Source organism: Loxodonta africana, chromosome 6 (genome assembly GCF_030014295.1).
Source record: "Loxodonta africana isolate mLoxAfr1 chromosome 6, mLoxAfr1.hap2, whole genome shotgun sequence".
NCBI lineage: Eukaryota > Metazoa > Chordata > Mammalia > Proboscidea > Elephantidae > Loxodonta > Loxodonta africana.
This window is the reverse complement of record NC_087347.1, coordinates 138,136,384-138,693,753: the sequence shown is the minus strand read 5'-3', so window position 1 is coordinate 138,693,753 and position 557,370 is coordinate 138,136,384. Positions and strand designations below refer to the sequence as shown.

Sequence of the window (557,370 nt, the reverse complement as noted above, 5' to 3'; positions counted from 1 at the left end):
TCATCAGAGACAGAGACCTATACCCTATACAAAGAAAACTACAAGACACTACTGCAAGAAACCAAAAGAGACCTACATAAGTGGAAAAACATACCTTACTCCTGGATAGGAAGACTTAACATTGTAAAAATGTCTATTCTACTAAAAACAATCTATAGAGACAGTGCAATTCTGATCCAAATTCCAACGACAATTTTAATGAGATGGAATAACAAGTCACCAACTTCATATGCAAGGGAAAGAGGCCCCGGATAAGTAAAGCATTACTGAAAAAGAAGAAAAAAGTGGAAGGCCTCCCACTACCTGATTTTAGAACCTATTATACCACCAAGTTACGCAAAACAGCCTGGTACTGGTACAACAACATAGGCCAGTGGAACACAACTGAGAATCTAGACATAAATCCATCCACGTATGAGGAGGTGATATTTGACAAAGGCCCAAAGTCTGTTAAATGGGGAAAAGACAGTCTCTTTAACAAAGGACGCTGGCATAACTGGATATCCATCTGTAAAAAAAAAAGAAACAAGACTCATACCTCACACCATGCACAAAAACTAACTCAAAATGAATCAAAGACCTAAATATACAATCTAAAACTATAAAGATCATTGAAGAAAAAACAGGGACAACGCTAGGAGCCCTAATACTTGGCATAAACAGTTTATAATTCATGACTAACAAAGTACAAACACCAGAAGAAAAAATAGATAACTGAGAGCTCCTAAAACTCTAACACCTATGCTCATCCAAAGACTTCACCAAAACGGTAAAAAGATTACCTAACAGACTGGGAAAAGTTTTTAGCTATGGCATTTCCGATCAGTGTCTGATGTCTAAAATCTACATGATACTGCAAAAACTCAACTACAAAGAGGCAAATAACCCGATTAAAAAATGGGCAAAGTATATGAACTGGCACTTCACTAAAGATGATATTCGGGTAGATAACAGATACATGAGGAAATGTTCACGATCATTAGCCATTAGAGAAATGCAAATCAAAAGTACAAGGAGATTCCATCTCACTCTAACAAGGCTGGCATTAATCTAAAAAACACAAACTAATAAATGTTGGAGAGGTTGTGCAGAGTCTGGAACACTTATACACTGCTGGTGGGAATGTAAAATGGTACAACCACTTCGGAAATCGATTTGGTACTTCCTTAAAAAGCTAGAAATAGAACTACCATAGGATCCAGCAATCCCACTCCTTGGAATATGTCCTAGAGAAATAAGAGCCTTTAAAGAAACAGATACATGCACACCCATGTTTATTGCTGCACCACTTACAATAGCAAAAAGGTGGAAGCAACCAAGTTGCCCTTCAACGGAAGAATGGATAAATAAATTACGGTATAGTCACACAATGGAACACTATGCATCAATAAAGAAAGATGATGAATCCATGACACATTTCATAATGTGAAGGAATCTGGAAGGTATTATGCTGAGTGAAATTAGTCAGTTGTGAAAGGACAAATATTGTATGAGACCACTATTATAAAAACTCAAGAAATAGTTTAAACTGAGAAGAAAATATTCTTTGACGGTTATGAGTGTGGGGAGGGAGGGAGGGAGAGGAGTTTCACTAATTAGATAGTAGATAAAAGCTATTTTAGGTGAAGGGAAAGACAACACACAATACAGGAGAGGTCAGCACAACTGGATTAAACCAAAAGCAAAGAAGTTTCCTGAATAAACTGAACACTTTGAAGGCCAGTGTAGCAGGGGCAGGGCTTTGGGGACCATGGTTTCAGGGGACATCTAGGTCAATTGGCATAATAAAATCTATTAAGAAAGCATTCTGCATTCCACTTTGGAGAGTGGTGTCTGGGGTATAAATGCTAGCAAGCAGCCATCTAAGATGCATCAATTAGTCTCAACCCACCTGGAACAAAGGAGAATGAAGAACACCAAAGACATTAGGTAATTACAAGCCCAAAAGGCAGAAAGGGCCACATAAACCAGAGACAACATCAGCCTGAGACCAGAAGAACTAGATGGTGCCCGGCTACAACTGATGACTGCCCTGACAGGGAACATAACAGAAAGCCCCTGAGGGAGCAGGAGAGCGGTGGGATGCAGACCTCAAATTCTCAGAAAAAGTCCAGACTTAAAGGTCTGACTGAGACTAGAAGGACCCTGGAGGTCATGGTCCCCAGACCTTCTGTTAGCCCAAGACAGGAACCATTCCAAAAGCCAACTCCCCAGACAGGGATTGGACTGGACTATGGGATAGAAAATGATACTGGTGAAGAGTGAGCTTCTTGGCTCAAGTAGACTATGTGGGCAGCTCCCATCTGGAGTGGAGATGAGAGGGCGGAGGGGGTCAGAGCCGGCCAAACGGACACGAAAACAGAGGGTGGAGAGAAGGAGTGTGCTGTCTCATTAGGGGGAGAGAAACTAGAAGCATATAGCAAGGTATATATAAATTTTTGTAAGAGAGACTGACGTGATTTGTAAATTTTCACTTTAAGCACAATAAAAATTAAAATCAGAAAAAGTAATAGCTTAAACAAGACGGAGACTTGTTTCTCCCTCTAGATTTAAAAGTCTAGAGTTAATGCTTTCCGAGCACTTGAAATATGGCTAATCCGAATCTAGATGTGTGTAAGTGTAAAGTATCTACCAGATTTCAAAGACTCAAATTAAAAAAAAAAAATGTAAAATAGCCTGTTGACAAATTTTATATTGGTCACATATATTTTGAATATACTGCATTAAATACAATAAAACCAAAACCAAAACCAAACCCATGGCAGGCGAGTCAATTCCACTCATAGCGACTCTATAGGATGGAGTAGAACTGCCATGTGTGGTTTCCGAGAAGCAGCAGGTAAATTAAAACTGCTGACATTTTGGTTGGCAGCTGAGCTCTTAACCACTTCACCTGTTTATTTTTTACTCTTTTTAATGTGACTACTAGGAAATTTTAAACTGTATATAGGTCTCACATTTATGGCTTGCATTATATTTCTATTGGACATCATTGGTCTAGAGCAGTGCCTATCACCTGAGGGTGACATTTGGTAATCTCTGGAGAGATTTTTGGTTGTCACAACTGGGGGGCAGTAGGAGGGAGGAATGTTTGCTGTTGCCATCTAGTGGGTAGATGCCAGGCATGCTGCTAAACATCCTGCAAAACATAAGACAGTGCCCCACAACAAAGAATTATCCAACCAAAATGCTGAGGTTGGGAAGACCTGGCCTAGTGGTAGTTCATGGCACTTTACTGTGTGGACTTCTGATAATGCGATAGCATTGGGGTGAGAGGTTTGGCCTGGCATCAGACTGTAAAAATGTTGCACTAGAGAAGAGGTTTTAATCTAGGATAAACTTTTGCCACCTTATTCTACTCTGATATGGCCTTTTGATATCGTTATCTACTAATATGCTGCCTACCTCTCATGACTGCCCTGACAGGGAACACAACGGAGAATCCCTGATGGGGCAGGAGAAGAGTGCGATGCAGATCTTAAATTCTTGTAAAAAGGCCAGGCTTAATGGTCTCACTGAGACCAGAGGGACCCTGATGGTCATGGTCCCTGTACCCTTTGATAGCCCAAGATTGGAACCATTCCTGAAACCAACTCTATAGACAGAGATTTGCCTGGACTATAAGATAGACAATGATGCGGGTAAGGAGTGAACATCATGGCTCAAAGAGACACATGAGACTATGTGGGCAACTCCTGTCTGGTGGTGAGATGAGAAGGAAGAAGGGTACAGGAGCTGGTTGAATGGACATGGGGAATACAGGGTGGAGAGGAGGAGTGTGCTGTCTCATTCAGGGGGGAGCAGCTGGGAGTGCCCAGTGGGGTGTCTATGGCTTTTTGTATGAGAGACTGACTTGATTTGGAAACTTTCACCTAAAGTACAATAAATAAATGAAAAAAAATGAAGGACAGAACATTTAGAGTTATCAATCATGAATACCTTATTACTAGTCCTTATACTTGTCCATGCTTTCCCTTTATTGGGGATCTTTTTATGTATAGCTTTGAATTACTTTCTAATGTCTGTTCCCTTTCTTCTACAGAACGCCTAGTAGCATTGTTTTTTGTAGAGCTGGTCCGGTAGCTATGAATCCTCTCAGCTTCTGTTTGTCTGAAATGTTTTAATTTCACCTTCATCCTTAAAGCATAGTTTTGCTGGGTATAGTATTCTTGTTTGACAGGTTTTTTGTTTTTTTAGCACTTTAAGTATGTTGTTCCATTCGCTTCTGGCCTCCAATGTTTCTTAGGAGAAATTGGGACTTAATTTTATTGGGGATCCTTTGTATGTGACCATTTGCTTCTCCTTCACTGCTTTTGGGATTCTGTCTTTATCTTTTATCTTTGAGAGTCTAACTGTAATGTGTCTTAGCATAGATCTCTTTGGGTTTATCCTCATTGGGATTCTTTAAGAGTTTTGGATTTGTACATTCATGTCTTTCATTAGATTAGGGAGATTTTCTGTCATTATTTCATCAAATACTCTTTCTGTCCCTTTCTTTCTCTCATCTCCTTCTGGAATTCCCATGATGCGTGTATTAGGTCTCTTGTCCCATAATTCTATTGAACTGTGCTCAGCCTTGAGCATCTGTTCTTGTTGCTCTTCAGCATCTGTAATTTTAACAATCTTATGTTCTAATTTGCTGATTCTTTCTTCTTCCTTATTAAATCTTTTGTTAAATCCTTCTATTTGTGTTTTCTCATTTTAGTCATTGTCCCTTTCAGTTGCACTCTTTTCTTTTTAGATCGTCATATTGTTTTTATTGTTTTCCTAATTTTTTATGCCTATGTTTTCCCTCAGTTCTTTAATTATGTTTCATGTTGTAAAAAAAAAAAAAAAAAAATTTTTTTTTTTTGTTGTCGTATTTCTGTATTTTTTTCATTATTTGGTCATTCCTAGTTGTGCTTTCACTCTCTTTTTTATGTTCATTTGGATGGGCCATTGTTTCTCTGTTCTTTCTGTGTCTTGCAATTTTTTTGTTGGAGCACTGGAATTTTTGAGGGTGCCAACTTTCTCTATTTTCCCCAGTATTTGGTGTTTTTACCACACTACTTTCTGCAAAATACTCTAAGGTGGGCAGAGCCATCGGTCTTTGCTTACCATTTTCTCTCCCTCTCTGCGATAGCTCCTTCTCCCTCCATGGTTTAATTGGAATTCAGAAGTTTCAGATCTCGTTTTTCAACTTTCAGTCTCTCCTAGACACACCAGAGAACACACTGTGCTCAGTCTATCCACCAGTGGGCGCCACCACTCAGGTGAGATATCATGTATTAATCAATCTGTCCACCTGGGGGTGCAGTCCCCTTTTTATGGTTATTACTCCTTTCTCTTTTTCTGCAAGCACGTTTTTGGGCAGAAAACCCACACCCAGCAAGCCTCCTTTGGGTCTGGGTGTTGCCCTCTGGTTTTGACTGAAGTTTTCTTCCTTGCTCTGTGGGGACTGGTTATATCTGAGCTGCCATTTGGAAGAAGCACAGGTAGACTCCATCATTTCAGGTGGAGAAGGGTCTGGTACTCCCCAGAAGGACTTCTGAGAAATCTGTCTTGGTTTCAGAGCCCCAGTGGCCCTGTGGTAGTTGGGGGAACAGTCTCTACTTAGGTGACCCACCTCCTGACTTCACTGTAGGGAATCATCTGTAGGAGTTCGTATCAGTTCAGCAACCAACAGTTACTGGTTGGGAGAGGGGTAGTCACGCTCCGAACAGACCCCCAAGGAGGTCTGCCTTGTTGCTATCAGAGCCCACCCCATAGTATGTTGGCTGTGTGTGTAGCTTCCACTCAAGATGCCTGTTTCCTAGCATGCCAACAGCCTCAGTCTGCAGTCTTCACTGTTGACTGTAAGGGGGAGCAGACAGACCCAACTGATCCCCAGAGAGACCTGTCCTGTTGGTTTCAGAGGACAGTGCACAGGGAGACTGGTAGAGTGCTGACTGGGAGTAGACTACATTGTGGGGGGCTTCTGTAGCAATTTGCAACAACATGGCAACCAACAATTACCTTGCAGGGGAGGAGGTGTCATGTTCAGGTCAGATCACCTTGGAGGTCTTCCTTATTGCTATCAGATTCTCTCCTCTAGATTGTTGGCTGGAAGTCAAGACTCCTGTTTCCTAACCCACAGCAGCTTCAGTCAGCAAACCTCAATGCCAACTGAATTGGGGGCAGACTAACCCTAACTGACCCCCAGGAAGGTTTGTCCTGTTGGTTTCAGAGGCCAGAGCTATGGGGTGCACAGGAAGGCAGGTAGAGTGCTGACTATGAAAGCAGACTCCACTGCAGAGCTCTTCCATAGCAATTCATAGCAGGCTTTCAGGCAACAGTGTCTGGGTGAGGGAGGGGCTATCACACTCCAAATGGACCTCCAGGGAGGTCTGCCTTGTTGCTATCAGCTCCCTCCCTGTACTACGTTGGTTGTGGGTATGTTCTTGTTGTTAGCTGCCATCAAGTTGGTTCCGACTCATAGCAACCCTATGTACAACAGAACAAAACACTACCTGGTCCTGTGCCATCCTCACAATTGTTTCTATGCTTGAGCCCATTGTTGCAGCCACTATGTCAATCTGTCTTGTCAAGGGTCTTCCTTTTTTTTTTTTTTTTTTTTTTTGCTGACCCTCTACCAAGCATGATGTCCTTTTCCAGGGACTGACCCCTTCTGATAATACATCCAAAGTTTGTGAGATGAAGTCTTGTCATCTTCCCTTCTAAGAAGCATTCTGACTGTACTTCTTCCAAAACAGATTTGTTCATTCTTCTGGCATCCATGGTATATTCAATGATTTTGGCCAACACCATAACTTAAAAACATCAATTCTTCTTTGGTCTTCCCCATTCATTGTCCAGCTTTCTCATGCTTATGAGGCAATTGAAAATGCTATGGCTTGAGTCAGGTGAACCTTAGTCCTCAAAGTGACATCTCTGCTTTTTAACACAAGAGGTCTTTTGCAGCATATTTGCCCAATACAATACGTCATTTGATTTTTTTACTGCTGTTTCCACGGGCATTGATTGTAGATACAAGTAAAATGAAATCCTTGACAACCTCAATATTTTCTCCATTTATCATGATGTTGCTAATCGGTCCAGTTGTGATTTTTGTTTTCTTTATGTTGAGGTGCAAACCATACTGAAGGCTGTAGTCTTTGATCTTCATCAGTAAGTGTTTCAAGTCCTCTTCACTTTCAGCAATTAAGGTTATGTCATCTGCATGTCACAGGTTATTAATGAGTCTTCCTCCAATCCTGATGCACATTCTTCTTCGTACAGCCCAGCATCTCAGATTATTTTCTGAGCATACAGATTGAATGAGTATGGTAAAAGAATACAGCACTGACACATATCTTTCCTGAGTTTAAACTACATGGTGACCCTTTATTCTCCTTGAATGACTGCCTCTTGGTTTATGTACAGTTTCCACACAAGTACAGTTAAGTGTTCTGGAAATCCCATTCTTCTCAATGTTACCGATAATTTCTTGAGGGGGTGTCCTTCATTAAAGATGCCTGCTTCTTAGCACAGGAGCCTCAATCAGCAGCTTTCAGCACCAAGCAAAAAGTGGAGCAGAGATCTGAACTGACTCCGCAGAAGGTCTGTCCTGTTGGTTCCAGAGGTCTGAGCTATGGGGTGCACAAGGAGGCCGGTGGAGTGTTTACTATGGGAATAGACTCCATTGCATGAGCCTTCTGTAGCAATTTGCATAGGCTTGCAGCCAACAGTGTCTGGGTGGGGGATATGCTGCCACACTCCAAATGAATTCCCATGAACTCCCATGCCTTGTTGCTATCAGAGCCCCCCCCCCGAATATGCTTGCTGTGGTTGTAGTCTCCACTATAGATGCCTGCATCTCAGCACACAGCAGCCTCAGTGAACAGTCCTCAGCACTGACTGAAAGAGCGAGCACACAGACCTGAAATGACTCCCCAGGAGACCTGCCCTGTTGGTTTCAGAGGCCTGAGCTATGAGGTGTGCAGGGAGTCAGGTTGAGTGTTGACCATGAGAGCAGGCTCCTCTGCACACCCCTTCTGTAGCAATTCACAGTAGGCTTGCAACCAACAGTGTCTGGGTAGGGGAAATGCTGGCACACTCCAAACATACCCCCGGGGAGGTCTGTCTTGTTGATTTTAGGGGAGAAGCTTGGATCCTGTCTCTTTGTCCAGTCAGGGACTGTGGTGATTACGGAATCAGCCTTCTTTTCTGGGACTACTGCCACAGTTTACAGCAACTGGTGGCCCATGTGGCTGGGGGAGGGACAGGGACAGTGGGAGAAACAATTTGCCTACCATATGTGACTCATTGGTTTCTTGATTCTTGCCTGTCTGCAGTTCTCTTCTGCTTTCCTCTGCTCCCTGATTCAGAGTCCCTCAAAGCTGAGCACCACGCCCTTGTTGTGTCTCTTGTTGTATTTTTAGGGGAAGGTTGGAAAGATGTTTTTTTTATGCCACCATCTTCCCGGAATTTCCCAATTTCTATTGTTTTAAGCCACCAGTTTGTGACTCTTCGTTAAGGCCACCCTAGAAAATGAATACAGGTGGTTGGAGAAAGTCTCACTCCTAGTTGACATCTGAACAGAGACTGCAAGAGGTGAAAGAGTGAACTTTGTGGACATCTGAGGGAAGAATACCCCAAGCAACAAAAATATTGTGACAGTAGTTTAACTGAAGTGTTTGAGGAACAGTAAAGGGACCAGCAAGGCTGCAGCAGAATGGCCTGGGGGATGAAGTGGCCTGGGCACAGACAAGCAGTGGGAACAAAGCATATGGGACCTTGTGGGCCATGGTAAGAGCTTTATCTCTCATTTAGAGTGAGGTGAGAACTTGTGGCTGAGGCTGCCCACTGTTCTCAGGTTTGCTTTTCCTCCTAGACACATACAGCTAGACTACATTTTGTAAGTTCCCTTGCCAATTGGTGTGGTCATGAGACAGAACTGTGGAATGTGTGTGGAAGTACATTTTCGACCTTGAAGCTTGGCCTATGAACATCTTCTATGTGATTCTTCACAATCTCTCTTCCCTCATCTGCTGGTTGGATGTTGGTGCCCAGAGAGGTCTTGGAGAGTAAGCTTTTTTTTTTTTTTAAGCTTTAAGTGAAAGTTTACAAATCAAGTCAGTCTCTCACACAAAAACTTACATACACCTTGCTACATACTCCCAATTGCTCTCCCCCTAATGAGATAGCCCTCTCCCTCCTTCCACTCTCTCTTTTCTTGTCCATTTCACCAGCTTCTAACCTCCTGTACCCTCTCATCTTCCCTCCAGGCAGGAGATGCCAACAAAGTCTCAAGTGTCCACCTGATCCAAGAAGCTCACTCCTCACCAGCATCCCTCTCCAACCCATTATCTGGTCCAATCCCTGTCTGAAGAGTTGGCTTTGGGAATGGTTCCTGTCCTGGGCCAACAGAAGGTCTGGGGGCCATGACCACCTGTGTCCTTCTAGTCTCAGTCAGACCATTAAGTCTGGTCTTTTTATGAGAATTTGGGGTCTGCATCCCACTGCTCTCCTGCTCCCTCAGGGGTTCTTTGTTGTGTTCCCTGGCAGGGCAGTCATCGGTTGTGGCCGGGCACCATCTAGTTCTTCTGGTCTCAGGATGATGTAGTCTCTGGTTTATGTGGCCGTTTCTGTCTCTTGAGTGAGAGAAAGTTTTGAGGATAGCAGAGCCTCTGTCTTTGTGCTACATGGAGCAGCAGAGCCCCAATCAAGTGGACTTTACTTGAGTGAGAAATAAACTTCTATTGTGTTAAACAAAAACAAAAAAAAACCCCACAAACTCAACCAGTTGCTGTGGAGTTGATTCTGACTCATGGCAACCCAATATGTGTCAGAGTAGAACTGCCCTCCATAGGATTTTCAGTGGCTGAGATCTTTTGGAAGTATGTCACCAGCCCTTTCTTCTGAGGGGCCTCTGGGTGGACTCAAACTGCCAACCTTTTGATTAGTAGCACCATTTGTGCCACCCAGAAAGCCTCTCTATTGTGTTAGGCCTTTGGAATATATTCGTTGGTTGTTAAACCAGTTAGCCTCTCCTAACTAACAGTGTACTTACAGATTTTTAGTGGAAGAGTAATATGATCTGACTTACATTTTCAAAAGCCCACTCCCACTCTGAAGAAGAGAGAGTAGAAAGGTAGGTGCAAAAGCAGGGAGCCTATAAGAAAGCTATTGCCAAGTAAGAGATGATGTTGGCTTGGATTGTGGTGCTAGAGGCAGACATGGTGGAGAAGTCATCAAGTTCTCAATATATTTAGTATCACACAGGTTTCGCTGATGGATTGGCTATAGGGTAAGAGAAAGAATAGTTCAGAAAGGCTCCAATTTTTTTACCTAAGCACTTGGAAAGATGAATTATGCAATTATTGAAATAAGAAAGACTTCAGGAAGATCAATTTAGGGAAGACCGTCAAGAGTTTAGTTTTGGAATTTCCAAAATCTGTAGTAATTTGCCCAGGTCTGCAATTTTGTTTCCCTCTCCACTTAGAATTTACTCCCACACATATTCCTTGGGCATTTTATTTTCTAATATAAAATATTAAAAAATTTTACTATTATTTTAGGGTATAAGTTTCTCCCAGGTTTTACTTTGTAAGTATCTTTCTAAGTTATTTGATTATATATATATTTGGAGGACTGGTAAGAATGGAGCATGAAGAGAATTGTCATACTCTTGCAAGGGTCTTCATACAAGATAGGACTAGCTTAGTCCTGCAGGTAGGAGTGAATATACCCCCTGGCAAGGGAGGAAGGCACAATAGGGTTGAAGGGAATGGTGTACTTCGAGTCCCTGAATCCTCCAAAGTGTTCGCACTAGGCCCTACTTTTTCCCAATCTATTCTCTGTCAATAAAGAGACCCAGTGAGTCTGAAAATTTAGCCAACATTATAATTTAGCAACCTACAGAAATGGGTCTCTGAGTTGTAGCTACATCAGCCCCATAGCTACAAAAGAGATTCTCAGTGGTTCTCCACTGGAGGTGACAGGGACTCGTGTGTGGTATTTTCTATTGTAAAAAATTACTGGGTGTCTTAGTTATCTATGGCTGCTATAACAAAAAATACCACAAATGGATGACTTTAGAGAACAGGTGTTTATTTTCTTACAGCTCTGTCTATTCCTTCTATGGGCCTCTCTTCTAATTTCTGCTGACTGCTGGCAATCTTTGGTATTCCTTTGCTGCTTATAGACGCATCTGTGGCATCTTCCCCTGTGTGTGTGTCCCTGTGTCTATTCTGCTGTTTTTATAAGACATCACTCAGAAGTGATTAGGTTTAGGATTCACCTTACTCTGGCATGGCATAATTTACATAACAAAAGAAAAATCCTAGTTCCAAACAGGGTCACATTCACAGGAGCAGGGATTAGGACTTTAACATAACATTTTAGGGTACTCTGGAAACCAGCTTGGCAGTTTCTTATAAAACTAAACTTGGAATTTTCATATAGCCCAGTGTCTTAGGCTGGGTTCTCTAGAGAAGTAAAAACAGTAAAGAGTATAAATATGTATATACAGAGAGATTTTTATCAAGAAAACAGCTTACACAATTGTAGAGGCTGGAACATCCCAAGTCTGTGGATCAGGATAGAGGCCTTTCCCAATTCACGCAACCACAGGGGCTGTCAAACTCAAGATTGGTGGGTCAGAGAGCAGGACTCTTGCTCACAGGCTGTGAAGATCAATGAATCCCAAGTTTAGCAGGTAAGCTGCTAGCTCAAGTCCGAAGAACTGGAGGTCAGACAACAAGAGGTAGCTGCAGGACCCAGAACAAGCCAGAAACCTTGGCAAGGTAAGCAGGAAGGAAGTAGGCAGAGGAGGGCAGAGAGATGAAGGCTGAGGGGGTGGTGAGCCACCACAGGCCCAGCCCCCACTAGTATCACTGAGCAGATTACATCACGGGCGTGATCACATACCAAATTTCAATAGAGAAGTGATCACAGCATTATACAACTTCCAAAACACTGAGAATCATGGCCTGGCCAAGTTGACTCACAGTCTTAACCATCACACCAAGCAATTGCACTCTTGGGCATTTGTCCCCAAGAAAATAAAACCTATTTTTAACACATGTATCCGTAGCAGCTTTATTCAAAATAGCCCAAAACTGAAAACAACCCATATAGATGAGATGATATAGGCAACAACTTGGACGGATCTCCAGGAATTAAGCTGAGTGAAAAAGCCAGATCCCAAAGATTATTGTATACCTTCTTCTCATTTATTGACATGGTTAGGTTCTGAAGACCAGATCATTAATGCAAAATCAGTGTTATGCAAAAATGGAGGATGAACACATCAGATCATAAAATGGAGGATGACTACATCATTACATAACTGCCAAATTACATCATTACTTAACTGCCGAACAACTGAGAATTATAGCCCAGCCAAGATGACACGTAACCTTAACCATCAGAGCCAGTGTTACCCTTGTCTTGCACCTCAGCATTCATCACTGCCAGACTCATGTCATTAATGTGCAAAATAGTTAGTAGATTTTTAACTATTGATGTAAATGCAAAATGTCAAATAATGAGAGAGTTGATATGTGAGGGGAAGGTGTATTAGTTTCATAGGGCTACCATAACAATGTACTACAAACTGGTTGGCTTATAAGAACAGAAATGTATTGTCTCAGAGTCCTGGAGGCTAGGAATCAGAAATCCTTCTGTGGGATCAGAGGGGAAATCTATTCCATGTCTCTCTCCTAGCATCTGGAGGCTCCTGGCAATCCTAGGTGTCATGGATTAAATTGTGTCCCACAAAAATATGTGTATCACTTTGGCTAGGCCCTGATTTCCAGTATTGTGTGATCGCCCACCATTTTGTCATCTGACATGATTTTCCTATGTGTTGTAAATCCTACCTCTGTGATGTTAATGAGGTCAGATAGGTGGCAGTTTTGTGTCTTGAGATATAAAGGAGAGATGTGAACAGAGAGCCAGGGGACTTCATACCACCAAGAAAGCAGCACCAGAAGCAGAGCGTGTCCTTTGGACCCGGGGTTCCTGTGCAGAGAAACTCCTAGTTCGGGGAAGATTGACGACAAGGACCTTCCTCCAAAGCCAACAGAGAAAGCCTTCCCCTGGAGCTGACACCCTGAATTTGGACTTCTAGGCTATTAGACTGTGAGAGAATAAACTTGTTTGTTAAAGCCATTCACTTGTGGTATTTCTGTTACAGCAACACTAGATGACTAAGACAGTTGCGTACCTTGGTTTTTGGATGCCTCTGTTTTCACATGGCCATCTTCCCTCTGACACACAAATGTCTTACTAATAAGTTTAGAGTAGTCGTTACTTCTTTCTAACTAACTCCAATCAGCATGATGTCATCAATGTAATGGATCAGTGTGATGTCCTGTGGAACGGAAAGGCAATCAAGGTCCCTGAGAACTAAATTGTGACATAGGGCTGAAGAGTTGTACACCCGTAAGGTAAGACAGTGAAGAGGCATTGTTAACTTTGCCAGCTGAAAGTAAACTGCTTCTGGTGGTCTTTATCTGCAGGTAAAGAAAAAAAGTATTTGCCAGGTCAATGGCTGCATACCAGACCCTAGGGAATGTGTTAATTTGCTCAAGCAATGAAACCACATCAGGAGCAGCGAATTGGCGTTACCACCTGATTAAGTTTACAATGATCTACTGTCATTCTCCAAGATGCATCTGTTTTCTGCACAGGCCAAACAAGAATATTGAATGGGGATGTGGTGGAAAATGTCACACCTGTAACTTTCAAGTCCTTGAGTGTGGTGTTAGTTTCTGCAATCTCTCCAGGAATGCAGTATTGCTTTTGGTTTACAATTTTCCTAGGTAGAGGCAGTTCTAGTGGCCTATATCGGAGTTTCATCCATCTATCTTTTATTCATCTATCCTTCCATCAGTGCAGCTGGATTTTAATTGAATTTCAGAATAAGTCACCAATAAACACTTCATCGTGAGCATTAATAACCAGAGTTTAATACTTTTAGGGAAAATTTACTTACAGTAAAATGCACAGATATTTACTATACCATTTAATGATTTTTGGTAAATGTGTTTGCCTAAAGAACATAACCACCACCCCCAGAAATTTCCTTCAAGCCTATCCCCAATCAACTTCTGTCCCTACATCCCAAAGGCAACCACTGTTCTAATTTTTTTCACCATGTATTAGTTTTGCCTTTTTTAGAACTTCATCCGAATGGAATCATACAGTGTCTATTCTTTTCTGTCTGGCTTATTTCACTCAGCACGTTTATGAGATTCATTTATGTGGTTGCGTGTGTTAGTAGTACATTCTTTTTTAATCACCAAATAGCATTTCATTGCATGACTATGCCACAGTTTGTTTATTCATTCTCCTGTTGACGATCACTGGGCTGTTTTCCAATTGTAAGCTATTACGACTAAAGTTGCTATGGACCTTGTGTATGAGTCTTTTTTTTTTTTAATAATTTTTATTGAGCTTTAAGTGAACGTTCACAAATCAAGTCAGTCTGTCACATAGAATCTTATATACACCTTACTCCATACTCCCACTTACTCTCCCCCTAATGAGTCAACCCTTCCAGTCTCTCCTTTCGTGACAATTTTGCCAGTTTCTAACCATCTCTACCCTCCTATCTCCCCTCCAGACAGGAGATGCCAACACAGTTTCAAGTGTCCACCTGATACAAGTAGCTCACTCTTCATCAGCATCTCTCTCCAACCCATTGTCCAGTCCCTTCCATGTCTGATGAGTTGCCTTCGGGAATGGTTCCTGTCCTGGGCCAACAGAAGGTTTGGGGACCATGACCGCTGGGATTCCTCTAGTCTCAGTCAGACCATTAAGTTTGGTCTTTATGAGAATTTGGGGTCTGCGTTCCACTGATCTCCTGCTCTCTCAGGGGTTCTCTGTTGTGCTCCCTGTCAGGGCAGTCATTGGTTGTGGCCAGGCACCATCTAGTTCTTCTGGTCTCAGGATGATGTAAGTCTCTGGTTCATGTGGCCCTTTCTGTCTTGGACTCATAGTTATCATGTGACCTTGGTGTTCTTTATTCTCCTTGGATCCAAGTGGATTGAGACCAATTGATGCATCTTAGATGGCCGCTTGTTAGCATTTAAGACCCCAGACGCCTCATTTCAAAGTAGGATGCAGAATGTTTTCATAATAGAATTATTTTGCCAATTGACTTAGAAGTCCCCTTAAGCCATAGTCCCCAAACCCCTGCCTTTGCTCCGCTGACCTTTGAAGCATTCAGTTTATCCCGGAAACTTCTTTGCTTTTGGTCCAGTCAAGTTGAGCTGACCTTCTGTGTATTGAGTATTGTCCTTCCCTTCACCTAAAGTAGTTCTTATCTACTAACTAATCAGTGAATAACCCTCTCCCACCCTCCCTCCCACCCTCGTAACCACAAAAGTATGTGTTCTTCTCAGTTTATACTATTTCTCAAGAACTTATAATAGCGGTCTTATACAATATTTTGTCCTTTTGCCTCTGACTAATTGCACTCAGCATAATGCCTTCCAGGTTCCTCCATGTTACGAAATGTTTCGCAGATTCATCATTGTTCTTTATCGATGCGTAGTATTCCATTGTGTGAATGTACCACAATTTATTTACCCATTCATCTGTTGATGGACACCTTGGTTGCTTCAAGCTTTTTGCTGTTGTAAACAGAGCTGCAATAAACATGGGTGTGCATATATCTGTTTGTGTGAAGGCTCTTATTGCTCTAGGGTGTATTCCAAGGAGTGGGATTTCTGGGTTCTTTTATTTCTAACTTTTTAAGAAAATGCCAGATAGATTTCCAAAGTGGTTGTACCATTTTAAATTCCCACCAGCAGTGTATAAGAGTTGCAATCCCTCTGCAGCCACTCCAACATTTATTTTCTGTTTTTTAGATTAAAGCCAGCCTTGTTGGAGTGAGATGGAATCTCATCATAGTTTTAATTTGCATTTCTCTAATGGCTAATGATCGAGAGCATTTTCTCATGTATCTGTTAGCTGCCTGAATATCTTCTTTAGTGAAGTGCGTGTTCATATCCTTTGCCCACTTCTTGATTAGGTTGTTTGTCTTTTTGTGGTTGAGTTTTAACAGAATCATACAGGTTTTAGAGATCAGGCTCTGGTCGGAGATGTCATAGCTGAAAATTCTTTCCCAATCCGAAGGTGGTCTTTTTACTCTTTTGGTGAAGTCTTTAGATGAGCATAGGTGTTTGATTTTTAGGAGCTCCCAGTTATCTGGCTTCTTTTCATCATTTTTGGTAATGTTTTGTATTCTGTTTATGCCTTCTATTAGGGCTCCTAACATTGTCCCTATTTTTTCTTCCATGATCTTTATCGTTTTAGTCTTTATGTTTAGGTCTTTGATCCACTTGGAGTTAGTTTTTGTGCATGGTGTGAGGTATGGGTCCTGTTTCATTTTTTTTGCAAATGGATATCCAGTTATGCCAGCACCATTTGTTAAAAAGACTATCTTTTCCCCAATTAACTGACACTGGTCCTTTGTCAAATATCAGCTGCTCATATGTGGATGGATTTATACCTGGGTTCTCAATTCTGTTCCATTGGTCTATGTACCTTTTGTTGTACCAGTACCAGGCTGTTTTGACTACTGTGGCTGTATAATCAGTTCTAAAATCAGGTAGAGTGAGGCCTCCCGCTTTCTTCTTCTTTTTCAGTAATGCTTTACTTATCCGAGGCTTCTTTCCCTTCCATATGAAGTTGGTGATTTGTTTCCCCAACACATTAAAAAATGTCATTGGAATTTGGATTGGAAGCGCATTGTATGTACAGATGGCTTTTGGTAGAATAGACATTTTTACTATGTTAAGTCTTCCTATCCATGAGCAAGGTATATTTTTCCACTTAAGTAGGTCCTTTTTAGTTTCTTGTAGTAGTACTTTGTAGTTTTCTTAGTATAGGTCTTTTACATCTTTGGTAAGATTTATTCGTAAGTATTTTATCTTCTTGGAGGCTACTGTGAATGGTATTGATTTGGTGATTTCCTCTTCGATGTTCTTTTTGTTGATTTAGAGGAATCCAAGTGATTTTTGTATGTTTGTCTTATAACCTGAGGCTCTGCCAAACTCTTGTATTAGTTTCAGTAGTTTTCTGGAGGATTCCTTAGGGTTTTCTGTGTATAAGATCATGTCATCTGCAAATAGAGATAATTTTACTTCCTCCTTGCCAATCCGGATGTCCTTTATTTCTCTGTCTAGCCAAATTGCTCTGGCTAGGACCTCTAGCACAATGTTGAATAAGAGCGGTGATAAAGGGCATCCTTGTCTGCTTCCCGTTCTCAAGGGAACTGCTTTCAGGCTTTCTCCATTTAGAGTGATATTGGCTGTTGGCTTTGTATAGAAAAAAAAAAAAATTTTTTTTTATTCTTGCCCTTTATTGTGCTGAGGAATTTTCCTTCAATTCCTATTTTGCTGAGAGTTTTTATCATAAATGGGTGTTGGACTTTCTCAAATGTCTTTTCTGCATCAATTGATAAGATCATGTGGTTTTTGTCTTTTGTTTTATTTATATGGTGGATTACATTAATGGTCTTTCTAATATTAAACCAGCCTTGCATACCTGGTAGAAATCCCACTTGGTTGTGGTGGATTATTTTTTTGATATGTTGTTGAATTCTATTGGCTAGAATTTTGTTGAGGATTTTTGCATCTATGTTCATGAGGGATATAGGTCTATAATTTTCTTTTTTTATGATGTCTTTACCTGGTTTTGGTATCAGGGATATGGTGGCTTCATAGAATGGGTTAGGTAGTATTCCGTCGTTTTCTATGCTTTGAAATACCTTTAGTAGTAGTGGTGTTAACTCTTCTCTGAAAGTTTGGTAGAACTCTGCAGTGAAGCCGTCCAGGCCAGGGCTTTATTTCGTTGGGAGTTTTTTGATTACCATTTCAATCTCTTTTTTTGTTATGGGTCTATTTAGTTGTTCTACTTCCGATTGTGTTAGTTTAGGTAGGTAGTGTTTTTCCAGGAATTCATCCATTTCTTCTAGGTTTGCAAATTTGTTAGAGTATAATTTTTCATAATAATCTGATATGATTCTTTTAATTTCAGTTGGGTCTGTTGTGATGTGGCCCTTCTCGTTTCTTATCTGGGTTATTTGTTTCCTTTCCTGTATTTCTTTAGTCAGTCTGGCCAATGGTTTATCAATTTTGTTAATTTTTTCAAAGAACCAGCTTTTGGCTTTGTTAATTCTTTCAATTGTTTTTCTGTTCTCTAATTCATTTAGTTCAGCTCTAATTTTTATTATTTGTTTTCTTCTGGTGCCTGATGGATTCTTTTGTTGCTCAGTTTCTATTTGTTCAAGTTGTAGGGACAGTTCTCTGATTTTGGCTCTTTCTTCTTTTTGTATGTGTGCATTTATCGATATAAATTGACCTCTGAGTTCTGCTTTTGCTGTGTCCTAGAGGTTTCGATAGGAAGTGTTTTCATTCTGGTTGCATTCTATGAATTTCTTTATTCCCTCCTTAATGTCTTCTATAACCCAGTCTTTTTTGAGCAGGGCATTCTTCAGTTTCCAAGTATTTGATTTGCTTTCCCTAATTTTTCTGTTATTGATTTCCACTTTTATGGCCTTATGGTCTGAGAAGATGCTTTGTAATATTTCGATGTTTTGGATTCTGCAAAGGTTTGTTTTATGACCTAATATGTGGTCTATTCTAGAGAATGTTCCATGTGCGCTAGAAAAAAAAGTATACTTTGCAGCTGTTGGGTGGAGTGTTCTGTATGAGTCAATGAGGTCAAGTTGGTTGATTGTAGCAATTAGGTCTTCCATGTCTCTATTGAGCTTCTTACTGGATGTCTTGTCCTTCTCCAAAAGTGGTGTATTGAAGTCTCCTACTATAATTGTGGAGGTGTCTATCTCACTTTTCAGTTCTGTTAAAGTTTGTTTTATGTATCTTGCAGCCCTGTCATTGGGTGCATAAATATTTAATATGGTTATATCTTCCTGGCCAATTGTCCCTTTAATCATTATGTAGTGTTCTTCTTTTCCTTTGTGGTGGATTTTACTTTAAAGTCTATTTTGTCAGAAATTAATATTGCTGCTCCTGCTCTTTTTTGCTTATTGTTTGCTTGATATATTTTTTCCATCCTTTGAGTTTTAGTTTGTTTGTGTCTCTAAGTATAAGGTATGTCTCTTGTAGGCAGCATATAGACGGATCATGTTTCTTTATCCAGTCTGAGACTCTCTGTCTCTTTATTGGTGCATTTAGTCCATTTACATTCAGCATAATTATAGATAAGTATGTGTTTACTGCTGTCATTTTGATGCCTTTTTGTGTGTGTTGTTGACAATTTCATTTTTCCACTTACTTTTTTGTGCTGAGACGTTTTTCTTTGTAAATTGTGAGATCCTCATTTTCATAGTATTTGACTTTATGCTTGCTGAGTCATTACGTTTTTCTTGGTTTTTATTTTGAGTTATGGAGTTGTTATACCTCTTTATGGTTACCTTAATATTTACCCCTATTTTTCTAAGTAAAAACCTTACTTGTATTTTCCTATATCGCCTTGTATCCCTCTCCATGTGGCAGTTCTATGCCACCTATATTTAGTCCCTCTTTTTGATTATTGTGATCTTTTACATATTGACTTCAATGATTCCCTGTTTTGAGCGTTTTTTAAATTTTTTTTTAAATTAATCTTAATTTGTTTTTGTGATTTCCCTATTTGAATTGATATCAGGGTGCTCTGTTCTGTGACCTTGTGTTGTGCTAGTATCTGATATTATTGGTTTTCTGACCAAACAATTTCCTTTAGTATTTCTTGTAGCTTTGGTTTGGTTTTTGCAAATTCTCTAAGCTTGTGTTTATCTGTAAATGTCTTAATTTCGCCTTCATATTTCAGAGAGAGTTTTGCTGTATATATGATCCTTGGCTGGCAGTTTTTCTCCTTCAGTGCTCTGTATATGTCATTTCACTGCCTTCTTGCCTGCATGGTTTCTGCTGAGTAGTCTGAACTTATTGTCATTGATTCTCCATTGTAGGAGACCTTTCTTTTCTCCCTGGCTGCTTTTAAAATTTTCTCTTTATCTTTGGTTTTGGCAAGTTTGATGGCAATATGTCTTGGTGATTTTCTTTTTGGATCAATCTTAAATGGGGTTCGATGAGCATCTTGAATAGCTATCCTTTAGTCTTTCATGATGTCAGGGAAGTCTTCTACCAACAAATCTTCAACTATTCTCTCTGTGTTTTCTGTTATCCCTCCCTGTTCTGGGACTCCAATCACACGCAAGTTATTCTTCTTGATAGAGTCCCACATGATTTTTTTTAAGTTCTTTTATCTGATTTTTTTTTCAGCTATATTGGTGTTAATTCCCTGGTCCTCCAGGTCTCCCACCCTGCATTCCAATTGCTCAAGTCTGCTCCTCTGACTTCCTATTGCGTTGTCTAATTCTGTAATTTTATTGTTAATCTTTTGGATTTCTGAATGCTGTCTCTCTATGGATTCTTGCAACTTATTAATTTTTCCACTATGTTCTTGAATCATCTTTTTGAGTTCTTCACCTGCTTTATCAGTGTGTTCCTTGGGTTTTTCTGTAGATTGCCTTATTTCATTTATGAGGTCATCCCTGATGTCTTGAAGCAGTCTGTAAATTAGTTTTTTATATTCTGCACCTGGCAATTCCAGGATTGTGTCTTCATTTGGGAAAGATTTTGATTCTTTAGTTTGGGGAGTTGTAGAAGCAATCATGGTCTGCTTCTTTATTTGGTTTGATATCGACTGCTGTCTCCGAGCCATCACTAAGATACTGTAGTGACTTATTCTATATTTGCTCACTGAGTCTTATCTCGTTTTGTTTTCTCTCAATATATGTAGATGGGCTACTAGATTGTGCTGTCTTGATTGTTGTAGCCCTTGAATCGCTTATGTCCTATTACCAGCTGGTTTGGGCTGTTACCAGATATATAAGCCTAAGAGTCCATTCACTATTCTTGAGTAGAATCTGATTTTGGGTCACAACGTGTGTGGTGCAGACTGTCACCTAACCACCTAGAGGAGTATTGGTGATAGTTGTGTGCACCAGATTCTAGTAGCAGCAGGGGTTCACACTCCGGGGGGGGGCGGGCAGGATGCTGACAGTCTTTCCCCAAGTGCCAGTGATGTAGGTGTGTCTCTATTCCTAAAGCACTTTGGTGGGTGGGCTCTGCAGCTGTATCTTAGGCCCCCAATGCAAGTAGCTCTACAGATTGGTAGGTGTCACCCTCCTTAGACCCCTAAGGCAGGAGGCTAGGTGGTCTGGGGGGAGTTTCAGCCCTCAGTTTCCTGTTGTGGGTCAGTGAGGGCTTTGTTGAATACGCAGAGCTATCAGACCTGGGAAACTTGTCTTTCCAGTAATCGGCTAAAACAATTACAGTCAGATCCTTATCAGAAATGCCTTTGCATTATAATAGTCACCTTGCTCCTTGTAGGGATTAAAGCCCAAGACTGTGGATCACATATGCTTGGCTGGAGCTGGTTCTGTGTTTTTAGTCCAATTAGGGAAGGATTTTTGGTCCCTGGGTTTTTTGTAGCTGCTTCTCTCAGGCCAGGAGAATGGGTTAGGAAAAGACCAAAAAAAGAAAGAAAGATAAACCGCAGCACAGTTCACACTGTGGCTCAGGAAATTCCAATGTTAATAAACCCACCTGGGAAGGGGAGGGGAGGGTAGAGATACATAGGAGAGAGTAGCACCCTGGAATATAGACAAAGTTACTTATCTTGCTTGGGATGACTGTTTTATCTGAGGTTCCTGAGGGGCACGTGGACTGTGTGCGCTGGCTGGGTAGAGAATGCCCCCGAGGGTCAGGCCCGCATCCGGTGCTTGCGCTGTCTCAGAAGCCGTGTTTAGTTCCTCCGCTCCCAGTCCAAAGCCCAGCGCCAAGGTTCCCCGGCTGGGACGCCACACTCCCAGCTCCAAAACCAGTCGCTGCCTCCTGGTGACTTCTCCTCCTGTCAGCTGCATCGCTGCGCTGCCTGCTTGCACTGGCTGGGCTTCCCCCGAGGTCACTTCTGGGGGCTAGGGCTGCACCTGTGTTTGTGCCGTCTCAAGATGCCGTGCTCAGCTCCCCTGCATCCAGTCCAAAGCCCGACGCCAAGGTTTCCTGACTGGGACGCTGGCTCCAGGCTCCGAAAACAGTCACTGATTCCCGGTGGTTGTTCGCTCTCAGTCTCTGTCACTCAGGTCAACTCTTTAGATCTGTGTTTGATGGTCAGGGTTCATAGGTTGTCATGTATGTGATTGATTCACTTGTTTTTCCAAGTCTTTTTTGCAAGAGGGATCTGAGGTAGCTTCTACCTAGTCAGCCATCTTGGCCCCGTATGAGTCTTTTTATGGATATATGCTTTCATTTCTTTTGAGTATATAACCAAGAGTAAAATGGTTGGATTATAGGGAAGATGTCTGTTTAACTTTTTAAGAAACTAGCTATGGTTTTACCAAAATGGTTGTATCTTTTTACATTCCCAAGAAAAATATGTGAGATTTCCAATTTTTCCTCATCCTCCCCTATCATTTGGTACTGTCAGCCCTGTGCTGCCATAACACAAACTCCACAACAGAAGTCTGAATTCAGGGTGTGACTCTAGGAGGAGGTCCTTCCTTGTCTATTTCAGCTCCCAATATGTGCCAACCGTCCTTGTAGATGCATCTGTCTCCATCATCTGTCTTCCTGTTCTCCCTCTATGTGTCTCAGTGTCCATTCTGCTCTTTTTATAACTCAGAAGTTATTAGATTTAGAACCCACCCTACTTCGGTATGGCCCAATTAACATAAAGAAATCCCTATTTTCAAGCAGGGCTGAATAACAGATGCAGGAGCCGGGATTTCAATACATGTTTTGGGGGGACACGATTTAATCTATAACACAGTCTTTTTAGTTTTAATCATTTGAGTGGGTCTGTAATAGTACATCATTTTGGTTTTAATACGCTTTTCCCCTGTGACTAATGATACTAAGCACTTTTTCAAGTAGTTATTGACCACTAGTATAGCCTTCTTTGCCAAGTATATGTTCAAATCTTTTGCTCATTTCTCATTGAGTCATTCATCTTTTTTATTATGGAGTTTCAGAAGTTATGTATCCTGGATAACAGTCTTTTGTAAGATATATATCTTGTGAATGATTTATCCCAATCCATGATTTGATTATTCATTTTCTTAACAATATCTTTTCATCATCAAAAGTTTCTAATTATTTCTTTTATGGTTATTGCTTCCCGTGTCCTGTCTAAGAAGCCGCCTACACCCACATTACAAATGTTATCTCCTATAGTTTTTTTCGCTAGAAGCTCTATAATTTTAGTTTGAATGTTTAGGTCTATAATCCATCTCAAATTAATTTTTAAGTATCGTGTTAGGCAGGGGTCAAGGTTAATTTTGTTCCATGTGAATATTCAGTTGTTCTAGTATAGTTTGTTGAGATTTTCTTTCCCTCTTGGATAACTTGATTACTTTGAAATTTGTTGAGAATCGAAGTAATAAATGCGGGGTCTGTATCTGGCTCTTTACTATATTTCATTGGTTTATTTGTTGATCCTCTTGCCAGTACCACACTGACTTGATTACCAAAGTTTTATGGTAAATCTTGAAGTCAGGCAGTGTGAAGCCCATTGATTTAAAAATTTTAAGAATGCTTTAGGTATGTTAGGATTTTTCCAGTTAGAAATTGTAGAATCAGTTTGTCAATAGCTAAAATAAAAAGCCTAGTGAAGTAACGATTAAGACTGCGTTACTGGATCAATTTAGAGAGAGCCAACATCTTAATAATGTTGAGTCTTCCTATGACAAACCTGGTATATCTCTCTATTGATCCAGGACATTTTAAATTTTTCTCAATGATGTGCAGATTTTAGTTTAGAAATCTTGCACCTCTTTTATTAAACTTATTCCTGAAGTACTGAGTTTCAGTTTACAGTGATAGAAAAGCCATATTAATTAAGGGTAGGGTTGCACAGCCAATTATTGTATGTGTTGTCAATCAATTGTACACCAGTAAAAAGTTGAATCGGCAAAAGTTGTGTGATACTTATGTTTACAACAATGACACACACACAAAAAGAATTGCTGCTTATGTACAACCAAACACCTCATGGAGTTTAGTTCTTTGGTTTGAAGGTTTACAGTCATTGTTTCATGGCACATCCCAGTTAATTGGCCTAATAACTTATTGAGTGCTTCTGTTCTACCTCCTGGTTTGTTGTGTAGTGGCCATCCCAGGCACAGTAACTGGTCTCTACTCACTTGGAGCAACAGAGAAAGAAGGAGAGTCAAGAATAGAAGGAGGAAATGGAATGCATGGTGGCTAATTGCCTCCATCAACAAGTGCTTCCTTTTTGCCATGAGACCAGCAGTGACCAGTGCCTGGCTACTGTTACTGAACATTTTGATGAAAGATTCTATAGATGAATCCTGATTAAAAGGGGGAAGATGCAGAACAGAATTTCAAATTCTCATGAACTCCAGACTTTCTGGAGCCATAGAGGTTGGATGAACCCCTAAAACTTTTATCCTGAGATAACCTTTAAACCTTAAACCAAAACTATTCCCTGAAGCCTACTGAAAACCAAGCAATAATTTAGCTTAACTTTTTTTTAGTAAAGAATGTCTGCATTGATTGTTGTGCTCTTTTAAGAACTATCTCTACAGGATCAAATTCACTACTGAAACTTTAAAGATTAGATAGGAACCTTAGGGAGCAGCGAGCTTGTTAATGGGGGAGGAATGACTCGGAAAAGGAGGGTGAAAATGGTTGCACGACTCAAAGAATGTAATCAATGTCACTGAATTGTGCATATAGAAACTGTTGAATTGGTGTATGTTCTGATGTATATGTTCTCAACAACAACAACAAAATAAAATTTAAAGAAATAAAATAAAATGCACCTTTAAAAAAATTTTTACCCTTAGGTATTTTATGGAAGGCTTTGCAGGGTAGTGGTTAAGCATTCAGCTCCTAACCCAAAGGTCTGCAGTTTGAATCCACCAGGCGCTCCTTGGAAACCCTATGGGGCAGTTCTACTCTGTCCTACAGGGTCTCTATGAATTGGAATCAACTCATAGTAATGTTTTTGTTTTTTTTTTTAGGTATTTTATACTTTTTGATACTATAAATGAATTTTTAACATTTAAATTTCCAATTGTTTGCAAACTGACTTACATCATGTGACCTGGCTAAATTCAATTTTTAATTCTTGCAATTGTTTTGCAGAGTTTTTAAAATTTTCTATGTAAACAATCATGACATTTGGGAAAAGAGATATTTTTCTGTGTGACCTTTTTTTTTCTTATATTATTGCACTGGCTAGGGCCTCCAATAGAATGTTTAATACAAGTAGCGAAAGTGAACATTCTTATTTTGTTCCAAAATATTCAGTTTTTCACCTTTTAAGTATAATGTTGGCTGTAAATGCTCTTTACCACACTGAGCGAATTTCCTTCTACTCCTAAGTTTCTGAGTCTTTATGATAAATGATGTTGAATTTTGTCAAATGCTTTTTCTGCATCTATTAAAATAATCATGTAGGTTTTTCAATCTATTAACATGATGAATGATATTGATGTATTTCCAAAAGTTAAATCAATCATGAAATATCCAATGTGGGATATTTACGATGTGGTCACAGTGTATTATTCTTTATTGTTAACATTTTATTTGAAAACATTTCATAAAGGAGTTTTGCATCTATGTTCATGAGGGCTGTTGGTATGCAATTTTTTTTTTTTTTGCAACATCTTTCTCAGATTTTATATCAAGGTTATATTGGTTTCCTAAAACAAATTGGGTAATGTTCCCTCTGCCTCAATTTTCTGAAAGAATTTGTGAGGAATTTGTGTTATCTCTACATCAAATGTTTGCCAGAACTTAACAGTGAAACTATCTGGGCCTTGAATTTTCTTTTTGGGAAAGTTTTTGATAATGACTTCAATTTCTTTGATAGATTATGAGCTATTCAGATTTTCTATTTTATTTTGTGTCAATTTTTTAAGTGACATTTTTCAGGGAATTTCTCCACTGTAAATAAATAAGCCAATTTGTTGGTATAAAATTGTTCTTAATATCTCCTGAATATCCTCTGTAGGGCCTTTCTTTTCATCCCCGATATTGGCAGCTTTTATTCTCTCTCTTTTTCCTTTAGTTTTACATTGCTGCTACTTTCCTAGTTTCTTAAGATGGAACCTTAGGTTTATACCTTTCTTCTTTTTTGGTATAAACATTTAAAGGAATAAATTTCCCTCTAAGTGTTGCTTTAACTGCAGTTCATGAAGTTTGATATATTGCATTTTTATTATCATTCAGTTCAAATTGTTTTTTAATTTCCTTTGTGATTTAAAAAGTTTGACCCATGGACTATTGCTAGAGTCCTGCTATTTAATTTCCAAATATTTGAGGGTTTTCTAGATACGTTATTGATACCAATTTCTAGTGTAATTCTGTAGTGAACAGAGAACATATTCTGCAAAATTTCAGTAATTTTTAACTTATTGAGATTTGTTTTATGGACCATCATATGGTTTTCCAATTTCGTTTGTGACAGAAAATAATGATCATACCATACGAGTTGCCATACCTGTTGTGGTCAAGTTGATTCTGACTCATAGTGACCCAACATGTGTCAAGGTAGAACTGTGCTCCATAACGATTTCAATGGCTTGATTTTTGGGAGTAGATTGCCAGGCTTTTCTTCCAAGGCACCTCTGGGTAGAATTGAACAACCAGCATTTTGGTTAACTTCTGATCAAGAACCAATGGCATTGAAGAAAGAAATCCAAGCTGCACTAAAGGCATTGGCAAAAACAAGGCTCCAGGAATTGATGTAATACCAAATGAGATTTTTCAACAAATAAATGTAGTGCTGGAAGTGCTCACTTGTCTACGTCAAGAAATTTGGAGGAGTTACCTGGCCAGCCAACTGGAAGAGATCCATATTTGTGCCCATTCCAAAGAAAGGTAATCCAACAGAATGCAGTAATTATCAAACAATATCATTAATATCACACACAAGTAAAATTTTGCTGAAGATTATTCAAAAGTGGTTGCAGCAGTACATGAACAGGGAACTACCAGAAATTCAAACTGGATTCAGAAGAGGATGTGGAACCAAGGATATTATTGCTGATGTCAGATGGATCTTAGCTGAAAGCAGAGAATACCAGAAAGATGTTTACCTGTGTTTTACTGACTATGCAAAGGCATTCGACTATGTAGATCATAGCAGATTATGGGTAACATTGTAAAGAACGGGAATTCCAGAACAACTTAATTGTGCTCATGTGGAACCTATACATGGATCAAGAGGCAGTCATTGGAACAAACAAGGGGATACTGCGTGGTTTAAAATCAGGAAATGTGTGCATCAGGATTGTATCCTTTCACCGTACTTATTCAGTCTGTATACTAGGCAAATAATCTGAGAAGCTGGACTATATGAAGCAGAATGGGGCATCACGATTGAAGGAAAACTCATTAACAACCTGCATTATGCAGATGACACAACCTTGCTTGCTGAAAGTGAAGAGTTTTTTTTTTTTTTTTGGATGAATTAACTTTTTTATTGTGCTTTAGATGAATGTTTACAGAGCAAATTAGTTTCTCATTGAACAGTTAATACACATATTGTTTTGTGACATTAGTTGCCAACCCCACTATGTGTCAACACTCGCCCCTGCTCACCCTTGGTTCCCCACTACCAGATTTCCTGTCCTTTCCTGCCTTCTCATCCTTGCCCCTGGGCTGGTGTGCCCATTTAGTTTCATTTTGTTTTATAGGCCTGTCTAATCTTTGGCTGAAGGGTGAACCTCAGGAGTGACCTCAGTACTGAGTTAAAAGGGTGTCCCGTAGTCTTGGGATTTCTCCAGTCTCTGTCAGACTAGTATGTCTGGACTTTTTGTGTGTGTGTGTGAGTTAGAATTTTGTTCTACATTTTTCTCCAGCTCTGTCTGGGACCCTCTATTGTGATCCCTGTCAGAGCAGCTGGTGGTGGTAGCCGGGCACCATCTAGCTGTGCTGGACTCAGTCTGGTGAAGGCTGTAGTAGTTGTGGTCCATTAGTCCTTTGGACCAGTCTTTCCCTTGTGTCTTTGGTTTCCTTCATTATCCCATGCTCCAGATGGAGTGGGACCAGTGAAGTATCTGAGATGGCCACTCACAAGCTTTTAAGACCCTAGATGCTACTCACCAAATTCTGATGTAGAACATTTTCTTTATAAACTACATTAAGAGCAAAGAGTATTTGAAGCACTTACTGATGAAGATCAAAGACTACACCCTTCAGTATGGATTGCACCTCAACATAAAGAAAACAAAAATCCTTACAACTGGACCAATAAGCAACATCATGATAAATGGAGAAAAGATTGAAGTTGTCAAGGATTTCATTTTACTTGGATCCACAATCAATGCCCATGGAAGCAGCAGTCAAGAAATCAAACGATGTATTGCCTGACCCAAGCCATGCTATTTTCAGTCACCTCATAAGCATGCAAAACCTGGACAATGAGTAAGGAAGATGAAGAAGAATTGATGCCTTTGAATTATGGTGTTGATGGAGAATATTGAATATATCATGAACTTCCAGAAGAACAAACAAATCTGTGTTGGAAGAAGTAGAGTCAGAGCTCTCCTTGGAAGCAAGGATGGCAAGACTTTGTTCATGTACTTTGGACAGGTTATCAGCAGGGACAAGTCCCTGGAGAAGGATGTCATACCTAGTAAAATAGAGCGTCAGTGAAAAGGAAGACCCTCGATGAGATGGATTGGCACAGTGGTTGCAACAATGGGCTCAAACACAGCAATGATTGTGAAGATGATGCAGGACTGGGCAGTGTTTCATTCTATTGTACACAGGGTTGCTATGAGTCTGAAATGACTCAATGGCATCTTACAACAACAAATAGTATGTTCTGGAAACTAATCCTACAACAGCTATACTTGCTGTAAATATCTTTTTTAAGTTTGAGAATTTTGCACTATGTAACTGTTGGCATTGGTGCTCAGTCTGTCCTCCTTTCCCATCCCCCATGCCTTGAGGAAATTTGAAACAATAGGTTCAGGTGGGTTTAATTTGATCTTCCTGGTGGGCTTGCCCTTGTTGTCTGGCAGAAAACCATTAATGGAAGGAAATCAAAAAGGCCTGCCTGGAGGCCAAGTTTTCTTATTCCCAGCTAAGGCTGCCTATTCACACTCTTTTCACTGCTTGGGTTATTAGGTACAACAAAAATGGTAATTTATCACATAGCCTTTTAAAACTGTTTTGCTGGAAGTTTTCATAAGAAACTTCAGATTAAACATGTGAAACCCTTTTGAGGCCAGGAGGCCAGGCCAAGAACTTACCACCAGATTTCACCTACAGAATGTACAGATTTGGGTGAATTTCTCTTTTCTCAGGGTTCCAATATATCATAAAGTTTCTGGGCCTGCCAGGAAGTGACCATCCTTACTCTCCAGTAAGGCTGGGAACCTTGTTAATCCAGCACCATGTTAGATTTCCTGGGAGGGATTTGTTTAATGTTGTTTTTTACAATATTTTATTGTTTCTTTGAACATTTACATAGCTTCCATTCCTATTCCAATGGAATAGGCTTCCATTCAACAATTTCTACACAAATTGTTCAGTGACATTGGGTACATTCCTAAAAATTTGTGAACTTTCTCATTATTTACATTCTAGTTGTCCCATTTCCTCGGAGAGCTTTGTAAGCATTGGTTCCATAAAGCCAGTCTTACTTCATCAGGTCATACCTGATTCTCTGAGCACCATTCTCAAATATGATGTTGCAGTCAAAGCTTGGTTATATAACTGAGATTTTCCAACTATGCCCTGTTATCAAGGGGAACAAACTCTTATTGAATTTATGAAAATAACTATATTACCATAAAAAGGCCACTCATTAAGAGTTTTACAATTCTGGAGGGGTCAGGCAGAGAGAAAGATAAATGTTTCATTTTTGTTTGCATACACAGTCTAGTAAGTTGCTATACATCATAGATAGTTGAGGAGAAAAGAGAAAGGGGTTTCTTGTATTCAGAAAACAGAAAATCAAAACATCAACAAAAGAACCCAGAATAGTCCTTTAATCCACTCAGTCCTATAATTAATTTCTGTTCCACTTGTCCTGGATCAGCAGTCATGAACCCATCAGCTTCTCCACAAGAGTTCTGGACATCTTGATTTAGCCCAGTTGTGTAAGCAGTGCCATTTAGAAGTCCATGTCCAAATATCTGGCATAGTCCTTTTCATGGGTCCATTTTGGTGAAAACTGCAGCTTGCCATTTATTGCAGACACCTTGAGGACATTATCAAAGTAAGATTATCTACAGATAATAAAATTTAAAAATTACCATAGTTCACTTATTATTAATAATAATCCATACAAATGAAAGACCTGACAAGAATTCTTAACAAAAGTAATGTCAAAGAAACATAGAATTAAAAAAAAAAAAACTTTAGACAAAATATCTCTAAAAATACTGATGAACCCTATTTCTAATTTTTGAAAATGGATGACCATAATCTTTAGAGAAGGAAAAAACTTTAGCTACAACACATAATAATCCTAAAACATAAAATATGCACAAAAAACATAGTTAGGATATATTAAAAATATACAAGATTATCAAGTTCCTAAATATTTTAATATTAATAAAACTCTATAGGAAAGTGGAGTAAATCCTCAGTTGAAATCCATTGACATTGATGTTGCTAGTTAGTCTTAAAGAATAAAGTTGCAACCAAGGTAGCAAATAAAAATCACAAAAGTAAAATTCTTTGCTTTTTCAAAAGCCATGAGGCTTGGCTTTGTTAGCCAAGGATATAAAAGTTAACATAAACTCAGCTTATTTTAAAGAGACACAGAACCTTTGACTCCTAGGCAGATCATACAGAAAAAAGTAATAACTTTTCATATTATAGGTGAAGGTAGTAAACAGTAAACCAAACAGTAAACAAGACCATCAAAATTGAGCTCACTCAGGATGTTACAGCTTCGAAGACACCAATAAGCAAACTAACTCACTTGACCAGCCTATTTGGGCACAAATAAATAAAAAAAAATTGGGGGGGCTTATCAAAACAAAACAAAAAAAATACAAGAAGCTAAGACACAGTAAGCAAACATTAAATAAATATAGTCTATTGATGGCTCAGAGACAACAGTCAAGATCAAATCACATAAAGAGGCAGACCACAATGGCTTGAGAAAGTTCCCAAAACAAAGGATCAAGAAATCTTCCAGAAGAAGATAACATCATGGAATTACCTGAGGTACAATACAAAAGATCAATATACAGAACCCTTCAAGGGATCAGGAAGGAGATCAGGCAAAACAGAACAATCCAAGGAACACACGGACAAAGCATTAGAGGAACTTAAGCAGATTACACTAGAGCATAATAACAAATTTAACAGACTGCAAGAATCCATAGAGAGACAGCAATCAGAAATTCAGAAGATTAACAATAAAATTTCAGGATTAGACAATGCAGTAAAAAGTTATAAAAGCAGAACTGAGGAAACAGAAGTCAGAATTAGTGAGATTGAAGATAAAGCACTTAACATCAACATATTTGAGGGAAAATCAGATAAAAGAATTAAAAAAAATGAAGAAACCCTAAGAATTATGTGGGACTCTATCAAGAGGAATAACCTACAAATGATCAGAGAACCAGAAAGGGTGGGATAACAGAAAATACAGAGAGAATTGTTAAAGATTTGTTGGCAGAAAACTTCCCTGATATCATGAAAGATGAGAAGATATCTATCCAAGATGCTCATCAAACCCCACAAAAGGTAGATCCCAAAAGAAAGTCACAAGACATATTATAATCAAACTTGCCAAAACCAAAGATAATGAGAATTTTAAGAGTAGCTAGGGATAAACAAAAAGTCACCTACAAAGGAGAGCCAATGAGAATAAGCTCGGACAGCTCAGCAGAAACAACGTAGGCAAGAAGGCAATGAGATGACACACATAAAGCCTTGAAGGAAAAAAATTGCCAGCCAAGAATTATGTATCTGGCAAAATTAGGAATTTCCATATAAACAGAAGTTTAGTGAATTTAGAAAAACCAAACCAAAATTACAAGAAATACTAAAGGGTGCCCTCCAATATGAAAGTCAATAACATCAGATAACAGCCCAAAACTAAAACACAGGACAGAGCAACCAGATATCAACCCAGCTAGGGAAATCACAGAAATAAATTAAAGCTAAAATGCTCAAAACAAGGAAACAGAGATGTCATCATGTAAAAGTTGACAACATTAAAACAAAGAAGAGGGACTAAAGAATGCAGTCATAGATCTTTCATACGGACAGGAACTCAAGGCAATATAAAGAAATAAAATATTGGTTTAAACTTAGAAAAATAGAGGTAAATATTAAGGTAACCACAAAGGAAACTAACAATCCTACACATCAAAATAAAAAACAAGAAAAACACAAAGACTCAGTAAATACAAAACCAACAGCAATAAAAAAGAGGAAAACAAAATATATTAAGAAAAACAACTCAGCACAGAAAATTAAGTGGAAAAAAGAAACTGTCAACAACACACACACAAAAAGACATCAAAACATCAGCACTAAACTCACACCTATCAATAATTATGCTGAATGTAAATGGACTAAATGCACCAATAAAGAGACACAGAGTGGCAGAGAAGATTAAAAAAAAAAAAAAAAAAAACCACAATTCATCTATATGCTGACTACAAGAGACACACTTTAGACTTAGAGACACAAACAAACTAAAACTCAAAGGATGGAAAAAATATGTATCAAGCAAATAACAATCAAAAAAAGCAAGAGTGACAATTTCAATTTCTGACAAAATACACTTTAAAGTAAAATCCACCTCATAAGATAAGAAAGGACACTATATAATGATTAAAAGGTCAATACACCCAGGAGGACATAATCATAATAAATATTTACCCACCCAACAACAGAGTTCCAAAATACATAAAGCAAACTCTAACAGCATTGAAAAGACAGGTAGCCCCACAATGATAGTGGGAGACTTCAACTCACCACTTTCAGTGAAGAACAGAACATTCAGAAAGAAGCTCAATAAAAAACAAGATCTAAATGCCACAATCAACCAATTTGACCTGACAGACATGTACAGAACAATCTACCCAACAGCAGCCAAGTATATTTTCTTTTCCAATGTACATGGAACGTTCTGCAGAATAGACCTCATATTAGGCCATAAAGCAAGCACTAACAGAATCTAAAATATCGAAATATTACAAACGATGTTTTCTGACCATAAAGCCATAAAAGTAGAAATCGATGAGAGAAAAACCAAGGAAAAAAATCAAACACATGAAAACTGAACATAACCTTGCTCAAAAACTATTGCATTATAGAAGAAGTCAAGGATGGAATAAAGAAATTCAAAGAATCAAACAAGAATGAAAACACATCCTACCAGAACCTCTGGGCACAGCAAAAGCAGTGCTCAGAGGTCAATTAATAGCAATAAGTGCACACATCCAAAAAGAAGAAAGGGCCAAAATCAAAGAATTTAGCCTACAACTCAAACAAATAGAATGAGAATAGCAAAAGCAACCCTCAGGCACCAGAAGAAAGCAAATAATAAAAATTAGAGCAGAATTCAATGAAATAGACAATAGAAAAACAATCGAAAGAGTTAACAAGACCAAAACCTGGTTCTGTGAAAAGATCAACAAAATCGAAAAACCCTTGGCCAAACTGACAAAAGAAAAACAGGAGAGTAAACAAATAACCTGAATAAGAAATGAGATGGAAAACATCATGACAGATCCAAATAAAATTAAGAGTCATAATATAATACTATGAAAAATTGTACTCTAACATATTTGAAAACCTAGAGCAAATGGACAAATTTCTAGAAACACATTCCCTACCTAAACTAACACAAACAGAGGTAGAACAACTAAATAAATTAAACCTATAACAAAAAAAGAGATTGAAAAGGTAATTAAAAAGCTTCCAACAACAACAACAAAAAGCCCTGGCCCTGACAGCTTCACTGGAGTATTCTACCGAACTTTCAGGGAAAAGAGTTAACATCACTACTACTAAAGGTATTTCAGAGCACAGAAAAGGACGGAATACTCCCAAACTCATTCTATGAAGCCAGCATAACCCCATACCAAAACCAGGTAAAGACATCACGAAAAAAGAAAATTACAGACCTATATCCCTCATGAACTTAAACCCAAAAATCTTCAACAAAATTCTAGCCAATAGAATTCAACAATATATCAAAAAAATAATTCACCATGAGCAATTGGGATTCATACCAGGTATGCAGGGATGGTTCAACATTAGAAAAACAATCAGTGTAAACAACCACATAAATTTTAAAAAAGAGAAGGACCACATGATCTTATCAATTGATGCAGAAAAGGCATTTGACAAAGTTCAACCCCCATTCATGATAAAAACTTTCAGCAAAATAGAAATAGAAGGGAAATTCCTCAACATAATAGAGGGCATTTGTACAAAGCCAACAGCCAACATCATCCTAAATGGAGAGAGCCTGAACATATTCCTCTTGAGAACGGGAACAAAACAAGTATGCTCTTTATCATCACTCTTATTCAACATTGTGCTGGAGGTCCTAACCAAAGCAATTGGGCTAGAAAAGAAATGAAGGGCATCCAAAGTGGTAAGGAAGATGTAAAAGTATCTCTATTTGCAGATGATATGAAATTATACACAGAAACCCCAAAGAATCCACAAGGAAACTACTGGAACTAATAGAAGATTTCAGCAAAGTATCAGGATACAAGATAAATATATGAAAATCCATTGGATTCCTCTACATCAACAAAGACAATGTCGAAGAAGAAATCACCAAATCAATACTATTTACAGTAGCCCCCAAGAAGGTAAAATACTTAGGAATAAATCTAACCAGAGACTTAAATGAACTATACAAAGAATACTCTACTTCAAGAAACCAAAAGAGACCTACATAAGTGGAAAAACATACGTTGTTCATGGAGAGGAAGACTCAACATTGTAAAAATGTCTATTCTACCCAACGCAATCTACAGATACAATGCAATCCAGATCCAAATTCCAATGGCATTTTTTAATGAGATGGAGAAACAAATCACCAACTTCATATGGAAAGAGCAGAGGTCCCAGATAAGTAAAGCATTACTGAAAAACAAGAATAAAGTGGGAGGCCTCACACTACTTGATTTTAGAACCTATTATACTGCCACAGTAGTCAAAACAGCGTGGTACTGATACAATAACAGATACATAGACCAGTGGAACAGAATTGAGAACTAGACATAAATGCATCCACCTATGAGTAGCTGATACTTGACAAAGGCCCAAAGTCCATTAAAAGGGGAAAAGACAGTCTGTTTAACAAATGGTGCTGGCATAACTGGATATCCATCTGCAAAAAAATGAAACAAGACCCATGCTTCACACCATGCACAAAAACTAACTCAAAATGGATCAAAGATCTAAATATAAAACCTAAAACAATAAAGATCATGGAAGAAAAGATAGGGACAACACTAGGAGCCCTAACACATGGCATAAACAGCACACAAAATATTACTAACAATGCACAAACACCAGAAGAGAAACTTGATAACTGGGTGCTTCTAAAAATCAAACGGTTACACTCATCAAAAGGCTTCATCAAAAGGGTAAAAAGACAACCTACAGACTGGGAAAAAAAATTTGGCTGCAACGTACCCGATCAGCATCTAATCTCTAAAATCTACAATATACTGCAAAACCTCAACAACAAAAAGACAAATAGCCCAGTTAAAAAATGGGCAAAGGATATCAACAGGCACTTCACCAAAGAAGACATTCAGGCAGCTAACAGATACATGAGGAAATGCTCACTATCATTAGTCATTAGAGAAATGCAAATCAAAACTACAATAAGATACCATCTCACCCCAACGAGGCTGGCATTCATCCAAAAAACACAAAATAATAAATGTTGGAAAGACTGGAACACTTATACACTGCTGGTGGGAATGTAAAATGATACAACCACTTTGGAAACCCATTTGGTGCTTCCTTAAAAAACTAGCAATAGAACTACCATATGATCCAACAATCCCACTCCTTTGAATATATCATAGAGAAATGAGAACCTTCACACAAATAGATATATGCACACCCATGGTCATTGCAGCACTGTTTAGAATAGCAAAAAGATGGAAGCAACCAAGGTGCCCACCAACAGATGAATGGATAAACAAATTATGGCATATTCACACAATGGAATACCATGCAATGATAAAGAACAATGATGAACCCGTGAAACATCTCATAACATGGAGGAATCTGGAAGGCATTATGCTGAGTGAAATTAGTCGCGAAAGGACAAATATTGTATGAGACCACCATTATAAGAACTCAAGAAAAGGTTGAAACAGAAGAAAACATTCTTTGATGGTTACTAGGGTGGGGAGGGAGGAAGACGGATATTCACTAAATATATAGTAGACAAGAATTATTTTAGGTGAAGGGAAGGACAGCACACAATACAGCAGAAGTCAGCACAACTGGACTAAACCAAAAGCAAAGAAGTTTCCTGAATACAACCAAACACTTTGAGGGACAGAGTAGCAGGGTCAGGGGTCTGGGGACCATGGTTTCGGGCGACATTTAGGTCATTTGGCATAACAAAGTTTATTAAGAAAACATTCTGCATCCCACTTTGGTGAGTGGTGTCTGGGGTGTTAAACTTAGCAAGCGGCCATCTCAGATGCATCAATTGGTCTCAACCCACCTGGAGCAAAGGAGAATGAAGACTACCAAAGACACAAGGAAAATATGAGCCCAAGAGACAGAAAGGGCCCCATAAACCAGACACTTCATCAGCCTGAGAGTGGAAGAACTAGATGGTGCCTGGTTACCACCAATGACTGTCCTGACAGGGAACACAATAAAGGATACCTGATGAAGCAGGAGAAAAGTGGGATGCAGAACTCAAATTTTAGTACAAAGATCAGACTTAATGGTCTGACTGAGACTGGAGGGACCCCAGAGGTCATGGCCCCCAGACTCTGTTAGTCCGAAACTGAAGCCATTCTCAAAACTAACTCTTCAGACAAATATTAGAGTGGACTATAAGACATAAAATGATACTGGTGAGGGTGTGTTCTTAACTCAGGTAGACACATGATACTATGTGGGCAGCTCCTGTCCGGAGGTGAGATGAGAAGGCAGAGGGGGACAGGAGCTGTTGAATGGACACAGGAAATACAGAGTGGAGAGAAGGAGTGTACTGTCACATTGTAGGGAGAGCAGCTAGGGTCACATAACAATGTGTGTACAAGTTTTTGTATGAGAAACCGACTTGAATTGTACACTTTCACTTAGAGCAGAATAAAAAAAAAAATTGAGCTCACTCTGCTAAGATCTTAACACTTTTCAGACCGTTTCAGACTCAGGTATTATAAACCAAGGCCAATAAGAGTTACGCCCAAGTTTTGTCCTGTAGTACACTTTTACATTCTGGAACAAATTGACATTTTATTTTAGGTCTGATCTCAGAGGGTCTGCAAGGTCAGAAGCAATTTCACAATATTAAGAGATTATTAACATGCAATACATTCAGTATTGCTATCTCCAAATGATTTAATAAATGAGCATTTTAATTAAATGTTTCCTAATTTTAATTTCTGATATGGTTATAGCAGATAGTTATCCATCCTGCCCCATGCACTCACAAACTCTTTAACTTCCTCAATAAGTGTAAAGAATGCAAAGGAATTTGGATACAATAAATAAATAATAAAACATTGTTTTTGGGGGGGAAAAACTAATTCTTTTCTTTGAAAAACAGAAGCATGTATATAGTTGTATTCCTCTGAAACTATTTCCCCTCAGTATAGTCTCAACCAGTAAAAAATAACATAACGTTTAAGAAAACGAATTTAGTTCTTGTGATGGTTAAGGTTGTATGTCAACTCGGCTGGGCCATGATTCTCAGTGGTTTGACAGTTGTATGATGTTGTGATCACTTTTGTGATGAGATTTGATATGATGTGATCATCTCCATGATGGGATCTGCTGTGAGTAGCCAATCAGTTGTAAGGGGGTTTCCTTGGGCTTGTGGCTTGCATTGACAATAAGTGGATATTCTGGCAAGGCTTGTGGGCTTTTGCTTATTCTGGATTCTGCAGCTGGCTCCTGTTTATCTGACCTCCAATTCTTGGAACTTGAGCTGTTACTGGAGAATGGCCTTGGTTCTTGTCTTCAGTGTAGGAAAGAATTCAAACACTGAGACAAACAGTGCCAAGCGAGCAGAGGTTTATTAGCAAGCGGAGGGTTAGTGGTAAAAGTACACTTGACTAGGAAGTGTCAAGCGGGCTACTCAGGTAGAGAAAGAATCTGAGTGCCACAACAGTCGTTTTCTTTTTGTCTCTTTATCTGTCTCTATTAACATTTAAAAGCCAGGACAAGACCCCCATATGAAGACTATTTCCTTGGCTTAAGGTCTAATTACCAAGTTAGAGATCTTATCAAGTTAGGGACTTTATCAAGTTAAGGACTTTATCAAATCAAAGACCCCTGTAAAGATCATTTCCTTGGCTTAAAGTTTAACTATGTAGGGACCATCTTACTGAGGAATGTCACCACCCCCGTCTCTTCCTTTGTAGGGATTGTCTTATTAAGGAATGTCACCACCCCCTGCCTCTTCCTCTTCCTAGTGCAAGCTCTCTCCCTCCCCCTTACAGAGCTAGCAGTTTACCTGCAGTCTTGCCTGCCAATCTCGGAATTCATTGATCTTCACCGCCTGTGATGTGAGCAAGAGCTCTGCTCTCTGACCTGCCAATCTTGGGTTTGCCAACCTCTGTGGCTATGTGAATCAGGAGAAGCTCTATCCTGACCCACTGACTTGAGACATTCCAGCCTTTACAACCCCATGAGGCATTTCCTTGATATAAATCTCTCTCTCTCTCTCTCTATGCTTTATTGGCTTTGCCTCTCTAGAGAACTCAGCCGAAGACAATTCTATTACACGAAGAAAACTGAGAGGGGTGGGTGATAATGAGGGAAGAATTAAGGTGGCCTCGACAAATTGGCCTCAGCCATCTTGATGGTGCACAGAAAAAAAGAAAAGCAACAAAAGAAATAGAACACTCTCTCTAGATCAAAGCCAAAGTTCTCAAGACAGAATCTCATCTTGTTTTCATAGGTGACTCATCACAAAATTCATCCATGTGGATGTCATCTTTGTGAGAACCACACATTCACCTGTCTGGGGGGCTAGCTCAAACAACAGGCTTATAAGATCTATGCCTGTGCTCTACCTTATGATTTTCCTTTTTACGATGATCGACAACTGCATACAGGCTTAGAACAGCATGACACAAAACAAGGCAACACACATACACACAAAAGTAGCTGTTTTCAGCAAGGTTGACCCATTTTTTAAATTCCCTGAGGCCTCTCTCAAATACGTTTTGATTTCCCTTGAACCCAGGTAAAAGAAAGTATTCAGATAATGCAAATGTGAACTCACTTCAAAACCTCAAGCATGGAACAGAAATACCCCAAAGCGGAAAGAAAAGGCCCGAGCAGATGGAAACCCAGTTCCCCAAATAGCACAAAAGGGTAACTTACCAAGGAAAGGATGTCCGTAACTATTCAGATATGAACTGTTCAACACAAAAAGAGTGAAACTTGAACCCAGGAGAGATTTACAAAGTTCCCCTGTCGTGGTGAGGGAACCATCTGGGAACAGATGGCCCATGTTTGGTACCATATTTGATCTTACACCAAAAATGGGGTGTTCAGTGATCTTCTTTGGATCCCAATTCTGATACCAAAGCTGTTAAAAATAATTAAAACTCAAAGAAATTAAAACATAAGGTTTATTCTGAGCAGTTATTCTATATGCATATAGGGAGATCATTCTGATCGCCAAAAAAAGCAAATGGCTCAAAATAGGCTAGTTACAATGAGGCTTACACAGAGGTGAGAGAAGGTCAACCGTTGGCTAATCTTAACATGACTGATTGAACTTTGCCCTCCTTTTACTGAGATCAACTGATAGAAGGTTACAAGATGGTCTCTAGCCCTCCACCCATTTGCAGCCATGACACTTTTTGAAATTTAAATGAAACAAGCCCGGTGTCAAACAGGAAAGAAAAGATTAGCAACTTTAGGTGAAAAAAGCCACTGGCAGGATTAATTTTTGATCAGGTATTTTTATGGTTAATATTTGGCTTTGTGGGTAAGAAAAACTTTAAAATCAAAGTAAGATGTCTGTTATTAATTTTTCTCTTTGGTAGCTGGTACAGGGTCCACTTTCCAAAGTACCACCAGCAACAGTTTGACCAAATGTCTCACCAGCATATAACTAAGGTAACAGCTTTTCAGCTAGCACATCTTTACCTTTACTTCTCCAAGCCCAACCATCTCTATTCAATCATTTCTAAAACTTTAGATTCTGTAACTTTCAGGCCTCACTTTGAGGCACCAAATTCTAAATCAATTATGATCCAAGTTCAAATTATAGTAAGGAAGACTCTAAAAGCAGTACCTTAAATTCATTCTTTGTTTTTTTTACATGTAAGGCATAGTCTGGCGATGGGCAATCCAAGGATGAAATCGTGTCTCTATGTCTTCAGGGACTCGGGCTCCTTTTATATCTCTGCGCAGACAATGTTAGAATGGGCATTTAGCTCCATGAAATGGCTACCAGATCTCCAGCCTTTTTTTTTTTTTTTTTTCAAGGCAGCAGAGAGTAGGAAAAAAAAAAAAAAGGAAAAGGCAAGGGAAAAAGGAGATTGGTCAGCTGATTCAGTTCTCCCTCCCATCATTCTTTGCTGTCAAATCTGATTGTGTAAGCATTCAGGCACTTTAAAGTGGGAAAGATGATACTCAGATTTCACTATTAGGGTCAACAAAATATAATATAGAAAATAATAATATATCCAGTGCATAACAGACAGTGGCACACTGAAACAAATGTTAAACAAGGAGCACTTAATCTGAAAAGAAGCTTACAATAATAATTTAAAGCTTCATAAGGCAGAATTATTTCAATATAAAACACTAAGAAATAGGACCATTATGAAAAAGGAAATGGTACCTTCTGAGGGTATCAAAAGGTATATAAGCAAGCAAAAGAAAATTAGCATTTGTTGGGTTATAAATACAGGTTCTCCATAAGGCAGGCATTAATTATTATTCAATGGAAAGCCTTGAAATACAAAATAAAACCCAAATCAGTGGTCATACAATTAAAAATTTCCATGCATCAAAAGCAAAGCAATAGACTCAGGTTCTGACCTGTCAAATATTTCCTCCACTAATATTGTCTACAGAAGCACTTGGCTAATTTGTACCCAGTGACTGCTTATGCACATTGAGTGTGTTTCAGGTAAAATGGCACTACATACAAACCTTACACAGAGCCAAAGAGTGTCTCTGTCTCCTGTGGGGGTTTATCAATGTATGCTAGGAGACCTGAGGTTTCAGATCTTTGTTGCCTTATCATAATTCCAAATATACATTTCAAAGTGTGATTTTTTGGAGACGCTTCACTTGAATACATGCCCCACGGTTACAATGAACAACAATATTTAAATAAAAGTCTGCCTTTGAGGAACTGGCCTGAACCCACCACCTGAGGGACATCCCTTGTGGAACACACTGAGGTTGGCTCATCTTCTGAGAAATTGTTCCAAAAGCTGGAGCAACATCTACCTACATCTCATTGGCCAGAATTTAGTCATATGGTTATCCTCTTTCAGTGAGCCTAGGAAATGAAGTTCTTTAGTTGGACACATATCACTGCCCCCGACATTTCAGGATTTTGCTAACAAAGAAAAAAAAAATTTTTTTTTTTTTTTGGAAAGAAAATATTTTACTAGGCAATTCTAGCTAGTTGGGCAGAAAGGAACTGATCCCCAGTGAATTGTTAGAAGGTCTGAAGAAGCAGATCTAGGCAAAACTCCCAGAAACAATACTGATTAGTTGGTCTAACTAAAGGCACCCATTACCCCCTCCCCAGCCCAGAAACACTGCCTCTGTTGCCACCCATGCCAGGAAAACCAGTGCTCAGCCTGTTTCCTCAGGCTACTTCCAAATCAAAGTCTTGCATGAATGCATCCTATTGATGGAATCCAAGTTACATATTCACAAGGGAGGCTGGGAAATGAAGTTCAAAAAAACATTCTACCTTAAGAAGTCAGGATTCACAGTTGTGGTAAACAAGCATATTTATTTGATTCTAAGACTTTTTTTTTTTTTTTACCATCTTCCTGTCTCTGAAATCAGGATGCTTCTGAGAGTCAGTGACAGCTCTTGGCCATTTGATGGTTTTGTGACGTGGTTGTCATTGCCTGCACATACATGAAATCCTTTTATAAGATCAAGAAATCATCACCATCAAAAGGGTGCTGATGGGATCTCAGGGGCTTGGAAGAGAATCCTGGAGCCAATAATGGGGCACTCTGTTCATAAATGCAGTACTAACAATGCTCCTGAGGGCCCTGTTATGGATTGAACTGTGTCCTCGAAAAATATGTGCTGGCACCACTCTCAGGAAAGGGTAGAACATCTAGAAGAAATTCAACAAAGATACAAAAGATCTAAAGGCCACAATCAACCTTCTTGACCTCATAGACATATATAGAACACTCCATCCAACAACAGCAAAGTACACATTCTTCTCCAATGCACATGGAATGTTCTCCAGAATAGAACACATCCTAGGCCACAGAGCAACCCTCAACAAAATCCAAAACACTGAGATAATACAAAGCGTCTTCTCTGATCACAACACCATAAAAGTAGAAATTAATAACAGGAAGAGCAAAGAAAAAAAATCAAATACATGGAAACTGAATAACTCCTTGCTTAAAAATCACTGAGTAATAGAAGACATCAAAGATGGAATAAAAAAAATTCCTAGAATCAAACAGGAATGAAAACACATCATACCAAAACCTCTGGGACACAGCAAAGGCATCGCTCAGAGGTCATTTTATAGCAATAGATGCACATATCAAAAAAGAAAGGGACAAAATTAAAAAATTAGCTATACAACTTGAACAGAGAGAGAACAGCAAAAGAAGCCCACAGCCACCAGAAGAAAGGAAATAATAAAGATAAGAGTAGAAATAAATGAAAGAGAGAATAGAAAAACAATAGAGTTGACAAAACCAAAAGTTGGATCTTTGAAAGTATCAACAAAATTGACAAGCCAGTGGACAAACTGACAAAAGAAAAACAAGAGAGGATGCAAAAAACCCAAATAAGAAATGAAATGGGGGACATTACAACAGACCCAACTGAAGTAAAAAAAATCATAACAGAGTACTATGAAAAACTATACTCTGACAAACTTGAAAACCTTGAGGAAATGCACAAATTTCTGGAAACATGCTACCTACCAAAACTAACACAAAATGATGTTGAAAATCTGAATAGACCCATAACAAGAGGACAGATTGAAAAGGTAATTAAAAAACTCCCAACAACAACAACAAAAGCCCTGGCCCAGACGGCTTCACTGAAGAGTTCTACCAAACATTCAGAGAAGAGCTTCCACCAGTACTACTCAAACAATTTCAGAACATAGAAAAGGGATGGATACTTCCAAATTCATTCTATGAAGCCAGTATAAACCTGATACCAAAACTAGGCAAAGACACAACAGCAACAACAAAAAAATTACAGACCTATATCTCTCATGAATATAGATACAAAAATTCTTAACAAAATTCTAGCCAATAGAATTCAGCATCATATAAAAAATAAAATAAAATAATACACCACAACCAAGTGGGATTCATACCAGGTATGCAAGGATAGTTCAACATTAGAAAATAAATCAATGTACTCTACCACATAAACAAAACAAAAGAACCACATGATCACCTCAATTGATGCAGAAAAGGCATTTGATAAAGTCCAGCATTGATTTCTGATAAAAACTCTCAATAAAACAGGTATAGAAGGGAAATTCCTCAACATAATAAAGGGCATCTATACAAAACCATGAGCCAACATCATTCTTAACAGAGAGAGGCTGAAAACATTCCACCCGAACAGGAACAGGACAAGGATGCCCTTAATCACCACTCTTATTTAACATTGTGTTGGAAGTCCTAGATAGAGCAATAAGGCAAGAAAAAGAAATAAAGCGCATCCAAATTGGTAATGAAGAAGTAAAACTATCCCTATTTACAGATGATATGATACTATACATAGAGAATCCAAAGGACTCCATGAGAAAACCACTGGAACTAACAGGAAGATTCAGCAGAGGAGCAGGATGTTGCTGTTGTTAGGTGCCATCGAGTTGGTTCTGACTCACAGCGACCCTATGCACAACAGAGCGAAACACTGCCCGGTCCTGGGCCATCTTTACAATTGTTGTTATGCTTGAGCTCATTTTTGCAGCCACTGTGTCAATCCACCTCATCGAGGGTCTTCCTCTTTTCCGCTGACCCTGTACTCTGCCAAGCATGATGTCCTTCTCCAGGGACTGATCCCTCCTGACAACATGTCCAAAGTATGTAAGACGCAGTCTCGCCATCCTTGCTTCTAGGGAGCATTCTGGTTGTACTTCTTCCAAGACAGATTTGTTCATTCTTTTGGCAGTCCATGGTATATTCAATATTCTTAGCCAACACCACAACTCAAAGGCGTCAATTCTTCTTCGGTCTCCCTTATTCATTGTCCAGCTTTCACATGAATATGATGCGATTGAAAATACTATGGGTTGGGTCAGGAGCACCTTAGTCTTCAAGGTGACATCTTTGCTCTTCAACACTTTAAAGAGGCCCTTTGCAGCAGATTTACCCAATGCAATGCGTCTTTTGATTTCTTGACTACTGCTTCCAAGGCTGTTGATTGTGGATCCAAGTAAAATGAAATCCTTGACAACTTCAATCTTTTCTCCGTTTGTCATGATGTTGCTCGTTGGTACAGTTGTGAGGATTTTTGTTTCCTTTATATTGAGGTGCAATCCATACTGAAGGCTGTGGCCTTTGACCTTCATTAGTAAGTGCTTCAAGTCCTCTTCACTTTCAGCAAGCAAGGTTGTGTCATCTGCATAACGCAGGTCGTTAACCAGTCTTCCTCCGATCCTGATGCTCCGTTCTTCTTCATATAGTCCAGCTTCTCGGATTATTTCCTCAGCATACAGATTGAATAGGTATGGTGAAAGAATATAACCCTGAAGCACACCTTTCCGGACTTTAAACCAATCAGTATCCCCTTGTTCTGTCCAAACAACTACCTGTTGATCTATGTAATGTTTCCTGATGAGCACAATCAAGTATTCTGGAATTCCCATTCTTTGCAATGTTATCCATAACTTGTTATGATCCACACAGTCAAATGCTTTTGCATAGTCAGTAAAACACAGGTAAACATCCTTCTGGTATTCTCTGCTTTCAGCCAGGATCCATCTGACATCAGCAATGATATCCCTGGTTCCACGTGCTCTTCTGAAACCTGCCTGAATTTCTGGCAGTTCCCTGTCGATATACTGCTGCTGCCATTTTTGGATGATCTTCAGCAAAATTTTGCTTGTATGTGATATTAATGATATTGTTCTATAATTTCCACATTCAGTTGGATCACCTTTCTTGGAAATAGGCATAAATATGGATCTCTTTCAGTCAGTTGACCAGGAAGCTGTCTTCCACATTTCTTGGCATAGACAAATGAGCACCTCCAGCACTGCATCTGTTTGTTGAAACATCTCAATTGATATTTCTATCAATTCCTGGAGCCTTGTTTTTTTTCAATGCCTTCAGAGCAGCTTGGACTTCTTCCTTCAGTACCATCGGTTCCTGATCATATGCCATCTCTTGAAATGGTTGAACATCGAGTAATTCCTTTTTGTATAATGACTCTGTGTATTCCTTCCATCTTCTTTTGATGCTTCTTGCGTCGTTTACTATTTTCCCCATAGAATCCTTCAGTATTGCAACTTGAGGCTTGAATTTTTTCTTCAGTTCTTTCAGCTTTAGAAATGCTGAGTGTGTTCTTCCCTTTTGGTTTCCATCTCCAGCTTTTTGCACATGTCATTATAATACTCTACTTTGTCTTCTCGAGACACCCTTTGAAATCTTCCATTCAGTTCTTTTACTTCATCAATTCTTCCTTTTGCTTTAGCTGCTCGACGTTCGAGAGCAAGTTTCAGAGTCTCCTCTGACATCCATCTTGGTCTTTTCTTTCTTTTCTGTCTTTCCAATGACCTCTTGCCTTCTTCAAGGACGACGTCCTTGATGTTATTCCACAACTCATCTGGTCTTTGGTCACTAGTGTTCAATGCGTCAAATCTATTCTTCAGATGGTGTCTAAACTCAGGTGGGATGTACTCAAGGTCATATTTGGCTCTCATGGACTTTCTCTGATTTTCTTCAGTTTCAGCTTGAACTTGCATATGAGCAATTGATGGTCTATTCCACAGTTGGCCCCTGGCCTTGTTCTGACTGATGATATTGAGCTTTTCCATCATCTTTTCCCGCAGATGTAATCAATTTGATTTCTGTGTGTTCCATCTGGTGAGGTCCATGTGTATAGCTGCTGTTCATGTTGGTGAAAGAAGGTATTTGCAATGAAGAAGGCGTTGGTCTTTCAAAATTCTATCATTCAATCTCTGGCATTGTTTCTGTCACCAAGGCCATATTTTCCAACTACTGATCCTTCTTCTTTGTTTCCAATTTTTGCTTTCCAATCAGTAGTAATTATCAATGCGTCTTGATTGCATGTCGATCAATTTCAGACTGCAGCAGCTGATAAAAATCTTCTATTTCTTCATCTTTGGTGAAGTGGTTGGAGTGTAATTTTGAATAATAGTTGTATTAACTGGTCTTCCTTATAGGCATATGGATATTATCCTATCACTGACAGTGTTGTACTTCAGGATAGATCTTGAAATGTTCTTTTTGACAATGAAAGCAACACCATCCCTCTTCAAGTTGTCATTCCCAGCATAGTAGACTATATGATTATCTCATTCAAAATGGCCAATACCAGTCCATTTCAGCTCACTAATGCCTAGGATATCCATGTTTATGCATTCCATTTCACTTTTGACGATTTCCAATTTTCCCAGATTCATACTTCATACATTCCAGGTTCTGATATGGTGCTGGAAGATGAGCCCCCCAGGTTGCAAGGCACTCAAAAGATGACTGGGGAAGAGCTGCCTTCTGAAAGCAGAGTCGACCTTAATGACATGGATGGAGTAAAGCTTTTGGGACCTTCATTCGCTGATGTGGCATGACTCAAAATGAGAAGAAACAGCTGCAAACATCCATTAATAATCGGAACCTGGAGGAGCAGGATATAAGATAAATATACAAAAAAAAGTTGGCTTCCTATACACAAATAAAGAGAACTATGAAAAGGAAATCAGGAAAGCAATATCACTTATGATAGCCCCTAAAAAAAATTAAATATTTAGGGATAAATCTAACCAGGGATGCAAAAGACATATACAAAGAAAACTGCAAAACACTACTGCAAGAAAACAAAAGAGACCTACATAAATGGAAAAACATACAATGCTCATGGATAGGTAGACTCAGTTTTGTGAAAATATGAATTCTACCCAAAGCAATCTACAAATTCAATGCAATCTTGGTCAAAATACCAATGGCATTCTTTAATGAGATGGAAAACTAATCATTAATTTTATATGGAAAGGAAAGTGGACCCAAATAAGTAAAGCACTATTCAAGAAAAAGAATAAAGTAGGAGAACTCACACTACCTGACCTCAGAACCTACCGTATAGCTATGGTAGTCAAAGCATCCTGGTACTGGTATAAAAACACATTGACCAATGGAACAGAAATGAGAACCCAGATGTAAATCCATCCACCTACAGTTACCTGATCTTTGACAAAGCCCCAAAGTCCATTAAGTGGGGAAAGACAGTCTTTTACCAAATGGTGCTGGCAAAACTGGATGCCCGCCTGCAAAAAAAAGTAACAGGACCCATTATCTCACACCATACTTAAAAATTAATTCAAAATGTATCAAAGACCTAAATATAAAACCAAAAACTATAATGATCATAGAAGAAAAAAAAGGGCCAATGGTAGAGGGAGACCCTAATACACAGCATAAATATCATACAAACCATAACTAATACACAAACACCAGAAGACAAGCTAGATAACTGGGATCTTCTAAAAATTAAACACTTTTCCTCATCAAAAGACTTCACTAAAAGAATAAAATGAGAACCTACAGACTGGGAAAAAAAATTTGACTATGACAAATCCAACAAAGGTCTAATGTCTAAAATCTATACGAAAATCCAACACACACACACACACACAATAATCTAATTAAAAAATGGGCAAAGGATATGAACAGACACTTCACCAAAGAAGACATTCAGGCAGCTAACAGACACATGAGGAAATGCTCGTGATCACTAGCCATTAGAAAAATGCAAATTAAAACTATAACGAGATACCATTTTACCCCAACATTATTGCCAGGAATGAAAAAAAAACAGAAAATAACAAATGTTGGAGAGGCTGCAGGGAGATTGGAACTCTTATACACTGCTGGTGGGAATGTAAAATGGTACAACCATTTGGAAAACGATATGTTGCTTCCTTAAAAAGCTAGAAATAGAACTACCATATGATCCAGCAATCCCACTTCCAGGAATATATTCTAGAGAAATAAGAGCCATCATGTGAATAGACATATGCACACCTATGTTCACTGCAGCATTATTTACAATAGCAAAAAGATGGAAACAACCTAAATGCCCTTCAACAGATAAACAAATTATGGTACATACACACAATGGAATACTACGCAACCGTAAAAAACAAGGATGAATCTCCGAAGCACCTCACAACATGGATGAATCTGGAGGGCATTATGTTGAGTGAAATAAGCTAATCACATAAAGACAAATATTGTACAACACCACTATTATAAAAATCCATGAAAAGATTTACATACAGAAAGAAATAATCTTTGATGATTACTAGGAAGGGGACCAATGGAGATGGAAAAACACTAACTAGACAATAGATAAGTGGTAAGTTTGGTGAAGGTTAAGACAGTACACAATACTGGGGATGTCAGCATGACTTGACCAAGGCAAGGTCATGGAAATGCCATAGACACAACCAAACTCCCTAAGGGACTGAATTACTGGGCTGAGGGCTGGGGACCATGGTGTCAGGGAACATCTAGCTCAATTGCCATAACATAGTTTATAAAGAAAATGTTCTACATCCTACTTTGATGAGTACTGTCTGGGGACTTAAAAGCTTCTGAATGGCCATCTCAGATACTCCACTGGTCCCATTCCATCTGGAGCATGGGAGAGTGAGGAAACCAAAGACACAAGAGAAAGGCTAGTCCAAAGGACTAATGGACCACAACTACCGCAGCCTCCACCAGACTGAATCCAGCACAACTAGATGATGCCTGGCTACCACCACCAACTCCTGGGATAGGGATCACAATAGAGGGTCTCAGGCAGAGCTGGAGAAAAATGTGGTATTTCTGTTATAGTAGTGCTAGATAGCTAAGACAAGCATCTAAGAGAAAAAAATACCTAGGAATAAATCTAACCAGGGATGTAAATGACTTATATAATGAAAACCATAAAACATTGCTGAAAGAGATTAAAGAAGACTTAAATAAATGGAAAGGTGTTCCATGTCCATGGATTGGAAGACTTAATAATGTTAAGACGTCAATACTACCCAAAGCAATCTACAGATACAATGCAATTCAGATCAAAATTCCAACAACTTTCTTTATGGAAATAGAAAAACCAATCCTCGACTTTACATGGAGTGGCAAGAAGCCCCAAATAACTAAAACAACGTTGAAAGAGAAGAACAAAGTTGGAAGGCTCACACTTCCTGATTTTAAAACATATTATACAGTTACAGGAACCAAAACAGCCAGGTACTGGCACAGACAAATGAAATAGAATTGAGAATTCAGAAATAAACCCACACATCTATGGTCAACTGATTTTGGCAAGGATGATAAGTCCATTTGATGGGGAGAGAAGAGTCTTTTCAATAAATGGTGCTGGGAAAATTGGATTGCCGCATGCAGAAAATCGAAACAGAATCCATGCCTCACAACATACACAAAAAACAAATTCAAAAGGGGTTAATGACATAAATGTGCAACTAAAACCATAAAATTTTTAGAAAAACAAGCAGGGGCAATGCTGTCAGGTCTAGCTTTCAACAATGGATTATCTAATATAATAACAAAAACACAGGCAGTAAAAGACAAAATAAATAAATGGGACCTCATAAAAATTAAAAACTTTTGTTCACCAAAAGTCTTTGCCAAAAAAGTGAAAAGACAAACTACCAACTGGGAGAATATCTGCAGAAACCATGTATCTGACAAGAATCTAATAAGCCCCATATATATATAACTTCAGCAACTTAACAACAAAAAGACAAGTAACCCAATTATAAGATGGGAAAAGGACTTGAATAGACATTTCACCAAAAAGGACATTCAATTGGCCACCAAACACATTGTCCTAGAGTAAAACTTTCAGGTTCTGTTAAAGCAAAAACAAAGAGATTTATTGAAAGCCTAAGAAACATATTTGAACGGGAGATGTTAGCTCACACAGAGTGAAGACTAATGAATCCAAGGGTTGGGTGCTTCACAGGGATAGTTATAGGGCAGAATCGGGAAACTCCCAGCATGATTCTGATTGGTTGACCCTCCCTGAACTTGCCCAGACTTGCCTAGGCAGAGTCACATTCTGGTAAAAGTTGTTTTCTCAGACCCTCCCTGGACTTGCCTGGAATTGTCTAAGTATAGCTTGGGCTTGGCTGGACTTTTCTAAGCGTCTCCACATTGTCTGTTGGTCCCACCTGCCAGAGGCCCATGTCCATATGCATGTGAATGGGAAGAAGTTAAAGTTACATTCTCAGGAATACAGAAGCAGGAGCTTAAAACAAAAATGGAGTCAGGCCTACTTTTAGGCCAGCTACATTAAATATGTAAGGTACCTGTTTTGAAGCTCTTATTCAACATGAAAAGATGCCCAGCATCATAGACATCAGAGAGATGCAAATAAAAACCACAACAAGATATGATTTTACTCCCACTAGGTTGGCTAAGATCAAAAAAAAAGAAAACAACAAATGTTGGTGAGGATGTGGGGAAATTGGAACTATTACACATTGCTGGGGGGAATGAAAAATGGTACGGCTGTTGTGGAAAACAGTGTGGTAATTCCTCAAAAAACTAAAAATAGAACTACCATTGTTGTTGTTGTTAGGTACGGTTGAGTCAGTTCAGAGTAGAACTACCCCATAGGGTTTCCAAGGAGTGGCTGGTGGATTTGAATTGCCAGCCTTTTGGTTAACAGCCGAGTTCTTAACATCTATGCCACCAGGGCTCCATAGAACTACCATATGACCCAGCAATTCCACTCCTAGGTATAGACCCCAAAGACTTGAAAGCAGAGACTCAAAAAGAGACTTGTACACCAATATTCATTGCAGCACTATTCACAATAGCCAAAAGGTGGAAACAACCTAAATGCCCATCAACAGATGAATGGATTAAAAAAATGTGGTGTACACATACAATGGAATACTACTCAACTAGTAGGAAAAATTAAGTCTTGATACATGCTACAATATGGATGGAACTGGAGGACATTCTGCAGTGTGAAATAAACCAATCACAATAGGACAAATATTATATGACCTCACTTATATAAAAAGACAAGGAAAGGCAGATACATAGAGACCAAAGTTTATTAGTGGTTACCAGAAGTGGGAAAGCCTGGTGGTGTAGTGGTTAAGAGCTACAGCTGCTAACCAAAATATCTGCAGCTCAAATCCACCAGGCACTCCTTGGAAGCCCTATGGGTCAGTTCTACTCTGTCCTTTAGGGTCTCTATGAGTCAGAATCCACTTGACAGTGACTTTTTTTAACCAGGGGTGGAGAGGAGGGGAGAGAAGAGGGTTAATGGTGATAGAAAAATCGCATTAAGAGTAGGGTTGCAGAGCCAATTATTGTAAGCACTGTCAATAAGTAGTACACCTATAAAACGTTGAATTGGCAAAAGTTCTATGATAGATATGTTTACAACTATGACTAGTAACAAGAGTAGCTGCTGAGGCTGCTTATGTACAACCAAATACCTCAAGGGATTTGGTTCCTTGTCTCATGAAACCATGACCCTAAAATTCCATAAGGAATCAAATACCTCGGGGGATTTTGTTCCTTGGTGTGAAATTTTAGGGTCATGGTTTCATGCGACATTGCAGTTAATTGGCCTAATGACTTTTTTAGTGCTTCTGTTCTACCTCCTAGATCTTTGCGTAGTACCTGAGGTCTTAGAAGCTTGCAAGTAGCCATCCAAACACAACAATTGATCTCTATTCACCTGGAGCAACAGAGAAAGAAGGAGAGTCAGGAATAGAGGAAGGATGTGGAATGTGTGGCTAATTGCCTCGATCAACAACTGCATTCTTTGCCATGAGACTAGAAAAACTGGATAGTGCCCAGCTACCATTACTGAACATTTTGATCAAAAAGATTCCATAGAAGAATGCTGATCAGAAGAGGGGGAATGGAGAACAGAATTTCAAATTATCATGGCCTCTAGACTTCCTGGAGCCATGGAGGCTGGATGAACCCCTGAAACTATTGCCTGAGATAATCTTTAAACTTTAAACCTAAAATATCTCCTGAAGTCATCTTAAAACCAAACAACAATTTAGCTGAATTAGTAAAGAAAATCAGCCTTATGCATTATGCTCTTTCAAGAACGATCGATACGGGATCAAATTTAACAACAGCAACTCTAAAGATTAGATAGGAACCTCAGTGGGCAATGAGTTTATGTTAATTTGGGAGGAACAACTCAGAAAAGCAGCGTGAGAATGGTTGCACAACTCGAAGAATGCAAGCAATGTCACTAAATTGTACATGTAGCAACTGTCGAATTGGTGTATGTTTTGCTGTGTATATTGTCAACAACAACAAAAGAAACAAAATTTAGAAGAAGAAAAAAAAAATTCATTCTCTCAAAGTTCTGAAAGCCAGAAGTCTGAAATCAAGGTGTCAGCAGGGCCATGCTCCCTTTGAGACTGTAGGTAGAATCATTCCTTGCCTCTTCCCAGCTTCTGGTGGTGGCCAGCATCTTGGCTTCCCTTGGCCTGTAAAGGCATCACTCCAGCATTTGCCTCTGTTGTCATACAGCATTCTTCTCTGTCATTCTGTCTATGTCTCTGTCTTTGTTTCTCTTCTCTTTTTATAAGGACAGCAGTCATATTGGATTAGGGCCCACCCTATTTCAGTGTGACCTCATGTTCACTAATTACATTTGCAAAGATTCTATTTCCAAATAAGGTCGCATTCACAAGTACCAGGGGTTAGATTCGAGTATATATTTTGGGGAGGCACAAATCCAACCCACCACACCAACCTATTTAAAATATCATCTTTCTCCACCTAGCACTCCTTGAGCCCTTCGCTGCTTAATTTTCCTCCCCGGTGCTTACCACTATTTGGCATGCTACATCTGCTACTTATTTACTAGCTCAGAGGCTCTCTGCTCTCTAAGATGTAAGCTCCATTTTTCATCTGTTTTGTTCACTGCATTCTCAGCATAATAGAGAGCTGGCACACAGTAGGTGCTCAAAAAATATTTGTGAATAATGAATGGATCCTGGATTCAATGTGGCAGGTGGAATAGCTAAGAAGGTTCTAATTATTTGTCTGGTTTAGATTGAAAAATGGACCTAGCAGTGGCCTAGGCTAATAAAGTTTGGATGCAGAGATTCTTTGGGAAAATGTAGAAAAGGAATTCAAATACTTATGGGCACAGAAATGTGAAAGTGGAATTATCACATGGCACCCCTTACCAATCCTCTCACTAGGTCCCCTGAGAGGGCCAGATATACTCTTTTCCCCCTAGACACTGGGACATGCATTCATGAAAAGCCCATGGTGAAGAGGATGGTGCTGTCATTGAAAAGAGTTCCTGCGTTCAGTGCATGAAGTCTCCTGGGATGGCAGAGGCCACATAGTAGCTCTTCTAGAGGCAAGTTCATGACAGCCTCCAGGGTGATGGCTATCCGAGCATGAGTCTCTGGGACCGAACTAGATGGGACAGCCCACTGAGCTCCTACTTGATGCAACTGAGACACTCTATGTATTGTGAACAGAGGTATGTCTGAGACAGCACAATACAGAATCCTGTCTCTTACCCCATGCTGAGACCTGAGATTCATCAACCCAGGACCCTTTGAGTGCAAGGAGGCTGGAACTCCTGAGGAAAAACCCTTAATATCATCAGGAGGATGAACTCTCAGTCTTCCTCCCAGACTTCCCTAAAGGCACTCGTGGCCATTTATCAGAGTAACTGCATTAGACGCAACCTCTGAGCTCATGCAGATTCCTCAAAACAAAAAATACTGCTGGCAAGTGATGCAGAGAATGTGGGTTGAGGCCTGCAGCCTGTGCACAGTCTGAATACTCGTGGCGCTGTACTCAGGCTATGTTCTGCTCCCAGTGAGCTTTGGAGGATGTTGTTTACTGTAGTCTTCCTGAAAACAAGACCAAATTCAACAAACAAGATGAGTTTGGCACTTTGGAAAGTGTGTAAGCTATTAGTGAACTCTATTCTCCTTTACCAGGAGAGGTAAAATTAATGAAACTCTTGCAGGAAATCCAGGACTTGTTAACAAATGTTGTTATTAAGATGATCGGCTGACCAAGATGACACTGTGTAATCCTTCAGAACTTGATGAGCTGATGAAGTGAAGAAGCATATGAGAAATACATAAAACTTATTGAGGAGTGAAAACAGAACCCCTAGATAAACTAGTATGAAACAACTTTACAAAGATGTGACTGTGGTCCACTGGTCAAAATGGGGGTTTATGGGCATCAGGTGATAAGTGGAGTTTGGGCCCAACAGCATCTCACGTGTCACCAGTGGGTCTGTAAACTCATCTTGTGGCTTTCGTCCCATCTCCACATCAGTTCTTTGATATATGACATGAAGACATAAATGGAAACTTCTTGAGTTCCTCCTCCCTGTGAAAATAATTAATTAAAATCTGTACTAAACCCTGGTTGAACTTCAAAGATTAATACTACCACCAAAGATGCACAGTAGTAATCCCTACTATAGCTCACGTAACCCACACATTTAGCCCATCTTTGGAGACTGGAAAGCTTAAAAAGGTGATGACCTCAAATGCAGCTGTTTCACACGTGGTCTCTTTACTGGTACAAATCATCATAGATCCTGGTGCTGGTATTCAGCTATTGATCTTGCAAAGAAACAGGGAACATCAGAAAGAGTTTTCTTTTTTGTTTTTAATTAATATATAATTCACATGTCATAGAATTTACCCATTTAAAATATACAATACGGTGGTTTTAAGTATATTCTCCAAGTTGTGCAACCATCATTTTCATCATTTCAGAAGTATCCAGAAGGTGTCTACTTATGTCTGACAAGGATCTGAACATGCCTTTATCATTGTGTCTCAGAACTACACCCACTCTCCAGTTTAGTGCCATAATTTAGGACCCAGGGATCTTGATCATCTTACCATCCAACTGGACAGCACACTAGTCTTTTGGCACTTATGATTCTGTGGATGCAGTGGTGCTCAGTGTGCCTGTGGCAAATCTTGAAAGAAAAATTAGGATTTGAAGTAAAGCCATACCTTCTTATCCACTTCAGAAACAGCTTCTGCTCTGCTTGAAGGTGAAAATCAAGATGACCATGACCATGAAAACTGAGCTGCCCACCATGAACTGTATGTTGTCTGATCCTGTAAGTCATAAAAAGCCTGACGTGCATTCTATCATCAAGTGGATGTGATCAGGCACATGCAAGCCCTGGAGGCACAAGTAAGTTGTATCATCAGATGATTCACTCGTCCAATGTGCTGGCTCCTGGCACACTTCTTCCCTCAGCCCACCCTGTGACCAGTTGACTGAGGAGAAAAGCATTGAATCCTGGTTTTCAGAAGGCTCTGAACAATATTCTAGCACCAGCTAAGGATGGACTCCTGTGGAGCTAGAGCCCTACTCAGTGACGTTCTGAAGGAACTGGAGATGGGAATCCTGCCAATGAGCAGAACTTCAAGCAGTACATCACCTCAGGAGCTTCTTGGCCCCAAAGGAGATATGATATGAGGTATGGATCTATCCTGATTTGTGGGCAGTAGCTAACAGTCAGTGGTCAGGAAGTCAGAAGAAACAAGATTAAAAACCAAAGAAAACCAAACCTAGTGTCATCAAGTTGATTCTGACTCATAGCGACCCTATAGGGCAGAGTAGAACTGCCCCATAGAGTTTCCAAGAAGTGCCTGGCGGATTTGAACTGCCAACCCTTTGGTTAGCAAGCATAGCACTTAACCTCTATGCCACCAGGGTTTCCACAAGATTGAAAGGCTGGTAAAAAGAAGGTTAGAGAAAGAGGTATGTGGGTGGGCCTCTCAGAATGGGTCCAGATTGTGAGCATATTTGTGTCTAATATGAATGCTTCCCAAATGACACCCATTGCAGGAGAAGTTTTTAATAATCTTTTTAGTAAACCAGTACTTACTCATTGACAAGGTGAAATAGTGGCAGGGGTGGAGGTTCTATACTGCTCAATGGCATGGAATTGACCACCCCAAAGCCAATTTGGCTGCTGCACGGGGCCAAAGTGCCCAATCTGCCAGGTGCAGAAGCCAACACTAAACCATGGGGGACCAGTCCGCCACCTGGTGGGAGTTGATTGCATTGGGCTTCATACATCATTGAGATGGTATTGATTTTTCCTTAGTGGAATACACATTAATCCTGCAAATGGGTTTTCTTAATATACCTGCCATGTTTTTGCTGGCAACACCATTTGTATACTTACTGGAGGCCTTACTCACTCAACATTGCTACTGATCAAGAAACTCAATCCACAGGGGAAGAAAAGTAAGTCAATGGGATAATAATATCAGTGGGATTCACTGGTTTTACCATGTACCTGATCACTCCAAAGCAGCTGGTATTATAGAATAGCAGAATGGCCTGTTAAAGACTCTGTTACAGCACCATATGAAATGACACCTCACAAGATTGCTCTGAATCAGTGATCAATATATGGCCCTGTTTCTCCCTCTCAGCCAGAATACATGGGTCCAGAGACTAAAGGGAAAATCATACCCCTCACTATATGACTAATGACCAACTAGCCAGACATTTGTTTTTGTATACCCACAATTTTGGGCTCTATTATCTAAGTGGTCTTGGTAACTCAGGGGAGTATGTATGCACTACAAAACAAAATAAAATAAGTATAGAACTTGAGACTTTTCTGGCCATTTGGAGATCCTTGTGCTCCTAGATGAAGCCCTGGTGGCACAGTGGTTAAGAGCTTGGCTACTAACCAAGAGGTTGTCAGTTTGAATCCACCAGTTGCTCCTTAAAAACCCTAAGGGGCAGTTCTATTCTGTCCTATAGGGTCTCTATGAGTCGTAATTGACTCGATAGCAATGGGTTTGACTTTTTTGGTATGCTACTGGACAAACAGGTGAAAATGGGAGTTATACTGTTGATTAATGTCATTGGCCCTAATAATTAACAGGAAATATGGTTACTATTACACAATGGGGGCAGGGAATCTTCAGGGACTGTTCCTTGTACCGCTATTCCTAATGGTAAAAATTAATCCAAGGTGAAAGTAATACAACATAACCAGGATGACTAAGTGTTCAGATCTTTCAGGAATAAAGCTTTGGATCATCTCATTAGGTAAAGAACCATGCCACATGAGATAATGCCTGAGGGCAAAGGAGACATGGGATAGGAAGGGGAGGAAGAAATTTATAAATGTCAAACTTGGTCCTGGATCAGTTGAAGAAACGAGGACTGGAACAACTACCCACATTTTTTCTGTGTTTAATGGTGTGCATACTTATGCATGTCAACTTCCTTTCTTTTGTTTTTCTCTTCTATTTTTTATGGTGTGAACTGGTGGTGGTTGGAGCCCTGGTGGCACAGTGGTTAAGAGCTTGGCTGCTAACCAAAAGGTGGGCAGTTTAGATCTACCAGCTGCTCCTTGGAAACCCTATGGAGGTAGTTCTACTCTGTCTTACAGGGTCGCTATGAGTCAGAATTGACTAGATGGTAATAGATTTGGGTTTTTTTGATCTGGTGGTGGTTAATTTTAAAATTTAGCCTGTAAGTAACAGAATATCAAGATGGAATTGTAACTAAACTTTCATCCGCAGAGGAATGAATATCATCAAACGTCCTGGACTTAGGACTCGATGTCATAACTCATGAGCTCTGAGCCTCCCCTTTTGGAGACAGTGAGTATGTTTTTACTTACATAAGGGATGGTTGCATTATGGCAGACAGGAGCATTTTGTTATTGCAGTTGTTTGGAAGCTTAATATGGAAGAAGTATCTACAATAATAATGGGCATCAAGGGGTAGATTGTAGCTGACATGTCATCTATGCTTGTTCCAAATCTTTTGAATGTTCGCTCCATATTTTGATAGGTCTCAGCATTGTGAATCTTCCTTTCCCAAGGCAGAATTAAAAAAAAATATTCCAGCCTCCTTCATGGCTAGAGTACAGATGGGTAACCTATATCCCATAAATCAGAAACACCTGAAGGACACTTAGATTTTGAGCTATGTGAGGACAGAGGTTGGGTATATTTTGCTGGCATAGGTAGTATAAGGGGAAGCATATTCTGCTACTGGTGGTTATAGTGGCAGCTTCCTAATTTTAGCAGAGACAAAGTATTTCTGAGGGTTTAGGTGGTGGCAACTTCCTGCCTGGACCAGTTCAGCAGCAGGTTTTGGGATTAGCAGCAACTTCCTAATGGCAGCAGAATCAGTGTGTTTCTGAGTTTGGTAGTATTTGCTTTATTAGGTCAGACTGCTGTGTGCTTCTGATAACAGTTCCTGGAAGCTGAGTCTAGGTTATTCTTTTCCAGCCCTTTCTATGACTCTTGAAAATTATCTGCGGTGCCCATGTAATCTTAATCATCCTGTCATGGACTGAGTTATGTCCCCCCCCAAAATACATGTATCGATTTGGCTGCCCCATATTGTGTGGTTGTCCTCTATTTCATGATTGTAATTTTATGTTAGAGATGATTAGGGTGGAACTGTAACACCCTAAGGTCACATCCCTGATCCAATGTAAAGGGAGTTTCCCTGGGGTGTGGCCTGCACCACCTTTTATCTTGCAAGAGATAAAAGGGAAGAAAGCAGAGAGCGGAGAACTTCATACCACCAAGAAAGCAGTGCAGGGAGCAGTGCATGTTTTTGGACCCAGGGTCGCTGTGCAGAGAAGCTCCTAGTCTGGGGGAAGGTTGATGAGAAGGCCGACAGAGAGAGAAAGCTTTCCCCTGGAGATGATGCTGAGAATTTGGACTTTTAGCCTACTTTACCATGAAGAAATAAATTTCTCTTTCTTAAAGCCATTCACTTGTGGTATTTCTGTTATCATTAGATGACTAAGACAGAATTTGGTACCGAGAGAGTGGGGTGCTGCTCTAACAGATACCTAAAATGTGGAAGTGGTTTTGAAACTGTGAATGGATAAAAGACTCAGAAGGAAGTGAGGAGAACTGTGAACACCGGAGAAGGCACAGATGGTGAGAAACAGCAGCAGAGGACCAGCAGCAGCAGCAGAACCAGGAGACCAGTGCCAGACAGTGCTGGAGCCAACCCACTGAGTGAGAGAGCTGAGTGCCTGCGTGCAGAAGGCTTCCAAGTGGAGTGGCGTGCCTCCAGGCACTTATCAGTGGAGCTACAGAGTTTTAGAACTCTTGCTCCAGCAGGGCAGATACGGGCATGCAGACCAAAGTGCCAAGAGGCCAAGAAACCAGGAAGCAGAAGCTGAAGAGACAAGGAACAGAAGAAGCCAAGCTGCCTCAGTCTCAAAAGGTATGGCCAGGACCTCTGAGGTTTCAAAGGGTGGATCCATGGCCTCTGGTGCTTCTAAGAGTGCAGTCACCACTCAGATGGACTAGAAGAATGGTACACCTAAAGCTGAGGGAGCAGAGTTACTGTCCCAGTGGGCCTGGAAGGCAGAGTTGAAGCCCAGGGCTGAGGGACCTCCTCTCAGAATCTGGAGAGTGTGGCCAAGACCTAGAGTCTGAAGGGCAGGGACATTGTGTAAATCGTCTCAGTGAATAGAGGATTACTTTCAAGCCTTGAGGGCTAATGTAATGTGTTCTGCTGGCTTGCTTAGTGCCTGTTATGCCTTCTCTCCCTCCAATTTCTCCTATTTGTAATGCAAATGTCTAGCTTGTGCCTGTTGTGCCATTGTGCTTTGAAAGCAGATAACCTGTATTCTAGATTTCACAGATAAAGAGAAATTTTTGGATTTTGGACTTGGAGTTAAGATTTTTGCTATGATATGATGGAATGAATATGGTTTGCATATTGCAAGGATGTGATTTTTGGGGGGCCAAATGGTGGAATGTCATGGACTGAATTATGTCCCCCCAAAAATGTACGTGTCAGTTTGGCTGGGCCATGATTCCCCATATTGTGTGGTTGTCCTCTATTTTCTGACTGTAATTTTATGTTAGAGAGGATTAGGGTGGAACTCAGGTCACATCACTGATCCAGTGTAAAGGGAGTTTCCCTGGGGTGTGGCCTGCACCACCTTTTAGCTTACAAAGGGATAAAAGGAAAGGGAAGCAAACAGAGAGTGGGGGATCTCCTACCACCAAAAAAACAGTGCTGGGAGAAGAGCATGTCCTTTGGATCCAAGGTCCCTGAGCAGAGAAGTTCCTAGTCTGGGGAAAGATTGATGAGAAGGCCAACAGAGAGAGAAAGCTTTCCCCTGGAGCTGATGTCCTGAAATTGAACTTTTAGCCTACTTTTTACTGTGAAGAAATAAATTTCTCTTTCTTACAGCCATTCACTTGTGGTATTTCTGTTATAGCAGCACTAGATGACTAAGACACATCCAAACTTGGATACTTTTGAGAGTGAAAATGAGTTTGTTATTAATAATTACTCTGGGACAACAGGCATAAACTGGACCAGTTTGACCAGGAAAATTGGGACATCTTGTCACCCTATCTATATCTTTAATGCTTTGATTAGCTAGAATGGATTCTGTTGCCTGCAACTGAGAACTTTGATTGATATAAGTAACCAGTTGCCATCAAGTCAATTTCAACTCATGGCAATTCCATGTGAGCCAGAGTATAACTGCGCTCCATTGGGTTTTTGATTGCTGGTTTTTCAGAAGTAGATCACCAGGCCTTTCTCCTAAGGCATCTTCGAGTGGACTCAGACTGCTGACTTTCTGGTTAGCAGCTGATTGCTAACTATTTGCAGCACCCAGGGACTCTGTTGACTAGTACACGCCACATTTGGGATTGTATATGTTAAAGAAATCAGGGCCTGAATAATGTCCAAACTGCCAAAATATCCCAGCATGAACATACGTATTCACTTACTCCTTCATTCATGTTCATTTTGCCACTCTCTATTTCCGTCATTCACTCGCTTGTGAATCAGTCATTTCTGGTTGCCTAAAAATTCTTGTCAAGCACTCACTAGGAACGTAAAGAAAAGAAAGCACAGTCCCTGAACTCTGAAAGCTACCATTTGGTTGAACAAGGTTTGATGGCTCATATTCACCTGCTTCCCATCATTAATAATCATATACAGCTCACAACACTTTTTCGCATGCATTTTTTCATTGAGCACCTACTATTTTTCCCAGACTCCTAGGTGTTGGAGTTATATGGATGAATAGAACACAGTTTATGCCCTCATGAAGCTCAGTATCTATTTGAAAAGGCCAACAGTTTGTAGACAGATGGTTACCTAGGGATTTGTGCAAAGCACAGTGTCTTAGGCTGGGTTCTCTAGAAAAGCAAAACCAGTAAAGTGTATAAATACATATATAGAGAGAGCGATTTATATTAAGGAAATGGCTCACACATTGTAGAGGCTGGAAAGTTCCAAGTTGGTGGGTCAGGCTGGAGGTTTCTCTTGATTCTTGTAGCCGCAGGGACCGGCAAATCCAAGATCAGCAAGTCAGACAGCAGGGCTCTAGCTCAGGCTGTGAAGACTGATGAATCCCAAGATTGGCAGGCAAGAGGGCGGATAAGCTGCTAGCTCAAGTCCCAAGAACCAGAGGCAGATGATCAGGAGGCCCTGCAGGATCCAGAGTAGGCAAAACCCATGAAGCTTGCCAGAAAGTCCACCTATACTGAATGCCAGTCACATCCTCAAGGAAACTTCCCTTTAACTGATTGGCTACTCACAGCAGATCTTATCATGGATGTGATCACATTATATCAAATCTCATCATGGAGGTGGTCACATCATCACATAACTGCCAAACCACTGAGGATCATGGCCCAGCCAAGATGATACACAGCCTTAACAATCACTAATGATGAGGGGAAAAAAAAAAAAAAAGTATCTCTATAGCAAGCTTACAAGGTGGGACTTAGTATCTTAATTTCATAGATAAGGAAAATAAGCCAGAGCTGTTATATCTTCAAGTTTATGAGCAGCAGAGTTGAGAATCAAACCCAGGTCTTGTGATTTCAAATTCTGTGTTTGTCTAATGAATACAATTATGGGAAGAGTTCTGAAAGGTTATGTGCAAAGTAAACTTCTGGGAATCAATTCCATTTTCAAAGGAAATAGAAAAGCTGGCTATTAGAGAACTTAATGGCAAATCCTTGTGAGAAGAGGATCCTGTGAGATGCTGGTGCTAATCTTGTCCTCAGGAGTTGGATTTGCTGGCACACCCACATCACAGAATTCACTGCAAGGCACTGGTCACCCCCAACACAGGCACCAACTCAAGTAATTGTAACGTCCTTCCCTTTAGTCCTTTTAGAAGGATTTTATTCAACCATTAAACAGAACCCTCACCCATCCTTGTAGGCCTAAGGATGATCATTTTCCTGAGCATTTTCAGCAAACCAAGGAACCTTTATTATCTTTCTAATTTGGAGGCCACGAACGTTCAAAGACAGTCCTTAGGGCAGTGTATCCGCTAAAAACTGGAGCAGTCTAAGTTTCCGCCAATTAGTAAATAGTTGAACAAATTATGGAGTCCCCGCGTAGTGCAAACAGTTAGTGTACTCTGCTGCTAACTGAAAGATTGGAGGTTCTAGCCTACCCAGAGGCTCCTCAGAAGAAAGGCCTGGTAATCTACTTCCAGAAAATCAGCCACCGAAAACTCTGTGGAGCACATTTCTCCTCTGACACACATGGGGTCACCGTGAGTCGGAAAGGATTCAATGGCAGCTTTTTTTTTTTTTATTATTAACTTTTATTGAGCTTCAAGTGAACGTTTACAAATCAAGTCAAACTGTCACATCTAAGTTTATATACATACACCTTACTCTGTACTCCCACTTGCTCTCCCCTAATGAGTCAGCCCTTCCAGTCCCTCCTTTCGTGACAATTTTGCCAGCTTCCCTCTCTCTCTATCCTCCCATCCCCCCTCCAGACAGGAGATGCCAACACAGTCTCAAGTGTCCACCTGATACAAATAGCTCACTCTTCATCCGCATCTCTCTCCCACCCACTGACCAGTCCCTTCCAAGTCTGCTGAGTTGTCTTCGGGGATGGTTCCTGTCCTGGGCCAACAGAAGGTTTGGGGACCATGACCGCCGGGATTCCTCTAGTCTCAGTCAGACCATTAAGTATGGTCTTTTTCTCAGAATTTGGGGTCTGCGTTCCACTGATCTCCTGCTCCCTCAGGGGTTCTCTGTTGTGCTCCCTGTCAGGGCAGTCATCGATTGTGGCCAGGCACCAACTAGTTCTTCTGGTCTCAGGATGATGTAAGTCTCTGGTTCATGTGGCCCTTTCTGTCTCTTGGGCTCTCAGTTATCGTGTGACCTTGGTGTTCTTCATTCTCCTTTGATCCAGGTGGGTTGAGACCAATTGATGCATCCTAGATGGCTGCTTGTTAGCATTTAAGACCCCAGACGCCTCATTTCAAAGTGGGATGCAGATGTTTTCATATTAGAATTATTTTGCCAATTGACTTAGAAGTCCCCTTAAACTGTGGTTCCCAAACCCCTGCCCTTGCTCCGCTGACCTTATCCCGGAAACTTCTTTGCTTTTGGTCCAGTCCAGTCCAGGTGAGCTGACCTTCCATGTATTGAGTGTTGTCCTTCCCTTCACCTAAAGCAGTTCTTATCTGCTAATTAATCAGTACAAAACCCTCTCCCTCCCTCCCTCCCCCCCCCGTAACCACAAAAGTATGTGTTCTTCTCAGTTTATACTATTTCTCAAGATATTATAATAGTGGTCTTATACAATATTTGTCCTTTTGCCTCTGACTGATTTCGCTCAGCATAAGGCCTTCCAGGTTCCTCCATGTTATGAAATGTTTCACAGATTCATCACTGTTCTTTATCGATGCGTAGTATTCCATTGTGTGAATATACCACAATTTATTTACCCATTCATCCGTTGATGGACACCTTGGTTGCTTCCAGCTTTTTGCTATTGTAAACAGAGCTGCAATAAACATGGGTGTGCATATATCTGTTTGTGTGAAGGCTCTTGTTTCTCTAGGGTATATTCCAAGGAGTGGGATTTCTGGGTTGTATGGTAGTTCTATTTCTAACTGTTTAAGATAACGCCAGATAGATTTCCAAAGTGGTTGTACCATTTTAAATTCCCACCAGCAGTGTATAAGAGTTCCAATCTCTCCACAGAATGGCAGCTTTTTTTAAGTGAATTGTGGCCCACCCCTAGTCTGAAGGGCTGTGCTCCTCTCAGAAAGAATAAGAATGTTCTTACACAGTTGTTCTGAAAAACCAAGTCATATTGTTAAGCGGAAAAAACGAAAATGCAGAAAAATAGATGCGTATGATCTCACTTCGAGAAAAGACAACAAAATTAACCTCCATTGCTCAATCACATTGTAAAACTGTTTTCCAGTTTCTTAAAATTTTAAAACAGTCACATACCATGATCCAGCCATTCTACTTCCCAGAGAAAAGAAAGCATATGTCCACTCAAATACTTGGATATCAAGAGTAGCTTTATTCGTAATGGCCCCAAATTGGACACAGCCCCACTGTCACTCAGCAGGGGAACGGATAAACAAACCGTGGCGCATCCATACAATGGAACGCTACACAACAACAAAAAGAACAAATGACTGACACACAATGATGTGGATGAGTCTCAAAATTATTATGACGAGTGTAAAAAAAGGGGATTAAAAAAGGATATATATCATTGATTCAATTTACATAGAATTCTACAAACTCATCCATAGTGACAGAATGAGATCAGTTTTTGCCTGAGGACAGTGGGGCTGGAGGGGTGGATAACAAATGGGCATGAGGAAGCTTTGGGGTGATGGAAATTTTTGTCACCTTAATTGTGGTGACGGTCAAGGACAAAATTCATGAAATTACACACTTTACATTTAAGCAGTTCATTGTACATCAATTATACCTCAATAAAGTTGCAAAAAAAAATGATACCTTCCAAGATGCTTGCATATATACATAATTGTGTATATAAATGCATAGCAAAATGTCTGGCCAGGGACCCCCCCCCCCCGCCGCCGCCGCCAGACGTTGGTGGTTACCTCTGGGGAGGGCAGTGATAGTAGCATGATCCTCGCTTCTTCTTCTCTAGTGTATTATTATTATTTTTTTTTTTTAAGAAAAAAAATGCATTCAGATGTTATGTGTGTGTCTTGGTCATCTAGGACTGCTATAACAGAAATACCCCAAGTGGTTGGCTTTAACAAAGAGAAGTTTATTCTTTCAGTCAAGTAGGCTACAAGTCCAAGTTCAGGACATTGGCTCCATGGGAAGGCTTTCTCTCTGTCAGCTCTGGAGGAAGGAAGGTCCTTGTCATCAGTCTTCCACTGGTCTGGGAGCATCTCAGGTGCAGGGGCCCCAGGTCCAAAGGATGTGCTCTGCTCCTGGTGCTGCCTTCTTGGTGGTCTGAGGTCCCCAACTCTCTGCTTGCTTCCCTTTCATCTCTTGAGAAACAAAAAGTGGTGCAGGCCACACCCCAGGAAAGCTGCCTTTACACTGGATCAGGGAGGTGACCTGAGTAAGGGTGGTGTTACAATCTCACCCTAATCCTCTTTAACACAAAATGGAGGACAACCACACTATACTGGGAATCATGGCCTAACTAAGTTGACACATATTTTTAGGGGGACACGATTCAATCCATGACTGTGTACAATTAAAAAAAGCATGAAAGAAAGTGACTTTGGGTTTGGTCGGAGGGTCTGCTTTGGTGTCAGAGTGAAGGCAATAGAGGCCAGGAGAGGAAGCATTATTCCCCACACCAGCCTTCCACCACCACGTATCCCTCACCCAGAGCTCAGAGCCGCTCTCAAACTCTGGCCCTTGGCACAGGCTGTTCCCTCTGCCTGGGATACTCTGTGCAGGTGCTTCAAAACAGCTCAAGCTGTGCTTCTGAGGCAGCTTTGATGCCTGGCCATCCTGTCCCTCACCCCCAGGCTGGGTGGGGCTCCCTCCTCCGGCCTTGGCCCCTCATACTGCACGTCACTGATGGTTCCGTGCCTGCCCTTTCCCAGAGGAAGGAGCTTTGGATCTGTGTCTTGCACCCTGGTGCCTGTACATGGCCAGCACAGCACAGCACAGCACAGGTACTCAGGAACCAAGCGAAGACGGAGCTGGAGGTGGAGTGGGGTGGGCACTGGCAGGGGAAATGGCTCGGCTGAGAGCATGGTGGTCACAGGGGACACTGCTGATGGCCCTGCCAGAGCTGCATCCTGGGGACTCCAGCTGCCCAGAGGGAGGCTGGCTTCAGCCACATGGCTCTCCGATGGCCACGAAACCCCTGACTTCCTCACAGAACAAACACAGATTCTAGGTCCAAAGAGCAGAACAAGAGTGTAACCTGGAATCAGAGGCCAGTAGCCTGGTAGAAACAGATCCAAAGAGAGGTAGGTTGGGAGGGAAGCAAATCTTTGCAGTTAGAGGTGTGTAAGCAGAGACAATGGTGAAATAATAACAACACGATTCCATCACTGAGCCTCCTGCTCAGAGCCAGGCAGTCTGCAGAGCAATTCACATTTCCTTTTAGCAAAAAAGGAACAGAAACTTGAAGAAATTTGAAGCCCTTACCCAAAGAGGCACAGCTACTCAGTGGTCTCACCCATGTTTGCCAAGCTGTGTCTGCTCCAAAGCCTATGCTCCTTACCACCACACCATGCTGCCTCTTGAGGTACTGACATTAAGAACCAGAGGGTATTTAGGGTGAGAAACCCATATTTTGGCTCTTGCACTGATGTTTTAACCAGTAACTAGTTGCTGTGGAGTTGACTCCAATTCATGGCAACCTCATGTATGTCAGAACAGAGCTGTTCTCCATAGGGTTTTCAATGACTGACCTTTTGGAAGTAGATTGCCAGGCCTTTCTTCCAAGGTATCTCTGGGTGGACTGAAACCTTCGACCTTTTAGTTAGCAGCTAAGCACGTTAACTGTTTGCACCACCAGGGATTCCACTGATGTTACATAAAAAAAAAAAAAAGATGTTATAGGGCATATTAATTATTTATTGCTGTATAACAAATTACTCTCAAACTAATCAGATTAAAATAACAAACTTTTTTTTTTTTTTAAATCTCACACCACTGGTTGATTCTGGCTCAGGGTATCCCCTGGGGTTGTAGTCGTCTGACTAGGGCTGGAAGAGCTGTTCCAAGATGGCACCCTCACATGGCTGTTGGTGGGAGGACTCAGTTCCCTGCTGGCTGCTGGCAGTTGGCCCCAGTTCTTCACCACGTGGGCCTCTCTACATGGTTGCCTGAGTGTCCTCTGAGAATGAGTGACCCAAGAAAAAGGCAGGAGGAAGCCTCAGTGCCTTTTATGACCTAGTCTCAGAAGTCACACATGGTCACTTTTGCTTTATTCTATTCATTAGAAGTGAATCACTAGGTCCAGTCCACCCTAAAGGAAAGGGGACTTTTATGGACATATTTTAAAAACACAATTTAAGGATGAGACCAAGTGTGTTTGTTTTTCATCATGAAACTTTAGTTCATATACATCATGTTTCATCATGGAAATTCAATCCTACACATACAATGCACCAACATGGAATGTGTTTCAATTAAATAAATGATTAAAAAATACATACATACATACATACATAAATAATAAATAAATGATTAGATCTGAAAAAACAGGTAAGCAGTAGCCTAGTTCACACACACAAGTCTCCTACATGGATTTGTATCCTTGTTAGAATATAAAAGCCAAGAGTATAGAAGTACTAAACCAAAAGATATTTTCAGCACTCAGGCCCTGCAAAAGCTTTTTGCGAAGAGGAAGTTATAAACGATAAACAGACAATCAAACTGAATTGAGTCCTTTGCCCTTACATTCTATGACTCATTTTAAAAAGCACTCCACATGATTTGGGAGGGTGCTGTCAACGCCTTTTAGAGCAGTCTTTATATTGTAATTTTCCACAACAAATCAGAATTGAGATACGGGGACCTGGGAAACACTTTTTTTCTTTTAACTAGAAAGTAGCCTATGGGAAGGAAAGCCGCCAGGTGTGTGGCAGCAAAGACTGCTCACCGGCTCCAATACCTGTTCTCTCTTCTACTGTGAACCCCAGTCTCTGGCTGGACACGTGCATGTCCCAAACCAAAACAACCCTAGATAGCCAAAAGGGGGAATGCCGTTTCCTTGTGGCTAGGGGAAGCAACGTGACTGCGTTCTGGTCACTGGGATGTGAGGGGAGCGACACATATCACTTCTGGGACATGCCTTGATGGATTGTTGGCTGGTTGTGGCTAGGAGGTTCGGACCCTTAGGACGAGGAGCCGACAGCTGGAAGCAGCCTCATTTCGGGAGACAGAGCAGCCTTATACCAGCACTGAATGACTCAGGCAGAGCTTTTACCTGAGAAGGCCACCACCTCCAGCTTGTCTAAGCCCTTATGTTGACCCCCGTCACAGGCAGCCTTTGTGAACCAAGGGCTATTTCTTAGGACCAAAGCTTTTCTCCAGGGTGCTCACATGCTGTCTCTCCCCACCCTGCTTCACGTCAGCCTCGCCGTCTACCTTTTGCAAAAGGCCTGTCAGACTGAGGTGTAAATGCCCAGATTTCCTTGGCCGTGATCCAAGCCCCTCCCCACTTTTCCCTGATCCACGCCTCACTTCCTCCTCTGATTCTGTTTCGACTGGCTTTCACTCATGGGCTCTTCCCCTATTTATAGCCCATCTCCCACTGTCTAGACTTGGTTTTCGTATTGGCCTCACTTCTTTTCCTTGTGGCTGATTTCTCTCCAGCCTGCCTTAGGAAGGGTACCTCACTGCAGTTCTAACACTAGCTGGGCCATAGGAGAGTGGAGTGGGATTCATCTTTGCTTGCTCCTTCAACAAATGAAGGCATATCACAGGGTCTGGCACATGGCTACTCAATGAACACAGGTGAATGAATGAATGACAAATGATGGAATGAACAAGCAAATGACTACACAAACCATGTACCAAGTGCTTAATGTGTAAAACCTGTACTAGATGCTTTACCTCAATACGAGATTACAACACTGGTAGTCAAAACCATTCAAATGGTTTGTGACCCAAGTATCCATTAATGCAGTTGTGGGAATGTGATTTACACTAGACCCAATGGTAGGGATGTCCCCAGGATAGCCTCCAGAGCCTATGTCATTCATAATGTGACCAGGAAATTAGGCCACAGCCATTGGCAAGAAGGGAAGTGGGGGAGCCAGCCTGGAGGTGTTGGTGAGAGCTGTCTAAAGCCCTCTTCCAAGGCTAGAGCTGACCCTTTCCTCATTGTACTAAGGAGCAAGTGGGAAGATTTTTTAAGTAATGATTGGTCTGATGAAAGAAGTAAGATTTATTTATTGTAAAACATTTACAACATACCAAAAATATTAAATATGTTAATAAAGATCATCCCTAACCTACCAATCAAGATAAGTGTGCAAATGGACCACAACTACCACAAATTCCAGAACAACTAGATGGATCCTGGCTACCACCACTGGCTACTCTGGCAGGAATCACATTAGAGGGTTCTGGACAGAGTGGGAGAAAAAATGTAGAACAAAATTCAAATTCACCAAAAAAACAAAAAAGCAGGCTTGCTGGTCTGACAGAGAATTGGAGAAACCCCGAGAGTATGGCCCGGGGACATACTTTTAACTCAGTACTGAAGTCATTCCTGGGGTCTACCCTTCAGCCAAGATTAGGCAAGTCTATAAAAACAAAAAGATTAGGCAAGTCTATAGCACCAACAATAACACACATAAGGGAGGTGCTTCATAGTTCAATCATGTATACGAGACCAATGGGCATACTAGCCCAAAAGCAAAGACAGGAGGCAGGAAGGGACAGGAAAACTGGACGAATGGAAACAGGGAAACCACCTGGAGAAGGGCAGAGTTTCGACACATCTCGGGTTTGGCAACCAACGTCACAAGGCAATTTGTGTATTAACTGTTTAATGAGAAACTAATCTGTTCTGTAAACTTTGATCTAAATCACAATTAAAAAAATGAGAAAAATAAAAGATAAGTGTACAGACAGAATTCAACATGGCCCCCTACATCCCCTGGTGGGGAAGCCCTGTGTAATTTCCCCACCTTGAATTGGGTGGACCTGACCTAATCACATGATCCCTTTGATTCAAGGTCTAGAGGTCAGAGTCAGAGGAAGTCAGAGATTCAAAGCCACAGCAGATACTCCATGGCCTTGAAGAGGCAAACTGCTATATTATAGAGAGGTCCATGAGGCAGGAAATGGCAGTGGCCTCTAGGAACTGACAGCAGCTTCCGGCTTATGACCAGCAAGAAAGCGGGGACTTAAATCTTACAAGCACAGGGAACTGAATTCTGCCAACAACCACTTGAGCTTGAAAGAAGGCCCCAAGAGAACACAGAAAGGAACACAGCCCAGTCAACATCTTGATTTCAGCCTTGTAAGACACTGAGCAGAGAACGCAGATAACTCATGCCCAGAGTCCTGACATGCAGAAACCGAAATAATAAATGTCTATTCTTTTAAGGTGTTAAGTTTGGGGTAATTTGTTATGCAGCAATAGAAAACTATTACTGTAAGCATGGTTACATTTTAATATATTTGCTTTCATATAGGAATATATACAAAACCATATACAAAAACTGGGATATTATATATACTGTTTTGCAAATGGCTTTTGTCACTTAATATGTCATAAGCATTTTCCATATCACTAAATATTCATCTAGAACCTGAATTCCAATAGCCACATACAGCATAACAGCAACAACAAAAAATCCAAACCCATTGCCATCAAGTCGATTCCGGCTCATAGCGACCCTAGAGGACAGAGTAGAAGTACCCCGCAGGGTTTCCAAGTAGCAGCTGGTGGATTTGAACTGTTGACCTTTTGGTTAACAGCCGAGGTCTTAATCACCTCTCCTGTACTATATGTGGGAGGATACAATTAAATCCATAACAATGCCCCTTCTCTTCTCAATAACACTATAAACTTCTTGGGGGTAGTCTTTATACCTTATCTTCCCTTTGACCCTTCTTTCGAATCAGTTCATGGCTGAGCTCCCTTGATGACGCTGTGGTGCATTCATGGTGAGGAAAACGCCCTGTGACCACTCTGGGTCCTGCTTTTCCTGAGTCTGGCCCAGAATAGCCTGACCTCGACAACTGTGTCAAGGTGAGGGTGGGCTCAGGATTTTCTTGTTATCAACAGTGGCCAAGCAATGTGGAAGGCTAGGGTCAGTCCTGTAGTCACCTAGGAGGGGGCTGGGCCCTGCAGGGAAATACTGCTTCTTTAGTAGAACCTGGACTTCAGGTGTGCGCTCAGAGAGAGAGACCTACATGGTGGGGAGACGGTTGGACCACACAGCCCACCTCAGCCTCTTAGAACTCCACACCTTAGGATCTGAATGAGTTTCCTAGAGCTGCTGTCATAAAGTATCACAAACTTAAAACAACATAAATCTCTTCTTTCACAGTTCTGGAAACTAGAAGTCTGAAATCAAGATGTTAGCAGGGCTGTGCTCTCTCTGACGGCTCCAGGGGAAGATCTTTTCATGCTTCTTCCTAGCCTCTGGGGGCTCCTGGCAATCCTTGACATTCAATGGCTTGTAGATGCATCACTCCAATCTCTGTTCCACCTTCACATGGTGTCTTCCCTCTGTGCCTTGCGTTCAAAGTTTATTAGTGATCACCAGGTGCAGGGAGAAGGGGAAAAGGGGAAGTCCTTTAGGAAGCTGTTTCTGTTTACAGTGAGTGGAAATTTGGCAACGATTATGGGTGATGGTTGCATACATGATTAATGTAATTGATACCACTAAATTGTACACCTGAAAAATGTTGAGTTGGTAAATTTTGTGTTATATATATTTCTGCAACAATAAAAAAGAGTATCTTGGCTATATTTGTCCCTTTGTATTTCCACATAAATTTTAAAATCAGCTTGTCAAGATACATGAAAACATCTGTTAGAGTTTTTACTAGAATTGCATTAAATAGATAGACAATTTAGAGAAGAATTTACTACTGTACAATACGGAGTCTCGAATCCATGAACATATCCCTCATTTTCTCTCAACAATGTTTTTATAGTTTTCTTCAGAGTTGTCTTGCCCATTTTAGGGTTAGATTTATTTCTAGGTATTCAAAATTTTTACTCTATTGTAAACAGTGTCTATTTAAAATTTTTATTTTCCATTTGTTGCTGATATGTAGAGTTTTGTTTTGCTTTTTCCTGAATTTGATCCAGCAACTTTGCTGAGCTCTTTATTAATTCTAATAATTTATCTGTAGATTCTTTTGGATTTTTGATTTACTTAGTAATTTTACCCACAAGTTATGACAACTTTCTTTCTTTGCAAGCCTTGTCTCTCTTTTTTCTTGCCCTTCTATGCTGGCTAGGGCCTGCAGGACGACAGTTAACAGAGGTTAGTGATAATGTGCATCTTTGCCTTCCAGGTCTCAAAGGGAAAGCTTTCAACAGCTTGTCATTAAGTTTGATATTTGCTCTAGGTTTTTCATAGGTACTCTTTATCAGATTAAAGTTTCCTTCTATTCTTAGTTTGCAAGAAGCGTTTTAAAAATTATGAAAGGATGTTGAATTTTATCAAATGCTGTTTCTATATTAAGATGATCATGATTTTTCTTCTATACCCTGTTCTGTGATGAATTTCATTAATTGATTTTTTAATGTTAAGCCACCCTTGGAGTAAACACTGTTTGATCATTGTATATTACAAGATGCTGTTTGCTAGAATTTTGTGCAGGATTTTTATATCCACGTTAATGATTACCTGTAATTTTCCTTTCTCACAATGACTTTTCAGATTATGTATCGAGGTTACGCTAATCTGATAAGTAGCATCTCCCTTTTTTCTCTTTTCTGGAAGACTGTGTGTGGAAGTGGTATTTTTTCTTTCTTCCTTTAGTGTTTGATAGAATGCACTGCAGAGGCCATCTGAGCTTGGAATTTTCTTTGTGTAAAGGTTTTAATTTATATATTCAATTTCTTAAATAGTTATAATAGTATTAAAAATTTTTATTGTGTCAATTTTGGTTTGCTCTATTTTTCTGCAATGTCTCCATTTTGACATGCCATTGATCATACTACAATATTTTTTTTAATTGATTTTACTTTTTAAGTGTGCAGTTCAGTGGTTTTAGTATGTCCACAAAGTTGTGCAATCATCACCACTAGTTCCAGAACATTTTCATTACCCAAAACATGTGCCTGTCGTCACTCACCCTCCACAGACCTGTGCCCGTCGTCGCTCACCCTCCACAGGCCTGTGCCCGTCGTCGCTCACCCTCCACAGGCCTGTGCCCGTCGTCGCTCACCCTCCACAGGCCTGTGCCCGTCGTCGCTCACCCTCCACAGGCCTGTGCCCGTCGTCGCTCACCCTCCACAGGCCTGTGCCCGTCGTCGCTCACCCTCCACAGGCCTGGGCCCGTCGTCGCTCACCCTCCACAGGCCTGGGCCCGTCGTCGCTCACCCTCCACAGGCCTGTGCCCGTCGTCGCTCACCCTCCACAGGCCTGGGCCCGTCGTCGCTCACCCTCCACAGGCCTGGGCCCGTCGTCGCTCACCCTCCACAGGCCTGGGCCCGTCGTCGCTCACCCTCCACAGGCCTGGGCCCGTCGTCGCTCACCCTCCACAGGCCTGGGCCCGTCGTCGCTCACCCTCCATAGGCCTGGGCCCGTCGTCGCTCACCCTCCACAGGCCTGGGCCCATTGTCACCTACCCTCCATTCCCAGCCTCTGACAACCACTAATCTGCTTTCTGTCTATAGATTTGCCTATTTTGGACATTTCATCTAAATGGAATCATAAAACATGTGGCCTTTTGTTACTGGCTTCTTTCACTTAACATAATGTTTTCAAGGTTCATCTATGTTGTAGGATGTATCAGTACTTGATTTTATAGCAGAATAATATTCCATTATATAGATAAATCACATTTTGTTTATGCATTCAGAATTACGTAAATATTTGGCTTGTTCCTGCTTCTTGGCTATTTCGAACATTGCCACTATGAACATTCAGGTACAAGTTTTTATGTGGACATATAATTTCAATTCTTTGTAGTAAATATCCAGGTATGAAATTGCTGCATCATATGGTAACTCTATGTTTAACTTTTTAAGAAACTGCCAGACTGTTTCTAAAGTGGCTGCACCGCTTCACATTCCCATGAGCAATTTCTCCACATCTTTTTCAACACTTATTATTGTCCACCTGTTCTAATTATAGCCATCTTAATGGATGTGAAGGGGTATCTCACGGTGGTTTTGATTCGCATGTCCCTAATGATTAATGATGCAGAGGATTTTTCATGTCCTTACTGTTCATGTGTATATCTTCTTTTGAGAAATGTTTATTCAAATCCTTTGGCTATTTTAAATTGAGATATATGTTTTTATCGTTGATTTGTAAGAGTTCTTTATATATTCTAGATACAAGTCCTTTATCAGATACATGATTTGCAAATATTTTCTGTAATGTGGGTTATCTTTTCATTTCTTGATTGTATCTTCTGAAGCAGGAAAGCATTTCATTTTGATAAAGTCCAGTTTATCTTTTTTTTTGGTCACTTGTGCTTTTGGTGTCACGTTGCCTAAACCAAGGTAACCGAGATTTATACATATGTTTTCCTCTAAGAGTTTTATAGTTTTAGCTCTTGCATTTAGGTATTTGATCCATTTTTAGTTAATATTTGTATGTGGTGTGAGGTAGAGATCCAAGTTCATTCTTTTCACATGTAAATTGGTTGTGCCTTACAGTCTTCTCGATGAATATGGAACCTCTGATGACTTCTCTTTTCATTCCTGATATTGGTAATTTCTGACTTTTTAAATTTTTTCTCAATCTTGCCAATATTTTGCTGATCTTGAGGTTTTATTAATTTAATTAGTTGTTCCAAATAACCAGCTTTTTGCTTTATTGATCTTCTTCATTCTTGTTATTTAATTTCTACATTATATTATTTCGTTTTTCTATTTTCTTTATGTTTATTTTGGAAACTCTGGTGGCGTACTGGTTAAGTGCTATGGCTGCTAACCAAAGGGTCAGCAGTTCAAATCTGCCACATGCTCATTGGAAACTCTATCGGATGGTTCTACTCTGTCCTATTGGGTCGCTATGAGTGGGAATCGACTCGACGGCACTGGGTTTGGTTTTTGGTTTTAGTTATATTTATTTTACAGTTCTTTTTCTAATATCTTTTTTTAAGAGAATTTATTTGCTTTAGATGAAGGTTTACAGAGCAACTTAGTTTCTCATTAAACAATTAATACACATATTGTTTTGTAACATTGGTTGCCAACCTCACAATGTGTCAACACTCTCCCCTTCTCTATCTTGGGTCTTGTATACGTGGTTGAACTATGTGTATTATTTTTTGGTTTTGGGGCCTAATTTTTGGCTGAAGGGTGAACCTCAAGAGTAGCTTCAGTACTGAGTGAAAAGGGTGTCTGGGGCCATACTCTTGGGGTTTCTCCAGTCTCTGTCAGAGCAGTAAGTCTGGTCTTTTCTTGTGAGTTTAAATTTTGTTCATCATTTTTCTCTAGCTCTGTCAGGGACCCTCTATTGTGATCCCTGTCAGAGCAGTTGCTGGTGGTAGCCGGGCACCGTCTAGTTGTGCTGGATTCAATCTGGTGGAGGCCGTGGTAGTTGTGGTCCATTAGTCCTCTTTTTCTAGTATCTTGAGATAGATACTTGCAGCTTTTCTTTTTATCTAATATGCTATCAAAGCTAAAATTACCTTCTAAGCATAACTTTTTCAATCCACAAATTTTCATACGTGATATTTTCATTATCATTCAGTTTAGATTTCCTTTCATAATTACTACTCACATTGGTCATCACTCCTTCCTTAAACAACCTAGTATTTGGGATAATTTTTTTCTGTCTGGAAAACCCCCATTAATGTCTTTTTAAATGCAGGTCTACTTGGGAGAATTTTCTTGGTTTTGTGTGTCTGAAAATTTATTTCACCTTTTGTCTTGAAGGATGTTTTTGGTATGTATAAAACTGTTATCTCCTATTTTCCGTTTCTGCTGAGAAGTCAGCTGACAGTCTCATCATTGGTTCTTTGAAATATTTACTTTGCTCCAGCTGCTTTAATGATTTCTCTGTCTTGTTTTATGAAGTTTTGCTATGACGTATCTAGGTTTGGATACCTTATTTTTATTTGCAGGGTCAGGCCCAGAGTGAGGCAATGAGCTGCTTAGGGCACAAAATTTAAGGACACATTCATGCTCAGAGTTACCCAAGTGTACCCTCATCCTTGTCCTGCTACTGGATGGGATTCACTGGACTTTTTAATTTGTGGGCTGATATCTTTAATCATTTTTGGAAAATTTTTAGCGATTACCTTTTAAATTATTTCTTCTGCCTCATTCTCTTCTTCCTTCTGGGAGTCTCATTACATGGATTTCATGTTTTCTTCTTTCAGCATCTATGCTTCTTACTGTAGCTTCTGTATTTTCCATTCTTTGATTTCTCTGCCTTTTTTTTAATTGTGCTTTAGATGAAAGTTTATAGAACAAATCAGTTTCTCATTAAACAGTTGAAACACAAATTGTTTTGTTGGTTGTCAACCCCACAATGTGTCAAAACTCTCCCCTTCTCCACCTTGGTTCCCTGTTTCCATTTGTCCAGTTTTCCTGTTCTGTCCTGCCTTCTCAGCTTTTGGGCTGTTGTGCCCACTAGTCTCATATACATGACTGAACTATAAAGCACGTTCCCCACATGTGTTATTGTTGGCCATACAGACCTGAATTTGAATTTTGCTTTCAATTTTGTTCTACATTTTTCTCCAGCTCTGTCCAGGACCCTCTATTTCTGTGCTTCATTACTGATATTTTCTCCTAAATGTCTTCTAGTTCATTTATCATCTATTCAGCTATGTCTAATCTGTTGTTAATCCTATGCCTTGAATTCTTAATTCCAGGTGTTATATTTTTCAATTTAGAATTTTTTTGATTCTGCCATGTCCTTTTTTACATGATATGATAGTTTTTTTTTTTTTAAGTTTTCAGTTCTGTGTAGAATTTCTCCACCTTGTCTTTCATTTCTTTGAACATGTTAAATATAGTCTGTGCTGATGATAACTCCAAAAGTTGGAGCTCTTGTGGATCTATTTTCATTGTTTTTCCTGTTGGTCTTTGTTCATGTTGTCTTGTCTCCTCATGTGCAGGTTACTATTTATTGTGCGCTGGCCAATGTACCTGGAAAATTGAATAAATACTATTGTGGGCTAGTTGATATTACCTTCCTCCAGAGGTTTATGTTTGTTTCTGCCAGGCGCTTGAGACATTAGCAATTTGGGATCATATTAATCCTGCGAAAGAGAACGAGGCTGTCAGAAGCCTTGCTCAGCATCTCCTTTGTTTTAGTTGTCTCTTCCGGATCAGCAAACGCCCCCAGGACAAAAGTTGCCCTAAATCCTAGGTTCATCTCTCCAGATTTCCATCGTCTCCTGAACTTTGGCCTGGTAACTTTTCACTACTTTAACTCTCTCACACTTTTCAGCAAATTTTAAAAATATTTTGTCCAGCTTTTCTAGTTATCTTCTGCTTGAGGGTTTGCCCCAAATTACCTAGTATACCAGTATCTGAAGAGGAGATCCTTTCTATCCCTTTTCTCCCACACTAAATTGTGAGCATTCTCCATGCCTTTAATAATTCTTTGGCTATAAAATTTTAAATAGCTGGATAGCATCCCATCAAAAGGCTGAACTATATTTAGCTGTTTTATCTTTTTTTGGATGTTTTCATTGTCTGACTCTCCATTGTTCAGAGGCCTCCATTACGGCCAATGGATTCCCTTCCCTAGTTAGGCAGAAGGGACTTTCTCACAGAAGAGTTAGGCAGTGGACATTTACCTTTCAGGATGTATCTTCACTGATGTTTAGGGGCCTGAGGGACCGTGAGAAACTGTTGGAAAGAATTCTGTCAGATTGCTGGAAAGTATCAGGGAGTTAATAAACTAGTGAAAAGTTACCAGGAAGACAGCAGGAGATGATGGAGATCTGGAGAGATGAACCTAGGATTTAGGGCAACTTTTGTCCTGGGGGTGTTTGCTGATCCGGAAGAGACAGCTAAGACAAAGGAGATGCTGAGCAAGGCTTCTGATGGCCTCACTCCCTTTTAGGAGAAACCAGGTTTACATATCACTGATCTGAAATAGCAGACAAGGAAAATCCCTTCCCAAATAAGAAGACAATCCTTGGTGTCCGCCATCCACTGCTTGGTAGCTATGGCACTGGGGATGAGGTAGCACCTGTACTCGAGCTGCCCCACAAGAACCAAATGCTACCACTATCACATCCATCCTCAACAAAAGCTGCTTTCCATCTTGCAAGGGGAGTCTTCGTGGAAGAACCTCACCACACGCAGAATCCTAGCATTGAGGGTGTGTGGTTCTGCTGTGTAGTAAGGTATGCTAATGCTAACCAACCAACCCTGTTGCTGTTGATTCTGACTCATAGCAACCCAACAGGACGGAGTAGAACTGCCTCATAGGGTTTCTAAGGCGTGGCTGGTGAATTCCAACTGCTGACCTTTCTGGTCAGCAGCCGAATGCTTAACCACTGCACCATGAGGGCTCCAAGCTACACTAATAGGGTTGGGAAATGTGCTAATCCACCTTGTGATGGTTATGATTATGTGTCAACTTGGCTAGGCCATGATTCTCAGTGGTTTTGGCAGATATTATGTAATCACCCTCCATTCTGGATCTGATGTAAGCAGCCAATCAGTTGAAAGAAGAGTTTCCTTGGTGATGTGACCTGCATCCAGTATACACGGATGTTCTGGCCAAGTTCACTCTGTCTCAGCCCTGCATCCAACTCATCATTCTCTGACCTTTGGTTCCTGGGACATGAGCCAGCAGCAGCCTACCATCTACCTGAAGATTTTGGGATTTGCCAGCTCCCACAGCCAGCAGCCTGCCACCTGATCTGCTGATTTTGGGTTCATCAACCCCTGCAGCCACCTGAGTTAGGAAAAGCCTCCAGCCTGTTGCCTAATCCATGGATTTGGGACTTGCCTGTCTCCACAACTGCATGAGCCATTTCTCTATAAATCTCTCTCTCTATTTATGTACACACTTGGTTTTGGATCTCTAGAAACCCCAGCCTAAAACACACATCTATGAAACAAAGTACTTGGTTTGGCTTTGTCTCCAGTTTCTGAAAAATGGCCTTGGAATTTCTCAAGCAATTGTTACTTTTCTAAAATAGCCAGGCAACACTTAAACACGTGCAAATAAGTAGGGGCTACACAGGCTCCACTCTGGCAGCAAACCTCAGGAATAGAGGGGGACGTGATGCAATCATGCATATTCATTGACTAATGCATACAGTAAGGGCCCCCCATGCATATGCATGGAGGCCCCAGTGACTATTATAAGGGACCCTGGATCATGGAGCTTTCTTTTGGGGCTTCCTGGGACGGTGAGAATATCCATGCATGAGGGAGGATGGCATGTCCCTGGGGACAGCAAACGACTTGTGCTGGGATCTTTCCCAGACCTTGCCTGATGCATCTCTTTGCTTGTATCCTTTCTAGTTATAATAAATGGGAAACTGTAAATATAGGCAAGAGTTTCCATGAATTTTGTGAGCTGTTCTAGAGAATTAAGGAGCCCACAATGAACAATGAGGCTTTTGCTTAGCCTGGGGTGGCTAATTCAGAGAAAGGCTGTGCAACTAGTTGATTTGTGAAGACCCAGCTCATGGTGACTGGGTGACAGAGAAAGGCTTCTTGGGCAGTTGATGAAGGATAGTCCATCTAGCTTGTGTCCTAGCCCCAGGTGGCAAAGGAGAGAGGGGTCATCTGGTCTGAAGTGCAGGAAGTTGTGCAGACTCCTGAGCCTATGGCTGGTGCCCAGTGACCTGGCTCCAGGTGGCCAGGAATGTTTTGATCTGGCTTAGGGTGGATAGGGTCAGAAAGAGGAAGTGCCACAGAAGTGGCTGGCAACAAGCATCACGGAGATGCGGGAAGGTAAAGACTGCATTTGTTTCCAGGTGGAAATTGGATTCTAATGTTTGCCACACAGTTAGCAATAAAGGTGGGGTTTGCCCACCGTCTTAGTAATCTATAACAAAATACCAAAGTGCGTGGCTTTAATGAAGAGAATTTTATTCTCTCACAGTCTAGGAGGCCAGAAGCCCAAATTCAGGGTGCCAGCTCCAGCTGAAGGCTCTCTCTCCCTGTTGGCTCTGGGGGAAGGTCCTTGTCATCAATCTTCCCCTTGTCTAGGAGCTTTCTGGCTCAGGGACCTGGGTCCAAAGGACATGCACTCCTGGTTTTTCTTGCTTGGTGGTAGTGAGGTCCCCTGTCTCTCTGCTCACTTCTTATATCTCAAAAGAGACAGACTCAAGATACAACCTAATCTTGTAGATTGAGTCCTGCCTTATTAACTGTCTATATCCCTGCCTCATTAACATCATAGAGGTAGGATTTACAACACAAAGAAAAATCACATCAGATGCAAATTGGTGGACAATCGCACAATACTGGGAGTCATGCCCTGGCCAGGTTGACACATTTTTGGGGGACACAATTCAATCCATAACACCCCACTTCCCGCTCTGCATTGCAACCTCAGATTCAGCATCTCTCCTCTGCAACCTGGTGTTTCCAAGAGCAGCCGTCTCTCTGCTTGCCTCTCTGAGTATGTCTCTCTTGGATTCTCTTTCTCCGTTTTGAGAATGTCTCACAGAGTATAGGGGGCCTCAGATTGGATTGAAAAAGCAGGACCCTCTGTGATTAACGTAAGTTTGGACATCAGAACCATTTCTCCTTTTCGTCTTTATCACGAAGCAAAATCAGGTGGGCAGGAACGAGGCCAAAGGGGATGTAGCCTCACTGATGTTTAGTGGCCTGAGGGACTGCGAGAACCTGGTGTTGGAAGCAGGATTTTCTACACTCACATCCCCTCCACTGCCATGTGCACAGCAGCACTAAAGGGCAATGGTGTCCTCTACCTGGGGTGGCCACCTCAGCCCAGGGCATTGGACGGTCCCCTGTAGGGTGGTATTCCTTTAGTGGGGCCCACAGATGCATTCTCAGGGGCCTGAAAATTCTCTACAAAAATTTTTAAATATTGGGTTTTCACATCTATGCAAATCCACAGAATGGGGGACTCATCTAAATGACCACCTTATAGCACTATTCTCACACATTTTTGTTTTTAAATTATGAAATATTTGATAACAGAAGAAAACGTGTTAATCGTTCATCATAATAAAACAAACGCCTGTGAAGCCCCCACACAAATTATGAACCAGAACATGACCAGCATCACTGGGTTTCGCAGCACGCCCCTCCTTATCCTCCTGCCTCCCGCAAACAAGGAGACACTACCTGAAATTTGTTTCATATTCACTTACTTTGTACAGATTTATCACACGTGTCTCTAAAAAATACCGCTTAGTTTTGGTTACTTTTACTTTAAAAAAATGGTAAGACAGTCTATGTATTCTTTGGTGACTTTTTCTTTTTTCCCTCAAAATGGCATTGCTAGGATTTATCTGTGTTGATACAAGCAGCTGTCACTCATTTTCACTTCTGTATAGTATACCATCATGTGAATCTTCCACAAATGGTTTCTCCCCTCTCCTCTGCGTGGACATCCGGGCCACGCGGAGACTTTATACACAGCAGGCTAATCCTCACGCCCCATCTCCCACCCCTACCCGAGGGTTTTGGAGACGAGAGACTGAGGCCTCCCAAGGCTGGTGTTAGCTAGCTGAAGTCATAGAGTTCAAAACACTCAGTGGTATATTTAGCCTAAGGCTTTCTGCTCCCAGGCTGGGCTTTTCCCACCTCATCCTTGCCACACCAGTGAGGACTCAGGGTGCCCCATAAATGTTTACTGTGAACTTGGTGTCAAACTGCTCAGCAGGCCTGTGACCCAAGACCACCTGAATTGGTAACATGTTGAGTGGATGGGAAATCAGTGAAAGGGCAGACACACAAGACTAGTTCCCAGTTCAAACTTCCTGGGTTTGAATTCTAGCTCTGCCTATTACTAGCTGAGACCCCAGTTAAGTTACTTAACCTCTCTGTGCCGTCTCCTGTCTGTAAAACAGGGAGTATTCACAGGTCCTACCTCACAGGGCTGTTGCGAGAAGAAGCGTTAAGCATCAGCTACTGTCGCCCCTCAAGGGTGAGGGCAAAAGGGGGAATGGCCAGGCTGCAGGTGTACAGGCACGAGGAGGAGCCCAGAGGTTTGGCGCACCTCAAATCTGTGGCCAACAAATGGGTTCCAACTCGTAGTGACTCTACAGGACAGATTTGGACAGCACCATAGGGTTTCCAAGGCTGTAATCTTTATGGAAGCAAACAGCCACTTCTCCCATGGTGCAGCTGGTGGGTTCAAACCAACAACCCTTCAGTTAGCAGCTGAGCCTTAATCACTGCACCACCTGGGCTCTTAGCACACCTCAAGAGGGCTTTAAAGCCCTGACAGGCAGAGGAGGCTGCTGAGGCACAGAGGTTGACCATCTGCTTGTGATCTGAAGCTGCCTGGGGCCAGCGCTGCCGGTGTCCACATCTGCTGGCTGCAGGCCTATCCTGCCCCACCCTCCACCTCCACCACATCCTAGGTTCCCTCTGGAACCCAGGCTCCCACTGGGGCACCGAGGGAAGCAGGGGCATCCCAGGGCTGCTGGGAAGTTACCCAGGAACAGCTGTGCCTTTAGGAGGGCCCAAAGGAGTCAATGCCCAGGCCTTGGCCATGGCAGCAGGCCCGGGTTCTGAGAAGAGCACTGGTGTGGAAGCATTTTAATGTCTTTTAAATGCATAATCTGGGATTAGATACCCATTCACAGGACCTTTGTCCATCCTTGCCTGGAGCCACCGGAGTATGAGTTAATAAATCCTGGAGGAAACGGGGCAAGGTGAGGTGGGGATTGAGCTGGAGCCACAAGGGAAAGGGAGGAGCTTTGTGTCTCTCTGCTGGGCGCAGGGCCTTCAGCCCGGCCTGTGCGTTTGCAGACATTTTCCCTCTATGGCAGGCACTCTGTGTCCAGGGGAGCCGTGTATCCTGTTTGCCCAAGACACTCTGGGTTTCCTTCTGTTTATAAAACTCAATATCACCTTAAAAAGAGTTCTAGTTCAGATGATAAATTATTTACCCCCATAATGGCAATGGTGGTCTTGGCTGACACTCTTTGGTCCCAATGCTGTTTTTCTCAACAGCTGGTCTCAAGGATTGGCCCAATGCTTGGGACCAAAGTTTCTAGCACGTTTTAAGCGTTGTTGTTGTTTGCCGTCGAGTCATTTCTGACTCAGAGCAACCCTATAGGACAGCGTAGAACTGTCCCATATGGTTTCCTAAGCTGAAATCTTTATAGGAGCAGACTGTAAGGTCTTTTCTCACACGGAGCCACTGGTGGATTTGAACCACCGACATTTTGGTTAGCAACCGAGCACTTAACCAGCATGCCACCAGGGCCCTTGTTTTAAGCACAGTACTCTATAAAGGTCTCAAAGTGGGGTCCCCAAGTCGGCATCAGCATCACCCAGAAACTCGTTAGTAATGCAGATTCTCAGGCCCCGCCTCAAACCATCCGCATCAGTGGCTCCAGGGTAGGCTCTGCCATCTGCTTGAACCAGCCCTCCAGGGGCCTGCCTAGTGGCCCACCTTCATTCGTCACTGTCTAGCTGGGACTCTTCCTTGTGCATGTTTTCTCAACTGGAAATGGAAGATGACAGCACCTTCCCTATCTGTATTTCATCGTTGGTATAAAAAATCAGTAAGATGCTATCGATGAGAATTCTTTAAAAAAAAAAAAAAGGGTAACTGCCTCACAAAAGAGGTTCATGCCCTTGGGTCAGCCCTTTTCCCACCCCCTCCTGTTTTATGGATCTAAGACTGTCAAGAGCAGTGGCCAGTGGTCTGTAATCTAGAGGTTTTCACCCTGGAACCTTGCATATGCTTCCAGGATCCTGAAACCTTCAACTGCGGGCAACACTGTGTGTGCGCGTGGAAATGTGCCTTTTTCTGGAGAGATGACCGTTCAGAGGCCTCACAGCCAAAAACCATGAATCTGTAGTGGGACTCTGCAACCCTCCTTCCCACCAAAGGTGTTCCTGGCGGCCCTGGGCCCAGGAAAGGTAATGGCACCAAGGGTTACAGAATATAGATGGCTGGCCTGGGCCGAGTCTCCTCCCCCTAGGAGTTTTCCACATTTGCTAATGAGTAATGGACTCTGACATGCGGATGTGTGTATGGGGTGGCCTCGCCCTCCTGTATATCTGAGTCCACGGCAGGAGACAGGGCAAGGTAAGTGCATGTCTGCAGACATCCCTCTGCATTGGCTGCTTCACTTCCATCACCTCACCAGCCCATCGCAGCAGCTCCATGAGATCGTTCACATCTCAATTTGTAAGTAAGACTGAGGCAGAAAGAGAAGTGACTTGCCCGGTGGGTGCCGTCAAGTTGATTCAGACTCATAGCGACCCCACGTAATAGAGCAGAACGGCCCCACAGGGTATCCTAGGCTGTAATCTATACGGAAACATGTGGCCAGGGCCTTCTCCCACAGTCACTGGGTGGGTTTGAACCACCAACCTTTCAGTTAGCAGCAGAGTGCTTCACTATAGCACCACCAAGGCTCCTTCCATTTCCACTAGACCAAAACAAAAAGGGACTAATCTTAAAGTGGTTGAAGGGCATTTAATCCCAAAGCATGGTTTTGGCCATTTCAACAATTTCAATGGTTCTAGGCACAGGATGGGTCAAGGGGCAGATGATCTGAAGGCAAAAGCAAATCAAGGCAAAACGTGGGGGGCCCACCAGCCAACCGCCCAGGAAGCTTTCTGGCAATGCTACTCCACCAGGCTGGGCACTCAGTGTAGTCTCCAAAGACCAAATGCGAGAGGAGCGGCAGTCTGTGGAGAACACAACTACCGTGTGTGAAAGGCAATTTAGAGCCCAGCTATCTGTGATCCTTATTCACTCCGCAAAGGGGTAGTGGGAGGTCACTGGTAGGGTTCTCGCCTTCCATGCGGGAGGCCTGGGTTCAAGTCCTGGCCAATGCGCCTCATGCACAGACACCACCCCTCTGTCAGCGAGGGCTTGTGTGTTGCCTGACGCTAAACAGGTTTCAGTGGAGCTTCCAGACAAAGAGGGACTAGGACAAAAGGCCTGGCAATCTTCTTCTGAAAATCAGCCAGTGAAAATTGTATGGATCACAATGGTCCAATCCTGCTGTGCATGGGGTCACTGTGAGTTAGGGGTGACCCGAAAGCAGCTAACAACAACTGTTCTGCGTGGTGACATCTCCAGCGAGGCGCCATGCCCCCAGTGTCCAAGGCGGTGTGCCAGTGGCATGGTTTAAGCCACACGAGGAAGGTAGCACATACTCACGGGGTAGTAAGGCCACGAGGCTTGAGGTGCATCCTGTGGAAGACTGGGAAACCTTTTCTTTGATAAGAAGTAAGGCTTCAAAGAAACAAGACTTGGTGGCCTTGACACTCTGCACCAGTTCTTCTAAAGAAGACTCTCGTCTTGGCCACTCCCTGAGATCCAGCTGCCCTTCAGCTCCTGGCTGAGACTCAGATTCCACGGCTAGGTTTTCTTTCTGCTTCTGACTTTTGTGGAAGCGAATGTTCCCATTCTCAGACGAGGAAACAGGCCCAGAGAAGGAAGCCCCCCACTCATGCAGCCCACTAGCAGTGTGGCTAGGGTTCCAGCCCAGCAGCCATCAGACATCTCTTCCCATACTGCACAGCAAGCAGTCCTGAGGGCCCAGGCCAGGAAGGGACTTCTCTCCTGTGGTCTGACGTGGTCCACACTCCCAAGACCCGGAGCTCCTCTCCCGTGGTCTGACGTGGCCCACACTCCCAGGACCCGGAGCTCCTCTCCCATGGTCTGACATGGCCCACACTCCCAGGACCTGGAGCTCCTCTCCCATGGTCTGACATGGCCCACACTCCCAGGACCTGGAGCTCCTCTCCCGTGGTCTGACGTGGTCCACACTCCCAGGACCCAGAATTCCTCTCCTGTGGTCTGACGTGGTCCACATTCCCAGGGCCTGGAGCTCCCTTCACTTAGACGTGGCCCACACTCCCAGGACCCGGAGCTCCCTTTACTTAGACGTGGCCCACACTCCCAGGACCCAGAGCTCCCTTCACTTAGAAGTGGCCCACGCTCCCAGGACCCGGAGCTCCTCTCCCGTGGTCTGACGTGGCCCACACTCCCAGGACCCGGAGCTCCCTTCCCTTAGATCCTTATCAGTGTGGCCAAGCTCTGATGCAGGGAGAGGGGATAAGCTACCTACAGGGCCTGCTGATGAAAGGGATGGCACAAACACAGGAACTGAAGTAAGTTTCATTTATTCTAGGGCAAACTCAAAACGGCTTTTTTTTGTCGCTGATTTTCTCTTTTAGCAAATTTTAGCACATTAACAAAAAAACTGTACATTTGCCATGATACATTTGAGAGTGAAACAAATAAGATATAAATACAGATACAGATATAACATGAAAAAGCCAAAACAAGAAACAAAAAACCAACCCAGGTGTGGGGTCATGCGTGTGAACATGGTGCCAACAGAACTATTTTGGTGGCTGGTATTTTTCAGAGCATTTCTTTTTTCATTTCCAAACATTATTGTTAGCAAAGTCCTGATGGGGTTCTACAAAGTTCTTACTGGCTGTCCTTTAACGTGTGATAGTACGCCTGATAAATAAAGGCAGCAGGGAAAGGACAAAAGGGCTTAGGAGACAAAAATGCAGCTGCGTCACTGCAGAGAGTACTGTGAAGCTAGTGACGGTCACAGAAAAGGCAGATGTCCTGTGGCCAGTGTGGTGCCAGTGGGGCACACGGGGCTTTGCCTGCGGGGACGGCGCGGCAGCTGCCCACACCCAGCCTGAAAGGGATGGCGCAGCTGAAGGGAAGCAGGAAGTCGTGTGAGCCAGCCCCTAGCAGAGGGGTAGAGCAGGCGTGAGACCCTGGACAGTCAGGTAAACAGGAGAGGCGAACACAATTTTGGGTGCCTGGCTGTTCGGTGATTCTGTGGAAAGTTTCATATGACAGGGCCCTGCAGGAGGCAGCAGTAAAGGCGAGGCAGCTGAGGCTGTCAGGATTTGGAGAGGGCAGCAGGGGTGCAGCCTCCCTTCCTGTGAGGTGGCGGCGGCATGCGAGCGTCTCCGCGGCGCGGTGGGCAGCCATTTTCAGATCTCGGCCAGGAGGCCTGAGAAGTGACTGTATCTCTCTGGTCAGGAGGCTGAAGGTTGGGCAAGTGACATTCAAGGCTAGCCCTTTGTAGGTGCTATGAGAAAACGAGGCAATGCCTGGTCTTCCCAACTACACTGGTGGAGCAAGGGTACCTTCTAGGAGTCAGGGAACAGGTACATCAGATGAAAGGAACGCATAAATAACCTCACTGGAATGCACATTTCTACAACAGCGGGGTGGCCAAAAGGCTCCTTGATTCACTTGTAGACCATGAAAAAGAAAACCCATGAATGCAATACTGACAAACAGTACTTATCACCAAAGTAAGGCCTGGTCCTGCTATGTTCTGAGCCAAAAACAAGTCAAGAGCATATCAACAATAAAGCACTTCGGATGCCCCATGGCCCCTGAAAAGCGGCAGTGGGCACCTCCTACAGGGTCTACGCTATAGTGCTGGCACCCAGCTACGCCTGTCCCGGCCCTGACGGGGCACACGCTTTCAGAGCATATTCCCAAATAAAGTATCTCAAATAAACTCTGAATAAAGAAGAGTTCTATATTTGCTACGATGTCCTTCCCAACTTCCAACAAAATCTGAAGGGTCGGAGCGGGGGTAGAGGGTAGAGTGGTGAGAACTACACAGTCAGGTGTCCCCGCGGGTCACCTGTGACCCCTGCTCCTCAGTCCAGCCCGCCACAGCGGACTCTGCAGCCGAATGGCAAACACCTCATCAAGAATCAATGTTAAAACAGGCATTTTCTTAAGGAAAAACTAGTTCAACTTGGAGGACCTAAAATAGAATAGTAAAAGGTAATAGAAGTCTCCATGATTATGTTAAGAATTTCCACGTGGCTTTAAGAATATTACCCAAAACTGTTATCTAATCAGACTGTAGATCTGGTCACTTTTCCTGGAGCAATGAAACCCTCACAAGGTTAGGAAAAAAGGGGCCTGGTGGTTTCTCTCTGAAGAGAAAGAAACAGACTTTAAAATTAAGTTTCAAATCTTTTTTTTTTTTTTTTTTTGCAATCTGCTATTCATCATAATTACCCTTGTCCTTAAACACTGACTATTCATTTCAACAGAAATCAAGGAAGAACTTCAGATTATAAAACAGAATAATGATTCTGACACATGGGCTCTCTAGACCTTTCTTCAATCTTAATTCTAAATTTAAAAGAAGTCAAAATCTGAGGTGGTAAATTTGCCATTTACCAGATGACCTGAGGACATTTTAGAATTGAAGAGTTTAGGCAAAGCTTAGGGGAGAAAAAAAGATGGCCCTAAATCCTAATCACCAAGTACCCTTCGAGTACTGATGGGTCACTGGAGAAATCACTGTTAAAATAGTTATTTCTTAGCAGTAAGATAAACAGCTTTTCTGATATCGTATATAGTTGGTGAAATACTATTTTAGGCATCCACCAGATGATGCTATAATTTACCTTGATTTCTGTGTTTGGATTTAAACTCTAAGAATTCTTTTGAGTGGAAGCCCTTGGCAGGGACCACTCAGAGGGGATGGGGAACCTACCCTGGATGGAGACTGTGGAGCTTGCCCTTGGCATTCAGAGCTGAAGGTTAGGGCAGTCTGCCTCCAGTCTGGAGATAAAAGCGAAACTCCCAGTATTTGATAAAAGGCCATCTTCAGGCTCTTCTCCACCTCTTGCCAAGGCCTGACTGACATTTCTAGCAGTTTTCAAAATTCAACTTTAAGACATACAACCTCTTCATGGTGCCAGCTGTGAAAGGACAGGTCTCTCCTCCACACAGGCCACACTTGTAAAGAAACAACACGAAGAAAGAAAAGACCCAAATTAACACCTGCATTTGTTAATAACTGAAGAGAAAACACTACTTTCTACCAAGTGTCAGCTCCAGGCTGAGCGTGAGCAGCTGCACCCGCACGCCGCCTCAGCCGGCTGCACTGGGTAACGCATCCGAGGCTGGCTCTGTTCTTACTCTTTTTGTTCTGATGAAGGCTGCAACACAGGCCTTGCTTCTTTACATTCAATACCAGTAAGATTCTACACAAAAGCTGGAAGGGACCAAAATACTGATTGTAATAAATATTTGCGGGCCTCCTGGTACTGACTGGGCAGTCACTGAGGGGTGAGAAGAGGTCTTAAAAGGGACCACTGATGGCTTCCAGGTCTTCACAGAGGCCTGGCGCTGCCGTTAGCTGTGTGTGGAAACGTCGGAGGAGGAGCTGCTGTTGCTGTTGGTGGTCTGGGCCCTCTTTATATACAAGTTTAACAGCTTCATCTGAAAAGAGAAGGTAAAAGTGAATGAGCAGGAGGAAAGACAATCACTAAGAAGACAGGGAAGGTGACACTCAGAAGACAGCAGGTCCTCGCTAGAGAAATTCACGACAAACATTTACTGCACGCCTAGTGTGCATCCCACGCTACAGCAGCTAGGCTACCAAAGGGAGCCCTGGTGGTGGGGTGACTAAGTACCTAGTACTCATCCCACGCTACAGCAGCTAGGCTACCAAAGGGAGCCCTGGTGGTGGGGTGACTAAGTACCTAGTACTCATCCCACGCTACAGCAGCTAGGCTACCAAAGGGAGCCCTGGTGGTGGGGTGACTAAGTAGCTAGTACTCATCCCATGCTACAGCAGGTACTAGGCCCGCCAAAGGGAGCCCTGGTGGTGGCGTGGCTAAGTGCCTAGTACTCATCCCATGCTACAGCAGCTAGGCTACCAAAGGGAGCCCTGGTGGTGGGGTGACTAAGTACCTAGTACTCATTCCACGCTACAGCAGCTAGGCCACCAAAGGGAGCCCTGGTGGTGGGGTGACTAAGTACCTAGTACTCATCCCACGCTACAGCAGCTAGGCTACCAAAGGGAGCCCTGGTGGTGGGGTGACTAAGTACCTAGTACTCATCCCACGCTACAGCAGCTAGGCTACCAAAGGGAGCCCTGGTGGTGGGGTGACTAAGTACCTAGTACTCATCCCACGCTACAGCAGCTAGGCTACCAAAGGGAGCCCTGGTGGTGGGGTGACTAAGTAGCTAGTACTCATCCCATGCTACAGCAGGTACTAGGCCCGCCAAAGGGAGCCCTGGTGGTGGCGTGGCTAAGTGCCTAGTACTCATCCCATGCTACAGCAGCTAGGCTACCAAAGGGAGCCCTGGTGGTGGGGTGACTAAGTACCTAGTACTCATTCCACGCTACAGCAGCTAGGCCACCAAAGGGAGCCCTGGTGGTGGGGTGACTAAGTACCTAGTACTCATCCCACGCTACAGCAGCTAGGCTACCAAAGGGAGCCCTGGTGGTGGGGTGACTAAGTACCTAGTACTCATCCCACGCTACAGCAGCTAGGCTACCAAAGGGAGCCCTGGTGGTGGGGTGACTAAGTACCTAGTACTCATCCCACGCTACAGCAGCTAGGCTACCAAAGGGAGCCCTGGTGGTGGGGTGACTAAGTAGCTAGTACTCATCCCATGCTACAGCAGGTACTAGGCCCGCCAAAGGGAGCCCTGGTGGTGGCGTGGCTAAGTGCCTAGTACTCATCCCATGCTACAGCAGCTAGGCTACCAAAGGGAGCCCTGGTGGTGGGGTGACTAAGTACCTAGTACTCATTCCACGCTACAGCAGCTAGGCCACCAAAGGGAGCCCTGGTGGTGGGGTGACTAAGTACCTAGTACTCATCCCACGCTACAGCAGCTAGGCTACCAAAGGGAGCCCTGGTGGTGGGGTGACTAAGTACCTAGTACTCATCCCACGCTACAGCAGCTAGGCCACCAAAGGGAGCTCTGGTGGCAGGGTGGTTAAGTACCTAGTACTCATTCCACGCTACAGCAGGTGCTAGGCCACCAGAGGTAGCCCTGGTGGTGGGGTGACTAAGTGCCTAGTACTCATCCCATGCTACAGCAGGCACTAGGCCACCAAAGGGAGCCCTGGTGGCAGGGTGGCTAAGTACCTAGTACTCATCCCACGCTACAGCAGGCACTAGGCCACCAAAAGGTGCCCTGGTGGTGGGGTGGCTAAGTGCCTAGTACTCATCCCATGCTACAGCAGCTAGACTACCAAAGGCAGCCCTGGTGGCGGTGTGGTTAAGTACCTAGTACTCATTCCACGCTACAACAGATAGGCCACCAAAAGGAGCCCTGGTGGTGCGGTGGTTAAGCGTTTGGGTGCTAACCAAAAAGGTGGTTCTTCACATCTGCCAGCTGCTTCTGCAGGAGAAAGATGTGGCAGTCTGTTTCCATAAAGATTACAGCCTTGGAAACCCTGTGGGGCAGTTCTTCTCTGCCCCACAGGGTCACTATGAGTCAGAATCGACTTAACTGCCATGTGTTAATGGGTTAGGGCCACCATGACAGGAAGGAAGTCACAGTCTAGAAAAGGAGAGAGAAAAGCAGAGGGACTATTACAAAAAGCACGACAAGTGTTCTAACCAGGCTGGCTATGCGGCTCCCTGGAGAAAGGTATATGGGGGTAGACCCACATATTTCAAGGGCAGGTGCAGCCCAGTGGCTGAGGAACAAGCTGAGGGTCCACACTCCACAGGGATCAAGTCACTAAGCTAAAGTTTGTGTCAACTTTTCGCACCGCCACACCTTTGCTCCAGCTGTCCTTCTATCTGGAGTGCTCTCTTTCCACACCACTTCTCCCCACCTGACACCTACTGCAGCATCCTGACACCTCCATGAAACCTTCCCCTCCATCTCCCTCTCGTGGCACACTGGTCCCTCGTGTGGACTTCACACTGCTGCCCTAGGCTACAACTAGCAGTGGGCTTGCTAGGTTCTTTAACAAGATTAGAGCTTCCTGGGGCAGGACGCTGTGTCACGTAACACAGTCTCGACTGGTGGAACGCTTCCCAGGCAAAGGGCTTTCAGACACATGATCTCACCTGCTTCCAACCTTACCCTCTTCGGACACTCAAAACATTTTTAACACTATGGAACATAGTAGTACTTAGTAAATATTTGTTGAATACTGTTAAATTAATATGCTATGTTAGCAATCTGCCTAATCATATTAAGAATAAAGAGCAGCAGAGGAAGAATGCCATAAAAACCTGTATAGCACACAACTCCTAAACCCAAGGGAATTAAGGACTACTTCCTATCCCCAGCCCTCTATCTGCCTTGCTCCAAGCAGGATGTGGGGCTCAGACAACTCCATGCCAGCTAGGGAGGAGCGGCTACTCTCCTGGGGGCCATGATGTGGTGGTACCTGAGAACACAGGGCCCCTGTAAGTGAGTGGAGGGGGAACATCAACCATACAGAGCTCGTAGTAGACGTAAAGTCCCCTGACCCAAAAGTGCTCTCTACTGGTGCACAGCCTTCCAGACCTTTTTCTATGTGCCTGTATCTTCCAGATGCAGAGACTGGGGTATAGTTCTGCCGTGTGCTCTCCTGCCCAGATGGCAGTAACTGTCCTGCAGCTCGCTGCCTTTACTTAGTGTGGCTGCAGAACAGCTATAGCTTGGAGACGTTCCCATGTCAGTGCTGGTTCTTCTCAACTGCAGCAGAGTATTTCTTGCCAATTGACACCATACGCCAGAGTCTGTTTCTCGGTTCCTACTTTTGTTAATCTTAAAAAGTGTTAATATAATAACCAGTGCTATGACAAGAAGGGAAACCCTGATGGCGTAGTGGTTAAGCGCTACGGCTGCTAACCAAAGGCTCGGCAGTTCGAATCCGCCAGGTGCTCCTTGGAAACTCTATGGGGCAGTTCTACTCTGTCCTATAGGGTTGCTATGAGTTGGAATCAACTCAACGGCACTGGGTATGATAAGGAGAGCAATCACTTTACACTAGGCATTTATGCTTTTCTAAGGCTCAGTATCATCTGTCCAGGGCTGACCAGCTTCAACAGAAACTCTGTTCTTTAAAACCACCCACTTCTGGCATTTCTGTTACAGCAGCACTAGGTAACTAAGTCAGTGTTTTTCCTTTTTAAAACATTCCTTTATCTAACAAACATGTTAAAAACCTGCTGTCTCTACTGCACTGTGCCAAGGGACATGGAAAAAGCAGAAACGTGTACAGCAACTCAAGAGTGGACCCAGTGGACAGGGGCACCAACCCTTGTGCAAATCATTTTCTAAGGCTCAACTTTCCCACCTGGAAAATTAAGAATGAGAAGAACTTCTGCCCAGGCAACATGTCCTCTGAGCACACTACTCCTATGCCATGCCCATCCAGGCTGTTTATACTGTTCCCTCCTGCGGTCTGCTCCCTCTGTCCTGAAGATCACCCCTTTCCTTCAATCCCATTTCCTCCAAGAAATCTCTCCCGTTCCTCCTGTTCCAGCGTCCCATGATCCCGTCCTTGGTGCCCCCAAGGAGAATGGGCTTGGGGTCTCCTATTTTACAAACGAAAAAGCTGAAGTTCAGAAATCTTGCTCCTGGTCAGACAGCTAGTAAGTAGGGGTGAGAGCAGAAGGCAAGTTGTCTGACTCCAAAGCTAGTGCTGTTACCATGGCAATGGTCCACCTGGCCTAACAGGGCACACAGGTGCCTCTCCTGTCTTCTGTCAGTCCTTTCTCTACAGGCCTCGTTGAAGTTGTGGGAGAGAGTGTCCTCACAGCCTGGTTACCTGGGCATGTGGGAAGCCATGGTGGCTGATTCCCTCTGCTTCTAGTCTACAGCAGCTGAGACAGATTGGGCTCCATGTTCTGTCAGCTATGTTGTTTGCTTGTTTGTTCAGGAGATGTGCAGACATGAGTCCACAAAATTCATACTAACACACCAGAGCTATCACATCTAAAAAAGTTAATGGCTGAATGAATTGGGCTACCAGTGCAGAAAGGTGTCAAGGCTAGCCTCCCGAAGCCCACGGACTTGACTAAAGTTGCAGCTGGAGATGGATAAGCCCTGGCTCCGGGTTAAGAAATGGGGCTTCTAGACCAATGCCACCACCGAGAGTGGCAGCATCAGGTCACTGCTAAGTGGAGATGAGAACACACCTGTATTTCCTAAGTCCCTTGTTACACAGGTCAAATGAGATGACAAGAAGCTCTCTTACTCAGGAAAGTAACAGTGCCAGAAAATGTCAAGTCCGAGTAATGTTTGTTTTGGATGAATTTTCTCTTTTACAAATCTAAGTCCCACTGTGATTACTGTCTCCTAACTCCTCATTGTTTCCAGGAACCACACCTCATTGTTTCCAGGAACCACACACAAATCCCTGGTCGAGGCAGGGAGGAAGACTCCTGAGCTAGCACGTTGCTGGGTGACTTTCCACTCGGTATTTTCTCAGATCGTGTTTGGGGAAGGCTCTGATGAAGAGCTTGTGCAGGAGAAGGGAAGAAAGGAGAAACCTGAGAATGGACTCTAGTAAAATGAAAAAAACCCCAAACTTGTTGCTGTCGAGTTGATCCTGACTCATAGCGACCCTATATGCCCCATAGTGTATCCAAGGAGTGGCTGGTGGATTCTAACTGCCACCTTTTGGTTAGTAGCTGAGCTCTTTACCAGTGTGCCACCGGGGCCTCCAGAATCCACTTAGGTAGCCCCTAAGATCAAGTGTCCACACCTGGTCCCTTTGCAACTTCCAACCTCTCTGCTCTCTCCTGTCTGCAGGGACAATGAGGTGCCTTCTTCTAGACCCACGTTTCTCAACTGGTGGTGATTCTGCCCTCCTGGGGACATATATGCTCCTGGCATCTAGAGGGTAGAAGTCAGGGATTGCTGCTAAACACCCTACAATCCACAGGACAGCCCCCACCACCAAGACTTACCCAGCCCACAGGGCCAGCAGCACTGAGGTTGGGAGACCCTGCTCTGGACGAAGGGGAACAAAGCCATCTGTGCCAAGAACTCTAGGGACTCAAGGCTCTGGCCGTGATGCTCACAGCTGTGCCAAAGGAACACCTCTATTTGAAAAGAAACGGGCATCGCTCTGGTTTCTTCCTTCATAAGGAGCAAGGTCAAGTGTTTCCAGTTTTATGCTTTCCACTTACTTAACTTCCACAGAGTGGCTTTCATCCACATCTCTGCTGGGGGATTTTAAACCTACGTGCCTGCACTTCACCCACAGGTAGTCCTGGTGTAGGCAGAGGTCTCCAAGGCCCTAAAAACAACACAGCCCACCCTCCTCCCAAGGGCGCAAGCCCATGCCACCCAGCCTCGTGTGTCCTGCCACAGCCTGGGGGTTTCTATCTGCTCTCATCTGGCTGGCACACCATATTTGAGCAGTTTTTTTTTTTTAAATAAGCACTTTAGCCTCCCTCATCTCCAATAAACCAAGAACCTTTTAGTCCATTTTCTGCCCCTGGTTCAGGAACAGGAGTAGCAGTGCAATGAGTAAGAAGCCTGGCTTCGGTGGGAAATCAGTGTGCTCCCTCGGGCAGGTTGAATGGGGAATATCAGCCCTCACCCCACAGGGTACTGTCACACGTAAACACGCATACAAAGTGTGCACAGCAGTGCCTGGGACATGGCAGGCACACATGGATGTGAGAGTCAGCTATTACCTTACTGCTCATACCCATGGGGACTCAGTTCTGACTCAGCAATTTGTTATGCTATCAGGTAAATTTCCTTAGTGTTTCTGTGAGGGAAAATGAGCTGGTTTCTAAACAAAGTCACCTTTCTTTTGATAATAAACTAGAAGCTCGAAGTTATCATTTCAAAAACAAGTTAAAACAGGTTATATGGTATGACCTTAGAGTGACCTCAAAATGACTTCACTATAGAGTCAGTCATTTCTATCTTTTAAATGCTTTTGGAGAAACAAGGCCCAGCTAAACCACAGATGGTGAGAAACACCTGCATGGAGTGCAGAGCTGGAGAGGAGCCGAGCCCAGACAGGCTGGCAAGGCCCAGGCATGCATGCTGGCCCTGTGATACTAGACATACCTTACTCCCCGTGAGCTGTGCGAGGTGAGGTTTCAGGTCTTCTCCGATTACGGAATAAATGGCCACCAAGCAAAACACACTGGCCTTACGCACACTACTTTCAGTGTTGTCATAACCCTATGGAGCCAGAGGGGAACACAAAAAGGAAACGAGATCAAAGAATTGCTTCATGGCCAGTGTTTCATCAACGGTTCCAAAGATGCCTGAGCATTCACCCTGAAGAGGTCACGGGTGGCTGGCTCCTGGGCTGTCGAGGCAGGAGCCTGGGGAGTCTGAGACAGGACGGTCCTCACACAGGTGGCTGCTTCACAGCCAGCTGCAGTGCAAGGCCACTCAAAAATGTCACAGGAGAGAGTGAGAACAAGAAATCAAGAGGAAAAACAACTTGCCTCTTGCACATTTCTCCCAGTGGTACAACAAATTTCAGGTGTAAAAACGTCTTAACAAAGAACTATATCACTGTCGCTCTTGTGGACACGACCTCTCTACCCTCCAATGACTGATGGAAAATGCTGAGCCCCCTAGCATGACCCTCATGGCCCTCTACAACTGGACCTCCATCTATCTGTCCAGTCTCAGTCCCTCCCGTCCCCTTCACTGAACAAACAGGACTACCTGCGGTCCCCCAAACAGCCTCAGGGTCTGTCAGCATGACTGCGGTGCCTTCCCCTCTCCTGGAATAATCTGGCTGTCCATCTCTAAGTATTGAAATTGCCAAGCCAAGTGCTCAGCAAACAGCACGTACTAAATGTGAATGGAATCTCTCTCCCCTTCCCTCTCCAGGGCCCAGCCCTAAACCACCTCTCCTGGGAACCCTCCTCATGACCCTTTTCTCTCCCCACCTCTAACCTGGAAGCCACCTCTCCGCAGTAACTGGACACGCAGTACCATGCGCTATAGTTGTCAGAGTTGTTGTGCTATGTCCTGTGCTAGGCGGGAAAATCCCTGAGGTGGTGCCATGACACCGGAAACCGTGTTTTACCTTCCAGGGTTTCACTCACTGCCTCACACTTAGAAAAGCCTCAATAAATGCATGCTGGATATACGAGAGTAAAGACCATCATGTGATTTGCACTCCATGGTCCACCTTGCCCAGGGCTGGGGCCCACTGGGAGGCTGTGATAAGGGTTTGTTGAAGGAACTAACAAAAAGATGACCAAAATATGTTTACAGTCAACAGAAAGTTCACTGTGAGCCACATTCTGGTCAGCCTGGAGAATCTGCCTGCTCTGCTCAGGGGCAGGTGGACTAGAAGCTGACAGAGAAAGCCATGAAGTATCCATGCCACACGGGTCACCACCTGGTTTCTCCTACATGTCCCCCTCTCCTACAAGTGGCCAAGGAGACTCAGCGGTGTTGGTGGATGCACGGCCTGGCTCAGAGAGCTGCGGCCCAGGAGAGAGCCTACCTGCAGCAGGCCTGGGATGATGTCGGGGAGCAGCTGCAGCAGGGACTCCTTGGCGATCCTCTCAACGACTTTGGTCTGCATCTTGATGGCAGCGAGGTTGATGGGGTAGTCGGCCGTCTGGATGATGGGGCACAGCACTTTGATGCACTGCTCAGGGTGGATGGAGCTGGCCAGTGTGGACGCAGCCTCCTCAGCAGCTCTCACCACCTGAAACACCCGTGCCCCATGCGTTAGCCCGCGGGCCACAGACACCACTGCCACTTACTTTCGGTGGCAAATGGCGATGATCTTGCTTAATGTCAGATGGCAGGCATTGCTTCCTCTGGCTGACGACGGTGAAGAGAATAAAAGCAGACTAGGCTGGAGGGTCATTTTAAAGTGGGGGGTGGGGGGACATGGCAGGAATGTAGAGTTCTGACAAAACTCTAAGACAGCAGTATGTAGTCCCACACCACCAGCATCAGCATCCCTGGGAACGTGTTAGAAATGCATTCTCAGGTCCCATCCCAGACCTCCTGATTCAGAGGCTCGATGATTCTCATATGCACAAAACTGGAGGATCTCTGCCCCAGACGACTAGGCCCTAAGAGTCTGAATGTAAACGCATCTTCTCTATGGTCTGTGGGATACCATGACTGGAATAAGTGGAGATGCCCGGGGCGAACACCAGAGTGACATCAGTACAGATGTTTCCACTGAAGTGACTGACTGCAGACCAGCCAGGAAGGCTCTAGAAGAAACCTCTGGGGCGACCTCCTGAGGAGTCTCTTCTTCTAAGTTGCTTTTCCAGGAATCTGTGCTCACGACACCCCCTTACTTCACACTTTAATAAGTACATAAAAAGACCACCTCATGGCCAAAAGAGCAGCTTGGGGGACTAGCCCACCTCTCACCTGTGGAGGGACCTTGTGTGCACCGTGACCCTAAGGGACACCAAGTGCATGTCCACAAAACAACCTCTTGTAATAAACATGGGGCTAAGTGTAAAACCCAGCAAGGAAGAGCAGGCATGGCACAGGGTGTGGTAGAAAAGAACCTGGGGTAGAGACCTGAAAGAAAATCCCAGTTATTCCACTTACAAGTGCCTGGACAGTTTCCTGAAGTCCAATTTCCTCATCTGTAAAATGGGCATATCTCACAGAGATGATCTGACAGGTATCCAAGGTACAGTAAGATATTCAGTGAACAACAGCTACTGCTACTATTATACAAACTGCATGTGAAGACACAAGCACGCATTCACTTACAAAGCGTGATGGAAATCCAACGCTCTCCCACCCCAGCCCTGGACTGCTCACTGCCCTCTCCCACCCCAGCCCTGGACTGCTCACTGCCCTCTCCCACCCCAGCCCTGGACTGCTCACTGCCCTCTCCCACCCCAGCCCTGGACTGCTCACTGCCCTCTCCCACCCCAGCCCTGGACTGCTCACTGCCCTCTCCCACCCCAGCCCTGGACTGCTCACTGCCCTCTCCCACCCCAGCCCTGGACTGCTCACTGCCCTCTCCCACCCCAGCCCTGGACTGCTCACTGCCCCCCAAGGGCTCTGGCTCCGGCCTGCTACCCAGAACAAACTCAGTCTGTGTTTAACACAGTGACAAGACAAAGGTCACTAAGACAACACTTCCATCAACCCAGTCCCTTTCTTAAGCAAAAAATGACCAATGAAAACAGCATACGGATCACTGGAAAGCCTCTTCTAGTCCTGGACATGAAGGTGGCTGAGAAGTCAGTCTGCACTAGCCAGGGAGAGCGAGAGACAAGCAGCTGGGGCCGACAAGAGGGGCAGCCTGAGCCGTAGGGTGAGCAGACCCCACCTGGGCTGAGGCCACACGTGCTGCTGCCCTAGAGCCTCTCTGTAGGAGGGGGCAGGGCTAGGCCCCAGGACTCCCAGTTCTGGCTCAGGGACAAGACATTGCTCAGCCTTGCTCACTGTATGGGGTATGCCAAATCAGCCAATGATTTCATCACATTTAAAAATGAAAATCTATACATTTAGAGCTGGCCATACTGCTAACAGGAGTCACTGGGTGATGCCAACCATTGAGCACTGAACTAGTAGCCAAAAGACTGGCAATTTGAACCTACCCAGAGGTGCCTTGAACACTTAATTGTGCTCATGTGGAACCTGTACACAGACCAAGAGGCAGTCATTCAAAGAGAACAAGGAGATACTTTGTGGTTTAAAGTCAGGAAAGGTGTATGTCAGGTTGTATCCTTTCACCGTACTCATTCAATCTGTAGGCTGAGCAAATAATCCAAGAAATCAGGCTATATGAAGAAGAACGGGGCATCAGGATTGGAGGAAGACTCATTAACAACCTGCGTTATGCAGATGCCACAATCTTGCTTGCTGAAAGTGAAGAGGACTTGAGGCACTTACTGATGAAGATCAAAGGCCACAGCCTTCAGTATGGATTACACCTCAACATAAAGAAAACAAAAATCTTCACAACTGGACCAATGACCAACATCATGACAAACGGAGAAAAGACTGAAGTTGTCAAGGATTTCGTTTTCCTTGGATCCACAATCAACAGCCATGGAAGCAGCAGTCAAGAAATCAGACGACGCACTGCATTGGGTAAATGTGCAGCAAAGGACCTCTTTAAAGTGCTGAAGAGCAAAGATGTCACCTTGAAGACCAAGGTGCACATGACCCAAGCCATGCTATTTTCAAATGCTCCATGAACATGCAAAAGCTGGACAGTGAATAAGAAAGACTGACGAAGAGCTGATGCATTTGAACTGTGGTGTCGGTGAAGGACACTGAATATACCATGAACTGCCAGAAGAACAGATACGTCTTGAAGAAGTGCGGCCAGAATGGCCCTGAGGGGCGCGGATGGAGGAACCGCATCTCATGTACTTTGGGCATGTTGTCAGGAGGGACCAGCTCTTGGAGAAGGCCCTCACGCTTGGTAAAGCTGACAGCCAGACCCTCAACGAGGTACACTGACACAGCGGCTACAAGATGAGCTCAAGCATAGAAATGGTTGTGAAGATGGCACAGGACCAGACGGCATTTTGTTCTCTTGTACACGGGGTTACTATGAGTTGGAATTGACTCGATGGCACCGAACAACAGAGGTACCTCAGAAGATGGGCCTGAAGATTTGCTTCCAAAAGGTCACAGCCTTAAAATCCCAGTTCTACTCTGTGCACATGGGGGTGTCAAAAATTGCAACTGAATGGACAACAACTAACAACAACAACAGAATGCTGCTAATAGCAGGCTTTTTGCTATGAAGTTCCAGTTCCATCTGGGCTTTGGCTACTAATACTCCGACAGCTGGCATGTAAAAATTTATAAAGCCTGGAGTGAGATGCACAAAATGTTTTAACAATGGTGGTAAGGTTATGGGTAACTTAATTTTCTTCTTTATACTTTTTACATTAAAAAATGATGAGCATTATATTAACCTTCCTAGCTACATAAATGTATTCATAAAAGTCAACTTAGAATGTCTTTCTAAAGTCAGGACCAGTGAGCAGTACAGCCCACTGGTTCCAGGTGGAAGTTCAGAGTGCTGGCGCTCCTTGGCTGTTAGTTGCTGTGACTATAATCACTCTACCGATCATTATTATTCCTGCTCACCGTCCAATGGTTCCACACATTCCCTTTCCAGCTAACCTGGACCACTCAACCGTCCCCCGCATGTGGCTGACACATGCTGCCCAGGCCCTCCCTAGGCCTCCTTGACCATCACACTGATCCTTCTTTTCCCTCAACTCCAAGTTTTCTACCTGTGACACTCATATGGCACCAAATGTAGACTGCTTTGTATTCCCAGTGACACTTTCAGGTTGTAAAGGCCTAGCAGCAGGAGCTGGGACATTTCCTTTGTACCCCAAGTATTCAGCAAGGGCTGGGTGTTTACCACGTGCTCAACACTTACTGATGGATTGAATTTCATTCTGTCTTCCCAAGGACAGGTACCTATTTAAAGAGGCCCTCCCTTCTGAATTCTGAAAGTCACATTTCCTTCTTGTTGGAAGTCTTTTGGGAGGATCTGCTATCTCCCTGAGGCACATATCAAAGGTTGTCGTCGTTGTTGGTTGCCTTCTGAGTAAATTCCGGCTCATGGTGTCCCCCATATGTGTGCAGACTATAACTACTCCGTAGGGTTTTTGAGCCTGTGACCTTTCGGAAGCAGATCGCCAGCCTGCCTTCTGAGACGCCTCTGGGTGGGTTCGAACTGCCAAGCTCTGAGTTACTGGTCAAGCGCTGAACTGTCTGTGCTGCCCAGGGACTCCTTATCAAAGGCTAGGGTCTCATTAAGATCACTCCCACCAGCATCACCTAGTCAGCCCCAGCAGAGGGATTATGTTAATTTTTCAAGAGCCACAATGGAGACCCTGATGAGCATGGTTCATGGGTAAATGCTGTGTACATTTTGGGAAACAGGTGTCCAGAACACCCAAGAATTATCTGTGCTTATTATGCGTGAATCAGAGCTCCTGCCAGGTGAGAACCATGGGGCCCTGACCTCACGGTGCCAGGCAGGGTGGGGGCAGTCCGAGTAGAGGACCAGTGTGAGGGCGCCACTGCCCAGGAGAGTCCAGCAGTGTGGCCCGCTGCGTGGGCCAAGTACAGGTAGTATCGCTTTAGAAGACCACCCTGGTGTTCCTCAGCTCACAGAGTGCCCCAGCCCAAGCTCAGCCATGCAGAGCCAACTCACCTTGCCCCAGCTCCTCCATAGTAAACAAGGCGGTGGCTCGGCCAGACAGCAGACTCAGCCTTCTAGGTACCTCAGTGTGTTAGTGCGCAGACCCCTGCCCAGGCCCTCCCCCAATCCCGGTCAGCAAGTACTCACTCAGTCACGAAACTGATGAATCTGACTCCATTTTACATACTCATGGGAATGACACTATTTAAAGCTCACTGTGATTTTTTTTTTTTTGCCGATTTATCTCCTGCAAAGCGTGGCTTTTCCCACAGATTTCTTGACAGCGCGGGGCTGTCTGGCTGCCTGGCCCTTTACCCTTCACCCCCAGGAGACAGCCCCCAGAGCTGGATGGGCATGCTCTCAGCCTCAGAGAGCAGTGTGATAGGCAAACTCCAGATCAATCCTCTGGGAAGAGACTGAATGAGTCTGAGCCTCAATTTTTTTTGACTCTAACATGGGGATTTAAGAATACCTACTTTCACAGCTATTTGGCTTGGGAGAGAGAACATGCCAAAAAGCTCAGCATATCCTAGACATAAAACACATGATGGCTGTCAGTGAGGCTTTGATGCAGGAGTGACACCAGGAATCAGGCTTGGCAGTAAGGTTACGCCAAAATGCAGGTGGATGACCTGGAGCCCTGTCCACATGCGTGTCCATGGAGGCCCACTCACATCAAGTGTTTTGAGAATGGTAAGCACTGTAGCAAACCAGCTCTTTCCTAGGGGCTACTGCCAGCACCATTATGTGCTCAGTATACAGACTGAATAGGTCTGGTGAAAAGATACAACCCTGACTTTAAGCCATGCAGCATCCCCTTGTTCTGTTCCAATGACTGCCTCTTGATCTACATACAGGTTCCTCATGAGCACAATTAAGTGTTCTGGAATTCCCGTATCTTCCCAGTGTTACCCATAATCTGTTATAATCGAAGAAGCTAGACTCTATGAAGAAGAATGGGGCATCAGGATTAGAGGAAGACTCATTAACAACCTGTGTTATGCAGATAACACACCCTGCTTGCTGAAAGTGAAGAGGACTTGAAGCACTTACTGATGAAGATCAAAGACTATATAGCCTTCAGTATGGATTACGTCTCAACATGAAAAAAACAAAAATCCTCATAACTAGACCAATAAGCACCATCATGATAAACAAAAAAGTAGACTGAGGTTGTCAAGGATTTCATTTTACTTGGATCCACAATCAACGCCCATAGAAACAGCAGTCGAGCAATCAAACTATGCATTGCATTGGGCAAACTGGCTGCAAAAGACCTCTTTAAAGTGTTGAAGAGCAAAGATGTCACCTTGAAGACTAAGGTGTGCCCGACCCAAGCCATGGTGTTTTCAATCGTCTCATATGCATGTGAAACTTGGATAATGAATAAGAAAGACCAAAGATGAATTGATGCCTTTGAACTGGGGTGTTGGTGAAGAATACTGAATATACCACGGACCGCCAAAATAACTATCAAATCTGTGTTGGAAGAAGTGCAACCAGAATGCTCCTTAGAAGCAAGGATGGCGAGACTACATCTCACATACTTCAGACATGTTGTCAGGAGGGACCAATCCCTGGAGGAGGACATCAATGCTTGGTAGAGGGTCAGTGAAAAAGAGGAAGACCCTCAACGAGGTGGATTGATACAGTGGCTGCAGCAATGGGCTCAAGCGTAACGATGACCATGAGGATGGTCCAGGACTGGGCAGTGTTTCGTTCTGTCGTACACAGGATTGCTTTGAGTTGGAACCAACATGATGGCACCTAACAACAACAGTGCCAGCATCAAGACTGTTTTCTTCTTGCCAACAATCTCTCTAGAATGCTAATCTGATGAACATGCCCGAGTCCTTCAGGATGGCACAAAGGCCAAGGAGGCATGGTCCCTTCATTTCTGTCCCTCTAGTGGCATTTCCTGCCCTCCCTGATTCCCATTGGTTGTGTGAAGCAGAGGGAACACCCTACAGTCACACCCCTGTGCTCTTCCTGAAATGTCCTTCCCTCATGTTCTTCACCTGGCTAAATCTGAGACTCCTTCAGGACTTACCTTATGAAACAGAAGCCTCAGGAAGTGTCACCAACCAAAACCAAACCCAGTGCCGTCGAGTCGATTCCAACTCCCAGCGACCCTATAGTACAGAGTAGAACTGCCCCATAGAGTTTTCCAAGGAGCACCTGGCGGATTTGAACTGCCAACCCTTTGGTTAGCAGCTGTAGCACTTAACCCCTACAAGACCAGGGTTTCCAGGAAGTGTCACATGCACACCTTTATCACTGCATGTACATACTCTGCTGAAATCGTCTCTCCCACTAGACAAAAAGTTCCTGAAAGCAAGATCCCATCTCAGCCCTCTTTCTATCTCCACACTCAGCACAACTGCCTAGTATACATCGTTGTGGTGGTTGTTAGGTACTGTTGATCTACAGGTACCCCATGTGACAGAGCAGAACTGCCCCACAGGGTTTTCTTGGCTGTAATCTTTGCAAAAGAAGATTGCCAGGTCTTTCTCCCTCGGAGCCGCTGGGTGGGTTCAACTGCCAACCTTTCAGTTAGCAGCTGAGTGCTTAACCACTGCGCCACCAGGGCTCTTTTGCTGTATGCACTGGATACATAAAAAATGTTTGTTGAACTAATTACCCTATGGTGTCAGTTTTTTTTTAATGCTCTCTGGGGCATGTCACATTGATTTCTGTTTACATTTTCTCACTAAGGAGCTGGCCTAAAAAACAAAGAGGAGGGTTAACAAATGACCAGTGCGGGCCTTGGGAAAACCAACTGTTCATAGCCCAAGTATTCCATTTTAGGTGACCTGCTGGAAAGCAATATACTAATTCTTTGGAAAACCCATTAAAAAAAACCAAACCGACTGCCGTCGAGTCAATTTCAACTCATAGTGACCCTATAGGAAAAGGTAAAGCTGCCCCACAGGGTTTCCAAGGAGCACTTGGTGGATTCGAACTGCTGACTTTTTGGTTAGCAGCTGTAGCTCTAAACTACTATGCCGCCAGGGCTTTCTTTGGAAAAGAAACATTAATTCAGGGTAATTTCCCCAATGATCAGTTGTTTTAAGAGGGGTGGCATAGAAGCTCTTAGGAGAGCTTCCTCATGCAATGATCGATCTCCAGTGAAATGCTTCTTTCCCAGCTCACACACACTTTGAAGTCCATGGTTGTTGTTGTTAGTTGTTGTCAAGTTAATTCTGAATCATGATGACCCCATGTGTGCAGAGTAGAACTGCTCCATAGGGTTTTCAAGGCTGTGGTCTTTTAGAAGCAGACTGCCAGGCCTGTCTTCTGAGACACCACTGAAGGGGTCTGAACCGCCAACCTTTTTCGCTTAGCCGTTTACGCCACACTGCACTTGGGCGAGTTGAGCATTTGGCGATGCACCTCGGTGGCTAAACTACAGACAGCTAAGCAGAGGGTGAAGAACAGACTGGGGGACAGTCCTCTTTTCTAATCTGACCCAGCAATGAGACTAAGCTCTGAAACAACTGGCTCTGCTGTTAAGTATCACTATTCACAAGTATCACAACATACTCACCAGGAAGCTCAGAAATACTGACTGAAAAATCTTGGGCAAATCACTTAAATTCTTTTTTTTTTTAATTATTTTTGTCAGTTTTTAAACCAGGGAAAAAAGCTGAAAGGGTCAGAAAATCCTGGATATTTCTTAGGTGTATCCGAGCTAGACAACACTGGTATAGAAGAATTGATGTTTAAAACCCACCGGGAGGTGGGAGCAGCTCGGTGGGTGGAAGGAACATGGCTTCTGCAGTGGCATGTGCCAGCGCTGAGAGGAGCAAGCCAGACACCTGAGGGAGACCGTGAGGATTCATGAGCCCACGCAGCACGGCCAGGCTCGTACGGGACCTCAGGGAGGGTTCCTTTCTCTCTGCTCCTCTTTCTGTGCTTGACGGCTGTGCCAGGTTAAAGGGAGTTGCCTTACATTTAGGACTAGGAAAATGGACTGCTTCAGATCTAGTGAGCTGGAGCCCAAACCCCAGGAGAACCTCCTCTTATAAAACTCCAAGAATTCTGTCGCCTGCATGAAGCATTTAATCCAATGTATCTAATCCAGGGGATTTTCTGAAAATAAAATGCCAGAAGCTGCACTTCAGGATGGGCATCTGGGGTCCTCCCTCTCCTCAGGATTAGATGAAGCTTCCCAAGACAGTTTCTGGCAAGGCAGGAAGGAATACCTGACTCCCCTTTCCATGCCCATCCCCCAGCTTTTGGCGAGCTGCCCAAACCAGGGTGAACTTTAGGTTCTGGCCCTGTGTTCTATGTAACACAAGACGCAAAGATTACAACTGTAAGCAAACAGAGACAAGAGTAAACACGGGCAACAGAAAGAAAGGAGAACAATCTCTCTTAATAGATAGGTGGCCAGAAGTGGCAAGGATTTTAGAAAAGAGAATACTCAAGAAAGCGAGCACGACTGAGGAGGCTTTTGGGTTATAGTGGGCCTGGAAATGATCAAAATTGTTCCAATTATGCTAATTTTAATACAGTCTTGGTAGAAACATAGGAATTCTTCCTTTTAAAAGTTAGTGAAAGAATACTGTCTACCTAAGAAAAACTTCATCTTTACAGTTAGCTTTTTTTTTTTAAATAGGACCTTAGTCAGAATACTGATGAATGTGTGCTTAAAGATTTTCTTTTCGAGCACAGAACTACTAAAAATTTGGATGGCATCTTTTAAGTTCAGAGTTTGACTTGGCTCTATCCTGGGTTTTTTGGGTTCTATCACAGATATATCAGAATACTTGGTAAAATATAAAAAGCAAATGTCAAGAAACACTGGTAGCTGGAATCAAAGAACGTCACAGTAGAGTATTCCTAAATTAGGTTACTATGTGTCAGAATTCAACTCGATGACAATGGGTTTTTCAGTCATTTGGAAACTAAGGAAAAGGTTGGTGCCCCTTTCTGGGAAAGACTGGAAAGATGTTCAAAAGTATGACTACCTGAGTTTCAGTATCCACTAGGATACTGGGGAACTGATGTCTTTTAGCGAAAGGCTAATTGACCAATGTCCCAGGCTGGCAGTGATATAAATTCTGAGATCTACGGTGCGGTGCCATCGTGGCCCCGAACCTGGAATCCAAGTCCTTACTCAGCTAGGCTCAGTACCAAAGGGGTAAAGAAGGCAGCTCAGGCTCTAAGTCCTGGGATCTGGAGTGTGGACCTGGTTCTGTCACCTATAAGCCGAGTAATCTTGAGGTAAATTTCTTCTATTTTATAGGCCTCAGTTTGCCTCATCAATAAAATGACAAGAACCTGATTGCAAATCACATTGGATTGCAAATACCTATCTTCTATCCCTACTTGATGTGTACTTTCTCCTGTAAAAATGCACATGTAAGAAATTTTTACATTGGTTTTGGGGGGTTCAGAGTCTGAATGAAATGCTCTCTAACCCGACAGCTACCCCAGCCTTGCCTGGAGAAGCAGATTCAGGGCAACACAGTATCTGTTTCCAGTGTGGTAAGGCTCTTAGGTGGGAAGCTTACTCCGTCCCACTTCAAAGGCTGAGGGATGAAGGGTCAGACCAGGACTGGGAGCCCAGGCTGTGGCTGTGTGCTCTGGTCCTGGAGGGCCCTGCAGAGGCAGCGCTGGCTGGCCTCTCAGGAGGAGCTTAGTAGGCAATCTACTTAACAGGCCATCAGATGGGAGCTTGGGCAGGACATACAAGGCTCCTCTTCTGTATTTCCAACTCTAATACTATCCATCTCTAAAAATCCAGTGTTTTCTACCCTAAGGCTTACAATGGACCAGGAACCTCAGCACAAAAAATGGACAGTTACCCTTTTATGCATTCAACCGAATTAGTAGCCCAAAGATACAAGTTGTATTTCCCATTGGCATTTTAGAGTTTATTCAACGGAATTGAAATAACCTTCTTGGATGTACTTAGAGAAATGCAGTTATGCCTACCTTGCATAAAATTTTAAAAACTTGATAACAATTCTATTCAAAATCAGTCAACTTTCTTCCATGAAAGAGAATGAAAACGACACTGATTTCAGCTTTCTGCGTCAGCTGCCTTGTCTCGCCTGACTTTAACGCCAGCCCTGTAGGTCGGGCAGCACCGGAGTCAAGGCCACCTGGTGTGCAAACACTGTAGCGATCCAGAGAGCCTGTCACTGTCCACACCGCACAGCCAGTGAGCTGACAGCAGAAGGAGAGCCCGGGGCTCGTTCCAAACTCACAGGGTCTGACCAGAAACAACAGCCCTCTCACCTGGTTTCCCCACAGGGGTTGTTTTTCTCTTAACAAGTTACCCTTTCTGCAGAAGGGGGCCTTGGTGGCACAGTGGTTATGAGCTTGGCTGCTAACCAAAAGGTCTGCAGTTCGAATCTACCAGCTGCTCCTTGGAAATCCTATGGTGCAGTTCTACTCTGTCCTATAGGGTCACTATGAGTTGGAAGTGACTTGACAGCAAAAGAGTTTGGTTTGTTTTGGTTCTGCAGCTACAGGAGCTAAAGGGCAGGGGTCACATCTGGTTCCTAGGAGGGTCAGTTCATCAGCAAGAAGCAACTTTTTCCACTTTCCCTGGCTAACAAAGCAGTGGTAGCTGCTGCCATTCAGAAATGGACATCGTGCTTGGCACTTAATAACAATGCTATGAGGTGGGACATGGTATCTCTGTTTGACATAGAGAGAACGATGGCTCACAGAAATGGCAAATACTTACAGAAAGGGTAAGTACTTCTGCAGTCTTGGTTCAGCAGGACTCAACCCAGGCGTATCTTCCAAGTCACGCCCTCTCCCCTTGACCAAGCTGCCCTGACACTAGAATTCTCTCACCCCTGCTTGTCACACATCTCAGGTTCTAATTCCCTCAGGCACTTGATCTTGACTCTTCCAGTCCACTCTAACCTCCTCCTGCACTTTACTCTGAACCATACCTTGACTCTTTTGCTTTAACCTCAACATAAGCTCTGGGAAGACGAGGGCACCCACTCCCTGCCCCCCTCCCCATAACAAAATATCCACCCCACTTGTTCCATTAGTGCCAGACTGTTGACTTGGCAACCATAAACCTTTAAATGAAGCTATGTAGGTTTTGGTTTTGTCTTTTTATTAAAAAGCAAAAACTTACAAAGAAAATGGGGCTTCTGGCCATATCCCAAGGTTGGGCTCAAGGAAAACTGGAGAATTAGAATCTGAGAATTTAGATCTGTTACTCAATAGCGACTTTTATTATCTAGAGACTGGATGAGACAGATAAGCATCTAGTCTGCGCCCACGGCTAACAGATAAGGAAAAACTAAGGTCCAGAGAGGTGAAGTAATTTCTCCAGGTCCGCTCAACAGGCTGCTCTGCTCCCCAGGTGGCTGCAGTTCCGAGAGGCCTGGACCCTAGAGGCTTGTCAGGCCCGTTTAGGAGTGCAGGGGTCTGAAGAAGACTTGGTCAGGTAGTACTTCCTTGGTATTTGAAGGAGGACATCAGACAGCTAAGACCCCTTTTGTCTGAATACACTTCTTACCGCTGCTTTCCCCTTGATCCCATATTTGTGAAAGGACTCAACCAGACACTCCAACGGGCTGGGTGACACAGAAGCCACACACCTACTCCCAGGAACATTTCTTTTCAAAATAATCTTGGTCTGGGTGTTGCTTTTTTAATTCCTGAGAGCCACAAAATACAAATTAACTAGAATTAATTGAAAAATAAATCCTCTAGAGAAATAACAATGGTTGTTTTCTATTTATATAAGAATCAAACTTTCCAAAACAAGCAAACCTGAAGCTGGAGTCTCCAAGACTAAAACCCTAAGACTTTCATGCACCTCAAGAAATGTGTGGTGACCCAGTAGAGTAACATAAAATAATGTTGACATTTTACAGACAAATGTAACTGAATATTCACTATTGTGGCAAAGTTCAGAAAAGGTAAGTCTAATGCTTCAAGCAGGCCCTGGGGTGGCATAAATGCTTTGTTCTCAGCTATTAAACTAAAGATTGGCAGTTCAAACCTACCCCAGTGATGCTGTGGGAGAAGATCTGCTGATCTACTTCTGTGAAGATTACAACCAAGACAACCCCACGGAGCAGTTCTACTCTACAAAGGATAGAGCCGCCATGAGTAAGAATCAGCTGGACTGGTTTGGGGTTTTTTTTTTTTTTTTTGGTTAATGGTTAAAAAATAAAGTGTCAATTATGGAATATCTTCAAGAAATAGAGCTGGTGCTTCTTTCAAGTTTAAATAAAACATCTACTGAGTACTTTAACATTTTGGGTACTATATGAAAAATACAATGACTAGGGGGTAACTGTTCTTGCAATAAATGTACATAAAATGACTTAAAATTAATTTATCAATTGTTAACCAAGAAACGGGTCCTTCTGTCTACACTCCAAAATGGGATCGATCCACCCCAGAAATGGGTGTCTGAAAACAGTCTTCTGTACAAATATCTGTACAGCACATCGCAGCTTTAAAAGCCCAATTCCAGGGTGTGTCTTTGAACCCCACAACAGTCATGCTGATAGAGTTACACAGAGATGATGGAAGTTGACAACAGAGCTGGAAAGCATCAGGTTTTCTCTTTCAAAATCCACACCTCACTCTGACCCCAGAATCTCATTTGCAGTATCACTTTTCTTGTTAAATCCTCTCTTCAATCAACTAAGGAGAGGTTCTGCACCACCCCTAACAAACAGGATACAAATTCTAAAATGAAAAGAGCTCAAATTAATGGAGTTATCTTGTAAAACAGAAGGCGGGCTCAAGATATGAACAGCTCACCATCAAGGCCTTCGAGCTGTTTGTGAACTGCTAACACTACTGTGAGCCACAGTAACTTTGGTGATGAGGTGCAGAAACTCTGAAGCAAACCTGATTTACCAAAAAGAAGAGAGAGAATTAGATGAGAGAATTTTATGTTCAAACAGGGAATGTAAAAACAGTGCCTAAAGCTGATAAGCACCAATGTTTTTAATAAAAATTCTGAATTGGTATCCAAATGCCCTATCTTGCTTGCGATAAAAAGTCTATGTCAGCTCAGGTTGGACAGTATTTAAAGGTTCAGAGTCATAACGGTTGAATGTGACGATGAGAAAATGTAATGACTAGAGAAATACTTTGTACAATATTATATACCAACAAAGGGGCCATAACACAAACTTGAACACTATCTGCCTTTAAAAAAAGAGACAGAGACAAATTAGTTAAAAATAAGAGAAAGACTGGAGGAATTTTAAAGAAAAACAAAAACAAACATCAAATCTGAAACCTAAATACACAGGTGCCCAAGTCAGTAGCTTCTGGCAAAGTGACACAGTGAAGTTTCATAAAGAGAACTACAAGGGCACCTAGTCAAGGTGAGTTTGAAAGTATGCAAAGCAGGGAAGGGCTGCCAATAAAGGCAATGGTTTCAGAACAAAATGTTTTCTCCACCTGCTTTATCAGGTAATCAGTGACAGCAGCGTGGAGACCCTTAGGTTACAGGAATTCCATGTTAACTGGCTGCTGCTAAGTTCATTTGAAGCATTAGGTATTTTCTGTTTTTGTCCCCTAGGCAATTTAAGGAACCTCCCACCTAAGAACTTTCTCCCTTAAATTTCTTATTTTGCAAAAATAAAAATAAAAAAAGGGTTACTAATTAATATAGTTAATAGCAAACAGATGATATAATCCTGCTAACCTTTATTTCTTAGGGCCCACTGTCAAAGTTTTAAAGTGTAAGATCAGGAAATTCACCTGGAAAGACAGACACCCTCCGACTGGAAGTGAGTGCTGAAACAACCCCCGCCCCGGGGTGGGGGGGGTGTCATATCTCCTGAAGGCCGTGCTTTAAGCATGCCCTTCTCCCTGAAAACAACTGCTATCACATATACATACCTATGAGAACTCCAGTTCTAATACATCTTTTGATCGTATGTTCTCATTAGAGAGAAGATATTTTGGTGAGAAAAAAAAAAAAGTCAGCGCGGGCCAGTTTTCCTCCTTTAAAAGAGAGACAGCCCTGGTTCGGCTCTCGGCTCTGTCGGAAATCGCTGCCACTGCCTGACAAAGAACTGGGCCTCCTGGACCTTTGTTCCTCACCTGGGGATAACTATGGTCACTGTATCAGCTCAAAGTGCCCTGGGTGGCCCAAATGGCTTCTGCGTGACTAACCTGAAGGCTGGCAGTTTGAACCCAATCAGCAGTGCCGTGGAAGAACAGCCTGGCAACCTACTTCCATAAAGTTTACAGCCAAAAAGACTCTACAGGGTGCACTTCTAATCTGTAACATGCGGGCCCCGGGAGCTGGCACCGACTTGATGGCAGTGAGTATATATAGGGCACACTTCTAATCTGTAACACACGGGCCCCGGGAGTTGGCACCGACTTGATGGCAGTGAGTATACCGGCTCATCTGATCCTCATGCTTTTTAAACAAGTGACTTATAAATGGAGAGTTCTGTTCAAACGTGATCATCATCATCACGCAACCAAGCCACTGTTCTGGAAACAGCCCTCCCCTGCGCATCCTGTGTTGCGCTAGGCTCAGTAAGCGGGAGACGCCCCGGCAAGGGACTGGGTCCTCGCCCTCCCGGAGCCTATAGTCTCGGTGGGGACTTGAGGAGGTCAAACCAATCACAGCTCAAGCGGCCACGTAATGCCAAAGAGAGAGAGCATGACTTTGGGTCAGATTCTTCTTTTTTTGCGGGGGTTGGGGGTCAGATCCTTTTTACAGATTTAAGGATTGATCTAATAACTAGGCCTTAATCCACTAGCATGCTCATAAGGGCCACATGTGAGCCAGGAGCCTGAACCGTTCTGCTCTCACCTTAGGGTCAAGCCCATCATTTGTCATGTTGTTTTCTAAACATAGGATTCTGTTTTCCACAGTGCCTTTTACTGGAAAGATACGGTCAATAAATTATTGTTTTTAGGAAACCCTATCCACCTCCCCACTCTCCATAGGCCTCTAGATACGTGAAGGACTCGTGAGTTACAAGAGGTGGAACGGCTCAACAGGCCACAGGATCAGCATCTGCTTAGTGTCCATGTCTGCAGTACACGCACAGGCCACAGGAACACAGTGGGCATGGAGGTCACAATGCCCAGGAACCACAGGAGTGGGCTGCTAGCACATCCGTGTTCAGGGCTAGAGGAAGAGGCACAGCGCGGCTACCTCCCATGACCTTCCCCTGGCTGAGAGAAGCACGCCGAGAGTGGGAAGGCGAGGGAGGTCGACAAATGGGGTGAGGTGCCTACTATGTGCCAAGCACTGGGCTAGAAACTGTCACCAAGCTATCTCATTTAATTCTCACAAGAGTCTGGGACATTATCTACCTCCATTTTACACACGAGGAAACCAAGGACCAGAAGGTAAAACAACTTGTCCAGGGATCTAGAGAAAGTAAGCCTTGGTTATAGATTGATGTGTTCATGACTCCAAAGCCAGTAGTCCATCTCCCACGCTGGACTGCCAAGGCCAGTACCAGAGGCAATGACAGATCCTTGTTTCCAAACAAAGGAACAGAAACAAGGGAAAACCTCCAGAGCAGATTTTCCCTCTGTATTATGAGGCGGGTTGAACTCAGACAGATATTTTCAGGGATCTTTAAATGTACTCTTTTTTCAGCCAGCTATCTGATTCCCAGGGATCTCTCACCACAATCAAACAAGGTCTCCAGATCCAGTCTTTTAGTACCCCTGGGCCCAGTGCTGCCTTACCTCCTTATGAGAATCTTTGTGGGCTTCCAGAGTTTTCATGATCGTCAGCTCGGCATAGTTTTTAAATCTTGCTGGCTGGTTTCTCAGGATTTCCCGTAAGACTCTCAATGCCAGTGCTCGGATCGAATGCTAGAGAAGAGGAGGAAAGGAAGACATCATCATACAACACTGGCCACAGCCTTTCACTAAATGGACCCATCGGTAGTGCCCAGCAAGAGTAAGCCCCTGGGACTTCACCGAAAGAGTAAAAACAGAACCTACAGATTGGGAAAAAATTTTTGGCTACAACATAACCGACAAGGGTCTAATCTCTAAAATTCATAGAAAACTCAACACCTCAACAACAAAAAGACAAACCAGTTAAAAATCGGTAAAGGATGTAAACAGACATTTCACCAAGGTAGACATTCAGGCTGCTAACAGACACGTGAAGAGATACTCACAGTCACTAGCCATTAAAGACACGCAGATCAAAACTACAATGAGACACCATCTTGCCCCCCAGCAAGAATGGCACTAATCAAAAAACCCTAAAATAACAAATGTTGGGGAGGCTGTGGGGAGACTGGAACTATTATGCACTGCTGGTAGAAATGTAAAATGGTATAATCACTATGGAAAATGTATGGCGCTTCCTTAAAAAGCCAGAAATAGAAATACCTTATTATCCAGCAATCCCACTCCTAGGTATATACCCTAAGGAGATAAGAGTCGTGACACGAGAATAGACACATGCACACCCATGTTCACTGCAGCATTATTCACAATAGGAAAAAATGGAAACAACCTAGATGCCCATCAAAAGATGAACAGATAAACCATGGTACATGCACACAATGGAATACTACTCAATGATAAAGAATAATGACAAATCTGCAAAACATCTCACAATATGGATGAGTTTGGAGGACATTATGCTGAATGAAATAAGTCAATCGCAAAAGGACAAATACTGTATGAGATCACTATTATAAAAAACAAAAAGAAAGAAGGTTGTACACATAGAAAAAAAATTCTTTGATGGTTACCAGGGATGGGGGGAGGGCAAATTACTAAGTAGACAGAAGACATGTGTTACCTTTGGTAAAAGGAAAGGCAATACACAATATGGGGGAAGTCAGTACAATATGACCAAGGCAAAGGAAGACACTGAGAGGAATTCAAGAACAAAGGGCAAAACAATCTTGCAACGGTAGTATTAACAAACAATAATTTACAAATGGATACACTGTTAGATAGGTAAACTAAAGAGGTGTAGGAGGGTGTAAGGGAGCACACCCACCTGCAGAAGGAGGTTTGGGTGGATATTTCTACATAGGTAATTGTAGCTGCTGTATGTACATTAATATACACAACAGAGCACAGAAGGGGCACAGTCATGAAAACTTCTTAGACATAACCAAACACCCTGTGGTTCCTAGGCTCGAAGACGAAGGACCATAGACTCGAGGGACACAACTGGCACAACATAGTTCATAAAGACAATGCTCTGCATCCTACTTTGGTGAGTAGCGTCTGGGGTCTTAAAAGCTTATGAGTGGCCATCCAAGATACAACTATTGGTCTTTTCCCATCTAGAACAAAGGAGAGTAAAGAAAACCACAGACTCAAGAGATCAATTAGTCCAAAGAACTAATGGGCCACAAGAACCACAGCTTATATGACCCTGAGACCAGAAGAACTAGACAGTATCCACCTACCACTACTGACTGCTCTCACTTGGATTACAACAGAGGGTACTGGTTAGAGTGGGAGAAAAATGTAGAACAAAAAAATCAAACGCACAAAAAAAGACCAGACTTCTTATTGGTCTGAAAAAGACTGGAGGAACCCCCGAGACTATGGCCCTAAGACACACTACTGACCTGGAACTGAAGCCATTCACAGAGACCACTTTTCAGCCAAACAATAGACAGGCTCATAAAATAAACAATACATACACCAAGAGAAAGGTGTTCCTTAGAACAATGAATTATATGAGCTCAAAAGGACAACATTTGCCCAAAAACAAAGACAAGAAGGCAAAAAGGGGTAGAAAATCAGGACAAAAGGAAAAGAACTGAGGGCGGAAATGGGAAAAGTGCTGACACATTGTGGGGAATGCAACCATTGTCATGGAATACTTTATGTACAAACTATCTAATGGGAAACCATTTGCTCCGTAAACTTCCACATAAAACATAATAATAAAAAAGGAAAAAACAAGTCAGCCCCTGGTTCTGGGTATCCCTGGCATCCTGCAGGTCATATTGTTTACGTGACAGAAGTTTCTCTGGTGATATTTCCAGAACCCAGCACCTAAGGGGGACATGGCAAACACTTCTTGAGTGAACCTGGTACTTGAGATCATACATCTAAGTTCATTAACAGTCTCTCGGGGATTTCCAAATTTCCTGAGACTTAGGTATGCAAATTCTTCTTTTCTAAAATGCACAGAAGGGTAGAAAGAACCGAAACATTTCATCAAAACAGTCTGTAAGACTGTGGATTCTCTGCCATTCTTCTTGACCTTGCGTGTGATGAGATCATGGATGAGAGGGTTTGTACAGGTACTTGAGTTGTCCAGGCCCGAGTCATGCATCTGGATGAGAGCCACTCCAAACAGACTCCTAATCTCAACAAAAGAGAATGGAGTTTACACTAAACAGAGCCAAAGAGTACATCCTGATTCTCTGTCACTCATCTATACAATTCACACATTAACACACCGTTCACCTGCCCTCTGCGTGACATCACTTCATCTCCTGACACAGCCCAAACCAGGATAATTGCTGCAGTAGCCAATACTTTTTTTTCTTTTTAAATAATTTACTTAATTTTTGTTGTTGAAAATATATACAGCAGAGCATGCCCCCATCTGGCTTTTTTACAAGTACTTCAGTGGCACTGATTACATTCTTTGAATTGTACAACCGCTCTTGCCCTCCTTTCCTAAGTTCTTCCTCCCTCATTAACATAAACGCACTGCCCCCAAGTTTCCTATTTACTGTTCTGAATTGCTGTGATTAATGTGATCCCATACAGACAGATATTAAAACAGCACAATGCTGGAGGGAGACATTCTTTATTAAAAAAAAAATTTTTTTTTAGTTAAGCCAAACTACTTGTTTGGTTTTGAGAAGACATCGGGGGATATTTCTGGTTTAAAGTTTAAAGATTATTTCACGGCAACAATTTCAGGGGTTCATCCAGGCTCCACGGCTCCAGAAAGTCTGGAGTCTATAAGGATATGAAATCTTGTTCTGCATTTCCCCTCTTCTGATCAGGATTCTTCTACACAATCTTTGATCAAAGTGTTCAGTAAGGTAGCCTGGCACCACCCAGTTCTGGTCTCATAAGGAGACAGGTGTTCATGGAGGCAAGGAGCCACACATTCCATTTCTTCCTCCTATTCCTGACTCTCATTCCTGTTGCTCCAGGTGAATAGAGACCAACTGTTGTACCTTGGAAGGCCAACTGCAAGCTTTTATGGCCCCAGACATTATGCAAGGAACTAGGAGGCAGAGCAGAGGCAAGGAACATTAGGAGGTAGAACAGAAGCATGGACATGCTAATAAGCCAATTAACCAGGATCCCAAGGAACCATGACCCTAAACCTCCAAATCAAGGAACCAAAACCCCATGAGATGTTTGGTTGTACAAAAGTAGCCTCAGTAGCTACTCCTTTTAAAATTTTTTTGTCATTGATGTAAATACATCAATTGCACACCTTTTGCCAATGTACCTTTTTACAGGTGTGCAACTTATTGACAGCAATGACATCAGTAGGCTGTGCAACCCTACCCTTAACGCAAGCTGAAATTCAGCACTCCACAAGCAATAATCCCCCACTTCCCCTTCCTCCAGGCCCCAGTACCACTAATACATTTTGGTCTCTATACATTTACCTGCTTTTCGTCTTCTTATATAAGTGAGATCATATAATATGTGTCCTTTGGGATTGCGTTATTTCACTCAGCATAATATCATCAAGCTCCATCCATATTGTACCATGTATCAAGACTTTATTTCTTTTACTGGCTAAAAAGTATTCTATTATATGTAAGGATCACATTTTGTTTATCCATTCATCTGCTGACAGGCATTTAGGTGGCTTTCATCTTTTGGATATTGTGAATGGTGCTGCAATAAACACTGGTGTACAAGCATCTATTTCAAGTCTCTCCTTTCAAGTCTTTTGGTATATACCTAGGAGTGGAATTGCTGGGTCATAGGGTGGTTCTATGTTTTTCAAGAATGGCCACACTGTTCTCCACAACAGCCACACCATTTTGAATTCCCACCAGCAATGTATAAGGGTTCCAATTTCCCCACATGCTTGCCAACATTTGTTATTCTTCTTCTTCTTTTTTTTTTTTTAATTTAATCTTAGCCATCCTAACCCCCCCAAAAATACCAGTTGCCATTGAGTAGATTCTGCCCCATAGGGTTTCCAAGGAGCGACTGGTGGATTTGAACTGCTGACCTTTAGGTTAGCAGCTGTAGCACTTAACCACTACGCCACCAGGGTTTCCGATATTAATGATATTATTCAATAATTTCTGCATTCTGTTGGATCACCCTTCCCTGGAATAGGCACAAATATGGATCTCTTCCAGTTGGTTGGCCAGGTAGCTGTCTTCCAAATTTCTTGGCGTAGATGAGTGAGCACCTGTAGTGCCATACCTGGTTCCTTGAAAAATCTTAACTGGTATTCTGTCAATTCCTGGACCCTAATTTTTGCCAATGCCTTCAGTGCTGCTGGGACTTCTTCCTTCATGACCATCAGTTCTTGATCGTATGCTACCTCCTAAAATGACTGCATGCTGACCAATTGTTTTTGGTACAGTGATTCCATGTATTCCTTCTATCTTCTTTTGATGCTTCCTTCCTGCATTTTTCAGTATTTTCCCTCTGGAATCCTTCAACGGTGCAACTCGAGGCTTCAATTTTTTCTTCAGTTCTTTCTGCTTGATAAATGACAAGTGTGTTCCTCCCTTTTGGTCTTCTAACTGCAGGTCTTTGCACATTTCAGTGTAATACTTTAATTTGTCTTCTTGAGCTGCCCTTTCAAACCATGTGTTCAGCTCTTTTACTTCATCATTTCTTCTCTTTCATTTAGCTACTCTACGTTCAAGTGCAACCTTCAGAGTCTCTTCTGACGTCCATTTTGGTCTTTTCTTCCTTTCCTGTCTTTTTAATGATCTTTTGTTTTCTTCACGTATGATTCCTTAATGTCATCTCACAACTCGTCTGATCTTTGGTCATTAGCGTTCAGTGCATTAAATCTATTTTTGAGATGGTGTCTAATTCAGGTAGGGTATACTCAAGCTCATATTTTGGCTCTTGTTGGAACTGTTGTAATCTTCTTCAGCTTTAACTTGCACCTACATATGAGCAATTGATGGTCTGTTCCTCAGTCGGCTCCTGGTCTTGTTCCGACCTAAGGTATTAAGCCTCTCCATCGTCTCTTTCCACAGATGTAGCTGATTTGATTCCTGTGTTTTCCATCTGATGAGGTCCATGTATATAGTTGATGTTTATGTCGTTGAAAAAATGTATTTGCAATAAGTCATTGGTCTTGCAAAATTCTATCATATCATCTCCAGCATCATTTCTATCACCAAGGCCATTCTTGTTTCCAACTTTTAAATTCCAATCACCAGTAATCATCAATGTATCCTGATTGCACGTTTGATCCACTTCAGACTACAGAAGTTGGTAAAAATCTTAAGCTTCTTCATCTTTGGCCTTAGTGGTTGGTGTGTAAATGTGAATAACAGTCATACTAACTGGTCTTCTTGTAGCTGTACGGATATTAACCTATCACTGACAGTGTTATACTTCAGAATAGATCTTGAAGTGTTCTTTTTGACGATGAATGTGACGTCATTCCTCTTCAAATTGTCATTCCGGGCATAGTAGAGCATATGACTGATTCAAAACCTCCAATAACAGTCCTTTTCAGCTCACTAATGCCTAGGATATCGATGTTTATGCAGTCCATTTAGTTTCTGACGACTTCCAATTTTCCTAGATTCATACTCTGTACTTCCCATGTTCTGATTACTAATGGATATTTGCAGCTATTTCTTCTTATTTTGAGTCGTTCCACATCATCAGCAAATGACGGTCCCGAAAGCCTGACTCCATCTATGTCATTAAGGTTGACTCTGAGGAGGCAGCTCTTCCTTAGTTGTATTTTGAACGCCTTCCAACCTGAGGGGCTCATCTTCCAGCACTACATCAATGTTCCGCTGCTATTCATTAAATTTTCACTGGGTAATATTTTCAGAAGTAGATGCCAGGTCCTTCTTCCTAGTCTGTCTTAGTCTGGCAGCTCCGTTAAAACCTGTCCGCCATGGGTGACCCTGTTGGTATTTGAAATACCAGTGGCATAGCTTCCAGCATCACCGCAACACACAAGCCACCAAAGTACGACAAACTGACAGATGAGTGGTGTATGATTTAAAATTAGGAAGTGTGAGTCCTCCTCCTTTGTTGTTTTGTTTCAACATTACTTTAGCTATTTGAAGCCTCTTGTCATAAAACTTCCAACCTGTGAACATGGAACATCTGTCCATTTATGTCTTCTTTATTCTCTTTCAGTACTGTTTTATAATTTTCATTGCATGAATCTTTTACATCCCTGGATAAATTTATTTTTAGGTATTTTATTCTCTTTGATGCTACTTTAAATGGAATTGTTTCCCTAATTTCCCTTTCAGATTTCTAATTGCTGGTGTACTGACACCCAACTGATTTTTGTCTGTTGACCCTATACCCTGCAACTTTGCTAAATTCTTCCATCATCAAACTCCTTGGGATTTTCTATATATAGATCATGCCATCTACAGATAGAGGTAATTTTACTTCTTCCTTCCCAATCTGGATACCTTTTATTTCTTGTCTTATTACTTTGGCTAGGACTTCTAAAACAATATTGAATAGAATTGGTGAGAGCGGGCCTCCTTGTCTTGTTCGATTTCAAGGGGAAAGCTCTCCATCTTTCTCCATTAAGTATAATGTTGGCTTCTCATATATGCCCTTAATTATACACAGCAACTTTTCTTCTATTCCAATCTTCTTGAAGGTTTTCATCAAGAAAGGGTATAGGATTTTATCAAATGTTTTTTCTGCATCCATAGATAGAGGTGATTATGTGGTTCTTTTGTTCTGCTGATATGATCTATTACACTGACTGATTTTCTAACATTGAACCATCACTGCATTCCTAGAGTAAATCCCACTTGTTCATGATATATGACTCATTTAATATGTTGTGCCAATACTTTGTTTTAAGTTCATGCAGATCTTTTATTACCATTCTTCTATGTTCACTTACCCCTAACCCAAACCATTAGTCCCAAGCATCAGAAAGCAATGTCCGCTAGCCCTTCCCTCATCCGTCTTCAATTAAAGTCACCATTAACATAACCCTGGGCATTGATCTTTTACCACATACTGCTTAACTTCCTGGCAATCCTCCTAGGCCTACCCCTCTAGCTCCTCACTACACTTGCTCTATTTCTGTCTGTGCTAGTCTACACAAAACCTATACAGAGAGGCAGGTTCGTATTTCTAGAGTTTAGTTCCCAAAATTCATTCTTGTTTTTAAATAATGAGCTGATTCCACAGTACTCTGACTAGATTATTCTCTCTTTTAAAGAGATTTCCTATGTGTCCTATGCCATGTGCTGGAGCCGACCCATGGAGTGACAGACCCGAGTGCCTGTGCGCAGGAGGTTTCCTGGCAGAGTGGGGTGCCTCCAGGCACTTATCGGTGGAACTACAGAGCTTTGGAACACTTGTTCAAGGAGCTGAGAGGCCAAGAAACCAGGAAGCAGAAGCTGAAGAGACAAGGAACACAAGAAGCCAAGCTGCCTCAGTCTCAGAAGGTATGACCATGACCTCAAGGGTTTCAAAGGGTGGAGAGCCATGGCCTCTGGTGTTTCTAAGGGTGGAGCTGCCACTCAGATGGACTAGGGGAATGCTGTGCCTAAAGCCAAGGGAGCAGAGTTTGTGTCCCAGTGGGCATGGAAGGTGGAGTTGAAGCCCAGGGCTGAGGGGCCTCCACTCAGAATCTGGAGTGTGGCCAATACCTACAGTCCGGAGGGCCGGGCCACTGTGTAAATGGTCTCAGAGAACAGAGGATTATTTTCAAGCCTGGAGGGCTAATGTAATGTGTTCTGCTGACTTGCTTGGTGCCTGTTATCCCTTCTTTCCCTCCAGTCTCTCCCATTTGTAATTGAAACGTCTAGGTTGTGCCTGTTCTGCCACTGCACCTTTGGAAGCAGATAACTTGTATTCTAGATTTCACAGATGAAGACAACTTTTTGGATTTCAGATTTGGAGTTAAGGCTTTTGCTATGATATGGTTAGATGAATATGTTTTGCATGTTGCAAGAATGTGATTTTGGGGGGGCCAAAGGGTGGAATGTCATGGATTGAATTATGTTCCCCCCAAAATATGAGTATTAACTTGGTTAGGCCATGATTCCCAGTATTCTGTGGTTGTCCTCCACTTTGTGATTAAATTTTATGTTAAAGAGGATTACAGCCTTACCAGCTCACATCCCTAATCCAATATAAAGGGAGTTTCTCTCGGGTGTGGCCTGCACCACTTTTTCTCTCTCAAGAGATAAAAAGGAAAGGGCAGCAAGCAAAGAGTTGGGGACCTCATACCACTAAGAAAGAAGCACCAGGAGCAGAGAACGTCCATTAGACCTGGGGTTTCCACACAGAGAAGCTTCTAGTCCAGGAGAAGACTGACGAGAAAGGCCTTCCTCCAGAGCTGACAGTGAGGGAAAGCCTTCCCCTGGAGCCGACACCCTGGATTTGGACTTTTAGCTTACTTTAAACTTTACCGTGAGAAAATAAACTTGTCTTTGTTAGTCAACCACTTGTGGTAGTTCTGTTAGAGGAGGATTAGATAACTAAGACGCTCTCTTTAGAGAGATTTCCTAGGTGCCGACTATGTATCCCATGCCATGTGCAGATCATAGGCTAGGCGTATCACGAATGCCAAGTGTGTCATATTCAAATGTCACAATGTGAAGAGGGTTGTTTACTTTTAAAAATAATAATAAAAGAGTCATGCTTCTGGAGCCTGTCACTTGACTGATTAAGGTCACTGTAACCGTTAACACATGTAGGCGTGAACAAAGACGGAATTCCATGGAATGCAGCATTTAATATCATCTTTCAAAAATTAACTTTTCTATTTCTCAATCACACATGAAACTAAACCAATAAGGGAAAAAGTTCATTCTAAAAGACCACATTCTATTCCAATGAAGTTTTAAGAAATTCTGTGTTTAACAAAGTAACGATATGCAAGCTCAAGTGTCCCTCGACTATAAACACATGCAAAATTAAAACAAGTTAAAGCAGCACTTCCTTACCCAAATCCAACTACACACAGAACATGCACGTAAGGGAGGATGGGGTCTCTGTCTGATCAAAAGCATTACTCTAATAGGTGCTCGTAAAATGAACAAATGTTTTGATGTAAACGCTAGGCACAATACAAGAAGTGGACCTTAAGTCAAGCTCATGATAAATGGATGTCATAGCTCCACTGCATGGAGAAGGGAAATCTAAGCACAAAGAAAGTTCCTCACATCTTTGTCTCCAAGGGTCTCCAGCAGCAGAAGCAGGATGGTTTTGAAGTGCTCCTCCCAGACCCCCAGGTTGTCTTCCCGGGTGATCTTGAGCAGCTCCAGCAGCGCTCCTTTCCGCTCCTCCACCCGCTCGTTGTGGTTAGACAACTCTTTCAGAAGGTCCGCCACCAGGTCAGAATGGTCAATGGGTACTTGGGGGACAAACAAGATAGAAGTTAGTTCCTAAAGAAAAACACCATTGCGGGTGGTTCCTCCATGACTTCTGGCATCTTCTCACTGATCTGTACGCTTCTGCAGAGGCACCCTCTCCTTGACTATTCTCACCACGTCCTTCATCCTGCTTTGTGGCCAGGCTCTACTCTTTCCACCCTCAGCAGATTGCCTCACCAAATTAACTGTGAAATAGAGGTGTGACACCAGTATGTTATATACCAATATTCAGTGTCTTCACCCTTCCTTACCATCTTCCCCTTCTATTTCAGACAAAGAGGAGAAGATGCTGGTCTTCTTCAAAATTCCATCCTTGGCCCGCTTCTCTTTCTGCAACTTGTCTCCCCCCGGCCACAGACTTAAGTCAGGCCTGAACTACTGCAACAGCCTTTACCAGGATGCAACCCCACTTAAGTGCATTTTAATCATGGTCCTCCTCACCATCACCGTTGACTGATTAATATTCATTCATTCTCTTTTCTAATGTCCAGAGCTTAGTAACCAGCACAGTGAACAAACAAATAAACCAATCAAGGTATTTGGACAAAATACATACATACATGCTTTTCTCAAGCCTACCTGCCCCAGAAACTACCACAACTAACTCTTGAATTCTAATGAAGCAGAAATACTTGAGATATGCCTGAAAAACCATATGCCTTTCAGATGCAAAAGAAAATAACACTGAGGTGCCATAAACCAACATGGAGAGAACTCTTTCCGGCCCTGCTTCTGGAGCATAAGCATCACAACGCAGCACTCCCCTGAAGGGGCAGAGAGAGAGCCGGGCCTTGGGTGCAGCCTCATTCTTAATGGATGGAACACATTCCCTAAGCCCCTGCAATAGTGCCAGCACTGGGCTAAGGCCTGAACAAATGCTGTTTCATTTAATTCAGCCCTATGGGTTAAGGGTTGTCTAGTCAGACTACAAAACCTGCCCAAGATCACTGAGCAGAAGTACTCCCAAGGTTGTGAACCATGGTTAATGTGACGGAAAAGCACATCCCTTCTCTTTCCATGTTTTTTTGAGAGATCTTAGATTTGAATATTCACTTTAAATAGAGAGAGAAAAAAACCCAAACAAATCAGAGGTAGCTACTCATTAAAAAAAAAAAAAAAGTTTCATGAGCTACTCGTTAGGAGCTACTTAAATCTGTATTTGCATATTTCTTTAGCTTCTAAGATAGGGAGCAAACACACAGGATATTTGAAATGTTAAAGAACTCTACCCATTTTTCCCCCACTCATGCCACCTTTTTCTTTAGGCCTTTTAGTACACTGGTGGGATAATAAATAATACCGAACATTCTAATCTCTATTCTACCTTAATTAAGATCAACAATGGATAAAATAAACCATATAACAATTCTATGACCTATGAAAAGGAATAGTCCCTATTCCCAGAAAGTATAATAAACATGACACAATACGTCATAATAAACACTACAGACCAGCAGCCTAAAACAAGGCACAGATCTCGGGCATACAATGGCTGGGACCCGATGTCACTTCTGCTCTCCGCTCTTCCGTCTCAGGATCCCAAGACTACGTGACCACTGACAAAGACCAGCGTGTTCTCTCCCTTGTGCTCCTCCACCTCTGCCTCAGCCCTTCCCTCAGATGAGTACAGTCACGAGTCTGTTTCTCCCGAAAGGCCATGAGCTCCTGGAAGTAAGGGGCTGTGTCTCGTTTATCTCTGTCCTCAGCAAACTACACTCTTTGTGACACTCGGTAACACTCGGTGAACGTTAACTGCTTTGGTTCTAATTTAATTCTTCATTCAAAATTGAAAAACAAACAAAAAAATCCCAGCAGCCTTGGGAACAAGACAGATAAATATAATTTTAAAAAATCACTATCAGGTTAAAATAAACCAAAACATGTGAACATGACAGTGAGGTTAAAAAAAAAAAAAAGAAAAAGAATTAAGTTCCATATAAAAACACCACTGTACCAATACATATGTACTCATTTGTTGCTCAATCATGAACACAGGTCTGAACACAGGAGTCAGAAAAAACATATGCTAGCTCTCGGCTCTGTCCCACACCAGCTATGTTTGTCTGTGCAAGTAACTTTACCTTTCCGAACCTGTTTCTTAATATGTAAAATGGGAATCAGTCCTTCTATCCCAATTAGGTTATACAGTGAACCTGTGACAGATGCAACTCGACACGACTGCCTTGTTTTTCTGGGTCTCGTAAGTTTTCCACCTTTGATAGGGTGCAGTCTTATACTTTTCTATAGCTCTCTACTAGTGGAAAAAAACATCTGCATTTTCCCCCTTGGGCAGGTTTCGCAGGTTTTACTGTCTGTGTAACACACTTAGTTCAGCAGAGGGTAATACAAGCGCTTGACAAATGTTAGATGCTCTCTCCTCCAAGGACAGGGCAGAAGTCAATGTAAGGCCGCCCCAGAAAGGCCTGGCTAAAACATTAGAGTGAGGGAGAGGAAAATCTTTCAGTAGTGCTTCAGGAGCTCATTTCCATAGCTCAGCAAACTGGGAAAGCCTAGGTCAGAGACCTTTACAAATGCAGCATCCTGTGCTGATACTGCTCTTGCCTTCTGTTCCCACTGCCAACACCTACTTCCTCACTCGCCCTTCAGATCTCTGCCCAGCCCTAGCTCCTCCCTCCATAAGCCTTCCAGGACCCTGCACAGTTAGCCCTGCTCCATTCCACAGGTGCCACAGGTGCCATTTGACATGACTTGTATGATTTCCTAACTGCCTCCCTCTGTAGACTCTGTACGTTCTGTTCATGTGGTAGCCTCCATGCCCAACACACGACAGACAGACAACAAGTAGATGCTGAACAAATGCCTAACCAGAACAGTGACTTCCGCATGGGGCAATCAAGTAGAGAAAGACCAACCATCTCGCAGCTGCTCCATGTCGTCGTCAAACACGGCCTCCTTCAGGGCAGTCTTATCATAGGTGTTGATTGTGTCTGAGTAGGGATAGGGATTGTACTCTCGCATTCGTGGTCCAGGGAAGGCCCGCGGAGGCTGGGTGTTGAGGAGGGAGGTCTTGTTGTCCAGCGCTGTCCGGCTGCCCTCCACCACCTCACTGCCTCCTCGGCCCTCAGTGGCGGGGGAGGCAACTCCTCCCTCGCGTGACACCTGGAACACAGCAGTTTATCAGTCCCTCTTCAGGGCTTTTAACAAACTTTCCTCTTAATTTTCAGGAACATCAGGAAAGCCAGAAATTTCACACCTCAAATCTGGCCATTGACAACAGGACAGTTACTGGTACTTCGATTTGTAAGTATCTAATTCATAAACTATTATGCAGGAAGCTGAACATGCCTACATTTGCATCTATTCATTATTTTTCATGTAAAATCAGTTTTAATTTAATTAATCTTTGTAATTTGGTAATTAATTTTACTCATCCTTTTTTTTGAGAGAATAGTGACAACTTTTCTTTTTCATACATTCTTCAAGGGTGTGGGTCAAATTCTGCAGCAGCCCCTTGAAAGCGACGTCTGTGCCCCTCACGTACCCCGTTCAGGAGCCTCTGTGTCGGCACGCAGCCCTTCAGTGTCATCATATATAGTACCCACCTTCTCTGTGACACGCTGATAGAAAGAAATTCCCCAAACTGCCCTCACAAAATTTAAAGTGGCCCCACCACCCGTGAATTTCTTTTGTACGTTCCCACCAGTGGTGAGCCAGACAACGCCCAGCGATCGTTAACAGTGGAGAGCTCAGACCCTCCTAAACGGATCACAGGCCCTTTGAATATTATTGGCTCTTACTGTTGTTCTTTATGCTGAGTCAAAACCTACCTCCTTGGAAGGACACTCATCAAATACATAAGGACAGGTCTTCGGTATATTTTCTGAATCTTATTTCTATTATTTTCTGAATCTCGTCTTCCACAAATTAAATCCCTGGTCCTCTGACTGGCCCGTGTCCTGGTTTTGACCCTCTTCCCTCTCAGGGATCCTCTTTTCTGAAAAGCATCTGCCTGACTGGCTCCCTTTGAAGGGTGGCACCATCACAGAGGGAGTGTGGGCGGGCTGACTGTGGAAGATGGAGCACCACTGTTATCCACCTCATCACAGACACTGGGCTATGTAAGACGGTAGTGGGGACATTTCACGGCAGCCAGGCCACTGTGGTGACTCCCGTGGCAAAATTTTTGCTTGTGCTGCCGACAAGATAAACATCCCTCTCTCATCTCCTGCTTTAGTGTTTTGCTCTTAACATTCCCCCCAAAAGATACTGTATTAATCAAGATGGAAGAATATATAATATATACATAAATATGAATGAAAGAAGACTGAAAAGGTAAACAATTTTAACAGGGGCTTTCTCCAGGTGGAAAATAATACATGGGTGATTACAATTTTTTAATTTTTGTAACTGTCTTCTAAAACTAAAATGGGAAAAATCATTTATAAAAGAAAGGGCTTTAAAAAAGCTTCAGATATCTTACAGAGGCAGGGGTTTGGGGACCACGGTTTCAGGGGACATCTAAGTCAACTGGCATAATAAAATCTATTAAGAAAATATTCTGTATCCCACTTTCAAGTGTGGCATCTGGGGTCTTAAACGCTAGCAAGCGGCCATCTAAGATGCATCGATGAGTCTCAACCCACTTGGATCAAAGGAGAATGAAGAACACCAAGGACACAAGGTAATTAGAAGCCCAAGAGACAGAAAGGGCTACATGAACCAGAGACTACATTCACCCTGAGACCAGAAGAACTAGATGGTGCCCTGCCACAACTGATGACTGTCCTAATGGGCAACACAACAGAGAACCCCTGAGGGAGCAGGAGAACAGTGGGATGCAGACCTCTAACTCTCATAGAAAGACCAGACTTAATGGTCTGACTAAGACTAGAAGGACCCTAGTGGTCATGGCCCCCAGACCTTCTGTTGGCCCAGGACAGGAACCATTCCCAAAGCCAACTCGTCAGACATGGATTGGACTGGACAATGGGTTGGAGAGAGACGCTGATGAGGACTGAGCTACTTGCGCCAGGTGGACACTTGAGACTATGCTGGCATCTCCTGTCTGGAGGGGTGATGGGAGGGTAGGGGGGTTAGAAGCTGGCAAAATGGTCACGAAAAGAGAGACTGGAAGGAGGGAGCGGGCTGTCTCATTAGGGGGAGAGTAATTGGGAGTTTGAAGTAAGGTGTATATAAGTGTACAAGTGAGAGACTGATTTGATTTGTAACCTTTCACTTACAGTACAAAAATTATTAAAAAAAAAAAAGCTTCAGATATTTTAAAAATAAGGCCAAATCACTCTAATTCTAAAGACCTTTAATATCAACAAGAAAATCTTACTTTTTCACTCTATATACTACCTCAAGTCTTTGTATGCATCTAGGTTGGAGACAGTGGGAATCAGGGTACATACTTTCTTATACATGGCTTCCTCACGGCCTAAGTGCTTCCCATGTAAATAGTTCTTGTAACCGTAATATTTAACCACACCACTATTTCTACACTATTTGTGTAAATAGCATATTTTTTTCTTTTTGCTGAATTTGTTAGCACAGATTGACAGAAACTAGAATATTAGGTAAAGGATATAAAACTCATAATCACTAGTGCTAAAATATAATTTTGATTTCCAAAACAGTTCTATCAATTTCCCGTCACTAAGATTATACTAACTCCTCCAAACCTTCCTAGTATTATCTATGATTTCTATTTAAAACAAAGCAGAGCAATTTAGGAGTAAAATGGAACTCTGAATATATGCTCACTGTATTTCCGTAGCTATTCGTAAGAATGGCCTTTCTCCTACATATCAAACATCCAGGTTTCTGCTTTTGTGAACAATCTTCTTACCGGATCTGACATTGATCCTTATTGACTTCTGTCTTATTACATGGAATCTATTCCTCAAACTTAAAAAGAGAGAAACAGGCTCCTAAGTCTGTCCCATTTCATGCATTTTACTTCCATCTTGGCCTCTTATTGAATAGTCTAATAACCAGTGGCTGAGACATGGACTTTGAATTTACTCAGCTTCTCAATTTTCACTTCCATTCTGTGCTCCTGGCTCTCAGAGCCACATCCTCCAGGAGCCCCTCAAATATCACATTTCCATGGACCACTTCCCAACTCTGGCCTCCTATCTTGCAGCTACTCTTACGTGCCCTTCCTTCCACTCTGTCTGCCACATGGTAACTATGAGGTTTCTCTTGCCTCGTTCCCATGGCTTCCTCCCTATCAAACTTCACTCCCTTAAACGTTCTGCAGTTTTTTATAAAAATTGGAAGCCATCTCAATGTTAACAAAGATGACACTAGACATATGATTATGATACGTCCCCCTGATGAATTATCACAGACAGAAAAAAAATCACGTAGAGTAACACTGACGGGGAAGCCTCCACATCTATGCTAAACAAGAGGCATGTAACACTGTTACTAAAAACACACACACTTCTAAACACATATATGTATACCCCCACTGCCGTTGAGTTGATTCCTGCTTACAGCGACCCTATGGGACAGAGGAGAAGTGCCACACAGGGTTTCCAAGGAGTGACTGGTAGATCTAAACTGCTGACCTTTTGGTTAACGGCTGGGCTCTTAACCACTGTGCCACCAGGGCTCCATAAACATGTATGTATAAATATACATAACAGGAAAAAATACACTAAAATGTTAATTATCTCTAGAGATGCTGAGTGAAGTGATTTATTTCCTTTTTTTTTTCTGCATTCCCAAAATATGTGCTAGGCATATTTCACATGCATAATTGGGAAAAATAATCACCCATGTATCCACTTCTGCCTGGGGTCTCCACTCTTCCTGTCAGTACTTCTGTTTCCGTCGTCAGAGTTCCCCTGTTCCCTACAGAAGCTTTTGAAATCGTTCCCAGTGTCCCCACTATAGCCAAATCCCAGTCTTTCAAGTGCCACGGGCTCTTTTTCCAGTGCCCAGAGGAAAAGCAGGGGCTGTCAGTGGGAACGCCCTCAACTTTCTGTCTGCAAACCTACCTGGCTAAGGCCAAACATTCCGCCTGTGCCCAAATCTCACCCCCTCCCACATACCTCAGGACCCGTGTCCTCCAATCCCCTCTCGCTGGTGTCTAGTTCAGGCTTACTAGTTCATTTTTAACATACAAATCAAAATGAAAACAAACTGAGGAAAAGTATTTCACACTCCTCACAAAGATAGCTCAGGGTCATGCTTCCAAATTTTATAAAATTGCCTTGGGCCTCTTAAAATACTACTACTCTAACTACAGGATAAAAATAACGATGAAACTCAGTAATCATTGATCACAGTGGTCGGTGTTTAAAAGAATCTGTAATTGTCATTTAATTGATACATGGTTCTCTACTAGCCTGGGGATACTTACACTGTCACAGTCCTTTTTTCCATCTCGCTTAATTGGCTCATTCAGGTCTTCTTGGCTTCGAAAACTAAACTTTTCGATGGCTTCTGTAACTCCACGCAGAGAACTATAGATTTCTTCAGAGTTCAGGTTCTCTGTATCATAGTCCAGCATGCTAAAGATAAAAAACATTTTATTTCTTAACATGAAGTATGGGCATAAATTACCTCTAGTAGTTTACAGAGTATGATAGTTTTGTTTCTTGAGGTGATTCGGAATCAAAAGGAGACATCCTTTGTTGGTGCACCACTCTTAGACACACCTTCCCTGAAAAATCTGGTCCCAAACACACTACACATCAGCACTCAGTAAGAAACCAGTGGAGAACAATAACCACAAGAATGTAAGAACTCAAGAGTGACAATTAGGGACTGAAAGCACGAGGTAATGAAAGTGGAAAAATAACTTTCATATCTTGAAGATGGAAAAAAGTAGTGTGATTGTTACTGGTCTCAAATGTACAAACTTAAGAGGAATGGGCACTTCAAAATAAAGCTAGTATTACAAACAAATTTCAGAGGAACAAATCAAAGGACCTCACAAGTCTGGGTTAGTAGGCAATGCCATGCTTACCAGTAACTGAAACTTATAAAATAAAACCCTATGACTCAGTCAGATCTACCCTACCAATGGGTCCTAACTCTGTCCTCTAACCCAGGAGAGTCTGCTGAACATATCAGACTCTTCTAGATGCTTCCATTTGAAGTTTTATAATAAAAGCAGATCAGTCATGTTCCTGGATGGATGTCTGAAAACACTTCAAAAAGCAAAAAGTATTTATCCCTCAAGGAAAAGTGACATCGATTGCTGTCCTTTTAGATGTTTAGCAAAGTGAAACACAAAATAACACAAAAATCCTAAATCGTATTTCGGTGCGATCCAGTATGTCAACAAGTGGCACTGAAAAGTGCACTAAAACAGGGGACCCTAAGAACAAAACAACCATTGCTGCCCTCATGAAGAGTATCAAAGAAAAGCACGGGATGGATACACCAGTAAAAAGAAAGAAAACCTGAAGCAACAGTTAACCAATAAAAAAAAGGCAAGCCAAAAAAATATAACTGAGCTTAAACATCACGTGTTTCAAGAGCATACTCAAGAAGGTATCAGAAAGCCACAAGTTCTACTGGGGGCTGCTAGGGACACTCTAGGAATCCTTGACTACAAATAAGTAAGCATGCAACATTACTGAGGACCAAAGAAAAGCCACCTCTCTGCTCTTCAACAGAGAAAACGCTCAAGAAACTGTGCACTCACTGGTGGGAACCCTTTCCTAAACGCAACACCATCAACTGCAGGAACAAGAGTAAGTGTCCCATACTTAAAAAACAAGTCACACTTACTACACCTTCCCCCTTTTTAAAAGGCGTGGACAATGCAGCAGGACAAGGTCTGGACAGGTCTCAATGGACACAGCCAGACTCTACAGGCTTGAGGGGGCAATGATTCACGTGTTTCCAGGGCAGGTACGTTCTTCTGCAGCATAAGATCTGAACTCACTCTCTAGAGATGGAAGCTATTTGCCTAAAATCGCAAAAATGGCCCAGGTAAAACCCATTTTCCTTTCCTGATAAAATATACACCCCAACTGTACTTGGAGACTTAATAAATACACACATCAACTCAAAGACTCGCTCTGGCATCAAATGAAAAGAAATGTGAAACTTTACAGCTGAGATTCCATGTCTAGACTGACAGGAGGTGAACTAAAAAACTTGAACACAATTCAAGATTTCAGTCTCTTCTGAGTTCACAAGGCTGTCTGTCTATGAGGCAACTCAGAGCGAATATCCCTTTAATGTCCCTCTTCTCTGAAAACAGCACAATACTAGCTTTATGCGTGAGCAAAGGCATTTATACATCTGGCCAGTACACTACTGTTTATGTACAAACACTGCGTATGGCTCAAACAAAAAGAACAGTATATACAAGATGTTCAAAAAATGCCTTAAAGTACTCTTAATCATAACAACCAAAAATAATAGCACAGCCCATGCAAAAATAAAAATAAAAACAAACTGGAAGAATGACGGAATGGACAAGAGGAGGTCTGGCAGAATGTCCAGCTTTTGAAGGGATGTCACAATATTATTTTCCATATGTCGCTTCAGAAAATGTTAGCATTCAGATAATTCATCTCGTTGTCCTTAACCTGAACATTCTTAAAATATTTTATTTTGGTTTGCATAACTTTACCATTATAGTAGGTAGCCTCTTTTTAAAATAAGAAATTAAAAGGTTCTGCCCGTTACTGTTCCTTCTTAACTTTCAATGAATAAACCAACTCGAACTTGCCATTTAGAAGTGCTATGAACACAAGAAGCAGAATCTCTGGTGATGCTCCTTCTTAGGCTCGTTAGCCCGAGTTCTGAAGTGCTTCCTTGGCACGGAGCTTATGCTGTGTGCGACAGGTGACAGCACAGTTGTTCCCCTCTAACAGGAAACAAACAGTGCTACTCTTTTTATGCTTTGGCTTCATCCGCCTTTTGTTCAAATCAACACCTATAGAACCCTCGTTTTTTAGGGAAAAGAGGAAATTCACAGGAATGCTGGCATCCAGGGAGTAGTAGGTGACAGTGCCCTGACAAGCAACAAAGAAGAGCAGGCAAGAGGGACTCGGCAGCTTTACTTAGAGGAGCTGGAGTTAGATAAGCCCCAATCTGTCACCTGCCCAGTAGTCTGTCCTGTTTCAGCTGAGAGACAATCCAGGATATCATCTTCTGGGTTAAAGGCCATAGCCTGGTCACTTGTAAATACTTTGACAAGACTCCAGAAGGGCTTCCTTAGGGCACGTTAGATTAGGAGGCACTAATCAATCAGCAAATACTTGCTGACTGAAGGTCAGGTCATGTCACCAACACTGAAGCAGAGCAAAGCCCCAGACCTGCCTGGTAAAGGCCCCCGTATCATGGGTACAGTGCTGTGTGGGGTCAGGTCTCCAAAGAAAGAGAAACTAGAGGAGTGTGCCTTCTGAGGTTCCTTCTTTGCCACTTGGTAGGGAAAAGATACTCGGTAGAGAGTAACTGTTGCCTGTTATGAAGTCGGTAGGATTTTGGCACAGTCAAAAGACACATGGAGTTCCTCTTAGTTTCATGTAACCGACAGCCTTTCTAAACTCAAAAATATCTAGTCAGGTCTCCTCCTATAGCTAACGAAAGCTACAAGTATTTATTACACACTGTCTATTAGGTGGAAACCCTGGTGGCATAGCGGTTAAGCGCTACAGCTGCTAACTATAAGGTTAGCAGTTTGAATTCACCACGCGCTCTTTGGAAACTATATGGGGCAGTTCTACTCTGTCCTATAGGGTTGCTATGAGTCGGAATTGACTCGACGGCAATAGGTTTGGTTCTTTTTTTTGGTTTATTAGATGAGTTAGATCAGCAAATATAAGTATGAGCACATGTGAAGGATGATTCTAGAGATGGGATATCCTCTGGAGGGTCATTCTTGATGGCTGGGTGGGAAGGCTCTCTGGGGTAAGCTTAGTGTCCTTAACCCAGAAAACCCAGTGCTGTCCCTAAGAGCATACAAAACAGTATACTGGGAGACAGCTAAAATGACCTTACAGTCTGAGGCACTGCTAACCTTCAAAAAAAAAAAAAAAAAGGTAGCAACGTAGTTTATTAACATTTAAGATGGCAGCCATTCATTGTCTGCTTGCCCTAACACTGTATCTGTAGAAAGACCCATTCCAGGGACCTCTGTAGACTTTAGGATTCTCTGTACAACTTTTAGAGCTGTAAGAGCATCAAAAGAAAAACGCTGCTAAATATTTAGCCGACTTGTTTACCCTGCATGGCTTTGCTATGTTAATACAAAAAAGTAGGAATACCAATCTATGGAAATGTTACCTATGAAGCACTTCAAAGGCCACAGACTTTACTCGCCCTTGCCCTGTCAGAGCGTGCCTGCTCGCCCTACCGAGCCCAAGGACAGAGGTGCTGCCGAGGCTCCGCTCATGAAAACACAGGTTGTCTGGGCTCTGGACCTCCAGCAAATGCACCTGATAGGCCCTCAAACGCGTATCTGTTTGTGTATCTACATGGACCCTTCTTTGTAGCACATATTTACCGCCTGTGTGAACAGCTGAGGGAAGCCCCGCCCCTTCTAGACTTACAGCTTAATCATACTCAACCAGTGGCTGTGAGCTTCACTCAGCACCTCGAAGGTGACTTGTAAGGATACCAACAGCTCTCCTGCCTAGAGCCAGGGCACCTGTAATGAGATGCAAAAAGGAACGCACCGCTCAGAGCTTCCCTTCTGGATCTGTGCTCTCTGACATCACCACATGGAAGCACGTGATGAAAGAAAGCACTCCACATGCTCAACAGCAGGACTGATAGCTGCACGTGCGGTTTGGGAAATGGCAGGTCTCATTCGCTTCGTGGTGAGAATGCCTTGTGCACCTAAGACGAATGCTCAGGAGGTGGTGCCCCCTGTTGCTTCCCTTCATCTCCAAGGTCAGCCGGTCAATACGTATTTCCTGAGCAGCTGCAGGGGCTGGGCCCTGTACTGGGCTGAGGGATCCACAGCAGCAGGACTGATGGATGGTGGACAGTTCATGAAATGGTCACCTGTTGCTCTGACGTGGCAGGGCCTATACTCGTGAGAATCAACAAAGACCTGCTGACTTTCTCATCAGGGTTCTACTCCTGCTAGCCTAAGCCAAAGCAGGGGTCACGGTGGAGGCAGCTGAGAGGCTTTTCAAAAGACTTGAGACGACCTTGGAAATGCAATAATATTGTGACACCTCAGACAAGTGTAACAGGTAGCGTGTTACCTGGGAGAGTAAGAGCGCCTGAGAGTCTTGTGGGAAGGAGCGGTGGGGACTGAGTTAGGCTGAGAAAAGGGAGGTGGGTGCTTCGATAGTCCATCGGCACTCCAACCCCATAAGCGACTGCAGTGATCAGAAGAGGAAAGTCAGAAAGGGAAACAGGAAAGGCAAAGGAGAGGGGGAGGGGGAAAAGACATTGTATTCCAAGTGTCTCAGTGGCTCCTCTTTCCTTGAAAAAGTTCTATCAAAATCAATCAGATTAAAATTAACCACTTCACCATACAAAGAAAATGAACAAATTTCATTTTGCATTTGGTCCTGAAATTGCTTATTCTTTCCCCTCCCAACCATGGGATGCTTTCAGTTTTTAAAATCACATGAGAATCCGTGTGTGCGCACGCATGCGTGCACATGTGTGTATGTGTGTGTGTCTGGGAAGATGTTATAAGCACTTACACACAAGCAAATACGGATATTGCTTCAGGTAACCCATCAATTATTTTAGAAAGGACCAAAGAAGAAATTACGGGGCCTTAATTCAAAAGTGACAAGAGGTAGTACAACAGGGAAAGGTCAGCAAACGTGCCATTCTGATTACAGCTCTCAGGCATGGGACCATGTGCTCTTCTAGGCTGGAATCCAAGCAAATGGCATTCGGAGGCTGACACAAGTGGTTTCCTTCTGAAAGAACAAGAGCACAACTAGAGGGCTAGGACATTAAGTCTCAGCGGCCAGCTCAGAGTGGGAGCACCAAAAAATCGATTCCTCTGCTCCCATCACCTAATACGAGAATTAAAATTCATGGCGAGTGCAGGCATTCCTCTTCAATCCACAAATGTCACTAGGTGACCTGGGCTTGCAGAGGCCCTGACAGAAAGTTCTAACTGTTCACGATTCAGAAGAACTGAGCCCGAGAGACTGGCGGAAATCACAATGTGCAGCCCCAAGGCCAAGATTACGACATCAGAGAGAATGTTTTTACAGCACAGCCCTGCTTGATGCTGGCACTTGTCATAGTTCTAAGAGCAGAAGTCCTTTCATGTGGCAGGTATGGAGCTGGTCTCCCTGAGGACAGTTACGGGCTCCAATTTTGTAAGGAAATTAAGGTGTGGAAATGGCAGGTCCCTGAGGGACAGAAGGGCCTAGAGACCTTCTCTGAGGCACACATGGAGTCGGGGTGGAGGTCCAAGAAGAATACAGGTGACCAGCTCAGGCCGGAGCTCTGCAAGGGGTAGAGGACAAAGCAGATGCCTCAGGACACCCTCACAGTTAATCCCACTCTGATTCTGTGGATACTGTGGGTGCTCAGATGGCTGAAACATAAAACCTACCTGCAATTATTTTTATTGCTAGGGGACACAGAGATTATCCAGTGACATTCTGCTTTATGACTTGTTTGTCAAGAATGTACAGCAGGCCAGAGCAACAATTGTGTATAATTTCTTTTTTTTAAGAGAACGGACTTCAGATAATTTCTGAAGTCTCTGTCTACTCTGTTTTCCGTTTACCATAAAAGCACACTAGATAAAATGAGATAACAGAAATATGTGTTTAATAGTGAAAAATCCCATGTCATAAATCTCTCCAAATACCAAGTAGTATTTGTTCATCAGCTGGTAAGAAGCAGTAATTCTTCCCTCACACAGAAACAAACAACAATTAATGGATATTTTACAAAAGTTGAACCTGTTATCTAAAATAAAAATAGAAATAATGACTTCCCGATGAGTGATATTCTAAAAAACTATCAAATTAAATTTGTTCATGATTTTAGAATATTTCCTTATTATCACCATAACCTGAATGTAGAATTTTTAGACCAAAAAAAAAAAAAGTTCATTTTGATGCCCAAAATTAAAGACAAATAAAAGGTGATACCTTTTTGTCTTAAGGATGAAAAGCCAACATCATATATATGGTCAAGATCATCCAAAAGAATGGGAAGATCAAAGAAAACTAAAGTTTTAAGAGCACCGCTCAGAACAACCGCTGAGATTATGTACTGTAGAACACGTGGTGACCTAGCCGTTCTTCTATCTAGTGCAGGAATTCATTTCTTTTAAATGTTTCCTGTAGGAAGTATGTAGCCTGTCTGAATACTTCTAGGGACGTAATGACATGAGGCAGTTCTTCACAGTGAAGGACAATTTTAGTCGTAAGAAAAATTACTTCTGTTGAGCTCAAGTATTTATGCACTGAACGAGAGCTAATTAAAAAGAAACTCCATAACTAATTTCCAAAAGAAGAATTTGTTCACAAGTAAATATTTAGAGCACACTTAAAACCAAAAAAACCAAACCCGTTGCTATCGAGTTGATTCCGACTCATACTGACCCTACAGGATAGCGTAGAACTGCCCCATAGGGCTTCCAAGGAGCAGCTGGTAGGTTTGAACTGCCGACCTTTTGCTTGGCAGTCATAGCTCTTAACCACTGCGCCACCAGGGCTCCAGAGCACACTTGGAGTTTTTAATATTGAATGAATATTTAATTTATTTCTTCCACTGACCTGTAACCCTAACAGTAAAAATTGAGGTCAGGCCAATTTAGAAGAAATGGTGACCTGGAAAAGTAAATTAAAATTTTAATGATCTGGGGATCCATGAAGATTGATTATCGAGCTGATTCTTAGCTCTGATGGATTATGCTAGCAGCCCCACCAATATTTGACTTAGACTATTAGCATACATAATAAAATACTTAATTTGAGGTTTGCCTTTTGCTTATTACCTAAAGAATGTTTGACCTAATAATGAAGTAAATAAAAGATAAGTAGCATGAACTGTGTTATGAAAGAACAGATTTCCCAATAATGTTGCAAAAGTATTGCTTCAAGACAAAGGCAACAATTACAGGGAACACAAGTTTTCCATAAGTCACTCTACCAGAAAAGAATACATAATGATTTTACTGTCAACACTGGAAACTGGTAATTTAAGACAAACTATGTACCTTAAGTATGGATGTCAGTATTAAAAAAAACAGTTGGCTGAGCCCCAGTCACACCTGGGTAAAGTCGGACATATTTCCATTAGTTTCTGGCCTCAACTGCCTAATTATAATAGCCTGTTGAAATCACGACAGCATACAGGCCAAATGTGGAGATCTCCCGTAGTGCTCCACTATACCTGAATACAGTACAGGGCGTCCTGACGGCACAGTGCATAAGAGCTCAGGCTGCTGACCCAAACACTGGCAGCAGGAATCTATCAGCCACTCCCTGGAAACCCTCTGGGGCAGTTTTACTCTGTCCTTTAGGGTTGCTATGAGTTGGAATTGACTCAACAGCAATGGTTTTTTTTTTTTTTTTTTTAAATAGTACACAGGATTTTTAGGAGATTAAATATAAGCAATATAAATAGCAAGGCACTACAGGTATATAAAATACTTTGTTTCACCAAAAAAATATACAAATTTAACATGTTCTAAAATACTTATAGAATATCTCTAGAAACTGATGATAACTTCGGCTGGTGAGGATGGAGTTTGGTAGACTTCAAAAAATCTAAGTTTAAAAGCACTTAAGTTTCAGTATCTTCCTACTAATATTAAAGGAAAAAAGGTGTAGTATTTCCTTTTAAGATCCTGATATAAGCAATACACAGGACAAGAACCTCCTGATTTTTGTTGTTAGTGATCCCCAAGAGCTGGACTTCTTCTAGACAAACGCAGCATGTGTGGCCCCTGCAGGTCCAGATGCTGGCTCTTTCCTCAAAGTTTTGACCTGTTGGGCCCAGAGTGATTCTGCTCTGAGTAGGGCCACGCTAACTCCAGCACGAGTGAGGGGTAGCTAAAGATACCACGCAGACTTCTGCAGGCTCTGGCCAGAAAAAGTGTTATCTAAAGATCCTTAGACATAGCAGTTTCTCTTCTTTAGCCACTGCACAGGTTCTATAAGGCCAATGTTTGTAGGGTTCTAACACAAGTCTGAAATTGTTGATCCAACTTTAGCTCTTAGGTTCTAAAAAACCAGAGTCCTTCAGAGCAGTATTCTGCTTGAAACATGAACTCATGACAGTAACTAGGCTTGGAAGGGCTACTTGGTTAGAAAACTAACCCAGACTTGGTGTGGACTGACTCTACAGGGTTTCCATGTAAGGCTAAACACCTTCAGGTTCTCCGATCGCTTAGAGAATAGGTGACGAATTTCAACATGGATTCTATATAAAGCAGGACTAAATACAACTTTTAGTTTTAAAATCTGTAAGTACTAGAATACTTAAAATCTTTAAGGTACTATACTGTTTAGAGCTGAAAGGACTGCAGAGAACATTCAGTACACACTGCTCTTTTTATCCCAGAAGTTAACCACTTTGCCCAAGGCCACACAGTTAAGATTTGAGTGAGGACAGAACGCATGGTCTCCTGAGACCCAACACTCATTTTGGTTATTAAACTTGATCTTAAGATCTAGAAATGGGCTGGGCAGACATTAGGGTGCTTTTAGTTTTCTTCTTTTTTGTTGAAATGATTTTACCTTGGAGACAGGCCCCCATGGGAACAGTTGGTGGGTGAGGTCAGGGGGCTGGTCCTGCTGCTGGTATGTCTGGAGGAAGTCCGGCCAATAGTATTGCTTGGAGAGCCCTGGGCAAAGGCAGAATAAGCACCATTATTGAAGGACTTGATGTCGAATATAGCTCCATTCTTCCCTTGGCCTTTTAACCCATATGTAAACAAATGGGTAGAATCTGCACAATTTTTTTTTTTTTTCGGAATAATAAGGCCAATTTTAAGTGCATATAAACAAAAAATGTACAACTGTCTTATAGGCACTCCTGGAGTTAAATGACTGATGTTGGTTATCCTATAGCGTCAGATATAATTGAGTATTTGCATTTTGCAGTGTTAAAAAATAAGACTAACTCAATTAATGAACAAATAACCAATTAAACAGGCTATTAAAAATTGAATGGATTGAACAACCTAACCCAAGAAAAAGGCCATATTTAAATACCAGGTTCATCCACTCATTTATAAAATGCTTATGAAGTGGCTAGAGATACACCAGGATCAGACATGGCCCCTAGCATCGAGGAGAAGCCCACAATCTACTAAAAAAGAACAAGGAAATAGGCTATTTTATTCGAGTAGGTTCTAGACAATGGATATGCAGAGGTCACAGCATGAGCACAGAGGCACCAACTGTGACCCAACGTACTCACCACACTGGTGTTGCTGGAATTCTTGAGGTGGTTATGCAGGAGTTTGGTGGCACCATCCTGGAATGTTTTTGGCAAGGCACCAATTAACATGGTAAATTCAGGAGTGTTCAATTCAAACAGAGAGATGAGCACAATTTGCGCTGCCTAAAAAATAAGATCAATTTATGTGATGTACAACAGCATATCTTGGTCAAAATATTCATTAAAATTGTTTTAAAAAGAAAACATTTAACTCAAACAACTACCATATGACCCAGAACTTCCACTCTTAGGTATACACCCAGAAGACTTGAAAGCAGAGACTTGTACACCAGTGTTCTCTGAGCACTACTCACAGTAGCCAAAAGGTGGAAACCACATAAATGTCCACCCACAGTTGAAGGGATCAACAAATTGTGCTGCATACACACAGTGGAATGCTACTCAGCCAGGAGGAGAAATGAAGTGTTGATACATGCTGCAATATGGATGGAGCTCGAAGACATTATTCTGAGCGAACTAAGCCAATCATAAAAGGACAGATATTGTATGACCTCACTTATATAAAAAGGTTTTTCTTACCAAATGTATAGAGACCAAAGCGTATTAATCGTTACCAGTGGTGGGAGGGAGGGGATAACGGTGGTTAACGGTGTAGGAAAGATCACACTGATTAAGGTTAGGATTGCACAGCTGTTTACTCTAACTGCTATCAATAAGTTGTACACCCGTAAAAAGCTGAATTGGCAAAAGTTGTGTGATAAGATACATTTACAAAAAGACCAAAAAAAAAAAAAAAAAAAGAGTAGGAGGCTGCTTTGTACAACCAAATACCTCATGGGATTTGATTCCTTGATTTGGAGGTTTAAGGTCATGGTTTCATGGGACACACCTGTTAACTGGCCTATTAATATGTTTAGTGCTTCTGTTCTACCTCCTAGTTCATTACACGTACCTGGGGCCTTAAAAGCTTGCAAGTGGCCATCCCAGGCACAACAATTGGTCTCTATCTGCCTGGAGCAACAGAGGAAGGAGGAGAAGGAGAGTCAGGAATAGGCAGGGGATACGGAAAGTGTGGCTAACTGGCTCTATCGACAGTTGCCTCCTCTGCCGTGAGGCCAGAACTAGATGGTGCCTGGCTACCATTACTGAACATTTTGACCAAAGATTCTGGAGAAGAATCTTTGATCACAAGGAGGAAAATGCAGAATAGAATTTAAGATTCTCATGGACTCTAGACTTTCTGGAGCCATGGAGGGCAGATGAACACAGGAAACTATTGCCCTGAGAAAATCTTCAAACCTTAGGCCAAATATATCTCCTGAAGTCATCTTAAAACTGAACAATAGCTTAACTAGTAAATCAGATCTGCTTTGAGCATTGTGCTCTTTTAAGATCTACCTATACAGGATCAAACTGACAACAGCAACTCGAAAGATCAGACAGGAAACTTAGGGGGCAGTGAATTCATGTTAAAGAACAGTAAGAATGGTTGCACAACTCAAAGAATATAATCAATGTTACTAAATTTGTACATGCAGAAACTGTTGAACTGGTGTATGTTTTGGTGTGTATATATTCTCAATAACAATGAAATAAACAAAATTTAGAGAAAAAAATTTTTTATGTAAGTGAAATCACTAATAACAGGACACCCTTCACATAAAAAAAGCAAAACTAAAAAGCATGTGGAGAAAATATCAACAATTATAAACACTCAGACTTCAACCTGCAAAATAAACCCTTGCTTCATTTTAACACCTTGGCTTTATAGTTCCACAGTACATTAAGGATGAATTCCTTTAACTTTCCCTCTGCTGTCTGGCACCAGGAAGGAAGCTGGTAAATAAGTAAATGAGACAATTAAAAAATAAGAAAGGCTTAAGGTCACTCTAGTGGGTGAGAAGTGGACAGGGCTCCCAGTGTGCACCCTGAAAGGCAACGTTCTAAATGAGCTGCTGCTAGGTCATCTTGTGCAACTGCTGTCGCTTGGCCCTTCCCTGCGATGTCGAAGTAGACATCCACAGACCTGCTCCTATGGACTGAAATATACTCGAAAAAGATACTCCAAATGCAAGTGAAAAGCTCCTACTGTTACATCCACGAACCAAGGAAAGAGAGAGTCTCTGGGAAAGCAAGCAGATTTTAGACGGTGCGATTAAAAAACCCGCTCTCCTGCCCTTTGGAAAAGGCCCTTTTCACTCCCAGCGGACGACATGCTGCAGTCCTGCTTGTAGCGACCGCAGCAGCCGAGGAGGACAAGCCAGCGGCCAGCCGGCCGAAGCCACAGCAGCCGCAGGAGACTGACCGTTCCAGCACGTAACCTGCTTTCTGCGACACCAGTCTAGCTGCAGACAACCAGAGTTTAGGAGACAAGGCCAGAAAACTCAGACTGCAACGGTTCTGATTTAGAAAAACTATACCAAAGGAACAATTTTAGTTAATACTAATTGGCATTTCCTTACAAATGTCTAAAAGAGTGGAGACAAAAAAATATATTACAAAAAATGGTTTCTGTGTATCCAATAATTTCTTTTTCATTTTGACTAAAAGCATATATTTATTTCTCCAAAGACTATAATTTTTATGACTGCAGTAATTATTCTGAATTTTTTCGATGACATAGAATTTACATAAAAATGTGTTTGCTGATAAATTCTTAAACACCATAAAATATTTCAATGCTTTTATAATAATAAAATTAATTCCAGAATCACTTAGGACAAAGCTACTATTTTGTACCTGGAGAAGGGGGAAAAAAAATCCAAAGACTCAAGTATATTTAACCAAAATTAAAAAGCTAATTACAAACTTAAAAGTATCAGTGAAATACTGTTTTCCATAGAATCAGAAATTACTTTTTCAACATTTCAAAAGCATTCATTAAACACAGCACTGGGCAAGTGCATGTTGCTCTTTTCCCTTGACTCCCAGATATAATCATTAATAGCTTCTCTATCCAAATTAAACCATAAGGGGCCAGTGTACCATTACGATACTAGTAAAAAAAAAAAAAAGATTATTCGTTGAACTAAAATACAGGAGTCCTGGTGGCACAGTGGTTAAAGCGCTTAGCTGCAAACCAGAACGTCGGCGGATCGAACCCATCAGCTGCTCCCGCAGGAGAAAGATGTGGCAGTCTGTTCCTGTAGTGATTACAGCCTTGGACACCCTATGGGGCAGTTCCGCTCTGTCCTATAGGGTCGCTATGAGTCAGAATTGACTTGATGGCAATGGGTTTGATTTTAGGCACTATAATACAAATTTCTACATCTTGAAGCATTTGAAATAAATCATTACCCAAAGGAATCTATTTCACCACAAGTTTAATGTACTGTTAACATGATTTGTATATAGCTAAATTCTATTAAAATAGAGCAAATTTGAAAAATCATGCAAAGTAACCTGTGTCTTCAAAAAAACATTTTATTAGATGTTAGAAAAGTACATGCAGAAAAAACTCAGTGCACTTCAAGGAGAAGGGAAGACACAGACTACAGCTTTAGCTGTGAAAATACTTCAATGCCATCAGTCTAACGGGAAAGCTTGAGCACTTAGTTTTTGTTGATTGAAAATTATAAAATGTACCATTACATTCTTGAATAGCATAATTTTATGTGAAATGTGCCACTGGTTTTACTTAAAAGTCAGTATTTCTTTCCAGACTGATATGATACGCAATACCACAAGCTAACTTGAGAGTTGTCATGAAGCAAAGTATAAAATTCGTGGGACCCTTCAGGAACAGGAGGGCTGCATGACAACAGGCCCGGAAGCTGTGAAAATTCATGGCTACTTAATATTAGCGACTTTTATCCATGTCCAATATACCTTTAACTCTTGGCCATTAAGGAATTTTTTCCCCAATAATCCTGAAGACGGATTTTAATAAGAAATCAAATAGAAATTCTGAAAATATGACCAGTTAGACAGATGATGTGTATGTGTGTGATTTCATACAGGTTTCAAAAACTCGCTCTTTGACTTCAAGCTGTTTCCAAAATCTCTTTTTAATGAGGTCCAAGTTCCAAAAATGGAAAGTATCATTTAAGCATGTTTTTTTAAACAAGATTTCTTATATCAAAGTTTTAAAAAGAATGAGGCTGTCATGGTTCTAAAATATTTTATCTATGACCCCCCCCCACCCCCCTTAACGAGGTATCAGAAGACTGGGATTTAAGCAAGGAAGAAACCTGGGTTATATTCAACATCGCCATCAATACGCTATCATTAAAGGAATAATTTCTAAATACAGGGTGGGGCTGGAGAGATGCCAGGGACATAGCTCACGCTCACATGAACCACAAAGTGAAACAGGCAACCGTTCTCGTCTGCATCTTTGAACTGCTGTCTTCCACAGGAGGCAGGAGCAGTGAGCAGCCAGACAACATCCCAGATGAGTGCCTACGTCTTCTAATGGACAACTCTAGTGTAACTTAAGGATCGAATGACAAGCCCCCACAGTGGAATTTGGGGCTGAGGGTCAGGGGTTCTCCAAAATCTCATTACTGCTGTTTGAAAAGAACACTCAGGCCATGAACTGCGTGGAACTCTTCCTAACAGCTGAATGGTAGAAGAAGCTTGGGCAAATGCTTCAGGACTGGTGTTAATTTGGGAAAGCACGGAGAAGAAAAGCAGAGAGTTTTCTAACTTATTCAACAATGACTGCTATTGCCTTCGGGATGTCATTATAAGTGCTATACAAAATTAGCAAACTGAGAGTGCTTTCATGATCTTCAGTCGTTCCTTATTCAACACAGGCTGTTCCACTGGGATAATCATAAAATATACTAAAACAAACATTTACACAGGTATACAAGCACAGTACTGTGTTAATTTTAGATTTCTTCAAAATCTTCCCAGTGTTCTCACAAGGGTTTGGTATTAATGATCCAAAATGCAAACAAACAAGTGTGTTTTCTGAAATTAGTACACAGTTTTATCTACCTGTTTACAATTTCCTTCCAAGTTTCCTCCTCAGGGCCCAAAGCAGGCTGAAGCTGACCTAAGTGGGAAATCACTCCTCACTCAATTATGGTGAAGCAGGGACTGGCCAACAGCGGAGGCGGCATGATTGAATCAGAGAAGAAAAACCTCTTTAACTGTTGTTACTTGTTAGCAGTCACAGTATTTGGTTTCTTACAGAAAAAATTATCTAAGCATATATAATCTAAAAGTAAAAATAATAACAGTGGCTCTCAGTTTTAAATCTCAACCTCAGCTGGGTCCTTTACTTAAGAATCACGATCCTCCAAAACTTGAAAGGTGTCAGCAGTTAAGCTCAGATTCAAATCTTATTTGATGACAGCACTCTTACTTTTTATATTATCTGCAGTACCCTAATGTACAGTTTCTGGTGCATAGCTTAGGGGCAAAAGAACAAATACTTGGATACTCTACTTTAATACACTATTTGAATCAAGTAACAATGCTTTACTAGTCACTCCTGGATGGGCACCCTGAAAGTCCAACAATCTAGAGCCATAAACACTTTGGATGATGAAGAAATCCGGAGGGTGCCCCGAGTGCAGAGGTGCATCTGGACTAAGCTGAACCGCATTACAATTTGCATAATAAGGTAAAAAGATGCCCTACTTAAATAAGACCTCAAAAATTACCAAGTAACTGTAGGAGATTCCTGCCAACCCACTGAAAGAGAGCCCAAAGCCATGGTAGGCAAAATTCTAAGTCAGCCCACAAGATTCTCGTCCCTTGGTGTACATGCCTCACGTGTAATTAAGGTCCCTAATCAACTGATTTTGAGTTAATAAAAAAAGATTACTGTATTTGTAAGCAAATAACACACAAGTTCTACATTTGCCAGCTGCACCCTCCCCCTTACAAGGTATGTTTGTAGGCACACTATGCTAATTTTATAGCAATATATAAAAAATTGGGACGGTAGTGCTTAGGAAAGTACCTTGTGGTGGGGGGGTGTAGTTGGCAAACAAAGGTAGAAGGTACACATTATTTTTGTAAAAATATGGTATCTTGGGTGGACCTGACCCAATCAGACAAGCCCTCAAAAGAGGTCGGAGAGGTTCAAAGTGAGAGAGATTCTCCTGCTGGTTTTGTCTTAACTTCTCCATCATTTTGGAAGAATGGTTTAGCTGAATATAGAATTCTTGGCTGAAAGTTTTTTTTTGGTTCAGCACTTATATAAATATTTCATCCCACTGCCCTCTGGCCTCCATAATTTCTAATGACAACCAACTGTTAATTGTATTTAGGATCCCTTGGACATGATAAGTCACTTCTCTACTGCTGCTTTCAGGGCTCTCTAACCTTATCTTTTAGCAGTGTGATTATGGTGCGCCTTTGCTGCGAATCTCTTTGAGTTTATCCTACTTGGAGTTTGTTAAGTTTCTTGGAAGTGTAAATTTAATAGTTTTTCCTCAAATTTAGGAAGTTTTCTTCAAATTCTCCTGCTGGCTTTGAAGGAGCAAACTGCTATGTTGTAGAGAGGGCCATGTGGCAGAAGATGGCTAACAGCCTCCAGGAGCTGGGAATGACCCCTGGTTGAGAGGCAGCAAGAAAGTGGGAACCTCAGTCTTACAACTATGAGGAACTGAAGTCTGCCACCAATGAGTTGAAAGAGGACTCAGTCTCACAGGAGACTACAGCCCCAGATGACATTTTGATTTCTGCCTGGTGAGACCCTGAGCAGAGGATCCAGAGAACATGTGCCAGACTCCTGACCTACTTGTGTTGTTTCAAGCTGCTAAGTTTGTAGAAATTATTCAATACAAAGAATCAATACAAAAACCAGAAAGTTCAAGACTACGGTTTTGAAACTGGCAGCTTCAGAATGTTATGTGACATGGGATCATTTCTCTTTGGGTATCTGTCATTCATTAATTCATTCAAAATATTTATTAAATACCTGCTATGTTCCTACTGGAAACCCTGGTGGCACAGTGGTTAAGTGCTACGGCTGCTAACCAAAAGGTCGGCAGTTCAAATCCACCAGGTGCTCCCTGGGAACTCTATGGGGTAGTTCTACTCTGTCCTATAGGGTGACTATGAGTTGGAATCAACTCAGTAATAATGGTATTTGGGTTTATGCTCCTACTGGAGCCCTGGTGGCACAGTAGTTAAGAGACTGGCTGCTAACCAAAAGATCGGCAGTTTGAATCTACCAGGTGCTCCCTGGAAACCCTATGTGGCAGTTCTACTCTGTCCTCCAGGGTGACTATGAGTTGGAATGGACTAGATGGCAAGGGGCTATGTTCCTACAGGCAAGGGGCTATGTTCCTACAGGCAATGTGCTAGGTTCTAGGCATACAGGCATGACCAGAACAGTCTCCCACTGCTCCAGTTTTCAGAACCGTCTGCTTCAGACCTACCAGCCTACTCACTGTTCCCAGACAAACCGCATCATATTTCCTAAACTCGGACTACACATCCCTTCTCCCAAATTTCTCATTGCCTGTGCAAAGTCCATCCTTATTTCAAGACTGAAGATGAATGTTATCTTCTCTAGGAAGTTTTCCATGATCGATACAGCCGATGTAGAGCTGACAATATACAGAAAACCAGGCAGATGGGCAGTCAGGTTGATGGAAGTCTGTCAAGAGCAGCAGGGCCCCAAGCTCTAGGCTGCATTTAGATGCAGCCTGTGAGTTTAGGTACTGGTTAAGGAGGTGGGGAAGGGCACTGCAGACAGTGAGGTTAGACCTAGTCCCGAAAATATTGTGGATCTAGGCTAGGCAGCAAAAGAATTGGTGGCAACCAGCTCAGGACTATATCAGGAGCCTGTGTGTCTTGAGGTTCAATGCCAGGACAATCTCTAAAGTAACGGGCTTTAATTCTGTGCATTAAAATCAGACAGGACTGAGAAATACTGATTTAAAGCTTCTCAGGTTCCTCTGAAAATTAGGATTACTGTCCCAGAACCTGGGTTTGAGCTGGATCTGAAGGTGAGGAGTTAAGCAGCATTCACAAGGAGTAAGAGTGAGAGGCAGGGGCAGCAATGGAAGGAGCATCAAACCAATGAAGACCAAGTCTTGTGAAGTGACTTCAGATAACCCAAAAGAACTGAAAATAAGCATTGAAGATGGTTTAAATAGTGAATGAATTGTATGACTCTTTCAGGTAACTCTTTGGTTCTCCTCTTTGAACGCCATCAGAGAGAGAGTGATGTTGTCTATTTGCACTTGGAAATGCACCAACTTTCCTAATTATTGCTTACCCATAAAATATTTTTGCTTAGGATCAGCCTTTTCCCCTGTCTGGACCCCAAAACCAAAGGGCTGCACACAGAGTACAGTACAAAAGAAAAAAATGCAAGGTTCATGATTATATATAAATAAACCAAAATCAGCTACTTTTAGCCTGAAAGCAGAACAGAGAAATATGTCTTTAAAAAGGGTAGCTTTTACACAAAGCAAACGAACAATGGCCATGCATAAAACCCAAGCTTAGAAAGGGAAGAGAATGGGAATAATAGCAACAACACAATAATAGCTTCTACTTGTTGTGTGCTTACAATGTGTCAGAAACTAACACTTTATATTACTCCTCCTAACAGTCCTATGAGCGAGATTCCTACCTAGTAATACAAATAATACTAGACTGTACTCTTCACAATGTTACTTCCCTCTCAATATGCCATTTCACAAGAAAGTAGCAAGAACAAGACAGCACCCCGATATTAGGGTGTCTCAAAAAATATGATCCTACCTTCCCTCCCCTACATGCCAAATCAAAGAGAGTGGGTCCCAAGTGTGGTATGTAATTGGAAGTGTTTTCTGCTCTTTTAAGTCAAGAATCCATTATATCTCATGACAGTTTTCAACCACATTTTACTATCAGGTACCCTAAGGCTAGGTAGCTTTAGGTTTACATACAATTCCATCTTCAAAGTTCATGTTGCAAAACTGATAAAAGGAAGACAAACGTACTTGTAATACAGTAATGCTTCCGCATTATAAAGTACATAAAACAGATGCTTAGAAACAATGCACCGTGCAAGATTTCAGAGTTTCATTTTGATATTCAAAGGCTGCAACTGGGCAGAGTTGGAGAGTGAAGATAAGGAGCAGTAGCAAAGTCTTGGTTTTCACAGAAAAGGAGGAAAAAAGATTTTTGTAATGGGCGGTTTGCAAGTTTCTAAATTAATTCTTCTAGCACATGCCTAAGAAGGTCTGTAATTATACTTTAGATCTTTTGGACATACCTTTCTCACGTCTGAACTCTTTGGTTCTGTTGTCCAGGTTATAATTCTAGAAACAGCAAGCCTTGTCTCACTAGAGTTTATAAAATCTGTTGGATCCATTTGCCTGGCCAGAGACTCAATGTATTTTAGGATTGCAACTTTGACCTGAAAGATCCAATAGTTAGAAACGTTAGGTACGCTTTATGAATCTTTTAATACACTTACTCCTCATTTATTAACTATCTTGTTATCTGACATTTTGTATTCACAATGATAGTAAAAAACCTACCATCCAACTAGTCTGTGCATTAACGAGGTACATTTGGCAGTAACAAATGCCGAGCAGAGAGAGCAATGCTGGCTGTGATGGTTATTTGTCAGCTTGGTTGGGCCATGATTCAGTGGTTTGGCAGTTATGTAATGATATAGTCATCTTCCATTTTGTGATTTGATGTGGTCATCCTCCATTTTTGCATAATGCCTATTTTTGCATAACGACCTGGTCTTTGGAACTTACTCATGTCAATAAATGAGGAATGGGTATAGAATCCCTAATGGAGGTGTCAGAGAAAAGCAAATGCTTTTGAGGGAGAGCTTCCTTTCTCCTGGATTTGTGTTTCCACATGGAAAAGCATCCGTGAGGAAGAAAGCATGACTTGACTAAGGTAAGTCTGGGTACAGGGACTGGCATGTAGTTCGGTTCCCTTCTCTTTTGGATCCCATGCCTGTTCACAAGGGGTGCTCTGTTCCTCATCCTGCCACAAGAGTCTTCCAGTGCAGGAGTCCACGTGGGAAGGTCAAGTTTTCCACTCTGCCACTAACTGGGAGGACAAGTTCAACTCTGCAGTTAGTTTTTCACACATTCTAGGCCAGGTCCTATAAGCCAGCATTTAACAGTAACGAAGCTGACTCTGCCCTAACTTCTCCACTGACTTTTCAATTGGTTTTGGCCTTAGGAGAAAAGCGCTATTATTTACTGGGCCCATCCTAAAACCCCAACAAAAGTTAATATCAAAGAACAGGTGATGAACATGATTCATTTGAAATTAACACACATCCTCTCTCAAATTTAGTCTTGTTATTATAGGTATGAATTTCCAACATTTAACAATTAATTTTGAGGTCTTAAAATATTAACATTACAGAAACATTCCAATTAGATACCTGTCTCAACACATGAGACTGTCTTACTTTTCTAGTTTAAATCGTAATTGTGAAAAAGACTAATAATAACAAATGCTGGTGAGGATACGGACAACTGGAACTCTCACACTGCTGGTGGGAATACAATACGGTACAACCATTTTGGCAGTTTCTAATAAAGTTAGACATACACTCATTCTGTGAACCAGTAATTCTACTCCTAGTTATTTAACGAAGAGAAATGGGAACACGTCCACAAAGATTTGTGCAAGAATGTTCATGGCAGCTTTACTCACACTAGCCCAATAGTTATGAATAACATAAGTAAATTTTAAGCAAATTTGAGCTCTGAAAGTATAATTATAATGACAAACAGTTACCGACCTTGAGATTTGGAGTCTGAGTTTGATCCACAATAAATCTCATCAAAATGTTAAATTGTTGATCAAATGGAAAGGAATCCCTGGGTATAAAAAAATAAAGTGCTTGTTTTTAAAGAAAGATTCATTATAAAGAAGAATATAAAACTACCTGAGAAACAAACACATCCTGTTTTTGGATGTTCGTAATGTATGTAAAAGCAAACTTGTTCACATTTTTAATACGGTATTTTTTAACTTATTAAAAGTATTAAATACATGTCTATATAGAAAACTTACAAGAAGAAAAATGTTATTTAAATGTAAACTCCCAAAGCATATACTAAATTTGCTTTGAGTATGCTATTTTAAAAATTCCTTAATTAATTAAGGACCCTTCTAAGGGTCTGCTCACGTTCTCTCCAGGAACCCTCCTGAATAATGCCTGTAGGAAAACACCTACAATTCTCAAATCTTATTTTTATGTCCCAACTAGGTGTTTACAGCTGTTAGCTCTACTGTCCTTCTCAGTCCTACCTTGGTCATTGCTTAAGATCTTATCTTGTATAGTCACTACCACAAGAGTGCCTGTGAGATATCCCACAAAGAAAAACTTCCCATCCTGCTACAAAACACACGCGGAGGCCTGGGGACCTAGGAGCCCCTTCTCTTGCTCGTTTCTTGCCTGTTACAGGTCTTATTTCTTGTAGCCATTTCACATCTCTGATTCAATCAAGTAACCCCCAGAGGTTCTTGGCTAGTGAAAGTCAGTGTTCTCTCTCTTAAAGTGCTGTAATTACTGGTTGTTATGGATTAAATTGAGCCCCTCATCCCCAAAGAAAAATATATGTATTTGAATCCTACTCCTCTATCTATGGATATAATTCTGTTTGGGAATAGGGTTTTCTTTGTTATGTTAATTAGACCATCCCTGGGTAGGGTGGGTTCTAAATCTAATCACTTCAGAGTTACAAAAAGGACAGATCAGACACAGAAATATGCACACAGAGATATGCACGACCCAGACACCATGTGTGGTTCATCTACGAGCCAAGAAATCAAGAAATGCTTGGCACTATCTATGAGGAAGTCCACAATTTGGACTTCTAGCCTCCAGAACTGTGAGAAAACAAATTTCTGTTCTTTAAAGCCACTCACTTGTGCTATTTATGTTACAGGAGCTCTAGCTAACTAAGACACTAGTATCAGCTTAAAATCTCATCATGGAGCCTATGTGGATAATGAGGATATAACTTCCATACTAAGAGAAAAGGTAGTATAATAAAAACATCTATTACAACGGAAGCTAAGTGATGACATTGATCTCTTTGATCTCTCACAGACTCTTCTCAATCTACACAATAAAAAGTATAGTAAACTTTATCTTTATACAGGTTTGAATCTATGAAATGAAGCAACCAGTACCTATGTCACAGACTGATTTGAAGATTAAATAATTTAAAAGAAAAATATAAAGTGTAGGCACATACTAGGTACCTAGGCACATACTAGGTATCATTATATTGACTAAAAAATAGTAAACCTGACCAAATACCATCCTGTTTGTACCCAGCAAGCTCTAAGAACCATGCCTGGAAGCAAAGTATATGTTACTCACTACTCACAGTTAAGTCAGTCCTTGGTTTCTCTACTGGTACGGTTAGGATTTAAGTGATTCATACTGACCACAGAGCTCTGGTGGTGCAGTGGTTAAGAGCTCTCCTGTGTACCAAAAGGTCTCCAGTTTGAATCCACAAGCTGCTCCTTGGAAACCCTAGAGGGCAGTTTTTTTCTGTCTTAAAGGGTTCCTATGAGTCGGAATTGACTTGACAGCACTGGGTTTGGTTTTTTTTTTTGGTTACAGGGTCACTATGAGTTGGAATTGGCTCGATGGCAACGAGACAAGGTCAACAAACCACACACAAAACGCCTTCCTTTCTTCTGCAAAGGGTAGATGATGAATACATGTAACTTAACTGGTGTGTTTAACCTAGAAATGTGCCTTGTTGTTAGGTACAAGGCAAAGTACAAGAAACCAAAGGTGATTGACAATTAGGTCTATAACCCAAGGGACAACTCTCAGTTGTCACTGAAGCCTCCCCCTCCCCTTTAATAACCACTGACTGATTCTAGATAAGCTTAAGGATCTGTACATCTCAGGTACTGAGAAAAAGAAAGGAATAATGAAAATGCCTTAGAAAGTCAGATCAAATCTACTGGAATTAAGATTCTTAAAAGAAAGAGGTATGCAGGGAACTAATAGGATACAACTGATTTCCTTAATCACCAAAGTTTAGGAATACAGTCTTAATATTCCCACCACCTTTAAAAATCTGGAATGCATCTTAACACTCACAAATTCACCTAAATTTGACCTGTAGGACAAATCTGGTTCACAGGTTTTATTTGGCCTCTAGAGTGTGATAAAATTCTCAAATGTGTTGCACAAATCCACATTTCTGAGCTTTCCTGAACAGCCTGGCATCAGTGGGCCCCCATTCCAACATGGCCACAGCTCTGCAACCTACTACCTAACCTCCCCCGACCTGCTTCTCTCATTTATATCAGCTGTATCTGCCCAGCCCCTGTGGTCAAGCCCAGGCTAGACCTCTGTAAACCCACTGGTATCTGCTGTAGAACAACACACCCTAATTTCACTTAGCTTTATCATTCAAAGGAGTGACGGAGTTTGAAAGCCTTATCATTAATGGAGTATATTGCTTTAAATTCACTGAAAATCAGAAGGAAATCTATTCTGGGTAATAGAATTCTGTAACACTGCAAGTCATAAAGATGCACAGGGTATATGCTTTGAAGCCAAATTCTGGCTCTGGCTTACTATGTGCTTAGGCAAACGACCACCTTTCTATGCCTCAGTGTCCTCATCTGTAAAATATGGAAAACAAAGGAACCCACCTGCAGAACTGTAAAGACTAATTTAGTGCTTGTAAAATGCTTAGTGTCTGGTACGTAAAATTACTCCGTAAACAGAAGCTGCTACTACCAACACTATCATTCAGGTACACATGAATTAAAGGAAACATTAAATCTCTAACAATGACCCTGGATTTTTCTTGGCTTCTAAAAGAAGGTTGCATGACTGAGTGGAAGGAACTCTGGGTGGAAACCAAATGTCTGGGTTCTAGCCTATACTTTGCCATTCGTGGACACTGAGAAAATCAGTGAATGTCCGAGTCTCAGCTTGCTCATCTGTAAACTGGCAGAGATGAGCCATACGTTAAGGTTTCTTCCAGTTAGGATATCTGAAGTCTCGTCTAATTCCAGTGGTGTGAAACTGGGGAAAAAAGGTCTCTTAAAATCTGTCTGTAAGATTTACCCCCGAAGGTATCATTCTTACCTTTTAAGAGAAAACTAGTTAGATTAAAAGGCATGTAAACCACAATAGTGGCTATCACATCATACGTTATGGCAAGCTGTCCTATTAAATCATAATCATATTATGGGCCAGAACTATGTCCTAAACACTGCACCTTATGTCTTACTGCTGACATGGTTTTTTGTGTATGGTCAGTCCCTACTGTTGTGAACTGAATAAATGAACAAAAAATAAATAAACGAATGACTCTAGGTTTCTCAGAATTATTTGCAGGGCAATAACTAAAACAATCAGGGCCTAAAAATGGGCTCATGGTTCTAGCTGCCTGAGCTTCAGTGGTATTCCCTCTACCCCACCACCAAGATCTTCCACCGTAATCCCTGAAACCATGAATATGATGATACCGTGCCCACAAAGATGTGAGTTACCTGGCAAACGTGTGACTTTGTAGATGTAATACTTGGCTACTAACCTAAAGGTTGGCGGTTCAAACCCACCCAGCAGCACCGCAGAAGAAAGCCATGGTGATCCACTTCCACGAAGATCACAGCCAAGGAAACCCTATGAAGCAGTTCTACTCTGGGGTCACCATGAGTCAAAACTACTAGAAGGCAAAAGATGTTTTTAATCCTGGGCTACCTCGGTGAACACAATCCAGTCAATGAGCCCTCTTAGAGCAGAGTTTCCTCTAGCTAGTGGAGGAGGAAATCAGGGAGATTCAAAGAGTCAGATGGAGTGCAGGTGGCCTCTAGGACCAGAAGGCAGCCCCCAGCTGACAGCCTACATGGAAATGGGGACCTTAGACCTATAACCACAAGTAAGTAGATTCTGCCAACAACCTGAATGAGCCTGGAAGCAAGTTTTCCCCCAGCGCCTCCCCAGCCGGCCAACACTTTGATGTTAGCCTTGGGAAACCCTGAGCATAAAAGCCAGTAGAGCCCACCCAGACTTGTGACCTGCAGACCTTTGAGCTAATAAACAGGTGTCAGTTTAAGCTATTAAATTTGTGGTAATTTTTTTTCTTACACAGCAATACATACTGGCATTTCTCCAGTTTGTAGTAATTGAGTCTTAGAAAAGTCATTGCCCCTACAGTTTTCAAAGTGACGTGGAGTCATTTACTTTTTCCTGTAAAATCCTGCTGATGTGACACATTCCCCTCCCTCTTCAACAAAATCACAACCAAGGCTTTACTGGGAAGTAACCTGAGACAACTTCTAGTACCTGTATGCTGACAACCTAAAATTGCACAAACAATAGGTGGCGGGCGTCAGAATAATGACAGTACAGTCGGCATTTCATACGTCTCTGAGCCTTTCTCACAGCAGCCAGAAGAGCCCCAACTGCTGTGAGTGTAATTAATGCCTGAGCCAATCCACTGTCCATTCAGACACTGTTCCCAGACCACTGGGAACCTTGCATCATACACAGACACGTTACAACATATTCCTAATGGAACCTTTAAGAAGCTGAAGTATTACAAATACTCTGAGGTCTTCAGAAAGATGTCAAATATTCACAAAAATAACGCCAACTCAAGGAAGATGTGGGTATTTGACCTCACAGATGGGTGGGACATGTTAACAAACATGTCAACAAGAGAGCAGGGGCCCTGAGTAAGATAGTAGACGTGAGAGTGGGTGACACGGGCTACAGGTACGGAAAGAGAATGGCAAGATGCCACCTGAGAGTCCCGTCGCATTAACACGGTCTCCTTGACTACCCACCTTGTTATATCCAGTGCCTTCTGAACCTTTGCTTGCACGGATCCAAGTAAATCTGCACCCATCTTCTTAAGTAATTGTGTGAGAAGGACAAAGAGCCAGTCTTGCAAGTCGTCCTTATGGATTATTATAAAATCCACCAGAGTCTCCAGAAACATACTGAAAACCTAGAAAAGGGACACAAATGACAGTCATACAGTTCATATGTTTAATTCACGATTTCCACTGAAGTCTATAAAAGATTAAAATGCCCACACTGGCTTTGCCCAGACTCTTGTAACTCTCACAGCACTGTTAATGACTGTTCACATGGAGAAGGTGTACGTATTACATAAAACAGATAAAGAAAAAAGGATCGGAACTTACTCTCTGTTGTGAATTCCACCGCAAAGCAGGCCATGCAACAAAACAAATTCAATGTTAGTCCACAGTGAATTAATACCATTTTCATGCAGTTTCTTAAAGGGCCTGAAAAATCTATAAACCGGTAAAATACTACCCACTCCCTCAATATGTTGTTGTTGTTGTATGCTGTCAGCTGACTGTGACTCACAGCGGCCCAAGGTGACAGAGCAGAACTGCCCCATAGGGCTTCACAGGCTGTATTCTCTTAAGGAAGCAGGCTGTCCCATCTTTTCTCTGTTGGAGGGGCTAGTGGGTTCAAGCCGCAACCTTTCAGTTAGCAGTGGGGCACTTAACCATTGCGTCACCGGGGTTCCTTTCCCTCATAATAGGCCTTTAAAATTCAGTACAGAGAAGAACAAACTTTGCTGAAAAGTATAGAGTTTATTCCTGGAGGCCTGCCTTTATTTTTCTTTCTTCCTTAAGAAAATCTTTTAAATGTCATAATTCTATACCATTTCTTTTTTTTTTCATTAGCTAGCATTCAACAAATACTATTATAAGATGAGCCCAAAAAACTATTCACTATTGTGTATATAGGTTTTCATTTTAGGCAGCTATTTTTCATATATGCCAATTTCTGATACTGATAAAGTAACGGAAGATGATTGTTTGAATAAAAGTGTTGACAGTTCACATTAGTCCATGCTGCTGTGTAAACATGGCGCTCTCTAAGGTGAAATAGTCCACAGCGGCATATCCCTGAACCACCGTCAGAGCCACGCAGCACCGTGCTGACTACCGTCTCAACGAGACTGCCTCTCCCGGCACAGTCCACCAGTCACATACCCACTCAGCTCTGGCACAGCCGCTATTTAGCACCAGGGATCTCTCATGAGACAACGCAGAAGAGAAAGTAAATGAGCCCCAGCTGTGGGACTGCTGGGTTTGCTCAGAGGCAGCTAGCAATTATTAACTAAACTGAGACCTCCAAACTCACTGTACAAGAGCCTTCTGATGGAAACAAATTTCCTTCTTTATCCTCACATTGTGGTTCTGAATCAGCAATCTAGAGGTGACAGGTAACGAAAATTTCATCAATGTCCAAAACTATCTAATAGCCCTTATGTTGCAAATCTTATTATGCTTATACTATGATTCTTACTATTTTTAAGACTAACTTAGAGAAAAGCCTTGATGATCATATCTTGGGATACCTATGTGGTCTTTAAACTCAACCTTTCTTGGATTTTATTACTACTGTTAATGTTAACCTTGCTGTGAGGATCAGTTAACAGATTTTAACACATGCTTGGAGACCACTATTGAGTGAGAGAACTGTTGAGGGGGATGTGTGTGGGGGAGCCGGAGGATCGCTGTATTCATTTTCCTAAGCTCCCACAAGCATCTCGAAAGCAAGGGCCGTATCTTGTTTTCTGTATGTCTAACCCAGAGCAGGGACCCAGTAAACGGGGAATGTCTGGATGGATGAATGGATGTTTGACACTTCAAGGACAATTCCTAGGAGGAAAGGAGGACAAGGAAGGCAGGGAGATCACAGTAGCCTGCTAGACTCTCTAGTTATCACCCGTTTCTTTCTCCCAGCATATCTGGAAGTTATCTTTTTTACTAGGAAAACTACAGTATAAGACAGTTAATCCCAGCATGAACTCGAAGTTTTTTTTTTTTTGCCAGGAAAACTATAAGAGAGTTAATCCTGCACGTCAAGCACCTGAGATTTGCTTATGATGATTTAAAGTTCTACTGGTTTCTATACTTTAGTTTCTGCCCTATATCCACCCTTTAACTTTCCTTATATCCTCATACCCCTGTTTTCTTTCTCTAAAAGCATCTAACAGCCTCTAAGGGCTTCCTCCCAAATGACGGTAGACACTGGAAATCTAGACTCCAAGCAACCTTTTGTAAAGGGCTCCTCTCCAGCATCACCCCTAAGAAAGGCCTTGTCCCACACCCAGAGGTATGTTCTCCTCAGCAGGGATCCCCTTACTAAAACGCAGTCCTCAGGAGGTATGGGCACCAGCTGCATGACTCCCTCTTTTAGATCTAACAAGTTCTTGGGGACAGTAAAGTTCTATTCGGATAAATTAACTTTCTTCTTCAATAAATCCACTAAATAAATGCTTCCATTTTTCTTTCCTGTCCTATGCAGACAAAAGAAATTATATACTTATTTTCTTCATGACTGCAACTTAAAATATACTCTATTAAAATACAGTCTTATTTACTAGTACCTAGCACACTATTTGGCTAATAAAAGGTACTCAAAAATATTTGCTCAATGAATTCAAGACTACATCTGATTCTTTCCACTGTAATTCCTACTTGAAGCCCAGTTTAACTTGAAGTTTTATGGATGCTTGGATTTTTCAAGAATTGCATTTTTAAAAGATGGAACATGCAGTAATGCTGAAACTGGTGTTAAATTTATAAGGTCTGAACTGTGCCATGGGGCATTAACTCTCACTCTTGAGTAGTATATTCCACAGCTCACGTACACATGCAGACAGGAATGTCAGATATCATTCCCAGGCTCACCTTGCTATGAGGGTCCGCAAACATCCGGGTGAAGATCTCACACAACCTTTTCAGTTCTACTCGACTAGAGGAAACAGAATGGAAATAAATGAATCTATACGTAATAGACCAACACTGTAATTTGTTACAGCTCTGCTCTATAAAATCCTTTAGTTTTAGTCAACAACACAAGCTTTACATAACTTATATTTATATATAACTAAGTTTTTTCACATATGAATTATCTTACTTAATTCGTGATGAAATTAAACAAGAACATGAAACCCTGGTAGTTTTGCTCTCGCTTGAAGATGAGGGAACTGGGACTCAGAGAATGATTTACCCCAGCACACACATCCGGAAGTGAGGGGCAAAGCCATGAGCCAAGTCACATTCATTTCATTCCATGTCTCTTTTCCACCTTCCACAGTTGAAAGGCAATGAAATGAACTAGAAAAAAAGCATGTGTTTCAGGGTTAGACAGGCCTGGATTCTAATCTCAGTTCTGTTACAGACAAACTACTCTGATGATCTTTAAACCTCAGTTTCCTCACTGGTCAAACAGGATAAAAGCTCCGTCACATGGCTGCTGCGAGGGCTGAAGAAGCCAGCACATCTCACTTACAAAGTGAACACTTATTTCAACTTAGTGGCCTTCGCCTTTCCTTAACGATGTTATCTCAGCCCCGCTTTTACTTCGGGCTTGATGTAAGTGTCATCTCCTCCTCAAATTACCCCTGAGTAATGCCCCCTCATGCAGACAAGGCAGTTGGTTCAATGATCCTTCGATAACGGTAACAGTGCGATCTAGATTAGGCCGACGGTAATCAAATTTCTAGAGATTACTCAATGTATAGTTGGTAAGCACTAAGAATCGAGAAAGTGGGAACAGCAGGAGTAAACAGATTCTTAAAAAACAACTACACGGGATAAACTGAATGCTTCAAAGGTCAGCGGAGCAAGGGCGGGGGTTTGGGGACCATGGTTTAAGGGAACTTCTAAGTCAATTGGCAAAATAATTCTATTATGAAAACATTCTGCATCCCACTTTGAAGTGTGGCGTCTGGGGTCTTAAATGCTAACAAGCTGCCATCTAAGATGCATCAATTGGTCTCAACCCACCTGGATCAAAGGAGAATGAAGAACACCAAGGTCACAAGATAACTATGAGCCCAAAAGACAGAAAGGGCCACATGAACCAGAGACTTACATCATCCTGAGACCAGAAGAACTAGATGGTGCCCGGCTACAACCGATGATGGCCCTGACAGGGAGCACAACAGAGAACCCCTGAGGGAGCAGGAGATTAGTGGGATGCAGACCCCAAATTCTCACAAAAAGACCATACTTAATGGTCTGACTGAGACTAGAGGAATCCCAGCGGTCATGGTCCCCAAACCTTCTGTTGGCACAGGACAGGAACCATTCCCGAAGACAACTCATCAGACATGGAATGGACCGGACAATGGGTTGGAGAGAGATGCTGATGAAGAGTGAGCTATTTGTATCAGGTGGACACTTGAGACTGTGTTGGCATCTCCTGTCTGGAGCGGGGATGGGAGGATAGAGAGAGTTGGAAGCTGGCAAAATTGTCACGAAAGGAGAGACTGGAAGGGCTGACTCATTAGAGGGAGAGCAAGTGGGAGTACGGAGTAAGGTGTATGTATATAAACTTACATGTGACAGTTTGACTTGATTTGTAAACGTTCACTTGAAGCTCAATAAAAGTTAACAAAAAAAAAAAAACTACAACATTTCGTTTTTTAGACAGATCTCTAGACTGTCACAGATTATCTACAGGCAAATGTCAAAACCTCTCATGACATCTTCATGAACAGAATGGAACAATGAGGGGCAAGAATAACTACAGTAGGATGTAGTCAGAATAGGGTCCCTGCATTGTGCAGTTTGCAGCTGGGCTATTAACTAAAATGTCGGCGGTTTGAACCACTGAGCGGCACCACAGAAGAAAAGTCTGGCCATCTGCTTCTGTAAAGTTCACAGTTGAGAAAACCCTATGGAGCTCAGTCCTACTCTTTAACACAGCAGTGGGTGTCTGACTGACTGAAAAGCCACACTCTGACCGTCCTGACCCATTAGTCAAGCTCACTTACGTTTACAGTATCTATGGAAGGTTTCCATCTATGACAGCTTATCCAGTCTACAGATAATTTTTTTTAATCTTAAAAAAAAAAAAAAATACAAAGGATATAATATACTGTTCTTCATGTATTCTATATTGCCTACTTTTTTATATTTTAAAATCTCTAATTGAGATTCATCTTATAATCAATGACACTTTAGTATTATAATGGTTTAAGGAGCATGGCAAGTCAATCAATGGTGCCTTAGATTTGATAAATTGTGGTCTAAACACATTTTCAATGTATAATACGTGCTCCTAGAGATAATATTGTTATTATTTTTGAGTACTTAATTTTATTATCTCTTCACTATGTACATTTCTAAGCTATATATATACGTATTTATATTTAAAAATTCTGTACATTACTTTTTTCATTTAACAATATCTTAAAAATAATCCCACAGTTTTAAATAGAATCCCACAGCAGTAAAATTTTTTTCATTGTGATTAAGAGCAGAATTGTAGTGTGAGAATTCCTGTCTTCACCACTTAACTGTTTAACCTTGGGTAAATTATTTAAACTGTGTGCCTCAGTTTCCTCATCCGTAAAACCAAGGTAATAATGTCACCAACTGTGAAGGATTGTTCTGAGGACCAGGTAACTAAATATTGACGAAATACTTTAAAAAAATGCTTAACTGTCATTTTACTATTACATATTGAGGTTATTTCCAAATGTTCACATTTACAAAAATGCTCTAATAAACATCTTTATACATAAAGACAAACATGAACAGTAATGATTTTTAATAATGAGCTGGTACACTTTTGGAATTGCACAATGTAACCATCTTCAAAGGCTAGTCTGTAAGGCTAAGATGGCACAAGTGACTCAATTTTATGCATTTCAAAATTTCAAGTCACAAAACCAGTTGTTTCAATGGACACAAATGCAGAGGAACTAGAGTTTGAGGCTCAATCTAAGTTATTGTTTGTAAAAGAATGTCAACAGTCAAGCTGTTTTTCTAGTTTTAGTTTCCAGTCATAATTATTGTTATGATTAACAGCTGACTTGGCCACTGTTATGGATGGAATTGTGCTCCCCCCCCAATACATGTTGTAAACCCTAATCTCTACGCTTGTGGATAAAATACCATTTGGGAATGGATCATCTCTTATGTTAATGAGGTAGGATCACTGAAGGGTGCGTCTTAAATTAATCTCATTTGAGGTACAAAGGAGATGAAACAAGCCAAAGAAGCAGATATGGGGGAAGACTGACTCCAAGCCACATGGAGATATCTAAGGAACCAGGAAAGAGAAGCTGGAGGAGACAAGGATGCGTGTCCTGAAATGGTCACCAAGGATGTGATTCTACAATCTTTTGTTAAAAAGATTAAGCCTGTGACTGATGATCTCTAACCATCTACCTCGGCAGAAAACCCCTCAGCTTAGACTGAAAGGGGCTGAGAAAAAACAAAAGGAAAGAATGCTGTCTGCTTCTTGGAATTCTACAGGCAGGAAACATGCCAAAGGAGCTGCATATGAAAAGGACCTTTCCTGGAGCGGCTCAGAGATCAGCAGAACTGTTGGAAGAAACATGGAAAGCAAGGCCTTCTTTGTTTCAAAGGGTGGGGCCACAGCCTCCAAGGTTTCAAAGAGTAGGATCTCTGCCAACTTGGTTCCACATTGTGGGGCTGCTGTTAGGGTGTGCCACGGGAATGGAGTCACAGCCCAAAGCTGAGGCGGGTAGGGCTGCCATACCCAAAGGGTGGAAGAACGGGGCCACCTAAAGCTGAGGGAGCCAAGATAGCCTGGAAGGCAGAGCTGAAGCTCAGGGCCAAGGGGCCTCCATTCAGAATCCAGAGGGTGTGGCCAATGCTCAGGGTTTGGAAGGTGGGGCCACTGTCCAGATGGTCTCAGAGAACAGAGGATAATTTTCAAGCCTTGACAGCTAATGTAATTTGTTCTGCTGGGTACTGGACTCGCTTGGTGACCTCTCTCCCTTCTTTCCTTCCAATTTCTCTCACTTGTAATGGAAATGCCTACCGTGTGTCTGTTTCACCACTGTATTTTGGAAACAGACAACTTGTATTCTAGATTTCACAGGTTTACACATGAAGAGGAATTTCACCCTGGGATGAAATATGCCTAAAAGTCCCACTTATATTTGAATTAGGTGATTCAGAAGATGAGATTATTGGATTTGGAGCTTATTTAAGACTTTTGAGATGGTGTGATGAAGTGAATCTGTTTTGCATGTGGCAGGGATATGAATTTTGGGGGCCAAAGGGTGGAATGTTATGGACTGAACTGTGTCCTTCCAAAACACGCTGTAAATCCTAACCCCTATGCTGTGGTTGTAACCCCATTTGGAAGTGTGTTGCCTTTGTTTTGTTAATGAGGATTAGTATAAGGTGTACTTGAGTCTCTCTCTTTTGAGATATAAAAGAGATTAAACAAGCAAGCAGAGCAGAAACAGGGGAAGAGAGATGCCAAGCCACATGGAGACTGCCCAAGAACAGAAGCACAGAAGACAAGGACCTTCCTCCAGAGCCAACAGAGGAAGCCTTCCCCCCAAGCTGGTGCCCTGAATTCGGACTTCTAGCCCCCTAAACTGGAGGAAAATAAATTTCCATTTGTTAAAGCCATCCACTAGTGGTATTTCTGTTATAACAGCACTAGATAAGACAACCACCTAACAGAAACTGTGCTTCCTAATTAATTGATTGGTGTTAGAAAACTGTGTGCACGGAGAAAAAAACATGCTGTCCTCACCAGCACCCAAATGATGCCTGTGAATCTGCACAGGATACACAGGCCTCAAGCCTACATTCCACTAGGCTACTAACAACTTGCTACTAACAATTCCTGCTGACTCTGTAAAGGTCATCCTAACAGCAAAACCAATGGGTTTGTTTTCTTCTGTCACTAATGAAGATTTTACACTGAGACTACAATCATTTTCTCCAGGACTCTCAAGTGTAATGAACAGTACCAACCTGTAGAGTTTAACATTTTTTTTTACCCGAATTGCAAACTGTACCAAGATTTCTCAAATAACAATACCTACTGGACAATGGGGAACTAAAGGGAACCAAATATTTCATAAAACCTAATAAATTATAAACTATTTGGAATGAAAAACTAATTTGTGCTGAAAACTTTCATCTAAAGCACAACAAAATAATCAATATATATATACATATACACATATAAATGATCTGCCAGGTATTTCAAAGCCTGTGGGAGGTAAGAACTGTCTTAGTCATTTCAGCACTGTCCGTGTCTGCACCAGCACCTGTAACTTTGTAAGGACTCCATAAACAACAAGGATTCAGAGTAAGCGCCTGATGAGTCTAACATGGGATGCAAGCGTGGCTCACAAGCATTACCCCACCCTGACCTCAGTGTTCTTTGGCTCTTCAGTAAGTTCTGCAGGCCGAGAAGCCCTTCTTTCCTTTCTGACCAGTTTGAACTTGCACAGTGGTTGAGCACTTCAGCCACATCCTCGGTCTGCCGCAGGTAGTGGGGAATACCACCGTTTCTGGAGCCGTACGAGCGCTCAGAGCAGACGCTCGAAGCATCACTGTTGGCATCGTCATCAGAATACATTCCATAGGGTTCGTATCTCCTCCTCACAGGCTTCTTCTGCCAGATCCAACGGTGGATGGAGGTGAGAGAGAGAGAGATGGAAAGGTGACAACAGATTTACAAAAGTCACACCAAAAAAAACCCAACAACAACAACGTAAGTTCAAATGTAAAAAGATTCAGACACACAGGAATGCACGTACACTTTTCCTGTGCTTACAGGTCAGGGAAATGAAAACAGAAAAGCAGTCTTCCAGTAGGTGGAAGAAGTAGTAAGCATAGCAAGTAATCTTTAAAAGAGTACAGCCTCTAGTGTGGATGGACCTTACAGTAAGACCAAAAAAAGCCCACTGCTGTCAAGTTGATTCCGACTCATAGCCACCCTATAGGACAGAGCAGAACTTCCCCACAGGGTTTCCAAAGAGTCGCTCACTCAAACTGCCAGCCCTTTGGTCAGCAGCTGAGCTCTTAACACCACTGCACCACCAGACCTCCTACTGATTAGGAGGCTTATAACACACGTCTGTCTTACTCTACAGGCTTATTATGTGTTATAAGCTTCGTCATCTTTTTGCTTCAGATTCCCCATCTTTAAGACAGCAATAATTAAACCTCTCTCACAGTCTTGTTGTAAGGATTAAATAGAAGAATATATTAAATAACCCAGCTCAGCACCTGACACATTGCAGGTACGTGTACCCACCAACCCCCAATAAAAAGCAATATATTTTGAGCATGGTTTATGGGTAAACTTGTTTGAATACTCATGCTTCTTTAAGAAAGTCTGAAATTTAAATGTCAGTGGCAGAAATATCCTATGTGAAAGAATTCTTAAATCATCTGAGCCACTTTTATTAAGAAGAAAAAGTTTTTCAGCACAAACAGGCTTCTTTTAGACTACATTGCCTGCTTCATTCATTTCTCTTACCCTGGATATAAAACCGTAAGTTAAACCCAGAAGTGATATAGTAGCAGCTATGTAAGACTGGGAAACCCTGGTGGCATAGTGGTTAAGTGCTATGGCTGCTAACCAAGGTGTTGGCTGTTCGAATCCGCCAGGCTCTCCTTAGAAACTCTATGGGGCAGTTCTACTCTGTCCTATAGGGTCGCTATGAGTCAGAATCGACTTGATGGCACTGGGTTTGGTTTTTTGGTTTGGATGTAAGGCTGATAAAATATAATTTCTCTAAAATCATAACAAACAGTTTCTGGCTCACACTGCACGGATGTAATCCTCTGACTATATGGCTTACATATGCATCCCGCCTGGCTCAGAACAGTTCGGCCTTATTATGCCTATCGTTCCAGGGTCATTATTAACAGCACCCCTTTCACTCCCTGAAGTATCCTGTTTGGATGAGATGCTCATCCTACTTATACATAAGCTGAATTCTTAAACTAAGAAAACTGTCAAATAAATTCATTCATAAAATATTAATATATAAAAATAGGTACAAATAGGATTAACAAATAAAAGGAAACACTAACAGGAGGAAAAGTGGAGCTTGACATTCAAAATAAATACTAAAACATTTATGAAATGTGACTGATTCCATCACTAACAAAAGCTAGATTCAATAAAAATTCAGAATTTTGTTTACTAACATTTTTGGTTGTTTTCACTGACTCCTAAATGAAATATACTTGCAACAGAAAATATAAAGTTGTAAAACAAAAGTTAAAAGCACTTATACCTTGCTCCTGGAGTCTCCTAACAGCTGTAGGCAGGAAAATATTGAAGGATGGGGAAAAAGCATAGAGAATTATGTCAGGAGCATATGTAGGGATTGTTCTTGCAACAAAAGTGTACAGCAAAACATATCTTAGCAAACCAAAAATATAGGTTAGCAGGCATTTCACATCAAGCAAATAATAATAAAGAATGTTTTCAAGGCGGCATCTCCTGCCATCTCTTACAGGACTTTCCAATGCTTGCTGTTAATTCTTTGCCAGAACTCTCCTCACTGCAATGAGGCACATCTCTATCTGTGAGGTCTCGGTTAATTCTATTACGTATTCCTACAGTACATTCTCTCTCTGCCCCCTGGGGCTTCTATAAGGCGAGAATTCTGTGCCATTTCTGCACTTTCTCTTGTCCTGAAGCAGACCACTCTCAGGGACCAGGCAGTATGGACAAAAAGAAGCAAGGGCAGCTGGTTTATGGCATGAGGGTAACGGGAGCCAGGGTTCAAAGAAAAAGCTCAACTTAAGCTAAAGCTCACCCTCTCTTGCCCCATTCCGCCACTAGAACTCTGCGTACGGTCTGTTAGGCGGTTCTTTAAAGAACGAAGGATCTCCTCTGCCTTAACTGGAAGCCCCATCGTTTCCCACTCCTTTAACCTCCACTTCCTAGTGTCTCTGAGTAAATAAAAAACAGACTCCAAATGCGGCAACAGCTTCACAGAATTCTGTGCCAGCTCCTGACCTGCCAGGAAAACCCTTCTACACAGAAGGTGGATTAACAGCTAGCAGGAAGCCCTTGCCTGCGGGGAAAGCATCCTAGGAGGTGCGAACGGCCTGCTCAGGCGCTTGTCCAAGAAATCTGACTGAGCAAGAAAAAACAAGGGAGAGAGGGGAAGGGATGGAAGATTCACTGTAGCCACAGACTATGAAATTCTGATCAGAAGAAACATGGCTGGACTAAAAACTTCGGGATCAGAAAGAAGAATACTACATACATTTTTCCTTACAAGAAAATAAATCTTCAAACAGCAAAAGCAAGGCCAGAGGTCAGAGAGTTCTAAATAACACCTATTTCAAATGCTAAGCACATAAACTGGAATACCCACGAGGCTGTGTTACTACTAGCTAAAATGTATCTTTAAGAAGGCATTTTTAAAAAAACTACAACCTGATTCTACCAAGGAACTTTCTGCTACAACCACAAGTTAAGGGGCCTCTGATCATTTGACATTGTTTTTTTTAAATATTACATTCTAATCATTCAATAATACATTCCACCAGTCTTTTCGGAATCGACTTGACGGCAGTGGGTTTAGTGGGTTAGTCTTTACATCCTCCAAAAACTGACCTTAAAATTTAGGAGCATTTTCTTAATAATGACTTAAAGATCCATTTAAACCACCACCACAACAAAAAATGTATGGACCAACTAGCAAGGTAACGGAATAAATGCAAGAGTTTCAAACAGTAAATTCTATTACCTACTATTATTATAATATCTTTAGCATGCCATCAAAGGCTACTAAGAGGGTAAAGGAAGCAATACGCTGGAAAAAAAAGGAAATGCTGAAAATACACAGATTAAAAAAAAAACAAAAAGTCCAATGACATCTGAAAAGCCCAATGTCATCAAAACTTCCCTGGCACAGGAGCACAGGTAATATTTGATGCTAATATTTTCTGGAACATCAACTGTTACTTATGTGCAGAAGTAGATAATATAAATCTACCCAACATTTACACAACTTTAAGCTTGTCAAAGGTGATTCAGTCACCCAGTTTGCGGCAATCTCCTGTTGGGACTGAGAACAACGTGGAGGAGTAACTAACTCAGAGACTCCGTGATGCTCCCGTTAGGACTGAGGACAACGCGGGAGAGTAACTAACTCAGAGACTCCGTGATGCTCCCGTTAGGACTGGGAACAACGCGGGGGAGTAACTAACTCAGAGACTCCGTGATGCTCCCGTTAAGACTGGGAACGACGCGGGGGAGTAACTAACTCAGAGACTCCGTGATGCTCCCGTTAAGACTGGGAACGACGAGGGGGAGTAACTAACTCAGAGACTCCGTGATGCTCCCGTTAGGACTGGGAACGACGCGGGGGAGTAACTAACTCAGAGACTCCGTGATGCTCCCGTTAGGACTGGGAACGACGAGGGGGAGTAACTAACTCAGAGACTCCGTGATGCTCCCGTTAGGACTGAGGACAACGCGGTGGAGTAACTAACTCAGAGACTCCATGATGCTCCCGTTAGGACTGGGAACGACGAGGGGGAGTAACTAACTCAGAGACTCTGTGATGCTCCCGTTAGGACTGAGGACAATGCGGGGGAGTAACTAACTCAGAGACTCCGTGATGCTCCCGTTAGGACTGAGGACAACACGGGGGAGTAACTAACTCAAAGACTCCGTGATGCTCCCGTTAGGACTGGGAACGACCAGGGGGAGTAACTAACTCAGAGACTCCGAGATGCTCCCGTTAGGACTGAGGACAACGCGGGGGAGTAACTAAGAGACTCCGTGCTGCTCCCGTTAGGACTGAGGACAACATGGGGGAGTAACTAACTCAGAGACTCCGTGATGCTCCCATTAGGACTGAGGACAACGCGGGGGAGTAACTAAGAGACTCCGTGCTGCTCCCATTAGGACTGAGGACAACACGGGGGAGTAACTAACTCAGAGACTCCATGATGCTCCCATTAGGACTGAGAACAATGCGGAGGACTAACTAACTCAGAGACTCCGTGCCTCTTACCAAAGCATCAGCAACCGCAGCTTCCAGGTCTGTACTGCTGCTCAAAACCCTCATGGCATTCACAGAACCAGGGATTCTTCCTGGCTGGCCAAGCCCAAATCGGTCTATTGAAAAAACAAAAGCAAAAGAGGTGTCACTTTAATTCAGATTCTTCATTCTTTGCAAGGGCACATGCCTTTTCCCACCAACCCAACAGAGGTACTAAAAAATCTCTAGCCAATTTTAACTACACTTGACTTGTCTCCCTGTGGCAGAGTTTAAGTTGCTCACATTTAATGTTATCATGCCACAGAGCATCCTGTCAAATAAAGTTGTTACTAGTATTTTATTACTGGAAAATTTTAATACATGGAAGAGAAAGGGGGATTTTAGTTATGGAAAGGAGCTGGACTATAATTTAAGTCTGAAGCTACCTAGGCTTTCCCTCTGAAGACAAGTAGCTTTCATGTCAGGTTAACCTAATCAGAAAGCTTCATGGCTTGACAAATGAATTCTAAAGCAGTCAAAAGTTAAAATTTGAAACAAATGTATTAAATTGATTTGTGTGCAAATTTTCACTAGCGCCACTATCGTTAAACTGATATTAAGTTCCATTCGTTTTAGATACTGGTCCATCACGCCTGAGTCACCAACAATGGACAATGGTTATTTAAAAATCAATTTTATTAAATTCTTTAATAATCACCACAAAAATCCAGCATCTTCACTGTAAAACATTAATCATTCAGATAATATTCAGTATAAATTTTACCTGAATCCCTCAAAGGATTTATGAACGATAGCCTTTATACAAGTAAATTAAATGAAAGGAATCCAAAGAATTTTAAACAAATTTTAGCAGTTCAAACAGCTATTCTAATGTGTAAATGACCATGGAAATGAAAAGTAACTTTCTAGAGTTCCATTAAGTCAGCTGACCAGCCCTCCTTAGGAAGTGCTGGCCACTAAAACTACCACAGGAGAAAGTCAGTGTGAGTTACACTTTGTAAGTGTGTCACACCATCTCTGGTGAGAAATTCTAATGTATAAAAACCTTTGGAAGAAAAATGTTAAAAAATATTTTCTCTGTACGAGCAAATAAGACACTGTTTGGACAGAGAAAATATCTATGTTGGCCATAGTCTAGTAATGGAGCATTTAGAATAAAGGGGATGCTAATAATATCTGTTTATAGTATCTGTTTTATAGAAATTAATCTTTTCTATAAAATGATAGATTTAAAATTTTATATATATCACAAAACATCACTGACAAAAGCAGTGAACTTTAAATCTCTGAAGTGTTACTTTAGCTTTCAAAATGTTATACCTTCTAACACCACAGAAAAAGAATAAAACTTAAACACTGCTAGTCCAAAGCTACGGTCATGAATTTTTATAAGGAAACAAAGCTGTGTGTCTTACTACCCCCTTTTTTAATGCTGATCATATTGAATATCATCTTACCGTCACGTTTAAAAGGCAGTTCAACGTGCTACATAAACTCAGAAAAGATGACCACGAGAGCGGTCATACACATGCCTCTGTATGCACGTGGATATTTTTATCAGCTGGGACATGAAACAATTGTCAATTTGAGATTTATATTTTGTATACATGGCACAGTTTTATAAATTATCTTTGTTCAACTGTTTTTTCCATTAAAAAAGGGTGGATAGTAGGGGATTTATGAGGAACAGAATGAAAGTAATTCAGTTATAAGCCATTTAAAAATTACCCAGCATAAGCTTAAATAAAACTGATTCTTTAACAAAGAAAAATAAAAGGAAAAAAAAAAAAAAAAAAAACTCATAAGTAGATCTCATGCCAGCAAGTCTTGCTCCAGGGAAATACTTATCCTTCAGACACAAAATTGAACTGGAAGAACAATGCAATCATTCGGTGCTCCTTAAATGCATACAGCTTTGCCAAACACGGTGGCTGCAGATCGTTTATGTCACAGAGCCTTTGAATTTAAAACCTTAGGGGGGAATGTCTGTCTGGATCTAAGCAAAATTGTAAGCCTTTTGTTTCGTCAAACCAAAGTCTGTACTACAGACAGCCTCACTGCTCTGATACTACTGACAGTGCTCAGTTTTCTAAGAGATGGACACACGTACCTTGTCCCCAGTCTGGCCCATAGCATTCAGAGGAATGTATATATCAGAGTATACATAACTAAATACATAGCTGCCTTCATGTAGAAGAACAGAGAAATATCCGACTCAGTGAATTTGTCTCAGTTGTCACCATCGACACTCCACAAATTAATAAATTATACCTTATTCAACTGAGAAAACTGTGGTCGTTAGAGACTGTTAGCACATCAAAATGGTACTTGTTAAACCTGGCAAATCAATACATTATTTTATGCTTCCTTTTTGCCCCTAAGGCTAACCGGTGTATTTTTTGTATTGCTAAACAGAGCTGAGACAGAAGGTTTGGGGTCAGCAGGCTGCTAATGACTAGGTCACCTCTGGCCTGACCTGATCACCTGAATCTTAGTCTTGTTTTTCTATAAAATGTTTCAGATCAATTTATTTTCATAGATATGAAATTATAATTTGGAACATCTGGTAACTAGATAGTACCTCCAAATCATTACAGCCTGACACTAATAACTACCATTTAATAATTATTGGGAGTGAAAACTCCAGCGATGAATGGTACCCCGTGTTCCCACAGGGACCCTGCATGACACTTGGTTTTGCTGGTTGTTTTCCTAGGGTAAAGGGAAGGGAGGAAGGTTTCCTCATTTTTATTTATCTTAATGTAAATATAAACACTGGAGATGTGATATTGTCAAACAGGCTATAAAACATCTATGGCCTATTAACAGAACTATATAAACATTCAAGAACTGAAAAAATAAAAGCATATTGGGGGAAAATAATATGAAGTGCGTACATGCCAAGTGCTAGCCAACACTGATGAAAACAAACGTTAAATGGGTGTGAAGCCAGAACAGATGAAGAAGCCAAGTCATGCAGTTAGCACTTGTTCACCTGACTGGCCAACAGATTCAGCAGTGGAGAGAGCACTAGTGGACCTGGAATGACGTCGAGAGGCTGCAGTAAAAGGAACGGCAACACCCACAGGATTAACACAGAAGTAACCAAGACAGAAAACGCCACAGTCCGAGGGAAATACAGGGACTGCTACCAACAAGGCCATGTTTCCTCATGAAAAGAAACGGTGCTGGACATGAATGGACAGCAAGTGCCAATTCCCGAACTTCCACAGGAGCCTGCTGGCTCTCACACAGCTGTTAAACGCACAGGCACAACGAGACACTCCACGTGTGCATCAACCAACTCGGACTCTGGGTTTATAGTCACGTCATGAAGCCTACGTCAGCCGTTATGGAGATATGCAACATGAAGAACATCTAAAACCCAGAGTGGAAGAGCGGTCGGATGGACTGTTAACTCAGCTCATGAGATGCCTCATCAGTAGGTGATGCAGATGCAACCATGCACCAAAAACAAAAGTGCGGACATTCATGTTTTCTGAGCAGAAACGGAACACAATCGCAGGAAGGGAGCTTAACCACTGGAATTCCATCGTCTCCAGTCCGATTATAATGGCCGTTGTTTTGGAATCTACCTAACACGCACAAATGTATTAATTTTTAATCTCTGGCTTGTTTTAGTTATAATAAGTCCTACGGCCTTTCTTGGAGAGGCAGTTGCAGTACACTGGTTACAAGCAGCAGTTCTGTAACACAAGCGTGTGCAAATCCTGGTTGGACCACAACTAGCTGTAGGGCTTTGAGCAAAGTATTAAACCTGTCTGTGTCTCTGCTTCCTTGGCTGTAAAATGGTGTAAATAATGGCACTTACCTCTTGGGAGTTACTGAAAGGGTTAAATGAGATCATACATAAAGCACTTAAACAGTGCCTGGCACAGAGTAAACACTGGTAATAACAGCGGTTGGTGATGGCAGCAGTGGCTAAGAATAAACTCCAATTCACATTGTGACATCAAAATAGCATTTTATTAGCAAGTATTCATAGCACATATATTCATTCATTAACTTGAGAAATTATATGCTAAACTCTGTCCTCACGTAAAAGATGTTACTTTTGGAAATAATTATAAAATACGGACTTTACTCAAAACATTATCAACCAGAGTTCCATATGGCTGTTCTTTACCCCAGAAAAATGCAAAAGATAATACGCTTCCACTCACTATTCTGAAGAGAATACGCTGATTCCAGCACAGGAGACCCACCAGCCTAACGAGGGAACACTGGGCACTGCCGCCTCTCCCTGTCCTCTAACACCCACGCACTTGGTCACACACCTCTGAGTCTTCAATATAATCCTGTTTATATCAGCTCAATCGTTTTTTTTTTTTTAATAAATTATAAATGTGCATATGCGTGGTATACGTAGTATTAAATAGCAAATGTTACCTGGTCAATAAGGACAAATTTTTACCAGCGTGTAAAATGGAAAGAAAATTCCACCTTCCACAAGATGCACAAAAATAAAAATAAATTGACAATTTCTAACAGGTATAAAATTACCACTTTCTTTAAACGAGAAAGTTGGCACATTTAATGTATAAGCACACCAGTGTCTTATCTCAGTAGTTTACACCGAAATTAGTCTTTAAGTAATACCTGATGTGGAAATTCTTTCTAAAGTTGTCCTTTGGTTCTGTTTCAACAGGATATTCTACAGCAAATCTGTCCTGTAATGAGTCCTCTGTTACACTTACAAGTAAGCACCAACAGTGGACTCCAAGGGGGACCCACTTACACCAAAACCTGATTTACAGGACGACCTGGAGTGCTCAATTTCACTTGATCAAGAATTCTTTCAATGTAGCCATGTAAATATATTCATACTGTTAAAATGGTTCAAAACAATTTTATAATAAAATTATATCTATATAAAGAAATATTAACAGAAATGTAATTACCTTCATTTTGGCTTTTTTTTTTTTAAGTGAAGGCTGGCTAGATAAATTGATTCGAAGGGGCCCCGGCATACTATCTCACTAATCTGCAAATGGTATGGGAAATGGTTATTAAAATGAATGGGGAGAATGAGGGAACTCTGAAGAGAGAACAGGGCATAGAAGTTCTTCTGAGGGCTGAAACCTTCTACAGCTTATCTCCGAGTCTCCAGCCAGGAAATCAGTAATTTCAAAACCATCTCTGGAACACTCTTTACGTGCCTAACCCTGGAGATGCCTCACAGAAAGTGTTCAACACATTTTGGGAAAGTGATGAAAGGCAGCGAAATATCAGAACTTTCACAGGAAGCAGGATAACAGATGGGCTTGAAGTCAGACCTGGATTCATACCCTGACTCCATCATTTGATAGCTTGTGACCTTAATGTTTAAGTTCTCAAAGTTGCTTAATCTCCCTAAGACTGTTTGGTCATCTGTAAAAGAGGGATGGTAAGAGCTGTCCCAGGGGTGAGCAAGGAAGCACTTGGGATTATGCCTGCTGACTACTCAGAATGCTGTTTGGTAGATTCTATGAGCATTGTTGTTGTTCTTGCTGGACACAAGTTTTACGGGCAGCTTTAACCCGTGGGGGGAAAAACATGACATAAAAACGAAGCTCCCAAGATGTTAACCACTGCCTGATTACAACAGAAGACCCATAATGTCAGAGCCTGCTGGGAAAGGGGACGTAACTGCACCCCCATCTTCTGCTCTGGGAGGAACAATTCTAAATTTCCAAATCCTGGGTCTTCACCCAGACAATTAAGTAGATCTATTTGACCAAAGAAAGTGAAGTACAGTTAGACTAGATTACTCAACCCTGCAGGTTCACTTAGGACGTGAGGAATGCAGCACACTTTGTCTGTTCCACAGACCACGTGGGGGACTAGAAAGGCTGTAATCAGTATGTATCAGTACCTCTACCAAATAAAAATACCAAATTGCTTCTAATAGACAAAGTAAACAGGAAACAGACTGTTCACTCATAAGAATAGGCTGCTGGGAAGGCCAAATAGGAAGGATGCATAGTTATACAGCCTTAATTTAAAAGGAAAAATCACCAGTTCATTCAGCAAAAAATCATCCCAGTCACTCCTCCATTGTGGAGAACTCAGGCCTCCTTTAGCACCAGCTGCGGCGCCCACTCGGGTTCTCAGTCAGCATCTCCTGACGAAGTCACTGAGCCACCTAATACCAGCAGGGCTTTTACATCTGTCTACTTGCTCTTTCCAGAACCTCATAAAGAATAATGGGCCATAAAGAGACTTATCTAGGTTTTGATTACTGACACTAGTTGGGGAAAAAAAGAGAGAAGTGTATGCCATTAGAAGGAGACAGACAGAAGCAATTACTAAGACCTTATGATTTTACTCTAACTTCCCTCTTCGGTATTGACATGTTTATATTTAAAAGATCAATTATATTATTACATAATCAAAATAACAGACTGCTGCAGTCCAAGATTCCACATGATAATTTCAAAGCTGGGCCTAGTCTTTATAAAATGATTTCTACCCTTTGTTTATCAAGGGGAAAATACCCACCCACACAGCACTTAACATGGCAAAGAACTAAGAACAGTCACTGAAGTGTACACTAAGTACTTCTTTTTGTACAAGGAACCCCCTAAAGGGATGAATCATTTGCACTAGATAAAAAAGGTAAATCATATATCCATTTTAGTGAGAGGCAGAATTATTAAATATAAAAAGGAAAAGTAAATATAATATTCTGTAAAATACGCATTTTTCCCTCTTTGCCATGTTTTTCTTGAATCCTGGAAATTGCTTAAAAGCGAATTCTGACTAGGAGAACAAAAACGAAGGCAGGGACGGGGGACCCAGCTGGCGCCTGGTTGGTGGTCTGAGATGCAGCTCCTAGGAGACCTCACAGCAACCACATACCCTCATGTTTTGGTCCTAGTAGGGCATCTGGTTACGAACATCAAATACCCTATTGAGCCCGGGAGGATTAAAGTAGCTACAGAATTAATAATGTTGTAAAGCTTTACATTTGTGTTGCACACATAAAGTGGTTTGTCAAAAAGCTGTTTGTAGACTGCTTTAAACAAAGCATTGAAAAGATTTATTTAACAAAAGCAGACTAACACCTTTACTCTTGCTGCTTTTTACATTGAGGTTATCCCCCGCTTTAACTAAACTTTCATTTTCTAAAGGACATCAGGATAACACTTTTGTTCCTTCTTTAAATTGGATCATATATGGACCAATACCTGGTAAAATTAAAGACAAACTATAGAAAATCCATTACCAAAGATAAACTTTGGATTGCCTTTGCTTTTAAGCAGCAATTAGCTTTGGCTGAGTCTTGCTTTCTACTAGAAATTTCCCCACAGATGGGCTTGCCTGGTACAATGGGTCATAAATGACAACAGTACATAGCCAAGTGGTGCTTCTTCCTCTAATATATAAAAACTGGAAGGTGCCAATATCCAAGCATGCAGAGGGCAACAACAAAGGATAATTAAGGAAGAGGAAAGAAAGACGACGGGACCACAGGGCAGCAGAGGAGGGAAAGCAGGTCATTCCACCTAGCAGTGTCTTGGAAAAGCACTTGGAGCAGGGGAAGGAACTCTTCACTCCAGAGTTGGGACCTAAGTGTACTCACCAAGTGGAGGGAAGCCCCGAGCAGGGCTTGTATCTCGGCTGCTCTCACGGCTGGTATCGCGGCTGCACCCCTGACTCATGCTGGGTCGAGGGATACGGCTGCTCCGTGCTAGTGTGCAGCATGAGGGGTTTCAGAGAAGGTGAACAAGTTTAATGAAGACAGAAAAACTCAGAAACGTCAGTCACATTCCGTTCACGTAATTATGACATTGTCCGCGCTGGGAAGTGTTGATGGCTGGGCCACCTATCCACCATGAGGTCACACTGACTGATGGGCCAATAGCAGAGGGTCTGGATAAAAACCTGATTATGCTCAAAGCCTCATAGAACTACAAATGTTAGTATGAAGGTGAAACAACACCTAAACATAAGAAATGAAATCTTCCCAAGGACAAATTGGCATAAGAAAGCACAAAAGCAAAACACCTTTTTAGAAATGATCCGTTTTTATGGCTGTACCAGACTTCTCTACAAGAGGATAAAAGACCAAATCTGTTTTCCTGTGCACTTGGTTCTTAGAAAAACAATTCAATTTGGATTACAATACAGTCAGAATAAAGGGTCTGGCAGCTGAAATCCATGAACTTACCTAATTAAAACAAGGAGAGTTCACTTCTCCCAGCCTGTCCCTCTTTACAAAGAGAAGTCATGAGGGCTGACACAGCTAGAGAACCTGGCCTTTCAGATAAATGTGCAGGGGCTTCACATGGAAATACTGCATTATTTAAACCAACATATGTAAAGAAGTGGGGCGGCTATCCCTTCATTTCCTGGTCCAACCTCTAATCCCTGCTTTTCCTTGGGAATCCAGAAAGATTTACCTATGCCCTGAGTCTACGACATGTGGGTTGAGAACCCCAACATTTGTGAAAGATCCCTCCACTGACCTGAGAACAGCCAATTACTTTATGTTTACCTAAGGATAAAGTTTCTTATTCCCACTTTACACAACACTGAGACTAGGAGACACGGTTTCACGAAAAGCCTAAGATCTAATAACAGTTTAATAGTTTGGCCATGAAGCTCAGAAAAGACCACTATTTCTCAATTTAATTTGAGCAAACAGAATTACCTTAGCAAAATAGTTGGAAATGGCTATGCATACTAAATACATGCAGGGAGACTGCCTAATGCAATAGCTGATGGGGACAATCTTTCCTTCTTGAAAGAATCTGCTAATTCTGGCCGGGATGGAAATGTCTTCCTCTCAAAGATTTTAGCAACAATAAACTTGATTCGCCATGTGTTCTATGTTGTGGTGAGCATTACCTACTGTTTCAGAGCAAAGGTAGATTTACTGTATGGTCAAACTATAACAAGAGTATCTTATAAACCAGAAGCATGAACCTCCAGGATAGAGAAGATTAGGGAGGTGAGATACCAAAGCGACTTCCTGTTGTGCTAAGATGCTCAGTGCTGGAGTTGAACAGGACCCTAAAGGTATGCAAGTGATGTCCGAATGCTTCGGTCTGCCTTGGCAAGGCAAGGTCTAGCACAGGAATGTAATCCGAGCAATCAGTCAATACAGGGCTTCACTGGGGATCCTCGAAATCTCTAAACTCTCCTTTACTTTAGTGACACAGAAGCATTGAGTTTTCACTACAAGTAGCAGTGACCATTTAGTCAGCAATTCTTGATAAAATTGTAAATGGTTCCTACAATGAGGGCAGCAGCAGGAAGTGTTAAATGCATAAAAAGGTCTGAAGTTTCTACTGAGCTCCACCAATACATGAGAAGTTTCCTGGAACTGAAAAAGCAACCTTGCTCATCCTTAGGAACCAAGACCACAAATGACCTCTGCAGTTCCATGCTAGCTCACCAGGCCAGCCGCTCAGCCTCTCTGGGTCTCAGCCCCTCCTTAGGAGAGTCAGGACCAGGAAGGAGTCCCGCCACTTCAGGAAGAAGCACACTGTGAGAGCACATACTTACACAAGGTGTATGAGCTCCCTGCAGAAAGGCATACGTGGAAATCTTGTCTGATTCCGTTTCTACTCCAACAGACATAATCAAAAAATAATGAACAGTTCTGCTATTTTTTCAGGTACGTGAATGCTTAGGTTAGCATCTTCTTATACTTCTTGCTTAACTACTTCTGAATTTTTATCCAGTCCCCAGCCCCTTCCTTAAATTCACACAGATGCTGCACCTATGGGAAGTCTTTGTGCTCTCTCCCTGGGCTATGGCTATCCGTGAAGACAACAAAGAACTTCAACAGGGATAAGCAGACATGATCTTAAATAACAATATGCATAAGCTCTTAACAAGGTCTACCCTCCTAGTATTTCACAGAAAAGAGTTCATTCACCCATTCATGCTGGCTGGCTCCTTTAACCTAGGGCTTGGTAGGAGCATACAGGAAAAGAATCGTATCTCTTTACAATTTTATAAAAATCTGCCCACAAATGCCTCAAATCTCACTGAAGTTCATCGAATGGTAATATCAACAGTTCAAAAGTAGGATAATTTGGAATACAAGAGGAAAAACATCACTTCCAAAGAGGAATCTACAAAGAGGATTTAAAATAAGTCTATAAGTACATTATTTTTACAAAAGCTAATTAAGTATGTAAGAGGGGCCCTGGTGGTGCAGTGGTTAAGTGCTCGGCTGCTAATCAAAAGGTCGGCAGTTTGAACCCACCAGCCGCCCCTGGGGAGAAAGATGCGGCAGTCTGCTTCTGTAGATTTACAGCCTTGGAAAACTTATGGCAGCTACACTCTGTCCTATAGGGTCGCTGTGAGTCAGAATCGACAACAGGTTTGGATTTTGGTTGGAATTAATGAAGTGGTCGAAACTAACGAACACTAAACCAGCGTTACCTTATCTTGAGTAAGTGCCGCAACTTAACATTCTAGGTCACAGTATGTTACGGAGGAGAAGGCCTAACAGAAGAGGGAGAAACGAAAACAGTACATGCCATCTGAACTAAAAGTAGTATCTCTAGGTACAACTCGGGTCATGCTTATGTGAAATGCTGGGGAGTTGGAAAAATCATTTGATTGGTTTTCATTTCTTGATAGACACTCTACTTTCACAGTGTCTTAATGGTAATCCTAGCTTTTCCCTTTTAGGGAAAGATCTGGTAACCTTGATCCTACTGGAGCACACATTAAAGCAGAACCACAGGAGAGTCAGTTACGCCACCAGACGTCAGAGCCATAAAACGCTTCCCCGGACGCTCTGTGTCGTGGACTTACTGTACACCGGGAGTCTAAGCTCATAGCTTCCCTGGACACTCTGTGTCGTGGTCTTACTGTACACCGGGGAGTCTAAGCTCATAGCTTCCCCGGACGCTCCGTGTCCTGGTCTTACTGTACACCGGGAGTCTAAGCTCATAGCTTCCCCGGACACTCCGTGTCGTGGTCTTACTGTACACCGGGAGTCTAAGCTCATAGCTTCCCCGGACACTCTGTGTCGTGGTCTTACTGTACACCGGGGAGTCTAAGCTCATAGCTTCCCCGGACGCTCCGTGTCGTGGTCTTACTGTACACCGGGAGTCTAAGCTCACAGCTGGAATGCAACACTAATTCTTAACTCTTTGAAAATATTTTTAACTTGGAAACAGAAGGAAACAAAAGGCTGAAAGAACTTCCTAAATATAATGCTATGTTTGCTATTTAAGTGTTTTTATCTGTCAAAAACAGAATAAAATACACAGAAATGAAACAACTTAAAAATATTTTTTATCCACTTGGTTGCAACACTTATGAGGGAATAAACTGCCAAGAAAAAAGCATAGCTGGGTTTTGTTTGCTTCTGGGTTATCTAACAAGAATTAATCCTGTTTTGCTCAAGAAATCTTAAGTGCTAAAGAAGAGTCCTGACATTGTTTTTAATCACAAAAGAGAAAATTCAGTAAAGAAAAATAATTTCAAACAAACAAAAAAAGCATAGTTGAACAAAATATAAATTATAGATAACTAGAATTTATTCTCAGTGCAAATTCTAAGCCTAGCTAAATTACCAATGAAACTCTTGAATTAATTGCTTTGGAGATTTATAGAAAGTATTCTTTAAAAATGCTCCCCCTTGTTCTGAATGGAGCCCTGGTGGCATAGTGGTTAAGAGCTTGGCTGCTAACCAGAAGGTAAGCAGTTCCAATCCACCAGCCACCCCTTGGAAACATTATGGCTCCTCACAGGGTCGCTATGAGTCAGCATCAACTTGACGACAACAGGTTTGGTTTTTTGTTTTGTTTTGTTTCGAGTAATTATTTTTTAACTTGCTATTCAATGAACTGAATGTTTCGATATATACCCACATACCCAATAAGTACTCAATGATTCCATCAGCATACCATCTAGTACTAAAAAATACTGATATATTTGATCCCCAATAAAGTGGAATCTCTAAGCAGTACCATAGGAATAAGGAGTGGAAATTTTATGCATATATTTCTCTGTGTGTATTCCTATAAAAATGCAGCTACTTAAATATTTTCTTTAATCACAACTATATATATGACCTCGAAGTTTCACATATAACTAATACCTTTAATGAACATAAAGGAAATAACTTTTTCTCAATAATAATCTTCAATTTGGAACTCTCCCGAAGGGAATGGGCTCCTATTTAGTTCTTACTGATGTTTCACAGGACTTCCTCTTTAAACGCTTATAAAATGCTGTTTTTCAACCACACAGAACATGAACTTCATAGTTAGTTAAGACTATGAAATACCAGGTCTTAGAGGTATATTAGATAACCAAGGCGGGTTATTTCCCAAATTCAAGAAGGTAAAAATGGCATCTTAATGAATAAAAAAGCAGAATCTCCAACAAGAAAGTATTTTTAAAAACATGAAACTAACACGGATTGCAAACAGTCACCCTATAAACTTAACAATTAGCTGAAACTTCACGAACAGCTGAAACCTCACACCTAAGATTCGAAATCAAATGTGTTTTCCAAACAAAATCAGACCCAAACACAGATACGTCACAGCATCAAATCTAGACCTGAAATTTAGCTATTCGAGCCGTGACATCCACGTTCACATCCAGCTCAGGGACCCTGTCACATAATGCAAATAGGAAGCGGGTCTTACGAACAGTGAACAGATAACAACTGCTTGAGTGTATTTTTTACTTGCTTTGGAACTGTTACTTCAAACCAAATTCTTTCTATTTCTACTTCTTAAATATCTGCTCTGCTTCTTGTAGCTCTGGGGGACTTCATCACTCCTCATCTGAGTTATTACAACAGTCTGCCTCTGGAAATACGGGTTTCCTTGAGCTGGATTCAACCAGTCCCTCTCCTCTATTCCCGTTCTGACAAACTGTACTGCAGCCAAATGAATCACTTGTGGTTTCCAGAATGTACCTGGGCGCTTCTGCACCTGCAGAAACCCCTTCCCTCCTCTCTGCCCACCCTGGCTAACCCCACTTGGTACTTCATTAAAACAGAACCTATGCTGGGAAGACTCCCTAAGAAGGAAGTCTGAGGGGATGGGTGTGAGCAAGGAGCCTGAAGACACTCCTTTTTTGTGTGTGTGTTTTTTTTTTTTTTTAAGACACACTGACATACTACTGGTCATATTGTCTTATATTTTCATCTCTCCCCAACAGGACACAAGCTCTTTGAAGTCAAAGCTAAATCTTTTTCACTGATCTTCCAATTCTAAGGCCTAACAAAGTATCTGGTACGTCAAAGTAAATACTCAGGTAAAATTTCTGAGGAAAGAAATGAATAAATGAGAGGAAGATAAACGAACAGAACTTAAGAATACAGTGCTCTTATTTCACACTAACAGGTTTTCACCTTTAGATAGTAGATAAGGATGTAAGATAGAAGAGTAGGAACTTAAGACTTCTCATAATATATTACGGAAGGCTTCCAACTTTTATTTTAAAAAAGGTAGCATATTAATAGATTTTAATAGAGTAAAAATCTTTAAAATGTTAAGAGTAATACATGTAACTCTACACACTATTACAAAGAAACTAAATCCTGTAACACATAAATAAATATTATATATTTGGTATTCATCTATTCTCGACTTCCATGTTTAAACAAAATTCTGTCAAAAGTAACTATAAATATCCATTTGTAAATATATGTGAACGGTATATGCACATGGTAAAGTAATTACACATACATATACACACCTATATTTGACCGTATGCATATGGTCAAATATACACATTTGACTGTATCACTAATTAAGCTACATAAGATAAAAATCAAAATCTGGACCCTACAAAATTCTTTTGAAAATTTACACAGCTTAATGCTACTAAGTGCTAATTAGTGAAAACAATATCAAATGGAACATTGCTTCTAATTGTCATGGGGAAAAAAACCCTGCCTGTTTACCCAATTCTGATGTTTTGCAATTGATTGTAAAACACAAAAGCCTACAATGACGCAATTCCTTCCCATGGATTTGAATAGTAAATTCCACATATCTTCCGTGACTGACTGCAACCTCAACATGCTATAATCTGTATAAAGTAAAAATGGAAATGTCTTTTTAAACACAGCCAAAGTAACATATTCAGTTCAGAAATAGGTCTCTATTTTCTATATTACACATGGTCACCAGAATGCAATCAGAATTGTGACTAAGTTGGTAACAGTACTCCAAGGTCTTTGAGAATCCTTACCTAATCCTATTCGATTTGGGCTTGTTTCTCGGCTACATCCCTGACTCCTAGGAATCTTGCTTCGTTTTTCTGAAGAGGGTGTCACAGGTGGGCCTCTTGAGGGCCCCCCAGAAAGTCCACTGTAACCACTTCCCAGCAATTTCCCTGGGGAGCTTGACCGGCTGCCAGCTAAAAACCAAGCAAAATAAAAATGAGTAACAAATGTAAATCCTGGAATTATAATTATTTCAGAAACTAGTTTACACAATAATTTAGATGAAATGCTAAGAAAATTGCTTTTTAATTGATGGTAGTATTTACAAACATGTGGGCACATAGAAGAATACCATGGAAACAGGGAAGGATCACTGATGGAGTTCTAGAAAATGAATACAAAGTTTCTGATTCAAAAGTGCAGGCTGAGTATCAGGAGTATCCTTGTTCTACAGTGAATCTGTACAAATAACCACAATATTTATCTATCATTTTGTTTTTATTGTATAAAACAGTTAATGTGGCAAAAGACAAAATTTAAGTTTAACTGCTCAGAGTAAAAATATAACTATTAGATGGAGAAAATGGGTCCTAAAAAACTTCATCAATCTCACAAATGGAAGAAAAAGGGGCAGGAGGAATGAAGCACCTAGAAATATGGTAAATGAAAACCGCAAAATAAGATGATAGAAATACGCCCAAACGTATCAGTAACCTTAATAAACATTAAAAAAAAAAAAAAAAAGCTAGATTAAATTCATCTACTAAAACACAGAGATTTTGGGCTTGTTTAAAATCACAAAATAAAATTCAATTTTCTGTTCTTATAGGAGACAAACAACATACCTAAAATAAAATAAACAAAAAGCATTTTAAAAAGACAGAGGAGATTTCACATGATAGAGAATAATACTCCCTGAATATACCTTATTTCTACGCAAATAACACACATCTTTTACATTTGTTTGCCAAACGCCCCCTCACCCTGCAAGGTTATTTTCGTAAGCATGCTATACTAATTTTTTTTATAGCAACATGTAAAAAAACTGCAGGGGGAGGGCGCCGTTGGCAAACCAATGTAAAAGGCATGTGTTATTTGTGCAAAATGACAGTATATAATCACAAACCTTTATGCTCCAAATAATACAGCTTTAAAATAAAAAATGTAAAAATGATAAAAATATAGGGAAAAATTAAAAAGCTGTAATTACTAATATACCTCTCAGAAAAGACTAATGAGAAATAAGAGACTCATATACCTCTCAGAAACTGATAGATCAAGCAATCAAAATTACATAAACACCCACTCCTCACTTACTGACATGGTTAGGTTCCAAAGACCAGGTTGTTATGTGAAAATCGGTGTTGTGTGAAAATGGAGGATGACTACATCATTACATAACTGGTAAATTATATCATTACATAAGTGCCAAAGCACTTAGAACCATGGCCCTGCCCAGGTGACACATAACCATCACAGCCTGGGTTAGTTACTCTCATCTCACACCTCAGCATTCGTTACTGCCGTACATATGCAGTTAACGCACAAAATAGACAATAGATTTTTTACTATTGTTGTAAATATGAATGTCAGATAACGAGACAGTCAATATGTGAGGAGTAGGTGTACGTAACACACACACACACACACAAATGTTTCTATTCTAACCAGTAGAATGCACATTCTTTCACATTTCACATGAATATTACAAAAACTGACTTTGTACTAAATCTCAAAGGAAATTTCAAAAAAAATCTGCAAAAGTAGAAATCACAGAGCACTTTCCCTGAGAAGTGTGCAATGAAATTAGAAAATAACAACAAAAAATATGGCTGGTAACTTTTATTAATGGCTTAGACACTAGATACCTATATAACCATTTTCTTGTGGGACAAAATTGAGAAAAACAGTGGTTTTAAGCATCATGGCAATAAACCAGAATGTAGATCAGATCTCCCTGAGAGGCAATAGCCTAAAATGTAAAGTTCACATTTTTCTGTTAGGATACAATGACTCAAAGGAAAAACCTTTAAAAGAACACTTACCTGGAAATGATACATAGATCAGATGGATAGATTAGATGAAGGAAGGAAGGGAGGAAGGGAGTAAGGGAGGGAGGGAGGGAGGAAAGGAGGAAGGGAGGGAGGGAGGAAAGGAGGAAGGGAGGGAGGGAGGAAAGGAGGAAGGGAGGGAGGGAGGAAAGGAGGGAGTGAGGGAGGGAGGGAGGAGGGAGGGAGGGGGTAAGGAGGAAGGAAGGGAGGAAAGGAGGAAGGGAGGGAGGGAGGAAAGGAGGAAGGGAGGGAGGGAGGAAAGGAGGGAGTGAGGGAGGGAGGGAGGAAAGAGGGAGGGAGGGAAGGAGGGAGGAAAGGAGGAAGGGAGGGAGGGAGGAAAGGAGGGAGTGAGGGAGGGAGGGAGGAAGGAGGGAGGGAGGGAAGGAGGGAGGAAAGGAGGAAGGGAGGGAGGGAGGAAAGGAGGGAGTGAGGGAGGGAGGAAAGGAGGGAGGGAGGGAGGAGGGAGGGAGGGGGTAAGGAGGAAGGAAGGGAGGGAGGAGGGAGGAAGGGAGAAGGGAGGAAGGGAGGAAAGGAGGAGGGAGGGAGGGAGAAAGGAGGAAGGGAGGAAAGGAGGGAGGGAGGGAGAGGAGGGAAGAAGACAGAAGTACCATCATTCAAATCAATAGCCTAGGTGACTACTGACAAAAATTAATACTTTGAAATGATTTTACTACAATTTAAAGTGAAACTTAGTGTAAAACTACTAATTCGCATTACCGTGAAAAACTTGCCTCAGGGCCTATTAATTTTGCTACACAATAAAAAAAAAGGGAGGAAAGAAATCCATTTCAAACTCTAGAATTAGAACGTACAGAAAAAATGCAGATAGATCAACTAAGCTCACAATAAAGAAAGAAATTAATATTGTGCAGGGACTTGGGATGAGGGAGTACGCAGAAAAAACAAGGCAAGAGGAAGAAGATCTTACCGCCAGCAGGGTTAGCAGATCTGGATCCTTGATTAGGAGAGCAGACCAAGGACAGGCAAAGAGCGGGTTAAAAGACAATAAGACAACGCAGAGGTCAGCATGCAGCACAGCAGAAATGTCTCTGTTCACAAACACGTTAACAAAACACTGACTATGGGACTGGTTCTTCTAATTGTACTTTTGTACTTACATTTATTTTATACGTATCATACTCTATTAGTACTTAATTCAGATCTGCTCAGGGAACACTTAAGAGCCTGCAACGTGCCAGGCCCAGCACTAGGCTGGAGAGATGTAGAGAACACCTGCCCTGCCGCTCCCCACAGCCTGAGGCAAATGACTGTGCCTTGCTCATCTGTGTCTCACTGCCACCTTACGACAGCGCCTACCACACAGTAAGTGCTCAGTAAACATCAACGAATTGAAAAACTGTCACTAACTAGTTCCACCTGAATGTCCTATCACTGCCCGTAATTCTCAAATATCTGAAATATGCCCACTGTTAAGAGCCCTAAAACTAACATTAATGAAATGTACTATTAAAGCAGAATTATGAATTCTAGTATATCTACATTTGTAATATATATAAATGTGCTTATATTCACCTCTTAATAAAATAATTTAAAAAATATTTCATTTATATGCCTAAACTTACAGTTCAGTCTTAATAATCATTTGCGAGGGGAATTCAGTAAGTGGAGTAAAACTGAAGAGCTTTTAAAGTGGAGCCCCAAGGCCAGGTGCATTATTTCCCTAAGACTGAAGGCTTAAAGCTCTGTCACCACCCTTGACTCTGACTATGAAAAAACACTTTACTACTCTTCACCACCTTCTAAGCAGAGGTAGCATACGGACTTGTAAACCTGCAGGGTAAAGAGGGAAATGCAGCACTAACCCACCTAGGGACACAGGGCCCTGGGGATGACAATGCCAATACACAGGAGACAAAGAAATGTAAAACACTGTTCCACCTCATTCTCCAAGGAGGGACGAACACTGCACAGATAGAGTTAGGCATTTTTTATTCAACTCAGTGATTATATTGACCTATAGGCTGAGGCTTGAACATTTTTTGTTTGAAATAAGATGCGGTCCATATTTACCAGGTGGTTACCAGAGTGTTAATTATGTCTGTGGCTTGTGGCATCACTAGGATTCTACAGAACAACCAGAGCTGGGGTGTTGCTGCCAAGGTAGATTCTGGCTGTACCTGCACACCTGATATGAGTGAAAATCCAGGTGGGTTTTATAGGAAATAGAGAACCCTTGGACTTAATAAACTCAATCAGTCTGTCCTGTCTTACATGCCTCAGCCTACAAAGCCCTGCCTGGTCTTCTCTGCTGAGCTTACTGAAGTGGACAGGGATGAAGGCGGGAGTGTCAAGGTGGCTCAAGCTCCGAGAGCGGTCTGCAGATCGGGAGCAATCAGGGCCATAACATCTGCTGCAGTTGACTGATCGTCCATTACATGTCAGGTTCATAATTTTTATTAAACCTTCATGATAGCCCTATGAGGTGGGTGTTATTATCACCCATTTTACAGACAGTGAAATGAAGGCTCCCAAACCAAAACCCACTGCTGTCACGTTGGTTCCAACTCATAGCGACCCTATGGGACACAGCAGAGCTGCCCCCACAGGGTTCCCAAGGCTGTAAATCTTCACTGGAGCAGACTGCCGCATCTTTCTGCTATGGAATGGCTGGCGAGTTCGAACTGCTGACCTTTCGGTTAGCGGCCAAACACTTTACTCACAGTGCCAGCAGGGCTCCCTAAATGAAAGCTCAGAAAGGGTAAAAGATTTGCTAACATCATACTAGGGTCAGGATGCAAGCCCAGATTTGTCTGGACCCCAAAGCCCATGTTTTTTGTACATTATACTACACGATGCAACCTATCTCAAAAAGATCCTGCCGCCTCACCCAAGGCAGCAATCTGATCTTCCTCTTTCTTTTCAGAAAGGGCATGAGCTTTTTTAAGACGAGGACCACTGTTAACAAAGGGACATGAGAAGTATCTAACTTCAGAAAGTGGTGAGAATGGTGTTCCACGTACTAAGAAAATCCAACATGTGGCTGCAAGCACGCACCAGCTGAAGAGTGCTGTGCTGAGGAGCCTGAGGAACGGGAAACTCTTCCTCCATCACGCTCCACTTGCCCATGAACACTCACAGCCAGCTCCACTAAACATGCAGATGGAGCGGGCTACTCAGAGTTTTGTGTAACTGGGAAGTGAGATACCAGGGTTGGAGTCTAAGAGTACTTAAAAACAAATTCATTCCAGCTATGGCTGCTTTCAGGGCTGAGGCTAATAAGCCACCCAACTAACTTAACATATACAATCAACAATGGAAGTGGAGGCCACTGGGAAAAGCAAAAGCCCACACTGGCAAGAAAACAGGCACAGGCTGTAAAGGCTAGGACGGAGGGCTAAAAGGGAAGGGCTTTTAATGCATTTACTGATCGCTGAACGCCGACACTGACAGCCATCTCCCTAGGTACTGCTCTTGAATTATGCCAGAAGGGCTCCTAACAATAGAAAAATGAGTCATATTCTAGATATGTTTCAGTCTGAGGCTTGAGGACAGGTCGAGAAACTCCTTTTTCTTCTTTAATGCTTTCTAATACAAAATTAAAATCACCTGAAAAAAGACATATATAAGCATATGTTATGGATTGAATCATGCCCCCTCCCCCACAAATATGTGTTTTAAATTCTAACCTCTAAGCAGGATTAGTGTAGGGTGTGTCTTAAATTATTATCTTTTGACATAGAAAGGAGATTAAACAAAAAAGCAAGCAAGCAAGTAGAGATGTGGTAAACTGATGCCAAGCCGCACGGTGATCTCCAACAAACCAGGAAACAAGCTGAAGAGGTAAGGACCCTCCCTAGAGCCAACAGAGAGAGAGAGAGAGAGAGAAAGCCTTCCCCTAGAGCTGGCATCCTGAATTCACACTTCTAGCCTACTCAAGTGTGAAAAAATAAGTTTCTGTTTGTTAAAGTCATCCATTTGTGGTATTTCTGCTATAGAAGCACTAGATAACTAAGACAACATGGAACACTCCATTTTGTAAGCTTACTCGACAAACATCAAGACTCACATTATCTTAAGAATCACAAAAATGTTTTACCCCTGAAGTCACTGTACTTAAGTGCTTTAGAAAAGAATGCCTAAATGTGATACCGTACAATTTTCAATGACAGAATGGTCTGCTGAATAGAACAGTGATAACAGAGAGCAGAGAATACACTTCTTACGCTGGGACTGAGAAACCACTTTAGCACGGCTGCGGCCCCGACTATCAGAGGGCGTAGAGGAAACACTGGTGGCGCTCCCAGAGCTCTGTCGTCTTGTGCGGATTCGACCTGCAGGACACAGAATAAACAGAGTTCCCATGACATTTTCAAAGTAAGTGTCACTTAAGAAAAGAGTCGACACCGTGGGTAGTGACAGCCAACTGCACGGTGGGACAGGAGCTTCTATGTGAACCTCAGTCCCGGATCTCCTGCCCAATTTCCTGCACACACACACGCCACAGACACACGGCCAGCCTGAGAGCCATGACAAGTGAACTTTTCCAACACTTACGTTTCAGTTACTTTAGCACGTTACATTTTCAGATGTTGTGATACCCTGTTGTGATACACTGAATTTTGAGCAATTTTTCCATAGTTATTTTCAGATTAGATTCTTTCTCTTTTATTGTCTACAAATCTGTTAAACTTCCAAAGACAGAACAGAAAAATATTAGCCGTTATCTTAAATATACTATAAAAAAAGTAAACCCAATAAAACCTTCCTAACTCTGCAGTTAACAAAAGCTACAGCTATCTGAAGAAAAGTGTTTTGATATGTAGCATTCAGCTTTCATGTTAAAGCATGTATGTCAACAAGTTCCTAGGCTATAAAGATGACGTCTAAAAGGCCTGACATTACGAGTACCTGAAGAGATGTTGGCCTAAAATGAATCCAATGTTGTAGGTGTATATTAAAAAAAGAATTTACCATTACAAATAAAGCAATCTGTTATCTCTACTTATTAAAGTGTAACACCATTAAAATAAAAATGAATTCAGAAATGCAAAATCACTAGTTATCAAACCAATATGATTAGGGCTCAAAAACTGTTTTTTTTTTTTTTTTTTAATATAGGGCTTCTTCTGGTTTCAAGGGGGCATAAAATGTCTCTCCTGCCATAAGTTCAATCAAAATCACAATCTGATGAGGAAAAATGAACCAGTTTCCATTCCCAGCGCCTTTTTATATAGTTCAAAATCACGTCCACCCTATCATCTGGTAAAGTTTGGAGAAAAGAAATGCAGAGAAACAAACCCTAAGGCTTGAACGAAGGTAAGGAGCAGTAAAAGAAAGCGCACCATAAAAAAAAAAAAAGGAGAATGTGGCAGGACCAACTCAGAAAAGGAAGGTGAGAATGGCTGTGCAACTCAAAAAATATAATCAATATCACTGAACTGTACATGCTGAAGGTGCCGATCTGGTTTATGTTCTGCTGTGTATATTCTCAACAACAAAAATATAATGAACTATTTTTAAAAACTAAAACCAGAATCAATCAATGAATTTTATACCAGTTTTAAAAAAGATTTATGCACAAATTCTAGAACCAAGACTCCTTCACAACAACACCATGAAGTAATTATTCCCATTCTACGAATGAGGAAACACAGAAACGGGGAGTGAGTGAACCTGCCCAATACCTGCGCCCGTTTGGTTAGCCCAAGAATGAGAACCCAGTGCTGTTCCAGGCAGCCAACCAGGCAAAAGGAACATGGGAAAAAACAACTCCATTTACTTCTACGAAATAGGCTACAAAAGGATTTTAAGAAAGTAGTGAGGGCAGGCATCCTTGTCCCATGCCAGATCAGAAAAAAAATTTATAAGTATGATATCTCAATACTCCCCTCCAAAAAAAAAAAATCCCAGTGCCGTCTAGTCGATTCTGACTCATAGAGACCCTATAGGACAGAGTAGAACTGCCCCATAGAGTTTCCATAGGTTAAAAAAATTCATTTCTATTCCTAGTTGCTAAGCATTTTTGTCATATAATGCTTGCTGAATTTTTAGATGCTTTGTCTGCATCTTTTGAGATAAAAGGGATTTTCTCCTTTAATCTATTAATGTGTAATCTATGTCTATCAACTTTTAAAATACTAAAACATCTCTGCAGTCTTGGGCTAAACCACACGTCTGTCCACGACGTGCACGCACACGTAAGGCTGTCTGCATTGTACTTTACCTCATTCTGATACTGAGGTTACATCAGCCCATAGAACTGCCCAAAATCACAATCTGATGAGGAAAAATGAACCAGTTTCCATTCCCAGCGCCTTTTTATATAGTTCAAAATCACGTCCACCGTATCATCTGGTAAAGTTTGGAGAAAAGAAACGCAGAGAAACAAACCCTAAGGCTTGAACGAAGGTAAGGAAGGTAAGGTAAGGAAGCCAGGGAACTATTCCCTCCTTTTCTAAGTCCCTTGGAAACCTTGGTGGCATAGTGGTTAAGAGCTATAGCTCCTAACAAAAAGGTCAGCAGCTCAAATCTACCAGGCGCTCCTTGGAAACCCTACGGGGCAGTTCTACCCTGTCCCCTAGGGTCGCTATGAGTCAGACTGACTCAAGAGCAACAAGTTTGGTTTGATTCTTTTGGTGAGTTCCTGGTAAGACTGAAATTATTCAATGCTTCTTACAATTTATATAACCACCTGAGCCTGGTAGAGAGTTTTGGGGTATATTTTCTATTTTAATAATTACTGTTGGGTGGTGGAGTTTTAAGTACTAATTCAAAACTAAGAACTCAAGTTATTTCCTTCTTTTTGAGTCTATTTTGGTGACTAATATTTTTCTACACATCAGTAAAATTTGTATTCAAGATTGTTAACATAAAGTTGTCAAAGTTTTCTTCTATTTCTTTTTAAAGTTCTACTGCGCTCTGCCTACTTCATCAGTCCTAATAGTTTATTTGTATCTTTTCTCTATTTCAATTGACCTTTCTGATAGTCTGCCTAAGAGCACTGACAATCGGATCAAATTTTTATTTGTTAATCTTCTCTTTACAAAAACGAAAAACAAAAACCCAAACCTGTTCCTGTTGAGTCGATTCCGACCCGACCCATAGTGATCCTACAGGACAGAGTAGAACTGCCCCAGAGTTTCCAAGGAGCGCCAGGTAGATTCGAACTGCTGACCTTTTGGTTAGCAGCCGTAGCTCTTAACCATTACACGGGCACCAGGGTTTCCTAATCCTCTCCAGGGAATGATTATTTCCTATTTTATTAATTTTTCTCTTCTATGCCAATTTTTTTTTTTTTTTACTCCAATTAGATATATTAAATTTTTTCACTGCCTTCCATGTATCATAATATCTCTTTCATATATGCCAACTTTATCTTTCTGTATGGTATACTGGATAATGTCTTCATTTTTGTCTTAAATTCATGAATTTGTCTTCAGCTACATCATCTGCTACTTATCTACCTGATGAGTTTTCAGTTTTAATAACTTACTATATTTTTATTTCTAGATGTTTCATTTGTTTTTTTCAAAACCTACTTGGTCATTCCTTATAGCCTCTTATGCCACTGCTTCTCTAAAATTTCAGCTTTTAAAGCTTGACTATTTATATTCTCTTTGTGATTATTCCAATATCTGCAGTGCTCGTGGGCCTAATTCTGATGCCTGTTGTTTCTGTTGTTTTTCACTCATGGTGTCTCATTTCCTTCTGTATTTCATGATTTTGATGATGAAATGATCGGTTTTCTTCAAACTTTGTCTATGGGGATTCTTCAAGATCTGGGCTAAAGCTGAATTCTTCAAGAGAGGATCTATGTTTGCTTCTGCTACTGTCCTGTGGCCACAAGCACTCCACAACCACTTTAAATTGATTTATCTATTTGGGATTTCCAGACCACAAAGGTGGCATATATTTTAACCAAAAGCCTTTGTGAAGGCCCAGCTTCTTGTTGCAAATTCCTAGGGGAGATTATTTCCCCCTTTCACCCAGTACCAAGGTTGTCTTCTTCAGTATATTAGTCTAACTTATGTTCACCAATGATGATGCAGGTCTTGTGGGTCTGGGTTTTATCTCCTGTTCCTTGTGCCCTGGACAGTCATCAGAGTATACCCACGGTTTCCATGGTTCATCCAAAAACCTCAGGGTGAAAGCCAGTTTAGTCTTCACCTAGTAACGTTCCTACTTCTGTTTAGAATTTGAGATTTGTGGGTTCACTGATTCCATTTCAGGTCGGTAATGTCTTCTCAACTGGGAGGATTGCTCAAATTCTGTATATTGCTAAAATTAGAAGTCCTTCTTTCTTTTAAACATAGTTATTTTATATTCCATAACTGATCATACCAATGTCTTAAGTCCTTAAGGTATTACTTCCATTTTTTTTCCCCCCGCTGATTCTCACTTATGATGATGTAATTTTGAACTAGGAGCTCATATTTGGCAGATTTTAATCTATGGGAAGCCTGAGCAGCCAGATTGAGAGTGGCTTCCTCGACGACTACAAATCCAGACCACTTTAACTCAACAGCTTGAAATTTCCTAGAGGCCATAAAAATAAATTTAAAACACAATTTGTGTGAGAATAAAGCTTAGTTACAAATTATTAGGGAAGACTGTTTTCTTTCTCTGCCTAGAACAAAGCCAAGACAGATGTCTCCTCAACTCATTTTTAAGACTAAAAAGACTTTTTTCCCCCTCTAGTCCTATTTTCAAGGATATATGGCCCTTGATAATGCTGGTTTCATGCCAACTCCTAACTTTTCACCTGGGGTGAGCTCAAGGTCTTATTTTTGGTGTGCTCTGTAAACCAAACCCACAGCTGTCAAGTAGATTCCGATGCATAGCGACCCTATAGGAAAGAGTAGAACTACGCCATACGGTTTCCAAGGCTGCAAATCTTTAAAGAAGCAAACTGCCACCTTTTTCTCCCACGGAGTAGCTCACGAGCTTGTACTGCCAACCTCTCGATTAGCAGCCAAGTGTTTTAACCACTGTACCACTTGGCCTCTATTGGCACACATTAATACCCAAGTCATCAGGACAGTCTTAAAAAGCTTAGCACTCTAGTTTTTTTGTTTTTTTTTTTTTAAACCGTTCTTCCAGTTTTAAACTTCCCTTACTTTCTTGGGAACTCATCTGTGCAGTTTCAAGGGTCTCTGTTGTTTTTACTCAGATATATTTTACAGGGAGAGTTTTGCTCTTTTTATTGACTTGGCCATATTACTGTGTCTGTATATGTTTTAAAGGGATAACATAAACTTTCTCTGTTTTTTAAGGAAAATAAAATCTACTCAATAAATGTAACAAACAGTAAAAACATACTTCTATATCAAGACCTGTTAAGTGGCAGAGGGAGAGAGTATGGCAGATGTGAAAGGAAAAAAAAAAAAAGGTCAGCGTAAGTAAGATAAATCAAAAAAAGAAATAAGTAGAGAACTATATACAACTGGGAGAAAAATGCTGCGGGAGGGACAAGAAACGAATCGACTAACAAGCAACCAACCAACTAAAGAGAGAACAGCAGAATCGCAGGAAAGCAAGCAATTCAGGGGAGTGCAAAGTCATTATGGGATAAAGAAAGAATATTCCTATCCAGAGGCTTTTTAGCAGTGCTGCCGAAGACTTCTTTCTAACCACATTGCCATTATTCTGGAAAAGCCCCCAGAGCATGTAAACTAAACCTGCATAAACAAACAAACAAACAAACAAACAAACACCCTGCCATCCACCCAGTGGGTCCCCACTCAGAGCAACCCTCCAGCACAGAGCGGAACGGGCCCGCAGGGCTTCCAAGCAGCGGCTTGGTGGGTCCCAACGGCCCCCTTCTCGGTTGGCAGCCTGAGCTTTCAACCACTGCGCCACCAGAGCTTCAGCTTCAGTTCAGCCTACGTCAGTTAAACATCAAATTGTCAATTTTTGTCCCCTTAAAGAGAAAACACATGGGGCCCACTAGATACCATCATATCACTAAGCTTTTCGTTGTGTTTTTATGTTTCAAAAATTTGTCAGCACATTTCCAATTTACAAATTATAAAAATTAAAAGGTCTCTTTGGTATTCTGGAGGTCACCTTTCAGACAAATAATAGACCAGCTTAAAAAATAAACAATATCATCTATCAGTAATGTACTCCCTTAAACAATCAACTATATGAGACCAAACCGTCAACTTTATCCAAAAGCAAAGATGAGATGGCAAGGACAGGAAAGGAAGCTAGATAATGGAAACAGAACAAACGAGAATGCTGACACACTGTGAAAACTGTAACCAATGGCACGGAAAAATCTGTAAAAAAATTGTTAAATGGGAACCTAATTTGCTGTGTAAACTTTCTTCTAAAGCACAATATTATTTTTTTTAAAAAGGTCTCCTAGCCATCAGAGGAAACCCTGGTGGCGTAGTGGTTAAGAGCTATGGCTGCTAACCAAAGGGTCCGTAGTTCGAATCTGCCAGGCGCTCCTTGGCAACTCTGTGGGGCAGTTCTACTCTGTCCTATAGGGTCGCTATGAGTCAGCATCAACTCGATGGCACTGGGTTTGGTTTTTTGGTTAGCCATCAGAGAAATGCAAATCGAAGCTACAATGAGATTTCATCTCACTCCAACAAGGCTGGCATTAATCCAAAAAACACAAAATATTAAATGTTAGAGAGTTTGTAGAGAGACCAGAACACTTATATACTGCTGGTGGGAATGTAAAATGGTACAACCACTTTGGAAATCAGTTTGGTGCTTCCTTAAAAAGCTAGAAATAGAACTACCATACTGTCCTGCAATCCCACTCCTTGGAATATATCCTACAGAAATAAGACCTTCACACGAACAGATATATGCAAGCCCATGGTCACTGTAGCACCGTTTACAATAGCAAAAAGATGGAAACAACCTAGGTGTTCATCAACAGGTGAATGGATAAACAAATTCTGGTATATTCAACACAATGCAATACTACCCAATGATAAAGAACAATGATGAATCCTCAAAACATCTCATAACATAGAGGAATCTGGAAGGCATCATGCTGAGTGAAACTAGTCGCAGAAGGACAAATATTGTATGAGACTGCTATTGTAAGAACTCAAGAAAAGGCTGAAACACAGAAGAAAACATTCTTTGATGGTTATGAGGGTGGGGAGGGAAGGAGAGGTATTCACTAACTAGATAGTAGACAAGAATGACTTTAGGTGAGGAGAAGGACAACACACAATACAGCAGAAGTCAGCACAACTGGACTAAAGCAGAAGCTAAGAACTTCCCTGAATACAACCAAATACTTCGAGAGACATAGTAGTGGGGGTGAGGGTCTAGGGACCATGGTCTCAGGGGACATCTAGTTCAAATGGCATTAACCAAGTTTATTAAGAAAATGTTCTGCATCCCACTTTGGTGAGTGGCATCTGGGGTCTTAAAAGCTAGCAAGCAGCCATCTAAGATGCATCAACTGGTCCCTACCCACCTGGAGCAAAGGAGAATGAAGAACACCAAAGACACAAGGAAAACATGAGCCCAAGAGATAGAAAGGGCCACATAAACCAGAGACTCCATCAGCCTGAGACCAAAAGAACTAGATGGTGCCCGGCTACCACCAAATGACTGTCCTGACGGGGAACACTACAGAGAGTACCTGATGGAGCTGGAGAAAAGTGGGATGCAGAACTCAGATTCTACTAAAGAGACCAGACTTAATGGTCTGACTGAGACTGGAAGGATCCCAGAGGACATGGCCCCAGACTCTCTGTTAGCCTAAAACTAAAACCATTCCCAAAGCCAACTCTTCAGACTAAATCTAGACTATAAGACATAAAATGATACTGGTGAGGAGTGAGCTTCTTAGCTCAAGCAGACACATGAGACTATGTCCGCAGCTCCTGTCTGGAGGCGAGATGAGAAGGCAGGGGAGATGAGAAGGTGCTGGTTGAATGGACACAGGAAATACAGGGTGGAGAGGAGGAGTGTACTGTCATATTATAGGAAGAGCAACTAGGGTCACATAACAATGTGTATAAAAGTTTTTGTGTGAGAAAATGATGTGAATTGTAAACTTTCACTTAAAGCACAACTGAAAAAAATTTAAAAAGCCACAAGAAGAAACAAATTTAAAAGAAAAAAAAAATGTCTCCTAAATAACTATCAACTCTCATGACACTGGGCCATTCTGACATACATGCCTGTTCTATGTCTCCCTGCTTGAGGTTCTATTAGACCAGCCTCTACTCACAGGTAACACTTTCAATAGAATCAAAATTTGGAGACTAATTACCTATAAATTTTAATACCAACAACTAGCCCCCTGAAAAGAATACTTTTCATTACTATTTTTTTAAAGATAAAAGCATAAAAGCTTAGCACGCTTTTACTTCAATTTATAGACATGTACTTTTTCATTTTGTATAAAGGCTAATTTTTTAAAAATTCATAGTTCTTGGGTAAATATACCGCAATGCCAAATGTTCTGCTTGCCATAAAGCTAAAGCCTAAGTTCTTTTTCCTGACGAGCAGACAAGGCTACACAGCTTTTCCTGCATGATCTTACTTAAAATCACCAAGAGTTAAGTTGGTAAAAACTCTGATTAACTCTTAATAACATATGATGATCCATTCTCTGAAATTATCAATGAGTTGTCAGTATCCATGGGTCACTCAAGGATTATAATTTTTCATTTAAAATTATTTATTTTTGGGAAAAAAAATACATGAATGTTTTTACTACATACCTTAGCTTTAAGAAAAAGTGTCACATTGAGAGTATGTTAATTTGCCAGACAACTTCAACATCTAATGATGAATTTTCTCACGAGCAACAAAATTAATAAAATAAATGCTTTCTTCCTCCAAATCCCAAAATTACCCAATATAACATGCTAAAAGATAACCTGGAAATAAACTTTTATCCACAAGTTTTTAGTTCTTTACAAAATTTTTTTAGGAAGGTTTCTTGATGTGTATAATACACAACTCTTTAAAAACACTTTTTTTTCCTTAATTACTATAATCAGGCAGTTTCCAGAACTCAAACATATTGCCTAGATTTTGGATTTAGTGCTTCCAACCACCGACTGAAAAATCCTTTGTTTGCCTCGTAATGATGAAAGTGTGTATCTCTCCTTGTTTCAGCAGCTAGATAGTAAAATATTTGGCAAAGATTTATTAACAAATGAAAAAAGGCCCATAATGATTCCAAAGATACATACTGACAAGGTAATCAAGGAAGTTTCCTGTAGTCTTTTTCTATACCTGTCTGTGGTTTTTTAAAGAATCATTACTCTCCAAGCTACACTGCTAAAATAAGATAAATACGACATCCTAGAAGTGTCAGAATTGGCAAGTCTACCAGGGATGTCTCTCTCTCTCATGACGAGAGGCTGCAGCTGGTCAGTCTGGAAACAGCCTACATAGCCCTTGTATACAAAGACTAGGACTCACTTTGTTTCTGGTAAAAAGGCTCTCTTTTTATGGTTCTGAACTCTGTAAAAAATCAAGGGCCCAGATATTTAATTATCATCCCCCCAATTTCTCCTATGAGAAGGAGAACTAGTAAGAAACTTCCTTGTCTCTTTTTCTTAGTCTCTTGCACAAAACTGAAAGTACAAACTTCTGACCTTGCTCAGGACTGTGCAACTGGTTAAAAAAAAAAAGTTAAAAATTTCTGGTGCTGGGCAGAATAACAGGCTGATCTCTATTCTGTTCCATAGGCATATGGAATCAGGGCATTCTAGAAAGTAAAAATTTCCCACGTAATGTCATCACTTTCCATTTTATCTGTATTACTCTATTCCATCCTTCCACCACATCCCTTCCAACTAACTAGGCTGAGGAAATACTTAGGACCATTTCTTAGGGATGGGGAAATATAAAATTACTCATTATGAAACAAATGAAGAAAATCATCAATCAGCTTCACAATTACATGTAACCTCAGTCTCCTGCTCTCACAAATGAGGGTCTCACCGTGCACCCAGGCTTCTTGTCTGTCTTTTCATTTTGGGGTATGTTTCATGAACTTCCCCAACTGCACAGATTCCCTGGCTCCTGACGTACTTACTGAATCAGAAGGACTCAGGAACCTCTTTTTTTGTTTCAAAAATCATCCAGGTGATTCTTATTATGGGGTAAGTTTGAGAAACAGTGTTCTCAGGATTATGTTAATCTAAAAAAAGATTCATTCCTATTTTTTTCTTTATGAGTAGCTTAAGGAGAGACATGGATTAAAAGAACTGTGAACTGCACACATCAAGAGAAAACCCAGTTTACTTAGCAGGCTAGCCTTTTAGGGTGGCTAAATAATGTATGAAAATGAACTGTTCCTAGTTATTAAATCATTATCCTGATGGGTTGGTGGCTCTAAACTACCATCTTAAGCAGACAAGCAAGGTTCCTCAACACTTTAATTATTCGAGGCATTATTAGGCTTTCTATCCATCGGTTTTAGAAAGGGGTGATCTTTTCTAGCGTGCACTAATCCAAAACCTACAGAGACTGGAATAGTGATGTCTAAAATTCAAAAGGCAATGCAGACTCAGGAAAGCTTCCTCAGGATGGAATAAAAAGGAGACAAAGGAGATCTGGACATGCTTATTTCTTCTGCCATGCTCTCTCTGCAGTGTGCAGTATAGGACATGGTACATAGAAGGCACTTAATATATGGTCATCAGTGGATGAATGAGGCATGTGCCAGTGACACAGATAAAAAAGCTATCTCATAATTCAGTAGCACCTACAGAGAAAAGTATTTTAAGTAATTTATCTAAATTACCTGGGAAAAAACTTTTACCTGAATAATTGACACTGAACTTTATCTTCAAAAAGGAAAGGCAAATCCCGAGGCCACAAAAATATAAAGGAGAAGAAAAAAAAAAGGAAAGGCTAAGGGGATACTTCAAGTGCCATAAAATGCAAGATGAGCAGTCCGTCAAGCCAGAAGCACAGGGGGTCACGTCATGCTCCTGCCCATGTAGACGCAGCCTTAACAGAGTGCCCAAACCCACGAGACCACGACTGAAAAACAGAGCGAAGAGAGCTGAGGTAGAGCAGGGGCAAAGCTGAGTGGAGATGGGACAAGGTGAGTGGAGGGGGAGGAGTGCAACACTTCATGCAGGGATGGCAGTGAGGACACTAGGCACCAGGCAACACTGGGTGGGACAGAGGACCAGCAGAGGGGACACACCTCAATCACAGAAACACACCGCTTACCCTCGGCTTTAGTGGCAGTACCATCTTTAAGCAAATTAAAAAAAACAAGGAAAGGGATAACAGGGAATAGTTAGTGACATCAAAAAATAAAAAAGCAGAATGTTATTAGCTACTAAAAAAGCAAAAGTACAATTTAAAATAAAATTAAAAGGAAAACAAGTTCAACAGCAAAGCAGAGTCTGAAGCTTGTCAGTGTGCCTTACAATGAAGTTAGCTTAGTAGAATGTGATTCTGGATTTGGAACACAAAAGAAAAAAGAGCGACCCACAGGAGTACCACAGTCAGAAGAGTAACTGTTTTTTGCCTTAGCCGATTCTCATCTTCTTTAAGAGTTCCCCTCCCCTGGAATTAAGTACTAGCAGCATAGAGGGGAAAACTACAAGTATTACAGAGTCACTGCAGGGCAGAGGCAAGTCAGCAGCTCTGAGAAGCTAGTGCTAGCAGTGCCTATCCCAACTACGTGTCCAGCAGCAGACGCTGTCAAGCACAGTACCTGGGTCCAGGCCTACGTGCTCCATGTCTTCCCTCCTGTGTCTGGACTCTACAAGTGTGGAAAAGGATCGTCAGCTTCAATGCTACACTTCTGCACAAACGGGGAACGCACTACTGCGAATGTGTCAAACTAAGTAGTAACTGTGACAAATTCTCAGTAGGACTGTATATTTCAGGTGTTTTACGTTTTGTTTTGTTTTTATCATTATAGAAAGGAAGCCCAAGCCCGTTGCCGTCAAGTCGATTCTGACTCATGGCGACCCTATAAGACAGAGTAGAACTGCCCCGCAGAGTCTCCAAGGAGCATCTGGTGGATTTGAATTGCAGACCTTTTAGTGAGCAGCTGTAGCTCTTAACCACTACGCCACCAGGCTTTCTATGGTAAGGGAAGTGGAGGTATGATTCTCTGGTCTTGTTATTAAAGAGGTAACACTGAGTTAAAATCTATCATCAGTGCCTCTAAGGCGTCAGTTTCCTATCATCAGATTAAAGGACGTGAGTACTTTTATTTGTCCTGGGGGAAGTCTACACGGCCATATTAAAACAGTCCAAATACAGAAAAACAAAGGCTACTTAGGTACTTTAAGAGATCGCTTTTACTCAAGTTTTCAAGCAACAAAACAAATAGCAACTACAAATACCAAAGATGGATCAAATGTATTGAAACACAGGTAAGTCCTTAAAAATTGAACTAAAACGAACAGAACTGAGTCACTATAGGAGAGCAGGGTCATTATTTCTCTCTAATGATTACATGTCAATCTGATATGAACACTGCTACAGAACGCTGTAACAGCTGGTGGAAAAGGAGAGCTCTTAACCGCGTTTCTTCCCAATGGAAACGTATGTATGAGTTAAGTTTTCCCAGAGAGAAACGTTCCAGAATATATACCTTCAAATTCGTAACATTCCTGTAGTAATCACACTTTCTTTTACCTTATACAATGACAGTTTACAAAGGGCCGTCATATAATTTCACTGGTCCACCTCACAGATCTGAGTTAGGTGGCTATTAGTACCAGTAACTCATGGGTAGGGAAAACAGAGTCAAGGATTATGCGGCCAGGTCAAGGTCACAAAGCTAACAGATGGCAGATCCAAGAACCTTCTCTCAGTGTTCTCTTCCTGTGCTTCCAACTCTCAAAACATTTCCAGAACTTTAGTTTTAGAACTGACTTTGGAATTAGTTTGTAAGCCACCTAAATAACTAAGTCCCGAGAAGTCTAAATTTTATTCATTTCCTTCAAATCCAAAATAAAACCATCTAGCTAATTCCCATATTTTGGTTTTGAACAACTTGGGCCTTTCAAAAATAAAATGAAAGAAACTAACACCAGCCTTAATACAGTAGGTATTAAATATTTGCCAGAAAACATGAGTAACTGACCTACTGATGTGGTAGATATTAATTCATTTGGAAGAAGGTCTAAAAATAATTTAAAAATTTTTTGGAGGGACAACCATTAGAGACAGGGTGGGCTTTCATGGTGATACATGGGAGGACAGCACTCCTTGCACAGTATGCTCCTTGTGGTAAGTCTACCACGTCTCTCTGGAATCCTGCCCCACCCCCACTGCTGTACTTTTAAATTGAGGACATGCTACAATGGCTATCTTTGGTGAATCTATAGACTTCCTCACAAAATCCTCTGGCTTGCTCCCACAGTGCCAGGAAGAGGGAAAACTGAGCTTCGGCCCTGTGGAGAGTGGGCTTGCCATGATGGAGCAAGTGAAGCTGAGGGAAGGAGTACTCAGTGCCACACACTGAGTATGCTTACTCATCACTAAAAAGGATAATGCCTCAGAGAAAGGAGACGTTCGAAAAAAAGTGGCTGTTAACCAGCAAGAACTACAGAAAGTCATCTATACTTAAATATCCAGCCCTGTGACAGTAAAAGTGTCCTCAATTAGGGTTTTTGTAATTTGCTAAACAAGCAACACAACTTAAGCAGAGCAGATATCACTCAAACAGCGGAAGCAGAGGGAAAGGGTGTTGGGCGGAGGGGTACGGTTACCTAAGGACGCATATGATCCTGGAGGCAAAGCTGCTGCGGAGCTGAAGGGCGTGACACCGGAAGACGAGGAGACTTTGGATTTGGCACTGGCTGCTGCGTTCACATCAATATCACTTCGAGACCGCTGGAGGGACCCAGTTGTTGACATAGATTTGGTACTAACTGTAGAAGCTTCAGTAACGAAGGACAAAATGTCAGTAAGGACTATATTGGAATTATCAATATTTATTGTTGTTTTACTTTCTTGAAAAGAAATACCCAGTTTTAACAAATATCGAAGCACACAGCAGTGACAAACACTTTCTCCTAGTCACCGAAGACAGAGTTCAGCCAAAGAGCTGACGGAAATTAAAAAGTGACCTGGACTATATACTTATGACATTTGTTTTCTTATAAGGTTATTAACCACCACCGCCTCCCCCCCCCGCCCGCCCCCAAAATGGACCACATTTCTGGTTAATATGAGAAGTAAAATAACACAAAAACTTTCTCATCTGGCCAGTTTCCTAAGGATGCAGCACAAATGTCAAGGGCATGCTTACCTAGAGGCCCTCCATCCCTCTTTCAGGAAAACGTACCACCCTCCCATCTCTAACAGCCACTAAGCTGCTGCTGCTGCTGCTGAGACTCACAACACCACAAGGGCCCCCCCCTTCTCTCATCAAGTGAGGAGGCAAGGAGTGGCGCTATCTGTGGCAGTAACAGGATGCGGGAGGGAGGCAGGTTACAGGTGGTCACGGAGCATAAGTCAGGCTGATGGTGTCTGCTCAACGGGAAATATGGAGCTCTGTCAGGGACTGTGAGAACACAAAGCAGAGCGGCACACTTTCCAAACCTAACACACTGAGAGCAGGTCACAGGCTTCCTGCGACCAGGCAGGCTGTACAGCTCCACCTGAAGTGAAAAACAGAGGCAGGCCTCCAGGGACTACCTTCTCCCAGCTCTTCATCTTACCTCTAGATGTGCTGCTTCCAGTAGGACTTCTTTTTGCAGTTAGGGGCCGGCTTAAAAATAAAGGTATACATCATCTGTTACCAACTATGCACTTTATCTGCTTTAATACAACTACAAACTACAACAGGAAGTTATGATAATGAAGAATTATTTTAAAGTTTTCTGCCTTTTTTACAAGATTTGGACCACAGTCTTATAAACTCCCAACTTCGGGGAAAGTTTTAGCATTGTATTTTGGGCTGCCTTTGAAACACATAGAGAAGTCAAAACTAGAGACAGCTGTTAGAAATACAGAGAAAAGGTAATAATACATTAAACAAAAAATCCAAATCAGTTGCCATGGCGTCAATTCTGATTCAGGGTAACCCCATGTGTGACAGAGTGAAACTATGCTCCCGGATTTTGAAGGGCTAGTTTTTCGTAAGTGAATTGCCAAGCCTTTCTTCTAAGGTGCCTCTGGGTGGACTCAAACAACAACCTTTTGGATAAGAGCCAAATGCTTAATTAATTGTCTGTAGTACCCACGAACTCCAATACTGAATTAAGGCCCCAATCTTGAACGCCCTCCCATTCTAAACCTATCTCCCGGTAAATTCTCACCCATCTCTTACAAGATTTCTTTGAAGCGTTTATGTGTACAGTTGACTCTACAGTTCATTTATATTACTTTAAAACTATATGCTACAACTGCCATGTAAGTTTCACTGACAACTACTTATGGCAGAGACCAAGGCCTTCTATTTCTTACCATTTACTGCAGCACCTTGACCTAGTATCAGAATGTACCTGAAGTAATAGGTTTCAGGGACTTATAACAGCCCACATATTTTAAAAACACAGCTAAACTTGTGTTTCAAAACAGCAAATTCTTGAATATAAAATCTCACACTAATGAAAGGCAAAGCTGAGTTCCTTACTTCAGACTCTCTTGAGAGCTAGAAGAGGAGCGATCTGACTGAGGCAGAGACACTATGCTGTCCGAGTTCTTCAGATGGGACTGCAGGGCTTTCTGGTAGGAGGACTCCAAGGTATGGTATAAGTGCTCTGCTTCTCTGCTGAAGTGACTGTGGAAACCCCAGTAGCATCTACGAAAGCACACAACCTCCTGTTACAGTCAGTGGATCACAACAGGTATTCAATGATCCATGGAGTACAACACACGTTTCCTGGGCCTCGAATCCCATTTACCTGCTAATAGTCTTTTTTAAAAATAAAATAATGTATACTTCAGTAGCAGCAGCAGAAGAGCAAACATGAACAAAAAGGACCTGGTGTGAAACCTGGCCTCAGGATTTAATGGCTTTTTGACATTGGGCAAGTTACTTAACTTCACTGATCCTCAGTCTCATTTACAAAACAGAAATTAAAGGGCCTCGTTTAGACAACTGAGGAACACTGGGGAAGAGAAGCTAAAACATTTCAAACTGTGCCTAGAACACGGTAAAGTAAACGGTGGTGGTGTTATTAGGTGCTACCCAGTCAGTTCCGATTCACAGTGACCCTACATACAAAAGAATGAAACACTGCCCGGTGTTGGGCCATCCTCATCATCGTTGCTACATTTGAGTCCATTGCTGCAGCCACGGTGTCAATTCATTTCATCAAGGGTCTTCCTCTTTTTCACTGAACCTCTACCTTACCAAGTGTCTTAGTCATTTAGAGCTGCTATAAATGAAATATCACAAGTGGATGGCTTTAACAAAGAGAAATTTATTTTCTCACAGTCTACCAGTCTTCAAGTCCAAATTCAGGGTGTCAGCTCCAGCGAAAGGCTTTCTCTGTCGGCTCTGGAGGAAGGTCCTTGTCATTAATCTTTCCCTAGACTAGGAGCTTCTCTGTGTAGGAACCTCGGGTCCAAGGGACGCGCTCTGCTCCCAGCACTGCTTTCTTGGTGGTATGAGGTCCCCCGTCTCTGCTTGCTTCCCTTTCCTTTTTGTCTCTTAAAAGATAAAAGGTGCTGCAGGCCACACCCCAGAGAAACTCCCCTTACACTGGATCAGAGATGTGACCTGGGTAAGGGTGTTACATCCCACCCTAAGCCTCTTTAACATAAAATTACAATCACAAAATGGAGGACAACCACACAATACTGGGAATCATGGCCTAACCATGTCAACATACATTTTGGGGGGACACAATTCAATCCAAGACAAGTATGATGTCCTTTTCCAGGGAATGGTCCCTTCTAATAACATGTCCAAAGTACATGAGATGAAGTCTGACCATCCTCACTTCCGAGGACCACTGTGGCTGTATTTCTTCCAAGACAGAGTTATTCGTTCTTCTGGCAGTCCACGGTATATTCAATATTCTTCACCAACACCATAATCAATGGCATCAATTCTTCTTTGATTTTCCTTATTCATTGTCCAGCTTTCCTATGCACGAGGCAAATGAAAACATCGTGGCTTGAGTCAGGCGCACCTTAGTCCTCAAAGTGACATCTTTGCTTTTTAACACTTTAAAGCAGTCTTTTGCAGCAGATTTGCTCAATGCAATGCATTGTCTGATTTCTCGATTGCTGCTTCCATGGGCATTGATTGTGAATCCAAGTAAAATGAAATCCTTGACAACTTCAATTTTTTCTCCATCTATCATGCTGTTGCTTACTGGACCAGTTGTGAGGATACTTTTTTATGTTGAGGTGTAATCCATACTGAAGGTTGTGGTCTTTGATCTTCATCAGTAAGTGCTTGGAGTCCTCTTTGTTTTCAGCTAACGAGGTTGTGCCATCTGCATAACGCAGATTGTTAATAAGTCTTCCTCTAATCCTAATGCTCCCTTCTTCTTCACACTCTTCTTCATATAGGCCTCCTTCTTGGGTTATGTGCTGAGCATACAGACTGAATAAATATGGTGAAAAGATACAACCCTGACACACACTTTCCTGATTTTAAAACATGCAGTATCCCCTTGTTCTGTTCAGACAACTACCTCTTGGTCTATGTACGGGTTCCAGATGAGCAGAACTAAGTGTTCTGGAGTTTCCATTCTACGCAATGCTTTCCATTATCTGTTATGATCCACACAGTCGAATGCCTTTGCATAGTCCATGAAACACAGGTAAACATCCTTTTGGTGTTCTCTGCTCTCAGCCAGGATACATCTGACATCAGCAATGATCTCTCTCTTACCACACCTCTTCTGAATCCGACTTGAATCTCTGGCAGTTCTCTATCAATGTACTGCTGCAAACGCTTTTGAATGATCTTCAGCAAAATTTTACTTGTGTGTGATATTAATGATATTGTTCGATAATTTCTGCATTCTGTTGGATCACCTTTTTTTGGAATGGGCACAAATATGGATTTCTTCCAGTCGGTTGGCGAGGTAGCTGTCTTCCAAATTTCTTGGCATAGACAAGTGAGCACCTCCAGCGTTGCATCTGTTTGTTTAAACACCTCAATTGGTATTCCATCAATTCCTGGAGCCTTGTTTTATGCCAATGCATTCAGTACTATCAGTTCCTGATCATGTGCCATCTCCCGAAATGGGTGAACTTCGACCAATTCTTTTTGGTACAGTGACTCAGTGTATTCCTTCCATCTTCTTTTGATGCTTCCTGCATCGTTCAATACTTTGCCCACAGGATCCTTCAAAATTGCAACTATAAATGCAGTTTGACATTCACTGATTTGAGGTATAGGCAGTCCCTGGATTACAAACGAGTTCTGTTCCCAAGCCTGTCTCTAAGTCAAATTTGTACATAAGTTGGAACAGTTAGGTATGGTTCATATCTAACATTGGTTAGTCAAATGTTTTAGTATACAGTATACAGTGTACCTTCTTATGCATAAAAACATTAAAGAAACACTTCCAGATGGGCTAAAATGTCTTTAACATAATAATACAGTAATAATAATGTTTTGACACGTGTCGCAAAGCGGCATCAAATGCACTTGTTTGTTATTACTGTTGTATGTACCTCATATTTTTTAACATAATAGGCTTTACAGGGGTTGGCTTGTTACTACAGGTTACATGTACATCAGCTGTCTGTAACCCAGGCACTGCGTGTATTTAACCAGAAGGATGTTTAGAGCTACCTGAACTCTACATTACGGTTAAAGAAATAGAAAACATTGGTGAAAGGGGAAATATAACAAAGATTAAAAATAGCAAATTCCTCCTAAAATTTTTTCACAGCTATTAATTAAGTCATTTAATTTGACAAGAACTACCTAAAAAAAAAAATTTTTTTTTTTTTTACACAAGATGAGATTGTGGTGAGCACTTTGGAGTTACACTGAGGTTCTTCAAGGAAATCAGAAATAAGGAAAACATAATTTAACTGTGAGGGTAGTCAAGGGGCAATGACTGTCAGCTTAGGATGCGTTTACGCAACCATGTAAAACTGTAATGTTCCAGGCTAGCAAGGCTAGACATTAACCTGTCAGTTAGAAAAGCTGGTCAATTACGGAAGTATAGAAAAAGCAGTCATAGATGCAAAATTAGCAGCATGCATCTTGATGCCCTACCCAGGAAAGACTAAGTCCTAGCATGCAACATACAGTGTTTATGGTCACAATGGCAAACTTATTCCCAGGGAGGAACTCAATGTTGGCAGTCACAGCCACACGGTGGGAACATAACCAGTCCTGATAGCCAAAACACCCCAAACGTGAGATGGAAATAACAAGCTACCAGTGTGACGCCACTGCATGTCAGGTCAATCCAACTTCTGTCACTGCACACTCAACAACGATGGTTTTATGCTTGCAAAGATGTGATTACAGTCCCCCATGACAATAAGTTTCTATGGGAAATCAATAAAGCAGGTTTGGATTATGATTTGACTTTTAACAGAGCTTAATTATTAAGAAAAACACTGATCATGCTTACAGCACTTTTCTAACTCAGGATAATTTCTTATAAATTTAAAAATCAGCACTCTGTTGCCTACCTCAACCCTGTTTATATTCAAATAACATCAAGCCTGGGCACAAGAAAACCTTCTTTAAAAAAAACCTAGAGAAAGATTCTGAAATGTTCTTTCTGGGTCATATAAAAAGTCATGATTAACATGGTCTGGTAACTTAATGAGGCAATCCAGAGAGTAAATCTGAATTACAAAAGTAGTTAATAAGAGAAGAGGCGTATGATATAAACTTACTTTCTGGCTTCTATCCTTGCTTCAGAATCAGCATCGTGAATTCCCTTCTTTATCGTTTCGGCTAACACTGATATGTGCCTAGATGTTTGGAAAAGAAAGCAGTAACAACCATAAATATATGGCTTTATGTGGATGAAAACAGGTACAGGAAATAACTTCAAATGGTAACGAGGAACATGGGGCCTTCTGTGCCAAGGTCAGCCAGCTAACATGCTGCTTAAAAAGATCAGAACGCTCTTGCAGAACTTTCACGCTTCTAACTCTGCCCCAGTGCTTGACCTCCATGCCCCACCCCATCTTGGTAACTAGTATGTAATTCATTTTTAACAGCCAATTTTTTTTTCCCCAGGTCACACTTATTTAGCTCAATCTTTTATGAGCCCAAACAACAAAACTCTGTTTTTTCCATGGTCAGAATTAGTCTCTATAGGATAGAAAATGAGCTAATAATAATCTTAACCCTAAAGAAACTTCAACATCACATTTCTGTAATTAAACAGAATGTTTTTTTCCAAGTTGCACTACCATTTAATATGAGCAATTTTATAAAATCATGTAACCATTTTATAAATAAGTACTCTTTTTAGTTACGTATTACCCTAGCTAAGAAGAAATCAAAATGTCTTATGGAATATTTAACAGAGTTTAAAGAAAAAGGAAACACCTGGAATAAACAGTTTCAATAAGTTTACAGAACAAAGACCAACGACAAATTGTATTAGCCCAGTCAAAGCCTTTGCCTCATTCCTTCATCCATTAATAAACACTGTGTGAGCACTTGCTAAATGGCAGATGCTAGGCCAGAAGGTGGACAGTCTTCTTCAGGCCTTCCACTCTGCTCACCTGTCCCTACATTAAGTCCCTCAAGTCCACTTCCCACCTCTAAATTCCAAAACCATCCCCAGATAAAGAGTATAAATACCCAAGCGAGTAAAGAACAAGGAAGCTCTGAAAAACACGTGTGACTATTTTTCTAGATTCAAAATATTTATTTCCAGGTGGAATTTTACCTCCTGGAGGCTTACTTTTATCTTTGACTACTGCCATCTAGAATGAGACCTACGTTGTTGTTGCTGTTAGGTGCTGTTGAGTCGGTTCTGACTCGTATAAGACCTAAAGGCATACTCAAATTTATTAAAATTCCACTACTAATAAAACACTTAATGTGTCATCAAATTATCCACATGCTATATAGTACACCGTTAAAAAATGAATGGCAGAAGATCATTATCTATTCTCTCTAAATTTAACTCAGAAAGAAGAGGCACCTAAAATTTATAGGACTAAAAATGCTAAAAAAAAAAACCTCAAAATTAACAAAAACATACTTCTTCAAGAATTCTACCACGATCCTACTTTTTATACTAGTGGTGTGAACGTCACCATACATCACCCTGAATAGGCAGTGAATTTGACTTTCTATTAACACAAATAAAAAAGAAAACTTTCAAAAGAGTGAAATTCTTCTATGGGCCTGAGAGGACCCTTGCAGCCCACCCTGCGGAGCTGAAAGGAACGTCGCACGGAAGGACGGGAGCCAACAGAGCTGGTCCTACCTTTGGCTGCACACTTGACCACGTTATGTGGCACACTGTTACTTTAATAAATGAAATTTATTAAAAGTTTCTGCCAATATTATGTGGCTCAAAACAAACAGCCATGCACACAAATTCCTTCACGTCTTATAGAAAATGGGCTGGAGCACTCACTGAGGTGTTAAATCTCAAGATTCAAAGGAAAAAAGTTTCAAATCAGATGCTTACCGTTCCAGCGAATGTGTCTGCCATTCTTGTAAAAGTAAATCTAAAAATTCAAAGCAGCGCCTGAAAAGCAGTCAAAAATATATATATAACTTAGTGATCTGTATGTTAGTGAAAATAAATCAGCTTTTTTCCCCGTCTTCCATCTTGTCTTTATTGTGGTAACAAACATAACAAAACATTTGCCATTTCAACAATTTTCACATGTACACTTCAGTGACATTCATTATGTTCGCCATGTCGGTCAACCATTATTCTTACCCATTTCCAAATTTTTCCATCACCCGTAACTGAGCTTATTTTTCTTAAGTGACCCAACATTACTTTTTATAATTATTAAATTTCTTCAGCTTTTTATTAATTAGAAAAATGGAACATAAACAAGGAATCAAAATTGACTGTAAGCCAAAGCAAATGAAAGTAATTAAGCCATCGATGGTGGTCACAGAGACAGGTGACAGGGCCACAGGGATGGGGTACAGGTTTGCTTCCAATCAGAAACTGAGCTCACTGTCATCTGCCTTTATCCTTCCCCAATACTCCTTACTGCAGACTGTACGTGTGAACGTCAGTGTATACCTAACTGAATCAGGGAATTAGCGTTTGCATTCATTTCACAGAATGCCTTGCACAAAAATGTAGAAAATGCCATGAAAACAGAGTGCTGCCCACATTCCCTGTAGCAGTGCCCTAGGCGGTGATCAGAACTGATTTTCCCTAGCCACTCTGCTGCATCCCTCCCTTCAATCTGTCCTTCTCAAGCATGCTTCCTTCTCAAGTCTTCTCATTTCTGTGGTATTTCTTGGTCTGATTCCTGCACTCTTCGGGCCCTACCACTTTACGGTCTCCTTTTTTTAGCGTCCAGCGTTCCTATCTTTATAGGTGTAAACCTCAATAGTCCTGGGAACCCATTCAAGGAAACACAAATCAGAAGGTAATCTTTCTCTGATGAAATGACCAGAGACTCTTTTCCATGATCCTCTTCAACTTAAAATGTCATAATCCATATAATTCATCACTTAATAGTTTTAGTAAACTCTTACCCTGTGCTAGATGCTGGAAATACAATGACAGCCAAGACACAGCCCCGAAACTAAGACAGATCGGAAACAGCATGCAGGGCCAGGGTGCACACGGGAGAGCTAGCGACCTCAGTCCAGGGGACCTCAGTCCAGGGGACCTCAGTCCTGGGGCTGGGGCTTGTGTGGGGGTAGGGCGGTGGGGGGAGCTAGTGACCTCAGTGCTGGGGCTGGCCAGGGCTGAGGTGGGGGGGAGCTAGCGACCTCTGGCCCTGGCCTGGGCTGGTGCAGGGGTGGGGGGGTGAGGAGGCGGGGGGAGCTAGCGACCTCAGTCCTGAGGCTGGTGCAGGGGTGGGGGGGGGTGGGGAGGAGCTAGCAACCTCGATCCTGGGGCTGGGGGTGGTAGAGGGTGGGGGGAGCGTAGTGACCTCGGTCCAGGGGCTGGCGCAGGTGTGGGAGGAGGGGTCGTAAAGCAAGCTTTCTCAAAGGCAAGGACGCTGAACACACGGACTCCCTTCGGGACTCCCTTCATTCGCGGCCGCCCTTCCTTCCTTCGTGGCCGCTTCCCTTGCCCCTACCCCAGCCTGCCCCAGCACTTCCCAGTCTTCACTTCTGTTTCACCTACTCCTGCTTACCTTTCAAAAAGTGGCTCAACTCTCAGCTCAGCTAGCTGTAATCACTGTTTCCTCTGAACAGGTAAATCCAGGACACATCTGTTGTCACTCCCTCTTATACTGCTTTGCACTAGTCTTCCTTTCGTGCATTTTCCAATCTCCCCAACTAACTTACAAGCTTCTTAAAGGCCAGGAAATTGTGCGACCCATTTTTCGCAAATTCTACAAAGCAAAGCTAGGCACAGGTTGAGCTGTGCTGGTTACGTTACCCTCCTTGGTTCTCAGGGAACAGGGGCCTGAGCGTCTGTTGCTTGTGTAAAGGCGTGGGAGCTGAGCCCGTGGTGTCTATTACTTACTTTGCATGAAGACACAGGGCTCTGACTGATGTTCACTGACTGACTGACTGTAAGGCCAAGAGTCATGGTATATGTTTCAGAAATTGGTGGTGGGGGGGGTGACATTTTTATTGTTACAGTGACTGTAACTTGCTACTGGTATTGTCAGAGGCTAGAATTGCTAAACATTCTGCAACATTCCACAACAAAGAACTATGTCACCCCAAAACACAAATAACACCTTAGTGGAAAGATTCTGTCTTATACAAAGGAAAAATATCCTGAATTTTCCTTGGAAGCCTAAAATGGTAGTGATGATAACGGTAACAACAGCAGCAACAAATGCTAATAATGGTTACCATTTACTAAACTCTCACTAAGTGCTAGGCGCCTTTTACCGACACAACTGTGAATCCTCAGAACAGCCTGCAGAGGGATGCTCTCATTCCTGGCAGGCCACTTAATTAGTAAGTAGGAGGACTAAGGCTTCAAGCGGAGCCCCTCAGGTTTGCAAGTTCATAAGAACCCCTCTATCTTGCTGAGTTTACACTCTCATCTCTAAGGTAAGCTAGAGCTGCTCAGCTCTCCTCCCATGGAGAAGGTAAACTGTGGTGCGAGGGCAGATGGCACTCCTCAAACACAGGCAACCAAGCCAGGCCATTAGAAATCCAGCTTTTTTCAGTGGAAGAACCAAATTTCTTTCCTCTAGACTTCATATAGTTGGATTATCCCTCTTATTTTCTCCCTCTTGCTTTCCACATAATTGTCAATAAGATGGATCTCACTGCTTCCTGCTTAGAAGGGTCCTCACCTGTGGAAGTACAGCAGGACCAAAGTAGAGTCCAGGAAAGGAGCAACAAGCAGCTATGTGAGCTGGGCTCTAAGCCTTAATGACAACTCTTTCACTGGGCTAAGATCAAATAGGGATTCCAGAAACAGGCTCCAGAAGCTGCTGTCCAGGCCTGCCATTAATTTACCCAACGAGGTTCCTAATGTTGTACGTTGAGAGGCTTTAGAGGCGTCCACGAGTTCCCTGAAGACCTAAACAGAACTATCTGGTGTATTTACATTTTGCCGGGAAGAGGGTCCACAGATTTTAATAGACTCTCTGAAGACCCAGTGGCCTAACAGTCAAGAATCTGAGCTAGAAGAGAAAAGTCCTCATTCCTTACACATGGTCTAGGGTAGCTCATCAGAACACAAGACAAGGCAGAGATCTGTGAGCAAAGCCCTAGCTAGTCACCCAGTTTGCATCTGCCTGGGCTATCCTCTGTGTATAGCCCCCGTAACTATCCAGCAGAAGCAGGTGACTGGTCAGGACTCAGAATGCCAGAAATCACCATCAAAATACGCAAACATATACCTCCTCCATCCTATGGAATACTAAATTGTTTGTTGTTGTTAGCTGCTGGGTTGATTCTGACTTGGCAACTAGCTGCTGCATAAGATTTTCTTGGCTATAATCTTAACGGAAGCAGATTGCCAGGCCTTTTCTTTCACGGTACCTCTGAGGGCGACTGACCACCAACCGCAGGTTAGCAATCCAGTATAAACCGTCTGCACCACCTAGAAACTTAATATTGGATTACTGCCAGTAATATGTATGATATTTTATTTCTTGCACGTAGTTACTGCCTTTATTCAGGGATGGAGAAAAGAACTTACAGGGGTCCTCTCCTTCACCTTTCTGTCCCAAGCCTCTCTCTCTCACACACCTTCACATCTGTCACCATGCCTCTCTCTCACACATCTTCACCTCTCTGTCATCATGCCTCTCTCTGTCACCATGCCTCTCTCTCTCTCATACCTTCACCTGTCTCCACGCCTCTCTCTCTCTCTCACCTTCACCTCTCTGTAGCCATGCCTCTCTCTCTCTCGCACACATCACCTCTGTCACCATGCCTCTCTCTCCCTCACACCTTCACCTGTCTGTCAACATGCCTCTCTCTCCCTCACAGACAGACCTTCACCTCTGTCGCCATGCCTCTCTCTCTCTCACACAGACCTTCACCTCTCTGTCGCCATGCCTCTCACACCTTCACCTCTGCGTCACCATGTTCCTCTCTCTCTCACACACCTTCACCTCTCCATCACCATGCCTCTCTCTCTCACACCATCACCTCTCTGTGACCATGCTTCTCTCTCTCACACCTTCACCTCTCCATCGCCTTGCCTCTCTCTCACACCTTCACCTCTCCATCACCATGCCTCTCTCTCTCACACCATCGCCTCTCTCTCTCACGCCATCACCTCTCTGTGACCATGCTTCTCTCTCTCACACCTTCACCTCTCCATCGCCTTGCCCCTCTCTCACACCTTCACCTCTGCGTCACCATGTTTCTCTCTCTCTCACACACCTTCACCTCTCCATCACCATGCCTCTCTCTCTCACACCATCACCTCTCTGTGACCATGCTTCTCTCTCTCACACCTTCACCTCTCCATCTACATGTTCCTCTCTCTCTCACACAGCTTCACCTGTCACCATGCTTTTCTCTCTCTCACACCTTCACCTCTCCGTCGCCTAGCCTCTCTCTCTCTCACACCGTCACCTCTCTGTCGCCATGCCTCTTTCTCATGCCTTCATCTCTCTGTCACCATGCCTCTCTCTTCCTCTCTCACACACCTTCACCTCTGTCGTCATGCCTCTCTCTTGCTCACACTCACACTCCACAAATACAAGCATAGCAGAGGTTGTCCAAGTTCACTCTCCAGAAAATTCAAATCATGATCTTTCAAGTCAAAAGCATTTACTGCAACAAACCTAAGTAATATTAAAAATTGCATACATTAACTTTTTTTTGACTGAGGGAGATTTGGAGTTTGTTATAATTTTTCAAAAAGTCCAAAACTGATGAGGAAACCCTTTAAAAATTTACCTTCTAACTGCGACAGACTTGGAGGTACAGTTGCTTGTTATGACAGGTATTAGCCTAGGGATGTGTGTGTGCTGTGGAGAAGAACAAAAAACAGAGATAAAGACTTGAAAATACCAAACAAAAAAAAAAAACTAGGAGAACCACTTCCTTGTACAACTTACTTAAAAAAAAATGAAAGCACCTATATATTCAGGTTAGAACTTCACTGGATATCGCCAAAGGTCAGTGCAAAATTTATTGAGCCAAAACCAGACAATACAATGATATGTAAATAAGTCTAAAATTCAAAACAGATCATCGCTGTGGGTTTAAATTAGCTGAGCAGCTGAAGTATGAGGGGTTTTAAAGGAGACAGCATGCTTTCGGCACTGTTTGGCACCCATATACTTTGAGATTGTTTCAATGGAAATACCCAATAATGGCGCTGGGTTTAATTTTTTGAAGTATGAAGAGCAAACAGGAGAAACTAAAAATAATACAAACTAAGTAATCCATAGAATCAGGAATAATTATGGATTGACTTTAGTTAAAATCACCAACCCCCAAGGTTTCATGGGTTTCCTCTGGGGAAAAGAGGAGGGGGTGACATAGAAAACTGTTGTTCTTCATTTTAAGCCTTTGTGAAATATAAGGTTTTAATGAAAACTTGTGTATGCATTAATTGGATAATTTAAATTTTAGTGAGTAGGGCTCAGAAAACAACACTTTTTCTGTGCTTATGTACAATTACTAAGAGTTTCAGATGAGTAACACAAGCAAAAATATCAAATAGAAGGACTGGGAATTACAGAAGAACAACAGGAGCTATACCTGGAGAGAGAAACAAGAGAGTAAAACCTGAGAAGTACAAGCACAGATATCAAATGGAAGGACTGGGAATTACCGAAGGAAGAACAGGAACGATACCTGGAGAGAGAAACAACAGAGTAAAACCTGAGAAGTACAAGCACAGATATCAAATGAAAGGACTGGGGATTACCGAAGGAAGAACAGGAACGATACCTGGAGAAACAATAGAGTAAAAACTGAGAAGCAGATGTTTGAACATGGGAAGCCAGTGGTGAATCAACGACCAACCCTTCAACTATACAGCACATCCGTAATTTACATTATGGAAGATACATGTTCATTACGTTACAACTAAGTGGGAAAAAGACAGTACTTTACCTACAGCATGATTCCAACTACATATCAAAAGAAAAAGACATGGAAAATGTCACATACCAAAACGTTGGCAGTGGTGGTTTTTTATACACTAGAGTTACAGATGGTTCATTTCCTTCCTTACCCTTCACTTTACTTCCAAAATGTTTATTATTACAGCCAAATGTGATAATCATGCTAACGAAAAAAAAATGCCTCTAATATTTCTTGCCATCTTATTTACCACTTGCTTATTTTTTTTTTTTATTGTATGTATAACCCTAAAACATACTTACACGAATGATTAACCTCACAGCTACAACACCAGATGTGGCCATAATTTTGGCACTGTTTGGAATTAAATTAAAGATAGTTGGCATGATGGCTTCTGCTCCATGGTCAAATTTGTTCCCCAGAACTGATGACAGATGCCTACAACAAGAAGGGAATATTGGGCTGTAGTTCAGTTTCTTGTGAACACTGAAGCAAATAATTTTTTTTTTTAACATTTTAGAGCCTTCATTTAAGCTTATCTAGGGGTAAAGGATGAAGGGTCCATTATCCCTTGCATTTTCTTTAAAATGCTTAAAAAAAATACTTCCAATGTGCATGTAGAAGGCTTGGCAACAAGCCATTAAACCAAGAGGGTTTTTTTTTTTTTTAATAAGTCATTTCCAATTAATTTGTCTTAAAATAGCAAAAAACAACAAACACCTTGACCGTATACTAATAAATCATAAATTTGAAAAAAAAAATCCTTTTTTTTTTTCCGTTTGGCCTTTTATTTTTAACATATAATATTCTTGCTTCAATAGCTGGCCAAAACTTTACACAGAGGCAATGCCTCTTTATTGTTGTTCCCGCTCTGATATTCTGACACACAATCTCACACGAGTTTTTGCTTCAAACATAGATACGGGTCTAGTCAGCATGAAACTTTACTCTAGGATATGACTTTAATGCAAATTTTATAGCTATAGTACTCTGAACACAAACATGCAAAAATTCTGATAATTATGCTATATCCTGCCAGCAAAATCAATGAAAAATCTAAGGAGAAATAGAATTTTATAAAATTTCATTTTTCTATATTATTAATAACTGCTTCAAATTTACAATAGAGATTACAGAGCTATGCTATAGAAAACAGTAAAATTAAAAATCGGTGACACTTTATATAACTGGGCAGGAAATTCTGTAAGAACACTGACAGAAGCATAACCAGAATGGGTCTTGAGACTAATGGGAAGTTACATTAAAGAGACCCACAATCCATGACCCCTCAGCGATGCATTCTGACGAGACTATGTTGTGGGGTGGGAGAATCAGAGCATGGCAGTCCTTACCCCAACGTGATACAAGCCTCCCGCACTACCTGAGACCGCAGGTCCTTAGCAGATAGTTTAAAGGCTCCATCCAAGAGACGCAAATGTTGAAAGAAGTTATCATATTCAGCAGCACCAGCCAAAAGTAAAGATCGAATCTTTTTTAGCTAATGGGACAAGGAAAATTAGGAGATCTACAAAACAATTCTTCAAACAGTATATACTGAATAATAGAAGCCATCAAACAGAACAGAGATCAATGTCAAAGTTCAACTAGTATCAAAAGTTTTACCCCAAATAATTTAGCCAAAATTAAATAATAACAAATCTACATATCAAAAAATTTTAAATGTAGTATCTAAATATCTATGACAGATACATCAGAATTCTACAAAATGTGCTGCTGTTTTAATTGGAAACATTTTAGTGTATTTATAGATTCTATTAAACAAATGATAAAGTAACTAAATTCTTCATTTTGGGTTTGTAAAGACCCTCCTACCCTTACCTTTTCACACACCCACCTCCCACTGCCATTTATTTAATAAACTGAAGGACTAAGCAACGCTTGTCTTTCTGTATTACGCTCCACAGCATCGTTATTAGAACGTTAACCTGAATTTGAAATAGAACGTACTAACAATTTTATCACTTCTCTTCTTGCCAGCCAGCCAATGCAGAATAGCTTTCCTCAGATAAAACAGACTCCCACTTAAATATTCAGCCCACTTACTTTCATTAATACCTTTTTAAAAATAGAGACACAGCTTTCTAGCAAGTGATATGAAGAAAGAAAGGGATGCTGAGGGATATGCACTGGAAATGCCATTACCAAGGCACTTTACTGGCAAACAATCACAGAATAAATCTTTACTAGGATGGGAGGCTGTCACCATAGATCTCTGCTAAAAGAATAGGATATATAAAGGTGTAAGGTGGTACGTTTTAAAGTAAGAAATAGAACTGAGGTACTCTACTGAAAAGATAAAGTTATTTACATGGTTATTTACATTTAAAATACCTACTATTTAAAGTTCATTAAAGCTGTACTGATTTCATAAAAAGTATTTAGAACGCTTAGATAAATCTAATGAAAATGTCATCACAAGAAATCAAGGGCTTACAGCATTTACTCTTTGCTCCCAGTCATGCTTGTCATCAGAGAGTATTTCCCTAATTTTGTTTATGGATTCCTCAAGGTCTCGGGCAGAATAAATCTGTAAGTAAAATTAATTTATAATCAATACTAGAAGATTTACAGAATAAACAAAGATTACTTTTTAATTACATAAAGGCAAAAGCATTTAGTAAGTATAGTATAAGAAATGATTTCAATTTTAAGAATCAGCTGTAAGATAAAATCTTGACAGATTTTTCTGAGAATGAGCTGCTCTCCTGCTGTGAGTGTGTACCCACTAGATCTACTGGCCACGTGTGGACGACCCTCTGGTACACACACAGCTTTGCTCTAAATTTCACGTATAAAAGGACAAGATGCCTACGGGGGAAGAGTCAAGGGTACCTGCACGGTCTGTTACTCTTAGCATCGTTCGTAACACCAAGTAAGACCTGTAACTCTGAAGCCTACTTTCTGATTTATTCCGATAACTTATTTATGAGATAGGCAGGGGAATAACTGGCCATGAATTAGGCACCCTGGGAAGGTCAAGTATCTAAGGGTGAACCTGAGCCTCAGATGCTTCTCTTCTGATTTATACACATATGGAAACCAAGCAGCAGGTGGCAAGGGATTCACACAGCCAGTAGGTGCCACAGAAACCCAGAGGGCAGCAAATGCAGGCTGAGAAAGGACATTATTACACAGTCCCCATCACCATGTGAAGACACTAAGGCACAAAACAGTTAAAAAAAAAAAAAAGTGTGGCTATACCCCAACTTTTATAATCTCTCCTTTAGATAGTATGAAGTAAGCTTTTATTAAACCAATTTCTGTAGCTTTTCAGAAACCCAAATCCTTCAAATATACAAAATCTTCTAAGGAAAATTCCTAAACTTACTTCTTTCTTCTCTCCTCTACCTTAATCTTTTCTCTCTCTTTTCTCTGAGCTGCCCCACAAACTTATTCCTACAGCAAGCAACTTCTGTCCAGCTTCACTGAGAGATCTTGGGCCTTGACTTTTGTTCTTCGTTTCAGATATAAAAGGTTCCAGCATTTTCTAGTCTGTACCTCAGTGCTCCTTCAGTCTTCTTTGTTAAAATTACCTGATCTAGTAAGGAACTTCACTGAAGGCATATTCAGGAACGGGCACTGAAGAATTAGTCTAGCCTTGCATCTAATCACACTCAAACATCCTCACTGACCTGTACTACAGGTACATCATCAAACGCTCTAATAAAGTCCTCTTCATCAACAGCACCAGCTCCTTCTTTCGCAGCTGTTAAAAAAAATTAATTTTAAAAACTTAATGTGTAACAGTTATGAAACCCTGGGGAAGTCTAAATATACACAATCAATACTGCATTTTAGAAGACCAACCCGTTTTACAAAAGGCTTATTAAAATTTTTGAGCATCTTGGAACTGACACACATTTATTGATTTTTAATATCAAGATCAAGTATTCTACAACGTGATCTATGTTAGCTTAAAGTCATTTAGAGACTACTTGTTTAGGCAGGGAGAGCCTGGACTTTGAAGTATTTAGATGATTTATATTGTATTAACATGCAAATCTTCTGAGAGATTCCTAACAGAAACTTACATTCTTTAAGAAGTCAATTAGATCATGTTTGGAAGGAATCTAGCACAAATCTGTAAAATAATCAAACCAGTTCTAAAGAATTTAACAGTTTCATTTCACTTTTATATCACTATCGAAACATCTCCGTTTCCTTGAGCTCATAACTGCATCAATTTTTCCTTTATGCACTGATTGCACACGTCCCCCATAAAATGATTAAATTAACCACCTGCTGTAAGACGTTTTTGTATATTTACAAGTTAAATGCTACTATCATTTGGGAGAAAATTACTTTTTTCCTGCTAATATGAAAATCAGGTGACATTTTACCACAGCTTTTTTATATAACAAAAGTTCCAAACGAGTATCTATGCTCACTCTTATACCCGTTAATGACGTACACTGAGGAGACTGGCTGCTCTTCTAAGCGCTTCTCACCAGACACGCTAGCTGGTATTTGGGGTCCTGAAGGACTGCCTGAACAGAAAAGGGCTTTAAAGATAATTCCTGGCACCAGTCAACATGTGGTATCCCTCTTGATGGAAGACCACTCACACTGTGCGAAAGCCAGCTATATCCGACGATAGCCTCTGTTTCTGCTTTTGTGTGGAGAGATTCACCAAGCGCCTCCAGAACGCTCTCTGCAAAGAACTCAAGACTGATACCAGTCCCTGAGCTTGAGGATCTGAGGAGAAGGGTTTAGCAGGGAAATCCTTGGATAACGAGTGACAGCAGTGCTAAGGGGGCAGATGGGGCGGGTATTCCTGGCATAACCTACACAACTGAGATTTGGAAGAAACACAGGTGAGGGACGACAGCAAAGAAAAGCAATGGTTTGACCCTGCTGTCGGTACGGGGAAGCTGGTGCCACCAAGCTGATCAAGATAACAAGATTCCAGGGCCAGTTGAGAATTCACCGAAGACCATCAGAAGAGACCACATGAACATTAACCCTTTCTTCCAGTTTTCATTTACCCATAGGCATTGGCTTTTTTACTTCACTGGCTACTAGCCCAAGCTCAAAGTCCAATGCCAACAGTAAGTGTAGTTCTAAAAGCAGTGCCATGCAATTTTCCAGAGGTAAACAGTAGGCACTCTGCATATAAATTTAAAATGTTAACAGTAAAATGAGAGTTGCAGATATGAATAGACACTTCACTAAAGAAGACATTCAGGTAGCTAACAGATATATGAGGAAATGTTCACGATCATTAGGCATTAGAGAAATGCAGATCAAAACTACAATGAGATTTCATCTCACTCCAACAAGGCTGGCATTAATCCAAAAAACACAAAATAATTAATGTTGGAGAGGCTGTGGAGAGGTTGGAACACTTATACACTGCTGGTGGAAATGAAAAATGGTACAACTACTTTGGAAATCAATTTGGTGCTTCCTTAAAAAGCTAGAAATAGAACTACCATATGATCCAGCAATCCCACTCCTCGGAATATATCCTAGAGAAATAACAGCCTTTACACGAACAGATATATGCACACCCATGTTTACTGCAGCACTGTTTACAATAGCAAAAACATGGAAGCAACCAAGGTGCCCATCAACGGACAAATGGATAAATTATGGTATGTTCACACAACGGAATACTACGCATCGATAAAGAGCAGTGAGGAATCTGTGAAACATTTCATAACATGGAGGAACTTGGAAGGCATTATGCTGAGTGAAATTAGTCAGTTGCAAAAGGTCAAATATTGTATAAGACCACTATTATAAGAACTTGAGAAACACTTTAAACTGAGAAGAAAACATTCTTTTGTGGTTACGAGAGCGGGGTGGGAAAGGGGTATTCAGTAATTAGATGGTAGATAAGAACTACTTTAGGTGAAGGGGAAGACAGCATACAATACAGGGGAGGTCAGCACAATTGGATTAAACCAAAAGCAAAGAAGTTTCCTGAATAAACTGAACGCTTCGAAGGCCAGCGTAGCAGTGACAGGGGTCTGGGGACCATGGTTTCAGGGGACATCTAAGTCAATTGGCATAATAAAATCTATTAAGAAAACATGCTGCATCCCACTTTGAAGAGTGGCGTCTGGGGTCTTAAACGCTAGCAAGCAACCATCTAAGGTGCATCAATTGGTCTCAACCCACCTGGATCAAAGGAGAATGAAGAACACCAAGGACACAAGGCGATTATAGGCCCAAGAAACAGAAACGGCCACATAAACCAGTGACTACATCATCCTGAGACCAGAAGAACTAGATGGTGCCTGGCTACAACCGATGACTGCCCTGACAGGGAACACAACAGAGAACCCTTGAGGGAGCAGGAGAGCAGTGGGATAGCAGACCCCAAATTCTCATAAGGCCAGACTTAATGGTCTGACTGAGACTGGAAGGACCCTGGTGGTCATGGCCCCCAGACCTTCTGTTGGCCCAGACAGGAACCATTCCCAAAGCCAACTCTTCAGACATGGATTGGACTGGACGATGGGTTGGAGAGGGATGCTGGTGAGGACTGAGCTTCTTGGATCAGGTGGACACTTGAGTCTATGTTGGCATCTCCTGCCTGGAGGGGAGATGAGAGGGTGGAGGGGGTTAGAAGCTGGCGAAATGGACACAAAAAGAGAGAGTGGAGGGAGAGAGTAATTGGGAGTGTGCGGCAAGGTATATATGGGTTTTTGTGTGAGAGACTCACTTGATTTGTAAACTTTCACTTAAAGCACAATAAAAATTATATTAAAAAAAAGGTCTGTATATGACACAGCGTCAAGGGACATATATTGGGGGAAAAGGGTTTGAGGGATTTAAGGAAGAAATCTTTGTAAATCAATTTTCAAAGCATCAGGGAATCCTACCACCAACTCCAAGTCCTCTAAAAAAAGTCCTCTAGATTTACTTAATTCAACATCCATACTGGTCTCCTAAGCAACAATCCTACCTGTAGGAACAAAACACATTTTAAAGACGGAAAGTACGTTTTGACTTCAGGACAGTCTCAGCTTTCGTGAATAGACAGGGGTTAAAAGGCCCAGAGTTGCTTCTGTTGTTGCTGTATACAGACGATCCAACAATGCCGTCAGGGTGCACTCACGCGCCATCAGCTCTGCCTTCCTGCATTGGCTTCATCCCCCTATAGTCTCTGCTTTCCACAGTGTGGCACCCGTCAGTATGCAGCTGAGCACTAACTTAATTAAAGACTATCAAGCAGAAACATGTTCCAGTTGTCAGGTGCCATGGAGTCCATCCTGACTCACAGCAACCCCATGTAAAACAGAGCAAAACAGTGCCCAGCCCTGTACCACCCTCACAATAGTTGTCCTTGAGCCCATTCTTGCAGCCACTGGGTCACAATCCATCTTGTGGAAGGTCTTCCTCTTTTTAGATGACACTCTACCAAGCGTGATGTCCTTCTCCAAGGACTGGTCCCTCCTGGTAACGTCCAATATACATGAGACAAAGTCTCATCATCCATCCTTGCTTCTAAGGAGAATTCTGGCTATACTCCGTCCAAGACAGACTTGTTCATTATTTGGCTGTCCATAGTACATTCAATACTCTTTGCCAACAACATAATATGAAGGCATCAATAATTCTGTGGTTTTCCTTATTCACTGTCCAGCATTCACATGCATATGAGGAAAATGAAAAAATCGTGGCTTGGGTCAGGCGCACCTTAGTCTTGAGTGACGTCTTTGCTTTTTAACACCGTAAAGAGGTCTTCTGTAGCAGATTTGCCCAAGGCAACGCATCCTTTGATTTCCTGACTGCTGCTTCCATGGGCATTGATCGTGGATCCAAGAAAAATGAAATCCTTGACAACTTTAATCTTTCCTCCATTTATCACTAGTCCAATTTGGAGGATCTCTGTTTTCTTTATGTTGAGGTGGAATCCATACTATACTGAAGGCAGTAGTCTTTGATTTTCATCAGTGAGTGCCTCAAGTCCTCTTCACTTTCAGCAATCAAGGTTGTATCTACATACGGCAGGTTGTTAATGAGTCTTCTGCCAATCCTGATGCCCCATTCCTCTTCATATGGTCCCAGCTTTTCAGATTATTTGCTCAGCATCCAGACTGAATAACTATGATGAAAGGATACGACCCTCACACACACCTCTCCTGATTTTAACTACGCCGTATCCCCTTGTTCTGTTTGGACAACTGCCTCTTCGTCACGTACAGGTTCCACGTACAGGTTCCTAATTTGCTATGATCCACACACCTGAATGTCCTTGCACAGTCAATAAAACACAAGTAAACACCTTTCTGGAATTCTCTGCTTTTAGCCAAGATACATCTGACATCAGCAATGATGTCCATGGTTCCATGTCCTAGTCTCCATCCAGCTTAAACTTCTGGCACTCCCCTGTCAATGTACTGTTGCAACCACTTTTGAATGAACGTCAGTAAAATTTTACTTGTGTGTGACATTAATATACTTACAATGTCATACACAAGTAAAAAAATTTTTTTTCCCGGTCAGGGAAGCCGTTCTTCTTGGAAACCCTGGTGGCGTAGCGGTTAAGTGCTACGGCTGCTAACCAAAGGGTTGGCAGTTTGAATCCGCCAGGCGCTCCTTGGAAACTCTATGGGGGAGCTCTACTCTGTCCTATAGGGTCGCTATGAGTGGGAATCGACTCGACGGCACTGGGTTTGGTTTTTTTGTTTTATGACATTAATAATATTGTTGGATAATTTCCACATTCTGTTGGATCACCTTTCTTTGGAATGGGCACAAATATGGATTTCTTCCAGTCAGTTGGCCAGGTGGCTGTCTTTCAAATTTCTTGGCCTAGACCAACGAGCACTTCCAGTGCTGCATTCGTTTACAGAAACATCTCAATTGATATTCTGTCAATTCCGGGAGCCTAGTTTTTTGCCAGTGCCTTCAGTGTAGCTGGCACTTCTTCCTTCACTACCATTGGGTTCTTGATCATATGCTACCTCCTGAAATGGCTGAATGGTGACCAATTCTTTTTGGTACAGTGACACTGTGTATTCCTTCCATCTTCTTCTGATGTTTCCAGCATCATTTAATATTTTCCCCATAGAATCCTTCAATATTGCAACTCAAGGCTTGAATTTTTTCTTCAGTTCTTTCAGCTTGAGAAATGCTGAGTATGTTCTTCTCTTTTGATTTCTAATTCCAAGTCTTTGCACATTTCATTATAATAATGTACTTTGCCTTTTCAAGCCACCTAGAAATCTTCTGTTCAGCTCTTTTACTTCATCATTTTTTCCTTTCACTAGACAACACTTCAGCAAACAAGATTCAGAGTCTCTTCAGACATCCATTTTGGTCTTTTTCTTCTTTCCTATCTTTTTGATGACCTCTTGCTTTCTTCATGTATGACGCCCTTTAAGTCATTCCACAACTCAACTGGTTTTCAGTCATTAGTATTCGATGTGTCAAACTATTCTGGAGATGGTCTCTAAATTCAGAGGAGATACACTCAAGGTCATATTTGGCTCTCAGTAGAATTTCTCTAATTTTCTTCAGCTTCAACTTGAACTTGCACATGAGCAACTGATTGCTCCACAGTTGGCCTCTGGCCTTGTTCTGCCTGATGACATTGAGCTGTTTCATTGCCTCTTTCCACAGATGTAGTCAATCTGATTCCTGTATATTCCATGTGGTGAGGTTCATGTGTATAGTCACCACTTATGTTGCTGAAAAAGGTCTGTTTACAATGAAAAAGCCTTTGGTCTTTCAAAATTCTATCATGCAACCTCCAGCATCATTTTTATCACCAAGGCCATTACTTTCTTTTTTTTAATTAATTTTTTTTATTGTGCTTTAGGTGAAAGTTTACAAATCAAGTCAGTCTCTCATAAAAAAAGTTATATACACCTTGCTATGTACTCCCAGCTGCTCTCCTCCCAATGAGACAGCACACTCCTCCTCTCCACTCTCTGTTCCCTGTGTCCATTCAACCAGCTTCTGTTCCCCTCTTCCATCTCACCTTGTCACCAGACAGGAGTTGCCTACATAGTCTCCTGTATCTACTTGAGCCAAGAAGCTCACTCCTCACCAGTGTCACTGTCTTATAGTCCAGTCCAATCCCTGTCTGTAGAGCTGGCTTTGGGAATGATTTCAGTCTTGGGCTAACAAAGGGTCCAGGGACCATGACCGTCAGGGTCCTCCAGTCTTAGTCAGACCATTAATTCTGGTCTTTTTATGAGAATTTGATATCTGCATCCCATTGTTCTCCTCCTCCATCAGGGATTCTCTGTTGTGTTCCCTGACAGAGCAGTCATCAGTGGTAGCCTGGTATCATCTAGTTCTTCTGGTCTCAGGTGGATGGGGTCTCTGGTTTATGTGACCCTTTCTGTCCCTTGGGCTCATCTTTACCATATGTCTTTGAAAGTCTTCATTTTCCTTTGCTCCAGGTAGGTTGAGACCAATTGATGCATCTTAGATGGCCATTTGCTAGAGTTTAAAACCACAGACATTCCTCACCAAAGTGGGATGCAGAACGTTTTCTTAATACATTTTGTTATGCCAGTTGACCTGGATGTCCCCTGAAACTACGGACCCCTGTCCCTGCTACTCTGACCTTGGAAGCATTTGGTCATATTCAGGAAATTTCTTTGCTTTTGGCTTAGTCCGGTTGTACTGACTTCCCCTATGTTGTGTGCTGCCCTTCCCTTGACCTAAAATAATTTTTGTCTACTATCTAGTTAGTGAATATCCCTCTCCTTCCCTCCCCACACTCGTAACCATCAAAGAATATTTTCTTTTCTGTTTAAACTTTATCTAAAGCTCCTATAATAGTGGTCTCATACAATATTTGTCCTTTTGCAACTAATTTCACTCAGCATAATGTCTTCCAGATTCCTCCATGTTATGAAATGTTTCACAGATTCACTGTTGTTCTTAATTGTTGCACAGTATTCCACTGTGTTAATGGAACAATTTATTTATCCATTCATTGGCTCATGGGCACCCTTGTTGCTTCCATTTTTTGCTATTGTAAACAGTGCTGCAATGAACATGGGTGTACATGTATCTGCTTGTGTGAAGGCTCTTATTTCTTTAGGATATATTCCAAGGAGTGGAATTGCTGAGTCATATGACACTTCTATTTCTAGCTTTTTAAGGAAGCACCAAATCGATTTCCAAAGTGGTTGTACCATTTTATATTCCCACCAACAGTGTGTAAGTGTTTCAGTCTCCCCACAACCTCTCCAACATTGTTTTGTGTTTTCTGGATTAATGCCAGCCTTGTTGGAGTGAGATGAAATCTCATTGTAGTTTTGATTTGCATTTCTCTAGACGGCACTGGGTGGTTTTTTTATAATGGCTGATGATCGTGAGCATTTCCTCATGTATCTGTTAGCCGCCTGAATGTCCTCTTTAGTGAAGTGCCTGTTCATATCCTTTGCCCATTTTTTAATTGGGTTATTTGTCTTTTTGTTGTTGAGTTTTTGCAGTATCGTGTAGATTTTAGAGATCAGCTGCTGATCGGAGATGTCATAGCTAAAAACTTTTTCCTAATCTGTAGGTCGTCATTTTACTCTTTTGATGAAGTCTTTGGATGAGCATAAGTGTTTAATTTATAGGAGCTCCCAGTAATCCAGTTTTTCTTCTGCATTGTTAATAATGTTTTTGTATACTATTTATGCCATGTAGTAGGGCTCTGTAGCATTGTCCTTATTTTTTCTTCCATGATCTTTATCATTTTTAGATTTTATATTTAGGTCTTCGATCCATTTTGAGTTAGTTTTCGGGCATGGTGTGAGGTATGGGTGTTGTTTCATTTTTTTGCAGATGGATATCCAGTTACGCCAGCACCATTTGTTAAAGAGACTGTCTTTTCTCCATTTAAATAACTTGGTGGATAGATTTATGTCTGGATTCTCAATTCTGTTCCACTGATCTATATATCTGTTGTTGTACCAGTACCAGGATGTTTTGACTACTGTGGTGGTATAATATGTTCTAAAATCAGGTAGTGTGAGGCCTCCCACTTTGTTCTTCTTTTTCAGTAATGCTTTACTTATCTATCCGGTGCCTCTTTCCCTTCCAATGTACTTTCTGATGATGAATGCGATGCCATTCCTTTTTAATTTGTCATTCTCGGCATAGCAGACCATATGATTGTCTGATTCAAAATGGCCAATACCAGTCCATTTGAACTCACTAATGCCTAGGATATCGATGTTTTTGCATTACATTTCATTTTTGACTTCCGATTTTCCTAGATTCATACTTCCTACGTTCTACGTTCCTATTATTAATGGATTTTGCAGCTGTTTCTTCTCATTTCGAGTTACACCACATCAGCAAATGAAGGTCTCGAAAGCTTAACTACACCCATGTCATTAAGGTCGACTCTACTTTGAGGAGGCACCTCTTCCCAGTCGTATTCTGAGTGTCTTTTTACGTAAGGGGCTCATCTCCCACCACTATATCAGACAATGTTCCGCTGCTATTCATAAGCAGAAACACATCACAGCTGAACTACTTCATCTTTGAAGGACACAAGAAGGCAAGTAGCATGCACTTCTGGTTTTAAAAGCTGGCATCACTGACCCCAGAATACCACAGAGAGCTTAGTCTTACCTGAAGACTTAGACCCAAGAGTGGATGACCCAAGTCGGCGGGTGGTTCCCATTCCAACATTTCTTCGTGAGCTTGGTGGAGCTTTGGATGACGTAGAACTGGCAGAGGAAGGTCTATTACCATCCACAGAATCTTCATCATCAAAATTTTTATCTGAAGAGTAAGCACGTAAGTCATTATGGGAAAAAGGGACTTAAAATAACAATTAGGCTCAGAGATGTCTGGTTTGCCTACTCTTTAGAAAATAGAAGTTCCTGTCCAGGCCAAGTTCAGAACACAGCTACAAAGATCACGTGTGCTTTCACGTATCTAGAAAGCACTCTTACCCTATTTTTGAAAAATAGAGAAAACATAAAGAGGAAAATAATCTCTCATAAAACCACCAAGTAGTAAGAGTTACTTTAATAGTTTAGCATATTTCTAACAATTTTTCATCCATTTTTTTTTAGTAATAGCTGAGATGAGGATACCTATCATGTCGGAATAAAATTTCTTCAAACACCATGACATATTTTCCATACGCACCGTTTTAATGCCTGTACAGTATTCTGTAATTGCAGAATGCCACAACTGAAACACTCCTTCACTGTGAGACGTTTATGGTGTTTCCATCAGAAATACTGTCGCCACATCTTCCTATACAAACCTTTGTTTGAATTTCTGACAATTTTAACAAAAATAATCCCTACAAGCGATATTACTCTATGAAAGAGTGTAACTGCCAAACTCACCTGCAGAGATCATAGAAACGTAGACTTCCCCGGCAGTTAAGAAGTGACCACTTTACTACGCTCTTGCCAGCATTAAAATGTTATTTTTAAACTTCAATTTGATAAGTGAAAACACGCTGTTTCTTCTATGTTGCATTTTTTAGTGAGGTTGAACATTTTTTTCGTAAGTTCATTAACTTTAAAAAATTCTAAGTATCAGTGGAACTGATGACTATTCCTCAATTTGCACTTAAAATTAAAAAGACAAAATCTCTGGGATCTTAAAACTCAAGGTATTCATGAACAACACTTGATGATGCAAGATTAAAGCTATCATGGTAGATGTAGACGCTACAGAGTACTGAGGGCTTTAGAACAATTGTGATTCATTCCAGAGCCTAATAAAGAACCTAGAGTAATTAACCCATTCAGTGACACTGATTATACTCTTCCGGCTCAGCAACCACTCTCGCCCTCCTTGTTTGAGTTGTTATTCTCCATTAACATAAACTCACTGCTCCCTAAAAAGACAAAAAAAAAAAAAATCATTGCTGTACAGACGATTCTGACTCCTAGCAACTCTACAGGACAGAGCAGAACTGCCCCACAGGGTTTCCAAGGCTTTAATCTTTTGGGGGAGCCCTGGTGGCACAGTGGTTAAGAGGCTGGCTGTTAACAAAAGGTCGGCAGTTTGAATCCACCCAATATTCCTTGGAAACCCTATGGGACAGTTTTACTCCGTCCTATGGGGTCGCTATTGAGTTAGAATCGACTCCACAGCAATGGGTTTGGTTCTGGTTCATCTTTATGGAGGCAGGCTGCCCCATCTTTCTCTTGTGAACTCCTGAACTTTCAGTTAGCAGCCAGGCACTGAGCCACTGTGCCACCAGGGCTCCTTGAAGTAGGTGATGGTTAACCAAAAAAGCATATTACAGGTAGCATCCTGTCCTCCTTGATCCAGTTGCTTAGTAGCTCAATTACCAATAGCCAAGGCTTTTGTCTACTCTTTATTATGATATTCTTTAAAATTTACCAAAGACCCACTTTAAATCACATGGTTTCTTCTGCTCAGCATGGCTTGGGTTTCTTTAATCAAAATGTTATTTATATTATCGTGATGGGTTTATTAGTATTTTGAATGAGTTAATAAACTTAAAAAAGAAAAGTAACAGTTTCAGTCTATGGGAAAAGTGAGAAATGAATGGGAGGAGAGAAAAATGAAGACACTACTAGCTTTACTCAAAAATGGATATGAATTATGTTTCATCTTCTAACATACACAGGGATGCTATTCATAACTATATTCAGTTACTGTTTTCAATGAACCAATTTTAAGGGAATTTCTGGGACTGCTGCTTGGGAATTCATGGAATTTTTGCTTCCAGAAGTGTAACTGCTTCTGGCAGAAATGAAACAGCAATAAAACAGCAATCGCCAGACTCACCCTCTCGCAGAAAACCAGACAGGCCACATAAACCACTGCTTTCAGACACGGGACGACAGGCAGCACAGAGCTGGGACCCCAGAGAGAAGGCTCACACACAAAATGGGCTGTACAATCTCCCCAGCTTTCTGCCTGGAGACAATTTCCAGACCACTGGGTAGTTTTTTTTTTTTTTTTTTTCTTTTTAGGGAGCAGTGAGTTTATGTTAATTGAGAGTAACAACTCAGAAAAGGAGGGTGAAAGTGGTTGCACAGCTGGAAGACAGAATCAACCCAAATAGAGGCTGGCAGTCTCGCTAAATGGGGAAAATGAAGATCAGAGTTTAGGATGACTGATGTGGCTGGAAATTACAGAGAAGAGCTCTAGAAAGGAAAAGCTACACGCAAAGAGAGTCCAGAAATGTGCTAAGTTCTAGGCCAGGCATGTGTAACTGAAACTCCACAAGCTAGGATAAAAAATGACCAGGAAGCTGTAAAGTGAACAATGCCCAAGGTTTACACAAAGTAGAGAGATGTGCACACTTCAACCAGAATACAGAGTTTTTGGTGACTTTACCTGAGGCACTCAGTGGAGACCAACCCATACTAAGGTCAGGCCTCAGTAGTAGGGTTGATCTGTTTCTGGAGAGAAGACCATACTAATCTTGCCCTAGAAAGCTTAAACACAGGCCTCAAGGAGATTAGAGAGATCTGGAAGTAATGTAACCACGTTGTCAAAACAAAGCATACCAATCTTGAAAGGAATACAAAATCTAGACACTCAACAATGTAACGTTCACAATATACAGCATCTAATAAAAAAAATTCCTAAACATGACAAGAAGAAGGAAAATGTGGACCATGAAGGAAGAAAAAAAATCATACAAAAGTAAATGGCTTAGAAATGTCAGAGATATGGAATCAGCAGATAAGAACAGTAAAACCATTATGTTCACATTATTAAAAGAAAACATGAACATAACGTCAGAAAATGAAAAAAAAAAATTTAAGGACCAAATGGAAATTGGAGAGATTAAAAAAACAATATCTGAGGTGAAAATTTCACTGACTGGGATTAACAGCAGATTAGTACTGCAGAAGAAGAAAATTAGTGAAGTCAAACACATGGCAATATAAGTTATTCAAAATGAAGAATAAGACAAAACAAAAAACCTGAAAAAATTAAAGGAATAGAGCATCAGAAGATATGTAGGATAAAGCAATCAGTCAAACACACATATAACTGCACTTCCAGGAGGACGGAGGATAAGGTGGACAGAAAAAATGCTGCAAGAAATGATATCCAAAAATTCTCCAAATGTGATGAAATCTATAAACCCACAGACTAAAAAACTCAACAAACCCCAAGATGCACACAAAGAAAATCACAATGAAGTGCAATATATTGAAACTGCTTAAAACCAATGAAAACCTGCTAGAGGAAAATGACACACAGAGAGGAACAAACAAAAAATGGCAGCAGACTTTAACAGAAACCATGTAATCCAAGAGACAACAGAATGACATCTTGGAAATGGTGAAAGAAAAGTATTAACCTACTACACAGTAAAAACATCCTTTGAGAACGAAAGCAAAATAAAATTTCAGACAAACAAAAAATAATTCATCACCAACAGACCTGCACTGGAAGAAATGTTGAAAGAAAGATCTTCAGGCAAAAGGAAAATGATAGCAGATGAAAACTGGTGTTTACATAAAGAAATAAGGAACAAAAGAAGTAGTGTGTGGGCAAACATAAAACTTTTCCTTCATAGTTTAATTTCTTTAAAAGATAAATGTTTAAAGCAAAAATAAAGCATAATTCCCAGCATTATCACCCAACATGGAGTTTTCATTCTTTATATAATATCATAGTGTGGTCAGACAATTTGCTGGCCAGAGAAACTGGAAATACTACACTTATCACTTAGGCAACTTTAAAAAAGTAAACAGAGCATTTAGGGTATAGCCGCTGTACTAGGGGCCACACAGGAAACTGTAAGATAAGACACAGGAAGGTATTAAAAAAATGGAAAATTTCTATCCTCAAAGAGCTCGTATTTTTAAAGGTTGTATTTTTTTTAATTAACTTTTATTGAGCTTCAAGTGAACGTTTACAAATCAAGTCAGTCTGTCACATATAAGTTTATATACATCTTACTCCTTACTCCCACTTGCTCTCCCCCTAATGAGTCAACCCTTCCAGTCTCTCCTTTTGTGACAATTTTGCCAGCTTCCAACTCTCTCTATCCTCCCATCCCCCCTCCAGACAGGAGATGCCAACACAGTCTCAAGTGTCCACCTCATATAATTAGCTCACTCTTCATCAGCATCTCTCTCCTACCCACTGTCCAGTCCCTTTCATGTCTGATGAGTTGTCTTCAGGGATGGTTCCTGTCCTATGCCAACAGAAGGTCTGGGGACCATGACCGCCGGGATTCCTCTAGTCTCAGTCAGGCCATTAAGTATGGTCTTTCTATGAGAATTTGGGGTCTGCATCTCACTGATCTCCTGCTCCCTCAGGGGTCCTCAGCTGTGCTCCCTGTCAGGGCAGTCATCGATTGTGACCAGGCACCATCTAGTTCTTCTGGTCTCAGGATGATGTAAGTCTCTGGTTCATGTGGCCCTTTCTGTCTCTTGGGCTCTTAGTTGTCATGTGACCTTGGTGTTCTTCATTCTCCTTTGATCCAGGTGGGTTGAGACCAATTGATGCATCTTAGACGGCCGCTTGTTAGCATTTAAGACCCCAGACGCCTCATTTCAAAGTGGGATGCAGAATGTTTTCATAATAGAATTATTTTGCCAATTGACTTAGAAGTCCCCTTAAACCATGGTCCCCAGACCCCCGCGCTTGCTCCGCTGACCTTTGAAGCATTCATTTTATCCCGGAATAAAGGTTGTATTTTTAAAGGTTAATTATAGCATCCAAATGTAACAAAGGTATCGCAGAGTGGTGTGATGTAAACCCATCTGCACTGAGAAGGTACTTCTTTCATCACCAGTATTTATATGAAAATGCCTTCCAAGGAAGGGTTGGGGGAAAAGGGAGTATTACACTAAGCAGCCAATGCAGGATTTTTAAAACTGAGTCCTAACAGCCCTAAAAAGGAAACCCTGGTGGTGTAGTGGTTAAGTGCCACAGCTGCTAACCAAGAGTTCAGCAGTTTAAATCCACAAGGTGCTTCTTGGAAACTCTATGCAGCAGTTCTACGCTGTTCTATAGGGTCGCTATGAGTCGGAATCGACTCTAAGGCAGTAGGTTTTGGTTTAAGAGTCCTACTCACCTTTTACCCTATGAAATCAAATCTACCAAGCTTACTTAACTGATTTCCTAACCAGATGAGAACCAAATAATTACAGGGGAGTAGTGAAAAGAAGGATGCGGAAGTTAAGCGTAGTGATGTTAATAAGAAGTGACACCGGATCCACAGTCAGTCCAGGATGGTGAACCTCACAGTCCCACGTCCTAACTGCATGGTTACAGACTAGATTCACAGTCACTCCAGGATGGTGAACCTCACAGTCCCACGTCCTAACTGCATGGGTACACACCGGATCCACAGTCACTCCAGGGTGGTGAACCTTACAGTCCCACGCCCTAACTGCATGGTTACACACCGGATCCACAGTCACTCCAGGATGGTGAACCTCACAGTCCCACGTCCTAACTGCATGGTTACACACCGGATCCACAGTCACTTCAGGATGGTGAACCTCACAGTCCCACGTCCTAACTGCATGGTTACACACTGGATCCACAGTCAATCCAGAATGGTGAACCTCACAGTCCCATGTCCTAACTGCATGGTTACAGACAGGATCCACAGTCAGTCCAGGATGATGAACCTCACAGTCCCACGTCCTAACTGCATGGTTACACACTGGATCCACAGTCACTCCAGGAGGGTGAACCTCACAGTCCCACGTCCTAACTGCATGGTTACACACCAGATCCACAGTCACTCCAGGATGGTGAACCTCACAGTCCCACGTCCTAATTGCATGGTTACACACCGGATCCACAGTCACTCCAGGATGGTGAAACTCACAACCCACATCCTAACTCCATGGTTACACACCGGATCCACAGTCAGTCCAGGATGGTGAACCTCACAGTCCCACGTCCTAACTGCATGGTTATAGACTGGATCCACAGTCCAGGATGGTGAACCTCACAGTCCCACGTCCTAACTGCATGGTTACACACCAGATCCACAGTCAGTCCAGGATGGTGAACCTCACAGTCCCACGTCCTAACTGCATGGTTACACACCGGATCCACAGTCACTCCAGGATGGTGAACTTCACAGTCCCACATTCTAATTTAGTTTAGTATTTTTCGACTAAAGCAATCCATACCAAACTCTACTAGCCATTTGAATTCACATTTTCTTTAGGCGTTTCAGCTAAGCAGACATCTGTTAGCATATAACCTCTTTTTCTAAAGCATTAAAGCAAAAACATGTGAAAATACGTATTTTTAACTATGCAAATCTGTGCCATCACATCAATTTAAAAATTTTCACACAATGCCAACAACACAAGTTACATGAGAAGTCGTCTTAAAGAAGGATAAATTCTCCCAAAGCCCAAAGAAATGCTATCTTCAGTCATCACAACAAAGGCCGCCATCCAAGGGCCACTTCTCTCATTTGACAGTCTGGGGTAGAAACCGCAGGTGGTTCCACGACCTCCTTGAATGCTTTTGCAGAAGCATTGGGATAAGACATTTTAAAAGGACTCACGACACTCCTACAGAGTGACTCCATAATGTTAATCCAGCTCTCAATCATCCCATTCCTGGTAATCCATTTAACAGGCATAGTGAAGTACAAAATAGCAGGAAAACAGCATGCCAAAAAGGACTATTGATAAAAAAGACACTTTAAAATATGGAGAACAGAAATCTTTGAAAAAACAAAAAGACCCAAATACAAACAGTCATTCGTGTACTTAAAATCAAACCAGCAGAACTCTAAAAGCTAACAAGTCTAACGCTGTGTTTGAGATGCTGCGTGGGGGCTGGAAAATGGCCAGAACTAGTCCCTCAATCAGCCTCCACTGACTTTGGATTCAGAAATCCCTAAAGAAAAGGAGCAGATTAACCAGTAAGCAAGGTACGCAAGGGCTTACTTGTGTTCACTTACTAATCTCTAGTGCACAACTTCACATGGGTTTCACCACATCTTTGGTCTTTGATGTGGTAAAAAAAAAAAAAAAAGGTGAAACTGCACTACAGATGAGTAAAAGTAAGTAAGCACAAATAAGCCTATGCATACCTGGCTTATTGGGTAATCCATCCCTGCAGAGGAAGCCCAAGCAATGCCACAGAAGTGAATTGTAATGGGACTGGAGCAACAAGCCAGAGACAGATTTTATGGGTCAAAAATGATGGGATACACCATCATATAGCTGTGTGACATCGGGACTGGGTACAGAGTGCAGCAAAGAGACACCTCTGTCTACAGACGGCCTTCAAGCCTGGTGTCTGGAATTTGGGATTACAAACATGGCTTCTTTTGTCCATTCTGAAAATTTAAACATCCACCTACGAGGACTCAGAAAATGTTACAGAAACTAAGAAATATCTGAGCTATTGTCCACATTCCAGAAAGGGAAGATGCTAAACCATAAAAGCCTCTCCTCCCCAGAGACAGGCAGAGTCTGTGACTTGGGAAAGTACAATGGGGAGGAAATGTCTCCTGTTCTAAGACAAAGACAACTCATTCTCTACTCCGCTGCATCACATTCATTCACTCCCTGTTAGGGAACTTCTCCTCCAAAGGAGTAAGCAATGAGGCAGCCTAGTAACTGGAATATAACTGGCATTCCCAGAAGGAGGCTGTACAGAGTCCTGTTAATAAGCTCAAAGCCTGCTGCTTCTCATAAATATCCCCAAGATTCTCCTTTCTTGATCTTTCACAGCTCAAAGCTTTGCAAAGGCCATTTCTTCTGCTGCAAGTTCTTCCCCTGATGCCCAGCGCATTCCTGTGTCTTCTTAAAATCACTACTGTTAGCTCCTAGGAGATGCCCGCCCAGCTCCACTCCACAAAGGGCCAATGGTGCCCTTCCCTGAGCTACATGTCCACACGTGAATATGCCATTTACTCCATTTCACGCTGCAATCATCTGCTTGCAGATCTGTCTTTCCCTGTCCCTGGAGTAGGGACCATTTCATATTCTTTTTTGGTATTCCAATACCTAAAAACAGAGCCTGAGCCAACACACAGTAGGCAATCAAATAGTTCTGGCAGTCTTAAAGAAGGTAAAATTTGTGAATGGAAGCAAATCTTTCCTCATACATTTTTTTTTTTAAAGCTTTTAGTACTTTTTAAAAATGTATAAGGTTTCATCAGTTTAAATAAAAGTCAAACAAGGATACCAAAACATCGGAGGTCAAATCAAGAAACTAAGAAATTACAACTCTAAATATATCCAGGCTCCTGATTTCTGCCCCCAAACAGAAATATCCTTAATGATTTTATTTCCTAATAAAATATCTGCCTATTTTAAAAGTAGAAGCCAAAGTTCTCCTATGAACAATCGTAACCCCCAAAATTTAAATGTTAATACTTCGACATAGACGCATTTCTAAACTTTAATGCATATGTATCAACCTATCAAATTTACACACACAAGCAGAAAAAACTTGGGTTTTTTGCCAACTACCGATATTTAGTACTTGTTTTTCTATATCCATCTTAATCTAACCAATCTTCAAAGACTACCTATTATTACACTGTTCACACATAGCGTATCTCACCAGTCCCCTAATGATGGACAGTTGGGTTGTTTCCTATTTTTCACCTTCATGCTACCACTGCAGTGAATATGTTTAAAAAAGACAAAAGAGGAAGAAGCAAGACGGAGGAGTAGTCAGACACACTGCAGCATCCTTCTACAACAAAGTCTTATATAAACAACCAATAGTCACAAACAGCAATCTCAGATTTCTGAACAGCAAATGATGGACTAAAGAAACAAACCAAATACCGACTACAAGAAGAGACAGAACAAGGGCAATGGGAAAGTGGGGACTCACGGATTGTCCACAACCTATCTGTGACCTACCTGCTACCAGTGAGCAATGTGGCCACCTTGGGGCAGCTACAAGCAGTATCCCTGAGTGAGGAGCGCAGGAAGAGATCATCAAGAAATACACAGCCTGAGACAGAGATACCGCATAAACAGCTCTGTAAAGGAACAACAAGGTGGGCAACCAATGCACCAGGTTTGGGCACACTAGAGAGAGCGAGTGACACACGTGAGCAATATCACCCTGAGACCAGGGAACCAGAGGGAAGAGCTGTGGGAGTATAGAGATGTCGGTTAGATTATAGGAAACCCAGGCCAGGGGATTGATCAATCAGTCAGTGTACATTTGCCGAGGGGCAAAACGAAGGTAAAGGAGGGAGGGTGTTAGCCCTAGTGGACGCAGAGAAGGCATGGAGCTAGGCTGCACACACATACAAACACACACACGTTCCCACGTAGGACTCCCCCCACCCCTGCCCCAGAGATTTCCCCATGGCTCTGAAGCTGCCATCTGGGCTGCCCAACTGAGTGAGGTAGCCCCGCTCCTCCCCATTCTTGGGGTCTCCCCCACCCATCAACACCTGTGTGGGGAGGGGCTCCCACCCACTGTGAACTGACAGAAACCACCTGCCGCCTCAACCCACTGTAACATCTATCCAAGGCTGAGAGGAGGGCTTACCCCAAACACCAAGGCTGTGCTGCCTGACCCAGCAGGAGCAGAAAACCAGCCTAGCAAACCAGGGGGCACAGCACCTGTCTGCACCAACACGAAGAGTCAGCACCATTCCTAGAGCACTGAAGATGGAACCTGCAGCTTACCAAAGGGAAGAACACCATGCACTCAATTCCAAGCAATCACCCAAAGGAAAATTTTAAGTGCTTAACACCACCGGCTCCACATGCACTCAACTCTTCATACTTTCCAATGAAGGGAAACCACAACTAACCAACTGGCAGCTCCAAAGACATACACACATGAATACTACAAAACAACAATAATTAAAACAATACAAAGGGAAACAACCCAAGGAAATAGGAAATAAACTAAAATCCTAATATATCAAGACAAGATCAAACAAAGAAGCAGGCAATAAAAAATATTAATGTCTCAAAGACAACAATTACAAAGCATATGAAGAGACAAAAAAAGATGGTCCAATCTATGGAACAAGATAAAAGGACAGAAATAATGTTGGAGAATGAATAAAGGGACTATCTGATAAAGACTTCAAAAAAATTAGTACTAAGATTACTCAAAGAGATAAAGCATGGCGGGGGGAGGGGGGAAGAACTCACAAGAACAAAATGACAAATTCAGCAGAGAGACAGAAACCCTAAAAATTCAACAAGAAATTCCAAAGCTCGATAGTAAAATAACAGAAATAAAGAATTCCACAGAAGGACACGAAAACAGAATTGAAGCAATGTAAGAAAAAAATCAGTGAAACAGAAAACAACTTTCAGACTATTCAGTTTAAGGAACAAACAAGAATGCAAAAAATGAACAAAGCTTAAGAGCTATGTGGGAAGCCATCAAAAGGCACAATATTCTTATAATGAGAATTCCAGAAAGAGAGTAAAATACAGAAAGAATATTTGATAAATTAATGGCAGAGAACTTCCTAAATATCTCAAAAAAGAGATTTTCATCCAAGAAACTCTACAGACTCCATACACGATAGACCCCAAGAGAAATTCACCAAAACATATCATATAAAACTCTCCAGAACCAAGGACAAAGAAACTTGAAAGCAGCATGTGAAAAGAGAAAAATCGCCTACCAAGGGGCCCCAATAAGATTAAATGCTGATTTCCCATCAAAAACTATGCAAGCAAGAAGGCAACCTGGAATTATATATCCAGCAAATTTGTCATTAAAAAATGAGGGAGAAATACTGACTTCCTCAGATAAGCAGAAATTAAGGAAATTTGTAACTACCAGACCTGCCCTGAAACAAATATTAAAGCGAGTCCTTCAGATCAAAAACCAACAACATCAAACAACCTGAGGTAAGGGCACATAACGGCATCACCCTGTTACCAAGTCAGATGAAACAACCACAACAGTAACACAATGTTAAAAATGATTAGCAGGTATCTGGGATACAAAGTTAAAACTGACCACAACATCAAAGCAAAAGGGGGGATGACTGGTGTAGTTACAGAACTGTCATATGGTAAGAGCGTCACGGCAACTTAAAGATACAAAGAACTGTTTTAGATGCAGGATGTCCAATGTAAACGCCATGGTAACCACACAGAAAATTAATAAATCTACTCACCAAATAAAGAAGAGGAAAAATAAAAAGACCTAGTGAACACTTATTCAAGAACAAAAAGAAAACTCATATACAAAAAGAACTCGCACAGAAAGTAAAGAACAAAGAAATCATTAACACAACAACAATAAAAGCATTAAAAAAAAATGGCTACAGTAAAATCGTCCCTATCTGATAATTACACTAAAGTCAATGGATTAAATGCACCAGTCAAGAGACAGAGGTTGGCAGAATGGATCTTATAAAAAAAAAAAAAAAAACACTCATCAATATGTCATCTACAAGAGATACACATCAGGCACAAATACATAAATAATCAAAAAATCAAATGATGGGAGAAAAAAAAAATACCAAGCAAACTGTAGCCAAAAAAGAGCAGGAGTGGCAGCACTAGTAACTGACAGACTTTAAATCAAAACCCAATATAAGATACAGAGAAGGGCACTATATAATAATAAAAGGGACGCTACACCAAGAAGACATAACCGTTATAAATATCTATGCAACACAATGCCAGTGCTCCAAAAACTATAAAGCAAATTCTAATAAAATTAAAGAGAAAAATAGATCTACATCAATAGTAGGAGATTTCAATACACCACTCTAGACAATGGAACAACTAGAAAGAAAATCAATAAAGATATAGAAGACATGCAAAACACTATCAACAAACTAGACCGAATATACATACACACACAGAAGATACCACTCAACACCAGCAAATACATACTTCTCCAACAGAACATTCTCCAGAATAGACCATATTTTAGGCCATAAAACAAACTCCAACAAATTTAAAAAGATTAAAATCGTACAAAGCATCTTCTCTGACCATAAAAGTATACAGCTAGAAATCAGTTAACAGCAAGAATAAGGAAAGAATAAATAAATACATGGAAATGAAATAACACTACTCTACAAAATATTGGGTGATAAAACCAACCAAAAAACCAAACCCATTGCCACTGAGTTGAATTTGACCATAGCAACCCTATAGGACAGAGTAGAACTGCCTCACAGGACTTTCAAGGAACGACTGGTGGATTCAAACTGTTGACTTTTTGGTTAGCAGCTGAACTCTTAACCACTGCGCCACCAGGGAGACATCAAAAGTGAAATTAAAAAAAAAAAACAAACTTGTAATTAAATAAAAACACAACATAACAAAACCTTTAGGACACAGCAAAAGCAGTGTTCAGACAGAAATTCATAGCAATAAATGCCTACGTTACAAAAGAAGAAAAATCCAAAATCAGAAACTTAACCCAACAACTTGAACAAACAGAAAACAAAGAGCAAAAGAAAAACAAAGTTACCAGAAGAAAGGAAATGAAGACCAGAGCAGAAATACATGAAAAAGAAAAGTAGAATCAACAAGGCCAGAAGTTGGTTCTTTAAAATGATGAATAAAATAGATAAACCACTGGCGAGGCTAACAGAAGGGGGGGGAGGGGCAGATGCAAATAACCAAAACAAGGAAGAAAATTAAGAGATTAACAACAGATCCAAATGAGATTAAGGAGATCATAACAGGAATACTATTAAAAAGAAATATATATACACTCCAACAGATTTGAAAACCTAGAAGAAATAGATAAATTCCTAGAAATACATTACCTACCTACACTATGACAAATAGAGGCAGAAAATCTAAACAGACCCATAACAAAAGAAGAGACTGAAAATGTCATCCAAAAACTCCCAACAAATAAAAGCCAGACGGCTTCACTGGGGAATTTCACCAAATATTCAGAGAAGAGTTGACATCAATGCTACTCAAAATCTTCCAAAACACAGTAGAGGAAGAAACACTCTAATTCATTCAATGAAGCTAGGAACAACCTGATACCAGAGCCAGGTAAAGACATCACATACAAAAAAGAAAATTACAGAGCAATATCCATCATGAATACACACGTAAAAATTCTCATCAAAATTCTAACAAACAGAATTCAACAACATATTACGAAAATCATATATCATGATCAAGTGGGATTCATACCAGGAATGCAAGAGTGATTCAACATTAGAAAATCAATGTTATTCACCACGTAAATAAAGCAAAGGAAAAGAATCACACGATCATCTCAAGTAATTCAGAAAAAGCATTTGATTAAATTTTATACTCTTTGCTGATAAAAACACAGCAAAAAAGGAATAGAAGGGAAATTACTCAACATTAAGTAAGGGCATATATGCAAAACCAACAGCCAACAGTACCCTCAATGGAGAAAGACTAGGAGCCTACCTCCAGAAAATGGGAACAGGACAAGAATGCCCCTATCATCACTATTATTGTAATATTTTACCAGAAGTCCTAGCCAAAGCAATAAAGCAAAAAAAAAAAAAAGACAAGGGGTATCCAAATTGAAAAGGAAGAAATAAAACTATCCCTATTAACAGATGACATGATCCTATACATAGAAAAACTCCAAATCCAAAAGAAAGCTTCTGGATCTAATAGAAGAATTCAGCAATGTTGCAAGATACAAGGTCAACACACAAAAATTAGTTGGGGTCATACAGACTAACAGGGAGAAATCCTAAAAGGAAATCAAGAAAACAATACCATTTATGACAGCCCCTAAAATGGTAAAATTCCTATGAATAGAAAATTACTTAACCAGAGAATAATCCAATGAAAACTATAAAACATTAATAGAAGAGACTAAAAGAGACCTATATGAACGGAAGGGCACTCCCTGCCCATGAACTGAAAGGTATAATATTGTAAAAATGCCAATACTACCCAAAATGATACACAGATATAACACAATCTGATCCAAATTCCAACAACATTCTTTACCGAAATGGAAAAACTAATTACCAACTATCTATGGAAAAGAAGTTCCGATTAGCCAAAGCAATACTACTAAGAAGAACAAAGCAGGAAGCGTCATACTCCCCAATTTCAAAACATACTACACAGCTACAGTAATCAAAACACCCTGGCACTGGTTCAATGACAGACACATAGACAAGTGGAACAGAACTGAAAATGTAGAACTGAATCCATCCATCTATGGATAATTGATTTTTAAGAAGGGGTAAAACAAAAGTCCATTCAATAGGGAAGAAACAGTCTCTTTAACAAATGGAGCTGGCAAAGCTGTATACCCACTTGCAGAAAAACAAAACAGGACCCATACCTCGCCATACACAAAAACAAACTCAAAATGGATCAAAGACTTAAATGTTAAAACCAAAAAGTTCTTGGATAAAAACATAGGGACAAAACTAGGGGGGTCTTTTTTTTTTTAACAGTTTATCAAACACAATTACAAATGCACAACCAGCAGAAGGCAAATTAGATCACTGGGACCTCACAAAAATTAAATATTTATGATCAGCAAAAAAGAGTCCTGGTGGCACAGCAGTTAAAGCAATCAGCTGCTAACCCAAAGGTTGGTGGTTTCAAATCATCAGCAGCTCCATCAGAGAAAGACGTGGCAGTCTGCTTCCAGAGAACGACGTGGCAGTCTGCTTCCAGAGAACGACGTGGCAGTCTGCTTCCAGAGAACGACGTGGCAGTCTGCTTCCAGAGAACGACGTGGCAGTCTGCTTCCAGAGAACGACGTGGCAGTCTGCTTCCAGAGAACGACGTGGCAGTCTGCGCTTCCATGAAGATCCACAGTCTTTGTAAACCCTGATGGGATCACTATGCATCGGAATCCACTCAATGCCAGTGAGTATTCTTGTTTTTTATGCTCACCTAAAGACTTTATCAAGAAAGTAAAAAGACAACCTAGAGACTGGGAAATAAATCTTCAGGAATGACATATCCGATAAGGGTCTAATCTCTAAAATATACAGAAAACTTCAACAATTCAACAACAAAAAGAAAACCCAGTTAAAAAATGGGCAAAGGATATGAACAGAAACTTCACTAAGGAGGACATTCAAGTAGCCAATAAACACATGGAAAAATGCTCGTGATTATCAGTCATTAAAAGGAAACAAACCAAACCCGTTGCCGTCGAGTCAATTCCAACTTATAATGACCCTATAGGACAGAGTAGAACTGCCACATAGAGTTTCAAAGGACCACCCTGTGAATTCAAACTGCCAACCCCTTGGTTAGAAGCCATAGCATTTAACCACTACACCACCAGGGTTTCCAATTAGCCAATAACAAAAACCAAACCCACTGCCGTAGAGTTGATCCCAACTCATAGCAACCCTATAGGACAGAGTACAACTGCCCCATAGAGTTTTCAAGGGGCACCTGTGGATTCAAACTGTTGACCTTTTGGTTAGCAGCCGTAGCACTTAAAAACTACGCCACCAAGGTTTCCGACTAGTCATTAAAAAAAATAGAGAGGCAAATTAAAACTACAATGAGATACATCTCACCCCTGCTAAAATGTTACTGATAAATAAAAAAGCAAAAAATGCTGGTGAGGATATGTGGAGACTGGAACCGTATATGCTGCTGGTGAGACTGCAAAATTGTACAACCACTGTACAATATGACACTTCCTAAAAAAAAAAAACTAGAAATAGAACAGCTTTATGATCCAGCAATCCCACTTCTAGGTATATACCCTAGAGATCTAATAGCAGTGACACAAACCGACATAGGCACACCTACATTCATTGTAGTACTGTTCGCAACAGCAAGAAGATGGTGTGATGGTTAGGACTGTGTGTCAACTTGGCTGGGCCATGATTCTCAGTGTTTATATGTGGTCACTCCCATGATGAGATCTGCTGAGTAGCCAATCAGCTGAAACAGAGTTTCCTTGGGGGTGCAGCACGCATTCGAATATACCCAAACGTTCTGGCTTTTTGCTTGCTCTGAATATTGCAGCTGCCTCCTGTTCATCTGACCTCCAGTTCTTGGGACTTGAGCTATCAGCTTATCTGCCGATCTTGGGATTTGTCAATCTTCAGCAAAGCCCTGCTCTTTGATCTGCCAATCGTGGGTTCACCAGCCCCTTCAGCTACGTGAATCTGGAGAAGCCTCTATCCTGATCCCCTGATCCAGGACCTGAGACGTTCCAGACTCTACAATCATGTGAGCTGTTTCTTGGATATAAATCTCTCTATATATACATATATTTATACACTTTATTGGTTTTGCTTCTCTAGAGAACCCAGCCTAAGACAGATGTAAACGACCTAAGTGCCCATCAACAGATGAATGGATAAACAAAATGTTGTACATACATACAATGGACTACTACGCAGTAATAAAAAATAACAATGAGTTCTTGAAATATCATAGCTCGGATGAATCTGGAGGACATTATGCTGAATGAAATAAGTCAATCACAAAAAGACAAATATTGTATGAGCTCACTTTTATAAGAAGACAATACTAGGTATATAAACAGAGACCAACGTTCATTAGCGGTTACCAGGGATGGGTAGGGTGGGAGAGGGAGAATCTGCCTCTAGATAACAGACGCCTTTTATTTTTCCTTGGGAGGGGTAGGGGGGCAGAGCGAGAAGGTAGCCCTGAATGTGGGTGAAGAGCTCATAGCCTGACCAACGTAAACGATGCTACTAAGAAGGACACAAAAGGGCATTTTTCACGAAAGTGAAAACCCGTTGCCGAGTCGATTACAACTCCTAGCAACCATATACAACAGAGTAGAACTGCCCCATAGGGTTCCCCAGGACTGCCTGGATGACAAAGGTTATGATACATATAATCTTGCAACAACACTAACAACCACCACAAACATAAGTGTGTGGTTACATATATGTATGTATACACACATAAACGAGTATGGGTACGTGTGTGTGTGTAAATATGTGTGTGCACAAACGTGGCTACAGGCATGTTACATACATGTATGTGTGTGCACTCATGTATATTCATATATACAATAAGCCACATGGGGGCACAGTCACGGACACTACTTAGATATAACCAAATACCTCATGGATTGGTTTTCTGGGTTTGAAGGCTTAGGACCATAGTCTTATGGGACAATTCAGTCAACTGGCATAATACAGTTCATAAAGTTTATGCTCTACATCCCAATTTGATGAGTAGTGACTGGGGTCTTCAAACCTTGTGAGCGCATGATCTGAACAACTGATGCAGAAAAGGCATTTGACAAAGTTCAACACCCATTCATGATAAAAACTCTCAGCAAAATAGGAACAGAAGGAAAATCCCTCAAAATAATAAAGAGCATTTATAGAGAGCCAACAGCCAGCATCATCCTAAATGGAGAGTCTGAAAGCATTCCCCTTGAGATGAGGAACCAGACAAAGATGCCCTTTATCACCACTCTTATTCAACACTGTGCTGGAGGTCCCAGTCAGAGCAGTTAGGCTAGATAAAGAAATAAAGGACATCCAGATTGGCAAGGAAGAAGTAAAAGTATCTCTATTTCCAGATGACATGATCTTATACACAGAAAACCCTAAAGAATCCTCAAGAAAACTACTAAACTAATAGAAGAGTTCAGCAGAGTATCAGGATACAAGATAAACATACAAAATCAGTTGGATTCCTCTACACCAACAAAGAGAACATTGAAGAGGAAATCACCAAATCAATACCACTTACAGTAGCCCCCAAGAAGATAAAATACTTAGGAATAAATCTAACCAGAGACATAAAAGACCTATACAAAGAAAACTACAAGACACTACTGCAAGAAACCAAAAGAGGCCTACATAAGTGGAAAAACAAACCTTGCTCATGGATAGGAAGAATCAACATTGTAAAATGCCTCTTCTACCAAAAGCAATCTATATAGATACAATGCAATTCCGATCCAAATTCCAAAGATACTTTTAAATGAGATGGAGAAACAAGCCAACAACTTCATATGGAAAGCAAAGAGGCTCCGGATAAGTAAAGCATTACAGAGAAAGAAAAACAAAGTGGGAGGCCTCACACAACCTGATTTTAGAACCTATTATACTGTCAAAGTAGTTGAAATGGCCTGGTACTGGTACAACAACAGATATACAGACCAATGGAACAGAATTGAGAATCCAAACATAAATCCATCCACACACGAGAAGCTAATATTTGACAAAGGCCCCAAGTTAAATGAGGAAAAGACAGTCTCTTTAAAATGGTGCTGGCGTAACTGGATATCCACCTACAAAAAAATTAAACAAGACCCATAACTCACACCATGCACAAAAACTAACTCAAAATGGATCAAAGACTTAAATATAAAATCTAACTCCATAAACATCATGGAAGAAGAAAATAAAGACGTTAGGAGCCCTAACATATGGCATAAACAGTATACAAAACATTACTAACAATGCACAAACACCAGAAGAGAAACTAGATAACTGGGAGCTCCTAAAAATCAAACACCTATGCTCATCCAAAGACTTCACCAAAAGAGTAAAATACCCACAGACTGGGAAAAAGTTTTTAGCTATGACATTTCTGATCATTTAGATCTTAAAATCTACATGATACAGCAAAAACTCAACAACAAAAAGACAAATAACCCAATTAAAAAATGGGCAAAGGATATGAACAGGCACTTCATTAAAGACATTCACGTAACTAACAGATATGTGAGGAAATGTTCATGATCATTAGCTATTACAGAAATGCAAATTAAAACTACAATAATACCATCTCACTCCAACAAGACTGGCATTAATTGAAAAAACACAAAATAATAAATGTGGGAGAGGTTCTGGAGAGACTGGAACACTTATACATTGCTGGTGGGAATGGAAAATGGTACAACCACTTTGGAAATCCATTTGGTGCTTCCTTTAGAAGCTAGAAATAGAACTACCATACAACCTAGCAATCCGACTCCTTGGAATATATCCTGGAGAAATAACAGCCTTCACATGAACAGATATATGCACACTCATTTTCACTGCAGCACTATTTACAATAGCAAAAAGATGGAAGCAACCAAGGCGCCCATCAACAGATGAATGGATATATTATGGTATATTCACACAGTGGAATACTACACATTGATAAAGAACAATGATGAATCCGTGAAGCATTTCATAACATGCAGGAACCTGGAAGGCATTATGCTGAGTGAAATCAGTCAGCTGCAAAAGGACAAATATTGTATAAGACCACTATTATAAGAACTCAAGAAATAGTTTCAACAGAGAAGAAAATATTCTTTCATAGCTACGAGAGTAGGGAAGAAGAGGGAAGGAGGGAGAGGGGTATTCACTAATCAGACAGTAAACAAGAACTATTTTAGGTGAAGGGAAATACAACGCACAATACAGGTCAGCATAACTGGACTAAACCAAAAGCACTTTCCTGGATAAACCAAATGCTTCAAAGGCCAGAGTAGCAGGGATGGGGGTTTGAGGACCATGACTTCAGGGGACATCTATGTCAATTAGCATAATAAAATTTATTAAGAAAACATTCTGCATCCCTCTTTGGTGAGTGGCATCTGGGGTCTTAAACGCTAGCAAGTGGTCATCTAAGATGCATCAATTGCTCTCAACACACATGGAGCAAAGGAGAACGAAGAACACCAAAGACACAAGGTAATTATGAGCCCAAAAGACAAAAAGGGCCACCCACATAAATCAGAGACTACATCAGCCGGAGACCAGAAGAACTAGATGGTGCCCAGCTACAAACGATGACTGCCCTCACAGGGAACACAACAGAGAATCCTGGAAAGAGCAGGAAAGCAGTGGGATGCAGACCTCAAATTCTCGTAAACAGACCAGACTTAATGGTCTGACTGAGACTAGAAATACCGCGGAGGTCATGGTCCCCAGACCTTCTGTTAGCCCAAGACAAGAACCATTCCCAAAGCTAACTCTTCAGACAGGGATTGGACTGGACTATAAGATAGAAAATGATACTGGTGAGGAGTGAGCTTCTTGGCTCAAGTAGACACGAGACTATACGGGCAGCTCCTGTCTGGAGGGGAGATGAGAAGGCAGAGGGGGACAGAAGCTGGCTGAATGGACATGGAAATACAGGCTGAAGAGGAGTGCGCTATCACATTAGTGGGAAAGCAGCTAGGAGTATATAGCAAGGTGTATATAAATTTTTGTACGAGAGACTGACTTGTTTTTTTAACTTTCACTTAAAGCACAATTAAAAAAAAAAAAACAAAACTTTGTGAGCAGCTATCTAAGATCCAACTGTCAGTCTCTACCGTCTGGAGCAAAAGAGAAAGAAGAAAACCAAAGACTCAGGAACGAAACCAGCCTAGAAGATTAACAGGCTACATGAACCACAGCCTTATCTACCCTGAGACCAGAAGAACTAGATGGCGCCCTGCTACCACAATCATCTTTATCAGTGCCACAATAGATGGCTCCTGATAGAATGGGAGAAAAATGTAGAAAAGAACTCAAATTCTTAAAAAGTCCAGATTTAGTGGACCGGCTGAGACTAGAGGATCCCCCCAAGACTATCTATCGCCTTGCGATACTCCTTAAACCTTGAACTGAAACTACCTGCTGAGGTCACCTTTTAGCTAAGTAATAGACTGTCATAAAATATAGTACCCATGAGTATTGTGCACCTTTAAAAAATCATCTACATGAGACTAAATGGTCAACAGTTTCTCTAAAGCAAAGATGAAAGGGTAAAAGGAAAGAGAAACCAGATTACTGGAAGCGAAATATCCAGAAATGAATTAATAAGAATGTTGATACATTGCGGAAAACGTAACCAATGTCATTGAACAACTTGTGAAGAAACTGTAAAATGGGAACCTAACATGCTGTGTAAGCTTTCACCAAAGACACGTTATTTAAAAAGAAAAAAAAGTCACTATTAAAAGTAAAAAACAAACAAACAATAGTTAATATAGACATAGCACACAACTGCATGCCAGGCGCTATGTTTGATACTTTGCATATTCTCCTTAAATCCTCCCAACAACCCTAAATGTACTATTATCACCCAAGTTTTAAAGATGAGAAAACTTATGGCATCCAGATGTTATGTACCAAAGGTCACCCAGCTAACTAGAGGGTGTATTAAGTCAGGATTCATACAAAGGCCTGGCACAAGACTCTACGCTCTGCATCACTACATTAGATAAATGACCAACACCCTGAAAAAGCAGTTCATATAAATGTCCACTTACTGTGCGTTAGGCACTGTGCTGACTGCTTTCTGTGCGTTATTTTATTTAGTTCTTATGGCACATGTTTGCTTATTTGAGAAAATTACTTAAGATATTTCTTAAAAGTATTTGATAATCTCCAAAACTCCTTCATGCTAAAAAGTCAACTATTAAGGATAAAAAGACCTCCTCAACCGATAAAGGCCATCTACATATAAAAAAAAAAAAAAACACCGTTAACGCCACACTTAATGGTGAAATACTGGATGCCCTCCCCCTCATATCTGGAACATGACAAGGATATCCACTCTAACCATTTCTATGCAACATTATACTGAAGCTTCTAGGGGGATTAGGCAAGAAAAATAAAATTCATCCAGATGGGAAAGGTAAAACAATCTATTTGCAGATAACATGATCTTATAAACTGAAAATTCTAAGGAATCCACTAAAAACCTATTAGAAAAAACCAAGGTTAAAGGATATAAGATCAATATACAAAATTCAATTTTATTTCTATATATCAGCAATGAACAATGCAAAAATGAAATTAAGAAAACAAATCAATTAACAATAACACTGAAAAGAATAAAACATTTAGGAATGAATTTAACAAAAGAAATCTAAGACATGTACCTGGAAAACTACAAAACATAAAGAAGACTTAATAAATGGAAAGACACTCATGTTCATGGATCAGAAGACTTAAAAAAAAAAAAAGTTACTCTGTTCATTATCCAAACTATATTTCTTGTCCATCCATTCCCCTGCGCTTTTAATTTTATCCAAATTTAGATGGTGTCTTAATGTTGTTGTGCACTGTCAAGTTGATTCTGACTCACAGCAACTCTACAGGACAGAGCGGAATTGCCCCATAGGGTTTCCAAGGCTGAAATCTTTACCGGAGCAGATCGCTAGGGCTTTTCTCCCACTTAGTGGCTAGTAGGTTCAAATTGCCAACCTTTCGGTTAGTAGCCAAGCACTTAACCATTGTGCCATCAGCATTCGTTAGTGTCTAAATAGAGACTCACAAAAATGCAAGCCACACTGTCTGTACTGGGTAGCTGGGTTAAGGACTATTTTTCTTCAGTTTCTAAATGCTTTCCTCCTTCCATGAGGGACACATGCATCTCCCTAAATTCAGTCAATATTGGCCAGTCTTCACTCCTATTAAAAACTGCTTGGTGAAACACATTCTTCAATATCCACATTCTGAAAGAGAAATTCCTTTCCCCTGTTGGTAAAATTAAGAAATGTTTTTTGTCAGAGCAAGAGGGATACTAAAATTGTCAGCACAAAAATGGAAATGGCAGGATGGGGGCTATGAGGTTGTTAACAGGTTGCCAATTCAGCCCTTTTGGTAGCAGTAATCCATTCTGTATCACAGAAGAAGACTGAAATTCAGTACAGCTCTACAGTGAGAGCTGATTTTACCTCCTTCACCCAAGAGCTGCCTGCCAGAAGGCCAGGCTGGCAATGTAAGACTATTAACCACGACACCCAGATGATAAAGCTAGAAGAGGGAACCCGACCAAGGACAGGCTGACAATTCAAAGCTTCATTTCCGTTTTACAAATCTTTTAAATGGGAACTGAAAAAGGAAGAAAGGAGGAGGAAGACAGGTGAGGAAAACACCATCAGACTCTGGAAAAAGAATCAAGATATGTAAGGAGGGCGTGGAGTAAACTTCCACCAATACCTGTTCCTCAGAGGCATTGCTGGGAGCTAGAGGCTCAGCTCAGTGAGAGCTGAGGCGTGCCCTCTGCACTCTTTGGGTCTCAGGTGGAAAATGTTCTGGCTCCTGCTCTGCAGTGCGTGAGCAGAAAGTGAGAGCAGGCTCAGGAGACACAGGTGTGGCTCCTGAGTGCAGAGCTGGGAGGGTTCTGTGGAGGAGGCATGGCACAGCTGGCTCTCGGTAGGGAGCTCGGCCTAGGGCAGGGCTGTGAGTCCAAGGCTGCACTTTCACCAAGACCAACCTCATAAAAACCAAAACCAAACCCATTGCCGTGGAGACGACTCCGACTCATAGCGACCCTATAAAACCCAGTGCCGTCGAGTCAACTCTGACTCATAGCGACCCTATAGGACAGAGTAAAACTGCCCCATAAGGTTTCCAAGGATGCCTGGTAGCTTCAAACTGTCAACCTTTTGGTTAGCAGCCATAGCACTTAATCACTCTGCCACCAGGGTTTCCAATCTGTAGTAAACACCTGCCTGTTACCAGCCCAATATCAAATCCCCTCTTCTCTCAACAACACCCTGAGTTTCTTGGGGGAGCTGCCCACTCCTTGGGAGATGGGCCAAACCCAGGCTTGGCCAAACCATCAAGGCTCATCCCACCCACCACAGTAATTAATCCAAGAACCTCTCTTTTTTCTGGACTTGGAGCTGCATGGATGTAAGCCTGGAGCTGATTAATAAAATAGAGCTTATAAAATGGAGGCACCTGCCTAAGAGTGAAACAAGCCAGCAGAAAGCAGAGTTGTGAAAGGGAGCTGAGGCCTGCTACCAGGATTGTGTCTAAAGTAAGGTCTATCCCAGACTTCTCAGCTACAGGAGCCAATTCGTTCCTCTTCTGACTTAAACCACTTGGAATAGGGCTTGTGTCACTTGCAACCAAAAGAATCTTTGTACTACATTAAAGGGATGTCATTCGGATTAGATAGGATATACAGGAGAACTATAGGAACTAAAACGATGTCAGCTATTTACACTGTTATGATTCATATCTTCAGTACGAAAAGTGAGTATTTGAGAAGTATATGGATGGAGGTGAAGAATTGGGAATAATTTATTAAAACATGCTGTAATGGGTACATAACTAGTGCAGAAGAAATGTGTGGACATTGTTGAGTGATGAAGGCAGGCACAGTCAGACCCCTTTCCTAGAGCTGCTTCCAAATGGAAAGGGCTCATCTGCCCCCTTGTCGAGAAGCCCTGGGACGGCTTTGATGACAATATTCTCAGGGTCACAGGAAAGAAATATGCCATTTATGAGAAGGGGAAAAAAGCTAAATTAGGACTACACTTCCACCAAACGGCTGTAATCATTTAAATTCTCTGTGTCCTCCCTGTAACATGGAAGTTCAAGTCCAGAGCACAGGATCACCACAGTGGTGATCTGGTCTCAAATTAATCCTTTTGTTACTTCTGTAATAAACCTGGGTGGACTTCCAGAAGCTCCAGTCTTAACAATGACTCCGATTACCATGTGGCTACCACAGAAGACATCTTCTCTAGCATCTCAGCGTTTATTAAGCACAGCTGTGTCCCAGGTACTATGCTAGAAGCTTGGGTGCAGACAGCAAAGTCAAGATTTTTACTCTGGAGTTCACAGTCTAGCAAGGGGAACAGCCATGTACGACTAGCAGCAGTTATAACTCAGTGTGATACTTTGCTAAAGGTAAGGACAGGATAAAAAACATCATATAAATACAGAATACAGGTAAATATAATAGGATCACATAAACCTAAAAGACCCCTCTGGACAGATGCAGGCACCCTGGTTGCGCTGTTGTTAATCAAAAGGTCAGCAGTTCGAATCTACCAGCCACTCCTTGGAAACCCTATGGGGCAGTTCTACTCTGTCCTATGGGGTTGTTATAAGTCAGAATCGACTCAACAGCAACGGGGTGGGTTTGTTTTTGTTTCTCAGACAGAAGTAACCAGGGCAAGGAATCTCTGGCACGTATAACAAACCAGCCAACTGTACTCTGCACTTGAACAGGTCCAGGAGCCTCCTACTCTGGAACTGTCCCCATCTTAGGCACTAGGCAGAGGACTGAAGGCAAAAGTCCTCCAATCATACCCAGCAGTTAGGATTGTTGAAGTCAGTATCTCTTGACCCAATTTAAACTAACCCTGTTAATATTATGCCTCCCTCAGAGAGAAGACCCAATAGCGACACAGCAATTATCAGAGATATAAGGTCAGTCTTGAAGAAGAGTAATTCCTAACACACCTCAGAAAGACTATAAACTCACCCTGGGAATCAAGAGGCAAAGGGAGGGAACGGGAAAACAATGTATGTTTCCCCTTTGTGCACCACTGCACCTTAACACACAGGCTTTAACATCCCGAGTATTGAAGAGCCCCAAAGGGTGAATTAGGGAGGACGGGAATGAACTATCCTTCTTGCGGAGCAGCTGGTTCCCTGCTGCTGAGCTCTGTGGGGCTCTGAGCTGATGCCACATTACCATCTCCTGGGGAGTCACTGGAATTCTCAGTCAGACCGAAAACCCGGCTTCGCACCCTGTTAAAGATCACCGTCTTTAACAAATGTGTAGTGGTACCTTAAACTCTGCCCCGACCTGAAAAAGACTCCGGGTAAGGGAAAAGAAGAATGAGCCTTCCCAAGAGAGCCTCTGCTCTTCCACTGCCTGCTAGGTTCCCAGAACTGGGACCATCCTCTTCACCCCTCCTAGCCACCAAATCTAAAGTTCCTTCAGCAGGGTAAGGAGAGGAGAAGAGAGGAGGAGGCCTAAGTGGGGGGTTACTTGTGTGTGGGTCTTCTCTCCTAGACATCGAACTCCCCGAAGAGAGAAGACAGACCTCACACATCTTGGTATCCTGCTTTGGCACAGGACTCGGTACAAAGTTAGCTTACAACAATTCACTACTGACTATTCTACTCTCTGGCCATGAATTTTTAGCTTTTTTCAAGTTTCTCTCAACAAAAATATGATGACTATAAAAGTCTACACTTATCAGTCAAGCTCAGGACAGCTCCAAAGAAGATTCTAAGAAGGAATGAATCATCACAGTAAATAATTATGTTCTTGTATTAAGAATCTGGAAGTTTTTCCTAGTATTTCTGAATAAATGTATCAAGAGTTTGGGTTTATTTTTTCCAACAATTAATATGTCTTGTTTCTTCAGGGCAATGTTAATTCAAATCTGAGTAATTCTAGACTTATAATTTGAAGAGTTAAAGGCTGCATTACAATGGACTGTTTTCTATGGTTTTAATAAGAATAAGACCTTTGGAGTAAAGCACACACATGCCCAGTACAGGTTTACCCATGTCTGAGCAGCACTTATTGAGCCTACTCAAACAGCTATCTGTTCACAGTGCTGTAATTACAAAGCAGCAAACAGTAACAGAACACAAGAATAGCTTGTTTCAAAATTTCAAACTAGCCAGTTTTCTACAAATTTTTAAATTACACCGTGTACTATGACAAATCTAATAGCAAAAGGCACCTAGGTTTGTTGCTGCTGTATGTCTAAAGAATTAACCGTATCTCATCTCCCCTGCTAGGAGCATCTAAAACAGACATCCTGAGGCACGGCCTTGTGTAGAGACCGTGCAAGTGCAGGTGTAAACCAGGAACAGTCAAAGAGAAGCCTGGGGCTGGGGTGCCAACATCAAGGAAGGCTGCAAGCAAGTACATGTTAAGGGGAGAATTGGGGCTGGGGGTGCCGACATCAGGGAAGGCTGCAAGCAAGTACATGTTAAGGGGAGAATTGGGGCTGGGGGTGCCAACATCAGGGAAGGCTGCAAGCAAGCACATGTTAAGGGGAGAATTGGGGCTGGGGGTGCCAACATCAGGGAAGGCTGCAAGCAAGCACATGTTAAGGGGAGAATTGGGGCTGGGGGTGCCGCCATCAGGGAAGGCTGCAAGCAAGTACATGTTAAGGGGAGAATTGGGGCTGGGGGTGCCGACATCAGGGAAGGCTGCAAGCAAGCACATGTTAAGGGGAGAATTGGGGCTGGGGGTGCCGACATCAGGGAAGGCTGCAAGCAAGTACATGTTAAGGGGAGAATTGGGGCTGGGGGTGCCAACATCAGGGAAGGCTGCAAGCAAGCACATGTTAAGGGGAGAATTGGGGCTGGGGGTGCCAACATCAGGGAAGGCTGCAAGCAAGCACATGTTAAGGGGAGAATTGGGGCTGGGGGTGCCGCCATCAGGGAAGGCTGCAAGCAAGTACATTTTAAGGGGAGAAAGTGCAGTTACACGACATAAAGTACAGAAAGAATATTCATAAAAAAGTTTACCACAGACCACAGGCCTATTACTGAAACTGCTTGATTACTGCACTTACACACTGGTCGTATGTTTATTTTCTAGCTCAAAGAAGAGGTCACGGGTGTGCACCACACTCCACGCCTGTGTCATCTCAGCCAGCCCCCAAGGCCTGCTCACCATCACCTGCTGCTGCACTGCATTCCCCATCTCCCACGCAATTCCCCCACACAACGACCACACAGTCAGCTTACACCAAAGACTCGTGAGCAACTTCATACCCGATTTACAAGCACGTGACATTCCACGCTCCCCTCGGTCCTGCCTGCCAAAGAACAGCCTTGTTGGGGCACGAACAAGGCAATGCACACGGCACTTCGGAACACAACCCGATGGTGGCTAGGCTCCTGGACCCCACCACAGACCCAGTTCATCCCCTAACTGTGCTCTGACCTAGGAGTTAGGAATTCTCTTTGGAGAACTATAGCAGGAAGGAATAATGAAGAGAGACCAGAAAAAAATGGAGAAAAAGAGAAAGGAAGAAAATGGGAATGGCAAAAGAACAGACGCTCTTTCTGAAGTTCTAAGTTCATGAGCAAAGCATGAATTTACTTGAAGGAACAGCAGTCAAGGTAATTTATAGAAAGGAGAGCAGGCTAGTTGCCACCTGACACAGACAACTCTCTCTTCCCTTTTTCCATTCATTCAATAAACATGGGACGATTTACCACACTTCAAGCACTCTGCTAGGCCCTGGGAATACAGTCTGCACAAAACAGCCCTAACTTCCCACAGGGAACTAACTCCCAGTACAGAAGGGTGGGCTGCCATTTCTAAATACAAATATAATCTAAATCTGTGATAAGGGCAATGAAGGAAGAGAATGGTATACTATAATGGGGGGGTGGGGGGGAGGAGGCAGAGAGTGGTGAGAGACATCCTGGAACAGGGCGCTTCAGGGAGGTCCAGTCATGCTGTGGGACTTCCATGGAGGCACAAGGCTCATCTCCATGGAGAGGATTACTCAGGTACCTCTGTCATGGAATGGACCAGGAATTCAAGAGCAAGGGTGGGAAGAAAGGCCGGGAGCACAGCTGCAGTTTGCTGCGCCTCTGAGGAAGCAGCAGGGTAGGACTTATGGCAGGGAAAGGGGGCCTCCCACTGGGTTGCTCTGGCCACCAGCACACACAGGTGGCTGTCAGACTGCTTGGTGGAGCCAGACCCAACTGCAGGTAATACCCAACACAATTTTCATTTCTGTGCAAAGAAACTCATGAAAACCAAAGACTCCAAAGATGGATTTTAAGAAGAGAAAACAGGGCCTTTCAGTTGGTATTTTTTTCAATCCAATGTATATACTTTCTCAGTCTGGAAGCTGGTTATAAGATGATCACATGAAGCCCATCCTAGTTATAGGAACTTTCACCTGCCTTGCTCCATCCGTTCACTGAGTTCCAGAGCTCAGGGGTAGGTCTGTCTTCATGGACTGGACATCCGTGTCATACGAGCTGTCGTATGTAAGGTGGGGTACTGTCACACAGAATGAAGATGTACATCCGTGTCAGACAAGCTGTCGTATGTAAGGTGGGGTACTGTCACACAGAACGAAGGCAGGTCATGGAGATGACACAGCAGAAGCTGGAAGCGGCCTCAGTGTGCACATACATCATGTACGACAGGAAAGTGACAGCCTCTTGACCCCAGAGCTCCACTCCTTCATGCTGAATAAAGGTTTGGGCCTTTCTGGCCCATGGGGCAAAATCAATGAGACAAAGTGCTTTTCACTATATATGACCCAAACCTTGGGAGGCAGCACGTATAGTAGTAGAAAGTGACCAGATTTCAAAAAGCTCTCCAGACTTCAAGAATCCTGGTGATCCTTCCAGCCTACACAAGATACTGAACTTCTCTGAGCCTGTGTTCACGTCTGTGGAATGAGGATCGTTTCACATACCTTTCATTGGTATAGTCAGATGATGCCTCTTAAACGCCCACTCTCTCCTAGGCACTTGGCTGGCTGTTGGGAGTTCAGGGGTGAATATGGAACAGCACCTCGTCCCTACTCTCACAAGGCTGACAACCACGTCAGCATGGTGAGCCTTGGGAAAGTAAACTCCTAGAGGTTACAGAAGTCTGGGAATCCCTGGTGGCACAAAGGGTTAAGTGCTCGACTACTAGCAGGAAGACTGGTGGCTCAAACCAACCCAGAGGTGCCTTGGAAGACAGGCCTGGCAATCTGCTTCCAAAAGGTCACAGTCTTCAAAACTCTATGGAGCAGTTCTATTCTGCACACATGGGGTTCACCATGAGTTCGAATCAACTTGCTGGCAACTAACAACAAAAGTCCACGGGAAGGGTCCCTGAGGAAGCCTTGACACCAAGCCCTGAAAAATGGGCAGCTGGAGTGAAGCTAGGTAAAGAGTAAAGTGAAGTGTATTCTAGTGGAAACAATGTATGGGAAGCCCCTAAGATGAGAAAAGCTAAGGCCACTGGAAGGACTGACGCCAGAAGAGCACAGGTCTAAGTGCTGAACAAGAAACAGGAACGATTAGGAATAGTGATTATAATAGTAATAACCCCAAACATCTCCCAGGTGATGACGCAGAGAATAGTAGGGCATTTAAATTGTTACTTATCCCTCAAGTGCAGACCTTGATCTTAAGTGAGTAAATTCTGACTTACAATTTTACTGTTTCCTGAGGAAAGAGTGTTTTAAGCTACTTTAAGTGAGGTGAACAAATTCTGTATATTCATGGCTGAGAACTAAAAGTGAATTTCTCTAAGACTCAACACCTAATATCTCAATGCCTTGAGATAAGCTCTTGAGAAAGAATGTTTCCAAAGCTGAGGCTTCTTGACACAACTGCAGTTTCTGACTAAGTTCTAGACTAAATCCCACCTCCTCCTCAGAGACTCCATTTTGAACTTCTAAATGAAGCTTCTGTCACATAATGTAGCTGAAAAATCTCCCGCTGTACCTCTGGTGGAAAAACAAACAATTCTACAAAAAAAAATGTAGCTTTGCCAACCCTATTCGCTTTGTCCAAAAGTTCCAGCAAGAAGTAGCCAATGTTAGAAAAAGATAATTCAAGACTTATGCACGTGTTCGACAGAAGTGTTAAAACATGTCACTAGGTGGCTGAACCAAGTTTCCTTGACCAAACCAAACCCACTGCAGTTAAGTTGGCTTCGACTCATAGCGGCCCTATAGGATAGAACTACCCCATACAGTTTCCAAGGAGCAGCTGGTAAATTTGAACTGCTCACCTTTTGGTTTCCAGTTGGACACTTAACCACTGCACCACCAGGGCTCTAAGTTTCCTTTAGACCCCATTAACAAATTCTTTTCCTGATTCCTTTACAATGTTATATATAACTCTATTGTAAATGTTCTTGGAAACTCAGGGTCAGCCAGATCCTGTCACCTAGAGCCACCCTTGCAAAAGGAGGCCAACCTAAACTCTGCCACCTGCACCTTGTAAATGTTAACCAATCAAAATTGTTTTAGCTGGACGGTGGAGCCAAGATGGCGGGACAGACGCTTCCAGCAAGCTCTCTTTACAACAAAGACCCCCCAAACCAAGTGAAACGAATATATTTAGGACAAGCTAGGAGCCCTGAGTATCAAATGCAAGCTTAGAAAATGAACTGAGGGGCAAGGGGAGGAACAGATGTTTCAGAAGCAGAGAGGAGTTACTGGAACTGAATTGCGGGGAGCCCTCAGGCACCATTCCCAGGAGTGGCGGAGGTGGGCTGGTACTAGCGTTTGGCAGCAGTTTCCTCAGGGAGAAGCAGCCAGCCACACAGCCTACTCACACCTCCGGAGCCTGAGAAAAATGGAGCTCTTGGCAAAAGCTAAGTACTTGCCTATATTTACCCCCACCCCCAAGCCAGCTTCAGCGGCTGTTCATTTCCCTAGGCCTGAGATAGGCCCAGTTGTGTGCCCAGGGCCATCCTCCCAGCCTTGGAGAAGGAATAAATTTGCAATTATTTCCCAGCTCCACTAACCCGGGGAACTCAGGACAGAAGCGGATCCTGTCCAAGCATAAACAGTCCATGGACTTTGAGTACCTTTCCCCCTTGCATGGACCTGTGTGGGCCTATTTCAGGAGAACAGGCCGTTCTTGGCAGACTACAACCATTTCAGCAGTGAGGCAGAGAGGTGAGTGTCTGATGTTTGAAATTGTGTGCATATTAAACAGGGTCCCCACCTACCCACACCAGGGGCCTAAGGACTGGTAGCTCCACTCAGGTCACCCAGCCACCTGCGACAGGGGTCCAAAGATAACTGGTACCTCCCAGTCCTTACAATCAAAAATATTGGGGGCCCACAGTCTGTATGCAGAACCCACCCACCTGTACGCTCTAGGGAACAGGGACACGCTTTCCTCAGAGACACACGGGGGACAATTCTCAGCCCCCTGCCTTGTTCAGAATGTGACCCCCTGCTGGAACCAGATGCCAGTACCTACACCAGTCCCCCCTGCCCTCTAAGAATGTAGGACAGAGCCTGTACCACACACTTGATGATCAGCTACCTGGACACCTGAGCTGAATTCATACAAGAAAAGTGAATGGACTCCTAGACTGATATACCTGATAACATCTCTAGCCATCTGGGAAAAGACTTCAGAGCTGAAAAGGCAAAAATAATGAACCTAGCTCACTCAAGCAACCCATTTCGGCATAACAAAACAAAAAAATGCAAGAAGCTACAACACAGTAAGCAAACATAAACTAATACAATAACTTATAGATGGCTCAGAGACAACAGTCAATATCAAGTCACATCCAGAAACAGACCATGATCGCCTCAACAAGCTCTCAAAACAAAGAATCCAGGGATGATTCTAGATGAAAGTGACTTCCTGGAATTACCAGAGGCAGAATACAAAAGTTTAATATACAGAACCCTTCAAGACATCAGGAAGAAAAATGAGGCAATACATAGAACGAGCCAAGGAACACACAGATAAAGCAATTGAAGAAATTAAAAAGATTATTCAGGAACATAATGAAAAATTTAATAAGCTAGAAAAATACATAGACAACAATCAGAAATTCAGATGATTAACAAAAAAATTACAGAAGTAGACAATTCAATTCAAAGTCAGAGAAGGAGATTTGAGCAAGTAAAAGGGAGAATTCATGAACTTGAAGATAAAGCACTTGGCACAAATATATGAAGAAAAATCATATAAAAGAATTAAAAACAAAAAAATCTTAAAAATCATGTAGGACTCTATTAAGAGAAATAACCTACGAGTGACTGGAGTACCAGAACAGAGAGGGATAAAAGAAAATACAGAGAGAATTGTTGAAGATTTGTAGGCAGAAAACTTCCCCGATATCATGAAAGATGACAAGATATCTACCCAAGATGCTCATCGAACTCCACATAAGGTAGATGTTAAAAGGAAGTCACCATGACATATTATAATCAAACTTGCCAAAACCAAAGATAAAGAGAGAATTTTAAGAGCTCCTAGGGATTTTTTTAGGGATAAATGAAAAGTCACCTACAAAGAAGAATCAATAAGAGTAAGCTTGGGCTACTCAGAAGAAACCATGCAGGCAAGAAGGCAATGGATTGACTTATATAAAAAACTGAAGGAAGAAAACTGCCAGCAAAGAATCATATATCCAGCAAAACTGTCTCCCAAATATGGAAGTGAAATTAGGGCATTTTCAGATAAACAGAAGTTTAGGAAATTCATAAAAACCAAACCAAAACTACAAAGAAATACTAAAGGGAGTCCCTTGGTTAGAAAACCAGTATCAGGTATCAAGCCAAGATTAGAACACTGGGCAGGGCAATCCGAAGTTAACCCAGACAGGGAAATCAAAACAATAATCAAGGTAAAGAAAAAAACAAAACAAAACAAAACAAAAAAACAACGTTTAGAACAGGGTTACAGCAATGTTATTACGTAAAAGGCGGCAACATTAAAACATTAAAGAGAGACTAAGAAACGTAGTCATAGATCTTCCACATGGAGAGGAAGACAAGGCAATACAAAGAAATAAAAGTTATGTTTAAATTTAGAAAAATAGGGGTAAATATTAAGGTAACCACAAAGGAAACAAACTATGCTACTCATCAAAATAAAATGCAAGAAAAAAGTAGAGACTCAGCAGAAACAAAATCAACAACACCATTATGAGGTAAGCACAATATATAAAGATAATCCACTCAGCACATAAAATTAGGTGGAAAGAAGAAACTGTCAACAACACACAAAAAAAGACACCAAAATGACAGCATTAAATTCATACCTATCCATAATTACACTGAATGTAAATGGACTAAATGCACCAGTAAAGAAACACAGAGTAGCAAAATGGATTAAAAAACATGATCCGCCTATATGCTGCCTACAAGAGACACACCTTAGACTTAGAGACACAAACTAAAATGCAAAGGATGGAAAAAAATGTATCAAAAAATTACAAAAAAGAACAGAAATGGCAATATTAATTTCAGACAAAATAGACTTTAAAGTTAAATCCATCAGAAAGGATAAGGAAGGCCACTATATAATGATAAAAGGGACAGCATACCAAGAAGATAAAACCATATTTATGTCGCCAATGACAGGGCTGCAAGATACATAAAACAAACTATCAGCATTAAAAAGTGAGATACACAGCTGAACAACAATAGTAGGAGACTTTAACACACCACTTTCGGTGAAGGAAAGGACATCCAGAAAGAAGCTCAATAAAGACATGGAAGATCTAAATGCCACAGTCAACCAACTTGACCTCACAGACATACACAGAACACTCCACCCAACAGCAACCAAGTATACTCTATTATCTAGTGCACGTGGAACATTCTCTAGAATAAACTATATATTAGATCATAAAGCAAGCCTTAGGAGAAACTAAACACTGAAATATTACAAAGCATCTTCTCTGACCATAAGGCCATTAAGGTCTAAATCAATAACAGAAAAAGTAGGGGAAAAAAATCAAACACTTGGAAACTAAACAATACCCTGCTCAAAAAAGACTGGATTATAGAAGACATTAAGGATGGAATAAAGAAATTTACAGAATCCAAGCAGAACGAAAACACATCCTATCAGAACCTTTGGGACACAGCAAAAGCTGTGCTCAGAGGTCAATTTATATCAATAAATGCACACAAACAAAAAGAAAGTGCCAAAACCAAAGAATTATCGCTACAACTTGAACAAACAGAAAAAGAGAACAAAAAAAGAAACGCTCAGGCACCAGAAGAAAACAAATAATAAAAATTAGAGCACAGCTAAATTAAATAAAAAACAGAAAAAAAAATTGAAAAGGATAAAAGAAAAATATCAACAAAATTTAAAAGCAATTGGCCAAACTGACAAAAGAAAAACAAGAGAGTAAGCAAATATCCCGAAAAAGAAATGAGACAGGCGATATTACAACAGACCCAACTGAAATTAAAAGAATCGTATCAGATTACTATGAAAAATTGTACACTAACAAATTTGAAAACCAAGAAGAAATGGATGAATTCCTAGAAACACACTACCTACCTAAACTAACACAAACAGAGGTAGAACAACTAGATAGACCCAAAACAAAGGAAGTGATTGAAAAGATAATCAAAAAAGTCCAAAAACAAACAAACAAAAAGCCCTGCCCCTGAGGGCTTCACTGCAGAGTTCTACCAAACTTTCAGAGAGTTAACACCACTAATCCTAAAAGTATTTCAGAGCACAAACTCATTCTATGAAGCCACCATATCCCTGATTCCACAACCAGGTAAAGACACCACAAAAAAAGAAAATTACAGACCTATATCCCTCATGAACTTAGATGCAAAAGTACTAAACAAAATTCTAGCCAACAGAATTCAAGAAATTATCAAAAAAATAAGTCACCATGACCAAGTGGGATTCATACCAGGTATGCAGGGATGGTTCAACATTAGAAAAACAATTAATGTAATCCATCACATAAATAAAACAAAAGACAAGAATCACATGATTTTATCAATTGATGCAGAAAAGTCATTTGACAAAGTTCAACACCCATTCATGACAAAAACTCTCAGCAAAATAGGAATAGAAGGAAAATTCCTCAACATAATAAAGGGCATTTATACAAAGCCAATAGCCAACATCATCCTAAATGGAGAGAGCCTGAAAGCATTCCTCTTGAGATCGGGGACCAAACAAGGATACCCTTTATCACCGCTCTTATTCAACTTTGTGCTGGAGGTCCTGGGCAGAGCAACTAGACTAGATAAAGAAATAAAGGGCATCCAGATTACCAAGGAAGAGGTAAAAGTATCTCTATTTGCAGATGACATAACTTTATACACAGAAAACCCTAAGGAATTCTCAAGAAAACTATCGAAACTAAAAGTTCAGCAGAGTTTCCGGATACAAGATAAGAATACAAAAATCAGTTGGATTCCTCTACATCAAGAAAAAGAACATCGAAGAGGAAATCACCAAATCAATACCATTTACAGTAGCCCCCAAGAAGTTAAAATACTTAGGAATAAATCCTACCAGAGATGTAAAAGACTTATACAAAGAAAACTACAGAACACTTCTGCAAGAAACCAGAAGAGACCTACATAAGTGGAAGAACATACCTTGCTCATGGATAGAAAGACTTAACATTATAAAAATGTCTATTTGACCAAAAGCAATCTATAGATGTAATGCAATTCCAATCCAAATCCCAACGACATTCTTTAATCAGATGGAGAAACAAATCACCAACTTCATATGGAAGGGAAAGAGGACGCGGATAAATAAGGCATTACTGAAAAAGAAGAACAAAGTGGGAGGCCTTACTTTACCTGATTTTAGAACCTATTATAACGGCACAGTAGTCAAAACAGCCTGGTACTGGTACAACAGATACATGGACCAATGGAACAGAATTGAGAATCCAGTCATAAATCCATCCACATAGGAGCAGTTGATATTTGACAAAGGCCCCAAAACACTTAAATGGGGAAAAGGTGGTCTTTTTAACAAAGGGTGCTGGCATAACTGGATATCCATCTGTAAAAAAATGAAACAAGACTCATACATCACTCCATGCACAAAAACTAACTCAAAATGGATCAAAGAGCTAAATATAAAATTTAAAACGATAAAGATCATGGAAGAAAAAATAGGGACAACGTAAGGAGCCCTAATACATGGCATAAACAGTACACAAAACAATGCAGAAGAAAAACTAGATAACTGGGAGCTCCTAATAATCAAACACCTATGCTCATCCAAAGACTTCACCAAAAGAGTAAAAAGGCTACCTACAGACTGGGAAAAAGTTTTTAGCTATGACATTTCCGATCAGTGCCTGATCTCTAAAATCTACTTGCTACTGCAAAAACTCAACTACAAAAAGACAAATAACCCAATTAAAAAATGGGCAAAAGACATGAACAGACACTTCACTAAAGAAGACATTCAGGGAGCTAACAGATACATGAGGAAATGTTCATGATCATTAGCCATTAGAGAAATGCAAATCAAAAAACCACAATGCGATTTCATCTCACTCCAACAAGGCTGGCATTAATCCAAAAACACAGAATAATGAATGGTGGAGTGGCTGTGGAGAGACTGGAACACTTATACACTGCTGGTGGGAATGTAAAATGGTACAACCACTTTGGAAATCGATTTGGCGCTTCCTTCAAAAGCTAAAAATAGAACTACCATAAACCAAAACCCACTGCCGTGGAGTCGATTCTGACTCATAGCGACCCTATAGGACAGAGCAGAACTGTCCCATAGAGTTTCCAAGGAGTGCCTGGCAGATTGGAACTGCCCACTTTTATGGTTAGCAGCCGTAGCACTTAACCATACAAGCCAGCAATCCCACTCCTTGGGATATATCCTAAAGAAATAAGAACCTTTACACGAACAGGTATATGCACACCCATGTTTATTGCAGCACTGTTTACAATAGCAAAAAGATGGAAGCAACCAAGGTGCCCATCAGCAGATGAGTAGATAAATAAATTATGGTATATTCACACAATAGAATACTATGCATTGATAAAGAACAGTGATGAATCTGTGAAACATTTCATAACATGGAGGAATCTGGAAGGCATTATGCTGAATGAAATTAGTCAGTTGCAAAAGGACAAATATCGTGTAAGGCCACTATTATAAGAACTCAAGAAATAGTTTCAATAGAGAAGAAAATATTCTTTGATGGTTATGAGAGGGGGAAGGGAGGGAGGATGGGAGAGCGGTATTCACTAACTTGATAGTAGACCAGAACTACTTCAGGTGACTGGACAGACAAAACACAATACAGGCGAGGTCCGCACAACTGGACCAAACCAAATGCAAAGAAGTTTCCTGAATAAAGCGAATGCTGCAAAGGCCAGTGTAGCAGGGGCAGGGGTTTGGGGACCATGGTTTTTGGGATATCTAAGTCAATTGGCCCCCACGTGTCTGTCAGTTTGTCATACTGTGGGGGCTTGTGTGTTGCTGTGATGCTGAAAGCTATGCCACTGATATTTAGATAGCAGCAGGGTCACCCATGGAGGACAGGTTTCAGCTGAGCTTCCAAAATAAGCCAGACTAGGAAGAAGGACCTAGTAGTCTACTTCTGAAAAGCATTAGCCAGTTAAAATCTTATGAATAGTAGCGGAACATTGTCTGATATAGTGCTGGAAGATGAGCTCCCCAGGTTGGAAGGCACTCAAAAGATGACTGGGGAAGAGCTGCCTCCTCAAAGTAAAGTCGACCTTAATGACGTGGATGGAGTAAAGCTTTCGGGACCTTCATTTGCTGATGTGCCAAAAGAACGAACAAATCTGTCCTGGAAGAAGTGCGGCCAGAATGCTCCTTAGAGGCAAGGGTGGCGAGACTGCGTCTTACATACTTTGGACATGTTGTCAGGAGGGATCAGTCCCTGGAGAAGGACATCATGCGTGGCAGAGTACAGGGTCAGTGGAAAAGAGGAAGACCGTCAACGAGGTGGACTGACACACTGGCTGCAACAATAAGCTCAAGCATAGCAACGACTGTAAGGATGGAGCAGGACTGGACGGTGTTTTGTTCTGTTGTGGACAGGGTTGCTATGAGTCAGAGCAGACTCGAGGGCACCTAACAACAACAACAACAAGTCAATTGGCATAATAAAATCTATTATAAAAACATTCTGCATCCCTCTTTGGAGAGAGGCATCTGGGGTCTTAAATGCGAGCAAGCAGCCATCTAAGATGCATCGATTGGTCTCAACCCACCTGGATCAAATGAGAATGAAGAATACCAAGGACACAAGGTAAGTACGAGCCCAAGAGACAGAATGGGCCACATAAACCAGAGACTACATCAGCCTGAGACCAGAAGAACTAGATGGTGCCTGGCTACAACCGATAACTGCCCTGACATCAGAGAATCCCTGAGGGAGCAGGAGAGCAATGGGATGCAGACTCCAAATTCTCATAAAAAGACCAGATTTAATAGTCTGACTGAGACCAGAAGGACCCTGGTGGTCATGGTCCGCAGGCCTTCTGTTGGCCCAGACAGGAACCATTCCCAAAGCCAACTCTTCAGGTATGGATTGGACTGGACAATGGGTTGGAGAGGGAGGCTGGTGAGGAGTGAGCTTCTTGGATCAGGTGGACACTTGAGACTATGTTGGCATCTCCTGCCTGAAGGGGAGACGAGGGTAGAGGGGGTTAGAAGCTGTCAAAATGGACAGAAAAAGAAAGAGTGGCGGGAGGGAGAGGGCTGTCTCATTAGGGGGAGAGCAATTGGGAATATGTAGCAAGGCATACGTAAGTTTTTGTGTGAGAGACTGTCTTGATTTCTTAACTTCCACTTAAAGCACAATAAAAATAATAAAAAAAAAAGTTTTAGCTGTATTCTGTCTGCCGTTTTTTTCTTCGTTAGTCTCTGTATTACTGCAGCCCTTTGCAACACTTTGTTCAGATGATTGTGACACTGTGTTCTCCGTTTTGCAAAATGCTTTTTTGCTGTAATAAAAGTCTTTGTTTTTAAACCTAAACAGGTATGTGGTTTGTTACACTACAGCACTCTGAATGGCGTATTAACGAGAATCATCACCCTTTCACTGACTAAAATACATCTTTTTTTAATAATTTATTTTTTGCTGTTGACAATATACACAGAACACACAATTCGTTAGTTTCTACATGTAGAATTCAGTGACGCTGATTATATTCAAGTTGCTCAACCATTGTCACCCTCCTTTTCTGAACTGTTCCTCCCCCATTAACATGAACTCAGTGCCCTCTACTCTTCCATGTTACTATTGTCAGGTTGATCCTATACAGCATTTTAAACAAGCACAATGCTCATGGCAGACATACTTTACTAGTTTAGCTAAACTATCGTTTGGTTTAAAGAAGACTTCAGGGGTTATTTTTGGTTTAAGATTTAGAGATTATCTCAGGGCAATAATTTCAGGGGTTGATCCAGCCTCACTAGCTCCAGAGAGACTGGATTCCATAAGGATATTCATTTCTCCTTTTGACCAGGGTACTTATTTTAATCCCAAACTTGTGCTGAAAGCGTATTACACTTAATAAATGTCAGAACCCAAACCCCATAGATAACAGATGTATACCTTGCATTCTCTTGGAAATCTCATTTTAATTATCACTGTACCAATCCTGACCCAACTCTTCTTGGCAATGACTACACTGATACAAAAATAAGTCAGCTGAAAAAACTCAGGGCCAAATTTGGAAAAGGTTTCCTACCAGAATGATCTCTCCCTACGTAAAAGTAATTGCGCTAAAAGCTGTTTGTCCTTTGTGCAAGTAATTTCAACCTTGTTTTAACGACTTCATTCTCAAAAACCCTCTTAGCTAGAGAGTCAAGTAACAACACTTATGTATAAGACAAATAAGATTGCAATTTAAAATAAGCACCTGTTGTTGTTGTTGGGTGCTTTCTAGTCAATTTCAACTCATAGCAACCCCATATGACAGAGGTGAACTGCCCTGTAGGATTTTCACGGCTGTAATATTTATGGAAGCAGGTCACCAGGTCTTTCTCCCGCAGAGCAGCTGGGTGGGTTTGATCCACCAACCTTTTTGGTTAGCAGCCCAACTCTTAACCACTGAGCCACCCCGGGATCCTTCACTACATTCTAATAAAGCTTAATCCCCCAACACGAACCCAGATTTCTATTCCTCACTACAAACCCACATGAATCAAATCCACATACAGTCAAAATTCAGTGCCCAAATGTCCAAAACAATAATCATTTCCCCTTTCTACTGAATCCTGCTCATACTCCAGGCTCCCCACTTCAGTTGGTTCTACCACCACTCAACCAGTCATCCAAGGCAAACTGCAGGAATCATCCTTAACTCTTCTTGTCTCTTACCATCTCCTGCCACATCCCCACTCCACCAACATAATCATTAAGTGTGGCCTGTGTTACTTCCAACCACCTCTCACTTCCATTCCCTCCTCTCCAGTCCCTTGTCTTAATCGTCTCTTCAGTTTTCCTCCTAACTGGTCTCCTGGTCTCCAAATTGTTTTCTTTCTTTCTTTCTTTCTCCACACCCCTCCCCCCAACCCCACACACTTCTTAGTCTTTATTTACCATGGTCTAGTTGTGCTAACTTTGCCCATTTGGGGGACTGCCTTTCCCCATCAATAAAAGTAACAAGTGTCTACTCTCTACAAAGAGATTCCCCTCCCTCTCCCTTCCATCCCCAGTAACCATTAAAGAACTCCGCTTTCCGGTGTATATCTATTCTTCACTTTTTATAACAGTGGGACCATACAATATCTATCTTTTTTGTGATTGACTTATTTCACACCCAGCATAACACCCTCCAGATTCATCCATGTTATGTTTCATGGACTCCTCTTTCTTTATAGTTGCACAGTATTCCATTGTGTGTATGTGCCACAGTTTGTTTATCCATTCATCTGTTGATGGGCACTTGGGTCAGTTCCATCTTTTTGCTATTGTGACTAATGCTGCAATGAACATAGGACTGCATATGTCTATTTATATCACTGCTCTTATATCTCTAAGATATATACCTAAGAATGGGATTGCTGGATCATAAGGTATTTCTGTTTGTAGTTTTTTCAGGAAGTGCCATGCTGTTTTCCATAGTGGTTGTACCATTTTACAATCCCACTGGCAATGTACAAGAGTTCCAATTCTCCCACAACCTCGCCTGCATTTGTTGTTTCTGATTTTTTGACCATTGCCATTTTCGGAGGGGTCAGTGGCATCTCACTGTAGTTGTGATCTGCATCTCTCTACTGGGTAATGGGAGCCCTGGTGGCACAGCGACTAAGCATTCGGCTGGTAACCAAAAGGTCCGCAGTTCAAATCCACCAGCTGCTCCTTGGAAACCCTGGGGGGTAGTTCCACTCTGTCCTATAGGGTTACTGAGTCAGAATCAACTCAACAGCAATGGGTTTGGGTTTTTGTTTGTTTTAATGACTAATGATCTCGAGCTTTTTTTTCATGTATCCTTTTTGTCACACGAGTGTCCTCTTTGGTGAAGTATCTGTTCATGTCCTTTGCTCATTTTTTGATTGGATTGTCTTTTTTGTTGCTGAGCTGTTGAAGTTTTCTATATATTTTATATATTAAACCCTTATTGGATATATCATTGCTGAAGATTTTTTCCCAGTCTGTAGGTTTTCTTTCTATTCTCTTGGTAAAGTCTTTTGATGGGTGTTAAGTATTTAACGTTTAGGAGGTCCCAGTTATCTAACTCATCTTCTGTAGCTTGTGCATTTTTAACTTTGTTTGATAGACTATGGCAAAAATTAGGTCCCGTAGCTTTGCCCCTGTGCTATCTTTCAGGAATTTATAGTTTTAACTTTTAACATTTAGGCCTTTGATCCATTTTGAGTTAGTTTTTGTGCATGATGTGAGGTATAGATTCTGATTCATTTTTCTGCATGCGGATATCAAGTTTTGCCATCTTTCCTTACTTTTTTTTAAAAGAAATGACAGTAGATGTTTTAAATACACAGATCAGAAATAAACAAACAAAAACACATAATCCTACCACCCAGATAAACCTTACTGCCTTTTTCAAACAACAAAATTCATGGATGTATACCAGTGGCCATCAAGTCGATTCTGACTCATGGCTGAGTTTTAAGAAGTAGATTTCCAGGCCTTTCTTCCAAGGCATCTCTGGGTGGCCTTGAACCTCCAATCTTTGGGTTAGCAGTCGAGTGCATTAACCATTTACACCATCCAGGGACCCCAATGCACGTATAAACCAAAGCAAAAACAGCTACCCTACAGGACAGAGTTTCCAAGGAGCACCTGGCGGATTCGAACTGCCGACTTTTTGGTTAGCAGCCGTAGCACTTAACCACTAAGCCACGAGGGTTTCTAATGCACGCATAAACATGGTTAAATAATGCAAATACGACCAGAAGAAACAAAATGACAATAAAAAGCTTCTCTCCCAACACCTGTACTTCCTTCCAAAGGTAACCATTCTTAGCAGTATTTTATTTTTTTAATTTTTTTTATTAACTTTTAATGAGCTTCAAGTGAACGTTTACAAATCAAGTCAGACTGTCACATATAAGTTTATATACACCTTACTCCGTACTCCCACTTGCTCTCCCCCTAGTGAGTCAGCCCTGCCAGTCTCTCTTTCGTGACAATTTTGCCAGCTTCCAACTCTCTCTATCCTCCTATCCCCCCTCCAGACAGGAGATACCAACACAGTCTCAAGTGTCCACCTGATATAATTAGTTCACTCTTCATCAGCATCTCTCTCCTACCCACTGTCCAGTCCCTTTCATGTCTGATGAGTTGTCTTCGGGAATGGTTCCTGTCCTGTGCCAACAGAAGGTTTGGGGACGATGACCGCTGGGATTCCTCTAGTCTCAGTCAGACCATTAAGTATGGTCTTTTTATCAGAATTTGGGGTCTGCATCCCACTGATCTCCTGCTCCCTCAGGGGTTCTCTGTTGTGCTCCCTGTCAGGGCAGTCATTGGTTGTGGCTGGGCACCAACTAGTTCTTCTGGTCTCAGGATGATGTAGGTCTCTGGTTCATGTGGCCCTTTCTGCCTCTTGGGCTCTTAGTTATCATGTGACCTTGGTGTTCTTCATTCTCCTTTGCTCCAGGTGGGTTGAGACCAATTGATGCATCTTAGTTGGCCGCTTGTTAGCATTTAAGACCCCAGACGCCACATTTCAAAGTGGGATGCAGAATGTTTTCATAATAGAATTATTCTGCCAATTGACTTAGAAGTCCCCTTAAACCATGGTCCCCAAACCCCTGCCATTGCTCCGCTGACCTTTGAAGCATTCGGTTTATCCTGGAAACTTCTTTGCTTTTGGTCCAGTCCAGTCCAGTTGAGCTGACCTTCCATGTATTGAGTATTGTCCTTCCCTTCACCTAAAGCAGTTCTTATCTACTAATTAATCAGTAAAAAACCCTCTCCCTCCCTCCCTCCCCTCCTCGTAACCACAAAAGTATGTGTTCTTCTCAGGTTTACTATTTTTCAAGATCTTATAATACTGGTCTTATACAATATTTGTCCTTTTGCCTCTGACTAATTTCACTCAGCATAATGCCTTCCAGGTTCCTCCATGTTATGAAATGTTTCACAGATTCCTCACCGTTCTTTATCGATGCGTAGTATTCCATTGTGTGAATACACCACAATTTATTTAACCATTCATCCGTTGATGGACACCTTGGTTGCTTCCAGCTTTTTGCTATTGTAAACAGAGCTGCAATAAACATGGGTGTGCATATATCTGTTTGTGTAAAGGCTCTTATTTCTCTAGGGTATATTCCGAGGAGAGGGATTTCTGGGTTGTATGGTAGTTCTATTTCTAACTGTTTAAGATAACGCCGGATAGATTTTCAAAGTGGTTGTACCATTTTACATTCCCACCAGCAGTGTATAAGAGTTCCAATCTCTCCGCAGCCTCTCCAACATTTATTGTGTTTTTTGGATTAATGCTAGCCTTGTTGGAGTGAGATGGAATCTCATCGTAGTTTTAATTTGCATTTCTCTCATTGGCTAATGATCGAGAGCATTTTCTCATGTATCTGTTAGCTGCCTGAATATCTTCTTTAGTGAAGTGTATGTTCATATCCTTTGCCCACTTCTTGATTGGGTTGTTTGTCTTTTTGTGGTTGAGTTTTAGCAGAATCATATAGATTTTAGAGATCAGGCACTGGTCGGAGACGTCATAGCTGAAAATTCTTTCCCAGTCTGTAGGTGGTCTTTTTACTCTTTTGCTGAAGTCTTTAGATGAGCATAGGTGTTTGATTTTTAGGAGCTCCCAGTTATCTGGTTTCTCTTCGTCATTTTTGGTAATGTTTTGTATTCTCTTTATGCCTTCTATTAGGGCTCCTAAGGTTGTCCCTATTTTTTCTTCCATGATCTATCGTCTTAGTCTTTATGTTTAGGTCTTTGATCCACTTGGAGTTAGTTTTTGTGCATGGTGTGAGGTATGGGTCTTGTTTCATTTTTTTACAAATGGATATCCAGTTATGCCAGCACCATTTGTTAAAAAGACTATCTTTTCCCCCAATTAACTGACACTGGGCCTTTGTCAAATATCAGCTGCTCATATGTGGATGGATTTATATCTGGGTTCTCAATTCTGTTCCACTGGTCTATGTGTCTGTTGTTGTACCAGTACCAGGCTGTTTTGACTACTGTGGCTGTAAAACAGGTTCTGAAATCAGGTAGAGTGAGGCCTCCCACTTTCTTCTTCTTTTTCAGTAATGCTTTGCTTATCGAAGGCTTCTTTCCCTTCCATATGAAGTTGGTGATTTGTTTCTCTATCACCTTAAAAAATGTCATTGGAATTTGGATCGGAAGTGCATTGTATGTATAGATGGCTTTTGGTAGAATAGACATTTTTACTATGTTAAGTCTTCCTATCCATGAGCAAGGTATGTTTTTCCACTTAAGTATGTCCTTTTGAATTTCTTGTAGTAGAGCTTTGTAGTTTTCTTAGTATAGGTCTTTTACATCTTTCGTAAGATTTATTCCTAAGTATTTTATCTTCTTGGGGGCTACTGTGAATGGTATTGATTTGGTTATTTCCTCTTCGATGTTCTTTTTGTTGATGTAGAGGAATCCAAGTGATTTTCGTATGTTTATCTTCTAACCTGAGACTCTGCCAAACTCTTCTATTAGTTTCAGTAGTTTTCTGGAGGATTCCTTAGGGTTTTCTGTGTATAAGATCATGTCATCTGCAAATAGAGATAATTTTACTTCCTCTTTGCCAATCTGGATGCCCTTTATTTCTTTGTCTAGCCTAATTGCCCTGGCTAGGACTTCTAGCACAATGTTGAATAAGAGCGGTGATAAAGGGCATCCTTGTCTGGTTCCCGTTCTCAAGGGAAACGCTTTCAGGCTCTCTCCATTTAGAGTGATGTTGGCTGTTGGCTTTGCATAGACGCCCTTTATTATGTTGAGGAATTTTCCTTCAATTCCTATTTTGGTGAGAGTTTTTATCATAAATGGGTGTTAGACTTTATCAAATGCCTTTTCTGCATCAATTGATAAGATCATGCGGTTTTTGTCTTTTGTTTTATTTACACGGAAGATTACATTAATGGTTTTTCTAATATTAAACCAGCCTTGCGTAAAAAAAAATTTTTTTTTTTGGCTACCTGGTATAAATCCCACTTGGTCGTGGTGAATTATTTTTTTGATACGTTGTTGAATTCTATTGGCTAGAATTTTGTTGAGGATTTTTGCATCTATGTTCATGAGGGATATAGGTCTGTAATTTTCTTTTTTTGTGATGTCTTTACCTGGTTTTGGTATCAGGCAGATGGTGGCTTCATAGAATGAGATGGGTAGTATTCCGCCATTTTCTATGCTTTGAAATACCTTTAGTAGTAGTGGTGTTATTTCTTCTCTGAAACTTTGGTAGAACTCTGCAGTATAGATATTCGGGCCAGGGCTTTTTTTTGTTGGGAGTTTTTTGATTACCGTTTCAATCTCTTTTTTTGTTATGGGTCTATTTAGTTGTTCTACTTCTGATTGTGTTAGTTTAGGTAGGTAGTGTTTTTCCAGGAATTCATCCATTTCTTCTAGGTTTTCAAATTTGTTAGAGTACAATTTTTTGTAATAACCTGATATGATTCTTTTAATTTCAGTTGGGTCTGTTGCGATGTGGCCCTTCTCGTTTCTTATTTGGGTTATTTGTTTCCTTTCCTGTATTTCTTTAGTCAGTCTAGCCAATGGTTTATCGATTTTGTTAATTTTTTCAAAGAACCAGCTTTTGGCTTTGTGAATTCTTTCAATTGTTTTTCTGTTCTCTAATTCATTAAGTTCAGCTCTAATTTTTATTATTTGTTTTCTTCTGGTGCCTGATGGATTCTTTTGTTGCTCACTTTCTATTTGTTCAAGTTGTAGGGACAGTTCTCTGATTTTGGCTCTTTCTTCTTTTTGTATGTGTGCATTTATCGATATAAATTGGCCTCTGAGCACTGCTTTTGCTGTGTCCCAGAGGTTTTGATAGCAAGTATTTTCATTCTCGTTGCATTCTATGAATTTTCTTATTCCCTCCTTAATGTCTTCTATAACCCAGTCTTTTTTCAGGAGGGTATTGTTCAGTTTCCAAGTATTTGATTTCTTTTCCCTAGTTTTTCTGTTATTGATTTCTACTTTCATGGCCTTGTGGTCTGAGAAGATGCTTTGTAGTATTTCGATGTTTTGGATTCTGCAAAGGTTTGTTTTATGACCTAATATGTGGTCTATTCTAGAGAATGTTCCATGTGCGCTAGAAAAAAAAGTATACTTTGCAGCAGTTGGGTGGAGAGTTCTGTATAAGTCAATGAGGTCAAGTTGGTTGATTGTTGTAATTAGGTCTTCCGTGTCTCTATTGAGCTTCTTACTGGATGTCCTGTCCTTCTCCGAAAGTGGTGTGTTGAAGTCTCCTACTATAATTGTGGAGGTGTCTATCTCACTTTTCAGTTCTGTTAAAATTTGATTTATGTGTCTTGCAGCCCTGTCACTAGGTGCATAAATATTTAATATGGTTACGTCTTCCTGATCAATTGTCCCTTTTATCATTTTGTAGTGTACTTCTTTATCCTTTGTGGTGGATTTAAGTTTAAAGTCTATTTTGTCCGAAATTAATATTGCTACTCTTCTTTTTTGCTTATTGTTTGCTTGATATATTTTTTTTCCATCCTTTGAGTTTTAGTTTGTTTGTGTCTCTAAGTCTAAGGTGTGTCTCTTGTAGGCAGCATATAGACAGATCGTGTTTCTTTATCCAGTCCGAGACTCTCTGTCTCTTTATTGGTGCATTTAGTCCATTTACATTCAGCGTAATTATAGATAAGTAAGCATTTAGTGTTGTCATTTTGATGCCTTTTTATGTGTGTTGTTGACAATTTCATTTTTCCACATACTTTTTTGTGCTGAGACGTTTTTCTTTGTAAATTGTGAGATCCTCATTTTCAATGTATTTGACTTTATGTTTGTTGAGTTGTTACATTTTTCTTGGCTTTTATTTTGAGTTATGGAGTTGTTATACCTCTTTGTGGTTACCTTAATATTTACCCCTATTTTTCTAAGTAAAAACCTAACTTGTATTGTCCTATATCGCCTTGTATCCCTCTCCATATGGCAGTTTTATGCCACCTGTATTTAGTCCCTCTTTTTGATTATTGTGATCTTTTACATATTGACTTCAATGATTCCCGGTTTTGAGCGTTTTTTAAATTTTTTTTTAAATTAATCTTAATTTGTTTTTGTGATTTCCCTATTTGAGTTGATATCAGGATGTTGTATTCTGTGACCTTGTGTTGTGCTGGTATCTGATATTACTGGTTTTCTGACCAAACAATTTCCTTTAGTATTTCTTGTAGCTTTGGTTTGGTTTTTGCAAATTCTCTAAGCTTGTGTTTATCTGTAAATATCTTAATTTCGCCTTCATATTTCAGAGAGAGTTTTGCTGGATATATGATCCTTGCCTGGCAGTTTTTCTCCTTCAGTGCTCTGTATATGTCATCCCATTGCCTTCTTGCCTGCATGGTTTCTGCTCAGTAGTCTGAACTTATTCTTACTGATTCTCCCTTGAAGGAGACCTTTCTTTTATCCCTGGCTGCTTTTAAAATTTTCTCTTTATCTTTGCTTTTGGCAAGTTTGATGATAATATGTCTTGGTGTTTTTCTTTTTGGATCAATCTTAAATGGGGTTCGATGAGCATCTTGGATAGATATCCTTTCGTCTTTCATGATGTCAGGGAAGTTTTCTGTCAGCAGATCTTCAACTATTTTCTCTGTGTTTTCTGTCCTCCCTTCCTGTTCTGGGACTCCAATCACACGCAAGTTATCCTTCTTGATAGAGTCCCACATGATTCTTAGGGTTTCTTCATTTTTTTTAATTCTTTTATCTGATTTTTTTTTCAGCTATGTTGATGTTAATTCCCTGGTCCTCCAGATTTCCCACTCTGCATTCTAATTGCTCGAGTCTGCTCCTCTGACTTCCTATTGCGTTGTCTAATTCTATAATTTTATTGTTACTCTTTTGGATTTCTGAATGTTGTCTATGGATTCTTGCAACTTATTAATTTTCCCACTATGTTCTTGAATAATCTTTTTGAGTTCTTCAACTATTTTATCAGTGTGTTCCTTGGCTTTTTCTGCAGTTTGCCTTGTTTCATTTCTGAGGGTCATCCCTGATGTCTTGAAGCATTCTGTAAATTAGCTTTTTATATTCTTTATCTGATAATTCCAGGATTGTATCTTCATTTGGGAAAGATTTTGATTCTTTTGTTTGGGGGGTTGTAGAAGCTGTCATGGTCTGCTTCTTTATGTGGTTTGATATCGATTGCTGTCTCTGAGCCATCAATGACTGGGATGCTGGCTCTAGGCTCCGAAAACAGTCGCTGCTTCCCCGTAGTTGTTCGTTCTCCGTCTCTGTCACTCATGTCAACTCTTTAAATCTGTGTTTGTTGTTCAGGGTTTGTAGACTGTCATGTATGTGATCGATTCACTTGTTTTTCCCAGTCTTTGTTGCAAGAGGGATCCAAAGTAGCGTCTACCTAGTCAGCCATCTTGGCCCCGACTTCCGCAGTATTTTATTTTTATGGTACATTTGTTATCACTCATATTGACATATTATTTTTTTTAATAATATTTTATTGTGTTTTTGGTGAGGGTTTACATAGGAGTTTAGGTTCCCATTCAACAATGTGTACACAAATTGTTTAGTGCCATTGGTTACTAACACATTATTATTAACTACAGTTCACAGTTTATTCAGACTTCCTCGGTTTTCACCTACTGTCGTTTTTCCATCCCACAATGCCATCCAGGATATCGTATTTACATTTACTTGTCATGTCTCCCTGGGCTCCTCTTGGCTATGACAGTTTCTGAGACTTTCCTTGTTTCCGATAACCCTGACAGTTTTCAGGACTGGTTAGTTATTTTATAGGCTATTCTTCCATTTTGGTTTGTCTGATGTTTTGTCATAGTTAGACAGTGGTAATAGGCTTTTTCTGTGGAAGACGAAAGGGGTAAACTGCCATTCTCATCACATCATATCAAGGTTACATGCTACCAACAAGACTGTTGATGCTGACCTTGATGTCCTGACTGAGGTCTGTTTGCCAGGTTTCTCCAATGTAAAGTTATTTTTCCCCCTTTCCATACTGTACCGTTTGGCAGCAAGCCACCATGTGCCACCTACACTAAAGGATTAGGAGTTATGCTCCCCTCCTTGAGGGTGGAATATTTACATGACTTGGAAGTCTTCTGAACACGAGATTTGTCTATTCTCTCCCACTCATATATTTATTCAATCCTATTTATATCAGCATGGATTCGCGGATATATACTTTACACTTTGGATTATAACCCAACAGTACTTTATTTATTATGTTGCTCAGTGTCCCCGCTGTGGCCGCTGGGAGTTCATTCAGTGGCTCCCACGTCCCTCTGACATACCCCCACCATTGTTCTGTTTTGTTTTTTGACCACTTCCTTACTTTCTGGCACTACAAGATACGCTAGGCTCATCTTATACTTTCCCTGCCCAGGCCTAGAATTAGCCATTTCTGCAAGGAACGCTGATTCCTTTGACTGGAAAATAATGTCAGAAACCAAGATCTGGGTACTGGGTGGCAGTTTCTTTTTAAAAGATCTTATTATACATCTGACTGCACATCTTGGTTCTTTCTTCTTTTTGTTTTTTAAGAGAGCTCTCTGTATCTCTGCATGTAAATCCACCTCAACACTTTAAACCTGAGTCCAACTTTCACCTCCTGCTAGTAGTTGTCTAAAGCCACGGGAGGGTGCCATGTACCTGTCTCACACAGCACGGCTTTCACGTGCCCAGCCCTGTGCCAAGCTGTCTACACATACCACCTCTTCTACGCCTCCCAGTGGTACAGCAATTATCATCACCCCAACCACATGAGGAAACTGAGCCCTGCCATCGCAGTCAGCAGCCCAGGTCACAGGTCAGTGCACTGGCCACTCACATGCAGTCTCCAAAGTCCACGCCCTCACTCAGTCCAGCTCTGAAGGCACTTGTCCACTCACCATCTGCCACTGGCTCCCGTCACCTAGAACAGTAGTTCCAAAGGCCAATTAGAGGCCTGGTGACATTTTTTGGATCATCTACACCTGTCTGCATCAAACTCAGAAAAATAAGGAAAAACTGGTCAATTTTTCATAAGCTAAGTTTATTTCATTTAAAGAACTAGCACTTATATTCAAATCTTTCTTAATATTTTATTGGTATTAATGCCCCTTGCTTTATGAAATGGTTATGACAGATGGTTCCTTTCAAGACCCCTTATATTTACAATATGCCTTGTAATTGTATCTAGGTTTTTTATCTTGTTTTTTTTTTTTCCTTATATTTGGTAAAATTAAAGCTGACCACCCTGTATCAATTCCTCAACATGAATTTTTAAATTTTAATCCTCTGAGAAGAAAACGGACCACATATATTAAAAATTCAGCTTCTCAGTTAAGGCCCCCGTCCATTCCCCCTCTGCCTTCCCCTCCACAACACCAAGCTGCTTTTAAAAACAAACTCATCATGTTTATATGATAATTTCCTCACCTCTTCCTCCATCCCATCCACATGGCGAACTCTTAACGAAAAACATCACATTTTCAAAGGGACTAAAACTTGGTTATGAAGTACTGACGATGCATGTTTTAATAATATCTCTCCGACTGCTTTCATTTTTAAATTATTCCCTAGGGCAACTATTGAAAATGGCACAATTTTGGGATCAAAGAAGAAAACAAACTCAAGGTTTCATCACGGCAGCAGAAAGGCAACAACACTCAGCTTGGCCAGATGTCTTGCTGGAGGGAGGGCTGGTATAAGACTGCAAAGCCCAGGGTTCTGCCCTTTGGCCCATCACTAGCTCAATTACAGAAAACCTGAAGCCTTCCTACTCTTGATGGAGCTGTTATGAAGATCATAAAAAAAAAAAAAAAAACAGAGAAAATACGAGGGAGAAAGTGCTTTGAACATACTCTACACAGTCATTAGGTAGAATCGCTGGTACTGTACTTCGCAGACTGTTAACGGTTCCTTTTTTTTTTTAATCATAGTTTAACGCAGATGAAGACAAATATGCCACTGCTACAAGAAGTACCTTTTAATTCTTGTTTTCTACCACATTTGCTGTTACTTAGGGTAAGAGTAAGCAACACTTCTAGCACGCGTTTCAGACATCTGTGACTAAGGCGGGAGGCAGTTTGAATTACCAGGCAAAAGAACAATATTTTAAACTCAGGTCCACGACGGCTTCCTCCATGGCCTTTAATATAAAAGAGTCGACTACCATAATTCTTTTGCCCTGTTGTTTAAAAAAACAAACTAAAACGCAACAACTTAAGACAAATGCTGCTTCTAAGTAACAAGCTGTCAAATTCTCAAATGAAAGGGCTTTCAGAGACATCAGTTTGGAGCACGGATTACTTAACTCTCCTGCCCGGGTACTGATCACCTACAGCACTACAACCTGCAAACAGAATGCTGTGACGATGTAGGCAATACAAGCACTACATGGTACCTTAAATTCTCAATTTAAAAGCATAACAAGCAAGCAGAAATGCAGCATCTTCCAACATGACCATTTTCATCCAAACTAAACCAGATTTAGTTTAAGAAAATGGATATAACAGCTAAACAATCCGCTATCAGATAAACAGAAAAAGCTCACTGGAAGCGTGCCGATCTCGCGGCAGCAGGAGGCAGAGCAACACCTGTTACCGGGCACAGCCCTCCTTGTATATGACGGGCTTCAGCTGAAAAGTCTGGAAATATCCTTCAGAGATAATAAATCCAACAATTAAAAGCCTGTCAGGAAAAGCACCCCCAAAGGAAAGCAAGACAGCAGTGCAGACTGTACGCGTTACACCACTTGCACTCCTCCTTCAGAAGCAAACCTTGTTCACACGCAGCTCTTCCACAATGATTTCAGTCTGCTAAAGCCTCGCTTGGTGGGAAGGTTAAAACCATCCCTGAAGGCTAACCAATTAGGGTTTTTGTAAACAACACCTCTCTGTGGTTTTTTTCTCCCAATTTTTCATTTTAAAAATGCAAATCTTCCAAAAGGAGGAATAAATTTCAAGCCAGGATTCTCATGACAGCAGCAGCACCCTCACACTGCCATGGTTTGTATGTGCTTCTCTGGCACAAGGGGAAATCTCAAGACATTTCCAGCCAACGGATCCCTTTCAGGACAGTTTACACTTACAATATGCCTTGTAATTATAAGATTGATTTTCATGACCTCCATGCTATGAGCACAAGAGAGGAGAAAAAAAAATAAAAGCATGTAAAATAGAGGCTGATGAAAGTACCTCTAACCTCAGCTCACTGTCCTACGCCCCCTCTCCTAGCCGTTGAGAGGTCAATATTAATGTATCTGTAGTTTTCACAATTTTTCTTTTTTTCTCTAAATGCAAATCATCCACAGCAATTATTTTTCTAAGGTTCATCCATAATTTTCAGTTATCAGAGCAATTTATAAGTATTCTAAATGTTTTCCTCCTCACGTGACAGTAATTACAAACGCTTTTCAGAATGTATTGGAATAGCCTACCTTTCCCGGTAGTCATGACCGCTGGTGATCCTGGTATCAAATAAACAATGCTCTGAAAGCTATACCTACTCACAGCCACAGAAGCATCGGCAACTCTCCACCCACACAACCTCCTCAGCGGGATCCAGCACCAAAGATAACTGCCACCCGGCTCCAAAATAAAAGTCCAGGCCGTATGTTACACTCATCTTTAAGAAGAGGGGGTGAACCTTCTCCACCACCTCAACTCAAGTGAGACGGCCTTCTGTATAACTGGCATTAAAAAATTTTTAACCAACTGATTTCCATATCAAGAAACAGAAAATAGGGATATTCCTATCACATGCCTTAAATTAGAATACTATCAAAGAGCAATCTTATTTGCAAATGGAAGACTAAGTAAGCTGTCAGTTGCAGCTCAAGCTATTTCAGCTGGTCTCAGGCCAACCTCTGCCCAGCTATTTTAGGTGGTGTCCTTGGCAAAGCACAGCAACAGCCCACCACAACTGCCAGCCTTGCTGCCTATTACCCGTAACTCTAACACCTTCCTAAGACAAGAAACCAGAGCCCCAAACCTTCTAATAAACAGAGTGAAGTAAGGGCTGGGGTCGGTGGGGGAATACATTTATTTTCAATCATCATTTTTAAAGGCTACAAATGGATAATCGCACCTTGGCTTCTTAACACAAGAACAGAGAACCCCATTGACTTCTAAACAATTGTTTGGGCCTAGCTGCTCTATCAGCAGTTCAGATCTTACCTAACAGACAATCCATGCCTAGCCTACTTGTTTTCACCTGCCCGGTATTTCTCATTTGCAATAACTTAGAAATAAAACCAGTAACATTTTTCAAATTATAAAAACTTATTTTAGTATAAAACATAAGGCAGGATGCACTGGGAACAAAATGATATCAAAGGTACATTCAAGTATGTTCTTGTTACCTACCTTTAAGTCAATTCCAATTCACAGCAACCCTACAGGACAGAGTACAACTGCCCTACAGGGTTTCCCAGGCTGAAATCTTTACCGAAGAAGGTCACCAGGTCTTTTCTCCCAAGGAGCAGCTGGTGAGTTGAACTGTAGACTTTTTGGGTAGCAGCCAAGCACTTAACCACTGAGCCACTAGGGCTCCTTCATTCAAGAATAAAGGCCAATAATTTTTTGACTATTTGTTATCTAGTTTGTAGTTCTGTCAGCAAATAAATATTAGAGCTTTTTCTTTAGTTACAGATTTATTATTAAATTTCCACAGATTTAACCAACATGGCATGTCCTTTCCTTGTAAACATGTTAGCTCTGTTAAAAAACGCAAAACTGTGTGTATTTGTAACCCAAATTAATGTCCCTGGGGCTCACTTCAATCAAATCCAATGAAAGATCATTAAGTGATGGCAAATAAAGGACAGTGATTAGTCTACAATTACTGGCTCTTTCATGCTGAAAACCCACTTCTGCCATGAGCATGAGCACATCTGCACAATTTAAGAATTTACATAGAAAATAATTTGCTTTTGAAACCCATGGTAGTAAAAACTGTAATTTTTGCTTCAAGGGATTTGTTAATTACATGGAGATGGGGAAAAAAAAGAAAGAAATAGCTATAAAACAACATAATTTAACTCCTATACTCTAGCCATTCAAAGCTGAAAGATCTCTGGGTATCCTAGCAACAAGAAGGAAAAATGCAAAGATGAAGTTAGAGAGTTGACTTCAAATTACTACTTTGCCACAGAGGCCAACGAAATAGAACTGAAAACCCAGAAATACATCCAAACATCTACGGTCAACTGATTTTCAACAAGGGAGCCAAATCCATTCAATGGGGAAGAAACAGTCTCTTCAACAAATGGTGCTGACAAACCTGGATCTTCACGTGCAGAAAAATGAAGGATCCATATCTCATGCCATACACAAAAAAGAATTCAAAAGGGATCAAAGAGTCAGCCTAATTGGACTGGACTAAAAGCAAAGAGGTTTCCAGGATAAAATGAAAGCTTCAAAGGTCAGCGGAGCAGGGGCTGGGGTCTGGGGAACTTGGTTTGAGGGGACTTCTAAGTCAATGGGCAAAATAATTCTATTATGAAAACATTCTGCATCCCACTTTGAATTGTGGCGCCTGGGGTCCTAAATGCCAACAAGCAGCCATCTAAGATACATCAATTGGTCTCAACCCACCTGGAGCAAAGGCAAAGGAAGAACACCAAGGTCACACGACAACTAAGAGCCCAAGAGACAGAAAGGGCCACATGAACCAGAGACCTACATTATCCTGAGACCAGAAGAACTAGTTGGTGCCCGGCTACAATCGATGTCTGCCCTGTCAGGGAGCACAACAGACAACTCCTGAGGGAGCAGGAGACCAATGGCATACAGACCCCAAATTCTCATAAAAAGACCATACCTAATGGTATGACTGCGACTAGAGGAATCCCAGAGACAATGCTCCCCAGAACTTCTGATGCCACAGGACAGAAACCATCCCCGAAGACAACTCATCAGGCATGAAAAGGACTGGTCAGTGCGGGGGAGAGAGATGCTGATGAAGAGTGAGCTAATTAAATCAGGTGGACACTGGAGAGTGTGTTGACAACTCTTGACTGGAGGGGGGATGGGAAGATAGAGAGAGAGGGAAGATGGCAAAATTGGCACGAAACGAGAGACTGGCAGGGCTGACTCAATAGGGGGAGAGCAAGTAGGAGAAGGGAGTAAGATGTATGTAAACCTACATGTGACAGACTGATTGGAATGGTAAATGTTCACTTGAAGCTTAATAAAAATTAATTAAAAAAAAAAAAAGGGATCAAAGATGTAAGTATTAAGTCTAAAACCATAAAAGTTCTCAGAAGAAAATACAGGAGGAAAGCATTGGGACCTAATTTTTTTCAGTAATACATTATCAAACACAACTATGAATGTACAAGCAACAGAAAACAAAATAGATAACTGGGACCTCGCAAAAGTTAAATACTTTTGTTCATCAAAAGACTTTATTAAAAGAGTAAAGAGACAAGCTACAGACTAGGAAAAATCTTTGGGAATGATAAAACCGATCAGGGTCTAATATCTAAAAATATACATACAGAAAACTTCTACAACTTAACAACAAAATGACAACACAATCAAAAACCTGCAAAGGACATGAACAGAAATGTCACCAAAGAGGATATTCAGATGGCCAACAGACACATGAAAAGATGCTCAATGTCATTAGCCATCAGAGAAATGCAAACCAAAACCACAATGAGATACCATTTCACTCCCACTAGAATACCTCGGATGAAAAAAAAGAGAGAGAGAGAAGTAACAAACATCGGTGAGGCTGTGGGGAAATTGGAACCCTCATTCATTGCTGCTGGGGATGCAAAATGGTACAGCCATTGTAAAAAACCATCTGGAGGATTCTCCAAAAACTAGAAGGAGAGCTGCCATCTGACCCGGCAATCCCACTCCTAGGTATATACCCTAGAGATCTAATAGAAGGGACATGAACAGACATATGGGCACTTACGTTCACTGCGCTACTACTCACAATTGCAAAAAGACAGGAACAACCTAAGTGCTCATCAACAGAGGAATGGATAAGTAGAATGTGGTACATACATAAAATGGAATACTACTCAGCGATAAAGAAAAATGAGTTCCTGAAACATCTTACAACATGGATGAACCGGGAGGGCATTATGTTGGATGAAGTAAGTCAAGCACACACACAAAAAATATTGTATATTCTTACTTTTATAAAACGACATGAAAAGGTAAATATACAGAAACTAATACTCATCAGTGGTTATTAGGGATGGGGGGAGGGATTGACTCACTAGATGGTAGATGCTTGTTATTTCTGGTGACAAATAGGGGTGAAGGGTGCATAGCTTCACAGAGGTAAACGATGTCACTAAGACGTACACAAGAAAAAATGACCTGCTGGTAATTGCTTTGGCATGTGTAATTTTGCAATAACAGCAACAACAACCAAAAAATGTACTGGCAGGTATACATGCATGTATGTGGAAACCCTGGTGGTGTAGTGGTTAAGTGCCACAGCTGTTAACCAAAGGGTCGGCACATCCGCCAGGTGCTGCTTGGAAACTCTATGGGGCAGTTCTACTCTGTCCTAGGGTCACTATGAGTCGGAATTGACTGGATGGCACTGAGTTTGGCTTGGTTTTGGTAACGCATGTATGCAGGCACATATATGTATACGTATGCATACGTGAGTCTCTGTGTGTACATACAAGTGTACGAATATGTATACGTATATGCACGTGTGTATGTATGTATATTCATATAAATATACATATATATATATGTAGTAAAGCACATGGGGGCACAGTTACAAATACTTAGAACCAAATACCCTGTAGGATTGGTTTTCTGAGTTTGAAGGATTAGGACCACAGACTCATGGAACATCTCTGTCAACTGACATAATACAGTTCATAAAGTTATGTTCTACACCCTGGTTTGTGAGTAGTGTCTGGGGTCTTAAAAGCTTATCAGCAGCCATCTAAGAACAAAACTATTGGTCCCTACTATTCAGGAGCAAAAGAGCAAGAAGAAAACCAACGACTCAAGGAAGAAACTAGTCTAAGAGGACTAAGAGTCTACGTAAGCCACAGCATCATTTACCCCGAGACCAGGAGAGCTACGTGGTGGCCGGCTACCACTACCAACTGCTCTGATCAGGGGCACAACAGACGGATCCTGAGAGAACGGGAGAAAAATGTGCAACAGAGCCTAAAATTCATATTAAAAAATCCAGACTTACTAGGCCGGCTGAGACTGGAGGACTTCCTGAGATTATTGCCCTGAGATACTCTTTAAGCCTTGAACTGAAATCAGCCTGAGGTCACCTTGTAGCTAAATAACAGACTGGCTCACAAGATAAAGAATATCACCCGTGAACACTGTGTTCCTTTTAAAAATCATCTATATGAGAATAAACAAACAATAATTACTTTAAAACAAAGATGAGAAGGTAAGGGGGCAGGGAAACTAGATTAATGAAAATGGAAAAACCAGAATGGAAATAATGAGAACTTTCACGCATTGTGAAGAACACAACCAATATCACTGAACGATTTGTGTAGAAATTGTTGAACAGGAACTTAAACTGCTGTGTAAACCTTCACTGAAAGCACAATATATATATTTTAAATGACTACTTAGTGGCTTTTTCACTACTGTTTTAGTGATAATTTTATTACACGTTTTAAAACTTAGTCCATGGGTTTTTATAGAAATAAAATCAGTTAAACATCTTAGAACACCATAATCTTGACTATGTCAAGAAATACAACTCAGGATGAAACCTATTTCTTCTCTAAAAGTATTGCCCTTATGATACGAACAGTTTCTTCAAACTCAGCTCAAATCTAGAGCTTTTATTTCTTGCTTAAAACAGCATTCCTTTAAAGAAAACATAATTTCAAATGCATACCCCAAAAACCTAAAACTCTGAAAACAACACAAGTATGACAGTTACTCCCGAATGATACTCTCTTTATTTAAAGACTGAAATACCCCTAAAGTGGTGCCGTAGGAGGAGAGACCTAGCATTTTGAGCACCAGCTATGTCTCAGGCATGGTGCTAAGGGTTTTACGTACAATCTCAATCTGTACAACATCTCTGCATGATATTCACTCCATTTCACAGATGAACAAACTGGCTCAGAAGTAACATAGCTAGAGTACTAAAGCAGACGAGAGAAGCCTTCGCTGAAGCTTCTAAATTCTCACTGACACTATGATTACGCTTTCCCTGTATAGGAAAATGGCTATCCTCACTCCAAAATAAACAACTATAACCACTTTTGTCAAACAGGTCACCACTCATTAAACTGACCCCTTGTCGAGTCCTTTTGTTGAGAGTAGGCTGCTGAATTTGCATAAGTGAGGATCTGAGCGACAGGCCATTTGACAGACCCCTTCTTGGGCACCCTAATTTTGTGGATTGGAGCTACAGCCACTAACCAAAAGGCTGGCAGTTTGGATTCACCAGGCACTCCTTGGAAACCCTGTGGGGCAGTTCTACTCTGTCCTATACAGTCGCTATGAGTCGGAATCCACTTGATGGCAGCGGGTTTGGGTTTTCTCAGGCAACCTAGTAAGCACCTCTGTGAACAGAGTGCTTATCAAACCTAACAGCCTCCAACTATAAGACCCTCTGCCCCAGAGGCTGGATATGAGCCCCATGTCACCATTCTACCCTTATCTTGTTTTTATTTAGTCTTTCCTCAGTTCCATCTCACATTCCAGACTCCAAAATCCAGTTACTAAATAAGAATTCATGGGAAAAGTAGAGGAAAAAAAAGAACCCAGTTACCTGAGATACAAAGTGTCCATGTTTGCATTCATGATTACTACAAGACAAAGAGGAAAAATGTGTGATTCCTGCCAAATGAGCCAATCAGAAAGGGCTCACCTGGACTAAGAGCAAAGGACAAACTGTCAGGTGTCCTAGAACGTCCTAACACAGACACCCAAGACCCTCTACTCAGAGGACTAACAATCCAATGCAGAAGATGGACATTGCCCAAATAATCACCAAATGTAGCAACAACTGTGAAGAATTCCGAAGCAGCAGACTAGGGGATGCTTGGGAGTGTCTAACGGAAAGCTGGACACGATTTGGGAAGTTCTGGGAGCACCAAGCTGGGCTGACAGCTGAAGGATGCATAGGAGTTAGCTAAGAAAGACAAGAAGAAGAAATATCCTGTGTCAAGATCCGAAGGGGAGAGGTGGTAAAGGACAGAGGACACTGGGGTTTGCTTCAAGGGTGGGGCAGAGACTGAGATGAGGCTGGACAGAAAGTCGGGGCTCAGGAGGCTGCAGGGCCAGACAGCACTTCATCACAGTAGCCTGTGTTAAGAATGTTGTACTTCATCTTGAGAGCAATGAATAGGGATCATAAAAGGATTTTTCTTTTTCAACATGTGTGCTAAAGGCAGGAGATAGGCAGGGGATGTTCTGAAAGACTCTTAGTCAAAATTCCCTCCGTGGGACTGGAGACCGCTACCACTACACATGCCACATCACTAACGTGGTGATGTTAATGCTTTTTCCTTTCTCTTGGTAAACAAATGGGAGTCATGAATTGTAATTGTTATTTTCTACCCTTAAAAGATGACCAATGACTCCTGCGTAGAGCTTTTCAGCAAGTTAATGCTTGCCAACTTTCTGTGAAGAGGAGCTGAGGCTTCTTTTCTACCTTATTGTTTCCACTAAAAATTTTCTTGAACCTGACTCAAATGAGGTCATCAGTTACAAATGTCTGTCATCACAGTCCATTGTTTCTGCCCCAAGGGAAGTGATAAAGAGGCTCACAAATTGGAGAAATCTGAACTGTCTACTGTACTTTATACTAAAAAATTTTAATGTAGAAATGGTACCATAGTTATGTTTAAATTAAGAGTGTATCTTTTAGAGATACATATCGAAATATTTAGAGATGAAATGATATGTGGGATAGAGACTAAAAAGACTGGCTACATTTTGACACTTGTTGAAGGTGGGTGACAGATACATGGGGGTTCATTATCCTATTCTACCTACTTTATATTTGAAATTTTCCAAAATAAAGAATTTAAAAGGGAGGGGTGTCAGAAAACCGCCCTGCTGTGAGGCAAACACCCAGGTATGCTACAGAGTTTAGTATGAACTATGTCCACACCAAGAAAGTAGAGGTCGAACTGCTCAGGCCTCTGAGAAATGAAGACCTCACAAACCAAAGTCGAATGCCAGCAAAGGTAAAACTGAACACTGTCTAACACTGTGCAAACAACGGGGCGATGGCAAATCTTTTCACGAGTCTCAGTCTCTTTGACCTCAGAGCAGTTTTTGTCCAGAGGAGGAGGTCAGTCCTTACTTTGGCAAAGCTCTGAAACAGAAGAGTAGATTGGAGGGGCAAGAACGGAAGCAGTGGAAAACTCAGCAGGGTCACTGAACAGCCTAGGCAAAAAGTCACTGCAGACTGGATGAGACTGCTGGAGACGGGGAGAAGAGGGCAGATTTAGGAAACACTTGGGAGTTAAAATCCACAGGGATAAATGCTAATGTTTATGGGGCGTGAAGAAGAGGTGGGTATCAAAGATGACTCCTAAGATTTTATTACATGTCTGGGTTGGTAATAGGGCCAGGTACTGATACAGGAAGCACAGAAAAGATCTAAGATGGAGTTACATTTCATTGTTTTGTGTTTTGTCTTTCAGCAGGAAATAGAGTAGAAGTCTGGTTTGAGGTGCATGTCTCAAATACAGGAGGAAACGTCCAACAGTAACAACTCTGAGGCAAGGTTTATGTCAGAGATAAACATTTAAGAAAATAGTTTATATAGGTGGTATGATGGTTACTTTCATCTGTCAACTTGGCTAGGCTACAGTGCCCAGCTGTTTGGTCAAACACTGGTCTAGTGGTTACTATGGAGAGACAGTAGTTACGTGTGATTAAATCAGTTGGCCTTAAGTGAAGCAAACTACCTTCCACAATGTGTGTGAGCCTCAACCAATCAGTTAAGGGTCTAAGAGCAAAAAGAGAGTTTCCCGGGGGTGTGTTCTATCTCCAAACTATAGACATTTTGCCTGAGCTCCTTCACATTTCTTGTTGCCTGACAAGTCTGCAGGCGTCTCTACCCTGCTGCCTGACCTACTGATTTTGGACTTGCCAGGAAATACAGAAAAGAACAACTGTTTCAAATCATGGTAGGTACACAGCAAAGTATGAGTCAAAAGTCCTAGATTCTAGTACCTGCTCTGCCCTGTGTGACAAATCACTTCAGGTAAAAGCTCAAACTTCTTTTTTTAATTGTGGTAAAAATACAAACATTTGCCAGTTTAGCGTTTTTTACATGTACAATCGGTAACATTAATTACGCGCATCCTGTTGACTCAAAATTTTTTACAACTTCAAGATATTCAAAATTTGAACGTTACACTACAATCTAAGATTACTATCTTAAAATAGCTATGATGCAAAAAGGTATTCCAAGTCATAAAAAGTTCCTGTTGACAAAATGACTTTTTAACGGCTTGTCAGTCATACAGCAATTCACTCCCATCTTTTTATACTCCCTGGAATGACAAGAACTAGCCACTTGTCCTCAAATATCATTACAAGGCATAGTGAGAGGAATTCAGAAACTGGAAACAACAGATTGTAATTCAAGTTCCAGTCATTATTTTATTTATTCAACAGTATTTATTGTGTATCTACCATACGTCAGTGGCTTTTTGAGGCACTGAGAAGAAAGGAAATAAAACAAAGGTCTTGCCCTCATCGGTAAACAAATAGTTTCTAGTGGTAAATGCTAAGAACAAAACTAAGCAGGTACAGGAAGAGAGAGTGGCTGGCATATGTTATTCAGTATCATCTCTGTAATGAAGTGATACTTCAGCCGAGATCTGGACAAAGTGAGGGCGAGAGCCATAACGACACCCAGAGGATGAGTGTCTCAGGCCAAAGGAATGATAAGCAGGGGATGCTTCAGAGTGTTCAAAGGAGCAAGGAGGCTAAAGTGGCTGGAGCAGAGAGAGCCCAGGGTAGAATGATGCAAGGTGACATCAGAATGGTAGTCAGGGCCAGATCACACAAGGCCTGCTGAGCCACTGAATTGTCACCTGTGTGTCATGGGAAGCCTCCGGAGATTCTGAGTGGGAGGCTGACATTAGTCCAACTTATATTTTAAAAGGATTACTCTGGTTGCTGTATGAAAACAGACCATAAGTGTGGGGATAGAGTAGAAGCAAGGGTACCACAGAGCCCAGGGAAATGTCACGCCAGCCTGCATGAGGAGGGCTGCTGTGGTCATAATGACATGTCTGGCCTCAGGGTGTATTCTTAAAGTAAAGCCAACAAGATTAGCTAACGGATTCAACGTGGATGACTCCAGCTTCCGGCCTCGGAAAGTGGGTGAAGGGAAGTTATATCTTAAGACTCATAAACCCTTAATAAAAACATCTAATTCAGCTGTCCAGAAACACCATAAGCATTACTAACATAAAAGTGAAAAAGCAAAAGCAGAGTTATAGGCAGTCACCAGATTACTAACAAACTCCGTTCCTAAATATGATTTTAAATCAAATTTGTGTGTAAGTCGGGAGAGTTAGGTATGGGCTGTATCTAATGTCACTTAGTCAAATACCAGTAAATAGTGTACCTCTCTATACTTTTTTTTTTTTAAAACAACATTAAAGAGAAACTTCCAGATACATTAAAATATCTTTAAAGTAATAATACAGTAATGATAATAATAATGTTTTGGTGTGTGTATGTACCTAGAATTTTTAATCTAACAGGCTTTGCAGGGGTTCGCTCACACCAATGGGTTGTACGAAAGTCGGAGGTTCACAACCCAGGGACTGGCTGCACTGCCTTTTCTACTCACCGTTTGCAGATTGGATCATGTTTCCAGATTTTTGGACTTCATCAAATTTTGTAAAAATTACATTCAACCTGTATGAAAGCAAAACCATAAAAACTCTTTAACCATCACTGTGTACAATAATATTAAAACACTAATGTGAAGCTGAGTCATCCCCCCCCAAAAAAAGATATAAACACACTTAACAACAACAGTAGCTGTACCAATAACGCTAACAACAGCCAGCAATAACTGGGCACTCACTAAGGACCAAGTACCAGGCTGAGCACTTGATCCTCACGAAGGCTTTAGGAGGGATGGTCATCGTTCCCATTCTACAGAGAAGGAAACTGAAGCCAGTAACCGGCGATCCAGTTGGTGAGGAGGAGATGCCGGCCTTGAGAGCTGGGGTCCGGAGCCCATGCCCCAGACATTCAACTGAGCGCCCTGAACGACAGATACATGCTGTGACAAGTATGTCTTTCTTTTCTTTCTGGGCGTAGGCTGGCAATTACTTAGCATAAAGCTTTTCAAAATGCACTAATGCTTATAATATAAAAGCTTTTCTGTGGCTTTCAGTCAATTCAGAGATGTTATAATTTCTCTAGAAACAGACGTTGCGACTTTAGCTTGAAAAAAATCTGCTTGACATTTATTTTCTACTAATAATGGCTCATTTTCACTTCGGCATTTAAATTGAAACAAAACTCTTTAATCAGTCAAAATATTCCACCCTAGTGACACCAAAAATGAGAGGCAAAGGGGTGTGTGTGTTGGGGAGGGGGTCATCTTACCATGGAGAAAAAGAGGCTGTCACGTGCAAAACACAGACACAGCAGAATAACAGAGGTTAAGGCCCCATTTTGCATCCACATCTATGCCGTCCATTTCCAGGACCAAACTAGCTATTTTAGTGTTTTCTTCCAATCCATCCTATCATACAAGTTCTAAGCGTTTCAAACATGTTCGTCTTTTCCTCCCACCCGGGATAGAAGCTCTCTGAGGGCAGGGTGCGAACTATACTCTTTTGGCGTCCCAGGCCTTGTAAATGCTCACCCAGTAGGACTTAGAGCACTGTGTGTTAGGGAGCTGGTACCTGATCCCTCCCTGCCCTCTCTCTGCAAATCTTTAGACAGTTCATTCATACATTCTAGCCTTAGTTTATTCAGCCACTCATTTACTAAAAAATGATGAGTCTACTACAGTGCTAGCTAGATGCCAAATATGTAACGTTACTGTATTTTTATGCAAATAAAAAGCACCTTCTACGTTTGTTTGCTAACTGTGCCCTCCCCCAGCGAGGTGTTTTTTCATAAGCATGCTATGCTAAATTTTTTTAAAGCAACATAAAAAAAAAAAAGTGGCATAGCGGCGCTAATGAAAATTCCTCATGGGGGAAAGGGCACAGCTGGTAAACAAACACAGAAGGTGCACATTATTTGTATAAAAATACGGTACTGTTCTGGAGGTTGCCTTCTAATAATCAAAAACCCACTGCCATCGAGTCGATTCCGACTCATAGCGACCCTATAGGACAGAGTACAACTGCCCCATAGAGTTTCCAAGGAGCGCCTGGTGGATTAGAACTGCTGATCTCTTGGTTAGCAGCTGTAGCACTTAACCACTACACCACCAGGGTTTCCAGTGCCTTCTAATAACCCAGTGCCGTCGAGTCGATTCCAACTCATAGCGACCCTATAGGACAGAGTAGAACTGCCCCATAGAGTTTCCAAGGAGCGCCTGCCTTCTAATAGGGGAGCCAAAATTACATATAAGCAATAGAGGTAAAAAGAAGGGGGTGAGCTAGCCTGACATGCTGCCTTTCCTGCTTTCCATTCCATGGCAGATAGGGATAATCTTTTCAAGTCTTCTTTCCGACTAAGCCCAGGTATAGTCTCAGAATCCTTCTCAAAACTGCTCCAAGCAATGCTACCAATTAATCAAAGTTGGCATTGAAATAAATAAATTCACCATCTCAAGACCAGATATGAGTAAAACTATCACTTACTTTCAAGTCCAGTGGTTACTAAAGGCCTGGGAAGATACCTTAGAATCAATTTCTTAAGATGTTTCCATCACCTTCCCTCTTATAAGTCACAAAGATCTCCACTGGCTTGACAAACCCATAAATAATATCATTAGTAAACAGGTTACCAGGGCATGCCCTAACCAAAAGGCACCATTTTATTGTGTCACAGCCACACCCTCTGACACGATCATGTCTGCAAGTTTGCAAATTAGGGCCAAGGTATACCTTTCATCTGGTTGTTCCTAAAATTACTAGGAAGGACATGTATTTCTTCCATTTCTGAGACAGTATTTGCCAATATCAACAGCAATGGTGGAAAAATGTGTAGATTCTCTGTCTGTGGTAATGCCTACTCACGTGACCACGTTACCCACACCTGGCAAGCCTATGCAACTAGATACCAGAATTCTAAAAAGATTATTGTACAATCCTGATCAAAGGGGAGAAAATGCAGAAGAAAATTCCAAATTCTCAGGGAACTCCAGACTTCCTGGAGCTACGAATGTTGGCGGAATCCCTGTAACTACTGCCTGGAGATGATCTTTAAACCTTAAACCAAAAATATTCCCAAAGTCATCTTAACACCATATAACAGTTAAGCTTAACTAGTAAAAAATGCCTGCCTTGAGCACTATGCTCTTTTAAGAACTATCTCTGTGGGATCAATTGACAACAGCAACTCAAAAGATTAGATAAGAACCTCAGGGGGCAATAAATTTATGTTGATGGGAAAGGAACAACTCAGAAAAGGAAAGTGAGAATGGTTACACAACTCGAAGAATGTAATCAATGTCACTACATGTAGAAGTTGTTGATTTGGTCTATGTATGTTTTGCTATGTATACTCTCAACAACAAAATAAACAAGATTATATGTACGTGTGTGTATATGTATGTACGTATATATACGTGTGTGTGTATATATATATAAGATTACTGTACTGGCACCTATACCTTAATTCAGAATTCTCACAGCAATGCATGCCCTTCTCTCTGCTTAGACACCCCTGTCTCACTAAGGCCCTCATTCCCTGTTCATCAAAACCTGTAAAACGGCTCCTACTGCTGCCTCAAGAGAACAGCAATGTGGCTTCCCAACAGTCTAACTTTCCTTAGAAATGGAAGCACTGGCTACCTCTGAGCAGAGCAATGACAAAACTCCTCTCTTGGGGACTATCAATTTCCACATGTCTAAAAGGATGAGTTTTATACATTCAGAGCGTTTTAACATATAACTAATAATTACCTTCTGAGCCCTCGTTTTTTTCTTTTTTTCACTTTAAATCCTTGGATCTCAATTGGAAAAACAAATTCTTTACTAGTTTGAAAAATATCAACATAATATTCCCCTAGTTTTTCTAAATTTAAATTTTTATACGCAACTCTTCAATACAATTTTGGTTTATTTTACTATAAGCTTAAATCTAATTTTTCCCTGCAAAAATTTATAATATAAAATATAAACATCAAATAACCTCCTAGAAGCAAATACTGGTAATGTCACAATCAACAAGCCTCACCAATATACTCAGAGCTTCTAATCGGTTTTTACCACCCACTTTTTTCTTAGGTGCTCCTTGGAAACTCTATGCATCAGTTCTACTCTGTCCCATAGGGTCGCTATTAGTCGGAATGGACTCGATGGTGATGGGTTTGGTTTTTTTGGTTCTCAGACATGAGCAGACAACCAACGGTTGCTAGACATATGAGCAGAGCTCCTAACTTGAAAAAGATCAAAATAAATACACATGTGGGGAAAAAAGACTATGCAAGGAGAAAAAGTTTAAAAAATATATCATTAATAGATTCAAAGAGATAAAATACTGCAACCATAAAAGCAAACATGGGCAAAACCCTTCAGAATGGCAGAATGAGGATCTCTTAAAAACCACTCCTCATAGATACAAGAACACACCTGCAAAAACTGTCAAAATCAACACTTCCAGAACTCTGGAAAATAACGAAAGGCTTGCAACAATTCGAGGAGCATTTAGGTAAGAAGAAATGCTGGATCTCAGTAAGAGCAGTGGGCTTTCCATTGACTTACCGTGCCTTATTCCCACCACCAAATCCCCAGTTCTGCAGTAACCCTGAAAACTAACAGGCCCGCAGTTATGACAGTTTAAAAACCAGCAGCCTACCAGCCACTGGGGAGTCCGCGGATGGCACAAATGGGTAAGCACATGACTACTAACCAAACAGATTGGCTATCTGAACCCACCCAGAGGTGCCACAGAAGAAAGGCCTGGTGATCTGGTTCCAAAAGATCACAGCCATGAAAACCCTATGGAGCGCTGTCCTACTTGACAACAACTGGTAAGCAGCGACTAGAGACAGTGGAACAATTCTGGAGCTTCCTAAAGATCTCCATTTCCAAGTAAATGTCATTACTTGACAAGTCTTGCACATCTCTGAAAACCCCCACTCTCAGTACCTTTTCCTGCTTGACCTGACTCAGAACTTGTTGACACAAGTTCCTTTTCACTGATCTTCAACAAAAGAATTAGCAGCAATTCTTTAGCAGCAATTCTTTAACAATGCAGCTGCCCAAGGTGAGAATAACAATCCTGATTAACAGAAAGAGGGCTAAATTTCAGGGAACATCTAGCTCAATTGGCATAACATAGTTTCTAAAGAAAATATTCTACTTTCTACTTTGGTGAGTAGTTTCTGGGATCTTAAAAGATTGTGAGCAGCCATCTAGGATACCTCACTCCTCTCACCCCTTTGCAAGCAGGGAGAACAAAGAAAACTAAAGACACAAGGAAAAGATTAATCCAAAGGACTAATGGACCACAACTACCACGGCCTCCACCAGACTGAGTCCGCCACACCTAGATGGTACCCGGCTATCACCACTGACTGCTCTGACAGGAATCACAATAGAGGGCCCTGGACAGAGCTGGAGAAAAACAGAGAACAAAATTCTAACTCAAAAAGGAAGACCAGACTTGCTGGCCTGACAGAGACTGGGGAAACCCCATGAGTGTGGCCCCCAGACACCCTTTCAGCTCAGTAATGAAGTCATCCCTGAGGTTCACCCTTCAACCAAAAATCAGACAGGCCCAAAAAAACAAAACGAGACTAAAACAGGCATACCAGCCCAGAGGCAAAGACAAGAAGGCAAGATGGGGCAGGAAAGCTGGTAATGGGGAACCCAAGGTCAAGGAGATAGAGTGTTAACATGTCATGGAGCTGTCAATCAACGTCATAAAACAACATCTGCACTGTTTCATGAGGAGCTACTTTATTCTGTAAACCTTCATCTAAAGTACAACAAAAAAATTAAAAAAAAAAAAAACAGATGTCAAACACTTAAATGATGGAGAATGAGGAGTCCGTAGGGACTTCTGAAAAGCTCCGACATGCTCCCGGGCATCTAGAAGGCCATGAGTATGTTGAGGGCTGTGCACATGCCCAGGAAAAGCCTGGTAAGGCCTTAAAGGCCTAGCTCTGCCTCCCAGAGCACTGAAAACATGCCACAACACAAAAAGAGGCCTTCAACAAAGACTGGGAGAGTTCCTGGTTCACGGCATGTAAGGAAGTCTCTGATAAATCATTAACCGACCGCTAAGCTAAACAAGCAAAGAATTCAATGACCACACACAGCAAAAAAGACACAGTTTACAGAATTCATTTAGGGAAGTCACTGAACAAATAGGAGCAATAACAACAACAAATCTGAAAAGCAGGTAGAATCTGATTTCCACAGCTACCACATTATATTAATTTAAAAGCATACTTTCAACAAAAAATTTTTCAAGCTACATAAACAAATGTATGGCGCATACACAGGAAAAAAAATAGGCAATAATAGTATCATCCCTCAAGAAACACAAACATTCAACTTACTCAATAAGACTTTCAATAAACTATATATATAAAAGAACTAAAAAAAAGGATGAGAACAATGTGTCATGAAATGAGAATCAAATAGAGGAGGTGAGGCCAAGATGGTGGAATAGACAGATGCTTCCGGCGAGCCCTCCTACAACAAAGACCTGAAAATAACAAGCGAAACGAGTATGTTTTGACTAGCTAGGATCCCTGAACTTTAAATGCAAGGTCAGGAAATGAACTGAGGGGCAGGGGAAGGAAGAGATGTTTCAGAAGCAGAGAGGAGTTACCAGACCTGAATCGCCGGGAGCCCTCAGGCACTATTCCCGGGAGCAGCTGCGGTGGGCTGGTACTAACGTTAGGTCACAGTTTCCTCAGGCAGAAGGAGCCAGCGGCACAGCCTACTCACACCTCCGGAACCAGAGAAGAACGGCGCTCTCAGCAAAAGCTAAGTACTTGCGTACATTTTACCACGCCCCCGGCCCCCAAGCCAGCTTCAGTGGCTGTTGATTTCCCAGGGCCTGAGGTAGGCCCTGTTGAGCACCTAGCGCCATGCTACAGGCCGTGGAGAAGGAATAAATTCGCAATTGGGGGAAAAGATAATTTGCCACCTCCACTAACCAGGGGAGCTCAGGACAGGAGCGGCTCTGGTCCAGGCATAAATAGTCCGTGGACGTTGAGTGCCTTTCCCCTCTGCATGGACCTGTGTGGGCCTGTTTCAGGAGAACAGACCCTTGCTGGCAGACTACAACTATTTCCGCTGTGCTGTGGAGAGGTGCATGTTTGATGTTTGACATTGCTTTGCCTATTAAACAGCATCCTCACCTACTCACATCAGGGGCCTAAGGACTGGTGGCTCCACTCAGATTACCCAGTCGCCTGTGACAGGGCTCCAAGCATAACTGGTACCTCCCAGTCCTTAGAACCAAAAACACTGGGTACCCATGATCCGTCTACAGAACCTAGCTACCTGTATGTTCTAGGAAAGAGGGACACCCTTTCCTCAGAGACACTTGGGGGATGATTCTCAGGCCCCTGCCTTGTTCAGAGTATGACCCCTGCTGCAACCAGATACCGGTACCTACACCAATCACCCTTGCCCCTCTAAGAATGTAGGAAAGAGCCTGTACCACACACTTGACCAGCTACCTGGACACCTGAGCTGAATTCATACAAGAAAAGTGAGTGGACTCCTAGACCGATATACCTGATAACAGCTCTACCCATCGGAGGACAAGATATCAGGGCTCCAAAGGCGAAAATAATCAAGCTAGCTCACTCAAGCAACCCATTTGGGCACATCAAAACAAAAAAAAGCAAGAAGCTACGACACAGTAAGCAAACATAAAATAAACTAACACAATAACTTATAGATGTCTCAGAGACAAGTCAGTAACAAGTCACATAAAGAAACAGACCATGATCATTTCCACAAGCTCTGAAAACAAAGAATTATGGGATCTTTTAGATGAAAGAACCTTCCTGGAATTCCCAGAGGCAGAATACAAAAGATTAATATACAGAACCCTTCAACATCAGGAAGGAAATCAAGGACCACACAGAACAAGCCAAAGAATAAACAGATAAAGCAGCTGAAGAAATTAAAAAGGTTATTCAGGAACATAATGAAAAATTTAATAAGCTGGAAAAATCCATGAACAGCCAGCAATCAGAAATTCAGAAGATTACCTGGATGAAAAGAAAATGAAGAACACCAAGGACAAAAGGTAAGTATGAGCCCAAAAGACAGAAAGGGCAACATAAACCAGAGACTACATCAGCCTGAGACCAGAAGAACTAGATGGTGCTGGGCTACAACTGATGACTGCCCTGACAGGGAACACAACAAAGAACCCCTGAGGCACCAGGAGAGCAGTGGGATGCAGACCCCAAATTCTCATAAAAAGACAAGATTTAATGGTCTGACCAAGACTAGAAGGACCCCGGTGGTCATGGCCCCTAGACCTTCTGTTGGCCCAGACAGGAACCATTCAGACATGGATTAGACTGGACAATGGGTTGTAGAGAGATGCTGCTGAGGAGTGAGCTTCTTGGATCAGGTGGACACTTGAGACTATGTTGGCACCTCCTGCCTGGAGGGGAGATGAGAGGGTGGAGGGGGTTAGAAGCTGGTGAAATGGACACAAAAAGAGAGAGTGGAGGGAGAGAGCGGGCTGTCTCATTAGGGGGAGAGTAATTGGGAGTGCGTAGCAAGGTGTATATGAGTTTTTATGTGAGAGACTGACTTGATTTGTAAACTGTCACTTAAAGCACAATAAAAATTATTAAAAAAAAAAGAAATTCAGAAGATTAACAATAAAATTATAGAACTAGACAACTCAATAGAAAGTCAGAGAAGCAGATTTGAGCAAGTGGAAAGCAAAACGTGTAAAAGTGAAGATAAAGCATTTGGCACTACCATATTTGAAGAAAAATCAAATAAAATAATTAAAAAAAACAAAGAAACCTTAATAATCATGTGGGACTCTATCAAGAGAAATAACCTACGAGTGACTGGAGCTCCAGAACAGGGGGGGACAACAGAAAATACAGAGAGAATTGTTGAAGATTTGTTGGTAGAAAACATCCCTGATATCATGAAAGATGAGAAGATACCTATCCAAGGTACTCACTGAATTTCACATAAGGTAGATTTTTAAAAGAAAGTCACCAAGACATATTATGATCAAACTTGACAAAACCAAAGGCAAAGAAAGCAGCTAGGGATAAACGAAAAGTCACCTACAAAGGAGAACCAGTAAGAATAAGCTCAGACTACTTGGCAGAAACCATGCAGGCAAGAAGGCAATGGCATGGCATACATAAAAAACTGAAGGAAAAAAATAGCCAGCCAAGAATCATATATCTAACAAACCCATCACCAAATATGAAGGTGAAATTAGGACATTTCCAGATAAACAGAAGTTTAGGGAATCTGTAAAAACCAAAACCAAAACTACAAGAAATACTAAACGTAGCTCTTCGGTTAGAAGATCAATAATAAGTGGTATCAACCCAAAACTACAAAACTGGGCAGACCAATCAGACATCAACCAGGACAGGGAAATCACACAAAAAAATCAAGATACAAAAACGCTTAAAACAGGGAAACAGCAATGCTATTGTGTAAAAGAAGACAACATTAAAACAATAAAGAGTGACTAAGAAATGCAGTCATAGATCTTTCACATGGAGAGGAAGACAAGGCAATAAAAGAAATAAAAGCTAGGTTTAAATTTAGAAAAATAGCGGTAAATAATAAGGTAACCACAAAGGAGACAAACTATCCTACACATCAAAATAAAATACAAGAAAAAAACAGACGCAGCAAAAACAAACAACAATGAATATGTGGAAAAGACAATATATAAAGATCATCCACTCAGCACAAAAAAAAAGTGGGAAAAAGAAACTGTCAACAAAACACAAAAAAAAGACATCAAAATAACAGCACTAAATTCATTTTTTTACCTATCCATAATTACAGTAAATGTAAATGGACTAAATGCACCAACGAAGAGACAGAGAGTGGCAGCATGGATTAAAGAACACAATCCATCTAGATGCTGCCTAAAAGGGACACAACTTGGACTTTACAGACACAAACAAACTAAAACTCAAAGGATGGACAAAAATATATGAAGCAAACAACAATCAAAAAAGAGCAATGTTAATTTCGGACAAAACAGACTTTAAAATTAAATCCATCGTAAAGGACAAAAACGGACATTATATAATGATTAAAGGGACAACATACCAGGGGGATATAAACATTAAATATTTATACACCCAATGACACGGCTGCAAGATACATAAAACAAACTCTATCAGCTTTGAAAACTGAGATAGACAGCTCTACAATAATAGTAGGAGACTTCTACACACCACTTTTGGTGAAGGATAGGACATCCAGAAAGAAGCTCAATAAAGACATGGAAGATCTAAATGCCACAATCAACCAACTTGACCTCATAAACATATAGAGAACACTCCACCCAACAGTAGCCAAGTATACTTTCTTTTCTAATGCACACGGAACATTCTCTAGAATAGACCATATATTAGGTCACAAAGCAACCTTGGCAGATTCCAAAACATTGAAATATTACAAAGCATCTTCTCTGACCATAAGGCCATAAAAGTAGAAATCAGTAACAGAAAAGCAGGGAAAAGAAATTCAACACTTGGAAACTGAACAACACCCCGCTCAAAAAAGACTAGATTGTAATGAGACATTAAGGATGGAATAAAGAAATTCATTGAATCCAATGAGAATGAAAACACTTCCTATCAGAAACTTTGGGACACAGTGAAAGCAGTGCTCAGGGGTCAATTTCTATCAATAAGTGTATATATTCAAAAAGAAGAAAGGGCCAAAATCAAAGAATTATCCCTACAACTAGAACAAACAGAAAGAGAGCAACAAAAGAAACCCTCAGGAACCAGAAGAAAACATATAATAAAAATTAGAGCAAAACTAAATGAAATAGAAAACAGAAAAACAATTGAAAGAATTAATGAGACCAAAAGCTGGTTCTTTGAAAAAACTCAAGAAAATTAATAAACCATGGGCCAAGCTGACAAAAAAAAAAAAAGAATAGGAAGCAAACAACCCAAGTAAGAAATGAGATAGCCGATATTATAACAGGCCCACCTGAAATTAAAAGAATCATCTAAGTATGAAAAACTATGCTCTAAGGAATTTGAAAACCTAGAGGAAATGAATGAATTCCTAGAAACACACTACCTACCTAAACTAACACAAACAGAGGCAGAACAACTAAACAGACCCATAACCAAAGAAGAGATTGAAAAGGTAATCAAAAAAACTCCCAACAATGACAACAAAACAGCCCTGGCCCTGAGAGCTTCACTGCAGAGTTCTACCAAACTTTCAGAGAAGAGTTAACACCACTACTACAAAAGGTATTTCAGACCATAGAAAAGGACTGAATACTTCCAAATTCATTCCATGAAGCCAACATATCCCTGATACCAAAACCAGGTAAAGACACCACAGAAAAAGAAAATTACAGACCTATATCCCTCATGCCCTTAGATGCAAAAATCCTCAATAAAATTCTAGCCAATAGAATTCAACAGCATATCAAAAAAATAATTCACCATGACCAAGTGGGATTCACACCAGGTATGCAGGGATACTTCAACATTAGAAAAACAATTAATGTAATCCACCATATAAATAAAAGACAAGAATCACATGATTTTATCAATTGATGCAGAAAAGGCATTTGACAAAGTCCAACGTCCATTCATGATAAAAACTCTCAGCAAAATAGAACACCTGAAATAAAATACCTCATTTTAGAACCTATTATACTGCCAAAGTAGTCAAAATAGCCTGGTACTGGTACAACAACAGATACATAGACCAATGGAACAGAATTGAGAATCCAGACATAAGTCCATCCACGTATGAGCAGTTGATATTTGACAAAGGCCACAAATTAGTTAAATGGGGAGAAGACTGTCTTTTTAACAAATGGTGCTGGCGTAACTGGATATCATTCTGCAAAAAAAATTAAACAAGACCCATACCTCACACCACGCACAAAAACAAACTCAAAATGGATCAAGGACCTAAACATAAAATCTAAAAAAATAAAGATTATGGAAGAAAAAAATACAGATGTTAGGAGCCCTAATACATGGCATAAACAATATATAAAACATTACTAACAATGCAAAAGAGAAACTAGATAACTGGGAGCTCCTAAAAATCAAACACCTGTGCTCATCCAAAGACTTCAAAAGAGTAAAAAGATTACCTACACACTGGGAAAAAGTTTTTAGCTATGACATTTCCGATCAGTGCCCAATCTCTAAAATCTACATGATACTGTAAAAACTCAACCACGGAAAAGCCAAATAACCCAATTAAAAAATGGGCAAAAGATATGAACAGATACTTCACTAAAGAAGACATTCAGGGAGCTAACAGATACATGAGGAAATGCTCACGATCATTAGCCATTAGAGAAATGCAAATCAAAACTACAATGAGATTTCATCTCACTCCAAAAAGGCTGGTATTAATCCAAAAAACACAAAATAAATGTTGAAGAGGTTGTGGAGAGTCTGGAACACTCATACACTGCTGGGTGGGAATGTAAAATGGTACAACCACTTTGGAAATCCATTTGGTGCTGCCTTAAAAAGCTAGAAATAGAACTACCATACGATCCAGCCATCCCACTCCTCGGACTATATCCTAGAGAATTAAGAGCTTTTACATGAACAGATATATGCACACCCATGTTTATTGCAGCACTGTTTACAACAGCAAAAACATGGACGCAACCAAGGTGCCCATCAACAGATGAATGGATAAATAAATTATGGTATATTCACACAATGGAATACTATTCATCGATAAAGAACAGTGATGAATCTGTGAAACATTTCATAACATGGAGGAATCTGGAAGGCATTATGCTGAGTGAAATTAGTTGCAAAAGGACAAATATTGTATAAGACCACCATTAGAAGAACTCGAAAAATAGTTTAAACAGAGAAGAAAATATTCTTTGATGGTTACCAGAGGGGTATTCACTAATTAGATAGTAGATAAGAACTACTTTAGGTGAAGGGAAAGAAAACACACAATACAGGAGAGGTCAGTACACCTGGACTAAACCAAAAGCAAAGAAGTTTCCTGAATAAAATGAATGCTTCGAAGGCCAGTGTAGTAGTGGCGGGGGCTTGGGGACCATGGTTTTAGGGGACATCTAAGTCAACTGGCATAAAATCTAAAAAGAAAACATTCTGCATCCCACTTTGGAGAGTGGCATCTGAGGCAAGTGGACATCTAAGATGCACCTATTGGTCTCAACCCACCTGGATCAAAGGAGAATGAAGAACACCAAAGGTACAAGGTAATTATGAGCCCAAGAGACAGAAAAGTCCACATAAACCAGAGACTGCATTAGCCTGAGACCAGTAGAACTAGATGGTGCCCACCTACAACTGATGACTGCCCTGACAGGGAACACAACAGAGAACCCCTGAGGGAGCAGGAGGGCAGTGGGATGCAGACCCCAGATTCCAAAGAAAAAGACCAGACTTAACGGTCTGACTGAGACCAGAAGGACCCCGGTAGTCATGGCCCCCAGACCTTCTGTTGGCCCAGGACGGGAACCATTCCCAAAGCCAACTCTTCAGACAGGGATTGGACTGGACAGTGGGTTGGAGAGGGATGCTGGTGAGGAGTGAGCTTCTTGGATCAGGTGGATACTTGAGACTATGTTGGCATCTCCTGCCTGGTGGGTAGATGAAAGGGTGGAGGGGGTTAGAAGCTGGCGAAATGAACACGAAGAGAGAGAGTGGAGGGAGGGAGTGGGGTGTCTCATTAGGGTGAGAGCAACTGGGAGTATGTACCAAGCTGTATATAAGTTTTTGTGTGAGAGACTGACTTGATTTGTAAACTTTCACTTCAAGTACAATAAAAAATTAAAAAAAAAAAAAATAGGGAGAAGGCTAGGAGCCGTAATACATGGCATAAAACAGAATACAAAACATTAATAACACTGCAGAAACACCAGAAGAGAAACTAGAAAACTGGGAGCTCCTAAAAATCAGTTATGCTCATGCAAAGAGTAAAAAGATAGCCCCCAAACTGGGAAAAAGTCTTGGCTATGACAAATCTGATCAGCGTCTAATCTCTAAAACCTGCAAGATGTTGCAAAACCTCAACAACAAAAAGAGAACCCAATTAAAAAATGGGCAAAGGACATGAACAGGCACTTCACCAGAGAAGACATTCAGGTGGCTACCAGACACGTGAAGAAATGTTGATGATCATTAGCCATTAGGGAAATACAAATCAAAACTACAATGAGATACCATCTTGCCCCAACAAGGCAGGCATTAATCCAAAAAACACAAAATAATAAATGTTGGAGAAGTTGTGGAGAGACTGGAACACTTACACACTGCTAGTGGGAATGTAAAGAATGTAAAATGGTACAACCATTTTGGAAATCCATTTGGTGCTTCCTTAAAAAGCTAGAAATAGAACTACCATACGATCCAGCAATCCCACTCCTTGGAATATATCCTAGAGAAGTGCGAGCTGTCACAAGAATGAATATATGCACACTCGTGTTTACTGCAGCACTGCTCACAATAGCGAAAAGATGGAAACAACGTAGGTGCCCCATCAATGGACAAATGGGTAAATATTTTATGGTATATTCACACAATGAAATACTATGCAACGATAAAGAACAATAACGCATCTGTGAAACATCACATAACATGGATGAATCTGGAAGGCATTACGCTGAGTGAAATTTGTCAGTTGCAAAAAGACAAATATTTTGAGACCACCAGTATAAGAACTCAAGAAAAGGTTTTAACACAGAAGAAAACATCCTTTGATGGTTACAAGGGTGAGGAGGGAGGAACAGGGGTATTCACTAACTAGATAGTAGATGAGAATTATCTTAGGTGAAGGGAAGGACAACACACAATACAGGGGAAGTCAGCACAACTGCACTAAACCAAAAGTTAAAAAGTTTCCTGAATACAACCACTCTTGGAGAGACAAAGTAGCAGGGGTAGGGATCTGGAGACCATGGTTTCAGGGGACATCTAGGGCAACTGGCATAACAAAGTTTATTAAGAAAATGTTCAGGGTCCCACTTGGAGAGTTACATCTGGGGTCTTAAAAGCTAGCACGTGGCCATCTAAGACACACCAATTGGTCCCAAACCACCTGGAGGCAAAGGAGAATGAAGAACACCAAAGATACAAGGAAAATATTAGCCCAAGAGAAGAAAGGGCCACATAAACCAGAGACTACAACAGCATGGGATCAGAAGAACTAGATAGTCCCAGCTACCACCAATGACCACCTTGACAGGGAACACAACAGAGAGTCCCTGACAGAGCAGGATAAAAGTAGGATTCAGAACTCAAATTCTAGTGTAAAGACTAGACTTAATGGTGTGTCTGAGGCTCGAGGGACCCCAGAAGACATGGCCCTGAACTCTCTTTTAACCCAGAACTGAGATCACTACCAAAGCCAAGTCTTCAGACAAAGGTTAGAGTGGACTCTAAGACGTAAAATGATACTTGTGAAGAGAGAGCTTCTTAGCTCAAGTAGACACGAGGCTAAATGGGCAGCTCCTGTCTGGAGGTGAGATGAAATGGCAGAGAGGGATGGGAGCTGGCTGAATGGACATGGGACTCTGGGGTGGAAAGGAGGAGTGTGCTGTCACTTTACAGGAGGAGCAACTAGGGTCCCATAACAATGTGTGTATAAATTTTTGCATGAGAAACTAACTTGAACTGTTTATTAAAGCACAACAGAAAAAAAAAAAAAAAAAAAAGCAAACAGGATGCTATAAAAAGGGAAACATACAGTGAGCCAGATACAACTCTCAGAAATCAGAAATAGGAAAAATCAAATACCTAACAGAATGATTAGAAGATAAGTTTGTGACAATCTCCTGGAAGATACAGAAATCTCCTGGAAGATACAGAAAAATTACGATGATATAAGTGGGAGGGAAAAGATTAAGAAAATCAAAGGGCCAGTCCCAGTAATCCAACATTCTAATACTAGCTACATTTTTTAGAGAAATTTATCCACATCCTAATAACATGAGATTCCAGACTGAAAGATCCTCCAAGTGCCCAACAAAAGAATGGAAACAGTCTCACACAAGACCCAGCATCATAAAGTTTCAGTCAAACACTAAGGACAAAGAAAAAATACTACAAGCTTCCAAAAGGAATCAAAGTTATATACGTAGGATGAGGAATCAGAACGACTTTGGCTTTCTCCATAGCAACATCGACAGCTGGAACACAAGGGCTTTAGCTTCAACATTTTGAATGAAAATGATTTCCCACCTAGAATTCTCTGCTCTGCCAAACTATCAGTGTCAGAGTAGAATAAAGATATTCTCAGGCTCAAAAAAATTTTCTTCTCCATACCTTTGCACTGGCGGATATCCGCAACTAAAATGAGAGGGCAAACCAAGAAAGATATAGTAAACAAGAAATAGCAGCTGCATCTCCGGAGAAAGGGGAAGCAGAGGCCCCAGAGGCATGCGAGAATGAGAGCCATGTAAACGGCACTGAAGGCAGCCTGTCCAGACTGCAACAGGCTCAAGGAAACAAACTGGCAGAGAGGCTAGGGTTTACTTAGGGATAAGTACGTACACAACTATGCAAATGAAAAGACAACGCCAAGGAAAATAAAAGGTCGCTCAAACCATACGTGATCAAATACGTGAATAGCATATATAATCATATGATGCCGTCAACTAAATGCTGTCCTAACCAAAATTAAAATACGCCTATACTTGGTGGATGAGGAGTTGGCAAGCGTACCTGCGGGAAGTGAGGAGGAGGAAAGAAAGCTGAAACGCAATCTACATCATGAGAAGTAAAATTCTTTACACTGGCAGAGAATTCAGAAATGGCAATGCGTGCATATTATTTAGAGAGAAGGCCATGAAAACAATCAATAAAAACAGCGACAGTGTTTGCCTCTGATGAATGAAAAACAGCAGAAGAGGCAAGGAAGTGCCTTTTTAAAAATGTATCTTGTAAAACTAACTCATTCTCTGTATGAATGACTTTGATAAAACATTTAAAAAATGAGAGGGGACGTCCCACAGAACATTTCTCATGGGCTTACATGCCTTGGGCCCTCTCCAACACCACAGCCTCAGCAAGCAAATAAAAGTTAAAAAGTTTCCATTTTCCCTTTCCAAAACAATCAAGTAATATCTACACTGAATGTTTATAACATTTTAAAATAGGCTGAAAGCTAAATAAGTAAACAGCTGTTAAAAAGTGCAGATTCACAAGGTAAGTTGTAATGCACCAGACAGCATGCATCAGTTCGGTCTGTAAGTTAAATTATCCCTTTTAAGTTAAATTATCCCAGTTCAAGGAGCCGCTATTTCAGGTACTTAGTTGCCAAGTGAAGGCCCCAGAAGAAATTTATCACCAGCAACCTACCTTTTTTCCAAAGCTTCACAAACTACAATATTACACCTTATTGATTGAAAATATCTTCTGGAAGATTCGATGGGGTGACAGTTAATGTCTATGGAAGCAGCATTTCTCAAAAATGTCAAAGCATGTACTTCCTGCTTGTAAATCAAAAGGAGTTACAGCTGGTCTATTTACATTTTACCAAGCTGCCAGTTATAACTTTATAAAAACTATATTCTGATAAATAGCTGGCAGTGTGGTACACTTACTTTCTGAACATATTATGTATATGAAATGTGAAAATAATTTGTGTAAAACAATATAAAATGGTCAAACACTAAACCGACTGGTATACTAAAGTTCACAACTATTCGGAGATCCCATGTGGATCAAAGACTTTCTAACACGAAGATTTTGTTGAATACCTTCACCTTACTGTCTGGGTCAATGTGACTCCAGCCACTGGATGACAACATTTCTATAACAACATAACTTATGGCCCCAAACCCTAATTCCAGCTCCTCCAAAACAATGCTGTTTAATGTAAAAGTTTTTTTTTTTTCTTCTCCCCCATCTTTAAAATGAAGATATTACCTAATTTTCTACTTTAGGATGAAGAATACTGCTGTTCAAATGAGATTATTACTCTTATTTAAATCATTTAAGGAGCCTTGGTGGCACAACAGTTAAGCAGTCGCCTGCTGAACGAAAGGTTAGCAGTTCAAACCCAGCTGGAAAGACCTGGCGATCTGCTCCTGTAAAGACGACAGCAGTTCTAGTCCGTCACAGGGGCCACTGTGAGGTGAAAAACTGACCTGGCGGCATCTGACAACACTGGAGCCCTGGTGGCAGTGGTTAAGCATGTGGCTGCTAACCAAAACGTGGGCAGTTCGAATCCACCAGCCGCCTCTGGGAAACCCTATGGGCCAGTTCCATCCTGCCCTATAGGGTCTCTATGAGGCGGAACTGATTCAACTGCAATGCGTTTAACAACAACATTAAGGCATTCCTTTCCACCACGTATTTTACTAGAGATGTAATTAATCTTACTCATCTCAGATACAGCACTCACTCAAAGCGAACAAACTTTAAAGAGGACATTTTTATTCTACGACTAAATACAAGTTTTGGAAAGGATTAAGTAAATTCTACAATATTTCATCAGTTTATGGAATCTTGCTAACTTAAACTTTCACTATATTCATGAAATAGAAATTCCATAATGACATTACAGAATTTCAGAACATTCAAGTATTCTAGCAGCCACTCGGAGCCACGTACAGCAAATACTGAATTTCCTAAGCAACGGTTTGTAATACTTTAAAAACCCACATTACACGTGGGTACATGTTGTTGTGAGTGCCTTCCAGTTGACTTTGACTCACGGTGATCTCATGTGAAAGAGCAGAACCCCCCCACGGGGTTTTCGGCTGTAATCTTTATGGGGCAGATCACCAGGTCTTTCTCCCACGGAGCTGCTGGGCGGGTTCAAACGGCCAATTCAGGAACTGAATGGCTAACCATTGCTCCACCAGGACTTCCTGGATGCATACTCAACAAAATAAGGGAAGGTACCAGAGCCCAGGCCCAAAGAGTGCCGGACCTTGGGTTACTGTTCTGTAATTAAATTAAAAAAACAATAAGTTTCGGCTTCTTTAACCAGATTAAGGTTTTTAAAGAACGCCCTAGTTCTCCAAGCACTTGTGTCTGTCATAAATTCACAATAATATCTGTAAGAATGTGGGTCCACTTCTCCAGGACCATTCTCTCCACTTCGGTCCAGAATTTCTGAATAAAAGCTGTAAGGATGTGGGTCCACTTCCCCAGGACCACCCTCTCCACTTTGATCCAGAATTTCAGAATAAAAGCTGTAAGGATGTGGGTCCACTTCCCCAGGACCACCATCTCCACTTCAGTCCAGAATTTCACAATAATAATGTCTGTAAGGATGCAGGTCCACTTCCCCAGGACCAACGTCTTTACTTTAGTCCAGAGTTTTTAGGAAGGGTTTTAGGTAAAACGAGCTAAAACCATAATTGCTATTCACACAGCATCAAGGTCTTCTCGAGCTTTTTATATATATGTACACATATATATAAGGAGGGGGGATACTAAAAAGAACACAACATGACAAGGTGTCTGAATGTGAAAGTTTTTGCCCCAGCTCTGGCACTGGGTTTCTTTGGGGGTCTCCAAGTGACCCCCACGTTTGATGATTTGTTAGGAGGACTCAGAGGATTCAGCTCACGGCTGTTATTTTATTCAGCAAGCAGATACCAAGCTCCATCAGCAAAAAGAGAAAAGGTACATGGACTGCAGTCAGAGGAAATGAGGTACAGGCTTCCAAGAATCCTCACCCAGGAGGGTCACCCCAGATATGCTTGATTCCCCCAGCAACGAGTTTTTGATAATGTGTGAAATGTCTTCCAAGAAAGCTCAATGGAGGCTCAATGCCCAAGGTACTTTACTGGGGGCTGGACATACCTGTACCCTTTGTCTAGCAAGTACCAAGGTGCAGACTTCAGAAGGTGAGCAAGTATTCGGCACAAACCACACTGTCAGCACAAAGAATCTGGGCACAGCAAGCCACTCTTATCAATTCTGGCAATGGTGGGAGCTCTCCCAGAATCCAAGTTTCCAGATGTAAGGTCAAAGCCAACCTTGCAAGCAGGCTTGTCTAAGGACAGCAGTCTCAGGCCTGTTATGTTAACTCTCTTCTGAACGCTCACCTCTCTAGATCTCAGTCTTCTGCACACTCACCTCTCTAGATCTCAGTTACACCATGTAATTTCACCCAGTTCTGTTAGTTGGCTTTAAGAACCTTCCAGCATTACCCAGGAATCTCATGGCTGGGGCCTCCTTGAGCACCACGTGTGGCCATCCCTGGAGCAGCAGGCCTGCCTTCCCAAGGGGCTGGTGACCCTGCCCTCTCCCTCCTAGCCCCTGCCTGCGCTGCTCACCTGTGCTCTCCACTTTCCCTCATATTTTGTATCGCCCTAACGTTTGGTACTTTTGTCTTCTAAGTGTTCTCATCATATACCCAAAGACGAGAAGGCTGAGGTTCGTAACACACAGGAGTAAGAAACTATTCTCAGAGAGTGTGTCTTCTAAACAGCATGAAAGGCAGTTTTATTCCTGTCTCTTCATCCTGTACTCAACACAAGGGCCATGATTAGAGCCACACTGGCTCAGTGTTCTTCGACAACACAGAAGTATGTTCCCACGCAGCTACTCACGGAGCCACTGTTTTAAGGGTAAGGGGCCCTCTTCTGTCACATGTGCCCAAGGAAGAGACAGGGCATCAGACAGATAACTCCCATACCACAACTAGATGTCCACTCCTCTGCAAACGCTCATAAAACAGGGTAGACGAAAACAAAGATGGGCCATAAGAACTGGGGCTCAATCTCAGCTCTGACTTCTACTAGCTGGGTCATCTCCCAAGAGCTGCTTCAGCCATCTGGGCATACTGACACGCAGGCCGCTCCGAGTCCACTCCTACGCTAACTTTCCAGGACGGTCACGTTACTTTCTCCCCAAGGAACAGGGTGGGTCAAAAGGTTTAAAATTCATTTGGTATTTTTTCAACACAGTTAAAATTACAGATATCCAACTGCTCATTATCTTTAATTTTGACTATAACAAAGGGACGTTTGCGGGCTCGAGTTGTCTCAGGTCTGATGAGGTGTCTGCCCCCTCTGCACTGGCTTCTATACCTTGAGGCTGACATGACTCAACAGCAAATAAGCATTTCAGTGAAGTTTTCCAGGATTATTACTTACAGATTTCTATCCAAACTCATTCTGCAAAGGCTTCGTTCAAACAAATACTTCCTGAGGACCTACTACACTAGATGCTGTGTACAGACAATATGGTTCTGTAAGTGCTGGTTTTGCTAACGACATTTTATTTTTCTAAATAATTTAAGATGAAATTCACGTAACATGAAATTAATTTTAAAGTGAACAATTCAGTGGCATTTGGTACATTCACAATGTCGTGCAGTCACCATTTCCATCTAGTCTCAAACTTTTCCGTCACTCCTACATAAAACCTGTCTCCGTGAAGCAGTTTCTCTCCATCCTCTGCTGCCCCCGCCCCCAGCCCTGGCAACCACTAACCTGCTCTCCGTCTCTATGGACTCACCTACTCTGATAGTTCATATGGATGGAAGCATGGATATGGCTTCCTGTCTGTCTGCTTCCACTTCGCAGAACGTCATGGGGGCTTATCCACATTCTGGCACGCATCAGTACTTCACTCTTTTTATGGCTACGTCTTATGGATATACCACAATCTGTTTATTTGTTCTTCTACTGATGGACATTTGGGCTGTTTCTACTTTTGGCTTTTCTGTATAAGGCTGCTATTAACATGCATATACATGTACTTGACTATCTGTCTTCAGGTCTTTTGGATATGTACCTAGGAGTGGGACTGTGGGGTCATCTGGCACCAAGAGGAGCCCTGGTGGTGCAATGGTTAAGCACTTGGTTGCTAACCAAAAAGGTCTGCAGTTCAAATTGACCAGCCGCTCTGCAGGAGAAAAGACCTGGTGATCATCTAAAACCAGGGTACACCAGGGGGACCTGTCTAGATGTCTGGTGAGGACATCTGTCTATTTCTGAGAAAGTGGAATCGGTGGGGGCCTGATGTCTGATTTGGACAAGCTCTCTGACCACAATCCTCTACCCATATATTCTGTGAATAAAATTACCCCAACAAAAAAGGTAGTACACACCAAAATGTTAGCTGTGAAGATTGGGAGAAAAGAGAAGAAGCAAGGAAAAAGTCTGAACTCACCGGGACTGTGGCAATCCTTTTTTACTGAGATCTGCCCTCACGCGTTCTCCTACATGTCTGTAAATTTCCACTAAGCTGTTTATTGCTGCATCTCGAACCTAGGCGTAAAAGAAGAGATCTTACAGAGTTGCTCTGTCACTAAACAGCACCTCCTGCTGGGACTCAGCAGGCCACACACCCCCCACGTTTACTGCCACATTTACCAATGCAACTGCAAACACAACCCCTCACATACATTCAACGAGACAATGTCACGTTCGACAGTTTTTATTCTGGTGACACAATTCCAAAGGGCAGAAAAAAATTTAGGCTCCCATCCCTGTAATACATGTTAAAGTCCATATCCCTTAAGTTCTTTCCATTCTTTAATATGATGTCAGAAAACAGAATTTTCAGGTCATCTTTCCAAAACAGAGAACTCACTACAAATAAATTATACTAAAAATAAAACACTGGGCAACACATTCTGGATTTAAGTTAATTTAACAAATAGCTAATGAGCAACAAAAATGGGTAGCATAGGCTACACAGAGACCTGATTCAAGAAGCTCCAAAGTCCTAAAAAAAGAGATAAAGAAGTCCATACGTTCTCATTTAAGACAAGACAAGATGTAATAAGTATTTTAGTACAGAGCTCCCACAGCTTAAAGGAGAGTGCAATCACATCTGGGGATCTCAGGAAACGTTTCATCGACGAGGATGGAGCCACTTCAAATGAGCTTGGAAGGACAGGATTTCAGCAGACAGAGAGGGAAGAAGACAGAAGTCCACACAAAGGCACGGCTTGTGCAGGGCGTGAAGGCAGAGACATAGGGCATGCAATTCCCAATGAGCAAATTAGCCAGGCCGGGAAGGTGCAAGCATGGATGAAGAAAGCCGCAGTAAAGAAGGCTTAAAAGATGATTCGAAAAAAAAAAAAGAACTTTGGGGAAATGTGAACATGGACTGTATATTAGATAGTATCGCTGTTCCCATGTTAAATATCTTCAGTAGGAAAGTGACATTAGTTATGCAAGAAAATATGCTTGTTGTTAGGAGATGCACACTAAGATATCTAGGGGTAAAATATCACGATGTCTACAAGTTATTTTCAAAGGCTCAGCACACAAACACAAAATGTGTGTGTACATATATACAAAATAAATATGACAAATGTTAGCTGGTAAATAAGATATTCACTAAATCTCTCTACCAATTTTTCCATAGGTTTAAAATTTTGCAAAATAAAAAGGCAGGGGAAATTTTTAGAATGGAACCAAGGCCTTGATTGCCAATGGGGTGGAGAGTAGGAAGGAGGGGTTTATATTTAACTGAGTAGGCAAAGGCAGACACAATTTTAGACTTGGTTTAAAGTAATGAGACCGCAGTAACAGAGTGAAGAGGAAAGAAGTAGGGATACAAGTAACACTCCACAGTTCTCAGTATTGCAGGCTACCCTTGGATTTAACAGTATAATACAAAAGCAACTGTACTCATAATTCTTTTCTCTCTTATGTGAAAAAAGACAAGTCTCAAGACATATTACCTAGGCAACCAAAACCTTCATCAGTTTATTTGGGAAAATAAATAATTTGTGATATCAGGAAACATTTTTACTTTGAAGTATGTGTATTTCACAAAAGTATCCAATGCTACTCTATCTTGAAGAGCAGCAGTCATCTCCTTCACTTACTCTCTAGTGATAACATCTACTCAGAGCAAATTGCAACAGGTGAGTGTCGTAAAGAGCAACCAACATGCAATCAGCTACTTATCAAGTCTGGGCCGTAAACAGTTTTACAGGCTCTACTGAAAAACTACGAGGTTTAGGTCAAGGAACTGACGTGTGAAGTACCTACTTAGACACCTAGGGAGCCCTGGAGGCACACTGATCACGAGCTATAGCTGCTAACCAAAAAGTCGGCAGTTTGAATCCATCAGCTGTTTCTTGGAAACCCTTTGGGGGAGTTTTACTCCATCCGGTAGGGTTTCTATGAGTTGGAATCAACTCGATAGCAACAGCAAATTTGTTTTTTTTTTTTTGGTTTGGCCACACGGAAACTGCCAAACCTTGTACAAAATACTTAACCTTTTTTAGTCTCAGTTTCCTCTTCTGTAAACTGAGGATTGTTTTGAAGATTCAAAGAAATAATAGCTTCACTGAATGAATGTTTGAGCTGCCTACTACATGGCAAAATGAAGTGACTACCCAGGCCAGTGACATCATCAGCAGTGAGGCAGGCCAGTTGAGGCTCATGAATGTGAGGACCCTGGGCAAGGGCAGGTGCAGGCAGGACAGACAGGTCGCCACCACTCAGACGTGGAGGAGTGCAGGTCAGCTCTGCCAGACTGAGGTTCTCAACAGAAGTCGGAAATATAAATCTCCCAAATGTAAAATCTCAAAATGTACAATGAAAACATTTTACAGACGTACCCACACACATACCCCCAAATCTGTAGGCTGAAATCAGCTTTCCAGACAGCAGTTTGTGACCTACAGGTTGTGCCTATAAGGCACTTGACACAGTGGCTGATGGAACTGGTATTACCTACATTTTTTAAAACTAAAAACCCAACACCTTCAGACTTTAATCATTCCTCAGGCTTCAAAAGCTTTAAGTCAGGTACCCGTACCCACTGCCATAGAGTCGATTGTGACTCATAGCGACCCTACAGCACCGAGTAGAAGTGTCCCATAGGGTTTCCAAGGATCAGCTGGTAGATTCAAACAGCCGATCTTTTAGTTAGCAGCCAAGTTCTTAATCACTACGGAATCAGGGCTCATCCTTGATTCAACAAATGTAGGTGAACTGATTTTCTTTGTTAAAGCAAAGTACTGTATTCCAATTAAGAAGGGAAACTTAAATAACAGCAATTAAGTTCAAGCGGAAGGGCCAAGCACAGTGGTTTATTTCTACAATGACCACCTTTGTCTCATGCCGTCTCAGCCTGCTGACTATCAGGCTTGCCACAGAAAGAAACCCCAAAACTTCAGTTACTAATACTACAGGAGACAAGAGCCGCACATATTAACACTACCTGCCAGGCCCAAATTAAATGTTTTATAAAATCGCACGCCTTTAAGTGTCACAGTGGTGTCTGTCCCTCCCTGCCTCACAGGGACACTGTCCACCACTCTGCTATAGAGGAGGGTGTGGGAGCTAGAGAAGTAAGCCACCTGTCCAAGACCCACAACTGGTAAACAGAAGAGTCAGGATCTCACCTGCCATTTCTCTGAGCACAAATCCCTCATTCTTTTCCCTTTAGCACACTACATTCCAACGTGCATGTCAAAGTAAGGGCTCCCTACAAAGCAAACAACTCGAGGGACAGCGTCAACCCCTGGACAAGGGAGGGCGTCAACCCCTGGACGTGCAGGGAGCCTGTTCTCCCAGAACTCCAGCACAGACCTGCTGCCAGCTGCCTTGGGGAATGGGTGTCACAGGATCAGCCTGGACACAGAAGAGCCTCAAGCAGCTCCATGTCTCAGGCCATGGCTGGGCAGCATCTGAGCTGTCAAACCCTCAGCAGAGGCTGTTCCTCCTCCTGAGCACTGGGGCACAGCCTGGTCTGGCAGCAGAGAGCACTGGGCACTTGGATCAGTAAGGAAAGTTTCATACCTAAAAGTGTTTTCAGGCTTTGAGGGTGTCTCTCAAGCTTCTTAGCAATACAGAGGGCAGTCAGACTGCATTGCAGTCAGCATTGGGAGGCCTTTCAAATGCAGCCCTCTAAGTGACTGCCTTAAGCTGGGGGTGGGGGAGGCTACAAAAAGGAAACCAAGATTTTCAGGCATTACTTGAGCATTTCCAAACGTTGACTAAAGGGACTTCTTAAAGGAGCCCTCGTGGGGCAGTGGTTAAGCACTTGGCTGCTAACCAAAAGACTGGCCGTTCAAACCCACCCAGTGGCTCCGTGGGTGAAAGACCTGGAGATCATCTGGTCCCCATAAAGACCGTAGCCTAGGATACCCTATGGGCAGTTCTACTATGTCATGCAGGGTTGCTATTAGTCGGAATGACTTGATGGCACCTAACAACAGCAACAACAGGACTTCTTATTATGCACGGAGTCTCAGGTGGCTGGCTGCCTTTGCTACAGCCATGGCCTCTGTCCTCCTTGTCAACACACACAAGCTTTGCTCTGGAATCCACACCTCTAGGAATGAAACCCTGCTCTGAGCTCAGGGGGTACCCTCTCTTCAGTGCAAGGCCATCACAATAACCCTACTTTCTTCCCAGTGACTGGGTTACGTGCATGCATGGGACACAATTCTTGACCATGAAACATCAGGGGTGAGTCTGCAGGAAAGCTTCTGGAAAGAAGCTTGAAGAGAGGTGTCAGGGAACCCTAAAAATCAAAGACACTCAGAGAAATATGAACGGTGACTATAACTGATGATGTGAGGGGAGTACGCATTACTGGGGGATACGAGGTGATAATGGTACTACGATTATATGTGGGGTGAAAAAGCCCTTAGCTTTTAGAGTACTTAATGATACGATGTCTGGTATTTGCTTCAAAACAATCTAAACTTTGCTTCCAAATAATGGGAATGAGGGAAGGCAAACAGATGGAGCTTTATCCACCTTGTCTTAATGATCACTGGAGCTGGATGATAGGTACAATATGGGAAAAGGACAAGGACATACGAAGTGACAGGCTCTTCACCGCCCAGGCCTGCTGTGCAGGCCCTGCTGCCCGGCACACAGCACCTGTGCTGGGACCATCAGGACAGCTGAGAAGACAAAGCCCAGGTCACAGGTGGCGAAGCAGGAAGATGAGCAAGACTCAGTCTCTGAAGGTACTACTGAGCCACTAACAAACCAGGAGCTCCCAACTTTTAGGACCTCTGGTGGGACAATCTGTCTTCCCCATTATTTTCACAATTTTGAGTTGGGTTTTCAGTTACTTGTAGCCTTGAGCATCCTAAACCATTCCATACCCTCAGTACACCTGTAACCCACTCGGAGAAGCTTCTGAAGCGCTTCCTCTGCTCTGAGTCACCCCGTATTCAGTGAATTAAAATGAATTTACACTCCCTAAGATGGGAGAAAGATGTGGCCATCTGCTTCCATAAAGATTACAGCCTTGGAAACCCTATCAGGCAGCTCTGCTCTGTGCTACAGGGTCGAAATGAGTCGGAATCAACTCGATGGTGACAGGGTTATTTTGTTTTTCTTTTTTAAGATACAAGTGACTTGCAGATGTCACCTTAAATGCCAAGTCTAATCAATGTTAGTGGTCACCTGGAAAGGGCTCCCAGGCACGCTTGTTATAGAAGAGCTAGACATTGACTACAGCATGAGGTGCACAAGTACAAAGACAGCACTGACCCAACACAGTCGTCCTCTCAGGTCTAAGACACAGGCAGCAGAGAAGGAAAATTCGTTCAAACAGTTACGAGCCATCTACTCAATACTAAACACAGGCAGGTTGTCCTGGGAATCCGAAGAGGACCAAGTTATAGTCCTGACCCTCAAGACTAGCAGGAAAGATTGATGGAAGAAACAAAAACTTATAATAAAGGCAATACCAAAAGCACACACAACATACACACATACCCTAGAAGGAGGAGAAGTTCAGTTGTTTAGGATCAGGGAAGCCAGGTGGTAAGGTTTCCTGGCAGACAGATTTCCAGGAGATGTGGAGTGTGAGTGTGAGTGTGTGTGTGTGTGTGTGTGCACGTGTGTGTGTGCAGATAATGTAAACACATGATTGCTTTCAGTGCTCAGTTTGGAATACTTTGGCAAGAGGCCCCGTCTACTAGAGATTGCTGAGAGCTACCCATACAGCACCAGCTTCATTTTACAGAGAGGGTGGAAACGAGAAACAAAACAAATAAGAAATTTCTTAAAATCAGAGGTACGCAGGCCAAGGACTACATGCACAACAGGCTACAAACTCCTGACCGAGGCCTGCAGGGCTTCCTAGCACATAAAGCACAACCAACCTCACGAAGGTACTAGGCGGGAAGTCAGTTGCTTGCTTTTCTGACTTAATGAAACATTTTAAATAAGCGTCACATTTTCCATCTTGTAAAAGAGAAATTACTTCATTCCTCCACTTCTTCCTTAAAAAATTATAAAGAATAATCCCATATTCTTTATGATTACATACAGAGGTAAGATTCAATTCAATTCAAAGATGTTACTTCTGTTTTTAAGTCGTTTTACGACACATCAGCTGGTCAGGAGCACCTGATATTTAGTAATATACTAATTTTTGGTATATGGAGGTATATGTGAGGTCTATACCAGGGCTGCCAGCACTTGGTATACGGGGGTACAGGAAAAGTACGAAACCCCAATATCACGAATACATGTCAAGCCATTAACACTATCCTAAGCATTTTCACATTTTAAAAATCCTACACACCTAAGACTTTCTCAGAAACCCGCTGAGACGCGGTCAATGTGGCATCTACAGGTGAAATCGAAAGCATCTCCAATCGTGTCAGATCCGAAGCAGACAGGTGAGTAACTCAGTCCCTTAGTGGACACATCAGTACCTCAGAAGAGTTACCCTTCAAAGCACGTTCACCTAAATGGTCCTCATAACAACTCTGCAAGGCCCGCAGAGCCACACACCTACCACGGCCTGCACTTCACAGGGGAAACTGAGGCTCAAGATGCAAGTGCCCACCAAGGTCACCTGGCTGGTAAATTGGCAAAACAAGGACCAAAGTCAGGCCCTGTGTCTCCCAATCCACGCTTTCTGCACTACACTAGGTGGCTCAAAGTCTTAAATATATTCTACCATTTGGCAGCTTTAAAATGGTATGTCAAACTGTTCTCAAGACTCAAAGCTATTTTAAGCTCTTAACACAAATGAATTAACGTTTTCAGAACACAGACTGTGCTGATCACTTGAAATTTAACCTGTGCTAATTCCAAAATAAGGAGAAATTCGTTAAAATCCCTAGAGATCTTACAAATTAACCCCTTTTCTAGATCTAAAAGGGTAAATAAAAAGAAATCAGAGTAGTTAAACACAAAAAAAGATTAATCCTTTTGATCTCCTTTCTACAGAATTTTTAGGGCACTTCTAAGTACCTGTAAATGGGGAAAGAGGCTGCTAACTGAGGCTTCATCTAGTAGAAAACTTGAGACGAATTCCGTGAAGAATTTAAAAGCTTCAAGTATGAGAATACAGCTATTTCAAAAATTGAAATGTTCCTAGCACTGTACCCAAATCTCCATGGGAGAAATGGTCTTTCAGGCAGGGACATGCTGGCATTCCTCCCACAGTACCCAGTGGAGAGTCCTAGAATAACTCGACGTTTCCTCTGTGCTTTCCTCTGGAAGGTGTTGTCCACCTTAGTTATGGAAACAAAATCTGAGGCTCAAAAACAAAACCAAGTTAGCAGCCCCCTCCCTCAAAAAGCAGCCCAAGTCTCCACACAGACAAGGCAGGCCCAAAGCATAAGCTCTCAATAAACGTAAGTGAAAGCGAAGGAGAGAAGGGAGGGAAAGGGTTGGGGCGGGGGCGGGATACAGGAGCTGCTGAATTCTGGAAAGTACACTGGAAGACGAACGACACTCAGCTGTATTTAAGGGCAGTCCACTGCGACTTCGATGATAAAATGGAGACTCTCTCCCACTCCGCAAACCAGGTTTCAGACACCTGACATGCTGTAGCCCTCAACATGTCCATCAGGTCTGTGTTTTACACTTCCTTCACAACTGAAGTGCCTTTAAGAAGAAACCAGATCTGTCCCTAAAGACCTGGTGTGAGTATTTACACGACCCGCCTGGCCACTGCACACATCTCAGTCAGGAACAGGTAACTCCAGCTAGCCAAGACGGCTTTTCTGCTCTACTCACGGATGCCACGTGGTAGCCGAAATAGCCTCAAGGTGTGGCCTCCACAAAAGATTTTTTCCATAGAAAATAAAAATGGAGACCAGAACAAAAGGAAAAAAAAAAATAAGGCAAAATAATCCATTTGGAAATTTAGAATCTTTTTTAAAATAGGCTATGTTCATGTTATTTTCAAATTTATGTGGAAAATAAAGTATGATTCAGTAAATAAAAACACACAAAAATTATTTTCTGATGTCACATTTCAATTATGGTAAGATGGGTATGAGAACGAATGGAGACAAGAAGGCAGGCTCAAGCAAGGGACACCAAGAAAACAGAGACAGGGCAGGAAGGGTAGAGATGGGGCAGGAAGGGCGGACAAGGAGTGGGAGCAGCACAACAGCCCAAGGAAGTGGGAGAACTGAGGGCAGAACACAGGGCAGGAAGGGTGGACAAGGAGAGGGGGCAGCAAGACAGGCTGAGGAAGAGGGGAGAACTGAGGGCAGAACACGGGGCAGAAAGGAGAAAGGACAGGAGAATGAGGCATTTAGTTAGACACAGTGGGCCCTACCAGCAGGTATACGTTAAGTACGAGACCCTGACTCCTCTTTGGAGGGCATTTTGGCAATTATCAAATAAGATTTAAAATAGGATGCCTGTTTACCATACACAGTTCTTTATTAATTACTGTACCTATTTTCTTCCCCTTTATCTAATGAAGTATTTTCCCTATCAGTTTGTATAAGCTAACCCTAGAATAAAAATGAGAAGAATAAATAGTATTAAACTGGGTAAGCACTTCTAGCACCCAGAGTTGGAAAGCTTCATGTATTGCCTGGTGAAGACTCATAGATTAACAACTTCCCTGCTCCCTTCCTGCCAAGATGGGGGATGATTTTTTAATTGAGGTAAAATTTACGTAAAATACCATGCATAGCTCTTAAGGGTGCAGCTCCAGCAGTTACAATTCCATACACCAGCGTCACCACAGCCCAAAGCAAGACACAGAACATGTCCACCACCACAGAAAAGTCCCCTCCACCCCCTTTCCAGCCAGTCTCCTCTGCCCTCCTGCCAATCACTGTCTGACTCCAGTTAGCACAGATTTCTCTCCCTGCCATCCCAACCACCTCCGGCTGCAGAGATAGTGACCACAATGATACTATCTTGGAGGCTGGTCTAGGTGACATCAAGTTATGGGCTGGTGACCACTCAGCCTTATGTACCCGTGAAATTTCATAAATGCTAATGGGGGTAGCTGTCATCTTAGACAATAATCAGCGTTTTAAAGAGATGCAAAACGTTCCCCCCTCCCCCCACCTGTCAGGTACACACAGGACACTAAAAACTGTTTGTAAGCCATTATTTTTTTCCCAGGATTTTCTTTCTCACTAAAAATGCACTCACCTGGCTGTTTGGATCGCCAAGTAAGTTACATATATGTGGCACGATCTTGCTTAGTGTTAAAGTATGCGCTCCAGAGCTGAAAATAAAAGTTTTTTTTTTTATTGTTAGTGAGAACAAGGAAAGAAGTTACCCTTCTGCCCACACTCCCTCATTCCTTACCATCCCCAGTCTTATCCCCACCCCCCACCAAGGTTCTCTCCTTCCAATCTATGTTCTTTCCATGATGGCCCTTTGGCACACATCAAATTTGCCTGTTCAAAGCCATCAGTGCTTCTCACTGACAAGTCTTTTTGGCATTCAAGGCTCCCTCCAATCTTGCCCTGACCCGTTAAGGTCAAGTCAAAGCCCCCCTAGCCTTTCCCCTGGATTTGCTTGCCTCCACACACAGCTGTCTCTGTGTTATCGATTTGTTACGTTTTAACCATTACTCTTTTGCCCATCTCAGTGTACCCAACTAAACTGCAAGTCCTTTCTGGGTTGTCACTGGATTCTCCACCAGAGCAGACACTGAGTTAGTATCTGCTGAATGAAACGGCCGTGATAAATGGCTGCAGAGCGTTCCAGCCAAACACTCCCCTATGGTAGAACATATGAGCTACTTCCGACTTTTCACCATCACAAATGCTGCTGTCAGGAACATCCTTTATGAACAAGATCTCTGTCCATTTGATTACTTCCTTTGGATAAATTCATATAAGTAGAACTACTGTGATCAGAGGGTAGATTTTTTTTTTTTAAAGCTTCATATAAACCAGTTGCTGTCGAGTCGACGCTGGCTCATTCTGACTCCACGTGTGTCAGGCTAGAACTGTGCACAATGACTGATCTCTCGCAGGCAGATCAGGCCTCTTCTCCAAGGTACCTCAGGATGGACTCACACCTCCAACCTTTCAGTTACCAGCTGAGCATGTTAACTCTTCGCACCACGCAGGCGCTCCAAGCTTCATATACGTATGACCAAATTTAATGACTCTGACAAACACTGGTAACACATTAAGAGGTGGGAAAACTATAAAGTAATATAGGCACTTTGTTTTTAAAAATAATCTAAATTTACTGACTTGAATAAAATGCAACAAATGTTAACAGTAATTATCTGAAGGTGAGGGAATTACAAGTGATTTTTATTTTCTTCCTTATATAAATTTTTCTGTGATATACACACTAGCTTCATAATTATAAGTCATTTTCAATTGTTAGTTTAAAAACTGCCTCTCCTACAAATAAGTACATGAAAAGCTGTTCAACAACCACAGCTACTAAGGAAACACAAACTAAAACTGCAATAACATCACTGCACACATGCCAGAATGGCTCAAGTAAAAAATAACGGTAGTACTCGCTGCTACCGGCGTTATGGACAAACTGGATCGCTCGTACCTTGCTGGCGGGAGTGTAAAATGTACAGACATTCTGGAAAATAGTCTGGCCATTTCCTATAAAACTAAAAATCGACTTGCCATATTGTGCTCTTGGGCATTTATTCCAGAAAACTGAAAGCTTACGTTCACGCAGAAGTCTCTGCATGCACGCCCAGCAGCTTTATTCACAACAGCTGAAAACTGGAGATGCCAAATTGTCCTTCAGCAGGTGAATGGTTGAACACACTGTGAAACATCTATGCCAGGGAATACTACTGAGTAATAAAAGTGATGGAAATATAATCACAAGCAACAACATATATGTAACCTCAAGGGAATTATGCTTAGTAAAAAAAAATCTCAACAGATAGTATTCTTGAGATAAGAAAATGAGTGATGGAGAACAGATCAGTGACTATATGGGGGGGACAGCATGAGACAGCTGTGGGGTGATGGCACAGTCCTGTATCTTCATTATGGTGGTTAAGTGCACGAAGCCACACATGGGATAAAACTGCACAGAACTACACACACACACACACACACACACACACAAACGAGTGCGTGTGAAACTAAAGAAATCCAAGTAACTCTGTGGGTTACATCAATGTCAATCTCCTGGTACTGACATTACGCAAGATGTTAACACAGGAGTGGGTGAGGGATGCACAGAGCCTCTCTGTACCTTCCTTTGCAACTCCTAAAATCTATCATCATTTCAAAATAGAAGTAAGAGCTTCGCTCAGGTAAGAATTTCAGTTTAGTCCAGACTTACGCATTGAGTGTTGCAATAAGGCAGAGACAGATGCCTTCTCGCGTGCGGAAGTTCTTGTGTTTGAAGCCTCCAAGCATTCTGTCCCATACGTACTGCGGATGGCAAAGAACAATTGAGAGAAGACAAGATTTCTGCAGCCCTTCATACAGCAAGGGACATAGAAGAGAGGGGCCTCTCAGCAGGTGCCAACACGTCTCATCCTCTACCAACCCATCTAATCCTGTCGATACCACACTGAAGAGCGATGGCTCACGTATCTACTTAAAATTTTAAAATATATTCACTTATATAATTGCATTTAATTCTCCCAATAACCTCGAAAGGGAGGTACTCCTGTCTCCATTTCACAGGTGAGGAAAGTGAGGCCAAAAGGTTAGGTGACTTGCCAAAAGTCGGGTATCACACTGTTCCCCTGCTTAGATAACCTTTCCCCACCTCGCCTGCATGTCGAACACCTGCTCGTTTTTCTCTGGCAAGGTCTTTCTGCTATCCTGCCTCACCCTGACCATGGACAGTGGGATCCTGTGGGGTTCATTCACCTCAGTAGCCCCAGCTCACAAGCAGACGTGGACCAGGGCTCCAACCAAGTCTCCTAACTCCCAGGATACCACAGCTCCTCTCTTCAGGGGAATGAACAGTCAACTGTATAAACTAGTGGAAAATTCTAACAGATTAAACCAAGCAGTCAGTACCAAACCTAAGTCTAGTAATTATTTTTCCAAATAATACCCATGGTTGTTTATTGCTTATTTAAATATCCTACGTTATGCTGAGGAGGGCAGATTAAATACTATGAAGACTTTCATCTGTAATATATCAGCTTAAAATCTATCATTTGGAGTTACATACAAACGTTCAAGCAAGTCCACAGGTACACACGCCCTACCTGGGGATTGGCAGCTTGATCCATGATCTTTAGCAGCAGAGTTTGGTCTTGCTCCCTCACAGAGTCTTTAGCATCTCCCAGTCTGTCTATTAAACTTGGCAGCACTGGAAATCAAAACACAAAGTATTACAAATGAAAACCTACTTTGAGGGGCTATGATCACCAACTGTTGCTATTTCAACTAACTGGGAAGACAAAACTCTGGCCTAAAAGACGTGTGTCATTCTACATACCACCAACCCTTGCTCACAGCTCAACCCACTCTGCTGAAATCCCTGAGTCACTGTAAAAACCTAAAAAAGGCTTTGCACACATAAACATACCATTTATTTTCTCCCTTACTCCACATTCTTCATCCCATAGCCAGGACCCAACATATTTTAAGCCGGTGGAATATTATTAAAACAGATCCCAACTGAAGACCTTGGCTAGAAGAGGCCATACAAAAGGAAACTTAGAGAGCAGAGAAGGGCTTTGCTTTCCTTTGCCTGGGGATCCCAGGGACAGGCATTTACGGATCGTGTATTGCTCATCCACATTGTTTATTTTTAGTGCGCCATAACATTCGGACCTGTGTACCAGACACGGCCCAGCACTCTAGCCATCCCTCATAGACCCAGGTATGACCCAGGAGTCTAGGCTTAAGGTGCCCTGTGTATCAAAGGCCAGCTGGCTCTGCTTCTTCTAAGAGTCTGTAAGCCTTTCTTTTACAAAAGATATTCCTGAGTAATTCCAACAGGAAAATGAACACTACTAAAATACTGCACTTCTAAAAGAGTTTTTATTGTTTTGTTTTTGGTAGATGGCTCTGTGCCAGAATGGAGAATGACAGTTCATGACCTTAGCTAAAGGGGCTCACTGATCAGAAAGGTAACAGAAAAGAACAAAAGGACATATACCAACAGACTGAGAAATTCTTTAAGGAATTGCCATCATGAAACCTCAGGTGTCTAAATCATCTCCAAATCTATGAAACCTGTGGTTATTATTTTTATTTCATTTTGTGGACATTTTGATTTCCCTTCAAAACAGTGAGCATTTGCAATACACATGTAATGACGTTTACAATAAAAATGAAAATAGTAATACCAGCAATAATCTTCTGGGGGAAAAAACTGCACAGGGCTTGCAAGGTTTCTCAAAAACTGCCTCTCAATAAAGAGAAAGGTGAGGAGCAAATATGACTTAGTTGACACTAAAGGGTGATGGCTAAGTTTGTACAAGAAATCAAAGAATCAGCAATAATACTTCGATTAGACCACGTATTACTAATATTCCATAGTAGAACACAGAAGGTGGAAAAAGACAGGCAGAAGGGTATGGGGAGAGGAGAGATGTCAGCAGGTGCAGCAAGGCCAGTGGATATGGGGTGAGCCCAGGATGGATGGAAGGCAGGGCTGCAACCTCCACTGGGGGCTGAAGGGACCAGAGGAAGAGGCTGGAGGAGGAGGCTGGGGGCTGAAGGGACCAGAGAGGAAGGGTGGAGGAAGAGGCTGGGGTCTGGCGGGGGGGCTAAAGGGACCGGAGGGGAAGGCTGGAGGAGAGGCTGGGGGCTGGCTGGAGGGCTGAAGAGACCAGAGGGGAAGGCTGGAAGAAGTGGCTGGAGGCTTGAGGAGGAGGCCGGAGGCTGAAGGGACCGGAGGGGAAGCCTGGAGGAAGAGACTGGGGGCTGGCTGAGGGGCTGAAGGGACCAGAGGGGAAGGCTGGAAGAAGAGGCTGGGGGCTGGCTGGGGAGCTGAAGGGACCAGAGGGGAAGGCTGGAAGAAGAGGCTGGGGGCTGGCTAGAGGGCTGAAGGGACCAGAGGAGAAGGCTGGAGGAAGAGGCTGGAGGCTGGAGAGGAGGCCGGAGGCTGAAGGGACCGGAGGGGATGGCTGGAGGAAGAGGCTGGGGGCTGAAGGGACCGGAGGGGAAGGCTGGAGAAAGAGGCTGGGGGCTGGTTGGGGGGCTGAAGGGACCGGAGGAGAAGCCTGGAGGAAGAGGCTGGGGGCTGGCTGGGGGGCTGAAGGGACCAGAGGGGAAGGCTGGAGGAGGAGGCTGGGGGCTGGAGGAGGAGGCTGGGGGCTGAAGGGACCAGAGGGGAAGGCTGGAGGAAGAGGCTAGGGGCTGGCTGGGGGGCTGAAGGGACCAGAGGGGAAAGCTGGAGGAGGAGGCTGGGGGCTGGAGGAGGAGGCTGGGGGCTGGAGGAGGAGGCTGGGGGCTGGGGGCTGAAGGGACCGGAGAGGAAGGCTGGAGAAAGAGGCTGGGGGCTGGCTGGGGGGCTGAAGGGACCAGAGGGGAAAGCTGGAGGAGGAGGCTGGGGGCTGGAGGAGGAGGCTGGGGGCTGGAGGAGGAGGCGGGGGGCTGGAGGAGGAGGCTGGGGGCTGGAGGAGGAGGCTGGGGGCTGGAGGAGGAGGCTGGGGGCTGGGGGCTGAAGGGACCGGAGAGGAAGGCTGGAGAAAGAGGCTGGGGGCTGGCTGGGGGGCTGAAGGGACCGGAGGGGAAGGCTGGAGAAAGAGGCTGGGGGCTGGCTGGGGGGCTGAAGGGACCAGAGGGGAAGGCTGGAGGAGGAGGCTGGGGGCTGGCTGGGGGGCTGAAGGGACCGGAGGGGATGGCTGGAGGAAGAGGCTGGGGGCTGGCTGGGGGGCTGAAGGGACCAGAGGGGAAGGCTGGAGGAGGAGGCTGGGGGCTGGCTGGGGGGCTGAAGGGACCGGAGGGGAAAGCTGGAGTAGGAGGCTGGGAAGCTGGAAGGGGATGGTGCGGGGCTGGCTGGAGGGATTCCACGGCACTAAGGAGAACTACGAGGAATGAAGGAAGGCTGGAGGGAGTCTGGGAACCCTCCACACCGGCCCACAACTCACCTGTGCCAATCTGCGCCTTGAACCGATCCTGCAGCCGGGTCACCAGCGCGGAAAGGATGTCCATGCCCAGAAGTACTACCTGCAGCGGGAAACACCGGACTCCTGTTAGCATCCAGCCCGCGGCCCAGTGCTCCCGCCCACCGGCGGCAAGGGAGCCCCCGCATTTCTGCTCGGACTAGGAGCCTGGAAAAGCGCGTGCTGACTTAGGAAGACTGAACCAGTTATCAAAACGAAGGATGCTCTCGCACAGAAAGTACAGTTTACAGGAGACAGTAGGGCACAAGAGACAAACACAAAGAGCAACCACAACGTAGCCCAAAGCCCCGAGCGCCCGTCGCCGGGTTTGGCTGCAGGCGCCACGGCCCCACCCCTAGCCGAGCCCGCCCCAGCGAGAGGCCGCGTATGTAAATTGCCGCGCCGCGGCAGGCGCGAGGCTTTCTGGGTAGAGCCGAGCGGCCGCTCCGCGGCCCGGCAGGCGCCGCGGAAAAGAAGGAGTTGGTGGTTTGCGTGGGCAGCTGTACTCACTGGAGGTATGCCAGCTACCAGGGAACCACGGCGGACTCGTGATCTAGCCACCACAACCCAACCCGGTATTTGGCGCTTCCTGGTTGCAGCGCTATGGCAGAGCCCCCCAACCGTCCTTTTCTTGGGGTTGCGCTACTGTCCAATGAGCGTATAGTGAGGATAGTACTGCTAACGCCTGTACAACACACTCGCATCAACTAAAGCTTTGCTTTATCTTGGTGCAATTTTTGGAAAAAGGAAAAAACTCTTTTCCTGTAGTAGTAAACTTTAAAAGCAGGTACGTCGAAACTTCAAATCTACCAAGTCGACAATAGATGGCGCTCCCAAAATTAGTGATGTGCTAAGTTTGACCTTATTAAATTATGCTAAGAGCTGGTCGAGCAGCTTTTCTCTATGGAGTCCAGAATCTACAGTAACTTGCTCAATCTCATTTAGGGAATCTCTCAACTCTACCTTTGTGCCAAACCTCTCCCTTAGCCAAATACAGATTTGAAGTCTGCAAATATGTTTCACGATCTGTCTTTATAGCTCTAATTTCAACATCCAAAACTAAACATCGCTGTCGAGGTGATTCCAATTCATGACGACGCCTTTCAACGTAAGACTTCAATATTGAGCCTTTTCCGCAATAGCCCAATAGCCGTCATTAAAATGATAGCTCTACAAACCTTCCTCCGTAGGAATCAATTTTACTGGATGCAACTTTGTTAAACACAGTTCAAATACAGACCGAGACACAGTCCAATATTCATAAACAACGACAAATAAACAAGACTGATGAGGTCCTAACCATCAGGCAGTGACAAGATTGCCCCTGCATTTCGCTGCTGGTAAAAGCAAAAACTGCAGGTTTTTCTACTTAGCTTTGAAATCCACTACTCCAAAACTGAAGAGATCAAAATTTGCACAATATTCAGCACGATGCATAAGCTGCTCTTGAAATGCATGGACTACTTGAAGATATTAAAAATAATTTTTAAATTTTTATTTTTATAAAAAGGAGAGCACAGATTTTTTGGAAAAATATATAATGGGTTTTTTTAAAAAAAAAAAAACTTTAATGACTACTTTTGAACTGAAGAGGATTTCATCACTTAAAAAAGCTGCCCACCTGTGCAGAGTCACACCAAGCTTCCTAGGAGCACAGTATGGGGGTGGGGGTAACTTTACAGTGGAGAAACCTGACAGCAATCCTTACTCATGTTCACAGTACACATCCTGGATATGATGTGAGAAAATGGCACTTCACCTCTGTGATCTGTCTCCCAAAAAGCCAAAGCCCCAGTCTAATCATGAGAAGAATACCAGACTAGTCTCATATGAGGGACATTGTATAAAATAACTGATCAGTACTCCTCAAAACTGTCAGGGTCATCAAAAACAAAGAAAATCTGAGAAATTCAGTCAAGAGGTGACCAGGGAGACATGACCACTAAATGTGATGTATCCTGGGTAAGATTTTGGCACAGAAAAAGGACATTAGGTAAAAATAATCTCAATGAAGTATAGGCTTTAGTTAATAATAACATATCAATATTGGCTTATTAACTGTAATAAATGTACCACACTAAGTATTAATAGCAGAGGAAACTGGATATGGGGTATCTGGGAAGTCTCTCTGCAATTTTTCTGTAATCCTAAATCTGTTCTAAAAAATAAAGTTTATTTGGTTAAAAAAAAAAACAGCCTATCACTTAATTAGAATTAGCTTTTCTCTAACGAAATCCTACGCATCTGTATGTTTGCGTTAATGTCTGGAGATAGAGGTGTTACTCATTACAGTAATATTAATAAACACTAATAAAACAACCCAACACTACTTTGCCTTCAGATCTTGTTACATCTCTTCAGAAATCATTCATGACTAAGGTGTACCTAAGAGGATTATTGTATTTTAAGGTATGACAGCCCAAGTCAGTTAACCTATCTGTGAGATCTGGGGGAGCACAGACTTCAGGCTTTTACAGGTTTGGGACTGGGTGCGCCTGAGCAGAGCTGGTCTAAGTCCTAGACCGTAAAGTTTCAAAAGATCTTGCCTAGACATGGACTGAAGGTGCAGCTAGAGCCCAGAGAAACAGGCAAGGAGAGGCCAAGGCGGCCAGCAGAAGAGGAAAGCATGTAACCCCAGGCACCTTCACTGCAGATTAAGCACCCGGACTCTGGAAGGAAACGGGAATCGCACACAGTTGCCTAGTTCACCCTCATCACAGCCCCAGCAGCAAGGAGGAGGATCCTCAGTTGCCAGTGTTTATCTTCACAACTCAGGCCTTTTTCCTGTGTTTCCATTTCCCTACTGAAGTAGGAAGGTCACTGTCCAGAAGACCAACCAAATTTATACCTGTGAAACTTCTCTGTGCCTCAGTTTCCTCATCTATAAAGTGGGAACAATAATAAGAGCTACCTCATAAATTGCCATGAGGATGAAATAATGTGTGTAAAGTGTCTGAAATAGTGCTTGGCACATGGCAGGGCAAGAGCAGAGGTCTGCTGGCCATCATCATCTGCATGGGCAATCGGTGCTCCAGCAGAGGCCTGTAGCAGTCCCGGGGAAACAGACGGGGGCTGGCAGAGAGGCCCCCAGGAAACAATCACGCTGACCAAGGCTAAATTTAGAAAGAAAAAGACACAGAAGGAAGAGATGACCTCAGGCAGAGGGAAGGGTGTGTGCAAATATGAGAGGAGTCAAAACAGCTCCTTGGGGTCTGAGAGAGCTGCCAGAGGGGTGGCTGAGAAGTCGCTGAGGAGGAGGCAGCCCCCACAGGAGGTGGAAACAGTGGGGGGCCACTGACGGGCTGTAAAAGGGAGTGCCAAGGGAGCTGAAGCTTTTAGACAGGCACTGTGGCTAGCCTGGGGAAGATGGCCTGGGGCAGCATGAGCAGAGGCAGGTCAGGGGTGCGGGGGGCAGGCTCACCACAGCACTTGCTGCCTTTGGCTCTCCTTAAGCCATGAAGTCTGCATTACTCTTGAGCACCTCCTCCAAAATTTTATTTAATTTTCTCTATGTATACATCTTTCCTCAGCTAAACTACTTAAATGTAAAGAAGATCATGTTTTCATTTCCTCAAAATTCCCATCATGCACGGCACAATTCTGGGTATATTGTACCAATAATGTGGTGATCAGTAAATCCCTATTTTATTCTAAAACTTTTTTAAATGCTTTCAAAAGGTGATGATGGCTGACTATGTAAATCAGACCAATCCCGATGAGAACAATTAAAAACACTAGATATAACATAAAAGTACATCTGCTTGAAAGCGTCAGATCATTAAGAGGGCACAGAAAAATGACCAGATTAAGAAAAAAAGACTAAAATAAGAGAAGCCTAAACTGGGCCACTTTTGCCCTACTACCATTTACACACTGGGAAGGGGACAAGGAAGACACTGAGAATCACTTTTGATAGCCCCTTGGGGCTAAGAGGACAGAGGCTGGATTCCAAAGCCTTCGCAGGTTAGTTGCCCAGGTAATCTCCCACATTTTAGGCTGGAAACCCAGAGGGGAAGGGAAACCAAAAAAACCAAGCCCATTGCTGTTGAGTCGATTCTGACTAGAGTTGACCCTACCGGACAGAGTAGAACTGCCCCATAAAGTTTCCAAGGAGTGCCTGGTGGATTAAAGCTGCTGACCTTTTGGTTAGCAGATGAAACTCTTAACCACTATGCCACCAGATTTCCACTTAGGAGGGAGTGAATCTGAAATAAAACAGCCCTCACATGGACTGTAGCCCAGTTTACAGGCATCCGTGTGGGCCAGATAAACCCTAATCTCTGATATTAGGTTAAGGTAATCCTAGACTACTAATGCCCTAAAACCCCTGGCAAATAAAAGCATAAATCATTTGTGAACAATACCCTAGTTTAGTCCTCAATTTATTTCTGTAAATAACTTCTCAAAGACAATGTTTAAAACACAACCAAAAATAACCAGGTACACAAGACAACATAAACAAAAACTAACAGCAACAAAAATGCACATGAACTCTGAATACAAGAATAATCAAAAATAGAATTTAACAATTCTTACTATGTCTAAGAAGGCATAATTAAAAGTTTTAGAAGAGAAATGACAATTTTTGAAAACTGACAGATTTTCAAGAGAGACAAATAATACTATAACTAAAATTAAGTACTCAATGGATGTGTTTAGAAGCAGACACAGATGAAGAGAAAATTTAACCGGATACTGAGTCTGCAGAGGAAAAAAAAAAACAAAACCGGAATGAAGTACAGAGAGGCAAACCAAAAAAAAAAACAATCATGGATTCGAACTACTACACCACCAGGGTTTCCAACAGAGAGGCAGGAGAGTGGAAAATTCAAAAGAGTAGGTAAGAGACAAAGATAGAATAGGAAGATCTAACGTACGTTTAAACAAAATTCAAAGAGGAAAGGGCAGAGACAACAATTAAAAATCAACAGCTGATGGTATATGGTTTCTTATCGAGGTGATATAACGTTCTGGAATTAGTAGGGATGGTTGCAAAATTCTGTGAATATACTAAAAACCACAAAATTGCATACTTTAAGAAGAAAAAAAAATAGAGACAATGGCGAAAAATTTTTGAAACTGAAGAAAGACATCAAGCCAGAGATTCAAGAAGCCCAATGAATCACAACCAAACTAAATGAAAAGAAATCCTCACCTAGATATATTTTTGAAAATACAAAGATGAAGACCATCACCACCAAAGACAAGGAAACACATCTGTGAAGTGATAAAAATAGCCAACAACCTAGAATGACCAGAAAAATGTATCTTTTTAGAATAAATAATTTCCACACAAACAAAAACTGGGATAATTACAGTCACTTGCAGACCTACACTAAAGAAAGTTTTAAAGGGTGTTCTTCAGACAAAAGTAAAACAATCCCAAGTGGAAACTTGAAGATATAAAAAGAAATGAAGAGTAATTAAAGAGTAAATCTAATAAATTTTGACATATAATAGAAACAATGTTTCCTATAGAATTTAAAATACAGAGAAAAATAAAACGTGACAATACTACTACATAAGCAAAAACAGGAGAGAAGTTGAATTATTCTAAGGTACTGGCATTATCAACAGAAAGATAATAGTAACAGTTAATATTTCACTTTGGTCAAGACATTAATGCATGCTCTAATCACTGTAACAACCACCAATAGAGAAATTTTAAAAGAGTAACTTCTAATTTACCAGATGAAAAATAAAACAACTGATAAATAAAATCCTCCATCAATACAACATGAGGCAATACAGTAGAGAAAGAAAGCCAAAATAGGCAAGTTAAACAGAAACCACACAGTAAGACCACAGTTTTAAGCTCAAGTATGTCAGAAAATACATTAAATGCAAACAGACCAAATGGTTCAATTAAAAGTCAAAAACTGTCGGACTAGATAAGCAAACAAGAGAAACGTATATTGGTTAGAAGAGACACATTTTAAAAATACGGAAAAATTCGAAGTAAAATAACGTGAAAAGATATATCACTAAAACACTTTCAAAAAGCTGGGGTAGCTATACTAATATAAAAATGAAAAATAGATTTTAAGACAAAGGGCATTTTTAGAGATAAAGAGGGATACTTCATATTAATTAATGATCTCATTCACCAAAATGTAAAATAATTCTAAATCTGTATACAGTTAGTAACACGGCCTTAAAGTATATAAAGCCAAAAACTGACAGCACTACAAGAAAAAAGAGACGAAATCTAGTCGTATGGTGAAATCTGGACACATTTTTCTCTGCACTGATAAAACAGGCCACGGAAATGTTAGTACGAACACAGGTGATTTGAACAGCGCAATTACACAGAAGCCTGTAACAGCAAAGAAGCCTTTCAAGAATTACATACAACAGCTGCAGAATACACATTCTTCTGAATCATTCACTTATTTATAAAAACAGTTCATAAAGAAATCAATAAATTTCAAGGGTCTCATATTATTCAGCATATACTTTTTTGACCACAGTGGAATTAAACTGGAAAGCAACAGAAAGATAATTAGAATATTGTCATATGAATACAAATTAAGGGATGCACTTTTAAATAATCTATAGATCAAAGAAAATAATTAGCATGGAAGAAAAGATTTTTAACTGAAAGATAATAAAAATTTGTATATCAACACTGTGGGATCTAAACAAAGCAATGCTATAAGGAAAACTAGACCCCCGGTGGTACAGTGGTTAAGAGCTTGGCAGCTAACCAAAAGATGGGCAGTTCAAATCCACCAGCAGCTCCTTGGAAACCCTATGGGGCAGTTCTACTCGCTATGCGTTGAAATCAGCTTGATGGCAATGGGTTTGGTTGTGTGGTTTTACAAGGCAAATTTAGAGCGCCACATGCATTTCTTTTTAAAATACTGAAAATGAGACAAAAATCCATCTCAACAAGTTGGAAAAACAAAACAAAAATCCAAAAACAGGGAAAATAAATGTAAAATAAGAGGATAAATTAATATACCATAAATAAAATAAATACATAAATATACCATAGAGAAAATCATCAAAGACAAAGTTTGCTTCACTGTAAAGACCAGTAAAATTGATAAACACATCGTGAATCTGATCAGGATAAAAAAGGTAGCATACTGCCCAGCCATCAAGAGGAGTAAGACCTGACACACGTCACAACACGGGTGAGCCCAGGAAGCATCACGCTGAGGGAAATAAGTCGGGCACAAAAGGGCAAATGATCTTGCTCACATGAAATAAACAAATACATAAACCAAAAAAAACCCAAACCCACTTCTGTCAATACCAACTCATAGTGACCCTACAGGACAGAGCAGACCTGCTCCATAGGGTCTGCGAGGCCATAACCTTTCTGGAAGCAGACTCATCTTTCTCCTACAGAGCGGCTGGTGGGTTCCAACAGCCCACCTTTTTTGGTCAGCAGCTTACCCACTGTGCAACCAGTGCTCCTTAAACAAATACAGAGAAACCAAAAATCATTAGTGGCTACCAGGGGACGGGGGAGAGCGATAGCAGCAGTTTTTGCTTAGGGCACGTCAAATGTACCTTCCTGTTGGTAGGGGGCTTTGGAAGAGGATACCGAGAATGCTTGGGCAACCTGAGGAACGTCATCAACGTCACTGAATTGGACAGGTAAAAATTGTTGTGTATATTTTCACCACACACACAAGAAAATTGGGTAGCAACAACCACTGTTAGGAATGAAAAAGGAGACACTGCTAGAGATCTTAAGGGGCCCTGGTGGCACAGTGGCTAAGTGCTCAGCTGCTACCCAAAGGTCAGCGTTAGAACCACCAGACGCTCTGAGGGAGACGGGTGTGGCGTCACCTTTCCTAAGGAGACAGCCTTGGCGACCTGTGGGGCAGCTCTGCTCGGTCCTGCAGGGTGGCTAGGAGTTCAACTCGACTCAGTGGCAGTGGGTTTTGGGGTTGATTACAGATCTTATTGATATTTTTTAAAAAAGAAGAAGGTATTATGAACAACTTTCTACCAACTAATTTAAAACTTAAGGTGAAAAAGACAAATTTCCAAAAATATAGTTTAGTAAAACTGACTTCAGAGGAAATGGGGACTATATATAGAACTAATCAGGAAATTGACTCTATAATTTAATACCTCTCCTGAAATGAAACTCCCAGCACAGGATTTACAGGAAAATTCTTCAAAACATTGAAAGAAGAAATAATAACAATCTCACATAAAGTCTGGCAGGTGATAGTAAAGGAGGAACTATAACCTAACTTGTTTTATGAGGCCTATGTAATCTTGATACCAAAATGTAACAAGAATATCAAAAGAAGGAAAATTACAAGTCAATCTTACTTATAAACACAGATTTACAAAAGAAAACGCCTGAACTAAACATCAGTGCACTAGATCTGGCAATAGGTGAGACAAACAATACACCACAACCAAGCTGGATTTATTCTAGGAACAGAGACTGACTTAACGTCAATAAATCACTAATGTAATATCCCATATTATTAACAGATTTTTCTACTCTCTTATGTTAATGACACCTCAGTGGATGCAACAGCGTTTGAGAAACTGAACATCCATTTCATTCATGATAGAAAAAATATTCTTAGCAGATTAGGAATAGAAAATACTTCCTTAACTTGATAAAGGATATACATAAAACAAAACCTATGTCAAACACATTCTTAATGATAAAATTCTGAGGCTTTCAATTTGAGATGGGAAATAAGACAAAAAACATCCATTCAACAATTTCTTTTCAACACTATACCAGAGGTCCTAGCTAATGCATTGTGGTAAGAGAAATAAAAGTATGAAAATTTAAAAAGAAAAAAACTTAAAAAAAATAAACTTTTTTTAATTTTGTCATTATTAGAGGAAAATATACCTGTAAGTACAAAATCTAAAAGATCTACAGATACAGTATTAGAGTTAGTAAGTAAGTTTGGCAAGACTAAGACAAAATCAGTATACAAAAAATCCACTGCAGTACTATACTAGCAATAAGACAAAACGGAAACTTAAAACCAGTTGCCTTTTTCAATTGAATAAAAATAGTAAATAACAAGAATTATAGCTAACCAATATAAATCTCAGCCGAAAAAAAAAAAAATGATGAGGAAAATAAAAAGATAAAAACTGTAAGTTGGAATGCCCAATACTGTAAAGGAGCCCTTGAGGCACAGTAGTTAAAGCATTTGACTGCTAACCAGAAGGTTCACGGTTCAAATCCACCAGCCACTCCTTGGAAAGCTTAGAGGGCAGTTCTACTCTGTCCTATAGGGTCACTATGAGTCGGAGTCGACTCAACGGCAACGGGATCATGACAAATGCTATAAAAATTTCAATTCTCCCAAACTGATCTACATACTCAATAAAAAAAAGCACCACTCAAAATCCAAACTATAATTTTTTGTAGGTGAGCACCAAGTTGATTCTAAAATATATGTAGAAATGCAAATGCCAAGACACTGATTTGATAAAACAAGTGATAAGACATGTTCCACTGGATATCAAAACTGATTATAAAACACCAGGAATTAAAGCAACTATACCACCAGAACACCACAAAGAAACACACTCGTGCATATACGGACACTGTCATCATGATGAAAAAAGGAGGCACTAAAAAACATGGAAACAGTGCTGCTATTTTTAATGCTTTTCTATGTATTGAAATCAGAATGGATTAAAAAAGAAATTGAATACTATCTCATACCACACCCAAAAATGAATTCCAGAAAATAGATGTAAGTGTGAAAAGCAAAACAATAAGCCTTTCACAAAATAACATAAGAAAATATCTTCATGATCCCACGGTAGGGAAAGCTAATAAGATACAATAAAATAAATTAGAAAGGAAAAGATTAACAAATAAGACCAAATTAAAATGAAAAATTTTACCATATCAAAATTTATTAAGTGAGTAAAACCAACAAAAGGCTTCATTCTGGAATACATAAAGATATTCTAATGGTCAGAAAAGAAGCCCTGATAGTGCAGTGGTTAAGCACTCAGCTGCTAACCAAAAAGGTCAGCGGTTTGAACGTACCAGCCACTCCGCAGGAGAAGATGTGGTAGTCCGCTTCATAAAGATTTACAGCCTTGGAAACTCTGTGGGGCAGTTGTACTCTGTCCTTCTACAGGGTTGCTATGGGTCAGAATCAACACAATGGCAAGGGGTTTGGCTTTTTGGCATTAACAAGCAGAATAATCTTAATGAAGAATGACAAAGTATTTGAACAGGTACTTCACTTTTCTGATCATTATAAAGATCAATGGACGGGCAAAATAAATAGCCACTGCACCAAAGACGATATCCACGGCCATAAACACATGAAAGGTTGTTCAACCTAGTTTAGTCATCAAGCTCTTAGGACCCCAGTCACTACCAATGAACTAGGGGTACAACAAAAGCACTGAACACATTATTTTAGTGAACTAGGCCAATTAACCAGGATGCTTCATGAAACTATGACTCTAAACTGAAAATATTATGGCTTGGGTCTTGCACACCTTTATCCTCAAAGGGATACATTTGCTTTTTAACACTTCAAAGACATTTTTTGTAGCTGATTTAACCAATGCAATACAGTTATTTGATTTCTTGAAGGCTGTCTCCATGGGTGTTGATCGTGGATCCAACGAAAATGAAATTCTTGACAACTTCAATCTCTTCTCTGATTATCATGATGTTGCTTATTGGTCCAGTTGTGAGAATTTCTTCTTTATGTTGAGGTGTAATCCATACTGAAGGCTGTGGTCTTTGATCTTCATCAGTAAGAGTTTCGTGTCCTCTTCGCTTTCAGCAAGTAAGGTTGTGTCATCGGCATATAGCAGGTTGTTAATGAGTCTTCCTTCAATCCTGATGCCATGTTCTTCTTCATATAGTCTAGCTTCTTGGATTATCTGCTCAGCATACAGATTGAGTAAGTATGGTGAAAGGATACAACCCTGGCACACACCTTTCCCTATTTTAACCCATGCAATATTCCCTTTTCTGTTCAAACTTCTGTCTCCTGGTCTATGTACATGTCCCGTATGAGCATAATTAAGTGTTCTGGAATCCCCATTATTTGCAATGTTACCCATAATTTCTTATGATCCACATAGCCAAATGCCATTGCATAACCAATAAAACACACGTAAACATCTTTCTGGTATTCTCTGCTTTCAGCCAACGCAGTTTAATAGTGTGTTGTTTAATTCTACATGTTTTTGTATTTTCCAGGTTTTTTTCCCCCGTTACTGCTTCCTAGCTTCACTTCATTGTCATCAGAGGAGATATTTTGTATGATTTCAATTTTTAAAATTTGCCAAGACTTGGAAGGCAGGGCCAAAACGGTAGTCAGACACTTCTGGTGATTCCCTCTTGACAACAAAGACCAAAAAAAACAAGTGAAACGATTATATACATGACAAGCTAGGAGCCCTGAACATCAACGGCAAAGTGAGGAAATCGGACTGAGTGGTGGGGGAGGGTGAGACAGTTCAGAAGCAGTGAGGAGTTACTGGATCTGACTTGATGGGAACCAGCACCCCTCAGGCATGATCCCCTGGAGCAAATGCTGCAGGGGTGGCGGTAGCCTTAGGGACATGGTTTCCTCAGGGAGAGACAGCGAGCTGCACACTCTACTCATGCCTCCAGAACCAGGAAAGAACAGCAATCTTAGCAAAAGCTAAGTTCTTGAGTTTATTTTGCCGTGCTCCCAGCCCCCAAGCCAGCTTCATTGGCTGTCAATTTCCCTGGGCCAGAGATATGTCCTCCTGTGCATCCTGAGCCATTCTCCTGGCCTTGGAGAAGGAATAAATTAACAATTGGGAGAAAAGATAATCTGCCAGCTCTACTAGGCTGGGGAAATCAGGACAGCAGCGGCTCCTGCCCAGGCACAAATGGTCTGCAGACTTTGAATACCTTTCACCCCTGCGTGGACCTGTATGGGCCCACTTCAGGAGATTAGGCCCTTGTTACTGCAACAGTGTACATGCTTGATATCTGACTTCAACTTTTTCAGCTGTGTGGGGGAGAGGTAGGTTTTGATGTTTGACACTGCTTTGCCTATTAAACAGGATCCTCACCTACCCACTGGTGACTGGAGGCTACACCCACATTACCTAGCCAACTGCAACAGGAGTCCAAGGATAAGTGGTGCCTTCCAGTCCTTACAACCAAAAGCACTGGATCCCCACGGTCCGGCTGCAGAATCCGACCACCAGTGCACTCTAGGGAACAGGGGCACACTTTCCTCATAGTCACTCAGGGGATGGTTGTCAACCCCTTGTTCTGAGCATGACCCCCTGCTGCAACCAGATACCTATGCCCACACCAATCACCCTCACCCCTCCAAGACTGTAGGACAGAGCCTGTACCACACATTTGATGACCAACTACCTGGACACCTGAGCTGAATCCATACCAGAAAATAAACGGACTCCCTGGTGACAGGGCATTAGAGCTTCAAAGGCGCAATAATCAAGCTTACTCGCTCAAGCAGCCTATTTGGGCATATCAAAACAAAACAAAGCAAGAAGCTAGGATACAGTAAGCAAACATAAAATAAATTAATACAATAACTCATAGGTGGCTTGGGAACAACAGTCAGTATCAAATGACATAAAGATGCAGACCAGGTCACTTCAACAAGCTCTCAAAACAAAGAATCAAGGAATCTTCCAAATAAAGATGTCTTCCTGGAATTACCAGATGTAGAATACAAAAGAGATCAGCAAGGAGATCAGGCAAAATGCAGAACGAGCCAAAGAACACACAGATAAAGCAGTTTAAGAAATTAAAAAGGTTATTCAAGAACATAATGAAAAATTTAACAGGCTGCAAGAATCCATAGAGAGACAGCAAGCAGAAATTCAGAAGATTAAAAATGAAATTACAGAATTAGACAACTCAACAGAAAGTCACAGGAGCAAAATTGAGGAAATGGAAGGCAGAATTAATGGGATTGAAGATAAAACACTTGGTAACAATATATTCAAAGAAAAAAATCAGATAAAAGAATTTAAAAAAATGAAGACACCCTAAGAATCACGTGGGACTCTATCAAGAGAAATAACCTACGAGTGACTTGAGTACCAGAACAGTGAGGAAGAACAGGAAATACAGAGAGAATTTTTGAAGATTTCTTGGCAGAAAATATCCCTGATATCATGAAAGATGAGAAGATACCTATATAAGATGCTCACTGAACTGCACATAAGGTAGATCTCAAAAGAAAGTCACCAAGACATATTATAACCAAACTTGCCAAAACCAAAGATAAAGACAAAATTTTAAGAGCAGGTAAGGATAAACGAAAAGTCACCTACAAAGGGGAGTCAATAAGAATAAGCTTGGACTACTTGACAGAAACCATGAAGGCAAGAAGGCAATGGGATGACTTATATAAAGCACCGAAGGAAAAAAATTGCCAGCCAAGAATCATATATCCAGCAAAACTGTCTCTCAAATATGAAGGTGAAATTAGGGCATTTCCAGATAAACAGAAGTTTAGGAATTTGTAAAACCAAATCAAAACTACAAGAAATATTATAGGGAGTTCTCTGGTTAGAAAATCAATAATATCAGATATCAACTCAAGACTAGAACACAGGACAGAGCAACAAGATGTCAACCCAGATAGGGAAATCACAAAAATAAATCAAGATTTAAAAAATGCTCAAAACAAGGAAACAGTGATTTCATTATGTAAAAGAATAACAACATTAAAACAATAAAGAGGGACTAAAAAAATGCAGTCATAGATCTTTCACATGGATAGGAAGTCAAGGTGATATAAAGAAATAACTGTTTCATTTAAACTTAGAAAAATAGGGGTAAATATTAAGGTAACCACAAAGGAGACTAACAATCCTACACATCAAAATAAAATACAAATTTACCAATACATGCTTTGTGACTTAACATGTGGTCTATTCTACAGAATGATCCATGTGCACTGTAATAGAATGTACATCGTGCTGCTGCTGGATGAGGGAGTCTATACACATTAAGTCTAGTTGGTTTATAGTGTCATTGAGGTCTTCTTGATCTTCTTTATAGATTTCTGCCAACCTATTTGCATGTTTGGGTCTAAGTCACATCTCTTGTAAACAGCATATATTTTTATATCCATTCTACCACCTTCTGCCTTTTGAATGGACCATTTAGTCCCTTTATATTCACTGTAATTATCAATAAGAAGTGACTCACTTCTGCCACCTTTTTTTGTTTTTTGTGTGTCTTAAGCCTTCTTTGTATTTGTCCTTCACTACTGCTTGCTGTGTTGTGTCTTGCTGGTTTATTGTAGTGAGCCATTTTAGTTCCCTTCTCATTTTATTTTGGGTATGCTGTTGTAGATATTTTCTTAGTGGATGCCATGAATATTGCCTTGAGCAGCCTGTATTTATAACATCCTAGGGTAAGCTGGTACCAACTTCAGTAACATACAAGTAATTCTATACCCATACCATTCCTTTCTCCCTCCCCCTCCCCCATTTTTTGCTGTTATCACTAATTGTGTCTGCATATTTCATGTGCCCTGTGACATAATTTTATTCCGCTTTTTATACATTTGTCATTAAAAAGCATGAAGGACAAAACAGAATTATCAAGCATGAACACCTTGACTACTAGCCCTCATACTTGTCCATGCAATTCCCTTTATTAGAGTTTTTTTTTTTTTAATGTATAGCTTTGAATTATAGTACTTTCTAGTGTCTTTTCCCTTCCATCTGCAGAACTCCCATTTGAACTCTCAACTTCTGTTTGCTTAGATTCACTCTCATTCTTGAAGGACAGTGTCCCTGGGTATAGTATTCTTTGTTGCCAGTTTTTTTCTTTTTTCCTTTCAGCACTTTGAATATATCATCCCGTTTTTTTCTGTCCTCCAAAGCTTCTGAGGAGAAATTGGCACTTAATCTTATGGAGGATTCTTTGTATGGGACTGTTTGCTTCTCTATCACTGTTTTCAGGATTCTCTATTTATCTTTACTACTTGAGAGCCTGACTATGAACGTGTCTTGGTATAAATCTCTTTGGGTTTATGCTGCTTTGAGTTTTTGAGAATACTGGATTTATGGGTTCATGCCCTTTTTTCAGATTTGGGAAATTGTCTGTCATTATTTCTTTATTCTTTCAGTCCTTACTCTCATCTTCTGAAATTCTCATGATATATATATTAGGTCTCTTGATGTTGTCCCATAACTCCATTAGGTTGTGATCAGCCTTCTTGAGCCTCCATTCTTCTTGCTCTTCGGCCTCTGTAATTTTGACTATCTTGTCCTCTAATTCACTGCTTCTTTCTTCTGCCTAATTAAATCTGTTGTTTAATTCTTCCATTGTGTTTCTCATTTTACTTACTGTCACTTTCATTTGCAATATTTTTGTTTGGTTTCTTTTTATATTTTTCTTTTTTTTTAGATCCTCGTTTTGCTCTTGTATTGCTTTCCTTATTTCTTTTAGATCTTTTAGTGTTTTCTCTTAACTCTTTAATTATGTTTAACATTGTTGTACAATATTCTTCCATTCTTTCCTTTATTTGGTCATCCCTAGATGCGCTTTCATTCCCTTGGATAGGGTATGGTTTCTCTTTTGTGTGTCTTGTGTTTTTTTTGGTGCGGCATTGGAATTTTCAAGGGTGTTAACTTTCTCAGTTCCTTCCAACATTTGGTATTGTGGCCTACGCTGCTTTCTGCAAAAAATTCTTCGATGGCAGAGTCTTCAGCCTTTGCTTACCATTTTCCTCTCCCTCACTGTGATAGTTTCGTCTCCCTCCCTGGTTAAATTAGGATTTGAAAGTTCCAGATTCTTGGTTTTCAACTTTCAACATCTCCCAAACACATCAGAGAACATGCTACGATCAATCTGTCCAATGGGTATCGCAACTCAGGCAAGATAGCATGCATTAATCGACCTGTCCACCACGGGGTACAGTCCTCTCTCTCTGGTTATTATTCCTTTCTCTTCTGTTTCTGCAACCACGTTTTCAGTCAGAAAATCCACACTCTGTGAGCCCCCTGTGAGGCTGGGTGTTGCCCTCTGGTTTTTCCCAAGACTTCCTTCTCTGATCTGTGGGGACTGCTTATATCTGAGCTGGCATCTGGGAAGTACAGGCAGACTCCTCTGTTTCAGGGGCAGGATGGGCTGGCACTCCCCAGGAGGACCTCTGAGAGATGTTTTGTTGATTTCAGAGCCCCAGTGGCCCTGTGGTGCTTGGGGGAGCAGTCTGCATTTAAGTGACCCATCTCCTGGCTCTACTGTAGGGAACCTTTTCTAGAAGTTTGTATCGGTCCAGCAGCAGACAGTTACCAGGTGGGGCAGGGGCTGTCATACTCCAAATGGACTCCCAGGGAGATCTGCCTGGTTGCTACCAGAGTCCCCTGGTAGACTGCTATCTGTGAATGCAGTCTCCAAACAACAAGATACCTGTTTCCTAGCACACAGCAGCCTCAGTCAGTGGTCTTCAGCAGCGACTGGAAGCGGCGACAGACAGACCTAACTGACCCCCAAGAAGGTCTCTCTTATTGGTTGTGGGGCCTCAGCTATGGGGTGTGCAGGGAGGCACAGGGAGTGCTGCCTCTGGGAGCCGACTCCACCGTGGGGCCTTCTGTATCACTTTGCAACAGCCTTGCAGCTGCAGTGCATGGGTGGGGGAGGGGGTGTCCTGCTCCGATCGGATCCCCACAGAGGTCTATGTTGTTGCTATTATTATAGCCCCCCCAACCCCGTCCTGTGGACTGTTGGCTGTGAGTGCAGGCTCCATCTAAGGCACCTGCTTCCTAGCATACAGCAGCCTCAGTCAGCAGTCCTTAGCACCAGCTGGAAGGGGGAGCGGATAGAACTGAACCATCCTCCAGGCAGGTATGTCCTGTTGGTGAGAGAGGCCCAATCTCTGGGGTGTGCAGGGAAGCAACATGGGAGCAGACTCCACTGCAGGGGCCTCTGTAGCACACTCACAACAGTGTTCAGATGGGAAAGGTGGTGGCATACTCTAAAGAGAACCCCGGAGAGGTCTGCTTTGTTGATTTTAGAGCAGAAGCTTGGGGTCCTATCTCTTTGTATACGCACGGGGTGTGGTGGTTAGGGAGGGAGGCTCTATTGTGGCCACGTCCCCAGTTTACAGCAGCCAGAGGTCTGCATGGATGGGGTGGGTACAGGGACAGTGGGAGAAAAAGATTTTCCTGCCATACTCAACTAGTTGTTGATTTGTTGATTCTTGCCTGTCTGCAGTTCTCTGCTGCTGTCCTCTGTTCCTCAATTCAGAGTTCCTCAAGGCTGAGCACCTTTTCCTGGTTGTATTTTGGGGACAGGGTAGGAATGATAGTCTATTTGCACTGCTATCTTCCCAGAGTTCCCAACCAATACTGTAGAAAACATCTGACATTATCTACTAAATTTGAAGATACACATATGCAACACTGCTAGAAACACAGCCAACAGAAACACATGCAAAGATACGTACCAGGTAAAATGCACAAGAATGCTAAGGGCAGCACTATTCATAAGAACCCAAAACTAGAAGCCCACATGTCCACCCACTGTAGAATGTATCCGTATGTTGTGGTTTTCATACCATGGAATACAATAAGCAATGAAAGTAAGTGAACCAAAGCTAAATTCAACAAAACGAATAATGATGAATGAAAAAAACAGACATTTATATGACGTTAAAACACCATTAATGTAGGCTATAATATTTTTTAGGCTGGTAAATTAAACTATATATCTTTTCCATTTTAAGTAGATTTTTTTAGAGTAGTTTTATGTTTACAGAAAAACTGTGCAGAAAGAACAGAGTTCCCACTTACCCTCTCTCCTCTGCAGGGTTTCTCCCATGATTAACATTTTATACTGGTGTGATTCATTTGTTACGAGTGACCAACCAGTGTTGATACATTGTTATTAACTAAAGCCCATTTTACTCTTTCTGTTAAGACTATAATTTTAAGGTGCATAATGGGATGATAAAACTACAAAGAAAAGCAAGAAAGTGATTACTATAAAAAGTCAGGAGAATGGTTACTTCAGGGAGATGCTGGCAGTGTTGTGTCTTGTCCTGAGTAGTGATTCAACAGCTGTGAGCTTTATAACTCATTATGAGAGGGTAGAGAGGGTCAGAAGCTGTGCGAATGAACATGAAAAGAAATAGAGGAGGAAAGGAGTGTACTGTCTCATTAGGGGGAGAGCAATTAGGAGTATATAGCAAGGTGTTTATAAATTTTTGTATGAGAGTCTGACTTGATTCATAAACTTTCACTTAAAGCACAATAAAAAAAATTTTTTAAAGGAAAAAAAAACTCATTACACTGTGCCTTTATTATTTATGTGCTTTCTATATGCAGTTCAAAAAAAATTTTTTTTGAGTTTGAAAAACTGAAAAAATGAGGGAGAGTCCGGACCACTGGCGGCTTAGTCTGTAAGTCCGTGAGAAGTGGCTTAGACCTTGTCTCTGTCTTACTTTCCAAAACACGAAAAAAGCGGAAAAATGAAACCCGCCACAGCTCTCTCCAGGACATGGGGTCTGTTCGCTGACCAAAGAGAAGAATATTAAATCCTTTTCCCCAGAATACAGCCACAAAGTGACAATCTTAAGACTGGATAGAGTAGAGTAAAAATAATATTATGCACTCATATTTTACTGTTTATAAAGCACTTTTGCATGATCCTGAATAATCTCACAATAACCCTGACATGCAGGATGTGTTGTCCTTATTTTTGCAAATGAGGAAAATAAAGACCAAAAGAGGTAAAGAAACTTAACAAGGTCTTGACGTTGGGATAGTGACCATGCTGCAACCAAACCCAAGCCTCCTGACTTGACCACAAGGCCATTTCAGTACACCACAATCACAATATACATGAAACGCCATGGTTAAAGTCCTTTCCATATCTCTAACTGGCCTAAAGACATTGAGCAAGCCACAATACCCGGATCAAATAACTTCTAAAGTCACCTCAGCTCTAAATTTCTGTGATGCTCTATAGTATCTAGTATAGGAAAAAGCACATGTATTTTTTTTAGTATAGATTTGGTGTTGAGTCCCAGTCCTGCCACCTACTGACCAGCTCCTCAATCTCCAAGTGTCAAATTATTCATCTACAAAATCAGATAGTAAAATAATACCTTTACCTTAAAGAGTATACATGAAGGTTAATAGGGTTATAACAAAATGCCTGGCATATACAAAACCAAACCCGTTGCTGTCAAGTCAATTCCAACTCACAGCGACCCTATCGGACAGAGCAGAACTGCCCCCATACGATTTCCAAGAAGTGGCTGGTGGATTTGAACTGCCAACCTTTTGGTTAGCAGCCAAGTTCTTGACTGCTGCGCCACCAGGGTTTCCAACATATAAACCCACTGCCGTCGAGTCGATTCTGACTCATAGCGACCTTATAGGACAGAGCAGAACTACACCACAGGGTTTCCAAGGAGCGCCTGGTGGATATGAACTGCTGACCTCTTGGTTAGCAGCCATAGCACTTAACCACTACACCACCAGGGTTTCCTTCCAACATACAGTAGACACTTAATAAGTGTCTGCTCCTTTCTTGATGAAAGCAGCATTGTTTTAAAAACCAAAGCATGGCTTACTGAGGGAAGGAGGAAAAAAAAAATCAAACTACGCAAAGAAGAAAGTAAGGTCATCGGAAAGCCCATAAACCAACAATAACCCTGTTAATATTTTGGTGAATACTTTTCAAGACCTCTCTGCACCCACACACGTAATCCTATGTGTGTGTGTGTGTGTGTGTCTGTGCCAAAGAACTTTACATAAATCGGTTCATAAAATATAGTTTTATAACCTGCTTTTTCACTCAACATCTGTCACAGACACCTTCCCACGTCCGTAAATACAGATCTATATCCCCACTTTCTTCGCTGTGTGATATCCTGTTGTACCTAAGTATCAGAATAATTTAACCAATGCCCAGACCCCTACAGACATTCAGGTTGTTCAGCACCTTCTCAGTATTTTAAACAATACTGTGATGGGCACACAAATCTCCACACACGTGATCTTATGTCCTCAGGACAAATTCTGAGAAGAGCAGTTGCTGTGTTAAAAAGAAAAGACACTCAACACTTTATTAGCACTATTTTTAACACAATGCACTAAGAGCCCATTTTAAAATGGAGCTGCAGGCTGCTGATTTCCAAACATCTGAGTTATTTTTAAAGACTTTAAATTGCAATCTTATTAAATAAGGGAAAAATTAATTAGCATTCTACACTACACTTATGTTCAATTCCAAGAATAAAAACACACACAAATACAAAAAAAAAACAGTCAGTGACTTTGTGTATACACATGTGGGCCAGGAGAATTTTTCATCCAAACTCACTGGCCTTCAAAGCGGTCACCTAGGGAGTCCTGGACACACATCCCAATAATAATGCCACTTGACAGCATACTTTGTAAATTCCTCTTCTGGAATGACCTCCAGAGTCCGTGTATTAGCCACAAAAGTAACTCTCTGCTAAAATATAAGTTATTAATATTAGACTACATGGAGTTGAGACTTTACAGGCTTGTTACACGTTGGTGCCCACATGCAAGGATATCATTGTTAGAAAGGAACTTAGGGACATCATATCATCAAACCACTGCAAGTTATGTAGGAGGCAGCAATAAGCTAAGACAGGCTAGCAGGCAAGGTTTATATACAGCAGCCTTTGTGCAAAGGCCAGGACCGGTCCAATACAGCTTTCTGCAAGGGCAGAAATGCTCTAGGTCTATGCTGTCCAGAACCACTACCCCCATGTGGCTAGGGAGCACTTTGAAGTATGGCTGGTGCAAACGGGAAACGAAACTTTTAAGTTTATTTAACATCACTTAACATAATATTCCAACTCCACAGCAGTGGGTTTGGTTGGGTTTGGTTTGGTTTAATGTAACTTTAAATAGCTGCCTGAGGCTTGTGGCCACATGTTGGACAGCACAAGGGAAACCAATGGTTACAAAAGCAACCCAAAAGGGAGAAAGGAGGTGGGTCATGTGAGGGCAACAGGGGGCCATGAAAACCTGACGTCTCTTACAGCTCTGATCACCTGACAGCCCATTGGAATGAAGGCCGGTGTGGCCACATCTCCAGAGTTTAAACACTAGCAACTTACTCAAAGAATTCTAAGGCACTAAGGGGACCAAACAAAACACATTTGTGAGCCAAAACTAGTCCATAATCCCTAGAGCTGCAAACTTTCCCATCCATGTGCTGCTCATAAATGAGATCAGACACCAAGATATTCACAGCTGTCCAAGTAGGATCAAACGAAGATCTCAGATTCTCACATGGGCTTTCAGGATTCTCCCTAACATGCTTCCTATCTTACCTACCCACTGCTCTCTTCCAGAAATCTTCAGCCAATCAGCATGGCTTAGAGCTCTTCCCACCTCCCCCCAGAGTTTCCTAGCAATCTCCCTACTCCCTCCAAGGCCCAGGTCCCATTCCTTCCAAGAGACCTTCCACACTAGCTCATGGCCACAAGGTCTCCAGCCCCTCCAACACTGACACTGCAGACAGCCCCACCACCCAATCTGGCACACCCATGTCTAAGCCTGCATTTCTCCCCAGATCCTTCACATGCATACCAATCATCTCTCCACAAAGTCCACAAACGACTCAAAGCAGGGCAGTTTCTTATACAGCCCTTCTCATCCCCACCCACTTCCTCAGAATTAGCAAAGAGGGGTGGGTGGCATGGTAGCAATGGTAGCGCAGTGGTTAAGAGCTCGGCTGCCAACCAAAGGGTCAGCAGTTCAAATCCACCAGCTGCCTGGAAACCCTATGGGGCAGTTCTACTCTGTCCTTTAGGGTCACTATGAGTCAGAATCGACTCGACAGCTATAGGTTTGGTTTTTTTATATAGGTAACAGGTCCCTGGGTGGTGCAAAAGGTTTGCACTCAACTAACAGTTAAGCATTGGGCTGTTAATCAAAAGGTCGGCAGCTGGAATCCACCAGCTGCTCCTCAGAAATGCTATGGGGCAGTTCTACTCTGCCCTATAGGATCACTATGAGTTGGAATCAACTCCACGGCAATTGGTTTGGTCTTTTGTTTTTTCGTATTTACTACCTGAAAGGCTAGTAGTTCAAACCCACCCAGTGCCTCCACAGAAGAAAGGCCTGGCAATTTCCTTCCACAAAGATTATAGCCAAGAAAATTCTATGGAACTCGGTAACGCATGGGGTTACCATGAGTCATAACTCAATGGCAACAGGTTTGGTTTTTTGTGTTTGTTTACATAGGCTAGGCTGTGTGCTAAGCGACTTAACAGACATTATTATCTATATTACCTTATTTAATCCTCACAACAACTCCATAAGGCAAACAACATAGCTATAAATATCCCCACTTTACAGATAAGGAACCTGAGCAAAAGATGAAAAAATCACTGTGCAAGGTCACACAGCTATTACGTGGCTCAAATAATACTGCGAGACTAATCCATTTGTCTCACAGAAGGGTAAACCAAAAACACGAAATTTGCAGTGACACTCACAAAGTCAAAGCCACTCTCGTGTGCTTGTCCCAGAGAACCAACTGCTCACTGGTTGTGCTTCTGGCAAAAAGTGTGTAACTGAAACCATTCCAAAGTGCACTGTAACTAACCTTAGGGACCAAAATATCCGTGTATCAACCAACTCGTTGGTTATAGCTCCCAGAATTCCAATTCCCACAGATGCACAGTGGGAGATGAGTCAACACTTCCCAAAGTATTGGAGAATTCTCGCTGACTTTCTCAGGGTTCATGCCAGGGTGAAATCAGGGCAAAAATCCTGGCTCTAGGAAGACATTTTACTACTTAACAAACAAACTACCTTTTCTTGAAATGTTGAAATCTGAAAAATACGGCCTACGTAACACTCTAACCCATGTGATGACACATATTTTTAAAAAGGAAGGGGGCTCATTCATTCATTCAGTAATTATTAAGCACTTGGTTTTTTATCTCATTATATAGTCTCCGGGTAACCTCGTAAGCTAGACTAAGGAAATGCAATCCATACGGCAAAACCTGCAAAAGCCGGAACCTGTGTAAGGCAAAAACCTGTCAGAGAAGGAAAACACAGATATTTTTCACTGAACCGAGCAATAGAAAAGTGGTAAGACTGCATCCTGTCAAAGGCGGAAAACTTGCCAGACCCAAAGAAACCAAGCAGTCCTGTCAAGTTGCGGCTCTGGCAGGTTTCACTGTATTTGACAGATGACAAACTGAGGCCCAGAGAGGCAAACAACTTGCCGGTGGTCACAGCTGGCTGATGTCAGGATCCTCCTGCCTTCCCGCCCACCCCCACCTGTCCTCTCCGATTCCATGCAGGGAAACGGGAACAGGAACCTAAGTGTGAGAAGCACGTTTCTTGTTTCTCACCAGGCAGTCAGTTCCCTCACAGGCTCACTTCCCCAGCTGCCACAGGGCCCAAGGCAAGGCCAGTAGCCACCCAAGAGCACTGTACAGACACAGTGCAACACCAGGTTTCACAGCTCAGGAAGCAGCTAGCCCCAGCTCTACCAGCTAGCTGGGAGGTCGAACACAAGTCACTTCTCTCTGGGCCTCAGCTTCCCCATCTGTTAAAACAGGGAGCTAAACACTCTCTCTAAGATTCCTTGCCATCTCAACATACTCTGGCTAAAAGTGAGCCTGAGCTGTACCCACACAGGGTTAGGTTAGGTATTAAAAAGATCTGCTGAGAGAGCTGTTAAACACTAAAATGAAGCCGGACCAGTAGGCTCCTGAGCCTCCCTGTGTGGATTTAGTGCAACGGGACGTGCATCGAGGTGCATCACTATGAAAATATCCTACAAGCTTCTAGGGACACAAGGAAACGTGGGGGTGAAAGAAATGTTCTGTATATTTTACTTCTGACAGTGATTTCATGAATGTATACATCTGTCAAAACTCGCCAAAGTGCGCGATTTAAATGGACGCAGTTTATTGTACTTACACCTCAATAAGGCTGATTTAAAAAACAAAGAAGACCACAGAAACGAAGAAGAATGAGAATGACATTAAACTATTAAACTTCTCAAAAAAAAACCCTGGAAACTAGAAGGCTATGGTACAAAACCTTCAAAATTAAAGAAAAAGTACCTAATTTAGTCTAGAATTCTACATACTCAGCCAAATATCAATCTCACATAAGAGTAGAAAAAAGAAGTTCTCAGACATCCAAGGAGTTGCCATGGGCCCTTTCCTGGGCAGTTACTCAAAGATGTGTGTCAAAAACAAGACATTAAGCAAAAAAAAAGAGAAAAACACGGGACCCTAGAAACAAAAGGTCCAGCCCAGAAGAGAGGAGAAGGAAATTCCCAAGTCAACGTGAAAAGGGAATCTCAGAATGACGGCTGTAAATATCATTGGAATCAGCATTAAGTTGGAACTCTCCACCCACGGTATATGGAACTTGGAGTCCATAATCAAATTTCCACGTTTGCCTCAAAAAATGCCTTTTTTGTAGGTGTCTGCTCGAATCAGAATCCAAAAGAGCTCCACATATGGCATTCAGCTGATATGGCTTTTTAAGGCTCCTTTAATCCATGACAGGCCCCTCCACCCTTTTTCATGCCATTGTCTTGGTGCAGAAGCCAGGTCAGCTGTCTTACAGAAAGTCTCATAGTCTGCTTTTGTCTCTTTTCTTGGGTGTCATTTAGCTGGATCTCCTATCCCTGTACTTCCTGCAAATGGAAGTTAGCTCAGGAAATCTGATCAGATTCAGGTTCAACATTTTCAGCCAGAATATTTTATAGGTGGTATCATTACAATCCTTATTCCAATAATAAGGTTCACATTTCAAGAAATCTAAGATGTCATAAATTTACGAATAACACCAAAAAAAGAACTGGTGACAAGTGAACTCTGATGTATCATTCATCATAAGCCTCATCCTGATATCAGGGTGTTGAAGTGGGGGGTGGGGAGGAATTACATCTCAGAATTGGAATATTATTACACTTTGATTATTGTTTTTAAAAATTAAGGGAAAACGGCATCCAGAATGGAAAGGAAGACGTGAAAGTATCTATTTGCAGATGACATGATCTCATACACAGAAAACCCTAAGGAATCCTCCAGAAAACTACTGAAACTAATAGAAGAGTTCAGCAGAGTCTCAAGATATAAGATAAACATACAAAAATCATTTGGATTCTTCTACACCAACAAAAAGAACATCGAAGAGGAAATCACCAAATCAGTGCCATTTACAGTAGCCCCCAAGAACGTAAAATACTTTGGAATAAATCTCACCAGAGACATAAAAGACCTATACAAAGAAAACTACAAGATACTACTGCAAGAAACCAAAAGAGGCCTACATAAGTGGAAAAACATACCTTGCTCATGGATAGGAAGATTTAACATTGTAAAAATGTCTATTCTACCAAAAGCAATCTATAGACGGAATGCAATTCTGATCCAAATTCCAACGACATTTTTTAATGAGATGGAGAAACAAATAACCAACTTCATATGGAAGGAAAGACGCCCCTGATAAGTAAAGCATTACTGAAAAAGAAGAACAAAGTGGGAGGCCTCACTCTACCTGATTTTAGAACCTATTATACTGCCACAGTAGTCAAAACATTTTGGTACTGGTACAACAGATAGATCGAGAACAGAATCGAAAATCCAGACACAAATCCATCCACATATGAGCAGTTGATGTTTGGCAAAGGCCCCAAAACAGTTAAATGGGGAAAAGACAGACTTTTTAACAAATGGTGCTGGCATAACTGGATATCATTCTGCAAAAAAATGAAACAAGACCCATACCGCACTCCACGCACAAAAATGAGCTCAAAATGGATCAAAGACATAAATATAAAATCTAAAACGATAAAGATCATGGAAGAAAAAATAAGGACAACGTTAGGAGCCCTAATACATGGCATAAACAGTATATAAAACATTACTAACAAGACAGGAGAAAACCCGGGTAACTGGGAGCTTCTAAAAATCAAACACCTATGCTCATCCAAAGACTTCACCAAAAGAGTAAAAAGATTACCTACACACTGGGAGAAAGTTTTCAGCTATGACATTTCTGATCAGCACCTGATCTCTAAAATCTGCATGATACTGCAAAAACTCAACTACAAAATTACCCAATTAACAATTGAGCAAAAGATATGAATAGACACTTCACTGAAGAAGACATTCAGGTAGTTAACAGATACATGAGGAAATGCTCACGATCATTAGCCATTAGAGAAATGCAAATCAAAACTACAAAGAGATTCCATGTCACTCCAACAAGGCTGGCATTAATCCCAACCACACAAAATAATAAATGCTGGAGAGGTTGTACAGAGACTGGAACACTTATACACTGCTGGTGGGAATGTAACATGTACAACCACTTTGGAAATTGATTTGGCGCTTCCTTTTTTCAAAAGCTAGAAATAGAACTACCATACGATCCAGCAATCCTACTCCTTGGAATATATCCTAGAGAAACAGGAGCCTTTACACAAACAAATATATGTACACACATGTTCACTGCAGCACTGTTCACAATAGCAAAAAGATGGAAACAACCAAGGTGCCCATCAACAGATGAAAGGATAAATTATGATATATTCACACAATGGAACACTATGCATCAATAAAGAACAGTGATGAGTCTGTGAAACATTTCATAACATGGAGGAACCTGGAAGGCATTATGCTGAGTGAAGTAAGTCAGTGGCAAAAGGACAAATATTGTATAAGACCACTATTATAAGAACTCGAGAAATAGTTTAAACAGAGAAGAAAATATTCTTTGATGGTTACGAGAGGAGGGAAGGAAGGTGGGAGAGGAGCATTCACTAATTAGATAGTAGATAAGAACTACTTTAGGTGATGGGAAAAGCAACACACAATACAGGCGAGGTCAGCACAACTGGACTAAACCAAGAGAAAAGAAGTTTCCTGAATAAAGTGAATGCCCAGGGTAGCAGGGGCGGGGATTTGGGGACCATGGTTTCAGGGGACATCTAAGTCAACAGCATAATAAAATCTATTAAGAAAACATTCTGCATCCCACTTTGAAGAGTGGCATCTGGGGTCTTAAACGCTAGCAAGTAGCTATCTAAGATGCATCAATTGGTCTCAACCCACCTGGATCAAAGGAGAATGAAGAACACCAAGGACACAAGGTAATTCAGAGCCCAAGAGACAGAAAGGGCCGCATGAACCAGAGACTACATCATCCTGAGACCAGAAGAACTAGATGGTGCCTGGCTACAACCGATGACAGCTCTGACAGGGAACACTACAGAGAACCCTTGAGGGAGCAGGAGAGCAGTGGGATGCAGACTCCAAATTCTCAGAAGACCAGGCATAATGGTCTGACTGAGACTAGAAGGATTCCGGTGGTCATGGCCCCCAGACCTTTTGTTGGTCCAGGACAGGAACCATTCCCGAAGCCAACTCTTCAGACATGCATTGGACTGGAAAATTGAACGGAGAGGGATGCTGGTGAGGAGTGAGCTACTTGGATCAGGTGGACACTTGAGACTATGTTGGCATCTCCTTTCTGGCAGGGAGATGAGAGGGTGGAGGGGGTTAGAAGCTGGCAAAATGGACATGAAAAGAGAGAATGGAGGGAGAGAGCTTTGGGGGAGAGTAATTGGGAGTGTGTAGCAAGGTGTATTTAAGTTTTTGTGTGAGAGTCTGACTTGATTTGTAAACTTTCACTTAAGGCACAATAAAAATTTTTTTTTAAAAAAAAAGGACTTTTTAAAATTGGGTTTAGAGGAGTTCTACAGAACAACAATTTCAGAAATAATTCAAAGCAGAAAGATTCTCAGCAGTGTGGGATGATTTACAAGCAACGCTTCTTGGGGACAGAAATAATCTTTGCAGATACTTTCCTACCTTGGATTTCAAGGTCCTTTCACTTTCACATCCCACCTGGCATGTTCACTGCTATCACATTTCTAGACCTTACCCACAAGGCTTACATCAGGACACGCTGAGTAAAAGCAAACACTAGGAAGAGCTGATAGGATTCAGTTACTACTAGTGCGGCCACTTTGGAAAACAACTTAGCAGTTTCTTAAAAAGTTACGCAGAAAGATACTATGTTGTTGTTGTTAGTTGCCAAGTCAATTCTGACTCACGGGCGACCCCATGTGTGCAGACTAGAACTCTCTATGGGGTTTAAAGGCTGCGACCGTTCAGAAGCAGATGGCCAGGCCTGTGTTCCAAAGGGCCTGTAGGTTTATCTACCGAAGAGAAATGAGAACATATGTCCATGCAAAGACCTGTGGGCGCATTATTCATAACTGATAAAACAGCATTATTCATAATAGACAAAACGTGGAAATTATCCAAATGTCTATCAACTGGGGGATAAATAAACAAAACATGGTGTATCCAATTACATACTGGTCAACAATAAAAAGTAACTAACACATGCTATATCATATTTGAACCTTTAAAACATGATGGTAAGTAAAAGAAATCACATGCAAAAGACTGCGTATTACGATTCCATTTATATGAAATGTCCAGAAAGGCAAATCCACACAGAAAGTAGGTAAACGGCTGCCGTGAGTCTGAACGGACTGTACAGCATCTCACAACAGCAGAGCTGGGGACCAGTGTGCCAACTGACTGCCAACGGGCACTGGGAGCTTTTCTAGGGTGACGGAGAAACGTCCTCTAAGTGGCATGTAGTGATGGCTGCACAACTCTGTACCTCTGTTAAAAGTAACTAAATTGTACGCATAAAACAAATGAATTTGAAGGCATAGAAATTACACCTTAATAAAACTGTTTAAAAAAATTATTTACTAAGCTTAAAGAATTCTTCTCTGAACTTTCTGGTGACGATATGGGAGAACTCGTTACACTTGCCTTATTTGTTATTTATCCATCCAGAAATACTGGCTGTTGCGGAAGGAAGGCAGGCCAAGGGTCAGAGCTGAGAGTTGAGGTGGACAGCTGTGTGGGCTGAGGAGGCCCAGAGTCCTGACAGTGCTCCCGAGAACTCTCTGCAGAGTCCTGAGAACTCCCTGAAGGTCTCGTGGTGCACACACCTCAACAATCCTCTGTGTGGCTCATTAATCGCCTACAGTTTTCCTGAATGTGCTGTGTGCCCTTACACACACGCTCCCCTGCCTGAAACATTTTCCTTTCTCTCTTCTGTCTGTTCATATCCTCTTTCAACGCTCAGTTCAAGCATCACCAACTCCAGTGCCCTACCACCAACACCCACCAGCCCAAGGCAGAAATCTGTGTTCCCAGCACACCTGCTATACACTGCTCTTCTGGCTTTCTGACTCAGTTGTGACCTCTGATTCTTTAGGCCATCTATTTCTCTAGGGCCTAGAGTCTAAGCTGTAAGCTCCCTGAGGGTAGGTTCTGTATCTTATTCATCTCTGTATCGTCAGTACCAAACATAATGCTAGCAAATTTGGGGGCAGTGTATACGGCATAGCTGGTTAAGACAGACATAATGTAGATAACATGGACAAAGTATACCAATTACCCACCAAAAATACAATAACTGCTATCAACATGTTATCATATTGTCTTATTTGTATCCCTGCTTCCACTCGTGTCCCCCTACAATACATTCTCAACATGTAACCACAATGTGCTTTCAAAAGTAAAGTCATATCATGTCACTGATCTTTTCAAAAGCCGCCACCGGCTACCACCCCAGGTGAGAACTGGCTCTACAACGGCCTACAAGCCCTCACAACCAACCTCTCCTTACCTCTCTGAGCTCACCAACTGCATCTTTCCCTTCACTGGTCTCCTAGCTGTTTGTCAATCTTGCCAGAAGGCTCCCGTCCTTGCACCTGATGTTCTTCTACCTGAAACGCTCTTCCCCAGATACCCACCGAGTTCCTTCCAGCATCTCCTTCATGTCTTTGTTTAAACGTCATCTCTCAGTCAGGCCCGCCCCAACCACACTCCTGAATATCATGTATAGATATACACACGTACTCCCTGCCCCCATTCTGCTTTATTTTTCTCCAAAGCACTCACCAATTTCTAAAATTCTATAAAATTTTCATTTAACTTGTTTACTGGCTGTTTCTCCCAAATGGAATGTAAACACCATGAAGGCAGAAATTTTTATCTGATTATTCATTGAATATTCCAGAACTGTATTTGTTAAACGAACGAATAAATCCCATTGATATGCCTTATTGCTCACTTGAAAAAATGCCTTTTCCCTAAATTCAAAATTAAGTTGAACACGAATGAATAACTTCTGGCATACATCATCCCTCCTACCATACTTCTCTAGTAACATCAAAATATAAGAGGGAATTCTTAGATACAACACCAAAAGGACAAGCAAAGAGACAAAATAGTTCAACTGGATTTCATCAAAAATTAAAAACTTCCATGTGTCAAAGGATTTTACAAACGAAGTAAAGACACAAGCTACAAAGTAGGATAACATATTTGGAAGCCATATATATGATAAAGAGTTTAATATCCAGAACATATAAAGAATTTCTACAACTCAACAACAAAAAGACAAACAACCCAATCAAACAATGGACAAAGGACCTGGATAGACATTTCTCCAAACAAGATATATGAATGGCCAATAAGCACATGAAAAGATGCTCGACTTCATTAGTCAGCGTTGTTAGGGAGCCTTGGTGGCACAGTGGTTAAGAACTTCGCTGCTAACCAAAAGGTTGGCAGTTCGAATTCACCAGCTGCTCCTTGCAAACCCTATGGGGCAGTTCTACTCTGTCCTATGTGTCACTATGAGTCAGAATCGACCCGAGGGCCAATGGGTTTGGTTTTTTGATTTGGTAGTCATTGGCTGCCATGGAGTTGATTCCACCTCACAGCAGCCCCAAGTGTGCAGAGGGAAGCGGAAACAAAACCATGAGATACCACTTTACCCTCATGAGGATGGCTATTATCAGAAAACCAGTAAATAACCAGTGTTGGCGAGGATGTGGAATACTTGGAACCTCATCCACTGCTGGTGGGATTGTAAAATGGTAATTATTGTGGAAAACAGTTTGGTGATTCCTCAAAAAGTTAAACACAGCATTATTATATGATTCAGCAATTCCATTCCTGGTCTTTATCTGAAAGCCTTGAAAGCAGGGGCTCAAACAGATACTGCTACACCAATGTTCACTGCAGTATTATTCATAATAGTCAAAAACCAAAGACTCTTTTCAAGAGATGAATGGGTAAACAAAATGTGGTATATCCATACATTAGAGTTATTACTCAGCCATAAAGAGAAATGAAATTCTGGCACACGCTATAACATGGATGAACCTTGAAAACATTATGCTGAATAAAGTGAGACATAAAAAGGACAAATATTGTATGATCTAGAACAGGCAAATACACAGAGACAAGTCTATTAGTGGTTACCAGGAGCCAGTGAGTGGGGCAGAGTTTCTGTTAAGGGTGATAAAAAATTTTGGAAACTATGCACAACATAGTAAATGCCAATTAATGTCACTGCACTGTACTCGTAAAAATGGTTTGCTGTATACTGTATCACAATAAAATAAAATGGTTTGTGCTCAACTGCTAACCTAAAGGTTGGCAGTTTGAACTCACCCAGTGGTACCCTAGAAGAAAAAGCATGGTGATCTACTCTGTAATACATGGGGTTGCCATGAGCCAGAATCAACTTGACGACAACTAGCAACAACAACATAGGTGCAGTGCAATATACCACTCTTACATGGCCTTTCTTGCCACAGTCTTGTAACTCCCACCAAATGTCCGGGGAGGGGGATGGGGAATTATGCAAATAAGGTATCTGTGGTCCACCAAAAGAACTGGACAGCTTTCTAAAAATGCAAACAAGGTACACAGCACTTGTGGGGGTGGGACCATATAAATAAGGTGTATTGAATCCTAACAAGGCGATTGGACAGTTTTGCTCCCCCACTAGGCTTAAAATGAGTCATCCCAGAGGTGGAAAGAGGGGACCTCACTACCACCAAGAAAGAAGAGCCAGGAGTGGAGCACGTCCTTTGGACCTGGGACCCCTGTGCTGAGAACCTCCTAGACCCAGGTGAGAGAGGGCTGTAACACTGGAGGTGGTGCAAGATGGCAAGAAGCAGTGGCAGACAAACAGCAACAGCAGAGCCAAGAGACTGGCAGAAGATGGCAAGGTGAACTTCCTGGCCTACAGGGCGAGAAAGCTGAGCACCTCTGGGAAGGAGACTTGCTGGCAGAGCAGGGTGACTCTGGGCACTTGGCAGAGGTAGGCTTGCCGACGCACAGAGCTAGAGAGCTGAGCACCTTCAGGCTGAGGCTTACTGGTGGAGTAGGGTGCCTCTGGGCAGAGTTAAAGAGCTTTGTAACACTTGCCCAAGCAGGGCAGAGGCCAGGCCGAAGGACCAAAGGTCAGAGAAAGGCCTGCCCACGGGCATAGCTGAAAAGAGGCTGTCCTGATCAAAGAACTGTATCCTGAGTTGTTCCTGATCCTGAATTAACCTGTTACTTCCCTAACAAATCCCATAGCTGTGAGTATGGTCTATGAATCTGTGTTACCATTGCAATGAATTATCAAACCCAGCAGAGAAGCAGAGAGTGCCATGAGAGGGACGGCTGGCGTCAGAGCTGGGAAAATGGCTGGAGAGAGAAGTTATGTCTGACTCCTGCCTTACAGTCATCAGCCTTGGGCTGCTGATGTGGATGGTGATTCTCCTCCTTATAAGTTAGACAAGGAAGTCAGAAGACACCTGTCATGCCATTTTTACAAAAGGTATGTGTGTGTGTGTATGATTTATTGTCATGTGAATTATACACCAATAAAGCAGTTGTAACATTCTTAAATTACAAATTAATACGTGCTTGCTGTGAAAGTTTTATAATACAGATACATACAAAGCACAAGGTGAAAGGCCTGTCCTCTCAATACAAACATACCTGCATGTAATCACTGTGTGTCTGCAGGAGTCAGAGATAAAGCTGTTTTCATCAGGAAAGCAGCAGCTTACAAGAAAGGGGCTCAAGGCTTCCTTTATGCTAGGGACTAATGGTTAAGTGCTACGGCTGCTAACCAAGAGGCTGGCAGTTCAAATCCGCCAGGCACTCCCTGGACACTCTATGGGGCAGTTCTACTCTGTCCTATAGGGCCGCTGAGTCGGAATCGACTCGACAGCAGTGGGTTCGGTTTTTGGTTTAACGTTAGAGAGGATATTACTGTTTTCTATGGTTTACCTCAGGACAAAAAGTTTTTTTCTTGACTGTGGTATATTAATGTGTTCTTATGGGTTCCAAGATAAAATGGATCTCTTACTATGGACCTCAGCGAGAAAGCTTGGCAACCTCCACCCTGGACACAAAGCCTTTCCAAGGCAGTGGCCAACTGACTTTTCTTTGTCCCCGCAGGGCAAAGCCCAAGGAACCTAGGCAAGCAGTCTACCTTCAGGGCCTGACCATAACTATCTGCTACTCTATGCTGAGTAAACATTTGCTGGAGGATTTGAGTTCTTCCAAGGATTGGAGTAGCTGACTTAAGGAAAGTACTTCGCATGTGCCCTAGCATCAACAAATCTGGTTCTCCTCCCCACTATATCTCTCGTCCCTTTGACTTACTCTGTCTTTCACACACTTAACTAGTCATCCAGCAAAGAACAAATAACTCCAAAGTCAAGTCAGGTTAGCCTACAACTGAGTTGCTCCAACATTGATAAAGTCCTTTGACTCTCACCATAACAACTTTACAGAATATTGAACAGCTCTTCTGAACGCTTTCCGATAAATAAATCTGGAACCTTTTCAGCTTTGGTGTTATCCCAAACTATTCAATTATTTACTAGGGGATCAAACACAAGCACAGAAAGACAACAGACAAGTCTCACTTAAGCCAGGCTTTTGCCCTCTGGGGTTTCGTTGTTACTTAGGTTTTTGTTTAAGCTCTTATTTTTCAATGAGGTGACTGGGGACAGGGAATCCTCTCCTGCCTTTGCTTGATTTTGTTCTTGGAGTCTGGAAAAGAAGTCACCTGTCCTTAATAGGACTCAGCTCCTTCATCTGTAAAATGAAGCAGTCATTCTAGATTATTTCTTCTGTCTCCTCTAACTTTAAAATGTTACGGCATACGAGCATACCTTTGCGAGAGTTACAATGGTTCCAATAAAGGCCACGCTAAGCATGCACCCCACAGTTCCCCAAAACTGAGCCGACTGCCACATCTTTCTCCTGCAGAGTAGCTGGTGGGTTCAAACCACAGACCTTTTGGTTAGCAGATGAGTGCTTAGCCACTGCACAACCAGGGCTCCTAGGACCATATAACTGGCACTTAATTGAGAGTTCAGAAAGAAACCCTCACATCTATGTCAACTGGTTTTTCTACAACTTTTTCACAGGGCAGTTTGTATGGTCCTACATACAGGCAATCAAGAAACAATTATCTGGTGATTAGTCAGAGAGCCTACATCACACTGAAAAAGGAGGTGGGCACAAAGCCATGTGATCTTGTCAAAGAGCAAGTCGCTATTTAAAGAGAGGCAGTAAGGATCAGCCAGAACCTCACTTCTGGATTGAGCAGAATTCCCCTCCTCTTCCATTCCACAAGTTCATTCATGCTTTCAAAACGCACAATTTACAGTAGCCTTGCCAAAAAGTAAAAAACATTACACATGCCAACAGACTTTATGAAAAATAAGCCAGCTTGCCCTAGCTGTAGAAAGCTTAAAGGCAAGACAGGAAATCAAAACGAATTTGTTGCTCTAATTTCTTCTAACTTTCAACCTCTGAGGAAACAAAAAGGCCATGGGAACTGGGAATACTGTGTTTTGGGGAAGCCAGCTTCTTCTATAACTACCTCTTACTGCAATTCTGATTTTTAAATTATACAAGTGGGCAGGACCACACTGGGGGCAGGGGATGGGCCAAAAACAGAACAGGCAAGCGGTGAGAATGAAAGTTCATAATGGCATCACCTAGTATGAGGAATTCACTGCTTGGCCAAAGGCAATGATTAAAAAAAGAAAGAGGAAACCTAACATTTATCCACTCTTCAAATGCTCTATGAGGAACCCACATTCCATTCTGTGAGACCCTGTCACTTAATCTCTCTGGCCCACCACTGGATGGTCTCATATCATTACCCTAAAATACTTTGATTTTTATATTAAGGGCTTTACCCTAACTCAAAACCACTAAAGAGAATTACAGGTTTTAGCCAGAAAGAGCCTTGAACATTATCCAACACAACCGGTCTTTTTCTATGTTTGGTTTTACCCAGTCTTTGTAACAGAGCCATCACCTGTACCAAGTCTGAGGGGCTCCAAAGCCCGGCTCTTTCTATGGCACTGTGTTTTCTTCCCAGCGGTAGAGAGAACTGGGAATCAAAGTCTAAAAGCATGACAGTTTAAGACAGGAAACCAAGCACACACTCTTATCTACCTTCCCACCTGACAGTCCACAAAGTGACAGTACAGAAGATAATACTCCAGAACAACCCAGAGAATTGGAGGGTGGGAAAGAATACAAACAGCTATCAGCAGATAAGATTCTTCCCCAAAACACAATTCTCAAAGAAAAGAAAAGGGAAGCCACAATTCAGCATATGCTCCAAGGGGCTGCAGTGGGGGTGAAAGTTCATCTACCTGGGTCCTGAACAGGTTCTGGGCTCCTATGGGCAACTACGGGGCAAGAGGAGATTGGGACAGTAGATAAGTAGGAGCACGCAGATGGAGAAGGGGCTGCAGAGGGATATGGAAACGGGGAGGCACACGTTTGGCTCAGCTTCGTACGCCACATTCTATGGTAAGTGTTCACATGCTGGCCTGCCATCCACTAGTCCATGAGTAAGGAGACTAAATAACTTCTTAACCAGACTGGGCCACTTCAAAAGTGAAAGAGAGTACTCTTAACACCAGGACAACAGGCATACATTGGGACCATCCCAGGCAATATACATACCCAGTGCCATCGAGTAGACTATACATATATATAGTCTCTGTATGCATGAGTCCCTCAAGGCAAAATGGTGTCTTATTCAGCTCCATATTCCCAAGGCCAAGCATACAGTAAGTTCTCAACTCCTTTCTTCAGTGATTCCAAATTTGCCAAGAGCATTCTGTGTACTATCCTTAGCAGGGCCGCCTTGTCGCACAATTCCAGGAGGCACTGTTGCAGCCCAATGCGGCAGCAACGTTCCCATAAAAGGAGGTGCGCTTATTAAAAAAAAAAAAAAAAAACTCTCTAAATGATCTTTGAAATGAACCTCTTCCATGTCCACAGCCAACCAAAGCTCTCCCCTAAAGCTACTTTCCCGTGAACTCAATGTGACCTTCCATGCTGAGCCTCTCCCTTGGCAGAAAAAGGCTGCCACAGCCCAGGAGCTGCGGCCACAGCTGATGCCCCGTGCTGCGTGCCCAGAGCCCCTCTCACAAGGGCTGCTCCAGCTCTGGCTACTCTCTGGCTTATTAACTCAAGACAAAGATCATCAGTCATGACTAGTCATCTACATGCCCTGGTCCAGATGTTCACAGCAGTACTTAGAGGGAGAATACAAAAAATGAGTAGGAATATTCTAAAATTTGTTCTAAGTCCTGTCCTTTCTGGGGTCAGTTTGTCATAGGTCAAGCTCGGGAAAGTTCTAAACCAGAGCCCTGGCTTCTGTTTCTTTTCTGAGGAGAAAATGCCCAAAAGCACAAGTGAAGACTTCCTGCAGGGTAGTTCTGGCCCATGCCAGAAACCTGTCCCCACGGCCCTCGGTTCCCTTCTGAGACTGACAGCTGTGAGTGCTATTCATGGACCTTCAGTCGCCTTCTTGGATTTCACTGGTTTGATCCAAGCCACCAAGTAACCATAATGAGGCCAGTTCGTGAGCTGTTCAGGTGCCTCCGGAGCAACTGTTTCCGGGTGCTCCCATGAGGAGTGGGTGTGGGTGTTCAGGCAGAGACACACCTGGCCAGACCTCGGAGGGCCTCACATTTATTTCTTGGATCCCCTTATCAGATCACATGCTGCTGGTATAATATGAACTCTGAACATTATAAATTCTAGAATGATTTTATGAATAACACAATTATATTGCATCTTAATATGTTCCATGCTGCACTATACTTTGTGTTAAAAGTACTGGTCTATTAAATGTAATACCTGGGACGCCCTCTTCTTCTGAAAGGCTTGAATTTCAAGTAGAACTCTGACAGGACTCCAGAGAAGTGCAGTATACTCAACTCCAATGCTAAATGCTCAAATTATTACCTAACCTTTCCCCAACATTTCTATAATCCACCCCAGTTTCCCATTTCCACCTGCCTCATTACCTCTCATCTCACTGAACTATTTTCTAATAATCTCCTATCTGTCCTCAGGTTGGCTTGCCTCCAAACCAAACCAAACCCACTGCTATCGCATCGATTCCAACTCATGACAATCCCGTAGGATTTCCAAGGCTGTAAACAGTTACAGAAGTAGACTGCCACATCTTTCTCTCGCGGAGCTGCTGGTGTTTTCGAATCATCAATCTTTTGGTTAGCTGTCGAGCGTTTTAACCACTGCACCACCAGGGCTCCTTGGCTTGCCCACCACCATGAAATCAACTTTTCGAAGCACAACTCTGGAACACCACAGAGGCCTGCTCAAAAACCTTCAAAGGCTCCTCACAGCTCATTTAAAGAGCTAAACTGCCTCTGCGAGGCATTCAAGTCTTCTAGGATCCAGCACCAATCTATCTTTCCAGGAAGAACAGGTCGGGTTAGGAGTTTGGGTTCCAAAGCCAGACAGCCTAGTTTCAAACACTGGCTCCACCATTTACTTATCTTCTCTGTGTCTCCTCACCTACTAAACGAGAATTACAAGAGTAACTAAATAAGGTGGTGGTGAAGATCAAGTGAAAAAATTTGGCCAAAACAGCTCAGCATAGGCCTGGTACACAGAATTGTTCCATAAATGTTAACTATTTTTATTATCCCCTGCTTCAGCCATTCACTGAACAAATATTCAAGTACTTACTATGGCCTAGGCACTGTTGTTAGTACTCAGCTTACTGAGTAAACAAAGCAAATTCCCCTTCCCCCACCCTCGGAGCTTATACATGAATGGAGGAGGACAGACAGTAATAAGCATGCATGTACTGCACCTGCTGGTGCTACATATTACCAAGAACGACAGGTACCCCTGCTGCTTCACAGACACAACCCAGGACCCAGTCGAAGCGGAATCTTCACCCAGCCTGCTCCAGCCACCATAGCTTTGTCAACCACTGTTTCTACCTTAAATGTTCACTTCTACCTGCCAAAATCCTGCCTATCTTTTAAGATCCAGCTCCGGGGCCACACTTTTGGGAGGTTTTTGCTGTCCTCTCCCATAAAAGAAAATTCCTTCCTTCCCTGGACCCAGGCACTCTGCCTACCTCTCTATAACTGCTTAGCTGTAACACAAAACATAAGGTGTGCATACCACATGGACTCTGCTGTAATCACCTGAAGACAGGGAATATAACTTTTCTCTCCTCAACTACCTGGCACATCTCATCTCCTCAAAAACAAAATTTGTGAAATAGGTAAATAAATCTCTAACCTAATTATCCTATCATTAATCTATGATTAAGCCAAGAAACCCCAAGACATCTCTGGATATAAAGAGGTATTAGGAAAGAAAAGAAATACTTTTGGTGCCCCCAGTAATACCAGAGTTCAATGATTTCTCTTGGCAGAGAAGTTATGATGCTTCTTTCTTTATATCTACTTTAGTCTTCCTAGATGGCTTTGGTAAACTGGTAAAGTTTTGATGGACTGGTGAACTTCTAAGATTGACATGCTTAAAAGTAAACACCCTTGACACAAGAACAGAAAGAAAGATAAAGGCCAGAGTATCTCATCTGTAATATGCATTAACCTGGGGACTAACACTTTTTGAGTATTAAATTTTTGCTGAAAGCCAACGGAGGAAAAGGCTCGATACAGAACTTGTCCAGAGGATTCCTGACTGATGTGTACAGCGGCTCCTCACAAAGCACAGCCTGAACTCGTTCAGGTATTGTCTCTGCTGAGTAGCGTCAGGAAGTCCCAGCTGCCCTCCCTCATGTAACCATGGGGACAACTGTGACCAGTGCAACTAACCGGGGCTGTAACACTGGTACCGTCCAATCAGATAACGAACAACCCTTAGAAAACTCAAAGTGCCTAGGAGTTCAGATAGGGAACAAGCTGTATTCTAGAAAAGTAGAAGAACAAATGAAGAAAAAAAAATTTTTCTTTAATAACCACAACGCCACCTTAGAGAAGACTTCGTAGCATTAAGCAAGCAACAGGCCCACAGACATATGCTGAAAGAAGGGATGAGTCTACCTGAAAACAGACTTTTCCAGATAACTATGGATCAATTCAAAGATCTGAACTTCCCATTTAGTTAATGAAAATTATATAAACTATACTAGGCATATCTATTACAAAGAATATTCTAGCATTTAGCATTTCTGGATGCCTCAGGGTCATCATTACAAAGAATAGTCACTGTACTGAGCTGAAGTCCAAAAGTGCCTTTCCAGGCTCCTACAAGGCACAGCAAGAAATCAGTGAAGGCCTCTGTAATATTCAAGTTCTTGGATGTCTTCTCCTACTGCCACTTGCTGCTGAGAAACAGGACGAGATAAACCCTCTCCACAAGCTTTTGTATGGGCTATGGCAGTTTGCAAAGATAAAGAGTTGATAAGATAGCTTCTGACTGCTCTTGGTTGATATCATCTCTTTTAAAGCAGAGGATTATGGAAGCCATGGGTCTTCCACAGATACATTGCTGAACTCCTCATTAAGTTCATTCACTTGGTAATCATTTATTGAACAGCCACCACATCCCAAGCACTGTTTTATGCAGTGGAGATTCTGTAGTTAAACAAAACAAATAAGGTCTCCACCACCAGGAAGGTCACAGTGAAGTGGGTGAGAGTTTCAGATAAAGTAACAAGCTAGGAGTAGAGACTACTTAAGCTAGGGAGGTCAAGAAAGGTTTCTACAAAGGTGAGATGTGAGCTGAGTCCTGAATGATAGGAGGTAGCTCACAACACAAAGATCTAGGGGGAAAGCCAACCATCCATTCAAAAGACAGAAAGGCAGGCCAGCGTATCTGAAACACAGTAAATGACAGCCAGAGTGGAAAGAAAGCCAAGAGACAGACAGGGGCCAGACCATGTCCGTAGGTTCATTTATACAATAACTTAAAGCTGCAATTTTATTCTAATAGAAGATGCTGAGGAGAGTTATGCTGAGAAGTGACAGCATCCAATTGATGATTTTAATAATCTTGAATGCTATGCGCACTGGAGACTCACCAAGGCAATTCTTGTTGTTAAACTGTATTGACATGTCTATATCACGCAGCAGTTAGGAGCGCAAACTCTGGAGCCAGACTTTGACACTTACTAGCTGTGTAACTTTGGGCAAATTATTTCCTCTGTGTGTCTCAGTTTTCTCATCTGTAAAATATGGATAAATTTCTCTCACGCAGTAGTTGTTAGTTTCAGATTTAAGGGCAAAAGTAAAAAGGTATCCAAGTATCTAAATTTCACTAATAATACACGCATGTATTTCCAAGAAGCCTCTAGTGTGTAAGCTGTGTCTTTATATGCTCTCTTTGAGAGAGGAAATGAGCAGCTATTGTCTTGTTTTATAAACAAGGCACTGTTAATAAAGTAAAAAGTTTCCCTCCTTTTAGTTGCTGGTGGCGACCACTATGGTAATGGAGCCTTAGTGGTGCAATAGTTAAGCACTCAGCTGCTAACAGGAAGATCGGCAGTTTAATGCCACCAGTGGCTCCATGGGAGAAAAGACCTAGCAATCTGCTCCCGTAAAGACTAAAAAACCAAATCCACTGCCATCGAGTCAATTCGAACTCATAGTGATTCTACAGGACAGAGTACAGCTGCCTCATAGGGTTTCCAAGGAGTGCCTGGTGGATTCAAACTGCTGACCTTTTGGCTAGCAGGTGAGCTCTTAATCACTAAGCCACCAGGGCTCCCCGTAAAGATTACGGCCTAGGAAACCTTATGGAGCAGTTCTAGCCTGTCTCGCTATGAGTCAGAATCAACCCGACAGCACATAACAAGCACCACCAGCGCTATGGCAAAGAGCCGTGGTGATGCAAATGGTTAAGTGCTCAGCTGCCTGCCGAAAGGATAGCAATTCGAACCCTCCCAGCGGTTCCATGAGAAAAAGACCTGGTGATCTACTTCTGTAAGGAGTGCAGCCAAGAAAAGGCTATGGGGCAGTTTTACTCTATTACACTGGATCACTATGAGTCAGAATCGAGTCCACAGTACCTAACAATAACCACTATGATGGGATAAAGGAGCATGCTCAAACGTGAACTAGAATTGAGTGTACCACTAAGTAGTATCACCTTGTTCTTAAATATAAAGGTAATCTTCTCTTGGCTAAGAAAGGTTTTCCTTCTCTGAGTGAAAATAATCCCCAGGAGTCGGTCAGTTTCTCGTACTGTGGTAGCTTGAGTGTTGCTGTGATGCTGGAAGCTATGCCACCAGTATTTCAAATACCAGCAGGGTCTCCCATGGTGGACATGCTTCAGCAGAGCTTCCAGGCTAAGAAAGACCAGGAAGAAGGATCTGGCAGTCTACTTCTGAAAAGCTTAGCCAGTAAAAAACTTATGAACATCCATTAATAATTAGAAGGTGCAACGTAGTACAATGTATGAGTCCAGGAGAACTGGAAATCGTCAAAAATGAAATGGAATGCATAAACATCAATATCCTACGGGTCAGTGAGCTGAAATGGTCATTCTGAATCAGACAATCGGACAATCGCATGGTCTACTATGCAAGGAATGACAGGCTGAAGGGGAATGGTGTTGTGTTCACCGTCTAAAAGAACATTTCAAGGTCTATCCTGAAGTATACCTTTGTCAGTGATAGGATAATATCCATACAAGGGAGATCAGTTAATACAACTATTACTCAAATTTATGCACCAACCACTAAGGCCAAATATGAAGAAATTGAAGATTTTTACAAACTTCTGCAGACTGAAATTGATCAAACATGCAATCAAGATGTATTGATAATTACTGGTGATTGGAATGCAAAAAATGGAAACAAGGAAGAAGGAACACTAGTTGGAAAATATGGCAGTGGTGAAAGAAACCATATGAGAGATCCCATGATAGAATTCTGCAAGACGAACAACTTCATTACAAATACCCTTTTTCAACAACATAGATGGCGACTATACAGGTAGGCCTCACCAGATACCCAGGAATCAAATCAACTACATCTGTGGAAAGAGATGATTAAAAAAAGCTCCAAATCATCAGTCAGAACAAGGACAGGGGCCGACTGTGAAACAGACCATCAACTGCTCCTGTGCAAGTTCAAGTAAAAGCTAAAGAAAATTAAAACAAATTCACGAAAGCCAAAGTATGATCTTCAGCATATTCCGCCTGAATTTCGAGATCATCTCAAGAATAGATTTGACACACTGAACACTAATGACCGAAAACCAGATGAGTTGTGGAATGACATCATACATGAAGAAAGCAAGAAGTCATTTAAAAGACAGGAAAGAAAGAAAAAGCCGAAATGATGTCAGAAGAGACTCCGAAAGTAGCTCTTAAACGTAGAGTAGTTAAAGTGAAAGGAAGAAATGATGAAGTAAAAGAGCTGAACAGGACATTTTAAAGGGCAGCTCAAGAAGGCAAGGTAAAGTATTATAATGAAATATGCAAAGACCTGGAGTTAGAAAACCAATTGGGAAGAACACGGTTGGCATTTCTCAAGCTGAAAGAACAGAAGAGAAAATTCAAGCCCCAAGTTACAATACTGAATGATTCTATGGCGGAAATATTAAACTATGCAGGAAGCATCAAAAGAAGAAGAAAGGAATATACAAAGTCTCTATACCAAAAAGAACTGGTCGACGTTCACCCATTTCAGGAGGTAGCATATGATCAAGAACCGATGGTACTGAAGGAAGAAATCCAAGCTGCACTGAAAGCACTGACAAAAAACAAGACTCCAGGAGTCGAAAAGAATACCAACTGAGCTGTTTCAACAGAAGGATGCAGCACTGGAGGTGCTCCCTCAGCTATGCCAAAAACTTTGGAAGACAGTTACCTGGTCAATCAGTTGGAAAAGATTCATATTTATGCCTATTCCAAAGGAAGGTGATCCAACAGAATGCTAAAATTATCGAATATCATCGGTATCACACGCAAGTAAAATTTTCTAAAGATCATTCAAAAGCTGTTGCAGCACTTTATCGACAGCAAACTTCCAGAAATTCAAGCCATATTCAGAAGGGGACGTGGAACCAGGGATATCACTGCTGATGTTAGATGGATCCCAGCTGAAAGCAGAGAATACCAGAAAGATGTTTACCTGTGTTTTATTGACTATGCAAAGGCGTTCGACTGTGTGGATCGTAACAAATTATGGATAATGTTGAGAAGAACGGGAATTCCAGAACACTTAATTGAGCTCACGTGGAACCTGAGCATAGATGAAGAAGCAGTCTGTTCCAACAGAACAAGGGGATACCACATGGTTTAAAGTCAGGAATGGTGTGCACCAGGGTTGTATCCTTTCACCATACTTATTCAATCTATATGCTGAGCAAATAATCCTAGAAGCTAGACTGTATGAAGAAGAATGGGGCATCCGGGTTGGAGGAAGACTCATTAATAACCTGTGTTACACAGATGACACAGCCCTGCTTGCTGAAAGTGAAGAAGGCTAAAAGTGAAGAAGGCTTACTGAGGAAGATCAAAGACCACGGCCTTCAGTATGGATTACACCTCATCACAAAGAAACAAAAACCCTCAGAACTGGACCAATAAGCAACATCATGATAAATGAGACAAAAAAAAATTGAAGCAGACAAGGATTTCATTTTACTTGAATCAACAATTAATACCCATGGAAGCAGCAGTCGAGAAATCAAAGGACACATTGCTTTGGGCAAATCTGCTGCGAAAGACCTCTTTAAAGTGTTAAAAGGCAAAGATGTCACTTAAAGGACTAAGGTGCGCCTGACCCAAGTCATGGTGCTTTCAATCACCTCATACTCACGTAAAAGCTGGACAATGAATAAGGAAGACCAAAGAAGAATTGATGCCTTTGAATTATGGTGTTGGCAAAGAATATTGAATATACCATGGACTACTAAAAGCATGAACAGATCTGTCTTGGAAGAAGAAAAGCCTGAATGCTCCTTGGAAGCAAGGATGGCAAGACTTTCTCTCACATACTTTGGACATGTTATCAGGAGGGGCCAGCCCCTGGAGAAGGACATCATGCTTGGTGAAGTAGACAGCGAAAAAGAGGAAGACCCTCAACAAGATGGATTGACACAGTGGCTGCAACGATGGGCTCAAGCACAGCAACAACTGTGAGGATGGCACAGGACCAGGCAGTGTTTTGTTCTGTCGAGTCGCTATTAATCGGAAGCGACTCGATGTCACCTAACAACAACAACAAGTGAAAAATAGCTCTGTGCCTTAAGTTAATCACGCTGAGCATTTGATAACACGGTAGAATTCCACATGCATGACTGTTCCTTCTCTAACAGCTGCAGAGACTCTAATGAACTCTGAATGATTCACAAATGTCCAGTCTGTCCCACACATCCTCCCATCACAGAGTGGATAGGGTTTTAGTACAATCAGGAAGCCTAGCTTCCCCCTTCAAAAGAGGGTGAGGACTGTGAATGTCAATATTTCTTTCACAATGTCAAAACCACATGTTATATTTCTACATTTCCTTTACTGGGACCTTCTATAATAAAATATTCATGATTTTTCTATTTGGAATCTTCTAGGAACAAATCTCACTTTAAAATCAAGTTCTCCCCACTTCATCCTCACACAGAAATGAAAGTCATTCATGAGACTTGGCAGCATATCAGCATCCTCCTGCCTTACAAGGACCATTTCGAAAAATTCATCCCATAACTAGTCTCTCTCATAACACTATACAGCATTAGGATGCAACTACAAGAGAGGAAATTGTCACAATGATTTTTTTTTTTAATGACAAGAAAGAGAGTAAACAAAAAGTACAAGGAAATAGTAAAGGCCATCTCAAATACAGGCAAGCAGGAAACACTTATTACACAGTTGAATATTTGTAATTAAATTTAATAAGCAGTTACTATATGCTGGATCCTACTGTGCATGCAAGGTGAAAAATGACACAAAGATAAAATACGGCCTTTGCCTGCAAAAATATTAATATACTTAAAACTATGCAAATAACCACAATATAAGGCAAAACATGGTCCCTGACAATGTGAGCACCAACAACTGAGCAATTAATTTCAACTGGGAGAAACCAGCACAGGCTTTACAGAAGCCACAGCATTTAACCTGAAGCTTTAACAATGAAAAGGAGTCTGAAAAGTCAAGAAGAGGTGGTCCACACAGAGGAAAGAGAACGCAGAGAAAGAAAAAACTCAAATTCCTTGTGGTTGCAGTACAGAGGAAATGTGGCAGAAGAAAAGCAAAGAATAGCAGCTTTGGGACAAAAATACCAGAGGGCTACCTCACTCAAAAAGAAAGACAAGAAAAGGGAAATGCACAGAGAACAAAGTTTATTAGTGGTTACCAGGGGAGGAAGGGAGGGCGAAAGGAAGGGTTAACAGTGATGGAAAATCTCATTGGTTAAGGGTAGGGTTGCACAGCTGATTATTTTAAGTGCTGTCAATATGTTATACATCCGTAAAAAGTCGAACTGGCAAAAGCTGTGTGATGTATTTGCAATGACGAAAGAAGAGAACCTGCTGAGGCTGATTACGGACAACCTTATGAGATTTGGTTCCTTGGTTTGGAGGGTTAGGGCCATGGTTTCATAGGACATTCCAGTTAACTGGCCGAATAACATGTTTAGTGCTTCTCTTCTACCTCCTAGTACGTTGCTTAGTGCCTGAAGTATTAAAAACTTGCAAGCGGCCATGCAAGGCACAACATTTGGTCTCTATTCACCTGGAACAACAGAGAAAGAAGGACGGTCAGGAACTGGAGAGAAAGAGATGGAATGTGTGGCTAATTGCCTCCATGAACAATGGCCTCTCTCCCATGAGACTAGTAGAACTGGATACCGAACTACCACTACTGAATATTTCAATCAAAGACTCTACAGAAGAATCCTGATCAAAATAAGGAAAATGTAGAACACAGTTTCAAATTCTCATGGACTCCAGACTTCCTGGGCCCATGGATGCTGAATGAACCCCCTGAAACTATTGCCCTGAGATCATCTTTAAACCTTCAACCAAAAATATTCCCTGAAGTCTTCTTAATGCCAAACAACAGTTTAGCTTAACTAGTAAAAATTGTCTGGCTTGAGAATTACGTTCTTTTAAGAACTATCCATATGGTATCAAATCAACAAGAGCAACTCAAAAGATCACACAGGAACCTTAGGGGACACAGAATTTATGTTAATGGGGAGGAAACTCAGAAAAGGAGAGTGAGAATGGCTGCACAGCTTGAAGAATGTCATGAGTGTCACTAAACGGTACATGTAGAAACTGCTGAAGTACTGTATGTCTTGCTGTGTATATTCTCAACAACAACAAAATAAAGAAAATTAAAGATATATATATTAGAGGGATTTGACTATCATTTTTAGGTGTCTGGGCTTTCTTCTGTAGGCAGTAGAAAACTCCAGGCTTCTCAGCAGGGAAAGACATAACAGATTTGTGTTTTGGCAAGTTCACTTGTCCTAGATAGAAAGACCAGCCAGAATATTGCTCCAACAGGCTAGGAAAGAAAAAAGTGATGTCCGATTCCTTTAGGAGAGTGTGGTTTGACAGAAAACAAAGAAGAGGCTTGAAAGATATTTCACAGATAAAAGAACTGGTGACAGTTTATCCTTTTCTGCTATTTCCAAATGGGCTTATATTCTTAAATATGGACCGCAGCTGGGGGCGGGGGGGGGGGTGGGAACTATTAAGACTTAAAATTGAATTGTATATGTTGGGGTGGTATTTGAGACATACCAAAAAAAAAAAAAAACCAAACCCACTGTTTTCGAGTCGATTCCGACTCATAGCAACCCTACGGGACAGAGTAGAACTGCCCCATAGAGTTTCCAAGGAGCGCCTGGCAGATTTGAACTGCTGACCTCTTGGTTAGCAGCTGTAGCACTTAACCACTACACCACCAGGGTTTCCATTTGAGGCACAGGTGTTAAAAATTAACCCGAATTTTACTAATGGTGCTGGTCACACCTCAGACCTAAACATGAACAAAGGGGGCAAGGAAAGGAAGCATCGTCATTTCAGTCCTCTAAGGTCCATCCACCATCTTCTTCAGCTGAACTGGAAAAGGAAAAGGAAAAACTAAGGATATTAAATCTAGTTTCAGTTCTACTACTCTACAGTTTATAAAGGTTTAGACTAGAGCCAAGGAGCCCTGGTGGTATAATGGTTAAGGGTTCGGCTACCAACAGAAAGGTGATCTGCTCTGTAAAGATTACAGCCTAGAACCAAAAATACACCCTCAAGTCTTCTTAAAAACAAACAATAATTTAGCTTAACTAGTAAAAAATATCTGCCTTAAGCATTATGCTCTTTCAAGAACTATCTATATAGGATCAAAGTGACAAGAGCAACCTGAAAGATTAGATAGGAACTTTAGGGGGCAAGGAGTTTATGTTAATGGGGAGTAACAACTCAGAGAAGGAGGGTGAGAATGGCTGCACAACTCAAACAATGTAATCAATGTCACTGAAGCTGTTGAACTGATGTTATGTTTTGCTGTGTACATTCTCAACAACAAAATAAATAAAATAAAAAATTTTTAAAAAGCAATAGGATTTTAATCTCTGCTTAACCTGGAGCTTCTCTGACCATTATTTAAAGTGAGCCATTCTAAGGACAGGAAGGTGATTTAAAAATAAAAGAGGGCGTTTTGGGTGGGGAGTGGCAAATGGAAAGGAAACACACTATTAACAGTTTTTAAAACAGTATCTGCCTTATAAAGAACATCAGGAGTGAAAACCAACTTCACATAAATATGAAATAAACTTTTGTAACAACAACAAGAAAAAAAGATTACAGCCTAGGAATTCCTACTCTGTCACGTGAGGCAGGTATGAGGGGAAGTCAACTGGACTGCATACAACAAGAAGACTAGAACTCGCCTAAAAGTACACTGCAATGTTCAAGAAAACAGGGCCGTCAATGCAAGGGACCAAGGTACACAAAGGAATGGTGTACAAAGTAAAGACTGTTAACATACGGCTTACATGTATACCTAAAGTCATTTTTAAAGTGCCACTGAGTGCCAAGAATGTACACGCTAATAAATGAGTTCCCTACTCTTTAAAAAATGTCTGTTATGTTAGGCATGACTATACTATTTGACTCAAACGTATCATGATCTCTATTACTATGCTGGCGAGTTAAAAAGAAAGACATCATATAATTATCATATAATTAACACCCTCATAGTAAGTGTGGTATTTGTCCCTATTACCACAAATCAAAAATGCTGGATTGGGAAACTTTTCAACTCAAAAGCCAACGGACAAACACAAGTGAGTAAAAATAAAATCAGGTAAATCTGAGTAAGATCCTCCAGTCTTTGAGCGTCAATATCCTGGTTGTGACACATACTATAGTTTTGCAAAATGTTACTGTTGGGAGAAAATGGGCAATGTGTACAAGGGATCTCTCTGTATTATTTTTTACAACTGCGTGGTATAAATCTACAATTATCTCAATTTAGGGTGGGGGCGAATCCTTTTTAAAAAAAGAAAAGCCAATGGGCAGCTCTGTGCTATGAAATCCTCTGGCCACACAACAGATCAGTCACAAAAAACGAAATCTTTGGAACTAACTATTTAACAGGTGTTAAGTGAAATAAAAATGGAGTAGTGTGGCTTGAAAAAATGGCACCAGCAGTCTAGTGGACAATGCCTCTGAGACTCATTTTTACAGAATCTTAAACTGAGATTCTGACAACACATCCACCCTCTTTGATCAATGAAATCCTGACAGCATCTCAAGAGTAGATTGTATAAGCCAATCAGAAATAAGGATCTTTGCTTCAAGCCCCCCCCTCCCCAATAAAAAGCCAGTCACTGCTGGTACTCAAGGGAGCAGCTTTCCACTTGGGTTTTGATTCAAGGGTCTTCTGCTCAAATACGCCTCATCTAATTAATTTTATTATTGACTCAGTTTCCTTTGACATAAATAAAAGCATAGAAATGGCTCAGAGACTACAAAGTAAAAGGGAAAAATGAAAGCTAACTGGTGGATAACAAATTTCTCTACGTACAGCTTTTCCTAACGCCCTGTGAGGCCGGTAAGGCAGGTAATGCTGTAGCTCTCTATTTTACAAGCACAGAAGCAAAGGCTGAGAGCAGTAAAGGCATCGGCCCAAATCTACACAGTGGAGCTGAGTAAAGCAAGCGCTCACACTCAGTGTAAGAATGCTGAAAGTCTGGTTTCCTGCCACAGAGGAGAGGAGAGGGAGGAGGAGGAAGGTTAAACGCACCTAAACTGATAATACTCAAGCAATATATTATCTCATCAGTATCCAGGTAAATAAATTAAAGTTCAGTGGCCCACTGGGATGCTGCATGTTATGTAGGAGTTAAAAAGAGAAGGAGAAACAGTTAAAACCCTGCCGGACACAGAGGGTGCAGATTCCCAGCACAACTGACAAATAACTGCTGCTGCTACCTGAAGGGCAGAGGCCACGGCAGACGCCTGACAGACAAGTCTCTATCACAGCAAAGCAATACGCAATCTGGCTTTCTGACCATCAAAAAATCTTGCACAGTACCATGGACAGGCAAGGCTGAGGGTCTTTTCATTTATTAAACAAATTTTACTGAGCAACAATTATGTGCTAAGTCACTAAGCAAGGTGTTATGGGTAAAATTATTAAAAAAAAAGTAGACACTGTGTAGCAGAAACAGACATTAATCAAATAATCAGACAAGAGAAATTAAACCACGGCAAGTGCTAGGAGGAAAAGCTTTGAAGGCTATGTAAAAGGGGACCTGTTCTAGTCTGAAGGTCAGAAAATAAGATCTGATGAGAGATCAAAACTTTTGGAGCTTAATATAAGTAATTTGGAATGCAGCTCTGAAAGGCAAAAAAATTGAGCTGTAAAATACAGAAAATTAGCTCTAAAACACAAATAAAACTTTGACTGCCCTATGTAAGGCAAGAGGAGAGAAAGCACAGTGCAACAGCGTTGAGTCACGTTCCGTACCCACTTTTCTTAAGCAAGCTGCACGACCTAATACATTACTGGAGCCTATCGTTAACCTCACCTATACATGTTCACGGAAATCCTGGTGGCGCAGCGGTTAAGTGCTCCGGCTGCTAACCAAAGGTCAGCAGTTTGAATCCGCCAGGTGCTCCTTGCAAACTCTATGGGGCAGTTCTACTCTGTCCTATAGGGTCGCTATGAGTCGGAATCGACTCAACGGCACTGGGTTTGGTTTTTTTTGGGTTTATACATGCTCATTTTCACAACATCACTTTTACTTGTACTGTCAAAGTGAGATTAATAGCAGATATCTTGCTTTGTTTTGGGGGTTTTCTTACTAACGAAATCAAACATTAAAAAAATTTCTGGCCAAAATTAATCCTGCCAGAGACTTTTCTCTTATCCAAAGTTGCAAATTCTTTCTTTCCTGTTGGAAGCCAAGCTTACTAAATTTGAATTTCAAAAGATATGGCTGGATGGAGGGCCAGAGGCCATCTTGTAACCTGACACCAGTTGTTCTCAGTAAAACGGGGAAGGCAGGGTTCAATCAATCATGTTACCATAGCTAATGGTTCCAAAAACCAAAGTCATTGCCATCAGTTGATTCCAACTCAGAGCAGCCGTGTAAGACAGAGTAGAACTGCCCAGAGAGTTTCCACAGAGCGACTGGAAAATTCAAACTGCGACCTCCTGGTTAGCAGCCGTAGCACTCAGCCACTATACCACCAGGGTTTCCAGCTAGTGGTTAGTCTTCTATATTTCTCCCTCCTCTTTTTACGCCTCATTGTACCTAGCTTCTTCGAGCCATTTGCTTTTTCTAGAATCACAATAGTCTCTCTATATGCGTTCAGAATAAGTGCTCAGAATAAACGTTACCATCAAATTTCACTGAGTTTTTGATTATTTTTTAACAGTAGAATGTCGTAGTAAGATTGGACACAAAGTGCATGGAAAAGTTAACATTTAGAAAGTCAGGATGAACACCAAAATCACTAGGGAATTACACTTACAGTTGTAAGACAGTAAACGGAGTGTTTTTAAAGTCTCTAAGTCTGCTTCTCAGTGGAGGCCCCTTAGTGTTTTTGCTTTGTTTTATGTTTGAGGCACTGGGGGGTGGGATGCAGGAACCTCCAGCAGGGACAGATCTGAGTTGTGGGACTTAAAAAACGAAGCTCACAATCTAGTGAGGAGGACTTAGCCAAAGGAGTAACATCAATATAGTATAAAACCAGACAGAAGTGCTTCCTTGCCTTCAAGTCTGACAAGATGTCCCGAGATCATCTTAGCTCCTGCCTTACACCTGAATCTGACACTCCTCTCAGGAGCCCTGATTCCTTTTACTGGGAAATGGCCCTTTCAAATTGGTTGTGTGCCCTTTTGACATGACTTGAAAGAGTTCTTGCTAGCCAAATATGGGACATCAAGAAGATTCTCAAATGGAATGGGTTGAACACACCAAATATGTTTAAATTCATGAGTTACATTAATACTAAAAAGACCCTGCTAGGGTACCAACTCATTCTGAAAATTGATAAACCAAAGGAAAGAATAAAACACTCAAACTGCCTTTCTTATATAGAAGGTACTTCAGAGTAACCAAATTGTTGATAAGGCAAAGTTATTCTTTATAGAAGAATTACAGCTAATAAATACTAGAATTAAAAGAATGACAGAATTGGAAAACTGCCATAATGTTACCTAATGAAATAAGCAATCTAGGCAACAATCATCAATGGCTGCTAAAACCACTAAGGGAAAGGCTGATGGGAAACATAACAGAGTGACCAAAGCGACAAGTCCTGAACCCACTTATCAACCTCAGCATCACTAGAAGTGGACACCCAGACAATGTGGCCCCACCATGATGCAGAAGAGTGGACACACTAACAGCGAAGAGCAGTCATCACAAAAGGAAAAACCGAGGCTGCGAGAGTCAGAGATCTAACTACCAAGTTTCCAGAAGTTGAACATGCTAAATGACACAAAAGGGTACAATCGGTCAAATTTAGAATGACAGAGACTCTACAGGACAAACGATGCAGTTACTTCAACAAATAAATTATACGGAAAAAAGGTGGGCTGTGGGAGAATTTTTAGCAAACTCTTAAATGCAATATTTAACATTGCTTGGATCCAAATTCAAAAAAACCAACTGTAAAAAGATATTTTTGAGACAACTGAAGAAAATTCAGCATAGACTAACATGACATAAGGAATTACCTGTAATTTGTTAGGTGTGATAACAGTATTGTAGTTACTTTCTAAGTTCTTATTTATTAGAGATACATACTGATTTACAGGTAAAATGATGTGTGGAACATGCTATAAAATACTCTAGGACAAAAAAGTAGAGGAAGAACAGATGAAACAAGAAGGGTAGAATGCTCCCTGAGATTAAGGCCCCCGGACATCCTTTTAGCTCAATAATGAAGTCACTCCTAAGGTTCACCCTCCAGCCAAAGACTGAACAGGCCCATAAAACAAAATGAGACTAAAGGGGCACACTAGCCCAGGGGCAAGGACTAGAAGGCAGAAAGGAAAAGGAAAGCTGGTAATAGGGAACCCAAGAAGGGAGAGTATTGACATGTTGTGGGGTTGGTAAGCAAAGTCACAAAACAACATGTGTACTAATTGTTTAATGAGAAGCTAGTTTGTTCTGTAAACCTTCATCTAAAGTAAAATTAAAAATAAATAAAGAGTACAATGCTAATAATTGCTGGAGTTGGGTGCTGGGCATGTGGGAATTCATTACATTATTTTCTTCATTTTTATGTATGTTGTAAAATATCCATGACATGAGGTTTGAAAAAGATACAACCTTTATGCAAGGGATGATCATCACAGTGCTGCTTAAATGGCAAAAACTTCCAACAACCTAAATCTCTATCAATAGGAGACAAATGAGGTAAATGACAGCACACATAAAAAGGAATACCATGAAAATAATGATGTTTTAACAAAAAACTTATTCTACTAATTTTTTACACTGTCCCAAACAAGACAAACCAAAAGGAGGCTGTAGAACAGCACGTACAGTGTCATTCTCGGATGCGATACATGCACAGAGACATGCCTGTGAGGATGTCCCCAAGGGGCGGCAATCTCTGGGTGGCACTATACTGGTATACTGGGCAAGTTATTTTTCTCACTGTTCTTTGGGAACTTCTTATAAAGGCATTCACTTACAAAATTGTAATTTACTTATGTATTTAAATTTACTTGTTTTATTTCTAGTTTTCCCAAATTTAAGATGGGGCTAAAAATATGATTTTCTTGGTGATTAAATGGCATAACATATTGAAATCAATTATCACAAGATTTAGTATATAATTAGATATTCAAAAAATGTTACAGCTCTTTTTGTTTTTTTTACAATGCTTCGAAAGGATAATAAAGCAACTGTCTCTTTAAAAACAAAAGCATCTTCCTCTTTTAAGTCCAAAACCCACTCTTCCCTTCTCTTCCTTAGTTGTTATCTGTTGACACCTAAATACATTTGTGCCATTCTAGTCTATGGACATACATGCAGAGAAATGAGTGTAAGGATGTTCCCAAGGGATGGGAATCTCTGGGTGGTGGTATATCGGGCAAGTTGTTTTTCTCACTTTTCTTTGGGAACGTCTTATAAAGGCAGTCACTCATATAATTATAATTTTATTTATATAGAAATATAAATACAGAGCTCATAAGACAGAAGTCAGTCCTTATTAGCCCTGGTGGCGCAAACTGTTAAGCATTCAGCTGCTCAGCAAAAGGCTGGCGGTTAGAGTCTACCCAGCAGCTTCACCAGGGGAGAAATACCTGGCAATCTCTCCTGTAAAGACTGCAGCCTAGGAAGCCCTATGGGGTAGTCCTACTCTACCCTGTAGGGTCACTATGAGTCAGAATCAACTTGACGGCACACAATATAATGCTATACACATCAACAATACAGGATTATCCATGTCCGTGTATTGTGAAACACCACTTCATAATAACATTTTAGATGAAAGTGAAACTAAACATTTAATTGTGTAGTTTTTTTACTCTCGTGTGCAATGCCTGTGAATATTCAGTATTCTCCCAGGACTAAGCTTCCATGTTTTTTATTATTAAGAGGACTGAGGGGTTGGTGGGACCTAGAACACGCTTTCCTACATGTATGGGATTCCTCCACTTTTGGAATCCCTTCTCCTCTACTTGTACATTTTAAATTGATACCTAATTCACATACTATAAAATACATCCTTTTTAAGTACGCTCTTCAGTAACCTTCTGTATATCCACAGGATTGTGCAGCCATCACCACTATCTAACTCTTCATAAGCCCAAAAAACAAACTCATTACCCATTAGAAGTCACTTCCCACTCTCCCCTCCCCAGTCCTGGCCACTAATTCTTCCTAAGGCTATTTTGTTAGGGAAGGGGAAAAGAAGCTGTACCACATTTACTCATAAGTCAAAAAATTTCCATTTTATGACATTTGTAATATATAAAGTACATGCTTCAACTCCACACATACCACTATGCAATGAGGAAGATAAATACGTTATGTTTCCCTTGAATTAATCCTTCTTTTACTATAAAGAAGAAATCAAACCAAACAGCCAGAGTTGACTTACTCTGGCTGTACTGTTAACCAACTCTTGTCAGCTGACTGCAGCATATTTCATTATCTTTTATCTCCAAATTCAGAGGCAAGACAATAAAAACAAAAAAAATCTATAGTAATTACCACAAAAGAAAAAAATAAATATGAAAAAGTAGCAAATGAAATCATTAAAATAAGGTAAGTTCATACAAGGGTTTGCTCATTTAGCTGACAAAACGTATCAGAACAGTTCATGTTAAATGCAATAAAAGACTTTCTATACTTTTTTAATTTTTCATTTTTGTACAGCAACTAGATGAAAATTTATGTAAAGAAAGGCTGTGAAGCAGTGATTCTGCTCAGTGGATCCTCGATCCTAACAGCAGTATTATACTTGAATCAAACGTGTGTTAAATATAACAAATTATACTTTATTGTGACTATGACTCCAAGAGGAAAATTAAAGAATCACTGTAGTAAGTCACCGGTGAGTCTCCTTAATTCCAAATATGCAATTGTACACGTAACAAAGATATTGCTTTCTATAATAAATCCAACTTCCACTTATTTCTTCATTTATCAGAAAACATAAATACACACCAGCAATGAGAAATCTGAAAAGGGGATTAAGAAAACAACTCCATTTATAATAGCAACTAAGAGAATAAAATATCTAGGAATAAATTTAACCCAGAGATGTGAAAGATGAAAATTATAACACACTGCTGAAAGAGATTAAAGAAGACCTAAATAGATGAAAAGACGTTCTGTGTTCACGGACTGGAAGACTTAATCAAGATGTCAATACTACCAAATCGATCTATTGATATAATGCAATTCCGATCAAAATTCCAATGGCATTCTTCACAAAAGTGGAAAAACTAATCTTCATCTTTATATGGACACAAGAGACCTCAAAGAGCCAAAGCAATTTTGAAGAAAAGGAACAAAGTAGGGAGCCTCACACTTCCAACTTCGAAACACAGCTACACTAATCAAAACATCCTGGTACTGATTTAATACAGACACATAGATTAAAGGAATAGAATTGAAAACTCAGAAATAAATCCAAACATCTATGGCCAACTGACTTTCAACAATGGAGCCAAATACATTCAATAGGGAAGAAACAGTCTCTTCAACAAATGGTGTTGCCATAACTAGATTTTCACATGCAGCAAAGTGAAGTAAGATCCATACCTCATGCCATAAAAAGAACTAATTCAAGATGGATCGAGGACCTAAATGTGAAATCTAAAACCATAAAGTTCTTGGAAGAAAATAAAGGCGCCAAGCTATAGAACCCAGTTTTTAAAGTGAGAGACTATCAAACACAACAACAAAGGCAAGAGTGGCAGAAAACAAAAGAGATAACTGGGACTTGATAAAAGCTAAATATTTATGTTCATCAAAAGAGTAAAAAGACTACCTACAGACTAAGAAAAAATCTTTGGGAACAATATAACCAATAACGGCCCATAATGTTCTAGCGTCAGACCTCATCTAACTTCAAGAGGAGGGATAAGAATCAAGGTCAGCACAGAGCCGGAGCAAGAACGAAGGAGAGTCGGGAGTAGGAGGAGGATATGGAAGTATGGCCAACTGCCTCCCTGAACAACTGTCTCCTTTGCCTTGAGTCCAGAACAACTGGATGGTGCCTGGTACTATTACTGAAGATTTTGATCAAAGATTCTATAGAAGAATCCTGACCAAAGGTGGGAAAATGCAGAATAGAATTTCAAATTCCTATGGAATCCAGACTTTCTGGAGCCACGCAGGCTGGATGAATCCCTGAAAATATTGCCCTGAGATAATTTTTAAACCTTAAATCTTAAGCCAAAAATATCCCCTGGAGTGTTCCTAAAACCAAACAATAATTTAGTCTTCCTTGAGCACTGTGCTCTTTCAAGGTAGATCTACATGGGATCAAACTGAAAAGAGCAACTCAAAAGATGAGATAGGAAACTTAGGGGCCAGTAAGTTTATGTTAATAGAGGAAGAACAAATTAGAAAAGAACTGTGAGAGTGACTGCACAACTCATAGAATGCAATCAATGACATTAAATTGTATACGTAGAAACTGCTGAATTGGTTTAAGTTCTCTTGTGTATATTCTCAAAATAAAATAAATTATTTTTTTTTAAAAAAAAGATTAGCAAAAAGCTGATTTCTGTGGAGGTCGTACATACCTGTACTCTCCAATTTTTTCACCATTTCTGACAACACATGTCCCCCTGCCACACACACAAACACACGCACACGCACACACACACACACACACGCACACAGCGCTCTCTACTTCTCTGCTGGGTTTGATAACTTGCTGCAATGGCCACACAGAACTCACGGACCATACTCATGATTGTGTGGTTTATTAGGGAAGTACCAGGCTACAACTTGGGATCAGGATCAACTGGGAAGTAAAAGGATACAACTCAGGAGACAGGACAGCTTCAGTCAGGACAGCTTCCAACCATGGCAGCTCTCAGTTCCTTCTCTCAGGCAGGCCTTTTCTCAGTCCTGCCCACCACCAGGCCTTATCTCAGCTGTGCCCACCACTGGGCTTTCTCTTAGCTTTGCCCATCACCAGGCTTCCTCTCGGCCATGCCTGTCGCCAGGCCTCGCTAGGCATCTGTCCTGCTTGGGCAAGTGCTACAGCTCTTCTGGCTCTGCTGACAAGTGCCCAAAGACAGCTCACTCCCCCAGCAAGCCTCCTGCCCAAAGGCACCCAGCTCTCTCTGGTGGGTAAGCAAGCCCACTGCATCCACCTAGTACCAGCCTCCTGGTTCCTGCTCTCATACTGCTGCACCATCTCACGCCATCTCGCACCATCTTCAGTGTCACAACTCTCTCTCCTGTGTCTAGGAGGTTCTCAGCACAGGGCCCCTGGGTCCAAAGGACACCCTCCACTCCAGGCTCTTCTTGATGGTAGGGAGGTCCTCCTCTAACCTCTGTGGGATTGGCCTTCATAAGCTTAACAGGATGGAAAAACTAACCAATCTCCTTGGTAGGTCACAGTCACTTAATTTGTAATCAACCAGTTCCGACAAGGTCACTTAAACCCTGTTGTTTGTGGTTGTTGTTGTTGCTGCTGGGTGCCGTCGAGTCAGTTCCGATTCATAGCGACCCTACGCAAGACAGAACAAAACACTGCCCAGTCCTGAGCCATCCTTACAGTGTTATGCTTGAACCCATTGCTGCAGCCACTGTGTCAATCCACCTCGTTGAGGGTCTTCCTCTTTTCTGCAGACCCTATACTCTGCCAAGCATGATGTCCTTCTCCAGGGACTGATCCCTCCTGACAACACGTACAAACTATGTAAGATGCAGTCTCACCATCCTTGCTTCTAAGGAGCATTCTTAAACCCTAGTAGGTGGTTATACATGCCCGATTTGCATAGTACACTCACCAATCCCTGCAAGGTGCATGAAATAAACCAATCACAGGGCAGGCTGTGGCCCAATCAATTACTTTTGGCAGAATTATAAACCCAAGGCCAGAATGGTCATATAAGTACTGCAGGGCCTAATATCTAAAATATATATAAAACTTCCTCAACTTAACAACAAAAAGATAAATAATCCAATCAAAAAGCAAAGGACATGAACAAATACTTCACCAAAGAGAATATTCAAATGGCCAACAAACACATGAAAACATGCTCAATGTCATTAGCCATCAGGGAAACCCAAATCAAAACCACAATAAGATACCATTTAGCTACGATTAAAAAAAAAAAAAACAAAGGTTGGCAAGGATGTAGGGAAATTGGAACCCTCATCCACTGCTGGTAGGAATGCCAAATGGTACAGCTGTTGTGGATAACAGTCTGGTGGTTCCTCAAAACACCAAACTACCATATTACCCAGCAATTCCACTTCTATGTATAAACCCTAGGGATCTAATACAAGGGACACAAACAGACATATGCACACCCATGTTCACTGCAGCATTATTCACAACAGCAAAAAGACAGAAAAAACCTAAGTGTCCATCAACAGATGAATCAATAAAGCAAAATGTGGTACATACATACAATGGAATATTACTCAGCAATAAAGAAAAATGAGTTCCTGAAACACCTCGCAACTTGGATGAAATCTGGAGGACATTAGCTTAAGCAAAATAGGTCAATCACAAAAAGACAAATGTTGTATATTCTCACTTTTATGAAATGACAAGAATAGGTAAATATACAGATTTTAATGTTCACTAGTGGTTACCAAAGGAGATGGGCAAGGGGGAGTATTCCCTAGGTAGGAGTCACAAATTGTTTACGGTGATGGAAAGATGGCACTGAATATGGGTGAAGCTAGCACACCCTGACTAACGTTGATTGATGTCAAAATCTGTATGTAAGAAAAAAGGATAAAGTGACAAATGCTAGGTTATACATAATTTTACAACAATAACAACAACCGAAAATGAGAGGTAAGGGGGTAGACTACAGATGCTGAAATTAATTTTACATAAACAATCATTTCACAGGATTAGTTCTCTTGGTTTGAGGGTTTGGTTTGAGGGTTTAGGATCATGGTCTCATGGAACAATTCGGCCAATTGACAAAATAAACTTCTTAAAGTTTATGTTCTGCTTCCCAGTAAGGGGAGTAGTGTCTGGGGTCTTAATAAGCAGCCATTTAAGATACAACTATTAGTTTCTATTGATCTGGGATAATAGAGAAAAAAGGAAACCCAAAAATCAGAGAAGGAACCCGACTACAGGAGCAACTGTCTCCATGAACCACTGCCTCTTCTACCTTGAGATCTGAAGAACTAGATGGTGCCCAGCTACCATTGCCAAACATTCTGATCAGGACTACAATAGGTGGATCCTGATGGAATTGGAGAAAAGAACTTCAAACTCTTAAAGAATCGAGACTTACTGGACCTACTGATGCTGGAGGAGTCCCTGAGACTATGGGCCTGAGTTACTCTTCAAACCTTGAACTGAAACTATCCCCTGAAGTCACCTTTAAACTAAGTAACAGTTTAGCTCAAAAAGTAAAGGTGGTCACCCTTAAGTATGGCCAACAGCTATTTTAAAGCATAAATGAGAAGGCTTGGGCGCAGGGAGTTTAAGTTAACGGGAGTGAAACAACTGGAACAGAAATGATGAGAATGCTGACACCATGTGAACGGTGTAACTGACTTCACTGATCATTATGTCTAGACACTGTCGAATGGGAGTGGGTTTTGCGGTATATATTTTTCACCAAAAAATAAAAAACAAAGCATAAATAACTATCATCTTTTTCCTGACATTTTCTCACCAGCAGTTGCAGAAGGAAGTTTAATTTCTGTTTATAAAAGTAGTATATGCCTTGCCATAGACTGAATTATGTCCCCAGAAAATATATGTCAACTTGGTTAGGCCATGATTCCCAATACTGTGTAGTTCTCCTCCATTTTGTGATTAATATAATTTTCCTGTGTGTTGTAAATCCTAATCTCTGCCTGTGGTTAATGAGGCTAGATTACATTATGTTAAAGAGGATTAGGGTGGGATGTAACACCCTTGCTCAGGTCACATCCCTGATCCAATGTAAAGGAAGTTTCCCTGGGGTGTGGCCTGCACCACCTTTTATCTTACAACAGATAAAAGGGAAGTGAGCAGAACGCAGGGACCTCATACCACCGAGAAGGCAGCACCAGGAGCAGAGCGCCTCCTTTGGACCCAGGGTTCCTGCGTGGAGAGGCTTCTAGTCCAGGGGAAGACTGATGACAAAGACCTTCCTCCAGAGCTGACACAGAGAGAAAGCCTTTCCCTGGAGCTGATGGTCTGAATTTGGATTTCTAGCCTACTAGACCGTGAGAAAATAAATTTCTCTTTGTTAAAGCCATTCACTTGTGGTATACAGGTATATATAAAGAACATTCATCACCCACCATTTCATCATATAATATCATTAACATTTTCACATATTTCTTTCCAGATCATTTTTTCTATTTATTTGTACACATAGTTGAGATACTGCTATATGTAATTTTTGCACCTGTCTTTTTCATTTGTGACTGAAAGTTCTTTATAAACTATACTTGCTGTACAGTAAAACACCACACGGATAAACTTGGGACATACTAACACACATACGGAGTCCCTGGGTGGTATGAACAGTTAAACGCTTGGCTACTGACTGAAAGCTTGGCAGTTCTAACCCACCCCAAGGAACTTTGAAAGGCCTGGCAATCTGCCTCCAAAAGGTCACAGCCATTGAAAACTCCATGGAGCACAGTTTTACTCTTCTGCACACATGGGGTCACCATGAGCTGGAATCAACTCAACGGCCACTGGAAGTAATAAAACACACATGTATCTTATATCCTCTTAATGCTGGGCCTCTGATTTTCTCCTAAGCCATTTTTTAATCATTATGCCCACATTTCTTTCATGGATGCAAAACACATGCACAGAGGCCACACATTTTGGTTCCCAAGGCCTTGATTATTTTTAAGCAGCTATGATGCAGGATCATTGCCAAAAGCCACATTCCTGTCTGAGAAAAAATATCATCCATATCATAGGACTTTGGAACAAACAAGCAATGGGCCATAAATTCTTTAAACCACATAGAAATTAAAGGCCATGCCCTCAATCACTCAAAAAGCATCAGCATCAGATCCCCTCCTGACCTCTAATACCAAGAATGTAACGGACTGTGAGGGAGAAGATTCATTTGTTTACCTGGGTGTCACTCTGCCAAAGGGCTAGCTCAAATAGCTGACCATAAATTTCTAATTTAGATCCTCTTCACAGGCAGGCCAGCACCTCATAGAGGTGACTGCCAGAAGCAAAGGGTCCACTACAGAAAAAAGCTGCTACGGCCCCACGTCAAATGATGCAAGCAACCCAGCCTTCCGAGCCATCGGGCCAGGATTTAAAGCAGCAACAGTAGACTTTCAGGGCCCATTTTCGATTACCCACTCAGCCAAAGAAATAAAAGCTAAACCCTCTCATTCTTTCTCTCAATCCAAGAGCAAAGTACTTTTTAAATGAACATAAAACAAACTTCTCTACAGAAAACTTTCAGAAAGAGGACCCAAATCTAATACCAAAACAGAACCAGCCAAAAAAAGAACATGAATCAGATTCTGGCACTTCCTTCATTTAAAAAATAAAACTGCTTATAATTTTTTACTGCTTCGCTATATCCTTCCAATCTCAGGTACTATTAAAAAGAACCTAGAATCCTCTTTCTTCTTCTAAAAGGCCCCTTTGTTCTTAAGCAAGAAATAAATATTGTCTTCCTAAATTTGGTTCTAAGGTAACTGAAATCGTTCTTCTGTTAGGATAAGTGCTACCAGTTGCCATAAAATCGTTTCCAACTCAGGATGACCCTATGTGCATGCTAAACCAAAACAAAAACCTATAGCCATTCTGTCAATTCTGGCTCATAGTGACCCTGTATCACAGAGCAGAACTGCCCCACAGGGTTTCCAAGGCTGTAAATATTTATGGAAGCAGACAGCTACATCTTTCTCCCAAGAAGAGACTGGTGGGTTCAAACCAGGGACCTTTCGGCTACTAGCCAAGCACTTAACCACTGTGCCACCAGAACTCCTAACGTGTGTATGCTAGTGAAGCTCAAATCCTTATAGTGTTGGTCTTTTTTTCGTCTGTTTCTTTGCTTTTTTTCCCCAGAAAATTCTCTGAGTATTTATTATGCTTCTCATATTCAATATGACATTTATTTCACATATACATGTATATAATTTTATTTATTTTGTTATTGCTGTTAAGAATACACACAGCAAAACATATACCAATTCAACAGCTTCTAAATGTACTATTTAGTGACACTGTTTACATTCTTTGAGTTGTGTAATCATTCTCACCCTTCTTTTCTGAGTTGTTCCTCCCCATTAACATAAACTCACTGCTCCCTAAGGCTCCGATCTAATCTTTTTGAGTTGCTGTTATCAATTTGATTCCATATAGATAGTTCTTAGAAGAGCATAACGCTCAAAGTAGACATTTTTTACTAATTAAGCTAAATTACTGTTAAGTTTTAAGAAGACTTCTGGGCATATTTTTGGTTTACGATTTAATGATTATCTTGGGGCAATAGTTCCAGGGATTGATCCAACGTTCACAGCTCCAGGAAGTCTGGAGTACATGAGAATTTGAAATTCTGTTCTGTATTTTCCCCCTTTTGATTGATCAGGATTCATCTATGGAATCTTTGATCAAAATCTTCAGTAACGGTAGATGGGCACCATTCAGTTCTTCTGATCTCGTGACAAAGGACACAGTTGTTCACAGCGACAACCAGCCACACATTCCATATCCTCCTCCTGTACCTGACTCTCCTTCCTCCTCTGCTGTTCCAGGCAAAGAGACCAACTGTTGTGCCCTGGATGGCTGCTTGCAAACTTTTAAGACCCCAGTCACTACATCCAATTAGGAGGTAGAACATGTTATTAGGCCAAGTAACTGGGATGTCCCATAAAACCATGACCCTAAACCTCCAAATCAAGAAATCAAATCCCATGAGGTTTTTGGTTGTACATAACCAGTTTCAGCAGCTACTCTTCCTTTTCTGTTTTTGGTCATTGTTGTAAATATATCTATCACAGACCTTTTGCCAATTCAACTTTTTATGTTAAGTCAGTAAGGTGTACAACGTACTGACAGCAATCACAATAACAGTCTGTGCAACCCTATCCTTAATCAATACAATATTTTCGTCACTGTTAACATCAGTTCCCCCTTTCCTCCTGCCCCAGTAACAACTAATACCTTTGTTCTCTATACATTTGTCTTTTCTTGTTTTTTTAGATAAGTGAGGTCATACTTACAGTGTGTTTTATTCAGTTGTAGACAACAAATCAGTTTCCAGTCACTGTGATATGAAATTGCCGTTGCTCTTCCAAGCATCTACTGAGCTTCCTTCTTATTCCTTCCACTGGAAATTTAAACTATTAATATAGCAGGAAATACAAGACTTGCTTTATTTTTCTTACCATACTTTCTAAACAATATGATTACAGAGCAAATTTATACCTATCAGCCAAAGGCAGAACGAGGGAGTCGACAGCATTCACATTCTACAGACTTTTGTTCAAATTCCAGTCAAATGCTGACTGACCATGTACCGTAAGAGGGTATCACTTAACCTCTAGGAGCCTAAGGGCTAACTGACATCTGGGAACTATGTTAAGATTTAAGAATAATGCATATAAAAACCTAGTATTATTTCTGACACATAGCAGAAGATCAAATATATAGTGTTTTAGTTTCTTAGTGCTGCTAAAACAGAAAAGCCCCAAGTGGGAGGCTTTAATGAATAGAAACTTATTTTCTCACAGTTTGGAAGCTAGAAGTCCAAATTCAGGGCACCAGCTCTAGGGAAAAGCTTTCTCTCTGTTGGCTCTGGCGGAGGTTCATCTCTCTTTTCAGCTTCTGTTCCTCGGTTCCTTGGTGCTCTTCCTATGTCCTGGCATCTGTCTTCCCCCTCTGTTCCTCGGTTCCTTGGTGCTCTTCCTATGTCCCGGCAACTGTCTTCCCCCTCTGTTCCTCGGTTCCTTGGTGCTCTTCCTATGTCCCGGCAACTGTCTTCCCCCTCTGTTCCTCGGTTCCTTGGTGCTCTTCCTATGTCCTGGCATCTGTCTTCCCCCTCTGTTCCTCGGTTCCTTGGTGCTCTTCCTATGTCCCGGCAACTGTCTTCCCCCTCTGTTCCTCGGTTCCTTGGTGCTCTTCCTATGTCCTGGCATCTGTCTTCCCCCTCTGTTCCTCGGTTCCTTGGTGCACTTCATATAACCTGGCATCTGTCTTCCCCGTCCATTCCTCAGTTTCTTGGTGCTCTTCCTATGTCCTGGCATCTGTCTTCCCCCTCTGTTCCTCGGTGCTCTTCATATGTCCTGCCATTTATCTTCCCCCTTCTGTTCTTGCCTGCTTCTGTGCCTAACCTACTCTTTATATATACATCTCAAAAACGACTGGCTTAAGACATAGCCTACATTGATATGTCCTCATTAACACAACGAAGAAAGTCCTATTCCCAAATGGGATTACATCCACATGTATGGGGGGAGGGCCTTAGGATTCCGACACATATTTTGGGGGGGCGCATTTTTTTTTATTCAATCCATAACATATAGTGACAATCTTTATGATGTTCAGACAGTTCCTCTTCGACCATCTCCCTCACCATTTATTCATTTTGCCAAAATCCCAAACATTTCTCATTCACATTGAACTTCACTCAAGTAAAATCACCTTCCTCTTTTCATAGAGTATTTAATACAGTGCATATCAAGGCTAGTAACTCCCCATTCAAGTCCTTTTCCATCCAAATCCTTTTCTATTACTGCTTATACAAATTCTCTTTTGATCTTCACTATTGTGGTATTTACTTCTATGACATTTATGTCAACTTGGCTAGGATACGGTGCCCAAATGTGTGGTCAATCACTAGTCTGGATGCTGTTGTGAAGGTATTCTGTAGAAGTGATTAATATTTACAATCAGTTGACTTTAAGTAAAGGAGATTACCCTCGATAATGTGGGTGGCTTTCATTCCATCAGTTGAAGGCCTTAAGAGAAAAATCGTGAGTTTTCCCTGAGAAGAAGGAATTCTGCGTAAAGACTGTAACAGAAAACCTGCCAGCGGGCCTGCCCTAAAACTTTCAAACTTGCCAGCCCCCACGATAGTCAGAGTCAATCCCTTAAAATAAATTATACACGTATCTCCTACTGGTTGTGTTTCTCTGGGTCTCTGGAGAACCCTGACTGATACAACTATGATCAGTTCTGTGCTCATCTGAACGCACTTTATAGACTGCAAAGCCCCACAGCGCACCTACATGGTACACAGTGATCTGAAGCCTGTCTCTCACACAGCGTGGCTGAGAACCAATTATCTGAAGCTTGGACACTCTCTACTGTGTGGTTTTTATGGTGGGGAGGGGCTTAAATGCCCGTAGGTGATCGTGATATACTCCATACAGAAATGACTGCTTGTACAGCTACTTATTTCCAAACAGTTTCCTCTTTAAAAACAACCCATTTTTGAATACATCTGAACGCACTGAGAAACCTGGGCCAATAAAGACATGTAGCCTATGCTCCCTCAACTGCTACCTCCTGAAATGAGGCTATTCTGCCACTGGACTGCTTATTCCCCTGTGTCCTCTTGTTCTGCCACTGTTTAGCTATTCTGGGACAATTCAAACCCACACCAGATAACCAAAAGCAGGCAGTGATCGTGGCAGGCCAACCACAAAGACATGGAGGAGGAATATCACACTGGATGCTGTAAGGTAACAATCACACAGCAAACAAGTATGCAGCACTTACTACGTCTCAGTTTCTGGGTATGAACTTTTACGTCCACAACAACCCTATGGGATACTGTCCCCATGTTACAGACGAAGAGCTGAGTCCCAGAGAGGTTATGTAACTTACCCAGTATCACAAAGCTAGTAAGAGAAGGAACACAGGTTCCAACCCATGTAGTCTAGCCCCAGAGTCCAGACTCTTAACCTTTCCATTATAAACTGCATATTTTACAGAGTTGGAGCTACCTTGAAAGAAGAGGGAAAGGAAGAGTGGTCAACCAGGAATTAATAAGTAAAAGCCCCAGCATTACAAAGGGCTTCGTAAACATCTCTACAGCTTGGAAGATCTACCAGCAAGTTACCAAAAAAAAAAAAAAGCTGCAACAGCCAGAGGTAGGTCATGATTTCAGAGGATGTGAAGGTTAAAAAAGCAATTGTCAAAGTAAGATTCTAGAGCATGGCTCCGCAGAGACAAGGTCCATCTGTTCATGGTCCATTTCCAGGAGCACATCCCCTGCCCTAAACACAGCGTGCCTGGTTTTGCAGACGGCAAAAGAAACAGATCAATTTTTCCTCAAAGAAAGGGATCAACATTTCAGTCTGTAAAAATGAACCTACCACGGCACTTAAGGTTTTCTTCAGAGCGTCGGTATCTATGAAAAGCAAAAAGGGGAAAAAAAAAAAAAACAGTAAGTTCTTCTGAAAGTGTGGAAGAGAACAAAAGGTTCAAAGACCCTTGGCTAGTTAACAAGACGACTTTGTGATCTTTGTGACCTTCAAGCTGACCTTCACTGGCTCCTTTAGTTAAAGGTAACAGACCTGGGCAGAGAGTAAAAAGAAACCCAATGCCATTCAGCTGATTCCGAATCATAGCAACCCCATGTGTTACAGAAGTGCTCCATGGGGTTTTCTTGGTTGTAATCTTTATGGAAGGAAATCACCAGGCTTTTCTTTCACAGCACCACTGGGTGGGTTTGAGCCATCAACCTTTAGGTTAGTCATCGGGTGCAAACCATTTGCACCACCAAGGGACCTTGGGCAGAGAATAAACAAACGTACATTTAATACAGATGAAGTTAACTTCGTAGAGAAGTAACATTTTAGGGCTCTACAGTGGCACAGTGATTAATTGCTATGGCTGCAAACCAAGAGGTCTGCAGTTCAAATCCACCAGCTGCTCCTTGGAAATCCTGTGGAGCAGTTCTACTCTGTCCTGTAAAGTTGCTGTGAGTCAGAATTGACTCAACAGCTACGGTTTAGTATAACATTCTTAAAAAAGAAAGAAAAAATTTTAATGCCAGTTGTATTACAGAAAAACTTCTCCAAGAATGAAATTCTTAATAAAGTAGTGGGTAGACATTCCCCTATACAAGTACTCTACTAGTACTTCAGCATACACCCTACCAGGTTTTTCTCTGTGCAAAGACAAGGTTTTCTTGAATTAACTATGATAATAAGGATTTTAAAAAGCTGAAAGAGCACACCTATGGGCAGCTCCTCAGTGTGCACAGATGTGTTCCCACTGTGCCCCTACCTCCACCTGTGCTTTTAGCCCCTGCAAGTCTAAATCATCCTCATTCACTGGACAGGAAGAGCTACACATTGAAGGAACAGGATCCCAAACACAGCCAGCCACTGGTGGCCCCTCAGAAATGGGATGTGACATGTAGTTAGCCCCAAGTTAATGTTGTGAAGAGAGCTAGCTTTCTCCCACCTGCTCAGGGCATACTTTTCTCAAGTAGCAAGTCTAGGCGATAAGCAGCATAACTGGCTTAAATGTGCTCAGCTGCTAACCCAAAGATCGAAGGTTCAAATCCACCCAGAGGCATTTCAAAGGAAAAGCCTGACAATTTACTTACCAAAAAATCAGCCAATGAAATCCCCATGGAGTATGGTTCTATTCTGACACACATGGGGTTGTCATGCATCAGAATCAACTCCAGGGCAACTGGTGGAAGGGAAGGAAAAGCCTGGCCCTGATGAGAGAACTGATCTGGGCCTGAAGGGAAAAGAGAGAGTGTAGAGAATCCAGCCTCTGGGAAAACAAAGTGGCCCAGATCGAGGCGGGGAGCCGGAAGTTAAGCTTGGAGCTTTCCCTTCCCTAATCCCTCTACCATAACCAAACTAAAACCAAACCCAGTGCCATCGAGTCAATTCTGACTCATAGTGACCCTACAGGACAGAGTAGAACTGCCCCATAGAGTTTCCAAGGAGCACCTGGCGGGTTCGAACTGCGGACCCTTTGGTTAGCAGCCATAGCACTTAACCACTACACCACCAGGGTTTCCCCCTCTACCATATCCTCCTCTTAATTCCCTCAACATCTCTCCTGTCCTCCTAATTTAAGAAATCTCCATTTGGGATTTCTACAGTAGTCAAGAAGCAGCAACGGTGGCCAACGGTTAAGTGTTCAGCCAATAACTGGGTCAGTGGTTTGAACCGACCAGCAGCTTGTGGGGGGAAAGACCTGGTGATCTGTTCCCGTAGAGATTATAGCCTAGGACCCGATGGGGCACTTCTACTCTGTCCTATAGGGTTTCTATGAGTCAGAAACAACTTGACAACACACAAGAACAGCATCAGTCAAGGGCCCAAAGTGGCTTTCAGAGAAATACTAGTGATAATCAAATGAAGAGGCTCAGCTTCATTAGATGAATTCCCATTTCCTTAGTTATAACAACACAAGACCCAGGAATGGTTGTCAACTGGAAAGGCACATGGTGAGTGCATACTTCAGATGTTAAAGCAGCAGGCAGCTCTCTGGAGATACATCAGTATATAAATGATTCAGACTTCACATATTTTAAAAATGGAAACATCGCCATTCTATTCGTATAAATATTGATATTTTGATAAAAATTAAAAAAAAAAAACCTCACTGCCATGGAGCCAATTCCAACTCATAGCAACCCTATAAGACAGAGCAGAACTGCCCCATAGGGTTTCCAAGGTGCAGCCGGTGGATTCGAACTGCCAGCCTTTCTGGGAGGCTAACCACTACGCCACCAGGGAAACTAATACAGGCACACCTCATTTTACTGCACTTTGCTCTACTGGGCTTCGCAGATACTGTGTCTTTTACAGACGGAAGGCGTGTGGCAACCCTGCACTGACCAAGTTTATCTGTGCCATTTTTCCAACAGCATGCGCTCATTTCGTGTCTCTGTGTCACATTTTGGTAATGCTCACAGTATTTCAAGCTTTTTGTTATGATTATATTTGTTATGGTGGCCTGTGATCAGTGATTTTTAATGTTACTATCGTAACTGTTTGGGGGCACCACGAAGCATGCCCATATGAGAGACGGTGAACTTAAACACTGTGTGTGCTCTGACTGTTCCGCCGACCAGCCATTTCCCCGGCTCTCTCCCTCTCCTTGCGCCTCCCTATCCCTAGAGACATGACAGTATTGGGCCAATTAATTAGTCTACAGTGTCCTCTACATGCTCAAGTGAAAGAGTCGCTCTGTCTCTCACTTTGAATCAAAAGCTAGAAATGATTAAGTTTAGCTAAGAAAGCATGTCGAAAGCTGAGACAGGTCAAAAGCAAGCCTCTTGCACCAAACAGCCAAGTTGTGAATGCAAGGGAAAAGTTTTTCAAGGAAATTAAAAATGCTACTCCAGTGAACACACACACGATGCGAAAGCAAAACAGCCTTATCGCTGATATGGGGAAAGTTTTAGTGGTCTGGATAGAAGATCAAACCTGCCGCAACATCCCCTTAAACCAGAACTTCATCTAAGGAAGGCCCTGCAGACAAATCTGAAGTTAGCAGAGGCTGGCTCGCGCGGTTCAGGGAAGTAGCCGCCTCTGTAACAGACAGGCACAGGGGGAGACAGCAAGCGTGGAGGGAGAAGCTGCAGCGAGTTACCCAGAGGATCCAGCTCAGAGGACTGATGAAGGGTGACACCGCACAACAGGTTTTCCGTGCGGATGGAACAGCCTCGTCCCGGAAGAGGACGCCACCTAGGAAAGACTTCCCTAACTAGAGAGGAGGAGTCAGTGCCTGACTTCAAAGGACAGGCGGACACTCTTGTTAGCGGCTAACGCGCTCGGTGACATTAAGTTGAACCCAAGGCCCGTTTACCATTCCAAGAATCCCAGGGCCCTTAAGAATCCACCGTGCCTGTGCTCTATAAATGGAGTAACAGAGCCTGAACGACAAGACATCTGTTTACAACATGGTGTACTGAACACTTTCAGCCCACTGTTGAGACCTACCACTCAGAAAAAAAGATGCCTTTAAAAATGTTACTGCTCACTGACGATGCACCTGGTCACCCAAGAGCTCTGATGGAGATGTACAAGAAGATTAACGTTGTTTTCACGTCTGCTAACAAAACATCCACTCTGCAGCCCATGGTTGTTTTGACTTTAAAGTCTTCTTACTTAACAAATATATTCTGTAAGGCTATAGCTGCCTCTGATGGATCTGAGCAAAGTAAACTGAAAACCCTCTGGAAAGGATTCGCTATTCTAGATGCCATGCAGAACATTCATGATTCATGGGAGGAGGTTACAACACCAACCTTTCTTTACAGGAGTTTGATTCCAACCCTTATGGGTGACTTTGAGGGGTTCAAGGATTCAGTGGAGGAAGTAGCTGCAGATGTAGTGGAAATGGCAAGAGAACTAGAATTACAAGTGGAGCCTGAAGATGTGACTGAATTGCTGTGATCTCATGACAAAACTTTAACGGATGAGGAGTTGCTTCTTACGATGACCAAAGAAGGTAGTTTCTTGAGATGAAATTTACTCCAGGTAAAGATGCTACAAACATCGTTGAAATAACAACAAAGGATTTACAAGATTACATGAACTTAGTTCATAAAGCAGCAACATGGTTTGAGAAGACTGGCTCCAATTTTGAAAGAAGTTCTACTGCGAGTAAAATGCTATCAGACAGCATTGCATGCTACAAAGAAACCTCTTGTGAAATGAAGAGTCAATGGATGTGGTAAACTTCATTGCCTTATTTTAAGAAATTGCCATATCCGCCCCAACCTTCAGCAACCAACACTCTGATCAGTCAGCAGCCATCAACACTGAGACAAGACCATCCACTAGGAAAAAGATTACAACTCAGTGAAGGCTCAGACGATGGTTAGCATTTTTTAGCAATAAGGTATTTTTTAATTAAGGTATGTGCATTGTTTTATTAGACATAATAGCTATCGTACACTTAGCATAGTGTAAACATAACTTTTATATGCACCGGGAAACCAAAAAAATTGTGCAACTCGCTTCACTGCAATATTTGCTCTAGTGAGGTGGTCTGGAACCAAGCCTGCAATATCTCCAAGGTATGTCTATATTTAGCACAATAACATAAACATGGGCTATCACTATTATTCTGTAATATTAAGTACAGATTCACATTACTTATCCAAAACTCTTGAGGCCAGATGTGTTTTGAAATACAGGATTTTTCAGGTCTTAGGGAGGTGAAACGGTACACAACTATATACACTTTAAGCCCTTAAACAGAATCAAACATATCAATATTATTGCAGAGAAACATGCCCTAAGCAGGTAAATAAAGACTACAAATAGCCTCAAGTCAGTTCACTAGAGATCAAGTCTGCTTTTGTTGACAAGTAAATTACAATGAAAAGCCAGGTTTTCAGAGCATTTGCATTTTGGAATTGTAGATAAGGGACTGGGGACCTGTCACACTAGGGTGCTTTGTGCCCGCAAACTGTACACGTGCTCACACTGTTGAGGCCATGTGAGGTCCTCTCTTATTTTACTATTTGGGAAGCTGCAAGGGATGACTCCCCCTCAATTCCCTCCAGCTGCCACAGGCCAGGCAGCCTCTTCAGGTCTAATCACTCTTACCTTTCACTGTTCTTATCTAAAGACCAGAGGAAAACAGGTGGCTGGAGGTACATGCAGGAATCTATCCCACTTTCTTTCCCTTTCCTCAAGTTTTAACCAAGGAAAAATGGAAGAGTAGCCCAGATCAATGAGAACAGCCATATTCAAAAAGTTTGGCTGTTACTTTTATTTTTGATGTCCACATAATCTAGAAAGAAGTCTCATGAATACGAGGAGGCTCGTGTCTCCTTCCATGTCTGCCATGGTCACAGTGACAATGTAGACTACTTTAAAAAACAGTGGCCATCAAGTCAATGCCAGCTATGGCCACTCATGTGTGTCAGGGTAAGACTGTGCTCCTCCATAGAGTTTTCAATGGCTAATGTTTCGAAAGTAGATCACAAGGCCTTTCTTCTAAGGCACTTCTCTCTAGGTGGACTAGAACCTGCAATCTTTCAGTTAGCAGCCAGCCATGTTATTCATTTGTACCACCCAATGGACTACTGGTTGCCATCGAGTCGTTTCCAGCTCATAGTGATCCTTAGGATAGGGCAGAACTGCCCCAGAGGGTTTCCAAGGAGCAGCTGGTAGATTTGAATAGCTGACCTTTTGGTTGGCAGTGGAGCTCTTAACCACTATGCCACCAGGGCTCCGTGGACTACTTAATAAATACTTAAGTCCCTCTAGGTTGGCCAGCACTCCAATGGTGTGGCCCTGGTTGTGTTCTGGATGTATGAGGGCATTATTTAAACAGCCAATTACTCAATCCCCAAGATAACTTGTACTACACCAAAGAAAACCTATGGCCAGCTCACTGTAAATGATTAGTGGTAGGCTAACAGAATGCAAATTGATCTTACGATCAGTTTGGTGAGAAAGCCAAAAAAGCAAGGTTTTCTGAAATATCATATAAAATAGGCCAAAAACAACGTGTGTTCCACTTAATCTAAGTTAATGCTCCCTTTATTCCCAAATTATATTAAAATTATAAGCTTTATTCTTCTCTCAGATGAACCACTAATGGCTCCCAGTATAAAGAAAAAGTGTTTTACCCAAGTGGTACATGGTAAGTGCTCAGTGTTCTAGGGCAGGGGTTGACAAACTGCACTCCATGAGCCAAACAGCTCTCATCTGTTTCCCTAATGAAGTTTTTTTGGAAGAAAGCTACGCCCATTCATTTACATGGCTGCTTTTGCTCTACAACAGCCTGAACTACTTGAATGGTTTACGGAAAGATCACATGGCCCCCAAAGCCTAAATTATTTATATCTGGCCTTTAACAAATTGTTTGCTGTGGTGCAGTGGTGAAAAGCTCGGCTGCTAACCAAAAGGTCGGCAGTTTGAATCCACCAGCCACTCCCTGGAAATCCTATGGGGCAGTTCTACTCTGTCCTGTAGGGTCACCACGAGGCGGAACCAACTCAAGGACGAGAAGTTTAGTTGTTTTTTTGTTTTATTTTTTGTTCTTGTGAAAGAAACACAAGCTAGGAAATCAGAGAGACTTAGATTAAAATTCCATTTCCATAATCACTAGTAGAAATTATACCATATACCTGGGTCTCAGATATCTCACATGTAAAATTAGGATATACTATCTACTGTATGGGAGGAGTCCTAGTGGCACAGTTGTTAAGCACTCAGCTGCAAACTAAAGGCTGTAGCAATCTGCTTTCATAAAGATTTACAGCCTTGGGAACCCTATGGGGCAGTTCTACTCTGTGTTATAGGGCAGCTATGAGGTGGAATCGACTCGACGGCAACAGGTTTGGTTTGGTATCTACTCTACAAGGGTGCTATAAAAAATAAATGAGATATGACAAATGACATATCTGGCACATTTAAAAAAAACCAAGCCTGCTGCCATCGAGTCGATTCCGACTTATAGTGACCCTATAGGACAGAGTAGAACTGCCTCATAGGGTTTCCAAGGACTGCCTCATAGATTCGAACTGCCAACCTTTTGGTGTGCAGCCGTAGCTCTTAACCACTACACCACCAGGGTTTCTTGGCATATATAAGCAATCAATAAATAATAGCTATTAAACTGCAATTAATACCGGATACAAATTTGCCTACCATACTAAGCAACACTGAAATGTAAAGTGATTTAAACTCCAGCCAAGTATTTTACAAAATAAGACACTATGCTCGCATTCATCTACCCTCCCTGTTAAGAAAAGGAATAGCAATACACACGTACAATTGTTTTGGAAGGCCAAAACTACTTCCCCTTTCTTCACTTACTCTCTTTTCAGTTCTTAAGTTAAAAAATTCAAAAACTAATTCAAAATGGATCAAAGATCTAAATATAAAACCAAGAACTACAAAGGTCATGGACGAAAAAACGAGTCAATGCTAGAGGCCCTAATATATGGCATTAACAGGATACAAACTGTAACGAACAACACACAAATACCAGAAGATAGGCTAGATAACTGGGGTCTTCTAAAAATTAAACATTTATGTTCATCAAAAGAGTTCACTGAAAGAATAAAAAGAGAACCTACAGACTAGGAAAACATTTTTGGCTATGACGAATCCAACAAAGGCCTAATCTCTAAAATCTACAGGAAAATCCAACACCTCTACAACAAAAAGACAAATAATCCAATTAAAAAATGGGCAAAGGAAACAAACACACTTCACCAAAGAAGACTTCAGGCAGCCAACAGACACTTGAGGAAATGCTCCCAATCACTAGCCATTAGAGAAATGCAAATCTCAATCACTACGAGATACCATCTCACCCCAACATTACTGGCACAAATCAAAAAAGCAATATAACAAATGTTGGATAGGCTGCGGGGAGACTGGAACTCTTATGCACTGCTGGTGGGAATGTAAAACGGTACAATCATTTTGGAAAATGATACGCTGCTTCCTTAAAAAACTAGAAATAGAAATACCGTATGATCCAGCAAACCCACTCCCAGGAATATATCTTAGAGAAATAAGAGCCGTCACACAAATAGACACATCTGCACCCATGTTCACTGCAGCATTGTTCACAACAGCAAAAAGATGGAAACAACCTTGGTACCCATCGACAGATGAATGGATAAACAAACTATGGTACATACACATAATGGAATACTACACAACAATATAAAGAACAGTGATGAATCTGCAAAGCATCTCACAACATGGATGAATCTGGAGGGCATTCTGCTGAGTGAAATAAGTCAATCACAAAAGGACAAATATTGTATGAGACTCATGCAAAGGTTTACACACAGAAAGAAGCAATCTTTGATGGTTAATAGGGAGGGGAGAGATGGGAGGGAAAAACACCTAACAGAAGATAGATAAATGGTAACTTTGTTGAAGGGTAAAAGAGTACACAATACTCAAGAAGGCAGCACAACTTGTCCACAGCAAGGTTACGGAAGCTTCATAGACACATCCAAACTCTCTGAAGGACTGAGTCACTAGGCTGAGGGCTGGGGACCATGGTCTCAGGGGACATCTAGCTCAATTGGCGTAACATAGTTTATAAAGAAAATTTTCTACATCCTCCTTTGGTGAGTAGCATCTGGGATCTTAAAAGCTTGTAAACTGCCGTCTAAGATACTCCACTGGTCCCACTCCATCGGGAGCAAGGGAGAATGAAGAAAACCAAAGACACAAGGGAAAGACTAGTCCAAAGAACTAATGGACCACATCCACCACAGCCTCCACCAGACTGAGCCCAGCTCAACTAGATGGTGCCTGGCTGCCACCACTGACTTGCTCTGACAAGGATCACAGTACAGGGTCCCAGACAGAGCTGGAGAAAAACACAGAACAAAATTCTAACTAACACACACAAAAAAAAAGACCAGACTTACTGATCTGACAGAGACTGGAGAAACCCCAAGAATACGGTACCCGGACACCCTTTTAACTCAGTACTGAAGTCACTCCTGAGAGTCACCCTTCAGCCAAAGATCAGACAGACCCATAAAACAAAAGGAGACTAAATGAGTACACTAGCCCAGGGGCAAGGACAAGAAGGTAGGAGGGGACAGGAATGCTGGTAATAGGAAACCCAAGGTCAAGAAGGGGAGGCTGCTGACATGTCCTGGGATTGGTAACCAATGTCACAAAACAATACGTGTATTAATTGTTTAATGAGAAACTTGTTTGCTCTGTAAACCTTCATTTAAAGTACAATTAAAAAAAAATTTTTTTTTTATTAAAAATTCAATAAGCCAAGCTTCAATTCAACCCCTATCAAACTCCAAAAACCTTCTCTGCAGAAGTAGAAAAGCCAATGTCCAAATTTATATGGAACTGAAAGGGGCCCTGAATGGACAAAGGGGTCTTGAAAAAGACTAATACAGTAGGAGCACTCCAACTTCCCAATTTCAAAACATACTAAGAGAAAAATTAATAACATACATCTTACTTTGATTTTAATCCAAATATTAACTGTAAAAAAAAATGTTGTTGTTGTTAGGTACCATTGAGTTGGTTCCAACTCGTAGCCACCCTATGCACAACAAAGGAAACACTGCCCGGTCCTGTGCCAGACTCACAATTGTTGCTATGCTTAAGCCCACTGTTGCAGCCACTGTGTCAATCCATCTCATTTAAAGTCTTTTTTTCGCTGACCCTCTAGTTTACCAAGCATGCTGTCCTTCCCCAGGGACTGACCCCTCCTGATAACATGTCCGAAGTATGTGAGACATAGTCTCACCATCCTTGCTTCTAAGGGGCATTCTGGATGTACTTCTTTCAAGACAGATTTGTTCATTCTTTTGGCAGTCCGTGGTATATTCAATATTCTCCACCATAATTCAAAGGTGTCAATTTTTCCTCTGTTAGAATCTTTATTCACGGTCCAGCTTTTGCATGCATAGGAGGCGACTGAAAACACCTAGGCTTGGGTCAGGCGCACCTTAGTCCTCAAGGTGACATCTTTGCTTCTCAACACTTTAAAGGTCTCTTGCAGCCGATTTGCCCAATGCAATGCGTCTTTTTATTTCTTGGCTGCTGCTTCCATGGGTGTTGACTGTGGATCCAGGTAAAATAAAATCCTTGACAACCTCAATCTTTTCTCAAGTAGGCTGGAAATCCAAATTCAGGGCAGCAGCTCCAGAGGAAGGCTTTCTTCCCTCTGTCAACTCTAGAGGAAGGTCCTTGTCATTAACCTTCCCGTGGTCTAGGAGCTTCTCTGTGCAGAAACCTCAGGTCCAAAGGACATGCTCTGCTCCTGGCACTTCCTTCTTGGTGGTATGAGGCCCCCATGTCTCTCTGCTCTCACTTTTCTCTTTTATATCTCAAACGAGATTGACTTAAGAAACTATCTAATCTTGTAGATCTCATCAAAATAATTGCCACTGATCCACCTCATTACATTATAGTGATAGGATTTACAACACACAGGAAAATCACATCAGAGGACAAAATGGCAGACAATCATATAATACTGGGGATCATGACCCAGCCAAGTTGACAGATATTTTTGGAGGACCCAATTCAATCCATGATACCATACAATGAGAAAGCATAGTCTCTTCAATAAATGGTGCTGGGACAAGTGGATCTCCACATGAAAAAGAACTAAGTTGGACCAATACCTCACACCACATACAAAGATTAACTCAAAATGGATCAGTGGCTTAAATATAAGCATGAAAACCATAAAACTTTTAGAACAAAACACAGGAGTAATGTTTTGGGACTTATTTTTCAACAATAAATTCTTAGATACCAAAAACACAAGCAACAAAAGAAAAAAATAGATAAGTTGGGCTTCATCAAAATTAAACACTCTTGTGCATCAAAGGATTGGGAATGGGAGAAAATACCTGGGAACCAGATGTCTATTAAAGGTTTAATACAAATAACTTACATAAATATATAAAGAACTTCCACAATGCAACAATAAAAGGACAAACAACTCAATTTAAAAATGGACAAAGATGACGAAATAATTTAGAAAAGGATAGCAAAAATGGTTACGCAACTTGAGGAACATAAACAATGTCACTGAATACATGTAGAATTTGTTGAAATGGTGTATCCTTCACTATGTATATTTTAACCAAAAAAATAACTTTTTTTTAATGGGCAAAGGACTTGAACAGACATTTCTCAAAAAAAAAATATGTAAATGGCTAATAAAAATATATATATATACATGAAAAGACACTCAACATCATTAGCCATTAGGGAAATGAAAATCAACCCACAAAGAGCAACAGAACTCCAAAATCTCATGGAACCGAGAGTTTCTGGATTTCTGAGGCTGGATGAACCCTCAAAACTACTGCCCTGAGATAATCTTTAAACCTTAAAGCAAAAATACCTTCTGAAGTCTTCTTTAAACCAAACAATTAAAAAAAACAATAGTTTAGCTTAATTAGTAAAGAATGTCTGCCTTGAGCCTTGTACTCTTTTAGAGAATCATCTGTACAGGATCAAATTGGTGGCAGCAACTTGAAAGGTTAGAAAAGAAGCCTAGGGGGCAATAAGTTTATGTTAATGGTGGAGGAATAATTTGGAGAGGAACAGTGAGAATGATTGAACAACGCGGAAAATAGTAATTGCTGTCACTGAATTAACACAGCCAGACATCGCTGAATCGGTTCATGCTTTGCTGTGGACATTTTCACCAAAAAAAAAAAAAAAATTGAATGAAAGAAAAAAATCAATTCCAGATGGAGACCTAAATATAAATGGAATGACACTTTACAGAAAAAAGCATACAAAAATATCTTCAGAACCTTGGGTTAGGCAAAGATTCCTTAAACTTGACGCACAAAGTACTTACTATAAAGAAAAAAAAAACTGGATAAATTGGACTACATTAAAATTAAGTACATCTGTTTATCAAAAGGCACATTTGAAGAGTGAAATGGCAAGTCACAGAGTAGGAAAAAATATCTGCAATACAGATATTTTACCAAAGAACTAATATCCAGAATATACAAAGGACTTCTACAAATTAATAAGAAAAATACAGACAACCCAATCAAAAAATGGGCAGAAGATTTTAACAAGCACTTCCCAAAGAGTATATCCAAATCATCAATCAACACAGGATGAGATAATCAACTTCATTAATGGTGAGAGAAATGTAAATTAACACCAAAATTGGCGATGCCAAAAGACACCAGATACAAGAGTACATATTATATGATTCCACTTATGTAAAACTCTAAAACCCACTGCTCTGAAGTCAATTCTGACTTACAGTGACCCTACAGGACAGACTACAACTGCCCCACAGGGTTTACAAGGAGAAGCTGGTGGATTCAAAACTCCTGACCTTTCGGTTAGCAGCTGAACGCTTAACCACTGTGCCACTAGGGTTCCTAGTGACAGAATCATGTGAATTATGGTGTTGGCAAAGAATATTGAATATACCATGCAATCTGTCTTGGAAGAAATACAGCCCAGGGTGCTCCTTAGAAGCAAAGATGGCCAAACTTCGTCTCATGTACTTTGAACATGTTATCAGGAGGGACAAGTCCCTGGAGAAGGACATCACGTTTGGTAAAGTAGGGGGTTAGCAAAAAAGACGACGACCCCCAACGAGGTGCACTAACACAGTGGCTGCAATCATGGGCTCAAACATAGCAACAATTGTGAGGATGGCACAGGACCAGGCAGTGTTTCGTTCTGTTGTACATACGGTCACTGTGAGTTGGAATTAACTGGACAGCACCTGACAACAACTAATGAGAGAAAACAAATCAGTGGTTGTCCAGGGGTAGGCACCGGGTAAACTGAGATGGCACACAAGAGAACCTTTTGGAAATGACACACATCTTCAGTATCTTAATTATGGTGGTGATTTTATAATTCACAAACATTCATCAAAGTGTACAATTAAGGTGGGTGCATTTTACTGTATGTAGTCTACTTTTACCTCAGTAAAGTTGATTGCTAAAAGCAAAAAAATACATATATAAGCACAATGAGGTACTACTTCACCCTCACCAGGGTGGCTATTATCTTAAAATAACAAGTGTGGTGAGGATATGGAGAAACGAGAACCCTCATCCATTGCTGAGGATTGTAAAATGATGCAGCGGCTGGGAAAAACGGTATGGCGGTTCCTCAAAAAGTTAAATACAGACCTACTGTATGACCCAGCAATTCCACTCCTAGGTATATACACAAAAGAACTGAAAGCAGGAACTCAGATACTTATACACCACTGTCCACTGCAGCACTGTTTACAATAGCCAAAAGGTGGAACCAATCCTACTTTCCGTCCACAAATGAATGGATAGACAGAATGTGGTATATACATACAATGGGCTATTATTCAGCTATAAAGAGAAATGAAGTACTGATATATGCCTCAACATGGATAAACCTTGAAAACATGCTGAGAAAATAGGCCATATACCAAAGGGACAAATATGGTATGATTCCACTTATACGCAATATCCAGAAGAGGCAAATGCATAGAGAACAAAGTTTATCCATGGTTACCAATGGCGGGCAGAAGGGGGAAATGGGGAGTTACTGCTTACGGGGCACTCAGCTTCTGTTAAGGGTGATGAAAAAATTTGAAAATGGATAGCAGTGATGGCTGCACAACACAGGGAACATGAGCAGTGTCACTGAACTGCACATGTGGATACAGTGTAAGGTACGAATGTTACATATATTTCAACACAATTAAAAAAAAAAAGTTTCACTAACCGCACCTGACAGTTTATTAAAATAATATTTTCTAGATTTTATGGTATTTTTCAGCTTTTCAAAATTTATAACTTGTGATTTCTCATTCTAATATTCGTTTTACACCTTAAAAAAAATAAAGCCAACCTTCAAACTTTTGTTTAAAATAAAGCTAACCTCTTCAATCCACACTATATAAAACACGTCAAATAAAACCCTGGGTTCTGAATGAGAAGAATATTATGAAAAGCGGGAGAGAGACTTTTTAAAAGGTTTAAGTTTCCAGATTTTGATAAAGCAACCAGCGATACCTTCTGAGCAGTCTCTGAGGTCCTGAGTTCACTCATATCACCAGTGTCTGTGGAGCACCTAGTACATTCTAGGCTCTGGGCTCCAAGTGTGAACAAGGCAGGCTGTCACCACACTTGGAGAGCTCACAAACAAGTGGGACTACTTAGTACTGGGTAGGATTAGAACCCCAAGACACAGGCCATGACTAGAAAACCATCTATATTAAGTCATATATTACAGCCTGAGGTAATCTAGTCTAACATCAGCCCTGCAGACAGGCAAAGTGACTCATCAGTAGTTACAAGCAAGTTAGTAGCTTCAAGGGGTGGAATCACCTCGCATAAAGCCATTTGGCCTTTCTTGTCAGTTCTTTCCAATTGTACTAACACCTTAGGGTAATGAATGGAGGCTGACTAGACCACAAGAAACCACGTGGGGCCCAATGACAGCCTTACAAAGCATGATATAATCTATCATGGCCACATGGGGAAGGCAAGAAGAACCCTGAACAAGGAGGCTCAAATGGACTGCCTGGTTGGTGACTATGCCCGAGAGAGGGTAGCATACCCCTCTTTGGGACATGGAAGTTTTCCCTGTGACCCCTCAAAGATCCCACTCTATGCATCTCTGTTTTTACCCTTTCGGGCTGTAATAAATCTGTATGTAAGTATGGTATACTCTCTCCATGAATTCTGTGAGTTGTTGCAGCAAATTAACTCACCCTCAGAGACAGTGAGAGCCAGCAGGCGCTGGCGTCTTTCTCTTTGGCAGTTTGAAAGAAGGTATCCTCTAAGGCATGAGCTATGACCTAGCTCTGGGTAGCTGGGGCTGAAAGAGAAGTGTCCATCTAACTTATGAGCTCTGAGTCAGCTCTGCATGGCTGGGGCTGAGAGAGGGCACCCTGGCTTAGTGCAGTAACAAACCCTGTCTTCCTGACTCTCCTTCACACAGTGCGGCCTTTGCTTAGGAACTACTTCAGGAAGAGTCAAGTCTTAATCTTTCACTCCTTTGTGACCCTGCAAATGCTATTCCAGGAAAGCTCCTACCCAATTTTCAAAACCCTGGCTTCTTCTAGGCAGTTCTACTACTTTATTCTTCTGTCTTCGCAAAGAATTCTGTGTACCTCTATTATTGGAAACACTACCCTGTATTATAAGGAGCCCTGGTGGCGCAGTGGTTAACTGCTCAGCTGCTAACCAAAAGGTCAGTGGTTCAAACCCACCAGCTGCTCCACAGGAGAAAGATGTAGCAGTCTGCTTCCGTAAAGATTTACAGTCTTGGAAACCCTATGGGGCAATGCTACTCTGTCCTATAGGGTCACTAGGAGTCGGAATCAACTCAAGAGCAGGGGGCTGGCTTGGTCTATACTGTATTGTTACAATTTGATATTTATCAGTTTCCCACCCACAGACTATGAGCTCCTTGAAGACAAGAACCATGCCTTGATAAAGACTGCTAACATTTGCGTGTTTACTGTATGGCAACTATATGATAATTATGTGCACTCTCTCACTTAATGCTCACAAAAACTCAATGATCCCCACTATAGGTTGAGGAAACTGAAGCTTGGAGAGGTTAAGAAAGCTCACACAGGTAGGGCTGCACAGCCCACTAATGTAATTGCTGTCAGTAAGTTGTACACCTGTGAAAAGTCAAAATGGCAAAACTTGTGTGATAGATATATTTAGAAAAAAAAAAGACCAGTTGCTGAGGCTGCCTATGTGCAACCAAACACCTCATGGGATTTGGTTCCTTGGTCTGGAGGTTTAGGGTCATGGTTTCGCAGGACAACTCAGTTAATTAGTCTAATATTGTGTTTAATGGTTTTGTTCTATCTCCTAGTTTGTTCCACAGTCCCTGGGGTCTTAAAAGCTTGCAAGCAGCCATCCAAGGCACAACAATTGGTCTCTATTTGCCTGGAGCAAAAGAGAAAGAAGGAGAGTCAGGTATGGGAGAAAGAGATGGAATGTGTGGCTAACTGCCTCCATAAACAACTGCCCCCTTTGCCATGAAACCAGAAGAACTGGATGGTGCCCAGCTACTATGATTGAACATTTCAATCAAAGATTCTATAGCAGAATCCTGATCAAAAGGGGGAAAATATAGAACAGAATTCCACATTTTCATGGAATCCAGACTTTCTGAAGCCATGGAGGCTCCTGAAACTATTGTCCTGAGACAATCATTAAACCTTAAACCAAAACTATCTCCTGAAGTCTTCTCAAAACTAAACAATAGTTTAGCCTAACTAGTAAAAAATGTCTGCCTTGAGCATTACACTTTTTTAAGAACTATCTACACGGGATCAAACTGACAACAACTCAAAGGATTAGATAGGAACCTTAGGGTGCAGGGAGTTTACATTAGTGGAGGAGGAACAATTTGGAAAAGAAGGGTGGGAATGTGTACAAGTTGAAAAATGTAATCAATGTCACTAAATTATACATGTAGAAATTGTTGAATTGGTGTATGTTCTGCTGAGTATGTTCTCAACAAAGAAATTATAAAATTATAATTATAAAATATCACAGTTTATATTCCATAATTATATAATTTATTATAAAATAAGTTATAATTATGAAATTAAAAAAAAAAAAAGAAAGCTCAGGCACTGTAGCAGACCCTGTAGATTACTTATTTAACATCCATGTTACCCCAGTGCCACTCCAAACCTCTTCCTTCCTAACAGTAACTGATATTGTTCAAGTGTTCCACATGGCCACATGCTTCATTCAGGAGAAACTTGACCTCTTCTTAACATGAGCAGGGTTGAAACCAATCACTGACATGCATTCCATTTTTCCAGTGATGGTGGAGTAGGCATGCAAAGCCATTCTGGCCAATGTGGTACAAAAAAATCTGGTGGGGAGCATCTAAGAAAGGTTTCCTCCCAAGTAAGAGACATAAGAAGGCACTCTTTTTCCCTGGACGTTGCCTTAACTACTACTGGGCTTCTTATCTGAGATACTAAATTTCTTTATAGTAACTTTTAAACCAATTAAATCAGGGTTTTTGGTTACTCTCTGCCAGAAGCATCCTAATATGTAAAAGTGGTGGAATTGTGATTTAAACAGACAAGGTGACTTCATAACCCTCAAAAACTTAACCAGACTGTCATCTCTCATCTCTGTAGCACCCCCACCATCTTGCACTAATGCCTAGCACATAAAAAGCACTTGTTAAATGAATGAAACTGAATTTAAGCTCAGCTTTCAAAGACAGGTAGAATAAATGTTATCACCAAGTTGTAAGCAAAATTAGGGCAGTAGGTAACACCCTTAACTAATATAAAGTCTGCTCACTCTTAGATGAGACCACGGTTTAACACATTTGGAGAAGAGAGTCCCTACTAGAGCAAACAAAGTATTCTTGTAAGCATCAGTCTCCAAACCCAAATCAGTCTCAGAGACTGGATCAATGAAAAAATGCACAAAAGGTTCTGCAAACCTCTTCTACAGTATCTACAGCACCTGTTAGCAGATACGGAAACTCTTCACTCTTCCTTTCATGTCAACCTGGATCCAAAGGGGCCACCCTCTTGGCATACTAAGAAAAGAGTATGTGTGTTTTCGGCCAGGGGGAGAGTGTATCACCTCTACCAAACAAAAAACCAAACCCACTGCCGCTGAGTCGATTCCAACTCATAGCGACCCTATAGGACGGAGTAGAACTGCCTGATAGAGTTTCCAAGGAGCACCTGGCAGATATGAACTGCTGACCTTTTGGGTAGTTGCCGCAGCACTTAACCACTACGCCGTATCACCTCTGCGCACTTCAAATCCAGTCTAATTTTTACTCACGAGAGCTCAGTCCTTGAATAACAAAATGGTCAACCTTCACAACTCACAACCTCCACTTGCGCACACGAAGGTCTCTAAAGCCTGAAGGAGACCCTCCAGACGATTCTGCACATGGGTCACAGAAGAGTCCTTGGCAAACCACACTGTTCCTGACCAGATGCCTGGACCAACTTCAAAACAGTGACCTAAAGGTGAAATATTCCACATCCTATGACCAATTCCATTCCCCTGAGAATATCAACAAAGACACCTGTCATTCATGAAGAGCCACTCACCAAGGAATTTCTCTCATAATCCATTTGCTGCAAGACACAACACACACTTTAACTTCAAGGTTGCAAAGGCTTTTAAACTTTCTAGCACAAGATCTTCTCTTTATCACTTGGCCTCTTCTCAAAGTGCTAAAGGATAACAATTTTTTTTTTTAACCTCCAGCAAAAAAATCAAAGAAAACTCTACTTGCTCTACAATGAAATGCCCAAAAGCCACAATCTGTCTAACTCTGTCTTACTGGAAGCCAAGGAGGCATGCTGACTGCTCACCAAGGACTTTTTTTTAAGGACCAGTTTTGATCCACCAAGGCAGTCCAGCCATCTCCAAGAGTGCCTTCTAAAGCGCAGCTTACCTTGTAGTTGCTAGAGTTCACCCAAGAGGTAGCGAGTCCATCCACAAGTTTATCTAACATGGTCTGGTCATGCTCAAGGTCAGCTGACTTCTGTTTGTCTGAGAAATAATCTATAAGTTCTTGGCCAACCTGCAGTCGTTTCCCCACATCCTTCTGCAACACTTGTGCCAAGCAGGACTCCATGCGAGGCTCCATGGTGGAATTCAAATCCAGATCCAGCAAAAGCTAGAGGGCAGTCAGGATGACTCCCTTCTGGTATATGGATCCTGGAGGTTATCTCTTTGTTTGGAGAAGGTTACTAAGAGTCTGTGTTTCAAAAATGCAATCCAGGGAATGGCAACAATGCACCATGTGTGTCTGAAGAGCAGCTGGTAGGATATTAAAAGTCCAATTTAAATAACTAGAAGAAGATAAAGGAGTAAGCGGCAGAGTGATGCTATACTATCAGGTCTGAAAACCTTCATACTTCAGCAGTCCATTCTGAAAAATAAGAGAGAACGTGAAATCAGCACAGATTAAACACTCAAATGTTAAGAAACATTAAATCAAAGACAAAGCAATTCATGCTGTAGAATCATTTATAATCAGAAATGGAGTGGGAAGTATGAACGCTTGGCAACGTTATGTGAATAACGTAATAATTACTTTTATCAGGAAGAACAGTGAAACCCAAAGAAGACAGCCAAAGAGCTATACAATTGGTGGGCTGATGTTTTTCACAATTTTCCAGTCTGTAAATATACTAGCCAGGAAACCAAACTTCTGCTTTAGTTAGCATATTTATTTGCAGTTTAAATTCTGCTTCCCACCAAAAACCTAACACAACTTTGTGTGAATTAGTGTAGGACTTCAGCCTACTGCCTTACTCTTGACTCTCAGTCTTCTAAAAATCCAAGTAACAGAGGCGGGGTGGGTTCCGTTAGAAACGCCACCGACCCAAGCAGCCAGCTTGTGACGGTTAACCACATTAACCCACAACAAACTTCTTGCTAGGCAGCTTTACAGTAGGGTGAGTAGCAGCCATCCTCCAATCCCAAACAAAGCGAGAGAGAGGAGGAGAAGGAAACCAATCCACTTCACGATCAGTGGAGAACTAAGACGCTCCAACCAACAGCCAGCAGCCACAACCAGACATCCGGGTAAGGCCATCTTGGACATCCGGTCGTTCCAGTTATCATCGGACTGCAGTTACACAAATAAGTCTAAGGAGACAAGCAGAGAAACCACCAGCCAAACCAGAGAACTCGGAAAAATAATATCTCGTTGTTTTAAGCCACTAAATTTGTTACACAGCACAGTAGTCAATACATCCTATTGCTCTTGGATAAATACTTCTGGAGTTGTAGAACAAGATATCCACAAAATTAGACAACAGTCTGTTTGGCTGCCCTCTATTCCTCCTTTAGGAACCACAGATTTATCTGGATGACTAACCCAAGGGACAGGATCTTGGGCTTACTCACTCCTACAAAGCATTTTAATAATAATAATATTAATTGGCTTAATCTATATTTTTTTCAAATGTGCAGTCAGTGGAATTAATAAATGCCAGAATCCTAGATCACGTCCACCTCCTAAACTAATAATGTATATTGATTTTGTCCACTTCTGCAATATGATTGACGGAGTATAACCATCACCTAATGACCCTAGTGAAGAACCAGATGGTATCCAGTGAAAATGAGATTGTTTAAAATGCCTGCTATGGCCACCGTCTAGGACCCCTGCAATGTCCACGCATTATCTTGTAATCATCGATGTACTTACAGCAATCAGTGATCAAAAGGAGGGACTGATAAAGGGTTAACCTAACAACGGCAGGCCAAAACCATGAAAGGCCAACTTGTTTCTCAGAATCCGAAAAGCTTAAAACAATAGGAAAACTACATCAAAGGACTGGGACAGAGTGCTCTAATGGTTCAATGGACCGTAGGTGTATATACCAAAACAAAATAGTAATTTACCCCACGAAGCAAGTTAAAAGATCTACCCAATATCATATGTAGCCCATATAACAAATAAAAAACTATCATCGTATGACAGACCAAGGACCCCTGAGCCAAGGGACCAAATTGTTAGAAAAGAAAAACAATAAAAGATCTTAGTTCTTTGTCTTTACTTTAACCAATCATACTCTGTAAGTAATTTACTCAGAATGAATCAGCACCTGTCAAAATTGTATATAAAGCACTTAATAAATTGTATTTCTTTGAATTTTGGTCTGTTTATAGCCTGAGTGCTTGCAGCCAATCTCCCATATTGTTTTCTGACACGTCACAATATGTCAAAAATCTCTTTGTTGCAAAAGGCTCTGGGGAAAGCTGTTTCGCTACAACAACAGCAATAGATAACTGATGATCCTTTCCCTAAACAGCTATCTTTCGTCTTCAGTGAAAAGACTCTCGCACCCTTTATGCCTTTCAAGGGGCCTAAATTTATCAGACTTTAGCCAAGAACGGTAACACTATTTTTTTTTTATGCTAGGTGATTTATAGATACTACCTCTAATTCTCCAACTCTAGACACTAGGTATTAACATCCTTATTTTACGGATGAGAAAACTGAGGTAAAGTGATGTTAACTAATTTTTTAAGGTTACATGGCCAAGGAATTTCCTTTCCCAGCCTTCAAAACTTTATTATTGGAAGTCTGGCCTAGTTCTATGCTAAGTCAGGGAAAGGAGGTGAGACTTCATGCTTAGCTAGGAAGCAACAGGCAGGATGGCAAAGTCTCCATTCCTTAAGTAAATACTGGGAAAGCTGCGATTTTGAAGACACATATAAAAACCAGACAAGGTCCTCTCTTTTTCATCAAATAATAATAAAAAAAAAGCAGCAACTGGCTGTCCTCTCTTATACTTATTCTTACTAAACTAATTCTTTTGTGCTTTTCCTCCACGCTTTTGCGTGCTTTCTCCATCTCTACTTTCAAAGGTATTCAGGGAACAGTACTAATCACATAGCTTCAAATTTATAAGGTACAAAAGTACAAGGCCTCCTTCCCACATCTGTCCCCAAGCCAACGCAGTTTCCTCCCTAAAATTTTAGCATAGAACGTCATTAGTTGCTTGTGTATCCTTTCAGATATTTTTAGCTTCCCAAGCAAACAAGTGTGTGTTCTTCCCACTCCCCCCAAGAAGAGCTAAGCATTTAAAATTGAATCATATAAAGAGAGAAATCAAACAAAAATGCAAGCAAAACTTCATATGGCAACAGTTTTACAAAATATATTAAAAAATGTATGAAACTTTAAAAATAAAGAGGAGGAGGAGGAAGTGGGGGAGAATTCGGAGGACTTGGATGAGAAGCAGGAGGAAAAAAAGAAATAAAAAATCTCTTTCTCCCACCCACATCCCAACCAGGGTCTCTATTATGTATAAGACATTAGGGAAGGCACTGAGGAAACAAGAATAAACAGAATTCAGTCTCTGCCTTACCAAACATACGTAATAGTCTGGTGCCCTTTACAATCCTGTGCTTTCCTGCTCTTTAATAATCAATGGTCCTGGAAACATCATGTAAGAGAGTGGCATTATACAAAGGAGGATTACCTGACGACAGTGTTGACAGAGTATAACATTATTTCTCAGCCCAAAAAAAAAGTTCAACTCTCACACATTTCCCAAAAGAACAAAAGAGAGATAAAAAGGTCGGAGATAGGTGAGATTAGAATAGCAAACCATCTTTTCCTTCTTTATTTATCAGGCTCATACACCCCCACTTGAGCAAGATCTCACAGGAAAGCCATGGAGCAGCCCAAATGTTGTTATACCAGCCGGCCAGAAAAAGGGACACCTTTCAGTATTTCAGGAAAAAACGCCCCAACTCCTCCCAATCCCAAAGGCAACAGGACTTTCCCAAACGCCAATCTTCTCTGCCCCCATTACAATAGTTAGGTTCCAAGCATCTCAGCCCTCTCCTGTCACACTTACAGTTCCTAAATCATTTACATTGAGGCTATATTATAATGGTTTATAAGCACAAAGCAAAAGATCAAGACAACGGTCCTAATCATTCTCCTTTATAACACTCTAGGAAACAAAATTATCAGAGAAAACTCTACCAGAACAACAGCAATTCTGCTGCAGGCCAAATGGAAAAAGCTAAAAACTACTAGCTTCAGCAAGAATGAAGAAAACAAACAATAAGGAAAACAACCGATATAATGACAAGAGCAATAAAGCTGGGAATCCTAGCCTTAACTCCCGACTCTTCACTTCTTGAGAAAAGAGCCAGGATACTGGCTCTACATATATAAGATTAGGGATGGAAAGGGCTTGCATAGGGTATTTTTAAAAATAGTTTCTACTTCCATCCCCTTACCGTATATCCACTCTATGGATTCAGGTACAAACCACAGAAAAGTATCGAAAATGGGGGATGTGGAATTGACCATAAGCTCTTCAACTACCTGGTCTATGGTCAACCGCTCCAGAAGAGAACTTAAAAGTAGGATCGTTTTGACTTTAGTGGCTTAAAACAAGAACTTAGACGTTCTCATAAGTTTACGATTTGGCTGGGCTCAGCTAAGACATTCTTCTGCTAGTCTCACCTGGGGTCATCCATGCAGCTAGTCATGTGGAAGCTTGACTGAGGATACAGAGTCTGAGATCATTTCACTCACACGTCTGGGACTTTGGTGCTGGTTACTGGCTGGGCCTCTCTACGCACTTGGTCTCTAACCACTCAGGATAACCTGGGGTTCGTTACACAGTAGTTGACACATTCCGAGGCGGCAAAAGCAGAAGTCAACAGGCCTCTTAAAGCCTAGGATCTATAACCTGCATATCACTTCTGCCACATTTTATTGGTCAAAGCAAATCACAAGGCCAGTCCAGAGTAAAAGTGTGAGGAAATAATTTACATGGGATCAAAGCGACAACAGCAACTTGAACAATTACACAGGAACCTTAAAGGGCAGTGAGATTATGTTAATGGGGGAACAACTCAGAAAAGGAGGGTGAGAATGGCTGCACAACTCAAAGAATGTAATCAATGTCACTGAATTGTACATGTAGGAATGGCTGAACTGGTTATGTTTTGCTGTGTATATTCTCAACAACAAAATTAATTTTTTTTAAAGTGTGAGGAAATAGACTCAACCTCTTAATAAAAAAAAAACAAAACCAAACCCAGTGCCGTCGAGTCCATTGCAACTCATAGCAACCCTACAGGACAGAGTAGAACTGCCCCACAGAGTTTCCAAAGAGCGCCTTGCAGATATCAAACTGCTGACCCTTTGGTTAGCAGCCGTGGCACTTACCCACTACGCCACCAGGGTTTCCAATCTCTTAACAGGAGCCACAAAACACTGTGGCAATGTTTTTCAATCTAACACATATGTACTCAACAGATATTTGTAGAACGAATAAATGGGTGGGGTGAAAACATCTGTATTTCATTTATCAGTAACAGTCTAAATATCTCAGTCACTTTTACTTAACCCCTTCTCAAGTATCACATCTCACTAAAGACAACTCCAAAAATAAAGAAATAGCTATAATCTAGAACTTCACTTAAAAGAGCTTCCAACCTACTTGGAGAGGGTAAGATGTACTTATACACACAAAAAGCTCATCAATATAAGAATTCAACACAGATACAGGATGCCACAATTAGATTTCACAAGGCAGAATTCTGCACCTGCCAAATAAGGAGTCAACATAAGTACTATGGTAATTCAGAGAAGGGATGGATCAAAGCCTGAGATGTCCAAATCAAAACAACATAAAGATTCAGCTTAAGCTGTCTTAAAGAATGCATAGCATTTATACAACTAATTAAGGCATGTTACGGGGCGGGGGGGAAGTATACGGAAAATGAGAGAGGTGGGATCATTGAGAAGAATGTAAGGCAGAGAAGTCCTGCTTCATCTGTTATCTTGCAGGTCACACATCCCCAACCCCATCCTGAATTCACTGAAGACTCAGATTCCAGCCTCCATGTCACCCTATTTCCTCTCATTTTCCTTGATGGCTTCAACATCCACGTGGATGACAACACAACCTCCTTTCTGCCTCCTCTGCATTTTAACCTTTCAGTTGTGTACCCTCCAGCATCAGACTCCACTTTCCCACCACAACTGCCCATCCTGCTAGCCCTTTTATTCAAGCACAGTTCCACAACCACCTCAATTCCATCAACCCCTTACCAACCGTATTTTCTTTCTAGTCTGAATTAAATCCCATGGAGTGTTAAAAGCTTGATGCTACCCCCAACTTTCTCTCTATTTCTGAAATAGTTGCCCAGTAATACCCCAACCTCAGATAAACTTAATATACTTCATCAACTGCCTTCTCCACTCCTGTACCAAACAGATAAACATGCTGAAGGGAAGAAAACATACACACACAAAAAAAAAGTTTCATTTTAAATTGATAATCTCAAACCTCGAAAAGGCACTCTATACCATCCAGCACTCCAACTCAGGTTTTCTAAGTTTGCTTACTCTATTCTCCAAAATGATTTTCTTATCTTCTCCCGAAATACCTACCTACCCTACAGCTCTCGCCTGATATTTTTCCCTCCTACCTGGTAGCCACAGTAGGCAACATCAGACAACTTAAATCTTTCTACCACCAAGTCATTACAACTACCTGCACTTTCCCCTTCCATGATAATAAGGAAAGCACCTTCCTTTTCATCTCCTCATTGATCACACCATTAACAGTGACGTGTCCTTAAGCAGTTGTCTATACCAGCTAACTCCACTGATGCACCTTCCATTCACTCCTCAGACCAACTGAAATGGTTTCCTCCACCACCACTCCACTGAAGTTGATCTTGTCTGGATCACCAATGACTTCCATGTTGCCAAATCCAAGGAATGCTTCTCTGTACTTAAGCACCTCAGCCTCTCGGCAGCAATTACCCTGTCATCTTGAATTCCTCACATCTGTGAAAACAAATTGTCACGGCTTCCTGATACTTCTCTGGCTGCACCTACTCAAGTTTCTTTAACCACTTCTACTCCCCTTCTGGAGCTCTGGTGGCACAGTGGTTAAGAGCTATGGCTGCTAACGAAAAGGTAGGCAGTTCAAATCCACCAGCCTGCTCCTTGGAGACCCTATGAAGCAGTTCTACTCTGTCCTATAGGGTCGCTATGAGTCGGAATCGACTCAACTGCAACAGGTCTGATTTGAGGTTTTACTCGCCCCTTCCAGACCTCTAAACATTGGGCACCTCTTGTCTTCTTACTTTGCTCACTCCAAAAGTGATAAGCATCCATTCCTATGACTTTAAGAGCTACCTATAAAATGACAACTCCCAAATTTGTATCTCCAGGCCTAATATCTTAGAGCTCCAGTCATATACACTGGTCTGTTTTCAGTTCCTTTACTACTTTTCACTTTAGAGTCTTCGCTCATGCCATTCCTTCTGCCTGATCTAATCAAACCAAATCCCTTGCCATCGGGTCAATTCCAACTCATAGGAACCCTATAGGACTGAGGAGAACTGCCCCATAGGGTTTCCAAGGAGCATCTGGTGGATTCGAACTGCCAGTCTTTTGGTTAGTAACTGGAGCTATTAACCACTGCACCACCAGGGCTCCCTTCTGCCTGAAGCATTCTCTTTATACCTACATTGACCTGGCTGCTGCTTTTTCATCTTTCAGGCTTCAGATTTAACGTCATTTCCTGAGACAGCCTTCTGAAGGCCACTTTAAGAGGTCCCTTGTTACTATATCCTGTTATCTTCCTTCAAAACACTTATGACAAGTTGCAATTATATCATGTGTTTACCTATTCACTGATTTTCCAACAGGAGTGTCAGCCTCAGGAAGGTAGGAACCTTGTTTGTTTTGTTCACCTAATGCCTATAAGCGTGCCTGATCCAAACAAGGCACTCAAGAAACATCTGTTGAATAACTTAAGTTTGCTTGAAATGAAAATCAAAAGACGAACAGTCATTGGCAGTCATTGGTTGAGTTAACCTTCTTCTTTGGGTGTAAAGGTAGAAAACGTTCCACAATGCACAGACACAAAAGAGTGTGTCACGTTCTGAGGAAAATAAACACTTTGGAAAAGCCAGAGTCCTACACGAACGATACCGACTCCCAGCCCTGGGGTGAGAGGATAGAAAATTATTAAAAAGATGCCTGAGAATTATTCTATACACACACCAACTGAGTATTAATATTCATAGTTTCCAAACTTATACACATACAGTTACAAATTTTTTAAATGCAAAAACAATATAAAACATTTTTTTAAATTCCTATTTTTAGGTTGATTTTTTTCTCAATTAACAGACAGTAGAAACTCCACTTATGTAGAACCCTGTGACAGAGGTGACACAAAATATTTGCAATGAGCTACTAACCTAAGGGTTGGCAAGTTGAACCCATCTGACAGCTTCACAGAAGAGCCTGATGAACTGCTTACGTGAAAAATACAGCCAAGAAATCTCTATGGAGCGGTTCTACTCTCTTACACGTGGAGTCATCCATGAATTGGAATCAACTCAACAGCAAGGGAGTTTTACAGGCATTTTTTTACTCCCCAAAAACCTGGAAATAACCAATCAGGCAAAGAGACAAGGCCCAGCATTTCCACCACCAAAAGTCATTAGTGCCTGGGCCACATACAAGCTCTGTACAAGTCAGCTCTGAAATGCAGAATCAGGAGACTTGGGATGGGTATACAATTACTTGCCTTGGAAAGATAATTAAGATATAGAATTATTCAAGTTATCAAAAAAATATTCTGCTATCGGGAAAAAAAATCAGGGGTAAATACACACACACACACTGACAGGAAGGTGGGAAGCAGTGTGCATAACAACTAACGTATAGTGGAGTCATGATAAAAAACAAACCACAATCTAATTGTTCAAGGATGAATAAAAAGCTAAATAGATTACCGTGTGTCTACATGACAAAATAATCACAAAAACCACACTACAGAAAAGCACCATAACAGGAGAATGTTCACCATATTACATTAAAAAAGGAAGTTACAAAACTATGATCAGTACAATATTCTGTATTCATAAACAGAACAAATCATTAACATTGCATAATTTCTGTTTGATAAGATAGTAGATTTTTCTTATTTTCCACGTTTCCCAAATCTTTTAAATAATGAATATACAGGCAGTCCCAGGATTACAAAGTTCCATTACTAAGTCTGTCTTTAAGTAGATTCTGAACATAAGTAGAAACATGTAGACACAGGTCCAATCTAATGTCAGTAAAATGTTTATCTTGGTATACAGTGTACCTTTCTATGCACAAAAAAACATTAAAGAAACACTTCCAGATACACTAAAACATCTTTAACATAATAATACAGTAACAATGTTTTGATGTGCATCACAAAGTAGCACCAAAATGCACCATGAACCACTGTTTGTACCTGGAATTTCTCATATAATAGGCTTTACTGGGGGAGAGGGGGGTCGTAACTACAGGTTGCATGTAAGCCACATGTTCATAACTCAGGGACTGCTTGTATATTATTTTTTTAATTACAAACACTAAAGTATTATTCAAAAATCAAGCACTCCATTTCATAATGGGAGGAAAACCTTTAGAATACACATCTGTTAAAGAAGTGTAAAATAATAATAAGGTCTTAAATCCCTAAGAACAAGGAGCTGGTGCATTAGTTACTGTCATAAAGTATGTTGTAAAAAAACTGTAGATGGACTTCCGGCCAACATGGTGCCATAGACAGAAGCACCTTGCTGTCCCTCCATAGCGAAGACCTGAAAAACTAAGTAAAACAGAGACAAATGTCATTCCTGGAAGCAGAAGTGTCAAATAAAGAGATAACTCAACCAGAACACCAAACAGACTAAGAAATACAGAACGTGACTGAGGAGAGATATATGCAGAGGTCCTGTATCAGTTAACGTGGCACGGATTCACCATCTTGGACTCCTGTCAGAGACTGGCAGACAGGGAACACAGGAAAGCAGCTTCATGGAGCTCCCAGCAGGAGACAGAGCACCTGGTAACCAGTGCATTCCCATCCCCCATCCTTTCCCCACTGCTCTGCCTCTCCGCACTTCCTGGCTGGCAGCAGTGGCTTGGCTGGCCAGGAACTGCAGTATCCATGCTGCCTGGATTTGCACCACCCACACAGCAGATCAGCAGACAGGGAGTACAGGAAAGCAGATTCACGAAGTTCCCAGCAGGTGACCGAGCAACCAGCAATACACGATATACGCTCTCCTAACCCCTTTTTTTTTTTTTTTTAACCCCTAGCCTTCTCCCCCATCTCAGCCTCCTCTGGTGCCCTCCGGCCACAGTCTCTTGGCCTGTAGGCAGCTGCTTCAGCCCCAGGCCATTTGGATTCAGCCCACCCACACTGGCCGGCTCTCTGAGTGCATATGTCTGTTGCTAATATTCCTTTTTTCCGTTTCCTTTGTTTCCTTTGTTTTCTTCCGTGCCTCCCATCACCTCCCCCTCCTTTCTCTGGAACACCTGGCTCTGTGTGCCATCTTTGTTTCTTGTTGAAAGGCTGTGAAGCACTGCTGGGGAACCACTCCCCTGGTCCACAACACCACACGTGTAATCCCGGGGGCTTTTTTCTTTTTACTACTTTTATTTTGCTTTGTTTCGTTTGTTTTTTCTTTTCACGCTTTGGGAGCCCTTTTAGCCGGGATGCACTGCATGGCTTAGCAGCCAGGCCCCAGTCTGTGCAACCCCTGAGGGGATTTCTTTTCCCTTTCCTTCCTTTTTTTTTTTTTTTTTCCTTTCTCTCTTTCTTCATTTCTCACTTCTTGTCTCTCTATACTTACCTGCTTTTCCTCTCTCCTGAATACCTAGCGCTGTGTGACATCTATATCCCCTCTGGCCAGGCTATGCTGTGCAGCCTGGGTGCCACTACCTGGTCTTCACAGCCACATGGGTGGGTGCACGGGGGCTTTACTTTTCTTCCTTTTCATGTTCTTTCTAGATTTTTGGGTTTTTTGTTCTTTCCTTTTCCCTTTTTCTTTTTTAATTCCATTTTGTTTTTCTCCATTTCTCGGTTTCTCATCTCTCCACTACAATGAAAAATTCCCTTAGCACTCTTTTTTTGTTTTTTTTTTTTGTTTTTGGTTCTTGTTTCTCTCTCATCTCTCTCCTCTTTCCCATACCCCTATTAGCTCCACACATCACAACCTTCCCCCTTCTTCCTGCCTACCTGCACCATGCACTGAACATCACACCCCCGAGCAACACACGCACAGCCTACCAGATCCTGCCCAGCACTGATTCCCAGTCCGCCCTGTCGGCCCTACTATGTGCAACAAACAACCCATCCGAGCCCCTCCCCTCCAGCTGGACCTGCCCTGCTGCACCACAGCTGAGCAACAGACCCTGCCCACAGACACACAAACAAAGAACACACAGCCCACCTGCTCAGACATAACCAAATAAAACAAAAAATCAGGACCAAAAAAAACAGATCTACAATCAATAAATGAAGAAAATACTGAATGTCTCAAAAACAGCAGACAATACCAAAACATATTAAAAAAAAAAAAAGAATGGTTCTAGTAGGAGTCCAAAATAAAACACCAGATAACTTTTCAGTAGAAGAAAAGGTACTGGACCTACCTGATAAGGAATTCAAATCTCTAATATTCAGAGCTATCCAAGAGTTGAAGCAAAGAGCAGACGAAATAAACAAATTTATGCAAAAGGCAGACAAACTCATGGAAAATACAGGCAAAAAATGGAAGAATTCAGGAAAACAATACAGGAACAAAATGCCAAAATAAATTCACAACTAGAAATCATACAAAAACAATAATTAGAAATCCAAAAGATAAAGAAAAAGATTTCAGAAATGGACAGGGTCATAGAAAGGATAAAGAGCAGGTATGAAATGATGGAAGACAGGATCAGCGAAATTGAACACAAATACTTGGAAAGAACTCTCTTTTTGGAAAAAATCAGAAAAGTGACTGAAGAAACCCTGAGAATTTTGTGGGATACAATCAAAGCAAAAATTTGCGAGTGACTGGAGTTCCAGAACGGGGGAGAAAATGGAAAACACAGAGAGGATCGTTGAAGAACTGCTGACAGAAAACTTCTCTAATATCATGAATGATGAAAAGCTGAATAACAAAAAAGCTCAACAAACCCCATACAGGAGATACCTCAAAAGAAAATCACCAAGGCATATCATAAGCACACTCCCTAAAAGACAAAGAAAAAATCGTGAGAGCAGCTTGAGAAAAACAAAAAGCCACGGACAGAGGAGAAACAATAATGCTAGGCTCTGATTATTTGGCAGAAACCATGCAGGCAAGAAGGCAATGGGAAGACATAAATAAAAGCTTGAAAGGAAAAAACTGCCAACCAAGAATAATATATCCTGCAAAATTCTCATTCAGATACGATTAGGACATTTCCAGATAAACAAAAATTAAGGGAATATGTAAAAACCAAACCAAACTTACAAGAATTATTAAAGGGAGTGCTTTGGTCTGAGAACAAACAATATCAGACAATGGCCTGAATCTAGGACATACAATTGTACCAGCCAGATACCAACCTAAGAAATAAAATCTCAAGTAACATCCGAAACCAAAAGAATTTCAACAGGGAACCAGAGAGGTTAATCTGTAAATGAGCACAACATCAGAACAATAAGGGAGGGAATAAACGGTATACGTATAGAAAATTCTAATGGAAAGGAAGGCAAGATGATACAAAGTAATAATAGACTGGTTCGAACCTAGGAAATTTCAAGGTAACCACAAAGAAAGTTAAAAAACTAACTCATCAAAATAGAGAAGAAAAACATAAAGTCTCAAAAAAAAGAAAAAGAAATCCACAAACAAAACAAACTCAGCACTAGAGAGAGGAACAAGGAAAACATCAGCACCACAAAAAAAGCACTACAAAATGACAGCAATAAACTCACACCTATCAATAATTACACTGAATGTAAACCACCTAAATGCACCCATAAAGAGACAGACTGACAGAATTCATTTTAAAAAAAGGATCCATCAATATGCTGTCCGCAAGAGACACATCTTACAAAGATACATATTTATTAAAAATCAAAGGATGGAAAAAAACACATCAAGCAAACTACCAAAAAAGAGCAGGAGTGGCAATACTAAAATCAGATAAAATAGACTTTAAAACAAAATCCACCATAAATGACAAAGAAGGGAACTACATAATGATTAAAGGGACAATCCATCATGAAGACTTAACCATAATCAACATCTACACGCCCAATGACAGTGCTCCAAAATACATAAAACTAACTCTAACAACACTGAAAAGAGAAATTGATAGTTCCACAATAATAGTAGGAGACTTCAATACACCATTCTCGGTAAAGGACAGAACATCTAAAAAGAAACTTAACAAAGATATAGAAGACCTAAAAGGCGCAATCAGCCAACTTGACCTCATAGACATATACAGAACACTCCATCCAACAGTTACAAAGTACACATTCTTTTCCAATGCACGTGGAACGTTCTCCAGAATAGGCCGAATCTTAGGACACAGAGCAACCCCCAACAAAACCTAAAACGTTGAAATAACACAAAGTATCTTCTCTGACCACAATGCCATCAAAGTAGAAACTAACAACCGGGCGAGCAAGGAAAAAAAATAATTACATGGAAAGTGAGTAACACCCTGCTTAAAAACCTCTGGGTAACAGAAGAAATCACGGATGGAATCAAAAAATTCCTAGAATTAATCAAGAATGAAAACACATTATACCAAAACCTTTGGGACACAGCAAAGGCAGTTCTCAGAGGTCAATTTATAGCAATAGATGCACACATCAAAAAAGAAGGGACAAAATCAAAACATTAGCTAAACAACTTGAATGGAAAGAAAACAGAAAAAGAAGCCCACAGCCACAAGAAGAAAGGAAATAATAAAGATCAGAGCAGAAATAAATGAAATACAGAATAGAAAAACAATGGAAAAAATAAACAAAACAATGTTGGTTCTCCGAAAGGATCAAAAAAATCGACAAACCACTGGCCAAACTGACAAAACAAAAACAGGAGAGGATGCAAATAACCCAAATAAGAAATGAAATGGGGGACATTACAATAGACCCAACTGAAATAAAAAGGGTCATAACAGAGTATTATGAAAAACTATACTCCAACAAATTTAAAACCCTAAAGGAAATGAAGAAATTTCTAGAAACACACTACCTACCCAAACTAACACAAAATGATGTTGAAAATCTGAACAGACCCATAACAAGCGAAGAGACTCAAAAGGTAACAAAAAACTCCCAACAAAAAAAAAAAAAGGCCTGGCCCAGGCTGCTTCACTGGAGAATTCTACCAAAACATTCAGAGAAGAGCTTACACAATACTACTCAAACTACTTCAGAACATAGAAATAAAATAGGTACACAGGGGAAATTTCTCAACATAATAAACAGCATCTATGCAAAACCAATGGCCGACATCATTCTTAACAGAGAGAGGATGAAAATACTTCCCTCAAGAACAGGAACAAGACAGTGATGTCCTTTATTACAGCTCCTATTTAACATTGTGCTGGAAGTCCTAGCTAAAGAAATTGAGAGCATTCAAATTGGTAATAAAGAAGCTAAGCTGTCCCTATTTGCACATGATATGATACTATACATAGAAAATCCAAAAGCCTCCACGAGAAAACTACTGGAACTAATAGAAAGATTCAGCAGAGTAACGCGATACAGGATAAACATACAAAAACCAGTTGGATTCCTATACGCCAATAAAAAGAACGATGAAAAGGAAATCAGGAAAGCAATACCATTTATGATACCCTCTAAAAAAATAAAATACTTAGGAATAAATATAACCAGGGATGTAAAAGACCTATACAAAGAAAACTACAAAAGACTACTGCAAGAAACCAAAAGAGATCTACATAAATGGAAAAACATACCATCCTCACGGATACACAGACTCAATATTGTGAAAATGACAATTCTACCCAAAGCGATTTACAGGTACAATGCAATCCCAATCTAAATACCAACAACATTCTTTGAAGAGATGGAAAATATTATCATTAACTTTATATGGAACGGGAAGAAGCCCTGGATAAGTAAAGTATTATTGAAGAAGAATAAAGTAGGAGGACTCACACTACCTGACCTCAGAACCTACTATACAGCTAGGGTAGTCAAAACAGCCTGGTATTGGTACAATAACAGATACATTGACCAATGGAACTGAATTGAGAACTCAGATGTGAATCCATCCACCTATGGCCACCTGATCTTCAATAAGGGTCCAAAGTCCATCAAATGGGGAAAAGACAGTCTTTTTAACAAATGGTGCTGGCAAAACTAAACATCCATGTGCAAAAAAATGAAACAACCTATACCTCACACCATATACAAAAACTAACTCAAAATGGATCAATGACCTAAATATAAAGCCAAAAACCATGAAGTTCATAGAAGAAAAAATAGCATCAATGCTAGAGGCCTTAACACACAGCATTAACAGGATACAAACCACAATCAACAATACACAAACTCCAGAAGATAAGCTAAATAACTGGGATCTTCTAAAAATTAAACACTTAATGCTCATCAAAAGACTTCACCAAAACAGTAAAAACAGAACGTACAGACTGGGGGAAAAAAATTGGCTATTACAAATCAGACAAAGGTCTAATCTCTAAAATCTACAAGAAAATCCAACACATCCACAACAAAAGGGCAAATAATCCAATTAAAAAATGGGCAAAGGAAATGAACAGACACTTCACCAAAGAAGACATTCAAGTGGCCAACAGGAAATGCTCATGATCTCTTGCCATTAGAGAAATGCAAATCAAAACCACAATGAGATACTATTTCACCTCAGCATTACTGGCACGAATCAATAGAATAGGAAATAACAAATATTGGAGAGGCTGTAGGGAGATCGGAACTCTTATACACTGCTGGTGGGAATGCAAAATGATACAACCATTTTGGAAAATGATATAGCGCTTCCTTAGAAAGCTAGAAATAGAAATATCATATGATCCAGCAATCTAACTCCTAGGAATATATCCTAGAGAAATAGGAGTCATCAAATAGACGTATGCACACCCATGTTCATTGCTGCACTGTTCACCATAGAGAAAAGATGGAAACCACGTTGATGCCCATCAACAGATGAATGGATAAACAAACTGTGGTACATACACATAATGGAGTATTACACAACGATGAATCTCTGAAGCCTCTCACAACATGAATGAATCTGGAGGGCATTACGCTGAGTGAAATAAGTCAATCACAAAAGGTCAAATATTTTACGAGACCACTACTGTACTGAAAAGGTTTACACACAAAAAGCAACAATCCTGGATGGTTATGAGGGGAGGGATGGGGATGGAAAAACACTAAATAGACAATAGATAAGTGGTAACTTTGGTGAAGGGTAAGATAGTACACAACACTGGGGAAGCCAGCAGAACTTGTACAAGGCAAGGTCATGGAAGGTTCATAGACTCATCCAAACTCCCTGAGGGACGGAATTGCCCGGCTGAGGGCCGTGAGGACCATGGTCTCAGGGAACATCTAGCTTAATTAGCATAACATAGTTTATAAAGAAAATGTTCTAACATTCTACTTTGGTGAGTAGCATCTGTGGTCTTAAAAGCCTGAGTGGCCATCCACTAGTCTCACCCCTTCAGGAGCAAGGAAGAATGAAGAAAACTAAAGATACAAGGAACCATTAGTCCAAATGACTAATGGATCACATCTACCATGGCCTCCACCAGACTGAACCTAGTACAACTGGATGGTGCCTGGCTACCACCACTGACTGCTCTGACAGGAATCACAACAGAAGGTCCAACAGAGCTGGAGAAAAAGTACAACAAAATTTTAACTGAAAAAGAAAGACCAGACTTGCTGGCCTGACAGAGACTGGAGAAGCCCTGAGAGTATGCCCCTGGACACTCTTTCAGCTCAGTAACGAAGTCATTCCTGAGACACTTCAGCCAAAGACTGGACAGGCCGATAAAAGGAGGACACCAGCCCTGGGGCAAGGACTAGAAGGCAGGAGGGGACAGGAAAGCTGGTAATAGGAACCCAAGGTTGAGAAGGAGAGTAATGACGTCGTGGGATTGTTAACCAATGTCATAAAACAATATGTGTATTAATTGTTTAATGAGAAACAAGTTTGTTCTATAAAGCTTCACCTAAAGTATAAATGAATAAATAAACTATGATGGTCAAGATAAGTGCAGAAAAAAAAAAAAAGCTGCATTACTGTACATATGCTATAAGAAAATAATAAGGGAAAATACTGCACAGGTGCCCATGAAGTAATACATAATGGTTAATATCAGTCTTCAATAGTACTCCTAATGAAGTAATTTTTGAAATACTTATACTTTAAATACCATTTTTTCCCCTACGTGTGTGCTACATTAGAAGAGTTTTTTCTTCTCCTGTTAGAGGTTTTTAATAATGATTACTGCTTCTACTTTTTCCTCAGAACTTACTCAGAGATGAAGCATAGCTGCCATGCCCTGATGACTGCTGAAGCTCAGTGGTGAGTAGAGGGGGGTCTGTCATGCTAGTCTCACTTTTGTATGTGCTTAAATAGCCCACAATAAAAAGTAGAAAAAAGAAAAACTTATTCAAAAGAATTTAAATATTCAAAAATACACACAAGGTTGATGTCAATGTAAGGGGAAAAATAATAATAATAAAAATACAGATTACAGCTTCCCAAGGAAGGGTCTTCCATGGATGTGAGAGCGCTCCACAGAGAACTAGCTTACTAGGGAGAGACGTACCAATCGCACATAGGGTGTGGCCAATGTGTTGGCTCATCTAGAAAAAAGGGATTTAAATTTTCTTTCAATCTAGCAACATTTCTACTGAATTTTTCAGAGACTTGTGGTCTTGGCCGAACAGGAACTTTTTTCATTTGTTTACTATATTAAGGAAAAACAGATTACTAAACCTGAACAAGGGGGCTTGGTGGCACAATAGTTAAACGCTCACCTGCTATCCAAAAGGTCAGATGTTCCAAGCCATCAGCTGCTCCATGGGAGAAAGCTGTGGCAGTCTGCTTCCGGAAAGATTAAAGCCTTGGAAACCCAATGGGGCAGTTCTATTCTGTCTTACAGAGTCGCTATGAGTCAGAATCAACTTTTTAATAACACCTTTATTGAGATACAAGTCACATAAAATTCACCGTTTTAAAATATACAATTCAGTGGTTTTTAATATATTCACAAAGTTGTGTAACCATTACCATTACCTAATATCACGATGTTTTCATCACTTCAAAAGATAGCTTGAATTCATTAGCAGTCACTACCTACTTGCCCCATTTCCCAAACCTCTGTAAACTATTAATCTATTTTCTGTCTACCGATTTGCCAATTATGAGCATTTCATACAAATGGAATCATATACTATGTGGTCTCCTGTGACGGTTTTCTCTCAATGAACGTAACTTCTCAAAGGTTCACCCATATTGTAGCAGGTATCAGTACGTCGTTCCTTTAAACGGCTGAGTACTATTCCACTGCTTGGATATATCACTTTTGTTTATCCATTTCTCTGCTGATGAACATTTGGGTTGTTTCCACTTTTTGGCTATTATACATAAATGTTGCTTTGAACATCTGAACACATTTTTATGTGATACATGTTTTTAATTTTCTTTGGTATATGACTAATAGTAGAAATGTTGGATCATTCGGTAACACTACCATTAACTTTTTCAAGAACTGCCTGTGTGCTGAAGCAGCTACACCATTTAACACTTCCACCACCAATGTGAGGGTTCCAAATTCTCCACATCCTCACCAACATGTTTTATTGTTCATCTTTTTTTTTAACTTTTATTTTCCTATTGTTGTTGTTGAGAATATACACAGCAGAACATATACCAATACAACCATTTCTACATTTACAATTCAGTAACACTGATTACATTCTTCCAGTTGTGTACCCATTCTCACCCTCCTTTTCTGAGTTGTTCCTTAGCTATTAACATAAAATCACTACCTCTAAGGTTCCTATCCCATCTTTCAAGTTGCTGCTGTCAATGTGATTCCACATAGACGTAATGTTCTAGGTGGACGTATTTACTATTTAGGCATATTTTTTATTCTAGGCTGTAATCTTCAAGGGGCAGATTACCTTTCTGTTGGTAGCGAACCCTTAACCACTGCACCTCCAAGGCTCCTTAGCTCTAGTCTAAACCTTTATAAACTGTAGATTAGTAGAACTGGAACTTTTCCTTTTCCTTTTCCAGTTGAGCTGAAGAAGATGATGGATGGACCTTAGAGGACTGAAATGACGATGCTTCCTTTCCCTTCCCTCTTTGTTCATGTTTAGGTCTGAGGTGTGACCAGCACCATTAGTAGAAGTCTGGGGTTCATTTTTAACTACTCTGTCTCAAATATCTGGGGATATTTTTGGTTTAAGGTTTAAAGATTATCTCAGGACAACAGTTTTAGGTAGTCAGCCAGCTTCCATGGCTCCAGAAAGTCTAGAGTCCATGAGGATCTGAAATTCTTTTCTGCATTTCCCCTCTTGTGATCAGGGTTCTTCTTTGAAATCTTTGATCAAAATGTACAACAGTAGTAGCTAGGTGCCACCCAGCTCTTCTGGTGTCTCATGGTAAATGAGGCAATTGTTTATGGAGACAAACAGCCACACATTGTTATTTCCTTCTCCTATTCCTGACTCTCCTTCTTCTTGTGTTGCTCCAGGTGAACAGAAACCAATTTTTGAGCATGGATGGCGCATGCAAGCTTTTAAAACCCTAGGAACTATGCAACGAACAAAGAGGTAGAACAAAAGCACTAAACACAATATTAGGCTAATTAACTGTGATGTCCCATGAAACCATGACCTTAAACCTCCAAACTAAGGAAACAAATCCCATGAGGTATTTGTACGTAAGTAGCCTCGGTAGCTACACTTTTTTTTTTTTTGGCATTGTCAATTTATCACACAACTTTCGCCAATTCTAAGAAAAATAAACCACTTATTGACAGCACTTAAAACTGGTTCACTCTTGATCAATGGAATTTTTCTATCACTGTAAACCAAAACTCAGTACTCCATAAGCAATAACTCCCCTTTTCTCCCTCTTCCCCTATCCCTGTAACCACTAATAATTTTTGGTTTCTATACATTTCCCTTTTCTTGTCCTCGACTTATTTCACTAAGCAAGTCTTCAAGCTCCATACATACTTTAGCATGTATCAAGACTTCACTTCTCCTGCTGGCTGAATGGTATTCCATCCTATGTATCACGTTTCGTTCATCAATTCATCTGTGGATGGGCTTTTAGGTTGTTTCCACTTTTTGGATATTGTGAACAGTGCTGCAATGAGTACCAGTGGTCTCTGTTTAGGTCTCTGCTTTCAAGTCTTCTGAGTGTATACCTAAGAGTGGAATTGCTGTGTCATATAGTAGTTCTACTTTTAAGATTTCTGAGGAACCATCACACGGTTTTCCACAACAGCTGTACCATTTCGCATTCCCACCAGCGATGGACAAGCGTTCCAATTTCCCCACATCCTTATCGACATTTGTTATTTTCTGTTTTTGCTTTTTTTTTAATCTTAGCCATCCTAGCGGGAGTGAAACGGTGGTTTTGATTTGCATCTCTCTGATGGCTAACAATGTTGAGCATCTTTTTATATGTTTGGTCTGCATCTGAATGTCCTCTTTGGTGGTTTCACCTATTCAAATCCTTTGCCAGTTTATGATTGGTTATTTGTCTTTTTGTTGTTGTCAAAGTTTTACATATGAGTACTAGATTCTTACCAGATGTATGGTTTCTGATACTCCTGGCCTGTCTTTTCATTTTTTTGATAAAGTCTTCTGACGAATAAGTTTTAATTTTTATGAGGCCCCATTTGTTTATTGTGTCTTTTGTTACTATGTTAGATAACCTATTATTAAAAGCTAGGCCCAAGAGTGTTACCCCTGTATTTTCCTCTATGAATTTTATGATTTTAGTTTTCACATTTGGTAATTAATCAATTTTGAATTTGTTTTGTGTAAGGTATAGATCCTGTTTCATTTTCCAACATGCTGAAATCCAATTTTCCCAGCACCACTTACTCAAAAGACACTTCTTTCCCCATTGAATGGACTTAGCACCCTTGTCAAAAATTAGTAAAGCACAGATTTACAGAATTCTGGACTCTCAATTCTATTCCATTGGTCTAATATCCATTGTTCTGTCAGTACCAGGCTTTTTTGATTAGTGTAGCTGTGTAATATGTTTTAGTATCAGAATACGTTAAGTCCTCCTACTTTGTTTTCTCTTTCAACACTGCTTTAGCGATTCAGGAAACCCTGGTGGTGGCGTAGTGGTTAAGTGCTACAGCTGCTAACCAAAGGGTCGGCAGTTAAATCCGCCAGGCGCTCCTTGGAAGCTCCATGGGGCAGTTCTGCTCTGTCCTACAGGGTCACTATGAGTCGAAATCGACTCGACGGCACTGGGTTTGGTTTTCGGTTTTAGCTATTCAGAGCTTCTTGCCATTCCAGGATTGGTTTTTCCATTTCTGTAAAGACGACTGTTGGAATTTTGATCGGGACTGTGTCGAATCTACAGACCACTTTAGGTAGTATTGACATCTTAACAATATTAAGTCTTCCAATACACGAATATAGAAGCTCTTTCCATTTATTTAAGTCTTCTTTAATCTTTTCAACAGTATTTTATAATTTTCATTTTATTAGTCCTTCACATCCCTGGTTAAATTTATTCCTAGGTATTCTATTCTCTTAGGTGCTATTGTATAAATGGAATTGTTTCCCAATTTCTCTTTCAGATCTCTAATTGCTGCTGTACAGAAACCCAACTGATTTTTGTCTGTTGACTTTGTGCCCTCAACTTTGCTAAATTACTCTATTAGCTCTAGAAGTTTTCTTGTGGATTCTTTGGATTTTCTACATATAGGATCATGTCATCCGTACACAAAGATAATTTTACTTCTTCTCCAATCTGGATACCTTTTATTTCTTTTTCTTGTCTTACTGTTCTGGCAAGGAGCAGGCACCTCTGTCTTGTTTCCGATTTAAGGGGAAAGCTCTCAGTCTTTCTCCATTAAGTATGATGGTGGCTGTTGGCTTCTCAGATATACCCTCGATCCTATTGAGGAATTTCCCTTCTATTACAATCTTCTTGAGGGTTTTTATCAAGAAAGGGCATAGGATTATGTTAAATGCCTTTCTGCATCCACAGAGATGATCAGGTGGTTCTTTTCCTTTTACTGATGTGGTGTATTACATATATTGGTTTTCTATTGTTGAACCGTCCCTGCACTCCTGGAATAAATCGCACTTGGTCATGGTGTCTGACTTTAACATGCTGTTGGTTTCTGTTCGCTAGTATTTTGCTGAGGACTTTTACATTTGTATTCATAAGAGATATTGCCCTGTAGTTTTTTCTTGTGATGTCTTTGTCTGGTTCTGGAATCAGAGCTACATTTGCTTCAGAGAATAAGAAGCATTCCTCACTTCCTTATCTTTTGGGAGAGTTCCAACAGTATTGATATCATTCTTCTCTAAATGTCTGCTAGAATTCCCCAGTGAAGACATCTGGTCCAGGCCTTTGCTTTGTTGGGAACTTTTTAATCACTGATACGATCCCTTCACTCGTTACGAGTCTGTTGAGTCTATTTCCTCTTGAGTTAGTTTGGGTAGGCTGTGTGCTTCCAATAATTTATCCATTTCACCTAGGTTATCCAATTTGTTGCCACACAATTGTTCATACTATTCTGTCATAATTCTCTTTATTTATATCAGGTCAGTTGCAATGTCCTTTCATTTCTTATTTCGGCTGTTTGGAACTTTTCTCTTTATTTTGTCAGTCTAGCAAAAGGTACCTCGATTTTATTGATCTTTTCGAAGAACCAACTTCTGGTTTTCTTGATTCTCTATTGTTTTTCTGTTTTCAATTTTATTTACTTTTGCTCTGATCTGTTATTTCTTTTCTTATTGCAGTTTGGGCTTTGTTTGCTCTTTGTTGTTCTTGGAACTGTCAAGTTGGACTGTTAATTTGAGATTTTTTTCCCCCATGTAGGCATTATTGCTATAACTTTTCCTCTTGTTATATACTTGTCATTAAATACCACAGGTGGGTGCCTTCACTGCAACCCATAAGCTTTGGTATATTATGCTTTCATTTTGATTTGTGATTTCTTTCTTGACCCATTGGTACTTTAATAGTGTCTTTGTCATCTAGTGCTACTATAACAGAGATACCACAGTGGATGGCTTTAACAAAGAGAAATTTATTTTCTCACAGTCTAGTAGGTTACAAACCCAAATTCAGGGCATCAGCTCCAGGGGAAGGAAGGCTTTCTCTGTCGGTTCTAGAGGAAGGCCCCTGTCATCAATCTTTTCCTGGTCAAGGAGCTTCTCAGGCGCAGGGTCCAAAGGATGTGCTCTGCTCCTCGTGCTGCTTTCTTGGTGGTATGAGGCCCCCAACTCTCTGCTTGCTTCCCTTTCATCTCTTGAGAGATGAAAAGTGGTGCAGGCCACACCCCAGGGAAACCCCCTTTACACTGGATCAGGGAGGTGACCTGAATAACGGTGCTGTTACAATCCCACCCTAATCCTCTCAACATAAAATTACAATCACAAAATGGAGGGCAACCACACAATACTGGGAATCATGACCTAACGAAGTTGATACACATATTTTGGGGGGGACATAATTCAGTCCATGACAAATAGTGTGTGGTTTATTTTCCATGTTTTTGTTTCTTCCAGCTTTTATTTTGTTCTGTTTTTCTGTTACTGATTTCTAGCTTGACTCTGTTGTAGTCAGAGAAAATACTTTGTATGATTTCAATCTTTTAAAATTTATCAAGACTTGCTTTGTGACCTACCATGTGCTCTATCCTGGAGAATGATCCATGTGCACTAGAGTAGAATGTATATAGGGCTGTTGTTTTGTGCCGTGTTCTATATATGTCTGTTAAGTCTATTTGGTTTATACTGTTATTCAGGTCTCCTGTTTCCTTGGTGATCTTCTTCCTAGATGTTCTAATACTGAAAGTGGTGTACTGAAGTCTCCAACTATTGCTGTAATGCTATTATTCCTTTCAACTCTATCAGTGTTTATTTTATATATTTAGGTGTCCCGATGCTGGGTGCTTATATCTTTGTGATTGTTAAATCTTCATCATGAATTGACCCTTTTATTACTATACAATGTCCATTTTTATCTCTTCTAACAGATTTTGTCTTAAAGTCTACTTTGCCTGATATTAAGATTGCCACTCCAGCTCTCTTTTGCATGGAATATCTTTTACCAACCTTTCACTTTCAACCAACGACAACCCATTCCCAAATGGGATTATAACCACAGGCATAGAGGTTAGGATTTAAAGCATGTATTTTGGGGGAACACAATTCATAAACATTGTCCATGCACTTCCCTTTATTAGGGGTCTTTCCTTTTATGTACAGCTGTGAATTACTTCCTAGTGCCTTTTCCCTTGTATCAACAGAACTCTTATTGCACTTTTTGTAAGGCCCATATCATGGATGTGAATTCTCTCAGCTTCATTTGTCTGGGAATGTTTTAATTTCACCCTCATTGTTGACGGACAGTTTCCCTGGGTATAATATTCTTGGTTGACAGTTTTTTGTTTTGTTTTTCCTAGCACTTTAAATATGTCATTCCACTGCCTCCTGGCCTCCAGTGTTTCTGATGCAAAACTGGCATTTAATCTTATTTAAAAAACCAAACCCACTGCTGTCGAGTTGATTCTGACTCAAAACTGCCCCAAAGGGTTTCCAAGGAGAAGCTGGTGGATTCGAACTGCCAACCTTTTGGTTAGAAGCCACTGTACCACTAGGGCTCCTTCATCTTATTGGGGATCCTTAATACGTGACTGTTCACTTCTCTCTCACTGTTTTCAGGGTTCTCTATCTTTACTCTTTGAGAGCCTAACTATAGTCTTGGTGCAGATATCTTTGAGTTTATCCTGCTTCGACTCATGTCCTTCGTTAACTGGGGAAATTTTCTGTTATTATTTCTTCCATATACTTTCTGTCCCTTTTTCTCTCTCATCTCCTTCTGGAATTTCCATGATGAATATATTAAGTGTCTTGTTGTTGTCTCATAATTCTATTAAACTGTGCTCAGCCTTCTTGAGCCTCCGTTCTTGTTGCTCTTCAGCCTCTGGAATTTTGACTGTCTTAAAGGATTAAAAAAAAAAAAAATTTTTTTTTTTATCCTCTAATTCACTGATTATTTTTTCTGATTAAATTTGTTGGAAAGTACTCCTATTGTGTTTCTCATTTCAGTTATTTTCTGTTTCAGTTTATTAGCCTTTTTTTTTATTATACTACATCCCTGTGAGTAGGAAGTGGTATCTAACTGCAGTTTGGATTCGGACATCTCTAGTGACTAAGGATGCTGTGCTTTTCTTCTACTTTCTGACCATTTGTGCATCTTCTTTAGATAAATGTCTAATCAAATCCTTTGTCCATTTTTTAAGATAGGTTATTTGACTTTTACTGTAGATTCAAGAGTTTTTTTTATATATTCTGAATATTAAATCCTTATCAGGTATTTTCTCCCATTCTGTGGGATGCCTTTTTCACTTTGTTGATTACATCCTTTGAAGCATAAAAATAATTTAATTTAGATGAAGTCCAATTTATCTATTTTTTCTTCTCTTCATTTCACTTTAGGTGTCATATCCAATAAACAGTTTCCTAATCCAAGGTCGTGAATATTTACATCTATGTTTTCTCCTGTAAGTTTTGTAGTCTTATTAGGTCTATGATCAATTTTGAGTTAATATTTTTACATGATGTAAGGTAGGGGTCTAGATTTACTATTTTGCATGTGGATATCCACTTACCCCCTGCATCATTTGTTGAAAAGACTATTTTTCCTGAACCGAATTCTTAGCACTCTTTTTAAAAAATAATTGGCCATAAATGCATAGGTTTATTTCTGGACTCTGAATTCTATACCACAGATCTATATGTATATCCTTATTCCAGTCCTTTTATCTTGACTACTGTAGCTCTGTAGTAAATTTTGAAAGTTCTTCAACTTCATTCTTGTTTTTCAAGATTATTTTGGGTATTCTGGGTCCCTTGTATTTCCCCATAAATTTTATGACCATTTAGTCAATTTCTAAAAATAAAAAAAAAAAGGCAATTGGGATTTTTGACAGGGATTGCGTTAAATCTGTAGATCAATTTGGAGTGTACTGCCATTTTAACAATATTAAGTCTTTCAATCCATGGATATAGCACGTCTATTTACTTCAATCTTCTCTAATTCCTTTCAACAACTTTTTGTAGTTTCCAGTATACAGGTCTTACTCCTCTTTTGTTAAATGTATTCCTAAGGATTTTTTTTTTTTAATGCTATTATAAATGGAATTATTTTAATTTCATTTCTGGACTATTTATTCTTAATGTATAGTGATCCAATCCATTTTTGCATACTGATCTTGTAGCCTCCATCCCTGATGAACTCATTCATTAGTTTTAATAGTTTTTTTGAGTGTGGCCTCATTAGGATTTTCTATACATAAAAGCATGCCATCTGCAAATACAGATAGTTTTACTTCTTCCTTTCCAATCTGGATGCTTTTTATTTCTTTTTTCTTTCCTAATTGCCTTGGGTAGGACTTCCAGAACAATGAATTGATACGGCAAGAGAGGCCACTCTTGTCTTGTTCCTAACCTTAGAGAATTCAGCCTTTTTAACATGTTTATAACCAATTCATTAAGTGTGGTGATGTTACCTGTTGGTTTTTGTGCATGGCCTTTATCACGCTAAGAAAGTTCCCTTCTTTTCCTAGTTTGCTAAGCGTTTTTATCATGAAAGATGTTGGATTTTTTCAAATGTTTTTTCTGTGTCTATTGAGCTAACCATGTGGTTTTTGTCCTTTATTCTGCTGATACGGTATATTATATCCATTGATTTTTCAGATGTTAAACCAACCATGCATTCTTGAGATAAACTGCATTTGGTCATAGTGTGCAATCCTTTTTTATGTCTTTAGTGTTTTTATTTTCTAGTATTTTATTGAAGAGTTTTACATCTTCATTCATAACAATACTGGTCTGCAGTCTTCTGCTGATGTCTCTGTCTAGTTTTGGTATCAAGGTAATACGGCCTCACAGAATGATTTGGGAAGTGTTCCCTCTTATTATTATTTTTTTTTTTCAAGAGTTTGTGAAGCACTGGTGTTCAAACATTTGGTAGAATTCACCAAATGTGAAGCCATCTGAGCCTGGGCTTTTATTTAAATGTATTATTTTTAAGCTACTAATTCAATCTCTTTACTATAGATCTATTCAGGTTTCCTATTTCTTCTTGAGTCAGTTTTGATAGTTTGTGTCTTTCTAGAAATTTGTCCATTTCATCTCTAAGTTATCTAATTTGTTAACACATAATTGTTCATAGTATTTCTTTATAATTCTTTTTATTTCTGTAAAGCTGGCAGCAATGTCCTGTCTTCTACTCCTATTTTAGTACTTTGAGTCTTCTCTCTCTTTTTCTTGGTGAATCAAGCTAAATATTTGTCAATTTTGCTGATCTTTAAAGAATTACCTTTTGGTTCCACTGATTTTCTCTACTCCCCCCCCCCCCCCATTTCATTTACTTTCAATCTTGTCTTTATTATTTTTCTCCATCTGCTTGCTTTGGGTTTCATCTGTTTTTCTAGTTCCTTAAGGTGGAAGGTTAGGTTATTGAGATCTTTCTTCCATTTTATATAGGTGGTTACAGCTATCAATTTTCTTTTGAGCACTGTTTTCACCGCATCCCATAAGTCTTGGTATGTGATGTTTTTGCTTTCATTCATCTGAGTATTTCCTAATTTCCCTTGTGATTTCTTCTTTGACCCATTGGCTATTTAAGAATGTGTTGTTTAATTTCTATGTATTCATGAATTTCCCAAATTTCTTTCTGTTACTAATTTGTAATCTCAGTCCATTATGGTCAAAGAACATACTCTGCATGATTTCTATCCTTTTAAATTTATTATGCCTTGTTTTATGGCCTAACATATGGTCTACCCTGGAGAATGTTCCTTGTGCAATTGAGAAAAATGTATATTCTACTGTTACTGGGTTGAGTGTTCCAAAAATGCCTATTCCCTAATGATTTAAGGGAGTTTCTCTCTATACAGACCAGGCCTTACGATAAAATCTGTTTCTATTATCTAAATCTTAAATTTTTCATTTTACCCCCACTTTTTATACTGACTACTTATTGTATAGATTATATTTATAAATTAAAATCAGGTCTCCCCTTTAAATGCAAAAAATAAAAATCACAGTTAGTTGATCTCTAACTATGAAATCTGATAAAAAGCTAAGCAGAAAGGATTATACATATGCTACTATGAGAGATTTCCTAAAAGGCTTTCAAACATTAAGGTCCTCAAACCTAGGTGAGTAAGAAAAGAGAAGAACATCTGATATGCCATTTGACAGCATAACAGCTGACACAGCCATCCCAGTTTCCCAAGGGAGCTGGCTGGTTACGCCCAGTTGAAAAAGAAAACCCTATTACATACCAGGTACTTAATGTGAAGACAGGAGGAAGAAGGCTGGGAATATAAAATCAAAAGGAGATTTTCTTTTCTCTATTACTGAATAAAGAAGTCAATCTATAATAAGTAATGTAGCAAAAGTTTAAAATTTGGCTCTCTTTTCAGCAATTTAAAATTAGCATGACTACTTCACATTTGAAACAGTACTTTCCAGTTCCCTAAAGGTCATGCAAATCCTATTTTCCTTAACACATACACAAAACCAACCTCTCTAAGACTGTTATTAACATGCCATTTTAAAGAAGAGGAAGCAGATTCAGAAACAAAGTGACTTCCAGGGTCACACAGCAAGTAGTAGGTAACAGAACTATCATTTGAACCTGGACTTCCAACTCCAAATCCAAGGGTATTTCCACCAAATCACAGCTGCTGCTTCTCATCAACAATACACACAGGTTTCCAAGAAGTTTAGATAGATATAATGGTTTAGGAAAAAAGACCAAGAAAGGAAATACGAGCAGATGAGCCCGACTACAGAGAAGCAACTAGTGCCTGCACGGCAGCACATACTGAGCCGGTGCTCCATTAGGACCAGGTGAAGAGGAAGAACAACAGGCATTCCTATAGTGACCTTAGGAAGAGTGATCAGCAACTCTAGTTCAGACGGTTCAATATCTCCCACAGGTGCCAATGGCAAGCCAAAGGCATGGCCAAGAACGAGGAAAAAAAGAGAAAGGGGCAACATAGGGAGAAGAAGGAGCAGTGCAGCAGGAAAGGAATAAAACAATCAGAAATGGGTGACCATAGGGGGAAACTGGGTGAAGGGTAAACAAGACCATTCTGCACTATTTTTGCAACTTATGAATATGATTATTTCAAAATGAAAAGAAGAAAAACAAGAAAGGATACATATGATCTACAAAGGCTCTTGGTCCTGGTTTCCTAAATCCACCGAATATCTAACGTGCCAGTTACTCTGCCAGGCGCTGCCCTCAATAAGCCCCCACTTCACTAGGGAAAAACAAGTGAACAATCTATTCCAACAGAGTAGAGCAAGTTACTCTCCTGAGGGGCTATCTACTTCCTCTACAACTCCTCAGTACGCAGGGAAAGGGCAGACTACAACAGTGAACCGAAGTATGAGCAAAGCTTGGTCTTAGGTGTGCCCTGGCATTGGTATGCATACTTCTGCTTAGTGGCCCTCACCCTGTACAAGCATTTCCCTTGCTTCTGCGCCTTCCTCTGGCAAGATGTGGACCAGGACACAGAATCTGAGGGAAGGGGAAAATCTCCATAATCACAGATCCTTCAAAAACAAGGAGCCCTATGCTTGCTGAAGAGAGAGAAGGAAAATGAGGGCTTTGAAGAGTCATTCATTTATTCAATGACAAATCAGATCTTATCACTTTTAGCTTCAAATCCTTTCAATGCAACGTAAGTGACCTTGTGGAGAAAAATAATTTGGATCATTAGCTGAGCAATGACAAAGCCTAATAAAAATGACAGCTACACATACTGTTTCCTACCCAGCCCCATGCAATGATACTTCAAGCAAATATCTGTACCTTACTTACTAAGTTCACACATGGAGGCTAGGAAAAACTTGTTTAATTTCTCAGATCAACTATAACAGGACACTGCTATCACTAAAATGTTTTTACCCTTACACTTTATAGATTCAGGGGAAAAAATTCCAGAAGAAAAGCATAAGGAGAGGTCTACACCTTAATTATATTATCACATATGGAGCTGTACATTTCATATAGACTCAGAGTTCCCAAACTGATTGAGTTGTGACTGCACCAATATTTTTCTAGTATTAGCTTATTTTTATTCAACATTAACACGCCTTTCTTCACAAATACCAAAAGATCCAACCCTCACCCTAGTCCTATATTTAAACAAAAAGATAATTTTAAAATGTAACTGAATATAATCAAATACATGCTTTAATATAGTGCTGATGAGAATAAAAATTCATAACTATCCAGGACAATTTGGCAACATCTATTGTTTTTTTTTTTTTATTGTTAGTCTTTAAACATATCATTTGATCCAACAAGTCCAAATCTAAAAACTCATCCAAAGAAATAATTTGTTAAATATGCTAAGATGTTCATTGCAGCTCTTCACCGTTTTTTTACATGAAAATAACCTTAAATGTCTAGAATAGGGAATTGGGAAATAAATTACAGTGTATCTAAATAGCAGCATACTATGCGGCAACTGAGAATGACAGAAAAAATATGTCCCTATTGGCTATAAAAGATATCTACAGTAAGTTTAATGAAAAAAGCAAACTAGGTAACTACATGTTTATATTGTCATTTTTGTTCAAAAATTAAAAAGTAAAAATTTATATACTGCTTCCATAGAAAAAGTATTTTGAAAAACATTAACACTATTTTCTACAATGAAAATGTATTATTTATAAAACAAAAAATAATAAACATTAAATAATAATAGTGGTGGTACTAGGAGGACAATACTGCAGCATGTAAAATATGGATAGCTATACACATATACCTGGAAAAGGGCAGAGTATCAGGAAGACTACCTAAGAAACTAGAATTATTAGCTCCTTGGGGAATGCGATGTGGGAAAATGGGAAAAAGGGTGGGAGAAAGACCTAAATTTTACCCTATCCTTTCATCCCTTTTAAACTTTACAACCATGTACATATTACCTACTCAAAAGAAATTTAAAACTTTATAAAGTATCTGTTAAAATTTTTTCTAGTTAAACACTACTCTCTCCAACGGATTCCACAAAGCCGTTTACAAGTCAAACAGCATTGCAATCCTGGTACCATACCTGCTGCCATCCAGTCGATTCTCCCTCATGGCAACCCCACGTGTCACAGAGTAGAACTGAGCTCAAGAGGGTTTCTTGGCTACAATCTTCACAGAAGCAGTTCATCAGGCCTTTCCTCCATGGCACTGCTGAGTGGTTTCAAACTGCCAACCTTCCAGTTAGCAGCCAAGCACAAACCATCTGTGCTACCTAGGGACCTCCAGGTACCATAAAACCAAAAAATCAAACCCGTTGCCGTTGAATCAATGCCGACTTAGAGTAACCCTACAGGACAGAGTATAAATGCCCCACAGGTTTCTAAGATGCAACTGGTGGATTCGAACTGACTACGTTTTGGTTAGCAGCCACAGCTCTTAACTACTATACCACCAGGGCTCCATATTGACTACACGATTCTCATATTGCTGGCAGAAAACCAAAAAACCTGTTGCCGTCAAACCGATTCCGGCTCATAGCAACCCTACAGGACAGAGCAGAACTGCCCCATAGGGTTTCCAAGGAGCAGCTGTTGGATTCGAACTACCAACCTTTTGGTTGGTAGCCGAGTTCTTCACCAATGCGCCACCAAGGCAGTTTTTTTTTAAACCCCTAAGGTGGTTTTGAAGGCACATTAACTTTGACCCAAAATGTCAACTTCTGGGAATGTATTTACTCATACACATGCAAAATAACACATTACAGAATTATTTTTTGCAGCATTGTTTGTAAAGGCTAAAAACCAGAAACAACAAAATGTTCGTCAACGGGGGCTGGGTAGTTACACTATGCCACACAGTGCCACACAGTGCCATACAGTGGCATACTACTCAGCCAAGGAAAAAGCTACCATGAAGCCTTCAATGTACTGACATAGGAGGATTTCCAAAACATACTGAGTGAAAACAACAAAATGCTGGGTAGTGTGTTACAGGACACCATTTGGGCAAAAAGCCTAAGGGGAGAGGAATATATTTTTTCATGTATATAATTAATAACTTTGGTGCCTCCAGGGAGAGGAACCGGGTGCAGGCAGGACAGGAGAGAAACTTAAATTTTAAACCACATATACATTGTGTATACACACATCTCTATGTCCCTCCTGATAGTGACTTATCTTCAGATGCACGGGATGGTGGGGGCAGGCCCTCTCCCAAGGCAACCCACTGATCTTTCATAAAGGGATAATAATGTGAACTGAAAATTAGAGATAAATAGAAAGGATGCTGAAGGATCCAAGGCCCAAATTCTGCTAAGCTGTGGCTGTGTGATCTGTTTAAAAAATATTTTATAATAAAAATGTTTGAATCATTTAACTAGCAGTCCTATTTTTCATTTCTAAATTAAACAAGATAAAAAAAAAAATCCTCATATACAACCAAAACAGATTTAAGTTCACTCATAATAAAAAGGGACAAAAGTGTACCTCCTAATTGCCTTTAAAAAATTCTACAGTCAGGAGAAACCCTGAGAGTATGGCCCCCAGATACCCTTTTAGCGCAGTAATCAAGTCACTCCCGAGGTTTACTCTTCAGCCAAAGATTAGACAAGCCCATAAAACAAAACAAGACTAAAAGAGGCACACCAGCCCAGGGGCAATGACTAGACGGCAGGAGGGGACAGAAAAGCTGGTAATAGGGCACCCAATATCGAGAAGTTAGAGTGTTGACATGTCATGGGGTTGTTAACCAATGTCATAAAACAATATGTGCACTAACTGTATAATGAGAAAATAGTGTTATGTAAACCTTCGTCGAAAGTACAGTTAAAAAAAAAATCTAGTCAATAACCCATGTAACAAGCTTGTGACTAACAAAAATCATAAAATTTTGATAATGCCACACTATCCAAAATCAACGTCAATAGCAACCAATTTCCCAAAAGGACAACCGCTCCCTCAAAAAAATTCCAAAATTGAATCACTGATCAGTTGGTAAGTCAAGAAAGATCGAAAAATAAGAGTCCTTTTTAGCAAGACCTAGGGCTCTCTCCAAAATATTGGTTTCAAATAGCCCTCTCTCAGCAAGTGTGCTTCTTTGGCTCATTTGTGGCCACACCACAAAATTGGAACAAGGCATTAGAGTGGCCAAGAGTTAGTCCCCTTGTCCATGGTCCACAGCTAGGTGCCCAGGCAACACAGCTGTCTCATAAGCAGAAGGCACCTAAGATCCTTCGGGGTCAAAATGGAAAGCTGACACACCTCGTCCTCCACCCCCAGGTTAGGAGCGCTACCTCTTCAGTCTTCCCACAGCAGCACGCTTAACACGTGGAAGCATAACCACCTCCTACTTGTCTGCCTCTGTCTTAGGCTCTCTGAGGCCAGAGCTAGTCCTCTCTCTCTGTCCTGACACTAGGCACCATACGCCCAGCAAAGTCTGTTAAATGAGGATTCTGATCACAGTAGCTAGTCTGCTCGTTCTCTACTAATTATCCCAAATATATCCTGGAACAACTCTCTTATTTTAATGGCAGCAGTTTTCATTAATGGTTAGCTGTACTTTTAGGTCCATTTCTTATTAACACCTTACATACACCGTTTTCTGTATCCCCTGCAAGCTCCTCCAAAAGAAGTCACATAATCAAACGGTTACAATGAGATTTCTCTAATCTTCCAAGGCATCGTCGTTCTTTCGTGAGTCTATAAAATCATTACTATGCAATTTCAACTAGAGATTAACTTGTCAAAGCAAATGTTCCTTTTACAATTTCATAAATCTACTCTGAGTTCTAAAAACAATGAGACAACGGAAGCCTTTTCTACCATGCTCTCCTTAAAATGCAGTCACAGGCCATGGGGAATCTACCTGGAATGCCAATTACTGCCAATAGGTAAGCTCAGTCAGCCACAGGCTAAAATGCCACACCCATCGGCCCAAATGCGCACCACAGGGCATTGAGAGCATTTATCTTTAAAGGGCCACCTCCGCAGAACAGGATCCTACATCTGGAAGGTAACAGGTTTTCCTATATTTTAAATGAAAAAAAAAAAAAGCTTCTTGAATCAAACTTTTTAGACAAAATATATATATAAAGATATAGCTACAGATCCAGATGGAGCTCTGGTGGCACAGTGGTTAAACGTCTGGCTGTTAACCAAAAGGCAGGAACGTGAACGCAGGGAACGTGAATTCACCAGCTGCTCCTTGGAAACCCTATGGAGCAGTTCTACCCTGTCCCACAGGCTTGCTGTGAGTCAGAATCGACTCGATGACAACACGTTTGTCTGTTTGTTTGTTTAATAGATTCAGATACGTAACAGCCCACCATCCCAAGTTGAGAGATAGTGAAAAACAAAAAAAGTCAGCATCCTTCCTTCCAACTCCCCTAGCATAAACCACTATTCCTACTGAAGAGTTCAAGTTCTTATTGAATTAAAATATTTTGCTGGTTGACAATTATCTTGAGAGCATATGAAACACTGTATTTGCTGAGGTCTCTCCGCTGTTATGTTGCTTGGAACTAGAAACAAGAATAAATTATTTTTCTTGTTTTCACCGTTAATAAAAAGGATCTACTAAAATAAATATTGGTTGAATAACCAGTATCTCAGATGATTAAAGTGTTTACGTAACAAGGCACTAATAAATACCGACACAGGAGTCAAAACCAACCGCAAAACAAAATGCCAAAGGCACTTCAGGATGAGTCTTTCCTTCTCTGACATCTGGACTACAGCCTACAAGATGCACTCCCAAGAGAGCCTGATCACTTAAGACAAGTAACACTAGACCCTACTGAACACCGGAGTGAGGTGTAGGTAAACACGATAATACGGACCCAGAGAGAAAGATTAGATACTTCTTCACTAGTCTAACTTGTGGAATTTCTAGAGGAAAGAAGAATTTTCCAGGAAGATGTATTTATGTATTTGTTAATAAATACATATACATTACATAAACTTATGAATAACTTCTGAAACTAAGAACATGTATCAAAAAGACTAGATATACAAGATCACCATTAAAATAAGTATAATTCCCAATATAAAACTCAGTCATCGTAATTTTAAATAAGTTAAAAAATTTCAGTCATCCATGAAACGAATCCCATATTATGCAACATAACTAATGTTTATCCAAATACCATATGTCACACACACATACACACACACACAAAATCCTAAGGCATTTCAAAGACCAAGATTCTATTACCAATCCTCACACTTGAGAAAAAGACTTAAAAGGACCTGAATGATAACCTTGGCAGAACTTTACAATACACTAATCAATAATCTTTTAAAGAGGATTTTCTGCAACTTCCCCACGTCTTCACAAAGATCTGTTTAGCTTCACAACTCAATTAAAAAACATGAAGCACACCACTTGTATGCTACTAGAGCAGGCACTACAGCGATGCGGTGGGAGGGAGTGTAACACACACCCTATCCCGAAGGTCCTGGAACACAAATCACTGAAAAGTTAAATAACTACACAAAACTAAAAGTAGGGACAGGAACTCGCATTTAAGTGTCTTGTATGATGTTCCAAGCAGCAAAGCAGGAATGCACACAATATCCATGTATTCCGTTTTAAGGGAATGAAGTGGGGGGGTGGGGAGAAGGGACTGAAAATTCAAAACAAAATATATATCGAGTTGAGTGGTACAGAACTTACGTAACTAAAAAGCTACTACCGGGTCTTCAGCAATGTGGATTGTCCAAGGGTAGATTTTAAATCACAGGCTCAAATCTAATAAAAAGGACTGAGGTCATATGATCTAACCCTCACGAAGACCCTAGTGGAACCCTGCATCTCTAAGTCCCTCCTGACTAGTAAGTTATCTTCAGATGCGCCAGATGGTGGGAAGAGACCCTCCCCCAAGGCAACCCACTGATCTTTCAGGAAGGAATAATAATGTGAACTGAAAACGAGATAAACAGAAAGGAACGTGAAGAATCCGAGGGCCAAACTCTGCTATGCCGTAGCTGTGTGATCATGACCAAATTATTCAACTTCTCTGGGCCTTGGCTTCCTTTCATTACAAAATGGAAATAGCACCTACTTTTAAAGATGCTATCAGTCGGAATCCACTCGACAGCACTGGGTTTTTAAAGATTGTTGAAGGAACCTTGGCAACACAGTGGTTAAGTGCCCCCTGTTAACTGATAGGTTAGCAGTTCAAACCCACCAGCCCGCTCCACAGGAGAAAGATGTGGCAGTCTGCTTCCTTGAAGATTATAGCCTTGGAAACTATATGGGACGGTTCCATTCTGTCCTACAGGGTCACTATGGCTTGGAATCAACTCAGTGGCAATGGGTTTTGGTTTTTAAAGGTTGCTACAAGAACTGGCAAAAGTATACATCAAGTACCCAGCTCAGTGCCGGGCCGAGGGTGGGTGCTCCACTTGAGGAAGTTATTGCTTATTGTGACACCCTGGACCAACCAAATGTTAAACCGGACATCACTTGGGCCAGGACTTCATGATTTATCAGAACTTAAATAAAACAGCCATTAGAACCTCAAGAAGACTTCAGAAAAAAGAGCCGTTTTTATGCAGTTCTACTTCTCCTAGAAAGACTGGCTTATTGTTCCTAGAATGATCCCAGCTACTCTTCATGAGGAAGGGCACTGCTACACAACTCATTCTCTCTGTACAACAGGCCTCTGTTAGCATGTCTGAGCAACCGTTCATAACAGAGCTGGCCTCTGCCCACAGGAAAGACACAATCTGTGATGAAACTGAGCAGAACATTAGCCAGAAGGTCGTCCCCAGAGGCCACTCTCAAACTTCAGTGGCCTCAGAATCACTTGGAGAAGCTGTTAGCATAATACAGCAGACACCCAGACTTTCTGCTTTAGTACAGTTCACGTCGGGCCCTGGAACACTACTGTTTATAGAAACGCTTGAAGACAGGCCACAAAAATGTTAGATGATTACGTTCTGATGTGGACAGATAGACCAATGCTGTCCCACAGGGCTGGGGTTCATTGCCCTCCATAGTTACCTGCTTTGGTAATGCAGGGCAGCACAGAAAACTACAGAAGCAAGACAGATCACCTACATGTAATACTGAATACAAACTTCACAGAGTGTGTTCATATGAAGTCCCTCGTTATTTCTTTTTAAAATAAATATAAGTAATGAAAAATAAAATAATACACCATTCTACACTGCTTACAGTAGAAAAAAATTTTTTAATTATATTATCAGAAGTTGGTAAACATTGGCTAAAACTGGTACACCCTTAAAGATTGCTGGGGGAAACTGTAAACTGGTACAACTTTTTGGTCAGCAATCAGGCAGTAAGTATCAAAAGTCAAAAAAATGATAATACCCTTCGATCCAAAAATCCCACTTCTTTGAATTTATCCAAAGGAAATAACACAAAAGAAACAGACTATATGCAAAAAGATATTCACTCTTATACTACTTGTTAATACCAAAAAAAAAAAAAGGACTCCTACATGTCAAAGAACCTGAACAGTTTACCAAATTTGCCACATCAACTCAAATACGACAAAGTTACATGGAAAACTATGCGTAAACATGCAACACCCAAGGCTGGTTACTAAAAAGCACGAACATATGGACGGTCTCAAAGGGTGATACATTAAGAGAGAATAGCTTGTTTTATGAAGGTTTGATGTGGTTTCCACCCTCTCGTCTGACTTTCTGTATTATTGCTTTATTATTATAATTATTATTAAATAATAATATATTTATAATATATTTACATTTAAATATATTTGTACCTACTTTATTACATAAATATGCTACATAATATTTACATTTGCTTAATAATATAAATGGTATTTATATTATTTATTTATAAGGCTATAAATAAATTTGACTGATGCCACTTGGAGAGTTGACTGGACAACAGTTATAGACTGTGGAAAGCGGTGAGTGGACACATCAAACCTCAGCAATCTTGAATGAAGTGGACTCACCCAAATGGCCATGCTAACAGATAACCACCAAGGGTAATTCTAGTTTCTTTTTTACCAAAAAGATAAATCTTACATATAACTGTAAAAGCTTTCACGAACCACAACTTCAACATAACCCAAAAGAATCACGTAGCTAAGGGCCAGTGCATTTAAACGAAAAGAACATTTGGCTGAGAGACAGAAGGCCCAATTTCCATCCTAGTTCTAACACGTACCAGAATTTAACTGGGAGGGCTTGGTTTCTCATTTGTATATTAACAGGACAATGATGACATTTCCCTTGCCTACCTCATAAGACTCTGAAGGAAGCAAATAAGATTATCAGTGTCGAAGTGCTTTGAAAATTGTTCGTTGTTTTTAAACCTGGTGTTACTATCATAAAGACATTCCTATATATGCAGCTATAAAAAAGGGTAACAGTGTTTAGAAGCATACATTCCAAACTGATAAGTGGGGTTACCTCAGAAGAGGCCTAGTACTGGGGCCATTCCTTTCCCGTTATATGCACTCTTGGATCTTTTAGAATGTATTCATCTATTACTTGATGAATTGCTTGGGTAATTCTTTAAATTTAAATTTGTAAAAGCTAATGCAATTACTGGCAGCATTAATATAGAGTACAGAATTCTCAAGCTTTGGGGTACTAAGAATCACCTGGGGAGCTACCTCACGCGGGCTTAACTGACCAAAATCTCTGGGCAGAAGGGATAAATAAGGCCAGGCGTCTGCATTTTAACAAGCTATCCAGGAGATTCTGGTGACTTAACTTCTGCAGCTACTATTACACCATTACTAATTTTAACTTTTTTAATGGTTAAGCGCTCCACTACTAGCTGAAAATGTTGGTGGTTCGAACTCACCCAGAAGCGCCTCAGAAGGCAGCCGTGGCAATATACTTCCCAAACATCACAGCCTTGAAATCCTTACTGAGCAATTCTACTCTGCACACACAGGGCCACCATCAGTCAGAATCAACTCAAAAACAGTAACAACCATGTATTACCTACCTCCTACATGCCAGACACTGTTCTCACACTTTACATGACCATCTCATTTAATCCTCACAACAACCTTACCAGTACTATCAATAATCCTCCCCAACCACTTTATAGATGAAGACACTAAAACACAGAGAGATTCATTTATCGGCCCAAAGTCACAGGGCAGAGACCAAATACACGACGAAGTTTGAAAACTGCTGATACAGTTTCCTAACCTTAGGAAATAGCTGTATACTGTTATGGTCAAGTCATATCAAAGCCTTGAGCTTTACTTTAGATACTGCATTTAAAGGACACTAATAAAACAGAGTTGCCAAGAAAGAGCATGGTAAACAACTACATTGAGCCAGGAGGAAACAGAGGATCTACGGCTATTTGCATACCTCCAGCTTAACTCACATCAATTCCTAATGCTGTTTGTCTCCCTACTAGACTATAAACCCCACAAGAGTCGGACTACATATGCATGTCTTTTCAACTGTACCTTCTCAGTATCCAGCACCTGATGACTGCCCTAGGAAATGTGAAGGACCACTATATGGACAGGAGCCCTGGAGGCACAGTAGTTAAGAGCTACTGCTGCTAACCAAAAGGTCGGCAGTTCAAATTTACCAGCGGCTCCTTGGCCACCCTGTGAGGCAGTTCCACACTGTCCTATAGGGTTGCTATGAGTTGGAGTCGATTCAACAACAATGGGTTTATTATGCGGAGAAGAAGCAGACTTAACATGTTACTTCCGGGGGTATAACTGTAAGGTCAACAGGTAAAAGAAGGGGAGCAAATATTGGCACAGTCTGAAAACTTTTCTATTAATCAGAACTGTCCAGTAACAGAAATGCCTGCAGTTTAAGGCTGATGGCCAGAAATGTAGCAGATGTAAAGTAAGATGATGGACCACAGGTCCTCTAAGTGCTCTTCCAATGCTCAAATTCTATTATTCTAAATTATGATATATTTCATTTATTCTATCACACACTTTACAGTTCCCACTAGTGGTATGTAAGTTCTGCAGTAAGCAACAGAGGAGACCGCAATGTGTTCTGTAAAATCTCAGTGCCTTGAAGAATCCAGGGAAGAGTAAATGCACAGGAGGGAATCTTCTCCAAGGAGGAAAGTAATGGACAAAACAGGAAACAGCAAGAAGTGAGGTGACTTCCAGGCAGCAAACCAATGAGAAGTCAAAAAAGGTATGGAGGAAATGTCACCTGCATGTATCTGAGGTAGATCTTCAGGGATCCATGGGGCAAGGGGAGAGGCAGACTGCTACAAAAGTTTGGGGAAGAAAAGCATTCTGTGTGGTAGTAACGATCTCAGCATAAAGAAAGCAGCCCCAGAATGATGAAGAACCAGCTAGAAACAATCAGTAAACTCTGGACCTTGAGAGATCATTTAAGCAAACAAACAAACACACATTATGGATGACACCTCCGCGGGCACTGGGTAAAGAAAGACGAGTTCATTTCTACAAATTATATTTTAGAAACGAGAAACTGTGTAGTCGATGATTTCCTCTTTACTTAAGCTTTTTTTTAAAGACTAATAGATCCTTCTTTTCTAAAAGGTCTTTTAAATGATTGTTTTTACACATTTGTTTTTCTTTGCTACTGTCTACTACGTGACAGATATTTCCACTATTTCATTTGACAACCAGTCTGACATTATAAAAACTGTGTTAATAACCCAAAGGGCTCTGGGCTCAATATTTATAACCCCTTAAATGACTGTAATATTTGCCAATACTACCATGAAATAAAAGAGTACGTCATACCACTAAGCACTACAACTTTAAGTGGAAGACTTTTAAGAATGAATGGAGTCCCAGATAATTACTTGCAGTCTCGCGTCTAAGAAACTATCTCACTCAACTTTAAAAATCAAGAGACTGACCTACATAAGAAAGTAGAATTAACAAAATGCTGAAACAAAAACTCTAAATCCAAAACTAGCTAATCAAGTATAATATATCTAAACAACAAACTCAAGGTTCTTCTGGCCAATCATTTCTCAACATTCCTGTCAACCTATTTCCAGGATCTGAAATCTTGCTCTATAAAAAGCAAGTCCCCATCATCTGAACTACACTCAAGCAACTCTGTCACAGCGGTCACAGAAGCTTCAGATGTTTGGCTGCTATCAGTACAATAAAACATTTCCCTACTTTCCATGATAAAGTCCAGTCTGTGGATTAATTAAAAACGTGACATTAAGAGACCTGAATTTTCCATTCTAACACAAATTTACAGTGTAAATTTAGCAAACGCCTTTTCTGTATTTGCAACTTCAATTTTAACATGGAGATACAATACTCAACGCCTGCACCACCTCCAAAGTCTGCAGAGGAGTTCAGACTTTGGTTAATCTTAGTTGTGCAAATTAAAAGCTTTGGCTGAAACTCGATAAAAATAAAACAGCACGACACATTAGCCAATAGTAAACAATGAACTATATAAACGGATTTAAGTAGCAACTGTTAAAAAAAGCGCAATTACAATTTCACAAGGATGAATAAGCAAACAGTTCAGCAAATTTTAATCTTAGCAAATGGGAAAAATAAACATTCAGGCCATGTTATTTTTATTTATATGGTCTCTGCATCAATGTTTCTATTCTCCCACTGGCTTGATGAGCAGACAAAATACTTGACAGGCACATACCAAGAGTTCAGTAAATGTCACGAATCATAATAGTAATAAAAATAACAAATTTAAAAGCCAGAATTGATACCGGACTGTACCACCCCAATAGGGCGCAGGCACATGGTAACTTACAACCACCTCTGACTTCTGACTCTTAGGCATCACCGCCTCCCAACGGACTAGGGAATCTGAAGCTTTTACTGTCACATTTACAAACTCAAGTATCATGTTTAAAGAGCTCCCGGGTTCTACCTGAGACCTCATGGTCAACAATTACTTTAAAGCAAAGATGAAAGGGTAAAGGGACAGGGAAACTATATTACTAGAAACGGAACACCCGGAACGAAATTAATAAAAACGGTGACACATTGTGAAAAATATAACCAATGTCACTGAACAATTTGTGTAGTAATTGTTAGATGGGAACCTAACTTGCTGTGTAAACTTTCACAGAAAATACAATAAAATATTATTTTAAAAAAAAACAAAACTCACGGCTCCTATGACTGGTCAGTATTTAATAAACCTCATTACAGAGGGTGTGAAACTCAACTCAGATGCAACACGAGTTGCTTTAGGCTCCACCTAGATTTTTTTAATTTTAGAAAAAGGGGAAAAAAAACTATTTTAGATACATTATGTAATAAGTTAGCCTCTGGAATCCCCATACTCATCCTGATAGCTCGGAAAATGGAAAGCCAAATTCGATTAGCTCCATTGTACCCAACCAGGCTAACGTGCAAGATCACACACGCATCTTCGTCAGAGCGCCTCTGCCAATACCAGGGAACAACAAAGGCAAGTTGGGGAGGCTGCACGGGGCTAACTCAGCACTTGGCCGCTGCCCGCCTCGGGAAGCAGCTCTTCGGCGGCCCCGAGGACGAAGGCGCCCCTCCGCCTCCCGCCCGCAGGCTGCTCCGCACGGCGCCCCTCGCTCAGCTTTTGTCTGGCCCGGCTGGGAGCCACGGCCGCCCGCCTCCTCAGCACCCCTTCCTCCGGATCTTTCTCCACACCCGTCCCCCGCCGAAGACGAGCTGTGGCTTTCTCCCCTCCTTCCCTCTCCTCGCAGTTCCAGGCTCCTTTCAAACACGACCTGGGACTCGTCGACTTCTCCCGGCCGGCCGAGGAGACTGGTCAGGAGCGGGGCTGGGGTGCGGTCCGGGAGAGGGAGAAGGGTACACAAAGCCGGGCCGACCCCACAGCCGCCCCCCCACCCCTGCAAAGCAGCCTGGGACCAGCGACCTCCTGGTCGGATAAACAACCTTCCACCCAGCTCCTCGCCCTAGTTCCCACCAAAGAGCCGCCCCCTCCCCCCAAAGTGCGCCCAAGAACCGATGACAGCGCTGGACAGACCCTCACCCACCACACGGCGCGCCCAGCCTGCGGGGAGGCGGATGGAGACCTCAGACGGCCGTGCTCTCATCTCCTCGCCCTAACCGGATACTTACGGCCGTGTTATTCACGACTGTTGCCGCTGCGCACCAGACGGCCACCGCCTTCTCCTCCACCCCAATGAGGTTACACGCTCGGTGCGGGGCTTAAAAAAAAAAGCCGAGGGCGCCTGCGCACTACCTCTCCCTTCCCCTCACCGAAGCCGACCCGGTCTGACCATAGAGAGTGTAAGCCGAGACCAGAGAGGTGACTGCCTCTCTATGGTGACGCCCCGCGCCGGCGCCAGCCTGGCCGAGGCGGGTGTCGCGAGCTGAAAGCCCGAACGTTTTGGCCTCTGCGGAGAACGCCAGTTGACCCGGACGGGGACCCATACAGGAAAAGGTTCTTTAAGGAAAGGGTGGCCAAGTGTAGTTCGGCCTCTGGGGAAGCTGTGTAAACTCGGGCTAGATCAGGAGGGTCGGATCTAAGTGGCCAAAGCAATACAGGGCACCAGAAACCCGGGAGTGTGGCAAGAGGAGTCACGAAAACCTCGACAAAAGTCTTCCGGCTGGGACTTCCTCTGGTCGGAGTCTAATACCTGAAGGAAGCCGCCTTTCACTTCTGGGTTACTGGAGTCCCGCTCCCCATCTGGCGGTTTCGATAAAGGAAGTTTGGCCCTGTGCCTTCCCGTAGCAGGGCTTTGCCTCCGCTCTTCCCCGCGAGCAGGCGCACACTTGTGCCGGAAGCACGACTTCTTAGGGTCTTTGCCTTCCTGGGGCGGGCGCCCCGGGGACGGCCTTGGAGACCCTTGGGACCTCCAGCCAGAATTTTTTTAGTTGAGCGTCCCCACAAATAACGCTGCTTCGGTGCCCCCTTGCGCTTTACTCTCGGATAATGTGTAGGGTACTTTTTTTGGAAGAAAGAAGACTGCAGCTTACAGGGGGAACCTGAAAGACCCACGGTTTTGCTGCTTCAAGCGCCTACACTTGCTGGTATTTTGAGATTCAAAGCTTTCGGTGTAAGCTCATGCATTGTCTTTTAGAAACTCACTCTTATAATCTGTTAAAATTAATCAAAATTTAAAGAAATTGAAACATAAGGTTTATTAATCTTTCAATGGCAACGGGTTTTTTTTTAATGTACGTATAGGGAGACCATTCTGGTTCTAGAAAAAAAAGCAAATGGCTCCAAGTAAGCTGATTACAATGAGGTTTATAAAGAGAAGGGGGGAAAATAGAAGACCAACCATTGGCTAATCTTAACTTGATTGGCCCCACCGCCTCCCTCCCCCGCCTCCCCGCTTAGGGAGATCAGCTAATAGAGGCAGTCCACACCTTACCAGTGGGATTCCAATTCTGCGACTTCATCTTAAGTAGGTTCTGTCGTAAGTCCAATACCTCTTTTTTATTATTATTGTTGCCTTTTATTATCAGTATTTTTAAAAATTTGGTCTTTGACTATCTGCTAATGAACATCTGAGAATGCAACATTGTGTGTAGTACATATTACTGAAGATAAGATGTACAAAAAAGGTTAGTCATAACTAGAATAGTAGTAAGTCGGGTATTGCCTGCATCAGGTTACTTCCGTCCTGGCTGCTAATAATTTGGCCCTCCACCCATCTGCAGCCGTGACACTTACTGAGCTTTACATTAGGAGTCTCGAGTCCTTTTCATTAAATCAGGAGGTAATGTTTTGTTGATTTTTTTTTTCTAGCAGGAAAAGACAAATTTACGTAGCTGTAGAGCAGTTGCTGGCAGGCTTTTTAAGGTTAATATTTGGTTTCCTGGATAAGAAAAACAGTAAGATGAAAGATGTCTGTTACTAATTTTCTCTTCAACAAGTGCGAGTTGACTTTCCCCGTCTGGGTATCCAGTGCATCCACTGGGGTTACTGTGTGTCCATCTTGGAGCCGGCAGGGTGTGTGTGTGTCGGGAGGGAAGTACAGGAGAACTCTGAGATAATGCATCTCATCCTCAGGGATTGAGTCCTTATGGTTGGAGAGACTAAGCTAAAATAAAGCCATGTTTAGGCCCTCCAGGAGTCCAGAAAAGGGAAAGGCCTGTGGTTTGAAGGGGTATAGATGGCACAGAGGATGTAACTCCTGGTGGGATGTAGGAAGGGTAACGTCTTTTGTGTGAAAGCACAAGCAACCTTTTGAAAATGAGTGAGTGATGATGAAAGAGCATTCCAAAGAAGAAGCATCACGGGGAAAAGTCCATGAGGGAGGAGTAGGTCATGTAGGAGGAGGACAATGAAGAGAGCAGGCTAAGTGAAATGGAAAAAAAAAATACAGGGAACTCTGAGAAGTAAAGTTTGATAAGTAGGATGGGGAAGATTTTGAAACCAAGGAGAGAAATTCACGCTTGAGTGTTTCAGGTCCTTGACTAGAGGTAGCAACACAGTGAAAGGACTGTTTTTGAAAGTGATCCTGGAAGTGGAAGCTGAATACATACTCCAGTTATATAAAGCATTTATGGAGGCCTTAAGATACACCACATATCATACTATTGTTTTATGTAAATTGTTGTATTGTTGCTAGGTGACATTGAGATGGTTCAGACTCATAGCTACTCTGTATACAACAGAACGAAACACTACCTGGTCCAGCGCCGTCCTCACAATCATTGCTATGTTTGAACTCATTGTTGCAGCCACTGTGTCAATCCATCTTTTTAAGGGTCTTCTTCTTTTTTACTGACTCTGTACCAAGCATGATGTTCTTCTCCAGGGGCTCATACCTTTCCAAAGTACATGACCTCAAGTTCCTCCATCCTCGCTTCTAAGGAGCGTTCTAGCTGTTGCTTCTTCCAAGACAGATTTGTTTGTTCTTCTGGCAGTCTATGGTATATTCAGTATTCTTCACCAATACCATAATTCTGATGCATCAATTCTTCTTCAGTCTTCCTTGTTCATTGTCAAGCTTTTGTATGCATATGAGGTGATTGAAAACACCACGGCTTGGGTCAGGCGCACCTTAGACCTCAAAGTGACATCTTTGATTTTTAACACTTAAACGAGGTCTGTTGCAGCAGATTTGCCCAATGCAATACATCATTTGATTTCTTGACTGCTGCTTTCATGGGTGTTGATTGTGGATGCAAGTAAAATGAAGTCCTCGACAACTTCAGTATTTTTTTCTTTAATCATGATGTTGCTTATTGGTCCAGTTGTGAAATTTCTTTTTTATGTTGAGGTGTAATCCATCCTGAAGGCTGTAGTCGTTGATGTACATCAGCAAGTGCTTCAAGTCTTCACCTTCAGCAAGCAAGGTTGTGTCGTCTGTGTAACACAGGTTGTTAATCAGTTTTCCTCCAATCCTGATGCCTGGTTCTTCTTGTAGTCCAGTAGATCAGCTTCTCGGATTATTCGCTCAGCATACAGAATGAATAGGTATGGTGAAAGGATACAACCCTGATGCACACCTTTCCTGACTTTAAACCATGCAGTATCCCCTTGTTCTATTCAAACAGCTGCCTCTTGATCTATGTACAGGTTTCGTGTAAGTACAATTGAGCATTCAGGAATTCCCATTCTCCGCAATGTTATCCATAATTTGTTATGATGCACATAGTCAAATGTCTTTGCATAGTCAGTAAAACACAGGTAAACATCTTTTGGGCATTGTCTGCTTTCAGCCAAGATACGTCTGACATCAGCAGTGATATCCCAATGTACAAACACTCATGGAACCAGTACAGTTAAAGCTGCAGTGAATATGTGTGCATTATAAGTAGCATTCTGCACTCAGCGAATATCATATACTCACTATACGCCAAACGCTTCCCAAAGCAGCAAAAATAAAGAAAATAATAAGTAAAATAGGTACTATGTCAGGATAAGTCTTCTGGGAGAAAAAAATGAAGCAGGAAGGGGAGAGACGGGGAGTGCTGAGGATAGGGAAAGAAATTTCTGTTTAAATAATCTCTTCTTAATGGGGAGAAGGACCCACTGAGAAGGCAAACTAAGCAAAGACCCAAAGGAAGTGAGGGAGCAAGAAATGTACATTATCTGGGGGAAGAACATTCTGTGTAGAGAGAACAGTGGATACAGGGATTTTCTGATGCAGGAACATTCTAGGAACAAAAAGAAAGCCAGAGTGGCAGAAACAGGGTGCAGAAGGGAAAAAGTAGGAAATGAGGTTGGAGAGCTAACAGGATGCCAAATTGTGTAGGAATTTAAGGACTTTGGCTTTTACTGAGTGAGATGGGAAGCCACTGGAAGCTTTGAACAGAGAAGTAACATGATTTGACATATTTTTGAAGAATCACTTTGGCTTCTATTTTTGAGAATAGATTGTAGGGGAGCAGGGAAAACACTTAGGGGGGCTATTATAGTACTCCAGGTGAGAGACAAGGGTGGCTTGGGTCAGGGTGGGAGCAGTGTAGGGGTGAGGTCTCAGAGTCTACATATATTCAGAGGGTAGCACTCAGGATTTGCTGTGTTAATTGTTGTACAATTGTTGTAGGATGCAAGAAAAAGAAGGTACCTGCAATACTTTGGCCAGAGCAATTTGAACAATGGAGTTACCATTTACTGAAATGGGGAAGACTATGGGAGAAGTAGGTTGGGATTCTGAGAAAATAAGAAATCCACTTTGGAGATGTTAACTTCGAGACGCTGTCTTAGTTTTTTAGTGCTGCTGTGACAGAAATACCACAGGTGGGTGATTTAAAAGAACAGAAATTATTTTCTCAAAGTTCAGAAGGCTAAAAGTTCGAATTCAGGGCACCAGCTGTAGGGGAAGGCTCTCTCTCTGTGTCATCTCTGGGGAAGGATGTCATTCAGTTTCTGTAGACCTGGCATTTCTTGATTCCTGGGCAGCCTCCATGTGGTATGTTGTGTTTGTGCTTACTTCTCTGTGCCTAATCTGCTTTTTATATCTGAAAAGTGAGACATGCTCTGCACTGATATGATCCCTCATTAACATAACAAAGAACCCTACTCCCAAATGGATTGCATCCACAGGCATAGGGGTTAGGATTCCAACACATTTTCAGGGTACAGTATTCAATTTATAACAGATGTTACTGAGTATCCACATAGAAATACTAAGAAGGCATAAGATATATGAGTCTGAAATTCAGGAGAAAGATCAGTGTTGGAGATGTAAATTTAGGAGTCATCAACATGTAGGTAGTACTTAAAAATAAGCCATGAAATGGTTTTATATTAAGTGAAAATACAAATTTTAAAAAGGTATTTAAGGACTGAGTCCTGGGGCACTCCAGTGTTTAGGGATTGGGAGGAATGACACCAGCTAAGGAACAGAAAAAAGCAGCCACTAAATAAAGGAAACAAGGAAAAGAATGCAAATTGGAAGGCAGGAGGGTGTGTTCAAAGAAGAACAACCTTGTCAATTGCTGATGGGTCATAAAAACGAAAACAGAGAATTGACTGTTGGCTATAACATTGGATGGTGAGGATAAAAGCCTGAATGGAAGGGGTACAAAACAGGATGGCAGGAATAGAATTGAAGGAAGCAAAACCAAAACCAAACCAAACCCAGTGCCGTCGAGTCGATTTCGACTCATAGCGAACCTATAGGCCAGAGTAGAACTGCCCGATAGAGTTTCCAAGGAGCGCCTGGAGGAGTCGAACCGCCGACCCTTTGGTTAGCAGCCCTAGCATTTAACCACTATGCCACCAGGGTTTCCTGAAGGAAGCAAGGATAGATAATTTGGGGAAGGTGTTTGGTTGTAAAAATAGGAAATAGAAAAATGGGGTAATATTTGAAAGGATAAGTGGGATCAAAAGAGTTAATAATTTCATCTATAAATGATACAGCATTTCTAAAAAATAAGAATTTTTTTATAAATAGAAGTACAATAGCACTGTCACACCTAAAAAATTAACAGTACTTCTTTAATGTCCTTAATCATCCTGTCAGTCATCAAACTTCTCTGATTGTCTCATTTTTTGGTAAGAGCTTTATTGAGCTGTGATTCATATGCCATACAGTTCGCCCGTTCGAAGTGTACAATTCAGTAGTCTTTAGTATATTCACCGAGTTCTGCAATCAATTACAACATTTTCATCACCCCAAAAAGACCCTGTGCCCGTTAGAAATCACTCCCCCTTTCCCCATTGTTGTGTGCCTTTGAGATGATTCTGACTCATAGCAACTCAATAGGAAAGAGTAAAAGTGCCACATTGGGTTTCCAAGACTGAAGTGTGTGTGTGTGTGTGTGTGTGTGCGCGCACGCGCTTTAGGTAGAGTATACAGAGCAAATTCATTTCTCATCAAACAATTAACAAATGTATTATTTTGTGACATTGGTTGCCAACATGTCAACACTCTCCCCTTCTCGACCTTGGGTTCTCCGTTTCCATTTGTCCAGCTTTCTTGTCCCCTCTTGGCCTTCTCATCCTTGCCCCTGGGCTGGTGTGCCCATTTAGTCCCATATACGTGGTTGAACTACATGTATTATTTATTTTGTAGGCCTGTCTAACCTTTGGCTGAAGGGTGAACCTAAGGAGTGACTTCAGTACTGAGTTAAAAGGGTATCCAGGGGCCATACTCTGGGGTTTTTCCAGTCTCTGTCAGACCAGTAAGTCTCGTGTTTTTTTTTTGTTTGTTTTTGTTTTGGTGAGTTAGAATTTTGGTCTACACTTTTCTCCAGCTCTGTCCAGGACCCTCTGTTGTGATCCCTGTCAGAACAGTCACTGGTGGTAGCCAGGCACCATCAAGTTGTGCTGGACTAGGTCTGGTAGAATCTGTGGTAGTTGTGGTCCACTAGCCAAGACTGTAATTTTTATGGAAGCAGATTGCCACATCTTACCCTGCAGAGCACCTGGTGGGTTCAAACCACCAACCTTTCAATTAGCAGCCGAGCTCTTATCCACTGTACCACCAGAGCTCCTTCTACCAGTTTCTGTCTCTAAGAATTTGTCTGTTTTGGACTTTTCACATATGTGAAATCATACAATATGCGACTGCCTCCTTAGCCTAATGTCTTCAGGGTTCATCCATGTCGTACCTCATTCTTTTTTATGGCTGAATAAAACTCCGTTATATGGTTATGCTACATTTTGTTTATGCTTTCCTCAATTGATGGATATTTAGGTGGTTTTCACATTTTGGTTATTATGAATAATGGTGTTGTAGACATTTGTGTACAAGTTTTTGTGTAGACATGTTTTCAGCTTTCTGGGGTATACATCTAGCAGTAGAATTGCTGGGTAATATAACCCTTTTTTTTTTTTTAACCTTTTGAGAAATTGCCAAACTGTTTTCCAAACTGACTGCACCATTTTACATTCCCACCAGCAATGTATGAGGGTTCTCATTTCTCCCTATCTTTCCTGACACTTGTTATTTGGTGTCTTTTTGATTATATGTATCCTTGTGGTGAAGTGATATCTCATTGTGGTTTTGATTTGCATTTTCCTAATAACTAACAATATTGAGCATCTTTTCTTGGGCTTATTGGTCAGTTGTATATCATCTTTGGAGAACTATCTACTCAGATCCTTTGCTCATTTTTGAATTGGGTAATTGGTAATATTGAGTGATAAGTGTCCTTTATATATTCTAGATATAAGTCCCTTATCACGTAGTCTGTGAATTGTCTTTGTACTTTCTTAATGGTGTCTTTTGAAGCACAAAAGTTTTCTATTTGGTTAAATCCTATTTGTCTATTTTTTCTTTGGTTGCTCCTGCTGTTGGTGTCATATCTAAGAAATAATTGCCTAATCTGAGGAAACAAAGATTTACTCCTACGTTTTCTGCTTAGAGTTTTATAGTCTTAGCTCTTACATTTACGTCTTTGACCTATTTTGAGTCAATTTTTGTATATGATATGAAGTAGGGGTCCAGGTTGATAGTTTCACATGTGGATATCCAGTTGTCCCATCACTATTCATTAAAAAAGACTATTCTTTCCCACATTGTATTGTTTTGGTACCTTTGTTGAAAATTAGTTGACCATAGGTATATGGGTTTTTCTGAACTCTCCGTTCTATTCCATTGATTTATATGTTTCATACCAGTACCACACTGTTGATTACTGTAGCTTTTCAGTAAATTTTGAAATTAGGAAATATGATTCCTCCAACTTAGTTCTTCTTTTTCAAGATTGTTTTATCTCATCTTGGTCCCTTACATATAGGTATATATTTTCAGATCAGCTTATCCATTTCTGCAAAAAAAGACAGTTGGAATTTTGATAGTGCTTGCATTGAATCTGTAGGTCAATTTAGAAAGTATTGCCATCTGAACAACATTAAGTCTTCTGCTCCACGAATACGGGATGTCTTTCCAGATCTCTCACTTGTTTGAGTGACATTTTATAGTTTTCAGATTTGCACTTCTTTTGTTAATTTTTTCTAAATATTTTATTATTTCTGATGATACTGTGAATAGAATTATTTTTAATTTCACTTTCGGGTTCCTTAAAATAGAAATACAGTTGATTTTCGTTTATTGATCCTGTATCCTGCAACCTTGATGAACTCATTTCCTAGTTCTAATAGCTTCGTAGTGGACTCCTTAGGATTTCTATGTACAAGATGATGCCATCTGCAAATGGTGGTGGTTTTACTTCTTCCTTTCCAGTCTAAATGTGTTTTGTTTCATTTTCTTGCTTAATTGCTCCAGCAAGAACCTCCAGTACAATGTTGAATAGAGTCAATTCCAACTCCTAGCAACCCTGTAGTACAGAGTAGAACTGCCCCATAGGGTTTCTGTGGAGTGGCTAGTGGATTCAAACTGCTGACCTTTTGGTTAGCAGCCAAGCTATTAACCACTGCGCCACCAGGGCTCCAGATACGGATATTTCTTTTAAAGAGTGTGATCCTTAATGTGGTCATTCTTTTCTAATTAAACTAAACTATTATTTGGTTTAAAGATGATTTCAGGGGGTGGTTTGCTTTAAGGTTTAAAGATTGTTCTCAGGGTAATAGTTGCAGGGGATCGTCTAGCCTCAGTGGCTCCAGAAACTTTGTAAATGCCGAAAACTGGAGATTAGAAACTAGTTTGCTAAATCCCGTTAGTACTCACTCCCTGGAGTGCAGTTACTCTCATTAATATACCTGGTTAGCATCCCCTGCTGAAGTAGACAACACAAGTGCCTGCTTCAGCTCTCTCATGGGCTCCCTCAGCATTACGCTGCTGGTGTGTCCCTCCTTACACACTGCAGTTGTAGTGACTGGAGAACTGGTAGAACCGGTGTGACTTCATAGCTGCCAACTTACTGTGTGACCCAGACTGAGGTGGTTTTACCTTTAATGGAGAGCGGAGTTCCAGTTCCCGTGTTACGCGGTAAGGAGTTGCTGTCTGGTTGATTCCCAACTCATGGTAACCCCGTGTGTGTCAGAGTAGAACTGCAGCCCATGGACTTTTCAATGACTGATTTTTCAGAAGTAGATCCCAGGCCTTTTTCCTAAGGCATCTCTGGGTGAACTCAAACCTCCAATCTTTTGGTTAAGCAGCCAAGTGTGTTAACCCTTTGCATCACCTAGGGGCCCAGTGTTGTCACAACTAATGAAATTGTGTGTTACAAAGACCCACTTCTTAACGTGAAAAACAGAACAGTTCCAAGTTCTGTGGGCAACACTGATGCAGAACAAATGACTGGATAGCCCCTTAAACATTGCCAGTTGCCCGGTGCCTCACACTCTGCGTCTGTTCAGGCTTTTTAAAGACCGTTCCTTATACCCAGTTAGGACCAAAGGCGAAGCCTGAAGGGAAGTGACCTGACACAGAGCTGTGGGTGGGGTCTCCTTCTGAACCACCACCAGTGAGGTCTCGAACCACCACCAGTGAGGTCTCGAACCACCACCAGTGAGGTCTCGAACCACCACCAGTGAGGTCTCAAACCACCACCAGTGAGGTCTCGAACAGCAGTGAGAAACCAGTTGCTGCGGAGTCGATGCCGACTCGTGGGAACCCCGCGTGTGTCAGGGCAGACCTGTGCCCCACAGGGCTTTCAGTGGCTCATTTTATGGACGTTTATTGCCAGGTCTTTGTTTCGAGCAACCTCTGCATAGACTGGAACTTACAACTTTTTGGTAACCTTTTGTGCCACTGGGGACTCTTAAAAGAACCATTTAGAAACATTCAAAACCAAATGAGAGGGCAACTTGCTTTCATTTATATCTTATCTAATAACTTCTTTTGTTTGCAAAGTTTGGTCTAGCCTCTGGGTATACGTAGGTGAAAAGACACAAATTTTATATGTAAGTCAGAATTTAGCAAGGAAATCAGAGTAAACCAACAATTACTAGACTGTGATGTAAATATGTGAAGGGTACTATTTAAAAAAAAAAAAAGTTGCCATTGAGTTGATTCTGACAGAGTAGTACTGCCCCATAGAGTTTCCAGGGAGCATCTGGCAGATTCCAACTCCCGACCCTTTGGTTAGCAGCCATAGCTCTTAACCACTAGACCACCAGGGTTTCTGAAGGGTGCTGTAGGAACACAGAAGAAGGGAACTTAACAGGTGTGAGAGGGTCAAAGAAAACAGAAAGAGAACAAAACCAAACCAAGTAAACAAAACATTGAAACTCACCTTTATGATGTAGTAGTAGACAGCCTCTCAAAACTAGAGTGATGATTTACACCGGTTCCCGTTTGGGAAGGGTTTATTCGTTATAATAGTTTTGAACAACTCTTTCAACTTTAACAAGGTCGCTTAGAGTTTTTAAGATGAACCCAAAAGCCCAGTGCTGTCGAGTTGATTCCGACTCATAGCGACCCTAGAGAAGAGAGTAGAACTGCCCCACAGAGTTTCCAAGGAGCGCCTGGCGGATTTGAACTGCTGACCCTTTGGTTAGCAGCCGTAGCACTTAACCACTACGCCACCAGGGTTTCCAGTTTTTAAGATAATACCTATAAAATGGGCCTGTTTTGACATGTGGTCATATATACACACACTTCACTGTCACCTACATACAGCAGTCAGAAAAGAGGACATTAGACGGATAAGAGTGTGTAAATGGAACCGCGCTACTATTTCTGCTTTAGTAAAAATAGCAGATCCCTCGCCTATCACTGTTCACTTGTATTGGGGATAAAATACTTCCAACTGTCTGTTGTTCTGAAGCTCCACCTGGTTGTCATGCATGAGAATCTTTGCCACTCCAGCAATTGCACAACTGTATTTCTTCAAATTTTTTGCAACATTAATTATATCATGTAACCCTTGAAATGGAGACCCTGCCAGCTTGCAGTTGAAAAATTTAAATGAAAATCAGCAAACTTTTAATTTTTTTCCAAGATCTTTATTTGCCATATTTCCTAGTCTTATTTTAATCCCTTTATTTAGAGTTTCTTTTCTCTTCCTGGACGAGTGGGAAGGGCACCAAGGAGCCCTGGTGGCACAATGGTTAAGAGATTGGCAGCTAATCGAAAAGTCGGCAGTTCAAATGCATCCAATGGCTCCCTGGGAGAAAAGACCTGGTGATCTGCTCCTGTAAAGGTTACTGCGTAGGAAACCGTACGGGGCAGCTCTAGTCTGTCATATAGGGTGACTGTGAGTTGAAATCAACTTGTTGGAACACGATAACATTCCTGTTCTCAGTTAACTGAAGTCCTTTTTCGTCTTTTCAGATAATCTACTTTTTCTATTCATTCATGCCATGTTTTCCAACTTTTTTATTGCCTTGTCTTATTTTTAAATAAATCATAGCATATACAATATTGGTCATAACTCTGTTGGAGAAAAGTTTCTAAAAACCAAAATCTACTCCCAATCCAGAAAACCTCTCCCCAAAAATAGAAGAGAAGGAAAAATTTTATTATCGATTAAGCATTAAACCAGAATGTGATATATCACAGGCAATCCACTAAAGAGATAGAAAAGACAGAAAGGAATTTTTAACACTATATAGCTAAGTGGATACAAACCATTACACTCATGTTTTCAAGACAATATTGTTAGTTTTCTGGTATCCTTATGGCAGGAGGCAGATTTGCAGTTTGGGGCTGGGCCACCTGAGGTAATGCTAATCTTCCAGTAAACTGGAAGGTAGGAGAGGGTCTAAGATCCTTGAGGAAATATCTTAGATTTACATCCTTTTGTAAGAGACAAAGAGTTTATAAGTTACAAGTTATCTAAAGTGAATTCTGAAAAAAAGGGAAGGAGGTGAGCCTCTTCCCTAATTTTCAAAAGGGAGAATTAAAACCTCTTATTTTCAATTTGTTTATGCCCTTACAATTCCTCATTAGTCTGTTCACAGTCACTAAACTAATATGTTCAAATGTATTTTTATTTTATCAATTCCCAAAATTTGTATTTGCTCATGCATGGTTTAGCTATTGTTAAAAATAATAAAAATTCAAATAAATTGAAACATAAGGTTTATTTTGAGCAGTCATTTTATATGCGTGCAGAGAAACATTTTGTTTATAAAAACAGGTAGCTCAAAGTAGGCTAGTTAAAATTGTTAAAAAGTAAATCTTTCAATTTGCTCCAAACAATTATATAATATTTGATTGTTTCATGATTCAATAAACAATTTGTAAATTGAAGGAGCGTGAGTGTCCCTGTATGAAGGAAAATGAAAAAAACGCTCTCAAGGATTGGAAATTTCACAGAAGGTTAAATTTTTTTCTTTTTTTTGGCTTAAAGAATTCAAATTTCCACAGTGACCGAGTGCTTAGTGGTTACTGAGTTAACATTAAAAAGTAACTGCTGAAAATGTAGCCCTTTACCTCTTTGTAGCTGTGAGACCTAACGAAATTTGAATTAAGGAAGCCTACTGTGTTTTCATTAAACACGAGTGTCGTGTTGTTGAGTGTTCCTGAGCCTGACTGTGACCTTTTACTCCCCTAATAAACCCATGATCATGAGTGTTGTCTTTAAGTTCTGTGTGGGCATTGCGGTGAATTACTGAATCCAGCAGAGAAGTAGACGGTGTTGTGGCTGGGACGGTTGGTGTCAGAATTGGTAAGGATGGCAGAGAGCAGGCACATCTGACCCTCGCCTCGTAGGAACCGTCCTTAATTCTCCTTCCCCCTCGGGAAGTTAGAGGAGGGCAGACACCTCCCCCATGCCACTTCTACAGCATGGATTTGTTTCTGGATCCCATTGAGCTCTATTATTTACCCATCCATGTGATCATTATGTACCACCTTAAATAGTATAGTAATTTATGTATATTTTAATACCTGGAAGGTAAGCCCCTTACCTGTCAAGTAGGACACAATGAGAGGTAGCTGGATTTGAGCTACCTCTCTTGAGTTCCACCAACAGGATGCATATTACAGGGAGGATAACTGGGCAAGAGGCTCTGGGGTGTGCCATTAGGGTATTAACTGAATGAGGAGTTGGGAATCTGGAACTGTAGATCAGTCTCCCACACCAGGAAACTGTGCCCTGCAAAGACCTGCCAGGCCCTTCAAAGAACTCGCACGTGTCCCATAAGAGATCCAGGCTTTGGATGCCTGCCCACAAGGGCCTCTGTAGTCAGTCAATATTACTAAATGAAACAGCAGCAACCAGCAGAGAGCATCCCACTTGCTCCCAGTGAAGTAAAAAAGACATTTTCTCCAAAATAATTTGCTAGGAATGCAATCCCTATCAATATCCCAGCTGTCTTTATTGTAGAAATTGACAACCTAATGCTAAGATCGGAAATGCAAGAGACTAAGAAGAGCAAAAACAATCTTCAAAAACAAGAAGGAAGAGCACTCACACTTCCAGATTTCAAAACTTACTACAAAGCTACAGTAGTCAATGTCACCTGGTACTGACATAAGGGTTGACACAGATCAATGGATCAAATTGAGCATCCAGAAATAAACTGATTCATCTGTAGTCAATTGATTTTCAAGAAAGGTGCCAAGATAATTCAATGGGGAAAGAATAGTCTTTTCAACAAATGGTGCTGGGGCAACTGGATAGCTACATGCAAAAGAATGAATCTGAACCCCTACCTTCCACCATATGTAAAATTAACTTAAAATTGACCAAAGGGTTAGAGGTGAGAGCTAAAACCATAAAACTCTTGAAAGAAAAAAATAGGTGAAAAATCTATGTGACTCTGGATTAGGCAACAGTTTCTTACATATAACATGAAAAGCATGAGCAACAACAACAAAAGATAAATTAGACTTCATCAAGTTAAAAATTTTGAACTTTAAGGGATACTATCAAGAAATGAGAAAACAACCCACAGAATAGAAAAAGTTGTTTGCAAATTATCTGGTAAGGGGCTAGTGTTCAGAATATAAAAAGAAATCTTAAACTTAAAAAGACAACCCAATTTAAAAATGGGCAAAGAATCTCAGGTATTTCTTCAAAGAAGATACAAGTAGCCAATAATCACATGAAAAGGTGCTCAACATCATTAATCATAAGGAATATGCAAATCAAAACCATGATGAGACAACATGTCACCCCCACTAGGATGGTTAGAATTTAAAAAAAAGACAACAAAAGTTTTCGCGAGAATGTGGAAAAATAACAACTTTCATAAGTATATGGGAATTCTAATGTATGAGAAATCTAATGTGAGTGGAAAATGGTACAGGTGCTGTGGAAAAATTTGGCCATTCCTCAAAAAGTTAAACATAGAATTGCCATTTGACCCAGCAGTTCCACTCCTGGGTCCATAACCAAGAGAACTGAAAACATGCTCACACAAAAGACTTGTGCATGGATGTTTATAACAATATTATTCATAATGACCAAAAAGCATAAACAACCCAAATGTCCATCAGCTGAGGAATGGATAAACAAAACGTGATATGTTCATACAAAACCGAAACCTATTACCGTCGGGTCGATTCCAACTCATAGCAACCGTATAGGACAGAGTGTTACTGCCCCGTAGAGTTTCCAATGATCACCTGGTGGATTTGAACTGCTGACCTTTTAGTTAGCAGATGTAGCTCTTAACCACCAGGCCGTCAGGGTTTCCATATTCATGTGATGGAATGAAATACTGAGTCATGCTACAAATTGGATGAACCTTGAAATCATTATGCTAACTGAAAGCAGCCAGATACAAAAGGCCATATATCGTGTGATTCTGTTTATATGAAATGTCCGGAATAGGCAAATCCATAGAGACAGAAGATAATTTAGTTTCCAGGGGATGAGGGGAGAGACAAATTGTTGAGTGATGGCCAGTAGGCACGGGGTTTGGTTTCTTTATGGAGTGTAGACATTTTATGAAATTAGATAGTGATGATGGTTGCATAACCTTGTGAATATACTAAAATCCACTGAATTCTATGCTTCAAATTATGGATTTTATCATATGTGAAGTATGTCTCAATTTTTAAAAAATGAATCACCTCAAAAAAACAAGATATTTGCTTTTTTTTTTTTTTTTTACCATGTGTTGTCATTCTCCAATACCCAAGGAGCTAGAACCTGGAAGAGTGAGGAATGGGGGAGAGTGAATTAGCAGGCCAGGCCACATACATGTCCCTATAGCCCACTCTCAAGAGAGAAGCGGTTTGCCTTGAATTGAATATGAAAAAGGAAGGTTATATTAAACGAGATAGTTTTACTGAGTGAAAGTGGAATGTAATGTTATTTGACCCACATTTCATTTAGGGATAGGAAAAGAGGACTTACCAGAGCACATCTGAAGGCAGTGATGAGAAGAAATAAAATCACTCATGTTTATGTAAACCCAGCGAAACCCAGCAGCTGCACCTTGGAAACCCTTTGGGGTAGAAAAAAAGAGGATCAAAACAATGAACTATATTCAAATATTGACTTCTAAATACCGTTCATTACTGAAAGGAACCAGAGCCCTTTGGAGAAATGGCTGATTCCAGGTTGGAGCAGGGAATGTACAAGGTGACCCTGAGACACCTTGGACTAAAAGAGCAAGGGAGCTTTCAAAGACAGGGTTGTGTCACCAGGACACAGGCAAGTCTGAAGGGGCTCCCACCAGTCAAAGCTGAGACAATTTAAATAACAACAGTTTAAAACTCAAATAATGCACTAAACCTTTATCAGAAAATTGTTAATTAAGTGGATAGAATTAGGCATTTATCCCGCTTTTCTGGTAAATGTATTTCAGGGTCACAAAACATTCTTGGATGATGAGTAAAAACTCTTTACAGAAGAATGCCAGTTAATAAATGAAGGACAAATGATAAATTTGGAAATTAAAGTTTTTCCAACGTTTATGAAATAATTGGTTCATACAAGAATCATCAGCAGATGCCAAAACAATTAGGAGAAAGGCTGATGAGAAACTTGATATTTGCATAGTGCTAAACTATTATCCCATAATAAACATAATTGCTTAGTAGAAGTTATTACCACCTTAACACAATCAATCTTAGCATCACTAATAGTGGTAACAACTATACTATGTGCCTTCTGCTGTGAAGCAATGTGAAGTAAACAGCATCACCTATAAAACAAAATATTTAAAATCAAGAGTAACAACTTACAGGCAATATAGGGGTAAGAGGAACAAGATAAATAACATCAGGAGGAAATAATCAGAGCATCTAGGAACTGAGACATTCTGTAAGACTACCAGCCTGGCCTCTTCAAGTTATTATCATGGAGAAGAAATGAGCAGAAAGGCTATTACAGATTGTAAAAGACCTAACAATCAAATGTAATGTGTGTCCTTGATTGAACCCTGGTTTAAAAAGCAACTGTAATAGCCATTTAATAGTGTAGAGCGTCAGCAAAAAAGTGGAAGACCCTCAATGAGATGGATCGACAGAGTGGCTGCAACAATGGGGTCAAGCATAACAACAAATGTGAAGATGGTGCAGGAACGGTCGTTTCCTTCTGTTGTACCTAGGGTCGTTATAAGTCAGAACCGGCTCGACAGCACCTAATGATGACAACCACAAATTTGTGAGGTGTAACAATGGTTTTGTGGTTATGTAAGAAACTTTTTTTTAAAAGATGTTTACGAAATTATTTAAAGAAAAAATTATGTAATATACTTTAAAATACCTCAGAACAACAAAAATAGATGCAGTAGATGTGACAAAGGAGCCCTGGTGGCACAGTGGTAAAGCATTCAGATGCTAACCAAAAGTTCACTGGTTCAACCCCACCAGCCGCTCTGCAGGAGAAAGATGTGGCCATCTGCCACATGTGGCAAAACCATAGCAACTGTTAAATCTAAGTTATACTTTTATAAGTGATCATTATACTCTTCTTATCTGTGTGCTGAAAATTTTTCATAGTAAAAACATTTAAAAAAAAATTTGTAAGCTTAAACAACTATCAAACCTTTCTCCTAGAACCCCACCTTTAATTCTCCAGTCTTTCTCCAGCAATTAACCTTGAATTTATATCCTCAGCTATCTTCTTTTTCATATGATATAAACATTTGTTTGTAAATTATGTTCGTTCCAAAACCTGTTACTATGATTATGTAAGTAATGAGTAAAACAGTATTGAAAGTGCTGAGTTGAAATCTTCAACTATTTTTGTAGTGCTATTTCCCCCTTCAGTTCTATCAGTGTTTGCTTTGTATGTTAAAGTGCTCCGATGGGGTGCGTATATATATATGATTGTTAAATCTTTATGATGAATTAACTGTTTTATCACTATATAATGTCCATCTTTGTCTCGTCTAACAACTTTTGTGTTAAAGTCTACTTCGTCTGATATTAAGATTGCCACCCCAGCTCTCTCTTGGTTATTATTTGCATGGAATATTTTTCCCCCATCCTTTCAATTTCAACCTATTTGTGTCTTTAGGTCTACAGTGTGTCTTTGTAAACAACATACAATTGGATCATGGGGTTTTTTTTTGTTTTTTTTTAAACCCATTCTGCCACTCGATGCTGTTTGATTGGAGCATTGAGTCCATTTATATATATTCGCTGTAATTAAAGAAGTGACTTCTGCCATTTTGCTATATGGTTTTCATGTGTCTTAAACTTTGTTTTTTTCCTTTTCTACTGCTTGCATTTGTGTTTTGTTGGTTTATTAGAGTGAGCCATTTTGGTTCCCTTCTTTTTTTCCTTCTGTGTATGTTTTTAAAATGTTATCTTAGTGGTTACCATGAATATTACATTTAACACCTTGTATTTATAGCATCCTAGGTTTAGTTGGTACTAATATAGCTTCGGTAACATAAAGAAATTCTATACCTACACCGTTCCTCCACCCCCCTATTTTTTTTTTTTAATAATTTTTACTGTGCTTTAAGTGCAAGTTTACAAATCAAGTCAGTCTCTCACACAAAAACCCATATACACCTTGTTGGTACACAGTCCCAATCACTCTCCTTCTAAAGAGACAACCCACTCTCTCCCTCCACTCTCTCTTTTCGTGACCGTTTCGCCAGCTTCTAACCTCCTCCACCCTCTCATCTCCCCGCCAAGCAGGAGATGCCAACATAGACTCAAGTGTCCACCTGATCCAAGAAGCTCAATCCTCACCAGCATCACTCTCCAACCCATTGTCCAGTCCAATCCATGTCTGAACAGTTGGCTTCGGGAATGGTTCCTGTCCTGGGCCAACAGAAGGTCTGGGGGCTATGATCACTGGGGTCCTTCTAGTCTCAGTCAAACCATTAAGTCTGGCCTTATGAGAATTTGGGGTCTACATCCCACTGCTCTCCTGCTCCCTCAAGGGTTCTCTGTTGTGTTCCCTGTCAGGGCAGTCATCAGTTGTAGCCAGGCACCATCTAGTTCTTCTGGTCTCAGGATGATTTAGTCGCTGCTTCACGTGGCCCTTTCCCTCTCTTGGGCTCGTAATCACCTTGTGTCCCTGGTGTTCTTCATTCTCCTTTGATCCAGGTGGGTTGAGACCAATTGATGCATCTTAGATGGCTGCTTGCTAGCATTTAACACCCCAGACGCCACTCCTCAGAGTGGGATGCAGAATGTTTTCTTAATAGATTTTATTATGCCAATTGACTTAGATGTCCCCTGAAACCATAGACCCCAGACCCCTGTCCCTGCTACGCTGGCCTTCGAAGCATTCAGTTTATTCAGGAAACTTCTTTGCTTTTGGTTTAGTCCAATTGTGCTGACCTCCCCTGTATTGTATGCTGTCTTTCCCTTCACCTAAAGTAGTTCTTATCTACTATCTAATTAGTGAATACGCCTCTCCCACCATCCCTCTCTCCCCCGCTCGTAACCACAAAAGAATGTTTTCTTCTCAGTTTAAACTGTTCCTCAAGTTCCTATAATAGTGGTCTTATACAATATTTGTCCTTTTGCAACTGACTAATTTCACTCAACATAATGGCTTCCAGGTTCCTCCATGTTATGAAATGTTTCACAGATTCCTCACGGTTCTTTATCGATAGGTAGTATTCCATTGTGTGAATATACCATTATTTATTTATTCATTCATCCGCTGATGGGTACCTTGGTTGCTTCCATGTTTTTGCTATTGTAAAGAGTGCTGCAGTAAACATGGGTGTGCATGTATCTGTTCGTGTAAAGGCCTTTATTTCTCTAGGTGTATTCCAAGGAGTGAGATTGCTGAATCGTATGGTAGTTCTCTTTCCAGCTTTTTAAGGAAGCACCAAATCGATTTCCAAAGTGGTTGTACAATTTGACATTCCCACCAGCACTGTATAAGTGTTCCAATCTCTCCACAGCCTCTCCAACATTTATTATTTTGTGTTTTTTGGATTAATGCCAGCCTTGTTGGAGTGAGATGAGATCTCTTTGTAGTTTTGATCTGCATTTCTCTAATGGCTAATGATTGTGAACATTTCCTCATATATCTGTTAGCTACCTGAATGTCTTCTTTAGTGAAGTGTCTATTCAAATCTTTTGCCCATTTTTTAATTGGGTTATTTGTCTTTTTGCAGTTGAGTTTTTGCAGTATAATGTAGATTTTAGAGATCAGGTGCTGATCAGAAATGTCATAGCTAAAAAATTGTCTTGGTCCGTAGGTAGTCTTTTTACTCTTTTGGTGAAGTCTTTGGATGAGCATAAGTGTTTGATTTTTAGGAGCTCCCAGTTATCTAGTTTTTTTTCTACATTCTTTATAATGTTTTGTATACTGTTTATGCCATGTACCAGGGCTCCGAACGTTGTCCCTATTTTTTCTTCCATGATCTTTCTTGTTTTAGATTTTATATTTAGGTCCTTGATCCATTTTGAGTTAATTTTTGTGCATGGAGTGAGGTATGGGTCTTGTTTCATTTTTTTTGCAGATGGCTATCCAGTTATGCCAACACCCTTTGTTAAAAAGACTGTCTTTTCCCCATTTAACTGTTTTGCGGCCTTTGTCAAATATCAACTGCTCCTATGTGGATGGATTTATGTCTGGATTCTCAATTCTATTCCATAGGTCCATGTATCTGTTGTACCAGTACCAGGCTGTTGTGACTACTGTGGCGCTATAATAGGTTCTAAAATCAGGTAACGTAAGGCCTCCCACTTTGTTCTTCTTTTTAGTAATGCCTTATTTATCCGGGGCCTCTTTCCCTTCCATGTGAAATGGGTGATTTGTTTCTCCACCTCATTAAAGAATCTGCTTGGGATTTGGATAGGAATTGCATTAAATGTGTAGATCGCTTTTGGTAGAGTAGACATTTTTATAATGTTAAGTCTTCCTATCTATGAGCAGGGTATCTTCTTACAATTTGTAAGTCTCTCTTGGTTTCTTGCAGAAGTGTACTGTAGTTTTCTTTGTATAAGTCTTTTACATCTCTGGTAAGATTTATTCTTAAGTATTTTATCTTCTTGGGGGCTACTGTAAATGGCATTGATTTCGTGTTTTCCTCTTCAATGTTCTTTTTGTTGGTATAGAGGAATCCAACTGATTTTTGTATGTTTATCTTGTATCCCGATACTCTGCTGAACTCTTCTATTAGTTTCAGTCGTTTTCTGGAGGATTCCTTAGGGTTTTCTGTGTATAAGATCATGTCATCTGCAAATAGAGATACTTTTACCTCTTCCTTGCCAATCTGGATGCCCTGTATTTCTTTATCTAGCCTGAATGCTCTGGCTAGGATTTCCAGCACAATGTTGAATAAGAGTGGTGATAAAGGACATCCTTGTCTGGTTCCCGATCTCAGTGGGAATGTTTTCAGGCTCTCTCCATTTAGGGTGATGTTGGCTGTTGGCTTTGTATAAATGCCCTTTATTATGTTGAGAAATTTTCCTTGTATTCCTATTTTGCTGAGAGTTTTTTATCCGAATGAGCGTTGAACTTTGACAAATGCCTTTTCTGCATCAATTGATAAAATCATGTGATTCTTGTCTTTTGTTATATTTGTGTGGTGCATTACATTAATTATTTTTCTAATTTTGAACCATCCCTGCATACCTGGTAGGAATCCCACTTGATCATGGTGAATTATTTTTTTCACATGTTGTTGAATTCTATTGGCTAGAATTTTATTGAGGATTTTTGCATCTACATTTATGAGGGATATAGGTCCATAATTTTCTTGTGGTGTCTTTACCTGATTTTGGTATCAGGGATATGGTGGCTTCATAGAATGAGTTTGGTAGTATTCTGTCCTTTTCTATGCTCTGAAATACCTTTAGCAGTAGTGGAAGTTTGGTAGAACTCTGCAGTGAAGCTGTCCAGACCAGGGCTTTTTTAGAGGGGATTTTTTTGATTACCTTTTCAATCTCTTCTGTTGTTATGGGTATATTTAGTTGTTCTACCTCTATTTGTGTTACTTTAGGTAGGTAGTGTGTTTCTAGGAATTCATGCATTTCTTCCAGGTTTTCAAATTTGTTTGAGTACAGTTTTTCATAGTAATCTGATTTTATTCTTTTAATTTCACTTGGATCTGTTGTAATATCGCCCATCTCATTTCTTATTCAGGTTATTTGCTTCCTTTCCTGTTTTTCTTTTGTCAGTTTGGCCAGTGGTTTATCAATTTTGTTGATATTTTTCAAAGAAGCAGCTTTTGGTCTGGTTCATTCTTTCAATTGTTTTTCTGTTTTCTATTTCATTTAGTTCAGTTCTAATTTTTATTATTTGTTTTCTTCTGGTGCCTGTGTGTTTCTTTTGTTGCTGTCTTTCTATTTGTTCAAGTTGTAGGGATAGTTCTTTGATTTTGGCCCTTCTTTTTGGATGTGTGCATTTATTGGTATAAATGGGCCTCTGAGCACCGCTTTTGCTGTGTCCCAAAAGTTCTGATAGGAAGGGTTTTCATTCTCATTGGATTCTATGAATTTCTTCATTCTATCCTTAATGTCTTCTATAACCCAGTCTTTTTTGAGCAGGGTATTGTTCAGTTTCCAAGTGTTTCATTTCTTTTCCCTGCTTTTCCTGTTATTGATTTCCATGTTTATGGCCTTATGGTCAGAGAAGATGCTTTGTACTATTTCAATGTTTTGGATTCTGCTAAGGCTTGCTTTATGACCTAATATGTGGTCTATTCTAGAGAATGTTCCTTGTGCACTAGAAAAAAAAGTATACTTCATTGCTGTTGAGTGGAGTGTTCTCTATATGTCTATGAGGTCAAGTTGGTTGATTGTGGCATTTAGATCTCCCGTGTCTTTATTGAGCTTCTTTCTGGATGTCCTATTCTTCACCGAAAGTGGTGTATTGAAGTCTCCTACTATTATTGTGGAGCCATCTATCTCACTTTTCAATACTGATAGAGTTTGTTTTATGTATCTTGCAGCCCTGTCATTGGGTGCATAAATATTTAATATGGTTATATCTTCTTGGTGTGTTGTCCCTTTAATCATTACATAGTGTCCTTCCTTATCCTTTATGATGGAGATAACTTTAAACTCTATTTTGTCAGAAGTTAATATTGCCACTCCTTCTCTTTTTTTTATTGTTTTTTGCTTGATATATTTTTTTCCATCCTTTGGGTTTTAGTTTGTGTCTCTAAGTGTAAGGTGTGTCTCTTGTAGGCAGCATACAGACGGATCTTGTTTTTTAATCCATTCTGCCACTCTCTCTTTATTGGTGCATTTAGTCCATTTACATTCAGGGTAATTATGGATAGATATGCATTTAGTGCTATCATTTTGATGTCTTTTTTTGTGTGTTGACAGTTTCTTTTTCCCACTTGATTTTATGTGTTGTGTAGACTTTCTTTATATATTGTTGTTTCCTCATATTTGTTGTTGATTTTGTTTCTGCTGAGTCTGTATTTTTCCCTTGTATTTTATTTTGATGAGTACAATAGTTTGTCTCCTTTGTGGTTACCTTATTATTTACCCCTATTTTTCTAAATTTGAAACTAACTTTTATTTCTTTGTATTAGCATATTTTCCTCTCCATATGGAAGGTGTATGATTACATTTCTTAGTCCCTCTATGATTTTAATGTTGTCTTCTTTTATATAATAACATCGCCATTACCCTATGTCGGGCTTTTTTTTTTTTTTTTTAAATCTTGCTTTCTTTTTTTGGATTTCCCTGTCTGAGTTGACTTCTGGTTGCTCTGCCCAGTGTTCTAGTCTTGGGTTGATACCTGATATTATTGGTTTTCTAACCGAAGAACTCCCTTTAGTATTTCTTGTAGTTCTGGTTTGGTTTTTACGAATTTCTTCAACTTCTGTTTATCTGGAAATGTCTTAATTTCACCTTCATATTTAAGAGACAGTTTTGATGGATGTATGATTCTTGGCAGGCAGTTTTTTTCCTTCAATTTTTGAAATATGTCATCCATTGCCTTCTTGCCTGCATGGTTTCTGACAAGCAGTCCGAGTTTATTCTTATTGGCTCTCCTTTGTAGGTGACTTTTCTTTTATCCCTCCCTGCTCTTGTAATTGTCTCTTTATCTTTGGTTTTGGCAAGCGTGATTATAATATGTCTTGGTGACTTTCTTTTCAGATCTACCTTATGTGGAGTTTGATGAGCATCTTGGATAGATACCTTCTCATCTTTCACAGTATCAGGGAAGTTTTCTGCTGACAAATCCTCAACAATTTTCTCTGCATTTTCTGTTATCCCTCCCTGTTCTGGTACTCCAATCACTCGTAGGTTATTTCTCTTGATAGAGTCCCACGTGATTCTTAAGGTTTCTTGATTTTTTTTAATTCTTTAACTGATTTTTTTTTCAAATATATTGGTGCCAAGTGATTTATCTTCGAGTTCAGAAATTCTAGCTTCTACTTGCTCAATTCCGTTCCTCTGACTTTCTATTCAGTTATCTAATTCTGTAATTTTTTTGTTATTCTTCTGAATTTCTGATTGCTGTCTGTCTATGGATTTTTCCAGCTTATTAAACTTGTCATTATGTTCCTGAATAATCTTTCTGAGTTCTTCAGTTGCTTTATCTGTGTGTTCCTTGGCTTGTTTTACGTATTGCCTCATTTCCTTCCTGATGTCTTGCAGGGTTTTGTATATTAAACTTTTGTATTCTGCATCTGGTAATTCCAGGAATATGCTTTCATCTAAAATATCCCTGGATTCTTTGTTTTGAGAGCCTGTTGAGGTGATCATGGCCTGTTTCTTTATGTGACTTGATATTGACTGCTGTCTCCGAGCCATTTATAAGTTATTGTATTAGTTTATGCTTGCTTACTGTGTCGTAGCTGCTTGCTTTATTTTGTTTTGGTATACCCCTATGGGTTTCTTGAGTTGAGCTAGCTTGATTATTTTCGCCTTTGGAACTCTGGTGTCCTGTCACCAGCTGGCTAATACTGTTATCAGGTATATCAGTCTAGGAGTCCATTCAGTTCCCTTGTATGAATTCAGCTCAGGTTTCCAGGTATCTGATATCAAGTGCGTGGTACAGGCTGCATCCTACAATCTTAGAGGGGCAGGGATGATTGGCATATATACCGGTATCAGATTGCAGCAGGTGGTCATGCTCTGAACAAGGCAGGGGGCTGAGAACCAACCCCCAAGTGTCTCTGAGGAAAACGCATCTCTGTTCCCTAGACTGTGCTGGTAGGTGGGTTCTGCAGAGGGACCATGGGCCCCCAAACTTTTTGTTGTAAGGACTGGGAGGTACCAGTTATCTTTGGACCCCTGTTGCAGGTGGCTGGGTGACCTGAATGGAGCTACCAGTCCTTAGGTCCCTGTTGTGGGTAGATGAGGACCTTGTTTAATAGACAAAGCGATGTCAAACGTCAAACACCCACCTGTCCACCACACAGCTGAAATGGTTGGACTTTGCCAACAAGGGCCTGTTCTCCCGAAATAGGCCCACACAGGTCCATGCAGAAGGGAAGGGTGGTCAAGGTCCATGGACAGTTTATGCCTGGACAGGAGCCACTTCTTCCCTGAGCTGCCTTGGTTAATGGAGCTAGCAAATTATCTTTTCCCCCCAGTTGCAAATTTTTTCCTTCTCCAAGGCCTGGAGGACGGCTTTAGCTGCTCACCAGGGTCTATCTCAGGCCCAGGGATTCAGCCACTGAAGCCGGCTTGAGGTTGGGGGTGGGGGGCACAGTAAAATATATGCAAGTACTTAGCTTTTGCCAAGAGCACCCTTCTCCTCAGATTCTGAAGGTGTGAGTGGGCTGTGTGGGTGGCCGCTTCTCCCTAAGGAAACTGCAGCCAAACACTACTACCAGCCTGCTGCTGCTTCTGCTGCTGCCACCACTCCAGGAATGGTGCCTGAGGGCTCCCCGCAACCCAGGTCTGGTAACTCCTCTCTACTTCTGAATGGCCTCTTCCCCTGCCCCTCAGTTCATTGTCTAAGCTTGCCTTTGATGCTCAGGACTCCCAGCTTGTCACAAATATACTCGTTTCACTTGTTTTTTGGGGTCTTTGTTGTAAAGAGGGCTCCATGGAAGTGTCTGTCTATTCCGCTATCTTGGCTCCGCCTCCCTATTTTGTTATTACTATGTCTTCATATTTCATGTGTACGGTAACATACTTTTATTCTTACTTTTTATACATTTGTCATTTAAAACACACAAAGGACAAAACAATTAGAATTATCAAGCATGACTTCCTTATACTTATCCATGCAGTTCCTTTCATTTGGGATCTTTCTTTTTATTTATGGCTTTGATTTACTTTCTAGTGCCTTTTCCCTTCCATTTGCAGAACTCACATTAGTATTTTTTTTGTAGGGCCAGTCTGGTGGATATGAACTCTCTCAGCTTCTGTTCATCTGGGAATATTTTAATTTCACCATCATTCTTGGAAGACAGTTTTGTTGGTTATGAAATTCTTGGTTGACAATAGTTTTTTGTCGTTGTTTAATTTTAGCATGTTAAATATATCATTCCATTTCCTTCTGTCCTCCAATGTTCCTGAGGAGAATTTGGCACTTAACTTTGTTGGGAACACTTTGTATGTCACTGTTTGTTTCTTTCTCACTACTTTTAGGATTCTCTCTTTATCATTAGTTTTTGAGAATCTGTCTGTGCTGTGTCTTGGTGTAAATCTCTTTGGGTTTATCCTGCTTGGAATTCTTTGTCAGTTCATGTCCTTTGTCAGATTGCGGAAATTTTCTGTCATTATTTTTTAAATATACTTTCTGTTCCTTTCTCTATGTCATCTTCTTCTGGAATTCCCATGATACATATATTAGGTCTCTTGATGTTGTCCCATAATTCCATTAGCATGTGCTCAGCCTTCCTGAGCCTCTGTTTTGCTTGCTCTTGATCTTCTGTAATATTGACTGTCTTATCCTCTAATTCACTGATTCTTTCTTTTGCCTGATTAAATCTGTTGTTAAATCCTTCCACTGTGTTTCTCATTTCAGTTATTGTCCCTTTCACTTGCAGTATTTCTGTTTGGTTTCTTTTTATATGTTTTTTAGATTTTCATTTTGTTCATGCATTGTTTTCCTTATTTCTTTTGTCTGTGTTTTCTCTTAGCTCTTTAATTATGATTAATATTGTCATGTTATAGTCTTCCGTTATTTTCTTTATTTGTTTCCATAGATGTGACTACACACCCTTCATCATGTTCATTTGACGGACTAAAGGCTCTAATCAAAAGACAGAGAGTGGTAAAATGGGTTAAAAAATATGATCTTATGATATGCTTTTTACCAGAGACAAACACTGCAGTGCAGTGAATTACTTAATATGGCCCTTAGTTTTATAACTGTCACCAAATGACTAGGTGGGGCTATGCAAATGTGGTGCTTGTGACCCACCACAGGAATTGGATAGCTTGCTAATACTCTAAATAAGGTGTATGGCACCCTTGTGGGGTGGAACTATGCAAATAAGTTATATGGAACCCCAGTGAGGGGATTGGTCAGTTTTGCCATCCATCCAGGCTTAAAGGGAGACAGAGAGAGAGGGGTAAGCTGTAACATGAAGGACATCAAGAGATGGTGGCACAGCAGTAGCAAGAGTTACAGCAGTATGAGATGGCAGGAACCAGGAGACTGGCACGAGATGGCTGTGGTCGTGCTTGCCAGCCCATGGAGCTAAGAGTTGTAACACTTGCCAGAGAAGTCCCCCAGTAGGACCTGGCAGCAGCAGGGTCCCACCAGGGCACAGCAGCAGTAAGCTTCCAGCAAGGCCAGGTGGCAGAGGGCAAGAAGAAGCTGTCCTAATTGAGGAACTACATCCTGAGTTGCTCCTGTTACTTCCAAGTTGATCCCAATCCTGAGTTGTACCCTGTTACTGTTACTTCCCTAATAAACCACTTAACTATAAGTATGGTTGGTGAGTTCTGTGAGACACTACAGCAAATACCCGACCTCAAAGAGGAAAGGGGGAATAGTTGATGTTAGAGTTGATGGAGTGGTACACTAGTTCAGAAACGTTGGCCCTTTGGGACATGTTTAAACTCTGCCTCAGAAGAACCAGCTTTGTGCTGATCCTTATCAGAGAAATTATTTGTTTAAACACAAACTGAAAGGATGGGGGAAAAAAGTTCCATGTAAATAATAACCAAAAGAGAGCAGGGGTAGCAGTCTTACTATCACGCAAAATAGACTTTAAAAACAAAATCTGTTAGAAAAGATAAAAACAGTCATCATACAGTGATAAAAGGATCAATTTATCAAGAAGATTTAATAATTGTAAATACATTTGCACCTGACACTTGAGCTCATACACATATAAAGCAAACACTGACAAAACTGAAGAGAGAAACACACAGCATTATAATAGTTGAAGATTTTAATATATCACTTCTAGTATTGGACAGAACATCTAGAAAAAATATCAACAAGGAAACAGAGGATCTGAATGACACTATAAACCAGCTAGATTTAAGAAACATACAGAAAATATAACCCTACAACAGCACAACATGCATTCTATTCCAGTATACATGGATCATTCTCTAGGATAGACCACATGTTAGATTACAAAGCAACTCTCAATAAATGTTAAAAGATTGAAATTATACAAAATATCTTCTGTGATGACAAAGTTGTAAACCTAGAAATCAATAACAGAAAAAAACTGGAAAATTCACGAACATATGGAAATTAAACAACACTATATTAAACTACCAGTGAGCCAAAGAAGACTTCACAAATTACTTAAAGTCAGAGAAAGTGAAAGCAGAACATACCAAAACTTATGGCATGCAGTGAAGGCAGTATTGATAGGAGAAGTCATAGCAGTACGTACATGAAAAAAGAATGATCTAAAAAAATAGACTAACTCTACAACTTAAGGAACTGGAAAGAGAAGAGCAAACTAAGCCTAAACTTACCAGAAGAAAGGAAATAACAAGGATTACAGCATAAATAAATAGAAAACAGAAAAACAATAGAATCAACAAAACCAGAAGTTGGTTCTTGGAGGTGATCAATAAAATTCAGGAACTTAAACTAGGCTGGCAAAGAAAAAAAGAAAGAAATGATGCAAATAATCTAAATAAAGGAGAAATCACAACTGCCCTGATAGAAATAAAGAGAATTATGACAGAATACTATGAACAGCCGTACAGCAACAAACTTGATAACCTAGATGAAACGGACATATTCTTAGAAGCACACAACCTACCAACAGTGACTCAAGAGAAAACAGAAAACCTCAACAGACTCACAACCAGTGAAGAGATTATTGAATCAGTGATCAAACCTCCCCACAAAAACAGTCCCAGACAAGATGGCTTTGCTGGGAAATTCTGCTAAACATTTTGAGAAGAATTGATACCAATCCAGTTTAAACTCTTACAGAAGATAGAGGGGGAAGGAATACTCCCTGATTCATTCTATAAAGCAAACATAGTCCTGATACCAAAAAAGACATAAAGACAGCACAAGAAAACTACAGGCCAATATCCCTTATGAATATAGATGAAAAAATCCTCAACAAAATACTAGTGAACAGAATCCAACAACATATTAAGAATCATATACCGTAGCCAAGTGGAATTTATTCCAGGAATGCAGAGATTGTTCAACATTTGAAAATCAATCAAAGTAATACACCAAAATAATAGATCAAAGGAAAAGAACCATATGATCATCTCTATGGATGCAGAAAAGGCACTTGATAAAATCCAACACCATTTCTTGACCAAAACACTTAAGATGATTGGAATAGAAGTTCTTCAATGTGATTCAGGACTAATATGAAAAACCAATAGCGAACATTATATGTAAAGGAGAAAAACTGAAAACTTTCCCCTTAAAATCAAGAACAAGACAAGGGTGCCCACTCTCACCACATCTGTTCAATATTGTATTAGAAGTCCTAGCCAGAGCAATAAGACAAGAAAAACATAGTAAAATAAAAGATATTCGGATTGGAGTAGAAGAAGCAAAGCTGTCTCTATTTGCAGATGACATGATCCTATGTGTAGAAAATACCAAAGAGGCCACAAGAACGCTCCTAGAACCAACAGAGGAGTTTGAAGTTGTAAGATACAAGATCAGCAAACAAAAATCAGTTGGGTTTCTATAAACCAGTAATGAGAAATATCAAAGGGAATCAGGGAAATGATTCCATTTGATATTTTTACATCTAAGAGAGTAGAATACTTAGGAATAAATCTAACTAGGTATGTGAAGGACTTATACAAGGAAAATTATAAAACATTGCTTAAAGAGATTAAAGAAGTCTTAAATAGATGGAAAAATGTTTTGTGCTCGTGAATTGGAACACTTGATAGTGATAAGATGTCAATACTGCCCATAGCAATCTATAGATTTAATGCAATTTTGAGCAGTATGCCAACAACTTTCTTTACAGAAATGGAAAAAGGCATTCTCAACTTTGTATGGAATGGCAAGAAGTCCTAAACAGCTAAAGTAACATTGAAAGAGAAGAACAAAATAGGACTCACGCTTCTTTTTTTTTTTTTTTTTAATTTTTTTTGTGCTTTAAGTGAAAGTTTACAAATCAAGTCAGTCTCTCACACGAAAACTTACATATACCTTGCTACATACTCCCAATTGCTCTCCCCCTAATGAGACAGCCCGCTCCCTCCCTCCACTCTTTTCATGTCCATTTCACCAGCTTCTAACCCCCTCTACCCTCTCATCTCCCCTCCAGGCAGGAGATGCCAACATAGTCTCAAGTGTCCACCTGATCCAAGAAGCTCATTCCTCACCAGAATCCCTCTCCAACCCATTGTCCAGTCCAATCCCTGCCTGAAGAGTTGGTGTTGGGAATGGTTCCTGTCCTGGGCCAACAGAAGGACTCACACTTCTTAGTTTTAAAATATATTGTACAGCTATAATAATCAAAAACAGCCTGTTACTGGTATAAAAATAGATACATGGACCAATGAAATAGAATTTAGAGTCCAGAAAGAAACAAATCTATGGTCAGCTGATTGTTAACAAATGTGGTAGCTTCATTCAATGGGGAAAGAAGAGTCTTTTCAATAATTGGTGTTGGGAATACTGGATTTCTACATGTAGAAAAATGAAACACGATCAATGCCTCACACTGTACACAAATACAAATTAAAATAAATCAAAGACCTAAATGTGCCAAACTAAAATCATAAACTTCTGAGAAGGAAATGCATGGGAAAGGCTGTCAGGCCTAGCCTTCAGGAATGGATCATCTAATATAATAATAAAAGTACAAACAGCAAAAGGCAAAATAAATGGGGCCTCATAAAAATTAAAAACTTAGTTTATCAAAAGACTTTACGAAAAATAAAAGACAAGCTACTGACTGGGACAGTATCTTTGGAAATCATGTATCTGATAAAAATCTAATAACCAAAATATATATAATATTTTGACAACTTACCAAGAAAAAGACAACCCAATCATAAAATGGGTAAAGCACTTGAATAGCTATTTCAGAAAAACAAAAACCCTAAACCCATTGCCTTCATGTTGATTCTGACGCACAGTGACCATAAAATACAATAGAACTGCCCCGCTAGGGTTTCCAAGGCTGTAATCTTCATGGAAGGAGACTGCCACATCTTTCTCTGGTGTAGTGTCAAGTGAGTTGAAACCGCTCACCTTTCAGTTAGCAGCTGAGTGCTTAACCGGCCATTCAAGTGACAACCAAACACATGAAAAGATTGTCAGTAGCCATCAGAGAAATAGCAACCCTATGCACAACAGATCTAAACACTGCCCAGTCCTGTGCCATCCTTATAATTGTTCTTATGCTTGAGCTCATTGTTGCAACCACTGTGTCAGTCAACCTCGTTGAAGGTCTTCCTCTTTTCTACTGATCCTGCACTTTGCCAAGCATGATGCCACCAGGGCTCCTTAGAATTACCATATGACCCAATTCTACTCCTAGGTTTGTACCCAAAGGACTTAAAAGCAGAAATTCAAACAGATATTTGTACACACATGTACGTTGTAGCACCATTCACAATAGCCGAGGTAAAAACAACCTAAATGCCCATCAGGAATGAATAGATAAACAAAATGTGGTAGGTACATTCAGTGGTGTACTATTCAACCAGTAGGAGAAATGAAGTCTTTACACATGCTACAATATGGATGGAGATTGAAGTCATTATGCTGAGTGAAATAAGGCAATCACAAAAGGACAAATATTGTATGACCTCACATATAAAAAGACAAGAGCAGACAAGTGTATAGAGACCAAAGTTTATTAGTGGTTACTAGGTGGGAGGAAGCGGGGAAGGGGGAGTTGTTTATGGAGTACTGATTTTTGGTTTACATCGATCAAATAATCACGTTAAGAAAAGAGTTGCCCAGCTGAGTAATGTAATTCCTCTCAATAAGTGAACCCAGTGCCGTCGAGTCAATAAGTGTACACCTGTAAAAAGTTGAATTGGGAAAAGTTGTGTGATATATTTACAACAACGACCAAAAAAAAAAAAGAGTAACTGCAGAGGCTGTTTATATACAAACATATCATGAGATTTGATTCCTTGCTTTGAAGGTTTAGGGTCATGAGTTCATGGGACATCCAAGTTAATTGGCCTAATATCCCATTTAGTGCTTCTGTTCTTCTGTTTTAATTCATTGCATAGTACCTGGGGCCTTAAAATCTTGCCGGAAGCCGTCCTAGGTACAATAATCAGCCTCTATTTGGGTGGAGCAACAGAGAAAGGAGGAGAGTCAGAAATAAGAAAAAGAAATAGAATGTGTCTAAGTATCTCTATGAACAGCTGCCCCTCTTTGCCATAAGACCAGAAGAACTGGATGGTGCATGGCCACCATTACTGAGCATTTTGATCAAAGATTCTATAGAAGAATCCTGATCAAAAAGGGGAAAATGCAGAACAGAATTTCAAATTATTATGGAATCCAGATTTTCTGGAGCTATGGAGGATGGGTGAACTCCTGAAACTATTGTCTTGAATAGTAATTTTGAAACCTTAAACCAGAATTACCACCTAAGGTCTTTCACAATGAAAAAGTAGTTTAGCTTAACTTGTAAAGAATGTCTGCCTTAAGCATTGAGCTCTGTTAAGATCTATCTGTGTGGTTCAAATTGACAACAGCAGTGACAGAAACCTTAGGGGGCAGTGAGTTAATGAGGAACAACTCAGAAAAGGAGAGTGAGAATGGTTGCACAACTTGAAGAATGTAATTAACATCACTAAATTGTACATGTAGAAATTCTTAAATTAGAGTATTTTCTGCTGTGTATATTCTCAACAACAAAAATAAATTTTAAAAAAGTAGGACCCAGATTCAAGATGGCAGCCTGGCAGATGCCATCCTCTACAATGAAAACCTGGGAAAGTGAAACAGATACAGATGACAACTCTGGAGCCCTGAGCATCAAATGAAAGAATATAGGAATAGACCAAACATTGACTGAAAAAGGAAACTGAGCAGCAGCAGTGAACAGTGAGACATACGGCATAGTGGTTCCCTACTACACAGCCAGCCAACTGGGCCATTTTTAGCAAAGCCAGCAGCGACCCTGGGTAGGTAGCACGGGAAGAAAATAACACAGAATTCCCAACAGGAGTCAGAGAAACTGTGTTGACATACCTGGAGTGAAGCGAAGTGAGCAGGACATGAACTGGAGCTAAGGAGGGAAAGTACAGGAAGAAGGATGAGAGCTTCAGGGATCCCAATGGGAAGGATCCAGGACACAGAGACGGGGCAACCCTCCAGTGGTGGTACCTGACTGGTGAGGTGGGTTGCAAACACAAAACAGGAGAAAACCCCTCCCTTTTTTTTCTTTTCTTTTTCTCTTTTTTTCTTTTCCCCCTGCCCTGGCTGCCCACCCTACCCCACCCCCAAAAGAGAGAACACCTGCCCCTCTCCCACCAGAGAAAGTGCCTGTACTCTCCCCTCCCCAGGATGACTGCCCAGCCTTCTCCCTTGGGAGATACCACCTATGCAAATCACAGTCACACCCCCTGCCCCTCACCCACCCAAGAGAGCACCTGCACAACCCCCTGGCCACCTTCCCTATCCCTCCCCTGCCCAGGAGAGTGCTTGCACTCCACTCGACCACCAACTCCCCCTATCCTGCTGGAGAGAGCACTTGCATTACCCCTGGCTACCCACCTACCCCTCCCTCTCTGAAGAGGGCACGTGCATGACCCCCAGTCACCCACTCCACCCCTCCCCATTGGAGAGAGTGCCTTTGCACCCCCAGCCAACCACCCTGAACTTCCCCTGTTGGGGAGAGTGCATGCTGACCATTCTGCCCCCCCCAATGAAGGGAGTGCCTCAACGCCCCCAGATGACTGCCTTCCTTTTTGCCTGTCATCCACCCACCTGGTGAGTGACTGTGAGCATTCCCCTACTGCTGGATAGTGCTCACCCGGTAAGCTCTCAGCCATCTCACACATACATTGAACAGTAACAAGGTCTTGCCCTGTCTGCCATTGCCCTGTCCATCTGGAGGCAGGAAGTGAACCTCCCTAGGGCCACCAGATGAGCCATCACTGAAGTTCATGTGACCCATCCATACTGATAAAACTGTCTTAGTCATCTAGTGCTGCTATAACAGAAATACCTCAAGTGGGTGGCTTTAACAAAGAGAAGTTTATCCTCTCACAGTCAAGTGGGCTACAAGTCCAAATTCAGGGCATCAGCTCCAGGGAAAGGCTTCCTCTGTCGGCTCTGGAGGAAGGTTGTTGTGATTCATCAGTCTTCCCTTGGTCTGGGAGCATCTCAGCGCAGGAACCTCAGGTCCAAAGGACATGCTCTGCTCCCAGGACTGCTTTCTTGGTGGTATGAGGTCTGCCAGTCTCTCTGCTCACTTCTTTCTTTTATGTCTCAAGAGATTGCCTCCAGATACAATCCCATCTTCCCTCAACATCATACAGGTAGGCTTTACAACATAAGAGTAAAATCACACAAAAACCGGAATCATGGCCCAGACACACTGATACACACATTTGGGTGGGGGGTGGAGGGACATAATTCAATCTGAACAAAACAAATAAAACAACACCTACTGCCTCAAACAGCAGACAATATCAAATCATATACAGAAACAAGATGGTGCAAACAAAAGACCAAAATAAAGGGGCAGAAAACCTTCCTAAAGAAGAGATTTTAATGGAACTGTCACGTAAGGAATTCAAAAGGCTTATATATAGAGTCCTCAAAGAGATCAAGGAAAACACAGGCAAAACCCTAGAAGAATTCAGGAAAAGAATATAAAAACAAAATGACAAATAGGCAATTATAAATCATACAAAAACAGCAACTAAGAATACAGAAGTTTAACATAAAATATCACAAATAGATAATTAAAGAGGCAGGGCCAAGATGGCAGAATAGTCAGATGCTTCCTGTGGTCCCTCTTACAACAAACACCCAGGAAAAAAAAAGCAAATCGATGATTATATATGACAATCTAGGAGCCCTGAACATCAAGACAAAGTTGAGGAGTTGGACTGAGCAGCAAAGAGAGGAAGAGACAGTTCAGAAGCAGCGAGGATTTCCCAGACTTGATCTAGCCAGCACCCAGCAGACTGGATCAGCTGGCGCACATGGGCTGAGGCAAGCAGTAGTGCTCGGGACATGTTTTACCGCATCAGCAGGGTGGAGAGTCTGCACAACCCTCCAGAGCCAGAAGGAAGTGGCGCTGGATCTGTGAAAGTTAAGTGCGAGCATCTAACTTACTGCGTGGGATCAAAATAACCCCTCCCCCTGAGACGTTCATAGCGGAGAAGAGCCTCTTTTCCCCTCACCCCTCCCCCTCCCTACACTGCTCTGATGCCAGTCCAGCAGTATTCAACAATTGCCACAAACCCTAAGCCAGAAATAGGAGCTATCTCACCCAAACCAGTCTCCCAGCTATGGGGAAAAAACAACAAAGAACCCCACCAACTCCCCTAAACCGGGTACTCAGAACAAACCACGCCCAAACCAGTCTCATGGCTTTAAAAAATTGCCATGCCCCCTAAGCCAAGAGCTCAAGGCAGACCTTGCTCCTTTGCCTAGGCACAGGCATAAGGGCTCCACAGTCTTCAAACGCCTTTCACCCCTGCCTAGACCTGTGTGGGCCGAGTCAACAGCATAGGCCCTTATTAGCATAGAACAGGGTATATACCTGAAACCTATTTTCAACTGCAACATCCAAGGAAGAGTGGCAGATTTGACACCACCCTGCCCATTTTGCTGCCCATTAAGCAGGGTCCTCACCCACCCACATCAGGGGCCTGAGGACTGGAGGCTTCACGCATTCCACCTAACCACCCACTACTGGAGTCTGAGAATAAGTGGTGTCTCCTGGTCCTTAGAGCCAACAGAACTGGGTGCCCAAAATCTGGCTGCAAAACCCACCCACCTGTGTGCTCTAGGGAACAGGAACATGCCTTCTGCCTAGGCAGTGGGGCAGCCATTAGCCCCCTACCTTGCTGAGCACAAAGCCCCCTACTGCAGCCAAATATTCGTGCCTGCTCCAATCACCCATATGTAGCCCTGCCCACCTAGGTCTATAGGTGAAAGCCTGAACCACACACTCGGTAACCAGTCAGAATTTGTCAGATTGAAGATTAAAGCACTTGACCTGGACACCTGAGCTGAATCCACACATAAAAAGTAAACAGACTCCTGGGCTTACACACTAGTAGCAGTTCTAACTACCTGGTGAGAGGACTTGAGAGCTTCAAAGACACCAATAACCAAATTAGCTCACATGCCCAGCCTATTTGGGCATATCAAAACAAAACAAAAAGCTACGACACAGCAAACACACAATAAATAAATATAATAACTTACTGATGATTCAGAGACAACAGTCAATATCAAATCACAGAAAGGGGCAGATCAAGACGGCTCCAGCAAGAGACCAAAACAAAGAACCAGGAAATCTCCCAGAGAAAAAGAAAGTCTTAGAATTACCAGAGGTAGAATTCAAAAGGTTAATATACAGAGCTCTTCAAGAGGCCAGGAAGGAGATGAGGCAAAACTCAGACCAAGCCAAGGAATGCACAGACAAAACAATAGAGGAATTTAGGAATGCTATACAAGATCAAAATGACAAATTCAGGCTGCTAGAATCCATAGGGAGACAGCAAATAGAAAAAAAAACAATAAAATTTCAGAATTAGACAACCCAGTAGAAAGTCACAGGAGCAGGATTGAGGCAACAGAAGTCAGAAATGGTCAGATTGAAGATAAAGCACTTGACACCAATTTATTTGAGAAGAGATCAGATAAAAGAATTAAAAAAAAAAAACCTAAGAATTATGTGGGACACTATTAAAAGGAATAACCTATGAGTGATTTGGAGTACTAGAATGGGGAGCTAACAGAAAATACGGAAAGAATTGTTGAAAATTTGCTGGCAGAAAACTTCCCAGATATCATGAAAGATGAGAAAATATCTATCCAAAAAGCTGATCAAAATTCACACAGGGTAGATCCCAAAAGAAAGTCACCAAGACATATTATAATCAAACTTGCCAGAATCAACAATAGAGAATTTTAAGAGCAACTAGGGATAAATGAAAAGTCACCTACAAAGGAGAGTCAATAAGACTAAGCTCGGACTACTCAGCAGAAACCATGCAGGCAAGAAGCAATGGAATGACATGTATAAAGCCTTGAAGGAAAAAAAAAAATGCTAGCCAAGAATTATATATTCAGCAAAACTCTCTCAAATATGAAGGTAAAATTAGGGCATTTCCAGTTAAACAGAAGTTAATTTGTAAAAACCAAGCCAAAATTACAAGAAACATTAAAGGGAGTCCTACAGCTAGAGAAAAAACAATATCATATAACAACTCAAGACTACAACACAGGACAGAACAACCAGATATCAACCCAGATAGGGAAGTCACAAAAATAAGTCAAGGCTAAAGCACTGAAAATAGGGGAACAGAGATATCAATATGTAAAAGATGACAGCATTAAGACAAAAAAGAAGGATTAAATAGCATAGTCACACAACTTTCATATGGAGAGGAAGTTAAGGTGATATCAGGAAATAAAAGATTGGTTTAAACTTTAAAAAATAGAGGTAAATTTTAAGGTAACCAAAAACGGAACAGATCTACCCATCAAAATAAAAAAGAGGAAAAACATAAAGACTCAGCAAATACAAAATCAACAATAATGAAAAAGATGAAAAGAAAATAGATAAAGCAAAATGACTCAGCACAGAAAACTAAATGGAAGAAACTGTCAGCACCACACACACACACACACACACACACACGATACATCAAAATGACAGCACTAAACTCATACCTATCAATAATTACACTGAATATAAGTGGACAAAATGTACCAATAAAGAGAGAGTGGCAGACTGGATAAAAAACACAACCCGTCTATATGCTGTCTACAAGAGACACACCTTAGACTCAAAGACACAAAAAAACTAAAACTCAAAAGATGGAAAAAAATACATCAAGCAAACATCAATCAGTAAAGAGGAAGAGTGGCAATATTAATCTCTGACAAAATAGATTTTAAAGTAAAATCCACCACAAAGGATAAGGAAGGACATTATACAATGATTAAAGCGTCAATGCATCAGGCGGACGTAACCATATTTACACACCCAACGGCAGGGCTCCAAAATACATTAACACCGTTGAAAAGAGAGACAGCTCCACAACAATAATAGGAGACTTCAACACACCATTTTCAGTGAAGAACAACCAAAAAGAAGCTCAATAAAGACACGGAAGATCTACATGCCACAATCAACCAACTTGACCTCATAGATACATACAGAACACTCCACCCAACAGCAGCCAAGTATACTTTTCCAGTGCACATGGAACGTTCTCCAGAATAGACCATATATTAGGCCATAAAACAAGGCTTAACAGAATCCAAAACTTCAAAATATTACAAAGCATCATTTCTGACCATAAAGCCATAAAAGTAGAAATCAGCAACAGAAAAAAGCAAGGAAAAGAAAATCACATACGTGGAAACTGAATACCTTGCTAAAAACTACAGAGTTATAGAAGAAATTGAGGACAGGACAAAGAAATTCATAGACTCCAATGAGAATGAAAACACATCCTACCAAAACCTTTGGGATACAGCAAAAGCAGTGCTGAGGTCAGTTTATACCAATAAACGCACACATCCAAAAAGAAGAAAGGGCCAGAATCAAAATATTAACCCTACAACTTGAACAAATAGAAAAGGAGCAGCAAAAGAAGCCCTGTGCACCAGAAGAAAGGAAATCGTAAAAATTAGACCAGAAATAAGTGAAACAGAGAATAGGAAAATAATTGAGTCAACAAGACCAAAAGCTCCTCTTTGTTTGAAAAGATCAACAAAATCAATAAACTGTTAGCTAAAATGACAAAAGAAAAACAGGAGAGGAAGCAAATAACCTGAATAAGAAATGAGACAGGCAATATCACAACAGACTCCAATGAAATTAAAAGGATCATAACAGAATACTCTGAAAAATTGTACCCCAACAAATTTGAAAACTTACAGGAAATGAACAAATTTCCAGACACACACTTCCTACCTAAACTAACACAAACTGAGGTAGAAAAACCGAATAAACCTATAGCAAAAGAAGAGACTAAAGAAGTAATAATAATAAAAAAAAAAAACTCCCCCCCACCCCCCAAAAAGCCATGGCCCTGATGGCTTCACTGGAGAATTGCACCAAACATTCAGAGAAGAGTTAACACCACTACTACTAAAGGTATTTCAGAGCATAGAAAAAGATGGAATACTCCTGAACTCATTCTATGAAGCCCGCATAACCCTGATGACAAAGCCAGGTAAAGACATCACAAAAAAAGAAAATTACAAACCAATATACCCCATGAACATATACGGAAAAATACCCAATAAAATTCTAACCAATAGAATTCAACGACATATCAAAAAAATAATTCATGACCAAGTGGGGTTCATATCAAGTATGCAGGGATGGTGCAACATTAGAAAATCAATGTAATCCATCACATAAATAAAACAAATGATAAGAACCACATGATCTTAACAATCAATGCAGAAAATTCATTTAACAAAGGCCAACAACCATTCATGATAAAAACTCTCAGCAAAATAGGAATAGACGGGAAATTCTTTGACATAATAAAGGACATTTATACAAGGCCAACAGCCAACGTCATCCTAAATGGAGTCTGAAAGCATTCCCCATGAGAACAGGAACCAGACAAGGATGCCCTTTATCACCACTCTTATTCAGCATTGTGGTGGAGGTCCTAGCCAGAACAATAAGGCAAGAAAAAGAAAGAAAGGGCATCCAATTTGGTAAGAAAGAAGTAGAAGTATCCATATTCATAAATGACATGATCTTATACACAGAAACTCCAAAGAATTCACAAGAAAACTACTGGAACTAATAGAAGATTTCAGCAAAGTATCAGAATACAGGATAAACATCCAGAAATCAGTTGGATTCCTCTACACCAACAAAGAGAACTTTGAAAAGGAAATCGACAAATCAATACCATTTACAATAGCCCTGAAGAAGATAAAATACTTAGGAATAAACATAACCACAGATGTAAAAGACCTATACAAAGAAAATTTTAAGACGCTACTGCAAGAAACCAAAAGAGACCTACGTGAATGGAAAAACACCATGCTCATGGATAGGAAGACTCAACATTGTGAAAATGTCGATTCTACTCAAAGCAATCTACAGATACAATGGAATCCCGATCTAAATTCCAATGACAATTTTTAGCAAGATGTAGAAACAAATCACCAACTTCAAATGGAAAGGGAAAAGGCCCTGGATAAGTAAAGCATTACTGAAGAAGAACAAAGTGGGAGACCTCACACTGCCTGATTTTAGAATCTATTATACCGCCATGGTTGTCGAAATAGCCTGGTAAAAAAAAAAAAAAAAGCCTGGTACTGGTACAAAAATAGATACATAGACCAATGGAACAGAATTTAGAATCCAGACGTAAATTCATCCACCTAGGAGGAGTTGATATTTGACAAAGGCCCAAAGTCCATTAAATGGGGAAAAGACAGTCTGTTTAACAAATGGTGCTGGCATAGCGGGATACCCATCTGCAAAAAAAATGAAACTAGACCCATACCTCACACTATGAATACAGACTAATTCAAAATTAAAGACCTAAATATAAAATCTAAAATGATAAAGATCATGGAAGAAAAAATAGGGACAACACTAGGAGCCCTATACATGGCATAAATAGAATACAGACCATAATTAACAACACACAATCACCAGAAGAGAGACTAGATAACTAAAAAAGGAGCTCCTAAAAACCAAACACGCTCATCAAAAGACTTAAACAAAAGAGTAAAAAGGGAACATAAAAACTGGGAAAAAATTTGGCTACTGCATGTCCAATAAGGGTCTAATCTCTAAAATCTACAAGATACTGCAATGCCTCAACAATAGAAAGACAAATAACCCAATTAAAAAATGGACAAAGGATATGAACAGGCACTTCACCAAAGAAGACAATCAGGTGGCTACCAGATACGTGAGGAAATGCTCGCGATCATTAGCCATTAGAGAAATGTGAATCAGAACTACAGTGAGATACTATCTCACTCCTACAAGGCTGGCACTAATCCAAAAGAGACAAAACAATAAGTGTTGGAGAGGTTGTGGAGAGACTGGAACACTTACGCACTGCTGGTGAGAATGTACAACCACTTTGGAAATCGATTTGGCACTTCCTTTAAAAGCCAGAAATAGAAGTTCCATACGATCCAGCAGTCCCACTCCTTGGAATATATCCTAGAGAAATAAGAGCTGTCACACAAATAAAAATATGCAACTCATGTTCATTGCAGCACTGTTCACAATAGGAAAAATTTGGAAACAACCTAGATGCCCATCAGCAGATTAACGGATAAACAAATTATGGTATATATACACAATGGAATATTATGCAATGATAATGATGAATTTGGGAAATATCTCACATGAATGAACTTGGCAGGCGTTATCCTGAGTGAAGTTAGTCAGTTGCAAAAGCACAAATACTGTATAAGACCACTATTATAAGAACTCAAGAAAAGGTTTACACACAGAAGAAAACATTCTTTGTTGGTTAAGAAGGTGGGGAGGGAGGGAGGAATTCACTAACTAGGCAGTAGGGAAGGACAGCACACAATACAGGGAAAGTCAGCACAACTTGACTAAAGTAAAAGCTAAGAAGTTTCCTGAACACAACCAAAGACTTTGAGGCACAGAGTAGCTGGAACAGGGGTCTGGGGAACATAGTTTCAGGGGACCTCTAGGTCAACTGGCATAACAAAGTTTATTAAGAAAATGTCCGGCATCCCAACATGGTGAGTGGCAAGCTTAAAAGCTTGCAAGCAGTGATCTAAGATGCATCAACTGGTCCCAGCCCATTTGGTGCAAAGGAGAATGAAAAACACCAAAGGTAAAAGGAAAATATTAGCCCAAGGGACAAAAGGGACATATAAACCAGAGACTCCATCAGCCTGAGACCAGAAGAACTAGATGGTGCCCAGCTACCATCAAAGACTACCCTGACAGGGAACACAACAGAGAGTCCCTGACAGAGCAGGAGAAAAGTGTGGAGCAGAGCTTAAATTCACGTTAAAAAAAAAAAAAAACAGCCTTAATGGTCTGACTGAGACTGGAGGAACCCCTGAAGCCATGACCTCCAGACACTGTGTTAACCCAAACTAAAGCCATTCTTGAAGCCCACACTTCAGACAAAGATTATCTGGGTTATAAAAAGTAATAATACTCGTGAAGAGTGTACTTCTTAGTTGAAGCAGATACTTGAGACCAAAGGGCAGCTCCTGACTGGAGGTAGGGTGAGAAGGGAGGAAGGGACAGGAACTGGTTAGACACAAGAAACCCGGGATGGAAAGGGGGAGTGTGCTGTCACATTATAGGAATTGCAACTAATGTCACATAAAAATATGTGTGTAAATTTTTGTATGAGAAATTAACTTGAGCTGTAAACTTTCACCTAAAGCACAATTAAAAAAAAAAAAAGATGACTCAGCAGAAGGACATAGAAGTAGAACTGAAACAATGGAAGAAAGAATTCGCGAAATAGAGGACAAAAGTCCCTTGATACCAATTTGTTTGAGGAACATTCAGAAAAAAGTGAAGAAAGGTTGAGTTATGTGGGACACTATAAAGAGGAAGAAGATTTAAAATACACACACAGAATATTTGAAGACTTGCTGGGAGAAAACTTCCCCAATATCTTTGTCTTAGGCTGAGTTCTCTAGAGAAGCAAAACCAATAAAGCATATAAACATATACATAGACAGATTTATATCAAGGAAATGGCTCACTCAGCTTTTAAAGGCTATAATGGCCCAAGTCCATGGGACAGGAAAAAGGCTTCTCCTGACTCACGTAGCCACAGGGGCCAGCAAACTCAAGATAGGCAGGCTGGAAAGCAAGGCTGTTGCAAGCTTCTCCTGACTCACATAGCCTCAGGGGCTGTCGAATCCAAGATTGGTAGATCAGAGAGCAGGGCTGTTGCTTAAATGCTGTGAAGACCGATGAATCTCAAGATCGGCAGGCAAAATTGCAGGCAATCTGCTAGCTGAAGTCACAAAAACTGGAGATCAGATGAACAGGATCCAGCTGCAGGATCCGGAGCTAGCAAAAGCAGCTGCAAGACTAGCAGGAAGAGCCAGGTGGTGGAAGGTGGAGAGGTAAAGGCTGAGGGGGGTGGTGAGCCCCCACAGGTACCACAGCAGATCCCATCATGGGACTGATCACATATCAGATCTCAATAGAGAAGTGATCACAACATTATACAACTGCTAAAACACTGAGAATCATGACCCAGCCCAGCTGACACAGTCTTAACCATCACAATCGTGAAAGATGAGATTTCCATCCAAGAAGCTCAATGAGCCCCACACAGGATAGACCCCAAAGGAAAGTCACCAAGACATATCATAACAAAACTTCTAGGTACAATGATAAAGAAAGAATTCTGAGACCAAATGGGCAACACCTGCTGTCTTAGTTATCTAGTGCTGCTATAACAGAAATACCACAAGCGGATAGCTTTAACAAAGAGAAATTTATTCTCTCACAATCTAAGAGGCTAAAAGTTCAAATTCAGGATGCCAGCTCTAGGGTAAGGCTTTCTGTCTCTGTTGCTCTGGAGGAACGTCCTTGTCATCAATCTTCCCCTGATCTAGAAGCTTCTGAGCACAGGTATCCTGGATCCAAAGGAAGTGTTCCCCTCCTGGTTCTTCATTCTTGGTGGCACGAGGTTCCCCTGTCTTTCGGCTTGCTTCTCTCTTTTATAGCTCAAAAGAGATTGACTCAACATACAACCTAATCTTGTAGATTGAGTCCTGCCTTATTAACATAAATGCCTCTAATTCTGCCTTGTTAACACCATAGAGGTAGTATTTACAACACATTGGAAAAGCACATCAGCTCACAAAATGTTAGACAGTCACACAATACTGGAAATCATGGCCTAGCCAGGTTGACACACATTTTTGGGGGGCACAATTCAATCCATAAATACTTGCCCAAAAGCAAAGACGAGAAGGCAGGTTGTTGTTGTTGATGTTAGGTGCCATCAAGCCAGTTCCAACTCATACTGACCCTATTTACAACAGAATGAAATACTGCCCAGTCCTGCGCCATCCTAATAATCATTGTTATGCTTGAGCCCATTGTTATTGAGGTCTTCCACTTTTTTGCAGACCCTCTAATTTACCAAGCATGATGTCTTTCTCCAGGAACTGGTCCCTCTGTATAACATTACCAAAGTGTGTGAGATGAAATCTTACCATCCTTACTTCTAACTAGCATTCTTGCTGTACTTCTTCCAAGACAGATTTGTTCATTCTTCTGGCAGTCCATGGTGCATTCAGTATTCTTCACCAACACCATAACTCAAAGGCATCAACTCTTCTTCAGTCTTGCTTGTTCCCTGGTCAACGAAAAAGAGGAAGACCCTCAACAAATGGATTGACACAGTGGCTACAATTATGGGTTGAAGCATAACAATTGTGAGGATGGCGTAGGACTGGTCAGTGTTTCATTCTGTTGTACGTAGTGTCACTATGAGGTGGAGGCAACTCTGTGTTACCTAACAACAACAGTAACAGTGTAACTTTGAATCCAAAATTGGATAAGGACATTATTAAAAAAGGCAATTACAGGCTGATGTCATGTATTTGAATATCATAAAAAAAAAATATTAGCCAACAGAATTCAACAGTAGATTATGGAATAATAAGTTAATGGAGAAATTTTAGAAGTATTCTCTTTTAAGTGTGAGGAAAAATAAAAGGGTGTTCACTACCATGACTACCCTTTAAACTTATACTAGAGGTGCTGGCCAATACTATAAGAAAAAAAAAAACAAAAGCAGTATAAGAATTGGAAGGAAAGAGACATAATGTTGTTTTTTGCAAACTATAGGGTATACGTAGAAAAATCAACAAAATCATCGAAGTACTGCGACTGTGTGGATGTACCATAGTATTCAACTAGTCCCCTATTGACACTTGGCCTGTTTTAAAACTTTTGCTATTACAAAGTCATGCCATAATGAATAATCCTGTGCATAGATTGTTATATGCTTGTGAAGGTACAACTTCAGGGTAAATCCCTTAAAAGTGGTATTACTGGTTCAAAGAGTAAATGCATATTGAATTTTGTTAGCTATGACCAAATGCCCTCCAGATAGTTGCACCATTTTACACCTCCACTGGCAATGTATGAGACCGCCTGTTTCTTCACAGCCTCATTAACAAAGAATGTAAATTTTTTTGAGACTTACCTCAGTCTAATAGTTGAGAAATGGTATTTTATTGTAATTTCAATTCGCATTTCTCTATGAGCGAGGCTGAGTATCTTTTTGTATATATAGGCCATTTGCCTAACTTTTATTGTGATCTGTCTGTCCTTTTGCCCTTTTTTCTATTGAGTTTTTGTTCTCAGTTTTTAAAAAGTAGCTTCAATCAACTCAAAAGCAGAGATTGTCAAAATGGATTAAAAACACTATCCAACTATCTGCTATCTACAGGAGACCTACTTTAGAGTCAAAGATACAAATAGATTGAAAGCAAAATGATGGAAAATATATGTTGTGGAAACAGCAACCACACACACACACACACAAAACCTGGGGAGGCTATACTAACATTAGATCAAATAGACTTGAAAATGAAAAATGTTACTTGAGAGAAAGAGAGACATTTCATAATGTCACTCCATCAGGGTCAATCCATCAATAAGATATAATAATTTTAAGCATGTACACACCTAATAACAGTACCAAGTCCATGATGCAAAAACTGACAGAAATGAAGAGAAATAGACAACTCAACAATAATAGCTTTCAATACCCGACATTCAATAATATATATAGAACAACTAGACAAGAGATCAACAAAAAACGGAAGGCTTGAAAAACACATAAGCAAACTAGACCTAACAGACATCTGTAGAACCCTCCATCCAGCAACAACAGAATACACATTCTTCTCAAGTGCACGTGGGACATTTTCCAGAATAGGCCATATGCTAGGCCGTGAAACAAACCTCCATAAATTTAAAAGGCTAGAGGTAATACAAAGTATGTCCTCCTACCATATGAATGAAATTAGAAATCAGAAGTGGGAGAAAATTTGGGAAACTCACAAATATGAGAAAATTAAACAACACGCTCCTAAACAACTAATGGGTCAAAGAAGAAATTAAAAGGTAAATCAGAAAACACTTTGAGACGAATAAAAATGAAGACACCATATGTCTGGGTCATATGGTAGTTCTGGAAACCCTGGTGGTGTAGTGGTTAAGTGTTTGGCTGCTAACCAAAAGGTCTGCAGTTCAAATCTACCAGGCACTCCTTGGAAACTATGGGGCAGTTCTACTCTGTCCTTATAGGGTTGCTATGAGTCGGAATCGACTCAATGGCAGTGGGTTTGTGTTTGTGTGTTGGGTTTTTTCTGGTTTTTATGGTAGTTTTAGTTTTTTGAGGAACTGCCACGCTGTTTCCCGTAATGGCTGTACCAATTCGTGTTCCCAGCAGCAATGGATAAAGGTTCCAATTTTCCCACATCGTCACCAACATTTATTATTTTCTGGTTTTTTTTTTTTTTTTATGTTAGCTATCTTAATGGCATCCAGATTGAAAAGGAAGAAGTAAAACCATCTCTATTCACAGATTACATGATGTTATATATAGAAAATCCTAAGGGATCCACTGAAAAACTATTAGAACTACTAAACAAGTTTATCAAGGTTGCAGGATACAAGATCAGTATACAATAACCAGTAGTATTTTTTTATGTAATTGTAATAAAAAATCCACTCACAATAGCATCAAAAAGAATAAAATACTTAGGAATAAATTTAACAAAAGGAGCATAAAATTTATACCTTGAAAACTACAAAACATTGTTGAAAGAAATTAAAGATGATCTAAATAAATGGAAAGATACCCTATATTCATGAATCAGAAGACTTAACATTGTTAAGATGGTGGTACTCCCCAATCTGATCTACAGATTGAACACAATTCCTATCAGATGGCTTCTTTGTAGAAATTGACAGGCTGATTCTAAAATCCACACAGACCCAGGATAGCCAAAATAATCCTGAAAAAGAAGAAGAAAGAAGGAAGATTCATACATCTTGATTTCAAAACTTAGTATAAAACAATAGTAATAGAGACAGTGCCGCACCAGCATAAAGACAGATCAGTAATAAAACTCAACGTCCAGAAATAAACTTATACATCTATGGTCAAGTGATTTTCAGCAAAGGTGTCATAATCATTCAACGGGAAAGAATACTCTTTTCAACAAATGGTGCTGGGATAATTGGATTGTTTTTAGATGCCGTCAAGCCAATTTTGACTCGTAGCGAAGCTATGCAACAGAGTAGAAGGGCCTGTAAGGTTTTCTAAGCTGTACTCTTTATAGGAGCAGATCACCAGGTCGTTCTCCTGCAGAGCTGCTGGGTTGAGTTCAACCTTTCAGTTAGAAGCCAAGCACTTAACCGTTACACTACCAGGGCTCTTGGGACAACTAGATTAAAAAAAAAAAAAAAAAATTTTTTTAGATAGCCACATGCAAAAGAATGAAGTTGGATCTTTACCTCACACCACATACAAAAATTAACTCAAATGGATCAAAAACAAGATATAAGAGCTAAAACTATAAAACTCTAAATAGAAAACATAGGTGTCTTTATAGCCTTGTATTAGGTAATCATTTCTTAGATAAGACACCAAAAGTACAAAAAAGAGAAAAATTAGATAAATCAGATTTCATCAAAATTAAAAACAATTGTTCTTCAAAGGACACCATCAAGAAAGTGCAAAGATAACCCAAAGAATAGAAAAGTTCCAACATGTGTCTGATAAGGGATTTTGTGTGGTTTTTATTTTTAGAGCAGTTTTATGTTTACACAAAAATTGAGTAGAAGTACTGAATTCTTAAATACCACATTGCATTCCTGTGGTACACGTTACAGTTGATGAACCAATATTATTAACTAAAGTTGATAGTTTGTATCAGCATTCACTCTTTATGTTGTACAGTTCTATGGATTCTGGTGAGGTTCCTTTTTGAGGTGATGAAAATATTCTAAATTTGACTTACTGACAGCTGAACGTATCTATGAATATACTAAAAGCAATGAACTGCAAACTTTAATTGGGTGAATTACATGTGAATTATATCTCAGTAAAGCTATTTAAAAAAAAAGAGTAGCTTTGTTTCTTAGTGTTTAAAAAAGTGGAAAAAATCTGAATGTCCAAAAATTTGAGGTTGAGTTATGATAAAATTATTGCATATCCAAATAATAGAATACTATAGAGCTATAAAAAAAAGATAAAGTAAAAAGCCAAAACAAAAAGATAAGCATTGGTTACATGTGCTTTTATAGAAAGATCTCTTAGCTATCCTATTAAATAAAAAAGCAAAGTTTAGAACAATTTGAATACTATGAGCCCATCTATGAAAAAAATTATCTTACATGAGGTCATATATGAGAAATTGTTAATATTTTCCTTTGGGATATTAGCTGGGGGTTGAGGATGAGGAGGGAGAACTCTGATTTATTATTATTTTATTGTGTTTTTGGTGGAAGTTTTACACAGTAAATTGGGTTCCCATTTGACAATTTCTACACAAATTGTTCAGTGACATTAGTTATATTTTTCACAATGTGTCAACATTATCTTTAATTCCATTCTGGTTGTTCCATTTTCAGTGCTTTAGTTTCCCTGCCCCATTATCTTCTCATCTTTGCTTTAGAGTGATTGTTGACCTTTTGGTTTCATATAGATGGTTTTTTAACAGAGCACCATACTCACAGGCAATATCCTTTATTTTGTGCGCCAGTCTGTTATTTTGCTAAAAGGTGACCTCAGGGGAAACTTTTGGTTCAAGATTTAAAGAGTATCTCAGGGTGATAGTCTCAGGCAGTCCTCTAGTCTCAACCAGTCCAGTAAGTCTGGACTTTTTAAGAGTTTGAATTCTGTTCCACATTTTTCTCCCATTCTATCTAGGTCAATCTACTGCTAGTTCTTCTGATCTCAGGGTAGAGGAGACCGTGGTTGTGTGGGCTATTAGCCCTGTAGACTAGTTTCTTCTCTAAGACTTTGGTTTCCTTCTTCCTCTTTTGCTCCTGACTAGTAGAGGCCAATAGTTGTATCTTAGTTGGCTGCTTGTAAGCTTTTAAGACCGCAGACACTGCTCACCTCATTAGCATGCAGAACATGAACTTTATGAACTATATTATGCCAATTGACTGAGTTGTTCCATGAGACTAAAGTCCTAAGCCTTCAAACCCAAAAAAACCAATCTCATGAGGTGTTTGGTTATGTCTGAGAAGTACCAGTAATTTCATCCTCTGTGAATATATACACATGTACAAACGTGTACAAACACATACACATACACATAGATACTTCTGTACCTGCCCATATACATATAGGCCTATACACCATACATTCAATTTTTGGTTATTGTTGTTGTCATTGCCAAATCATATATGTCATATTCTTTAGCTTAAATATCCTTTTCTCTTGAGTCCTTCTTAGTGGCTTCATTTACTTTGGTCAAGCTGTGCTCATTACACCCACATTCAGTGCTACTTTTCCCATTACCAAAAAGAACAAGTATCTACAATCTAGAGAGTGGGAGCTTTTCATTTTCATTTTATGTTCTTCAGTATTATACAGTTAGTTTCAATCTCAGAATCTGAATTCATGAACTCAGCTGTGCATAAAGTGCAAAAAAAAAACAAAACTTTTTTTCAGACTCTGTATCTCTATCTCTTTGGCAAGTGGGAAATCCAACCTCAGTTATTACTGGCACAACTCCCTCCTCCCAAAGCACAGAGACCTGAAGATTTTTTCAACAAATAAAATAAAGGCCAGCAGAGATGGAGGAAATACAAAGCTGAGTCTATTAACTTGCCAGGCATGGGAACACCTACCAGTGAAGAGATTCACTGAGTAGTTTGCTGACAAAGACAATCCGGGGGTTTCTATGGGCTAGAAATTGGGAGTTTGTGGTGGTAAAGCTAAATACACTTTGAAAACTAGCACTCTGAACAGGACCAAATGAACATGTAGGTCTGTACACAGGTAGCTAAAGCAAGTCCTTTCATCTGTTGGTCAGTTAGCTCCTGCAAGGGTTTGACAATTGGAGGGTCACTGGAAGTTCATGGTCCTTTATCAGCTTTCACTGATCAGTACCAATTGCGATGAAACACACATTTATTTTTTTGTATCTCCTGGGCTCATGCTGATGTACATGGTAAATTTTCTTTTGCAGTCTCTCCTCATGGTCCTCCCTCATCCCAAATGTCAGGTCAGCCACCCAAAAGATAGGTAATTTATCAAATTTCAGGTCTATACCACAATCTTGGTTTCATATTGACATTCTCACAAGAGTTCTTTGCATTTAAGTCTTTTTGGTCTTTTTTGATGTAAAATCTCCTGATGTGGCAGCACAGTGTCTTTTAAGATTCTATTAACAATCTGCTTGCCAACATCAACGTTTAGGAACCTAACCAATGTTTGTAGAATGTCCCTTTATCAGCTTTCTACTTGGCTGCCGATGGCAGGTGCAAACTTCCCATTGGTTGATTCTCCCTACCTTGGGCAACCACTTGACTTGTTCTTGAAGTTTATGTAGGGACCACAAACTTATCATGAAGCATCTATTCAACTGGAGCAGGAGGCGTTAGCCAGTGTGTAAATGCCAAATGTCACTTTGTCTGGTCAGTAATCACAAAAGTGTGTAGCACCGTTGCAGCAAGCGAGATAAGGCTTTTTTGCTTAGCCTGTGTCTTAGCTTCCTAGTGCTGCTGCAACAGAAATAACACCAGCAGGTAGCTTTAAAGAACAGAAAAATAATTTTTTTTAATTTTTTTTTATTTATTGAGCTTTAAATGAAAGCTTACAAATCTAGACAGTCTGTCATACAAAAACTTATACACACCTTGCTATGTACTCCAAGCTGCTCTCCCCTTAATGAGACAGCATACTCCTCTTCTCCACCCTGTATGCTCCATGTCCATTCAACCAGCTCCCATCCCCCTGCCTTCTCATCTCGCCTCTAGACAGGAGTTGCCCACACATGCCTACTTGACCCAAGAAGCTCACTCCTTACCAGTATCATTTTATGTCTTATAGTCTGGTCCAATCCCTGTCTGAAGAGTTGGCTTCAGGAATGGTTCCAGTCTTGGGCTAACAAATGATCTGGGGGCCATGACCTCTGGGGTCCCTCTAGTCTCAGTCAGACCATAAAGTATGATCTTTTTACGACAATTTGAGATCTGCATCCCACTGTTCTGTTCCATGAGGGATTCCCTGTTGTGTTCCCTGTCAGAGCAGCCATCGGTGGTAGCCAGGCACCATCTAGTTCTTCTGGTCTCAGGCTGATGTAGTCTCTGGTTTATGTGGCCCTTTCTGTCTCTCGGGGTCATCTTTACCTTACGTCTTTGGTGTTATTCATTCTTCTTTGCTCTAGGTGGGTTGAGACCAACTGATGCATCTTAGATGACTACTTGCTAGCATTTAAGACCCCAGACACCACTCACCAAAGTGGGATGCAGAATGTTTCTTAATACATTTTGTTAGGCCAGTTGACCTAGATGTCCCCTGAAACCATGTCTCTGTGTCTGATCTGCTTTTTTTACAACTCAGAAGTAATTAGGTTTATGACACATCCTATGCTAATATGATCTCATTAACATATCAAAGGAAACCCTATTTCCAAACAGGATTACATCTACAGATATGTTGTTGTCCTTAGCTGACTCATGGCGACCCCACATGTGCAGAATAGAACTGCTCCATAGGATTTTCAAGGCTGTAACCTTTTGGAAGCAGATTGCCAGGCCTGTGTTCTCAGATGCTTCTGGGTGGATTCAAACCGCTTAACAATTTGCACCACCCAATGACTCTATCTACAGGTGTAGGGGTTAGGAGTCCAACATACAATCTAACCCATAACAGCCTGTATAGCAGGCACAGTCTACACAGCTTTATTTGTTGTGGTTGCCATTGTAAGGAGCAGTTTCAAACGCACAGATTCTAATTCAGAGATCCCAGGCCAACGGAGAAAAATCACTCACAAAGCAATGGGAACCAGTATCTCCAGGCAGATGGATAAGTGAACCAGGCCATTGAGACACCACCAGTGCAGAAGTATTAAAAGTCTCAAATGGCATGTAAACCCTTCCCAGATGGCAGAGCCCTTCCTAACTGCAGGGTCAGTTTTTGTGGTGATAGTGCTGTGGCACAGTACACAAAGCCATGAGGTATGTAACCTGGAATTTTGGTAAATTGCACAATTGTGCTTCTCAGGTGTCTGAGAACCATTATCGCCAAATATGTCTTAGGTTACAACAGAAAGGTCATAGAGGTGTTCCTTGATTGATTAGTTGAGAGAAAAGTGTTAATAGTTATTTCCCGTGATGTGGTACTATCAACAAGATTTTACATTATATTGCTTTACAAAAAAACTGATTATACTGGATGGGATAATTTTTACAGATAAGGTTATTAATTGTGAGCCAATCAGAAGCAAAATTTAATTTTTGTAGGGTGAAACATCATAATTGGAGCTGGTAAATTTTTTAGCAGAAAACCTCAATAAAAGGGACCTTCCCATAGATACCCCAGAGAAGGGTGACAAACTTAAGTTAGTTAAATTTCTCAAAGTAGCTATGGCCTTATTGAATCCAACAAATACATATCAAAAACCTAAATGCACAAAGAAACACCAAAAATTAGTGTAACAGAATATATTTATCGTGAGTATTTATGATTCGAATGGGGCAGCGTTAACCTGCATGTATTAGGAAGGCACTCCAAAGAGGAGACAGTGAAAATGAGATATGTAAGTCCTGCTAATTTCTCAGGAGATAGCATCAGAACACCTGCAGGGTTCCTGGGTCCAAAGTAGAACCTGGGTCACTAAGACATGCCATGCGTTTTCTTGTCGGACCCTGGGGTTCCTGCTCTAGAAACTGGCCGCACATAGATAATTCTCTACGAGAGCCCAAGGCCAAAGGCAAAACAACCTCCGCTAAACTGCTTACTAGACTATTGTTTGACTTGAAGGTGACTTTAGGAAAACAGTTCCTTAAAGGCTCAAGGTTCAAAAGGACATGTAAGGGCATATGGCCTGAGTGGGTCATCCAACTCCATGGACCCAGAAATCTGGATTCCAGGAGAATTAAAACTTTTTGTCGCTGTTGTTCATAAAAAGTTCGTCCTAGAATTAGGATGGTCATAAAAAAGAAAATACATGTGTTTTAAGATTAAAAGTAGTTAACAAATTAAAATGTAAACCAGTAGCCCTATTTATAGGCACCAAACTAGACCCAAAGAACTTGGGTTAAGCAGTCTACTTCCACAAAGTCTCCTGCTTCAGACTAGAAATGTGCTGGAAATTTTGACTCAGCTGATACAGCCTAACAACTATGTGTGGTGAAGTTGTTTACACTGGTAAATCTGAAATTATAATTTTACTCCCTGTAGTATACACTTATCTAAAGCATCTAGATTTGTCCTTTGAGACTTTTTTGATGTTTCCTTCCAGGAAACTTAATTTCTGATCTGTAGCTTGTAGTAAAGGTGCCCTGGTGGCACAGTGGTTAAGCGCTCAGCAACTATCTGAAAGGTCGGCAGCTTAAACCCGCCTGCCACTCCATGGGAGAAAAAACTTGGCGATCTACTCCTGTTAAAAATTACAGCCTAGTAAATCTTGTGGGGCAATTCTACTCTGTCACACTGGGTCGCTTTCGCTGTGAGTCGGAATTGACTCAGCAGCACCCAACAACAACAGCTTGTAGCAAATGGCTTTAGACATGTGCAAAGGATAAAAATAGAAACTGACCTGTGGTTGATAAGACCAGCTGGCTCTGCTTAATTTATTTTAGTAATCATCAGTATCAGAATGAAGGGAAGTAAAATCTTCTGTTAAGATTTCATACATATGAATTTATTCAATGTATGAAGGTGTAGTCAATAATCATCTTGGAGTAAGAACAAGTCATGGACGGTGAGGCACTCACAAATCCAGAGTGCGTTTAATTAATGTCAGAAAGTGTATTATGATTGTCCTTAACTGACAAGGGAATTTACACTTAGAAACAAGATCTTTCTTAAAACAAATCGATTAGTGGACACATATTAGTTTTTACACATAAACAGGAAGAACTGTATTTCTTCTCAACCTGAAAAGTACATAATCACTGAAATATATTTATATTGATAGCAAATTACTTATATATCACTTACATATATATCAAATAGAAAGGTTAAACTATTCTTATTTTTCAGGTTTTTTGTATCTTGGGTTTGCTAAACAAAAAAGCTGTCAGGATAATTTTAAGTTTACTAATATCTAAATTTGTGCTGTCCAAAACAGTAGCCATTGGTCACATGGTAGCTATTTAAATTAATTAAAATTAAATACGATTTAAAATTCAGTTCCTCAGACACACTTACCACATGTGGCTAACAAAACCCATTGCAGTCAAGTCAAATTCTGACTCCTAGTGACTCCATAGGACAGAGCAGAACTGCCCCATAGGGTTTAGAAGGCTGCAAATCTTTACGGAAGCAGGTTGCCAAATCTTTCTCCCTCAGAGCAGCTGTTGGGTTGGAACCGCTACCTTTCAGTTACGAGCTGAGCATTTAACCATTGTGCCATCAGGGCTCTTTCCACATGTGGCTAGAGACTACCAAATCAAAAGTGCAGATCTAGAACATTCCATTGTCTCAGAAAGTCCTATTGGGCAGTGTTAATCTAGAGAATGCCAAACGAATCTAGATATTTTTAGTAGCTCTCCTTTTGCAAGATGAAAGACCAAATCTTGTGTTTATCCATGGTCGTTCAGGAAACCCTAAAGATGTTTTAGCTGTAAAAGATATCTTAATATGTTCATGGTTCTGAACTTGGTGTCTGAATTTTTTTTTGGTGTGAATTTTGGGAAAAAGTAATATCAAAAAGCATCATCAGAATACATTGGCACAAGAACAGAAAATAATTTTTGTTTGGGTTGTGTCATTCATCAGAATGACAATATAATATTTAAAATTTTAAAAATTTCTGGGTGTAAGCATATAATGATCCATATAATAATAGTAATCATTAAGTATATTAGTCCTTCCTGAAATGAAGACCCCTTGTTGCTTTATTTAAAGTGATCTCGTTGTTGTTACTTGCTGTGGTTTCGATTCCGACTCGTGGTGACCACACGTGTGTCAGAGTAAAACTGTGCTCCATAGGGTTTTCAAGGCTGTGACCTTTTAGAAGTAGTTCACCAGGCCTTTCTCCTGAGGAGCCCCTTGGTGTGTTTGAACTGCCAACCTTTCAGCTAGTAGTTGAGCACTTAACCATTTGTGCCACAACAAACAAACAAAAAAAACAATCGCCATCTCACAGCAACCCTACAGGACAGAGTAGAACTGTCCAGTAGAGTTTCCAAGGAGCAGCTGGTGGATTTGAACTGCCAACCTTTTGGTTAGCAGCCAAGCTCTTAACCACTGTGCCACAACGGCTCCTGTGCTACCCTGGGATTCCAAAAATGGTCTAAAAGTTTGGCAAAATGCATCATAAAAGCAAAACATTACATCCTTGAGAATTGAAAGTTTACATATAAGTGAGGCAATATAAAGCTCTTACCTTTTCAAAATATTTAGGAGGCAAATAATAATTCTTTATTTCCTCACATCGAGGGCAGATTACATGCTCCAAGGTCATAATTTTCCATTAGAGATCCGACCTCTCTGTTCTATATATATATATGTATTTTTACTTACTGATATTATTTTCCCACTGTTTGTATTTAAACACATTATATAATATTTAATAATAATATTTAAAGTTTTGAATTTAGATCTTAAATATCATTAGCCTTATTAACATATAAGACAAGGAATCTATTATATTTACCATTTTGATTTACGTTTTCTAAACCACTTTTTTTTTTTTTTTTAAACCACTTAGCACAAGAGCTCCCATAGAATTTCAGAAGCTTAATCATCTGACTCATGACTTTTCTCCTAGTAGGTATTACAGCTGTCTACCTGGACTGGGCGATCAGCCTAGAGTGCACACATAATGGCAGATTTTATGACCAACCCAAAAGGCCGACCATCACAGAATTGAAAAACTTTCCCTGCAGAAGAGGTGTTAAAGTTTTGAGCTTAGCAGTCCCCTTTCTATATGGAACAGACACAGAAGGGATTCCTTCTACAGCTGAAAGACAGACCTAAGTAAGCTTAGGAAAAGGCAGTGATTTTCTTCTGAAAAATCACAAACAATAAACCAAGACTGAAAGCTCAGTTCACAAAACTTGAGACTTAAAACAGTCTCTCAGGAGACTACTTGGGATAATCAAAACACAAGATATAACTTGGACACCAGGGTTAAAAAAAAAAAAAAAATTAACTTGGCGCAGGCTCAATGAGAGCTGTCAGGGCCCCAACAATCTTATGAGAATCACCATTGTGGTGGGACCATCTGAAGACCAAACCTGAGCACAGAAGGACTCAAGGAAGTGCTTTGGTTTAGAAGTCCAGCAGCACTGCACCAGTGAGGCTTGTAGAAGCAATTTTTGTGGGGCCTCCAGGCTGTCAAAAAAAAATAAGGTCCATTAGAGGGGGGCAGGAAGACGAGACTATTACCTTGCCAGTCCAGGGAACACCAAGAGTGAAGAAATTCACTAAGTAGTTCCTTGAGAAAAACAAACCAGTTGGCATCGAGTCGACTCTGACTCGTGGTGACCCCATGTGTGTCAGAGTAGAACTGTACTGCACAGAGTTTTTAATAGCTGATTTTCCTGAAAGTAGATCTTCAGGTTTTTCTTCAGAGGTATCTCTGGGTAGACTCAAACAGTTAGCCGTGAAGCCTTTCAGTTAGCAGCTGAGTGCTTAACCTTTCGCACCACCTGGAGACTCCCAATAGTCAGCAGTATTTACTTTTTTGCATACCTGTTTCTTCCCCAAATGACCTATGGGCTAGCTGTTGACAAGCCTATCAATGCCATTGTTGTGGAGCAGCTAGCCTCGTTGGTAGTTTATATTATATTTCTTCTTCTTATATGGATAGGAGCCCTGGTGACACAGTGGTTAAGAGCTCAGAAGTTTAGTAGTTCAAATCCACCAACCACTCCTTGTAAACTCTATGGGGCAGTTGTACTATGTTGCTATGAGTTGGAATCAACTAGGCAACAATGGGTGTTATTATGGATAACCTCACCCACCCCTGGTACATGATTTGGGCCCCAAGCTGCCCAGAGCCCTCTACTGTGTAGGCAGGTCATCTCCAAGCTCCAGTCTTTACCTCCCAACCACTGTTTATGCCCTGCATTGAAACAACTGTCCTTCCTCTGAAGCAGCAGTCTTCAAAGTGTGGTTCCAGGATTGGAAACATCAGCTTCACCTGCAAACTTGTTCAAAATGCACATTATCAGTTCCTCGCCCCCCCCCCCCCGCCCCCGCAAACTTACTGAATCTTAAATTCTGGGGTGGGGCCCAGCAATCTGTTTTAACGAGCTCTCCAGGGGATTCTAAAATAGGCTCATGTTTGAGAATCACAGCTTTAAATCAGTGTTGCTCGCGTCTGGCTCACATATTAGTAGTATCAGCATTATCTGGGAGTACACTGGAAATGCAAATTCAGGGGCTCCAGCCAAAAAAAAAACAAACCAATCAGAATCTCCGGGGTGGGGCCCATGAACCTGACATTAACAAGTTCTCCTGGTGATTCTGATGCACACTCAAATATGAGAATTACTGCTCTAAAATTTTCAGGGTTCAGCTCTCTGATTTCTAAAGTGAAAACCTGCTTAAAGAAAATTCCTTGATCATGAATAGACTAGGGCTCAGGGCTCGATCCTTTCTTGCCTTATAGGTGACACAGTGCATTTAAACAAATGGATTTCAAACTTCTTTGGACTGTTACCCACATTAAGAAATATATTTTATATGGAAACCCTGGTCGTGTAGTGGTTAGGAGCTATGGCTGTTAATCAAAAGTTTGGCAATTTGAATCCACCAGGCACTCCTCAGAAACCCTATGGAGCAGTCCTACTCTGTCCTATAGGGTCACTATGAGTCAGAATTGACTTGATGGCAACAGGTTTTTTTTGGGGGGGGGAGTTTATCATGACCCAGAACACATGACCATGCATTATTAACACACTTCATATGGTTTTCAAAACAAATTTAAAAGTCACCATTTTTTGAAACAAGGCTTCTTACTATGTTTTATGTTCACTAATATTTTCTATAGTAATACTTTTTTCTTTGATTTGTAATCATGACACACTGAATTAATTTCACAGCTGATTAATCTATTGGGGCCACTGTTTGAAAAACTCTGATTTAAACAAGTCCTTTGGGATAAAGTGAAGCAGTGGGCGAAGTAGAATCTCAGAGGTGAAAACAGTTGTTATCCAGTTTTAAAAAGTATTATAGAAGAGATAACTAATGAGCATTAGAAATTGAAAAAGCACACCAAAACTCACCTATTAAAAAGAGTACAAAGGAAATCAATAGCAATTTAAAAAAAAGAAAAAAAGACTGGGTTATCAGCTTTATGCTGATTATAAAAAATGCAGATAAAATAAAATGATGCATAAAGATTGAAATTAAAAAGACAAAGAGATATTGTAAGGGGAGGCAGGGCCAAGATGGTGGAATAACCAGACATTTTCTGTGATCCCTCTTACAACAAAGACCAGAAAAAACAAGTGAAACGATTATGTTTATGACAAGCTAGGAGCCCTGAACATCAAAGGCAAAGTTAGAAAGCAGAATGAGCGGCAGGGGGAGGGAGAGATGGTTCAGAAGCACAGAGGAGCTACCGGACCTGGATCACCAGGACCCCTCAGGCACCATTCCCAGCAGTGGCTGTGGCAGGCGGGTGATAGCGTTTGGCCACAATTTCCTCAGGGAGAAGCAGCCAGCCACTCAGCCTACTCACACCTCTGGAACCAGAGAAGAACAGTGCTCTTGGCCAAAGCTAAGTACTTGCAAATATTTCACTGTGCCCCCAGCCCCCAAACTGGCATCAGTGGCTGTTGAATTCTCTGGGCCTGAGATGGGTCCTGTTCAGCATCCAGAGCCATCTTCCTGGCCTTGGAGTAGGAATAAATTCACCACTGGGGTAAAAGATAATTTGCCAGCTCCACTAACCAGGGGGAGCTCAGGACAGAAGCAGCTCCTGTCCAGGCATAAAACGCCCATGGACTTTGAATTCATTTCTCCCCTGCATGGACCTGTATAGGCCTATTTCAGGAGAATAGGCCCTTGTTGGGAGACTGCAACCGTTTCAGCTGTGCGGTGAAGAGATGAGTGATATTTCACACTGCTTTGCCTATTAAATACAGTCCTCACCTACACACATCAGGGTCATAAGGACTGGTGGCTCCACTCAGGTCACTCAGCCAACCATGACAGGGGTCCAAGGATAACTGGTACCTCCCAGTCGTTACAAGCAAAAGCATTGGGTGCCCATGATCCATCTGCAAAACCCAACCACCTGTATGCTCTAGGGAACAGGGACATGCTTTCCTCACAGGCATTCATGGGACAATTCTCAGTCCCCTGCCTTGTTCACAGTGTGACCCCCTGCTGCAACCAGATACTGGTACCTACACCAATCACCCCTGCTCCTCTAAGACCATAGGACAGAGCCTGTACCACACACTTGCTGATCAGCTACCTGGACACCTGAGCTGAATTTATGCAAGAAAAGTGAATGGACTCCTAGACTAATATACCTGACAACAGTTCTAGCCATCTGGTGATGGGATGTCAGAGCTTCAAAGGAGAAAATAATCAAGCTAGCTCACTCAAGCAAACCATCTGGGCATATCAAAACAAAACAGAGCAAGAACCTACAATACAGTAAGCAAACATAAAATAAACTAATACAATAACTTGTAGATGGCTCAGAGACAAGAGTCAATATGAAGACACATAAAGAAACAGACCATGATTGCCTGAACAAGTCCTCAGAACAAAGAATCAGTGGATCTTCTGGATGAAGGTGCCTGCCTGAAATTACCAGATGCAGAATTCAAAAGATTAATATACAGAACTCTTCAAGACACCAGGAACGAAATTAGGAAGGAGATCAGGCAATACGCAGAACAAGCCAAGGAACACACAGATAAAGTAGTTGACGAAATTAAAAAGGTTATTCAAGAACATAATAAAAAATTTAATAAGCTGCAAGAATCCAAAGGGAGACAGCAATCAGAAATTCAGAAGATTAACAATAAAATTACAGAATTGGACAACTCAGTAGAAAGTCAGAGGAGCATAACTGAGAAAGTGGAAGGCAGAATTGGAGAGCTTGAAGATAAAGCACATGGCCCCAATATATCTGAAGAAAAACAAGATAAAATAATTTAAAAAATGAAGCAACCTTAAAAATCACATGGGACTCTATCAAGATAAATAACCTACGAGTGATTGGAGTACCAGAACAGGGAGGGACAACAGAAAATACAGAGAGAATTGTCAAGGATTTATTCACAGAAAACTTCCCTGATATCGTGAAGGTTGAGAAGATATCTATCCAAGATGCTCATCGAACTCCACATAAGGTACATTCTAAAAGAAAGTGACCAAGAAATAATTATAATCAAACTTGCCAAAACCAAAGATAAAGAGAGAAATTTAAGAGCAGCTAGGGATAAATGAAAAGTCACCTACAAAGGAGAGTCAATAAGAATAAGCTCGGACTACTCAGCAAAAATCATGCAGGCAAGAAGGCAATGGGATGACTTATATAAAGCAATGATGGAAAAAAAACTACCAGCGAAGAATCATATATCCAGCAAAGCTTTCTCTGAAAAAAGCAGGTGAAATTAGGATATTTCCAGATAAACAGAAGTTTAGGGAATTCATAAAAACCAAACCAAAACTACAAGAAATACTAAAGGGAATTCTTTGGTGAGAAGATCAATGATATCAGGTATCAACCCGAGACTAGAACACTGGACAGAGCAATGATAGGTCAACCCAGACAGGGAAATCACAAAAATAAATCAAGATAAAAAAAACGCTCAAAACAGGGAAACAGTGATGTTATTAAGTAAAAGAAGAAAACATTAAAACAATAAAGGGGGACTAAGAAATGTAGGCACAGATCTTTCCTATGCAGAGGAGGACAAATTGACACAAAGAAATAAAAGTTAGGTTTAAACTTAGAAAAATAGGGGTAAATATTAAGGTAACCACAAAGGAGACTAACTATCCTATTCATCAAAATAAAATACAAGAAAAAAATAGAGATCCAGCAAAAACAAAATTAACAACTAATAAGAAGAAAAGACAATTTATAAAGATAAACTACTCAGCACAAAAAATTAAGTGGGAAAAAGAAACTGTCAACAACACACAAAAAAAGACATCAAAATGACAGCACTAAACTCATATCTATCTATAATTACACTGAATGTAAATGGACTAAATGCACCAATAAAGAGACAGAGAGTGGCAGAATGGATTAAAAAACACAATCCGTCTATATGCTGCCTACAAGAGACACACCTTAGACTTAGAGACACAAACTAAAACTCAAAGGATGGAAAAAAATATATCAAGCAAACAACAATCAAAACAGAGCAGAAGTGCCAGTATTAATTACTGACAAAATAGACTTTAAAGTTAAATCCGCCACAAAGGACAAGGAAGGACACTAATGATTAAAGGGACAATATACCGGGAGGATATAACCATATTAAATACTTATGCACCCAATGACACGGCTGCAAGATACTTAAACTCTAACAGCATTGAAAAATGAGACAGACAGCGCCACAGTTACAGCAGGAGACTTCAGCGCACCACTTTCAGTGAAGGACATGACATCCAGAAAGGAGCTCAATAAAGACACGGAAGATTTAAATGCCACAATCAACCAACTTGACCCCATAGACATATACAGAACACTCCACCCAAGAGCAGCCAAGCATACTTTCTTTTCTAGTGCACATGGAACATTTTATAGAGTAGACCACATATTAGGTCATAAAGCAAGCCTTAGCAGAATCCAAAACATCAAAATATTACAAAGCATCTTCCCTGACCATAAGGCCATAAAAGTGGAAATCAGAAACAGAAAAAGCAGGGAAAAGAAATCAAACACTTGGAAACTGAACAATACCCTGCTCAAAAATGACTGAGTCGTACAAGACATTAAGAATCGAATTAAGAAATTCGTAGAATCCAATGAGAATGAAAACACTTCCTATCAGAACCTTTGGGACACGGCTAAAGCAGTGCTCAGAGGTCAATTTATATCAATAAATGCACACATACAAAAAGAAGAAAGGGCCAAAATCAAAGAATCATCCCTACAACTTGAACAAATAGAGCAACAAAAGAAACCCTGAGGCACCAGAAGAAAGCAAATAATAAAAATTAGAGCACAGTTAAATGAAATAGAAAACAGAAAAACAATTGAAAGAGTTAACAAGACCAAAACCTAGTTCTTTGAAAAAATTAACAAAATTGATAAACCATTGGCCAAACTGACAAAAGAAAAACAGATGAGGAAGCAAATAATCTGAATAAGAAATGAGATGGGCGATATCACAACAGACCCAGGTGAAATTCGAAGAATCATATCAGATTACTAAGAAAAATTGTACTGTAACAAATTTGAAAACCTAGAAGAAATGGATGAATTCCTAGAAACACACTACCTACCTAAACTAACACAAACAGAGGTAGAACAACTAAATAAACCCAGAACAAAAGAAGAGATTGAAAAGATAATCAAAAAACTCCCAAAACAAACAAACAAAAAAAAACCTGGCCTGGATAGCATCAACTGCAGAGTTCTACCAAACCTTCAGAGAGGCGTTAACACCACTACTACTAACAGAGCATAGAAAAGGATGGAATACTCCCAAACTCATTCTATGAAGCCAGCGTATCCCTGATATCAAAACCCAGTAAAGACTCAACAAAAAAAGAAAATTATTATATTCCTCATGAAACCCTGTTGGCATAGTGGTTAAGTGCTATGGCTGCTAACCAAAGGGTCGGCAGTTTGAATCTGCCAGGTGCTCCTTGGAAACTCTATGGAGCAGTTCTACTCTGTCCTATATGGTTGCTATGAGTCGGAATTGACTCGACGGCACTGGGTTTGATTTTGGTTTTGGTATATCCCTCATGAACTTAGATGCAAAAATCCTCAACAAAATTCTAGCCAATAGAATTCAACAACATATCAAAAAATAATTCACCATGACCAAGTGGGATTCATGCCAGGTATGTAGGGATGGTTCAACATTAGAAAAACGATTAATGTAATCCACCACATAAATAAAACAAAAGACAAGAATCACATGATTTTATCAATTGATGCAGAAAAGGCATTTGACAAAGTTCAACACCCATTCATGATAAAAATTCTCAGCAAAATAGGAATAGAAGGAAAATCCCTCAACATACTAAAGGGCATTTATACAAAGCCAAAAGCCAACATCATCCTAAATGGAGAGAGTCTGAAAGCATTCCCCTTGATTTCGGTAACAAGACAAAGATGCCCTTTACAGTACCTCTTTCCCTTCCATATGAAGTTGGTGATTTGTTTCTCCATCTGATTAAAAAATGTCATTGGAATTTGAATCAGAATTGCATTGTATCTATAGATCGCTTTTGTTAGAATAAACCCAAAATCCACTACCATTTTAAAATATGAAGTCTTCCTATGCATGAGCAAGGTATGTTTTTTCCACTTATGTAGGACTTTTCTGGTTTCTCGCAGCAGTGTCTTGTAGTTTTCTTTGTATAGGTCTTTTACATCTCTGGTAAGATTTACTCCTAAGTATTTTATCTTCTTGGGGGCTGCTGTAAATGGTATTGGTTTGGTGATTTCCTCCTCAAAGTTGTTTTTGTTGGTGTAGAGGAATCTGGCTGATTTTTGTATGTTTATCTTGTATCCTGATGCTCCACTGAACTCTTCTATCACCATTCTTTTTCAATGTTGTCATGAAGGTCCTAGCAAGAGCAATTAGGCTAGATAAAGAAATAAAGGGCATCCAGATTGGCAAGGAAGAAGTCCAAGTAACTCTATTTGCAGATGACATGATCTTATACATGGAAAACCCTAAAGAATCCTCTAGAAAACTACTGAAACCAATAGAAGAGTTCAGCGGAGTATCAGGATACAAGATAAACATACAAAAATCAGTTGGATTCCTCTACACCAACAAAAAAAACATAGAGGAGGAAATCACCAAATCAATACCAATTACAGTAACCCCCAAGAAGATAAAATACTTAGGAATAAATCTTACCAGAGATGGAAAAGACATATACAAAGAAAACTACAAGACACTACTGCAAGAAACCAAAAGAGACCTACATAAGTGGAAAATCATACCTTGCTCATGGATAGGAAGATTTAACATTGTAAAAATGTCTATTCTACCAAAGCAATCTATAGATATAATGCAATTTTGATCCAAATTCCAACGAGATTTTTTAATCAGATGGAGGAACAAATCACCAACTTCATATGGAACGGAAAAAGGTACTGTAAAAGTAAAGCATTACTGAAAAAGAAGAACAAAAATGGAAGGCCTCTTACTACCTGATTTTAGAACCTATTATACCACCACAGTAGTCAAAACATTCTGGTACTGGTACAACAGATACATAGACCAGTGGAACAAAATTGAGAATCCAGACATAAATCTATCCACATATGAGCAGCTGATATTTGGCAAAGGTCCAAAGTCAGTTAAATGGGGAAAACAGTCTATTTAACAAATGATGCTGCCATAACTGGATATCCATCTGCAAAAAAATGGAACAAGGCCCATACCTCACATCATGCACAAAAACGAACTCACAATGGATCAAAGACCTAAATATAAAATCTAAAACGATGAAGATCATGGAAGAAAAAAATAGGGACAATGCTAGGATCCCTAATAGATGGCATTATTAACAATGCAGAAGAGAAATGAACTCCTAAAAATCAAACACCTATGCTTATCCAAAGACCTTGTCAAAAGAGTAGAAATATTACCTACAGACTGGGAAAAAGTTTTTAGCTATGACATTTCCGATCAGTATCAGATCTCTAAAATCTACATGATACTGCAAAAACTCAACTACAAAAAGAGAACCCAATTAAAAAAGGGGCAAAGGATATGAATAGCCACTTCACTAATGAAGACATTCAGATAGCTAACAGATACATGAGAAAATGCTCATGATCATTAGCCATTAGAGAAATGCAAATCAAAACTACAATGAGATTCCATCTCACTTCAACAAGACTGGCATTAATCCAAAAAACACAAAATAATAAATGTTGGAGAGGTTGTGCAGAGACTGGAACACTTATACACTGCTGGTGGGAATGCAAAATGGTACAACCACTTTGGAAATCGATTTGGCGCTTCCTTAGAAAACTAGAAATAGAATTATCATACGATCCAGCAATCCCACTCCTTGGAATATATTCTAGAGAACTAAGAGCCTTTACACAAACAGATATACGCACACCCATGTTCATTGCAGCACTGTTTACAATAGCAAAAAGATGGAAGCAACCAATGTGCTCAACAAAGGATGAATGGATAAATAAATTATAGTATATTCAAACAATGGAATACTAGGCATTGATAAAGAACAATGATGAATCCATAAAACATTTCATAACATGGAGGAATCTGGAAGGCATTATGCTGAGTGAAATTAGTCAGTTGCAAAAGGACAAATATTGTATAAGACCACTATTATAATAACTGGAGAAATAGCTTAAACAGAGAAGAAAATATTTGATGGTTACGAGAGAGGGGAGGGAGTAACAGAAGGAGAGGGGTTTTCACTAATTAGATAGTATATAAGAATTATATCAGGTGAAGGGAAAGACAACACAATACAGGCGAGGTCAGCACAATTGGACTAAACTAAAAGCAAAGAAGTTTCCTGAATAAACTGAATGCTTCGAAGGCCAGCGTAGCAGTAGTGGGGCTTTGCGGACCATGGTTTCAGGGGCAGCTAAGTCAATTGGCATACTAAAAGCTATTAAGAAAACATTCTGCATCCCACTTTGGAGAGTGGCTTCTGGGGTCTTAAATGCTAGCAAGTGGCCATCTAAGATGCATCAATGGGTCTCAACCCACCTGGATCAAAGGAGAATGAAGAACACCAAAGACACAGGTAATTATGAGCCTAAGAGACAGAAAGGGCCACATAAACCAGAGACTACATCAGCCGAAGACCAGAAGAACTAGAAGGTGCCTGGCTACAACCAATGACTGCCCTAACGGGCAACACAACAGAGAACCCCCTGAGGGAGCAGGAGAGCAGTGGGATGCAGACTCCAAATTCTCATAAAAAGACCAGACTTAATAATGGTCGTCTGCCTCAGACTAGAAGGACTCCGGAGGTTCATGGTCCCCAGACCTTCTGTTAGCCCAAGACAGAAACTGTTCCCAAAGCTATCTCTTCAGACAGGGATTGGACTGGACTATGGGATAGAAAATGATACTGGTGAAGAGTGAGCTTCTTGGATCAAGTAGACACATGAGACTATGTTGGCATCTCCTGTCTAGAGGGGAGATGAGAGGGCAGAGCCAGTCAGAAGCTGGCCAAATACACATGAAAATAGGGAGTGGAAGAAAGGAGTGTGCTGTCTCATTAGGGGTGAGCCATTAGGAGTATACAGCAAGGTGTATATAAATTTTTGTATGAAAGACTGACTTGATTTGTAAACTTCCACTTAAAGCACAGTAAAAATTAAAAAAAAGAAGAGATATCAAACAACTATAGATAAAGGAGAAATAGTAAAAAGTAAAGTAAAAAGTATTAAAATTAAATATAGGGATATTGTGTAAAGATAAAGATAATGTAATAGCTATAAGCCTATATGCACCGAACAACTTAGGAGAGGATTACTTAAAACAAAAACTATTTCAAATGCAAGGAGAACTTGTTAAATTGCAATTGTGTAGAGAAATTTTAATACAAGTCTTTCATAATTTGATAGATCTAACAGACAAAAATTATTTAACTGTATAGGGAAAGGGAATAATATAATTAATATATAGTTTAATAGACATAAAGAGAAATGTTTGCCAAACAAAGAATTTTTTTTTTTTATGTCTATAGTGCATTTGGGGTCCTGGTGGTGCAGTGGTTAAGCTTTTGGCTGCTAAGCAAAAGGTCAGCAGTTCTTATCTACCAGCCACTCCTTGACAACCCTATGGGCACTATGAGTTGGAATTGATTCAACGGCAACAGGTTTATACGGCATTTACAAAAATTGATCATGTCTTTGGCCAATATATTAATAATAATAATCAGAAAATTCAAAAAATAGAGGTCTTATATTCTCTGATCATAATCCAACATATTAGAAATAATAGAGCGTAGATATAATAATCCAGATGGGAGATAATTGTTGTGGCAATGGTCAGGTTGAGAAGTGGTTAATTTTGTGGTATAGTTTAAAGGTAAAGCCAATAGGAGTTGTTAATGAATTGGATATGGGGTGTGGGAAAAAGAGAGGATTCAAGGATAACTACAAGAATTTTAGCCAGAACAACTGAAAGAAGAAGATTAGCATTAGCTAAGAAAGGGAAGATGAGGGAAGAAGCAAATTTGATGAGAGACATCGGGTGCTTTGTTATGAACTGAATTGTGTTTCCCCAAAATATGTGTTGGAATCCTAACCCCTATACATGTGGATGTAACCCCATCTAGGAATACGGTTTTCTTTGTTATGCTCATGAGGCCATATCAGTGTAAAGAGTGTCTAAAGCAATCACTTTTGAGATATAAAAGGACTAGTTTAGTCACAGAAGTAAGCAAGCCCCAATAGGGGAAAGAAGATAGATGGCATGTGAAGATCTCTAAGGAAAATTGGGAAGAAAGGATTTTTTCCCCAGAACAGACAGTGGAAGCTTTCCCTTAGAGCTGAATTTGGACTCTAGCCTCCCAGGTTGTGAAAGAATTAACTTCTGTATATTAAAGCCACCCAACTGTGGTATTTCTGTTATAGCAGCACTGAGAAACTAAGACATACTTAGTTTTAGACATTGAGTTTAAGATATATATTAGGTATTGTATTGGCAAAGAACATTGGCTATACCATGGACTGCCAGAAGAATGAACAATCTGTATTAGAAGAAGTACAGCCAGAGTGCCCCTTGGAAGCAAGGATGGCAGGACTTCATCTCATGTACTTTGGACATGTTATCAGGAGGTGCCAGTCCCTGGAGAGGGACATCATGCTTGGTAAGGGAGAGGGTCAGCAAAAAAGAGGAAGACCCTTGATAAGATGGATTGACACAGTGACTGCAACCACAAACTCAAGCATGGCAACAATTGTGAGGATGGCGCAGGACCGAGCAGTGTTTCGTTCTGTTGTGCATAGGGTCACTATGAGTCAGAACTGACTCCATGGCACCCAACAACAACAGCATTAGTTATCCAAGTGGAGATGTCAAGTAGGCATTTGAATTTATTTGTCTGAGTTTAAGCACGAAGTCTGAGCTTGAGATATAAATTTGGAAGACAATGTAAAAATAGTGTTTGTTGAGTGACAACATGTACTCTGTTTAAAATGAAAGTAAGGAGATTTATCAAAAACAAAGGCAGCTTGAGCTGGGGACATGTTGGATCTCACAAAGGGAAAACTAGCATTCAGAAAAGATGTAGTTATGTGGGCATAGTTATAGGGTTCAATCAGGAATGTAGCTTTCAAAATTCTGATTGTTAGATGAGCAATCAATAAAATGGGAGGTGGGGTATCCCAAAGCAGGGCTTTGCCTGGGATTGGTTAAGAGAATGTATGTGGGCTGAGGGGATTGGGTACACTCACATAATTGTGGAACTACGTGCTCGCAAGGGGGTCACAAGGTGGTCACAATACAACTGATAGGGGGCCGGGGTCTACTGGTTCCACTCAGCCGGAGTCCCAAGATCATATGCATACAAATGGGAAGAAGTCAAAGTTACATTCTCAGGAACACAGAAGCAAAAGTAACAAAAATGGAGTTGGGACTACACCTGAACCAGCCACCCTAAGCATGCCAGACACCTCAGTTTTGGAATCTTTGCACATATTTAAAGCAGTAAAACACGATGAGTTCCCCAAGAGACTTTGCATAAATGGAAAGGAAGAACAGTTCAAGGACTGAACCCTGGACACACAACATGTAGAGGTTTGGGGAGGTAAGGAGGAAACAGCAAATAAGACTGAGAAGGAAAAGCCATACAGGCAGGGGAAAGTCCACCCAATAGAAAACTGGCAGTATCTACTAAAGCTAAATATATTTATGACCAGCAATTCCACTCCTGGGTATTTTAACAACAGAAATGAGTGCTTATATCTTCCAAGTGGCATGTATGAGAATGTTTATAGCACCTTTATTCAAAATAGCCCCAAAGTAGAAACAATCTAAATGTTTATCAACTATAAAATGTTTATCAGCAGTAGAATGTCACGGTATCTTTATTTAATAGAATATTACACAGAGTTGGGAAGGATGAATCTCATAGACATCATGTTGAGCAAAAGAAGCTAAATCCAAAAGAATAATTATGACATGATTCCGTTTATACGAAGTTCAAAAACATGAAAAAATGATCTGCAGGTAGAAAATCATTGTCTTTGGTAAGGTTAATGCCTGGGATGGGACACGACATAGTCTTCTGTGAAGCTGCAAATGTTCTGTACCTTGATCTGGGGGATGATTTCATGGGAATATACATGTGTATTATAATGACATGTGCAAAGAGCTGGAGATGGAAAACCAAAGGGAAGAACACGCTTGGCGTTTCTCAAGCTGAAAGAACTGAAGAAAAAATTCAAACCTTGAATTGCAATAGTGAAGGAGTCTATAGGGAAAATATTAAACGACGCAGGAAGCATCAAAAGAACATAGAAGGAATACACAGAGTCATTATAACAAAAAGAACTAGTCAATGTTCAACCATTTCAAGAGGTGGCATATGATCAGGAACCGATGGTACGGAAGGAAGAAGTCCAAACTGCTCTGAAGGCACTGGAGAAAAACAAAGCTCCAGGAATTGAGATGTTTCAACAAACAGATGCGTCACTGGAAGTGCTCACTTGTCTATGCCAAGAAATATGAAAGACAGCTTCCTGGCCAAGTGACTGGAAGAGATCCGTATTTATGCCTATTCCCAAGAAAAATGATCCAACCAAATGTGGAAATTATAGAACAAGATCATTAATATCACACGAAAGCAAAATTTTGCTGAAGATCATTCAAAAACAGCTGCAGCAGTATATTGACAGGGAACTGCCAGAAATTCAGGCCGGTTTCAGAAGAGGACATGGAACCAGGGATATCATTGCTGATGTCACATGGATCCTGGCTGAAAGCAGAGAATACCAGAAGGATGTTTACCTGTGTTTTATCGACTATGCAAAGGCATTCAACGGTGTGGATCATAACAAATTATGGATAACATTGTGAAGAATGGGAATTCCAGAACACTTAATTGTGCTCATGAGGAACCTTTACATAGATCAAGAGGCAGTTGTTCGGACAGAACAAGGTGACACTGATTGGTTTAAAGTCAGGAAAGGTGTGCGTCAGGGTTGTATTCTTTCACCATACCTGTTCAATCTGTATGCTGAACAAATACCAGAAGCTGGACTATATGAAGAAGAACAGGGCATCAGGATTGGAGGAAGACTCATTAACAACCTGCGTTATACAGATGACACAACCTCACTTGCTGGAAGTGAAGAGGGCTTGAAGCACTTACTAATGAAGATCAAAGACCACAGCCTTCAGTATGGATTATACCTCAACATAAAGAAAACAAAAATCCTCACAACTGGACCAATGACCAACATTATGATAAACGGAGAAAAGATTGAAGTTGTCAAGGATTTCATTTTACTTGGATCCACAATCAACAGCCATGGAAGCAGCAGTCAAGAAATCAAAACACACATTGTATTGCATAAATCTGCTGCAAAGGACCTCTTTAAAGTGCTGAAGTGTGAAGATGTCACCTTGAAGACTAAGGTGTGCCTGACCCAAGCCATGGTATTTTCAGTCGCATCATATGCATGTGAAAGCTGGACAATGAATAAGGAAGACCAAAGAAGAATTGATGCCTTTGAATTGTGGTGTTGGCCAAGAATATTGAATATACCGTGGACTGCCAAAAGAACGAACAAGTCTGTCTTAGAAGAAGTACAAACAGAATGCTCCTTAGAAGCAAGGATGGTGAGACTGCATCTTACATACTTTGGACCTGTTTTCAGGAGGGATCAGTCTCTGGAGAAGGACATCATGCTTGGCAGAGTATAGGGTCAGTGGAAAAGAGGAAGACCCTCAACGAGGTGGATTGACACAGTGGCTGCGACAATGAGTTCAAGCATAATCCTGATTGTAAGGATGGCTCAGGACCGGGCAGTGTTTGGTTCTGTTGTTCGTGGGGTCACTATGAGTCAGAACCGACTCGGTGGCACCTAACAACGACAAAATACATATGTAACAAGTTACAAATTGCACACTTAGTAGTAGTCGTGTACTATCTGTATATAATAAAGGAATTTTAAAAAGTTAAAAAACAAACAAGCCCAGAATGGGTACTAGGAGCCAAGTGAAAAGATGAACTTGTCAATTGTTCCTGACAGATCAAGTAAGATAATGACTGAGGTCCAGCCATTTGATGACAATATGGGGGTCATAGGTGATCTTGATAAGAGCAGTTTTAGGGGAGCGGTGAGGGTGCATCCTGGTTCTCTTCAGATAATATGATTTATTTTGGTAACAAGAAACAAGCAAACAAAACCCCTGTGTTGTTGTTAGCCACTGTTGAGTTGCCCCAAATCATGGTGACCCCTGCACAAGTGAAGAAGACACTGCCCAGTACTGCACCATCCTCATGATTAGTTTCGGATCAGACCATTATGATCCAAAGGGTTTAAAAAAAAAATTTTTTTTTTTAATCTATAGGTTTTCATTGGCTGATTTTCAGAAGTAGATCCCCAGATCTTTCTTCCTAGACTGTCTTAGTCTGGAAGCTTCACTGATACCTGGTGAGCAACATGAACACCAACACTGATAGATGGGTCCTAGCTGCACATGAGGGGCATTGGCCAGGAATCAAATTGGGTCTTCCACATGGGAAGTGAGAATTCTACCAGTGAACCACAAAATTGCTATAAACCAGTTGCCATCAACTTGATTCTGACTCACGGTAACCCCATGTATGTCAGAGAAGAACTCTACCCCGTAGGATTTCCAGTGGCTAATTTTTTGGAAGTCTATTACCAGGCCTTTCTTCTGACACGCCTCTGTCCAACTTTGCAGTTAGCAGCTGAGCACATTAACCATTTACACCACCCAGAGACTCCCAAACCCATATAAAACCCAAACCAAATCAACTGCCGAGTTGATTCTAGCTCATAGTGACCCCATAGGACAGACTAGAACTGCCCCATAGGGTTTCCAAGGCTGAAGTCATTACGGAATCAGACTGCGACTTCTTTCTCCCACAGAACAGCTGGTGCTGACCTTTTGGTTAGCAGCCGACTGCTTTAACCATTCTGCCTTGACTGTTGCAATAGCCTCCTGTTACAAATTGAATTGTGTCCCCCAAAAATACGTGTTGGAATACAAACCCCTATACCTATGGATGTAAGCCTGTTTGGAAATAGAGCTTTCCTTGTTATGGGGACCCTGGTGGTACAGTGTTAAGAGATAGGCTGCTAACCAAAAGGTTGTCAGTTGGAATCCACCAGCCATTCCTTGGTAACTCTATGAGGCAGTTCTACTCTGTCCCAGAGGGTCTGTATGGGTTTGTTTTGTTCTGAGGCTGTATCAGTGTAGGCTGTGCCCTACACCTAATCTCTTCTGAGCTACACGGAGCAGCAGACACAGGAGAGACAAGCAGCATAATGGGTGGGGGGAGGCCGGGAGGGGAAGATAGATGCCACATGAAGATTGCCAAGGAACCGAGGAACACTGGCACTACAGACACTGACACAAAGGTCTTCCACAAGAGATGGCAGATGGAGAGCCTTGCCCTAGAACTGGTGACCTGAATTTGAACTTCTAGCCTCCTGAACTGTGAGAAAATAAAATTCTGTTCTTTAACAGTCACCCACTTGTGATAGTTCTGTTACGGCCCTGCGAGGAATCTAAGACACTTCCTGTTTCCACCCTTGCTCCTGTCATTTCTGTTCTTAACACAGCAGCTTCAGTGATCCTATTAAGAAATAAATCTTATCTGTTATTCCTCTTCTCAGAACCGTCTAGTGACTTTCCATCTCTCTCAAAGTAAAAGCCAAAGCCCTTCTAATAACCAGAGGGCCACTCCTTGGCTACCTCTCTATACTCATCTCTACCACTCTGCTTCAGTCACATTGGCCTCCTTACTGCTCTGGCCTCAGGACCTTTGCAGTTGCCATTCCTTTTCCCTAGAATTAGAGTCGTCAGATTTAACAAATAAAAATAAAGGGCATCCAGTTAAATTTGCGTTTCAGACAAATAATGAAAATATTACATTACATCCTATGCTATATAGTCCTGTCCATTTGTGTTCTGGAAGATGGCTTACTGCAAAGAACCACCCTTCCGTATACGACTTAGATAAGATTCAGGGATGCCCTTGTTTACCTCATTCCCATTCTTTGCCTTATAAATGATTAGGTGAAATGCTTATCCCTACTGATCAATCAGAAAAAAATCGTTTGTTAACCAAACTTCTGTAAAGCATCTTTTCTTTCCCCAAGTCCCTGAATTTTGGCCCATCCTCAGGCTGAGCCAACATACAACCCCTCTTGAGAATATCCTGGCCTCGGGGTAAAATATTCTCTGATTTACTATCCAATCACCCTTTCATCTCATTACCCCACACCTGGTTCTTTCTAGCTTTGTTTATTCTCATCTCTATAAAGGAAAAATCCTTTTTTTTCCTAACTCTTGAGACACTTGGTGATCATATGGTCAGGGTGTTCTCCCTATTGCAATAGCCTCCCTCCTCCCATATTGCAATAGTAATTCCCGCCCCCCGCAATCTTGTTGAATAAAGTTTCTTCTTACTATGTCCAGATTTGTTTTTTATTTGACAATGCTTATACTAGAAAAGTATTTGTTGTTCTTCTGAAATTAAAATTAAAGTTGACAAAAGAAGAGTCTTTTCAATAAATGGTGCTGGGAAAATTGGATTTCCACATGCAGAAAAACAGGATTCATGTCTCACACCATACACAAAAACTAATTTCAAAATAAATTAGAGGAATTCTGGGAAGATGGTGGCATAAACAGACCATCGTTCTGACCCTCCCTCACAAATACAACAAGGAAATGGTACTTGGCTTTGAGAGACTCTGACTTGTGGAGCAGAGGAAAGCAGTGGGGAACTGCAAACAGGCAAGAATCTATGAATCAATAAGTCACATACAATAGGAAAATCGCTTCTCCCATCATCCCTGCTGCTTCATCCAACCATGTGGGGTGCTGGCTGAAGTGAACTGGGGAAGTGGCCCCAGAAAAGGAGTCTGCTTCCCTAACCACCACAGCCCCTGCTTGTGCAAAGAGACAGGACCCCAAACTTCTGTTCTAAAATCAACAAGCAGACTCCCTGGGGATCCATTTGGAGTGTGCCAACCTGGACGCTGATGGCTGCAAGCCTACTGCAAATTGCCATAGAAGGTTTTTGCAGCAGAGTCTGCTTCCATAGTAAACACTTTACTGGCCTCCCTGGGCAACACATAGCCTCTGAAAACAATGGGAGAGACCTCCTAAGGAGCCAGATCAATTCTATCTGCTCCCCATTTTGGTCAGTCCTGAGGACTTCTGACTGGGGCTGCTGTGTGCTAGGAAGCAGGCATCTTTAGAGGAGACTATACCCATAGCCAAAATACTACAGGGGGCACTCTGAGAGCAACAAGGCAGACTTCCCTGAGCATCTGTTTGGAGCGTGACAACCTCTACTGCACCCAGACACTTCACCTGCAAGCTGGCTGTGAATTGCTACAGAAGATTCCTGCAGTGGAGTCTGGTACTATAGTCAGCACTCTACCTGCCTCCCTAAGCACCCCATAGCTCAGGCCTCTGAAACCAACAGAATAGGCCTTACTGTCCTGTTGAATGTTGAAAACTGAGGTCTAGAACTGAGGATCAGTTTGGGTTTGTCTGCACCCCTTTACATTCAGGCCTGAGGACTGATGACTGAAGCCACTATGTGCTAGGAAGCAGACATCTTCAGTGGAGGCTACATCCACAGCCAACTACTAAAGGTGGGGCTCTGATAGCAACAAGGCAGACCTCCCTGAGGGTCTGTTGGGAGTGTGACAACCCCTCTCTCAATTGGTAACTGTCAGTTACTGGACTGATACAAACTCCTACAAAAGGTTCCTTACAGTTGAGTCACAAGGTGGGTCAGCTAAGTGGAGACTGCTCCCCCAACCACTGCAGGGCCACTGGGGCTCTGAAACCAACCAGACAGATCTCTCAGAGGTCCTTCTGGGGAGTGCCATCCCTTCCTCCTACTGAAACAGAGGAAAGTCTGCCTGTACTTCCCCTGAATGCCAGCTCAGATATAAGCAGCCCCCATATAGCAGGGAAGAAAGACTCAGAAAAACTAGAGGGCAAGACCAAGCACCAAAGGGGACTCAATGGGTGTTAGTTTTCCACTAAAAATGTGGTTGCAGAAATAAAGAAGGGAAGGGATTACTAACCAGAGAGAGAGGACTGCACCCTATGGTGGACAGGCTGACAAGTACGATATTTCACCTGAGTAGAGGCACCCATGGGAAAACCTGGTAGTGTAGTGGTTAAGTACTACGGCTGCTAACCAAGAGGTCAGCAGTTCAAATCTGCCAGGTGCTCCTTGGAAACTCTATGAGGGAGTTCTACTCTGTCCTATAGGGTTGCTATGAGTTGGAATTGACTCAATGGCAGTGGGTTTGGTTTTTGGTTTGGAGGTGCCCACTGGTGGACGGACTGACCACAGCTTGTTCTCTGGTATGTTTGGGAGAGATTGAAAATTGAAAACCAAAGTCTGGAGTTTTCAAATACTAATTAAACCAGAAAGGGAAGGAGCTATCACAGAGAGGGAGAGGAAACGGTAAGCAAAGGCCTAAGACTGCCCACCTAAGAGTTTTATTTTATTTTTTCCTTCAGAAAGCAGTACAGGCAAACACCAAATACTGGGGAAAACTGAGAAAGCAAAAACCCTTGAAAATTCCAATGCCATGGAAAAAAATCACAAGACTCACAAAGGACAGAGAAATAATTGATCCTCCAAATGAATGTGGCAAAGAGAGTGAAAGCTCATCTAGGGATGACCAAATAATGGGAAAAAAAATGGAATAATGTCATAAACAACATAAAACATAATTAAACAATTAAGGGAAAACATAGACAAAGAGCAAAAAGAAATATTGTGGTTGAAAGGGACAATAACTGAAATGAGAAAGCCTTACCAACAGATTTAATGACACAGAAGAAAGAATCAGCAAATTAGAGAATAAGATAGCTAAGATGACAGACACTGGAGAGTAACAAGAACGGAGGCTCAAAAGGCTGAGTAAAAAAAAATGGAATTATGGGGCAACAACAAGAGACTTAATATATGCATCATGGGAATTCCAGCAAGAGATAAGAGAGAGAAAGGGACATAAAGAATATTTGAAGAAATAATGACAGAAAATTTTCTGATCTGATGAAGGACATGAATCAACAAATACATGAAACTCGAAGAACCCCAAGCAGGATAAACCCAAAGAGATCTATACAAAGACACATTGTAGTTAGGCTTTCAAAAAGTAAAGATAAAGAGAGAATCCTGAAAACAGTGAAAGGGAAGCAAACAGTCACATAAAAAGGATCCCCAATAAGAAATGCCAATTTCTCATTAGAAACATTAGAGTCCAGAAGGCAATAGAATGATATATTTAAAGCTTTGAAAAAAAGAAATGTCAATCGAGAATACTATACCCAGCAAAACTATCCTATATAAAACTATATGCTGTTTATAATAGACACATCTTAAAACCAAGCATAATAATAGGTTTAAAATAAAAGGATAGGAAAAAAAAATTCCATGCAAATAACCAAAAAAGAGCTGGGGTGGCAACCTTAATAACAGAAAAGGTATACTTTAAGACAAAATCTGTTACAAGAGATAAAGGTGGACATTATATAGTGAGAAAATGATCAGTTCATCCTGGGACTTAATCATAAAGATACATGCACCCAACACTGGGGCACCTAAATGTATAAAACAAACACTGATAGAAATGAAGGGAGAAATAGACAGCACTACAATATTAGTTGGAGACTTCAGTACACCACTTTCAATATTGGATAGAACATCTAGAAAGATCAACAAGGAAACAGAGGACCTGAATGACATCATAAACCAAATAGATGTAACAGAACGTTCCACCCAAAAACAGCACAATATACATTCTACTCCAGTGCACATGAAACATTCTCCAGAGCAGAACACAGCCTAGGTCACAAGTGAGTCTTGATAAATTTAAAAAGGATGAAGTCATTTTCTCTTCAACAATGAAGTGAAGCTAGAAATTAATAACAATAACAAAAAAAAACTGGAAAATACACAAACATATGGAAGCTAAACAACACACTATTAAAATACCAATGGGTCTAGGAAGAAATCAAAAGAAAAATCACAAATTTCCTAGAGTCAAAAGAAAATGAAAGCACAATATACCAAAATGTATGAGATGTAGTGAAGGCAGTACCTAGAAAGAAACTTATAGCAAAAAATGCCTACATGAAGAAAGAATAGTGATCTCAAATCAACAGTCTAACTTAATAACTCCAGGAACTAGAAAGTGAAAAGCAACTAATCCCAAACCAGAAGAAAGGAAACGACAAAGATCAGAACAGAAATAAATAAAATTGAAAACAGAAAAAACAATAGAGGGAATCAATAAAACCAGAAGTTGGTTTTTTGAAAAGAGCAATAAAACGGACAAAACATTAGCTAGACTGACAGAGAAAGGAAGAGAAAAGATGCAAAGAACCCAAATAAAAAAAGAAAGAGGAGACATTACAACTGACCTGATAGAAATAAGATAATTATGACAGAATATTATGTCCAACTGTATGGCAACAAATTGGATAACCTAGGTGAAATGGACAAATTCTTAGAAGTACACAACCTACCCAAACTGACTCAAGAGAAGATAAAAAGTCTCAACAGATCCATTATAAGTGAAGAGATGGAATCAGTGATCAAAATCCTCCAACAAAAAAAGGTCTGGGGCAGATGGCTTCACTGGGGAATTCTACCATTTAGAGAAGAATTGACATGAATACAGTTTAAATTCTTCCAAAAAACAGAGAAGGAATGAACACTATCTAATTCATTCTGTGAAGGAAACATAACCATGATACCCATACCAAACAAAGACATCACAAGAAAAGAAAACTACAGATGAATATAGGTGCAAAAATCCTCAACAGAATACTAGTGAACGGAATCAAACAGCACATTAAAAGATTCGTACAACATGCTGTGATTTATTCCAGGAATGCAGGGATGGTTCAACACTGGAAAAATTGGTCAACGTAGTATACCACATCAGTAGGACAAAAGAGAAGAACAACACGATCATCTCTATGGATGCAGAAAAGGCATTTGATAAAATCCAACACCCTTTTTTGATGAAGCGAAACCCTTGTGGCTTAGTGGTTAAGAGCTACGGCTGCTAACCTAAAGGTCAGCAGTTCAAATTCACCAGACGCTTCCTATGGGGTAGTTGTACTCTGTCCTATAGGGTCGCTACAAGTCAGAATCAACTTGACAGCAACTGGTTACGGGTTATTTCTTGATGAAGCCCCTAAAGAAGATTGGAATAGAACAGAAATTCCCCAATATGATTCAGGGCATATATGAAAAGCCAACAGCCATCATTGTACTTAACACAGAAAGACTGAGAGCTTTCCCCTTGAAATCTGGAACAAGACAAGGGTGCCTGCTTTCACCACCTGTTATGGATTGAATTGTGTGCTCCAAAACTGCGTGTCAACTTGGCTAGGCCATGATTCCCAGTATTGTGTGATTGTCCACTATTTTGTCACCTGATGTGTTGTAAATCCTAACTCTATGATGTTAATGAGGCAGGATTAGAGGCAGTTTTGTTAATGAGGGAGGACTCAATCTATAAGATTAGGTTGTATCTTAAATCAATCTCTTTTGAGAAATAAAAGAGAGACGTGAGCAGAGAGGTGTGGGGACCTCATACCACCAAGAAACGAGAGCCAGGAGAATAGCATGTCCTTTACACCTGGGTCCCTCTGCTGAGAAGCTTCTTGACAGAGAGAGAAAGCCTACCCCTGGAGCTGGTGCCCTGAATTCACACTTCTAGCCTACTAGACTGTGAGAGAATAAACATCTGTTTGTTAAAGTCACCCACTTGTGGTATTTCTGTTATGGTAGCACTAGGTAACTAAACACCACTTTTTTTCAATATTGTATTAGAAGTCCTAGCCAGAGCAATAAGACAAGAAAATGAAGTAAGAGATATCCAGATTGGAAAAGAAGAAGTAAAAGTATCTCTACTCATGGATGATATGATCCTATGTATAGCAAATCCCAAAAAGCCCACAAAAAAAAACCCTAGAGCTAACAGAGGAATTCAGCAAGGTTGCAGGGTACAAGGCCAACAAACGCAAATCAGTTGGGTTTCTATTCAACAACAATTAGAAATCTGAAAAGGAATTATGGAAACAACTCCATTTACAGTAGCATCTAAGAGAATGAAATACCCAGGAATAAATCTAACAGGAACACGAAGGACTTATACAATGAAAACTATAAAACAGTGTTGAAAGAGATTAAAGAAGACTTAAACAAATGGAAATGTGTTCCTTGTTCATGGATTGGAAGGCTTAATATTGTTAAGATATCAATACTCTTCAAAGTGATCTATGGATTCAATCCAATCCTGATCAAAATTCCAACAGCATTATTCACGGAAATAGAAAAATCAATCCTCAACTTTACATGGGATGGCAAGAGGTTGAGAATAGCTAAAGCAATGTTGAAAATAAATAACAAAATAAAAGGACTCACACTTCCTGATTGTAAAACATACTATACAGTTACGGTAATCAAAACAGCTTGATACTGGCATAACAAAAGATACATAGGCCAATGGAATAGAGTTGATAGTTCAGAAATAAACCCACACATTTACGGTCAACTGATTTTTGACAAGGATGGTAAGTCCATTTGATGGGGAAAGAAGCATCTCTTCAATAAATTGTACTTGAAAAATTGGGTTTCCATATACAGAAAAATGAAACAGGATCCATGGCTCACACCATATACAAAAACAAATTCAAACTGCATTAAGGACCTAAAATCATAAAATTCTTAGAAGAAAAAGAATGGGCAATGTTGTCAGGCCAGCTTTTAACAATGAATAATATAATTTATAATATAATATAATAATATAATATAATATAACATAACATAACATAACATAACATAACATAATATAATATAATTACTATAATATAATTACTATAATATAATTACTATAATATAATTACTATAATATAATTACTATAATATAATTACTATAATATAATTACTATAATATAATTACTATAATATACTATACTATAATATACTATACTATAATATACTATACTATAATATACTATACTATAATATACTATACTATAATATACTATACTATAATATACTATACTATAATATACTATACTATAATATACTATACTATAATATACTATACTATAATATACTATACTGTAATATACTATACTATAATATACTATACTATACTATAAATATAATATACTAATATAATATACAAAATCACAAACGGCAGAAGGCAGAATAATAATAATAATAAATAAATGGGACCTTACATAGATGGAAAACTTTTGTTCATCAAAAGACTTTACCAAAAACCTGAAAAGACAAGCTACCTACTGGGAGAATATCTTCAGAGAGCATATGTCCAACAAGAACCTAATAACTAAAATATATAAAACTGTAATAACAACAAAAAGACAAATAATCCAATCATAAAATGGGCAAAGGACTTGAATAGATATTTCACCAAAGAGGACATTCAAATGGCTACCAAACACAAGCAAAAAGGCTCAAAGTCATTAGCCATCAGGCGGATGCAAATCAAAACCACAATGAGATGCTATTTCACTCCCATTAGGATGGCTAACCCCCATGTGTCTGTCAGTTTGTCGTACTGTGGGGCTTTCCTGTTGCTATGATGCTGGAAGCTATGCCACTGGTATTCAAATACCAGCAGTGTCACCCATGACAGACAGACTTCAGCTGAGCTTCCAGACTAAGACAGACTAGGAAGAAGTACCTGGCAGTCTACTCCTGAAAAGAAGTAGCCAGTGAAAACCTTATGAATAGCACTGGAACATTGTCTGATATAGTGCCAGAAGATGAGCCCCTCAGGTTGGAAGACACTCAAAGCATGACTGGGAAGGAGCTGCCTCCTCAAAGTAGAATCAACCTTAATGATGTGGATGGAGCCCAGCTTTTGGGACCTTCATTTGCTGATGTGGCATGAGTCAAAATGAGAAGAAACAGCTGCAAACACTCATTAATAATTGGAACACGAAATGTATGATGTACGAATCTAGGAAAATTGGAAATCATCAAAAATGAAATGGAACACATAAACACTGATATCCTAGGCATTAGTGAGCTGACATGGACTGACACTGGCCATTTTGAATTAGACTCCTATGCTGAAAATGATAACTTGGAGAGGAATGGTGTTGCATTCATCATCAAAAAGAGCATTTCAAGATCTATCCTGAAGTACAACACTGTCAATGATAGGATAATATTCATATGCCTACAAGGAAAGCCAGCTAATATGATTATTACTCAAATTTATGCACCAACCACAAAGGCCAAAGATGAGAAATTGAAGGTTTTTACCAACTTTTGAAATTGATTGAACCTGCAATCCGGATGCATTGCTAATTACTGATGATTGGAATGTGAAAGTTGGAAACAAAAAAGAAAGATTGGTAGTTGGAAAATATGGCCTTGGTGATAGAAACCTTGCTGGAGATTGTATGGTAGAATTTTGCAAGACCAATGACTTCATTGCAAATACCTTTTTTCAACAACATAAACGGTGACTGTATATGTGAACCTCACCAGATGGAATACACAGGAATCAAATTGACTACATGTGTGGAAAGAGGTGATGGAAAAGCTCAGTATCATAAGTCAGAACAAGGCCAGTGGCTGACTGCGGAACAGACCATCAATTGCTCATATGCAAGTTCAAGTTGAAAGTGAAGAAAATTAAAACAAGTCAGCGAGAACCAAAGTATGACCTTGAGTATATCCCATCTGAATTTAGAGACCATCTCAAGAATAGATTTGACCTGTTTAACGTTAACGACTGAAGACCAGACGAGCTGTGGAATGTCATCAAAAACATGAAGAAAGCAAAAAATCGTTAAAAAGACAGGAAAGAAAAAAAAGACCTAAATGGATGTCAGAAGAGACGATGAAACTTATTCTTGAATGTAGCATAGCTAAAGTGAAAGGAAGAAATGATAAAGACTTGAACAGAAGATTTCAAAGGGTGGCTCCAAAAGACGAAGTGAAGTATTATAATGACATGTGCAAAGATCTGGAGATAGAAAGCCAAAAAGGAAGTACACTCGGCATTTCTCAAGCTGAAAGAATTGAAGAAAAAATTCAAGCCTCGATTTGTAGTATTGAAGGATTCTGTGGGGAAAATATTAAACGATGCAGGAAACACCAAAAGAAGGTGGAAGGAATACACAGATTCACTGTACCAAAAAGGACTGGCCGATGTTCAACCATTTTAGGAGGCAGCATATGATCAGGAACTGATGGTACTGAAGGAAGAAGTCCAACTGCACTGGAGGCATCAGCAAAAAGCAAGGCTCCAGGAATTGACGGAATACCAATTGAGATGTTTCAATAAATGGATGCAGTGCTGGAAGTGCTTACTCATCTATGCCAAGAAATTTGGAAGACAGCTACCTGGCCAACCAACTGGAAGAAATTCATATTTATGCCTATTCCCAAGACAGGTGATCCAACAGAATGCAGAAATTATGGAACAATATCATTAATATCGCATGCAAGTAAAACTTTGCTGAAGATCATTCAAAAGTGGCTGCAGCAGTATATTGACAGGGAACTGCCAGAAATTCAAGCCAGATTCAGAAGAGGCTGTGGAAGGAGGGATATTATTGCTGATGGCAGATGGATCCTGGCTGAAAGCAGAGAATACCAGTGTTTTATTGACTATGCTAAGTCATTCAACTGTGTGGATCACAACAAATTGTGGATAACATTGTGACGAATGGGAGTTCCAGAACACTTAATAGTGCTCATGAGGAGCCGGTACATAGACCAAGAGGCAGTTGTTCGAAAAGAACAAGGGGACACTGCGTGGTTTAAAGTCAGGAAAGGTGCACATCAGGATTGTATCCTTTCACCATACTTTGTATGCTGAGCAAATAATTTGAGAAGCTGGACTATATGCAGAACTGGGCATCAGAATTGGAGGAAGACTCCTTAACAGCTCACGTTATAAAGATGATACAACCATTCTTGCTAAAAGTGAGGAGGACTTGAAGCACTTACTGATGAAGATCAAAGATCACAGCCTTCAATATGGACTATACCTCAACTTAAAACAAAAATCCTGAGAGGCGGGGCCAAGATGGCGGACTAGGTAGACGCTACCTCGGATCCCTCTTGCAACAAAGACTCGGAAGAACAAGTGACTCGATCACATACATAACAATCTACGAACCCTGAACAACAAACACAGATTTAGAGACAGAAAACGAACAAATACGGGGAAGCAGTGACTGTTTTCAGAGCCTGGAGCCAGCGTACCAGTCAGGTAACTTTGGCGCCGGTCTTTTGGGCCCAGGGGAGCTGAACTCATAAATCTTGTGACAGCGCAAACAAGGGGCGCAGCCCTACCCCCTGAACTGAACCCGGGAGGGGGCCCAGCTGGTCCGCGGGGGCGGCGTGGCAACGCGGCTGGTGGGAGAAGTCCCTGGGAGGCAGTGACTGGTTTTGGAGCCGGGAGTGCAGCGTCCCAGCCGGGGAACCTTGGCGCCGGGCTTTTGACTGGGCGCTGTCACGGTGCAGGCACCGGGCGCAGCTCTACTCCCCTGAACTAACCCCGGGAGGGGGCCCAGCTGGTCCGCGGAGGTGGCGCGGCGATGCGGCTGGCGGGACGAGAAGTCCCCGAAAGGCAGCGACTGATTTTGGAGCCGGGAGTGCAGCGTCCCAGCAGGGGAACCTTGTCGCTGGGCTTTGGACTAGCAGCGGAGGATCTGACCGGGGCTTCAGCGGGCCAGACCCCCAGGGGCAATCTCCACACAGCCATCACACATAGGCGACATGCCCCTCGGGAATCTCAGATAGAATAGTCATTCCAAGCAAGACAAGCAACTCTGGCTATATTCCGAGGTGCTACTCTCCTATCTCTCTGATCCCTCCCCTACCCTTCCCAGGCAGCTTCATTAACATTGGAATTTCCTGAGCCACAGGGGGTACGGCTCCGGCTCCGCGGCGGCTTTGCTTCCCCCCCCCCTTTTTTTTTCTTTTGGTCTTTTCCTAACCCATTCTTCTGACCTGAGAGAAGGAACCACAAAAAAGCCAGGGACCAAAAATCCATCCCTAATTGGACTAAAAACACAGAACCAGCTACAACCAAGCATATATGATCCAAATCTCCGACTTTCATCCTTACAGGGAACAAGGTGGTGGTTATAATCTAAAGGCAGTTCTGATACGGATCTGATTGCATTTTTTTTTTTTAGCTGATTTTCTGGAAAAACAAGTTTCCCAGTGATGGCTCGGAGACAGCAGTCGATATCAAACCACATAAAGAAGCAGACCATGACAGCTTCTACAACCCCCCCAAACAAAAGAATCAAAATCTTTCCCAAATGAAGATACAATCCTGGAATTATCAGATACAGAATATAAAAAACTAATTTACAGAATGCTTCAAGACATCAGAAATGAAATAAGGCAAACTGCAGAAAAAGCCAAGGAACACACTGATAAAACAGTTGAAGAACTCAAAAAGATTATTCAAGAACATAGTGGAAAAATTAATAAGTTGCAAGAATCCATAGAGAGACAGCATGTAGAAATCCAAAAGATTAACAATAAAATTACAGAATTAGACAACGCAATAAGAAGTCAGAGGAGCAGACTCGAGCAATTAGAATGCAGAGTGGGAAATCTGGAGGACCAGGGAATTAACACCAACATAGCTGAAAAAAAAATCAGATAAAAGAATTTAAAAAAATGAAGAAACCCTAAGAATCATGTGGGACTCTATCAAGAAGGGTAACATGCGTGTGATTGGAGTCCCAAAACAGGGAGGGAGGACAGAAAACACAGAGAAAATGGTTGAAGATCTGCTGACACAAAACTTCCCTGACATCATGAACAACGAAAGGATATCTATCCAAGATGCTCATCGAACCCCATTTAAGATTGATCCAAAAAGAAAAACACCAAGACGTATTATCATCAAACTTGCCAAAACCAAAGATGAAGAAAAAAAATTAAAAGCAGCCAGGGAGAAAAGAAAGGTTTCCTTCAAGGGAGAATCAATAAGAATAAGTTCAGACTACTCAGCAGAAACCATGCAGGCAACAAGGGAATGGGACGACATACACAGAGCAATGAAGGAGAAAAACTGCCAGCCAAGGATCCAGCAAAACTCTCTCTGAAATATGAAGGCGAAATTAAGATATTTACAGATAAACACAAGTTTAGAGAATTTGCAAAAACCAAACCAAAGCTACAAGAAATACTAAAGGATATAGTTTGGTCAGAAAACCAATAATATCAGATACCAGCACAACACAAGGTCACAAAACAGAACATCCTGATATCAACTCAAATAGGGAAATCACAAAAACAAATTAAGATTAATTAAAAAACAATGCTCATAACGGAATCACTGAAGTCAATATGTAAAAGATCACAATAATCAAAAAGAGGGACTAAATACAGGTGGCATAGAACTGCCATATGGAGAGTGATACAAGGCGATATAGAACAATACAAGTTAGGTTTTTACTTAGAAAAATAGGGGTAAATATTAAGGTAACCACAAAGAGGTATAACAACTCCATAACTGAAGATAAAAGCCAAGAAAAACGTAACGACTCAACAAACTTAAAGTCAGACGCTACGAAAATGAGGATCTCACAATTTACTAAGAAAAACGTCTCAGCACAAAAAAGTATGTGGAAAAATGAAATTGTCAACAACACACGTAAAAAGGCATCAAAATGATGACACTAAACACTTATTTATCTATAATTACGCTGAATGTAAATGGACTAAATGCACCAATAAAGAGACAGAGAGTCACAGACTGGATAAAGAAACACGATCCATCTATATGCTGCCTACCAGAGACACACCTTAGACTTAGAGACACAAACAAACTAAAACTCAAAGGATGGAAAAAAATATATCAAGCCAACAATAAGCAAAAAAGAAGAGGAGTAGCAATATTAATTTCTGACAAAATAGACTTTAGACTTAAATCCACCACAAAGGATAAAGAAGGACACTACATAATGATAAAAGGAACAATTGATCAGGAAGACATAACCATATTAAATATTTATGCACCCAATGACAGGGCTGCAAGATACATAAATCAAATTTTAACAGAACTGAAAAGTGAGATAGACACCTCCACAATCATAGTAGGAGACTTCAACACACCACTTTCGGAGAAGGACAGGACATCCAGTAAGAAGCTCAATACAGACACGGAAGACCTGATTACAACAATCAACCAACTTGACCTCATTGACTTATACAGAACTCTCCACCCAACAGCTGAAAAGTATACTTTTTTTTCTAGCGCACATGGAACATTCTCTAGAATAGACCACATATTAGGTCATAAAACAAACCTTTGCAGAATCCAAAACATTGAAATATTACAAAGCATCTTCTCAGACCACAAGGCAATAAAACTAGAAATCAATAACAGAAAAACTAGGGAAAAGAAATCAAATACTTGGAAACTGAACAATACCCTCCTGAAAAAGACTGAGTTATAGAAGACATCAAGGAGGGAATAAGGAAATTCATAGAATGCAACGAGAATGAAAATACTTCCTATCAAAACCTCTGGGACACAGCAAAAGCAATGCTCAGAGGCCAATTTATATCAATAAATGCACACATACAAAAAGAAGAAAGAGCCGAAATCAGAGAACTGTCCCTACAACTTGAACAAATAGAAAGTGAGCAACAAAAGAATCCATCAGGCACCAGAAGAAAACAAATACTAAAAATTAGAGCTGAACTAAATGAATTAGAGAACAGAAAAACAATTGAAAGAATTAACAAAGCCAAAAGCTGGTTCTTTGAAAAAATTAACAAAATCGATAAACCATTGGCTAGACTGACTAAAGAAATACAGGAAAGGAAACAAATAACCCGAATAAGAAATGAGAAGGGCCACATCACAACAGACCCAACTGAAATTAAAAGAATCATATCAGATTATTATGAAAAATTGTACTCTAACAAATTTGAAAACCTAGAAGAAATGGATGAATTCCTGGAAAAACACTACCTACCTAAACTAACACATTCAGAAGTAGAACAACTAAATAGACCCATAACAAAAAAAGAGATTGAAACCATAATCAAAAAACTCCCAACAAAAAAAAAGCCCTGGCCCAGATGGCTTCACTGCAGAGTTCTACCAAATTTTCAGAGAAGAGTTAACACCATTACTACTAAAGGTATTTCAAAGCATAGAAAATGACGGAATACTACCCAACTCATTCCATGAAGCCACCATCTCCTTGATACCAAAACCAGGTAAAGACATTACAAAAAAAGAAAATTACAGACCTATATCCCTCATGAACATAGATGCAAAAATCCTCAACAAAATTCTAGCCAATAGAATTCAACAACATATTAAAAAAATAATTCACCACGATCAAGTGGGATTTATACCAGGTATGCAAGGTTGGTTTAATATCAGAAAAACCATTAATGTAATCCACCACATAAGTAAAACAAAAGACAAAAACCACATGATCTTATCAATTGATGCAGAAAAGGCATTTGACAAAGTCCAACACCCTTTTATGATAAAAACTCTCACCAAAATAGGAATTGAAGGAAAATTCCTCAACATAATAAAGGGCATCTATGCAAAGCCAACAGCCAACATCACTCTAAATGGAGAGAACCTGAAAGCATTTCCCTTGAGAACGGGAAGCAGACAAGGATGCCCTTTATCACCGCTCTTATTCAACATTGTGCTAGAAGTCCTAGCCAGGGCAATTAGGCTAGACAAAGAAATAAAGGGCATCCGGATTGGCAAGGAGGAAGTAAAATTATCTCTATTTGCAGATGACATGATCTTATACACAGAAAACCCTAAGGAATCCTCCAGAAAACTACTGAAACTAATAGAAGAGTTTGGCAGAGTCTCAGGTTATAAGATAAACATACAAAAATCACTTGGATTCCTCTACATTAACAAAAAGAACGTCGAAGAGGAAATAACCAAATCAATACCACTCACAGTAGCCCCCAAGAAGATAAAATACTTAGGAATAAATCTTACCAAGGATGTAAAAGACCTATACAAAGAAAACTACAAAGCTCTACTACAAGAAATTAAAAAGGACATACTTAAGTGGAAAAACATACCTTGCTCATGGATAGGAAGACTTAACATAGTAAAAATGTCTATTCTACCAAAAGCCATCTATACATACAAGGCACTTACGATCCAAATTCCAATGTCATTTTTTAAGGTGATAGAGAAACAAATCACCAACTTCATATGGAAGGGAAAGAAGCCTTGGATAAGCAAAGCATTACTGAAAAAGAAGAAGAAAGTGGGAGGCCTCACTCTACCTGATTTCAGAACCTATTATACAGCCGCAGTAGTCAAAACAGCCTGGTATTGGTACAACAACAGGCACATAGACCAGTGGAACAGAATTGAGAACCCAGATATAAATCCATCCAGATATGAGCAGCTGATATTTGAAAGAGGCCCAGTATCAGTTAATTGGGGAAAAGATAGTCTTTTGAACAAATGGTGCTGGCATAACTGGATATCCATTTGCAAAAAAATGAAACAGGACCCATACCTCACACCATGCACAAAAATGAACTCAAACTGGATCAAAGACCTAAAAATAAAGACTAAAACGATAAAGATCATGGAAAAAAAAATAGGGACAACCCTAGGAGCCCTAATACAAGGCATAAACAGAATACAAAACATTACCAAAAATGACAAAGAGAAACCAGATAACTGGGAGCTCCTAAAAATCAAACACCTATGCTCATCTAAAGACTTCCCCAAAAGAGTAAAAAGACCACCTACAGACTGGGAAAGAATTTTCAGCTATGACATCTCCAACCAGCGCCTGATCTCTAAAATCTACATGATTCTGTCAAAACTCAACGACAAAAAGACAAACAACCCAATCAAGAAGTGGGCAAAGGATATGAACACACACTTCACTAAAGAAGATATTCAGGCAGCTAACAGATACATGAGAAAATGCTCTCGATCATTAGCCATTACAGAAATGCAAATTAAAACTATGATGAGATTCCATCTCAGTCCAACAAGGCTGGCATTAATCCAAAAAACACAAAATAATAGATGTTGGAGAGGCTGCGGAGAGATTGGAACTCTTATACACTGCTGGTGGGAATGTAAAATGGTACAACCACCTTGAAAATCTATCTGGCGTTATCTTAAACAGTTAGAAATAGAACTACCATACAACCCAGAAATCCCACTCCTCAGAATATACCCTAGAGAAACAAGAGCCTTCACACAAACAGATATATGCACACCCATGTTTATTGCAGCTCTGTTTACAATAGCAAAAAGTTGGAAGCAACCAAGGTGTCCATCAATGGATGAATGGGTAAATAAATTGTGGTATATTCACACAATGGAATACTACGCATCGATAAAGAACAGTGACGAATCTGTGAAACATTTCATAACATGGAGGAACCTGGAAGGCATTATGCTGAACGAAATCAGTCAGAGGCAAAAGGACAAATATTGTATAAGTCCACTATTATAAGATCTTGAGAAATAGTATAAACTGAGAAGAACACATACTTTTATGGTTCCGGGGGGGTGAGGGAGGGAGGGAGAGGGTTTTTTACTGATTAGTAGATAAGACCTGCTTTAGGTGAAGGGAAGGACAACACTCAATACATGGAAGGTCAGCTCAATTGGACTGGACCAAAAGCAAAGAAGTTTCCGGGATAAAATGAACGCTTCAAAGGTCAGCGGAGCAAGGGCAGGGGTTTGGGAACCATGGTTTAAGGGGACTTCTAAGTCAATTGGCAAAATAATTCTATTATGAAAACATTCTGCATCCTACTTTGAAATGTGGCGTCTGGGGTCTTAAATGCTAACAAGCGGCCAACTAAGATGCATCAATTGGTCTCAACCCACCTGGATCAAAGGAGAATGAAGAACACCAAGGTCACACGACAACTAAGAGCCCAAGAGACAGAAAGGGCCACATGAACCAGAGACCTACATCATCCTGAGACCAGAAGAACTAGTTGGTGCCCGGCCACAATCGATGACTGCCCTGACAGAGAGCACAATAGAGAACCCCTGAGGGAGCAGGAGATCAGTGGGATGCAGACCCCAAATTCTCATAAAAAGACCATACTTAATGGTCTGACTGTGACTAGAGGAATCCCGGCGGTCATGGTCCCCAAACCTTCTGTTGGCCCAGGACAGGAACCATCCCCGAAGACAACTCATCAGACATGAAAGGGACTGGACAGTGGGTAGGAGAGAGATGCTGATGAAGAGTGAGCTAATTATATGAGGTGGACACTTGAGACTGTGTTGGCATCTCCTGTCTGGAGGGGGGATGGGAGGATAGAGAGAGTTGGAAGCTGGCAAAATTGTCACGAAAGGAGAGACTGGAAGGGCTGACTGATTAGGGGGAGAGCAAGTGGGAGTATGGAGTAAGATGTATATAAACTTATATGTGACAGACTGACTTGATTTGTAAATGTTCACTTGAAGCTCAATAAAAGTTAATAAAAAAAAAAAGAAAAAAACAAAAATCCTCACAACTGGACCAATGAGCAACGTCATGATAAATGGAGAAGTGATTGAAATTGTAAAGGATTTCATTTTACTTGGATCCACAATCATAGACCATGCAAGCAGCAGTCAAGAAACAAAATAATGCATTGCATTTGGGAAATCTGCTGCAAAAGACTTCTTTAAAGTGTTAAAAACAAAGATGTCACCTTGAATACTAAGGTGTGCCTGACCCAAGCCAAGGTGTTTTCAACCACCTCATATGCATGCAAAAGCTGGACAATGAATAAAGAAGACTGAAGAAGAATTGATGCCTTTAAATTGTTGTGTTGGAGAAGGATATTGAATATACCCACGAACTGCCAAAAGAGTGAACAGATCTGTCTTGAAAGAAGTACAACTAGAGTGTTCCTTAGAAGCAAGTATGGCAAGACTTCTCACGTACTTTGGACATATTATCAGAAGGACATCATGCTTGGTAATGTAGAAGGTCAGCAAAAAAGAGGAAGACCATCAATGAGGTGGATTGACATGGTGGCTGCAACAATGAGCTCAAGTATAACAATGATTATGAGGATGGTACAGGACCGGGCAGTGTTTCATTCTATTGTACATAAGGTTGCTATGAGTTGGAACTGACTAGACAGCACCTAACAGCAACAATACTCATTGCTGGTGGGAATGCAAAATGGTACAGCCATTGTGGAAAACAGTGTGGCAGTTCCTCAAAATACTAAAATTAGAACTACTATATGATCCAGCAATTCCACTCCTAGACATATACCCAAAAGATCTGAAAGCCGAGACTCCAACAGAGGCTTGCACACCAGTGTTCACTGCAGCACTGTTTACAATAGCCAAAAAGTGAAAAGAACTTAAATGCCTATCAAAGAACTTAAATGCCTATCAACAGATAAATGGATAATAAATGTGCTATGTACATACAATGGAATACTACTCAGCCAGTAGGAGATATAGTCTTGATACATGCTACAACACAAATGGACTTGAAAGACATTATGCTAAGTGAAGTAAATTAATCACAAATGGACAAATATTGTATAACCTCATTTATATAAAAAGACAAGAAAAGCCAAACGTGTAGAGAACAAAGTTTAATTAGTGGTTACCTAAGTCAGGAGGTAGGGGGAAAGAGGGTGTAAGTGGTGATAAAAATAATGCATTGATTAAGGGTAGGGTTGCAAGGCTGATTATTTTAATTGCTGTCAAAAGCTGTACACCTGTAAAAAGTTGAATTGACAAAAGTTGTGTGATAGATACACTTACAATGACAAAAAAAAGAGTAAGTAGCTATTGAGGCTGATTATGTGCAACCAAGTATCTCCTGGGATTTGGTTTCTTGGTTTAGAGATTTAGGGTTATGGTTTCATGATATATCCCAGCTAATTGGCCTTGTAACATGTTTTTTTCCTCTGTTCTTCCTCCTAGTTCAGGGCATAGTGCCTTGGGTCTTAAAAGCTTGCTAGACGACGCCAAAGCCACAATAATTGGTCTCTATTTGCCTGGAACAACAGAGGAAGAAAAAGAGTCAAGAGTAGAAGAAGGATATAGAATTTGTGGCTATTGCCTCCATGAACAACTGCCTCCTTTTTCCTGAGACCAGAAAAACTGCACAGAACATGGCTACCATTACTGAACAATTTGATCAAAGATTCCATAGAATCCTGATCTAAAGAGGGAAGATGCAGAACTGAATTTCAAATTCTCATGGACTTCAGACTTCCTGGAGCCATGAACATTGGATGAACCCCTAAATTATTGCTCTGATATAATCTTTAAACCTTAAGCCAAAAATATCTCCTGGAGTCTTCTTATAACCAAACAATAGTTTAGCTTAACTGGTAAAAAAATACCTGCCTGGAGTGTTATGCTCTTTTAAAAACTATCCATAAGGGATCAAATTGACAAAAGCAGCTTGAAAGATGGAATAGAAACCATGGGAGGCAGTGAATTTATCTTAACGGGTAAGGAACAAATCAGAAAAGGAGTGTGAGAATGCTTATACAACTGGAAGAATGTAATCAATGTCACCAAATTGTACCTGTAGAAACTGTTGAATTTGTGTATGTTTTGCTGTGTATATTCTCAACAACAAAATAAATAAAATTATATTAAAAAATGAGTTAAAGACCTAAATATGCAAACTAAAAGCATAAAATTCTTAGAAGAAAATGCAGGGGCAGCGCTGTCGGGCCTAGATATCAACAATGGATTAATATAAAAACACAAACAGAAAAAGACAAAATAAATAAATGGGACCTCATATAAATTAAGAACTTTTGTTTAGCAGAGGACTTTACCAAAAAAGTGAAAAGGCAAGTTACAGACTGGGAGAATATCTTCATAAACCATATATTTAATAAGAATCTAATAGCCAAAATATATATAAAACTTTTGCAAATTAAAGACAAATAACCCAATCATAAAATGGGCAAAGGACTTGAATAGATATTTCATCAAAGGGAATATTCAAATGGCCACCAGACATATGAAAAGATGCTTAGCATCATTAGTCATCAGAGAGATGCAAATCAAAACCAGGATGAAATGGCTAAGATAAAAGAAAACAAAACAAAAACAGAAAATAACAAATATTGGCAAGGATGTGGGAAAATTGGAACACTTCTGTTTGCAAAATGGTACAAGCATTGTGGAAAACAGTGTGGTGGTTCCTCAAAAAAATAACAATACAACTACCATATGACCACTCCTACCAATTCCACTCCTAGGTATATACCCAAAGCACTTGAAAGCAGAGACCCAAATAGATACTGGGATACCATTGTTCGGTGCAGCACTATTCACAACAGCCAGAAGGTGGAAACAATCTAAATGCCCATCAACAAATGAGTGAATAAACAAAATGTGGCACATACACAGAATGGAACACCACTCAGCCAGTAGGAGAAATGAAATCTTGATACATGTTACAATATGATGGTGTTTGAAGACGTTGTTGTTGTTGTTGTTAGGTGCTGTTGAGTCGATTTCTACTCATAGTGACCCTATGTACAACAGAACAAAACACTGTCCAGTCCTCACAATTGTTGCTATGTTTGAGCCCATTGTTGCAGCCACTATGTTAATCCATTTCATTGAGAGTCTTCCTCACTTTTGCTGATCCTCTACTCCATCAAGAATGATGTCCTTCTGCTGTTCTCATTTTGAGTTTTGCCCCATCAGCAAATGAAGGCCCTGAAAGCTTTACTGCGTTCATGTCATTAAGATCAACTCTACTTTGAGGAGGCAGCTCTTGCCCAGTCGTCTTTTGAGTGCCTTCCAATCTAAGGAGCTCATCTTCCCACAGTATATCAGACAACATTCCACTGGTATTCATAAGGTTTTCACAGCCCAATTTTTTCAGCAGCAGACTACCAGGTCCTTCTTCCTAGTCTGTCTTAGTCTGGAAGCTCCGCTGAAACCCGTCCACCATGGGTGACCCTGCTGATATTTGAAATACTGGTGGCATAGCTTCCAGCATCACAGCAACATGCAAGCCACCACAGTATGACAAACTGACAGACAAGTGGTGGCTGAAGGCATTATGCTGAGTGAAATAAGTCAATCACGAACAAATATTATATGACATCACTTACATAAAAAAGGCAAGAACACGCAAATGTCTAGACACCAAAGTTTATAACGGTTACTGGGGACGGAAGGGAGGGGGAAAAGGGGAGTTATTGCTTATGGAGTACAGGTAGCCCCCAACTTACAACAAAGTTCTGTTCTGAGTACTCTGTCATAAGTTGGTTGTAACCGTAAGTACAACTCCTCATTTTTTTTTTTTTTAGTTTTTATTATTATTGCCTTCTATTATCATTGTCTTTATGAATCTGATCTTTATGTGTCTTTGAGGGTAAGAAACGTTACATTTAAACTGACAGGTATATTTTAATACATACGTATATACACATTACAATGATAAGTAAAAAAAAGAAAAGGTGGTCATAAGTGCTGTTCATCATAAGTTGAATACATCATAATGTATAATGACCCATAATGGCCCTGTAGCACAGAATGGAACTGCCCCACAGAGTTTTTAAGGAACGACTGGTGGATTTGAACTGCTGATCTTTTGGGACATGCTTTCCTCAGAGACATGTGGGGGATGATTCTCGGCCTCCTGCCTTGTTCACAGTGTGACCCCCTGCTGCAACCAGATACTGGTACCTACACCAAACACCCCTGCCCCTCTAAGACTGTAGGACAGAGCCTGTACCACACACTTGATGATCAGCTACCTGGACACCTGAGCTGAATTCATGCAAGAAAAGTGAATGGACTCCTAGACTGATATACCTGATAACAGCTCTAGCCACCTGGGGACAGGACGTCAGAGCTCCAAAGGCGAAAATAATCAAGCTAGCTCACTCAAGCGGCCCATGTGGGTATATCAAGACAAAACAAAGCAAGCAGCTACGACACAGTAAGCAAATATAAATAAACTACTACAATAACTTCTAGATGGCTCGGAGACAACAGTCAATATCCAGTCACATAAACAAACAGACGATGATCGCCTCAACAAGCTCTCAGAACAAAGAATCCAGGGATCGTCTAGATGAACTGCTGATCTTTTGGCTAGCAGCTGAGCTGTTAACCGCTGAGCCACCAGGGCTCCGGTTTGGATTGCAGTGATGGGAAAATTGCTTTGATTAAGGGTAGGGTTGCATAGCCAATTAATGTAATTGCTGTCAACGAGCCGTGTACATGTAAAAAGTTGAACTGGCAAAAGTTGTGTGATATATTTATGACACGTAGCATCACAGGAGCAGAAGGATTCTAGCAGTCATGGGGAGCAGACAGGAAAAGGAATAGTCCAGAACCCTGCCTTCTGGTAGAGCTGGCAGAATCAATAACTTTCATTTATTCATCAGTTAATATCTGCCAGTACCATATTTGTTGCCAGAGATGTTGGGTAAACAATTGTATAATTCCTGTGGTTTGGAGGAGGAGACAAACATTACAACACACAATAAAAAAAACCAAGCTGCTTGCCATAGAGTCAATTACAACTCATGGTGACCCCATGTATTGCAGAATAGAACTGCTTCATAGGGTTTTCACTGGCTGATCTTTTGGAAGCAAACTGCCATGCCTTTCTTCCTAGGTGCCTATGGGTGGATTTGAACCACCAATTTTTCAGTTAGTAGTCTAGCACAAACAAATTTCCCCATTCAGGGACTCTATAACACAGAATAAGTAGATGATTATTTAACTACAGTCATGAACCCATCTATGGCAGAAAAAAGTATCAGGGGGTATGACCTGGTCTGAGTAATCAAGGAAGGCTTCCCTGGGGAAGAGACAACAGAGCTGAGATTTGAAAGCTGAGCATCACTCCCCAGGACCAGCTACTGTGACCTCATTCTCTTTAACTCACTGAGAGGCCGTTAAATGCCTGGTAGGTGCCTACATCATGCACCTCTCCTTCTCATCAGCAGCCCAGAACGGGGGAAGGACAAGCAAGCTAGGAGGCAGGATTTGGGTCAAGTCATTTTCCTTCTGTAAGCTCAGTTTCCACATCAGTAAAATGAAGGGATTGTATAGGGCGAGCTCAGGTTAATTCAGCTCTAAAAAGGATCTGTGATCTGAGCAAACGGTAGCAGTGACTACTGTAAGATACAACTGGCTCATTTGTTCCTTAAAAACTCAGTTTATTGTTGTTTTTCCAATTATAAAAGTAATAACAGTAAAAGTATCAGATAATAGAAAACTTGTAAAATGCAGAGAAGTAGAAAGAAAAAAAATCAGTCCCACCATCCAAAGATGACTAGCATTAAAATAGACACTAGTATTTTCTTTTTTCGGTGTATATGTTCTTTTTATTTTGACACAGCCATCATCAACTCATGTGTAAAATACTGGGTTTAGTTGTTTTCCCTTATTTCAATAACAATCACCCATATGATAGTAAACTTTTCACAAATACAATTCATGCAACTATTCTCCCATTGCTACGCATTTGGATTGTTATTATTTGTGACATTAATAATAGTGATGGAGCTGATATTTTAATTCAAAAAGCTTTTATTATGTTTAGAATTCTTTCCTTAGACTAGAGTTCTAGAACTAAAATTACTAGGTCAAAAGATATGAACGTATTTAAGGATCTTGGTACAACTGAAAAATTATTTTCCAAAAGCATTTCACCAGCTTACCTGCTTGGTAGTTCCTGTCTTACTACTGAATCTCTTTTTGATAATATCTGCAATTTATGCATCTCATTGTTTTCTGATTTGCATTTCTTTGATCTTTGGCGTAAACATTTTTCCCATGTAGGACAAGTTCTGAATCTAGAGCCTCACTTGCTAAGACCCACCCAGGCAGCAGGTCCTTTCGGTTTGGTGAATTAAAAAGCTACAAATTTACAGGACAACCCAATTTCCCCCACTAGTGAATCCCAGAGGAGTCAGGAAATCCCTTGTACAGGGATCACAAGGGCTAGGAAAAGACCAGGGGCCAAGGCAGGAGCCTGCAGAATGTGGTGAGGTCACAGCTGGCTGCTCCCTCCTGGCTCTTTCAAAAACCGGCAGAACATTCCCTGGGGATGACAGAGCTGGGAGGGCTGTTGTTACCACCCCGGGCTCTGCAGGCGAGGACAGCGGTTGTGACTCGTAAATGACTTTAGGATGAACATCCCAGTGGACGCGGGCAGTCCAGACTGACAAGACAATTAAGAGCAGAGCTTGGGGAACAGGAAAGGCACAAACGTCAACCCGACAATGAATACTTGGTGCGTCCAAGCCTGACAAACGCCTCCTGGCAACAGAAACCTTCAGTGGAGCTGGCAGCATCCAAGGGTTGCTTCGACTTCAAGAAAACAGGCAAGAATGTACATACATCAAAATGTTGAGAATAGTTATTTCTGGATTTCTGGGATTGTGAATGATCTTTACATCCTTCTTTATATTTTTATGTTTCCCAAATTTCTAAAATAAACAAATACTATTTTCTGATTGGAAAAAATCCCAACTCCATAAATCATTGTAAAGATACTTCAAATGAAAATTAAATTGGAAGGAACTTTTAGTTAAATATGGCAGATTCAACGTAAGAATTTATCTCTGCTTCCTTTTTGAAACTTCATTAAAAGTTAACGAAAGGTTCAAAACAGGCATAAATTTGAACGACAAAGAAATGGGAAAATAAGCTGACAGTAGGTCAGAGATGTCTGCAGAATTTGTTGTAGCTGTTAGTTGCTG

At 40.9% G+C, this 557,370-nt stretch overlaps 1 protein-coding gene and 1 non-coding gene across 2 annotated transcripts; one reads left to right on the top strand and one right to left on the bottom strand.

The window, feature by feature from the left end:
- Positions 1-86,760: 86,760 nt before the first annotated feature.
- Positions 86,761-459,478, bottom strand: CLASP1 (cytoplasmic linker associated protein 1). Its single transcript, XM_064287366.1, has 38 exons — positions 459,059-459,478; positions 415,835-416,314; positions 330,725-330,803; positions 327,887-327,990; positions 327,001-327,092; positions 324,865-324,940; positions 315,677-315,774; positions 294,059-294,126; positions 230,235-230,387; positions 221,327-221,400; positions 220,129-220,221; positions 219,026-219,171; positions 217,976-218,111; positions 216,537-216,607; positions 211,693-211,752; positions 209,930-210,007; positions 205,734-205,901; positions 204,817-204,866; positions 203,863-204,033; positions 190,396-190,503; positions 184,187-184,354; positions 177,585-177,692; positions 170,012-170,115; positions 167,267-167,290; positions 165,386-165,630; positions 159,915-159,978; positions 157,020-157,183; positions 151,981-152,059; positions 150,475-150,618; positions 141,318-141,461; positions 140,633-140,739; positions 131,344-131,494; positions 126,881-127,127; positions 123,798-123,988; positions 114,196-114,324; positions 97,849-98,055; positions 96,441-96,557; positions 86,761-89,885 (listed from the first exon to the last, which is right to left on the bottom strand). The coding sequence occupies exons 2-38, from the start codon at positions 416,027-416,029 to the stop codon at positions 89,799-89,801; spliced, it is 4,500 nt and encodes a 1,499-aa protein (XP_064143436.1). The 5' UTR covers positions 416,030-416,314; positions 459,059-459,478; the 3' UTR covers positions 86,761-89,798.
- LOC111752476 (U4atac minor spliceosomal RNA) lies at positions 331,359-331,484 on the top strand. Its single transcript, XR_002787396.1, has one exon. It is a non-coding gene; the product is annotated as a U4atac minor spliceosomal RNA (small nuclear RNA).
- Positions 459,479-557,370: the final 97,892 nt, after the last annotated feature.

Bases quoted from the DNA above. Each gene is read 5' to 3' on its own strand.
- CLASP1 (XM_064287366.1), bottom strand. From the start codon at position 416,029: ATGGAGCCTCGCATGGAGTCCTGCTTGGCACAAGTGTTGCAGAAGGAT. The intron at 152,060-157,019 runs GTGGGTAGTCAA...TTTTATACCCAG, and splicing joins AAGGCACTGGATATAACAAG to GGATTCCTTTCCATTTGATC. The intron at 140,740-141,317 runs GTGAGTACGTTG...GCCTTTGCCCAG, and splicing joins ATTCCAGCAACACCAGTGTG to GGCTCTCCAAGCAATACTAT.